The sequence below is a fragment of the Engystomops pustulosus genome, chromosome 5 (genome assembly GCF_040894005.1).
Source record: "Engystomops pustulosus chromosome 5, aEngPut4.maternal, whole genome shotgun sequence".
Taxonomy (NCBI): Eukaryota; Metazoa; Chordata; class Amphibia; order Anura; family Leptodactylidae; genus Engystomops; species Engystomops pustulosus.
In genome coordinates this window covers 205,693,295-206,192,118 of record NC_092415.1, presented here as the reverse complement: position 1 = coordinate 206,192,118, position 498,824 = coordinate 205,693,295, and the positions used below count along the sequence as shown (strand labels likewise).

At 46.9% G+C, this 498,824-nt stretch overlaps 9 protein-coding genes and 1 long non-coding RNA gene across 16 annotated transcripts; 4 read left to right on the top strand and 6 right to left on the bottom strand.

Moving 5' to 3' along the window:
- The first annotated feature begins 69,026 nt into the window (after window positions 1–69,026).
- On the top strand, window positions 69,027–484,981 carry RPS23 (ribosomal protein S23). Of its 2 annotated transcripts, none has more exons than XM_072154432.1 (4): window positions 69,027–69,032; window positions 483,673–483,832; window positions 484,063–484,183; window positions 484,790–484,981. In XM_072154432.1, exons 1-4 carry the CDS (start codon window positions 69,029–69,031, stop codon window positions 484,934–484,936), a joined length of 432 nt encoding a protein of 143 aa, XP_072010533.1. In that variant the 5' UTR covers window positions 69,027–69,028; the 3' UTR covers window positions 484,937–484,981. The 2 variants fall into 2 exon arrangements, with proteins under 2 accessions (XP_072010533.1, XP_072010532.1); XM_072154431.1 differs by lacking the exon at window positions 69,027–69,032 and adding an exon at window positions 481,999–482,152.
- LOC140134303 (uncharacterized) lies at window positions 107,829–140,216 on the bottom strand. The gene is made up of 3 exons (XR_011856179.1): window positions 139,606–140,216; window positions 109,683–109,936; window positions 107,829–108,040 (listed from the first exon to the last, which is right to left on the bottom strand). It is a non-coding gene; the product is annotated as an uncharacterized lncRNA (long non-coding RNA).
- On the bottom strand, window positions 196,368–233,545 carry SEC22C (SEC22 homolog C, vesicle trafficking protein). Of its 2 annotated transcripts, none has more exons than XM_072154893.1 (8): window positions 233,453–233,545; window positions 226,932–227,032; window positions 207,713–207,924; window positions 207,320–207,483; window positions 205,309–205,464; window positions 198,052–198,167; window positions 197,032–197,097; window positions 196,368–196,789 (listed from the first exon to the last, which is right to left on the bottom strand). In XM_072154893.1, exons 3-8 carry the CDS (start codon window positions 207,886–207,888, stop codon window positions 196,589–196,591), a joined length of 879 nt encoding a protein of 292 aa, XP_072010994.1. In that variant the 5' UTR covers window positions 207,889–207,924; window positions 226,932–227,032; window positions 233,453–233,545; the 3' UTR covers window positions 196,368–196,588. The 2 variants fall into 2 exon arrangements, with proteins under 2 accessions (XP_072010994.1, XP_072010993.1); XM_072154892.1 differs by having other exon boundaries at window positions 196,373–196,789; window positions 198,052–198,170.
- Window positions 244,597–268,751, top strand: NKTR (natural killer cell triggering receptor). Of its 5 annotated transcripts, none has more exons than XM_072154425.1 (17): window positions 244,597–244,684; window positions 246,449–246,520; window positions 248,594–248,668; window positions 248,852–248,959; window positions 249,452–249,496; window positions 253,472–253,559; window positions 255,653–255,682; window positions 255,872–256,017; window positions 256,613–256,826; window positions 256,928–257,074; window positions 257,850–257,940; window positions 259,250–259,398; window positions 261,395–263,986; window positions 264,392–264,487; window positions 264,940–265,002; window positions 268,218–268,310; window positions 268,403–268,751. In XM_072154425.1, exons 2-17 carry the CDS (start codon window positions 246,460–246,462, stop codon window positions 268,473–268,475), a joined length of 4,071 nt encoding a protein of 1,356 aa, XP_072010526.1. In that variant the 5' UTR covers window positions 244,597–244,684; window positions 246,449–246,459; the 3' UTR covers window positions 268,476–268,751. The 5 variants fall into 5 exon arrangements, with proteins under 5 accessions (XP_072010526.1, XP_072010527.1, XP_072010525.1 ...); XM_072154426.1 differs by having other exon boundaries at window positions 244,606–244,703; window positions 264,943–265,002; XM_072154424.1 differs by having other exon boundaries at window positions 244,606–244,703.
- ZBTB47 (zinc finger and BTB domain containing 47) lies at window positions 277,790–310,722 on the top strand. The gene is made up of 6 exons (XM_072154423.1): window positions 277,790–278,032; window positions 288,315–289,703; window positions 300,055–300,202; window positions 305,278–305,393; window positions 306,614–306,758; window positions 309,440–310,722. Exons 1-6 carry the CDS (start codon window positions 278,030–278,032, stop codon window positions 309,844–309,846), a joined length of 2,208 nt encoding a protein of 735 aa, XP_072010524.1. The 5' UTR covers window positions 277,790–278,029; the 3' UTR covers window positions 309,847–310,722.
- On the bottom strand, window positions 317,654–336,082 carry KLHL40 (kelch like family member 40). The gene is made up of 6 exons (XM_072154422.1): window positions 334,808–336,082; window positions 322,701–322,861; window positions 322,053–322,160; window positions 321,144–321,329; window positions 320,322–320,468; window positions 317,654–318,164 (listed from the first exon to the last, which is right to left on the bottom strand). The coding sequence occupies exons 1-6, from the start codon at window positions 335,936–335,938 to the stop codon at window positions 318,053–318,055; spliced, it is 1,845 nt and encodes a 614-aa protein (XP_072010523.1). The 5' UTR covers window positions 335,939–336,082; the 3' UTR covers window positions 317,654–318,052.
- HHATL (hedgehog acyltransferase like) lies at window positions 362,942–385,644 on the bottom strand. The gene is made up of 12 exons (XM_072154421.1): window positions 385,488–385,644; window positions 375,738–375,881; window positions 375,578–375,645; window positions 375,363–375,476; window positions 374,936–375,130; window positions 373,495–373,704; window positions 372,486–372,657; window positions 369,235–369,379; window positions 368,605–368,640; window positions 368,324–368,525; window positions 364,992–365,133; window positions 362,942–363,163 (listed from the first exon to the last, which is right to left on the bottom strand). Exons 2-12 carry the CDS (start codon window positions 375,841–375,843, stop codon window positions 363,042–363,044), a joined length of 1,512 nt encoding a protein of 503 aa, XP_072010522.1. The 5' UTR covers window positions 375,844–375,881; window positions 385,488–385,644; the 3' UTR covers window positions 362,942–363,041.
- On the bottom strand, window positions 393,563–410,174 carry CCDC13 (coiled-coil domain containing 13). The gene is made up of 15 exons (XM_072154420.1): window positions 410,066–410,174; window positions 407,741–407,953; window positions 407,050–407,198; window positions 406,107–406,249; window positions 404,941–405,024; window positions 404,016–404,132; window positions 403,834–403,938; window positions 401,153–401,317; window positions 400,849–401,025; window positions 400,089–400,295; window positions 399,656–399,783; window positions 398,992–399,069; window positions 398,249–398,514; window positions 397,891–397,993; window positions 393,563–396,121 (listed from the first exon to the last, which is right to left on the bottom strand). The coding sequence occupies exons 2-15, from the start codon at window positions 407,944–407,946 to the stop codon at window positions 395,956–395,958; spliced, it is 2,094 nt and encodes a 697-aa protein (XP_072010521.1). The 5' UTR covers window positions 407,947–407,953; window positions 410,066–410,174; the 3' UTR covers window positions 393,563–395,955.
- Window positions 427,509–442,465, bottom strand: LOC140134301 (thiosulfate sulfurtransferase-like). The gene is made up of 2 exons (XM_072154890.1): window positions 441,847–442,465; window positions 427,509–427,906 (listed from the first exon to the last, which is right to left on the bottom strand). Exons 1-2 carry the CDS (start codon window positions 442,421–442,423, stop codon window positions 427,614–427,616), a joined length of 870 nt encoding a protein of 289 aa, XP_072010991.1. The 5' UTR covers window positions 442,424–442,465; the 3' UTR covers window positions 427,509–427,613.
- Window positions 484,982–490,848: 5,867 nt separating the features above from the next.
- On the top strand, window positions 490,849–494,528 carry RPS10 (ribosomal protein S10). The gene is made up of 6 exons (XM_072154419.1): window positions 490,849–491,006; window positions 491,861–492,010; window positions 492,121–492,292; window positions 493,662–493,739; window positions 493,820–493,875; window positions 494,443–494,528. The coding sequence occupies exons 2-6, from the start codon at window positions 491,861–491,863 to the stop codon at window positions 494,485–494,487; spliced, it is 501 nt and encodes a 166-aa protein (XP_072010520.1). The 5' UTR covers window positions 490,849–491,006; the 3' UTR covers window positions 494,488–494,528.
- Window positions 494,529–498,824: the final 4,296 nt, after the last annotated feature.

The following is a 498,824-nucleotide window of genomic DNA, read 5'->3' as shown; positions in this document are numbered from 1 at the left end:
TTTTTAAAAAAAACTTCTAGGAAAAAAACTAAGAGACAAAACTGGTAATACATATTGAGGGGGAAAAAAAACCTAAAATGAAAATAAATGCCAATCCTTGTATTTTTGCAAAAACTAGATGTTTAAAAATAGGATTTTTTTTTTTTTTTAATATAAATACAGATAAAAAAATATTTGGCTGATGGAAACATATTCATATTATTTGTTGCGATTTCTGCTGCATTAATTGGAGTGCTTAAAGGGGCAGTACCACCTCTCGTGTGATAAGATTTATTGTGAATTGTTGTTTTCTAGGACATCGTTACTTTGTGATTTTTTTTTTTAAAGTTGCTATAAATCATATTTAATTCTTGCAGTACCACCTTTCACCACTGCTGTAAGGCAAAGCCTTTTCTATAGGTCACAATGCAATAGCGCCCCCCAGCCCGGATATTGACATTCCCTGCAACCATCTTTGACTATGGTGGTGACTAATCAGCTAAAATGCAGGTACCTCCAGTTAAAGGGGTTGGCCAAGATTTTCTATTCTCAGGATAGGGCATTAATATTTGAGCAATTTTGGGGGGTGTGCAAGACCCCCGCGTTGATCATAGCTGTAGCTTCCTGGAAGTAATCCTGCAGCTGCTGTAGTGAGAGTAGACCCTCAATAGTCATTTTGGTCAACCCCTTTAAGATTTAAGAGTGTTTATATTCTTGTAATAATTTTGTTATTGTTACATTTTATCTAAAATAAGAAAACAAAGAAACTTTATAAATATTCAAAAGTCACAGTTGTTTGCAGCTCCTCTACAGACCTATGTACTGTGTCTCCATGGTTACAGACTACAATGTCACATTCTGTAGTCAGACTCATTCCACTCACTGTGGTTAGGAAGTAGCTTGTGACAGTACATCGGGGGGGGGGGGGGGGGGGTTGTTACCCTGGAGACTGGAGACACATGGCTCTGACTCGGAGCGGCGTACACCAAACGGGAGTGGATTTTTCACACACACACACCCCAGCACTGTTAAAGGGATATTCTACCCTTTAACAATTTCCATAGCACATTAGTCCCGTGACACCATGACCTTTCTTAAAGGGATTGACTTAAAAATGTCACCTAAAAAGGGGGAGTTGCATATGCATACGGTGTATATTTAAAGGGGTCCTCTGGCTACAGGTAACTTTTTAGTGTTTACTCCGATCCTTAAAGTGGTTGAGTGATCTCTGACCCTTTTACATGAGAAAAGTGATTTGACCGTAAAACTATCCCCTTAAGGGTTAAACACAAGGGGGGCCCTTCTTATATCGATGCCTTAATTGGTGATATATACAGAGTTTGTCCTGATGGCAGAATCCCTTTAAATTCCATCTCAGTACCTGCTCATTTTTAAAGAAGAGGATTGCCGTTAAAAGTGAGGCATCATGGGACATAATAACTTAAAGGGGTTGGCCACTCTTTTATATAAATTGACCATGTGCCTTTACTGCAGGGGATAATCCTTGAATGTGTACATGTCCGAGCTCTGCTGAATAGGAGGAGCTGCAGCAGGAGAGTATGATTCATCCTGCTGCTTCCCCCTCCCCTCTTCCTGTCTGTTAGTGAGAGAGGCACAGTGGGAGACGCCACGAGGACAGGCTGGAGCAGTGAGAGAGGAAGCTGTGTATATATATAGAGGGCAGCAGGCTAAAGCTCTCAAAGGAGGCAAAGCCATAGGTAAATATATGGCTAACGGAGAGTTATTAAAAAAGTGGCCAATCCCTTTAATGGGGCGTCTGCCTTTCCTGTGCACAGTTCTCAGCCTGGTCACATAAAGTAGGATACTAGGCGAAGAAGAAAAATGTATGAATTTATAATTAGTGGAGTTCCCCTTTAAATCCATCACACCTGATCATCTCATTTTCCCGGGAATTATGCAGAAACCTCTCGATTAGGAAAGACATTTTCTGTCCGCAGACGACTCGGCGGCAGAACTTATTCCCTATTACGGATTTGAGAAGAGATTTAATATTTCATTTCTACAGAGAATGAACAGAATTTTAAATATTTTAACCTAAATAGTCAGTGAGATAGCGGGAGCTCTCCCGGAGCCCGCAGATAAGAGGGTTTTGCATCTTAAAGGAGGCGACCCTCATTGATATGGGGGCGACATCAGGAACATTGCAGATTGATGGAGTCTGTAGACGACTGTGTCTCCATTCCAGTGTGATTAATACAATAAGTGCAGAGCCCAAGGGAGTCTATGAATACTGATGTAGCAGGGCTGAATACTGATGTAGCAGAGCGGAATACTGGTGTAGCAGAGCTGAATACTGATGTAGCAGAGCTGAATACTGATGTAGCAGAGCGGAATACTGATGTAGCAGAGCTGAGTAATGATGTAGCAGAGCGGAATACTGATGTAGCAGAGCTGAGTAATGATGTAGCAGAGCTGAGTAATGATGTAGCAGAGCTGAATACTGATGTAGCAGAGCTGAATACTGATGTAGCAGAGCTGAATACTGATGTAGCAGAGCTGAGTAATGATGTAGCAGAGCTGAATACTGATGTAGCAGAGCTGAATACTGATGTAGCAGAGCGGAATACTGATGTAGCAGAGCTGAACACTGATGTAGCACGGTACCAACCCCTTTAAATAATCCCTTTATGGCTCTCAGAGGATTGTGGCACCTTTTAGCTTATGGGTCCATGCACACCTCTAGTGTAGAAGTAGGCGAGCTCAGATTCATGAAGATATGGTATAGACCTAGTATTATCCTGCGTCATAGGTGGAGAAAGGAGGTGTAACCCTAGAGCATAGATAATCCCTTTTATGATATGTTACGGTACCAACCCCTTTAAATAATCACTTTATGGCTCTCAGAGGATTGTGGGACATTTTAGTTTATCTATAGAGATAATCTATAGATCACATACAGTGACATGGCTGGAAATTAAAAATATATGAACAGACAGTCTCCAGACAATAGGGCACCGCCATGGGTCCATGCACACCTCTAGTGTAGAAGTAGGCGAGCTCAGATTCATGAAGATTGGGGATAGACCCAGTATTATCCTGTGTCATAGGTGGATAAAGGAGAGCATAGACCCTACAGCATTGATAATTCCGATTATTATATGGACCCTTTACGGTACCAACCCCTTTAAATAATCCCTTTATGGCTCTCAGAGGATTGTGGCATATTTGAGTTTATCTATAGAGATAAACCTATAGATCACATACGGTGACATGGCTGGAAATGAAAAATATATGAGCAGACAATATGGCACCGCCATGGGTCCAGCAGCACCCCTTCCATAGAAGTAAGAAAGTTTAGATTCATTTAGTGAACATGAAGATTTAGTATAGACCCAGTATTATCCTGTGACATAAGTACAGAAAGGGGGTGTAACCCTAAATGCATGGGGATACCTTTATAATACAATGAGGACCCTTTATGGTACCAACCCCCACCACCCACACAGATATCCTTTGTCCACTACTTACCCTCACCCCCTTTATTGATTTCTATAGGATTCACATATTTTAAACATTGGATAAAAATTGGCTACAAAATTTCCCCAAACAAGGAGCAATAGCAATCCTCGATTGATGTTGAGACTCCCCCTAGTAGGATATACCCTAATATACCCTAGTGGGACGCACTATTACTCTACTACTGGTAACAATAGTTCTCAACCCTATACAATAATGAGTCTTACTTATTGTAGTGTGAATGTAACTGAGACATATCTGAGGAGCTGGGCTCCATCAACAGCAACAAGGGTCCATCAACAGCACTTATTGTACATCTTTACATAGTAAACCAGTCTATTAGAGACCCTGGCATTAGATAGAGAGCAGTGTAAGGTAACAGCTGTACAGCCCATATAACATTGGGAAGTATATAGGGCGCTGGGCTCTAGTCTTAGGGAACCGCCATGGGTCCATCATCACCCCTATGGAAGTAAATATAGTATCAAATCTACAGAATTTTGTGGTGATTGAATGGAAAGAAGTTTTCATGTAAAGTTTATTGTAGCAGAATTATTTTTTATATACGGCAAAGTGATATTATAGGTAAGAATGTTTCAAATTTTGTGTATATATATATATAGATTATATATATAGAGAGAGAGAGAAGATACTAAGCAGCAGATTCTGCTGTTGTCTATGATGTGAATACATAATCGACAATTTAAAGGGGTTCTCCTAGTGGTACACATTGGTAGTACATAGTGGTAGTTATTTTGTGGGTGGAGCCAGTATTAATAAAAGATGAGACTCATTTGCAGTATCCACAACCCCCCATTGATCTATGACTAGACGGTGCGTGGCCCCTTTAAGCTCCAGCGGACCCCTGCACTAGGCACTTACCTCCTGGACCCCTTCTACCTCTCAGGAAAGAAACTTTTATTAGGACCAACCTCTACACCTCCACATATGGATACATTTTATTCTAAATATTTAGCTCTTCCTGTTTTTCGAGTTGTCACAATATCCAGGGACATTCTCATAGCAGCCGCCCCCCCCCCCCCCGGATCGCTCCGATTTTTATATTTATTCTGCTTTTTCCTAATAAAGTAATTAATGATAGGATTGTAAATGTCTAAATATTGTCCCCCAGGACTGAGAATGTGACCCCGGTGACGCTTCTTTGTCATTCCACTGCTTTGTTTCTGAATAAAGTTGCAGATTCAATTTTTTTTTTCTTTTGCCGAAACTAAAAATGTAACCACTAAAATTCCAAAACAACCACTGAATTTTGTGCTTGCTTTGGATATTTTGAACTGGCCCCTCCCACTTTATAGCGCTGTGAAAGGGTCAGAGGGGGTCATACTCCTAGAGGTGGGACCTCTGATCCCTGTGTGAGAAGAGACCACACATAGAGCCCAGTACCAGAGGTCTCCAACATCCACAGGAGGGTGCGCTCATCCCTCCATAGGGTGTCACTAGAGGGCACTCCCACACTCTTACTCAGAGACCACTGGACATCCCCTTTAAGATCTTGAGCTGTTCATTTAAAGATGTGTCAGAAAGCAGAACTGTCTTGTTGGATTCTGGGAGAAAAAAACATTTGTGCTGCTTTATTGAGTTTTTTTTTTTTTTTATAAATATCATCAATTTTTTGGGCAATTTTAATTTAAAAAGGAACCTGTCAGCAGTTGTGACCATGTGACATGTCCTTACACTGCTGTGTTCTGTGCTCTCTGCAGCCAGTGTTATGTATTGTCCCTGGAGAGATGTGTAATCAGACCTCACACTGCTGTGTTCTGTGCTCTCTGCAGCCAGTGTTATGTATTGTCCCTGGAGAGATGTGTAATCAGACCTCACACTGCTGTGCTCTGTGCTCTCTGCAGCCAGTGTTATGTATTGTCCCTGGAGAGATGTGTAATCAGACCTCACACTGCTGTGCTCTGTGCTCTCTGCAGCCAGTGTTATGTATTGTCCCTGGAGAGATGTGTAATCAGACCTCACACTGCTGTGCTCTGTGCTCTCTGCAGCCAGTGTTATGTATTGTCCCTGGAGAGATGTGTAATCAGACCTCACACTGCTGTGCTCTGTGCTCTCTGCAGCCAGTGTTATGTATTGTCCCTGGAGAGATGTGTAATCAGACCTTTCTGTATGTTGTTAGTAGCAGCAGGACTGTGAAATATGGATTTGTATTCCAGGATTGTAGCTGCTACAAATGCACTGGAGGAGGTGTCCTCACACTGCTGTGTTCTGTGCTCTCTGCAGCCAGTCTTATTTATTGTCCCTGGAGAGATGTGTAATCAGACATTTGTGTATGTAGTTAGTAGCAGCAGGACTGTGGAATGTAAATATATAATTCAGGATTGCAGCTTCTCTGAGTGCACTGAGGGTGTGTCCTTACCTCTTTGCACTTTAAGCTTCTTTACAGCCCCTCCCCCTCTGATATGAGATACTGCTGTAATATGTAAACAGAACCCTGCTATAGCTTTTACTCAGAGCAAAGCATTGGGGCTTTGGAGCTGTTTAACGCAAAGACATAAGAGCACAGGTGGATGAGGACACACACCCAGTGCATTCGAAGAAGCTACAATCCTGGAATATAAATCCATAGAGCACAGTCCTGCTGCTACTAACAACATACAGAAAGGTCTGATTACACATCTCTCCAGGGACAATACATAAAACTGGCTGCAGATAGAACAGAGCACAGCAGTGTGAGGTCTGATTACACATCTCTCCAGGGACAATGCATAACACTGGCTGCAGAGAGCACAGAGCACAGCAGTGTGAGGTCTGATTACACATCTCTCCAGGGACAGTACATAACACTGGCTACAGAGAGCACAGAGCACAGCAGTGTGAGGTCTGATTACACACCTCTCCAGGGACAATACATAACACTGGCCGCAGAGAGCACAGAGCACAGCAGTGTGAGGTCTGATTACACTTCTCTCCAGGGACAATACATAACACTGGCTGCAGAGAGCACATAGCACAGCAGTGTGAGGTCTGATTACACTTCTCTCCAGGGACAATACATAACACTGGCTGCAGAGAGCACAGAACACAGCAGTGTGAGGTCTGATTACACATCTCTCCAGGGACAATACATAACACTGGCTGCAGAGAGCACAGAACACAGCAGTGTGAGGTCTGATTACACATCTCTCCAGGGACAATACATAACACAGGCTGCAGGGGGCACAGAGCACAGCAGTGTGAGGTCTGATTACACATCTCTCCAGGGACAATACATAACACTGGCTGCGGTCTGCAGGGTCACTTGCTGATAGATCCCTTTAATGGGCAGCAAAAACAGGAGCCAATGAATGCAGCCTCCCAATAGAGAGGAAGACAAGGGATGGAATAATGAGGTGGAGAAGCGTCAGGGACCACGAGAAGGAAATCTGTGAATAGATCTGATTCTGATCAATTAGAGAATGTGAATTATTTTCTTGCTGTTTGTGGCCAGAGCGCCCCCTATAGGCTCGGCGTGTACATTATGTTGTATATAAGCTCCTGGTGTAACAGCACATAACATGAATGTACATTTGATACAATGTGAAGTGTAAATACGGTACAGACGATGTATATGGCGCTTTATATCTATATTTTACCTTTAAGATGAATTGTTTATGTTGTGTTTTTTTTATATACATTTCATTAAAGGAGAACCCCGGAACATGTATAAAGAGTGTATTGTGTGTGTTAAATCATATCAAACCAATCACCTTCCTGCTTACAGAGCATCTGTGTCCCCATGACAACACTTCCAGGCACTGGGAAACTGGATCTCCGCTAAACCAATCAGATTTTTATCCATCTGTGGTGGTCCCCCACCACAGTCTCCTCCCCGGGTGGTGGTATTCCACTTTTAAGGTATATGGTGGTATTTTGTAATGTTATGGGAAGTATTTTATAGTGTTATTAGGTGGTATTAGCAATATTTTGTAACATTATGGTATATTCAGGATTTTGCTGTGTGGTAATCAGTGCAGGCGCTATGGGTAGGAAAAGTGGGCAATTGCCCAGGGCTCCCTAAAAGGGGAAAAATCTATTCTTTCAAATGAATCTTGAATTGTGTTTCTAGGTGCCAGGGATCCAAAGATATCAATGCTGTGTATCTCTATACACAGCATTGTGTATGGGGGCCGGAAGGTTGTCGGGTCCGGCCGGAAGCTGAGTCCTGCGCTGCTCCGGCGGCCATGTTTGTTTACATGGCGCCCGGACCGGAGCGACAGCAGCGCTGGATACCGGAGCGCACCGGAAGGTAAGTAGGACTTTATTTTTTTAAGCAGCCCTCTCCCGGCCACCTTTAGTTTTTTTTTTCCAGAACTCGGACAACCCCTTTAACACCGTGACCCAGAACATGTCCATAAGGTTATATGTAACACCAGTCCCCAATGGGGCTCACAATCTAATCATCCTACCAGTATGTTTTGGAGTATGGGAGGAAACCGGAGGAACCGGGGGAAATCCACGCAAACACGGAGAGAATATACAAACTCTTTGCAGATGTTGACCAGCACTGCAAGGCTGTAATGCTGACCACTGAGCCACCGTTCTGCCCATCAATCTCCCTATCATCTATCTATATCCTATAAAATTCTCCCATGTTACAGTCTGTTTTACCATACTAAAGGAGCCTCTTACTGACTGTGACTGCTCATAAAATTGTTTTATTTTGGGCCCCACTTTTAGTTTTGCCCGGGGCCCCACTTTGTCTAGAACCGGCCTTGGAGGTAATGGTATATGGTAGTATTTTGTAGTGTTATGGTGTATGGTGGTATTATGCTGTATGTTTGTAATTTGCTGTGCTGTAATGCTATATGACGGTATTTTGTAGCGTTATGCTATATGGCGGTATTTTGTGTTGTTATGGTATAGGGCGGTATTTTTTAGTGTTATGGTATATGACGGTATTTTGTTGTGTTGTTATGGTATATGGCGGTATTTTGTTGTGTTGTTATGGTATATGGCGGTATTTTGTTGTGTTGTTATGGTATATGACGGTATTTTGTTGTGTTGTTATGGTATATGGCGGTATTTTGTTGTGTTGTTATGGTATATGATAGTATTTTGTTGTGTTATGGTATATGACGGTATTTTGTTGTGTTGTTATGGTATAGGGCGGTATTTTTTAGTGTTATGGTATATGACGGTATTTTGTTGTGTTGTTATGGTATATGGCGGTATTTTGTTGTGTTGTTATGGTATATGATAGTATTTTGTTGTGTTATGGTATATGATGGTATTTTTTAGTGTTATGGTATATGACGGTATTTTGTTGTGTTGTTATGGTATAGGGCGGTATTTTTTAGTGTTATGGTATATGACGGTATTTTGTTGTGTCGTTATGGTATATGGCGGTATTTTGTTGTTATGGTATATGATAGTATTTTTTAGTGTTATGGTATATGATGGTATTTTGTTGTGTTGTTATGGTATAGGGCGGTATTTTGTTGTGTTGTTATGGTATATGGCGGTATTTTGTTGTGTTGTTATGGTATATGGCGGTATTTTGTTGTGTTGTTATTGGATAGGGCGGTATTTTTTAGTGTTATGGTATATGACGGTATTTTGTTGTGTTGTTATGGTATAGGGCGGTATTTTTTAGTGTTATGGTATATGACGGTATTTTGTTGTGTTGTTATGGTATATGGCGGTATTTTGTTGTGTTGTTATGGTATATGGCGGTATTTTGTTGTGTTGTTATGGTATATGACGGTATTTTGTTGTGTTGTTATGGTATATGGCGGTATTTTGTTGTGTTGTTATGGTATATGGCGGTATTTTGTTGTGTTGTTATGGTATATGGCGGTATTTTGTTGTGTTGTTATGGTATATGGCGGTATTTTGTTGTGTTGTTATGGTATATGATAGTATTTTGTTGTGTTATGGTATATGATGGTATTTTTTAGTGTTATGGTATATGACGGTATTTTGTTGTGTTGTTATGGTATAGGGCGGTATTTTTTAGTGTTATGGTATATGACGGTATTTTGTTGTGTTGTTATGGTATATGATAGTATTTTGTTGTGTTATAGTATATGATGGTATTTTTTAGTGTTATGGTATATGACGGTATTTTGTTGTGTTGTTATGGTATAGGGCGGTATTTTGTTGTGTTGTTATGGTATATGGCGGTATTTTGTTGTGTTGTTATTGGATAGGGCGGTATTTTTTAGTGTTATGGTATATGACGGTATTTTGTTGTGTTGTTATGGTATAGGGCGGTATTTTTTAGTGCTATGGTATATGGCGGTATTTTGTTGTGTTGTTATGGTATATGGCGGTATTTTGTTGTGTTGTTATGGTATATGGCGGTATTTTGTTGTGTTGTTATGGTATATGGCGGTATTTTGTTGTGTTGTTATGGTATATGGCGGTATTTTGTTGTGTTGTTATGGTATAGGGCGGTATTTTTTAGTGTTATGGTATATGACGGTATTTTGTTGTGTTGTTATGGTATAGGGCGGTATTTTTTAGTGTTATGGTATATGACGGTATTTTGTTGTGTTGTTATGGTATATGACGGTATTTTGTTGTGTTGTTATGGTATATGGCGGTATTTTGTTGTGTTGTTATGGTATATGGCGGTATATTTTAGTGTTATGGTATATGACGGTATTTTGTTGTGTTGTTATGGTATATGGCGGTATTTTGTTGTGTCGTTATGGTATATGGCGGTATTTTGCTGGTATCACTCTCCATTTCATGTCTCCCTCTATATGACCGGGGCGCACGAGTTACAGGACAGAGGCGGTGGAGGGCTGTCTGTGTGTGTATCCAGCGTCTGGCCCCTCGCTGTCACAATGTAACGGCTCCTCTGCGAGGAGATAAACATCTGGGCTTGGGATATTTATGTAGAGTGACTTTAGCCGCCGATCTCGCTCCATGTTTGTCGTCTGGTGTTTTGCTCTTGTCAGGGGCCGCAGACTATACGACTTCTCCTTCTATAAACAGCGGCCAATCACAGCGCGGCTTATAACAGGCTCATCCATTATAAGGAGAGAAACATCTCACCTCCGACCGGGCACAGCTGATAGAAGACGGATTCCTGGGATCTGGGATAAGATTCCGTAATGTAATCACCTGGATTCACTATAACATGAACAGAGGTGCACAGCAAGATTAGGGAGGAAACCGAAAAGATCCCAAAATATTAGGGGTACAGGAACGAGTAATGGAGAAGGTAAACAGCCAGCATAGACACCCACCTTACACCCAGATAACACAAAACTGAATCCTCCTCTGGGATAGTAGGCGGAGACATGCAAATGATGTGCTCGGCTATTACTGTATATGTATCTTTACAAGAGATGAGTCAATTATTCAAAAATTCGATTTTATTCAGGTCCAAATCTAATCTGTCTGAGCCGGGAGGTCCTGTAAACCCAATGCCACCGACTAGAACCCTTTCCAGCATGGCCCGCTGTTTCATCCTGGTTGCAGTAGCATTTATGCCACTTCCAAAAAGTATCTGCCCCCTGGAGCCCTGACCCGGCCTGGGAGGACCAGGTCCTATCTTTCCAAGGCTACCAGAAAGGCGCCAACTGGTGGAAGCTCCTGGTAGCTGCAGCGCTTGTTCTGCACAACTGGAAGAACCTGGTACCCCCTCCAGCACTAGTCAATTGGACCCAAAACAAATGTACAAGGAATGTAATACTTCTTTGCTAACATAAGGTCAGTACATAGAGGATTATCATAAGATGGACAATACCCGATCCCCGAGAGGAACAACACTCAAGGTCAATTGGAGAACATTATATTTCACATGTATGTAGATGAGACAAACAGGAGGACGTCTGGTGCTAGAGATACAATCAGGAGGACGTCCGGTGCTAGAGATACAATCAGGAGGACGTCTGGTACTAGAGATACAATCAGGAGGACGTCTGGTGCTAGAGATACAATCAGGAGGACGTCCGGTGCTAGAGATACAATCAGGAGGACGTCCGGTGCTAGAGATACAATCAGGAGGACGTCTGGTACTAGAGATACAATCAGGAGGACGTCTGGTACTAGAGATACAATCAGGAGGACGTCTGGTACTAGAGATACAATCAGGAGGACGTCCGGTGCTAGAGATACAATCAGGAGGACGTCCGGTGCTAGAGATACAATCAGGAGGACGTCCGGGGCTAGAGATACAATCAGGAGGACGTCCGGTACTAGAGATACAATCAGGAGGACGTCCGGTGTTAGCGATACATTCAGGAGGACGTCCGGTGCTAGAGATACAATCAGGAGGACGTCCGGTGCTAGAGATACAATCAGGAGGACGTCCGGTGCTAGAGATACAATCAGGAGGACGTCTGGTGCTAGAGATACAATCAGGAGGACGTCTGGTGCTAGAGATACAATCAGGAGGACGTCTGGTGTTAGAGATACAATCAGGAGGACGTCCGGTGCTAGAGATACAATCAGGAGGACGTCCGGTGCTAGAGATACAATCAGGAGGACGTCTCATACTAGAGATACAATCATGAGGACGCCCGGTACTAGAGATACAATCATGAGGACGTCCGGTACTAGAGATACAATCAGGAGGACGTCCGGTGCTAGAGATACAATCAGGAGGACGTCTCATACTAGAGATACAATCAGGAGGATGTCCGGGGCTAGACATACAATCAGGAGGACGTCCGGTGTTAGCGATACATTCAGGAGGACGTCTGGTGCTAGAGATACAATCAGGAGGACGTCTGGTGCTAGAGATACAATCAGGAGGACGTCTCGTGCTAGAGATACAATCAGGAGGACGTCTGGTGCTAGAGATACAATCAGGAGGACGTCTGGTGTTAGAGATACAATCAGGAGGACGTCCGGTGCTAGAGATACAATCAGGAGGACGTCTGGTGTTAGAGATACAATCAGGAGGACGTCTGATGCTAGAGATACAATCAGGAGGACGTCTGGTACTAGAGATACAATCAGGAGGACGTCTCATACTAGAGATACATTCAGGAGGACGTCTGGTGCTAGAGATACAATCAGGAGGACGTCTCATACTAGAGATACAATCATGAGGACGCCCGGTACTAGAGATACAATCATGAGGACGTCCGGTACTAGAGATACAATCAGGAGGACGTCCGGTGCTAGAGATACAATCAGGAGGACGTCTCATACTAGAGATACAATCAGGAGGATGTCCGGGGCTAGACATACAATCAGGAGGACGTCCGGTGTTAGCGATACATTCAGGAGGACGTCTGGTGCTAGAGATACAATCAGGAGGACGTCTGGTGCTAGAGATACAATCAGGAGGACGTCTCGTGCTAGAGATACAATCAGGAGGACGTCCGGTGCTAGAGATACAATCAGGAGGACGTCTCATGCTAGAGATACAATCAGGAGGACGTCTCGTGCTAGAGATACAATCAGGAGGACGTCTGGTGCTAGAGATACAATCAGGAGGACGTCTGGTGTTAGAGATACAATCAGGAGGACGTCCGGTGCTAGAGATACAATCAGGAGGACGTCTCATACTAGAGATACATTCAGGAGGACGTCTGGTGCTAGAGATACAATCAGGAGGACGTCTCATACTAGAGATACAATCATGAGGACGCCCGGTACTAGAGATACAATCATGAGGACGTCCGGTACTAGAGATACAATCAGGAGGACGTCCGGTGCTAGAGATACAATCAGGAGGACGTCTCATACTAGAGATACAATCAGGAGGATGTCCGGGGCTAGACATACAATCAGGAGGACGTCCGGTGTTAGCGATACATTCAGGAGGACGTCTGGTGCTAGAGATACAATCAGGAGGACGTCTGGTGCTAGAGATACAATCAGGAGGACGTCTCGTGCTAGAGATACAATCAGGAGGACGTCCGGTGCTAGAGATACAATCAGGAGGACGTCTCATGCTAGAGATACAATCAGGAGGACGTCTGGTGTTAGAGATACAATCAGGAGGACGTCTGGTGTTAGAGATACAATCAGGAGGACGTCCGGTGCTAGAGATACAATCAGGAGGACGTCCGGTGCTAGAGATACAATCAGGAGGACGTCCGGGGCTAGAGATACAATCAGGAGGACGTCCGGGGCTAGAGATACAATCAGGAGGACGTCCGGTGCTAGAGATACAATCAGGAGGATGTCCGGTACTAGAGATACAATCAGGAGGACGTCCGGTGTTAGCGATACATTCAGGAGGACGTACGGTGCTAGAGATACAATCAGGAGGACGTCCGGTGTTAGAGATACAATCAGGAGGATGTCCGGTGCTAGAGATACAATCAGGAGGACGTCCGGTGCTAGAGATACAATCAGGAGGACGTCCGGTGCTAGAGATACAATCAGGAGGACGTCCGGGGCTAGAGATACAATCAGGAGGACGTCCGGTGCTAGAGATACAATCAGGAGGATGTCTGGTACTAGAGATACAATCAGGAGGACGTCCGGTGTTAGCGATACATTCAGGAGGACGTCTGGTACTAGAGATACAATCAGGAGGACGTCTGGTGCTAGAGATACAATCAGGAGGACGACTCATGCTAGAGATACAATCAGGAGGACGTGTGGTGCTAGAGATACAATCAGGAGGACGTCTCATACTAGAGATACAATCATGAGAACGCCCGCTACTAGAGATACAATCATGAGGACGTCCGGTACTAGAGATACAATCAGGAGGACGTCTGGTGCTAGAGATACAATCAGGAGGACGTCTCATACTAGAGATACAATCAGGAGGACATCTGGTGCTAGAGATACAATCAGGAGGACGTCTGGTGCTAGAGATACAATCAGGAGGACGTCTGGTGCTAGAGATACAATCAGGAGGACGTCTGGGGCTAGAGATACAATCAGGAGGACGTCTGGGGCTAGAGATACAATCAGGAGGACGTCTGGTGCTAGAGATACAATCAGGAGGACGTCTGGTGCTAGAGATACAATCAGGAGGACGTCTGGGGCTAGAGATACAATCAGGAGGACGTCTGGTGTTAGAGATACAATCAGGAGGACGTCTGGTGCTAGAGATACAATCAGGAGGATGTCCAGCTTTTGGGGATACAATCGGGAGGATGTCCGGTGCTAGAGATACAATCAGGAGGACGTCCGGTGTTAGAGATACAATCAGGAGGACGTCCGGTGCTAGAGATACAATCAGGAGGACATCCGGGGCTAGAGATACAATCAGGAGGACGTCCGGTGCTAGAGATACAATCAGGAGGATGTCTGGTACTAGAGATACAATCAGGAGGACGTCTGGTGCTAGAGATACAATCAGGAGGACATCCGGGGCTAGAGATACAATCAGGAGGACGTCCGGTGCTAGAGATACAATCAGGAGGACATCCGGGGCTAGAGATACAATCAGGAGGACGTCCGGTGCTAGAGATACAATCAGGAGGATGTCTGGTACTAGAGATACAATCAGGAGGACGTCCGGTGTTAGCGATACATTCAGGAGGACGTCTGGTACTAGAGATACAATCAGGAGGACGTCTGGTGCTAGAGATACAATCAGGAGGACGTCTCATGCTAGAGATACAATCAGGAGGACGTGTGGTGCTAGAGATACAATCAGGAGGACGTCTCATACTAGAGATACAATCATGAGAACGCCCGCTACTAGAGATACAATCATGAGGATGTCCGGTACTAGAGATACAATCAGGAGGACGTCTGGTGCTAGAGATACAATCAGGAGGACGTCTCATACTAGAGATACAATCAGGAGGACATCTGGTGCTAGAGATACAATCAGGAGGACGTCTGGTGCTAGAGATACAATCAGGAGGACGTCTGGTGCTAGAGATACAATCAGGAGGACGTCTGGGGCTAGAGATACAATCAGGAGGACGTCTGGGGCTAGAGATACAATCAGGAGGACGTCTGGTGCTAGAGATACAATCAGGAGGACGTCTGGTGCTAGAGATACAATCAGGAGGACGTCTGGGGCTAGAGATACAATCAGGAGGACGTCTGGTGTTAGAGATACAATCAGGAGGACGTCTGGTGCTAGAGATACAATCAGGAGGACGCCCGGTGCTAGAGATACAATCATGAGGACGTCCGGTACTAGAGATACAATCAGGAGGATGTCTGGTGCTAGAGATACAATCAGGAGGACGTCTCATACTAGAGATACATTCAGGAGGACGTCTGGTGCTAGAGATACAATCAGGAGGACGTCTGGTGCTAGAGATACAATCAGGAGGACGTCTCATACTAGAGATACAATCATGAGGACGCCCGGTACTAGAGATACAATCATGAGGACGTCAGGTACTAGAGATACAATCAGGAGGACGTCTGGTGCTAGAGATACAATCAGGAGGACGTCTCATACTAGAGATACATTCAGGAGGACGTCTGGTGCTAGAGATACAATCATGAGGACGTCCGGTACTAGAGATACAATCAGGAGGACGTCCGGTACTAGAGATACAATCAGGAGGACGTCCGGTGCTAGAGATACAATCAGGAGGACGTCTGGGGCTAGAGATACAATCAGGAGGACGTCTGGTACTAGAGATACAATCAGGAGGACGTGCGGTGCTAGAGATACAATCAGTAGGACGTCTGGTACTAGAGATACAATCAGGAGGACGTCTGGTACTAGAGATACAATCAGGAGGACGTCTCATACTGGAGATACAATCAGGAGGACGTCTGATGCTAGAGATACAATCAGGAGGACGTCTGGTACTAGAGATACAATCAGGAGGACGTCTGGTACTAGAGATACAATCAGGAGGACGTCTGGGGCTAGAGATACAATCAGGAGGACGTCTGGTGCTTGAGATACAATCAGGAGGACGTCTGGTGTTAGAGATACAATCAGGAGGACGTCTGGTGCTAGAGATACAATCAGGAGGACGTCTGGTGCTAGAGATACAATCAGGAGGACGTCTGGTACTAGAGATACAATCAGGAGGACGTCTGGGGCTAGAGATACAATCAGGAGGACGTCCGGTGCTAGAGATACAATCAGGAGGACGTCTGGTACTAGAGATACAATCAGGAGGACGTCTGGTGTTAGAGATACAATCAGGAGGACGTCTCATACTAGAGATACAATCAGGAGGACGTCTGATGCTAGAGATACAATCAGGAGGACGGCTGGTTCTAGAGATACAATCAGGAGGACGTCTGGTACTAGAGATACAATCAGGAGGACGTCTCATACTAGAGATACAATCAGGAGGACGTCTGATGCTAGAGATACAATCAGGAGGACGTCTGGTGCTAGAGATACAATCAGGAGGACGTCTTATACTAGAGATACAATTAGGAGGACGTCTGGTGTTAGAGATACAATCAGGAGGACGGCTGGTTCTAGAGATACAATCAGGAGGACGTCTGGTACTAGAGATACAATCAGGAGGACGTCTCATACTAGAGATACAATCAGGAGGACGTCTGGTACTAGAGATACAATCAGGAGGATGTCTCATACTAGAGATACAATCAGGAGGACGTCTCATACTAGAGATACAATCAGGAGGACGTCTGGTGCTAGAGATACAATCAGGAGGACGTCTGGTGTTAAAGATACAATCAGGAGGACGTCTTATACTAGAGATACAATCAGGAGGACGTCCGGTGCTAGAGATACAATCAGGAGGACGTCTCATACTAGAGATACAATCATGAGGACGCCCGGTACTAGAGATACAATCATGAGGACGTCCGGTACTAGAGATACAATCAGGAGGACGTCCGGTGCTAGAGATACAATCAGGAGGACGTCTCATACTAGAGATACAATCATGAGGACGCCCGGTACTAGAGATACAATCAGGAGGACGGCTGGTGCTAGAGATACAATCAGGAGGACGTCTGGTACTAGAGATACAATCAGGAGGACGTCTCATGCTAGAGATCCAATCAGGAGGACGTCTGGTACTAGAGATACAATCAGGAGGACGTCTGGTGCTAGAGATACAATCAGGAGGACGTCTGGTGCTAGAGATACAATCAGGAGGACGTCTGGTACTAGAGATACAATCAGGAGGACGTCTGGTACTAGAGATACAATCAGGAGGACGTCTGGTGCTAGAGATACAATCAGGAGGACGTCCGGTGCTAGAGATACAATCAGGAGGACGTCCGGTGCTAGAGATACAATCAGGAGGACGTCTCATGCTAGAGATACAATCAGGAGGACGTCCGGTGCTAGAGATACAATCAGGAGGACGTCCGGTGCTAGAGATACAATCAGGAAGACGTCTGATGCTAGAGATACAATCAGGAGGACGTCTGGTACTAGAGATACAATCAGGAGGACGTCTGGTACTAGAGATACAATCAGGAGGACGTCTGGTACTAGAGATACAATCAGGAGGACGTCTGGTACTAGAGATACAATCAGGAAGACGTCTGATGCTAGAGATACAATCAGGAGGACGTCTGGTACTAGAGATACAATCAGGAGGACGTCCGGTGCTAGAGATACAATCAGGAGGACGTCTGGTACTAGAGATACAATCAGGAGGACGTCCGGTACTAGAGATACAATCAGGAGGACGTCCGGTGCTAGAGATACAATCAGGAGGACGTCTGGTACTAGAGATACAATCAGGAAGACGTGTGATGCTAGAGATACAATCAGGAGGACGTCCGGTGCTAGAGATACAATCAGGAGGACGTCTGGTACTAGAGATACAATCAGGAGGACGTCCGGTGCTAGAGATACAATCAGGAGGACGTCCGGTGCTAGAGATACAATCAGGAGGACGTCCGGTGCTAGAGATACAATCAGGAGGACGTCTGGTACTAGAGATACAATCAGGAGGACGTCCGGTGCTAGAGATACAATCAGGAGGACGTCTGGTGCTATGGGTTCCCTATAAAAAAAAAAGGGCCAGATTTGGCAGATTTGCAATTTTTTAACCATTTCCCTCTAAATAGTGTTATTAAAAAGTCCTCAATAAGTTTTTCTTTAACCCATAATGGTTCTAATAAAAAAACAAGCCCTCCTATGGCTATGAGAAAGGAAACCATTAAAAAACAGCGACTGGAAAGTGAAAACTAACAAAATCTTCTTGGCCCAGGACTGGTAGAAGGGGAGGAAGAAGGGCGCAGAATGATCCAGAGGAGCTCAGGGACCCCAGTCCCCCAATACATCTGTGTGCGCCCCCTGCTGGTGCAGTGTCTGACACCAAACATGACAGAACCCCCTCCTGGGACACCCGTCCTCATGTCCCCGAGTCCCCAGAGAGCAGAGTCCTTTGGTCAGTGGGAAGAAATAATTAATCCGACTGTGGACGACAAATGTCAGGACGTCCGGGGTCATGTGTTATCTCCGCGTCTCCTCTATTCTGAGACATTGGAACAAGCGAGAAACAAAATGTCACCAAAAACATTTGCTGTGAAATGAATGTGTCTCTCCCCGCAGATTAATGTGTCTCCGACTTGGGGAATCGTCAGGGACAACCAATTGGAGGAGCCAAAAATTCTGGAGTCCTGACCCCATACAAAGGGTTAATTACCAGCGGCTTCTCATTATTACACATCATACTGCAAATAGAATCAAATTTGTCTCATATGTCCAATCTTTTATCTATCATCTATCTATCTATCTATCTATCTATCTCCTATCTATCTATCTATCTATCTATCTATCTATCTATCTCCTATCTATCTATCTATCTATCTATCTCCTATCTATCTATCTCCTATCTATCTATCTATCTATCTATCTATCTATCTATCTATCTATCTCATATCTATCTATCATCTATCTATCTCATATCTATCTCCTATCTATCTATCTATCTCATATCTATCTATCTATCTATCTATCTATCTATCTATCTATCTATCTATCTATCTCCTATCTATCTATCTATCTATCTATCTCCTATCTATCTATCTCCTATCTATCTATCTCATATCTATCTATCTATCTATCTATCTATCTATCTATCTATCTATCTATCTCATATCTATCTCCTATCTATCTATCTATCTATCTATCTATCTATCTCCTATCTATCTATCTATCTATCTATCTATCTATCTCCTATCTATCCATCTATCTCATATCTATCTATCTATCTATCTATCTCCAATCTATCTCCTATCTATCTATCTATCTATCTATCTATCTATCTATCTATCTATCTCCTATCTATCTATCTCCTATCTATCTCCTATCTATCTATCTATCTATCTATCTATCTATCTATCTATCTATCTATCTATCTCCTATCTATCTCCTATCTATCTCCTATCTATCTATCTATCTATCTATCTATCTATCTATCTATCTATCTCCTATCTATCTCCTATCTATCTATCTATCTATCTATCTATCTATCTATCTATCTATCTATCTCCTATCTATCTATCTATCTATCTATCTATCTATCTCCTATCTATCTATCTCCTATCTATCTATCTGTCTGTCTATCTGTCTGTCTGTCTATCTATCTCCTATCTATCTCCCGCCTATCTATCTATCTATCTATCTATCTATCTATCTATCTATCTATCTATCTGTCTATCTATCTCCTATCTATCTCCCGCCTATCTATCTGTCTGTCTATCTATCTCCCTCCTATCTATCTATCTATCTATCTATCTATCTATCTATCTATCTCCTATCTATCTCCTATCTATCTCCCGCCTATCTATCTATCTGTCTGTCTATCTATCTCCCTCCTATCTATCTATCTATCTATCTATCTATCTATCTATCTATCTATCTATCTGTCTATCTATCTCCTATCTATCTCCTATCTATCTATGTATCTCCTATCTATCTATCTATCTACCTCATATCTATCTATCTATCTATCTATCTCCTATCTATCTATCTATCTATCTATCTATCTATCTATCTCATATATCTACCCATCCATATCTATCCATAACATATCCATGAATAAAGTTAATTAATGGGTGAAGTTCTATTCCATTGCAGGATGAATCCACTGACTCGGATGTAATTGGATTTTTCCTATAGTCCACATTGTTCCCGGCCAATCTTTCCCTTGAATTTAAGTCTTTCTTGTGTCCGGTGGGCATTGGGCAGGTGCAAGTCTATGATCTATATCAGGAGCTGGTGGTGAAATCCTTCATATTTTCTATTATGATACATAGCAGGACATATGGGGGGTCTCTGATCCTTACATAGCAGGACATATGGGGGGTCTCTGATCCTTACATAGCAGGACATATGGGGGGTCTCTGATCCTTACATAGCAGGACATGTGGGGGGTCTCTTATCCTTGCATAGCAGGACATATGGGGGGGGGGTCTCTGTGCCGATGATCCGTAGGACACCCCTTTAACACTGTGCACACTGCTATCTCCTTGCTTTGCCACTGCTGACCTTCTGTTACAATGAACCTTCGATAACCCAGCTCCAGGGACAAGAAATAGGTCATAGAAACCCCAGCAGCTGATGAGTGGCCCCCAGGGGCCCCAGCAGTAACTCCTGCATAATGCGGCTCGTGGCGGCCCCCTATATTGTGAATATGAAGAGTGCGGGATGATCAGACTAGACGGGCAGCAGCTGCACACAACGCGCCGGGGTCCAGGGCTGTTCTGCTCATGGGGAAATTTGACATTTCCTTCCAATAAACGCAGATCTGAGTTCGGCTGATCCTGGGGGGCTCTGCCATGTGTGGCTGATCCTGGGGGGCTCTGCCATGTGTGGCTGATCCTGGGGGGCTCTGCTATATGCGGCTGATCCAGGGGGCTCTGCTATGTGTAGCTCATCCTGGGGGCTCTGCTATATGCGGCTGATCCAGGGGGCTCTGCTATATGCGGCTGATCCTGGGGGGCTCTGCTATATGCGGCTGATCCAGGGGGCTCTGCTATGTGTAGCTCATCCTGGGGGGCTCTGCTATGTGCGGCTGATCCTGGGGGGCTCTGCCATGGCCAAGTATCAGCCAATCAGAGCATCCAGACTGGAATTTCATGAGAGAGTTGATTATTTCAAAGCCAGAATAATGGGTTTTCTAAGACGTTTTATAGAAGTCTCCGTGTAATGGATTTCACAGTCTTATCCAGGGATTTCAGTGTCTCGATGATACCAGGATATTGGAGATAACTGCAAAAATACTGTAATGTGGGCTATCTATCATATCTAACTATCCATCTATTTGTAATTAGGGAAAGGAAAGGGTTGAAATGGACAGTGAACCCTAAAGCCGGACTCACCCAGCTGTCCCTACCTACTTGCCTGTCCCACCTTAGGTGGTAGGTGACAACTGCTCGACGTTCCCTTCCTGCACCAAAGTCATGGAGACAAAAACGAACGACAAATAATTGTACAGATCTGAGTAAAAGCCAAGAGCCAATCAGTACAGAATCAAGAGACAAAAGGATGGTTAGAAGACAAACAAGGGTCAGAAGATCAAAAATAAGGAAGTTTAGAAAACACTGACAAGCTAAAAGGATGACTTCCAGCAAGCACTGACAAGTTGGCAGATAATCCACTTATGAGATATAAGAGCCCCAGTCCAGAAAGGGATTGAACCAGATCAAGGCAAACCAGATTAGTGGAGGAGGCATGTGTCCATCACAACTAGCTTAACCGTCTGCAGCCCAGAACTAAGTCAACAGGAGACAGATGTGGCGGAAATCAATTAAAAAGCCACGAGTGACATAAGGCAGTGTTCAAAATATAAAAAAAGTCAGTAAACCCCTGTCAATAGGTATTTGGTACCAACAAAATGAGAGTGTCCCTCTAATACAGAGCGATGGATTACATCTAGCACCTGGGGGCAGCAATTCGGGGCTTCTAGGTGCTGGATGTTGAGAGTTAGCAGTAGAAGTGGCAAAATCATGATCAATGGTAGTAATGACGCCACCAGGGGATAAGATTATTTTCAGCACAACCTTGGAGGTAAGGCTGGTATAAACACTAAGAGAGAGGGCATCAGCTCTTACATTGTTAGTGCCAAGACGATAAGTTACTATGAAATTGGAGCGGACAAAGAATGATGCCCAACAAGCTTGTCTGGTGTTTACTAAATACCATGGGGCACATTTACTTACCCGTCCCGTTGAAGCCGCCGATCCGGAATGTCCGCCGAGGATTCGGGTCTGCCGTGATTCACTAAGATCGTGCGTCCAATTTCCTGCATGCGTCGCTTCCCCGCTCAGGTCCACCGGAGTTCACCTTCTTCTTCCCGGTGCATGTGAGTGCTGATCTTGCGGCACAATTTGCTTTTTAAATTTCGCGGTTTGTCAGAATCAGTGGGGTTGTCCAACATCCACACCCCCCGATTTGTGTCGCGTGCAAGCAATAAATGGAAAAAATCGGGAAACCCGGCAAAAATGTGGCATTTGGACCCTTGGTAAATGTGCCCCAATAAGTTCCCATGATCGGTGATCACGGTAATCCGATGTTTGGCGCCCTCAAGGAAGTGTCTCCACTCCTCAAACGCCCATTCGATAGCCAAAAGTTCACCATTGCCAAAGGTCTTTTGCATTCGGGGCAATAGCCACCGACTGCTTGGACTGCTTAGTGAGTCTGATATGTTCAATATCTCTGGCTCCATCTTGTGAAGATATAAGAAACTCATCTGGATAAACCCAGGAGATCATGGAGAATATAATTCAGTAACTGTTGGATGAGATGGGTTACACCACCTGAAAGGTGTCACCAGGTATTCAGAACGTCCCTCTGGGGTGTTACATCCAATCTTCCACTCACCCCTCCTCTGATCCAGATCTGTGGGTCCTGCGGAGATCAAATTTAGAAAACCATCAGGTGCCTGAAACCTGATTAGAACAGTCAGGGATTAAAGGAGGGGGACATTGGTTTTGACTGTGATGTTGTTAAGTTCATGGAAACCACTGAAAATCCAAAATATTGTCCGAGGAAAATAATTTCATGGCACAAAACAACACAAACTCAGTATGAACTGAGTAATGATACCTGAGTAATGGACCAGTAATGATACCTGAGTAATGGACCAGTAATGATACCTGAGTAATGGACCAGTAATGATACCTGAGTAATGGACCAGTAATGATACCTGAGTAATGGACCAGTAATGATACCTGAGTAATGCACCAGTAATGATACCTGAGTAATGATACCTGAGTAATGGACCAGTTATGATACCTGAGTAATGGACCAGTAATGATACCTGAGTAATGGACCAGTAATGATACCAGAGTAATGCACCAGTAATGATACCTGAGTAATGGACCAGTAATGATACCTGAGTAATGATACCTGAGTAATGGACCAGTTATGATACCTGAGTAATGGACCAGTAATGATACCAGAGTAATGGACCAGTAATGATACCTGAGTAATGATACCTGAGTAATGATACCTGAGTAATGGACCAGTAATGATACCTGAGTAATGGACCAGTAATGATACCTGAGTAATGGACCAGTAATGATACCAGAGTAATGGACCAGTAATGATACCAGAGTAATGGACCAGTAATGACACCTGAGATACTAATCTAACCCCCTCAATGGGGAAAATCCCCTGAGGTACCCGGAAATGGAGGATCCAACAAATGCTACATGAACAAAGTGAGTGGCCATCAAGTCTTTCACTCAAGAACGGGTAGCAAAATAGACTCAGAAGACGCCTGATTGGCTGAGTAGCTGCCCCCATGACCCCTCAGACCATGAAGTTTTGAGATCAGACCTGGGTCTGGTGGGACAGTTCTGCAGGACCAGGTTTACCGCAATCCAGACACAGGAAATTCTCTCCGAGACGATGTTCTCCCCATGACGTCCGTTGTCCCCAGTTTCATTGGTTCTTGTAGGCTCTTGTTCAGAGAACTTCAGACAGAGGTTGGCACAGAGCAAAGATCAAGATTTGTTGTCACTTTAGGGCTCATGTACTAAGGACCCACAGTCCGCACTATAACCGACCGGAATAACCGTCGATTTCCGATTTGCGTCGCATTTAGAAGGGGTTTTTGGCGCCCCCCCGATCGGATTGTGCCGCATCGGCGGCGGCTTTCACACGACACAAATCAGTTGGAGACGATCCAACAGATTCAGACAACGCGCGGGATATAACATCTCAAATTGTGTCGCAAGACAATGCACTCACATACACCGGGAAGAAGAAGGTGAACTCCGGTGGACCTCAGAAGGGAAACGATACATGCAGGATCTCGGGCGCACGATCTTGGTGAATCGCGCCGGACTTCATCTTCGTCTGACCGTCCGGATTGCGACAGGACCGGGTAAGTAAATGTGCCCCATTGTGTCTGTCCCAAAGCCTATGGCCAATTTGGCCTTCCAGGGCCATGGAACTGGCATGGGAATGGTTATCCCGGATATCCTTACTTGTTCTGAAAGTCCCCTGCACACCAGCGCACCACCACACAGAGCTTATGGAAGTCCATACTATAGTCATTAGCAGAACCTTTGCCTTGTAGGATGATTTAGGAGTTGGTTTCCCCTAAGGGCTACCTGGTCAGGCTCAGAATAAAGAGCCCACGAGGATTGTAAAAAAAATTGGTCCAGTGATTGGTCCAGTCCTCAGCCCCTTTGAGGTCCAGGTTTAGGGATCTTTCTGCAATAGCGAGATCACTGCTCCCACCATCTGGGCTTGGGAGGCGAGGTTATCCACCACGAAATACAGCAAACGCGACTACCGAAACATTTCAAAGGAGCAGCATCTTCACATTATGTTGCCAGGGAAAAGGAGTCTATCAGATAACAAGAGGCGCTGCAGCAGCTTTGGCCTGAAGTTGGGATGGTGGTAATCCTGAACCCAACAAGGAGGAGAAGTTTACAGCTTGCTGTACTGTAATCCTACTGTCTGGAAACAGAAAACAATATGGAAAAGAAAGGACAGACACAAACAGTCATCCCTAAAGCTAGATCCACCCAGCTTTCCTTACCCAACCTATCCAAGACAATAGGAAACAACTGGTCGATGTTCCCTTCCTGCTCCAAAATGAAAACGCAGAGACAAAAGCAAACACAGAAGAATGGTCATTCAAATATTGGTCAAAACCAAGAGAGAAATTCAGTACAGAAACAAGAGACACCTGAAGAGTAAAAAAAAGTCCAGAAAATGTTAGCAAGCTCCAAGGACGACTTAAAGCAAGCACTGGGCAGACAATCTTCAAGAGATATCAGAGTAACAGTCCAGAGTAACAGTCCAGAGAGTGATTGGAGGAAGCATGTGTCCATCACAGCTAGCTTAACCATCTGCAGCCCAGAGCACGGTCAGCAGGAGACACACAGGTGAGGTGGAAATCTATTTAGAAGCCAGGAGTGGAATAAGGCAGTGTTCAGACTAGTGCAGAACAGAATACAAACTAAATCACAGTCAGACGCACATCCTCTGCATTACTTAATGGGAATATGAAAGGGAACAGGTGTTACCCTATGAATCAGCTATGTATGTCATATATATCTAATATCAATCTTATATTCTTCTATGAGGATAAATCCAATGATTCTCTCTGTATCTTGCATCTCTATCTACCCTTCTATCCATCTGTTCCTGTAATATTTATCCATCTATCTCATATCTATGTAATTATCTTTCCATCTATTTCTACATTAGAAGATATTGGGGATCATTTACTAAGGGTCGCTGACGCACTTTTGTCGGATGGTGCACGTTCTTCATGGTTTACACTGCTGCACAGGAATAAGAAGTGTCTGCGCTGGAATTGTGGCGCACGTGACCCCATTGAGGTGCAGCTGTGCTGCCGCCATGCGACACAAATTAGGGGGCTGTGACTGATTCGGACCGAGCCCCGTATTTAACTTTCAAATTGTACTGCACGCCCCTTGTTAAAGGTGCACCACAGAAAAGTTGGCAAACTCTGTCGGAACTGAGCAGGAAAGCGACACATGCAGGATATCGGGGCACGATCTTAGTGACTCCCCGCACAGCACATTATACACGGACAATGCACTTACATGCACCAGGAAGAAGAAGGTGAACTCCGGGGACCTGAGCAGGGAAGCGACACATGCAGGATATCAGGCGCACGATCTTAGTGACTCCCTGCACAGCACATTATACACGGACAATGCACTTACATGCACCAGGAAGAAGGTGAACTCCAGGGACCTGAGCGGGGAAGCGACACATGCAGGATATCGGGGGCAGGATCTTAGTGACTCCCTGCACAGCGCATTATACACGGACAATGCACTTACATGCACCAGGAAGAAGAAGGTGAACTCCAGGGACCTGAGTGGGGAAGCGACACATGCAGGATATCGGGCGCACGATCTTAGTGACTCCCCGCACAGCACATTATACACGGACAATGCACTTACATGCACCAGGAAGAAGGTGAACTCCAGGGACCTGAGCGGGGAAGCGACACATGCAGGATATCGGGCGCAGGATCTTAGTGACTCCCCGCACAGCGCATTATACACGGACAATGCACTTACATGCACCAGGAAGAAGAAGGTGAACTCTGGGGACCTGAGCGGGGAAGTGACACATGCAGGATATCGGGCGCAGGATCTTAGTGACTCCCCGCACATCACATTATACACGGACAATGCACTTACATGCACCAGGAAGAAGAAGGTGAACTCCGGGGACCTGAGCGGGGAAGCGACACATGCAGGATATCGGGTGCACGATCTTAGTGACTCCCCGCACAGCGCATTATACACGGACAATGCACTTACATGCACCGGGAAGAAGAAGGTGAACTCCGGGGACCAGAGCAGGGAAGCGACACATGCAGGATATCGGGCGCAGGATCTTAGTGACTCCCCGCACATCGCATTAAACACGAACAATGCACTTACATGCACCAGGAAGAAGAAGGTGAACTCCAGGGACCTGAGCGGGGAAGCGACACATGCAGGATATCGGGCGCAGGATCTTAGTGACTCCCCGCACAGCGCATTATACACGGACAATGCACTTACATGCACCAGGAAGAACAAGGTGAACTCCGGGGACCTGAGCGGGGAAGCGACACATGCAGGATATCGGGGGAAGGATCTTAGTGACTCCCCGCACAGCACATTCTACATGGACAATGCACTTACATGCACCAGGAAGAAGAAGGTGAACTCCGGGGACCTGAGCAGGGAAGCGACACATGCAGGATATCGGGCGCAGGATCTTAGTGACTCCGAACACAGCGCATTATACACGGACAATGCACTTACATGCACCAGGAAGAAGAAGGTGAACTCCAGGGACCTGAGCGGGGAAGCGACACATGCAGGATATCGGGCGCAGGATCTTAGTGACTCCCCGCACAGCGCATTATACACGGACAATGCACTTACATGCACCAGGAAGAACAAGGTGAACTCCGGGGACCTGAGCGGGGAAGCGACACATGCAGGATATCGGGGGAAGGATCTTAGTGACTCCCCGCACAGCACATTCTACATGGACATTGCACTTACATGCACCAGGAAGAAGAAGGTGAACTCCGGGGACCTGAGCGGGGAAGCGACACATGCAGGATATCGGGCGCAGGATCTTAGTGACTCCCCGCACAGCGCATTATACACGGACAATGTACTTACATGCACCAGGAAGAAGAAGGTGAACTCCAGGGACCTGAGCGGGGAAGCGACACATGCAGGATATTGGGCGCAGGATCTTAGTGACTCCCCGCACACCGCATTATACACGGACAATGCACTTACATGCACCAGGAAGAAGAAGCTGAACTCCAGGGACCTGTGCGGGGAAGTGACACATGCAGGATATCGGGGGAATGATCTTAGTGACTGCCCGCACAGCGCATTATACATGGACAATGCACTTACATGCACCAGGAAGAAGAAGGTGAACTCCAGGGACCTGAGCGGGGAAGTCACACATGCAGGATATTGGGCGCAGGATCTTAGTGACTCCCCGCACAGCGCATTATACACGGACAATGCACTTACATGCACCAGGAAGAAGAAGGTGAACTCTGGGGACCTGAGCGGGGAAGCGACACATGCAGGATATCGAGCGCAGGATCTTAGTGACTCCCCGCACAGCGCATTATACACGGACAATGCACTTACATGCACCAGGAAGAAGAAGGTGAACTCCGGGGACCTGAGCGGGGAAGCGACACATGCAGGATATCGGGTGCAGGATCTTAGTGACTCCCCGCACAGCGCATTATACACGGACAATGCACTTACATGCACCAGGAAGAAGAAGGTTGACTCCGGGGACCTGAGCGGGGAAGCGACACATGCAGGATATCAGGCGCACGATCTTAGTGACTCCCCGCACAGCACATTATACACGGACAATGCACTTACATGCACCAGAAAGAAGAAGCTGAACTCCGGGGACCTGAGCGGGGAAGCGACACATGCAGGATATCGGGCGCACGATCTTAGTGACTCCCCGCACAGCGCATTATACACTGACAATGCACTTACATGCACCAGGAAGAAGAAGGTGAACTCCGGGGACCTGAGCGGGGAAGCGACACATGCAGAATATCGGGCGCAGGATCTTAGTGACTCCCCGCACAGCGCATTATACACGGACAATGCACTTACATACACCAGGAAGAAGGTGAACTCCAGCGGACCTGAGCGGGGAAGCGACACATGCAGGATATCGGGCACAGGATCTTAGTGACTCCCCGCACAGCGCATTATACACGGACAATGCACTTACATACACCAGGAAGAAGGTGAACTCCAGCGGACCTGAGCGGGGAAGCGACACATGCAGGATATCGGGCACAGGATCTTAGTGACTCCCTGCACAGCACATTATACATGGACAATGCACTTACATGCACCAGGAAGAAGGTGAACTCCGGGGACCTGAGCGGTGAAGCGACACATGCAGGATATCGGGTGCAGGATCTTAGTGACTCCCCGCACAGCGCATTATACATGGACAATGCACTTACATGCACCAGGAAGAAGGTGAACTCCGGGGACCTGAGCGGGGAAGCGACACATGCAGGATATCGGGCGCAGGATCTTAGTGACTCCCCGCACAGCGCATTATACATGGACAATGCACTTACATGCACCAGGAAGAAGAAGGTGAACTCCGGGGACCTGAGCGGGGAAGCGACACATGCAGGATATCGGGCGCAGGATCTTAGTGACTCCTCGCACAGCGCATTATACACGGACAATGCACTTACATGCACCAGGAAGAAGAAGGGGAACTCCGGTGGACCTCAGAAGGGAAACGATACATGCAGGATCTCGGGCGCACGATCTTGGTGAATCGCGCCGGACTTCATCTTCGTCTGACCGTCCGGATTGCGACAGGACCGGGTAAGTAAATGTGCCCCATTGTGTCTGTCCCAAAGCCTATGGCCAATTTGGCCTTCCAGGGCCATGGAACTGGCATGGGAATGGTTATCCCGGATATCCTTACTTGTTCTGAAAGTCCCCTGCACACCAGCGCACCACCACACAGAGCTTATGGAAGTCCATACTATAGTCCTTAGCAGAACCTTTGCCTTGTAGGATGATTTAGGAGTTGGCTTCCCCTAAGGGCTACCTGGTCAGGCTCAGAATGAGCCCACGAGGATTGTAAAAAAAATTGGTCCAGTGATTGGTCCAGTCCTCTGCCCCTTTGAGGTCCAGGTTTAGGGATCTTTCTGCAATAGCGAGATCACTGCTCCCACCATCTGGGCTTGGGAGGCGAGGTTATCCACCACGAAATACAGCAAACGCGACTACCGAAACATTTCAAAGGAGCAGCATCTTCACATTATGTTGCCAGGGAAAAGGAGTCTATCAGATAACAAGAGGCGCTGCAGCAGCTTTGGCCTGAAGTTGGGATGGTGGTAATCCTGAACCCCACAAGGAGGAGAAGTTTACAACTTGCTGTTCTGTAATCCTACTGTCTGGAAACAGAAAACAATATGGAAAAGAAAGGACAGACACAAACAGTCATCCCTAAAGCTAGATCCACCCAGCTTTCCTTACCCAACCTATCCAAGACAATAGGAAACAAGTGGTCGATGTTCCCTTCCTGCTCCAAAATGAAAACGCAGAGACCAAAGCAAACACAGAAGAATGGACCTTCAAATATTGGTCAAAACCAAGAGAGAAATTCAGTACAGAAACAAGAGACACCTGAAGAGTAAAAAAATCAAAAAAATATGGAAGTCCAGAAAATGTTAGCAAGCTCCAAGGACGACTTAAAGCAAGCACTGGGCAGACAATCTTCAAGAGATATCAGAGTAACAGTCCAGAGAGTGATTGGAGGAAGCATGTGTCCATCACAGCTAGCTTAACCGTCTGCAGCCCAGAGGACGGTCAGCAGGAGGCACACAGGTGAGGTGGAAATCTATTTAGAAGCCAGGAGTGGAATAAGGCAGTGATCAGACTAGTGCAGAACAGAATACAAACTAAATCACAGTCAGACGCACATCCTCTGCATTACTTAATGGGAATATGAAAGGGAACAGGTGTTACCCTATGAATCAGCTATGTATGTCATATATATCTAATATCAATCTTATATTCTTCTATGAGGATAAATCCATTGATTCTCTCTGTATCTTGCATCTCTATCTACCCTTCTATCCATCTGTTCCTGTAATATTTATCCATCTATCTCATATCTATGAAATTGTCATTCCATCTATTTCTACATTAGAAGATATTGGGGATCATTTACTAAGGGTCGCTGACGCACTTTTGTCGGATGGTGCACGTTCTTCATGGTTTACACTGCTGCACAGGAATAAGAAGTGTCTGCGCTGGAATTGTGGCGCACGTGACCCCATTGAGGTGCAGCTGTGCTGCCGCCATGCGACACAAATTAGGGGGCTGTGCTGTTGGATGGTCTGACTGATTCGGACCGAGCCCCGTATTTAACTTTCAAATTGTACTGCACGCCCCTTGTTAAAGGTGCACCACAGAAAAGTTGGTGAACTCTGTCGGAACTGAGCAGGAAAGCGACACATGCAGGATATCGGGGCACGATCTTAGTGACTCCCCGCACAGCGCATTATACACGGACAATGCACTTACATGCACCAGGAAGAAGAAGGTGAACTCCGGGGACCTGAGCGGGGTATCGACACATGCAGGATATCGGGGGCACGATCTTAGTGACTCCCCACACAGCGCATTATACACGGACAATGCACTTACATGCACCAGGAAGAAGAAGGTGAACTCCGGGGACCTGAGCGGGGAAGTGACACATGCAGGATATCGGGGGCACAATCTTAGTGACTCCCCGCACAGCGCATTATACACGGACAATGCACTTACATGCACCAGGAAGAAGAAGGTGAACTCCGGGGACCTGAGCGGGGAAGTGACACATGCAGGATATCGGGCTCACGATCTTAGTGACTCCCCGCACAGCGCATTATACACGGACAATGCACTTACATGCACCAGGAAGAAGAAGGTGAACTCCGGGGACCTGAGCGGGGAAGTGACACATGCAGGATATCCGGGCACGATCTTAGTGACTCCCCGCACAGCGCATTATACACGGACAATGCACTTACATGCACCGGGAAGAAGAAGGTGAACTCCGGGGACCTGAGCGGGGAAGCGACACATGCAGGATATCGGACGCACGATCTTAGTGACTCCCCGCACAGTGCATTATACACGGACAATGCACTTACATGCACCAGGAAGAAGAAGGTGAACTCCGGGGACCTGAGCGGGGAAGTGACACATGCAGGATATCGGGCGCATGATCTTAGTGACTCCCCGCACAGCGCATTATACACGGACAGTGCTCTTACATGCACCAGGAAGATGAAGGTGAACTCCAGTGACCTGAGCGGGGAAGTGACACATGCAGGATATCGGGCGCAGGATCTTAGTGACTCCTCGCACAGCGCATTATACACGGACAATGCACTTACATGCACCAGGAAGAAGAAGGTGAACTCCGGGGACCTGAGCGGGGAAGTGACACATGCAGGATATCGGGCGCACGATCTTAGTGACTCCCCGCACAGCGCATTATACACGGACAGTGCTCTTACATGCACCAGGAAGATGAAGGTGAACTCCAGTGACCTGAGCGGGGAAGTGACACATGCAGGATATCGGGCGCAGGATCTTAGTGACTCCCTGCACAGCGCATTATACACGGACAATGCACTTACATGCACCAGGAAGAAGAAGGTGAACTCCGGGGACCTGAGCGGGGAAGTGACACATGCAGGATATCGGGCGCACGATCTTAGTGACTCCCCGCACAGCGCATTATACACGGACAATGCACTTACATGCACCAGGAAGAAGAAGGTGAACTCCGGGGAACTGAGCGGGGAAGTGACACATGCAGGATATCCGGGCACGATCTTAGTGACTCCCCGCACAGCGCATTATACATGGACAATGCACTTACATGCACCGGGAAGAAGAAGGTGAACTCCGGGGACCTGAGCGGGGAAGCGACACATGCAGGATATCGGGCGCACGATCTTAGTGACTCCCCGCACAGCGCATTATACACGGACAATGCACTTACATGCACCAGGAAGAAGAAGGTGAACTCCGGGGACCTGAGCGGGGAAACGACACATGCAGGATATCGGGCGCACGATCTTAGTGACTCCTCGCACAGCGCATTATACACGGACAATGCACTTACATGCACCAGGAAGAAGAAGGTGAACTCCGGGGACCTGAGCGGGGAAGTGACACATGCAGGATATCGGGCGCAGGATCTTAGTGACTCCCCGCACAGCGCATTATACACGGACAATGCACTTACATGCACCAGGAAGAAGAAGGTGAACTCCAGGGACCTGAGCGGGGAAGTGACACATGCAGGATATCGGGTGCAGGATCTTAGTGACTCCCCGCACAGCGCATTATACACGGACAATGCGCTTACATGCACCAGGAAGAAGAAGGTGAACTCCGGGGACCTGAGCGGGGAAGCGACACATGCAGGATATCGGGCGCAGGATCTTAGTGACTCCACGCACAGCGCTCATCCCCTCCTCCTCTCCCGGGCGCCGATGTGTACCGCCATGCTATGGTACGATGGGCACACGTTTGTGTGAATATCGCCTTTGTAAGTAAATGTGCCCCATAATATATAAATCTCTTCCAGTATAAGTAACAATCACATATATTACACATCCTTATCTTTCATAATATGTCATATTTTTCAAGAGATCGGAGAGGCTGCAGTGTTGGGAGTGATACTATTCAGACGCCTCACTCCATAAAACTTTCGGGGGTTCCCTGTTCTATAGAGATCGGGCTCTGTAGATGCCACGAACAACCCAAATGAGAGAAGCCCTTGTTTAAAAGGGTTAAAGCGACACATGACTTTCCCCAGACGTCTGTGCACACACAGCGCCTAGAAAGTCATTGTAGTGTCCTCCGCGCCAGACGCAGCCGCCGCCCCCGACCTCCACCGCCGGCAGCCATATATCCCATTACTGCGCTGGATGTAATGCTGCCGCAATGTGATGATTTGTTGGTAGATGGAAACCTGTGAGGCCGGAGACTTCCATTACTGGTGATGAGAAGGACACGAGAAGTGTCAGAATGAAGCCGCCCCCTTGTATTTCTAGAAGGGCACATGATAACAGATAACCCTCACACCAGATAAATGGCGGCTTATACTCATAGAGACACAAAACCATCAGAGAAAAAATAAAACTCAGATGTTCTGTAAACTGCAAACTCTCACAGCCGCCGGGAAACCGAGATATAATCATATAGCAATGTCCACTGATGTATGAACTGAGATGGCGGCATTTATCATGTAACAAATAGCCTGCACTGTAATCTGCTGAGTAGTGAACCGAAAAACACACGAAGATGCCTGACCTCCTGCCTTCTGTCTACACCCCAGCCTCCGAAAGTGATGAGACATGAAAGATTCAGTGGTTTACTCAAAAAAATAACAATTACTATCATAGAATAAAATATACCTGCTATAATACTGCCCCCTATGTACAGGAATATAACTACTATAATACTGTCCCCCATGTACAAGAATATAAATACTATAATACTGCCCCCTATGTACAAGAATATAACTACTATAATACTGCCCCTATGTACAGGAATATAACTACTATAATACTACCCCTATGTACAGGAATATAACTACTATAATACTGCCCCTATGTACAGGAATATAACTACTATAATACTGCCTCCTATGTACAGGAATATAACTACTATAATACTGCCCCCTATGTACAGGAATATAACTATTATAATACTGCCCCCTATGTACAAGAATATAACTACTATAATACTGCCCCCTATGTACAGGAATATAACTACTATAATACTGCCCCCTATGTACAGGAATATAACTACTATAATACTGCCCCCTATATACAGGAATATAACTACTATAATACTGCCCCCTATGTACAGGAATATAACTACTATAATACTGCTCCCTATGTACAAGAATATAACTACTATAATACTGCCCCCTATGTACAAGGATATAACTACTATAATACTGCCCCCTATGTACAGGAATATAACTACTATAATACTGCCCCCTATGTACAGGAATATAACTACTATAATACTGCCCCCTATGTACAAGAATATAACTACTATAATACTGCCCCCTATGTACAAGAATATAACTACTATAATACTGCCCCCTATGTACAGGAATATAACTACTATAATACTACCCCCTATGTACAGGAATATAACTACTATAATACTGCCCCCTATGTACAGGAATATAACTACTATAATACTGCCCCCTATGTACAAGAATATAACTACTATAATACTGCCCCCTATGTACAAGAATATAACTACTATAATACTGCCCCCTATGTACAGGAATATAACTACTATAATACTGCCCCCTATGTACAAGAATATAACTACTATAATACTGCCCCCTATGTACAGGAATATAACTACTATAATACTACCCCCTATGTACAGGAATATAACTACTATAATACTGCCCCCTATGTACAGGAATATAACTACTATAATACTGCCCTCTATGTACAAGAATATAACTACTATAATACTTCCCCCTATGTACAGGAATATAACTACTATAATACTGCCCCCTATGTACAGGAATATAACTACTATAATACTGCCCCCTATGTACAAGAATATAACTACTATAATACTGCTCCCTATAGGAGAAGTATAATAATTCCTCGATGTCAGGTGTTGAACACTTTTCCAGGAACTCTCTGGCTGAGTGCTGTGGTTCTTGGGGAGTGATAATCTTGCAGATGTCTCTTCCTTAGTCTATATAATAGTCATTTATGTCATTTATTTCCCTTATTACAGAAGAAGATGTGACACTCTATACATGGATCGGATCGGGGACGTCTTGTAAGATCCTTCAGAATAGATTTGTTACATTGTATTAGGTTCTGTCTTTCTTCCAATGTCTTTGGAGAGACTCTTTAGACTCAATGGTCGTACTTAAAGACGACCATTGTAGCGTCTTCAGCATCTGCAGTACACGTCCTCCGTAATTAACGAGTTTATGTAGAATAAACAAATAAAACAATTCACAGTTTTCCATTTCAGGCTCCAAAAGGATATAAGACGCCTTCCCTACTTTTCATCTTTATTTATAACCAAATTTTTGATTGTGGGGCCCAGGGGTGTAATAACGACGACAGACTAAGGGACACTGAAGGAGAAGCCCCTCCAAAGGAGAGAGGCCCTCCCCGTGCCCAGCCTCTCATACTCCAGAGAGCGCACCTTCACCAGGTCACCCAGAATGTTCCTAACCACCTCATCCACCGGGAGGATTTTACGCTGCGTCGATACTAAACACCGTGCGTTCCACGTGTGGTACCTGACCACTAGACTAACTAGGAATAAAGTGCAGCGGTCCCGGCCACCCAGGCCTCTGAATGCTCCATAGGCCCACTCCGCATAGGAGAGACCGGCCAACCCGGGCCAATGGATGGAAGCGCACTGAAGCAGGAAGTGGTCCATGCTCTCCAGCAGGTCACCACACTCCTCCCGGGGACAACCCCTTTCCTCAGAGCTCCTACACTTCAGATTGTCCCTCACACACAGCTTTCCATGGAAGCAGCGCCAAGTCACGTCCCAAAACTTCAAGGGGATCCTGATGGAATTCAATAAACTCAAACCCACCCCAAGATCCCAACTTGGGCAATCCCTGAGGGCCAGAGGCTTCTGGAAATGGGTCAACAGAACCCTCTTGTCAAGGAGTTTCCTCCACATGGTCCTGATCTCCCACATTCCCAGACCCCACCGGCGAATCACCTTCAGAACCGGGGAAGCGTAAGCCGGAAGATGCCCATGCAGTGTACGGAGATCCTTCACTTGCCCTCCTGTCTCCCATTCCTGGAAGAAAGGCCGAAACCATCCCCTGCAGGAGTATACCCACGGAGGAGCCCTCTCTTTCCAGAGGTTTGCTACATTGATCTTAAGAAAGGTATTCACTAGGAACACCACAGGGTTGACCATACACAACCCTCCTTGTCTCCTCGTGCGGTAAGTAACCTCCCTCTTGATAAGGTTCAGCCTATTCCCCCATAACAGCTGGAAGAACAGACTGTAGACCCGAGTCCAGGGGGGTTCTGGCAACATGCACACACTGCCCAGATATATCAGCAACGTGAGCAGGTAAGTTTTAATCAGGTTCACCCTTTCCCTGACGGTCAAAGACCAACCCTTCCACTGGTCCACCTTCTGGGCGGCGATCTTAAGCCTGCCGTCCCAGTTTTGCATGGGGTAATCCCCCTGGCCAAATTCAGTCTTGTGGCTGAAAGATCATAGCTGTGAACTCTCTCATCCAGCCAGAAACTCTCACACTTATCCCGGTTGATCTTGGACCCAGAAGCCTCTGAGTAGCGGTCAACCCCTGACATCACCCATTGTCCCCTGGATAGGAAAACATGACATCATTAGCATATGCCACCAGTCCATTCCGACTCCCACCAACAGCCCACGATCAACCCTCCTAAGGAATGGGTCAACATATACAGCATTGGGCTCAGAGGACAACACCAGAACCAACTTCAAAAGAGCGGCCAATCCAACCATTTACAAGCAGGAAACTCCCTGCATACAAAACCTTCAGCCAATCAACAAACCCACCTGGCAGACCTCTGAAGGACAGATCAAAGGTTGGGATATCAAATACCGATCTAAATCCTACCTGCCCAAGAGATTTTAGTAGGAGGATCTGGACCTTTTCATGGATCCCGTACTGTCAACCAGTCCCTTGACAACTTTACCATTCACTGACATCTTGCAGTTTCTGTAAGGGTCGGGCGAGCGGTATTTCCCGTAATCCCTCTCAAAAACCAAAGATGCGTGTCTATCGTACTGACACCTCTTCAGCAAGGATTTCACTCTGGAGATGTCCTCACGACTACCTCCAGTCGAGACGAGATGCTGGAGTTTCCTCCTCAGGCCCTGATACAGGCGGCACCTGTCCAGGCTCCTGAGGCTCGAGAGCTGGCGGAAGAATCTCGCCACCCTTTTCTTGAGCATCTCCCACCACTCTGACTTACTGCTACAAAGGCCCAGCAATGGTACCTGGCTCTGAAGAAAGTCCTCAAAGGATTGCAGCTACCCCTATAATAGGTGAACCCCGCGTGGCCTGGGGTGTGCCGGATGTGGACATCCACCAGGCAAGCCTCACTAGCTATACTATTAAGAGCGACGCTATCATAAGTCAGCTTGTCTCTGGAACCTCCCCTATCCTGGGACCTCGTGACAGCATTGAAGTCCCCTCCAAAGACCACCTGCCGACTTGTAAAAAGGTAGGGCTTGATCCTCATAAAGAGACACTTCCTGTCCCACTGGGGACCATAGATGTTAATTAGGCGAAGTTCTTGTCCCTTCATGAGGACATCCAGGATCAGGCACCTCCCCATTTCTAACTCAATAACTCGTCGGCATTCTACCGGTGCGGTAAAAAGGACCGCCACTCCGCTATACGGCTCGGCCGCAAGAGACCAATAGGAAGGCCCGTGTCTCCATTCCCTCTTAGCTTTAAACACGGCCGCCAAATCTGGCAGCCGGGTCTCCTGGACCCCCAACTGCCGGGGGGGGGGGGGAGTCTTACCTCCTCTTGCTGCTTTGGCCTGGTCTTCTTCGCCTTCCTCCGGCCACTCTCCCCAGCGGCTTCCTCTGGGAGCTCATCACCAAAAGAAAAGTTCTCCATGTGCACTGGGGACTCGAGCAGCCGGATCTGCGCCATGAGCGCCCCTCCCTGGCTGCCGGTGTCACTGTCCTCCCCCGAGCGAGGTGTTACTGCTGGCTGTCCTGCAGGGGGCCAACTGCACAAGGCCTGCTGATCTTCCTGCAGGCCGCCAGGTGGGAACTGCTGCTCGTCATCATGATCCTCCTACTCCTGCACCACTTGGCTCTCAGACTGCAAGGTGCATACCTGTAAGCTAATGGCGAGATGTACTCATGGGGTTCTATTGGTGGTGAGTACTTGTGGGGTTGTTGGAGGTACATTCCTTCAGAGCTGTCAGAGGTACATACCTGCGGGGCTGTCGGAGGTACATACCTGCAGGGCGGTTGGTTCCCTGTTCCTGTAGTGCTGCTTCCTGGTCTCCACATGATGATGTTTGCTCTTCCCTCCTGTGATATTTGCCGTGTGCGGAGGATTTGCAGCATTTGATGATCCATCCTAAAAAATTGGAAAGCTTGCAGCATATCAGGAAAGTAGAAGTACATGGGGTGCGATGATGTTACCGGCCGCCAGTTATCACATATTTATATGATTTTACTTGGCTGAGAAACAGAAGACCAATAGAGATTCTATAGAAGATGTATGGACCTTGCAGGGGGCAGTGAGGATTTTCTGGGTAACGCTCCTATCATGCCGCGTTGTGTCTCGGGTCATGTGACAGCGGTCAGGAACAGCATCCATCCACTGCCTCCAGCACATAAAAACATATTAAGTCATTACCTACCTTCCAGGCGCTACCTGCAGCTCCTCTTCTCCTTGGTCTTCTTATTTAGTAATTCAGGCAGCTCTGTGCTCTCCCTGCGCACACAATATCATGTCATGAGGCTCTGCCCAAACTACTAAAGAGGTGGAACCAAGGAGAAGAGGAGCCGCAGGGAGCACATATCTACTGTTGGTGTGTGCTGGGGCTACCTATCTATACACTTGGGGCGTGTGCTGGGGCTACCTATCTATAACCTGGTGGCATGTGCGGGGCTATCTATGTATATACTAGTGGCATGTGCTGGGGCTTCCTATCTTTATACGGGGGGCGGGTACTTGGGCTAACTATATACTGGCAGCGTTTGCTCGGGATACATATCTATATACTGGTGGTGTGTGCTGAGGCTACCTATCTATATATTAGGGGCATAGGTGCTGGGGATATCTATATACTAGGGGCATGTGCTGGGGCTATCTTTATACTGGGGGCATGTGCAGGGGCTACCTATATATTGTGGGCATGTGCTGGAGCTACTTATCTATATACTAGGGGCATATGTGCTGGGGCTATCTATATACTAGGGGCATATGTGCTGGGGCTATCTATATACTAGGGGCATATGTGCTGGGGCTATCTATATACTAGGGGCATATGTGCTGGGGCTATCTATATACTAGGGGCATATGTGCTGGGGCTATCTTTATACTGGAGGCATGTGCTGGGGCTACTTATCTATATACTGGGGGCATGTGCTGGGGCTACCTATCTTTATACTAGTGGCATGTGTGCTGGGGCTACCTATCTATATACTAGGGATATATGTGCTGGGGCTATCTATATACTGGGGGCATGTTCTAGGGCTACCTATATATTGGGGGGGGGGGGTGCTGGGTCCATCTATATAAGGGGGGTCAATGTGTATGTTAGAATTAATTTGGGGGAGCAATGTAAAAGCTGATTTAGTGGGATAGTGCGGCATCCACTATAATCCATACATAAATGCATGTTTCTAATATTTTTATTAGAATTTGGGGGGGGTAGCTCTTCATGCTAAACTCGGGGACACATATTTCCGGATTGATTCCGGTACCAAGTGGCGTCCAGCCGGCAGGAGCGGGACGGGTAACACGTACAGTCACATGATATTATATACTGGCAATGGCTTCTCTTTATAGAAGGTTCAATCTCTGATCCAATCCTTTGTAGATTTCGGCTGAAGTCGCTGTTTACGTGAAGCTTTGTGTCCGGACCAGAAGACTAATGCGCCATTTATCAGCGACTTCTAACAGATGAAATGTCCGGTTCTTCATTACGTCTGGCGAATCGCTAACATTCCGCTGTAACCAAACGAGACAAACGCTGCAACACTGTAACAAACCGCATCCGTGCGCAGCGATGCAGCAGGTCCTGTCATAAGTTATTCTTCAGATCTTATCTAACAAGGTTGGACGCGGCAGAGATTTGCATTAATCACAGTAATAATTTAGTTTGTTCTTTGTTCCTGCATTAGAAATGTGCAGTTATGGAAATCTGTCCGGAACGTTCCGCACTTCAAAGCCTCGTTACATCGGATGGGGAATGCGGGCGACACACATTTACCAAAAGTGCAAGGAATTAAGGTCTATACAGTAAGTCGCTTCTTAATAGCTGAGATGATGGATTCGATTGGCTGATTAAGAATCGGGGTGTAGCCATTGGGCAGAATAAGTCCTCCGCCCACTAGGGGGCGCCACATTACAGAACTAATTTAGTAGTCAGTCAATTAAGGGGGGGGGGGGGTCAAAATTTAACCCTGATGATAGCTTCCCCTATAAGGAGCTTATAGACATAGGCACCTTCATACAATTTTGATTCAAAGTGTAAACCGTTATTAAAAAAAATGCATAAAAATGAACTTTGATGGCACAAAACGTGCCTGAAACAAGTATATTTTGTGTCAAACCTCCTAAATGTAATAGATGAACATGTGTAGATTTTTAATAGATACCTTATAGTTACACGTTCACTGCTGGCTAAGAAGATTGAGGGTGCGGCACACTTCAGAAGACTAAAACTTTGGATCCCTGACACCTAGTATCTCATCTTTTTTTTTCCTCTAAAAGAAGAGAATCTGTGATTGTGTCTCTAGGTGCCAGAGATCCGGAGATATTAACTGTTAAAGTGACAGTCAGAAGTTATTTTTATTTTTATATATGTACAATCACACTAAAAACTAGCATTTTAAACTTGAATTTTTCCGGATCCCTGGCACCTAGAAACTAGTGAACTAAAGGTTCAGGACGTTTCTCGGGCACATACTTTTCTGGTTCTCCTAGTCCTATTATTTTCATGGTAATTCCCCTCTAATTATCCCCGGGGGGCTCATTGTTTCCTCCCGCAGCCTCTTCTCTCTTCCAGAGGACAGACGTTGCAGTGAATCCGGCTGCCGGTGGTTGTGATCCCTCTCAGACTTCAGGCCACTTAACATCTGCTCTTTAATTATCCTAATGAGGATGGAAATTTGCATAACCGTGCGCAGATTTAACCTCTGTCAGAATGTGAGATGGGAAAATTGGTCTCCTACTGATGGTGGTCGCGACGCGCGCTCCGGGCTCCCGCTAATGATTGTGCCACAGACTGTGACAGATACAATGTATCCAGCGGAGAAATCACACAAACTTCCCAGGAAACTTCATTATTTGTTTGCTGCTTCCCCAAGGATTCTCAGGACAATACAGTATACAGGGTCACTCTATGTCACCCCGTGTCCTGGGGGGGGGGGGGGCATGGCTCACGGTAATCTAAGGGATCAGTCATTTCACAGTTTGGTCTGGGATCTAAATTCCTTTTGGGATCAGATCCGTCTTCTTAATTCATTTAATAATCTTTCCTTGGGACTCAATTTTTTAGGGATTATGGGAAGGGAGAAGAAGCTTTTGGGGGTCAGATCTGGAGGCATTTTGAGGCCAGATTTGGGGTGATAATTCATTCTGGAGTCTGATCTCTAGTCTGGAGGTGAGATGTTTGCACTGAAATAATTCCCAAATTATTTTTGCTTCTTAGGGTCTCTTCTAGTTTTGAGATCTGATTAATTGGGCCCCTGGTTCCTTGGCATCACCTCTGCCTCACCCCTTGGATACGTCCTTAAGTTGCTCTTCTCATGTTCTGCCCTTGGCTATGCTTCTATCTAGGCTTCTGGCTCCTCATCCTGACCTCTCATGTGTCTTATAGAGGATCCACATTCCTTGCTGTGACCTTGGCTTGTTTCTGACTACTCTTCTGCCTGACCCCTGATTCTTCAGACCTTGCCGGCCATTAGCTACTTTGTGGCAAATTAAAGAGGTAGCGACCTGGTGGTCTCCCTGTAGATCAGATCAGTGTATAAAGGAACGTTGACATCACCTCTAGGAGTAGCCTGCAGTAAAATCAGGGGTTGTGGGTCAGCGATGGCACCACACAAGGTCACACCTCGCAAACATCCGATAATTCAACATCTCCGAACCCGTCATTTGACGTTGTAGACGATAAAAGTTGTTCACACTTTTTCCACTTCTGCCAAATGATGCAAACTTTTCCTTGTGTTGTAATTAGGCTTTAGAGATCCAATCATCTCCAGACTTTAATCAATTGGACACAAGACTCAGGAGAGCGGAGAGATAAAAGAGCGCCTTCCCCTGAACTCTACTGTGCAGGAAATAACATTCATTATGTGATAGTAGGACAAGCGACCTGGGGATTGAGAAGCCTCATGTTACCGTAAACTCCTCCCCCTTGACCCCCTTCCTGACAAACCCTCATCAGTACAGAAACTATAGATGAGAAGATCAATGGCTCAGGTTACTGCCTAGAGGAAGTTCTATTCTTGTACATAGGAGGCAGTATTATAGTAGTTATATTCTTGTACATAGGGGGCAGTATTATAGTAGTTATATTCTTGTACATAGGGGGCAGTATTATAGTAGTTATATTCTTGTACATAGGGGGCAGTATTATAGTAGTTATATTCTTGTACATAGGGGGCAGTATTATAGTAGTTATATTCTTGTACATAGGGGGCAGTATTATAGTAGTTATATTCTTGTACATAGGGAGCAGTATTATAGTAGTTATATTCTTGTACATAGGGGGCAGTATTATAGTAGTTATATTCTTGTACATAGGGGGCAGTATTATAGTAGTTATATTCTTGTACATAGGAGGCAGTATTATAGTAGTTATATTCTTGTACATAGGGGGCAGTATTATAGTAGTTATATTCTTGTACATAGGGAGCAGTATTATAGTAGATATATTCTTGTACATAGGGAGCAGTATTATAGTAGTTATATTCTTGTACATAGGGGGCAGTATTATAGTAGTTATATTCTTGTACATAGGGAGCAGTATTATAGTAGTTATATTCTTGTACATAGGGGGCAGTATTATAGTAGTTATATTCTTGTACATAGGGGGCAGTATTATAGTAGTTATATTCTTGTACATAGGGGGCAGTATTATAGTAGTTATATTCTTGTACATAGGGGGCAGTATTATAGTAGTTATATTCTTGTACAAAGGGGGCAGTATTATAGTAGTTATATTCTTGTACATAGGGGGCAGTATTATAGTAGTTATAGTCCTGTACATAGGGGGCAGTATTATAGTAGTTATATTCTTGTACATAGGGGCAGTATTATAGTAGTTATATTCTTGTACAAAGGGGGCAGTATTATAGTAGTTATATTCTTGTACATAGGGGCAGTATTATAGTAGTTATATTCCTGTACATAGGGGGCAGTATTATAGTAGTTATATTCTTGTACATAGGTGACAGTATTATAGTAGTTATATTCCTGTACATAGGGGGCAGTATTATAGTAGTTATATTCTTGTACATAGGGGGCAGTATTATAGTAGTTATATTCTTGTACATAGGGGGCAGTATTATAGTAGTTATATTCCTGTACATAGGGGGCAGTATTATAGTAGTTATATTCTTGTACATAGGGGGCAGTATTATAGTAGTTATATTCTCGTACATAAGGGGCAGTATTATAGTAGTTATATTCTTGTACACAGGGGGCAGTATTATAGTAGTTATATTCCTGTACATAGGAGGCAGTATTATAGTAGTTATATTCCTGTACATAGGGGGAAGTATTATAGTAGTTATATTCCTGTACATAGGGGGCAGTATTATAGTAGTTATATTCCTGTACATAGGGGACAGTATTATAGTAGTTATATTCTTGTACATAGGGGGCAGTATTATAGTAGTTATATTCTCGTACATAAGGGGCAGTATTATAGTAGTTATATTCTTGTACACAGGGGGCAGTATTATAGTAGTTATATTCTTGTACATAGGGGGCAGTATTATAGTAGTTATATTCCTGTACATAGGGGGCAGTATTATAGTAGTTATATTCCTGTACATAGGGGGCAGTATTATAGTAGTTATATTCTCGTACACAGGGGGCAGTATTATAGTAGTTATATCCTTGTACATAGGGGGCAGTATTATAGTAGTTATATTCCTGTACATAGGGGGCAGTATTATAGTAGTTATATTCTCGTACATAAGGGGCAGTATTATAGTAGTTATATTCTTGTACACAGGGGGCAGTATTATAGTAGTTATATTCTTGTACATAGGGGGCAGTATTATAGTAGTTATATTCCTGTACATAGGGGGCAGTATTATAGTAGTTATAATCCTGTACATAGGGGGCAGTATTATAGTAGTTATATTCCTGTACATAGGGGGAAGTATTATAGTAGTTATATTCCTGTACATAGGGGGCAGTATTATAGCAGTTATATTCTTGTACATAGGGGGCAGTATTATAGTAGTTATATCCTTGTACATAGGGGGCAGTATTATAGTAGTTATATTCCTGTACATAGGGGGCAGTATTATAGTAGTTATATTCTCGTACATAAGGGGCAGTATTATAGTAGTTATATTCCTGTACATAGGGGGCAGTATTATAGTAGTTATATTCTCGTACATAAGGGACAGTATTATAGTAGTTATATTCTTGTACACAGGGGGCAGTATTATAGTAGTTATATTCTTGTACATAGGGGGAAGTATTATAGTAGTTATATTCCTGTACATAGGGGGCAGTATTATAGTAGTTATATTCTTGTACATAGGGGGCAGTATTATAATAGTTATATTCCTGTACATAAGGGGCAGTATTATAGTAGTTATATTCCTGTACATAGGGGGCAGTATTATAGTAGTTATATTCTTGTACATAGGGGGCAGTATTATAGTAGTTATATTCTTGTACATAGGGGGCAGTATTATAGTAGTTATATTCTTGTACATAGGGGGCAGTATTATAGTAGTTATGTCCTTGTACATAGGGGGCAGTATTATAGTAGTTATATTCCTGTACATAGGGGCAGTATTATAGTAGTTATATTCTTGTACATAGGGGACAGTATTATAGTAGTTATATTCTTGTACATAGGGGGCAGTATTATAGTAGTTATGTCCTTGTACATAGGGGGCAGTATTATAGTAGTTATATTCCTGTACATAGGGGCAGTATTATAGTAGTTATATTCTTGTACATAGGGGGCCGTATTATAGTAGTTATATTCTTGTACATAGGGGACAGTATTATAGTAGTTATATTCTTGTACATAGGGGGCAGTATTATAGTAGTTATGTCCTTGTACATAGGGGGCAGTATTATAGTAGTTATATTCCTGTACATAGGGGCAGTATTATAGTAGTTATATTCTTGTACATAGGGGGCAGTATTATAGTAGTTATATTCTTGTACATAGGGGGCAGTATTATAGTAGTTATATCCTTGTACATAGGGGGCAGTATTATAGTAGTTATATTCTCGTACATACGGGGCAGTATTATAGTAGTTATATTCTTGTACACAGGGGGCAGTATTATAGTAGTTATATTCTTGTACATAGGGGGCAGTATTATAGTAGTTATATTCCTGTACATAAGGGGCAGTATTATAGTAGTTATAATCCTGTACATAGAGGGCAGTATTATAGTAGTTATATTCCTGTACATAGGGGGAAGTATTATAGTAGTTATATTCCTGTACATAGGGGGAAGTATTATAGTAGTTATATTCCTGTACATAGGGGGCAGTATTATAGTAGTTATATTCTTGTACATAGGGGGCAGTATTATAGTAGTTATATCCTTGTACATAGGGGGCAGTATTATAGTAGTTATATTCCTTTACATAGGGGGCAGTATTATAGTAGTTATATTCTCGTACATAAGGGGCAGTATTATAGTAGTTATATTCCTGTACATAGGGGGCAGTATTATAGTAGTTATATTCTCGTACATAAGGGGCAGTATTATAGTAGTTATATTCTTGTACACAGGGGGCAGTATTATAGTAGTTATATTCCTGTACATAGGGGGCAGTATTATAGTAGTTATATTCTTGTACATAGGGGGCAGTATTATAATAGTTATATTCCTGTACATAAGGGGCAGTATTATAGTAGTTATATTCTTGTACACAGGGGGCAGTATTATAGTAGTTATATTCCTGTACATAGGGGGCAGTATTATAGTAGTTATATTCTTGTACATAGGGGCAGTATTATAGTAGTTATATTCCTGTACATAGGGGGCAGTATTATAGTAGTTGTATTCCTGTACATAGGGGGCAGTATTATAGTAGTTATATTCTTGTACATAGGGGGCAGTATTATAGTAGTTATATTCTTGTACATAGGGGGCAGTATTATAGTAGTTATATTCCTGTACATAGGGGCAGTATTATAGTAGTTATATTCTTGTACATAGGGGGCAGTATTATAGTAGTTATATTCTTGTACATAGGGGGCAGTATTATCGTAGTTATATTCTCGTACATAAGGGGCAGTATTATAGTAGTTATATTCCTGTACATAGGGGACAGTATTATAGTAGTTATATTCTTGTACATAGGGGGCAGTATTATAATAGTTATATTCCTGTACATAGGGGGCAGTATTATAGTAGTTGTATTCCTGTACATAGGGGGCAGTATTATAGTAGTTATATTCTTGTACATAGGGGGCAGTATTATAGTAGTTATATTCTTGTACATAGGGGGCAGTATTATAGTAGTTATATCCTTGTACATAGGGGGCAGTATTATAGTAGTTATATTCTCGTACATAGGGGGCAGTATTATAGTAGTTATATTCTCGTACATAAGGGGCAGTATTATAGTAGTTATATTCTTGTACACAGGGGGCAGTATTATAGTAGTTATATTCTTGTACATAGGGGGCAGTATTATAATAGTTATATTCCTGTACATAGGGGGCAGTATTATAGTAGTTATAATCCTGTACATAGGGGGCAGTATTATAGTAGTTATATTCCTGTACATAGGGGGAAGTATTATAGTAGTTATATTCCTGTAAAGGGGGCAGTATTATAGTAGTTATATTCTTGTACATAGGGGGCAGTATTATAGTAGTTATATTCCTGTACATAGGGAGCAGTATTATAGTAGTTATATTCCTGTACATAGGAGGCAGTATTATAGTAGTTATATTCTTGTACATAGGGGGCAGTATTATAGTAGTTATATTCTTGTACATAGGGGGCAGTATTATAGTAGTTATATTCTTGTACATAGGGGCAGTATTATAGTAGTTATATTCCTGTACATAGGAGGCAGTATTATAGTAATTATATTCTTGTACATAGGGGGCAGTATTATAGTAGTTATATTCCTGTACATAGGAGGCAGTATTATAGTAATTATATTCTTGTATGTAGGAGGTAGTAAGAATGAGTTAGATTTCGGGAGCTCCTTTCCGTAGATTTCTCCATAGTAATTTTCTTTTCTTTGAATATTTTACCGTATTCTCTCAGTTCTCGGCGGATGAATGACGGATGTTATTAATACATTACTGCAATTCCTTCCACATCAAAGCTCCGCTGCGGCCGCACAATACCTACAGATCAGCCACAATATTCACGCTTTTCTTTCATGCACAAATTTCTAATCATTAAAACCCGCAGGGATCTTCCTCTGTAAATATTAGAAAATTCCGGGAAAGGGTTTTCCGATATTTGTGCCATGGAAATGATGTTTTTGCCTGAGATTAAAGAGGTTTCCCATTTAATGTATATGGAGAAATTCTCTCTGTGCACACAAGTCCTCAGGTGTTTCTACTTGGTCTAATCATCCATTGACTGTTTGTTTTTCTGGGATTCTGCCTGACAACCTTCCTCTCGTAGGGACTTCTATTCCATTGTCTTAGGAAGACAAATATCTTTATGTATGTTTGGACTGATCCCTATTCCAGAGGTTCTCCAATGTCAGTATCTCCACAAGGTTAATGACAACCTACCTGCAGCAGCCACTAGGGGGAGTTCCTGAGCTTTCTGCATACTGTGGGGCAGATTTACTTACCCAGTCCCGAGGTGCGTTGTCCGATGAGGATTTGGAGCTGCCGCGATTCACTAAGGTCGTGCATCCAATTTCCTGCATGTGTCGCTTCCGCGCCAAGGTCCGCCGGAGTTCACCTTCTTCTTCCCGGTGCATGTAAATGTCTTGTGACACAATTCTAAATGTTAAATCTTGAGCTTTGTCCGAATTAGTCGGGTTGTCCGACGGCCACGCCCCCTGCGTGCAAGCCGGTGGCGATGATCCAAAATCCGATCGCGTGAGCCAAAATCCCAGGACAATTTGTCCACAGACCCTTAGTACATGAGCCCCTGTATGTATGAACAGTCTGCAGAATGCTCATGAGCTCCTCCAAGTGGTGGCTGCAGATAACAATTTTATTATTTTAAAGGGGTTTGTTGTTATTACAATTTGTTTGACAATACAAATTATTTTTCACATTTCACATTTATTCAATATTCTCATTTTTAATACAATATATAATTATATGTAACTAATTATCTACAATGTATAACTGATAATTTAGTAGAGTTCCAATGACTGGGACCCATAAATCCTCATGGATAGGACTCCTATTTTTGTATAAATTGGGGGACCTAGTTCTATAATATTAGTTGGTTTCTATAACAGCGCCACCACACACTGGATTTGGTATTGTTACCCGATTAAGTGAGCAGGGTTTTGCTGCAGTACCTCACACTGTCCATTGATGGGGGAGGGCGCCCAAGGCTGCTGCGCCTGTAGTTCTGTTTATGTTGGGGCCCATTCAGTACATGTGTTAGGAGGTTGTGTCACTTTCGGGCAGGGCTTTTGTCCTTGGAGCATTTCCTCGCTCCAGAGGATTACAATCCGCTCATTACACACGGAGGTTTTCCCAGAACTGAGCTGGATCCAGAGTGCGGCTTTATTTATTGCTACTTTTTTTAATGATTTCTCCTTTTATGTCACAATGTATAACTCTCCTCCGTGACAATGACGAGAGGCTCCGCATCGCCAAGACATTTCTAGACATTTTTATTGATATTCTGACATTTAGGGCAACGCTCATCGCATAAATTATTATAAGAGGCAAATTCATTGTGTGCAGAGCTGTTTGTATGTAACTGTATATCCCTGCTCTAGAGGAGATCTGCCCGGAGGAACAGGCCAACCTACCCGCACCGGCATGTACCTACCTCATGGAGACTTTCAGGAAACGTGTGACTTTTGTTATTGACCAAATACTTATTTTCCACCATAGTTTGCAAATAAATTCTTCAGATTTTCATTAACATCAGACAATGGGGCTCATTTACTAAGGTGCTTGCGCCAGTTTTCTGTGCAAAGGTTCTTTCTAGTGCAAACTGATTGTACAGGTATAAACAGAGTCTGCGCCACATTTGTGTCACACGCAACCGTCTTGTGTCGCCGGCTGCGCTATTCTTCATGCGATACAAATCTCTGCACTGAAGGGGGCGTCCGGTTTTCAGTGCGACAGATGGGTGAGAAAGCACCCATCTTAAAGGTGCACCAAAAAAAGTTGGTGCACTGTGTCAGAGCAGATCAGGGGGCGCCAGATTCACGCAGAACGCGCACCAGAAATCCTGAATCTGGCGCCCCCTGCGTTATGCACAGGATACTGCACATGGTACACACCAAGCACACTATAGATCAAAAGTTTACCAAATTCTCCTAAGTATCTGTTTATAGCACTAGAACTGTATCCAAAACTGTTCTGCTTCTTCAGCCCTGGGTGTGACAGAGTTCCAAAAACTTTACGACCAAGAACCTCAGAGTTGTGGCTTGATGGTCTCCTGGAGATGTCTCACTAAACCATCCATTGATTAGGAAATAGCTGGGACCCCTGGCGAGATTACAATTGTAGGGCCCCTATAACTTAGCATCTCTGGCCATTGCTGGGAACCATCTAGGTGGAGTGACCTATAAGAGTTGTCTCCTACTAACCCATCCATAAACTTGGAAAAGTTAGTGTGGCAAGGTTAAAGATTGAGGTCCACTAGGTCCTGGCTGGGAACCTCAGAGAAGTGGGTCGGTGGCCTCCTGATATCATCCTACTAAACCCGCCATAGACTAGGAAAAGCCGCAATCCGGGACCAGGTCAGAGGTTCAGGACCACTATGAATAGGCGCCGCTCACCGTGGCCTGGGAACCTTGGAGATGTGGGTGGATGGTCTCCTGGAGATTTCCTGCTAGACCCTCCATAGATCAGGAAAAGTTGGAATTTCAATTTTTTGGAAAAGTGATAAATGGAGCGGATCTGTTCTGGTTCACTGAACCCTGAATAAAAGTTTGGTTCCAGTTATCCGAATCCGGAACCTGAACCTGAACCCGTACGGTTCCGCCCTTTGGCACTGAACCCATCCATAAACTTGGAAAAGATAGGGGCACTGACCAAGTCAGAGATTCAGGTCCACTAGGTCATGGGTGGGAACCTTAGAGGATTTAAAGGGGTGTTAACCCTGTAATGTTTAAGAATCCACAGCTGAACTATAGAACCGGTTCTCTTTAAATGATCATTTTGATTATTTTATCTTTTCATTAAGTTCTAAATAATTGTAGGATTTCTCTTCTTATTTGTCGCATTTGATGTGTTTTATTATGTTCCATTATACGATCTGTGATTCTATGTCATAGTTTCCCTGTAGCTTGTTATTTGTATTCTTCTTTTCAGTCTTGTTTGTTACTCATCTTTTAGAATTTCTGCTATTATGTGGATGATATATTGTTTCATTGTATGTGCAATTATTACTAGATTGTTGTGATTTCTATTGTTTTATGTTTACATCTTTTAGTATCAGTTTGAATGATTATTGTGTTTACTTTTATGATGCGATTTGTAAATATTACTGGTGATACTTTTTATTATTATTATTTGTATTCTGTTCTTTTGTTGTCATTATCATCATTTGTTAGGATTTGTTATATTGTTATTTAGTAATATTAGTGTCATGTTGTTTGTTTTTGTTGGATATTAAGTTGTTGTTTTTTCATTTTTTTGATATTTTCCGGCAGTGATTAGCGGTGATTATTATTCATTATTGTCCCGGTGCCGGCAGTTGCATAAACAGAAGGTTCAGATCTCAGGGCCTATTGCTCCATATTAGGCTCTTATCTGTCGTCTGGATCCCACATATCACATGGACACGGCTGATGCATCTCTGGATGAACTTAAGACAGCGCTCCGCAGCGCCAGCCAACCTCCTATCAACAAATATTCTCTTCTCTGATTGTTCCCAGCGGGGAGATCTCTTATGACGTTCACACTTAATAATAATAATAATATCAATAGTAAAATTAACCACTTGTGGAATGAAAGTTCTGCAATTTTGCAATATACTTTCTGTATCAGGGGGTTTCTAGATCTCTGCTTGCTGTCAGTCTAAACAAAACTTCATTATTTAGTTCTGGTGGATGAACACTGGTCCCTGGTCATGTGATGTCACACAGGTGCACGGCTCGTTATACCCCGGGTCATGTGATGTCACACAGGTGCACGGCTCGTTATATCCCTGGTCATGTGATGTCACACAGGTGCACGGCTCATTATATCCCGGGTCATGTGATGTCACACAGGCGTTGGCTCGTTATACCCCTGTCCATGTGATGTCACACAGGTGCACGGCTCGTTATACCCCTTGTCATGCGATGTCACACAGGTGCACGGCTCGTTATACCCCTGGTCATGTGATGTCACACAGGTGCACGGCTCGTTATACCCCTGGCCATGCGATGTCACACAGGTACATGGTTAGTTATTTCCCTGGTCATGTGATGTCACACAGGTGCACGGCTCGTTATATCCCTGGTCATGTGATGTCACACAGGTGCACGGCTCAATATATCCCTGGTCATGTGATGTCACACAGGTGCGCGGCTCGTTATGCCCCTGGTCATGTGATGTCACACAGGTGCACGGCTCATTATATCCCTGGTCATGTGATGTCACACAGGTGCACGGCTCATTACATCCCTGGTCATGTGATGTCACACAGGTGCACGGCTCATTATATCCCTGGTCATGTAATGTCACACAGGTGCACGGCTCGTTATATTCCTGATCATGTGATGTCACACAGGTACATGGTTAGTTATATCCCTGGTCATGTAATGTCACACAGATGCACAGCTCGTTATGTTCCTGGTCATGTGATGTCACACAGGTACATGGTTCATTATATCCCTGGTCATGTGATGTCACACAGGTGCACGGCTTGTTATATCTCTAGTGATGTGATGTCACACAGGTGCACGGCTTGTTATATCTCTAGTGATGTGATGTCACACAGGTGCACGGCTCATTATATCCCTGGTCATGTGATGTCACACAGGTGCACGGCTCGTTATATCCCTGGTCATGTAATGTAACACAGGTGCACAGCTCGTTATATTCCTGGTCATGTGATGTCACACAGGTGCACAGGTATATCTCTAGTGATGGGATGTCATAATGTTTCACTCCTTACTTTACAATGTTACTCAGTTTTATTGGTGTTTTAGCTCCAATCACTCAGTGTTGGTCAGTGTCAGATTCCTGAGTGTGAGCGGGGACTCTCTGAGCAGACACTTCATAATCCCTCTGTGCTTTGAGATGCTGTGTGCTGACAATGTGCTTAGATTATCAGGGTCAAGGGTTTATCTACACTTTCATTTACTTTCTGAACATTCTGCTAGTGTCTTATACATAGAAAAAGAGATGAGACAGATCGGAGATGATGAGATCCATGAGATGGATATAACACACAATGACACTCTCCAGCTCTGCTAACCCACCTATAACACATAGTCAGCCCTGCTATGCCTCCCCTCCCCTAGGATAAAGACCTTATCTTGTCTGTAGTTTGTAGTCTGTAGTCTCTGCACTCTGCTGCTTACCGGCAGAAAGTGCCTGTGCCTGAGCTGGTCTTGCAATGCAGGAGGCAGAGAGCACTGCAGTGTGCAGAAAGGAGAAGCTATTCATGAGAAGAATCCGACCATAGTCAGGAGATTAATGGTCATATCCAGGGAAAACCAAAATTGTAAACACCGGGGCTGTTAGAGACAGGTTGGACTTATATCTGTGAAATGCTAATGGTCTAGTCTCATGGAATGCTTAAAGGGATTGGCCACTCTTTAATATAAAATGCCCATGTGCCTTTACTGCCTTTATAATATTCCCTGAATGTTCACCAATTGATTCATCATCCCTGATGCTTCCTTTATTGCTGTGTGCAGACTCTCTGTGCACTCTGTAGGATCTTTTTTTACATATCTTGTCCACCGATAAATAGGAGGGACCTGCAGCAGGAAATGACGACCCATCCTCCTCCCTCCTCCCTTCTCCCTGTGTCTGTCAGAGAGACGGACACACTGGAGGCTGCCATAAGGACGGACTGAGGGAGTGAAAAGCAGGAAGTTGTATAGAGATGCAGAGGGAAGCGCAGGGAGAAGAGGGAAAGACTGAGGCTCTCACAGGAGGCAAAGACACCGGTACATGCAGAGACATGTCCAATGGAAGAGATTTAGTGAAAAGTGGCCAACCCCTTTAATACACACTAGTCTGATGGTCTTGGAAGGGTTAATGTCAGTATATGTAGTGGTCTAGGTTCATGCATTGGATCCAAAAGGGTTAATGTAGATTGTTTAATTCCTGCAAACCCTGTATTTTCAGAAAGTGGGCGGAGTCAGCTGACTCTTTCCTCCAAAGTGCTCTGGGGTCACGGAGGGGGAAATGGCAAGTCCAAAAAATATAGATTTTGCCAGATAATTTGGTGGTCACGGTCGGATAGTAGAGGGGGTTAGTGGTCGCCTCCCTCGTGGTCTAGAACATATGGGGGCTCAGTGCCCAATGAGATTTCTTCACGCTCCAGTCTTTGTCTCTCTGACAATTTTGTACAAATATTTGGTGTCACACTTAATCCGATTATTGCCCATCCTTCAAATTTAGGAATGAAAAAAATGTAAACAGAACTTATCCAAAAATAGAAAGTCTAATCTAATATGGCAGCGAGGACCCTGGGAGATCGCCCCCCTCCCCCCCCCCCCGGGAGTAATTCTACATTTACAACAGAATCTCTAAATGAAACAAATGAGATTGTGGGAAAGTGGAATCCGTTACATTGTGTTTGTTTATCGCAAGGTCTTGGCGCGGCCGTCGCTGTGTATTTAATACGTCCTAATAACCTAACAAATTGCGGCTAATCCTAACAAACTTCCATCCAGCGGCGGAGCCTCGTCCGGACCCCGTTTGGTTCTAATTAATGGATCTTATGTTTGGGACGTCTCAAGTGGGAACAAAGCATTTGGATGTTGTTTACGCCAGCGCTTGTGTCTTACATGGGGATCCGTGTTACAGTGCGATCCTCGTCCCGCCGCAGCATCGGACATCACAACTTGTCATGTGCAGCCACTTTCCCCTCTGTTCTAAACATGAAAATGTGTTTTTTTGGGGGTTTTTGGGATTTTAGACATTTTTTCAGGTCACTTGATCCTTTTCAATGATCTTTTTCAAGTCTTTTCCTCCAGTTCAGGGACTTTATTAGTGATGTTCCATAAAGGGTCGGACATCTAAGGTCCTTTCACCACTAAAGAGAAGTAAAATCATTCAAGTTCTGCACAAAAATAGCAGGAATTATTGAATAAAATAATAACCAGATGGTAGTAACTTGTAGTACAAGGGCTGAGGACCCAGGGTGTCGCTTGTTTTGCTTGGGGTCTATTTTGTAAGGTGTTTTCTTGCATCTTCCCTGGTATTCACCCATTATCCTTGGGGTGCAGGAAACCTGCCAGGTTGCTACCTCATGGACTAATAGCTGACTATGGCAGGTCCAGTGAAGGGGTAGATGGAGATCTGGTTAGGGCAAAGACCAATTTAGGGAAGGCTTGGACTCTAGGCACAGGTCAGGGCAGAGGAAACAAGATGAGGCTTAGGCAATAATGTTATAGACATCTTCACAGGACAAGGTAGTGACTTTATGAATCAGGCACCTTCCCTTTTGTGTAACCTTCTCCACACTTTCAATTTGAGCCACTCACAAGGGTTTTAACCAAGAGACCATGTTTAATTTCATCCTCCAGCCTATATAGGGGCCCCATTCAGGGCTGGGATGGGGCATTTTGGTGCCCTAGACAGACAAGCTAAATTGTGCCCCCCTGCCCCTGGAAAATTTTAGCAAAAACACAGCAGAATCATGGATGATCCAGAGGAGGAGAAAATGAAATTGCTCCCTCCCCCCAATAAAGTTAGTCAAGCACATGGCCCCTGTATATAGGAAGCCCAGCACATGCCCCCTGTATGTAGGTAACCCAGCACCTCCCCTTGTATATAGGCAGCCCAGCACACGCCCCCTGTATGTAGGTAGCCCAGCACACGCCCCCTATATATAGGTACCCAGGCACATTCCCCTTGTATATAGGTAGCCCAGCACATGCATCTTGTATATAGGTAGCCTAGCACATGCCTCCTGTATATAGGTAGCCCAGCACATGCCCCATATTTATAGGTAGCCAGGCACATGCCCCTTGTATATAGGCAGCCCAGCACATGCCCCGTGTATATAGGTAGCCCAGCACATGCCTCCTGTATATAGGTAGCCCAGCACATGCCCCCTGTATATAGGTAGCCCATCACATGCCCTGTGTATATAGGTAGACCAGCACATGCCCCCTGAATACAGGTAGCCCAGCACATGCCCCCTGTATATAGGTAACCCAGCACATGCCCCCTGAATACAGGTAACCCAGCACATGGCCCCTGTATATAGGTAGCCCAGCACATGCCCCGTGTATATAGGTAGACCAGCACATGCCCACTGTATATAGGTAGCCCAGCACATGCCCCCTGTATATAGGTAACCCAGCACATGCCCCCTGTATATAGGTAACCCAGCACATGCCTCCGGTATATAGATAGTCCCAGCACATGCCCCTTTATATACTATATGCAGCACAGCAAAAGTTAAGAAAAATTAAAACTGACCTTCCTGCGCTCCCTGCAGCCTTCCTTGCTCCCGTGTTCTTCTCTTCCATGGTGCCAGCCGATGCAGCATACTCTGTATGACCCAGAAGCCTAAGCAACAATGGCGGCTGTGCTGCCTGGGTCACACAGAGGGCTATGTTACCGCTGCCTTTGTCTAGCAATCAGCTGATTTGCCATTGAGGGCTGGGACTGCACCATGATGGGTAGAAGTTGAGGCTGGTGTCCTAGATGATCGCTGACCGCTCATCTCGGCCCTGCTCCCATTTTTTTTATCCCCATCCTCATAATGGCACATTTCACCAGCTCCCCCCACCCCCCTCCTTTTCAGGAGGACCAAGAAATAAGGTGCCTTATGGCCTTATATGGTGATTGATGTATAAGTACCGAGGGCACATGAAGCAGAAGAAACGTGGAACCAGCAGGAAGAGGGAAGATGTGGCTCCTACAGGTCACCAGCTTTACCAAACCATTGATACTTAACCCCCGGAGATGCTCCTCAATCTCTCTTCTATGTCAGGAACATATCTCATTTCTGGCTCGCACTGTTTAAATCATCATAAATTTTAGGGGGGGGAAGTTAGAGGTGGATTCTGAACCTTATTGAAGGACTTTTGATCTGAATGACTCCTTCTCTGACCTGCAAAGAAAAAAAAAACATTTTAATAGCCCAATCACTTGTGTAGAGGCTTTTTGAAGTTATGAAATGAAGAACAAAGAAACAACTTAACCAAGTCTGACCTTGCCGTGCTCCGAGGCTCCGACATGTGAGACGGGGCTGATACATGTGATAATAGATCCTTCTGCTATTTATTCTGAGGTCAAAACGTTCCACCTGATGTCAACAAAATGCAGGACTCTGTTTTGTTTTGTGTTCCGAAAAGTATTCGGCTAAAATGCATAACAATTATAGGAAGAAGACTGATAAAGGAGCAAACGGTGGACGAGAACCTTGGACCACAAGAGTCATGAAGCCACTAGGTCACTGATGGTTTAGACTTTGGGTAGGTCAGGGAGCAGAGCGGACACAAAGATAGACCAGAATCCAAGTGGTGGTAGACGTCGTAGTGGGGCAAAGGTAGAATGGGGCAGCTGGAGTTTGGTGGTGAAGAAACAAGGCAGGTCATAAAATTAAAAGTGGACCTCATTTCTCCGCCAAGAAGACTTTGAGCAGTGACCTGGAAACTTGTGCTTCAGGTTGGATTGACTGATAATGTGGCCATGGACTCATTCTCCGGTGACCTCACATCAGCAGGGTGGCTCCTTCTCTCATCACATCTTACATTATTAGGGGTGGAAGAGAACCTTGATGACACCTCTGTCATCTTGAAGACATCACTAATGATGAGAATCCATTGTACCACAGTTGATTTGGCATTGGTTAAAGCAACTGAAAGTCTAAAGAATTGCTTATTCGGTAAGTAGTAAGGGTTAATAATAGTACTTGCGGCAACTTGCGGTATGGATCAGAGATAGGTCCTCATGTATCTGATAGTTTTAAAAGGACTTGGTGTTCTTGGCTGATTTTGGATTAATATCTTAAAGACACATGAACATATGAAGACTTCTCCATTTTCCCCATTGCTGTACCCATGTGGGCTTCTTCCTCCCCAGGACACTGCAGTAGCTTCTTCAGCTTTAGTTAGCCTACTTTAGTCAAATATGAGCCTATGTCTAAGCGCTGAATGACCGGCCATCAATGCCTCTGAACCTTGTCGACAAACACGTGGAGCCGAGACGCATCCATGGCATAGTTTTATGTCATAACTTCCCATGTGCCACATCTATTCTCCTCCAATGGGGACGTTCCTTTATCTTTGTGTGGCTCCATCCACTGACTGACAAATTATCTGTCCTCATGCACCTATGAACCTCACACAGAGGAAAGGTCTATTGAGAAGACCAGGTTGACTTTAGTTTCTCCGTATGTTATGATGATCGTCAGAAGAAATGAAAACGTATCTCCACAACTGAGAGATGGGGAGAGAAGTACTAAGACGTCAATGTCATCTTGAAGACACCTGATGGATCACAACTGGTTCTGATTTGAGGTTATAGGCCCGTTCCACACTTGCGAGTGTGATGCGATGAACTCGCATCACACTCGCATGCTGCCGGGAACACACGGCCCGAACGCTGCACCGCGGGAGTGAACTGACATGCTGAGTTCACTCCCGCGGTGCAGCGTTTGGGCCGTGCGTTCCCGGCAGCATGCGTTGCGAGTGTGATGCGAGTTCATCGCATCACACTCGCAAGTGTGGAACGGGCCTAAGGAATTTGCTCATCCAGGAATAAGTTTTAGTGATATTTCTATATGGATTAGCTGGAAGGTCCTTATGTCTCTGGTGGTTATACAGGAACTTAAGTGTTCGTGGGTCTTTTAGGTTTCATAGCTAATATGTACATGATAACTTCTCCAGGTGGACACCATAGATTTCTTCTTTGGTCAATAATGACTTCTTCCACCCCTGGACTCTGCAGTAGCTCCTTCAGGTCTACTTATGCCCGTGTTTGACCCTTGTAGGCTACATCTAAGCACCGATTTACCACCTGTCTATCCTCTGATACCTACGAGTCTCGTTAACATACATATTGGGGCACATTTACTAAGGGTCTGTCAGGCGCATTTCCGTCGGGTTTTGCGATTTTTTCCGTTTTGCCCTGAATTGCCACGGGGTTTTGGTGCTCGCGTTCGGATTGTGGCGCATCGGCGCCGGCTGGCATGCGACACAAATCAGACAACCCGACTGATTCGGACAAACCGCAGAATTTAAAAACCAAATTGTGTTGCAAGATCAGCACTCACATGCACCGGGTAGAAGAAGGTGAACTCCGGCGGAACTCAGTGGGGAAGCAACACATGAAGGAAATTGGACGCACAATCTCAGTGAATCGCGGCAGCTCCGAAGCCTCATCGGACATTCCGGATTGGCGGAGTCAACGGGACGGGTAAGTAAATGTGCCCCATTGAGCTTCGAGGTATCAATGTCGGAGCTTGACTCTAGTTTTTCTTCATAACTTTCCATGTGATGATAATATTACAGAGATCAGATCACATAAGAAGACTGGCATCAAAAATGTATTCTGTCGAGACTTATTTGGAAGTCAAATGAAATGTGCTACAAGCAAATTGGCAGCGCCGTGGCCAATTAACGTCCCTGAATAAAACATAAGAAGGCTCCACTCGGCCAAACGTCTCTCCGTGTAGAGCCCCAACAATCACTTAGGGTAATAGGCACCGGCGCTCGTACACCGCTACTCGCCCATGTCACCGGGTGTCATGTCCAATTTGTCGGCCACTTATCCAATTTCACCTTCCAATTATCAAGTAGGTTACAGAATCTTCTCAGCGGCAAAATCTTTTGCGAGTAAAATCAATCTTGGACTTTAGAAACGGCAGAAACTTGGCAATTCATCTCTCCAGTGTCTCGTCCACTTCCATCACCCATCATCTGGCGCTCACATCATACATATTATTAGATATGATGTCCTGCAGGGAATGACCATAGGAACTGGTCATTACGTCCTGTACAGATGTAGTGTCCCCCACGTCCGATCTTTGTGGGTGTTTGTGCCGGTGACCTGCTGATTTGGGGAGTAGGGACTGAAAATGGTTAAAAGACAAAGGGGCAGATTTACTTACCCGGCCCATTCGCGATCCAGCGGCACGTTCTCTGCGGTGGATTCGGGTACGGCCGGGATTCATTAACGCAGTTCCTCCGCCGTCCACCAGGTGGCGCTGCTGTGCTGAAAAGCATCGGAACGCGCTGGAGTTCACCGGCTCAGGCTGAGTGAAGGTAAGTGCAAGCTCCGCGACACATTTTTTGTTTTAAATGCGGCGGTTTTTCCGAATCCGTCGGGTTTTCGTTCGGCCACGCCCCCCGATTTCCGTCGCGTGCATGCCAGCGCCAATGCGCCACAATCCGATCGCGTGCGCCAAAATCCCGGGCCAATTCAGGGGAAATCGGCGCAAATTGGAAATATTCGGGTAACACGTCGGGAAAACGCAAATCGGGCCCTTAGTAAATGACCCCCAAAGTGTTCATGTTCCATATTTGGAATTTTTTAAACATTGTTGTTGCCCCTAAGACCTTACTACTAGAGGCGACTGACTGTGCCATGGTCTCTCACACCTCTCTTAACCCCAATTTATCAGGTTAAAGGGGCGTAGAGAGCCATTTAGGGGCGGGGTTTAGTGAGCCGGCTCTTTGTGCCGGCTCATTTTACGAACGACCCATCACTACTGAGGGTGACTGACTACCTCTGTATAGGGAGTGTTTCGGGAGGGTCATGGTCACTCAGTGTTGGAGATATGGGCAGGTGAATTCCTAGTTTCAGCTTCAGATAAAGGTCCATTTTTTCCGCCTGGATCTCGGATTTTGTAGCTCACAGAACCAGAGCCTGATGTGAATTCAAATATGAGATTGTTTTTCATCTGATACAACAACCAAGGTTCTAGGTACTAGAGAACCCACGATACCGATGTCTAAAGTGACGCTCCCCCTCCAGCCTCTCAATCTCACTCATCTTTGCTTGAGATGAGTCAGGCTGAGAGGCTAAAGGGATAGCGTAACGTCAGATGCTCAAGTATTGGGCTTTATGGTAGTAAGATTCATGGTTCTGGTACCAGATAAATAAAGAGAATCTCATTTTATAGGGAATTGAATTTTTATCTGCAGATTGCACTTCCAACTATGAATTTACCTGCCCATATCTCTGGTTCTGTAGCTCCCAGAACCACAAAACTGATGCAATTTGAAAGATACAATTTTCATCTTTAATGAGATACAAGACATATGGTTATAGCTGCTATAGAAACCAAGAAATGGGCAACTAAAGACACTCTCCCCCTTGCAGTCTCTGAAGTTGTCTCAAAAGATGACTTTCTTCTTCTCATTGTCACATGACTTTGGGGGAGATTTTTTATATGTGATATTTCACATAGATGCAGGAATTCTGGGGGGGGCTCTTGGTTTAATGGGATAAAATCTGATGACAGGTTCCCTATAGGGACTGATGTAGCTTTAAGAAACGCTTGTGTAATGGATTATCTGTTCCTCGGGGGAGGGACTTCCTGATTAGTCTCCAATAGGAGGAGCTGATTAGAGTTGAGGCAGAATTGAGCAAAGCTTCGGGTCAATATGGGGAGCACTTACAGCAGAACCTTCATCATACAGGTGGATTGTAGTCCAATCCAGAGAAGGATTAGGAACTTCTGAGCTCAGAGTAACATCTCTAGATAGGCAACAGTATCTAAAAGAATTTCTGATGTACTTACCCTTTAAATCTGAGAAAGTTTGGAAGTGGAGGGGGAGGGGGGGGGGGTCAGTGGTTTGGCAGTGAAATCCCTTCTCGGTGCCCTCCATGATGAGTTACTGATAGGAGACGAATCTTTCATCCCCTCCGGGAAGGATATTTGTTTTGTCTGTGAGATGAGTCACTTTTCATAGTTCTACCCAATTCTATCTTTACATATAACATGTGTTTGTAAAGCGCTACGGAATTTGATGGCGCTATATAAATAAAGATTATTATTATCATATTAACCCCTCCGCTCCCGCAGCTCTGTCTGTTACATGTAGATGCGATCACCTGCCGGACGCGGGACCCTCCGTCCTCACCTTCCGCAGACACTTGTTGATCTCTGCTGCAGTGTCATTAACCCCATTAATAACTGATTCATCTACAACAAAATCCGGAAGATGCAGACGACGTATAAACACGAGCGAAATCCCAGGAATGAGTCGGTGCATCCATGGTATATACCTACATCATGGCAGCCATGGGGTAGGTGGGTAGTGCTGGCCATGGGGTGGGTGGGTAGTGGCGGCCATGGTGTGGGTGGGTAGTGGCGGCCATGTGGTAGGATGGTAGTGGCGGCCATGGGGTAGGTGGGTAGTGGCGGCCATGGGGTGGGTGGGTAGTGGCGGCCATGTGGTAGGATGGTAGTGGCGGCCATGGGGTGGGTGGGTAGTGGCGGCCATGGGGTAGGTGGGTACTGCTGGCCATGGGGTGGGTGGGTAGTGGCGGCCATGGTGTGGGTGGGTAGTGGCGGCCATGTGGTAGGATGGTAGTGGCGGCCATGGGGTAGGTGGGTAGTGGCGGCCATGGGGTGGGTGGGTAGTGGCGGCCATGTGGTAGGATGGTAGTGGCGGCCATGGGGTGGGTGGGTAGTGGCGGCCATGGGGTAGGTGGGTACTGCTGGCCATGGGGTGGGTGGGTAGTGGCGGCCATGTGGTAGGATGGTAGTGGCGGCCATGGGGTAGGTGGGTAGTGGCGGCCATGTAGTAGGATGGTAGTGGCGGCCATGAGGTAGGTGGGTAGTGGCGGCCATGTAGTAGGATGGTAGTGGCGGCCATGGGGTAGGTGGGTAGTGGCGGCCATGTAGTAGGATGGTAGTGGCGGCCATGAGGTAGGTGGGTAATGGTGGCCAGGGGTAGGTGGGTATTTGCGGCCATGGGGTAGGTGGGTATTTGCGGCCATGGGGTGGGTCGGTAGTGGCGGCCATGGGGTCGGTGGGTAGTGGCGGCCATGGGGTCAGTGGGTAGTGGCGGCCATGGGGTCGGTCGGTAGTGGCGGCCATGGGGTCGGTCGGTAGTGGCGGCCATGGGGTCGGTTGGTAGTGGCGGCCATGGGGTGGGTAGTGGCGCCCATGGGGTGGGTGGGTAGTGGCGCCCATGGGGTGGGTGGGTAGTGGCGCCCATGGGGTGGGTAGTGGCTGCCATGGGGTGGGTGGGTAGTGGCGCCCATGGGGTGGGTGGGTAGTGGCGCCCATGGGGTGGGTGGGTAGTGGCGGCCATGAGGTGAGTGGGTAGTGGCTGCCATGGGGTGGGTGGGTAGTGGCGCCCATTGGGTGGGTAGGGGCTGCCATGGGGTGGGTGGGTAGTGGCTGCCATGGGGTGGGTGGGTAGTGGCTGCCATGGGGTGGGTGGGTAGTGGCTGCCATGGGGTAGGTTGGTAGTGGCGCCCATGGGGTAGGTTGGTAGTGGCTGCCATGGGGTAGGTTGGTAGTGGCGCCCATGGGGTGGGTAGGTAGGGGCTGGCCATCACACGCTCAGGTTTTCAGATGCAGTTTTTGATGCCCAAACGTGGAATGGAATAATATTAGGAGGAGGAGCTTCCAATTATTTGTCTCACCCCATTATTATCCGCACCTGCTCCAAACACTGAATCTGACAAACTGAATATGTGACTGCACCCTCCAGGTCACATGATTATATCCGTGCAGGTCCTAAACAGTAGAGAGCAGCAAGTATGTGTCATTGTATACAGTCTGGTCCGGGGTCTGTATTAGTTTAGGGGTCTGGTTTGGGGTCTGTATTAGTTTAGGGGTCTGGTGTCCTGTATTAGTTTAGGGGTCTGTTCTGGGGTCTGTATTAGTTTAGGGGTCTGGTCTGAGGTCTGTATTAGTTTAGGGGTCCGGGGTCTGTATTAGTTTAGGGGTCTGGTCTGGGGTCTGTATTAGTTTAGGGGTCCGAGGTCTGTATTAGTTTAGGGGTCTGGTCTGGGGTCTGTATTAGTTTAGGGGTCTGGTCTGAGGTCTGTATTAGTTTAAGGGCCTGGTCTGGGGTCTATATTAGTTTAGGGGTTTGGTCTGGGGTCTGTATTAGTTGAGGCGTCTGGTCTGGGGTCTATATTAGTTTAGGGGTCTGATCTGGGGTCTGTATTAGTTGAGGCGTCTGGTCTGGGGTCTGTATTAGTTTAGGGGTCTGGTCTGGGGTCTGTATTAGTTTAGGGGTCTGGTCTGGGGTCTGTATTAGTTTAGGGGTCTGTTCTGGGGTCTGTATTAGTTTAGGGGTCTGTTCTGGGGTCTGTATTAGTTTAGGGGTTTGGTCTGGGGTCTGTATTAGTTTAGGGGTCTGGTCGGGGGTCTGTATTAGTTTAGGGGTCTGGTCTGGGGTCTGTATTAGTTTAGTGGTCTGGTCTGGGGTCTGTATTAGTTTAGGGGTCTGGTCTGGGGTCTGTATTAGTTTAGGGGTCTGGTCTGGGGTCTGTATTAGTTTGGGGGTCTGGGATCTGTAGTAGTTTAGGTGTCTGGTCTGGGGTCTGTATTAGTTTAGGGGTCTGGTCGGGGGTCTGGATTAGTTTAGGGGTCTGGTCGGGGATCTGTATTAGTTTAGGGGTCTGGGGTCTGTATTAGTTTAGGGGTCTGGTCTGGGCTCTGGATTAGTTTAGGGGTCTGGTCTGGGGTCTGTATTAGTTTAGGGGTCTGGCCTGGGGTCTGTATTAGTTTAGGGGTCTGGGGTCTGGATTAGTTTAGGGGTCTGGTCTGGGCTCTGGATTAGTTTAGGGGTCTGGCCTGGGGTCTGTATTAGTTTAGGGGTCTGGTCTGGGGTCTGTATTAGTTTAGGGGTCTGGGGTCTGGATTAGTTTAGGGGTCTGGTCTGGGCTCTGGATTAGTTTGGGGGTCTGGTCTGGGGTCTGTAGTAGTTTAGGGGTCTGGTCTGGGGTCTGTATTAGTTTAGGGGTCTGGTCGGGGGTCTGTATTAGTTTAGGGGTCTGGTCGGGGGTCTGTATTAGTTTAGGGGTCTGGTCGGGGGTCTGTATTAGTTTAGGGGTCTGGTCGGGGGTCTGTATTAGTTTAGGGGTCTGGGGTCTGTATTAGTTTAGGGGTCTGGTCTGGGCTCTGGATTAGTTTAGGGGTCTGGTCTGGGGTCTGTATTAGTTTAGGGGTCTGGTCTGGGCTCTGGATTAGTTTAGGGGTCTGGTCTGGGATCTGTATTAGTTTAGGGGTCTGGTCTGGGATCTGTATTAGTTTAGGGGTCTGGGGTCTGTATTAGTTTAGGGGTCTGGTCTGGGCTCTGGATTAGTTTAGGGGTCTGGTCTGGGGTCTGTATTAGTTTAGGGGTCTGGCCTGGGGTCTGTATTAGTTTAGGGGTCTGGGGTCTGGATTAGTTTAGGGGTCTGGTCTGGGCTCTGGATTAGTTTAGGGGTCTGGCCTGGGGTCTGTATTAGTTTAGGGGTCTGGTCTGGGGTCTGTATTAGTTTAGGGGTCTGGGGTCTGGATTAGTTTAGGGGTCTGGTCTGGGCTCTGGATTAGTTTGGGGGTCTGGTCTGGGGTCTGTAGTAGTTTAGGGGTCTGGTCTGGGGTCTGTATTAGTTTAGGGGTCTGGTCGGGGGTCTGTATTAGTTTAGGGGTCTGGTCGGGGGTCTGTATTAGTTTAGGGGTCTGGTCGGGGGTCTGTATTAGTTTAGGGGTCTGGTCGGGGGTCTGTATTAGTTTAGGGGTCTGGTCGGGGGTCTGGATTAGTTTAGGGGTCTGGTCGGGGGTCTGGATTAGTTTGGGGGTCTGGTCTGGGGTCTGTATTAGTTTAGGGGTCTGGTCTGGGATCTGTATTAGTTTAGGGGTCTGGGGTCTGTATTAGTTTAGGGGTCTGGTCTGGGCTCTGGATTAGTTTAGGGGTCTGGTCTGGGGTCTGTATTAGTTTAGGGGTCTGGTCTGGGCTCTGCATTAGTTTAGGGGTCTGGTCTGAGATCTGTATTAGTTTAGGGGTCTGGTCTGGGATCTGTATTAGTTTAGGGGTCTGGGGTCTGTATTAGTTTAGGGGTCTGGTCTGGGCTCTGGATTAGTTCAGGGGTCTGGCCTGGGGTCTGTATTAGTTTAGGGGTCTGGTCTGGGGTCTGTATTAGTTTAGGGGTCTGGGTTCTGTATTAGTTTAGGGGTCTGGATTAGTTTGGGGGTCTGGTCTGGGGTCTGTAGTAGTTTAGGGGTCTGGTCTGGGGTCTGTAGTAGTTTACGGGTCTGGTCTGGGGTCTGTATTAGTTTAGGGGTCTGGTCTGGGGTCTGTATTAGTTTCGGGGTCTGGTCTGGGGTCTGTATTAGTCTAGGGGTCTGGTCTGGGGTCTGTATTAGTTTAGGGGTCTGGTCTGGGGTCTGTATTAGTTTAGGGGTCTGGGGTCTGGATTAGTTTAGGGGTCTGAGGTCTGGATTAGTTTAGGGGTCTGGTCTGGGCTCTGGATTAGTTTGGGGGTCTGGTCTGGGGTCTGTAGTAGTTTAGGGGTTTGGTCTGGGGTCTGCATTAGTTTAGGGGTCTGGTCTCTGTATTAGTTTAGGGGTCTGGTCTGGGCTCTGGATTAGTTTAGGGGTCTGGTCTGGGGTCTGTATTAGTTTAGGGGTCTGGTCTGGGCTCTGCATTAGTTTAGGGGTCTGGTCTGAGATCTGTATTAGTTTAGGGGTCTGGTCTGGGATCTGTATTAGTTTAGGGGTCTGGGGTCTGTATTAGTTTAGGGGTCTGGTCTGGGCTCTGGATTAGTTCAGGGGTCTGGCCTGGGGTCTGTATTAGTTTAGGGGTCTGGTCTGGGGTCTGTATTAGTTTAGGGGTCTGGGTTCTGTATTAGTTTAGGGGTCTGGATTAGTTTGGGGGTCTGGTCTGGGGTCTGTAGTAGTTTAGGGGTCTGGTCTGGGGTCTGTAGTAGTTTACGGGTCTGGTCTGGGGTCTGTATTAGTTTAGGGGTCTGGTCTGGGGTCTGTATTAGTTTCGGGGTCTGGTCTGGGGTCTGTATTAGTTTCGGAGTCTGGTCTGGGGTCTGTATTAGTTTCGGGGTCTGGTCTGGGGTCTGTATTAGTCTAGGGGTCTGGTCTGGGGTCTGTATTAGTTTAGGGGTCTGGTCTGGGGTCTGGATTAGTTTAGGGGTCTGGGGTCTGGATTAGTTTAGGGGTCTGAGGTCTGGATTAGTTTAGGGGTCTGGTCTGGGCTCTGGATTAGTTTGGGGGTCTGGTCTGGGGTCTGTAGTAGTTTAGGGGTTTGGTCTGGGGTCTGTATTAGTTTAGGGGTCTGGTCGGGGGTCTGTATTATTTTAGGGGTCTGGTCGGGGGTCTGGATTAGTTTAGGGGACTGGTCGGCGGTCTGGATTAGTTTAGGGGTCTGGTGGGGGTCTGGATTAGTTTAGGGGTCTGGTCTGGGGTCTGGATTAGTTTAGGGGTCTGGTCTGGGATCTGTATTAGTTTAGGGGTCTGGGGTCTGAATTAGTTTAGGGGTCTGGCCTGGGCTCTGGATTAGTTTAGGGGTCTGGTCTGGGGTCTGGATTAGTTTAGGGGTCTGGTCTGGGCTCTGGATTAGTTTAGGGGTCTGGTCTGGGATCTGTATTAGTTTAGGGGTCTGGTCTGGGATCTGTATTAGTTTAGGGGTCTGTTCTGGGATCTGTATTAGTTTAGGGGTCTGGGGTCTGTATTAGTTTAGGGGTCTGGTCTGGGGTCTGTATTAGTTTAGGGGTCTGGTCTGGGCTCTGGATTCGTTTAGGGGTCTGGCCTGGGGTCTGTATTAGTTTAGGGGTCTGGGGTCTGGATTAGTTTAGGGGTCTGGTCTGGGCTCTGGATTAGTTTAGGGGTCTGGTCTGGGCTCTGGATTAGTTTAGGGGTCTGGTTTGGGGTCTGTATTAGTTTAGGGGTCTGGGGTCTGTATTAGTTTAGGGGTCTGGGGTCTGGATTAGTTTAGGGGTCTGGGGTCTGGATTAGTTTAGGGGTCTGGTCTGGGCTCTGGATTAGTTTGGGGGTCTGGTCTGGGGTCTGTAGTAGTTTAGGGGTCTGGTCTGGGGTCTGTATTAGTATCGGGGTCTGGTCTGGGGTCTGTATTAGTTTTGGGGTCTGGTCTGGGGTCTGTATTAGTTTAGGGGTCTGGTCTGGGGTCTGTAGTAGTTTAGGTGTCTGGTCTGGGCTCTGTATTAGTTTAGGGGTCTGGTCTGGGGTCTGTATTAGTTTAGAGGTCTGGTCTTGGGTCTGTAATAGTTTAGGGATCTGGTCTGGGCTCTGTATTAGTTTAGGGGTCTGGTCTGGGGTCTGTATTAGTTTAGGGGTCTGGTCTTGGATCTGTATTAGTTTAGGGGTCTGGTCTGGGGTCTGTATTAGTTTAGGATTCTGGTCTGTGGTATGTATAAGTTTAGGGGTCTGGTCTGGGGTCTGTATTAGTTTAGGGGTCTGGTCTGGGGTCTGTATTAGTTTAGGGGTCTGGTCTGGGGTCTGTATTAGTTTAGGGGTCTGGTCTGGGGTCTGTATTAGTTTAGGGGTCTGGGGTCTGTATTAGTTTAGGGGTCTGGTCTTGGGGTCTGTATTAGTTTAGGGGTCTGGTCTGGGGTCTGTATTAGTTTAGGGGTCTGGTCTGGGATCTGTATTAGTTTAGGGGTCTGGTCTGGGGTCTGTATTAGTTTAGGGGTCTGGTCTGGGGTCTGTATTAGTTTAGGGGTCTGGTCTGTGGTCTGTATTAGTTCTGGGGATACGATCTGGGGTCTCGGTTAGTTTAGGGGTCTGGGGTCTGTATTAGTAAAGGTGATGGATCTGTTTAGGAGGGGGTCTGGTTAGTGTCTGTTCTTGGTTCTGTAGTGTTCCGGGGGGTCCGGGGTCTTTATATATTCTAGTTATATCTGCATATTTGGAGAATATGTTTTGGGGGTTAGGTCTGGGGTCATAGCCGCAGAGCAGCTGCATAGTTCACCTCTCAGCTTTGGACTCCCCCTGGTCACGAGTCTCTGAGGTCTGGTAAATTCTCAACATAAACAGGATATAAACAAGAGGAATAAGTGACAAGATGTGTAAACCTCGCAGTGGTGCCGTCACAATGTGTTAGTTTTTATAGATTCCTCATGTACTGTTGGGGCTGGGCTGTTTATTATTTGTAGGATTATATCATGTAAATGATACAACAAGAAAAGATCATCAGTATAAAATACAAGATAATGGACAAGACGCTGTCAGGAAGATACAAACACAATGACACGTAAATCACTAAACACCAGATATAAGGAACCGACCCGGGATATCCTAATACACAGGTAAAGGATGACACCTTACATTATACACAGCAGCCTTACAGTATGTACATAGGGGGCAGTATTATAGTAGTTATATTCTTGTACATAGGGGCAGTATTATAGTAGTTATATTCTTGTACATAGGGGGCAGTATTATAGTAGTTATATTCTTGTACATAGGGCCAGTATTATAGTAGTTATATTCCTGTACATAGGGAGCAGTATTATAGCAGTTATATTCTTGTACATAGGGGGCAGTATTACAGTAGTTATATTCTTGTACATAGGGGACAGTATTATAGTAGTTATATTCTTGTACATAGGAGGCAGTATTATAGTAGTTATATTCTTGTACATAGAGGGCAGTATTATAGTAGTTATATTCTTGTACATAGGGGGCAGTATTATAGTAGTTATATTCTTGTACATAGGGGGCAGTATTATAGCAGTTATATTCTTGTACATAGGGGGCAGTATTATAGTAGTTATATTCCTGTACATAGGAGGCAGTATTATAGCAGTTATATTCTTGTACATAGGGGGCAGTATTATAGTAGCTATATTCTTGTACATAGGAGGCAGTATTATAGTAGTTATATTCTTGTACATAGAGGGCAGTATTATAGTAGTTATATTCTTGTACATAGGGGGCAGTATTATAGTAGTTATATTCTTGTACATAGGGGGCAGTATTATAGCAGTTATATTCTTGTACATAGGGGGCAGTATTATAGTAGTTATATTCCTGTACATAGGAGGCAGTATTATAGCAGTTATATTCCTGTACATAGGAGGCAGTATTATAGCAGTTATATTCCTGTACATAGGGGGCAGTATTATAGTAGCTATATTCTTGTACATAGGGGGCAGTATTATAGTAGTTATATTCCTGTACATAAGGGGCAGTATTATAGTAGTTATATTCCTGTACATAGGGGGCAGTATTATAGTAGTTATATTCTTGTACATAGGGGGCAGTATTATAGTAGTTATATTCTTGTACATACGGGGTAGTATTATAGTAGTTATATTCTTGTACATAGGGGCGGTATTATAGTAGTTATATTCTTGTACATAGGGGGCAGTATTATAGTAGTTATATTCCTGTACATAGGGGGCAGTATTATAGTAGTTATATTCCTGTACATAGGGGGCAGTATTATAGTAGTTATATTCCTGTACATAGGGGGCAGTATTATAGTAGTTATATTCTTGTACATAGGGGGTAGTATTATAGTAGTTATATTCTTGTACATAGGGGCAGTATTATAGTAGTTATATTCTTGTACATAGGGGGCAGTATTATAGTAGTTATATTCTTGTACATAGGGCCAGTATTATAGTAGTTATATTCCTGTACATAGGGAGCAGTATTATAGCAGTTATATTCTTGTACATAGGGGGCAGTATTATAGTAGTTATATTATTGTACATAGGGGGCAGTATTATAGTAGTTATATTCCTGTACATAGGAGGCAGTATTATAGCAGTTATATTCTTGTACATAGGGGGCAGTATTATAGTAGCTATATTCTTGTACATAGGGGGCAGTATTATAGTAGTTATATTCCTGTACATAGGGGGCAGTATTATAGTAGTTATATTCCTGTACATAGGGGGCAGTATTATAGTAGTCATATTCTTGTACATAGGGGGCAGTATTATAGCAGTTATATTCTTGTACATAGGGCCAGTATTATAGCAGTTATATTCTTGTACATAGGGGGCAGTATTATAGTAGCTATATTCTTGTACATAGGGGGCAGTATTATAGTAGTTATATTCCTGTAAATAGGGGGCAGTATTATAGTAGTTATATTCTTGTACATAGGGGGTAGTATTATAGTAGTTATATTCTTGTACATAGGGGCAGTATTATAGTAGTTATATTCTTGTACATAGGGGGCAGTATTATAGTAGTTATATTCTTGTACATAGGGGGCAGTATTATAGTAGTTATATTCCTGTACATAGGGAGCAGTATTATAGCAGTTATATTCCTGTACATAGGGGGCAGTATTATAGTAGTCATATTCTTGTACATAGGGGGCAGTATTATAGCAGTTATATTCTTGTACATAGGGCCAGTATTATAGCAGTTATATTCTTGTACATAGGGGGCAGTATTATAGTAGCTATATTCTTGTACATAGGGGGCAGTATTATAGTAGTTATATTCCTGTAAATAGGGGGCAGTATTATAGTAGTTATATTCTTGTACATAGGGGGTAGTATTATAGTAGTTATATTCTTGTACATAGGGGCAGTATTATAGTAGTTATATTCTTGTACATAGGGGGCAGTATTATAGTAGTTATATTCTTGTACATAGGGCCAGTATTATAGTAGTTATATTCCTGTACATAGGGAGCAGTATTATAGCAGTTATATTCTTGTACATAGGGGGCAGTATTACAGTAGTTATATTCTTGTACATAGGGGACAGTATTATAGTAGTTATATTCTTGTACATAGGAGGCAGTATTATAGTAGTTATATTCTTGTACATAGAGGGCAGTATTATAGTAGTTATATTCTTGTACATAGGGGGCAGTATTATAGTAGTTATATTCTTGTACATAGGGGGCAGTATTATAGCAGTTATATTCTTGTACATAGGGGGCAGTATTATAGTAGTTATATTCCTGTACATAGGAGGCAGTATTATAGCAGTTATATTCTTGTACATAGGGGGCAGTATTATAGTAGCTATATTCTTGTACATAGGAGGCAGTATTATAGTAGTTATATTCTTGTACATAGAGGGCAGTATTATAGTAGTTATATTCTTGTACATAGGGGGCAGTATTATAGTAGTTATATTCTTGTACATAGGGGGCAGTATTATAGCAGTTATATTCTTGTACATAGGGGGCAGTATTATAGTAGTTATATTCCTGTACATAGGAGGCAGTATTATAGCAGTTATATTCATGTACATAGGAGGCAGTATTATAGCAGTTATATTCCTGTACATAGGGGGCAGTATTATAGTAGCTATATTCTTGTACATAGGGGGCAGTATTATAGTAGTTATATTCCTGTACATAAGGGGCAGTATTATAGTAGTTATATTCCTGTACATAGGGGGCAGTATTATAGTAGTTATATTCTTGTACATAGGGGCAGTATTATAGTAGTTATATTCTTGTACATACGGGGTAGTATTATAGTAGTTATATTCTTGTACATAGGGGCGGTATTATAGTAGTTATATTCTTGTACATAGGGGGCAGTATTATAGTAGTTATATTCCTGTACATAGGGGGCAGTATTATAGTAGTTATATTCCTGTACATAGGGGGCAGTATTATAGTAGTTATATTCTTGTACATAGGGGGTAGTATTATAGTAGTTATATTCTTGTACATAGGGGCAGTATTATAGTAGTTATATTCTTGTACATAGGGGGCAGTATTATAGTAGTTATATTCTTGTACATAGGGCCAGTATTATAGTAGTTATATTCCTGTACATAGGGAGCAGTATTATAGCAGTTATATTCTTGTACATAGGGGGCAGTATTATAGTAGTTATATTATTGTACATAGGGGGCAGTATTATAGTAGTTATATTCCTGTACATAGGAGGCAGTATTATAGCAGTTATATTCTTGTACATAGGGGGCAGTATTATAGTAGCTATATTCTTGTACATAGGGGGCAGTATTATAGTAGTTATATTCCTGTACATAGGGGGCAGTATTATAGTAGTTATATTCCTGTACATAGGGGGCAGTATTATAGTAGTCATATTCTTGTACATAGGGGGCAGTATTATAGCAGTTATATTCTTGTACATAGGGCCAGTATTATAGCAGTTATATTCTTGTACATAGGGGGCAGTATTATAGTAGCTATATTCTTGTACATAGGGGGCAGTATTATAGTAGTTATATTCCTGTAAATAGGGGGCAGTATTATAGTAGTTATATTCTTGTACATAGGGGGTAGTATTATAGTAGTTATATTCTTGTACATAGGGCCAGTATTATAGCAGTTATATTCTTGTACATAGGGGGCAGTATTATAGTAGCTATATTCTTGTACATAGGGGGCAGTATTATAGTAGTTATATTCCTGTAAATAGGGGGCAGTATTATAGTAGTTATATTCTTGTACATAGGGGGCAGTATTATAGTAGTTATATTCTTGTACATAGGGGGCAGTATTATAGTAGCTATATTCTTGTACATAGGGGGTAGTATTATAGTAGTTATATTCCTGTAAATAGGGGGCAGTATTATAGTAGTTATATTCTTGTACATAGGGGGCAGTATTATAGTAGTTATATTCCTGTAAATAGGGGGCAGTATTATAGTAGTTATATTCCTGTAAATAGGGGGCAGTATTATAGCAGTTATATTCTTGTACATAGGGGGCAGTATTATAGTAGCTATATTCTTGTACATAGGCGGCAGTATTATAGTAGTTATATTCTTGTACATAGGGAGCAGTATTATAGTAGTTATATTCCTGTACATAGGGGGCAGTATTATAGTAGTTATATTCTTGTACATAGGGGCAGTATTATAGTAGTTATATTCTTGTACATACGGGGCAGTATTATAGTAGTTATATTCTTGTACATAGGGGGCAGTATTATAGTAGTTATATTCTTGTACATAGGGGGCAGTATTATAGTAGTTATATTCTTGTACATAGGGGGCAGTATTATAGTAGTTATATTCTTGTACATAGGGGGTAGTATTATAGTAGTTATATTCTTGTACATAGGGGCGGTATTATAGTAGTTATATTCTTGTACATAGGGGGCAGTATTATAGTAGTTATATTCCTGTACATAGGGGGCAGTATTATAGTAGTTATATTCCTGTACATAGGGGGCAGTATTATAGTAGTTATATTCCTGTACATAGGGGGCAGTATTATAGTAGTTATATTCTTTTACATAGGGGGTAGTATTATAGTAGTTATATTCTTGTACATAGGGGTAGTATTATAGTAGTTATATTCCTGTACATAGGGGGCAGTATTATAGTAGTTATATTCTTGTACATAGGGGGCAGTATTATAGTAGTTATATTCTTGTACATAGGGGCAGTATTATAGTAGTTATATTCTTGTACATAGGGGGCAGTATTATAGTAGTTATATTCCTGTACATAGGGGGCAGTATTATAGTAGTTATATACTTGTACATAGGGGGCAGTATTATAGTAGTTATATTCCTGTACATAGGGGGCAGTATTATAGTAGTTATATTCCTGTACATAGGAGGCAGTATTATAGTAGTTATATTCTTGTACATAGGGGGCAGTATTATAGTAGTTATATTCTTGTACATAGGGGGCAGTATTATACTAGTTATATTCCTGTACATAGGGGGCAGTATTATAGCAGTTATATTCCTGTACATAGGGGGCAGTATTATAGTAGTTATATTCCTGTACATAGGGGGCAGTATTATAGTAGTTATATTCTTGTACATAGGGGGCAGTATTATAGTAGTTATATTCTTGTACATAGGGGCAGTATTATAGTAGTTATATTCTTGTACATAGGGGGCAGTATTATACTAGTTATATTCCTGTACATAGGGGGCAGTATTATAGTAGTTATATACTTGTACATAGGGGGCAGTATTATAGTAGTTATATTCCTGTACATAGGGGGCAGTATTATAGTAGTTATATTCCTGTACATAGGGGGCAGTATTATAGTAGTCATATTCCTGTACATAGGGGGCAGTATTATAGTAGTTATATTCTTGTACATAGGGGGCAGTATTATAGTAGTTATATTCTTGTACATAGGGGGCAGTATTATAGTAGTTATATTCTTGTACATAGGGGGCAGTATTATAGTAGTTATATTCTTGTACATAGGGGGCAGTATTATAGTAGTTATATTCTTGTACATAGGGGGCAGTATTATAGTAGTTATATTCCTGTACATAGGGGGCAGTATTATAGTAGTTATATTCTTGTACATAGGAGGCAGTATTATAGTAGTTATAGTCTTGTACATAGGGGGCAGTATTATAGTAGTTATATTCCTGTACATAGGGGGCAGTATTATAGTAGTTATATTCTTGTACATAGGGGGCAGTATTATAGTAGTTATATTCTTGTACATAGGGGGCAGTATTATAGTAGTTATATTCTTGTACATAGGGGGCAGTATTATAGTAATTATATTCCTGTACATAGGGGCAGTATTATAGAAGTGTTGTACATGGAACAGAGTAACACATGTGTTTGCCAGCAGTGATGTAACTGTATATCTGGATGTACACAGATAATAAAACCCCTTCATCACATCTATACATTATATGTACATTGGCTTCTATACATTGGACAGTCCCAGTGAGTGTCTCTCTTTATATATTTCCAGGCTTCTCCCATTAATATGATAGTTTATGTTGCACCTTGTTCTTTACATCACAGTTCTATCTCTATAATCCTCAGCTTCTTCCTCTGGAGCCATAAATCCTGCAGTTCATTGCTTTGCATATTTGTACATTGTTAATGTAAGGCTCCACATCTCCCCGTCACTCGCCATCCGCCCCCCGCGTTCATTTATCCGAGCCCATAAGATATACAGTGTTTGTGTGGGAAGCGCGGAGCCGGACTGACTTTACGTTTAATAATATTTAACATTGTGCCGGTTGCTTGGTAACAGTTGTATAACAATGAGATGTCAGAGAAACGCCGGCAATCGCTCGCTGAAATTACCAAATAGTATTTGGAAAATTGTATCAGGTCCCACCTTGTGTAAATAAACACATCAAGTGCCATGGAGGAAAATATTCACTCGTAGCAAAGCATCAATGGCCCAAGAGGTTCTGGTTTTACCCCGAAAAACCTCAACTAACTACAATATGTAAGGAGGGGGCTTCTAGAGCAATGCTTACAGGACATCCAGATTATACACCACCACTAGGGGGAGATCACTACATACAGATTATACACCACCACTAGAGGGAGATCACTACATACAGATTATACACCACCACTAGGGGGAGATCACTACATACAGATTACACACCACCACTAGGGGGAGATCACTACATACACATTATACACCACCGCTAGGGGGAGATCACTACATACAGATTATACACCACCACTAGGAGGAGATCACTACATACAGATTATACATCACCACTAGGGGGAGATCACTACATACAGATTATACACCACCACTAGGGGGAGCTCACTACATACAGATTATACACCACCACTAGGGGGAGATCACTACATACACATTATACACCACCACTAGGGGGAGATCACTACATACACATTATACACCACCACTAGGAGGAGATCACTACATACAGATTATACACCACCACTAGGAGGAGATCACTACATACAGATTATACACCACCACTAGGGGGAGCTCACTACATACAGATTATACACCACCACTAGGGGGAGCTCACTACATACACATTATACACCACCACTAGGAGGAGATCCCTACATACAGATTATACACCACCACTAGGGGGAGCTCACTACATACAGATTATACAGCACCACTAGGGGGAGCTCACTACATACAGATTATACACCACCACTAGGGGGAGATCACTACATACACATTATACACCACCACTAGGGGAGATCACTACATACAGATTATACACCACCACTAGGGGGAGATCACTACATACATATTATACACCACCACTAGGGGGAGATCACTATATACACATTATACATCACCACTAGGGGGAGATCACTACATACAGATTATACACCACCACTAGGGGGAGATCACTACATACAGATTATACACCACCACTAGGGGGAGCCCACTATATACAGATTATACACCACCACTAGGAGGAGATCACTACATACAGATTATACACCACCACTAGGAGGAGCTCACTACATACAGATTATACACCACCACTAGGAGGAGATCACTACATACAGATTATACACCGCCACTAGGGGGAGATCACTACATACAGATTATACACCACCACTAGGGGAAGATCACTACATACAGATTATACACCACCACTAGGAGGAGATCACTACATACAGATTATACACCACCACTAGGAGGAGCTCACTACATACAGATTATACATCACCACTAGGAGGAGATCACTACATACAGAATATACACCACCACTAGGAGGAGCTCACTACATACAGATTATACATCACCACTAGGAGGAGATCACTACATACACATTATACACCACCACTAGGGGAGATCACTACATACAGATTATACACCACCACTAGGGGGAGATCACTACATACAGATTATACACCACCACTAGGGGAGATCACTACATACAGATTATACATCACCACTAGGAGGAGATCACTACATACTTATTATACACCACCACTAGGGGGAGATCACTACATACAGATTATACACCACCACTAGGGGAGATCACTACATACAGATTATACATCACCACTAGGAGGAGATCACTACATACACATTATACACCACCACTAGGAGGAGATCAGTACATACACATTATACACCACCACTAGGGGGAGATCACTACATACAGATTATACACCACCACTAGGGGGAGATCACTACATACAGATTATACACCACCACTAGGGGGAGATCACTACATACACATTATACACCACCACTAGGGGGAGATCACTACATACATATTATACACCACCACTAGGGGAGATCACTACATACAGATTATACACCACCACTAGGGGGAGATCACTACATACAGATTATACACCACCACTAGGGGGAGATCACTACATACAGATTATACACCACCACTAGGAGGAGATCACTACATACAGATTATACACCACCACTAGGGGGAGATCACTACATACAGATTATACACCACCACTAGGGGGAGATCACTACATACACATTATACACCACCACTAGGGGGAGATCACTACATACAGATTATACACCACCACTAGGGGGAGATCACTACATACACATTATACACCACCACTAGGAGGAGATCAGTACATACACATTATACACCACCACTAGGGGGAGCTCACTACATACAGATTATACATCACCACTAGGGGGAGATCACTACATACAGATTATACACCACCACTAGGGGGAGATCACTACATACAGATTATACACCACCACTAGGGGGAGATCACTACATACAGATTATACACCACCACTAGGGGGAGATCACTACATACAGATTATACACCACCACTAGGGGGAGATCACTACATACAGATTATACACCACCACTAGGAGGAGCTCACTACATACAGATTATACACCACCACTAGGGGGATATCACTACATACAGATTATACACCACCACTAGGGGGAGATCACTACATACACATTATACACCACCACTAGGGGGAGATCACTACATACAGATTATACACCACCACTAGGGGGAGATCACTACATACAGATTATACACCACCACTAGGGGGAGATCACTACATACACATTATACACCACCACTAGGAGGATATCACTACATACAGATTATACACCACCACTAGGAGGAGATCACTACATACACATTATACACCACCACTAGGGGAGATCACTACATACAGATTATACACCACCACTAGGAGGAGATCACTACATACACATTATACACCACCACTAGGGGGAGATCACTACATACAGATTATACACCACCACTAGGGGGAGATCACTACATACAGATTATACACCACCACTAGGGGGAGCTCACTACATACACATTATACACCACCACTAGGGGGAGATCACTACATACAGATTATACACCACCACTAGGGGGAGATCACTACATACAGATTATACACCACCACTAGGAGGAGATCTCTACATACAGATAATACACCACCACTAGGGGGAGATCACTACATACAGATTATACACCACCACTAGGGGGAGCTCACTACATACAGATTATACACCACCACTAGGAGGAGATCACTACATACAGATTATACACCACCACTAGGAGGAGATCACTACATACAGATTATACACCACCACTAGGAGGAGATCACTACATACACATTATACACCACCACTAGGAGGAGATCACTACATACAGATTATACACCACCACTAGGAGGAGATCACTACATACAGATTATACACCACCACTAGGGGGAGCTCACTACATACAGATTATACACCACCACTAGGGGGAGATCACTACATACAGATTATACACCACCACTAGGAGGAGATCACTACATACAGATTATACACCACCACTAGGGGCAGCTCACTACATACACATTATACATCACCACTAGGAGGAGATCACTACATACAGATTATACACCACCACTAGGGGGAGATCACTACATACAGATTATACGCCACAACTAGGGGGAGATCTCTACATACAGATTATACACCACCACTAGGAGGAGATCACTACATACAGATTATACACCACCACTAGGGGGAGATCACTACATACACATTATACACCACCACTAGGAGGAGATCACTACATACAGATTATACACCACCACTAGGGGGGGATCACTACATACAGATTATACACCACCACTAGGAGGAGATCACTACATACAGATTATACACCACCACTAGGAGGAGATCACTACATACACATTATACACCACCACTAGGAGGAGATCACTACATACAGATTATACACCACCACTAGGGGGAGATCACTACATACACATTATACACCACCACTAGGGGGAGATCACTACATACACATTATACACCACCACTAGGGGGGGATCACTACATACAGATTATACACCACCACTAGGGGGAGATCACTACATACAGATTATACACCACCACTAGGAGGAGATCACTACATACAGATTATACACCACCACTAGGGGGAGATCACTACATACAGATTATACACCACCACTAGGGGGAGATCACGACATACAGATTATACATCACCACTAGGAGGAGATCACTACATACACATTATACACCACCACTAGGGGGAGATCACTACATACACATTATACACCACCACTAGGGGGAGATCACTACATACAGATTACACACCACCACTAGGAGGAGATCACTACATACAGATTATACACCACCACTAGGGGGAGCTCACTACATACAGATTATACACCACCACTAGGAGGAGCTCACTACATACAGATTATACACCACCACTAGGGGGAGATCACTACATACACATTATACACCACCACTAGGGGGAGATCACTACATACACATTATACACCACCACTAGGAGGAGATCACTACATACACATTATACACCACCACTAGGGGGAGATCACTACATACACATTATACACCACCACTAGGGGGAGATCACTACATACACATTATACACCACCACTAGGGGGAGATCACTACATACATGTTATACACCACCACTAGGAGGAGCTCACTACATACAGATTATACACCACCACTAGGGGGAGATCACTACATACAGATTCTAGCCGTAAATATATAGGACTCGCTTGGTGTAATATTGGTGATTTTATATCTGATTTCCTGATAACCACACACAGGAGTCTTTCTGCAATCGCTCCCTGAGCCGCCATCAATCTACAGAAGTGTCTGGAGTTAATATAAGAGTTGGCGATTATTAACAAAGAGCCGCCCGCAGCCGTAATATATTGGAGTCCAGGGAATAATCAATAACGACCATCATGGCAGTGACGGAGGGTTAATTCATTGCTGGGATCAGCGGCTACAATGTGTTTCTGACTAGGTCCCTGAGATCCGTGGAGCATCTGATACAATGCTCCAAACCCTCTGCTGCAGAGACACATGGAGCCAGCGCTTATGTTACCTTTATCACTAATGAGTAGCCGTGTAGATGTGATAAAACTGACTATTTGCAGGTACCACTAGGTGGCGCTCACTGTATACTTCAATGTATTCCATGTTTTATACAGACAGTATGACATAAGACGCTCTTCTCTTCTTTTGACTTCAGTTGACTTCCTAATTACTGTTTCTAAATTGTCTTCCATAGTGTGTATAACATTTCCCATGATGCACCTGCAGCTCCTTGGCTTCCCCTATAGCCAGTGCCCTTGTGTCCCTCAAACGGAGGACGAGGCTATGTCTGTGCTCCTTGCAATTTTGGTTCATTTTATCCCCAGCTGTGCTCCTCAGGGGTGGAGTCAGCTTTAACAGATTACAAAGGTCATCCGATGCCATCTGGTGCTGGGCCCCCTTAAAGGGATCCCTCTTTTTACTCTTATGATCCACATTTTGGGTGGAGGGCTCCATAAATCAAATATTACAAAAAGACATTAGAGTCGTGGACATTAGTATCATCACTGAGCATGGTGGGGGTCCACCAACTATGCAGCCGCGGCCAACCCGCTGTCACCCTCATCAGTTACTATGGAAACATCTGAATACAAGGGAATACCTGGGATGTAGGCCCCTCACCTCCTGTAATTCTCCAAAAAACCTCTGCAAATTCATGGCAAAACTTTTAGAATATCCAAAGAAATCAAAGTGGGGGCGGGGTCCCCAACACTGACCCTGCCAGGACGTGTCACCATTACTGCTATTTACCATTAACAATGTTTCAGTTTCCATCCACATGAAACAATTAGTAGGTTCTATGTATTTCTGTATATTGTTCTCTAGTCACATCCAAAGAGTGTTATATACACTTTATTACATACCTCCAGTCCCCCAATAATTCAATGTCCCCCAGCATGGCACCCTCTACTTCTATGTCACCCAGCATAGCACCCTCTACTTCTATGTCCCCCAGCATGGCACCCCTCTAATTCTATGTCCCCCAGCATGGCACCCTCTACTTCTATGTCCCCCAGCATGGCACCCTCTACTTCTATGTCACCCAGCATAGCACCCTCTACTTCTATGTCCCCCAGCATGGCACCCCTCTAATTCTATGTCCCCCAGCATGGCACCCTCTACTTCTATGTCCCCCAGCATGGCACCCTCTAATTCTATGTCCCCCAGCATGGCACCCTCTAATTATATGTCCCCCAGCATGGCACCCTCTAATTATATGTCCCCCAGCATGGCACCCTCTAATTCTATGTCCCCCAGCATGGCACCCCTCTAATTCTATGTCCCCCAGCATGGCACCCTCTACTTCTATGTCCCCCAGCATGGCACCCTCTAATTATATGTCCCCCAGCATGGCACCCTCTAATTCTATGTCCCCCAGCATAGCACCCTCTAATTCTATTTCCCCCAGGATGGCACCCCTCTAATTCTATGCCCCCCAGCATGCACCCTCTAATTCTATGCCCCCCCCAGCATGGCACCCTCTAATTCTATGTCCCCCAGCATGGCACCCTCTAATTCTATGTCCCCCAGCATGGCACCCTCTAATTCTATATCCTCCAGCATGGCACCCTCTAATTATATGTCCCCCAGCATGGCACCCTCTAATTCTATTTCCCCCAGCATGGCAGCCTCTAATTATATGTCCCCCAGCATGGCACCCTCTAATTATATATCCTCCAGCATGGCACCCTCTAATTATATGTCCCCCAGCATGGCACCCTCTAATTCTATTTCCCCCAGCATGGCACCCTCTAATTCTATGTCCCCCAGCATGGCACCCTCTAATTATATGTCCCCCAGCATGGCACCCTCTAATTCTATGTCCCCCAGCATGGCACCCTCTAATTCTATGTCCCCCAGCATGGCACCCTCTAATTATATATCCCCCAGCATGGCACCCTCTAATTCTATGTCCCCCAGCATGGCACCCCTCTAATTATATATCCCCCAGCATGGCACCCTCTAATTCTATGTCCCCCAGCATGGCACCCTCTAATTCTATGTCCCCCCAGCATGGCACCCCTCTAATTCTATGTCCCCCAGCATGGCACCCTCTAATTATATATCCCCCAGCATGGCACCCTCTAATTCTATGTCCCCCCAGCATGGCACCCTCTAATTCTATGTCCCCCAGCATGGCACCCTCTAATTCTATGTCCCCCAGCATGGCACCCCTCTTATTCTATGTCCCCCAGCATGGCACCCTCTAATTCTATGTCCCCCAGCATGGCACCCCTCTAATTCTATGCCCCCCAGCATGGCATCCTCTAATTCTATGCCCCCCCCCCAGCATGGCACCCTCTAATTCTATGTCCCCCAGCATGGCACCCCTCTAATTCTATGTTCCCTAGCATGGCACCCTCTAATTATATATCCCCAGCATGGCACCCTCTAATTCTATGCCTCCCCAGCATAGCACCCTCTAATTCTATGCCCCCCCCCCAACATGGCACCCTCTAATTATATGTCCCCCAGCATGGCACCCCTCTAATTCTATGTCCCCCCAGCATGGCACCCTCTAATTCTATGTCCCCCAGCATGGCACCCTCTAATTATATATCCCCCAGCATGGCACCCCTCTAATTATATGTCCCCCCAGCATGGCACCCTCTAATTCTATGTCCCCCAGCATGGCACCCTCTAATTATATATCCCCCAGCATGGCACCCCTCTAATTATATGTCCCCCAGCATGGCACCCTCTAATTCTATGTCCCCCAGCATGGCACCCTCTAATTATATATCCCCCAGCATGGCACCCCTCTAATTATATATCCCCCAGCATGGCACCCCTCTAATTATATGTCCCCCAGCATGGCACCCTCTAATTCTATGTCCCCCCAGCATGGCACCCTCTAATTCTATGTCCCCCAGCATGGCACCCTCTAATTATATATCCCCCAGCATGGCATCCTCTAATTATATATCCCCCAGCATGGCACCCCTCTAATTCTATGTCCCCCCAGCATGGCACCCTCTAATTCTATGTCCCCCAGCATGGCACCCTCTAATTATATATCCCCCAGCATGGCACCCCTCTAATTATATATCCCCCAGCATGGCACCCCTCTAATTATATGTCCCCCAGCATGGCACCCTCTAATTCTATGTCCCCCCAGCATGGCACCCTCTAATTCTATGTCCCCCAGCATGGCACCCTCTAATTATATATCCCCCAGCATGGCATCCTCTAATTATATATCCCCCAGCATGGCACCCCTCTAATTCTATGTCCCCCAGCATGGCACCCTCTAATTATATATCCCCCAGCATGGCATCCTCTAATTCTATGTCCCCCAGCATGGCACCCTCTAATTCTATGTCCCCCCAGCATGGCACCCTCTAATTATATGTCCCCCAGCATGGCACCCTCTAATTCTATGTCCCCCCAGCATGGCACCCTCTAATTCTATGTCCCCCCAGCATGGCACCCCTCTAATTATATGTCCCCCAGCATGGCACCCTCTAATTATATGTCCCCCAGCATGGCACCCTCTAATTTTATGCCCCTCAGCATGGCACCTCTCCTTTTCTATACCCGCCAGCATTGTACCCCTCTAATCCTTTGCTCCCCAGCATGGCACCTTTCTAATTCTATGTCCCCCATCATTGCACCCCTCCTATTTGTTGTCCTTCAGTATGGCACCCCTCTAAGTATCGGTCCCCCAGTATGGTTCCCCTTTAATATCTATTGTCCCGTGTAAAACCCTTCTAATTTTTTGTCCATAATCTGGCAGCCCCGTTATTCTTACACCCCATAATAACACCTCACTCATTACTGCTCCCCAGTATTTCAGCCCTTCATGAAACCGCTAATCCCAGGTTCCCAGCCTGATGCCATGCGGAGTCTTCTTGTACATGTGCGGCCATAGTAACTGTGGGAATGACTTGAGTTTCGGTGTCTCTCTATATCCCTTCTATCTCTATCTATCTATCTCTTCTCTCTCTCTCTCTCTATCTATCTCTTATCTCTCGCTCTCTCTCTTATCTCTCTCTATCTATCTCTCTATATCTATCTTTTTTCTCTCTCTCTCTCTATTTCGTATCTCTCTCTATCTATCTCTTATCTCTCTCTCTTTCTCTCTCTCTCTCTATCTCTTATCTCTCTCTATCTCATGTCTCTCTCTCTCTATCTCTGATCTCTCTCTCTCTATCTCTGATCTCTCTATCTCTTATCTCTCTCTATCTCATGTCTCTCTCTATCTATCTCTTATCTCTCTCTATCTCTGATCTCTCTCTCTCTATCTCTCTATATCTATCTTTTTTCTCTCTCTCTCTCTCTATTTCGTATCTCTCTCTCTCTATCTCTTATCTCTCTCTCTCTTTCTCTCTCTCTCTCTATCTCATGTCTCTCTCTCTCTATCTCTGATCTCTCTCTCTCTATCTCTGATCTCTCTCTCTCTATCTCTGATCTCTCTCTCTCTATCTCTGATCTCTCTCTCTCTATCTCTTCCCGGCCAGAGCCAATATCGGCTCCCCCACTGGCGTCACAGCGGAGGTTATTGTGCAGAGATCTTTGCAGTCATCACTTTGATGCCGTGGTTGTTATTGACCACGGCATCTAAGGGGTTACATGGCTCAGTCTAGAAGTTCTTTCGGTCCTAACCTTTAGGACATTCTAATGGCTGCCTTAAGGTTGTTAAGGGGTTAATGACTTACCTATCAGCTGCATCCAAGGTAGAGTCACTTTTTTTAAGAGGTTGGCGAAACAACTTCTCACACAACTGATTTAGCGACAAAGACATTTTAGGGCCAATGAGTGAAATCTTCCCTCCCGGGGTCTGAAGTTGGGTATTTATAATTTACGAAAATGAAAAAATAATCACCTTTAAGTGTCTTTCTTGTTGCGGTGGTAAAAGGGATGTGAAAAGCCTGGTCCCAGGTCTCGGGGTCCGGGGAGACTCCCTTAATGGCTATTTAGTAGGAATGAGTAAACAAGCGGCGCCCCCTGGAGACGGCGAGGATGAGAACCGCACTCTTAAAGGGATAATTGAGTAACTGGAGCCGCGGCGGGAGATTGATTGGAGGCGCTGTGTAATTTCTTAATCCTCAGCCGTCTGTCACTTCTCATCCAGTTTTATCATCGCGGGGATGATATCATATCGATCCGATTTAACCCCGCGTACGGAGGAGAAAAACCAAAATATTCCCTGCGCTTCTCAAGAAAAAGAACTTGGAGATCCAGAACTTCTTCCAAGTAGATACAAAGTATCGTCCCCGAGGAGCCTGAGTCATGATACGTGGAAATCAGCGGCTTTTAGCGCTCAAGTTCAACCTCCCCCCCCCCCCCCTCCAGCTACGACCTCAACTTTTTGGATGACCCCAATATTTTGTCTGTCCAAATACATTAGGAAAAAACTAAATAATTATAAAACTGACAAGAAGTGTTACATGCCATTAACGAAAAGGACATAGAGAAAGGGAACCTGTCAGGAGTATTGACCATACAGACTGCATCCAGTGTTATGTATTGTCCCTCAGGGGCGGATAAGACTGCCCCGGGCCCTGGACTGTATGAATATTACACCGTATACTCATCAGTAATTCACGTCCTACATCTGGTACTAGAAGCAGCTTCTTGGAAATGAAATATAAGTCCCTTCTGCTTACTCTCAACGTGTGTTTTCAGGACCTTTGGAGGACCTTCAAAGGTCCTGAAATGGCTTGTGTGTACGTGTGTAGTGAAAGCAGGAACAGATTACAAGGATTTCATGGGTGAAAGTTCTTCTAAATATAAAATTTGGTGGGGGGTTTGGGTGGCCATGGGCCCCCTAGGAGGATTTCACCCTGGGCTACCACCCAAATCGCCCATATTATAATCCACCATTGTTTTCCCATTGGGTAGACCTTTGTGTATGTTGTAAGTAGCAACAGGATTGTAGCTTCTCCAAGTGTTGTGGAGTTGTGTCCTCACACTCCAGTGCACTGTGCACTCTACAGGCAGTGTTGCGTACTGTCCTGGAGAGATGTGTAATCAGACCTTAGTGTATATTGTTAGTAGCAGCAGGACTGTGTTATACTGTAAGGATTTATACCCCAGGATTGTATCTTCTGGTGTTGCGAGTTCACACTAATGTGCTCTGTGCTTTGTACAGGCAGTGTTATATATTGCAAGATGTGTAATCAGACCTGTGTATGAGGTTAGTAGCAGCAGGACTGTGAAATATAGATATCTATTGTGGCTTCTTGAAGTGTTCTGGCATTATATTCTCACACTGCTGTGCTCTGTGTTCTTGGGAGTTCTGATGACCCCCCTGGATCTTGTGGTTATTACAAGCATTGCTGACATCTGCTTATAGGGTTGTCGGCAGTGTCCCTGGTGGGCTTGAGTAGGGATTTGCTTGTTTCCCGCATTGTTGGGGGTTTGGTCTGTTAATTGGGATTTTGTTGATATCCCTGGTGGTCTGGATCATTTGGTTATTACAAGGACCCTTATGGGCAATGGGCATTAATGGTGGTCTCACCAGCATCTCTGGGGTCTAATCACAGCCCAATCAGCACATCTGGACTGCCTGACCCGGTATCACAGTCTGTCAGCCCCGACACCACCAGGTCCCTTCTGATTAGTTGGATATCGGGGGCGGCCCCGGAATTGTGGCCCCTTCTAGTAATTGACATTTTGTATGAAGTTCCGTGCGGATCCTCCGGGGTTTTCTCTCCCGTCTTTAGTGCGAATGTTAATCCCCGGATTATCTGCTACATTGGCAATAACTGGAAGCTGCTGGTGTGGGAAGCGCCAGGTTATTCCCTGTAATGGGAGGTGTTTTACGCCATATGCTGGTGATTAGCATAACCGGAAACATATGTCTGTGCCGTGGTCTCCGCAGGACATCTGTCAGCGACGCACAAATTAGCGAGAATCGCGCTGTTTATTTGTCGGCTAATCCCTTCCTCTAGATTAAGACTCCAGTTTTTTAATACTCGATGAAATGTTACAATGTTTATGTTCTCCGATGCTGAGGTCATGTGCAGATCACAATGTGGTGGAGCTGGGCGGCCCATGTAATCAGCCCCCGCGCCCACCGGTGTGTAACCTCAGCTGGGGGGCTCCACCTCCATCACCCCCCACGTTCTCCCCTCCCGACATCTCCCTCTGAGCGCCACGATACGTGATGCATCTGCTCCCTCTACTTCGTCCATCAGGTGCGTGTTGTGACTCTTTATGGGCGGCACGGTGGCTGAGTGGGTAGCACTTCTGCCTTGCAGCGCTGAGGTCCTGGGTTTGATTCCCTCCCAGATCAACATCTGCAAAGAGTTTGTGGGGCAGATTTACTTACCCGGTCCATTCGCAATCCAGCGGCGCGTTCTGTATGGTGGATTCGGGTCCAGCCGGGATTCACTAAGGCAGTTCCTCCGACGTCCACCAGGTGGCGCTGCTGCGCTGATGTTCCCCGGTACGCACTGATCTTCACCAAGTCGGACAGAGTGAAGGTAAGCGCGAGTCCCGCGACACTTTTTTTTTTAAATGCGGCGGTTTTTCCGAATCCGACGGGTTTTCGTTCAGCCACGCCCCCCGATTTCCGTCGCGCGCATGCCAGCGCCGATGCGCCACAATCCAATCGCGAGCGCCAAAAACCCGGGGAAATACAGGGAAAATCGGCGCAAATCGGAAGTATTCGGGTAACACGTCAGGAAAACGCGAATCGGGCCCTTAGTAAATGAATATGTTCTCTCTGTGTTTGCGTGGGTTTCTTCCGGGTCCTCCGGTTTCCTCAAACACTCCAAAACATACTGGAAGGTGATTAGATTGTGAGCCCCATTGGGGACAGGGACCAATTTGTCAGGCTTTGTGCAGCGCTGCGGAATCTGTGTGCGCTAATGTTTCCATTATTCCTGTCGCTTCTTTCTTACCTTCAGCCTTGTCCTGGTGGTCTCCAGTATTGCCCCTGGTTGTCTCTATGTTGCTCTTCCTAGACTAAAGCTTGATCACCAACTCTCACAATCCACCAGCCTTGACCTGAACCTGTACCTGGAAGATCTCTAAGCTGTTTTTCGGATCTGGGCTGAATGTCGCCCACACTGAGCCAAAGCCAGAAGGGAGCAACCTGGTCATTGCCCTGCAACAAACTGGAAATACTAGAATATGGATTAAAGGATAAAATCCACATCTTTAGGACATGGACTGAAGACTAACCAGTCGGGTGACAATCTATAGTAGGTGCCCCATAATTTTCTGACTCCAGCTGTACCATTGGGATAAATAGATACCCACTACTCTGTAACCAACCATCCCTGGCTATCGCATGCCCATAAATTTAGCTCACTACCTTAGTAGGGCTCCTGAGCATTATAGGTTCCTGGCATGCGAGTGCCTACTAGAGTGCTGCATTATGACTGTTTCCAGTATTCTATTCTTGAGCATTTTTTTTTTACTCCATATTTAAAATTCATCCTTGTTCTGAAGTTCTCTCGTATTAACTCTGGCACGTCTCTGACTTCTGACTTCTCTGACCCTGGCATCTCTCTGGCTTCTGGTTTCCTGACCCTGGCAGGTCTCTGACTTCTGGCTTCCTGACCCTGGCATGTCTCTGACTTCTGGCTTCCTGACCCTGGCATGTCTCTGACTTCTGGCTTCTCTGACCCTGGCATCTCTCTGGCTTCTGGTTTCCTGACCCTGGCAGGTCTCTGACTTCTGGCTTCCTGACCCTGGCATGTCTCTGACTTCTGGCTTCCTGACCCTGGCACGTCTCTGACTTCTGCCTTCCTGACCCTTGCATGTCTCTGACTTCTGCCTTCCTGACCCTTGCATGTCTCTGACTTCTGGCTTCCTGACCCTGGCATGTCTCTGACTTCTGGCTTCCTGGCCCTGGCATGTCTCTGACTTCTGGTTTCCTGACCCTGGCATCTCTCTGGCTTCTGGTTTCCTGACCCTGGCATGTCTCTGACTTCTGACTTCCTGACCCTGGCATGTCTCTGACTTCTGGCTTCCTGACCCTGGCATCTCTCTGGCTTCTGGTTTCCTGACCGTGGCATGTCTCTGACTTCTGGCTTCCTGACCCTGGCATGTCTCTGACTTCTGGCTTCCTGACCCTGGCACGTCTCTGACTTCTGCCTTCCTGACCCTGGCACGTCTCTGACTTCTGGCTTCCTGACCCTGGCATGTCTCTGACTTCTGGCTTCCTGACCCTGGCATGTCTCTGGCTTCTGGCTTCCTGACCCTGGCATGTCTCTGACTTCTGGCTTCCTGACCCTGGCATGTCTCTGACTTCTGGCTTCCTGACCCTGGCATGTCTCTGACTTCTGGCTTCTCTGACCCTGGAAGGCCTCTGACTTCTGGCTTCCTGACCCTGGCATGTCTCTGACTTCTGGTTTCCTGGCCCTGGCATGTCTCTGACTTCTGGCTTCCAGACCCTGGCACATCTCTGACTTCTGGCTTCCTGACCCTGGCATGTCTCTGACTTCTGGCTTCCTGATCCTGGCATGTCTCTGACTTCTGGCTTCCTGACCCTGGCACATCTCTGACTTCTGGCTTCCTGACCCTGGCATGTCTCTGACTTCTGGCTTCTCTGACCCTGGCATGTCTCTGACTTCTGGCTTCTCTGACCCTGGCATGTCTCTGACTTCTGGCTTCCTGACCCTGGCACATCTCTGACTTCTGGCTTCCTGACCCTGGCATGTCTCTGACTTCTGGCTTCCTGATCCTGGCACCTCTCTGGCTTCTGGCTTCCTGACCCTGGCATGTCTCTGACTTCTGGCTTCTCTGACCCTGGCATGTCTCTGACTTCTGGCTTCCTGATCCTGGCACGTCTCTGACTTCTGGCTTCTCTGACCCTGGCATGTCTCTGACTTCTGGCTTCTCTGACCCTGGAAGGTCTCTGGCATGTCTCTGACTTCTGGCTTCCTGACCCTGGCATGTCTCTGACTTCTGGCTTCTCTGACCCTGGCATGTCTCTGACTTCTGGCTTCCTGATCCTGGCACGTCTCTGACTTCTGGCTTCCTGACCCTTGCATGTCTCCGACTTCTGGCTTCCTGACCCTTGAAGGTCTCTGGCTTGTGGCTTCCTGACCCTGGCACGTCTCCGACTTCTGGCTTCCTGACCCTGGAACGTCTCCGACTTCTGGCTTCCTGACCCTGGCACGTCTCTGACTTCTGGCTTCCTCACCCTGGCATGTCTCTGACTTCTGGTTTCCCGATCCTGGAAGGTCTCTGACTTCTGGCTTCCTGACCCTGGCATGTCTCCGACTTCTGGCTTCCTGATCCTGGAAGGTCTCTGACTTCTGGCTTCCTGACCCTGACATGTCTCTGACTTCTGGCTTCCTGATCCTGGCATGTCTCTGACTTCTGGTTTCCTGACCCTGGCAGGTCTCTGACTTCTGCCTTCCTGACCCTTGCATGTCTCTGACTTCTGGCTTCCTGACCCTGGCATGTCTCTGACTTCTGGCTTCCTGGCCCTGGCATGTCTCTGACTTCTGGTTTCCTGACCCTGGCATCTCTCTGGCTTCTGGTTTCCTGACTCTGGCATGTCTCTGACTTCTGACTTCCTGACCCTGGCATGTCTCTGACTTCTGGCTTCCTGACCCTGGCATCTCTCTGGCTTCTGGTTTCCTGACCGTGGCATGTCTCTGACTTCTGGCTTCCTGACCCTGGCATGTCTCTGACTTCTGGCTTCCTGACCCTGGCACGTCTCTGACTTCTGCCTTCCTGACCCTGGCACGTCTCTGACTTCTGGCTTCCTGACCCTGGCATGTCTCTGACTTCTGGCTTCCTGACCCTGGCATGTCTCTGGCTTCTGGCTTCCTGACCCTGGCATGTCTCTGACTTCTGGCTTCCTGACCCTGGCATGTCTCTGACTTCTGGCTTCCTGACCCTGGCATGTCTCTGACTTCTGGCTTCTCTGACCCTGGAAGGCATCTGACTTCTGACTTCCTGATCCTGGCATGTCTCTGACTTCTGGCTTCCTGACCCTGGCATGTCTCTGACTTCTGGTTTCCTGGCCCTGGCATGTCTCTGACTTCTGGCTTCCAGACCCTGGCACATCTCTGACTTCTGGCTTCCTGACCCTGGCATGTCTCTGACTTCTGGCTTCCTGATCCTGGCATGTCTCTGACTTCTGGCTTCCTGACCCTGGCACATCTCTGACTTCTGGCTTCCTGACCCTGGCATGTCTCTGACTTCTGGCTTCCTGATCCTGGCACCTCTCTGGCTTCTGGCTTCCTGACCCTGGCATGTCTCTGACTTCTGGCTTCTCTGACCCTGGCATGTCTCTGACTTCTGGCTTCCTGATCCTGGCACGTCTCTGACTTCTGGCTTCTCTGACCCTGGCATGTCTCTGACTTCTGGCTTCTCTGACCCTGGAAGGTCTCTGGCATGTCTCTGACTTCTGGCTTCCTGATCCTGGCATGTCTCTGACTTCTGGCTTCCTGACCCTGGCACATCTCTGACTTCTGGCTTCCTGACCCTGGCATGTCTCTGACTTCTGGCTTCTCTGACCCTGGCATGTCTCTGACTTCTGGCTTCCTGATCCTGGCACGTCTCTGACTTCTGGCTTCCTGACCCTTGCATGTCTCCGACTTCTGGCTTCCTGACCCTTGAAGGTCTCTGGCTTGTGGCTTCCTGACCCTGGCACGTCTCCGACTTCTGGCTTCCTGACCCTGGAACGTCTCCGACTTCTGGCTTCCTGACCCTGGCACGTCTCTGACTTCTGGCTTCCTCACCCTGGCATGTCTCTGACTTCTGGTTTCCCGATCCTGGAAGGTCTCTGACTTCTGGCTTCCTGACCCTGGCATGTCTCCGACTTCTGGCTTCCTGATCCTGGAAGGTCTCTGACTTCTGGCTTCCTGACCCTGACATGTCTCTGACTTCTGGCTTCCTGATCCTGGCATGTCTCTGACTTCTGGCTTCCTGACCCTGGCACCTCTCTGACTTCTGGCTTCCTGATCCTGGCATGTCTCTGACTTCTGACTTCCTGATCCTGGCATGTCTCTGACTTCTGGCTTCCTGATCCTGGCATGTCTCTGACTTCTGGCTTCCTGATCCTGGCATGTCTCTGACTTCTGGCTTCCTGATCCTGGCATGTCTCTGACTTCTGGCTTCTCTGACCCTGGAAGGTCTCTGACTTCTGGATTCCTGACCCTGGCACGTCTCTGACTTCTGACTTCCTGACCCTGGCATGTCTCTGACTTCTGGCTTCCTGATCCTGGCATGTCTTTGACTTCTGGCTTCCTGACCCTAGAAGGTCTCTGACTTCTGGCTTCCTGACCCTGGCACGTCTCTGACTTCTGACTTCCTGACCCTGGCATGTCTCTGACTTCTGGCTTCCTGATCCTGGCATGTCTTTGACTTCTGGCTTCCTGACCCTGGCATGTCTCTGACTTCTGGCTTCCTGACCCTGGCACGTCTCTGACTTCTGGTTTCCTGACCCTGGCATGTCTCTGACTTCTGGCTTCCTGACCCTGGCACGTCTCTGACTTCTGCCTTCCTGACCCTGGCACGTCTCTGACTTCTGGCTTCCTGACCCTAGCATGTCTCTGACTTCTGGCTTCTCTGACCCTGGAAGGTCTCTGACTTCTGGCTTCCTGACCCTGGCACGTCTCTGACTTCTGGCTTCCTGACCCTGGCACGTCTTTGACTTCTGGCTTCCTGACCCTTGCATCTCTCTGGCTTCTGGTTTCCTGACCCTGGCATGTCTCTGACTTCTGGCTTCCTGACCCTGGCATGTCTCTGACTTCTGGCTTCCTGACCCTGGCACGTCTCTGACTTCTGCCTTCCTGACCCTTGCATGTCTCTGACTTCTGGCTTCCTGACCCTGGCATGTCTCTGGCTTCTGGCTTCCTGACCCTGGCATGTCTCTGACTTCTGGCTTCCTGACCCTGGCATGTCTCTGACTTCTGGCTTCCTGACCCTGGCATGTCTCTGACTTCTGGCTTCTCTGACCCTGGAAGGTCTCTGACTTCTGACTTCCTGATCCTGGCATGTCTCTGACTTCTGGCTTCCTGACCCTGGCATGTCTCTGACTTCTGGCTTCTCTGACCCTGGCATCTCTCTGGCTTCTGGTTTCCTGACCCTGGCAGGTCTCTGACTTCTGGCTTCCTGACCCTGGCATGTCTCTGACTTCTGGCTTCCTGACCCTGGCACGTCTCTGACTTCTGCCTTCCTGACCCTTGCATGTCTCTGACTTCTGCCTTCCTGACCCTTGCATGTCTCTGACTTCTGGCTTCCTGACCCTGGCATGTCTCTGACTTCTGGCTTCCTGGCCCTGGCATGTCTCTGACTTCTGGTTTCCTGACCCTGGCATCTCTCTGGCTTCTGGTTTCCTGACCCTGGCATGTCTCTGACTTCTGGCTTCCTGACCCTGGCATGTCTCTGACTTCTGGCTTCCTGACCCTGGCATCTCTCTGGCTTCTGGTTTCCTGACCCTGGCATGTCTCTGACTTCTGGCTTCCTGACCCTGGCATGTCTCTGACTTCTGGCTTCCTGACCCTGGCACGTCTCTGACTTCTGGCTTCCTGACACTGGCACGTCTCTGACTTCTGCCTTCCTGACCCTGACACGTCTCTGACTTCTGGCTTCCTGACCCTGGCATGTCTCTGACTTCTGGCTTCCTGACCCTGGCATGTCTCTGGCTTCTGGCTTCCTGACCCTGGCATGTCTCTGGCTTCTGGCTTCCTGACCCTGGCATGTCTCTGACTTCTGGCTTCCTGACCCTGGCATGTCTCTGACTTCTGGCTTCTCTGACCCTGGAAGGCCTCTGACTTCTGACTTCCTGATCCTGGCATGTCTCTGACTTCTGGCTTCCTGACCCTGGCATGTCTCTGACTTCTGGTTTCCTGGCCCTGGCATGTCTCTGACTTCTGGCTTCCAGACCCTGGCACATCTCTGACTTCTGGCTTCCTGACCCTGGCATGTCTCTGACTTCTGGCTTCCTGATCCTGGCATGTCTCTGACTTCTGGCTTCCTGACCCTGGCACATCTCTGACTTCTGGCTTCCTGACCCTGGCATGTCTCTGACTTCTGGCTTCCTGATCCTGGCACCTCTCTGGCTTCTGGCTTCCTGACCCTGGCATGTCTCTGACTTCTGGCTTCTCTGACCCTGGCATGTCTCTGACTTCTGGCTTCCTGATCCTGGCACGTCTCTGACTTCTGGCTTCTCTGACCCTGGCATGTCTCTGACTTCTGGCTTCTCTGACCCTGGAAGGTCTCTGGCATGTCTCTGACTTCTGGCTTCCTGATCCTGGCATGTCTCTGACTTCTGGCTTCCTGACCCTGGCACATCTCTGACTTCTGGCTTCCTGACCCTGGCATGTCTCTGACTTCTGGCTTCTCTGACCCTGGCATGTCTCTGACTTCTGGCTTCCTGATCCTGGCACGTCTCTGACTTCTGGCTTCCTGACCCTTGCATGTCTCCGACTTCTGGCTTCCTGACCCTTGAAGGTCTCTGGCTTGTGGCTTCCTGACCCTGGCACGTCTCCGACTTCTGGCTTCCTGACCCCTGAACGTCTCCGACTTCTGGCTTCCTGACCCTGGCACGTCTCTGACTTCTGGCTTCCTCACCCTGGCATGTCTCTGACCTCTGATTTCCCGATCCTGGAAGGTCTCTGACTTCTGGCTTCCTGACCCTGGCATGTCTCCGACTTCTGGCTTCCTGATCCTGGAAGGTCTCTGACTTCTGGCTTCCTGACCCTGACATGTCTCTGACTTCTGGCTTCCTGATCCTGGCATGTCTCTGACTTCTGGCTTCCTGACCCTGGCGAGTCTCCGACTTTTGGCTTCCTGATCCTGACATGTCTCTGACTTCTGGCTTCCTGATCCAGACATGTCTCTGACTTCTGGCTTCCTGACCCTGGCACCTCTCTGACTTCTGGCTTCCTGATCCTGGCATGTCTCTGACTTCTGACTTCCTGATCCTGGCATGTCTCTGACTTCTGGCTTCCTGATCCTGGCATGTCTCTGACTTCTGGCTTCTCTGACCCTGGAAGGTCTCTGACTTCTGGATTCCTGACCCTGGCACGTCTCTGACTTCTGACTTCCTGACCCTGGCATGTCTCTGACTTCTGGCTTCCTGATCCTGGCATGTCTTTGACTTCTGGCTTCCTGACCCTAGAAGGTCTCTGACTTCTGGCTTCCTGACCCTGGCACGTCTCTGACTTCTGACTTCCTGACCCTGGCATGTCTCTGACTTCTGGCTTCCTGATCCTGGCATGTCTTTGACTTCTGGCTTCCTGACCCTGGCATGTCTCTGACTTCTGGCTTCCTGACCCTGGCACGTCTCTGACTTCTGGTTTCCTGACCCTGGCATGTCTCTGACTTCTGGCTTCCTGACCCTGGCACGTCTCTGACTTCTGCCTTCCTGACCCTGGCACGTCTCTGACTTCTGGCTTCCTGACCCTAGTATGTCTCTGACTTCTGGCTTCTCTGACCCTGGAAGGTCTCTGACTTCTGGCTTCCTGACCCTGGCACGTCTCTGACTTCTGGCTTCCTGACCCTGGCACGTCTTTGACTACTGGCTTCCTGACCCTGGCATCTCTCTGGCTTCTGGCTTCCTGACCCTGGCATGTCTCTGACTTCTGGCTTCCTGACCCTGGCATGTCTCTGACTTCTGGCTTCCTGACCCTGGCACGTCTCTGACTTCTGCCTTCCTGACCCTTGCATGTCTCTGACTTCTGGCTTCCTGACCCTGGCATGTCTCTGGCTTCTGGCTTCCTGACCCTGGCATGTCTCTGACTTCTGGCTTCCTGACCCTGGCATGTCTCTGACTTCTGGCTTACTGACCCTGGCATGTCTCTGACTTCTGGCTTCTCTGACCCTGGAAGGTCTCTGACTTCTGACTTCCTGATCCTGGCATGTCTCTGACTTCTGGCTTCCTGACCCTGGCATGTCTCTGACTTCTGGCTTCCTGACCCTGGCATGTCTCTGACTTCTGGCTTCTCTGACCCTGGAAGGCCTCTGACTTCTGACTTCCTGATCCTGGCATGTCTCTGACTTCTGGCTTCCTGACCCTGGCATGTCTCTGACTTCTGGTTTCCTGGCCCTGGCATGTCTCTGACTTCTGGCTTCCAGACCCTGGCACATCTCTGACTTCTGGCTTCCTGACCCTGGCATGTCTCTGACTTCTGGCTTCCTGATCCTGGCATGTCTCTGACTTCTGGCTTCCTGACCCTGGCACATCTCTGACTTCTGGCTTCCTGACCCTGGCATGTCTCTGACTTCTGGCTTCCTGATCCTGGCACCTCTCTGGCTTCTGGCTTCCTGACCCTGGCATGTCTCTGACTTCTGGCTTCTCTGACCCTGGCATGTCTCTGACTTCTGGCTTCCTGATCCTGGCACGTCTCTGACTTCTGGCTTCTCTGACCCTGGCATGTCTCTGACTTCTGGCTTCTCTGACCCTGGAAGGTCTCTGGCATGTCTCTGACTTCTGGCTTCCTGATCCTGGCATGTCTCTGACTTCTGGCTTCCTGACCCTGGCACATCTCTGACTTCTGGCTTCCTGACCCTGGCATGTCTCTGACTTCTGGCTTCTCTGACCCTGGCATGTCTCTGACTTCTGGCTTCCTGATCCTGGCACGTCTCTGACTTCTGGCTTCCTGACCCTTGCATGTCTCCGACTTCTGGCTTCCTAACCCTTGAAGGTCTCTGGCTTGTGGCTTCCTGACCCTGGCACGTCTCCGACTTCTGGCTTCCTGACCCCTGAACGTCTCCGACTTCTGGCTTCCTGACCCTGGCACGTCTCTGACTTCTGGCTTCCTCACCCTGGCATGTCTCTGACCTCTGGTTTCCCGATCCTGGAAGGTCTCTGACTTCTGGCTTCCTGACCCTGGCATGTCTCCGACTTCTGGCTTCCTGATCCTGGAAGGTCTCTGACTTCTGGCTTCCTGACCCTGACATGTCTCTGACTTCTGGCTTCCTGATCCTGGCATGTCTCTGACTTCTGGCTTCCTGACCCTGGCGAGTCTCCGACTTTTGGCTTCCTGATCCTGACATGTCTCTGACTTCTGGCTTCCTGATCCAGACATGTCTCTGACTTCTGGCTTCCTGACCCTGGCACCTCTCTGACTTCTGGCTTCCTGATCCTGGCATGTCTCTGACTTCTGACTTCCTGATCCTGGCATGTCTCTGACTTCTGGCTTCCTGATCCTGGCATGTCTCTGACTTCTGGCTTCTCTGACCCTGGAAGGTCTCTGACTTCTGGATTCCTGACCCTGGCACGTCTCTGACTTCTGACTTCCTGACCCTGGCATGTCTCTGACTTCTGGCTTCCTGATCCTGGCATGTCTTTGACTTCTGGCTTCCTGACCCTAGAAGGTCTCTGACTTCTGGCTTCCTGACCCTGGCACGTCTCTGACTTCTGACTTCCTGACCCTGGCATGTCTCTGACTTCTGGCTTCCTGATCCTGGCATGTCTTTGACTTCTGGCTTCCTGACCCTGGCATGTCTCTGACTTCTGGCTTCCTGACCCTGGCACGTCTCTGACTTCTGGTTTCCTGACCCTGGCATGTCTCTGACTTCTGGCTTCCTGACCCTGGCACGTCTCTGACTTCTGCCTTCCTGACCCTGGCACGTCTCTGACTTCTGGCTTCCTGACCCTAGCATGTCTCTGACTTCTGGCTTCTCTGACCCTGGAAGGTCTCTGACTTCTGGCTTCCTGACCCTGGCACGTCTCTGACTTCTGGCTTCCTGACCCTGGCACGTCTTTGACTACTGGCTTCCTGACCCTGGCATCTCTCTGGCTTCTGGCTTCCTGACCCTGGCATGTCTCTGACTTCTGGCTTCCTGACCCTGGCATGTCTCTGACTTCTGGCTTCCTGACCCTGGCACGTCTCTGACTTCTGCCTTCCTGACCCTTGCATGTCTCTGACTTCTGGCTTCCTGACCCTGGCATGTCTCTGGCTTCTGGCTTCCTGACCCTGGCATGTCTCTGACTTCTGGCTTCCTGACCCTGGCATGTCTCTGACTTCTGGCTTACTGACCCTGGCATGTCTCTGACTTCTGGCTTCTCTGACCCTGGAAGGTCTCTGACTTCTGACTTCCTGATCCTGGCATGTCTCTGACTTCTGGCTTCCTGACCCTGGCATGTCTCTGATTTCTGGCTTCCTGGCCCTGGCATGTCTCTGACTTCTGGCTTCCTGACCCTGGCACATCTCTGACTTCTGGCTTCCTGACCCTGGCATGTCTCTGACTTCTGGCTTCCTGATCCTGGCATGTCTCTGACTTCTGGCTTCCTGACCCTGGCACATTTCTGACTTCTGGCTTCCTGACCCTGGCATGTCTCTGACTTCTGGCTTCCTGATCCTGGCACCTCTCTGGCTTCTGGCTTCCTGACCCTGGCATGTCTCTGACTTCTGGCTTCTCTGACCCTGGCATGTCTCTGACTTCTGGCTTCCTGATCCTGGCACGTCTCTGACTTCTGGCTTCTCTGACCCTGGCATGTCTCTGACTTCTGGCTTCCTGACCCTGGCAGGTCTCCGACTTCTGGCTTCCTGACCCTTGCATGTCTCCGACTTCTGGCTTCCTGACCCTTGAAGGTCTCTGGCTTGTGGCTTCCTGACCCTGGCACGTCTCTGACTTCTGGCTTCCTCACCCTGGCATGTCTCTGACTTCTGGTTTCCCGATCCTGGAAGGTCTCTGACTTCTGGCTTCCTGACCCTGGCATGTCTCCGACTTCTGGCTTCCTGATCCTGGAAGGTCTCTGACTTCTGGCTTCCTGACCCTGGCATGTCTCTGACTTCTGGCTTCCTGATCCTGGCATGTCTCTGACTTCTGGCTTCCTGACCCTGGCGAGTCTCCGACTTCTGGCTTCCTGATCTTGACATGTCTCTGACTTCTGGCTTCCTGATCCTGACATGTCTCTGACTTCTGGCTTCCTGACCCTGGCACCTCTCTGGCTTCTGACTTCCTGATCCTGGCATGTCTCTGACTTCTGGCTTCCTGACCCTGGCATCTCTCTGACTTCTGGCTTCCTGACCCTGGCATCTCTCTGACTTCTGACTTCCTGATCCTGGCATGTCTCTGACTTCTGGGTTCCTGATCCTGGCATGTCTCTGACTTCTGGGTTCCTGATCCAGGCATGTCTCTGACTTCTGGCTTCTCTGACCCTGGAAGGTCTCTGACTTCTGGCTTCCTGATCCTGGCATGTCTCTGACTTCTGGCTTCCTGACCCTGGCATCTCTCTGGCTTCTCTGACCCTGGCATGTCTCTGACTTCTGGCTTCCTGACCCTGGCACGTCTCTGACTTCTGGTTTCCTGACCCTGGCATGTCTCTGACTTCTGGCTTCCTGACCCTGGCACGTCTCTGACTTCTGCCTTCCTGACCCTGGCACGTCTCTGACTTCTGGCTTCCTGACCCTAGCATGTCTCTGACTTCTGGCTTCTCTGACCCTGGAAGGTCTCTGACTTCTGGCTTCCTGACCCTGGCACGTCTCTGACTTCTGGCTTCCTGACCCTGGCACGTCTTTGACTTCTGGCTTCCTGATCCTGACATGTCTCTGACTTCTGGCTTCTCTGACCTGGAAGGTCTCTGACTTCTGGCTTCCTGATCCTGGCATGTCTCTGACTTCTGGCTTCCTGACCCTGGCATGTCTCCGACTTCTGGCTTCCTGACCCTGGCATGTCTCTGACTTCTGGCTTCCTGACCCTGGCATGTCTCTGACTTCTGGTTTCCCGATCCTGGCAGTTCTCTGACTTCTGGCTTCCTGGACCCTGGCATGTCTCTGACTTCTGGCTTCCTGACCCTGGCATGTCTCTGACTTCTGGCTTCCTGATCCTGGAAGGTCTCTGACTTCTGGTTTCCCGATCCTGGAAGGTCTCTGACTTCTGGTTCCTGATCCTGGCAGGTCTCTGACTTCTGGCTTCCTGATCCTGGCAGGTCTCCGACTTCTGGCTTCCTGATCCTGGCATGTCTCTGACTTCTGGCTTCCTGACCCTGGCACATCTCTGACTTCTGGCTTCCTGACCCTGGCATGTCTCTGACTTCTGGCTTCCTGATCCTGGCACCTCTCTGGCTTCTGGCTTCCTGACCCTGGCATGTCTCTGACTTCTGGCTTCTCTGACCCTGGCATGTCTCTGACTTCTGGCTTCCTGATCCTGGCACGTCTCTGACTTCTGGCTTCTCTGACCCTGGCATGTCTCTGACTTCTGGCTTCCTGACCCTGGCACGTCTCTGACTTCTGGCTTCCTGATCCTGGCATGTCTCTGACTTCTGGCTTCTCTGACCCTGGAAGGTCTCTGACTTCTGGCTTCCTGACCCTTGCATATCTCCGACTTCTGGCTTCCTGACCCTTGAACGTCTCTGGCTTGTGGCTTCCTGACCCTGGCACGTCTCCGACTTCTGGCTTCCTGACCCTGGAACGTCTCCGACTTCTGGCTTCCTGACCCTGGCACGTCTGTGACTTCTGGCTTCCTCACCCTGGCATGTCTCTGACTTCTGGTTTCCCGATCCTGGAAGGTCTCTGACTTCTGGCTTCCTGACCCTGGCTTGTCTCCGACTTCTGGCTTCCTGATCCTGGAAGGTCTCTTACTTCTGGCTTCCTGATCCTGGAAGGTCTCTGACTTCTGGCTTCCTGACCCTGGCATGTCTCTGACTTCTGGCTTCCTGATCCTGGCAAGTCTCTGACTTCTGGCTTCCTGACCCTGGCGAGTCTCCGACTTCTGGCTTCCTGATCCTGACATGTCTCTGACTTCTGGCTTCCTGATCCTGGCATGTCTCTGACTTCTGGCTTCCTGACCCTGGCACCTCTCTGGCTTCTGGCTTCCTGATCCTGGCATGTCTCTGACTTCTGGCTTCCTGACCCTGGCATGTCTCTGACTTCTGACTTCCTGATCCTGGCATGTCTCTGACTTCTGGCTTCCTGATCCTGGCATGTCTCTGACTTCTGGCTTCTCTGACCCTGGAAGGTCTCTGACTTCTGGTTTCCTGACCCTGGCATGTCTCTGACTTCTGGCTTCCTGACCCTGGCACGTCTCTGACTTCTGGCTTTCTGACCCTGGCACGTCTTTGACTTCTGGCTTCCTCACCCTGGCATGTCTCTGACTTCTGGTTTCCCGATCCTGGAAGGTCTCTGACTTCTGGCTTCCTGACCCTGGCTTGTCTCCGACTTCTGGCTTCCTGATCCTGGAAGGTCTCTTACTTCTGGCTTCCTGATCCTGGAAGGTCTCTGACTTCTGGCTTCCTGACCCTGGCATGTCTCTGACTTCTGGCTTCCTGATCCTGGCAAGTCTCTGACTTCTGGCTTCCTGACCCTGGCGAGTCTCCGACTTCTGGCTTCCTGATCCTGACATGTCTCTGACTTCTGGCTTCCTGATCCTGGCATGTCTCTGACTTCTGGCTTCCTGACCCTGGCACCTCTCTGACTTCTGGCTTCCTGATCCTGGCATGTCTCTGACTTCTGGCTTCCTGACCCTGGCACCTCTCTGGCTTCTGGCTTCCTGATCCTGGCATGTCTCTGACTTCTGGCTTCCTGACCCTGGCATGTCTCTGACTTCTGACTTCCTGATCCTGGCATGTCTCTGACTTCTGGCTTCCTGATCCTGGCATGTCTCTGACTTCTGGCTTCTCTGACCCTGGAAGGTCTCTGACTTCTGGATTCCTGACCCTGGCACGTCTCTGACTTCTGACTTCCTGACCCTGGCATGTCTCTGACTTCTGGCTTCCTGATCCTGGCATCTCTCTGGCTTCTGACTTCCTGATCCTGGCATGTCTCTGACTTCTGGCTTCCTGACCCTGGCACGTCTCCGACTTCTGGCTTCCTGACCCTGGCATGTCTCTGACTTCTGGTTTCCCGATCCTGGAAGGTCTCTGACTTCTGGCTTCCTGACCCTGGCATGTCTCCGACTTCTGGCTTCCTGATCCTGGAAGGTCTCTGACTTCTGGCTTCCTGACCCTGGCATGTCTCTGACTTCTGGCTTCCTGATCCTGGCATGTCTCTGACTTCTGGCTTCCTGACCCTGGCGAGTCTCCGACTTCTGGCTTCCTGATCTTGACATGTCTCTGACTTCTGGCTTCCTGATCCTGACATGTCTCTGACTTCTGGCTTCCTGACCCTGGCACCTCTCTGGCTTCTGACTTCCTGATCCTGGCATGTCTCTGACTTCTGGCTTCCTGACCCTGGCATCTCTCTGACTTCTGGCTTCCTGACCCTGGCATCTCTCTGACTTCTGACTTCCTGATCCTGGCATGTCTCTGACTTCTGGGTTCCTGATCCTGGCATGTCTCTGACTTCTGGGTTCCTGATCCTGGCATGTCTCTGACTTCTGGCTTCTCTGACCCTGGAAGGTCTCTGACTTCTGGCTTCCTGATCCTGGCATGTCTCTGACTTCTGGCTTCCTGACCCTGGCATCTCTCTGGCTTCTCTGACCCTGGCATGTCTCTGACTTCTGGCTTCCTGACCCTGGCACGTCTCTGACTTCTGGTTTCCTGACCCTGGCATGTCTCTGACTTCTGGCTTCCTGACCCTGGCACGTCTCTGACTTCTGCCTTCCTGACCCTGGCACGTCTCTGACTTCTGGCTTCCTGACCCTAGCATGTCTCTGACTTCTGGCTTCTCTGACCCTGGAAGGTCTCTGACTTCTGGCTTCCTGACCCTGGCACGTCTCTGACTTCTGGCTTCCTGACCCTGGCACGTCTTTGACTTCTGGCTTCCTGATCCTGACATGTCTCTGACTTCTGGCTTCTCTGACCTGGAAGGTCTCTGACTTCTGGCTTCCTGATCCTGGCATGTCTCTGACTTCTGGCTTCCTGACCCTGGCATGTCTCCGACTTCTGGCTTCCTGACCCTGGCATGTCTCTGACTTCTGGCTTCCTGACCCTGGCATGTCTCTGACTTCTGGTTTCCCGATCCTGGAAGTTCTCTGACTTCTGGCTTCCTGGACCCTGGCATGTCTCTGACTTCTGGCTTCCTGACCCTGGCATGTCTCTGACTTCTGGCTTCCTGATCCTGGAAGGTCTCTGACTTCTGGTTTCCCGATCCTGGAAGGTCTCTGACTTCTGGCTTCCTGATCCTGGCAGGTCTCTGACTTCTGGCTTCCTGATCCTGGCAGGTCTCCGACTTCTGGCTTCCTGATCCTGGCATGTCTCTGACTTCTGGCTTCCTGACCCTGGCACATCTCTGACTTCTGGCTTCCTGACCCTGGCATGTCTCTGACTTCTGGCTTCCTGATCCTGGCACCTCTCTGGCTTCTGGCTTCCTGACCCTGGCATGTCTCTGACTTCTGGCTTCTCTGACCCTGGCATGTCTCTGACTTCTGGCTTCCTGATCCTGGCACGTCTCTGACTTCTGGCTTCTCTGACCCTGGCATGTCTCTGACTTCTGGCTTCCTGACCCTGGCACGTCTCTGACTTCTGGCTTCCTGATCCTGGCATGTCTCTGACTTCTGGCTTCTCTGACCCTGGAAGGTCTCTGACTTCTGGCTTCCTGACCCTTGCATATCTCCGACTTCTGGCTTCCTGACCCTTGAACGTCTCTGGCTTGTGGCTTCCTGACCCTGGCACGTCTCCGACTTCTGGCTTCCAGACCCTGGAACGTCTCCGACTTCTGGCTTCCTGACCCTGGCACGTCTCTGACTTCTGGCTTCCTCACCCTGGCATGTCTCTGACTTCTGGTTTCCCGATCCTGGAAGGTCTCTGACTTCTGGCTTCCTGACCCTGGCTTGTCTCCGACTTCTGGCTTCCTGATCCTGGAAGGTCTCTTACTTCTGGCTTCCTGATCCTGGAAGGTCTCTGACTTCTGGCTTCCTGACCCTGGCATGTCTCTGACTTCTGGCTTCCTGATCCTGGCATGTCTCTGACTTCTGGCTTCCTGACCCTGGCACCTCTCTGGCTTCTGGCTTCCTGATCCTGGCATGTCTCTGACTTCTGGCTTCCTGACCCTGGCATGTCTCTGACTTCTGACTTCCTGATCCTGGCATGTCTCTGACTTCTGGCTTCCAGATCCTGGCATGTCTCTGACTTCTGGCTTCTCTGACCCTGGAAGGTCTCTGACTTCTGGTTTCCTGACCCTGGCATGTCTCTGACTTCTGGCTTCCTGACCCTGGCACGTCTCTGACTTCTGGCTTTCTGACCCTGGCACGTCTTTGACTTCTGGCTTCCTGATCCTGACATGTCTCTGACTTCTGGCTTCTCTGACCTGGAAGGTCTCTGACTTCTGGCTTCCTGATCCTGGCATCTCTCTGGCTTCTGACTTCCTGATCCTGGCATGTCTCTGACTTCTGGCTTCCTGACCCTGGCACGTCTCCGACTTCTGGCTTCCTGACCCTGGCATGTCTCTGACTTCTGGCTTCCTGACCCTGGCATGTCTCTGACTTCTGGTTTCCCGATCCTGGAAGTTCTCTGACTTCTGGCTTCCTGACCCTGGCATATCTCTGACTTCTGGCTTCCTGACCCTGGCATGTCTCTGACTTCTGGCTTCCTGATCCTGGAAAATCTCTGACTTCTGGTTTCCCGATCCTGGAAGGTCTCTGACTTCTGGCTTCCTGATCCTGGCAGGTCTCTGACTTCTGGCTTCCTGATCCTGGCAGGTCTCCGACTTCTGGCTTCCTGATCCTGGAAGGTCTCTGACTTCTGGCTTCCTGATCCTGGCAGGTCTCTGACTTCTGGCTTCCTGATCCTGGCAGGTCTCCGACTTCTGGCTTCCTGATCCTGGAAGGTCTCTGACTTCTGGCTTCCTGATCCTGGCATGTCTCTGACTTCTGACTTCCTGACCCTGGCATGTCTCTGACTTCTTGTTTCCCGATCCTGGAAGGTCTCTGACTTCTGGCTTCCTGACCCTGGCATGTCTCTGTCTTCTGGCTTCCTGATCCTGGCATGTCTCTGACTTCTGGCTTCCTGACCCTGGCATCTCTCTGGCTTCTCTGACCCTGGCACATCTCTGACTTCTGGCTTCCTGACCCTGGCACGTCTCTGACTTCTGGTTTCCTGACCCTGGCATGTCTCTGACTTCTGGCTTCCTGACCCTGGCACATCTGTGACTTCTGCCTTCCTGATCCTGGCACGTCTCTGACTTCTGGCTTCCTGACCCTAGCATGTCTCTGACTTCTGGCTTCTCTGACCCTGGAAGGTCTCTGACTTCTGGCTTCCTTACCCTGGCATCTCTCTGGCTTCTCTGACCCTGGCATGTCTCTGACTTCTGGCTTCCTGACCCTGGCACGTCTCTGACTTCTGGTTTCCTGACCCTGGCATGTCTCTGACTTCTGGCTTCTCTGACCCTGGAAGGTCTCTGACTTCTGGCTTCTCTGACCCTGAAAGGTCTCTGGCTTGTGGCTTCCTGACCCTGGCACGTCTCTGACTTCTGGCTTCCTGACCCTGGCACGTCTCTGACTTCTGGCTTCCTGACCCTGGCATGTCTCTGACTTCTGGTTTCCCGATCCTGGAAGTTCTCTGACTTCTGGCTTCCTGACCCTGGCATGTCTCTGACTTCTGGCTTCCTGATCCTGGCAGGTCTCTGACTTCTGGCTTCCTGATCCTGGCATGTCTCTGACTTCTGACTTCCTGATCCTGGCATGTCTCTGACTTCTGGCTTCCTTACCCTGGCATCTCTCTGGCTTCTCTGACCCTGGCATGTCTCTGACTTCTGGCTTCTCTGACCCTGGAAGGTCTCTGACTTCTGGCTTCTCTGACCCTGGAAGGTCTCTGGCTTGTGGCTTCCTGACCCTGGCACGTCTCTGACTTCTGGCTTCCTGACCCTGGCACGTCTCTGACTTCTGGCTTCCTGACCCTGGCATGTCTCTGACTTCTGGTTTCCCGATCCTGGAAGTTCTCTGACTTCTGGCTTCCTGACCCTGGCATGTCTCTGAGTTCTGGCTTCCTGACCCTGGCACGTCTCTGACTTCTGGTTTCCTGATCCTGGCACGTCTCTGACTTCTGGCTTCCTGATCCTGGCAGGTCTCCGACTTCTGGCTTCCTGATCCTGGAAGGTCTCTGACTTCTGGCTTCCTGATCCTGGCATGTCTCTGACTTCTGGCTTCCTGATCCTGGCATGTCTCTGACTTCTGGTTTCCCGATCCTGGAAGGTCTCTGACTTCTGGCTTCCTGACCCTGGCATGTCTCTGACTTCTGGCTTCCTGACCCTGGCATGTCTCTGACTTCTGGCTTCCTGATCCTGGAAGGTCTCTGACTTCTGGTTTCCCGATCCTGGAAGGTCTCTGACTTCTGGCTTCCTGACCCTGGCATGTCTCCGACTTCTGGCTTCCTGATCCTGGCAGGTCTCTGACTTCTGGCTTCCTGATCCTGGCAGGTCTCCGACTTCTGGCTTCCTGATCCTGGAAGGTCTCTGACTTCTGGCTTCCTGACCCTGGCATGTCTCTGACTTCTGGCTTCCTGATCCTGTCAGGTCTCCGACTTCTGGCTTCCTGATCCTGGAAGGTCTCTGACTTCAGGTTTGTCTCTGACTTATGAATCTGTGTTGCCGGTCCCAACCATTGGCTTGATCACAGGCCCTCCGTAGAGTCTACCAGTCCTGACCTTGACCCGTATCTTACCACCTCTTTGCCTAGCCCCAGTGTCTCTTGACCTCACAAAATTGTCACCTACACTGGCACCACATCAAGGGGTAGTAGCATGGTGGGCTCCTTGCAACAAGCTCCAGATGCTAGTATAATGGTTAAAGGGGGAAACCCACGACCCTAAGAGTAGTCTGAGGACAAAACAGTTGGGTGACACAGTGGGTATGTAGCTCTGCAGGGCCCCCAGTCCCACATAATATATTTTACTAGTGGGTGCAGGATACCCTAGTGCTTCATTGTATCTGCCATTATGCCCCAGGGAAGGTTCTTCCAAAACTTATTAAATCTATCACAATATTACTAACCTAATTAACTGAACCAAACACAATGATAAATATCACAGTAACATAATTACATCGTCCCTCGTGTCTCATAAACAAGATTTTTCTTTATTATTTTCATAAAATAATTAGTAATCGCACATTCTTCCACCCATTACATAATCCGGACTTTTCTTCTATAAAGAGAAACACAGAGAACATGGAATATTTGCCGCCATTAAGACACTGACATAAATTTTACATCAAACTTTGAGCCGTGTTCTCCGGAGAGGATTTCTCCTAGAAGGAATGTATCCGAAATCTTCTGCTACCAGGGGGATATTGGCTGCCGGGGTATGAATGTTTGATGTTACCGCTTCAATTTAATCACACACTAGAAAAAACTTTAAAGGAGAAGAGTGTCCCCCCAGGCGCCAACTTTTTGCAAACTTTGACTTGAACAGCAGGAGAACTATGAAGACAGATATCAGATTGTAACATTGGGGCTTATTTACTAAGGGTCCCGGGGATCGCACTTTTGTCGGCTTTTCGAAATTTTCGGGATTTGCGCCGCTTGGACAGGTATTAAGAGGGGGTTTGTGTTGCACGTGATCGTATTTTGGCGCAATCGCAGCGACTTTCATGCGACAGAAATCGGGGGCGGGCCGTCGGACAATCCGACGGATTCGGACTGAGTGGGTGCATTATCTTCGGACTAAGCACAGCGGGGATCGCTACAGGAGCGGGCATTCCGGAATGTCTGCCGGAATGCCCATCTGCCGCGAATCATAAAGATCGTGCGCCCAATTTCCTGCATGTGTCGCTTCCCCGCTCAGGTCCCCGGAGTTCACCTTCTTCTTTCCGTTACATGTAAGTTCTTTGCTTTTGACACAAATTGAATTGTTAAATCCCTCGCGTTGTCCAAATCCGTCAGATCATCCGGCAGCTCGCCCCCTGATTTGTGTTGTGCGAAAGCCGGTGCAATTGCGCCAAAATCTGATCACGTGCAACACAATTGGGAAACCTGGCGAAAATGCGGCCGCAGGACCCTAAGTGTATAAGCCCCAATGGGGCTCATTTACTAATGGCTCCGCGGCCGCACTTTTGTCGGGTTTCCCTACTTTTTCCGTTTTGCGCCGAATTCCGCCAGGATTTTGGTGCACGCGATCGGATTACGGTGCAATCGCGTCGGCCTTCACACGACAGAAAATGGGGCGTGGCCATCGGAAAACCCGACATATTTGAAAAAAACGTGGAATTTAAAAAGCGAATTGTGTCGCAAAATCAAGCACTTACATGCATCGGGGAGAAGATGGTGAACTCCGGTGGACTTCAGCGCAGCAGCGACACCTGGTGGACATCGGGCGCACTACCTTAGTGAAGACCCGAATCCTCGTCAGAGAACGCGCCGCTGGATCGCGACAGGACCGGGTAAGTAAATGAGCCCAGTGGGGCACATTTATTAACGGCCCGATTCAGGTTTTTCCGTCGGGTTTTGGTATTTTTTCCTTTTTTTCGCAGTTTTGCGCCAAATTCCGCCGGGATTTTGGCGCACGCGATCGGATTTCGGGTTGCATGCGGCAGAAATCGGGGGGCGTGTCCGTCGGAAAACCTGACGGATTCGTAAAAAACGCCGTATTTAAAAAAAAATTGGTCGCACGCGCCATACTTACATGCACCAGGAATGTAAGTATTCCAGCGACACCTGGTGGACATCGGGCGCAGGACTTTCATGAATCGCAGGAAGACCCGAACGCACGTCGGAGAAGCCGCCGCTGGAACGCGAATGGACCGGGTAAGTAAATGTGCTCCAATGTGTCAGATTATAGAGATGTTTATCAAAACTTTGACCAGTTGGATGTATGTGTTTTTGCGCCCAAAAAGTTGCATGTCTATGATGCCGAGAGACATCAGACTCGTGATTGTTGTGATAAGTTCCCCTGTCTATATAATCAGTGCAGGTTCCTTATATTGGGGAGAACCCTCACCCTGTCACATGAATAGAAGATCTTCTCAGCCGTGGACCATGGAACCCTCCGTGTTCTTCTCATGTTGTAAAAATTCTTCAACTGGAATAAGATGACAAATGTCGTCCTAGTTACTTCCATCCTCTTTTTAACATCTGTGGACTTCTTACCCCAGCGCTCGAGACTTTTTTGCTAAGAATAACCTTCTTCTAATTGAAGAACACGGCTGGGAACAGGTTTCGGTAAGTCAAGAACCAATGACGGATATCACTAGTCTAGAACATAAAAGTAAGAATAGTTACAAAGTAAATCGTCAAGAGCCTCCAGTTTTAGTTCTAATTTTGGATGTCACCATAACGTCACCAATTAAGGTGAGAAATATTGACTAGTCAAGGGCGGAAATAGATTTAAGTGGTTAAGAGCCCATTAAGGCAAAACACTAATGGGAAGAGATTTGAGTAGTCATTTAATAACACGAGTGGCAATAGATTTTACTGGTCATGGACATTGTAATAAGGACACAGGGGGGAAAAAGGTTTGGGGAGTCAAGAGCCACCAGTACGGGATAGTAATGAGAATAGATAGGAGTAGTTGGGGACCCACCAATAAAGCACATAGGTAAGAAGAGCTGACTTAAGAACACACCAGTGGAGGACGGAGGTGGACAAAGTCTGTCAAATGCCCCCCAATGACAGAATGACCTGAGAATGGATTTGTGAGGTCAAAAAAACTATTACTGAAGAACAAATGTAGGAATAGGTATGAGTAGTCGAGAACTGTAAGGAACAGATATGGGTTCAGGGAATGACCCTGCAGATCTGGTAACCCGCTGACCTTTGAGACATCCACGGCTCATCCACCAGTAGTAAAGAACCCACCAATAAAATAGAGAGATTGGAAAATATATCACCAATCAGAAATAGGGGAATGGAATCCATTTAAGAAGTCAATAACCTAAAGAAACAGGAAAAACAGCTAGGAAACTGTTTGAGTAGTCTAGAACCCAACCATAAAAGACAAATGGGATTAGTTAGGAAGACCCCAGTGGAGCTGGGAAATATATGAATAGTCAGAAACTCAGTGGTTGAGCCCCTACGAATAAATAACGGATGTGGTAAAATATATAACTAACCCGGAAACTATTTCAGAACCTTAATCTAGAACCTTAGATTGAAGAACACAGCGAGGAATAAGACGGAGAAGACAAGAACCCATCAATAACAGACCAAGACCAGAAATGAAGAACAGAGGAGAGAAACATTGTGAGGTATCAAAGTACAAATATGAAGGTCAAGCCATCCACAACCCGTCCACCAAGCGTGAGGTCCATTCCTGATGGAAGAGATAAGACCTCAAGTCCAACTTTCCATGTTTGGTGAAGCTATAATTATAGTTTTCACTACTTTGCCTTTAATTGTTGGACTTTTTTTACATTTTATTTCCTATTCTTCCATGTTTGACCTCCCTACAGATGCTACAAAGGACTGATGAAGGGTAATTATTCCTGCTTTCCATTTGTGGACCCGACTCTGATGACTTTTGAGGTTAATGAGCAAAACTTGGGAGCAATGAAGCGAAGGCAACAAGAAACAATGGCCTCAGACGTGGCACCGACAAAAGCAGAGGCCCCCCGGATAATGAGGGGCCAGGAGCTGCTCCCTGTCATGGAGGAGAACATTACACACCGAGCGTCCTTCAGGTCACCTTCCCCGGATCACACAAATACTCTGGGATCCTGATAACATGCGGAGGCTAATAGATGCTGAAGAAGGAAGGAAAAGTAATCTACCGAGAAGCCTCTCAAGGGAAAGCACAACGTGAGATGTCACTTTATATCTGATACGTTCCTGACACATTCCACCCAACAGCAGGTTACAATAATACATCACAGAGGCAACAACTGACTAATAATCAGCATTATGCCCCAAGAAAATAACTACTATAATACTGCCCCCTATGTACAGGAATATAACTACTATAATACTGCCCCCTATGTACAAGAATATAACTACTATAATACTGCCCCCTATGTACAGGAATATAACTACTATAATACTGCCCCCTATGTACAGGAATATAACTACTATAATACTGCCCCCTATGTACAAGAATATAACTACTATAATACTGCCCCCTATGTACAAGAATATAACTACTATAATACTGCCCCCTATGTACAGGAATATAACCACTATAATACTGCCCCCGTATGTACAAGAATATAACTACTATAATACTGCCCCCTATGTACAAGAATATAACTACTATAATACTGCCCCCTATGTACAGGAATATAACTACTATAATACTGCCCCCTATGTACAAGAATATAACTACTATAATACTGCCCCCTATGTACAGGAATATAACTACTATAATACTGCCCCCTATGTACAAGAATATAATTACTATAATACTGCCCCCTATGTACAGGAATATAACTACTATACTACTGCCCCCTATGTACAGGAATATAACTACTATAATACTGCCCCCTATGTACATGAATATAACTACTATAATACTGCCCGTATGTACAGGAATATAACTACTATAATACTGCCCCCTATGTACAAGAATATAACTACTATAATACTGCCCCCTATGTACAAGAATATAACTACTATAATACTGCCCCCTATGTACAGGAATATAACTACTATAATACTGCCCCCTATGTACAGGAATATAACTACTATAATACTGCCCCCTATGTACAGGAATATAACTACTATAATACTGCCCCCTATGTACAGGAATATAACTACTATAATACTGCCCCCTATGTACAGGAATATAACTACTATAATACTGCCCCCTATGTGCAAGAATATAACTACTATAATACTGCCCCCTATGTACAGGAATATAACTACTATAATACTGCCCCCTATGTACAAGAATATAACTACTATAATACTGGCCCCTATGTACAGGAATATAACTACTATAATACTGCCCCCAATGTACAGGAATATAACTACTATAATACTGCCCCCTATGTACAAGAATATAACTACTATAATACTGGCCCCTATGTACAAGAATATAACTACTATAATACTGCCCCCTATGTGCAGGAATATAACTACTATAATACTGGCCCCTATGTACAAGAATATAACTACTATAATACTGCCCCCTATGTACAGGAATATAACTACTATAATACTGCCCCCTATGTGCAGGAATATAACTACTATAATACTGCCCCCTATGTACAAGAATATAACTACTATAATACTGGCCCCTATGTACAAGAATATAACTACTATAATACTGCCCCCTATGTGCAGGAATATAACTACTATAATACTGCCCCCTATGTACAAGAATATAACTACTATAATACTGGCCCCTATGTACAAGAATATAACTACTATAATACTGCCCCCTATGTGCAGGAATATAACTACTATAATACTGCCCCCTATGTACAAGAATATAACTACTATAATACTGCCCCCTATGTACAGGAATATAACTACTATAATACTGCCCCCTATGTACAAGAATATAACTACTATAATACTGCCCCCTATGTACAGGAATATAACTACTATAATACTGCCCCCTATGTACAAGAATATAACTACTATAATACTGCCCCCTATGTACAAGAATATAACTACTATAATACTGCCCCCTATGTACAGGAATATAACTACTGTAATACTGCTCCCTATGTACAAGAATATAACTACTATAATACTGCCCCCTATGTACAGGAATATAACTACTGTAATACTGCTCCCTATGTGCAAGAATATAACTACTATAATACTGCCCCCTATGTACAGGAATATAACTACTATAATACTGCCCCCTATGTACAAGAATATAACTACTATAATACTGCCCCCTATGTACAAGAATATAACTACTATAATACTGCCCCCTATGTACAGGAATATAACTACTATAATACTGCTCCCTATGTACAAGAATATAACTACTATAATACTGCCCCCTATGTACAGGAATATAACTACTATAATACTGCCCCCTATGTACAAGAATATAACTACTATAATACTGCCCCCTATGTACAAGAATATAACTACTATAATACTGCCCCCTATGTACAGGAATATAACTACTGTAATACTGCCCCCTATGTACAAGAATATAACTACTATAATACTGGCCCCTATGTACAAGAATATAACTACTATAATACTGCCTCTATGTACAGGAATATAACTACTATAACACTGCCCCCTATGTACAAGAATATAAGTACTATAATAATGCCCCCTATGTACAAGAATATAACTACTATAATACTGCCCCCTATGTACAGGAATATAACTACTATAATACTGCCCCCTATGTACAGGAATATAACTACTATAATACTGCCCCCTATGTACAGGAATATAACTAATATAATACTGCCCCCTATGTACAGGAATATAACTACTGTAATACTGCCCCCTATGTACAAGAATATAACTACTATAATACTGGCCCCTATGTACAAGAATATAACTACTATAATACTGAAACAACGTGGAACCGGCACAGCAACGAAACACTCCACAGGGGTAATATGCCAAATTCTTCTTCTTTATTGAATAAAATTCAAACAACATGAGGAGACAACAACGGTTGACGCGTTTCGACGGTTACCCGTCTTAATCTTAACCTGTCTGCTGTATGGAAATACGCTCACCTTTATAGTACTCTGTTGGGTGAGTGAGAGAGGGGAAACGCCCTACTTCCTGTGTGGTTGCTCGGAAACCAGGCCGCGTCTTGCGGTCACATGACCCAGCCACATGACCGAAGAGGTGCCGCCTCCACGGTCACATGACCAGGCCACCCGACCGGAAACGTAGCCTAGCAACGGGACAACCAAACTATTGTGTAAAGATCAGACAAACGGGCCGTGCCTCCAATTAATAGCGAACCACTATCAATGGCTTAACTCGCTTTGGCAATTTAGTGATCATCCTCAGTGTACTGGTGCTTGTAATAGTAGATACAATATCTAGATGTTCAGTAAGAATGTATCTTTCTAGTTCCGTAGTACTTTGAATTTTTATGTCTAGCTAACATGTGTATTTCCTGTATTAGACAGTAGCTATTTTTATAGATGTTCCCTTCTTTTAGAATCATTTACTTACCTATGAACCTTGATCCCGGGTAGTGCTCCCGATTGCGCAGACCCATTGATAGTGGTTCGCTATTAATTGGAGGCACGGCCCGTTTGTCTGATCTTTACACAATAGTTTGGTTGTCCCGTTGCTAGGCTACGTTTCCGGTCGGGTGGCCTGGTCATGTGACCGTGGAGGCGGCACCTCTTCGGTCATGTGGCTGGGTCATGTGACCGCAAGACGCGGCCTGGTTTCCGAGCAACCACACAGGAAGTAGGGCGTTTCCCCTCTCTCACTCACCCAACAGAGTACTATAAAGGTGAGCGTATTTCCATACAGCAGACAGGTTAAGATTAAGACGGGTAACCGTCGAAACGCGTCAACCGTTGTTGTCTCCTCATGTTGTTTGAATTTTATTCAATAAAGAAGAAGAATTTGGCATATTACCCCTGTGGAGTGTTTCGTTGCTGTGCCGGTTCCACGTTGTTTCACTTATGCTACATGGCTATGGTTCGCCTTTTCCGAGCACCAGGACATTGCCACAGTGAGAGTACGGCCAAGACGGTCTGAAGGTTGGGTGAGCCGGCTTTATTTTTGTTACCTTTTACTATTTATAGTGGAGGTGAATCCTATTTTTATTTGTGCTTATACATAGCCAGGAGCCGTAGTCTCCCCGTAAATCCTAGACCCTATATCGAAAACCCCTTTTTTACAAGATGTCACAACTAGAGGAGTCAGACATAGAGTCCGGAAGCACTAATATCTCCGAAAATGATAGCAGGAGAAATCGAGCAGCTGCAATTTTTAATATTGGCTCCGCAAACTTTGACTCTATGTCTAATGATTTTGTACTATGGGACAAATTACTGAAACTGTGTGAGAAAGAGGCTCGTATTTGGTGGGATTCTGAAACTTTAAGCTCTTATGTAGAGAAGAACATGATACCCAGAGGGTTGAGAATAAAAAAGATACCCACCACCGAGTACTCAAAAACCTTTCTAGAGAATTGGCATGAAGCCTTAAGTGAATGCTCGATGAAATTGATGCGCTTGATAATAGAACAAGAACAAATGCTGTTAACGGATATTAAAACAGAAATCAATGGCATTAGAGAGTCACTACACAAGGAGGTACCTGAGCCAACGTACACGCAACAAATATCTACTGTAGCTGAGAAAGTTAAAGCAATGGAAGATAACATTACCGCAATTAAAAGAAAGAAATTTGAGCGTGATGTCATCGATTACCAGAACGACGAGGTCTATGTCTGGAAACGACGAGAACAAGGTGCATATGCCAGTACGAGTACACCTAAATCCATTTTGAAAAAACGTAACAAAAGGGGCAACAAAAGATACTACAACTCCAGAGTCAGCTTTTCGGACACAGAGGACTCTAGGGATAGTGTCACGTCGAATCAGCTGTCTCTACAAGTGGAAGAAGAACGCATGGGGGCTAAGCGCAAAAATAAAGACTCTATGCATAAACCAAAACCAGGTGAAAACCAGAGACCACCGAATAAACCGTCAAAAAACGGGTTAGACGGGCAGGACGCAAACACAAAAGATCCAGGAGTGAAAACCCGGGCCAAGAAGATTACCTAATGGAACCTGTCATCAATCTCTCCAGTAGAATATTGTCCGATAATCAAATTAGAATATTAACGAAAGGTCTAAAATTTTCTCCTACAGTGGACTTTAATTTGTTTGATACACTTTTGGATGTTAATAAATTAGCTCGTAATATCACGGTGAAAAAACATTTTCATGGTGTAAACTCAGCAGACAGTCTTGTAGCAGAAGAGGGGGAGAGTTCCATGTCCACTTCCAACAGCCATAATGAATATATAGCAGATCTTATGAGAACAGATGTCATTATAGACAAATTTCAAGAACAAAACAGTTTATTAACATTACGGCTATTGGAGTGTGAACAGGGAGAGAGCAATGATTGTGTCAATAATGAATTTTGTACTAAAAATAAGGATTTTTACCCTATTAACTCACGAGTGCCTGTTTTAGATCACTTCCAGGATATAGTTGAGAAAGAATTGGTGGCTTTACATAAAGAATTACAGGATAATCGTTCACATCATACACGTCAGAATTTATCAAAAGGGGAAAGGGAGGCTCTAAAACAACTAAAGGAAGATCCAGACCTAATTATTAGGTCTGCAGACAAAGGGGGGGCTGTAGTAGTGATGGATGCAGCCCTCTATAAGATCCTTAATGAAAATATGTTAAAAGATAACAACACGTATAGAGCTTTAGATTTCAATCCCACTAATAAAGTTCAAAAACAATTACTAAAAATATTGGAGGAAGGAGTAGCACTGGGTGTCATCACACAGAGGGAAAAGGACTATTTATATGTCACAGACCCCATCACTCCGGTCTTTCATTCACTCCCCAAAGTTCACAAGAACTTGTTTCCGCCACCTTTAAGACCTATAGTGGCGGGAATAGGGGGGGTGGGTGAGAGACTGGGTGAATGGCTGGACCATTTCCTCCAGCCTATTACCAGAGTCACCCCCTCTTTTATACGAGACACAAAACATTTGCTAAGAATCATGAAAAGTTTTGAATGGCAGGAGGATTTTAATTGGGCGTCCTGCGATGTAACTGCCTTATATTCTTCTATCCCGCACGAATTAGGTCTTTCCCTTTTGCGGAGGCACTTGGATAGGTATAGTACATATAGTACAACCTTAAAAGAATACTTAATTCTTACCACCGGATTTTTACTCCAAAACAACTTCTTCTTTTTTGATGGTACTTATTATTTGCAAGTGGAGGGGGCCCCAATGGGAGCGAAATTTTCCCCCTCCCTTGCCAATATTTATATGTCGCAATGGGAGGAGACATACATTTTTTCACCCTCCAACCCACACCGGGAGTCTGTGATCTGGTTTGGTCGATATATAGACGACCTGGTGTGGGTGTGGAGGGGTACAGAATCTGTGTTCGCAGAGTTTGTTAATTATATTAATAATAATTCAATGAACCTCAAATTTACATTTATGTTTGGAGGGAACAGAATCCCGTTCCTGGACGTTACCCTAATTGGAGAACAAAATAGGGTCAGAGTTGTGCCCTATAGAAAAGAAATGTCTAGGAACACTACCCTGCTAGCGTCCTCATGCCATCCTCCCCATGTAACACGTAACATACCCTATGGAGAATTAATACGCCTTAGGAGAAATTGCTCCGACGATGTTGATTATGAGAAGGAGATGGAAAGCATCAAAGGCAGACTTAATCAGAGAGGATATTGCAATGTTACAGTAGAGAAAGCCATAAATAGAATACACAATTTGAAACAGGAGGATTTACTAACGGACAAATTGGAACAGAGAGGACTAAATGACAGTAACGTTGTAAGAGATAAAAGGAAAAAAAAGAGAGAGAGAAAGTCCCCTATCATCTTCTCCACAACATATAGCAAGCAATATAGGGACATAACCAGAATAGTTCAGAAATATGTCCCGATTTTATTTCAGGATCCGACTCTCCATGATCTACTGAATGATGGTATCAAATGTGTGGCCAAGAGAGCTCCCACGATAGGCAGTGTTCTTTCACCAAGTCTATTTAAAAGCCAAAAAATCAATACGACATGGTTAAGCACCAAGGGCTGCCATAAATGTGGACACACACTATGTAAGGCCTGTAGATACATAACAAGTGACACCAGCATAACTTCCTGCAGCACGGGTAAGAGCTACCCTATTCGGTCATACCTTAATTGCAATACCAATAATGCCATCTATTCTATCAAATGTAATATGTGTGAGACACAATACATAGGACACACCACGGGTCCTCTAAAAACTAGGATCCGCAGACATCTGTCAGACATCACTAATGACTCAGTTGGTATCTCAGCAGCGTCGAGACATTTTAGAGAAATACATGGCAAATCTACCCGGCACTTTACATGGACGGGTTTTGAAAAGGTTACACTTCCAATTAGGGGTGGCAATATGAAGAGAAAATTATTAAACAGGGAGAGCTATTGGATTTTTGTTTTGGAGAGCAGGATACCACATGGGATGAATAAGAGACAGGACATTATACTAACATACTAAGAGTCATTTGAATGTATTGTGTGAGTAAGAGACAGGACATCATACTGTCATATTAAGAATCATTATAACCCTGTTTTGTATTTTCTACTGCAATATCTGCATGTTTCGCATATTTGATCTTATATTTCCTCTACCCTGTTACTTCGTTGGCAGTTTGTGTACAATTTGTTTACAATTTGAGATTATACGATTTGTTTACAATTTGTTTACAATTTGTTTACAATTTGAGATTATATATGTTAATACAGCTTAACTCGCTTTGGCAATTTAGTGATCATCCTCAGTGTACTGGTGCTTGTAATAGTAGATACAATATCTAGATGTTCAGTAAGAATGTATCTTTCTAGTTCCGTAGTACTTTGAATTTTTATGTCTAGCTAACATGTGTATTTCCTGTATTAGACAGTAGCTATTTTTATAGATGTTCCCTTCTTTTAGAATCATTTACTTACCTATGAACCTTGATCCCGGGTAGTGCTCCCGATTGCGCAGACCCATTGATAGTGGTTCGCTATTAATTGGAGGCACGGCCCGTTTGTCTGATCTTTACACAATAGTTTGGTTGTCCCGTTGCTAGGCTACGTTTCCGGTCGGGTGGCCTGGTCATGTGACCGTGGAGGCGGCACCTCTTCGGTCATGTGGCTGGGTCATGTGACCGCAAGACGCGGCCTGGTTTCCGAGCAACCACACAGGAAGTAGGGCGTTTCCCCTCTCTCACTCACCCAACAGAGTACTATAAAGGTGAGCGTATTTCCATACAGCAGACAGGTTAAGATTAAGACGGGTAACCGTCGAAACGCGTCAACCGTTGTTGTCTCCTCATGTTGTTTGAATTTTATTCAATAAAGAAGAAGAATTTGGCATATTACCCCTGTGGAGTGTTTCGTTGCTGTGCCGGTTCCACGTTGTTTCACTTATGCTACATGGCTATGGTTCGCCTTTTCCGAGCACCAGGACATTGCCACAGTGAGAGTACGGCCAAGACGGTCTGAAGGTTGGGTGAGCCGGCTTTATTTTTGTTACCTTTTACTATTTATAGTGGAGGTGAATCCTATTTTTATTTGTACTATAATACTGCCCCCTATGTGCAGGAATATAACTACTATAATACTGCCCCCTATGTACAAGAATATAACTACTATAATACTGCCCCTATGTACAAGAATATAACTACTATAATACTGCCCCCTATGTACAGGAATATAACTACTATATTACTGCCCCCTATGTACAGGAATATAACTACTATAATACTGCCCCCTATGTACAGGAATATAACTACTATATTACTGCCCCCTATGTACAAGAATATAACTACTATAATACTGGCCCCTATGTACAAGAATATAACTACTATAATACTGCCCCCTATGTACAAGAATATAACTACTATAATACTGCCCCCTATGTACAGGAATATAACTACTATAATACTGCCCCCTATGTACAAGAATATAACTACTATAATACTGCCCCCTATGTACAAGAATATAACTACTATAATACTGCCCCCTATGTGCAGGAATATAACTACTATAATACTGCCCCCTATGTACAAGAATATAACTACTATAATACTGCCCCTATGTACAAGAATATAACTACTATAATACTGCCCCCTATGTACAAGAATATAACTACTATAATACTGCCCCCTATGTACAGGAATATAACTACTATAATACTGCCCCCTATGTACAGGAATATAACTACTATAATACTGCCCCCTATGTACAGGAATATAACTACTATAATACTGCCCCTATGTACAAGAATATAACTACTATAATACTGCCCCCTATGTACAAGAATATAGCTACTATAATACTGCCCCTATGTACAAGAATATAACTACTATAATGCTGCCTCCTATGTACAGGAATATAACTACTATAATACTGCCCCCTATGTACAAGAATATAACTACTATAATACTGCCCCCTATGTACAGGAATATAACTACTATAATACTGCCCCCTATGTACAGGAATATAACTACTATAATACTGCCCCTATGTACAAGAATATAACTACTATAATACTGCCCCCTATGTACAAGAATATAACTACTATAATACTGCCTCCTATGTACAAGAATATAACTAATATAATACTGCCCCCTATGTACAGGAATATAACTGCTATAATACTGCCCCCTATGTACAGGAATATAACTACTATAATACTGCCCCCTATGTACAAGAATATAACTACTATAATACTGCCTCCTATGTACAAGAATATAACTAATATAATACTGCCCCCTATGTACAGGAATATAACTGCTATAATACTGCCCCCTATGTACAGGAATATAACTGCTATAATACTGCCCCCTATGTACAGGAATATAACTACTATAATACTTCCCCTATGTACAAGAATATAACTACTATAATACTGCCCCCTTGCTGAGAGGTTGTGTGCAGTGTGAGCTCCTGAGTCTCCTGATGTCTGGAGCGAGCCCAGGGCGGGGCCACCCTGGGTGGGGAGATTCCCCAAGCAAGGCCCAGGCTTCCAGGCCTACACCGGGAGAAAACTCCCATACAATTTCTACAAGGGATGGAAATCCCAGAGTCGTTTGTAAGGAAGAAAGTCAGCAGAATATGGATGTTGTAAAAAAGATACAAGAAAACAAAGTGAGTGAAGCAATGAAGGAAGTGAGTCCCAGGCCCGGCCAGCATGGAGCAGCACAGGTGGTGAGTGCAGGACGAGCAGCAGGTGCACAGCCCCCCACTCCTGCACCCAGACAGAGGAGAACGTCCCTGGAGAGGCAAACCCTGCAAGAGAACTTACTGCAGAAGGATGTGGTGTCCAGCATGGCCTGCACAGGCCGCACAAGATCTACAGCTAAGCCGCTGAGTGTCCCTGCACAGTGTGAACAGGCCTCAAGCTCTGCCACTGCAGACAGAAAAACTGGAGCAGCAAAGGAGATGGGTGCTCCTAGACCACCTGGAGCAGCACCCCGACCAGCACAGCAGGGGAAGGAGACCGTGCGAGCGCCTGAGCTGAGGCTAGCAGAGGAGATCCCAGGACTGGTAAGGAGGATGGGGGAGCTTAGCCACCATAAGGAAATGCTGCAGATGCAGATAGACTGTTTGTATAGCCTGAAAACTGCACATCCAGAGAGTAAGAGACTGTATGACACCAAGCTGCACTCACTGAGCATAGAGCTGGCACAGGTGGTGAGGGACATGGACTGTGTTCTGGAGAGGATGGGACCCCTGGCTGAGACATATCGGAATAGGGAGCGCTTCTCACAGCAGAGGCAGAGCTGTGACCCCAGACCCAAGATCCCAGATGCGCCCCGTGTTACAACACCTGTACTGAAACCTGCTAGTTTCTCCTTCCAAAAGGGACAGTCGCAGGATCAGCCGCAGACCTCTGCAGCAGTCACTGAGAAGGAGCATGAGGATGTGGTACAACAAGTCCCAGCAGTGACTGCACAGCAGCAAGACAAAGCATTTTCCTCTGTGTGTCAGACTGATGCACTGTCCCAGGAGATCTGTGCTGCTGTGACCGAGACTGGGGGACATTCTGATGAACCTGAGGGGTTGGGGGATGGAGGGGATCCTCAGTCTGTCTGGGATATGCAACCATCTAATAATAGCATAGAGGTGGATGGGGCGCAGGGGGTTGTACAGGATGATGTATGTGATTTCCCCCCTCTAACATCAAGCCCCCCAAATAAGTCAGATCCCCCTAGATTAGACCATCACCCTAATAGCCAGAGTGAACCCCGTCAAGAGCCTCCTAGAAATGCCTGGAGCCGCGGCGCTCCCTCCTTTACCTCCAGTGCACAATACTCCGGGCAGGCGTTTAAGAGGAGGAACGTGGTGCGCTTTAAGAACAGAGGCGCAAAGGAAGATTTCCCAGATAGGAGGTTTGTGGTGCGGGATCTCCTGTGCCGCCAGATGGGGTTCACGCCTGATGACATCCTGGCAGTCATCAACCTTCCAGACAGACAGGGCTATGATGTCAGCTTTAAGCTCATGTCTAGTCTGGACAGGTTCTGGGACAAACTCCCCCGGTTCGGGGACACTGAGGGCTGGTGTAAGTTCACGTTTGTCCCCATATCCAGGCCAGGTACTGTGGTGGTTAATGTCATCTTCTGGAACGAGTCTGTTCCCCCTCAGGATATTCTGGTGTGGCTCAGGCGCCATTGTGATCTGGTGTCTGACCTCACCAAGAATAGAGACGCCGACGGTATCTGGACTGGGGGGTGGAAGGTTCTGGTGAAGTTACGCCAGTATAATAACATCACCCTGCACCTCCCCAACAGCTTCTTCATAGGCAGAGAGAAAGGCGTCTGCTTCTATCCCGGGCAGCCGAGAAAGTGTTTTAGATGCGGTAAGATCGGTCATGTGGCCAAAGTATGCACAGTAGTAAAGTGCAACCTGTGTGGGGAGGTCGGCCATCTCAGCGCCACCTGTGAGACGGTCAGATGTAACCTCTGCGGAGAGATGGGCCACCCACACAAGGATTGCCCGGAGGCCTGGCATAACATCACCAGGGATTTCTCTGATGACGAGATAGTACAGGAGGCAGACGCCTTAGAGGAGGAGGCCTTGATGTCAGGTCAAATACTAACTAGGCAGGAGGTACAGCAGGGGTCAGGTGATACTGCGCCAGAACCTCAGAGAGCAGTCCGCACTCAGCAGAATATGGAGGTTGTCACTCAGGACCAGCCTCAGGCAGCAGCCTCTATAACATCTACTACCGAATATGAGGAGTCCAAAAAGAACAAAAGAAAGAAAAAAGACAAATCCACCCGTAAGCCTGAGACAGAGTATGGTGCAGGGTCTAAGACCATGAAAAAAGCCGGTGGTGATGCCGGGGTCATGGTCCTTTCCAATAGATATGATGTCGTATCAGAGTCAGATGGAGATTTTGAGCGTGAGTTAGAACGCATCGATAATGAGTGTGACGGGGATACAGAAGACCCTCCGACAAAAAAGAAGCCCCCTTCTTCTGAAGCTGGAGACCCCCTGTCAGACATGGAGACTGGTGGTAGGCAGAGGGAATCTGACTCTGACTCATGATGATGGGGGTCGCTGCTCTGTTTTTCTTTTTCCTTATGATGGCTGGATTCTCTCTAAGAGTTGCTTCTAGCAATGTTAACAGCATTAAAGTAAGAAGGACCAGACACGCCGTATATGACCACCTGAGATATCTGGACGCTGATGTCATCTTCCTGCAGGAGACCCGTCTGACCACCTTAGGGCATCTCCGTGAGGCTGAGCGTGAGTGGCGGTCTGGTCCTTCTTACTGGTCACTGGCTGTGGAGCCGTACGCCGGGGTCGCCATACTGTTTAACACCACAGACGTGACGGTGCACAGGCTGACGGAGGTCGCTATGGGGAGGTGCCTGGTGCTAGAGGTGACCATCCATGGTAGGCGGCTCCGGCTGATCAACATCTATGGCCCACAAACAGTGACAGAGAGAATCCAGCTGTTCAATGAGGTGAAACAATATCTATTTACCTCAATCCCTGTAGTAATGGCAGGTGATTTCAATGTTACCATGACATCAGGTGACAGGTCCTCGGGCAGAGCAGTGGTCAGAGACTCCAAAGTCCTAAAGAGCATCATGTCACAGGCCGATCTATGTGATGTGTTTACCCTGGGTGGCAGGAAACCCAAGTACACCTACTCCTGTGCTGACAGGAGCAGTAGGATAGATATGGCGTTTGTGAGTCCCTCAGAGACTGTTAGTGGGATGAGTGAGAGGGTTGTCCCATATTCTGATCACCTGGCGTTATTTTTTTGTATGGGAGCCTCTAACCGCTCGGACATTGGTCGGGGGTTATGGAGGCTCAATTCTAGCATCCTGGATGATGTCTGTGTCCAGAATTGTATCCACTCCCTTTTTCAGGACCAGCTCCAGAGAGTAGACTTCTATGACAACATATCTGACTGGTGGGAGAACGTCAAGGAGGAGATCAGGTCCCTCTTAAAGAGACTGTCAGTGAAGAAGGCTAAGAGTAAGTACAGCCAGTATCTCAAGCTGCGGAGAGAATTGGAGTCACTGTATTCGGCGGGAGGGGGGGACAAACAAAAGATAGACCGACTGAAGTCTGAAATAAAGCAGTATCAGTACAGCCGCTACACGTCTCTTGTTGTAGAACGGGATTACGGGACTCTGGGGGTTCCAGATCCATATGAAAATTGCCGGGAACGTGTGGCCAAGAAATCGATCACAGGTCTCACTGACTCCCAGGGAGTTTTGCAGGAATCTCGGGAGGGTATCCTGGGGGTGGTGAGATCCTACTATGCTGAGTTGTTTCAGAAGAAGGTTTTGGATAAAGAGAAACTGGCTCAATTCTTGGAGGCAACTCCAGGCCCTGACACTAAAGATTTGGACTTTTCTCCTTTGACAGCAGGAATAACAGAGGAGGAGGTTAAAAAGGCCATTGATAAGTTACATCTGAAGAAGGCACCAGGTCCAGATGGAATAACAGCTGAATTTTATAAGAAGTTCAGAGACCTCTTAGCCCCGATTCTTGTGGATGTATTTACAAATTGTCTAGAAAATCACCTGATGCCTCCATCCATGAGAGTGTCCTCCCTTATTCTGTTGTCCAAAGGTAAGGAGCCTAGTGACATCAAGAACTGGAGGCCGATCGCCCTCTTGAATGTTGACCGGAAGATTTTGGCAAAAATCCTGTTTTCTAGATTAGTCTGTTTGTCCCCGGCACTGTTGGCAGGCTCTCAGTACGGCACAGTAAGAGGGCGGAACATCTCTGGAGCAGTCATCTCGATAAGGGAGATGTTTGAGAGATGTAAAGCTCTGAGGTGTGGGAGATATGTTGTAGGTCTGGACCAGGCTAAAGCCTTTGACAGGGTTGATCACGATTATCTATGGGCAACTTTGTCAAAGTACGGTATTCCGGGACAATTTATAGATTGGCTGAGAACTTTATATAGAGAGGCTGAGAGCTTTCCTCTGATCAATGGTTGGCAGGGGGACACTTTTGAAGTAGAGGCCGGGGTGCGACAGGGCTGCCCCCTGAGTCCACTGTTGTATGTGTTTGCCATAGATTTGTTTCTGCGATCACTGCAGCGGTGTGATTTTCAGGGGGTGCCGGTCCCCCATTGCTTGCCTTTGAAGGTAGTCGCCTACGCGGATGATGTCACTGTGGTGATATCTGAACCTCGTGAGGTGGAGATGTTGTCTGCAGCCATCAGAAGTTACTCAGAGGCCTCCGGGTCTCTGGTCAACCTTGAGAAGAGTCAAGCTTTCTGGACATTGGATACTGCTCCTGGCTTTGATCTGCCACAGTTCGCCAAGGCCTCCACCCATATTAAGATCCTTGGGGTTAAATTTGGGAGGGAAGATAATGCCAAACTAAATTGGGAAGAGAAGTTGGATACCGGAAATGCAAAGGTTCAGCGATGGAAGAACTGGAGGCTGACCTATAGAGAAAGGGTTACTCTGATGAAGACTTACCTGGTCCCTGTCTTCCTCTACGTCTCTGTCGTCTTTCCTTTGCCAGAATCTTTCTCCGCTAGGCTCTTTAGCCTGTTCTTCCAACTTTTATGGGGGAACAGGTTGAACCCAGTAAAAAGAGGGATCACCTACCTGCAGAGGAGAGAGGGTGGGCTGGATATGTTAAATCCAAGGGTATTTTTTGACTCCATGTTTCTGAAAGTTAATTTTGGAAGCTTGGACTCAAATAATGGTCTCCTGTGGGTAAGTAGTGTCAGGGACTGGATATTGCCTTTTGCAGAGTCTTGGGTGCGAGGCGGCAGTCTCAAGAGGGGTCGGTGGACTCCTGGCTTCCTCCCCCAGTATCTGGAGTATGGTCTCAGGTGTGTGAAAAAGTGGAGAATAAATAAGACCTATTTGGAGAGTAAGACCAGGAAGGACCTTTATATGAGTGTCTGTAGGACCTTTTATACTTTACAGCCAGCTCTGAGGGACTGAACAACGGCCACCCTGCAGGAGAGTCTGACGCTCCTCAATAGTCCTAGGCTCCCTGCAAAACTATTCGACATTGCTTGGCTATCACTGCACGGGAAGCTTTTTGTTAGGGGTAATTTAAAGTTTTTAAGTGTCTCAGACCGTATGTGCCCCTTGGGTTGTCAGCAGGAGGAGCACTTCATTACCGACTGCCAGGGAGGGAGACGGATATGGCAGGAGGTGTCCCGCAGGCTTAGGATACCAAGACTGCAGTCTCTGACCTACCCGGACATAATCTATGGGGTGACACCACAGGCAGCCGGCATCGACAGGGGGACCATGTACCTGATCATCACGGTAACTAAATACTACCACTGGCACGCCAGGACCAGAGTGTCCGTCCATAATGAGTCCTTCCAGCCCATGACCGCAGTCACACAGATACTATCAGAGCTGAGGTGGATCCGATCATTAGAGTTCAGGAAAAAGAGTGAGAATGTTCAGTTATGGAGGAACATAAATCTACACTGATGGATTATATGTCATGGAATTCTGTTTATTTCTTTTTTTTTCCTTATTACCAGTGATGGACTTTTTAATTTGAAGTTACTCTAAATTCATTATTTTGCTGATGTGTTTGATCTCTGTTAAATAATTGTTTTATTTTTCATTCTGACAAGAATGTATTGTAAATTTTTGTTTGTTTTTGCTAATAAAAATTGCCCCCTATGTACAAGAATATAACTACTATAATACTGCCCCCTATGTACAAGAATATAACTACTATAATACTGCCCCCTATGTACAGGAATATTACTACTATAATACTGCCCCCTATGTACAGGAATATAACTACTATAATACTACCCCCTATGTACAAGAATATAACTACTATAATACTGCCCCCTATGTACAGGAATATAACTACTATAATACTGCCCCTATGTACAAGAATATAACTACTATAATACTGCCCTCTATGTACAGGAATATAACTACTATAATACTGCCCCCTATGTATAAGAATATAACTACTATAATACTGCCCCCTATGTACAGAAATATAACTACTATAATACTGCCCCCTATGTACAGGAATATAACTACTATAATACTGCCCCCTATGTACAGGAATATAACTACTATAATACTGCCCCTATGTACAAGAATATAACTACTATAATACTGCCCCCTATGTACAAGAATATAACTACTATAATACTGCCCCCTATGTACAGGAATATAACTACTATAATACTGCCCCCTATGTACAGGAATATAACTACTATAATACTGCCCCCTATGTACAGGAATATAACTACTATAATACTGCTCCCTATGTACAAGAATATAACTACTACAATACTGCCCCCTATGTACAGGAATATAACTACTATAACACTGCCCCCTATGTACAGGAATATAACTACTATAATACTGCCCCCTATGTACAGGAATATAACTACTATAATACTGCCCCTATGTACAGGAATATAACTACTATAGTACTGCCCCCTATGTACAGGAATATAACTATTATAATACTGCCCCCTATGTACAAGAATATAACTATTATAATACTGCCCCCTATGTACAAGAATATAACTATTATAATACTGCCCCCTATGTACAAGAATATAACTACTATAATACTGCCCCCTATGTACAGGAATATAACTACTATAATACTGCCCCCTATGTACAAGAATATAACTACTATAATACTGCCCCCTATGTACAAGAATATAACTACTATAATACTGCCCTTATGTACAAGAATATAACTACTATAATACTGCCCCTATGTACAGGAATATAACTACTATAACACTGCCCCCTATGTACAGGAATATAACTATTATAATACTGCCCCCTATGTACAAGAATATAACTACTATAATACTGCCCCCTATGTACAGGAATATAACTACTATAATACTGCCCCCTATGTACAAGAATATAACTACTATAATACTGCCCTTATGTACAAGAATATAACTACTATAATACTGCCCCTATGTACAGGAATATAACTACTATAATACTGCCCCCTATGTACAAGAATATAACTACTATAATACTGCCCCCTATGTACAAGAATCTAACTACTATAATACTGCCCTTATGTACAAGAATATAACTACTATAATACTGCCCCTATGTACAGGAATATAACTACTATAATACTGCCCCCTATGTACAGGAATATAACTACTATAATACTGCCCCCTATGTACAGGAATATAACTACTACAATACTGCCCCCTATGTACAAGAATATAACTACTATAATACTGCCCCCTATGTACAAGAATATAATTACTATAATACTGCCCCCTATGTACAAGAATATAACTACTATAATACTGCCCCCTATGTACAAGAATATAACTACTATAATACTGCCCCCTATGTACAAGAATATAACTACTATAATACTGCCCCCTATGTACAAGAATATAACTACTATAATACTGTCCTCTATGTACAAGAATATAACTACTACAATACTGCCCCCTATGTACAAGAATATAACTACTATAATACTGCCCCCTATGTACAGGAATATAACTACTACAATACTGCCCCCTATGTACAAGAATATAACTACTATAATACTGCCCCCTATGTACAGGAATATAACTACTATAATACTGCCCCCTATGTACAAGAATATAACTACTACAATACTGCCCCCTATGTACAAGAATATAACTACTATAATACTGCCCCCTATGTACAAGAATATAACTACTATAATACTGCCCCTATGTACAAGAATATAACTACTACAATACTGCCCCCTATGTACAAGAATATAACTACTATAATACTGCCCCCTATGTACAAGAATATAACTACTATAATACTGCCCCCTATGTACAAGAATATAACTACTATAATACTGCCCCCTATGTACAAGAATATAACTACTATAATACTGCCCCCTATGTACAAGAATATAACTACTATAATACTGCCCCCTATGTACAAGAATATAACTACTACAATACTGCCCCCTATGTACAAGAATATAACTACTATAATACTGCCCCCTATGTACAGGAATATAACTACTATAATACTGCCCCCTATGTACAAGAATATAACTACTATAATACTGCCCTCTATGTACAGGAATATAACTACTATAATACTGCCCCCCTATGTACAAGAATATAACTACTATAATACTGCCCCCTATGTACAAGAATATAACTACTATAACACTGGCCCCTATGTACAGGAATATAACTACTATAATACTGCCCCCTATGTACAAGAATATAACTACTACAATACTGCCCCCTATGTACAAGTATATAACTACTATAATACTGCCCCCTATGTACAGGAATATAACTACTATAATACTGCCCCCTACGTACAAGAATATAACTACTACAATACTGCCCCCTATGTACAGGAATATAACTACTATAATACTGCCCCCTATGTACAGGAATATAACTACTATAATACTGCCCCCTATGTACAAGAATATAACTACTATAATACTGCCCCCCTATGTACAAGAATATAACTACTATAATACTGCCCCCTATGTACAGGAATATAACTACTATAATACTGCCCCCTATGTACAGGAATATAACTACTATAATACTGCCCCCTATGTACAAGAATATAACTACTATAATACTGCCCCCTATGTACAGGAATATAACTACTATAACACTGCTCCCTATGTACAGGAATATAACTACTATAATACTGCCCCCTATATACAGGAATATAACTATTACGCAGAGGTGATGAGACGTGCTTCAGATATAACATGTGCGGTATATTTCCGTGTTGTTATGATATAATGCCGCTATAGCTGTGGATCTATAATTATTCTTTCTGGTAAATTTCTCTCAGTCATTTTACGGCTGTTGCTCCATAAATATAACCGTCGGCCATTTTCATTCATTTGGCAATTGATATTGTTATTATTCACTGATATTCCTGTCAGGATGAGGCCATTAAGGGAAATGTGCCGCCACAAGGTGATTTTATACTGTAACGCTGTGCAGAAAGTCGACGGCACAAACAGCCGAATCTTAACATTTTCCAGACAATAAAAACACATTAGATAAAATTGGGTGAAGAATAATCGCGCCGCACATTATACGGGGAAAATAAAAGCGAGGAGAACAACAGGCGGCATGAACCTGTGTGACTCAGGGGCGGTTTTACTTATAGATTGTGGAAGCAGGAATCATTTTCGGGAGAATATGCTCTGCAAAATGGGGGACAAAGTTGGAATTTGGACAGTTTGGGAAATACCAGGGTCCTAAAGGCAATTTATGCCGATTCTGCTGGGATGAGCCTCGAGTAGCAGTCACATCTCCAATACCTGCGGATATACCTGGTGCCTAAGACACCCCTTTTTCCCCATTAACTTTCTCTTGTAGCCCCTATATATATATATATATATATATATATATATATATATATATATATATATATCCCCTCACACCATATGTCCTTAGGGCCACCTAGAATACCAGTCACCATTTTCACAATATAATATGTTCCCTTATTGCCCCTGGTCTGGCTCTTAACAGCCCTCTCCTTCCCCTTGAGTACTTCCCCTACTCTGCCTTCATTGTGATCACTACTGACTGTTAAGATGCCAACACTAAATTGTGGAAGAGAGGGAACACTATCCTACTGGTCCACGAGAGAGAGAGAGAGAGAGAACACTATCCTACTAATCTACGAGAGAGAGAGAGAACACTATCCTACTGGTCCACGAGAGAGAGAGAGAACACTATCCTACTAATCTACGAGAGAGAGAGAACACTATCCTACTGGTCTATGAGAGAGAGAGAACGCTATCCTACTGGTCCACGAGAGAGAGAGAGAGAACACTATCCTACTAATCTACGAGAGAGAGAGAACACTATCCTACTGGTCCACGAGAGAGAGAGAGAACACTATCCTACTAATCTACGAGAGAGAGAGAACACTATCCTACTAATCTACGAGAGAGAGAGAACACTATCCTACTGGTCTATGAGAGAGAGAGAACGCTATCCTACTGGTCCACGAGAGAGAGAGAGAACACTATCCTACTAATCTACGAGAGAGAGAGAACACTATCCTACTGGTCCACGAGAGAGAGAGAGAACACTATCCTACTAATCTACGAGAGAGAGAGAACACTATCCTACTAATCTACGAGAGAGAGAGAACACTATCCTACTAATCTACGAGAGAGAGAGAACACTATCCTACTGGTCTACTAGAGAGAGAGAGAGAGAACACTATACTACTAATCTACGAGAGAGAGAGAACACTATCCTACTGGTCTACGAGAGAGAGAACACTATCCTACTGGTCCACGAGAGAGAGAGAGAACACTATCCTACTGGTCTACTAGAGAGAGAGAGAACACTATACTACTAATCTACGAGAGAGAGAGAACACTATCCTACTGGTCTACGAGAGAGAGAGAGAAAACTATCCTACTGGTCTACGAGAGAGAGAGAGAACACTATCCTACCAGTCTACGAGAGAGAGAGAGAACACTATCCTACTGGACTACGAGAGAAAGAGAGAACACTATCCTACTGGTCTACAAGAGAGAGAGAAAACACTATCCTACTGGTCTAAAAAGAGAGAGAGAGAGAACACTATCCTTCTGGTCTAAAAAGAAAGAGAGAACACTATCCTACTGGTCTAAAAAGAGAGAGAGAAAACACTATGCTACTGGTCTAAAAAGAGAGAGAGAGAACACTATCCTACTGGTCTACAAGGGAGAGAGAGAGAAAACACTATCCTACTGGTCTACGAGAGAGAGAGATAGAGAGAGAGAGAACACTATCCTACTGGTCTATGAGAGAGAGAGAACACTATACTACTGGTCTACAAGAGAGAGAGAGAGAGAGAGAACACTATCCTACTGCTCTACAAGAGAGAGAGAGAACACTATCCTACTGGTCTACGAGAGAGAGGGAGCAAGAACACTATTCTACTGGTCTACAAGAGAGAGAGAGAGAACACTATCCTACAGGTCTATGAGAGAGAGAGAGAGAGAGAGAGAGAACACTATCCTACTAGTCTACGAGAGAGTAAGAGAAAACAATATCCTACTGGTCTACAAGAGAGAGAGAGAGAACACTATCCTACTGCTCTACGAGAGAGAGAGAGAGAGAGAACACTACCCTACTGGTCTACGAGAGAGAAAGAGAGAACAATATCCTACTGGTCTACAAGAGAGAGAGAAAACACTATCCTACTGGTCTAAAAAGAGAGAGAGAGAGAACACTATCCTTCTGGTCTAAAAAGAAAGAGAGAACACTATCCTACTGGTCTAAAAAGAGAGAGAGAAAACACTATGCTACTGGTCTAAAAAGAGAGAGAGAGAACACTATCCTACTGGTCTACAAGGGAGAGAGAGAGAAAACACTATCCTACTGGTCTACGAGAGAGAGAGAGAGAGATAGAGAGAGAGAGAACACTATCCTACTGGTCTATGAGAGAGAGAGAACACTATACTACTGGTCTACAAGAGAGAGAGAGAGAGAACACTATCCTACTGCTCTACAAGAGAGAGAGAGAACACTATCCTACTGGTCTACGAGAGAGAGGGAGCAAGAACACTATTCTACTGGTCTACAAGAGAGAGAGAGAGAACACTATCCTACAGGTCTATGAGAGAGAGAGAGAGAGAGAGAGAGAGAGAGAACACTATCCTACTAGTCTACGAGAGAGTAAGAGAAAACAATATCCTACTGGTCTACAAGAGAGAGAGAAAGAACACTATCCTACTGCTCTACGAGAGAGAGAGAGAGAGAACACTACCCTACTGGTCTACGAGAGAGAAAGAGAGAACAATATCCTACTGGTCTACAAAAGAGAGAGAGAGAGAGAGAGAGAACACTATCCTACTGCTCTGCAAGAGAGAGCGAGGGATAACACTATCCTTCTGGTCTACAAGAAAGAGAGAGAACACTATCCTACTGGTCTATGAGAGAGAGAGCGAACACTATACTACTGGTCTACAAGAAAGAGAGAGAGAACAATATCCTACTGGTCTACGAGAGAGAGAGAGAGAGAGAGAGAGAGAACACTATCCTACTGGTCTACGAGAGAGAGAGAGAGAAAACACTATCCTACTGGTATACAAGAGAGAGAGAGAGAGAGAGAACACTATCCTACTGGTCTACCCGAGAGAGAAAGAGAACACTATCCTACTGGTCTACAAGAAAGAGAGAGAGAACAATATCCTACTGGTCTACGAGAGACAGAGAGCAAGAACACTATCCTACTGGTCTACTCTACGGGAGAGAGAACACTATCCTACTGGTCTACGAGAGAGAGAGAGAGAGAGAGAACACTATCCTACTGCTCTACAAGAGAGAGAGAGAGAACACTATCCTACTGGTCTATGAGATATAAAGAGAAAGATATCCTACTGAGAGAGAGAGAGAGAGAGAGAGAGAGAACAATTTACTACTGGTCAACGAGAGAGAGAGAACACTATCCTATTGGTCTACGAGAGAGAGAGAGCGATAACACTATCCTACTGGTCTACGAGAGAGAGAGAGAGAGAGAGAGAGAACATTATCCTACTGGTCTATAAGAGAGACAGCGAGAATACTATCCTACTGGTCTACAAGAGAGAAAGGGAGAGAGAGAGAACACTATCCTACTGCTCTACAAGAGAGAAAGAGAACACTATCCTACTGGTCTACGAGAGAGAGGGAGAGAGAGAGAGAGAACACTATCTTACTGCTCTACAAGAGAGAGAGAGAACACTATCCTTCTGGTCTACAAGAGAGAAAACACTATCCTTCTGGTCTACAAGAGAGAGAGCGAGAACACTATCCTACAGGTCTACGAGAGAGAGAGAGAGAGAACAATATCTTACTGCTCTACAAGAGAGAGAGCGAGAACACTATCCTTCTGGTCTACGAGAGAGAGAGAGAGAGAGAGAGCGATAACACTATCCTACTGGTCTACGAGAGAGAGAACATTATCCTACTGGTCTATAAGAGAGACAGCGAGAATACTATCCTACTGGTCTACAAGAGAGAAAGGGAGAGAGAGAGAACACTATCCTACTGCTCTACAAGAGAGAAAGAGAACACTATCCTACTGGTCTACGAGAGAGAGGGAGAGAGAGAGAGAGAGAGAACACTATCTTACTGCTCTACAAGAGAGAGAGAGAGAACACTATACTTCTGGTCTACAAGAGAGAAAACACTATCCTTCTGGTCTACAAGAGAGAGAGCGAGAACACTATCCTACAGGTCTACGAGAGAGAGAGAGAGAGAACAATATCTTACTGCTCTACAAGAGAGAGAGCGAGAACACTATCCTTCTGGTCTACGAGAGAGAGAGAGAGAGAGAGAGAGCGATAACACTATCCTACTGGTCTACGAGAGAGAGAACATTATCCTACTGGTCTATAAGAGAGACAGCGAGAATACTATCCTACTGGTCTACAAGAGAGAAAGGGAGAGAGAGAGAACACTATCCTACTGCTCTACAAGAGAGAAAGAGAACACTATCCTACTGGTCTACGAGAGAGAGGGAGAGAGAGAGAGAGAGAGAACACTATCTTACTGCTCTACAAGAGAGAGAGAGAGAACACTATCCTTCTGGTCTACAAGAGAGAAAACACTATCCTTCTGGTCTACAAGAGAGAGAGCGAGAACTCTATCCTACAGGTCTACGAGAGAGAGAGAGAGAAAGAGAGAACACTATCTTACTGCTCTACAAGAGAGAGAGCGAGAACACTATCCTTCTGGTCTACGAGAGAGAGAGAGAGAGAGAGAACATTATCTTACTGCTCTACAAGAGAGAGAGAGAACACTATCCTTCTGGTCTACGAGAGAGAGAACATTATCCTACTGGTCTACAAGAGAGAGAGCGAGAACACTATACTGCTGGTCTACGAGAGAGAGAGAGAGTAAGAGAACACTATCTTACTGGTCTACCACAGATAGAAAGAGAACACTATCCTACTGGTCTACGAGAGAGAGAGAGAACACTATCCTACTGGTCTACGAGAGAGAGAGAGAACATTATCCTACTGGTCTACAAGAGAGAAAGGGAGAGAGAGAGAACACTATCCTACTGCTCTACGAGAGAGAGGGAGCGAGAACACTATCCTCCTACTCTACAAGAGAGAAAGAGAATACTATCCTACTGGTCTACGAGAGAGAGGGAGCGAGAACACTATCCTAATACTCTACAAGAGAGAGAGAGAACACTATCCTACAGGTCTATGAGAGAGAGAGAAAGAGAGAGAGAGAACACTATCTTACTGCTCTACAAGAGAGGGAGAGAACACTATCCTTCTGGTCTACGAGAGAGAGAACACTATCCTACTGGTCTACAAGAGAGAGAGCAAGAACACTATACTACTGGTCTACGAGAGAGATAGAGAGAACACTATCCTAACGGTCTACCACAGAGAGAGAGAGAACACAATCCTACTGGTCTACGAGAGAGAGAGAGAACACTATCCTACTGGTCTACAAGAGAGAGAACACTATCCTACTGGTCTACAAGAGAGAGAACACTATCCTACTTGTCTACGAGAGAGAGAGAGAACACTATACTACTGGTCTACGAGAGAGAGAACACTATCCTACTTGTCTACGAGAGAGAGAGAGAGAGAGAGAGAACACTATCCTACTGGTCTACGAGAGAGAGAACACTATCCTACTTGTCTACAACAGAGAGAGAGAACACTATCCTACTGGTCTACAAGAGGGAGAACGAGAGAATACTATCCTACTGGTCTACAAGAGGGAGAACGAGAGAACACTATCCTACTGGTCTACGAGAGAGAGAGAGAACACTATCCTACTGGTCTACGAGAGAGAGAACACTATCCTACTGGTCTACGAGAGAGAGAGAGAACACTATCCTACTTGTCTACGAGAGAGAGAGAGAGAACACTATCCGACTGGTCTACAAGAGAGAGAGAGAACACTATCCTACTGGTCTACAAGAGAGAGAGAGCACACTATCCTACTGGTCTACAAGAGAGAGAGAGAGAGAACACTATCATACTGGTCTACAAGAGAGAGAGAGAGAGAACACTATCCTACTGGTCTACGAGAGAGAGAGAGCGAGAACATTATCCTACTGGTCTGTGAGTGAGAGAGAGAACACTATCCTACTGGTCCACGAGAGAGAGAACACTATCCTACTTGTCTACGAGAGAGAGAACACTATCCTACTTGTCTACGAGAGAGAGAGAGAACACTATCCTACTGGTCTACGAGAGAGTGAACACTATCCTTCTTGTCTACGAGAGAGAGAGAGAGAGAGAGAGAACACTATCCTACTGGTCTACGAGAGAGAACACTATCCTACTTGTCTACAAGAGGGAGGGAGAGAGAGAACACTATCCTACTGGTCTACGAGAGAAAGAGAGCGAGAACACTATCCTACTACTCTACAAGAGAGAGAGAGAGAGAACACTATCCTACTGGTCTATGGGAGAGAGAGAGAACATTATCCTACTGTTCTACAAGAGAGAGAGAGAGAACACTATCCTACTGGTCTACCAGAGAGAGAGAGAGAACACTATCCTACTGGTCTACAAGAAAGAGAGAGAGAGAGAGAACACTGTCCTACTGGTCTACGAGAGAGAGAACACTATCCTACTCGTCTACGAGAGAGAGAGAGAACACTATCCTACTGGTCTACAAGAGAAAGAGAGAGAGAACCTTATCCTACTGGTCTATGAGAGAGAGAGAGAACACTATCCTACTGGTCTACGAGAGAGAGAGAGAGAGAGAGAGAACACTATACTACTGGTCTACGAGAGAGAGAGAGAACACTATCCTACTGGTCTACGAGAGAGAGAGAGAGAACACTATCCTACTGGTCTATGAGAGAGAGAGAGAGAACACTATCCTACTGGTCTACAAGAAAGAGAGAGAGCACTATCCTACTAGTCTACAAGTGAGAGAGAGAGAACACTATCCTACTACTCTACAAGAGAGAGAGAGAGAACACTATCCTACTGGTCTACGAGAGAGAGAACACTATCCTACTGGTCTACGAGAGAGAGAGAGAACACTATCCTACTGGTCTACGAGAGAGAGAGAACACTATCCTACTGGTCTACAAGAGAAAGAGAGAGAGAACATTATCCTACTGGTCTATGAGAGAGAGAGAACATTATCCTACTGGTCTATGAGAGAGAGAGAACACTATCCTACTGGTCTACGAGAGAGAGAGAACACTATCCTACTGGTCTACGAGAGAGAGAGAACACTATCCTACTGGTCTACGAGAGAGAGAGAACACTATCCTACTGGTCTACAAGAGAGAGAACACTACCCTACTGGTCTACAAGAGAGAGAGAACACTATCCTACTGGTCTACAAGAGAAAGAGAGAGAGAACATTATCCTACTGGTTTATGAGAGAGAGAGAGAGAGAGAGAACACTATCCTACTGCTCTACGAGAGAGAGAGAACACTATCCTACTGGTCTATGAGAGAGAGAGAACACTATCCTACAGGTCTACGAGATAGAGAGAGAGAGAGAGAGAGAACACTATCCTACTGGTCTACGAGAGAGAGAGAGAGAACACTATCCTACTGGTCTATGATAGAGAGAGAACACTATCCTACAGGTCTACGAGATAGAGAGAGAGAGAGAGAGAGAACACTATCCTACTGGTCTACGAGAGAGAGAGAGAGAACACTATCCTACTGGTCTATGAGAGAGAGAGAGAACATTATCCTACTGGTCTACAAGAAAGAGAGAGAGCACTATCCTACTAGTCTACAAGTGAGAGAGAGAGAACACTATCCTACTACTCTACAAGAGAGAGAGAGAGAACACTATCCTACTGGTCTACGAGAGAGAGAACACTATCCTACTGGTCTACGAGAGAGAGAGAGAACACTATCCTACTGGTCTACGAGAGAGAGAGAGAACACTATCCTACTGGTCTACAAGAGAAAGAGAGAGAGAACATTATCCTACTGGTCTATGAGAGAGAGAGAACACTATCCTACTGGTCTATGAGAGAGAGAGAACACTATCCTACTGGTCTACGAGAGAGAGAGAACACTATCCTACTGGTCTACGAGAGAGAGAGAACACTATCCTACTGGTCTACAAGAGAGAGAACACTACCCTACTGGTCTACAAGAGAGAGAGAACACTATCCTACTGGTCTACAAGAGAAAGAGAGAGAGAACATTATCCTACTGGTTTATGAGAGAGAGAGAGAGAGAGAGAGAACACTATCCTACTGCTCTACGAGAGAGAGAGAACACTTTCCTACTGGTCTACGAGAGAGAGAGAACACTATCCTACTGGTCTATGAGAGAGAGAGAACACTATCCTACAGGTCTACGAGATAGAGAGAGAGAGAGAGAGAACACTATCCTACTGGTCTACGAGAGAGAGAGAGAACACTATCCTACTGGTCTACGAGAGAGAGAGAGAACACTATCCTACTGGTCTATAGGAGAAAGAGAGAGAGAACATTATCCTACTGGTCTATGAGAGAGAGAGAGAGAGAGAACACTATCCTACTGGTCTACGAGAGAGAGAGAGAGAGAACACTATCCTACTGGTCTACAAGAGAAAGAGAGAGAACACTATCATACTGGTCTATGAGAGAGAGAGAGAGAGAGAACACTATCATACTGGTCTATGAGAGAGAAAGAGAGAGAGAACACTATCATACTGGTCTATGAGAGAGAAAGAGAGAGAGAACACTATCATACTGGTCTACGAGAGAGAGAGAGAGAGAGAACACTATCCTACTGGTCTACAAGAGAAAAGTTCAACACTATCCGCTGAGATGGAACGTTTTCCTCACGTAGCTGTGGGCTCTGTCCTACAGGATTATTCTTACCTCTCACATGACGCAAAGAACGTCCCCTGATCCAATCTCATAGAACATCTTCCAAACCTCTTGTGGACCTCGTCCTCCATTCCAGGAATGACACAAGTTGGTTAATTAGTAACAATGATGTTTGTTTTCCATTTATGGAGGACTCTAGATTGCAGTGTGAGGGCGGAGTATTGACTGATAGATCAATGCGGTGGGAGCAATGGCGCACGAGGCAAGAGACCGTCCACCACTTATCAACTCCAAGATGAAAGTTCCTTCTGTTAATCCTCCTCATCGCTGGCGACCGGATAATAGACTGACATTAAGCTTCCGCCCCCATACACACAGAACCGACATATCAGTGCCCAGCGCACATTATACCGGAGAAGAGGTAATAATTGTACCATCTGCCTACAGCATCTACTACAAGGACAGAGACGCCATAATACCGTCACTCCAACACAAGACCAGGAGGACAAAGACATCACCTTCTATTTCATCTGCTGCATTATATAGATCCATCAGCCAATATATAACAGATTCTAAATTATAATGGATACAAAAACATCTCCACAAATATATAATACATTATTATAGCAACTGAACATAGAGGCCGTATTATAGCATTTATATTCTTGTACATAGGGGGCAGTATTATAGTAGTTATATTCTTGTACATAGGGGGCAGTATTATAGTAGTTATATTCTTGTACATAGGGGGCGGTATTATAGTAGTTATATTCCTGTACATAGGGGGCAGTATTATAGTAGTTATATTCCTGTACATAGGGGGCAGTATTATAGTAGTTATATTCTTGTACATAGGGGGCAGTATTATAGTAGTTATATTCTTGTACATAGGAGGCAGTATTATAGTAGTTATATTCTTGTACATAGGGGGCAGTATTATAGTAGTTATATTCTTGTACAGAGGGGCAGTATTATAGTAGTTATATTCTTATACATAGGGGGCAGTATTATAGTAGTTATATTCCTGTACATAGGGGGCAGTATTATAGTAGTTATATTCCTGTACATAGGGGGCAGTATTATAGTAGTTATATTCCTGTACATAGGGGGCAGTATTATAGTAGTTATATTCCTGTACATAGGGGGCAGTATTATAGTAGTTATATTCCTGTACATAGGGGGCAGTATTATAGTAGTTACATTCCTGTACATAGGGGGCAGTATTATAGTAGTTATATTCTTGTACATAGGGGGCAGTATTATAGTAGTTATATTCTTGTACATAGGGGGCAGTATTATAGTAGTTATATTCCTGTACATAGGGGGCAGTATTATAGTAGTTATATTCTTGTACATAGGGGGCAGTATTATAGTAGTTATATTCTTGTACATAGGAGGCAGTATTATAGTAGTTATATTCTTGTACATAGGGGGCAGTATTATAGTAGTTATATTCTTGTACAGAGGGGCAGTATTATAGTAGTTATATTCTTATACATAGGGGGCAGTATTATAGTAGTTATATTCCTGTACATAGGGGGCAGTATTATAGTAGTTATATTCCTGTACATAGGGGGCAGTATTATAGTAGTTATATTCCTGTACATAGGGGGCAGTATTATAGTAGTTATATTCCTGTACATAGGGGGCAGTATTATAGTAGTTATATTCCTGTACATAGGGGGCAGTATTATAGTAGTTACATTCCTGTACATAGGGGGCAGTATTATAGTAGTTATATTCTTGTACATAGGGGGCAGTATTATAGTAGTTATATTCTTGTACATAGGGGGCAGTATTATAGTAGTTATATTCCTGTACATAGGAGGCAGTATTATAGTAGTTATATTCTTATACATAGGGGGCAGTATTATAGTAGTTATATTCCTGTACATAGGGGGCAGTATTATAGTAGGTATATTCCTGTACATAGGGGGCAGTATTATAGTAGTTATATTCTTGTACATAGGAGGCAGTATTATAGTAGTTATATTCTTGTACATAGGGGGCAGTATTATAGTAGTTATATTCTTGTACATAGGGGGCAGTATAATAGTAGTTATATTCCTGTACATAGGGGGCAGTATTATAGTAGTTATATTCTTGTACATAGGGGGCAGTATTATAGTAGTTATATTCTTGTACATAGGAGGCAGTATTATAGTAGTTATATTCTTGTACATAGGGGGCAGTATTATAGTAGTTATATTCTTGTACAGAGGGGCAGTATTATAGTAGTGATATTCTTGTACATAAGGGCAGTATTATAGTAGTGATATTCTTGTACATAAGGGCAGTATTATAGTAGTTATATTCTTATACATAGGGGGCAGTATTATAGTAGTTATATTCCTGTACATAGGGGGCAGTATTATAGTAGTTATATTCCTGTACATAGGGGGCAGTATTATAGTAGTTATATTCCTGTACATAGGGGGCAGTATTATAGTAGTTATATTCCTGTACATAGGGGGCAGTATTATAGTAGTTATATTCCTGTACATAGGGGGCAGTAATATAGTAGTTATATTCCTGTACATAGGGGGCAGTATTATAGTAGTTATATTCTTGTACATGGGGGGCAGTATTATAGTAGTTATATTCTTGTACATGGGGGGCACTATTATAGTAGTTATATTCCTGTACATAGGGGGCACTATTATAGTAGTTATATTCTTGTACATGGGGGGCACTATTATAGTAGTTATATTCTTGTACATAGGGGGCAGTATTATAGTAGTTATATTCTTGTACATAGGGGGCAGTATTATAGTAGTTATATTCTTGTACATAGGGGCAGTATTATAGTAGTTCTATTCTTGTACATAGGGGGCAGTATTATAGTAGTTATATTCTTGTACGTAGGGGGCAGTATTATAGTAGTTATATTCTTGTACATAGGGGCAGTATTATAGTAGTTCTATTCCTGTACATAGGGGGCAGTATTATAGTAGATATATTCTTGTACATAGGGGGCAGTATTATAGTAGATATATTCTTGTACATAGGGGGCAGTATTATAGTAGTTATATTCTTGTACATAGGGGTAGTATTATAGTAGTTATATTCTTGTACATAGGGGTAGTATTATAGAAGTTATATTCTTGTACATAGGGGTAGTATTATAGTAGTTATATTCTTGTACATAGGGGTAGTATTATAGTAGTTATATTCTTGTACATAGGGGTAGTATTATAGTAGTTATATTCTTGTACATAGGGGGCAGTATTATAGTAGTTATATTCCTGTACATAGGGGGCAGTATTATAGTAGTTATATTCTTGTACATAGGGGGCAGTATTATAGTAGTTATATTCCTGTACATAGGGGGCAGTATTATAGTAGTTATATTCTTGTACATAGGGGTAGTATTATAGAAGTTATATTCTTGTACATAGGGGGCAGTATTATAGTAGTTATATTCCTGTACATAGGGGGCAGTATTATAGTAGTTATATTCCTGTACATAGGGAGCAGTATTATAGTAGTTATATTCTTGTACATAGGGGGCAGTATTATAGTAGTTATATTCCTGTACATAGGGGGCAGTATTATAGTAGTTATATTCTTGTACATAGGGGCAGTATTATAGTAGTTATATTCCTGTACATAGGGGGCAGTATTATAGTAGTTATATTCTTGTACATAGGGGTAGTATTATAGTAGTTATATTCTTGTACATAGGGGGCAGTATTATAGTAGTTATATTCCTGGACATAGGGGGTAGTATTATAGTAGTTATGAAGAACTGAAGAGAACGTAGGTTGTGGGCTCCAGCAACAGGAAAGTATTTGACTCCGTTTTTCATATATAAAAAATCCAAAATAGGTTTATTTCAACATCATTAAAAACTTGCGGAGTGCAAGGGAGACAGGCATGGATACACTAAAGGTTTATCCTACGTCCGTGGAAGGGGCGTTGGCGGTGACATCACCGGAAACCTGTTCCAGGTTCACCACGAGGTGTTATTTAAACCTGCAACAGATTACCTGAGCTAGGTATGAGTAAGGACTAGTTGGCTACAGTCCGAAACGCGTTACCGCAAGCTCTGTCTATGTGTCACGTCTTTGGTGTATCCATGCCTGTCTCCCTTGCACTCCGCAAGTTTTTAATGATGTTGAAATAAACCTATTTTGGATTTTTTATATATGAAAAACGGAGTCAAATACTTTCCTGTTGCTGGAGCCCACAACCTACGTTCTCTTCAGTTCTTCATTTGCCCGAGTGGCGGTCCATAGTCCGGATTGGACCTAGGCTCCTGTGCAACCTGTCGTTCTTAGGCCGAATGAGGACCATCATAGGGGTGAGCTGATCTTCAAACATTTTTTCTTGTGCTATATATTGAATTATAGTAGTTATATTCCTGTACATAGGGGGCAGTATTATAGTAGTTATATTCTTGTACATAGGGGCAGTATTATAGTAGTTATATTCCTGTACATAGGGGGCAGTATTACAGTAGATATATTCTTGTACATAGGGGGCAGTATTATAGTAGTTATATTCCTGTACATAGGGGGCAGTATTATAGTAGTTATATTCCTGTACATAGTGGGCAGTATTATAGTAGTTATATTCTTGTACATAGGGGGCAGTATTATAGTAGTTATATTCTTGTACATAGGGGGCAGTATTATAGTAGTTATATTCTTGTACATAGGGGGCAGTATTATAGTAGTTATATTCTTGTACATAGGGGGCAGTATTATAGTAGTTATATTCTTGTACATAGGGGGCAGTATTATAGTAGTTATATTCTTGTACATAGGGGGCAGTATTATAGTAGTTATATTCTTGTACATGGGGGGCACTATTATAGTAGTTATATTCCTGTACATAGGGGGCAGTATTATAATAGTTATATTCTTGTACATAGGGGCAGTATTATAGTAGTTATATTCTTGTACATAGGGGGCAGTATTATAGTAGATATATTCTTGTACATAGGGGGCAGTATTATAGTAGATATATTCTTGTACATAGGGGGCAGTATTATAGTAGTTATATTCTTGTACATAGGGGGCAGTATTATAGTAGTTATATTCTTGTACATAGGGGACAGTATTATAGTAGTTATATTCCTGTACATAGGGGGCAGTATTATAGTAGTTATATTCTTGTACATAGGGGGCAGTATTATAGTAGATATATTCTTGTACATAGGGGGCAGTATTATAGTAGATATATTCTTGTACATAGGGGGCAGTATTATAGTAGTTATATTCTTGTACATAGGGGGCAGTATTATAGTAGTTATATTCCTGTACATAGGGGGTAGTATTATAGTAGTTATATTCTTGTACATAGGGGGTAGTATTATAGTAGTTATATTCCTGTACATAGGGGGTAGTATTATAGTAGTTATATTCTTGTACATAGGGGGCAGTATTATAGTAGTTATATTCCTGTACATAGGGGGTAGTATTATAGTAGTTATATTCCTGTACATAGGGGGCAGTATTATAGTAGTTATATTCCTGTACATAGGGGGCAGTATTATAGTAGATATATTCCTGTACATAGGGGGCAGTATTATAGTAGTTATATTCTTGTACATAGGGGGCAGTATTATAGTAGTTATATTCCTGTACATAGGGGGCAGTATTATAGTAGTTATATTCTTGTTAATAGGGGGAAGTAGTATGGTTCACCTATTATAGGGGTAGCTGCAGGTCTAGAATAGACAGGTTTTATTTAAAGGAGGAAGCCATCTCTTCAGCAGTGTCCGTTGTTGAGGTGGAGTTCTCCGACCACTGTCTAATTTTGTTTTCTCTGAATGTTACAGAGACCCCCCGGATGGGAAGAGGCTACTGGAAGCTCAATTCGTCTCTCCTGGAGGAAGCGGAGATCAGACAATCCTTTGAGGACTTTCTTCAGAGCCAGGTACCATTGCTGGGCCTTTGTAGCAGTAAGTCAGAGTGGTGGGAGATGCTCAAGAAAAGGGTGGCGAGATTCTTCCGCCAGCTCTCGAGCCTCAGGAGCCTGGACAGGTACCGCCTGTATCAGGGCCTGAGGAGGAAACTCGAGCATCTCGTCTCGACTGGAGGTAGTCGTGAGGACATCTCCAGAGTGAAATCCTTGCTGAAGAGGTGTCAGTACGATAGACACGCATCTTTGGTTTTTGAGAGGGATTACGGGAAATACCGCTCGCCCGACCCTTACAGAAACTGCAAGATGTCAGTGAATGGTAAAGTTGTCACAGGACTGGTTGACAGTACGGGATCCCTGAAAAGGTCCAGATCAGGGATTCTGGAGGTCGTCAGATCCTTCTACTCGCACCTCTTGGGCAGGAAGGATCTAGATCGGGATGTGATGTCGGCTTTCCTGGCTGAAACTGTCCCTGAGCCAGGAGTACACCCTTCTCTTGATGTTTTGACAGAGATGATCAGGGAAGAGGAAGTCAGCCGGGCGATTGAAGGGCTCGCCCTCAAGAAATCGCCAGGTCCGGATGGCTTAACATCTGAGTTTTATAAGACCTTTAAGGACGCCTTGGTTCCCCTCTTGACTGAGGTATTCAATGAGTGTCTTTCCTCGGGCGCTCTGCCGAAGTCAATGAGGAGGTCTGCCCTGATCATCCTGTCAAAGGGTAAGGACCGATCTCGTATTGAGAACTGGCGTCCCATAGCGCTTCTCAATACGGACAGAAAGGTTGCTGTTTAATCGGCTGGTGCAGTTTGCACCCCGGCTCCTTTCGGGGACCCAGCACTGCTCTGTTCCAGGCCGCAGTACATTTAGTGCTGTGCTTTGTGTCCGGGAGGCAGTGGAGCAGGGCAGGGCTGGTATCTGGAAGGGGTACTTTCTGTCCTTGGATCAGGCAAAAGCGTTTGATCGGGTTAACCACGAGTACCTCTGGTCTGTCCTTCTGAGGTATGGCCTGCCGGGGGAGTTTGTCAATTGGCTAAAGGTTTTGTACGCAGGGGCAGAGAGTTTCCTGCTTGTGAACGGTTGGATTGGCCGCTCTTTTGAGGTCGGGTCTGGTGTTCGCCAGGGTTGTCCTCTGAACCCGCAACTGTACGTGTTCTCGATCGACCCATTCCTTAGGAGGCGCAATGGGTGATGTCAGAGGTTGACCGCTACTCAGAGGCTTCTGGGTCCACAATCAACTGGGATAAGTGTGAGAGTCTCTGGCTGGGAGAGGGAGGTCCAGGCTTTGATCTCCCGGACACTCTTCCAGGGCCCCAGGACTCTGCCAAAGTTCTCGGCATCGAATTCGGCCAGGGGGATTACCCCATGCAAAACTGGGACGGCAGGCTTAAGATCGCCGCTCAGAGGGTGGACCAGTGGAAGGGTTGGTCTTTGACCCTCAAAGAAAGGGTTAATCTGATCAAAACCTACCTGCTCCCATTGCTGATATATCTGGGCAGTGTGTGCATGTTGCCAGAACCCCTCTGGACTCGGGTCTACAGTCTGTTCTTCCAGCTGTTATGGGGGAATAGGCTGAACCTAATCAAGCGGGAGGTTACTTACCGCACGAGGAGACAAGGAGGGTTGTGTATGGTCAACCCTGTGGTGTTCCTAGTGAATACCTTTCTTAGGATCAATGTAGCAAACCTCTGGAAAGAGAGGGCTCCTCCGTGGGTATACTCCTGCAGGGGATGGTTTCGGCCTTTCTTCCAGGAATGGGAGACAGGAGGGCAAGTGAAGGATCTTCGCACACCACATGGCTTCCGGCTTACGCTACCCCGGTTCTGAAGGTGATTCGCCGGTGGGGTCTGGGAATGTGGGAGATCAGGACCATGTCGAGGAAAATCCTTGACAAGAGGGTTCTGTTGACCCATTTCCAGAAGCCTCTGGCCCTCAGGGATTGCCCAAGTCGGGATCTGGGGGTGGGTTTGAGTTTGTTGAATTCCATCAGGATCCCCTTGAAGTTTTGGGACTTGGCTTGGCGCCATGGAAAGCTGTGTGTGAGGGACAATCTGAAGTGTAGGAGCTCTGAGGAAAGGGGTTGTCCCCGGGAGGAGTGCGGTGGCCTGCTGGAGAGCATGGACCACTTCCTGCTTCAGTGCCCCTATAACACAGAGGTGTACAACCGGGTGGGCGCTTCCATCCATTGGCCCGGGTTGGCCGGTCTCTCCTACGCGGAGTGGGCCTATGGAGCATTCAGAGGCCTGGGTGGCCGGGACCGCTGCACGTTATTCCTAGTCAGTCTAGTGGTCAGGTACCACACGTGGAACGCACGGTGTTTAGTATCGATGCAGCGTAAAATCCTCCCGGTGGATGAGGTGGTTAGGAACATTCTGGGTGACCTGGTGAAGGTGCGCTCTCTGGAGTATGAGAGGCAGGGCACGGGGAGGGCCTCTCTCCTTAGTGTCCCTTAGTCTGTCCTCTCCCCTCCTGGTGAAGGTGCGCTCTCTGGAGTATGAGAGGCTGGGCACAGGGAGGGCCTCTCTCCTTAGTGTCCCTTAGTCTGTCCTCTCCCCTCCTGGTGAAGGTGCGCTCTCTGGAGTATGAGGGGCTGGGCACGGGGAGGGCCTCTCTCCTTAGTGTTCCTTAGTCTGTCCTCTCCCTCCTGGTGAAGGTGCGCTCTCTGGAGTATAAGAGGCTGGGCACGGGGAGGGCCTCTCTCCTTAGTGTCCCTTAGTCTGTCCTCTCCCCTCCTGGTGAAGGTGCGCTCTCTGGAGTATGAGAGGCTGGGCACGGGGAGGGCCTCTCTCCTTAGTGCCCCTTAGTCTGTCCTCTCCCCCCTGGTGAAGGTGCACTCTGTGGAGTATGAGATGCTGGGCACGGGGAGGGCCTCTCTCCTTAGTGTCCCTTAGTCTGTCCTCTCCCTCCTGGTGAAGGTGTGCTCTCTGGAGTATGAGAGGCTGGGCACGGGGAGGGCCTCTCTCCTTAGTGTCCCTTAGTCTGTCTTCTCCGCTCCTGGTGAAGGTGCACTCTGTGGAGTATGAGAGGCTGGGCACGGGGAGGGCCTCTCTCCTTAGTGTCCCTTAGTCTGTCTTCTCCGCTCCTGGTGAAGGTGCGCTCTCTGGAGTATGAGGGGCTGGGCACGGGGAGGGCCTCTCTCCTTAGTGTCCCTTAGTCTGTCCTCTCCCTCCTGGTGAAGGTGCGCTCTCTGGAGTATGAGAGGCTGGGCACGGGGAGGGCCTCTCTCCTTAGTGTCCCTTAGTCTGTCTTCTCCGCTCCTGGTGAAGGTGCACTCTGTGGAGTATGAGAGGCTGGGCGCGGGGAGGGCCTCTCTCCTTAGTGTCCCTTAGTCTGTCCTCTCCCTCCTGGTGAAGGTGCGCTCTCTGGAGTATGAGAGGCTGGGCACGGGGAGGACCTCTCTCCTTAGTGTCCCTTAGTCTGTCCTCTCCCCCCTGGTGAAGGTGCGCTCTCTGGAGTATGAGGGGCTGGGCACGGGGAGGACCTCTCTCCTTAGTGTCCCTTAGTCTGTCCTCTCCCCTCCTGGTGAAGGTGCGCTCTCTGGAGTATGAGAGGCTGGGCACGGGGAGGGCCTCTCTCCTTTGGAGGGGGTTCTCCTTTAGTGTCCCTTAGTCTGTCATCTCCTCTCCTGGTGTGGGGCTGATGCTGCACTGTAGATTTTTGTTTTGTGTTCTGAGCATGTAGTGATGTTGGGCTTGCAGGCACCGAACCTGGGCTTTATGTGGTTTGTATTTATGTTGTTTAGATTTTATTTGTATTCAGTTTTCTTTGTTATGTTGTAAATACTGTATATATTGTATATATTGTATATATTGTATATAGTGGGGTTTGGGACATAGTGTTAGGTTGGGAGGGGGGTGATGGTGGTGGGATTTACGAACAAGTGACCTTGGACTCTATGACCCTAGGCACTGGTCTGGACTACTTAACGCAAACTTTGGATGTTAGACCAGTGTCTAGGGGGAAGGGGAGGGTGCGGGCGAGGGATCTAGTGCAGTGTAGTGTTATGTGTATTTAAAAAATAAATGGGTGTGGGATGTGATCTGTGTGGGGTGGTTTGTTATTAGAGGGTGTGGGGTGGGTTTATGTATATTTATAGTCATTTATGTTTTATTTGTGGGTGTGGCTTGTAATATTGTTTATTGGTTTGGTTTAGGTTGTGATAATCGGTTGGGTGGGGGTTGTGGTATTTGGTGTTTATTCATTTCGGTGTATTTTAAGTTATTGTTTTTGCTAGGAGTGAATGTGGCTGGACCAGCAGGTAAGATATTGTATATATTTTGTATATATTGTATATTATGTTTGGTTTGTATTGTTATGTTTTTTTGCCTACACATAAAATAAAAGATCTACAGGATGTAACTCAGGATCAGTACAGGATGTAAATTAGGACGAGGATATTGTACTCTGGAGGTTCTGGTTTTGGGGCCATGAGTTGTCCTGTAATCCCGCACAGTGAAGTTTGTGCTGCTTCGGTCCATCCTGGTAATAACATTGGGGCACATTTACTTACCCGGTCCATTCGCGTTCCAGCGGCGGCTTCTCTGACGAGCGTTGGGGTCTTCGGGCGATTCATGAAGGTCCTACGCCCGATGTCCACCAGGTGGCGCTGCTGCGGCGAAGTCCGCCGAGGTGCCCCGGAGTTCATCGTCTTCATCGTGGTGCATGTGAGTATGGCCCGTGCAACCAATTTTTTTTTTTAAATGCGGCGGTTTTTCCGAATCCGTCGGGTTTTCAGTCGGCCACGCCCCCCGATTTCCGTCGCGTGCATGCCAGCGCCGATGCGCCACAAACTGATCGCGTGCCCCAAAATCCCGGGCAATACAGGGAAAATCGGCGCAAATCGGAAATATTCGGGTAACACGTCGGGAATCGGGCCCTTAGTAAATGACCCCCATTGTGTAACAGATGAGTTTGTTCTTTGTATTTTGTGAATGATCCCCCAGTCCCGCTTGTTATAGTGAAGGGTAATAAGTAATTATTATGCACATATAACACGTAGAATCCATCGGAACGTTCTCCTGATTTTATTGTTTATGTAATGAGGCATCTGGCGCGGCTCCCGGCGGCAGCGGACGAGTATCCTGGCCCCCGCTCTGGTATTTACAGCCATGAGGAGCGAAATAATGAAAATATTCTGCTGTCGACCTTTATTATGAGCCGAATCAGATATCGGTATAACCCAAAGTGTCTGACAGCGGAGGAAACGCAGCGCGCGCAGCTACCAGGCTGCAATATTATCCGATAGAGAGGTATGAGATAGACAGACAGATACAGACAGACAGTGAGATACAGACAGACAGGTACTGTAGATACAGACAGAGACAGAGACAGACAGACAGACAGATGCAGACAGACAGATACAGACAGACAGATACAGACAGACAGATACAGACAGACAGATACAGACAGACAGATACAGACAGATAGAGACAGACAGACAGATAGATACAGACAGACAGATACAGACAGACAGACAGATAGATACAGACAGACAGACAGATAGATACAGACAGACAGACAGATAGATACAGACAGACAGACAGATAGATACAGACAGACAGACAGATACAGACAGACAGACAGACAGATAGATACAGACAGACAGACAGACAGATAGATAGATACAGACAGACAGACAGATACAGACAGACAGACAGATACAGACAGACAGACAGACAGACAGACAGACAGATAGATACAGACAGACAGACAGATACAGACAGACAGACACAGACAGGTAGATACAGACAGATAGATAGATAGATATGAGATAGATAGATAGATACAGACAGATAGATACAGACAGCTATAGACAGATAAAGACAGACAGGTACTGTAGATACAGACAGATAGATAGATAGATAGATAGATAGGAGATAGATAGATAGATAGATAGATACAGACAGAGAGATACAGTCGGACAGATACAGACAGAAAGGTAGATACAGACAGGCAGATACAGATAGATACAGACAGACAGGTACTGTAGATACAGACAGACTGACAGACAGACAGATACAGACAGATGCAGACAGACAGGTAGATACAGACAGAGACAGACAGACAGTCAGATACAGTCAGATACAGTCAGATACAGACAGACACAGACAGACAGGTAGATACAGACAGACAGATACAGACAGACAGGTAGATACAGACAGAGACAGTCAGATACAGTCAGATACAGTCAGATACAGTCAGATACAGACAGATACAGACAGATACAGACAGATACAGACAGACAGGTAGATACAGACAGACAGAAAGATACAGACAGACAGGTACAAACAGACACACAGGTACAGACACACAGGTACAGACACACAGGTACAGACAGTCAGATACAGACAGATACAGACAGATACAGACAGATACAGACAGACAGGTAGATACAGACAGACAGACAGAAAGATACAGACAGACAGGTACAAACAGACACACAGGTACAGACACACAGGTACAGACAGTCAGATACAGACAGATACAGACAGATACAGACAGATACAGACAGACAGGTAGATACAGACAGACAGACAGAAAGATACAGACAGACAGGTACAAACAGACACACAGGTACAGACACACAGGTACAGACACACAGGTACAGACAGACAGATACAGACAGACAGATACAGAGAGATAGATATGAGAACATCTATCCTTGTTGGGGAAGAAGAGACCGCTGACGCTGCTTTAGATGTGATTAGAGTGAAGTCATGTATTTTATTCTCAGTTCCTGGAGGTTTGGTGTAGATACATTTCTGGGATCTGCCTGTAGGGGGGGCTCCGGGGGTCTTGTAGGAGGGGGGGGAGAGACTAATGAGACGTCTTATTTTTGCAGCATATTTGGTGTAAACTCTTCGTGTAGCAGATAATGCACATTGTGAGGCATCAGCATCGCCACCAGCGCCCGCTGACTCGCCTTCTCCTTTATCATCTCCGAGGGGTTTTTGGGGGATTTTCTGCCATTTTCAGCCTCCAAAGTGAGAGAAAAATCAAAGCAATGGAAATGTTACCAGTAACAGCGCCCCCGTGGCCCTTTCCCCTCGTTCCTGCCTGATATTTAGTTTTCACTTCTGTGTTATTTCTATTTGTAAATTCTTTTCACTTTTTGATAACTTTATTGCATTTCATGGTTCGTCCTCTAGTCACATCCAAAGCTGTAGCTGAACGGTTTATCTTGTTTTGTGTATCTTTGCTGCCCCCTTCAGTCCATTTCTATCTTTACTGTAGTGTTAGCTGCAGCTTTCTGCACTTCTCACTCCTATTTCTAGGTTTTATGCTCCAGTCACATCCAAAGCTGCATTTATACCTTCGCATTACTCCTCCTGCAGCTTTGTACAGCGAGCTGCTCTGCTTTGTGGTATCATGTGGGATTTACTATTTGCCTCCATCACTGTACAACAACCAGATGAGTTAACAAAATCTGTTCACTTACTTTCAGCTCATACTCCAATCACAGTCAAAGCTGTCATCAATACTTTGTTTGCTCCCTCATCTCACATATTTCTGCTGCCCCCTGCTGCTTCAAAATGTATGAAGTGCATAACTTGCAGCTTTGTATTGCAGAAGATGTAGGGTAATTTTCTTGTTCCGTACTCTAGTCACCTCCAAAGCTGCATTGAAAGTTTCCTATTCTTTTGTACCACCCAGTAGTATCCCCTGCATGCTATGCTGCGTGTGAGACATTGGGGCAGATTTACTTACCCAGTTCATTCGTGATCCAGCGGCGCGTTCTCTGCGGTGGATTCTGGTCCGGCCGGGATTCACTAAGGTAGTTCCTCCGCCGTCCACCAGATGACGCTGCTGCGCTGAAGTTCCCCGAGGCTCGCTGGAATGCACGATCCTATTCCTGGTGAAGGTAAGCGCGAGTCCCGCGACACTTTTTTTTTTTTAATGCGGCGGTTTTTCCGAATCCGTCGGGTTTTCGTTCGGCCACGCCCCCCCGATTTCCGTCGCGTGCGGCAAAATCCCGGAGCAATACAGGGAAAATCGGCGCAAATCGGAAATATTCGGTTAACACGTCAGGAAAACACGAATCGGGCCCTTAGTAAATGACCCCCATAGTATTTGCACTACTCACTATTCAGGCAGGACCCATCATTATTTCTTCTCCAGTCGCAACCAAAGCTGCATCCAAAACTTGGCTCTTTTCCACTCAGGTGCTGATTCGTGAACTTTTTTTGCTACATCTACGCAGGGCGTGTTCCGCAGTAGATATAGTGGGTCATTTACTAAGGGCCCGATTCGCGTTTTCCCGACGTGTTACCCGAATATTTCCGATTTGCGCCGATTTTCCCTGTATTGCCCCGGGATTTTGGTGCACGCGATCGGATTGTGGCGCATCGGCGCTGGCATGCACGCAACGGAAATCGTGGGGTGTGGCCGAACGAAAACCCGACGGATTCGGAAAAACCGCCGCATTTAAAAAACAAAAAGTGTCGCAGACTTTGCACTTACCTTCACTAGGAATAGGCCGGTGAACTTCAGGGCATTCCAGTGGGCCTCGGGGAACTTCAGCGCAGCAGCGCCACCTGGTGGACGTCGGAGGAACTGCCTTAATGAATCCTGGCCGGACCCGAATCCACCACAGAGAACACGCCGCTGGATTGCGAATGGACCGGGTAAGTAAATCTGCCCCATAGAGTTTGCACCAGATGATACGTGGGGGGCCTCATATTTATTTCTCCAATCACATCCAAAGCTGCATTTAGAACTTTTGCCACCAGCATCTCACATGTATCTGCTGCCCCCTGCTGGTTCACAATGTAACTAATGACACTGATGTGCATTATGGAAGATGTAGTGATTAGACGTATTTATAGTCTGAGGAATGGCGTCTCCCACGATGCACTGCGGCAAATTGTTATGCACTGTAGGAAAATAAAACTGCGAATAAAAATTTGCATCTTTACATATTTTTTTACTTAATTATTATCCAGAGTTTGTTTCTTTCTCCCCCCCACGACAGATGTCTGCGGCGTTCCTGCGTACGCCATTCGGCACCGTTATGTCTGTTTTCGTGTTTCACGTTTACAACAAGTTAATATTTTGGAGGGCGAATAATTGTTGCGTTTTGAGGCGTAATGACACGGTGACAGCGGGAGGACGGCGGCCAAAGATGTAATGGGATTTAGGATAATGCAGCGTGAATGTCGCGGGGGGAGAGGAGAAAGTCGTCCTGGTTCTATGCTGGACGCGCTCCTGGTACCGGGATCCCTGAGCGGCTTCTGTATTATCTGTGGTGATGGGTCTGATGGAAGACGCGGCGCCCAGTGGTCCGTACTGCGCAGAAGTTATAAGATAGAAGGAAACACAATCACATCATACAATGTAACATTGTCATAGAACGCAGAAAATATTCCCAACATCCACTGGGGTGACGGAAGGCTAGAGCGCCCCCATAACAGTTACTGCTTCTATACCAGTGTCCTGGAAGAGGCAAGGCACTTATATCAGGACAGGCACAGGACCCCCGGGAGAGGGAGAGGCACAGGAGCCCCGGGAGAGGGACAGCCACAGGACCCCCAGGAGAGGGACAGGCACAGGACCCCCGGGAGAGGGACAGTCACAGGACCCCCGGGAGAGGAATAGTCACAGGACCCCCAGAAGAGGGACAGTCACAGGACCCCCAGAAGAGGGACAGTCACAGGACCCCCAGGAGAGGGACAGTCACAGGACCCCCGGGAGAGGAACAGGCACAGGACCCCCGGGAGAGGGACAGGCACAGGACCCCCGGGAGAGGGACAGGCACAGGACCCCCGGGAGAGGGACAGTCACAGGACCCCCGGGAGAGGGACAGTCACAGGACCCCCGGGAGAGGGACAGGCACAGGACCCCCGGGAGAGGGACAGGCACAGGACCCCCAGAAGAGGGACAGTCACAGGACCCCCGGAAGAGGGACAGACACAGGACCCCCAGGAGAGGGATAGGCACAGGACCCCCGGGAGAGGGACAGGCACAGGACCCCCGGGAGAGGGACAGTCACAGGACCCCCGAAAGAGGGACAGTCACAGCGCCCCCGGGAGAGGGACAGGCACAGGACCCCCGGGAGAGAGACAGGCACAGGACTCCCGGGAGAGTGACAGGCACAGGACCCCCAGGAGAGAGACAGGCACAGGACCCCCAGGAGAGGGACAGGCACAGGACCCCCGGGAGAGTGACAGGCACAGGACCCCCGGGAGAGGGACAGCCACAGGACCCCCAGGAGAGGGACAGGCACAGGACCCCCAGGAGAGGGACAGGCACAGGACCCCCAGGAGAGGGACAGGCACAGGACCCCCAGGAGAGCAGGAGAGGGACAGGCACAGGACCCCCGGGAGAGTGACAGGCAGAGGACCCCCGGGAGAGTGACAGGCACAGGACCCCCGGGAGAGGGACAGGCACAGGACCCCCGGGAGAGGGACAGGCACAGGACCCCCGGGAGAGGGACAGGCACAGGACCCCCGGGAGAGGGACAGGCACAGGACCCCCGGGAGAGGGACAGGCACAGGACCCCCGGGAAAGGGACAGGCAGAGGACCCCCTGGGAGAGGGACAGGCACAGGACCCCCGGAAGAGTGACAGGCACAGGACCCCCGGGAGAGGGACAGCCACAGGACCCCCAGGAGAGGGACAGGCACAGGACCCCCAGGAGAGGGACAGGCACAGGACCCCCAGGAGAGGGACAGACACAGGACCCCCGGGAGAGTGACAGGCAGAGGACCCCCGGGAGAGTGACAGGCAGAGGACCCCCGGGAGAGGGACAGGCACAGGACCCCCGGGAGAGAGACAGGCACAAGACCCCCGGGAGAGGGACAGGCACAGGACCCCCGGGAGAGGGACAGGCACAGGACCCCCGGGAGAGGGACAGGCACAGGACCCCCAGGAGAGGGACAGGCACAGGACATTAAACACTACCCCATAGGAATACCAGCATGATCCCCACATAACAATGGCAGAGCCCTCATACCAGTTCCTGTGCCCCCATAAGACCGGCAGGGATAGCGCCGTGTTGGTTACATCCACATGGAAGTGTGGACAGGAGATAGAAGTGCAGTGCAGGTCCCGGTCCACAGCGTCGCCCGATGCCCACTCCGCTGCCCTAGAGACAGATGATAACATTTTGGATACCTGCAACCACCACTAGGGGGAGCTGAGCGGCTGTGAGCTCCCTCTAGTGGTAGCAGTAGGACTGATGGTAACTGCCTCGGCATCTTGGAGCAGGTGTGGAGTGTTACAAGCGGAAAATCGTAGGATAATAAAGCCGAGTAAATATTCGCGCTCTGCTCCTCGGCTCAATGATCCGGAGGTAATTTGTCATCTTGTAATTAGGTAATATGTATTCCTGATAAGACATGTGGAGGAGCAGATAACAGCGAGGTAATCGCTGTCTGAGTGATGCGGATGGTAAATGAGGTGAAGTCACTTCTCGCTCTTCCCTCGCCTTCATGAAAAGAAAGTTCTGACATTTCTTGCACAATCTATTTAGGTTTTTAATTTTAAAGGAGACCGGGACACCGAGGCCGTTACAATACCCCAGCACCAAGCCCCGCCTACTTGTATCAAACAAGATCATGTCACAGCTAAGCTCCACCCAGTCATGTGGGCGGGATCTGAACAATGTGGCTACAATGTAACATAATATAACAATACACACACAGACAATAGCGTACTGGTACTCATATTTTAGATATAACAAGTTCAGGGCAGGAAGGGTTTGTACACACTGGGGCTCATTTACTAAGGGTCCGAACGCCGCACTTTTGTCGGGTTTCGCGAATATTTCCGTTTTGCGACGAATTGCCCCGGGATTTTGGCGCAGATGATCGGATTGTGTCGCATCGGCGCCGGCTTGCACATGACAGAAATCGGATTCGGACCAACCACGGAATTTAACATTTAAAATTGGGTCACAAGACAATGCACTTACAGGTACCGGGAAGAAGAAGGTGAACTCCGGCGGACCTCGGGGCAGAAGCGACACATGCAGGAACTCGGACGCACGATGTTAGTGAATCACGCCGGACCCGAATCATCGTCGGACAACGCACCGGATAAGTAAATGTGCCCCAATGGTCCTATCTACAGTGTCCTATCTGCAGGCAGCATGTTATAGAGCAGGAGGAGCTGAGTAGATTGTACACATGGTTTTGGGGATTTGCGGAGCTATGACAGGTATTTAACAGGGGATTGCGCTGGGATTGTGTCACAGCTGCGCTGCTTCCATGAAATCGGGGCGCGGTGCTGTCGGATGATCCCACTGATTCCTGCTAAGCGCGGGATTTCACATTCAAATTGTGTCGCAAGACAACGCACTTACATGCACCAGGAAGAACTACGGGGACCTGAGCGGGGAAGCGACACATGCAGGATATCGGGCGCAGGATCTTAGTGACTCCCCGCACAGCGCATTATACACGGACAATGCACTTACATGCACCAGGAAGAAGAAGGTGAACTCCAGGGACCTGAGCGGGGAAGCGACACATGCAGGATATCGGGCGCAGGATCTTAGTGACTCCCCGCACAGCGCATTATACACGGACAATGCACTTACATGCACCAGGAAGAAGAAGGTGAACTCCGGGGACCTGAGCGGGGAAGCGACACATGCAGGATATCAGGCGCAGGATCTTAGTGACTCCCCGCACAGCACATTATACACGGACAATGCACTTACATGCACCAGGAAGAAGAAGGTGAACTCCGGGGACCTGAGCGGGGAAGCGACACATGCAGGATATCAGGCGCAGGATCTTAGTGACTCCCCGCACAGCACATTATACACGGACAATGCACTTACATGCACCAGGAAGAAGAAGGTGAACTCCGGGGACCTGAGCGGGGAAGCGACACATGCAGGATATCAGGCGCAGGATCTTAGTGACTCCCCGCACAGCACATTATACACGGACAATGCACTTACATGCACCAGGTAGAAGAAGGTGAACTCCAGGGACCTGAGCGGGGAAGCGACACATGCAGGATATCAGGCACAGGATCTTAGTGACTCCCCGCACAGCGCATTATACACGGACAATGCACTTACATGCACCAGGAAGAAGAAGGTGAACTCCGGGGACCTGAGCGGGGAAGAGACACATGCAGGATATCAGGTGCACGATCTTAGTGACCCCCCGCACAGCGCATTATACACGGACAATGCACTTACATGCACCAGGAAGAAGGTGAACTCTGGGGACCTGAGCGGGGAAGTGACATGCAGGATATCGGGCGCACGATCTTAGTGACTCCCCGCACAGCGCATTATACATGGACAATGCACTTACATGCACCAGGAAGAAGAAGGTGAACTCCGGGGACCTGAGCGGGGAAGAGACACATGCAGGATATCGGGCGCAGGATCTTAGTGACTCCCCGCACAGCGCATTATACACGGACAATTCACTTACATGCACCAGGAAGAAGAAGGTGAACTCCGGGGACCTGAGCGGGGAGCGACACATGCAGGATATCGGGCACAGGATCTTAATGACTCCCCGCACAGCGCATTATACACGGACAATGCACTTACATGCACCAGGAAGAAGAAGGTGAACTCCGGGGACCTGAGCGGGGAAGTGACACACGATCTTAGTGACTCCCCGCACAGCGCATTATACATGGACAATGCACTTACATGCACCAGGAAGAAGAAGGTGAACTCCGGGGACCTATGCGGGGAGCGACACATGCAGGATATCGGGCACAGGATCTTAGTGACTCCCCGCACAGCACATTATACACGGACAATGCACTTACATGCACCAGGAAGAAGAAGGTGAACTCCGGGGACCTGAGCGGGGAAGTGACACATGCAGGATATCGGGCGCAGGATCTTAGTGACTCCCCGCACAGCGCATTATACACGGACAATGCACTTACATGCACCAGGAAGAAGAAGGTGAACTCCAGGGACCTGAGCGGGGAAGCGGCACATGCAGGATATCGGGCGCAGGATCTTAGTGACTCCCCGCACAGCGCATTATACACGGACAATGCACTTACATGCACAAGGAAGAAGAAGGTGAACTCCAGGGACCTGAGCGGGGAAGAGACACATGCAGGATATCGGGGGCACAATCTTAGTGAATAGCAGCACAGGGCATTATACACGGACAATGCACTTACATGCACCAGGAAGAAGAAGGTGAACTCCGGGGACCTGAGCGGGGAAGTTACACATGCAGGATATCGGGCGCAGGATCTTAGTGACTCCCCGCACAGCGCATTATACACGGACAATGCGCTTACATGCACCAGGAAGAAGAAGATGAACTCCTGGGACCTGAGCGGGGAAGCCACACATGCAGGATATCGGGCGCAGGATCTTAGTGACTCCCCGCACAGCGCATTATACATGGACAATGCACTTACATGCACCAGGAAGAAGAAGGTGAACTCCGGGGACCTGAGCGGGGAAGTGACACATGCAGGATATCGGGTGCAGGATCTTAGTGACTCCCCGCACAGCGCATTATACACGGACAATGCACTTACATGCACCAGGAAGAAGAAGGTGAACTCCGGGACCTGAGCAGGGAAGAGACACATGCAGGATATCGGGCGCACAATACAGCTACATGGCAGAGTGAATACAAGTATCAGAACATTTTTCTACAACACGTGGTTCCTTCCTTGCATTAATTCACTCAATCAGCAGCAACTTTGATGCAGGACAATGCCTCCTGTCACACAGTAACACAGTCCCTTTACACAGAAAACATTGAAACAATGAAATGGCCACAGCCCAGAGTCCTGATCTAAACCTAATATGAAACCTCTAGAAAATCCTAGATGATAAAGTTCTGGACAAGAAACTCACAACAGTCACAGAACTGTGGAAGAGAATGGAAGAAGAGTGAAGCAGATCCCAGCAGAGCCGTGTGAGAATGTCCTGGGGGTAACTAGACCATATGGGCTACTGTTAGGACATTGTCACTGTATTGGCCACAGTGGGGACACTGCTACTGTATAAGCCACAGTGGGGACACTGTTACTGTACTGGCCCAGTGGGGACACTGATACTGTATTGGCCACAGTGGGGACACTGTTACTGTACTGGCTACTGCGGGGACACTGTTACTGTAATGGCTACAGTGGGGACACTGTAACTGTATTGGCCACAGTGGGGGCACTGTTACTGTATTGGCTACTGTGGGGGCACTGTTACTGTATTGACTACTGCGGGGACACTGTTACTGTATTGGCTACTGTGGGGACACTGTTACTGTATTGGCTACTGCGGAGACACTGTTACTGTATTGGCCACAGTGGGGACACTGTTACTGTATTGGCTACTGTGGGGACATTGTCACTGTATTGGCCACAGTGGGGACCCTGTTACTGTATTGGCTACTGTGGGGACACTATTACTGTATTAGCTACTGCGGGGACACTGTTACTGTATTGGCTATAGTGGGGACACTGTTACTGTATTGGCTATAGTGGGGACACTGTTACTGTAGTGGCTACTGTGGGGACACTGTTACTGTATTGGCTACTGTGGGGACACTGTTACTGTATTGGCTACTGTGGGGGCACGGGTACTGTATTGGGTACAGTGGGGACACTGTTACTGTATTGGCTACTGTGGGGACACTGTTACTGTATTGGCTACTGTGGGGGCACGGGTACTGTATTGGGTACAGTGGGGACACTGTTACTGTATTGGCTACTGCGGGGACACTGTTACTGTATTGGCTACTGTGGGGGCACGGTTACTGTATTGGCTACTGTGGGGACTCTGTTACTGTATTGGCTACTGTGGGGACACTGTTAATGTATTGGCTACTGTGGGGACACTGATACTGTATCGGCCACAGTGGGGACACTGATACTGTACTGGATACTGTGGGGACACTGTTTCTCTATTGGCTACAGTGGGGACACTGTTACTGTATTGGCCACAGTGGGGACACTGTTACTGTACTGGCTACTGCGGGGACACTGTTACTGTAATGGCTACAGTGGGGACACTGTAACTGTATTGGCCACAGTGGGGGCACTGTTACTGTATTGGCCACAGTGGGGACACTGTTACTGTATTGGCTACTGCGGGGACACTGTTACTGTACTGGCTACTGCGGGGACACTGTTACTGTAATGGCTACAGTGGGGACACTGTAACTGTATTGGCCACAGTGGGGGCACTGTTACTGTATTGGCCACAAAGGGGGCACTGTTACTGTATTGGCCACAGTGGGGACACTGTTACTGTATTGGCTACTGTGGGGGCGCTGTTACTGTATTGATTACTGCGGGGACACTGTTACTGTGTTGGCTACTGAGGGGACACTGTTACTGTATTGGCTACTGCGGAGACACTGTTACTGTATTGGCCACAGTGGGGACACTGTTACTGTATTGGCTACTGTGGGGACATTGTCCCTGTATTGGCTACTGTGGAGACACTATTACTGTATTAGCTACTGCGGGGACACTGTTACTGTATTGGCCACAGTGGGGACACTGTTACTGTATTGGCTACTGTGGGGACACTGTTACTGTATTGGCCACAGTGGGGACACTGTTACTATATTGGCTACTGTGGGGACACTGTTACTGTATTAGCAACTGGGGGACACTGTTACTGTATTCGCCACAGTGGGGACACTGTTACTGTATTGGCTACTGTGGGGACGCTGTTACTGTATTGGCCACAGTGCGTACACTGTTACTGTATTGGCTATAGTGGGGACACTGTTACTGTAGTGGATACTGTGAGGACACTGTTACTCTATCGGCTACAGTGGGGACACTGTTACTGTATTGGCTACTGTGGAGACACTGTTACTGTATTGGCTACTGTTGGGACACTGTTACTGTATTGGCTACTGTTGGGACACTGTTACTGTATTGGCCACAGTGGGGACACTGTTACTGTATTGGCTACTGTGGGGACACTTTTACTGTATTGGCTACTGCGGGGACACTGTTACTGTATTGGCTACTGTGGGGACACTGTTCCCGTATTGGCCACAGTGGGGACACTGTTACTGTATTGGCTACTGTGGGGACACTGTTACTGTATTGGCCACAGTGGGTACACTGTTACTGTATTGGCTACTGTGGGGGCACAGTTACTGTTTTGGCTACTGTGGGGACACTGATACTGTATCGGCCACAGTGGGGACACTGATACTGTATTGGATACTGTGGGGACACTGTTTCTGTATTGGCTACTGTGGGGACACTGTAACTGTACTGGCTACTGTGGGAGCACTGTTACTGGATTGACTACTGCGGGGACACTGTTACTGTATTGACTACTGTGGGGGCACTGTTACTGTATTGGCTACTGCGGAGACACTGTTACTGTATTGGCCACAGTGGGGACACTGTTACTGTATTGGCTACTGTGGGGACATTGTCACTGTATTGGCCACAGTGGGGACCCTGTTACTGTTTTGGCTACTGTGGGGACACTGATACTGTATCGGCCATAGTGGGGACACTGATACTGTATTGGATACTGTGGGGACACTGTTTCTGTATTGGCTACAGTGGGGACACTGTTACTGTATTGGCCACAGTGGGGACACTGTTACTGTACTGGCTACTGCGGGGACACTGTTACTGTAATGGCTACAGTGGGGACACTGTAACTGTATTGGCCACAGTGGGGGCACTGTTACTGTATTGGCCACAGTGGGGACACTGTTACTGTATTGGCTACTGTGGGGGCACTGTTACTGTATTGACTACTGCGGGGACACTGTTACTGTACTGGCTACTGCGGGGACACTGTTACTGTAATGGCTACAGTGGGGACACTGTAACTGTATTGGCCACAGTGGGGGCACTGTTACTGTATTGGCCACAGTGGGGACACTGTTACTGTATTGGCTACTGTGGGGGCACTGTTACTGTATTGACTACTGCGGGGACACTGTTACTGTGTTGGCTACTGAGGGGACACTGTTACTGTATTGGCTACTGCGGAGACACTCTTACTGTATTGGCCACAGTGGGGACACTGTTACTGTATTGGCTACTGTGGGGACATTGTCACTGTATTGGCCACAGTGGGGACCCTGTTACTATATTGGCCACAGTGGGGACACTGATACTATATTGGCTACTGTGGGGACACTGTTACTGTATTAGCAACTGGGGGACACTGTTACTGTATTCCCCACAGTGGGGACACTGTTACTGTATTGGCTACTGTGGGGACGCTGTTACTGTATTGGGCACAGTGCGGACACTGTTACTGTATTGGCTATAGTGGGGACACTGTTACTGTAGTGGATACTGTGAGGACACTGTTACTCTATCGGCTACAGTGGGGACACTGTTACTGTATTGGCTACTGTGGGGACACTGTTACTGTATTGGCCACAGTGGGGACACTGTTACTGTATTGGCTACTGTTGGGACACTGTTATTGTAATGGCCACAGTGGGGACACTATTACTGTATTGGCTACTGTGGGGACACTTTTACTGTATTGGCTACTGCGGGGACACTGTTACTGTATTGGCTACTGTGGGGACACTGTTACCGTATTGGCCACAGTGGGGACACTGTTACTGTATTGGCTACTGTGGGGACACTGTTACTGTATTGGCCACAGTGAGTACACTGTTACTGTATTGGCTACTGTGGGGGCACAGTTACTGTTTTGGCTACTGCGGAGACACTGTTACTATGTTGGCCACAGTGGGGACCCTGTTACTGTTTTGGCTACTGTGGGGACACTGATACTGTATCGGCCACAGTGGGGACACTGATACTGTATTGGATACTGTGGGGACACTGTTTCTGTATTGGCTACAGTGGGGACACTGTTACTGTATTGGCCACAGTGGGGACACTGTTACTGTACTGGCTACTGCGGGGACACTGTTACTGTAATGGCTACTGTGGGGACACTGTAACTGTATTGGCTACTGTGGGGGCACTGTTACTGGATTGACTACTGCGGGGACACTGTTACTGTACTGGCTACTGTGGGGGCACTGTTACTGTATTGGCTACTGCGGAGACACTGTTACTGTATTGGCCACAGTGGGGACACTGTTACTGTATTGGCTACTGTGGGGACATTGTCACTGTATTGGCCACAGTGGGGACCCTGTTACTGTTTTGGCTACTGTGGGTACACTGATACTGTATCGGCCACAGTGGGGACACTGATACTGTATTGGATACTGTGGGGACACTGTTTCTGTATTGGCTACAGTGGGGACACTGTTACTGTACTGGCTACTGCGGGGACACTGTTACTCTAATGGCTACAGTGGGGACACTGTAACTGTATTGGCCACAGTGGGGGCACTGTTACTGTATTGGCCACAGTGGGGACACTGTTACTGTATTGGCTACTGTGGGGGCACTGTTACTGTATTGACTACTGCGGGGACACTGTTACTGTACTGGCTACTGCGGGGACACTGTTACTGTAATGGCTACAGTGGGGACACTATAACTGTATTGGCCACAGTGGGGGCACTGTTACTGTATTGGCCACAGTGGGGACACTGTTACTGTATTGGCTACTGTGGGGACACTGTTACTGTATTGGCTACTGTGGGGACATTGTCACTGTATTGGCCACAGTGGGGACCCTGTTACTGTATTGGCTACTGTGGGGACACTATTACTGTATTAGCTACTGCGGGGACACTGTTACTGTATTGGCCACACTGGGGACACTGTTACTGTATTGGCAACAGTGGGGACACTGTTACTGTATTGGCTACTGTGGGGACACTGTTACTGTATTAGCTACTGTGGGACATTCTTACTGTATTGGCCACAGTGGGGACACTGTTACTGTATTGGCTACAGTGGGGACACTGTTTCTGTATTGGCTACTGTGGGGACAGTGTTACTGTATTGGCTACTGTGGGGACAGTGTTACTGTATTGGCTACTGTGGGGGCACGGGTACTGTATTGGCCACAGTGGGGACACTGTTACTGTATTGGCTATAGTGGGGACACTGTTACTGTATTGGCTACAGTGGGGACACTGTTACTGTATTGGCTACAGTGGGGACACTGTTACAGTTTTGGCCACAATGGGGACACTGTTACTGTATTGGCTACATTGGGGGCACGGTTACTGTTTTGGTCACAGTGGGGACATCACGGTATTGGCTACTGTGGGGACACTGTATAAACTGCATAATTCTTTTTCTTTTTAGCTATGAGGGGGAGGTCCTCGTCATCTCTTGCTCTTAGATTCTTCTGTCTGTTCAGGAGTCTTTGGATATTTTATTCTCACTCGCCTGTTATCTCATGGGTGAGGTATGTGTCTGGAAATGCAGCTGGCACCTTCTCGGCTCTGCTGTGCCAGGCTCCACTACTCCCTGAGCTGTAAACCTCAAAGGCCAGGATCACTGCGGACCCTACCTGAAAATATCATCCCAGCAACAGGAGGTCCTATCAGAATCTAGGAAAGCTGGGTGACCAACAATTTAGCTGCCATTACTACTCCAACTCTTCTTTACCAGTTTCCTGAATGTGGGACATTTAATGAATGTAGACAAGTAGAGTGGCAACTATTATGGGATACTTCATTTTTAAGAGTGTAATCTGTTTTGGAAAAGTTGGGTGATTGTTAATCAGTAAAATTGTTCATATACTTTCACATATTAATAAAGAGAAGTTTGGTTATCACTCAGCTTTCCCAAGATTGGCTAAAACAATGATAAGAGTACATAAAATATAGACATGGATAGAGCATAGGGATTGTTACCCAACTTTTCCAGGCACCTGAACAGCAAACCTATGGATAGTAATAGTGTTAGCATTGGCTGTCATTCAGCTTTCCAAGGTCCCTGATGGGCAAGATATTTTAAAGTCTCCATTTATGTATTAATAACTTGGTAGGTTTTCTATGAGAAATCTGAGTGGAATTGTGGGCACAGTATTAATGATTGTACCCAGCTTTCCAAGACTCCTGAATGGCTTTCTTATTCGGGATAAGGATGATAATCCTGTGTGAGCTTTCAGGGGAACCTGTCACCAGGCTTTACCCGATTATACTACTACTCCCCCCAGGTCAGGGATGAAATGCCCTTTCTAGAACTCCCTCTTTTATGAAAAATCTCATGCATTTACCTAGAAAAAATCTCCCCCGAAGTCAGACAAATCTGACTCTTCTCATCCTATTTTCAAATGACATAAGTGACGTTTAGTGGTTGCAGGGGGAGGGTCATTTCAGAAGCCCCTATATTCTGCTCCATAGCACCTAGACATATGGTGCTGGTGTCATATTAAGATAAGAATCCCATATATTAGATCCCGTGAGAGCTATGGAACTGCACACACAGGCAGTTAAAAAATATGTGGGAACTGGATCTTCAAACTGCATAAAGACGAGAATCTTATCTTTAATATGACACCAGCAGGATGTTTCTAGGTGCTATAGAACAGAAGATATTGGCTTCTGAAGTTACTCTCCCCAAACAACCACTAAACTTGGTGGTCACTCAGCTTTCCCAGAAACACATAAACTTAAATTTAAAGGGTCCCAGTGATATCACTCTAAGACGCCCCCTGGAGGTAAGGAGAGGTCACTGCCATCTCCTCCTGTGCTCAGGTTCAGCAGGTTCCACATGATGGATAATTGATGACCTCCATGTTTTTGCTGTGTCAGAGGAGACGTCACATCGCAGAGTGATCACACATCAAGGAGAGACAAGGATCCCCCGGATCCAGGGCTCATCACCGGGAAGTGGAGAAATCATCCTGACAGGCGGAGGAGACCAGGTGAGACATCGTATCCCACATCAGATACATTACACATACTGCACTGATATTCAGCTACTTCCTGGGTTATACTCCAGTCACATCCAAAGCTGCATACACACCTCTGCTGCTATTCTGTATAATGTCAGACTGGGGCAGAACCTCTACTGCTCGTATGTTACCAGGGGCAAGTACAGACCCCCACAACATGCATCACCTGTAACATCCCCTTTAAGTGTTCGCTCCCCTTTCTCGTGGGTGCAGAGGATGAAGGTGCGGGGCTAAGGCGACACTGATTCTGGAGGCCAACAGAGGACAAGTCCTATATACTATCCTATATATAATCTACATCCTATATACTGGGATATACACATCCTATACACTATCCTATATATAATCTACATCCTATATACTGGGATATACATATCCTATATACTATCCTATATGTAATCTACATCCTATATACTGGGATATACATGTCCTATATACTATCCTATATGTAATCCCCATCCTATATACAGGGATATACACATCCTATATACTATCCTATATGTAATCCCCATCCTATATACAGGGATATACACATCCTATATACTATCCTATATGTAATCCCCATCCTATATACAGGGATATACATGTCCTATATACTATCCTATATGTAATCCCCATACTATATACAGGGATATACACATCCTATATACTATCCTACATATAATCTACATCCTATACAATGGGATATACACATCCTATATACTATCCTATATGTAATCTACATCCTATATACAGGGATATACACATCCTATATACTATCCTATATGTAATCCCCATCCTATATACAGGGATATACACATCCTATATACTATCCTATATGTAATCCCCATCCTATATACAGGGATATACATGTCCTATATACTATCCTATATATAATCCCCATCCTATATACTGGGATCTATATGTCCTATTTACTATCCTATATGTGATCTACACCCTATATACAGGGATATACATGTCCTATATACTATCCTATATGTAATCTACATCCTATATACAGGGATATACACATCCTATATACTATCCTATATGTAATATACATCCTATATACAGGGATATACATGTCCTATATACTATCCTATATGTAATCCCCATCATATATACAGGGATATACATGTTCTATATACTATCCTATATATAATCTACATCCTATATCCAGGGATGTACATGCCCTATATACTATCCTATATGTAATCTGCATCCTATATACAGGGATATATACATCCTATATCAGTGATGGCTAACCTATGGCACTGGTGCCAGAGGTGGCACTCAGAGCCCTTTCTGTGGGCACTCAGGCCATCACCAGAGATGACTCCAGGTATCTTCCTGCAGTCCCAGACAGCCCAGGACTTGCTGTGCACAGAGCTATTTTAAAGTGACAGCGCTACCTGGGGCTATTTTCTGCTTTATTGGTGTCCTCAGGGGCTGGTATCAATGAAAACTGTGACAGAGAAGGGAGGATAAATCACAAATTAAATTTCTATGTTGGCACTTTGCGATAAATAAGCGGGTCTATGTTGTAGTTTGGGCACTCGGTCTCTAAAAGGTTTGCCATCACTGCCCTATATGTAATCTACATCCTATATACAGGGAGATGTCCTATATACTATCCTATGTGTCTACATACCACACTTAATCATAGATCTTTCTATCCTTCCTTCTAAAATTGTGCAATGATGTGTTAAAGGACAAAGGATCGGCTTAAAGTCTGCAAACTTTGAGCACTGGGACTATTCCAAGTGTACTGAGAGCAGGTCCTCACACTGCTGTGCTCTGTGCTATCTGCATTGCTGCACAGCCACGCACATGGGCTGGGGGGGGGGGGCAGGAGCTGGTGCATAATTTGTACAGTATTGGATCTAATGGGGGTCATTTACTAAGGGCCCGATTCGCGTTTTCCCGACGTGTTACCCGAATATTTCTGATTTGCGCCGATTTTCCCTGAATTGCCCCGGGATTTTGGCGCACACGATCGTATTGTGGCGCATCGGCGCTGCCATGCACGCGACGGAAATCGGGGGGCGTGGCCGAACGGTAACCCGACGGGTTCGGAAAAACCGCCGCATTTAAAAAAAAAAAATGGTCGCACGGCCCATACTCACATGCACCACGATGAAGACGATGAACTCCCGGGCATCTCAGCGGACTTCGGCGCAGCAGCGCCACCTGGTGGACATCGGGCACAGGACCTTCATGAATCGCCGGAAGACCCGAACGCTCGTCAGAGAAGCCGCCGCTGGAACGCGAATGGACCGGGTAAGTAAATGTGCCCCAATGTCTTTAAAGCAGCGCTGTAGTTATTGTAGCTTATCCCCAGCTGAATGCAGAGAGCACAGAGCACAGCAGGGTCACCATTACCCATGAAACGTCTCCTCCATGCAGCAGTCTCTTGTATGTACATGATGTGCTCTGTGTCAGATGTATCTGCTGGTATTACGGCTATAACACATGTTCAGGTCCGGGAGTGACTCAGGAAATTTCTCATTACGTCTGTTCTGTGCCAGTAATTAGCTCAGAACACAGGTGTTACCGGGGCAGCAGGTTCTAGGTCCAAGGTCCCATCAGAACCTTCCATCATCATATCCGTATAACATTACACCAGGAATATTCCAGAAAAACTGCTCTTGTGAGGGGCTGGTGACAACGAGTGTTTTACTTTACCAAAGTTTCCGGTAATGTCCTCGTTATGTAAATCAGTGATGATAAAGGTGATGACGTGTGAAATGTTTGCCCCCTCCTGGGGACCATCGCTCCTGCAGGACACTGCCTCGCCGGGTTATTATCCGGGTTTGGCCGGGTTAAGAAAAAAAAGGATAATTTATGTAAATATATTCATGGAATATTAGGATCCCGGATTAATCGTCTTCGTAGTCTTGGCAGATCACGGCTGAATTATTCATCTCTCAGTCAGGCGCTAACACAAGATAGTAACCCGACTGCTGCAGGGGAGGCCGGGGGGGGGGGGGGGCGCAGCAATGAGGGCGGCCATGAGCGAGCCCTGGGGCCTCCACCATTCACTACATCGTGGAGACCAAGAACATCTCCAAAGATCAACGTTTCACCACTGCCAGACAAAAGCAATAAGGAGCTGACAACAAAGAAGTGTCCTCCAGTACGATGCACAAAGAGCCGGTGACACCACGACCTTGAGCCGAGCTTATGCGGCATAGGAAGCTGTAGGATAATGTATTTATCTCATCCTTGTGCTGATTGGTGCTGCACAGTGGATGTGGCGCTGCTGGGGTGCTATTTTGTGCTGTGGTATAAGGAGCTACACGGAGGGTGTTCTGCTCTGGGGAATGTGGTGCGACTCAGGTTGTGCTTGTGCTGCTCTGTACAATGTAGCCATTTTTACTCCTATTTTATGGTGCACTGCGGAATTTGGTGAAGCTGGGAAAATATTTGGTGGTTTCTAGTAGAATTTGCAACTGCTGAGGTGGTATTTGTGCTGTGCAATTTGATGGTACTGTTTTGTGTAATGTGGAACGGCTAAGGAAGTGAGTTGTGCTGCAGTTTATGTGCTTTGGTTGTGCAATTTAGCACTACTGGGGTTGTATTTTGTGGTGCACGGCAGAATTTGTCACTGCTGGGGTTGTATTTTGTGGTGCACGGCAGAATTTGGCACTGCAGGGGTTGTATTTTGTGGTGCACGGCAGAATTTGGCACTGCAGGGGTTGTATTTTGTGGTGCACGGCAGAATTTGGCACTGCAGGGGTTGTATTTTGTGGTGCACGGCAGAATTTGGCACTGCTGGGGTTGTATTTTGTGGTGCACGGCAGAATTTGGCACTGCTAGGGTTGTATTTTGTGGTGCACGGCAGAATCTGGCACTGCAGGGGTTGTATTTTGTGGTGCACGGCAGAATTTGGCACTGCAGGGGTTGTATTTTGTGGTGCACGGCAGAATTTGGCACTGCTGGGGTTGTATTTTGTGGTGCACGGCAGAATCTGGCACTGCAGGGGTTGTATTTTGTGGTGCACGGCAGAATTTGGCACTGCAGGGGTTGTATTTTGTGGTGCACGGCAGAATTTGTCACTGCTGGGGTTGTATTTTGTCCTGTGGATTGTTGCACATCCCAGGTGGTACTTTGTTCTGCACTCTGGAATTTGGAATTGCTAACGTGGTAATTTGTGCTGTGGCATTTTGTGCTACAGGGTGCCATTTTACCTCTGGTATTTGGCACTGCTGGGTTGTATTTTGTCGTCTCCTGTGGACTGTTGCACAGCCCAGGTGGTATTTTGTGCTGTGGCATTTGGCACTGCTGGGGTTATATTTTGTCCTGTCCTGGGGACTGTTGCACAGCCCAGGTGGTATTTTGTGCTGTGGCATTTGGCACTGCTGGGGTTATATTTTGTCGTCTCCTGTGGACTGTTGCACAGCCCAGGTGGTATTTTGTGCTGTGGCATGTTATCTGACCAGTGGAATTTGGCACGGCTAGGTTGGCATTTTGTGTTCCACAGTAGAATCAGTTACTGGGATGCTATTCCGTCCTGTAGGACGTTACATAGCTCAGGTGGTAATTTGTGTTGCACAGTGGAATGGAGTTCTTCTGGGGTTGTATTTTTTGCTGCATTTCATAATTTGGTAAGTAATTTGGTGCTGGGGGGATATTTTGTGCTATCCTTTGTAATGTGGAAAAGTCATGGTTTTGCTGCACTGCGGACTTTGGTAATACTGGGGTGCTATTTTGTACTGTCGGGTGGAATGTGGCACAGCTCAGGTAATACTTTGGGGGTCATTTACTAAAGGCCCGATTCGCGGTTTCCCGGCGTGTTACCCGAATATTTCCAATTTGCGCCGATTTTCCATGAATTGCCCCTACTCAATTGGATTGTGGCGCATCGGCGCTGGCATGCATGCGACAGAAATCGGGGGGCGTGGCCGAACGAAAACCCAACAGATTCGGAAAAACCGCCGCATTTAAAACAAAAAATTGGTCGCACGGGCCATACTCACATGCACCAGGAAGAGATCAGTGAACTCCGATGCAACTCTGCAGACCTCGGCGCAGCAGCGACACCTGGTGGACATCGGGCGCAGGACCTTCATGGATCGCCGGAAGACCCGAACGCTCGTCCGAGAAGCCGCCGCTGGAACGCGAATGGACCAGGTAAGTAAATGTGCCCCTTTGTGTTCTGTTGTGGCATTTAGTGCTTCTGGAGAGACATGTTGGGGGTCATTTACTAAGGGCCCGATTCGCGTTTTCCCGACGTGTTACCCGAATATTTCCGATTTGTGCCGATTTCCCCTGAATTGCCCCGCGATTGTGGCGCATCGGCACCGGCATGCACGCGACGGAAATCAGGGGGCGTGGCCGAACGAAAACCCGACGGATTCGGAAAAACCGCCGCATTTAAAAAAGGAAATTGTGTCGCGGAGCTTGCACTCACCTTCATCCAGGATAGGATCGTGAACTTCAGTGCATTTCAGGGAACTTCAGCGCAGCAGCGCCACCTGGTGGACGTCGGAGGAACTACCTTGATGAATCCCGGCCGGACCCGAATCCAGCGCAGAGAACGGACCGGGTAAGTAAATCTGCCCCGTTATGTTGTAATGTGGAATCTGGTTACCCTGAGGAGGTACTTTGGGCTGCACTGTGGAATCAGTGGCTTCTGAAGTGGAATGGTATCCTATGCTGTGCTGTGGAATTTGGCAACGCTGGGCAGGTACTTTGTGCTACAGCTGGGGAGGCATATTGGGGCAGATTTACTTACCCGGTCCATTCGCGATCCAGCGGCACATTCTCTGCACTGGATTCGGGTTCGGCCGGGATTCATCAAGGTAGTTCCTCTGACGTCCACCAGGTGGCGCTGCTGCGCTGAAGTTCCCTGAAATGCACTGAAGTTCACTATCCTATCCTGGATGAAGGTAAGTGCAAGCTCCGCGACACAATTTCCTTTTTTAAATGTGGCGGTTTTTCCGAATCCGTTGGGTTTTCGTTCGGCCACGCCCCCCGATTTCCGTAGCGCGCATGCCGGCGCCGATGCGCCAAAATCCGATCGGAAATCTTCGGGTAACACGTCGGGAAAACGTGAATCGGGCCCTTAGTAAATGACCCCCATTGTCTTTCGGGATGTGGAATGGCTCAGGTGATAATTTGTGTTGTACAGTGGAATTTAGTGCTTTTGGAGCGGTATTTTATGTTGCTAGGTGGGCACTTTGTTGGGAATTTGGTGCTGCCGGAGAGGGATTTTGTGCTGTCGAGTGTGATGTATTTTGTGGTGCATGTCAGAATTTTTTACTGCTGGGTTGTTATTTTACTCTGCGTTGCAGACGTGTTAAGACATGTTTTGCTGCACTTTATATATATATGTTGCTTATGGAGAGGTAATATGTGCTGCATTGTGGTATGTACTTGTCACTGTGACCATGTGACCAGGGCTTAGGGGTCCATATGCTGGATCAGTGCAGCATCCAATAACCTGTTACTTTAAAATTGCAGATAACAATTTGTCTGCAGAATCAGGAAAGTAAAGAGACCCTTAAAGAAGTTGACGTTTCCTATATATTCCGGTCTTGGAACACGCGGACACGTCTCAGCTTTAATACATTATTTTTGGCAGGAGACGAACGTCACTGACTATTGAATAACATCTGACAAATCCAATAACAGCCACAAGTGCCACCACCACGTCAGTCACAGTCTGAGGACCTGCAGCTGCGGAGGAGTCACACAGGACCCCTAATAGCCAGGATTTCCATCAACAGGTAGAGAGGAACATTGCAATTTAACAGTCTATCCGACAAGGATTTCCCGAGCGTCCTGCCAGATCCACAATAATAATACCGCAGACACTGCCCCAGACGCGACACCACGGTTATTAGTGCTCACAGGATTAAAAACAGGAGAGATCGTTATAAAAGTGAAAAACCGACATCAACAGAACCAGGATAATAGACAAACTGACACATAGCGCACATCCACAAGCACGCAGAACATCTCTGTGTAGTCATAGATGAGGTTTCTTGTTTATCAATGACTTATATCAATTTAGTTTTTGCTTGGACAAGTATAATACTGCCCCCTATGTACAAGAATATAACTACTATAATACTGCCCCCTATGTACAGGAATATAACTACTATAATACTGTCCCCTATGTACAAGAATATAACTACTATAATACTGCCCCCTATGTACAAGAATATAACTACTATAATACTGCCCCCTATGTACAGGAATATAACTACTATAATACTGCCCCCTATGTACAGGAATATAACTACTATAATACTGCCCCCTATGTACAGGAATATAACTACTATAATACTGCCCCCTATGTACAAGAATATAACTACTATAATACTGCCCCCTATGTACAAGAATATAACTACTATAATACTGCCCCTATGTACAAGAATATAACTACTATAATACTGCCCCCTATGTACAGGAATATAACTACTATAATACTGCCCCCTATGTACAGGAATATAACTACTATAATACTGCCCCCTATGTACAGGAATATAACTACTATAATACTGCCCCCTATATACAAGAATATAACTACTATAATACTGCCCCCTATGTGCAGGAATATAACTACTATAATACTGCCCCCTATATACAAGAATATAACTACTATAATACTGCCCCCTATGTACAGGAATATAACTACTATAACACTGCCCCCTATGTACAAGAATATAACTACTATAATACTGCCCCCTATGTACAGGAATATAACTACTATAATACTGCCCCCTATGTACAAGAATATCACTACTATAATACTGCCCCTATGTACAAGAATATAACTACTATAATACTGCCCCCTATGTACAAGAATATAACTACTATAATACTGCCCCTATGTACAGGAATATAACTACTATAATACTGCCCCCTATGTACAGGAATATAACTACTATAATTCTGTCCCCTATGTACAAGAATATAACTACTATAACACTGCCCCCTATGTACAAGAATATAACTACTATAATTCTGTCCCCTATGTACAAGAATATAACTACTATAATACTGCCCCCTATGTACAAGAATATAACTACTATAATACTGCCCCCTATGTACAAGAATATAACTACTATAATTCTGTCCCCTATGTACAAGAATATAACTACTATAACACTGCCCCCTATGTACAAGAATATAACTACTATAATTCTGTCCCCTATGTACAAGAATATAACTACTATAATACTGCCCCCTATGTACAAGAATATAACTACTATAATACTGCCCCTATGTACAGGAATATAACTACTATAATACTGCCCCCTATGTACAAGAATATAACTACTATAATACTGCCCTCTATGTACAAGAATATAACTACTATAATACTGCCCCCTATGTACAAGAATATAACTACTATAATACTGCCCCCTATGTACAAGAATATAACTACTATAATACTGCCTCCTATGTACAAGAATATAACTACTATAATACTGCCCCCTATGTACAAGAATATAACTGCTATAATACTGCCCCCTATGTACAGGAATATAACTACTATAATACTGCCCCCTATGTACAGGAATATAACTACTATAATACTGCCCCTATGTACAAGAATATAACTACTATAATACTGCCCCCTATGTACAGGAATATAACTACTATAATACTGCCCCCTATGTACAGGAATATAACTACTATAATACTGCCCCCTATGTACAAGAATATAACTACTATAATACTGCCCCCTATGTACAGGAATATAACTACTATAATACTGCCCCCTATGTACAAGAATATAACTACTATAATACTGCCCCCTATGTACAAGAATATAACTACTATAATACTGCCCCCTATGTACAAGAATATAACTACTATAATACTGCCCCCTATGTACAAGAATATAACTACTATAATACTGCCCCCTATGTACAAGAATATAACTACTATAATACTGCCCCCTATGTACAAGAATATAACTACTATAATACTGCCCCCTATGTACAAGAATATAACTACTATAATACTGCCCCCTATGTACAAGAATATAACTACTATAATACTGCCCCCTATGTACAGGAATATAACTACTATAATACTGCCTCCTATGTACAGGAATATAACTACTATAATACTGCCCCCTATGTACAAGAATATAACTACTATAATACTGCCTCCTATGTACAAAAATATAACTACTATAATACTGCCCCCTATGTACAAGAATATAACTACTATAATACTACCCCCTATGTACAAGAATATAACTACTATAATACTGCCCCCTATGTACAAGAATATAACTTCTATAATACTGCCCTCTATGTACAAGAATATAACTACTATAATACTGCCCCCTATGTACAAGAATATAACTACTATAATACTGCCCCCTATGTACAGGAATATAACTACTATAATACTGCCACCTATGTACAAGAATACAACTACTATAATACTGCCTCCTATGTACAAGAATATAACTACTATAATACTGCCCCCTATGTACAAGAATACAACTACTATAATACTGCCTCCTATGTACAAGAATATAACTACTATAATACTGCCCCCTATGTACAAGAATATAACTACTATAATACTGCCCCCTATGTACAAGAATATAACTACTATAATACTGTCCCCTATGTACAAGAATATAACTACTATAATACTGCCCCCTATGTACAAGAATATAACTACTATAATACTGCCCCCTATGTACAAGAATATAACTACTATAATACTGCCCCCTATGTACAAGAATATAACTACTATAATACTGCCCCCTATGTACAGGAATATAACTACTATAATACTGCCCCCTATGTACAAGAATATAACTACTATAATACTGCCCCCTATGTACAGGAATATAACTACTATAATACTACCCCCTATGTACAGGAATATAACTACTATAATACTGCCCCCTATGTACAGGAATATAACTACTATAATACTGCCCCCTATGTACAAGAATACAACTACTATAATACTGCCTCCTATGTACAAGAATACAACTACTATAATACTGCCCCCTATGTACAAGAATATAACTACTATAATACTGCCCCCTATGTACAAGAATACAACTACTATAATACTGCCTCCTATGTACAAGAATACAACTACTATAATACTGCCCCCTATGTACAAGAATATAACTACTATAATACTGCCCCCTATGTACAAGAATATAACTACTATAATACTGTCCCCTATGTACAAGAATATAACTACTATAATACTGCCCCCTATGTACAAGAATATAACTACTATAATACTGCCCCCTATGTACAAGAATATAACTACTATAATACTGCCCCCTATGTACAAGAATATAACTACTATAATACTGCCCCCTATGTACAGGAATATAACTACTATAATACTGCCCCCTATGTACAAGAATATAACTACTATAATACTGCCCCCTATGTACAGGAATATAACTACTATAATACTACCCCCTATGTACAGGAATATAACTACTATAATACTGCCCCCTATGTACAGGAATATAACTACTATAATACTGCCCCCTATGTACAAGAATATAACTACTATAATACTGCCCCCTATGTACAGGAATATAACTACTATAATACTGCCTCCTATGTACAGGAATATAACTACTATAATACTGCCCCATATGTACAAGAATATAACTACTATAATACTGCCCCCTATGTACAAGAATATAACTACTATAATACTGCCCCTATGTACAAGAATATAACTACTATAATACTGTCCCCTATGTACAAGAATATAACTACTATAATACTGCCCCCTATGTACAAGAATATAACTACTATAATACTGCCCCCTATGTACAAGAATATAACTACTATAATACTGCCCCCTATGTACAAGAATATAACTACTATAATACTGCCCCCTATGTACAGGAATATAACTACTATAATACTGCCCCCTATGTACAAGAATATAACTACTATAATACTGCCCCCTATGTACAGGAATATAACTACTATAATACTACCCCCTATGTACAGGAATATAACTACTATAATACTGCCCCCTATGTACAGGAATATAACTACTATAATACTGCCCCCTATGTACAAGAATATAACTACTATAATACTGCCCCCTATGTACAGGAATATAACTACTATAATACTGCCCCCTATGTACAAGAATATAACTACTATAATACTGCCCCCTATGTACAGGAATATAACTACTATAATACTGCCCCCTATGTACAGGAATATAACTACTATAATACTGCCCCCTATGTACAGGAATATAACTACTATAATACTGCCTCCTATGTACAGGAATATAACTACTATAATACTGCCCCATATGTACAAGAATATAACTACTATAATACTGCCCCCTATGTACAAGACTATAACTACTATAATACTGCCCTCTATGTACAAGAATATATAAGACCATAATATTAAACATGAGATTCCATTACAGATTAGATTTGGTTACATTGATGTCTGTTCTGTTATATGTTACAAGTTATTGTAAATATTTGGTATAAATTATATGTGACATTTATGTCTGGGACAGGACACAGATGCAGGGATTGTCTCATCATACACTGCTACGGTATTTGTACATTACATGATATGCATTATTGATATATGGATGTGGAGATTTCAGTGATATTACTTTTCCCATAAATTATAGCCACATAACTCCTGCCTTATAAAATTTGACATCACCTTTGACCCTAATGTAACGTGACCTTGAACCCCCTGGGACCTACTACACCCTGCAGGGCACATGGATGCATTACAACTTCCCCCTCCAGAGGCGCATACTGCAGTCACCTGAGTTAGTGGCGCCCCCCGGTGGTGTAACATCTCACCCCCCTCGTGTGCCCAGTACAAGGTCATTCAGCTGATTGTGCGGAAGGGAAGATACATTGCAGGGAACAGACGGCACAGCTCAGACATTAGCAACAAACATAGAAAATTTACCAACAGCTCAAACACAGTCCTGATTCGGGTCGTGAGATTGGTCCATATTCAGTGTGACCGACGCCCGGGATAAAGTACGAGAGGATCCCGCGCCGATCCGGGTAAATATTCCAAAGGAGAATCCAGCACTTACATTAGTACATTGGTGCCTCATTAAAAAGGGGAAAAAATACAAGCTATGCAGATCACGCAAGCTGACACGTAAAAACGGAAAAAGACCGACGCGTTTCGGACATTAAACATGTTTTTGCTTAGTCCTGCTCCGGGTTAAGCCCCCTGGATGTTTACGTCAGCAGCTGAAAGGACCCAAAGATACAGACAAATGTTACAGAATGTGGATACATTGGGGGTCATTTACTAAGGGCCCGATTCGCATTTTCCCGACGTGTTACCCGAATATTTCGGGGCACCAAGAGTTCTGCTTCGTGTCAGTGAATGGGGATGTATATTACAACCTATGAGATTTCTATTGCTGTCACTGATCGGAATCGATCATTCTTTGCGGCTGGTGCCCCTGGTATCTGTCCCCAGCTTGCAGTACCGCTCTCCACCACTGTGCAACACCCTGTGCACAAATAACAATGCAACAGCGCCACCACCTGTTACCTGCACAAAACTACATGTGGTACCATATAAAGAAGCAGCAGCTCAGGGTCTTCTATCACCTGCGGAGTTTTGCCCTATAGGATTCAGACTTTACCCTTAGAGGAACGTTGGTGTAAAATCCCTATTCACCAGGCGCCATTTATAGTGTCAGTGTGACCACGTCTTCTGCCCCCTAGAGGTCAGCGCTGTTATGACGTCTTCTGCCCCCTAGAGGTCAGCGCTGTTATGACGTCTTCTGCCCCCTAGAGGTCAGCGCTGTTATGACGTCTTCTGCCCCCTAGAGGTCAGCGCTGTTATGACGTCTTCTGCCCCCTAGAGGTCAGCGCTGTTATGACGTCTTCTGCCCCCTAGAGGTCAGCGCTTTTATGACGTCTTCTGCCCCCTAGAGGTCAGCGCTGTGATGTAGTCTTCTGCCCCCTAGAGGTCAGCGCTGTTATGACGTCTTCTGCCCCCTAGAGGTCAGCGCTGTTATGACGTCTTCTGCCCCCTAGAGGTTAGCGCTGTTATGACGTCTTCTGCCCCCTAGAGGTCAGCGCTGTTATGACGTCTTCTGCCCCTAGAGGTTAGCGCTGTTATGACGTCTTCTGCCCCCTAGAGGTTAGCGCTGTTATGACGTCTTCTGCCCCCTAGAGGTCAGCGCTGTTATGACGTCTTCTGCCCCCTAGAGGTTAGCGCTGTTATGACGTCTTCTGCCCCCTAGAGGTTAGCGCTGTTATGACGTCTTCTGCCCCCTAGAGGTTAGCGCTGTTATGACGTCTTCTGCCCCCTAGAGGTTGGCGATGTTATGACGTCTTCTGCCCCCTAGAGGTCGACGCTGTTATGACGTCTTCTGCCCCCTAGAGGTCGGCGCTGTTATGACGTCTTCTGCCCCCTAGAGGTCGGCGCTGTTATGACGTCTTCTGCCCCCTAGAGGTCAGCACTGTTATGACGTCTTCTGCCCCCTAGAGGTCGGCGCTGTTATGACGTCTTCTGCCCCCTAGAGGTTAGCGCTGTTATGACATCTTCTGCCCCCTAGAGGTTAGCGCTGTTATGACGTTTTCTGCCCCCTAGAGGTCGGCGCTGTTATGACGTCTTCTGCCCCCTAGAGGTCAGCGCTGTTATGACGTCTTCTGCCCCCTAGAGGTCAGCGCTGTTATGACGTCTTCTGCCCCCTAGAGGTCAGTGCTGTTATGACGTCTTCTTTGTAGCCCTCCAATGTAGTAATAACCCCATTGGTCGGCGCCATATGACGAGACACCCGGGGTCCGTGATGTTGTTATTACAGATGTTACGGCGCGGCATATGGTGCGTCTTGTTTTCCAATGTTTTCCTGCTCCCGGATCCCTCGGGAAGCGCACAATGTGCTGAGGTTTCGGATCACATATTACATATACATGAAACTGTTACATTGTCATCTCAGAACCATCTGTTGTACAATACAGGAGGGGGGCACAAACTTATCTGTTCAATTTATTACAAATTACATTGATGTACAACCTGCAACGCAAATCAGCGGAAGGGAAGAGATTTCATTCCCAAAAGCCGGAGCCTCATTACTGCGAGATTGGGGATAATTTATCGGAAGGAGAAAGCGAATGACGGAGCCGCAAAGTAACGCAAATATCTGGTAGAGCAGGTGATGAGCCTGTATAAGATTAGGGGGGGGGGTGAACTGGGCTCTGGTCTGGGGTCTGTATTAGTTTAGGAGTCTGGTCTGAGGTCTGTATTAGTTTAGGGGTCTGGTCTGGGGTCTGTATTAGTTTAGGGGTCTGATCTGGGGTCTGTATTAGTTTAGTGATCTGGTCTGGGGTCTGTATTAGTTTAGGGGTCTGATCTGGGGTCTGTATTAGTTTAGGGGTCTGGTCTGGGGTCTGTATTAGTTTAGGAGTCTGGTCTGGGGTCTGTATTAGTTTAGTGATCTGGTCTGGGGTCTGTATTAGTTTAGGGGTCTGATCTGGGGTCTGTATTAGTTTAGGGGTCTGGTCTGGGGTCTGTATTAGTTTAGGGGTCTGGTCTGGGGTCTGTATTAGTTTAGGGGTCTGATCTGGGGTCTGTATTAGTTTAGGGATCTGGTCTTGGGTCTGCATTAGTTTAGGGGTCTGGTCTGGGGTCTGTATTAGTTTAGGGGTCTGGTCTGGGGTCTGTATTACGTTAGGGGTCTGGTCTGGGGTCTGTATTAGTTTAGGAGTCTGGTCTGAGGTCTGTATTAGTTTAGCGGTCTGGTCTGGGGTCTGTATTGGTTTAGGGGTCTGGTCTGGGGCCCTGTATTAGTTTAGGGGTCTGGGGTCTGTATTAGTTTAGGGGTCTGGTCTGGGGTCTGTATTAGTTTAGGGGTCTGGTCTGGGGTCTGTATTAGTTTAGGGGTCTGATCTGGGGTCTGTATTAGTTTAGGGGTCTGGTCTGGGGTCTGTATTAGTTTAGGGGTCTGGTCTGGGGTCTGTATTAGTTTAGGGGTCTGATCTGGGGTCTGTATTAGTTTAGGGATCTGGTCTTGGGTCTGCATTAGTTTAGGGGTCTGGTCTGGGGTCTGTATTAGTTTAGGGGTCTGGTCTGGGGTCTGTATTACGTTAGGGGTCTGGTCTGGGGTCTGTATTAGTTTAGGGGTGTGGTCTGGGATCTATATTAGATTAGGGGTCTGGTCTTGGGTCTGTATTAGTTTAGGGGTCTGGTCTGGGGTCTGTATTAGTTTAGGGGTCTGGTCTGGGGTCTGTATTAGTTTAGGGGTCTGGTCTTGGGTCTGCATTAGTTTAGGGGTCTGGGGTCTGTATTAGTTTAGGGGTCTGGTCTTGGGTCTGCATTAGTTTAGGGGTCTGGGGTCTGTATTAGTTTAGGGGTCTGGTCTGGGGTCTGCATTAGTTTAGGGGTCTGGTCTGGGGTCTGTATTAGTTTAGGGGTCTGGTCTTGGGTCTGCATTAGTTTAGGGGTCTGGTCTGGGGTCTGTATTAGTTTAGGGGTCTGGGGTCTGTATTAGTTTAGGGGTCTGGTCTGGGGTCTGTATTAGTTTAGGGGTCTGGGGTCTGTATTAGTTTAGGGGTCTGGTCTGAGGTCTGTATAAGTTTAGGGGTCTGGTCTGGGCTCTGTATTAGTTTAGGGGTCTGGTCTGGGGTCTGTATAAGTTTAGGGGTCTGGTCTGGGGTCTGTATTAGTTTAGGGGTCTGGTCTGGGGTCTGTATAAGTTTAGGGGTCTGGTCTTGGGTCTGCATTAGTTTAGGGGTCTGGTCTGGGGTCTGTATTAGTTTAGGGGTCTGGGGTCTGTATTAGTTTAGGGGTCTGGTCTTGGGTCTGCATTAGTTTAGGGGTCTGGTCTGGGGTCTGTATTAGTTTAGGGGTCTGGGGTCTGTATTAGTTTAGGGGTCTGGTCTGGGGTCTGTATAAGTTTAGGGGTCTGGTCTGGGCTCTGTATTAGTTTAGGGGTCTGGTCTGGGGTCTGTATAAGTTTAGGGGTCTGGTCTGGGGTCTGTATAAGTTTAGGGGTCTGGTCTGGGGTCTGTATTAGTTTAGGGGTCTGGTCTGGGGTCTGTATTAGTTTAGGGGTCTGGTCTGGGGTCTGTATTAGTTTAGGGGTCTGGGGTCTGTATTAGTTTAGGGGTCTGGTCTGGGGTCTGCATTAGTTTAGGGGTCTGGTCTGGGGTCTGTATTAGTTTAGGGGTCTGGGGTCTGTATTAGTTTAGGGGTCTGGTCGGGGGTCTGTATAAGTTTAGGGGTCTGGTCTGGGCTCTGTATTAGTTTAGGGGTCTGGGGTCTGTATAAGTTTAGGGGTCTGGTCTGGGGTCTGTATAAGTTTAGGGGTCTGGTCTGGGGTCTGTATTAGTTTAGGGGTCTGGTCTGGGCTCTGTATTAGTTTAGGGGTCTGGTCGGGGGTCTGTATTAGTTTAGGGGTCTGGTCTGGGGTCTGTATTAGTTTAGGGGTCTGGTCTGGGCTCTGTATTAGTTTAGGGGTCTGGTCTGGGGCCTGTATTAGTTTAGGGGTCTGGGGTCTGTATTAGTTTAGGGGTCTGGTCTGGGGTCTGTATTAGTTTAGGGGTCTGGTCTGGGGTCTGTATTAGTTTAGTGGTCTGGTCTGGGGTCTGTATTAGTTTAGGGGTCTGGTCTGGGGTCTGTATAAGTTTAGGGGTCTGGTCTGGGGTCTGTATAAGTTTAGGGGTCTGGTCTGGGGTCTGTATAAGTTTAGGGGTCTGGTCTGGGGTCTGTATTAGTTTAGGGGTCTGGTCTGAGGTCTGTATTAGTTTAGGGGTCTGTATTAGTTTAGGTAACTAAGTTGGGATCTGTAATATTTTGTAAATCTACATAAAGGATTTATTAGTATTTATTGGGGGATCTACTCTGATCTTAATCATTGTTTGGGATTTCCAAAAATGCAGAGGATGACTCCTCAGCTTGGGATGGGGCCCGGCAGAGTCTCGTATTGAAGTCTCCATGATAGCAGCTGGGATGACATCAGGCTCCAGAAATTCATCTTCCACCTTATCTCCTGCAGAAGCGTCTGGATCCGGACCAGATCTCTGTCCTCATAGTTGTTGCAGATCTTCTTGCAGGAATAATGGGCACAACCTTCCCTCCATCCTGGATGATCCGGACCCAGCAGCATCACAGCCCCCCCACGGCCGGAGATCCATCATCCATCTCCTATACATCATCATCTACCTGTCCATCCTCCATGGCTCCGCCATCCCCTACATGCACCTCCTCATGGCTTTAGGATGGAAAGTCTTCTGTGACTTATTAATGAAGCATTTAAGTAAAGAACCCGGAGAAGTCTCATTCCATGAATTATTCATCAGACGGAAGATGAATCCCAGTATTTATATTTCTAAAAGCCGCGCAGCTCCTGCCAATACATAATCATTACTGACAGCATGTCATAGAGACTGCGGAGAGGAATCACATCCAATTACACCAGAGCATCACCACACATACACCCCAGAGCTGCACTCACTATTCTGCTGCTGGAGCAGTCACTGTGTACATACATGACATTACTTATCCTGTACTGATCCTGAGTTACATCCTGTATTATACCCAGAGCTGCACTCACTATTCTGCTGGTGGTGCAGTCACTGTGTACATACATGACATTACTTATCCTGTACTGATCCTGAGTTACATCCTGTATTATACTCCAGAGCTGCACTCACTATTCTGCTGCTGGTGCAGTCACTGTGTACATACATGACATTACTTATCCTGTACTGATCCTGAGTTACATCCTGTATTATACCCCAGAGCTGCACTCACTATTCTGCTGCTGGTGCAGTCACTGTGTACATACATGACATTACTTATCCTGTACTGATCCTGAGTTACATCCTGTGTTATACTCCAGAGCTGCACTCACTATTCTGCTGCTGGTGCAGTCACTGTGTACATACATGACATTACTTATCCTGTACTGATCCTGAGTTACATCCTGTATTATACCCCAGAGCTGCACTCACTATTCTGCTGCTGGTGCAGTCACTGTGTACATACATGACATTACTTATCCTGTACTGATCCTGAGTTACATCCTGTATTATACCCAGAGCTGCACTCACTATTCTGCTGCTGGTGCAGTCACTGTGTACATACATGACATTACTTATCCTGTACTGATCCTGAGTTACATCCTGTATTATACCCCAGAGCTGCACTCACTATTCTGCTGCTGGTGCAGTCACTGTGTACATACATGACATTACTTATCCTGTACTGATCCTGAGTTACCTCCTGTATTATACTCCAGAGCTGCACTCACTATTCTGCTGCTGGTGCAGTCACTGTGTACATACATGACATTACTTATCCTGTACTGATCCTGAGTTACATCCTGTATTATACCCCAGAGCTGCACTCACTATTCTGCTGCTGGTGCAGTCACTGTGTACATACATGACATTACTTATCCTGTACTGATCCTGAGTTACATCCTGTATTATACCCCAGAGCTGCACTCACTATTCTGCTGGTGCAGTCACTGTGTACATACATGACATTACTTATCCTGTACTGATCCTGAGTTACATCCTGTATTATACTCCAGAGCTGCACTCACTATTCTGCTGCTGGTACAGTCATTGTGTACATACATGACATTACTTATCCTGTACTGATCCTGAGTTACATCCTGTATTATACTCCAGAGCTGCACTCACTATTCTGCTGCTGGTGCAGTCACTTTGTACATACATGACATTACTTATCCTGTACTGATCCTGAGTTACATCCTGTATTATACCCCAGAGCTGCACTCACTATTCTGCTGCTGGTGCAGTCACTGTGTACATACATGACATTACTTATCCTGTACTGATCCTGAGTTACATCCTGTATTATACTCCAGAGCTGCACTCACTATTCTGCTGCTGGTGCAGTCACTGTGTACATACATGACATTACTTATCCTGTACTGATCCTGAGTTACATCCTGTATTATACTCCAGAGCTGCACTCACTATTCTGCTGCTGGTGCAGTCACTGTGTACATACATGACATTACTTATCCTGTACTGATCCTGAGTTACATCCTGTATTATACTCCAGAGCTGCACTCACTATTCTGCTGCTGGTACAGTCACTGTGTACATACATGACATTACTTATCCTGAACTGATCCTGAGTTACATCCTGTATTATACTCCAGAGCTGCACTCACTATTCTGCTGCTGGTGCAGTCACTGTGTACATACATGACATTACTTATCCTGTACTGATCCTGAGTTATATCCTGTATTATACTCCAGAGCTGCACTCACTATTCTGCTGCTGGTGCAGTCACTGTGTACATACATGACATTACTTATCCTGTACTGATCCTGAGTTACATCCTGTATTATACCCCAGAGCTGCACTCACTATTCTGCTGCTGGTGCAGTCACTGTGTACATACATGACATTACTTATCCTGTACTGATCCTGAGTTACATCCTGTATTATACCCCAGAGCTGCACTCACTATTCTGCTGCTGGTGCAGTCACTGTGTACATACAGGACATTACTTATCCTGTACTGATCCTGAGTTACATCTTGTATTATACTCCAGAGCTGCACTCACTATGCTGCTGCTGGTGCAGTCACTGTGTACATACAGGACATTACTTATCCTGAACTGATCCTGAGTTACATGTAGAAATTTTTCTTACCATCACTTAAATAATCAGAAATACTTGGTGCAGTATAAACTATAGTATTTTTTATGGTCATAAAAATAATTTATTTCATGTAGAAAATTCTGTTCCTCTCAATGAAAAAACATTATTATATAAGCCGGGACATTATAAACAGACACAAAAAGGGCCAAAAAATAGAAACATAAATAGAGAATCCACAATGTACAATGGAATCCGGCACAGGGCCGGTGTAAATATCCTCATGAAGCACCTTATATACAGAGGACGGATATACAGACAGGGTGCATACAGCGTCACAGCCGCGCTACAGGAATGTTCAGAGTTTTTAAATGATCTTTCAAGGAGTGAAATTACAAATTTATAAGCTTTTGGGGAGAACTACAAAAATATAAATGATGAATAGTTGCAGTTTTCTAGTTGGCCACTAGATGTCAGCAGTGTAGCTGTAGTGCATTCTGGTACTAGTAGTGCATCCAGAGGTCTGTAGTTACAGGGGGACGTCATTAGCAGAGTGGGACAGGTCTAGGGGGGAAACCTCAGGGGAAGTAACAATTCTTATAAATAGGTTTTTCTAATATCTCGTGCAGTTTTTTAGCCTCTGAGATATTGGCGCTGTGGGGGGTGGGTAACATAGTGGGGTAATTAAGATTCAAGAGGCCCCTAACTAGGGCATGACTTGTATATGAAATACTGTGCAGCAACACTGCCCCCTAATGGCTGATATATAAAAAAAAACAGAGGAACAACCTTTAGTAAAAACATAAAACAGAGCCCCCTAGTGGCCATGAGACATATCCCCCATTATATCCAGAAGACAGAGCCCCCTAGTGGCCATGAGACATATCCCCCATTATATCCACAAGACAGAGCCCCCTAGTGGCCATGAGACATATCCCCCATTATATCCAGAAGACAGAGCCCCCTAGTGGCCATGAGACATATCCCCCATTATATCCACAAGACAGAGCCCCCTAGTGGCCATGAGACATATCCCCCATTATATCCACAAGACAGAGCCCCCTAGTGGCCATGAGACATATCCCCCATTATATCCACAAGACAGAGCCCCCTAGTGGCCATGAGACATATCCCCCATTCTATCCACAAGACAGAGCCCCCTAGTGGCCATGAGACATATCCCCCATTATATCCACAAGACAGAGCCCCCTAGTGGCCATGAGACATATCCCCCATTATATCCACAAGACAGAGCCCCCTAGTGGCCATGAGACATATCCCCCATTATATCCACAAGACAGAGCCCCCTAGTGGCCATGAGACATATCCCCCATTATATCCACAAGACAGAGCCCCCTAGTGGCCATGAGATATATCCCCCATTATATCCACAAGACAGAGCCCCCTAGTGGCCACAAGACATATCCCCCATTATATCCCAATGACAAAGCCCCCTAGTGGCCATGAGACATATCCCCCATTATATCCCAATGACAGAGCCCCCTAGTGGCCATGAGACATATCCCCCATTATATCCACAAGACAGAGCCCCCTAGTGGCCATGAGACATATCCCCCATTATATCCACAAGACAGAGCCCCCTAGTGGCCATGAGACATATCCCCCATTATATCTACAAGACAGAGCCCCCTAGTGGCCATGAGATATATCCCCCATTATATCCACAAGACAGAGCCCCCTAGTGGCCACGAGACATATCCCCCATTCTATCCACAAGACAGAGCCCCCTAGTGGCCACAAGACATATCCCCCATTATAACCACAAGACAGAGCCCCCTAGTGGCCATGAGACATATCCCCCATTATATCCACAAGACAGAGCCCCCTAGTGGCCATGAGACATATCCCCCATTATATCTACAAGACAGAGCCCCCTAGTGGCCATGAGACATATCCCCCATTATATCCACATGACAGAGCCCCCTAGTGGCCATGAGACATATCCCCCATTCTATCCACAAGACAGAGCCCCCTAGTGGCCATGAGACATATCCCCCATTATATCTCCAAGACAGAGCCCCCTAGTGGCCACAAGACATATCCCCCATTATATCTCCAAGACAGAGCCCCCTAGTGGCCATGAGACATATCCCCCATTCTATCCACAAGACAGAGCCCCCTAGTGGCCATGAGACATATCCCCCATTATATCCACAAGACAGAGCCCCCTAGTGGCCATGAGACATATCCCCCATTATATCCACAAGACAGAGCCCCCTAGTGGCCATGAGATATATCCCCCATTATATCCACAAGACAGAGCCCCCTAGTGGCCATGAGACATATCCCCCATTATATCCACAAGACAGAGCCCCCTAGTGGCCATAAGACATATCCCCCATTATATCCACAAGACAGAGCCCCCTAGTGGCCATGAGACATATCCCCCATTATATCCTAAAGACAGAGCCCCCTAGTGGCCATAAGACATATCCCCCATTATATCCACAAGACAGAGCCCCCTAGTGGCCATAAGACATATCCCCCATTATATCTACAAGACAGAGCCCCCTAGTGGCCATGAGACATATCCCACATTATATCCACAAGACAGAGCCCCCTAGTGGCCATGAGACATATCCCCCATTCTATCCACAAGACAGAGCCCCCTAGTGGCCATGAGACATATCCCCCATTATATCCACAAGACAGAGCCCCCTAGTGGCCATGAGACATATCCCCCATTATATCCACAAGACAGAGCCCCCTAGTGGCCATGAGACATATCCCCCATTATATCTCCAAGACAGAGCCCCCTAGTGGCCATGAGACATATCCCCCATTATATCCACAAGACAGAGCCCCCTAGTGGCCATGAGACATATCCCCCATTATATCTCCAAGACAGAGCCCCCTAGTGGCCATGAGACATATCCCCCATTATATCTACAAGACAGAGCCCCCTAGTGGCCATGAGACATATCCCCCATTATATCCACAAGACAGAGCCCCCTAGTGGCCATGAGACATATCCCCCATTCTATCCACAAGACAGAGCCCCCTAGTGGCCATGAGACATATCCCCCATTCTATCCACAAGACAGAGCCCCCTAGTGGCCATGAGACATATCCCCCATTCTATCCACAAGACAGAGCCCCCTAGTGGCCATGAGACATATCCCCCATTATATCCACAAGACAGAGCCCCCTAGTGGCCATGAGACATATCCCCCATTATATCCACAAGACAGAGCCCCCTAGTGGCCATGAGATATATCCCCCATTATATTCACAAGACAGAGCCCCCTAGTGGCCATGAGACATATCCCCCATTCTATCCACAAGACAGAGCCCCCTAGTGGCCATGAGACATATCCCCCATTATATCCACAAGACAGAGCCCCCTAGTGGCCATGAGACATATCCCCCATTATATCCACAAGACAGAGCCCCCTAGTGGCCATGAGATATATCCCCCATTATATCCACAAGACAGAGCCCCCTAGTGGCCATGAGACATATCCCCCATTATATCCACAAGACAGAGCCCCCTAGTGGCCATAAGACATATCCCCCATTATATCCACAAGACAGAGCCCCCTAGTGGCCATGAGACATATCCCCCATTATATCCACAAGACAGAGCCCCCTAGTGGCCATGTGACATATCCCCCATTATATCCTAAAGACAGAGCCCCCTAGTGGCCATAAGACATATCCCCCATTATATCCACAAGACAGAGCCCCCTAGTGGCCATAAGACATATCCCCCATTATATCTACAAGACAGAGCCCCCTAGTGGCCATGAGACATATCCCACATTATATCCAAAAGACAGAGCCCCCTAGTGTCCATGAGACATATCCCCCATTCTATCCACAAGACAGAGCCCCCTAGTGGCCATGAGACATATCCCCCATTATATCCACAGGACAGAGCCCCCTAGTGGCCATGAGACATATCCCCCATTATATCCACAGGACAGAGCCCCCTAGTGGCCATGAGACATATCCCCCATTATATCCACAGGACAGAGCCCCCTAGTGGCCATGAGACATATCCCCCATTATATCCTAAAGACAGAGCCCCCTAGTGGCCATAAGACATATCCCCCATTATATCCACAAGACAGAGCCCCCTAGTGGCCATGAGACATATCCCCCATTATATCCTAAAGACAGAGCCCCCTAGTGGCCATGAGACATATCCCCCATTATATCTACAAGACAGAGCCCCCTAGTGGCCATGAGACATATCCCCCATTATATCCTAAAGACAGAGCCCCCTAGTGGCCATAAGACATATCCCCCATTATATCCACAAGACAGAGCCCCCTAGTGGCCATAAGACATATCCCACATTATATCCACAAGACAGAGCCCCCAGTGGCCATGAGACATATCCCCCATTCTATCCACAAGACAGAGCCCCCTAGTGGCCATGAGACATATCCCCCATTATATCCACAGGACAGAGCCCCCTAGTGGCCATGAGACATATCCCCCATTATATCCACAGGACAGAGCCCCCTAGTGGCCATGAGACATATCCCCCATTATATCCACAAGACAGAGCCCCCTAGTGGCCATAAGACATATCCCCCATTCTATCCACAAGACAGAGCCCCCTAGTGGCCATGAGACATATCCCCCATTCTATCCACAAGACAGAGCCCCCTAGTGGCCATAAGACATATCCCCCATTATATCCACAAGACAGAGCCCCCTAGTGGCCATAAGACATATCCCCCATTATATCCACAAGACAGAGCCCCCTAGTGACCATGAGACATATCCCCCATTATAACCACAAGACAGAGCCCCCTAGTGGCCATGAGACATATCCCCCATTATATCCACAAGACAGAGCCCCCTAGTGGCCATGAGACATATCCCCCATTATATCTACAAGACAGAGCCCCCTAGTGGCCATGAGACATATCCCCCATTATATCTACAAGACAGAGCCCCCTAGTGGCCATGAGACATATCCCCCATTATATCCACAAGACAGAGCCCCCTAGTGGCCATGAGACATATCCCCCATTCTATCCACAAGACAGAGCCCCCTAGTGGTCATGAGACATATCCCCCATTATATCCACAAGACAGAGCCCCCTAGTGGCCATGAGACATATCCCCCATTATATCCACAGGACAGAGCCCCCTAGTGGCCATGAGACATATCCCCCATTATAACCACAAGACAGAGCCCCCTAGTGGCCATGAGACATATCCCCCATTCTATCCACAAGACAGAGCCCCCTAGTGGCCACGAAACATATCCCCCATTCTATCCACAAGACAGAGCCCCCTAGTGGCCATGAGACATATCCCCCATTAAATCCCAAAGACAGAGCCCCCTAGTGACCATGAGACATATCCCCCATTCTATCCACAAGACAGAGCCCCCTAGTGGCCATGAGACATATCCCCCATTATATCCACAAGACAGAGCCCCCTAGTGGCCATGAGACATATCCCCCATTCTATCCACAAGACAGAGCCCCCTAGTGGCCATGAGACATATCCCCCATTCTATCCACAGGACAGAGCCCCCTAGTGGCCATGAGACATATCCCCCATTATATCCTAAAGACAGAGCCCCCTAGTGGCCATGAGACATATCCCCCATTATATCCACAAGGCAGAGCCCCCTAGTGGCCATGAGACATATCCCCCATTATATCCCAAAGACACAGCCCCCTAGTGGCCATGAGACATATCCCCCATTATATCCACAAGACAGAGCCCCCTAGTGGCCATGAGACATATCCCCCATTCTATCCACAAGACAGAGCCCCCTAGTGTCCACAAGACATATCCCCCATTATATCCCAAAGACAGAGCCCCCTAGTGGCCATGAGACATATCCCCCATTATATCTACAAGACAGAGCCCCCTAGTGGCCATGAGACATATCCCCCATTATATCCACAAGACAGAGCCCCCTAGTGGCCATGAGACATATCCCCCATTCTATCCACAAGACAGAGCCCCCTAGTGGCCATGAGACATATCCCCCATTCTATCCACAAGACAGAGCCCCCTAGTGGCCATGAGACATATCCCCCATTATATCTACAAGACAGAGCCCCCTAGTGGCCACGAGACATATCCCCCATTATATCCACAAGACAGAGCCCCCTAGTGGCCACGAGACATATCCCCCATTATATCCACAAGACAGAGCCCCCTAGTGGCCATGAGACATATCCCCTATTATATCCACAAGACAGAGCCCCCTAGTGGCCATAAGACATATCCCCCATTATATCCACAAGACAGAGCCCCCTAGTGGCCATGAGACATATCCCCCATTATATCCACAAGACAGAGCCCCCTAGTGGCCATGAGACATATCCCCCATTATATCCACAAGACAGAGCCCCCTAGTGGCCATGAGACATATCCCCCATTATATCCACAAGACAGAGCCCCCTAGTGGCCATAAGACATATCCCCCATTATATCTCCAAGACAGAGCCCCCTAGTGGCCACAAGATATATCCCCCATTATATCCACAAGACAGAGCCCCCTAGTGGTCATGAGACATATCCCCCATTATATCCACAAGACAGAGCCCCCTAGTGGCCATGAGACATATCCCCCATTATATCCACAAGACGGAGCCCCCTAGTGGCCATGAGACATATCCCCCATTCTATCCACAAGACAGAGCCCCCTAGTGGCCACGAGACATATCCCCCATTATATCCACAAGACAGAGCCCCCTAGTGGCCATAAGACATATCCCCCATTATATCCACAAGACAGAGCCCCCTAGTGGCCACGAGACATATCCCCCATTATATCCACAAGACAGAGCCCCCTAGTGGCCATGAGACATATCCCCCATTATATCCACAAGACAGAGCCCCCTAGTGGCCATGAGACATATCCCCCATTATATCGACAAGACAGTGCCCCCTAGTGGCCATGAGACATATCACCCATTATATCGACATAACAGTGCCCCCTAGTGGCCATGAGACATATCCCCCATTATATCCACAAGACAGAGCCCCCTAGTGGCCATGAGACATATCCCCCATTATATCGACAAGACAGTGCCCCCTAGTGGCCATGAGACATATCCCCCATTCTATCCACAAGACAGAGCCCCCTAGTGGCCATGAGACATATCCCCCATTATATCCACAAGACAGAGCCCCCTAGTGGCCATGAGACATATCCCCCATTATATCGACAAGACAGTGCCCCCTAGTGGCCATGAGACATATCCCCCATTCTATCCACAAGACAGAGCTCCCTAGTGGCCATGAGACATATCCCCATTATATCTACAAGACAGAGCCCCCTAGTGGCCATGAGACATATCCCCCATTATATCCACAAGACAGAGCCCCCTAGTGGCCATAAGACATATCCCCCATTATATCCACAAGACAGAGCCCCCTAGTGGCCATGAGACATATCCCCCATTATATCCACAAGACAGAGCCCCCTAGTGGCCATGAGACATATCCCCCATTATATCCACAAGACAGAGCCCCCTAGTGGCCATAAGACATATCCCCCATTATATCTCCAAGACAGAGCCCCCTAGTGGCCACAAGATATATCCCCCATTATATCCACAAGACAGAACCCCCTAGTGGTCATGAGACATATCCCCCATTATATCCACAAGACAGAGCCCCCTAGTGGCCATGAGACATATCCCCCATTATATCCACAAGACAGAGCCCCCTAGTGGCCATGAGACATATCCCCCATTCTATCCACAAGACAGAGCCCCCTAGTGGCCACGAGACATATCCCCCATTATATCCACAAGACAGAGCCCCCTAGTGGCCATAAGACATATCCCCCATTATATCCACAAGACAGAGCCCCCTAGTGGCCCCGAGACATATCCCCCATTATATCCACAAGACAGAGCCCCCTAGTGGCCATGAGACATATCCCCCATTATATCCACAAGACAGAGCCCCCTAGTGGCCATGAGACATATCCCCCATTATATCCACAAGACAGTGCCCCCTAGTGGCCATGAGACATATCCCCCATTATATCGACATAACAGTGCCCCCTAGTGGCCATGAGACATATCCCCCATTATATCCACAAGACAGAGCCCCCTAGTGGCCATGAGACATATCCCCCATTATATCGACAAGACAGTGCCCCCTAGTGGCCATGAGACATATCCCCCATTCTATCCACAAGACAGAGCCCCCTAGTGGCCATGAGACATATCCCCATTATATCTACAAGACAGAGCCCCCTAGTGGCCATGAGACATATCCCCCATTATATCCACAAGACAGAGCCCCCTAGTGGCCATAAGACATATCCCCCATTATATCCACAAGACAGAGCCCCCTAGTGGCCATGAGACATATCCCCCATTATATCCACAAGACAGAGCCCCCTAGTGGCCATGAGACATATCCCCCATTATATCCACAGGACAGAGCCCCCTAGTGGCCATGAGACATATCCCCCATTATATCCACAAGACAGAGCCCCCTAGTGGCCATGAGACATATCCCCCATTATATCCACAAGACAGAGCCCCCTAGTGGCCATGAGATATATCCCCCATTATATCCACAAGACAGAGCCCCCTAGTGGCCACGAGACATATCCCCCATTCTATCCACAAGACAGAGCCCCCTAGTGGCCATGAGATATATCCCCCATTATATCTACAAGACAGAGCCCCCTAGTGGCCATGAGACATATCCCCCATTATATCCACAAGACAGAGCCCCCTAGTGGCCATGAGACATATCCCCCATTATATCCACAAGACAGAGCCCCCTAGTGGCCATGAGACATATCCCCCATTATATCCACAAGACAGAGCCCCCTAGTGGCCATGAGACATATCCCCCATTATATCGACAAGACAGTGCCCCCTAGTGGCCATGAGACATATCCCCCATTCTATCCACAAGACAGAGCCCCCTAGTGGCCATGAGACATATCCCCCATTATATCCACAAGACAGAGCCCCCTAGTGGCCATGAGACATATCCCCCATTATATCCCAAAGACAGAGCCCCCTAGTGGCCATGAGACATATCCCCCATTATATCCACAAGACAGAGCCCCTAGTGGCCATGAGACATATCCCCCATTATATCCACAAGACAGAGCCCCTAGTGGCCATGAGACATATCCCCCATTATATCCACAAGACAGTGCCCCCTAGTGGCCACGAGACATATCCCCCATTCTATCCACAAGACAGAGCCCCCTAGTGGCCATGAGACATATCCCCCATTATATCCACAAGACAGAGCCCCTAGTGGCCATGAGACATATCCCCCATTATATCGACAAGACAGTGCCCCCTAGTGGCCACGAGACATATCCCCCATTCTATCCACAAGACAGAGCCCCCTAGTGGCCACAAGACATATCCCCCATTATATCCACAAGACAGAGCCCCCTAGTGGCCATGAAAAATATCCCTTATTATATCTACAAGACAGAGCCCCCTAGTGGCCATGAGACATATCCCCCATTATATCCACAAGACAGAGCCCCCTAGTGGCCATGAGACATATCCCCCATTATATCCACAAGACGGAGCCCCCTAGTGGCCATGAGACATATCCCCCATTATATCCTAAAGACAGAGCCCCCTAGTGGCCATGAGACATATCCCCCATTATAACCACAAGACAGAGCCCCCTAGTGGCCATGAGACATATCCCCCATTATATCCACAAGACAGAGCCCCCTAGTGGCCATGAGACATATGACCTTGGTATCCACAGGACAGAGCCACCCGCTACCCAAACCATAGAATCCTATGGAGCCCCATGTACAGTGCACAGAGCAGCGCCCCCTTCTGGCCCCACATGTGATAAGTGCAGAGTCATTCCCGACTTTCATTTCTATAAAAACACTTAAATAATGTGCATATAAATAATACTGCCCCTGGTTACACCCCGCAGTCCCGGTGTCTGTCCAGAGGTCTCCGCGCCATGATCTGCAGCGCCGACAGGAACCCCACAAAGACATGGAAGCCGATCTGCCAGAGGTTCCGCAGTCCGTACAGGTGGAGGTTACACAGGGCGAGCACCAGCAGCAGCACCCAGGCCTTCAGGGTGCGAGCGCGGCAGGAGAACAGGTACAGGTAACACTGCAAGACAAAAACAGCCCAGTAATATCATAATCAAACTGCTCACAGCTGAGGGTTTGTTACAATGAATCCACGTTATAAGCCCTAACAGTCCAGGGTGGAAGATTGTTACAAAGTAGTGAGTGAGTAGAATGTATCAGGGTTGTCTAGACTATAACAAACCTCCAGCAGTGAGAAGCTGCATGTTCCTATTCACAGACAGCAAGCAGAGGTCTTATGCACATTCCCTATTGTCTCCTCACCTGGAATATACTGGCAGAAAAAGCCATGAGAAAAGCCAGAACCTTCCCTGCATTCTCGTATCCGTCCTGCGGAGAGAAGAAGAAAGAGGAGGGCGTCCCGTTATGTGTACACAGCTCTGCCGCCTGTCAGGGAATGCTAGACCCTCATATCACATCAGGCAAATGGGGGGAGACTACAGGAAGATCTCGCTCATTGAAGTCGAATGACACGCAATGATGACATCACAGCCTGATGATGTCACTAGTAAGGTATAACAAACAGTCTAATACAATGAAGGAGTCTCTAGTGTTCACTGCACTGCTGTGCTCTGTGCTCTCTGCAGCCAGTGTTATGTATTGTCCCTGGAGAGATGTGTGATCAGACCTCACACTGCTGTGCTCTGTGCTCACTGCAGCCAGAGTTGTGTATTATCCCTGGAGAGATGTGTAATCAGACCTCACACTGCTGTGCTCTGTGCTCTCTGCAGCCAGTGTTATGTGTTGTCCCTGGAGAGATGTGTAATCAGACCTCACACTGCTGTGCTCTGTACTCTCTGCAGCCAGTGTTATGTATTGTCCCTGGAGAGATGTGTAATCAGACCTCACACTGCTGTGCTCTGTACTCTCTGCAGCCAGTGTTATGTATTGTCCCTGGAGAGGTGTGTAATCAGACCTCACACTGCTGTGCTCTGTGCTCTCTGCAGCCAGTGTTATGTATTGTCCCTGGAGAGATGTGTAATCAGACCTCACACTGCTGTGCTCTGTGCTCTCTGCAGCCAGTGTTGTGTATTGTCCCTGGAGAGATGTGTAATTAGATCTATGTGTATGTTGCTAGTAACAGCAGGACTGTCATATACAAATTTATATTCCAGGATTGTAGATTCTCCAAGTGCACTGGGGTTTTGTCCTCACACTGCTGTGCTCTGTGCTCTCTATATTAAGATTCTAAACAGTAAACCTCTGCTTTGGCTTAAAGCTTTTACAGTCAGTAGTCGCTCACAGAAGAGGAGTCATTGTTTCCGAGCATAAAACCACATTTACCTGAAATGAGTTCTCGGCCAGGTGCATCCCGCGGATGAGGCTCAGCGCACAACACATGATGTTCAGCGTCATAGACAAGATACCAAGACCACTCACCGGGCTCATCCTGTGATTGGCTGCTGGGGATAAGCAAAATCCCAGGTCAGTGATCAACCAATAACAAGAAGAGCTCATAACATACAGAATATACACCACCACTAGGGGGAGATGACTACATACAGATTATACACCACCACTAGGGGGAGCTCACTACATACAGATTATACACCACCACTAGGGGGAGATGACTACATACAGATTATACAGCACCACTAGGGGGAGATCACTACATACAGATTATACACCACCACTAGGGGGAGATCACTACATACACATTATACACCACCACTAGGGGGAGATCACTACATACAGATTATACACCACCACTAGGGAGAGATCACTACATACAGATTATACACCACCACTAGGGGGAGATCACTACATACACATTATACACCACCACTAGGAGGAGATCACTACATACAGATTATACACCACCACTAGGGGGAGATCACTACATACACATTATACACCACCACTAGGAGGAGATCACTACATACAGATTATACACCACCACTAGGGGGAGATGACTACATACAGATTATACACCACCACTAGGGGGAGCTCACTACATACAGATTATACACCACCACTAGGGGGAGATGACTACATACAGATTATACAGCACCACTAGGGGGAGATCACTACATACAGATTATACACCACCACTAGGGGGAGATCACTACATACACATTATACACCACCACTAGGGGGAGATCACTACATACACATTATACACCACCACTAGGAGGAGATCACTACATACAGATTATACACCACCACTAGGGGGAGATCACTACATACACATTATACACCACCACTAGGAGGAGATCACTACATACAGATTATACACCACCACTAGGAGGAGATCACTACATACACATTATACACCACCACTAGGAGGAGCTCACTACATACAGATTATACACCACCACTAGGGGGAGATCACTACATACAGATTATACACCACCACTAGGAGGAGATCACTACATACAGATTATACACCACCACTAGGGGGAGCTCACTACATACAGATTATACACCACCACTAGGAGGAGATCACTACATACACATTAAACACCACCACTAGGAGGAGATCACTACATACAGATTATACACCACCACTAGGAGGAGATCACTACATACACATTATACACCACCACTAGGAGGATATCACTACATACAGATTATACACCACCACTAGGGGGAGATCACTACATACAGACTATACACCACCACTAGGGGGAGATCACTACATACACATTATACACCACCACTAGGGGGAGATCACTATATACAGATTATACACCACCACTAGGAGGAGATCACTACATACACATTATACACCACCACTAGGGGGAGATCACTACATATAGATTATACACCACCACTAGGAGGAGATCACTACATACAGATTATACACCACCACTAGGAGGAGATCACTACATACACATTATACACCACCACTAGGAGGAGATCACTACATACAGATTATACACCACCACTAGGGGGAGATCACTACATACACATTATACACCACCACTGGGGGAAGATCACTACATACAGATTATACACCACCACTAGGGGGAGATCACTACATACAGATTATACACCACCACTAGGGGGAGATCACTACATACAGATTATACACCACCACTAGGAGGAGATCACTACATACAGATTATACACCACCACTAGGAGGAGATCACTACATACAGATTATACACCACCACTAGGAGGAGATCACTACATACAGATTATACACCACCACTAGGAGGAGATCACTACATACAGATTATACACCACCACTAGGGGGAGCTCACTACATACAGATTATACACCAGCACTAGGAGGAGATCACTACATAATGATTATACACCACCACTAGGAGGAGATCACTACATACACATTATACACCACCACTAGGAGGAGATCACTACATACAGATTATACACCACCACTAGGGGGAGCTCACTACATACAGATTATACACCAGCACTAGGAGGAGATCACTACATACAGATTATACATCACCACTAGGAGGAGATCACTACATACAGATTATACACCACCACTAGGAGGAGATCACTACATACAGATTATACACCACCACTAGGAGGAGATCACTACATACAGATTATACACCACCACTAGGGGGAGATCACTACATACAGATTATACACCACCACTAGGAGGAGATCACTACATACAGATTATACACCACCACTAGGGGGAGATCACTACATACAGATTATACACCACGACTAGGGGGAGATCACTACATACAGATTATACACCACCACTAGGAGGAGCTCACTACATACAGATTATACACCATCACTAGGAGGAGATCACTACATACAGATTATACACCACCACTAGGAGGAGATCACTACATACAGATTATACACCACCACTAGGAGGAGATCACTACATACAGATTATACACCACCACTAGGAGGAGATCACTACATACAGATTATACACCACCACTAGGGGGAGATCACTCCATACAGATTATACACCACCACTAGGAGGAGATCACTACATACAGATTATACACCACCACTAGGAGGAGATCACTACATACAGATTATACATCACCACTAGGAGGAGATCACTACATACAGATTATACACCACCACTAGGAGGAGATCACTACATACAGATTATTCACCACCACTAGGAGGAGATCACTACATACAGATTATACACCACCACTAGGAGGAGATCACTACATACAGATTATACATCACCACTAGGAGGAGATCACTACATACAGATTATACACCACCACTAGGGGGAGATCACTACATACAGATTATACACCACCACTAGGAGGAGCTCACTACATACAGATTATACACCACCACTAGGAGGAGATCACTACATACAGATTATACACCACCACTAGGGGGAGATCACTACATACAGATTATACACCACCACTAGGGGGAGATCACTACATACAGATTATACACCACCACTAGGAGGAGATCACTACATACAGATTATACACCACCACTAGGGGGAGATCACTACATACAGATTATACGCCACCACTAGGAGGAGATCACTACATACACATTATACATCACCACTAGGGGGAGATCACTACATACAGATTATACATCACCACTAGGGGGACCTCACTACATACAGATTATACACCACCACTAGGAGGAGATCACTACATACAGATTATACACCACCACTAGGGGGAGATCACTACATACAGATTATACACCACCACTAGGAGGAGATCACTACATACACATTATACACCACCACTAGGAGGAGATCACTACATACAGATTATACACCACCACTAGGGGGAGATCACTACATACAGATTATACACCACCACTAGGAGGAGATCACTACATACACATTATACACCACCACTAGGAGGAGATCACTACATACAGATTATACACCACCACTAGGGGGAGATCACTACATACAGATTATACATCACCACTAGGAGGAGATCACTACATACACATTATACACCACCACTAGGGGGAGATCACTACATACACATTATACACCACCACTAGGGGGAGCTCACTACATACATATTATACACCACCACTAGGAGGAGATCACTACATACACATTATACACCACCACTAGGGGGAGATCACTACACACACATTATACACCACCACTAGGGGGAGATCACTACATACACATTATACACCACCACTAGGGGGGGATCACTACACACACATTATACACCACCACTAGGGGGAGATCACTGCATACAGATTATACACCACCACTAGGGGGAGATCACTGCATACAGATTATACACCACCACTAGGGGGAGATCACTGCATACAGATTATACAGCACCACTAGAAGGAGGTCACTACATACAGATTATACACCACCACTAGGAGGAGATCACTACATACAGATTATACACCACCACTAGGGGGAGATCACTGCATACAGATTATACAGCACCACTAGAAGGAGGTCACTACATACAGATTATACACCACCACTAGGGGGAGATCACTACATACAGATTATACACCACCACTAGGGGGAGCTCACTACATACAGATTATACACCACCACTAGGGGGAGATCACTACATACAGATTATACACCACCACTAGGGGGAGATCACTACATATAGATTATACACCACCACTAGGAGGAGATCACTACATACAGATTATACATCACCACTAGGGGGAGATCACTACATACAGATTATACACCACCACTAGGGGGAGATCACTGCATACAGATTATACATCACCACTAGGGGGAGATCACTGCATACAGATTATACAGCACCACTAGAAGGAGGTCACTACATACAGATTATACACCACCACTAGGAGCAGATCACTACATACAGATTATACACCACCACTAGGGGGAGATCACTGCATACAGATTATACAGCACCACTAGGGGGAGATCACTACATACAGATTATACACCACCACTAGGAGGAGATCACTACATACAGATTATACGCCACCACTAGGAGGAGATCACTACATACACATTATACATCACCACTAGGGGGAGATCACTACATACAGATTATACACCACCACTAGGGGGAGATCACTACACACAGATTATACGCCACCACTAGGAGGAGATCACTACATACAGATTATACACCACCACTAGGGGGAGATCACTACATACAGATTATACATCACCACTAGGGGGAGATCACTACATACAGATTATACACCACCACTAGGGGGAGATCACTACATACAGATTATACATCACCACTAGGAGGAGATCACTACATACAGATTATACATCACCACTAGGGGGAGCTCACTACATACAGATTATACACCACCACTAGGGGGAGATCACTACATACAGATTATACACCACCACTAGGAGGAGATCACTACATACAGATTATACACCACCACTAGGGGGAGATCACTACATACAGATTATACACCACCACTATGAGGAGATCACTACATTAAGATTATACACCACCACTAGGAGGAGATCACTACACACAGATTATACACCACCAATAGGAGGAGATCACTACATACAGATTATACACCACCACTAGGGGGAGATCACTACATACAGATTATACACCACCACTAGGAGGAGATCACTACATACAGATTATACGCCACCACTAGGAGGAGATCACTACATACACATTATACATCACCACTAGGGGGAGATCACTACATACAGATTATACACCACCACTAGGGGGAGATCACTACATACAGATTATACATCACCACTAGGAGGAGATCACTACATACAGATTATACATCACCACTAGGGGGAGCTCACTACATACAGATTATACACCACCACTAGGGGGAGATCACTACATACAGATTATACACCACCACTAGGAGGAGATCACTACATACAGATTATACACCACCACTAGGGGGATATCACTACATACAGATTATACACCACCACTAGGGGGATATCACTACATACAGATTATACACCACAACTAGGGGGAGATCACTACATACAGATTATACACCACCACTAGGGGGAGATCACTACATACACATTATACACCACCACTAGGGGAGATCACTACATGCAGATTATACACCACCACTAGGGGGAGATCACTACATACAGATTATACACCACAACTAGGGGGAGATCACTACATACAGATTATACACCACCACTAGGGGGAGATCACTACATACAGATTATACACCACCACTAGGGGAGATCACTACATGCAGATTATACACCACCACTAGGGGGAGATCACTACATACAGATTATACACCACCACTAGGAGGAGATCACTACATACAGATTATACACCACCACTAGGAGAGATCACTACATACAGATTAAACACCACCACTAGGAGGAGATCACTACATACAGATAATACACCACCACTAGGAGGAGATCACTACATACAGATTATACACCACCACTAGGGGGAGCTCACTACATACAGATTATACACCACCACTAGGGGGAGATCACTACATACACATTATACACCACCACTAGGGGGAGGTCACTACATACATATTATACACCACCACTAGGAGGAGATCACTACATACACATTATACATCACCACTAGGGGGAGATCACTACATACAGATTATACACCACCACTAGGGGGAGATCACTACATACAGATTATACATCACCACTAGGAGGAGATCACTACATACAGATTATACATCACCACTAGGGGGAGCTCACTACATACAGATTATACACCACCACTAGGGGGAGATCACTACATACAGATTATACACCACCACTAGGAGGAGATCACTACATACAGATTATACACCACCACTAGGGGGATATCACTACATACAGATTATACACCACCACTAGGGGGATATCACTACATACAGATTATACACCACAACTAGGGGGAGATCACTACATACAGATTATACACCACCACTAGGGGGAGATCACTACATACACATTATACACCACCACTAGGGGAGATCACTACATGCAGATTATACACCACCACTAGGGGGAGATCACTACATACAGATTATACACCACAACTAGGGGGAGATCACTACATACAGATTATACACCACCACTAGGGGGAGATCACTACATACAGATTATACACCACCACTAGGGGAGATCACTACATGCAGATTATACACCACCACTAGGGGGAGATCACTACATACAGATTATACACCACCACTAGGAGGAGATCACTACATACAGATTATACACCACCACTAGGAGAGATCACTACATACAGATTAAACACCACCACTAGGAGGAGATCACTACATACAGATAATACACCACCACTAGGAGGAGATCACTACATACAGATTATACACCACCACTAGGGGGAGCTCACTACATACAGATTATACACCACCACTAGGGGGAGATCACTACATACAGATTATACATCACCACTAGGGGGAGATCACTACATACAGATTATACATCACCCCTAGGAGGAGATCACTACATACACATTATACACCACCACTAGGGGGAGATCACTACATACACATTATACACCACCACTAGGGGGAGCTCACTACATACATATTATACACCACCACTAGGGGGAGCTCACTACATACAGATTATACACTACTAGTATAATGTTGTAGGTGCCCTTTAAGTCTGTCCTACCTGGTGTCAGGTGTCTGGTTAGGTGCCCATTAGCTGTGCCATTGGCCTCTCCTAGCTCCTCCAGCTTGACAGATACGGGTGCGGTGCTGGGGTCCAGGCGGATGGGTGGGCTGGTGCCATAGTTAAAATTGTGCTTTACCCGTTGTATGACGCTGTCTGCAATTGTGATACACAAAATTTTAAAACATGAGATAATCTATTTCCTGATGTAGTGTTGTCCTGATATCCTTACGTCCTTGTATCAGCAACACAAAGGAGCGAGGAGGAGCACAAGCTGCAGGGAGAGGCAAAGAGAGGAGTCTGGGGTCTGGATTCTTTTAAAGGGAACCTGTATGATAAACTACACCACATTAACTGCTATTATACAGTAATACAACTATCCCTATATTGTTCCTCCACATGCAGGTAAAGTTCCACAGACAATCCATAAAGTTGACTCACCATTACCAAATGACCCCATGTGAGTCCGGCATATTCCTATCCTTCCTGCTCAGCCGCGCCTCCTACTCATTCCCTCCTCCCTCATGAATGAGAAAGACCCTGGCTGTGTGACTCGCTGAAGAGAATTCCTGAGGGAAGGGTGAATGAGGTGCGGATTTCTCTTTAGCTGAGCCCATTGTCTATCAGGAAGCTGGAGGCACGGCTGAGCTAGAAGAACATGGATGGACATAGATGGTGAGACAACATTACACACGGACTGTGGAACTTTACCGGCATGTGGAGGAACAATAAAGGAATGGTTGTGTGGAGGAACAATATAGGGATAGTTTTGTGGAGGAACAATATAGGGCTAGTTGTGTGGAGGAACAATATAGGGATAGTTGTGTGGAGGAACAATATAGGGATAGTTGTGTGGAGGAACAATATAGGGATAGTTGTGTGGAGGAACAATATAGGGATAGTTGTGTGGAGGAACAATATAGGGATAGTTGTGTGGAGGAACAATATAGGGATAGTTGTGTGGAGGAACAATATAGGGATAGTTGTGTGGAGGAAAAATATAGGGATAGTTGTGTGGAGGAACAATATAGGGATAGTTGTGTGGAGGAACATTATAGGGATAGTTGTGTGGAGGAACAATATAGGGATAGTTGTGTGGAGGAACAATATAGGGATAGTTGTGTGGAGGAACAATATAGGGATAGTTGTGTGGAGGAACAATATAGGGATAGTTGTGTGGAGGAACATTATAAGGATAGTTGTGTGGAGGAACAATATATGGATAGTTATGTGGAGGAACAATATATGGATAGTTGTGTGGAGGAACAATATAGGGATAGTTGTGTGGAGGAACAATATAGGGATAGTTGTGTGGAGGAACAATATAGGGATAGTTGTGTGGAGGAACAATATAGGGATAGTTGTGTGGAGGAAAAATATAGGGATAGTTGTGTGGAGGAACAATATAGGGATAGTTGTGTGGAGGAACAATATAGGGATAGTTCTGTGGAGGAACAATATAGGGATAGTTGTACTGCTGTATAATAGCAGTTTTCAAAGATATGTGTTAGTTATTATGGGTTATCTGATAAGTTGCCTTTAAGAGGGTCTGGGGTCAGTATTAGTAAAGCAGGGTCCACAAGTTTGTGGTCTACATTTAATTTGTGGGTCTAGTCAAAGGGCTACATGTATATTGAGTAATTAGGGGGCCTGGTCTGGGGTCTTTATTAGGTTAGGAGGGGCTGCTATTTTCTTATGGGGTCTGTATATAAAGGTTGTATAGTTAATCTTGTGTGTAAAAAGTCCAAATGTGTATTTAGGGGCGTTTTATAATTATTATGGGGTCTGTGTGCATATGGAATAGTGCATGCTGGGTATTCGTGGGTTTCCTATATTGGGTTAGTGGTAGAATGTGCTGCTCTATATGTGACCGGTTCTCCTATTATCTATAGGTTCCTATGTATAATACAGTCACAGTGGCCTCTGGTGGAGACGTGCTGTGTTACAGTCCACATCCAATTGCTCCTGTTGCTCATGTATTTCCCCCATGTCCCCTGCGGCTGTAACTCACCAAACTCCAGGAAGGCGTAAGGTCTGGACGCCAGGGCGATGGAGCTGCTATTGTACGAGGACGAGAACTCCCAGATGAGCTCCTCCAGGAAGGAGAAGGCTGCGGCCGCCTGGTAACTGCTGGAGCAGATGGTGAGGGATGAGATGTCACCTGCGGAGCAGAAACTGGGGGGACGGGAGACATGTGAGCGCAGGTCTCTATATACATAGTAACACCCCCCCCCCTTATATTCCCTGTTCTGCAGATCTCAAGGAGTCAGACATATCCGATACGCTCCATAGATTGCATTATGGAGAGGTCACCACTAGGGGGCAGGAGCCCATCAGCATTCTGACCCCCCGACATCTCCAGAATATGGGGGTCAGGATACAGAGCCGGGGGCTCAGGACTCACTGTATACTGAGGTCGCCCACCAGGGCGCTGCCCCTGGCCGGCCGCTGGTGCAGGTCCACACACAACCTCCGGAGCCATCTCCTGCACTCCAACACCCGCTGGTTCTGGTGGAAATCTGTGGAAGCCGAGAGCGGAAGACCGTCCTGCAGCCTCACAACACGGGCGTACAGGATCATGGGGGGTCACTGCCGGGAGACGCATCAAGCCAGCATCTGCCACAAGAGGGAAGAAAGACTCAGTATATACCGTATATATACACTGTAATACCAGGTATTATACCCCTGAGCTGCACTCACTATCCTGCTGCTGGTGCAGTCACTGTGTACATACATGACATTACTTACCCTGTACTGATCCTGAGTTACATCCTGTATTATACTCCAGAGCTGCACTCACTATTCTACTGCTGGTGCAGTCACTGTGTACATACATGACATTACTTATCCTGTACTGATCCTGAGTTACATCCTGTATTATACCCCAGAGCTGCACTCACTATTCTGCTGCTGGTGCAGTCACTGTGTACATACATGACATTACTTATCCTGTACTGATCCTGAGTTACATCCAGTATTATACTCCAGAGCTGCACTCACTATTCTGCTGCTGGTGCAGTCACTGTGTACATACATGACATTACTTATCCTGTACTGATCCTGAGTTACATCCTGTATTATACTACAGAGCTGCACTCACTATTCTGCTGCTGGTGCAGTCACTGTGTACATACATGACATTACTTATCCTGTACTGATCCTGAGTTACATCCTGTATTATACTCCAGAGCTGCACTCACTATTCTGCTGCTGGTGCAGTCACTGTGTACATACATGACATAACTTATCCTGTACTGATCCTGAGTTACATCCTGTATTATACCCCAGAGCTGCACTCACTATTCTGCTGCTGGTGCAGTCACTGTACATACATGACATTACTTATCCTGTACTGATCCTGAGTTACATCCTGTATTATACCCCAGAGCTGCACTCACTATCCTGCTGCTGGTGCAGTCACTGTGTACATACATGACATTACTTATCCTGTACTGATCCTGAGTTACATCCTGTATTATACTCCAGAGCTGCACTCACTATTCTGCTGCTGGTGCAGTCACTGTGTACATACATGACATTACTTATCCTGTACTGATCCTGAGTTACATCCTGTATTATACCCCAGAGCTGCACTCACTATTCTGCTGCTGGTGCAGTCACTGTACATACATGACATTACTTATCCTGTACTGATCCTGAGTTACATCCTGTATTATACCCCAGAGCTGCACTCACTATTCTGCTGCTGGTGCAGTCACTGTGTACATACATGACATTACTTATCCTGTACTGATCCTGAGTTATATCCTGTATTATACTCCAGAGCTGCACTCACTATTCTGCTGCTGGTGCAGTCACTGTGTACATACATGACATTACTTATCCTGTACTGATCCTGAGTTACGTCCTGTAAATCTTTTATTTTATATATAAAAATGAAAAACATTACAACAATAAACATAAATCAAGCCATAACTTCTGGCAAAACAAAACAATAATAATAATAACAAAACAATAATACAAACTAAAAGAGACTTACGAAAATCTCCTGGCCCAGCCACACACACACCACACAATCAGCATTATAAAACAAAACCTTCACCCAATCCCACCACCTAATTTTTTTTTTTTTTTTTATATAATTTTTTATAATTTTTTTTTTTTTTTTTTTTTCCATAAATAACTAAAGAATACACAGCAAAAAAAAGACAAACAGGAAATAAAAACATTAAATATAAACTAACTAAATCCCACGCCCATCACCCTCCCACCCAGACACTGGTCTAACGTCCAAAGTCCGCGCTATATAGTCCAGACCAGTGCCCAGGATCGACAGTCCAAGTCCCGTCCACCCCCCTCCCAACCTAACACCCTAACACCAACACCCCAAAACCAACCAAGCTATATACACATTAACTATAACTACATAAATACACAAAATACAAACACATTAAACATATCAACATAACAAACCAACCACATAAAGCCCAGGTTCGGCGCCTGCAAGCCGCTACATCACTATAACCTCAGGACACAAAACAAAAATCTACAGTGCAGCATCAGCCCAACACCAGGAGAGGAGATGACAGACTAAGGGACACTAAAGGAGAACCCCCTCCAAAGGAGAGAGGCCCTCCCCGTGCCCAGCCTCTCATACTCCAGAGAGCGCACCTTCACCAGGTCACCCAGAATGTTCCTAACCACCTCATCCACCGGGAGGATTTTACGCTGCGTCGATACTAAACACCGTGCGTTCCACGTGTGGTACCTGACTACTAGGCTAACTAGGAATAACGTGCAGCGGTCCCGGCCACCCAGGCCTCTGAATGCTCCATAGGCCCACTCCGCATAGGAGAGACCGGCCAACCCGGGCCAATGGAGGGAAGCGCCCACCCAGTTGTACACCTCTGTGTTAAAGGGGCACTGAAGCAGGAAGTGGTCCATGTTCTCCAGCAGGCCACCGCACTCCTCCCGGGGACAACCCCTTTCCTCAGAGCTCCTACACTTCAGATTGTCCCTCACACACAGCTTTCCATGGAAGCAGCGCCAAGTCAAGTCCCAAAACTTCAAGGGGATCCTGATGGAATTCAAAAGACCTAAACCCACCCCCAGATCCCGACTTGGGCAATCCCTGAGGGCCAGAGGCTTCTGGAAATGGGTCAACAGAACCCTTTTGTCAAGGAGTTTCCTCGACATGGTCCTGATCTCCCACATTCCCAGACCCCACCGGCGAATCACCTTCAGAACCGGGGTAGCGTAAGCCGGAAGATGCCCATGTGGTGTACGGAGATCCTTCACTCGCCCTCCTGTCTCCCATTCCTGGAAGAAAGGCCGAAACCATCCCCTGCAGGAGTATACCCACGGAGGAGCCCTCTCTTTCCAGAGGTTTGCTACATTGATCTTAAGAAAGGTATTCACTAGGAACACCACAGGGTTGACCATACACAACCCTCCTTGTCTCCTCGTGCGGTAAGTAACCTCCCTCTTGATTAGGTTCAGCCTATTCCCCCATAACAGCTGGAAGAACAGACTGTAGACCCGAGTCCAGAGGGGTTCTGGCAACATGCACACACTGCCCAGATATATCAGCAATGGGAGCAGGTAAGTTTTAATCAAGTTCACCCTTTCCCTGAGGGTCAAAGACCAACCCTTCCACTGGTCCACCTTCTGAGCGGCGATCTTAAGCCTGCCATCCCAGTTTTGCATGGGGTAATCCCCCTGGCCAAATTCGATGCCGAGAACTTTGGCAGAGTCTTGGGGCCCTGGAAGAGTGTCCGGGAGATCAAAGCCTGGACCTCCCTCTCCCAGCCAGAGACTCTCACACTTATCCCGGTTGATCTTGGACCCAGAAGCCTCTGAGTAGCGGTCAACCTCTGACATCACCCATTGCGCCTCCCCTCTCGAGGACACAAAAACGGTGACATCATCGGCATACGCTACCACCCTTAGAGTGGCTTCCGGTGCCGCCTGGTCCATCCCGACTCCCACCAACGGCCCACGATCAACCCTCCTAAGGAATGGGTCAATCGCGAACACGTATAAAAGTGGGCTCAGAGGACAACCCTGGCGAACACCAGACCCGACCTCAAAAGAGCGGCCAATCCAACCGTTCACAAGCGGGAAACTCTCTGCCCCTGCGTACAAAACCTTTAGCCAATTGACAAACTCCCCCGGCAGGCCATACCTCAGAAGGACAGACCAGAGGTACTCGTGGTCAACCCGATCAAACGCTTTTGCCTGATCCAAGGACAGCAAGTACCCCTTCCAGTTACCAGCTCTGCCCTGCTCCACTGCCTCCCGGACACAAAGCACAGCACTAAATGTACTGCGGCCTGGAACAGAGCAGTGCTGGGTCCCCGAAAGGAGCCGGGGTGCAAACTGCACCAGCCGATTAAACAGCACCTTTGCCAAAACCTTTCTGTCCGTATTGAGAAGCGCTATGGGACGCCAGTTCTCAATACGAGATCGGTCCTTACCCTTTGACAGAATGATCAGGGCAGACCTCCTCATTGACTTCGGCAGAGCGCCCGAGGAAAGACACTCATTGAATACCTCAGTCAAGAGGGGAACCAAGGCATCCTTAAAGGTCTTATAAAACTCAGATGTTAAGCCATCCGGACCTGGCGATTTCTTGAGGGCGAGCCCTTCAATTGCCCGGCTGACTTCCTCTTCCCTGATCATCTCTGTCAAAACATCAAGAGAGGGGTCTACTCCTGGCTCAGGGACAGTTTCAGCCAGGAAAGCCGACATCACATCCCGATCTAGATCCTTCCTGCCCAAGAGGTGCGAGTAGAAGGATCTGACGACCTCCAGAATCCCTGATCTGGACCTTTTCAGGGATTCCGTACTGTCAACCAGTCCTGTGACAACTTTACCATTTACTGACATCTTGCAGTTTCTGTAAGGGTCGGGCGAGCGGTATTTCCCGTAATCCCTCTCAAAAACCAAAGATGCGTGTCTATCGTACTGACACCTCTTCAGCAAGGATTTCACTCTGGAGATGTCCTCACGACTACCTCCAGTCGAGACGAGATGCTCGAGTTTCCTCCTCAGGCCCTGATACAGGCGGTACCTGTCCAGGCTCCTGAGGCTCGAGAGCTGGCGGAAGAATCTCGCCACCCTTTTCTTGAGCATCTCCCACCACTCTGACTTACTGCTACAAAGGCCCAGCAATGGTACCTGGCTCTGAAGAAAGTCCTCAAAGGATTGTCTTATCTCCGCTTCCTCCAGGAGAGACGAATTGAGCTTCCAGTAGCCTCTTCCCATCCGGGGGGTCTCTGTAACATTCAGAGAAAACAAAATTAGACAGTGGTCGGAGAACTCCACCTCAACAACGGACACTGCTGAAGAGATGGCTTCCTCCTTTAAATAAAACCTGTCTATTCTAGAACTGCAGCTACCCCTATAATAGGTGAACCCAGCGTGGCCTGGGGTGTGCCGGATGTGGACATCCACCAGGCGAGCCTCACTGGCTATGCTATTAAGAGCGACGCTATCATAAGTCAGCTTGTCTCTGGAACCTCCCCTATCCTGGGACCTCGTGACAGCATTGAAGTCCCCTCCAAAGACCACCTGCCGACTTGTAAAAAGGTAGGGCTTGATCCTCATAAAGAGACACTTCCTGTCCCACTTGGACTGGGGACCATAGATGTTAATAAGACGAAGTTCTTGTCCCTTCATGAGGACATCCAGGATCAGGCACCTCCCCATTTCTAACTCAATAACTCGTCGGCATTCTACCGGTGCGGTAAAAAGTACCGCCACTCCGCTATACGGCTCGGCCGCAAGAGACCAATAGGAAGGCCCGTGTCTCCATTCCCTCTTAGCTTTAAACACGGCCGCCAAATCTGGCAGCCTGGTCTCCTGCAAAAATAAAATGTCGGCTTCAACGCGGCCGAGAAAATCAAAGGCCGCAAATCTAGCCGCATCAGACTTAATGCTGGCGACATTAATGGACGCCAGCGTCAACGGAGTGGGTGCCGCCATCATGAGTGATTGAGTTAGACGGCTTTTTTCTTACTACCTCCCTTCCCTCTACTGTCCTCTGAGGATGATCCCCTTTCTTTTTTACCATCAGAATTGGGGCAACTTCTCTTTAATGAAATTGAGGTGTCCATGTTATTACTGGCCCCCAAGGACCCACCCGGACCACCCTCTCCTTCGTCCTTGTCTCCTGACTCTGAGTCAGTCTCCCACTCTGAGGACCCAGCTTCCCCAGAGGATAGAGACTCGGCGCCCCCTGCAGGCTGCTCCGCCGCCACCTCCAGAACCCCACCCTCAGCCTCTCCTTCCGAGGAGGCGATCTCATCGAGGGTGAGGAACCGGTTGGAAAGCTCAACCAGAGGGGAGGAAGTTTTCCCTTCCTTAGGTACCTTAGATACGCCGCGTTTTTTCTTTTTCTGCTTGCGCTTATTTTCTAGCCAAATCCTGTTATCCTCATCCATACTCTCATAATGGGAGGACGTGGAGGACATGGCACCTTTCTCGCGCTCCATCCTCCTGACCTCCTCATCCAACTCATCATCCCTCAGGGCCTCAGTAGCAAGACCAGCCTCTGAGGAAGGACCCAGGGTCACCCCAGCAACCTGAGGCTTCCCCAGTTCTCTCCCTTTTTGTCTGGCTTCAAGCCGCCTCAACTGAGAAGGTGACTTATTCTTGCTTTTCTTCACAGGCCCCTCAGCTCCTCCACCTCTGCTGGTACCTTCCCCAGCAGAAGCAACCTCATGGCTCTCCTCCACTGGGGTCACAACCGCATTGGCAAAGGAGCGAGGACAACGGCTGAAAGGGTGACCGAGCTCACCACACAGGTTACACCTAATGTCCTTACAGGATGCAGCGAGATGACCTAGCCCACCACACAAAGCGCACTTCTGCACTTGGCAGCTGGCGCTAAAGTGGGTGGGGTCACCGCACCTGTGACAGACCTTCGGCTGCCCCTGGTAGAAAATCAGGATTCTGTCTCGCCCAAGAAAGGCTGAAGAAGGAATGTGCGCGACTGTGCCGCCTGAACACTTCAACTTCATCATGAAGGTCCAGGCCCCAGACCAAATGCCAAATTCATCGCGGTTTTTCTGCGGTACCTGTACAACCTCACCATAACGACTGAGCCAAGTCATGATGTCCATGCAAGAAAGTGACTCGTTACGGGTCAAAACGGTCACCTTCTTGACTGCGTTTTGGCGAGACACTGCTTGCACAGCAAAGTCTCGCCATGCGGGCTCGTTCCTTGCCAGCTCATAATTCGACCAGAAGAGCTCTAAGCCCTCCGGCCGAACAAAGCTGACATCGAACTCCGGAGTACCATAAGGATGTATCAGGGCAAAGATGTCACTAGCCCTGAAGTTCATCTTCAGGAGGAGCTCCACCACCCTTGACCTGGGTGGGCATGCGTCACTGCCCCTCCAGCGAAGACGAACCACATTCCTACGGGCAGCTCCGGGCCCGGTTGTGGGTAAAGACCATACAGTCTCTCCCCCCCTTTTCTCTTGGAAGGCTGCAAGGCCATGCCTGTCTGTCCAGAAGGACAGATCAACCTCTCTCCCCTCTACAGTGATTGACTTTTCCCCTCTCCTGAGAGCCTCCAGAAGACGCCTTTGCAAAACGCTATTCCCAGAGCCAGGAGACAAGGAGTTAACCCCACTTGCCCCAGCGGTGACACTCGCATAGCTCCTTATGGGAGCGGCCACCACTGGGGGTGCAGATGGTCCAGCACTCACACCAGGATCCCCCTCAGCACCATTCACCACCCCAACATTCACCACACTATGTACAATACTGCCTCGCTTCCTTGCATCACTCACACCAGCTGGGCCAGGAGGACCTGGGGTTGCCTCGGCGTCACTGGGCACTGGGGGTAGAGCCACCTCCATAGCTGATACAGCCTGAGAAGAGGCAGCTCCAACCCCGATCTTAAAGGTGCCCTCTGCCTCATTGGCATTAACCCCTTGTTGTCCTGCAGTTTTTATAATGTTTGAGCATCGCTGCTCGATTGGTGGTAGAGGCCTCTTGTCCTTACAGACTCCAGACAGTCTTTTTGCCCCTTTCATATCTTCAGAGTTTGATGCACCAATACAGAATAACACTTTTTCTGCGCCTTTCTTTGCAGGCTGCACGGGATGTTTGGGAGGCGCCGCACTACAAGCCCCAGCAGCCCCATCACACTGCCGCTGCTCACCGGAGCAAGCAACAGCGCTAAGGGCCACAGGAGCCACCGCCACTGCCCCTGGCACTGGGCCACCCCCCCCTCCCACTAGGGGGCAGCGCACAGTACCAGGACCTGCTGGATCGCCCTCACTGTCCGGCCTTTCGGCCGATGCCTTCCCTGCACCATCCTTGCTACTACAAACAAGGCTGGTGCTCTGCGCCATGATGGAACGTGGCTTTGCACTCTCCCCGCACCCTGGCACCGAGTCCACTGCAGGATTCGTGCTGGGCTGGGTAACGGGGCCTACACGACAGGCTGGCACTGCTGCCCGCCCGGAGGGAACAGGGAGGGGACGAAACACCAGATTCACCTCCTGAGACGCCTTGGTCTTCTTGGGTCTCGTCTTCTTTCTCTTTAGGTCGTCATCTGGCATATCATCGCCGAAGGAAAAGTTCTGGAGGTGAACTGGGGACTCAAGCTGACGGATCTGAGCCATTAGCGCCCCCCCCTGGCCGCTGTCATCACTTTCCTCCTCCAGGTTGGCAGGGCCGCAGCCTGATGGTAATGGCGCTTGCTCCGCAGGCAGCCTGTCGTGCGAGGCCTGCTGGTGTTGGTGCAGGCCACCAGACGGACACGGCAGGTCTTCCTCATCCTCCTCATCATCGCCATCATCCGCCTGGATCTCAAGCCCCTTCAGCTTTCTCAGCTGCTCCTGGCGCATGTCATCAAACCTCGCATCATTCTCCAATTTTTCACGAAACGGACCGCTGTGCTCACGGATAAGATGACGCTTCTCCTGCAGAGCGGTGACCTCGGCTTTTAGTCTGTCTATGGTGTTAAGAAGATCAGACTTTTTCTTTCTCTGCGTAGCCACCCCCGCTAGGGCCAAGGTCTCCCTTATCTCCTCCTGGAGCCTCCTCAGCGCTTTTCCAGCTTCCTCGTACTCACGGAGGTGCTCAGCAATCCGGGAGCCATAGATGGAAGCAGACTCCCGGGCCTTAAGATCACCCCATGCTTTTTGCACACCCCCGTGAGCACCCAGCTTTTCAGCTGAACCACCCAGCTTTCCCGCACATACATCCAGCTTTCCAGGAGGAGCACTTAGGCTGATGTCACTTGCCTTGATCTTCTGTGTTCCGGAGACCTTGCGGCTTCCCTGGGTCTTGGGGGTGGCAGCCGAGGTCACATCGCTGCGTCCTTGGCTCCGGGCAGATCTTCTCACGCCATCAGTTTTGGCCGGTAACTTGTTTTTCCTGCCTCCCGCCGGCCTGGTCCGGGAGACAGGAGCCTGGGACTTTCCAGCTTGATTCATCCCAGAGAACCCACTCCCTCCCTGGGGAGGAGAGAGCAGGCCTGGGTGGATTGGGTTTGCTCCAGGTGGTGCAGGAGCTCAGCAGCACACAACCACACCCGTCAGCAGCTCACAGCAGAATGAGAATGCACGCACTATTCTGCTGCTGGTGCAGTCACTGTGTACATACATGACATAACTTATCCTGTACTGATCCTGAGTTACATCCTGTATTATACCCCAGAGCTGCACTCACTATTCTGCTGCTGGTGCAGTCACTGTACATACATGACATTACTTATCCTGTACTGATCCTGAGTTACATCCTGTATTATACCCCAGAGCTGCACTCACTATCCTGCTGCTGGTGCAGTCACTGTGTACATACATGACATTACTTATCCTGTACTGATCCTGAGTTACATCCTGTATTATACTCCAGAGCTGCACTCACTATTCTGCTGCTGGTGCAGTCACTGTGTACATACATGACATTACTTATCCTGTACTGATCCTGAGTTACATCCTGTATTATACCCCAGAGCTGCACTCACTATTCTGCTGCTGGTGCAGTCACTGTACATACATGACATTACTTATCCTGTACTGATCCTGAGTTACATCCTGTATTATACCCCAGAGCTGCACTCACTATTCTGCTGCTGGTGCAGTCACTGTGTACATACATGACATTACTTATCCTGTACTGATCCTGAGTTATATCCTGTATTATACTCCAGAGCTGCACTCACTATTCTGCTGCTGGTGCAGTCACTGTGTACATACATGACATTACTTATCCTGTACTGATCCTGAGTTACGTCCTGTAAATCTTTTATTTTATATATAAAAATGAAAAACATTACAACAATAAACATAAATCAAGCCATAACTTCTGGCAAAACAAAACAATAATAATAATAACAAAACAATAATACAAACTAAAAGAGACTTACGAAAATCTCCTGGCCCAGCCACACACACACCACACAATCAGCATTATAAAACAAAACCTTCACCCAATCCCACCACCTAATTTTTTTTTTTTTTTTTTATATAATTTTTTATAATTTTTTTTTTTTTTTTTTTTTTCCATAAATAACTAAAGAATACACAGCAAAAAAAAGACAAACAGGAAATAAAAACATTAAATATAAACTAACTAAATCCCACGCCCATCACCCTCCCACCCAGACACTGGTCTAACGTCCAAAGTCCGCGCTATATAGTCCAGACCAGTGCCCAGGATCATATTGTCCAAATCCCGTCCACCCCCCTCCCAACCTAACACCCTAACACCAACACCCCAAAAACCAACCAAGCTATATACACATTAACTATAACGACATAAATGCACAATGTACACAAAATACAAACACATTAAACATATCAACATAACAAACCAACCACATAAAGCCCAGGTTCGGCGCCTGCAAGCCCAACATCTCTATAACCTCAGGACACAAAACAAAAATCTACTGTGTCAGCTTCAGCCCAACACCAGGAGAGGAGATGACAGACTAAGGGACACTAAAGGAGAACCCCCTCCAAAGGAGAGAGGCCCTCCCCGTGCCCAGCCTCTCATACTCCAGAGAGCGCACCTTCACCAGGTCACCCACAATGTTCCTAACCACCTCATCCACCGGGAGGATTTTACGCTGCGTCGATACTAAACACCGTGCGTTCCACGTGTGGTACCTGACCACTAGGCTAACTAGGAATAACGTGCAGCGGTCCCGGCCACCCAGGCCTCTGAATGCTCCATAGGCCCACTCCGCATAGGAGAGACCGGCAAACCCGGGCCAATGTAGGGAAGCGCCCACCCGGTTGTACACCTCTGTGTTAAAGGGGCACTGAAGCAGGAAGTGGTCCATGCTCTCCAGCAGGCCACCGCACTCCTCCCGGGGACAACCCCTTTCCTCAGAGCTCCTACACTTCAGATTGTCCCTCACACACAGCTTTCCATGGAAACAGCGCCAAGTCAAGTCCCAAAACTTCAAGGGGATCCTGATGGAATTCAAAAGACCTAAACCCACCCCCAGATCCCGACTTGGGCAATCCCTGAGGGCCAGAGGCTTCTGGAAATGGGTCAACAGAACCCTTTTGTCAAGGAGTTTCCTCGACATGGTCCTGATCTCCCACATTCCCAGACCCCACCGGCGAATTACCTTCAGAACCGGGGTAGCGTAAGCCGGAAGATGCCCATGCGGTGTGCGAAGATCCTTCACTTGCCCTCCTGTCTCCCATTCCTGGAAGAAAGGCCGAAACCATCCCCTGCAGGAGTATACCCACGGAGGAGCCCTCTCTTTCCAGAGGTTTGCGATATTGATCTTAAGAAAGGTATTCACTAGGAACACCACAGGGTTGACCATACACAACCCTCCTTGTCTCCTCGTGCGGTAAGTAACCTCCCTCTTGATTAGGTTCAGCCTATTCCCCCATAACAGCTGGAAGAACAGACTGTACACCCGAGTCCAGAGGGGTTCTGGCAACATGCACACACTGCCCAGATATATCAGCAATGGGAGCAGGTAAGTTTTAATCAAGTTCACCCTTTCCCTGAGGGTAAAAGACCAACCCTTCCACTGGTCCACCTTCTGGGCGGCGATCTTAAGCCTGCCGTCCCAGTTTTGCATGGGGTAATCCCCCTGGCCAAATTCGATGCCGAGAACTTTGGCAGAGTCTTGGGGCCCTGGAAGAGTGTCCGGGAGATCAAAGCCTGGATCCCCCTCTCCCAGCCAGAGACTCTCACACTTATCCCGGTTGATCTTGGACCCAGAAGCCTCTGAGTAGCGGTCAACCTCTGACATCACCCATTGCGCCTCCCCTCTCGAGGACACAAAAACGGTGACATCATCGGCATACGCTACCACCCTTAGAGTGGCTTCCGGTGCCGCCTGGTCCATCCCGACTCCCACCAACGGCCCACGATCAACCCTCCTAAGGAATGGGTCAATCGCGAACACGTATAAAAGTGGGCTCAGAGGACAACCCTGGCGAACACCAGACCCGACCTCAAAAGGGCGGCCAATCCAACCGTTCACAAGCGGGAAACTCTCTGCCCCTGTGTACAAAACCTTTAGCCAATTGACAAACTCCCCCGGCAGGCCATACCTCAGAAGGACAGACCAGAGGTACTCGTGGTTAACCCGATCAAACGCTTTTGCCTGATCCAAGGACAGCAAGTACCCCTTCCAGTTACCAGCCCTGCCCTGCTCCACTGCCTCCCGGACACAAAGCACAGCACTAAATGTACTGCGGCCTGGAACAGAGCAGTGCTGGGTCCCCGAAAGGAGCCGGGGCGCAAACTGCACCAGCCGATTAAACAGCACCTTTGCCAAAACCTTTCTGTCCGTATTGAGAAGCGCTATGGGACGCCAGTTCTCAATACGAGATCGGTCCTTACCCTTTGACAGGATGATCAGGGCAGACCTCCTCATTGACTTCGGCAGAGCGCCCGAGGAAAGACACTCATTGAATACCTCAGTCAAGAGGGGAACCAAGGCGTCCTTAAAGGTCTTATAAAACTCAGATGTTAAGCCATCCGGACCTGGCGATTTCTTGAGGGCGAGCCCTTCAATCGCCCGGCTGACTTCCTCTTCCCTGATCAGCTCTGTCAAAACATCAAGAGAGGGGTCTACTCCTGGCTCAGGGACAGTTTCAGCCAGGAAAGCCGACATCACATCCCGATCTAGATCCTTCCTGCCCAAGAGGTGCGAGTAGAAGGATCTGACGACCTCCAGGATCCCTGATCTGGACCTTTTCAGGGATCCCGTACTGTCAACCAGTCCCGTGACAACTTTACCATTCACTGACATCTTGCAGTTTCTGTAAGGGTCGGGCGAGCGGTATTTCCCGTAATCCCTCTCAAAAACCAAAGATGCGTGTCTATCGTACTGACACCTCTTCAGCAAGGATTTCACTCTGGAGATGTCCTCACGACTACCCCCAGTCGAGACGAGATGCTCGAGTTTCCTCCTCAGGCCCTGATACAGGCGGTACCTGTCCAGGCTCCTGAGGCTCGAGAGCTGGCGGAAGAATCTCGCCACCCTTTTCTTGAGCATCTCCCACCACTCTGACTTACTGCTACAAAGGCCCAGCAATGGTACCTGGCTCTGAAGAAAGTCCTCAAAGGATTGTCTGATCTCCGCTTCTTCCAGGAGAGGCGAATTGAGCTTCCAGTAGCCTCTTCCCATCCGGGGGGTCTCTGTAACATTCAGAGAAAACAAAATTAGACAGTGATCGGAGAACTCCACCTCAACAACGGACACTGCTGAAGAAATGGCTTCCTCCTTTAAATAAAACCTGTCTATTCTAGACCTGCAGCTACCCCTATAATAGGTGAACCCCGCGTGGCCTGGGGTGTGCCGGATGTGGACATCCACCAGGCGAGCCTCACTGGCTATACTATTAAGAGCGACGCTATCATATGTCAGCTTGTCTCTGGAACCTCCCCTATCCTGGGACCTCGTGACAGCATTGAAGTCCCCTCCAAAGACCACCTGCCGACTTGTAAAAAGGTAGGGCTTGATCCTCATAAAGAGACACTTCCTGTCCCACTTGGACTGGGGACCATAGATGTTAATTAGGCGAAGTTCTTGTCCCTTCATGAGGACATCCAGGATCAGGCACCTCCCCATTTCTAACTCAATAACTCGTCGGCATTCTACCGGAGCGGTAAAAAGTACCGCCACTCCGCTATACGGCTCGGCCGCAAGAGACCAATAGGAAGGCCCGTGTCTCCATTCCCTCTTAGCTTTAAACACGGCGGCCAAATCTGGCAGCCTGGTCTCCTGCAAAAATAAAATGTCGGCTTCAACGCGGCCGAGAAAATCAAAGGCCGCAAATCTAGCCGCATCAGACTTAATGCTGGCGACATTAATGGACGCCAGCGTCAACGGAGTGGGTGCCGCCATCATGAGTGATTGAGTTAGACGGCTTTTTTCTTACTACCTCCCTTCCCTCTACTGTCCTCTGAGGATGATCCCTTTTCCCTTTTCCCTTCAGAATTGGGGCAACTTCTTTTTAACGAAATTGAGGTGTCCATGTTATTACTGACCCCCAAGGACCCACCCGGACCACCCTCTCCTTCGTCCTTGTCTCCTGACTCTGAGTCAGTCTCCCACTCTGAGGACCCAGCATCCCCAGAGGATAGAGACTCAGCGCCCCCTGCAGGCTGCTCCGCCGCCACCTCCAGAACCCCACCCTCAGCCTCTCCTTCCGAGGAGGCGATCTCATCGAGGGTGAGGAACTGGTTGGAAAGCTCAACCAGAGGGGAGGAAGTTTTCCCTTCCTTAGGTACCTTAGATGTGCCACGTTTTTTCTTTTTCTGCTTGCGCTTATTTTCTAGCCAAATCCTGTTATCCTCATCCATACTCTCATATTGGGAGGACGTGGAGGACATGGCACCTTTTTCGCGCTCCATCCTCCTGACCTCCTCATCCAACTCATCATCCCTCAGGGCCTCAGTAGCAAGACCAGCCTCTGAGGAAGGACCAAGGGTCACCCCAGCAACCTGAGGTTTCCCCAGTTCTCTCCCTTTTTGTCTGGCTTCAAGCCGCCTCAACTGAGAAGGTGACTTCTTCTTACTTTTCTTCACAGGCCCCTCAGCTCCTCCACCTCTGCTGGTACCTTCCCCAGCAGAAGCAACCTCATGGCTCTCCTCCACTGGGGTCACAACCGCATTGGCAAAGGAGCGAGGACAACGGCTGAAAGGGTGACCGAGCTCACCACACAGGTTACACCTAATGTCCTTACAGGATGCAGCGAGATGACCTAGCCCACCACACAAAGCGCACTTCTGCACTTGGCAGCTGGCGCTAAAGTGTGTGGGGTCACCGCACCTGTGACAGACCTTCGGCTGCCCCTGGTAGAAAATCAGGATTCTGTCCCGCCCAAGAAAGGCTGAAGAAGGAATGTGGGCGACTGTGCCGCCTGAACACTTCAACTTCATCATGAAGGTCCAGGCCCCAGACCAAATGCCAAATTCATCGCGGTTTTTCTGCGGTACCTGTACAACCTCACCATAACGACTGAGCCAAGTCATGATGTCCATGCAAGAAAGTGACTCGTTATGGGTCAAAACGGTCACCTTCTTGACTGCGTTTTGGCGAGACACTGCTTGCACAGCAAAGTCTCGCCATGCGGGCTCGTTCTTTGCCAGCTCATAATTCGACCAGAAGAGCTCTAAGCCCTCCGGCCGAACAAAGCTGACATCGAACTCCGGAGTACCATAAGGATGTATCAGGGCAAAGATGTCACTAGCCCTGAAGTTCATCTTCAGGAGGAGCTCCACCACCCTTGACCTGGGTGGGCATGCGTCACTGCCCCTCCAGCGAAGACGAACCACATTCCTACGGGCAGCTCCGGGCCCGGTTGTGGGTAAAGACCATACAGTCTCTCCCCCCCTTTTCTCTTGGAAGGCTGCCAGGCCATGCCTGTCTGTCCAGAAGGACAGATCAACATCTCTCCCCTCTACATTGATTGACTTTTCCCCTCTCCTGAGAGCCTCCAGAAGACGCCTTTGCAAAACGCTGTTCCCAGAGCCAGGAGACAAGGAGTTAACCCCACTTGCCCCAGCGGTGACACTCGCATAGCTCCTTATGGGAGCGGCCACCACTGGGGGTGCAGATGGTCCAGCACGCACACCAGGATCACCCCCCTCAGCACCATTCACCACCCCAACATTCACCACACTATGTACAATACTGCCTCGCTTCCTTGCATCACTCACACCAGCTGGGCCAGGAAGACCTGGGGTTGCCTCGGCGTCACTGGACACTGGGGGTAGAGCCACCTCCATAGCTGATTCAGCCTGAGAAGAGGCAGCTCCAACCCCGATCTTACTTGTGCCCTCTGCCTCATTGGCATTAACCCCTTGTTGTCCAGCAGTTTTTATGATGTTTGAGCACCGCTGCTCAATGGATGGTAGAGGCCGCTTGTCCTTACAGACTCCAGACAGTCTCTTTGGCCCTTTCATATCTCCACAGTTTGATGCACCAATACAGAACAATACTTTTCCTGCACCTTTCCCTGCAGGCTGCACGGGATGTCTGGGAGGCGCCGCACTACAAGCCCCAGCAGCCCCATCACACTGCCGCTGCTCACCGGAGCAAGCAACAGCCACAGTGCTAGGAGCCACAGGAGCCACTGCCCCTGGCACCGGGCCACCCCCCCCTCCCACTGGGGGGCAGCGCACAGTACCAGGACCTGCTGGATCGCCCTCACTGTCCGGCCTTTCGGCCGATGCCTTCCCTGCACCATCCTTGCTACTGCAAACAAGGCTGGTGCTCTGCGCCATGATGGAACGTGGCTTTGCACTCTCCCCGCACCCTGGCACCGAGTCCACTGCAGGATTCGTGCTGGGCTGGGTAACGGGGCCTACACCCGGAGGGAACAGGGAGGGGACGAAACACCAGATTCACCTCCTGAGACGCCTTGGTCTTCTTGGGTCTCTTCTTTCTCTTTTGGTCCTCATCCGGGATCTCATCGCCGAACGAAAAGTTCTGGAGGTGAACTGGGGACTCGAGCTGACGGATCTGAGCCATTAGCGCCCCCCCCGGCCGCTGTCATCACTTTCCTCCTCCAGGTTGGCAGAGCCGCAGCCTGATGGTAATGGCGCTTGCTCCGCAGGCAGCCTGTCGTGCGAGGCCTGCTGGTGTTGGTGCAGGCCACCAGACGGACACGGCAGGTCTTCCTCATCCTCCTCATCATCGCCATCATCCGCCTGGATCTGAAGCCCCTTCAGTTTTCTTAACTGCTCCTGGCGCATTTCCTCAAACCGGGCATCGTTTTCCAACTTTTCGCGGAACGGACCACTGTGCTCGCGGATAAGATGACGCTTCTCCTGCAGAGCGGTGACCTCGGCTTTAAGTCTGTCTATGGTGTTAAGAAGATCAGACTTTTTCTTTCTCTGCGTAGCCACCCCCGCTAGGGCCAAGGTCTCCCGTATCTCCTCCTGGAGCCTCCTCAGCGCTTTTCCAGCTTCCTCGTACTCACGGAGGTGCTCAGCAATCCGGGAGCCATAGATGGAAGCAGACTCCCGGGCCTTCAGATCACCCCATGCCTTTTGCACACCTCCGTGAGCACCCAGCTTTTCAGCTGAACCACCCAGCTTTCCCGCACAGTCACTCAGCTTTCCAGGAGGAGCACTCAGGCTGATGTTACTTGCCTTGATCTTCTGTGAACCGGAGACCTTGCGGCTTCCCTGGGTCTTGGGGGTGGCAGCCGAGGTCACATCGCTGCGTCCTTGGCTCCGGGCAGATCTTCTTACCCCCTCCGCTTTGGCCGGTAACTGGCTTCTCCTGCCCCCCGCCGGCCTGGTCCGGGAGGCAGAAGCCTGGGATTTTCCTGGCTCACTCATCCCAGAAACCCACTCCCTCCCTGGGGAGGAGAGAGCAGGCCTGGGTGGATTGATCTTCCTCCAGGTGGTGCAGGAGCTCAGCAGCAACAACCACACCCTTCAGTAGCACACAGCAGAATGATCCAGCACGAGCTATTCTGCTGCTGGTGCAGTCACTGTGTACATACATGACATTACTTATCCTGTACTGATCCTGAGTTACATCCTGTATTATACCCCAGAGCTGCACTCACTATTCTGCTGCTGGTGCAGTCACTGTGTACATACATGACATTACTTATCCTGTACTGATCCTGAGTTACATCCTGTATTATACCCCAGAGCTGCACTCACTATTCTGCTGCTGGTGCAGTCACTGTGTACATACATGACATTACATATCCTGTACTGATCCTGAGTTACATCCTGTATTATACTCCAGAGCTGCACTCACTATTCTGCTGCTGGTGCAGTCACTGTGTACATACATGACATTACATATCCTGTACTGATCCTGAGTTACATCCTGTATTATACCCCAGAGCTGCACTCACTATTCTGCTGCTGGTGCAGTCACTGTGTACATACATGACATTACTTATCCTGTACTGATCCTGAGTTACATCCTGTATTATACCCCAGAGCTGCACTCACTAGTCTGCTGCTGGTGCAGTCACTGTACATACATGACATTACTTATCCTGTACTGATCCTGAGTTACATCCTGTATTATACTCCAGAGCTGCACTCACTATTCTGCTGCTGGTGCAGTCACTGTGTACATACATGACATTACTTATCCTGTTCTGATCCTGAGTTACATCCTGTATTATACTCCAGAGCTGCACTCACTATTCTGCTGCCGGTGCAGTCACTGTGTACATACATGACATTACTTATCCTGTACTGATCCTGAGTTACATCCTGTATTATACTCCAGAGCTGCACTCACTATTCTGCTGCTGGTGCAGTCACTGTACATACATGACATTACTTATCCTGTACTGATCCTGAGTTACATCCTGTATTATACCCCAGAGCTGCACTCACTATTCTGCTGCTGATGCAGTCACTGTGTACATACATGACATTACTTATCCTGTACTGATCCTGAGTTACATCCTGTATTATACTCCAGAGCTGCACTCACTATTCTACTGCTGGTGCAGTCACTGTGTACATACATGACATTACTTATCCTGTACTGATCCTGAGTTACATCCTGTATTATACCCCAGAGCTGCACTCACTATTCTGCTGCTGGTGCAGTCACTGTGTACATACATGACATTACTTATCCTGTACTGATCCTGAGTTACATCCTGTATTATACCCCAGAGCTGCACTCACTATTCTGCTGCTGGTGCAGTCACTGTGTACATACATGACATTACTTATCCTGTACTGATCCTGAGTTACATCCTGTATTATACTCCAGAGCTGCACTCACTATTCTGCTGCTGGTGCAGTCACTGTGTACATACATGACATTACTTGTCCTGTACTGATCCTGAGTTACATCCTTTATTATACTTCAGAGCTGCACTCACTATTCTGCTGGAAAGATTCAGAATTTCTCTGTATTGTTAGCTTGGTCAGAGTCTCCACTGAACTAATTTAGGTTATTTATATTCTGGGATGTCTTTACACTATGCATTACAGGTCCATATTTAGATGTTAAGGGTTGGGTGTGTCAACAGACTTTCCTGCTCTTTGAATTAATGATCAGATGAAGTGTGATTACAGCTCTGTAGGATAATACAGAGTACACAAGACTATCAGGCAGTGATCTCACAGGAACATAACATAATCACTCCATGGGTAATGCTCTACTCACAGCCAGAGCTGCAGCGTCAATACTGAGCCCCAGTATTATTGGTCAGTACCTGAAGCGCCCGGGGCACAGGTCCGCTCCAGACTCGGGTTCTTCCGGTGGGTGTCTAGAGCCCGACCCAGGAGAGCAGAAGCGACTCTTCTGTACAGAGATCTAGGATTAGGGGAAATCTTCATGTCATAAGGAAGAACATCACCCACCCAGGTAAGAAAACGGGGCAGCTCTGCCCCCTACAAGTGCCCTGTGCCCATCTCTGCTTCATGTACTAAGTCCTGGTGCCCTGTGCCCATCTCTGCTTCATGTACTAAGTCCTGGTGTCCTGTGCCCATCTCTGCTTCATGTACTAAGTCCTGGTGTCCTGTGCCCATCTCTGCTTCATGTACTAAGTCCTGGTGCCTTGTGCCCATCTCTGCTTCATGTACCAAGTCCTGGTGCCTTGTGCCCATCTCTGCTTCATGTACCAAGTCCTGGTGCCCTGTGCCCATCACTGCTTCATGTACTAAGTCCTGGTGCCCTGTGCCCATCACTGCTTCATGTACTAAGTCCTGGTGCCCTGTGCCCATCACTGCTTCATGTACTAAGTCCTGGTGCCCTGTGCCCATCTCTGCTTCATGTACTAAGTCCTGGTGCCCTGTGCCCATCTCTGCTTCATGTACCAAGTCCTGGTGCCCTGTGCCCATCACTGCTTCATGTACTAAGTCCTGGTGCCCTGTGCCCATCACTGCTTCATGTACTAAGTCCTGGTGCCCTGTGCCCATCTCTGCTTCATGTACTAAGTCATGGTGCCCTGTGCCCATCTCTGCTTCATGTACTAAGTCCTGGTGCCCTGTGCCCATCACTGCTTCATGTACTAAGTCCTGGTGCCCTGTGCCCATCACTGCTTCATGTACTAAGTCCTGGTGCCCTGTGCCCATCACTGCTTCATGTACTAAGTCCTGGTGCCCTGTGCCCATCACTGCTTCATGTACTAAGTCCTGGTGCCCTGTGCCCATCTCTGCTTCATGTACTAAGTCCTGGTGTCCTGTGCCCATCACTGCTTCATGTACTAAGTCCTGGTGCCCTGTGCCCATCTCTGCTTCATGTACTAAGTCCTGGTGCCCTGTGCCCATCTCTGCTTCATGTACTAAGTCCTGGTGCCCTGTGCCCATCTCTGCTTCATGTACTAAGTCCTGGTGCCCTGTGCCCATCTCTGCTTCATGTACTAAGTCCTGGTGCCCTGTGCCCATCTCTGCTTCATGTACTAAGTCCTGGTGCCCTGTGCCCATCTCTGCTTCATGTACTAAGTCCTGGTGCCCTGTGCCCATCTCTGCTTCATGTACTAAGTCCTGGTGCCCTGTGCCCATCTCTGCTTCATGTACCAAGTCCTGGTGCCCTGTGCCCATCTCTGCTTCATGTACTAAGTCCTGGTGCCCTGTGCACATCTCTGCTTCATGTACTAAGTCCTGGTGCCCTGTGCACATCTCTGCTTCATGTACTAAGTCCTGGTGCCCTGTGCCCATCTCTGCTTCATGTACTAAGTCCTGGTGCCCTGTGCTCATCTCTGCTTCATGTACTAAGTCCTGGTGCCCTGTGCCCATCCCTGCTTCATGTACTAAGTCCTGGTGCCCTGTGCCCATCTCTGCTTCATGTACTAAGTCCTGGTGCCCTGTGCCCATCACTGCTTCATGTACTAAGTCCTGGTGCCCTGTGCCCATCTCTGCTTCATGTACTAAGTCCTGGTGCCCTGTGCCCATCTCTGCTTCATGTACTAAGTCCTGGTGCCCTGTGCCCATCACTGCTTCATGTACTAAGTCCTGGTGCCCTGTGCCCATCACTGCTTCATGTACTAAGTCCTGGTGCCCTGTGCCCATCACTGCTTCATGTACTAAGTCCTGGTGCCCTGTGCCCATCTCTGCTTCATGTACTAAGTCCTGGTGCCCTGTGCCCATCACTGCTTCATGTACTAAGTCCTGGTGTCCTGTGCCCATCTCTGCTTCATGTACTAAGTCCTGGTGTCCTGTGCCCATCCCTGCTTCATGTACTAAGTCCTGGTGCCCTGTGCCCATCTCTGCTTCATGTACTAAGTCCTGGTGTCCTGTGCCCATCTCTGCTTCATGTACTAAGTCCTGGTGCCCTGTGCCCATCTCTGCTTCATGTACGAAGTCCTGGTGTCCTGTGCCCATCTCTGCTTCATGTACTAAGTCCTGGTGCCCTGTGCCCATCACTGCTTCATGTACTAAGTCCTGGTGCCCTGTGCCCATCACTGCTTCATGTACTAAGTCCTGGTGCCCTGTGCCCATCTCTGCTTCATGTACTAAGTCCTGGTGCCCTGTGCCCATCTCTGCTTCATGTACTAAGTCCTGGTGCCCTGTGCCCATCTCTGCTTCATGTACTAAGTCCTGGTGCCCTGTGCCCATCTCTGCTTCATGTACCAAGTCCTGGTGCCCTGTGCCCATCTCTGCTTCATGTACTAAGTCCTGGTGCCCTGTGCCCATCTCTGCTTCATGTACCAAGTCCTGGTGTCCTGTGCCCATCTATGCTTCATGTACTAAGTCCTGGTGTCCTGTGCCCATCTATGCTTCATGTACTAAGTCCTGGTGTCCTGTGCCCATCTCTGCTTCATGTACTAAGTCCTGGTGCCCTGTGCCCATCACTGCTTCATGTACTAGGTCCTGGTGTCCTGTGCCCATCACTGCTTCATGTACTAAGTCCTGGTGCCCTGTGCCCATCTCTGCTTCATGTACTAAGTCCTGGTGCCCTGTGCCCATCTCTGCTTCATGTACTAAGTCCTGGTGTCCTGTGCCCATCTCTGCTTCATGTACCAAGTCCTGGTGCCCTGTGCCCATCTCTGCTTCATGTACTAAGTCCTGGTGCCCTGTGCCCATCTCTGCTTCATGTACTAAGTCCTGGTGTCCTGTGCCCATCTCTGCTTCATGTACTAAGTCCTGGTGCCCTGTGCCCATCTCTGCTTCATGTACTAAGTCCTGGTGCCCTGTGCCCATCACTGCTTCATGTACTAAGTCCTGGTGCCCTGTGCCCATCTCTGCTTCATGTACTAAGTCCTGGTGCCCTGTGCCCATCTCTGCTTCATGTACTAAGTCCTGGTGCCCTGTGCCCATCACTGCTTCATGTACTAAGTCATGGTGTCCTGTGCCCATCACTGCTTCATGTACTAAGTCCTGGTGCCCTGTGCCCATCACTGCTTCATGTACTAAGTCCTGGTGCCCTGTGCCCATCTCTGCTTCATGTACTAAGTCCTGGTGCCCTGTGCCCATCACTGCTTCATGTACTAAGTCCTGGTGTCCTGTGCCCATCACTGCTTCATGTACTAAGTCCTGGTGCCCTGTGCCCATCTCTGCTTCATGTACTAAGTCCTGGTGCCCTGTGCCCATCACTGCTTCATGTACTAAGTCCTGGTGCCCTGTGCCCATCTCTGCTTCATGTACTAAGTCCTGGTGCCCTGTGCCCATCACTGCTTCATGTACTAAGTCCTGGTGCCCTGTGCCCATCACTGCTTCATGTACCAAGTCCTGGTGCCCTGTGCCCATCACTGCTTCATGTACTAAGTCCTGGTGCCCTGTGCCCATCTCTGCTTCATGTACTAAGTCCTGGTGCCCTGTGCCCATCTCTGCTTCATGTACTAAGTCCTGGTGCCCTGTGCCCATCACTGCTTCATGTACTAAGTCCTGGTGCCCTGTGCCCATCACTGCTTCATGTACTAAGTCCTGGTGCCCTGTGCCCATCTCTGCTTCATGTACTAAGTCCTGGTGCCCTGTGCCCATCACTGCTTCATGTACTAAGTCCTGGTGTCCTGTGCCCATCTCTGCTTCATGTACTAAGTCCTGGTGTCCTGTGCCCATCCCTGCTTCATGTACTAAGTCCTGGTGCCCTGTGCCCATCTCTGCTTCATGTACTAAGTCCTGGTGTCCTGTGCCCATCTCTGCTTCATGTACTAAGTCCTGGTGCCCTGTGCCCATCTCTGCTTCATGTACGAAGTCCTGGTGTCCTGTGCCCATCTCTGCTTCATGTACTAAGTCCTGGTGCCCTGTGCCCATCTCTGCTTCATGTACCAAGTCCTGGTGCCCTGTGCCCATCTCTGCTTCATGTACTAAGTCCTGGTGCCCTGTGCCCATCTCTGCTTCATGTACCAAGTCCTGGTGTCCTGTGCCCATCTATGCTTCATGTACTAAGTCCTGGTGTCCTGTGCCCATCTATGCTTCATGTACTAAGTCCTGGTGTCCTGTGCCCATCTCTGCTTCATGTACTAAGTCCTGGTGCCCTGTGCCCATCACTGCTTCATGTACTAGGTCCTGGTGTCCTGTGCCCATCACTGCTTCATGTACTAAGTCCTGGTGCCCTGTGCCCATCTCTGCTTCATGTACTAAGTCCTGGTGCCCTGTGCCCATCTCTGCTTCATGTACTAAGTCCTGGTGTCCTGTGCCCATCTCTGCTTCATGTACCAAGTCCTGGTGCCCTGTGCCCATCTCTGCTTCATGTACTAAGTCCTGGTGCCCTGTGCCCATCTCTGCTTCATGTACTAAGTCCTGGTGTCCTGTGCCCATCTCTGCTTCATGTACTAAGTCCTGGTGCCCTGTGCCCATCTCTGCTTCATGTACTAAGTCCTGGTGCCCTGTGCCCATCACTGCTTCATGTACTAAGTCCTGGTGCCCTGTGCCCATCTCTGCTTCATGTACTAAGTCCTGGTGCCCTGTGCCCATCTCTGCTTCATGTACTAAGTCCTGGTGCCCTGTGCCCATCACTGCTTCATGTACTAAGTCATGGTGTCCTGTGCCCATCACTGCTTCATGTACTAAGTCCTGGTGCCCTGTGCCCATCACTGCTTCATGTACTAAGTCCTGGTGCCCTGTGCCCATCTCTGCTTCATGTACTAAGTCCTGGTGCCCTGTGCCCATCACTGCTTCATGTACTAAGTCCTGGTGTCCTGTGCCCATCACTGCTTCATGTACTAAGTCCTGGTGCCCTGTGCCCATCTCTGCTTCATGTACTAAGTCCTGGTGCCCTGTGCCCATCACTGCTTCATGTACTAAGTCCTGGTGCCCTGTGCCCATCTCTGCTTCATGTACTAAGTCCTGGTGCCCTGTGCCCATCACTGCTTCATGTACTAAGTCCTGGTGCCCTGTGCCCATCACTGCTTCATGTACCAAGTCCTGGTGCCCTGTGCCCATCACTGCTTCATGTACTAAGTCCTGGTGCCCTGTGCCCATCTCTGCTTCATGTACTAAGTCCTGGTGCCCTGTGCCCATCACTGCTTCATGTACTAAGTCCTGGTGTCCTGTGCCCATCTCTGCTTCATGTACTAAGTCCTGGTGCCCTGTGCCCATCACTGCTTCATGTACTAAGTCCTGGTGCCCTGTGCCCATCACTGCTTCATGTACTAAGTCCTGGTGCCCTGTGCCCATCACTGCTTCATGTACTAAGTCCTGGTGTCCTGTGCCCATCTCTGCTTCATGTACTAAGTCCTGGTGCCCTGTGCCCATCTCTGCTTCATGTACTAAGTCCTGGTGCCCTGTGCCCATCTCTGCTTCATGTACTAAGTCCTGGTGCCCTGTGCCCATCTCTGCTTCATGTACTAAGTCCTGGTGCCCTGTGCCCATCTCTGCTTCATGTACTAAGTCCTGGTGCCCTGTGCCCATCACTGCTTCATGTACTAAGTCCTGGTGCCCTGTGCCCATCACTGCTTCATGTACTAAGTCCTGGTGTCCTGTGCCCATCTCTGCTTCATGTACTAAGTCCTGGTGCCCTGTGCCCATCTCTGCTTCATGTACTAAGTCCTGGTGCCCTGTGCACATCTCTGCTTCATGTACTAAGTCCTGGTGCCCCGTGCCCATCACTGCTTCATGTACTAAGTCCTGGTGCCCTGTGCACATCTCTGCTTCATGTACTAAGTCCTGGTGTCCTGTGCCCATCTCTGCTTCATGTACTAAGTCCTGGTGCCCTGTGCCCATCACTGCTTCATGTACTAAGTCCTGGTGCCCTGTGCCCATCACTGCTTCATGTACTAAGTCTTGGTGCCCTGTGCCCATCTCTGCTTCATGTACTAAGTCCTGGTGCCCTGTGCCCATCACTGCTTCATGTACTAAGTCCTGGTGTCCTGTGCCCATCACTGCTTCATGTACTAAGTCCTGGTGCCCTGTGCCCATCTCTGCTTCATGTACTAAGTCTTGGTGCCCTGTGCCCATCTCTGCTTCATGTACTAAGTCCTGGTGTCCTGTGCCCATCTCTGCTTCATGTACGAAGTCCTGGTGTCCTGTGCCCATCTCTGCTTCATGTACTAAGTCCTGGTGCCCTGTGCCCATCTCTGCTTCATGTACTAAGTCCTGGTGTCCTGTGCCCATCTCTGCTACATGTACTAAGTCCTGGTGCCCTGTGCCCATCTCTGCTTCATGTACTAAGTCCTGGTGTCCTGTGCCCTCCCCCTGTACAGGCTGTGGGATTGGTAGCAGAGAGGATTATGAAGAGAAACACTGTATCACTGCTCCTCCTCCGCAGACATTGTATACACATCATACAGACATATACACGCGGTATATACAGTATACAGAGCAGGAGGTGACGTCATGGGGCTCCCCCTACCTGTCAGTGCAGGGGTTACAGGACGCTCCAGGTGTCACAGCTGTGCAATCACCAGAACCCCGGGCCCGTGTCTCCTCTCACTGCGCATGTGCAAACAGGGGTCCGCTCTTAAAGGAGCAATGCAAATCTAATTCTTAAAAGGGCAACACAATAGGGTAAGGATCTGAACTGCCAAGAAGAGATCAGCCTCCATCACCTGTCACTGTACGCTGACTGATGCCAGAGAGTAATAGATTGTACCCCCCTCCTGTACAGTATCATATCCCTATGATGAAATGGCTGATAACAGAGAGTAATAGATTGTATCCCCCCTGTACAGTCTCCTCTCCCCGGGATGTAATGGCTGATAACAGAGAGTAATAGATTGTATCCCCTCCTGTACAGTATCATATCCCTATGATGAAATGGCTGATAACAGAGAGTAATAGATTGTACCCCCCCCCCCTGTTCAGTCTCATCTCCCCAGGATGTAATGGCTGATAACAGAGAGTAATAGATTTTATCCCCCTGTACAGTGTCCTCTCCCCGGGATGTAATGGCTGATAACAGAAAGTAATAGATTGTATCCCCCCTGTACAGTCTCCTCTCCCCGGGATGTAATGGCTGATAACAGAGAGTAATAGATTGTATCCCCCTGTACAGTCTCCTCTCCCCGGGATGTAATGGCTGATAACAGAGAGTAATAGATTGTATCCCTTCCTGTACAGTATCATATCCCTATGATGAAATGGCTGATAACAGAGAGGAATAGATTGTACCCCCCCTGTTCAGTCTCCTCTCCCTGGGATGTAATGGCTGATAACAGAGAGTAATAGATTGTATCCCCCTGTACAGTCTCCTCTCCCTGGGATGTAATGGCTGATAACAGAGAGTAATAGATTGTATCCCCTCTGTACAGTCTCCTCTCCCCAGGATGAAATGGCTGATAACAGAGAGTAATAGATTGTATCCCCCTGTTCAGTCTCCTCTCCCTGGGATGTAATGGCTGATAACAGAGAGTAATAGATTGTATCCCCCTGTACAGTCTCCTCTCCCTGGGATGTAATGGCTGATAACAGAGAGTAATAGATTGTATCCCCCCCTGTACAGTCTCCTCTCCCCGGGATGTAATGGCTGATAACAGAGAGTAATAGATTGTATCCCCCCCTGTACAGTCTCCTCTCCCCGGGATGTAATGGCTGATAACAGAGAGTAATAGATTGTATCCCCCTGTACAGTCTCCTCTCCCCGGGATGTAATGGCTGATAACAGAGAGTAATAGATTGTATCTCCCCTGTACAGTCTCCTCTCCCCGGGATGTAATGGCTGATAACAGAGAGTAATAGATTGTGCAGGGGGATACAGTCTCCTCTCCCCGGGGTGTAATAGCTGATAACAGAGAGTAATAGATTGTATCCCCTCCTGTACAGTATCATATCCCTATGATGAAATGGCTGATAACAGAGAGTAATAGATTGTATCCCCCTGTACAGTCTCCTCTCCCCGGGATGAAATGGCTGATAACAGAGAGTAATAGATTGTATCCCCCCTGTACAGTCTCCTCTCCCCAGGATGTAATGGCTGATAACAGAGATTAATAGATTGTGTCCCCCCTGTACAGTCTCCTCTCCCCGGGATGTAATGGCTGATAACAGAGAGTAATAGATTGTATCCCCCTGTACAGTCTCCTCTCCCCGGGATGTAATGGCTGATAACAGAGAGTAATAGATTGTATCCCTTCCTGTACAGTATCATATCCCTATGATGAAATGGCTGATAACAGAGAGTAATAGATTGTACCCCCCCTGTTCAGTCTCCTCTCCCTGGGATGTAATGGCTGATAACAGAGAGTAATAGATTGTATCCCCCTGTACAGTCTCCTCTCCCTGGGATGTAATGGCTGATAACAGAGAGTAATAGATTGTATCCCCTCTGTACAGTCTCCTCTCCCCAGGATGAAATGGCTGATAACAGAGAGTAATAGATTGTATCCCCCTGTACAGTCTCCTCTCCCTGGGATGTAATGGCTGATAACAGAGAGTAATAGATTGTATCTCCCCTGTACAGTCTCCTCTCCCCGGGATGTAATGGCTGATAACAGAGAGTAATAGATTGTATCTCCCCTGTACAGTCTCCTCTCCCCGGGATGTAATGGCTGATAACAGAGAGTAATAGATTGTGCAGGGGGATACAGTCTCCTCTCCCCGGGGTGTAATAGCTGATAACAGAGAGTAATAGATTGTATCCCCTCCTGTACAGTATCATATCCCTATGATGAAATGGCTGATAACAGAGAGTAATAGATTGTATCCCCCTGTACAGTCTCCTCTCCCCGGGATGAAATGGCTGATAACAGAGAGTAATAGATTGTATCCCCCCTGTACAGTCTCCTCTCCCCAGGATGTAATGGCTGATAACAGAGAGTAATAGATTGTATCCCCCCCTGTACAGTCTCCTCTCCCCGGGATGTAATGGCTGATAACAGAGAGTAATAGATTGTATCCCCCTGTACAGTCTCCTCTCCCCGGGATGAAATGGCTGATAACAGAGAGTAATAGATTGTATCCCCCCCTGTACAGTCTCCTCTCCCCGGGATGTAATGGCTGATAACAGAGAGTAATAGATTGTATCCCCCCTGTACAGTCTCCTCTCCCCGGGATGTAATGGCTGATAACAGAGAGTAATAGATTGTATCCCCCTGTACAGTCTCCTCTCCCTGGGATGTAATGGCTGATAACAGAGAGTAATAGATTGTATCCCCCCTGTACAGTCTCCTCTCCCCGGGGTGTAATGGCTGATAACAGAGAGTAATAGATTGTATCCCCCCTGTACAGTCTCCTCTCCCCGGGTGTAGTGGCTGATAAAAGAGAGTAATAGATTGTATCCTCCCTGTACAGTCTCCTCTCCCCGGGTGTAGTGGCTGATAACAGAGAGTAATAGATTGTATCCCCCCCCCCTGTACAGTCTCCTCTCCCCGGGATGTAATGGCTGATAACAGAGAGTAATAGATTGTATCCCCCCTGTACAGTCTCCTCTCCCCGGGGTGTAATGGCTGATAACAGAGAGTAATAGATTGTATCCCCCCTGTACAGTCTCCTCACCCCAGGATGAAATGGCTGATAACAGAGAGTAATAGATTGCATCCCCCTGTACAGTCTCCTCTCCCCGGGATGTAATGGCTGATAACAGAGAGTAATAGATTGTATCCCCCTGTACAGTCTCCTCTCCCCAGGATGAAATGGCTGATAACAGAGAGTAATAGATTGTATCCCCCCTGTACAGTCTCCTCTCCCCGGGATGTAATGGCTGATAACAGAGAGTAATAGATTGTATCCCCCCCCCCCTGTACAGTCTCCTCTCCCCGGGATGTAATGGCTGATAACAGAGAGTAATAGATTGTATTCCCCCCCTGTACAGTCTCCTCTCCCCGGGGTGTAATGCCTGATAACAGAGAGTAATAGATTGTATCCCCCCTGTACAGTCTCCTCTCCCCGGGGTGTAATGGCTGATAACAGAGAGTAATAGATTGTATCCCCCCCTGTACAGTCTCCTCTCCCCGGGGTGTAATGGCTGATAACAGAGAGTAATAGATTGTATCCCCCTGTACAGTCTCCTCTCCCCGGGATGTAATGGCTGATAACAGAGAGTAATAGATTGTATCCCCCTGTACAGTCTCCTCTCCCCGGGATGTAATGGCTGATAACAGAGAGTAATAGATTGTATCCCCCCCCCTGTACAGTCTCCTCTCCCCGGGATGTAATGGCTGATAACAGAGAGTAATAGATTGTATCCCCCTGTACAGTCTCCTCTCCCGGGGTGTAATGGCTGATAACAGAGAGTAATAGATTGTATCCCCCTGTACAGTCTCCTCTCCCCGGGATGTAATGGCTGATAACAGAGAGTAATAGATTGTATCCCCCCCCCCTGTACAGTCTCCTCTCCCCGGGGTGTAATGGCTGATAACAGAGAGTAATAGATTGTATCCCCCTGTACAGTCTCCTCTCCCCGGGATGTAATGGCTGATAACAGAGAGTAATAGATTGTATCCCCCCCCCTGTACAGTCTCCTCTCCCCGGGGTGTAATGGCTGATAACAGAGAGTAATAGATTGTATCCCCCCCTGTACAGTCTCCTCTCCCCGGGATGTAATGGCTGATAACAGAGAGTAATAGATTGTATCCCCCCCTGTACAGTCTCCTCTCCCTGGGGTGTAATGGCTGATAACAGAGAGTAATAGATTGTATCCCCCTGTACAGTCTCCTCTCCCCGGGATGTAATGGCTGATAACAGAGAGTAATAGATTGTATCCTCCTGTACAGTCTCCTCTCCCCGGGATGTAATGGCTGATAACAGAGAGTAATAGATTGTATCCCCCCCTGTACAGTCTCCTCTCCCCGGGGTGTAATGGCTGATAACAGAGAGTAATAGATTGTATCCCCCCCTGTACAGTCTCCTCTCCCCGGGATGTAATGGCTGATAACAGAGAGTAATAGATTGTATCCCCCCTGTACAGTCTCCTCTCCCCGGGGTGTAGTGGCTGATAACAGAGAGTAATAGATTGTATCCCCCCTGTACAGTCTCCTCTCCCCGGGATGTAATGGCTGATAACAGAGAGTAATAGATTGTATCCCCCCCCCTGTACAGTCTCCTCTCCCCGGGATGTAATGGCTGATAACAGAGAGTAATAGATTGTATCCCCCCTGTACAGTCTCCTCTCCCCGGGGTGTAGTGGCTGATAACAGAGAGTAATAGATTGTATTCTGTCCTACAACCACACACTCACCTCTGCAGAGGGGACAATAACTCTGCAGAGGGGACAATAGCGCAAAGGGAGGACCACCCAACAATACAGACTGGGGGGCAACATCACAGCTTTGTGTGTGCTGGTAGCAACAGGACTGCGAGATATGGATTTATATAACCGGATTGTCCAAGGGCACTAGGGGTGTGTCCTCACACTGCTGTGCTCTCTGCAGGCAGCCCTGGAGAGATGTGTAATCAGACCTTTGTGTGGTGTTATTAGTAGCAGCAGGACTGTGAGATATTGATTTATAATCCTATATTGTAGCTTCACCAAGCGCACTGCGGGGGTGTCCTCACACTGCTGTGCTCTTAGCACCGAGCTGCTCCACAGCCACCCTTAATAAATAGTGTAAACAGAAGTAAACTGCACCAGCAGAACCTGAGACAGCGCCTGCGAGATGTGAGGGGATGGGGTCACTGATGCAGGTAGTGGGGCGAGAGGAGCCATTCACTGACAGACAGGAGGCGCCTAGAGTGGTACAGCGGGGTCCTGAGCTCGTCATGATGATATATCAGCAGTGTCACAGAAACTATAATACCGCCATACAGTGCTAAGTGTAACACACAAGGACTGGGGCACATCCTCCGCCAACACCACACACCTAGCTAAGAGAATGACACAGATAATTAGATACATATATATGAGATAGATAGATAGATAGATAGATAGATAGATAGATAGATAGATAGATAGATAGATAGGAGATAGATAGGAGATAGATAGATAGATAGATAGATAGGAGATAGATAGATAGATAGATAGATAGATAGATAGATAGATAGATAGATAGATAGATAGGAGATAGATAGATAGATAGATAGGAGATAGATAGATAGATAGATAGATAGATAGATAGATAGATATGAGATAGATAGATAGATAGATATGAGATAGATAGATAGATAGATAGATAGGAGATAGATAGATATGAAGAAAGCGGGCAGCACTCCGTTGTAGGTAAAAATTACAAAAGTGTCTTTATTCCATGGTGAGTGACAATGACAGCGACGTTTCGGCTCTGCAAGAGCCTTTTTCAAGGCTTGAAAAAGGCTCTTGCAGAGCCGAAACGTCGCTGTCATTGTCACTCACCATGGAATAAAGACACTTTTGTAATTTTTACCTACAACGGAGTGCTGCCCGCTTTCTTCATATTGTAACTGGAGGACTTGTGGCCAAGTCCTGGGATGCCTGCACCCATTCCCCTCCTCTAAGGTTTGTGCTGCTTGGACTTTCTTTTGAGTAGATAGATAGATAGATAGATAGATAGATAGATAGATAGATAGATAGACAGACAGATGATAGATAGATAGATAGATAGATAGATAGATAGATAGATAGATAGATAGATAGGAGATAGATAGATATGAGATAGATATGAGATAGATAGATAGATAGATAGATAGATAGATAGATAGATAGATAGGAGATAGATAGATATATAGATAGATATGAGATAGATAGATAGTATACAGTAGGTGTGTAGATAGGTCTATCTATCTGTGTATCTACCTATGCCCTGTATGATCCTGGGCCCTTGTTATACATGTTTCCTTAGTATCTAAGCTGCAAGTTCCCACATTAGAGCGAATAGACCTGGAATTTAGAAGAGATGTGTGATAACAAACATGTCTGCTCTGCAGAATCCATAGAAGATTCACCAAACTTTTCTAGACGGTTAAGAGGTCACCGATATCTCCTATAGGCGTCCTCCTTCCTTCTCACAGTCCTGCATGGAAAGCCCTCTGCGCACCATTATAGACTGTGCATATGGTACCAATAGGGTCCAGCTCTCACACTGGGTGCACTGACGTCTTATATACTATATGGAGGGTGATGGGTGCATTATGGTACCAGCAGGGTCCAGCTCACACACTGCTGTGCACAGCCGTCCATATGCTATATATAGGCAGGGCAATGGGAGCAGGAGGGACTAGCAGGGTCCATTTCTTACAGTGTTGTACACAGAGATCCCATACTATGGACAGAGTGCTCACACATGGCGATGGGTGCAGGTGGCACTAGCAGGGTCCAGCCCTCACACTGCTGTGCACTGAGGTCTTATATACTATATGAAGGGTGATGGGTGCAGGTGGCACTAGCAGGGTCCAGCCCTCACACTGCTGTGCACTGAGCTCTTATATACTATATGGAGGGTGATGGGTGCAGGTGGCACTAGCAGGGTCCAGCCCTCACACTGCTGTGCACTGAGCTCTTATATACTATATGGAGGGTGATGGGTGCATTGTGGTACTAGCAGGGTCCAGCCCTCACACTGCTGTGCACTGAGCTCTTATATACTATATGCAGGGTGATGGGTGCAGGTGGCACTAGCAGGGTCCAGCCCTCACACTGCTGTGCACTGAGGTCTTATATACTATATGCAGGGTGATGGGTGCAGGTGGCACTAGCAGGGTCCAGCCCTCACACTGCTGTGCACTGAGGTCTTATATACTATATGCAGGGTGATGGGTGCAGGTGGCTCTAGCAGGGCCCAGCCCTCACACTGCTGTGCACTGAGGTTTTATATACTATATGCAGGGTGATGGGTGCAGGTGGCACTAGCAGGGTCCAGCTCTCACACTGCTGTGCACTGAGGTCTTATATACTATATGCAGGGTGATGGGTGCAGGAGGCACTAGCAAGGTCCAGCTCTCACACTGCTGTGCACTGAGCTCTTATATACTATATGCAGGGTGATGGGTGCAGGTAGCACTAGCAGGGTCCAGCCCTCACACTGCTGTGCACTGAGCTCTTATATACTATATGCAGGGTGATGGGTGCAGGTGGCACTAGCAGGGTCCGGCCCTCACACTGCTGTGCACTGAGGTCTTATATACTATATGCAGGGTGATGGGTGCAGATGGCACTAGCGGGGCCCAGCTCTCACACTGCTGTGCACTGAGGTCTTATATACTATATGCAGGGTGATGGGTTCAGGAGGCACTAGCAGGGTCCAGCCCTCACACTGCTGTGCACTGAGGTCTTATATACTATATGCAGGGTGATGGGTGCAGGAGGCACTAGCGGGGCCCAGCTCTCACACTGCTGTGCACTGAGCTCTTATATACTATATGCAGGGTGATGGGTGCAGGTGGCACTAGCAGGGTCCAGCCCTCACACTGCTGTGCACTGAGGTCTTATATACTATATGCAGGGTGATGGGTGCAGGTAGCACTAGCAGGGTCCAGCTCTCACACTGCTGTGCACTGAGGTCTTATATACTATATGCAGGGTGATGGGTGCAGGTGGCACTAGCAGGGTCCGGCCCTCACACTGCTGTGCACTGAGGTCTTATATACTATATGCAGGGTGATGGGTGCAGGTGGCACTAGCGGGGTCCAGCCCTCACACTGCTGTGCACTGAGCTCTTATATACTATATGCAGGGTGATGGGTGCAGGTGGCACTAGCAGGGTCCAGCTCTCACACTGCTGTGCACTGAGGTCTTATATACTATATGCAGGGTGATGGGTGCAGGTGGCACTAGCGGGGTCCAGCCCTCACACTGCTGTGCACTGAGCTCTTATATACTATATGCAGGGTGATGGGTGCAGGTGGCACTAGCAGGGTCCAGCTCTCACACTGCTGTGCACTGAGGTCTTATATACTATATGCAGGGTGATGGGTGCAGGTGGCACTAGCAGGGTCCAGCTCTCACACTGCTGTGCACTGAGCTCTTATATACTATATGCAGGGTGATGGGTGCAGGTGGCTCTAGCAGGGTCCAGCTCTCACACTGCTGTGCACTGAGGTCTTATATACTATATGCAGGGTGATGGGTGCAGGTGGCACTAGCAGGGTCCAGCTCTCACACTGCTGTGCACTGAGGTCTTATATACTATATGCAGGGTGATGGGTGCAGGTGGCACTAGCAGGGTCCAGCTCTCACACTGCTGTGCACTGAGGTCTTATATACTATATGCAGGGTGATGGGTGCAGGTGGCACTAGCGGGGTCCAGCTCTCACACTGCTGTGCACTGAGGTCTTATATAGTATATGCAGGGTGATGGATGCAGGTGGCACTAGCAGGGTCCAGCTCTCACACTGCTGTGCACTGAGGTCTTATATACTATATGCAGGGTCATGGGTGCAGGTGGCACTAGCGGGGTCCAGCTCTCACACTGCTGTGCACTGAGGTCTTATATACTATATGCAGGGCAGTGGGTGCAGGAGGCACTAGCAAGGTCCAGCTCTCGCACTGCTGTGCACTGAGCTCTTATATACTATATGCAGGGTGATGGGTGCAGGTAGCACTAGCAGGGTCCAGCCCTCACACTGCTGTGCACTGAGGTCTTATATAATATATGCAGGGTGATGGGTGCAGGAGGCACTAGCAGGGTCCAGCTCTCACACTGCTGTGCACTGAGGTCTTATATACTATATGCAGGGTGATGGGTGCAGGTAGCACTAGCAGGGTCCAGCCCTCACACTGCTGTGCTCTGAGCTCTTATATACTATATGAAGGTTGATGGGTGCAGGTGGCACTAGCAGGGTCCAGCTCTCACACTGCTGTGCACTGAGGTCTTATATACTATATGCAGGGCAGTGGGTGCAGGAGGCACTAGCAGGGTCCAGCCCTCACACTGCTGTGCACTGAGCTCTTATATACTATATGTGATAGGTGCAGGTGGCACTAGCAGGGTCCAGCTCTCACACTGCTGTGCACTGAGGTCTTATATACTATATGCAGGGTGATGGGTGCAGGTGGCACTATCAGGGTCCAGCCCTCACACTGCTGTGCACTGAGGTCTTATATACTATATGCAGGGTGATGGGTTCAGGTGGCACTAGCAGGGTGCAGCACTCACACTGCTGTGCACTGAGGTGTTATATACTATATGCAGGGTGATGGGTGCAGGTGGCACTAGCAGGGTCCAGCTCTTACACTGCTGTGCACTGAGGTGCTATTTACTATATGCAGGGTGATGGGTGCAGGTGGCACTAGCAGGGTCCAGCTCTCACACTGCTGTGCACTGAGGTCTTATATACTATATGCAGGGTGATGGGTTCAGGTGGCACTAGCAGGGTCCAGCTCTCACACTGCTGTGCACTGAGGTCTTATATACTATATGCAGGGTGATGGGTTCAGGTGGCACTAGCAGGGTCCAGCTCTCACACTGCTGTGCACTGAGGTCTTATATACTATATGCAGGGTGATGGGTGCAGGTGGCACTAGCAGGGTCCGGCCCTCACACTGCTGTGCACTGAGGTCTTATATACTATATGCAGGGTGATGGGTGCAGATGGCACTAGCAGGGTCCAGCCCTCACACTGCTGTGCACTGAGGTCTTATATATAATATGCAGGGTGATGGGTTCAGGTGGCACTAGCAGGGTGCAGCACTCACACTGCTGTGCACTGAGGTCTTATATACTATATGCAGGGTGATGGGTGCAGGTGGCACTAGCAGGGTCCAGCTCTCACAATGCTGTGCACTAAGGTCTTATATACTATATGCAGGGTGATGGGTGCAGGTGGCGGTGCCCTGCCAGGGGTGATCAGTCCCGGGTGGCTGAGCGGTATAATTTTGTGTACATTCCTGACAGGATCCCGGATCCAGGCGTCTGCATAATAATTCGTATCCGTGTCTGGCGACTTATTACTTGTTAGAAGTTCTTCCAGGTGCGCTGCGAGCATCAACTAGGACACGACATGTAATTAAAGGGGCATAAGGAGGGGGGCAGCAGTGTCGCAGCAACATGAAGAGACACTACTGAGCGAAAATCAAGAAAAATACAACACAAATCAGCCAGAATCCCGAGAGACAAGAAACAGATGTAAGGAGCGCCATGCATCGTATAGTGGCTGAGCCTGGTACTGCAGAAACCAGGTCATGTGACTAAGGGGTGCACATACATGGCCTGGCACTTGTGTTCTGCATGTGGTGCTGGGTGTGGGGTCCCCATCCGATCTTTGGTGATCAATAAATAAATAGTGGAGTCCGCCCTTTGACCTGTGACCTCCTAAATCATCACTGACTGCGGCTACACCAAGACATCACTTCTAATGACCCTCAATGCTGAAAATGATACAAAAAATTACACCAAAACCTGCGCTGCCTGCTCCAACCCTAGACGTCATACATCAGGCTTCACACAGCCAGGGACATGCTGGGAGTTGTAGTCCTCCCCATCATTATACATGAGACATCACACAGCAGGGACATGCTGGGAGTTGTAGTCCTCCCCATCATTATACATGAGACATCACACAGCAGGGACATGCTGGGAGTTGTAGTCCACCCCATGACACAGATTCCCCCCCCGGTGAGTCAGGCCCCTCCTGTGCCCCCTCTAGCAGAGTACACACAGCACGGCGCTGTACACTCTGCAGTCAGGCGATTACCAGGGCAGCCCGGGGCCTGCACTCCCAGGAGTCACCGCGGCTCAGGCCCCCTGACGCCCCGCCCCCTCTGCAGAGATAGGACGTCACCGAGGAGGAAGATCGTGAGGTGAATGAGACGCTGAGGGGTAAATATACCGCGGCCTGATACGTCACACACCACAAGTATATACACCACATACCCTCCACGTATATACTGCTATAATCCCTCGTATCCTCCATGATAATAATGTATACACCACAGTCCTATAATCCCTCGTATCCACCATCTATATATACACCACACAGTCCTATAATCCCTCGTATCCTCCATCTATATATACACCACAGTCCTATAATCCCTCGTATCCACCATCTATATATACACCACACAGTCCTATAATCCCTCGTATCCTCCATCTATATATACACCACACAGTCCTATAATCCCTCGTATCCACCATCTATATATACACCACACAGTCCTATAATCCCTCGTATCCTCCATCTATATATACACCACACAGTCCTATAATCCCTCGTATCCACCATCTATATATACACCACACAGTCCTATAATCCCTCGTATCCTCCATGATAATAATGTATACACCACAGTCCTAAAAACCCCTGTATCCTGCATATATCCTCCCCTGTATATACACCACAGCCCTATAATCCCTCGTATCCACCATCTATATTATATATACCACACAAACCCCTGTATATACACAGTCCTATAATCCCTCGTATCCTCCACATATACTCCCCTGTTTATACACAGTCCTATATACCCTGTATCCTCCCCTGTATATACACAGTCCTATAATCCCTGTATCCTCCATATATCCTCCACTGTATATACACAGTCCTATAATGCCTCAAACCTTTCATATAATGACTATACAGAGCTGTAATCCCTCGTATCTTCCATATATACACTGTACAGCGCTATAATCTCTCGTATCCTCCATATATACACTGTACAGCGCTATAATCTCTCGTATCCTCCATATATACACTGTACAGCGCTATAATCTCTCGTATCATCCATATATACACTGTACAGCGCTATAATCTCTCGTATCCTCCATATATACACTGTACAGCGCTATAATCTCTCGTATCCTCCATATATACACTGTACAGCGCTATAATCTCTCGTATCCTCCATATATACACTGTACAGCGCTATAATCTCTCGTATCCTCCATATACACACCGTACAGCCCTATAATCCCTCGTATCTTCCATATATTTACAATGTACAGCGCTATAATCTCTCGTATCCCCCATATACACACTATGCAATCCTATAATCTCATATATATCAGTTTAGTAATCTCACTTTGTATAATCTCTGAAGGATGTGGGGTCCCGGCTGCCATCTGCCTCCCCCTGGTAGCTGGACCACATGGGCACCACTTCCTGCACTGCCCAGAGGAGACCCTGAAGTTCTTGTCGCTTTAATGTACACAACGTCTTCAAGAACTCTGCTTGCTGTCAGTGACTGTAAACATTCTTGTGTAAATCCAGAGGCAGATCACCAATCCCTGCCCTGAGGGTCTGCTCCATTGTTTCAGTGCAGGTGAAATGTATCAGTATAAATAAATGTGAATGTTCCATTCACCGTCAGCAGGCAGAGATCTTGGAAACAGTCAGGAATTGATGCATTAGTGCTGATTGTTGTGGGGTCAGTTGTCAGACGTCCATGTAACATGATGAGGGGGGGGGGGATAAAATCCTTCAAGATTTATGTAGCATTGGAAAGTCCCTCTGTGTTAGGGATGACTCCTCCTCCTGGTCCTTGTGGGAGGAGCCTGACACCTCATATTTAGGACCTTGCTGTGAGGTTACAGAGCGGCTCCTGATCATCTTCTCTTCCTCCCTGAAGGTCGTGTCTGGATGATGGCGGAGAAGACGCGTCCTCAGTGCTTCTTCGAGGTGGAAATCAATAGAGAACCCAGTAAGTAGAAGCCACAGGTCTCCGCTGCTGCGCAAATACTACTACTCCCAGCAGTCAGATGTGACTGGGGGTTGTAGTGTTGCCGCAGCTGGAGGTTAGTGGCCGTGTTACACCCCTGGTCACTGTTACATTGTTACAAATTCTGTGATTGTTTCCTTTCAGGGGAAAGTTTCTGACTTTTCTTTGCCATATGTTACATTGTGTCCCTGGAGGAGGGGAATGTGTGGACTTATAGGGGCTGTGCCACCAAAGACCCTTCTCCTCTGTCCACAGCATAGGTGTCAGACCTCCGGGGGTCCCATAGAAGCAGATGGTGGGTCCTCCTGAGGTCATACCCCTCTGCACCCTGACTCTTGCCCCATGTTCCGGGAATAAGTTGTGTTGCTGGGACAACCCCTTTACCTGTTAGATATCATCTATTGATGGGTTTTATTGTTCTCTGTTATCAGGCAAGCATCACGATAATCAGCAGAGGAGGCGACAGTCCTTTGTTTTAAGCAGGATCTGTTTTCCCCTCTCTACTTGCTATATAGGGAGTCTTCATCAGGTGCCCCCCCCCCTGTGTGAGAAGTAAATGCTTTATTAGGACTTGTCTACACCGGGCGACTCGCTGGGTGGTAGATTCGGGACACGTGGGTGTAGCGGAGGGGGGCATCTCTTGCAATTGTGTCGGGTGATATAATGGAACCTGGAGACCAGGGGCATGGGAGGTAGAGCTGCTAGGACAGGACAGGATAGGGATCACTAGAATTTTGGCTAGCAGTTTGTCATTTAGAATCATAGTATGTGAGGTTGGAAAAAGTCCATCAAGTTTTTTTTTTTTTTTCACAACCCCCTTAGACAACTGGGACCCCCAAAGATCAAAAGAGCGGGGAACACAATCTCCCCTCTATCCACCCTGTGCACGATCCACCCCTGTGGTGGTGCTGCTGGTGTCTAGGGGTCCCAATGGTCAGACCTCAGCAGTCTAGCACATCTACCTTAGCCACAGGGGTAGCAATATGTGTCTGTATACGACAACCCCTTTAAAGCCATAAGCTTGATGTGATCTGACAGATGAGAATCTTACCTTTAAAATGACACCAGCATCACCACCGTGTGTCTTGATGCTAAAGAACAGAAGATAGGGTCTTCTGAAGTGACACTCACTCTGCGACCACTAATGACTCGTCTCATGTGAAAATGAGGTGAGAAGAGTCATATTTGACTGACTCTGGAGGTTTTTTTACAGGTAAATGAGTGAGATCTCGCATACAAAGGACTTCTCATACCCGACCTGAGAGGCTTGGAGTGGGAAAAATCCTGGTGACAGGTTCTCTTTGAATACCTTGTTCACATCCATTTGGGGCCAGTCATGGGTCACAGACACTACATTGGGCGCCACATACCAAATATTCTCTTTGTGTATTTGGCTTAGAAGGAAACATTTCACATTTGTCTGTTCCTGGGAAAGCTGAGTGATCCTATAGCTCGCACCTCCGTCCCGCTCACATATGGCGCACACGCGGCAGGGGCTGCTGATTCGGTTCCTGTTCTTCCTCCTGTGATTTCCCTATTTCTGGCCGCTCTCTGCCTATGAATGAGGACACTGTGCGGCGGCTCGGGGCTGAACAAGTGGCTTCTTGTTACACAGCGAGATAGTGAGTGACACGTAGCTCCAGGAGACAATGCACGGATTATAGATAATGGGAGGGAACGCTTAGTGACTTAAAGCGACACTGCGCTCTACTACTCTCTGTTATCAACCAGGTCTGTCTTATGTGTGGCTAGTATCAGCAACCAGATTTCTGCAATTTTAGGTCAGTGGCTTTTTTTAAAAAGATACAGAATTTTGTAGCCCTTTTTATTATTATTTATCTTTATTATTATTTTAATTAGAATTGTAGAGCCAAGCTGAAGTGTAAAGCATGGAAATGAGGAGAACCTAGCAGTAACCGGAGCTTTCCTGAATTTTTCCCTCACATTTCAGCTGATCTGATCTCATGAGTCTTTGCATTGTAGAGCAAAGCTGCAGTGTAAAGCATTAGGAACCCAAGGATAATCCTCTAACACCTGTGTCTGCTCTCCCCACAGTCGGCCGGATTGTATTCCAACTCTTCTCGGATGTTTGTCCGGAGACTTGCCGCAACTTCCTGTGTCTATGTACAGGTAGGTAGTCGTGGCCGCTCAGCGCTGTGGTCTGGTCATGTGGCGCCTTCTGTTTTTCTCCCCTCAGATCTTAGAATTAGAGGCCACGATCCGTATGTATGTAACCTACCTTCCATACTGTGCACCATCCCGGACGCCCCCCTCCGGCCCTCGCTCACGGATTATCCATCTCTTTGCTCCTAGGTGAAAAGGGAATTGGAAAAGTGACAGGGAAAAAGTTATGGTACAAGGGTTCCACCTTCCATCGAGTGGTGAAAAGCTTCATGATCCAGGGAGGAGACTTCAGCGAAGGTAAGTTTCCAGGGGACGCAGGTTGCCACATAACGGGTATCACAGGCAATAACCAAGCGATGCCTATTTGGAAACAGTCAGCACTGTTGATTATCCGTAGCAGACATTCTGTATCAAACCCAACCATTCCAAGATACATCTGGTTACTGTTGTGGCTTTAACCCCCATCTCCAGAAATCTCCAGAAAATTGCAGCTGAAATTTTAACTTTCCTCTGCAGGTTAAACATTGTGTCCCCTGCATAACACACTATTTCTTCTTTCTGTGGCCACCGCTAGGGGGAGCTCTGCAGTTTACTGTTTATACATTGATCTCCGTAATGGCACAGTATTCAGTTGTCCCCTGAGCTCCCCCCAGTGGTGGCTCCTGGAAGGTCGGATTCCATAGCAGAAAAGTATATAAAGATATTTTATATATTCAGCAAATAATTTTGGATTAGTTGTCAAGTCTGTGTAATAACAAAACTAAAGTTGATCATTGTTTTACACCTCAGGCAACGGGAAAGGCGGGGAGTCCATATTTGGCGGTTACTTTAGAGGTAAGCACAGAGTCGTGTTTCATGTTTTTTGATGTATTTTGTTTTATTTTTACACTTTCATTATTACTTACTATTGTTCGGGCTCAGCGATACCTCCTTAGATGGAGCGTTAGACTTTGTTGCATGACTCTGATGTTTGCATGCGCCCCTCCATGTGCATGACCCTGGACCTATGTTCAGATGGATATTTCTTTTCTAGCTTCTTATGTGTAGCCAGGGCCTCTCTGACTGTGTAGATGGTTATATTCAGTGTCATTCTCAGCATGGAGGTTAGGCAACTTTTTTCAATGACCGCTCCTGTCTTCCTGCCTAAAACTGTCAACATATTCTTTTATTTATAGAGAATGTGATCTATTGCAAAATCCTAAGGTAAGAAACACGCAAGCTCAGTACCTCGATAAACTCACTCTCCCCCCCGCACCCTCCTCCCCCGCAGTCAATGGACTCGTCATCATTTAAAAACATTCTGATTTGGGAGGAAAGTAGATCTCAGAACTTGTATTACTGTCACTTTGTTATGGCTTGGGGGAGGCCGCAGACCCCCCCCCATTGGCCTCTGTTTAGTGATATGGATAGGTAATCGCCTCCGGGGTCTCGTCGCTGTCAGCTCTGTCTAGATAGAAGCCTAGAAAAAATGAGGGATTACCGTAGATAGTGCTGCTAAATGAGCACATCCAAAGGGGTTGTATCAAGTTTTATACTTCCACAAGGTGAATGATGTGAGGGGGGTCTGACCTTAGGGACCCCCCATTGGTTCCTGTTTATAATAACTGGACTCACATCTGCCTTCCCGAGTGGTGATGCAGCATGGGCCGGCCTCTGTGTCTGTCTATGGGCCGGCCTCTGTGTCTGTCTAATTTCATAGAGATGTACATGCTAGATTGCTGCCCCATTTGTCGGGCTCTGAATTAGGACCGCTTTTTTTGTTGATTTAAGGGGGTTCCAGTAGTTCCATCACCTACCTATCCATAGGTCATAAGTTGGAAACTTGGTACAACCCCTTTAAAGTAACCTGGTAAGGGCCAGTCAACAAAACCTGCCCTCATGGGGCAATTTGAGCAGGTAGGAGAAACCCTTAACAGTTGTCCTCCAGTCTTGGGTCAATAAAGCTTGGTCATTGTATCATTAAAACTTCTTCAACTTTCTAATATATCTTGACTTTTCATTCCTTTTCAGGACCTCTGCTTGCTGCCAGTGACCAGGAACAGACAATCAATGTGTTACATTTACCTGCACTGATACATTGTATCAGCCCGGAGTCCAGACCTTTCACCGGACAAGGGATTAGATACAATTGTTGCAAATCCTCTGCTCTGGGATTCCAGATGCTGAATATAAACTACAATGTTTTGGTTCACTGACAGCAAGCAGCCGTTTTGAAAGTGAGGAAGTAAGACACAAGGTTACAGATTTCTGTACTGGGCAAGTATTGCAGGAAATTTCTGAGTGTATAAAAATCTTGCCCTGAGTCAATATCACATGAGTGGGGGTTCAGACTTCTGGCATGTGGATGGTTCCCACTACCAGGCTGTGCTATCCAATAGAATGGCACTAGACTGCAATACCCAGTACAAACACTATACACTGTGCGGAGCTGGTGAGCAGGGGCTGTTGCAGTTGGAGATCTAATCTCTCCTAATGTGGTATTAGGGGCTTATCCTAAAGACGCCCCCTAATGGAGGTGTAGTGTGCTGTATGCTGTAGCCATGTGGCCAGGTCTGTATCCACTCAAGGCTTTCTTTTTGTTTTCTTTAAACAGTGTTCTGACATAGGTAAGTGTGCACCGCGCTCCTCACTCCTCCTTCCATCTTAGCTTACAAATAATGTGATTTCTCTAACATTCATGTCTATTATCTGAAAATAAATATATATGCAGCTTAGGTTCACATCATAATTGATACTCCAGTCACTTCCAGAGCTGCATTTACATTTTATTATGTGGCTTTGCAGAGCCTATACAGTATTGTATAGGGGGTTCAATGTCTTTCCATATGCACCAGCAGGAGGTCCAGTCTTTCATCTAAGAGTCACTACTAAGAGTGGCCCCTGTGCTACCCTCACCCAAACCATTCATCGCCCTATGTCCAGAAGCTCAGCCCTAGTCTGTAACTGTATACTGATCCTGAGTTACATCCTGTATTATATAACTCAGGATCAGTACAGGATAAGTAATGTCATGTATGTACACAGTGACTGCACCAGCAGCAGAATAGTGAGTGCAGCTCTGGGGTATAATACAGGATGTAACTCAGGATCAGTACAGGATAAGTAATGTCATGTATGTACACAGTGACTGCACCAGCAGCAGAATAGTGAGTGCAGCTCTGGAGTATAATACAGGATGTAACTCAGGATCAGTACAGGATAAGTAATGTCATGTATGTACACAGTGACTACACCAGCAGCAGAATAGTGAGTGCAGCTCTGGAGTATAATACAGGATGTAACTCAGGATCAGTACAGGATAAGTAATGTCATGTATGTACACAGTGACTGCACCAGCAGCAGAATAGTGAGTGCAGCTCTGGGGTATAATACAGGATGTAACTCAGGATCAGTACAGGATAAGTAATGTCATGTTTGTACACAGTGACTGCACCTGCAGCAGAATAGTGAGTGCAGCTCTGGGGTATAATACAGGATGTAACTCAGGATCCGTACAGGATAAGTAATGTCATGTATGTACACAGTGACTGCACCAGCAGCAGAATAGTGAGTGCAGCTCTGGGGTATAATACAGGATGTAACTCAGGATCAGTACAGGATAAGTCATGTCATGTATGTACACAGTGACTGCACCAGCAGCAGAATAGTGAGTGCAGCTCTTGGGTATAATACAGGATGTAACTCAGGATCAGTACAGGATAAGTAATGTCATGTATGTACACAGTGACTGCACCAGCAGCAGAATAGTGAGTGCAGCTCTGGAGTATAATACAGGAGGTAACTCAGGATCAGTACAGGATTAGTAATGTCATGTATGTACACAGTGACTGCACCAGCAGCAGAATAGTGAGTGCAGCTCTGGAATATAATACAGGATGTAACTCAGGATCAGTACAGGATAAGTAATGTCATGTATGTACACAGTGACTGCACCAGCAGCAGAATAGTGAGTGCAGCTCTGGGGTATAATACAGGATGTAACTCAGGATCAGTACAGGATAAGTAATGTCATGTATGTACACAGTGACTGCACCAGCAGCAGAATAGTGAGTGCAGCTCTGGGGTATAATACAGGATGTAACTCAGGATCAGTACAGGATAAGTAATGTCATGTATGTACACAGTGACTGCACCAGCAGCAGAATAGTGAGTGCAGCTCTGGGGTATAATACAGGATGTAACTCAGGATCAGTACAGGATAAGTAATGTCATGTATGTACACAGTGACTGCACCAGCAGCAGAATAGTGAGTGCAGCTCTGGGGTATAATACAGGATGTAACTCAGGATCAGTACAGGATAAGTAATGTCATGTATGTACACAGTGACTGCACCAGCAGCAGAATAGTGAGTGCAGCTCTGGAGTATAATGGAGATAATCGGTGGATATTAGTAAAATGTTCTGCCCTCAGGTGATGGATGATATGATGTTGGGTCATTACTCAGGATATGCATTAGTCCAGCGCTCGGCAGTGTGACTTCTAGTCCCTGGTGGTCTGGAGGATAGATGTGTCTCCCATGTCTGTCTGATATCTTGTGATAGGGAGGAGTTGTGATGCTTCTGTAGTTTGGGGGTCCGTGTCCTGCCCTGTTACTGGGGGCTATTAGTGATGTATTATTGCTGGGTGCATTGCGCCCCCTACGTCTCTGTACACATTGCGCGTCTCTCGGCTTCTTCGCACACATTTCCGGACACTCTCAGACCTTGTCGCTCGTCCTGCAGGTTTCTTTTTGTTTGTATCACAGTTTTCTAACTAATCATTTCTTTTTCTTTCTTTTCTTCCTCTTTCTTCTTTTTCTTGTGTTACAGATGAAAACTTTACCCTCAAGCATGACCGTGCGTTCCTGTTATCCATGGCAAACCGGGGGAAGCACACCAACGGGTCCCAGTTCTTCATGTAAGTCACATATATGGACCGGCACCGAGCAGGAAGTCCTGATGTCATGGATCTGCTGTGAGGTCAGGGATATTAAAGGGGCGAAACCAAACATTACACTGATCCCTTATCCCCAGTATATAGGACGACGCTCTCATCCCTTATCCCCAGTATATAGGACGGCGCTCTCATCCCTTATCACCAGTATATAGGACGGCGCTCTCATCCCTTATCCCCAGTATATAGGACGACGCTCTCATCCCTTATCCCCAGTATATAGGACGGCGCTCTCATCCCTTATCCCCAGTATATAGGACGGCGCTCTCATCCCTTATCCCCAGTATATAGGACGGCGCTCTCATCCCTTATCCCCAGTATATAGGACGACGCTCTCATCCCTTATCCCCAGTATATAGGACGACGCTCTCATCCCTTATCCCCAGTATATAGGACGACGCTCTCATCCCTTATCCCCAGTATATAGGACGACGCTCTCATCCCTTATCCCCAGTATATAGGACGACGCTCTCATCCCTTATCCCCAGTATATAGGACGGCGCTCTCATCCCTTATCCCCAGTATATAGGACGGCGCTCTCATCCCTTATCCCCAGTATATAGGACGACGCTCTCATCCCTTATCCCCAGTATATAGGGCGACGCTCTCATCCCTTATCCCCAGTATATAGGACGGCGCTCTCATCCCTTATCCCCAGTATATAGGACGGCGCTCTCATCCCTTATCCCCAGTATATAGGACGGCGCTCTCATCCCTTATCCCCAGTATATAGGACGACGCTCTCATCCCTTATCCCCAGTATATAGGGCGACGCTCTTATCCCTTATCCCCAGTATATAGGACGACGCTCTCATCCCTTATCCCCAGTATATAGGACGACGCTCTCATCCCTTATCCCCAGTATATAGGACGACGCTCTCATCCCTTATCCCCAGTATATAGGACGACGCTCTCATCCCTTATCCCCAGTATATAGGACGACGCTCTCATCCCTTATCCCCAGTATATAGGGCGATGCTCTCATCCCTTATCCCCAGTATATAGGACGACGCTCTCATCCCTTATCCCCAGTATATAGGACGACGCTCTCATCCCTTATCCCCAGTATATAGGACGGCGCTCTCATCCCTTATCCCCAGTATATAGGACGGCGCTCTCATCCCTTATCCCCAGTATATAGGGCGACGCTCTCATCCCTTATCCCCAGTATATAGGGCGACGCTCTCATCCCTTATCCCCAGTATATAGGACGGCGCTCTCATCCCTTATCACCAGTATATAGGACGGCGCTCTCATCCCTTATCACCAGTATATAGGACGACGCTCTCATCCCTTATCACCAGTATATAGGACGACGCTCTCATCCCTTATCACCAGTATATAGGACGACGCTCTCATCCCTTATCTCCAGTATATAGGACGACGCTCTCATCCCTTATCCCCAGTATATAGGACGACGCTCTCATCCCTTATCCCCAGTATATAGGACGACGCTCTCATCCCTTATCCCCAGTATATAGGACGACGCTCTCATCCCTTATCCCCAGTATATAGGGCGACGCTCTCATCCCTTATCCCCAGTATATAGGACGACGCTCTCATCCCTTATCCCCAGTATATAGGACGGCGCTCTCATCCCTTATCCCCAGTATATAGGACGGCGCTCTCATCCCTTATCCCCAGTATATAGGACGACGCTCTCATCCCTTATCGCCAGTATATAGGGCGACGCTCTCATCCCTTATCGCCAGTATATAGGGCGACGCTCTCATCCCTTATCGCCAGTATATAGGGCGACGCTCTCATCCCTTATCCCCAGTATATAGGGCGACGCTCTCATCCCTTATCCCCAGTATATAGGACGACGCTCTCATCCCTTATCCGCAGTATATAGGAGCTAAGCTGCAGTGACTCATTTCAGCCACTACACTGAGACCGGCGCTACATTATGGAGATTTTTATTCTAAAAAACCCCTTGCATCCTTTCCCCTCGTTAGTGTCCTGGGCATCGCTGCTGTATACAGATGTTTGAGGGGGTTTATATTTTTGCAATTAATGCTCTTTTTTTTTTTTTTTTCTTCCTTTCTTTGATGCAGAACAACGAAACCAGCGCCACACCTTGATGGGTAAGAGAACTGCAGCATTGTGTGTTACATCATCATTGTCTGATTTCTCCAGGTGTTGTGCAATGTTATATTATTTCAGTGTCCTCACACTGCTGTGCTCTGTGCTCTGACAGAGGCTCCTTTTATAGAGTAATTCTTCTTGCTGTCCTGATCGGACCTCATGGTGTACGCTCCTCTCCCCCCCCTCAGCGTGCACGTGGTGTTCGGACTTGTGATTTCTGGCTTTGAAGTGATTGAACAGATCGAGAATCTGAAGACGGACGCCGCCAGCCGCCCCTATGCTGACGTCCGGGTCATAGACTGCGGCATCCTGGGAGCAAAAGCCAACAAAGATGGTGAGAGGAGCCGACAGATGTTCCTCCTTTTACTTTTTTTTTTGTATTAATATTTAATATTTCGCTAGGACACATTGCACATTTCATGATATGAGAAGGGAATTGGGAAGTGACAAATTGGGAGCTCCCAGCAGCGCAGAGTATTTCAGGAGAGATTTATGCTCATCTTGTGAAAGGTTATGGCAGGAAAGGAGCAGGCGATCTCCTTGTGAGAGGTCACGGACTGAAGGTTACAGGATGCAAGGAGTCTTGCCCCCCCCAGCAGCACAGAGTGTTTCAGAAGAGGAGAGCCCTGACCTTGTGGCTGCTTTCAGGTTTAGAGTAACATAGTGAAAGGAGCAGGATTTCCCTGCAGCACAGAGTATTTCAGAAGAGACTGTTCTGATATGTTGTATCACAGACCTACAGTTACAGTGGAAGGAGCAGATCTTTGGCTTGTAGCAGCGCAGAGTATTTCAGAGAAGGAAAGTGCTGATCTGTGCAGGACAATGGTTCTACACATCTTATATATCAGTTACCAAATCAATCAATAAACATTTCCAAAAAGTAGATCAAAATGAATTGATTTATTCTAAACCTTTTGTAAATGTTACAGAGAGGGTTAAGGCGGCGCCCCCCGTGTCCCAGGAATCCAGCACCAAGTCCTCGTCTTCTTCGTCCTCCTCGGAGTCTTCATCCTCTGAGAGCGAGGAGGAGGCACAAAGAAACAAGAAGAGGAAAAGGAAAACCAAAGCGAAGCCTCCGAAGAGAAGACGCAAGGACGCCCGACGGGAGGTGGCGGAGGAGGAGAAGACGCAGACTCAGCACAGGTGACTTGTTGGTATCTGGGTGGTAGTGTTGGCATCCGGGAGGTCTCCTTGTCACATGTCTTGGGCTGATGAAGGACTCACCGGATCTTCTCTCCTGGCAGCGTCCAATCTGATAGAACCAGCGCAGCAGAAGACACGGGCACCAAGAGGGATAAACCTGTGGTACGGCCGGAGGAGATCCCTCCAATCCCTGAGAACAGGTTCCTGCTGAGGAAGGACGCGCCTGGAAACATCCCGGAGCCTGAGCCGTAAGACCCTCCTGTTATATCGTGCATAGCGGACCCCCACATCATGCTCCTGACTAATGTACTCGCATACACCTACAACTTTCAAAGGGTTGAAGTGGTAAAGTGGCAGCATGTCACTCAGATATGCCAGCCCACAATGGTTGGGGTCTGAATCTAATTGTATGGGGGATGGGCACAGATGTGTATGTAGTTAGTAGCAGCAGGACTGTGAGATATGGATTTATATTCCTGGATTGTAGCTTCTCCAATGGGGGTTGTCCTCAGACTGCTGTGCTCTTTGAATTCAGTGTGAGGTATGGTCACTGGAAATCAGAAAATAACCTAAGTACTCCAAAAACACTTGCATAAATCCGAAAATATCTTAATACAGCTTTATACATATATTTGTGATGTTTAGGAGTAGACACATATTGTCCCTGGAGAGATGTGTCATCATACTTTGTGTAAGTTCCACCAAGACTGTGATATGTGGATTTATATTCTAAGATTGTGCATTGGAGATGTGTCCTCACACTGCTGTGCTCTGTGCTCTCTGCATTTTACTACTCCACAGACCCTCCCCTTCTGAGTGACTGCTGTAGAATTCTACAGCTTTTACTCAGAGCACACGAGTAGCAGTTTGTGGTGGCCTAATGTACAGGGAAGCGTAGCCTGCTGAAGATGTACAGAAGTCGTATGTGTCCCAGTTAATTACAGCAAGCAGAGGTCTTTGCTGAAAATGCAGTAATTTCGCTGTAATGGAATTAATAAAGGTATTTAAATATCTTTTCTCTAGGAAACCTTGTCCTGCAATCGTAGAAACCAGCGACCAAACGAAAGGCTCCATCACAAAATCCGGAAGGAAAATCCGTGGCCGCGGCACAATAGTAAGTGCGAGCTCTTATATAGGATGGACCTCACATGGGACAGTAAATCGACTGGTGGTCTTATTAATCTTTAACATAAAAATATCCCTTTAACACCTTGCCAACCGAGGACGAACTATATCGTCCTCTCGCGGCAAGGGGTGTATGGAGAGCGCTCACGAGCTGAGCTCTCTCCATACACAGTGGGTAACGGCTGTATAATACAGCCAACACCCGCCTGTCACTGCCGCGGTCGGTGCTGGCACCGATCGCGGCAATTAACCTGTTAAGTGCCGCGGTTGAACCCGACCACGGCACCTAAGTTACAGTTAAATGGCAGCCGCCATCTTGGATTCCTGATCGCCGCCCCCTGGAACGTCAGCGGAGGGCGGCGATCGGTTGCTATGGCAGCCTAGAGTCTCATTGAGACTCGTAGGCTTGTCAGGTGCAATGATTTCTAATAGCCACCAGAGGGCAGGCTATTAAAAATCATTGCAAAATAGCTATATACTGCAATACAGTAGTATTGCAGTATATAGTATTAGCAATCAGACCCTGCAGGGTTAAATTACCCTGGAGGATCTAAAATAATGGTAAAAAAAATTATAAAAATTGTGAAAAAAAATATGAAAAAATAGTAAAAAAAAGTAAAAGTTTAAATCACCCCCCTTTCCCTAGAACTGATATAAATATAAATAAACAGTATAAATCATAAACACTTTAGGTATCATTGCGTCCCAAAATGTCCAATCTATCAAAATATATTAGCGATTTTTCCCAGCGTTTAACCCCGTAACGGAAATTGGCGCCCAAAGTCGAAAATGCCACTTTTTGAAAAAGTTATTAGTGCCAGAACATGGCAAAATGAAGAATTTTTTTTTTGTACAAAAGGTTTTAATTTTTTTAAATGTATGAAAACATTATAAAACCTGTACAAATTTGGTATCCTCGTGATCGTACCGACCCAAAGAATAAAATAGACATGTGACTTGGGGCGCTCAGTGAAAGCTGTAAAATCCAAGCCTACAAGAAAACTGCGCAAATGCGTTTTTTCAGCATTTTTGCTGCATTCTGAATTTTTTTCCCGCTTCCCAGTATACGGCATGGAATAATAAATACCATCACTATGAAGTTCAATTTGTTATGCAGTAAGTAAGCCCAAACAGAGCTCTTTACATGGAAAAATAAAAAAGTTACAGATTTTTGAAGGTGGGGAGTGAAAAATGAAAATGCAAAAACGAAAAAGAGCCATGTCCCTAAGGGGTTAAAATTGTAAGTAAATATGCAATCAATTAGTTCCTTATCCTTCTGTTTCTTTATAAAATTCCAGCGATATCACACACCTCCACGGTCAAGATCTCGATCCAAGTCCAATGGAGACCGAGAGAGCAGTGAGACCCCTCCGCACTGGAAGGAAGAGATGCAAAGACTAAAGTCATATAAACCTCCAACTGGAGAAAAGTGGAGTAAAGGAGACAAGTAAATAATCATATCATTATATCGTGTGTGCATATGAAGCAGGATAGTGAGAGCAGCTCTGGAGTATAATACAGGATGTAACTCAGGATGAGTACAGGATAAGTAATGTCATGTATGTACACAGTGACTGCACCAGCAGCAGAATAGTGAGTGCAGCTCTGGGGTATAATACAGGATGTAACTCAGGATCAGTACAGGATAAGTAATGTCATGTATGTACACCGTGACTGCACCAGCAGCAGAATAGTGAGTGCAGCTCTGGGGTATAATACAGGATGTAACTCAGGATCAGTACAGGATAAGTAATGTCATGTATGTACACAGTGACTGCACCAGCAGCAGAATAGTGAGTGCAGCTCTGGGGTATAATACAGGATGTAACTCAGGATCAGTACAGGATAAGTAATGTCATGTATGTACACAGTGACTGCACCAGCAGCAGAATAGTGAGTGCAGCTCTGGAGTATAATACAGGATGTAACTCAGGATCAGTACAGGATAAGTAATGTCATGTATGTACACAGTGACTGCACCAGCAGCAGAATAGTGAGTGCAGCTCTGCGGTATAATACAGGATGTAACTCAGGATCAGTACAGGATAAGTAATGCCATGTATGTACACAGTGACTGCACCAGCAGCAGAATAGTGAGTGCAGCTCTGGAGTATAATACAGGATGTAACTCAGGATCAGTACAGTATAAGTAATGTCATGTATGTACACAGTGACTGCACCAGCAGCAGAATAGTGAGTGCAGCTCTGGGGTATATTACAGGATGTAACTCAGGATCAGTACAGGATAAGTAATATCATGTATGTACACAGTGACTGCACCAGCAGCAGAATAGTGGGTGCAGCTCTGGAGTATAATACAGGATGTAACTCAGGATCAGTACAGGATAAGTAATGTCATGTATGTACACAGTGACTGCTCCAGCAGCAGAATAGTGAGTGCAGCTCTGGGGTATAATACAGGATGTAACTCAGGATCAGTACAGGATAAGTAATGTCATGTATGTACACAGTGACTGCACCAGCAGCAGAATAGTGAGTGCAGCTCTGGGGTATAATACAGGATGTAACTCAGGATCAGTACAGGATAAGTAATGTCATGTATGTACACAGTGACTGCACCAGTAGCAGAATAGTGAGTGCAGCTCTGGAGTATAATACAGGATGTAACTCAGGATCAGTACAGGATAAGTAATGTCATGTATGTACACAGTGACTGCACCAGCAGCAGAATAGTGAGTGCAGCTCTGGGGTATAATACAGGATGTAACTCAGGATCAGTACAGGATAAGTAATGTCATGTATGTACACAGTGACTGCACCAGCAGCAGAATAGTGAGTGCAGCTCTGGGGTATAATACAGGATGTAACTCAGGATCAGTACAGGATAAGTAATGTCATGTATGTACACAGTGACTGCACCAGCAGCAGAATAGTGAGTGCAGCTCTGGGGTATAATACAGGATGTAACTCAGGATCAGTACAGGATAAGTAATGTCATGTATGTACACAGTGACTGCACCAGCAGCAGAATAGTGAGTGCAGCTCTGGGGTATAATACAGGATGTAACTCAGGATCAGTACAGGATAAGTAATGTCATGTATGTACACAGTGACTGCACCAGCAGCAGAATAGTGAGTGCAGCTCTGGGGTATAATACAGGATGTAACTCAGGATCAGTACAGGATAAGTAATGTCATGTATGTACACAGTGACTGCACCAGCAGCAGAATAGTGAGTGCAGCTCTGGGGTATAATACAAGATGTAACAATACAACTAGCACACATCTGTAAACCTCATGGTGTGCATGAGCCCAGTGAGTTCAGCTTTGCATTAAGGGAGGTGGTGTAGGTGTTGAGGCCCTACATCAATAGCTGTGACAAAGGAAGTGTTGAATGTTGTGCGTATCTGAAGCTAAAAGAACACAAATATAAAAGTGCTGCAGCGTTACATAATAAACAAATCCCAACATCTTGTCTCTAGACTTAATGAACGTCTGCCCACTCGTTGGGATGAAGGAAGTTTGTCTCCAAGATCAAGATCCAATTCCTGGTCACATGACGGTTATCGTTCAGACACAAGCAGGGAGCGCGTTTCCCGCTCAAAAACGAGGAAGAAGGATAAAAAGGCAAAGCACAAGAAGAAATCCAAAAAGGCAAAACATTCAAAAAAGCACAGGAAGAAGGAAGAACTTTCCGGTTCTTACAAAGAAGAATCTTCCAGTAGAAGGAGAAGATATTCTCAGGAACGAGTACAGAGATCGTCATCCAGGTCTTCAAGAGATTCGTCCAAAAAGGGCTGGTCCCGATCTGACAAAGGGCAGAAATCCTCCCGACATTCCAGCCATTCCCGCTCTAGATCGAGATCTTATTCTAGAGGGAGTGGAAGATCAAGAACCTCCTTCAAATCCACTTCTAGAAGCCACACAAGAAGTAGATCCCGTACGGCATCGAGGAACAGGAATGGGTCACACTCCAACTCTCACTCCTCTAAACATAAAAAAGCTTCTTCAGCGTCTCCACAGAAGAAGGATTTGACGGGTGCAGGGGGTCAGCCTGGCAAAACTGCTGCCAAATCGAAAAGTAATCCAACGGAGGAGCCCCTGCCGGCCTTCGTCACAAGCGAGGGCGTCCGTGTCATCTCTCTCAGTGACAGTCCTCCTCCATCCCGATGGAAGCCCGGACAGAAGCCCTGGAAGCCGTCTTATGAACGCATTCAAGAAATCAAAGCCAACGCCTCTAACATCCCTTCCACGCAAAGCCGCTACACCTCAAGCAAGGCCAGAGGCGACTCCTACCGGAAGAGGAACTCAAGCTCAGAAAGCGAGCGCAGCGATTACTCCGGCAGAAGTTCAAACTATCGCCGAAAATCTAAAAATCGCTCCTCTTCTAGATCTTACAGTAGATCTTATACCCGATCCCGAAGTCGGAGCAGCTCTTCTTCTCATGCGGAGAAAGTTGCATCGTCGTCCTATGACACTTCCTCATCCAGTGCGTCTGATGATGAGATTCTGGTCCAAAATCTGAAATCCAAAGTAAAAAATAAAAATGTTCTAGCAAAAAGAAAAACTGAGAAATCGGTTTCTCCAAAAAGCACTGGAAGCCGCTTAAATTCGGGGTCCTCCTCCGAAACCGAAGGGGAGGAGTTCACCAAAAGATTGCTGAAGACTACGAAGGCGTTACTGGAAAACCATAACTCCAACAGCGACAAAGAGGAGGACAGCGACAAAGAGGTGGAAACAAAGTCCGTAGAGGAGAGTAACACAAAGGAAGAGAAAGCTGGGACTCGGGAGGTCGTATCCAACATAGACAAGGTACTGGAAAGTGACCTGTTAAAGGAAAGTGTCGGGAAAATCGTGGACGAGGACTCCATTTCCATCTCTCAGAATACGAATGTAACAGAAGAAGCGGCATCTTCAGGGAAGGAGGAAGGCGAGGCCAGCTCAGAGTCTGACGAAGAGGTAAAATGTCCAAATACCCCACCATCCGAGTCACCGCAGCAGGCCCCGGAGGTGGTTTCCAAATCTCCACCCTCTGAAAGCTCAAACCCTGAGCGTAAGAGCAAATCCAAGAAACACAAGCGACGCTCCGGCAAGAAAAGCATGAAGAAGAGCCGCTCAAAAAGCAAAGGCAAAGACAAGGCCAAAAAGAGCAAAGAGAAGAAGCAGAAGTCTCAGAAGAAGAAGCAGCAGGCCTTCCACTGGCAGCCGCCCATTGAGTTTGGAGAAGAGGAGGACGAGGACACGGCTGGTGTAGAGCCCAGTGTGCCGAGTAAAGTAAATGCTCAGAAAGACTTGCTGCTAGATAAGCCGCCGTCTGTAGAGAGCAGGAGCTCCACCGAGGGGTCGCTGCTCACCGATAAAATTACCCCCGAGGCAAAGATCGTGTCTCTAGCGCCTGCTGTGAAGACGGAGGACGTCGAGCCAGTGTCAAAAGTAACAAAAAGTCCTCTCAAACCTGCAAAAACGGAGCCGACGACTGACAATATCAGAGCGTTTACATCTCACCGATCCATGCCGCAGATCAAACTGGCGACCGCCGGTGCCACCACCGAGAACTCCGACAAAATATCTTCCCCGTCTGCCAACGCCAAGCCAGGAGAAAGCCTCCAAGTCAAGGAAGACAAAACCCAAGACCCTCAACCTGCATCGGATAACGTGACGCCAGTAACAAAAGTGGAGCCCGGCACCTCCGAAACCGCGATTGTGGATAATAAATGGAAGCCGGTCCAAGGTCCCACCGTCCTGCAGATCCCAAAGCCAACCGCGCTGCCGCTGCTCACACCAACAGAACCGGAGAAAAAGACCCAAGGCCTGAGGATTGAGATTAAAAGTAAGAACAAAGTCAGACCAGGATCGCTTTTCGATGAAGTCCGGAAAACGGCTCGACTGAACCAACGCCCCAGGAACCAGGACAGCTCCAGCGATGAACAGTCATCAAGCCATGAGGAGAAAAGCCAGTCAAGCAGTAAGGCGAGGAGTAGGAGCAAATCTCAAACACCTTCAAGTCACCGATCGAGATCCCAATCTTCCAGCAGGTCCAGAAGTCGCACACCTCGGTATAGCTCTTCATCCAGGTAAGAAATTCCATGTCCGATAGATTACAATTTCCTTCCTACAGTGAGGATCGACCATTCCCCTCTGCTGGATCTGCATTAGAAATGTACAGCAGCAGAATTTTTCGAGCCTCCCTGATAGTCCAATATGGAAAATCCCTTTAAATCTCAAACTGATTCCGGATAGGTCCAGCTATCTAGTATACACCTCCTATGTCATGTCTCCTGTTTGCTCAATGGTTAAAAACTTGAGTGGTTTGCACATTAGCCAGCTGTAAAGCTTCCTCGCAACTGGATTTCCCTGCCAGTGATTTGTCTACCGGCATGTGTACTGATCCTGCCTGATCTGGACTTGTGGAATCCCAGAGTTGATTGGTTTAACATCCCCTAAATGTAGGTCCAAATCTGTGTCTTTTTTTCTTTAAGGTCAAGAAGTTACACCAGAAGTCGTAGCAGGAGGCGCTATAGCGACTATCGGTCACGGACTCGGAGCAGGTCTTATGACAGATACAGAAGCTATAGGTGAGACACGTTGTGGTACCAGATCTTTGCTGCTGGAGTCTATGTTAACCCTATGTGGTCATTGAATCTTCCCATGGTAAGGATTAGGTGATATAAGGGTAGTAATGTCCATCTTACCCTACAATGGGGGCGAGTTGTGGGTATTACCGATGACAAGCTACATAACATTGCTGTGCTGTAATCCTGCATCTCTACAATCATCTCTATAACTATAAGATCACTGACATGTGATCAGCCCATCGTTATCATCAAGCCCAGGCATCGAATCGTGGTCCATGTAGTAATAGCCGCACTATTCCCTCCGAACACGCACATTGCAGCATCAGCAGACTCCATGTATATGTCTATTCCTTGTCATTATTTTTGTATCTTTTTAGATCAACATAACTATGCTGTTATCGTCTCATTGTACAATCATTCTTAATAGTGTAACAAATGTATATTCCTTATAGCAGAACATATAGCAGGAGCCGCTCCAGAAGTGCCTCATATAGTCGTCATCGGAGAAGGTCCAGGTATGTCACTGCCCCCTATGTACAAGTATATAACTACTGTAATACTGTCCCCTATGTACAGGAATATAACTACTATAATACTGCCCCCTATGTACAGGAATATAACTACTATAATACTGCCCCCTATATACAGGAATATAACTACTATAATACTGCCCCCTATGTACAAGAATATAACTACTATAATACTGCCCCCTATGTACAGGAATATAACTACTATAATACTGCCCCCTATGTACAAGAATATAACTACTATAATACTGCCCCCTATGTACAGGAATATAACTACTATAATACTGCCCCCTATGTACAGGAATATAACTACTATATTACTGCTCCCTATGTACAAGAATATAACTCCTATAATACTGCTCCCTATGTACAAGTATATATCTACTATAATACTGCCCCCTATGTACAGGAATATAACTACTATAATACTGCCCCCTATGTACAAGAATATAACTACTATAATACTGCCCCCTATGTACAAGAATATAACTACTATAATACTGCCCCCTATGTACAGGAATATAACTACTATAATACTGCCCCTATGTACAAGAATATAACTACTATAATACTGCCCCCTATGTACAAGAATATAACTACTATAATACTGCCCCTATGTACAAGAATATAACTACTATAATACTGCCCCCTATGTACAAGAATATAACTACTATAATACTGCCCCCTATGTACAGGAATATAACTACTATAATACTGCCCCCTATATACAGGAATATAACTACTATAATACTGCCCCCTATGTACAAGAATATAACTACTATAATACTGCCCCCTATGTACAAGAATATAACTACTATAATACTGCCCCCTATGTACAAGAATATAACTACTATAATACTGCCCCCTATGTACAAGAATATAACTACTATAATACTGCCCCCTATGTACAAGAATATAACTACTATAATACTGCCCCTATGTACAAGAATATAACTACTATAATACTGCCCCTATGTACAAGAATATAACTACTATAATACTGCCCCCTATGTACAGGAATATAACTACTATAATACTGCCCCCGATGTACAGGAATATAACTACTATAATACTGCCCCCTATGTACAAGAATATAACTACTATAATACTGCCCCCGATGTACAGGAATATAACTACTGTAATACTGCCCCCTATGTACAGGAATATAACTACTATAATACTGCCTCCTATGTACAGGAATATAACTACTATAATACTGCCCCCTATGTACAGGAATATAACTACTATAATACTGCCCCTATGTACAAGAATATAACTACTATATTACTGCCCCCTATGTACAGGAATATAACTACTATAATACTGCCCCCTATGTACAGGAATATAACTACTATAATACTGCCCCCTATGTACAGGAATATAACTACTATAATACTGCCCCCTATGTACAGGAATATAACTACTATAATACTGCCCCCTATGTACAGGAATATAACTACTATAATACTGCCCCCTATGTACAGGAATATAACTACTATAATACTGCCCCCTATATACAGGAATATAACTACTATAATACTGCCCCCTATGTACAAGAATATAACTACTATAATACTGCCCCCTATGTACAAGAATATAACTACTATAATACTGCCCCCTATGTACAAGAATATAACTACTATAATACTGCCCCTATGTACAAGAATATAACTACTATAATACTGCCCCTATGTACAAGAATATAACTACTATAATACTGCCCCTATGTACAAGAATATAACTACTATAAAACTGCCCCCTATGTACAAGAATATAACTACTATAATACTGCCCCCTATGTACAAGAATATAACTACTATAATACTGCCCCCTATGTACAGGAATATAACTACTATAATACTGCCCCCGATGTACAGGAATATAACTACTATAATACTGCCCCCTATGTACAGGAATATAACTACTATAATACTGCCTCCTATGTACAGGAATATAACTACTATAATACTGCCCCCTATGTACAGGAATATAACTACTATAATACTGCCCCTATGTACAAGAATATAACTACTATAATACTGCCCCCTATGTACAGGAATATAACTACTATAATACTGCCCCCTATGTACAGGAATATAACTACTATAATACTGCCCCCTATGTACAGGAATATAACTACTATAATACTGCCCCCTATGTACAGGAATATAACTACTATAATACTGCCCCCTATGTACAGGAATATAACTACTATAATACTGCCCCCTATGTACAGGAATATAACTACTATAATACTGCCCCCTATGTACAGGAATATAACTACTATAATACTGCCCCCTATGTACAGGAATATAACTACTATAATACTGCCCCCTATGTACAGGAATATAACTACTATAATACTGCCCCCTATGTACAGGAATATAACTACTATAATACTGCCCCCTATGTACAGGAATATAACTACTATAATACTGCCCCCTATGTACAGGAATATAACTACTATAATACTGCCCCCTATGTACAGGAATATAACTACTATAATACTGCCCCCTATGTACAAGAATATAACTACTATAATACTGCCCCCTATGTACAAGAATATAACTACTATAATACTGCCCCCTATGTACAAGAATATAACTACTATAATACTGCCCCCTATGTACAGGAATATAACTACTATAATACTGCCCCCTATGTACAAGAATATAACTACTATAATACTGCTCCCTATGTACAAGAATATAACTACTATAATACTGCTCCCTATGTACAAGAATATAACTACTATAATACTGCCCCTATGTACAAGAATATAACTACTATAATACTGCCCCCTATATACAGGAATATAACTACTATAATACTGCCCCCTATGTACAAGAATATAACTACTATAATACTGCCCCCTATGTACAGGAATATAACTACTATAATACTGCCCCCTATGTACAGGAATATAACTACTATAATACTGCCCCCTATGTACAAGAATATAACTACTATAATACTGCCCCCTATGTACAAGAATATAACTACTATAATACTGCCCCTATGTACAAGAATATAACTACTATAATACTATCCCCTATGTACAGGAATATAACTACTATAATACTGCCCCCTATGTACAGGAATATAACTAGTATAATACTGCCCCCTATGTACAGGAATATAACTACTATAATACTGCCCCCTATGTACAGGAATATAACTACTATAATACTTCCTCTCCCCAGGAGTCGGTCGGGCACATATGACAGCTATGACAGTCGGAGTCGCAGCAGAAGCCCCTCCTACTACAGGTCGCGCAGTTACAGTCGCAGGTCCAGGTTTGTGATTCAGTATTAATAATAGATCGCAGTTATTTATTCTCTGGGGTTTTTTTCTGATTCCTGGTTTCTCTCTCTCTCTTTTATCTTAGAAGTCGGGGGTCTTCCTACAGCGGCAGTGATCACAGTTACCGCCATCGCCGGCGTCATAGTGGGAGGAGCTAAGAGACTTTTTTGTTCCAGTTTTTTTATTCCCCCGTTTCCCGTTTGGCATCTGAATCCTCGCCCGTCATCAACTTTATGTTCGGTGATAACGGCAGCGGCGTGACCTCTGTTAGCGGCGACCTTCATTTCCGAGGACCAGAGAGCGGTCACATGATCTCTCCAGCACGTCTGATTGGTGGAGGGGGCTGAATCTAGTTAATTCCAGCTTTTACCAAGTAGTAGTGAGACGCTTAACCTCTTCCTGGGGAGATGGGTGTGGACATTTTTTTATTTTTATTTTTTTTTGGGGCTTACTTTTTTTTTTTTTTTTAAATTTAATTTAAAAAGACATCTGTGAATTTTTTTTATTTTTTTCTGGATAAACTTGCCAAAAAAAAGTTATATATATTTTTTAGAAATGTGTTTTTTTGGGGGGTTTTTTGTTTTTATAAAGTTGCTCTCAAAGTTGAAAATTAAATTAAATGAGGGGTCTTATGTTTAACTTCCGGGGGATTGGTTGCCCCTTCCTCTTGATCACTGGGGGTCCCAATGGTCGGACCTCAATGGAACAGCCATAAGTTTATCTAGTGAGACAATGTTTATTTTGTTGGCTTTTTTAAGGGGTTTCCTTTTCTGTAATACTGTATACAGATGACCATGATCAGTATTATATGGGTGTGTCCTGCTGCTTGTCCTGCTGCTTGTCCTGCTGCTTGTCCTGCTGCCCAAGTAGATTTAAAGGGATATTCCATGATTTAATATAATCCAAACCTGGAAAACCCCTTTAAGGTCATATGCACCAAGACAACCAGCAGATGAAAACCTCCACATGAAAGGGTTTGTTTAGATTCGGGATATTGGTGCCTTCTCTCTAGGCCAACACTGCCCCTTTAATGTACCTTTAATGCCCCTTTTATTCCTCGCACGTATGAGGAGGTTTTTTTATATACACGCATGTTGCGTTATGCCAAATCTAGCATTTCCGCTGGTTTAAAAGAAATTAGTCGCCAGAAAACTTCAATGTGTATTGTTTATTAATTTCCTGATTTTTTTTTTTTTGATTTTTTTTTTTTTATTGCTTGACCCATTTCAGGCAATATTAAATATTAAAAGTGCGGAAAAAAATTTTATTTTTATTTTTCAATGTCGGCCACTAGAGGGAGCTGCAGCGTCGTACTCTGTCTTGGGCATAGAGGATGCCGCAAGGTCTGGCTCCCTTCACTATTCTACCATGCTGAAACAATGAACAAGACCTGTGATGACATCATGATGGGGGTGGGGTCAGAGTCCTGCTCTGGATGATGTAGTGATCCATATACAGCTCTGTCTGCATTGATATGTTGTAACCAGGTCAGCACAGCACCATGTACAGCCTCCTGGGTCTCATAAAACTTGTTTTCCTGCTTCCAGGGGAGCAAGAGCAGGACACTAGCCCCTCCCCCATCATGACATCATCACAGGTCCTTGGCCATTCCATCTGTGTATGGTTACAGTAAAGAGATGAAGCTTCCTCTAGTGATGACCAGTGATATATTGAATGAAATTTTTCTTATTTTTTATTTTTTTTGTATATTTAAAGAAATGTAAAAATTTTCATTTGTCCCAAATTTCTTGAAATATAATTGACATAAATAAAAAAAAAAAAAAATTGGGGGAAATTTTGTTATTTCAGTCTCGCAACAAAATGCATCTTCCTAGCAGTGACGAGATCATCCGGTTCTGATCCGTTTCATCCGTCCGTAGTGTTGAGGTGGTCAGTAGTGGCCATGGGTTCTGTACATGGGGTTAAAAAAAAAAAAAAAAAAAAGGGGCAAAAAAATGTAAAGTGTATTTTTTCTGTAAATGTTTTCAGCTTTATATTCATTTTATGGTTTAAAAATAAATCCTTGTAATTAAAATTATATATGAAATAACGACCGTGCTCACCGGTGTCTGCTTAAAGGATTTGTCCTACTCTGAAATCATGTGTGTATCCACCTGCTCAGTGACTTCCCAGCAAGAGCTCTGGCAGCCAATAGAAATCGCTCCTTGCCCTGCTTGTCAGGACAGTATCATGGCCTCTGGAGTACATGACAGTGTAGCTGATAAGATGACTCCTTCTGGGGAAGAATGTGCGGTCATTTTGTCAGCTCTCAGAGGGGAAGGAGACTGATTCTGTCCAGTGCTTGTCCCACATTAGCTGTGATGAAGGGAAAGAGCCTGATTCTGTCCAGTGCTTGTCCCACATTAGCTGTGATGAAGGGAAGGAGCCTGATTCTGTCCAGTGCTTGTCCCACATTAGCTGTGATGAAGGGAAGGAGCCTGATTCTGTCCAGTACTTGTCCCACATTAGCTGTTATGAAGGGAAGGAGCCTGATTCTGTCCATTGCTTGTCCCACATTAGCTGTGATGAAGGGAAGGAGCCTGATTCTGTCCAGTACTTGTCCCACATTAGCTGTTATGAAGGGAAGGAGCCTGATTCTGTCCAGTGCTTGTCCCACATTAGCTGTGATGAAGGGAAGGAGACTGATTCTGTCCAGTGCTTGTCCCACATTAGCTGTGATGAAGGGAAGGAGCCTGATTCTGTTCAGTGCTTGTCCCACATTAGCTGTGATGAAGGGAAGGAGCCTGATTCTGTTCAGTACTTGTCCCACATTAGCTGTGATGAAGGGAAGGAGCCTGATTCTGTTCAGTACTTGTCCCACATTAGCTGTTATGAAGGGAAGGAGCCTGGTTCTGTCCAGTACTTGCCAACATTAGCTCTTATGAAGGGAAGGAGCCTGATTCTGTCCAGTGCTTGTCCCACATTAGCTGTGATGAAGGGAAGGAGACTGATTCTGTCCAGTGCTTGTCCCACATTAGCTGTGATGAAGGGAAGGAGCCTGATTCTGTTCAGTACTTGTCCCACATTAGCTGTGATGAAGGGAAGGAGACTGATTCTGTCTGGGAGACTCCTCCAGTAGTTGTTTGAATGAGAAGGAGACTTGTGCTGCCCATAGGTAGCCTTCAGAAAGAGAAGACTGATCCAGGACAGAATCTGCCAGAGGGGGAAGGAGATTGATTCGGTCCAAATCCTTTTCCTAGCAACTGTTGGAGTTTGCTGAGGCCTGCTCCCAGCAGCTGTCAGAGGGGGAAGAGAATTAATTTGTCCCGGGCCCTCTTCTACAGCTGTCAGAAGGCAGTGGAGACCGATTAATGGACTTCCCCTTAAAGAGGTCCTGGATCACCACCTGCATTCTACTTCACCCCAGATATGTGTGATGGGGGTGAGGTTCCGGCTTATGTTTTGCCATTTGAGGTGCTCTACACCAGACTACCTTCTGCAAGTTCAGGGTAATATCAGGCTGGAAAAGAAAAGTGTTTTCCATAACCGTGATCCTGCATCGGAATTAAGGGGCCAAACCAGGAAAATCGGCCCCATACCATGACCCTGCCTCCACCAGGATATAGTGACTGCTTTACACCACTCCCTGCAGACACCTGGCATTGAGAATGATGATCATAGTCCTGGATGAGGACACTCAACCCGGAGAAGGTGCCTGAGCAATTAGATACAGGCGATCCCCTACTTAAGAACACCCGACTTACAGACGACCCCTAGTTACAAACGGACCTCTGGATTTTGGTAATTTATTGTACTTTAGCTCTAGGCTTCAATAAACAGCTGTGACCGTTATCACAGGTTCCTGCAACCCAACATTTTTTAAATCCAATTGTCACAGAGACCGAAAAAAAAATCTCTGGTGCTACAATTATAAAATATACAGTTCTGACTTGCATACAAATTCAACTTAAGAACAAACCTACGGAACCTATCTTGGACATAACCCAGGGACTGTACCTTGTCCCCAGTGTCCTGCAAAGGAGTTATAGTGCCTATTATCTGTGTGTGACCTCTCCTTGCCCTGACCTCGGCCTGATTATTGTTACATAGAATTCTGCTTGCCCTGACCTCGGCTTGTCCACTGACCACTTCTCTGCCTTTCTCTACAGTCTGGATAAACACAGCAGAGAATAACAGGAGGTAGACCCCTGGTGCAGCAAAGACCACATCACCGAGTAGGGGGTTAAAGGACAAGACTACAGGCGGTCCCCTACTTAAGGACACCCGACTTACAGACAACCCATAGTTACAGACAGACCCCTCTGACCTCTGGTGACCTCTCTGGATGTTACTATAGTTCCAGGCTGCAGTGATCAGCTGTAAGGTGTCTGTAATGAAGCTTTATTGATAATCCTTGGTCCCATTACAGCAAAAATGTTTAAACTCCAAATGTCACTGGGGCCAAAAATTTTTTTGTCTGGATCTACAATTATAAAATATATAGTTTCGACTTACATACAAATTCAACTTAAGAACAAACCTCCGGACCCTATCTTGTACGTAACCCGGGGACTGCCTATAGTCTGAGGCTGCACAGCAATTTTGACAATGGCGCATCAAAAAACGAATAAATAAATCGGCGTCAACTTGGAATAAATAGGGTTAAACGTTCCAGTTTTTGAGAATGAGAAGCTATGGTTATGCCAATTTTGCGATCACAGTGCAAACCCAAATCCATGTACTAAATCTACGGAGATGATGGGATTTCTGCGGAAGGTGAGTTAATAATCACCCAGAATAGTTGAAAGTGAAGCAGCATAGAGGACTATGTCATGTGACCGCCAACAGCGGTGCAGAGGATTTCAGAGACCATTCAGGAAGCTCAGCAGGAAATAATGTTAAACATTGATGAACATGTGACCTGAAAGGGTTAATGATTGACACATCTATAATTATCCGGACGTAGCAGGGGAAGGGTTAAAGCTTGAGTTGTGATTCTCTTATTCCATGTTCTTCTTGTATCTCTATTTGGTAACATCAGCCAATGGAAAAGAACTGCTGCAGGGTAAAGCATGGAGGTAAGAGCGCAGCAATGTGAGCCAGGATGAGGATTCTATGTTATTACTGGATCTAATTGACAAACACAGATGAGCTGTGATCACTGATGCTAGCTATGGCCTCACAGGCTTTCTCTATGAGCGGGAGATGGAAGCAGGACTCACAGGCTTTCATTATCAGTGGGTGGAGGAAGCAGGACTCACAGGCTTTCTCTATGAGTGGGTGGAGGAAGCAGGACTCACAGGCTTTCTCTATGAGTGGGATGAGGAAGCAGAACTCACAGCGTTCTCTATGAGTAGGTGTAGGAAGCAGGACTCACTGGCTTTCTCTATGAGTGGGTGGAGGAAGAGGGACTCACAGGCTTTCCCTATGAGTGGGTGGAGGAGGCACGACTCCCAGGCTTTCTCTATGAGTGGGAGAAGGAGGAAGCAAGACTCACAGGCTTTCTCTATGAGTGGGAGAAGGAGGAAGCAAGACTCACAGGCTTTCTCTATGAGTGGGATGAGGAAGCAGGACTCACAGGCTTTCTCTATGAGTGGGATGAGGAAGCAGGACTCCCAGGCTTTCTCTGAGTGGGATGAGGAAGCAGGACTCACAGGCTTTCTCTATGAGTGGGTGGAGGAAGCAGGACTCACAGGCTTTCTCTATGAGTCGGAGGAGGAAGCAGGACTCACAGGCTTTCATTATCAGTGGGTGGAGGAAGCAGGACTCACAGGCTTTCTCTATGAGCGGTAGAAGGAAGCAGGACTCACAGGCTTTCTCTATGAGTGGGAGGAGGAAGCAGGACTCAGGCTTTCTCTATGAGTGGGAGGAGGAAGCAGGACTCAGGCTTTCTCTATGAGTGGGTGAGGGGAGCAGGACTCGCAGGCTTTCATTATCAGTGGGTGGAGGAAGCAGGATTCACAGGCTTTCTCTATGAGTAGGTAGAGGAAGCACGACTCACAGGCTTTCTCTATGAGTGGGTGGAAGAAGCGGGACTCACAGGCTTTCTCTATGAGTGGATGGAGGAAGAAGGACTCACAGGCTTTCTCTGAGTGGGAGGAAGAAGCAGGACTCACAGGCTTTCTGTATGAGTGGGAGGAGGAGCGGGACTCACAGGCTTTCTCTGTGAAAGGGAGGAGGAAGCAGCACTCACAGGCTTTCTCTATGAGTAGGTGGAGGAAGCAGGACTCACAGGCTTTCTCTATGAGTGGGAGGAGGAAGCAGGACTTACAGGCTTTCTCTATGAGTGGGAGGAGGAAGCAGGACTCACAGGCTTTCTCTATGAGTGGGAGGAGGAAGCAGGACTCACAGGCTTTTTCTATGAGTGGGTGGAGGAAGCAGGACTCACAGGCTTTCTCTATGTGTGGGAGGAGGAAGCCGGACTCACAGGCTTTTCCTATGAGTGGGAGGAGGAGGAGGCAGGACTCACAGGCTTTCTCTATTAGTGGGTGGAGGAAGCGGGACTCACAGGCTTTTATTATCAGTGGGTGGAGGAAGCAGGACTCACAGGCTTTCTCTATGAGTGGGTGAAGGAAGCAGGACTCACAGGCTTTCTCTATGAGTGGGTGGAGGAAGCAGGACTCACAGGCTTTCTCTATGAGTGGGTGGAGGAAGCAGGACTCACAGGCTTTCTTTATGAGTGGGTGGAGGAAGCAGGACTCACAGGCTTTCTCTATGAGTGGGTGAAGGAAGCAGGACTCACAGGCTTTCTCTATGAGTGGGTGGAGGAAGCAGGACTCACAGGCTTTCTCTGTGAGTGGGAGGTGGTAGTAGGACTCACAGCCTTTCTCTATGAGTGGGTGGAGGAGGCAGGACTCACAGGCTTTCTCTATGAGTGGGAGAAGGAGGAAGCAGGACTTACAGTATGTCCCACTCTTGCCCCCCGTGACTCCGCCTCCTGCTGTCACTCTTGTCCCCGTGTCCCCGGCTCCTCCTTTCACTCCTGCCCCCCTGTGTCCCCGCCTCCTCCTGTCACTCCTGCCCTCGTGTCCCCGCCTCCTCCTGCCACTCCTGCCCCCCTTTGTCCCCACCTCCTCCTGTTACTCTTGTCCCCGTGTCCCCGCCTCCTCCTGTCACTCTTGCCCCCGTGCCCCCACCTCATCCTGTCACTCCTGCCCCCTGTGTTCCCGCCTCCTCCTGTCACTCTTGCCCCCGTATTCCCGCCTCCTCCTGTCACTCTTGCCCACGTGTCCCCGCCTCCTCCTGTCACTCCTGCCCCCCGTGTCTCCGCCTGCTGTCACTCTTGCCCCTGTGTCCCTGCCTCCTCCTGTCACTCTTGCCCCATGTCCCCGCCTCCTTCTTTCATTCCTGCCTCGGTGGCCCCGCCTCTCCCTGTCACTCTTGCCCCCTGTGTCCCCGCCTCCCCCTGTAACTCTTGCCCCCCGTGTCCCATGCTCCTCCTGTCACTCTTGCCCCCATGTCCCCGCCTCCTCCTGTCACTCTTGCCCCCGTGTCCCCGCCTCCTAATGTTACTCTTGCCCCGTGTCCCCGCCTCCTCCTTTCACTCTTGCCCCCGTGTCCCCAGCTCCTCCTGTCACTCTTGCCCTCTGTGTCTCATGCTCCTCCTGTCACTCTTGCCCCCGTGTCCCCTGCTCCTCCTGTCACTCCTGCCCCCGTGTGTCCGCCTCCTGTCACTCTTGCCCCCCTGTCCCCGCCTCCTCCTGTCAATCTTGCCCCCCGTGTCCCCGCCTCCTCCTTTCATTCCTGCCCATGTGTCTCCGCCTCCTGTCACTCTTGCCCCCCGTGTCCCCGCCTCCTCCTGTCACTCTTGCCCCCTGTCCCTGCCTCCTCCTTTCACTCTTGCCCTATGTGTCCTCGCCTCCCCCTGTCACTCTTGCCCCCCGTGTCCCCTCCTCCTCCTGTCACTCTTGCCCCCGTGTCCCCGCCTCCTCCTGTCACTCTTGCCCCCCGTGTCCCCGCCTCCTCCTGTCACTCTTGCCCCCGTGTCCCCGCCTCCTCCTGTCACTCTTGCCCCCGCTGTCCCCGCTTTCTCCTGTCACTCTTGCCCCCGTGTCCCTGTCTCGTCCTGTTACTCTTGCCCCCCCTCCTGTTACTCTTGCCCCCGTGTCCCCGCCTCCTGTCACTCTTGCCCCCCCCTGTCCCCGCCTCTTCCTGTCACTCTTGCCCCCCTGTCCCGCCTCCTCCTGTCACTCTTGTCCCCCTGTCCCCGCCTCCTCCTGTCACTCTTGCCCCCCCTCCTGTCACTCTTGCCCCCCTGTCCCCACCTCCTCCTGTCACTCTTGCCCCCCGCGTCCCCGCCTCCTCCTGTCACTCTTGCCCGCCCCTCCTGTCACTCTTGCCCCCCTGTCCCCGCCTCCTCCTGTCACTCTTGCCCCGTGTCCCCGCATCCTCCTGTCACTCTTGCCCCCCGCGTCCCCGCCTCCTCCTGTCACTCTTGCCCCGTGTCCCCGCCTCCTCCTGTCACTCTTGCCCCCCTGTCCCCGCCTCCTCCTGTCACTCTTGCCCCGTGTCCCCGCCTCCTCCTGTCACTCTTGCCCCCCCTTGTCCCCGCCTCCTCCTGTCACTCTTGCCCCCGTGTCCCCTCCTCCTCCTGTCACTCTTGCCCCCCCTTGTCCCCGCCTCCTCCTGTCACTCTTGCCACCGTGTCCCCTCCTACTCCTGTCACTCTTGCCCCCCGTGTCCCCGCCTCCTCCTGTCACTCTTGCGCCGTGTCCCCGCCTCCTCCTGTCACTCTTGCCCCCCGCGTCCCCGCCTCCTCCTGTCACTCTTGCCCCCCTGTCCCCGCCTCCTCCTGTCACTCTTGCCCCCCTGTCCCCGCCTCCTCCTGTCACTCTTGCCCCCCTGTCCCCGCCTCCTCCTGTCACTTTTGCACCCCTGTCCCCGCCTCCTCCTGTCACTCTTGCCCCCCTTGTCCCCGCCTCCTCCTGTCACTCTTGCCCCCGTGTCCCCTCCTCCTCCTGTCACTCTTGCCCCCCCTTGTCCCCGCCTCCTCCTGTCACTCTTGCCCCCGTGTCCCCTCCTACTCCTGTCACTCTTGCCCCCCGTGTCCCCGCCTCCTCCTGTCACTCTTGCGCCGTGTCCCCGCCTCCTCCTGTCACTCTTGCCCCCCGCGTCCCCGCCTCCTCCTGTCACTCTTGCCCCCCTGTCCCCGCCTCCTCCTGTCACTCTTGCCCCCCTGTCCCCGCCTCCTCCTGTCACTCTTGCCCCCCTGTCCCCGCCTCCTCCTGTCACTTTTGCACCCCTGTCCCCGCCTCCTCCTGTCACTCTTGCCCCCCTTGTCCCCGCCTCCTCCTGTCACTCTTGCCCCCGTGTCCCCTCCTCCTCCTGTCACTCTTGCCCCCCCTTGTCCCCGCCTCCTCCTGTCACTCTTGCCCCCGTGTCCCCTCCTCCTCCTGTCACTCTTGCCCCCCGTGTCCCCGCCTCCTCCTGTCACTCTTGCCCTCGTGTCCCCTCCTCCTCCTGTCACTCTTGCCCCCCGTGTCCCCGCCTCCCGTCCTGCCCCTCCCCCTTACATTGTCTCTTTAAAGCACAGGGGAGGGGCGGGGGTGTCCGGGGCTCCTGGTCACGTGATCGCGTGCGGCCAATGGCGCGCGGGCCCCGGGCAGCTCCCCCACAGCAGAGCCGGGAATGTAACATGGCGGAGGATGCAGAGCGGCGGCGGCGGAGCATGTAGGACAATAAGAGGCCGGAGCAGCAGAGCGGGGGGGCGGCACACGGAGCCCCCCGAGCAGCGGACACCTTCCTCCCCGGTGCGCGGCCTCCACACTGCAAAATGGTAGGTGAAGCCTCGGGAGAGCGCGGCCTGCACCGGGGACCGAGCCCCTGCCGCTCCGGTGTCAGCTGCTGCATGTCATCCCCGGGAGGACGCGCGTCATGTGTGCATATGGGGTGCAGGATTCAGGGGTGCACAGGAGGGTGTGCAGGATACAGGGGGGCACAGGAGGGGGTGCAGGATACAGGGGTGCACAGGAGGGGGTGCAGGATACAGGGGGCACAGGAGGGGGTGCAGGATACAGGGGGCACAGGAGGGGGTGCAGGATGTAGGGGGGCACAGGAGGGGGTGCAGGATGTAGGGGTGCACAGGAGGGTGTGCAGGATACAGGGGGCACAGGAGGGGGTGCAGGATACAGGGGGCACAGGAGGGGGTGCAGGATGCAGGGGGGCACAGGAGGGGGTGCAGGATGCAGGGGGGCACAGGAGGGGGTGCAGGATGCAGGGGGGCACAGGAGGGGGTGCAGGATGCAGGGGGGCACAGGAGGGGGTGCAGGATGCAGGGGGGCACAGGAGGGGGTGCAGGATGCAGGGGGGCACAGGAGGGGGTGCAGGATGCAGGGGGGCACAGGAGGGGGTGCAGGATGCAGGGGGGCACAGGAGGGGGTGCAGGATGCAGGGGGGCACAGGAGGGGGTGCAGGATGCAGGGGGGCACAGGAGGGGGTGCAGGATGCAGGGGGGCACAGGAGGGGGTGCAGGATGCAGGGGGGCACAGGAGGGGGTGCAGGATGCAGGGGGGCACAGGAGGGGGTGCAGGATGCAGGGGGGCACAGGAGGGGGTGCAGGATGCAGGGGGGCACAGGAGGGGGTGCAGGATGCAGGGGGGCACAGGAGGGGGTGCAGGATGCAGGGGGGCACAGGAGGGGGTGCAGGATGCAGGGGGGCACAGGAGGGGGTGCAGGATGCAGGGGGGCACAGGAGGGGGTGCAGGATGCAGGGGGGCACAGGAGGGGGTGCAGGATGCAGGGGGGCACAGGAGGGGGTGCAGGATGCAGGGGGGCACAGGAGGGGGTGCAGGATGCAGGGGGGCGCAGGATACTGGGGGTGCAGGATGCAGGGGGGCGCAGGATACTGGGGGTGCAGGATACTGGGGGGCGCAGGATACTGGGGGTGCAGGATACTGGGGGGCGCAGGAGGGGGTGCAGGATACTGGGGGGCACAGGAGGGGGTGCAGGATACTGGGGGGCACAGGAGGGGGTGCAGGATACTGGGGGGCACAGGAGGGGGTGCAGGATACTGGGGGGCACAGGAGGGGGTGCAGGATACTGGGGGGCACAGGAGGGGGTGCAGGATACTGGGGGGCACAGGAGGGGGTGCAGGATACTGGGGGGCACAGGAGGGGGTGCAGGATACTGGGGGGCACAGGAGGGGGTGCAGGATACTGGGGGGCGCAGGAGGGGGTGCAGGATACTGGGGGGGGTGCAGGATACTGGGGGGGGTGCAGGATACTGGGGGGGGTGCAGGATACAGGAGGGGGTGCAGGATACAGGAGGGGGTGCAGGATACAGTGCGGGATACAGGGGGACACAGGAGGGGGTACGGGATACAGGGGGACACAGGAGGGGGTGCGGGATACAGGGGGGTGCAGGATACAGGGGGGCTCAGGAGGGGGGGCGGGATACAGGGGGGCACAGGAGGGGGGGCGGGATACAGGGGGGCACAGGAGGGGGTGCAGGATACAGGAGGAGGGGGTGCAGGATACAGGAGGAGGGGGGAACAGGAGGGGGTGCAGGATGGAGGGGGGCACAGGAGGAGATGCAGGGGGGCACAGGAGGAGGTGCAGAATACAGGAGGGAACAGGGGGGTGCAGGGAGGGTCCAGGAGGGGGTGCAGAATACTGTAGGGTGCAGGGAGGGCCCAGGAGGGGGTGCAGAATACTTGGGGGTGCAGGATGGAGGGGGGCACAGGAGAGGCAGCAGGATGGAGGGGGGCACAGGAGAGGCAGCAGGATGGAGGGGGGCACAGGAGAGGCAGCGGGATGGAGGAGGGCACAGGAGCGGGGTGCAGGATGCAGGGAGGGCACAGGAGCGGGGTGCAGGATGCAGGGAGGGCACAGGAGGGGGGTTCAGGATGGAGGGGGGTGCAGAATACTGGGGGATGCAGGGATGGCACAGGATGGGGATTTGGAATACAGGATGGGCTCAGGAGGGGGTGCAGGATGCAGGGAGGGCACAGCAGGGGGTGCAAAATACAGGGGGTAGAATGGAGAGGGTGCAGGATACTGGGGCACAGGAGGGGTGGCAAAATACAGGTTGGAAGAGGAAGGGTACTACATACAGTGGGCGCACAGGAGGGGGAATGTAATACAGGGGGCACAGTAGGGCCTGTGACAGTCCTGTGTAGAATACTGCATACACAATGGGTTTGATGCTGGAGGGCAGTTACTGCTGGTATCTTTATTTGGGGGGAGGGGGGGGGTTGTCATTATGTTTGGTCACTTGTCCATTGAGATAAGTTGGGGCCCTCACTATCTGCACAGCTGTCACCTGCTGTGTATGTTCTGCACCTAGTTTTGGGGTGCTATGTGTGATGGCACCCGGTCACTAGGTGACACCTCTAGCTCCGGTCTTCTTCGGTCCATTCTGGGTTTAGCTTCTGGTTTGTGTGGAGGGCTGACGCTTGGTCCAGCAGGGCTCTGCGCCTGTGTCAGGTCCTGAACACTTTCCTCCATTGTTCCTTGTCCTCTGAATTATCTCTGATATTTTTGTACTTTTTTAAAAATTTTACATATGAAATGATCTTGTACTTTACTGTATCATCCGCTGCCGCTCCACGTTTCATGTTATTGACCTGTGTCCTAACAATATCGCACGTTCATCCTCGCTCTAGACTTGGGCGCTGTTCACATCGGTGTCAAGGTATTGCTACAAGTCATACAAAGCATCCATGTCTGCGGTCATAGCTCTGCCAGCCCACACAGGCATAAAGGGGTTAAGGTGACTCTAAGGATCTGGGAAACTTAAAGGGGATGTTCACCAGGGTGAGGGTCAGAGATAAAGGTTTCTAGTCAGTGATGGCAAGCAGAGCTCCTGAAGACTGAAGCAGTTGTGTAGCCAGTGCTTGGGATTCCTCCCGTTGATCTCTTTTCGGCTTGCAAAATATTTTTCATTATGGCCGCCAGCAAGTCCCAGCAACCTGATCTCAGAAACTTTGTGATCTGTTCCAAATTTCACATCCTTTTTCTCCCGCAGCTTCTCTGTGGACCTCCTGTGTCTCCATGGTAACAGACGACCAACAACCCTTCTGTAGTCTGGTCGCGCCTCCTTCGCTCTCCATGTTAACAATCGACTTAGGGGACGAAGTTGATGCAAATATATCGGCATGTACAAGGTTTGTTTGTTGTTACCATGGTCACCGCGGGAGCTACTGTAGTAAAACGAGAAGATAATTTTAATTAAAGCTTATTAGAAAGTATTTAATGCTGGAGGCAATGAGGCAATTGCTGTGTAGGTGGCACGGCCTGCTAAGTTGGCAGATGCAGTAATGTATGGATTCTATCAGCTGATGCCATTAGAGGTGAACTTACCTGTTATCTCCTTCCTGGCACTGCCACAACATGGTGCTGGTGATACTGGTCACAACTGGTGGGTCGCCTCAGACAGCGGTCAATGCGTTATTGGATCCCATAATCAGGGCCTCTACTCCAGTCACTTCCAGAGCTGCATACAACATCCATTACTTCTTATGTTTGTTATCCTTCCTTCTAAAGTCAACATAATGATAATGAGCCTAAAGTGCTATGTGGTGGCATTACCAGAACCCCTCTATGCTGTAGCTTCACATGCTGTTACACTTAGCAGCCATTTCACCCCATCAGTCTATATGAATTTATTAATGGGCATTTAAAACTGTTTCCTTTGCCACCATTTTAATTAGGATTCAATCAAGGATTTTTTTTTAGCTTTTCTTTTGCGTTGTATATGCCCGCAGCGGAAAAAAAAACCTTAATGTATCACAGATTGTTCATTGTGTTTTTAAAGAATATGTTCAATAAAGTTGATTTTTAAAAAAAATGCTGAATAGCAACCAATCAGATTTTGTGTATTATTATCCCAGTGCAGGTTACGTAATGTTAGCTGAACTCTGATTGGTTGCCATGGACGACACTGTTCCACGAGGCCTAGCATATGTCTAGATCCATAGAAGATGTATGTGATGGCAGCAATTTATCTTCAACCTTTCCCCTCGGCTTTTTATTGCTGTTTTTGACCCCAGGTCTTACGCCATTGAGGCATTGATGTCATTTTAAATGCCCAGTGACCCCATAGATTAGTATGTAGGAAATGATGTTCGGGTAGTCGGTGTTTAATGGATATTTCACAGTCCTGCTGATACTAACGCCATACACAGAGGTCTGATTACATATCTCTCCAGGGACAATACATAACACTGCCTGCAGAGAGCACAGAGCACAGCAGTGTGAGGTCTGATTACATATCTCTCCAGGGACAATACATAACACTGGCTGCAGAGAGCACAGAGCACAGCAGTGTGAGGTCTGATTACACATCTCTCCAGGGACAATACATAACACTGGCTGCAGAGAGCACAGAGCACAGCAGTGTGAGGTCTGATTACACATCTCTCCAGGGACAATACATAACACTGACTGTAGAGAGCACAGCAGTGTGAGGTCTGATTACACATCTCTCCAGGGACAATACATGACACTGGCTGCAGAGAGCACAGCAGTGTGAGGTCTGATTACACATCTCTCCAGGGACAATACATAACACTGGCTGCAGAGAGCACAGAGCACAGCAGTGTGAGGTAGGATTACACATCTCTCCAGGGACAATACATAACACTGGCTGCAGAGAGCACAGAGCACAGCAGTGTGAGGTCTGATTACACATCTCTCCAGGGACAATACATAACGCCGATTGCTGTCTGTACATTCACACCTGCTGACAGGTTCCCCTTAAACCTCTGCCCAGATGAAGTAAAGCTGCCGTGTGCTCCTGCTCCTTGTTGTTATACAGTAGGTCTGGTAGTGACTTTATGAAATTTGTGTTAGTGATTTTCTTCTGGTGTTATTAGGAATCTTCTCCGGTCTTGTCCTCACCCCTCGGTGCCCCCATCTATGATGGGTCCTGCATGTTATATAAACCAGGAGCAGTAATGCGGAATGACCCCTCGGTCAAGGACTTTGGCGAGGAATGTTTCTGATTGATTAAACTGCGCTGCAAATAAATGGGGATCTGGCTGCACCTCACTGCCCCCCTACCCTGTGCTCACGTCCTGCTGCCGCTTCTGCAGCGCCGGATCGTGTCCGGATCAAGGGCCTGATGGAGGTGGCATCCCTACGGACAAGGTGTCCCTGCCTCTGTCCTGACCTAAGAATTATTGTGTAACCATACCATATCTCAAGTGCCCAGGGGGTATGTCCACTCCTCACACTGCTGTGCTCTGTGCTCTTTGCTGCCAGTGTTATGTATTGTCCCTGGAGAGATGTGTAATCCGACCTCACACTGCTGTGCTCTGTGCTCTCTGCAGCCAGTGTTATGTATTGTCCCTGGGGAGATGTGTAATCAGACCTCACACTGCTGAGCTCTGTGCTCTCTGCAGCCAGTGTTATGTATTGTCCCTGGAGAGATGTGTAATCAGACCTCACACTGCTGTGCTCTGTGCTCTCTGCAGCCAGTGTTATGTATTGTCCCTGGAGAGATGTGTAATCAGACCTCACACTGCTGTGCTCTGTGCTCTCTGCAGTCAGTGTTATGTACTGTCCCTGGAGAGATGTGTAATCAGACCTCACACTGCTGTGCTCTGTGCTCTCTGCAGCCAGTGTTATGTATTGTCCCTGGAGAGATGTGTAGTCTGACATCACACTGCTGTGCTCTGTGCTCTCTGCAGCCAGTGTTATGTACTGTCCCTGGAGAGATGTGTAATCAGACCTCACACTGCTGTGCTCTGTGCTCTCTGCAGCCAGTGTTATGTATTGTCCCTGGAGAGATGTGTAGTCTGACATCACACTGCTGTGCTCTGTGCTCTCTGCAGCCAGTGTTATGTATTGTCCCTGGAGAGATGTGTAGTCTGACATCACACTGCTGAGCTCTGTGCTCTCTGCAGCCAGTGTTATGTACTGTCCCTGGAGAGATGTGTAATCAGACCTTTGTGTATGTTGTTAGTAGCAGCAGAACTGTGATATATGAATTTATATTCCAGCATTGAAGCTTTTGAGTAAGTTTCCTCAACTGTGCTCCATGTTCTCGGAGTTACTGCACAGCTCAACCCTTCCGATTTATATGAATATTGTACTCTTCACCTGGAACCCCTTCAACCAAAACTCCCATGCTGATTTTAATCAGAGGTGAGGTGAGAGGCTGTGCAGCACAGCAGTGTGAGGAAACTCCCTTAGTGCACTTGGAAAAGCTACAATCCTGGAATCTAATATTCCACAGTCCTGCTGCTACTAATAACATACACAAAGGACTGATGACACATCTCACCAGGGACATCGCCTAACGCTGGCTGCAGTGTCCCTTAACAAGATTATGACTTTGCTTTCTTGTCCTGCTCACACAGCTGGGGGTTTGTTACACTTGGCTTGGTGCAGATTATCCTCAGCAGTGAAGTATATCTATTCTGGCTGAACCAAAAGGTTATCGTCTTACTACTACACTGAGGATCAGAGTTTATCGGGCCCTCAGCTGTGAACACGACTTGTTTAGCAGAAGTTTATAAAATCCAACATGTAGGAATCGGTGTTCTTCAGGTACAGCAAGCAGAGATCCTAATGATTTTAAACAGTGACTGCACCAGCAGAATAGTGAGTGCAGCTCTGGAGTATAATACAGGATGTACCTCAGGATCAGTACAGGATAAGTAATGTCATGTATGTACACAGTGACTGCACCAGCAGCAGAATAGTGAGTGCAGCTCTGGGGTATAATACAGGATGTACCTCAGGATCAGTACAGGATAAGTAATGTCATGTATGTACACAGTGACTGCACCAGCAGCAGAATAGTGAGTGCAGCTCTGGGGTATAATACAGGATGTACCTCGGGATCAGTACAGGATAAGTAATGTCATGTATGTACACAGTGACTGCACCAACAGCAGAATAGTGAGTGCAGCTCTGGAGTATAATACAGGATGTAACTCAGGATCAGTACAGGATAAGTAATGTCATGTATGTACACAGTGACTGCACCAGCAGCAGAATAGTGAGTGCAGCTCTGGGGTATAATACAGAATGTAACTCAGGATCAGTACAGGATAAGTAATGTCATGTATGTACACAGTGTCTGCACCAGCAGCAGAATAGTGAGTGCAGCTCTGGGGTATAATACAGGATGTAACTCAGGATCAGTACAGGATAAGTAATGTCATGTATGTACACAGTGACTGCACCAGCAGCAGAATAGTGAGTGCAGCTCTGGGGTATAATACAGGATGTAACTCAGGATCAGTACAGGATAAGTAATGTCATGTATGTACACAGTGACTGCACCAGCAGCAGAATAGTGAGTGCAGCTCTGGGGTATAATACAGGATGTAACTCAGGATCAGTACAGGATAAGTAATGTCATGTATGTACACAGTGACTGCACCAGCAGCAGAATAGTGAGTGCAGCTCTGGGGTATTTCTGAAGCCTCTTTTAGGGTCTCTCCCAGTACTTCCTGTCCTTTAGTTCACCAGACTTCTGTATCGGGTGTTTTCTTTGCTGACTTTTACTTTGTTGTATTTTTTGGGATCTGCTTCAAGTGCAGAATTATATTGTGCAGTGTTCCCGGAGCAGTCGCTCCCTCCCTGGTCTTCTCTATGAACTGCTGTCCTCTAGTGTAACTTTTGATGAATGCTCTCCTCTTACACTGGTGACCCGATGACCGAGGCGTCTAATTAGAGCGGTGCTGGGAGATGGAGTGCTGGAGGACGGAGGGGGAGCTTTGTTCTCTGCGGTAATAAAAGCAAATGGCTTGTTTAATAGCAAAATGAAATCTGTGAACTGTGTGTGATGAGCGCGCTCTAAATCAGACGACTAATAAAGCAGACGCCTACAGAGGGATATGTAAGGAAGCCACGAGGGGAGGGACACGGAAAGTTTTATTTTATTAGGGATATTTATAGGGTTAAATAGTAAAATGGTTCTGATTCATATTTGTTTTAATTCATTCCTCTGTACTCCCCACATGGTACACATGTCCTAGCATTGTAGTATAATAAAACAGAATTATACATACACATCCTGTATTATACTCCAGAGCTGCACTCACTATGCTGCTGCTGGTGCAGTCACTGTGTACATACATGACATTACTTATCCTGTACTGATCCTGAGTTACATCCTGTATTATACTCCAGAGCTGCACTCACTATGCTGCTGCTGGTGCAGTCACTGTGTACATACATGACATTACTTATCCTGTACTGATCCTGAGTTACATCCTGTATTATACTCCAGAGCTGCACTCACTATGCTGCTGCTGGTGCAGTCACTGTGTACATACATGACATTACTTATCCTGTACTGATCCTGAGTTACCTCCTGTATTATACCCCAGAGCTGCACTCACTATTCTGCTGCTGGTGCAGTCACTGTGTACATACATGACATTACTTATCCTGTACTGATCCTGAGTTACATCCTGTATTATACCCCAGAGCTGCACTCACTATTCTGCTGCTGGTGCAGTCGCTGTGTACATACATGACATTACTTATCCTGTACTGATCCTGAGTTACCTCCTGTATTATACCCCAGAGCTGCACTCACTATTCTGCTGCTGGTGCAGTCACTGTGTACATACATGACATTACTTATCCTGTACTGATCCTGAGTTACATCCTGTATTATACCCCAGAGCTGCACTCACTATTCTGCTGCTGGTGCAGTCACTGTGTACATACATGACATTACTTATCCTGTACTGATCCTGAGTTACATCCTGTATCATACTCCAGAGCTGCACTCACTATTCTGCTGCTGGTGCAGTCACTGTGTACATACATGACATTACTTATCCTGTACTGATCCTGAGTTACATCCTGTATTATACTCCAGAGCTGCACTCACTATTCTGCTGCTGGTGCAGTCACTGTACATACATGACATTACTTATCCTGTACTGATCCTGAGTTACATCCTGTATTATATCCCAGAGCTGCACTCACTATTCTGCTGCTGGTGCAGTCACTGTACATACATGACATTACTTATCCTGTACTGATCCTGAGTTACATCCTGTATCATACTCCAGAGCTGCACTCACTATTCTGCTGCTGGTGCAGTCACTGTGTACATACATGACATTACTTATCCTGTACTGATCCTGAGTTACATCCTGTATTATACTCCAGAGCTGCACTCACTATTCTGCTGCTGGTGCAGTCACTGTGTACATACATGACATTACTTATCCTGTACTGATCCTGAGTTACATCCTGTATTATACACCAGAGCTGCACTCACTATTCTGCTGCTGGTGCAGTCACTGTGTACATACATGACATGACATTACTTATCCTGTACTGATCCGGAGTTGCTCACTATTCTGCTGGTGGAGTTATCTTGTGTCTATGACCTGGTGCTCAGTGCCGTGCAGGACCTCTTCCTTGCTTCTCCTCTGCTCTTGGGCTGGAGATGGGATGAGCTGATAATTCCCGGGCTACATGGAGGTCATCCTCTGGTTAGGATAACAAGGCTCTGTGGGTGTCAGGCCTGACTCCCTGCATTAAGTGTCTGTATCCCGGGACTGAACATCTGCCTGACTTTGTTGTGAGAAGCCAAGTCGCTGTTCTGTGAGATCCTGGTGATCACACATGTATCTGCAGATGAAGGCCTCATCCCTGGGATACACAACCTGAGCCGCACAAGTTGTAACCATGTGCCGGGTGACTTGTGATGAAGCTTATTGCATGTTCGTCCTCCCGGGTGCTTTGTCTTGTGATTTACAGATGAGATTTTTTTTTATCAATGAATTACAAAGACGGCGAAGCTGAGAATTGCAGAATCTAGTGTCTGCTCTAAAGAGATCCCGTCCCTAAGTCACGGTGGGACAATGACGCATGTACATTTCTCTACAGGTGTGGTGCTGTTTTTGGATGAAAGCGGCCATGTTTTTCCACCTACATACAACCCCTTTAAGGGTGTTTTAAAGTGCTGGGTATTTTCCCTGCTTCATGATTGTGGTCTCTCTACCCTACCACTGGACCAGTTGTGAACATCCCCTTTAAGTTTCTACTTTTTAGTAGCGACGTTTAGAACCTATTTTAACTACCTGGTGTGGTTTTTTGTCACCTCTATTGATTTGTCCTTTCTCTCTCTTCTTTCCGCAGTTGATAGTTGAGAAGACGACGGACTACCCCTCCACGGAGTACTCTCTAGTGGAAGATGTGGCCCTGCACTTCACCTGCTTAATGGACAGACTCAACGAGCAGCGCCTATTCCAACCGGACCTCTGCGATGTGGATATTGTGCTGGTCCAGCAGAAGAGCACCTTCCCCGCTCACAAGGGCGTCCTCGCCGCCTACAGCCAATTCTTCCATTCGCTCTTCACCCAAAACAAGCAGCTCCAACGGGTGGAACTTTCCCTGGAAGCCTTGACCTCCCGAGGTTTCCAGCAGATCCTCAACTTCATCTACACCTCCAAGCTATTAGTCAACGGCTGCAACGTCCAGGATGTGCTGAACGCAGCGGCCGTCTTACAGATGAATGAAATCGTAACGTCGTGTCAGGAGCTGATTCACAGCCGCTCGCTGAACCTGTCCATGGCCAATGATATCCTGGACACGGAGGACAATAGGAATGAGAGCAGCGGCGTCATGCAGCCTCAGTTCTATAGGGAGATAAAACAAGAGGTGGACGCACCTCCCACCAAAATCTATGCCCGGGAAGGAAACGATCCCTACTCCGTCCGAGTAGAGGACAATGTGACTAAAGGACACATGCCCAACGACACGTCGCCCAAGCAGTATTTCAAAGACGAGGAGAGGAGCACGGCCCGCATCTGTAAAATCGAAGGGGCCGACTCGGAAGAGGACATGGAGAACCAAGAGTCCTATAACCGGGAGCAGATCATCGTAGAGGTCAACCTAAATAACCAGACACTAAATGTTTCTAAAGGGACTGAGGGGAAAGGGGGCGCGACCGAGTCGGTGACTCTTCTAGACCGATCCGACGGGGATGATCGGGGGTCGGAAGAAGATGGAGACGACGAGAACGAGGAAGAAGAAGGCGGCCTGGAAGAAGAGGAGGACTTCCTTGACATGTTGGAGGATGAAGATGATGACATCTTGCCAAGTGAAGAGGAGGATATGGGAGAACCCCAGGAGGAGGAAGAGGAAGAAGAAGAGGAGGAGGAGGAGGAAGAAAAGGACAATGATGATTTAGCAGAGACGGCCAAAGATGAAAACTCCCCGGAAGATGGGAGCAAATCGCCAAGCGGTAACGAATCCGCCAACCTGAGGAAAGAGGCGAAAGGGGCAGGTGGTGCCAGGCGCAAGAAAAAAGGACAAGACGCTTTGGGGCAAAAGGCCAAATTTGACGAGAAGCAGCACTTCCCGTGTAAGAAATGCCCTCGAGTATTTAATAATAGGTGGTACCTGGAGAAGCACATGAACGTCACCCACAGCCGCATGAGGATCTGTGATAAATGTGGCAAGAGGTTCCTCTTGGAGAGCGAGCTGATGCTTCACCACCAGACAGACTGTGAAAAGAATATACAAGTAAGTCCCGCGCTCCGCTCTGGGCCAAACATCATGCTTTAGGTCAGGTATGAAATCACACAGGTGCAAGGTAAGGTGGTAGCATTATACCTGTTGTGCCGACATTGTACAAGATCTGTCCAACCTGAGCATCCATGATGTAAAAGCACTCAGCCAGCATTGGGCATTGTCCCTGGAGAGATGTGTAGTCAGACCTTTGTGTATGTAGTTAGTAGCAGCAGGACTGTGATATAGATTTCTATTCCAGGATTGTAGCTTCTGTAAGTGCACTGGGGACGTGTCCTCACACTGCTGTGCTCTGTGCTTTCTGCAGCCAGTGTTCTGTATTATCCCTGGAGAGAAGAGTAATGAGACATTTGTGTATTTTGTTAGTAGCAGCAGCACTGTGATAAATATTCCAGCTTTTGGAGTCATGTCCACACACTGCTTTGCTCTTGGCTCTGTGCATGAAGCTCCTCCCCCTTTGCTTTGAATAAAAGTTGTAGCTTGGTTGTGGTTGATTATTAGAGCAGTCACTCGTAGGGAAGAAGCTGTGGAGCAGCAATATTTGTCACAGTTCTGCTGTTACTAACAATATACACAAAGGTCTGATTACTCATCTCTCCAGGGACAATACCTAATACTCTGTCTGTACGGAGCACAGCAGTGGACACCCCTCCTTCCCTGCCCCCTATTGCTCTTGAAGAAGTTTAGATCCAGAAATATGTATCCATTTTTTTTGTATTCCGTGAGAACTTGATTTTATGAAAGTAAGCAGTGCCGAAGCCTCTATAGACCCGGGGGTCACATGATCACCCAGTGTGATCCAGTGCAATGTAGTAACTACAGGCAGCAGTGCCGAAGCCTCTATAGACCCGGGGGTCACATGATCACCCAGTGTGATCCAGTGCAATGTAGTAACTACAGGCAGCAGTGCTGAAGCCTCTATAGACCCCGGGGTCACATGATCACCCAGTGTGATCCAGTGCAATGTAGTAACTACAGGCAGCAGTGCTGAAGCCTCTATAGACCCGGGGTCACATGATCACCCAGTGTGATCCAGTGCAATGTAGTAACTACAGGCAGCAGTGCCGAAGCCTCTATAGACCCGGGGGTCACATGATCACCCAGTGTGATCCAGTGCAATGTAACTACAGGCAGCAGTGCCGAAGCCTCTATAGACCCGGGGGTCACATGATCACCCAGTGTGATCCAGTGCAATGTAGTAACTACAGGCAGCAGTGCTGAAGCCTCTATAGACCCCGGGGTCACATGATCACCCAGTGTGATCCAGTGCAATGTAGTAACTACAGGCAGCAGTGCTGAAGCCTCTATAGACCCCGGGGGTCACATGATCACCCAGTGTGATCCAGTGCAATGTAGTAACTACAGGCAGCAGTGCCGAAGCCTCTATAGACCCCGGGGGTCACATGATCACCCAGTGTGATCCAGTGCAATGTAGTAACTACAGGCAGCAGTGCCGAAGCCTCTATAGACCCCGGGGGTCACATGATCACCCAGTGTGATCCAGTGCAATGTAGTAACTACAGGCAGCAGTGCCGAAGCCTCTATAGACCCGGGGGGTCACATGATCACCCAGTGTGATCCAGTGCAATGTAGTAACTACAGGCAGCAGTGCCGAAGCCTCTATAGACCCGGGGGTCACATGATCACCCAGTGTGATCCAGTGCAATGTAGTAACTACAGGCAGCAGTGCTGAAGCCTCTATAGACCCGGGGATCACATGATCACCCAGTGTGATCCAGTGCAATGTAGTAACTACAGGCAGCAGTGCTGAAGCCTCTATAGACCCGGGGTCACATGATCACCCAGTGTGATCCAGTGCAATGTAGTAACTACAGGCAGCAGTGCTGAAGCCTCTATAGACCCGGGGATCACATGATCACCCAGTGTGATCCAGTGCAATGTAGTAACTACAGGCAGCAGTGCTGAAGCCTCTATAGACCCCGGGGGTCACATGATCACCCAGTGTGATCCAGTGGTAGTAACTAGAAGCAGCAGTGCTGAAGCCTCTATAGCCCCCGGGGGTCACATGATCACCCAGTGTGATCCAGTGCAATGTAGTAACTACAGGCAGCAGTGCCGAAGCCTCTATAGACCCGGGGTCACATGATCACCCAGTGTGATCCAGTGCAATGTAGTAACTACAGGCAGCAGTGCCGAAGCCTCTATAGACCCGGGGGGTCACATGATCACCCAGTGTGATCCAGTGCAATGTAGTAACTACAGGCAGCAGTGCCGAAGCCTCTATAGACCCCGGGGGTCACATGATCACCCAGTGTGATCCAGTGCAATGTAGTAACTACAGGCAGCAGTGCTGAAGCCTCTATAGACCCCGGGGGTCACATGATCACCCAGTGTGATCCAGTGGTAGTAACTAGAAGCAGCAGTGCTGAAGCCTCTATAGCCCCCGGGGGTCACATGATCACCCAGTGTGATCCAGTGCAATGTAGTAACTACAGGCAGCAGTGCTGAAGCCTCTATAGACCCGGGGATCACATGATCACCCAGTGTGATCCAGTGCAATGTAGTAACTACAGGCAGCAGTGCCGAAGCCTCTATAGACCCCGGGGGTCACATGATCACCCAGTGTGATCCAGTGCAATGTAGTAACTACAGGCAGCAGTGCCGAAGCCTCTATAGACCCGGGGGGTCACATGATCACCCAGTGTGATCCAGTGCAATGTAGTAACTACAGGCAGCAGTGCCGAAGCCTCTATAGACCCCGGGGGTCACATGATCACCCAGTGTGATCCAGTGCAATGTAGTAACTACAGGCAGCAGTGCCGAAGCCTCTATAGACCCGGGGGTCACATGATCACCCAGTGTGATCCAGTGCAATGTAGTAACTACAGGCAGCAGTGCTGAAGCCTCTATAGACCCGGGGGTCACATGATCACCCAGTGTGATCCAGTGCAATGTAGTAACTACAGGCAGCAGTGCCGAAGCCTCTATAGACCCGGGGGTCACATGATCACCCAGTGTGATCCAGTGCAATGTAGTAACTACAGGCAGCAGTGCTGAAGCCTCTATAGACCCGGGGATCACATGATCACCCAGTGTGATCCAGTGCAATGTAGTAACTACAGGCAGCAGTGCTGAAGCCTCTATAGACCCGGGGTCACATGATCACCCAGTGTGATCCAGTGCAATGTAGTAACTACAGGCAGCAGTGCCGAAGCCTCTATAGACCCGGGGGTCACATGATCACCCAGTGTGATCCAGTGCAATGTAGTAACTACAGGCAGCAGTGCTGAAGCCTCTATAGACCCGGGGATCACATGATCACCCAGTGTGATCCAGTGCAATGTAGTAACTACAGGCAGCAGTGCTGAAGCCTCTATAGACCCGGGGTCACATGATCACCCAGTGTGATCCAGTGCAATGTAGTAACTACAGGCAGCAGTGCTGAAGCCTCTATAGACCCGGGGATCACATGATCACCCAGTGTGATCCAGTGCAATGTAGTAACTACAGGCAGCAGTGCTGAAGCCTCTATAGACCCCGGGGGTCACATGATCACCCAGTGTGATCCAGTGGTAGTAACTAGAAGCAGCAGTGCCGAAGCCTCTATAGACCCGGGGTCACATGATCACCCAGTGTGATCCAGCGCAATGTAGTAACTACAGGCAGCAGTGCTGAAGCCTCTATAGACCCGGGGGTCACATGATCACCCAGTGTGATCCAGTGCAATGTAGTAACTACAGGCAGCAGTGCCGAAGCCTCTATAGACCCGGGGGGTCACATGATCACCCAGTGTGATCCAGTGCAATGTAGTAACTACAGGCAGCAGTGCTGAAGCCTCTATAGACCCCGGGGGTCACATGGTCACCCAGTGTGATCCAGTGCAATGTAGTAACTACAGGCAGCAGTGCCGAAGCCTCTATAGACCCCGGGGGTCACATGATCACCCAGTGTGATCCAGTGCAATGTAGTAACTACAGGCAGCAGTGCCGAAGCCTCTATAGACCCGGGGGGTCACATGATCACCCAGTGTGATCCAGTGCAATGTAGTAACTACAGGCAGCAGTGCTGAAGCCTCTATAGACCCCGGGGGTCACATGATCACCCAGTGTGATCCAGTGGTAGTAACTAGAAGCAGCAGTGCTGAAGCCTCTATTGCCCCCGGGGGTCACATGATCACCCAGTGTGATCCAGTGCAATGTAGTAACTACAGGCAGCAGTGCCGAAGCCTCTATAGCCCCCGGGGGTCACATGATCACCCAGTGTGATCCAGTGCAATGTAGTAACTACAGGCAGCAGTGCCGAAGCCTCTATAGACCCCGGGGGTCACATGATCACCCAGTGTGATCCAGTGCAATGTAGTAACTACAGGCAGCAGTGCCGAAGCCTCTATAGACCCCGGGGGTCACATGATCACCCAGTGTGATCCAGTGCAATGTAGTAACTACAGGCAGCAGTGCCGAAGCCTCTATAGACCCCGGGGGTCACATGATCACCCAGTGTGATCCAGTGCAATGTAGTAACTACAGGCAGCAGTGCCGAAGCCTCTATAGACCCCGGGGGTCACATGATCACCCAGTGTGATCCAGTGCAATGTAGTAACTACAGGCAGCAGTGCTGAAGCCTCTATAGACCCGGGGGTCACATGATCACCCAGTGTGATCCAGTGCAATGTAGTAACTACAGGCAGCAGTGCCGAAGCCTCTATAGACCCGGGGGGTCACATGATCACCCAGTGTGATCCAGTGCAATGTAGTAACTACAGGCAGCAGTGCTGAAGCCTCTATAGACCCGGGGATCACATGATCACCCAGTGTGATCCAGTGCAATGTAGTAACTACAGGCAGCAGTGCCGAAGCCTCTATAGACCCCGGGGGTCACATGATCACCCAGTGTGATCCAGTGCAATGTAGTAACTACAGGCAGCAGTGCCGAAGCCTCTATAGACCCGGGGGGTCACATGATCACCCAGTGTGATCCAGTGCAATGTAGTAACTACAGGCAGCAGTGCCGAAGCCTCTATAGACCCCGGGGGTCACATGATCACCCAGTGTGATCCAGTGCAATGTAGTAACTACAGGCAGCAGTGCCGAAGCCTCTATAGACCCGGGGATCACATGATCACCCAGTGTGATCCAGTGCAATGTAGTAACTACAGGCAGCAGTGCCGAAGCCTCTATAGACCCCGGGGGTCACATGATCACCCAGTGTGATCCAGTGCAATGTAGTAAATACAGGCAGCAGTGCTGAAGCCTCTATAGACCCCGGGGTCACATGATCACCCAGTGTGATCCAGTGCAATGTAGTAACTACAGGCAGCAGTGCCGAAGCCTCTATAGACCCGGGGGGTCACATGATCACCCAGTGTGATCCAGTGCAATGTAGTAACTACAGGCAGCAGTGCCGAAGCCTCTATAGACCCCGGGGGTCACATGATCACCCAGTGTGATCCAGTGCAATGTAGTAACTACAGGCAGCAGTGCCGAAGCCTCTATAGACCCGGGGGTCACATGATCACCCAGTGTGATCCAGTGCAATGTAGTAACTACAGGCAGCAGTGCCGAAGCCTCTATAGACCCCGGGGGTCACATGATCACCCAGTGTGATCCAGTGCAATGTAGTAACTACAGGCAGCAGTGCCGAAGCCTCTATAGACCCCGGGGGTCACATGATCACCCAGTGTGATCCAGTGCAATGTAGTAACTACAGGCAGCAGTGCCGAAGCCTCTATAGACCCCGGGGGTCACATGATCACCCAGTGTGATCCAGTGGTAGTAACTAGAAGCAGCAGTGCCGAACAAGTTAACCAGAGCTGCTGGGTCTCCTCAGAACCAGTACCAATCTGATCAAGATATTTCCTTGCTTATTTGGGTCTGTTGTCGATGCACCAGTTACACTGGACAACCTGTATAAATAAATAAAAACCTATGAAAATGTTCTCCGGGAGACTCTTATTGCCTCACTGGGGAGTAAAAAAATTCTTTTTAATTTCTGCAGAGAGAACAGAGCACATCAGTGTGCGGACACGCTCCCAATGATCTTAGAAAAGCTACAATCCTGGAATATGAACCAATATATTACAGTCCTGCTGCTACTAACAACAGACAAAAAAAAGGTCTGATTACACATCTCTGCAGGGACACTACCTAACACTGCCTGCAGAGAGAGCACAGCAGTGTTAGGACTTGCTCTCAGTCCATGTCTGACTGTATGGGGGTCATTTACTAAGGGCCCGATTCGCGTTTTCCCGACGTGTTACCCGAATATTTCCGATTTGCGCCGATTTCCCCTAAATTGCCCCGGGATTTTGGCGCATCGGCGCTGGCATGCACGTGACGGAAATCGGGGTTGTGGCCGAACGAAAACCCAATGGATTCGGAAAAACCGGCGCATTTGAAAAAAAAAAATCTGTTGCGGAGCTTGCACTTACCTTCACTCAGCCCGGCTCGGTGAACTCCAGGGCGTTCCGGGGAACTTCAGCCCAGCAGCGCAACCTGGTGGACGTCGGAGGAACTGCCTTAATGATTCGCGGCCGGACCCGAATCCACCGCAGAGAACGCGCCGCTGGATCGCGAATGGACCGGGTAAGTAAATCTGCCCCTATATGTTCAGCTCGTTGTCTGGGCATTCCGTCCTCTGGCAAGTCGCGTTCTCCAGGCTGCGATTCCTTCAAGGACATGTAGGGGGCGCCGCGTACAGATGACTTTCTGCTGCGGGTCACAATCTGCTGTCCGGCTCGCTGCCTCATTGAGCAGCATCATCCTGCGTGTAGGAAGCGCTAATGTCCCATGAAACGTCCTCGTACACCCATCTGCTTCCATATGGCTCCCGGTGATCAGGCCTGGAGCACGGAACACAAAATCTGGGGCCCAGACACATCTATTATTTTAATTTTTACATTTTTTATAAATATATATTTTTGTCTTTTATACCAAATATAACAAATACACAGACCAAAATAAATGATACAATGCTAATTGTAGATTTGTTTTATTCCGTTGTTAGTTTGTTGTCCTGTTCTTATTAGATTTGGGGTCTGCGGTCTGCTCATCGGGCATAAATTTATCACCCCACACAAATTTGAGACCTCGTAACAACTTGCCATTTTTTTTTGGACTAGAAGATGTACTGATCATAAAAAAAAAAAAAAAAAGGAAAAATGACACCCACTAAAAATTCCTTGTTGGTCACACACATACACAGCTCTGCTTCATCTGTTTACTCGCACACAGCTCTGCTGCCTGCATACTCTCACACACCACAGCTCTGCTGCCTGCATACTCTCACACACCACAGCTCTGCTGCCTGCATACTCTCACACGCACACCACAGCTCTGCTGCCTGCATACTCTCACACGCACACCACAGCTCTGCTGCCTGCATACTCTCACACGCACACCACAGCTCTGCTGCCTGCATACTCTCACACGCACACCACAGCTCTGCTGCCTGCATACTCTCACACGCACACCACAGCTCTGCTGCCTGCATACTCTCACACGCACACCACAGCTCTGCTGCCTGCATACTCTCACACGCACACCACAGCTCTGCTGCCTGCATACTCTCACACGCACACCACAGCTCTGCTGCCTGCATACTCTCACACGCACACCACAGCTCTGCTGCGTGCATACTCTCACACGCACACCACAGCTCTGTTGCCTGCATACTCTCACAGCAGCAGGGAAGGTTTTAAGGACCTCTTAATGATACAGGAAGCACATAATCAGTCGCCTGCTTCTGACCGCGCTCTAGGTCCTTGTCCCTCTCTTACTCTGCTCAGAGATCTGGTGATCCCCTAATCTCCAGGACTGGGTCAGGGGGGACTGGCACTGCTGGATCCTCCGGACCTTCTGACTATAAGGCAATATTTAGGAAGATTCTTGCGTATTATAGTTCAAAAGATATGGATTGCCCTTTCACCTACTGTATGTTCCCATGATGCCAAATTTCACCTGCACCCCTTCTCCTCTCATCCATGACAACTCCTTTTACATTGTGACATGTGACCCTGTGTCTCCTCCATACAGAGCGAGTGTCTGCTGTCCTGTATAACACTGCCCCCTCCTGGAGAAGACCAAGTGTTTTCTAGCAATATACTGTGTATTGTATGAGCAATCAGGTCCCCTTGGGCGCCTAACCAAAAAAAAATAATTAAATGGCCCCTCCCTTCCCTAGAATGTACGTAATAATAAACTTGTTCGCTATCTGAGGGTCGAACCACTGAGACTCCCAAGAGTCAGATAAAATAATCTGGTGACATTGGACTACTACCCCCCTCGGGTTGGGGACGAAATGTCCTTTCTAGAATTTTCTCATTCATGCTAAATCTCAGGCATTTACCTATAAAAGAAAATCTCCAAAGACCCGTGAAAATGGGCAGAGAAGAGTCATATTTTACCTGAGATGATGAGATGAGTCATGTTTGGAGGCTGCAGGGAAACTGTCAATTCAGACTCCTCTATTTGGTTCTGTAGCACCTAAAAACATGCTCCTGGTGTCGTATTAAAGATGAGAATCTCTTGTGATTTCTGGGAGTTACAGGACTGGAGATGGAGAAAGTAAATTGGGTCTTTATCTGCACTGGGGCTTCCCAACAAGTCTGTAATGTATCTCCTGTATCATACTAATAACATTCAGATACTAAGTTTGGAAGGTGACCCCTGAACGTTTTTTCAGAACTACCACCCCCATCATCCCTGACAGCAAGATAATTATGAATGTTCTGCCATGAGTGCTCTGTGCTCTCTGCAGCCAGTGTTATGTATTGTCCCTGGAGAGATGTGTAATCAGACCTCACACTGCTGTGCTCTGTGCTCTCTGCAGCCAGTGTTATGTACTGAGGTATGATTACACATCTCTCCAGGGACAATACATAACACTGGCTGCAGAGAGCACAGAGCACAGCAGTGTGAGGTCTGATTACACATCTCTCCAGGGACAATACATAACACTGGCTGCAGATAGAACAGAGCACAGCAGTGTGAGGTCTGATTACACAACTCTCCAGGGACAATACATAACACTGGCTGCAGGGAGCACAGCAGTGTGAGGTCTGATTACACATCTCTCCAGGGACAATACATAACACTGGCTGCAGAGAGCACAGAGCACAGCAGTGTGAGGTCTGATTACACATCTCTCCAGGGACAATACATAACACTGGCTGCAGAGAGCACAGAGCACAGCAGTGTGAGGTCTGATTACACATCTCTCCAGGGACAATACATAACACTGGCTGCAGAGAGCACAGAGCACAGCAGTGTGAGGTCTGATTACACATCTCTCTTGGGACAATACATAACACTGGCTGCAGATAGAACAGAGCACAGCAGTGTGAGGTCTGATTACACAACTCTCCAGGGACAATACATAACACTGGCTGCAGGGAGCACAGAGCACAGCAGTGTGAGGTCTGACTACACATCTCTCCAGGGACAATACATAACACTGACTGCAGGGAGCACAGAGCACAGCAGTGTGAGGTCTGACTACACATCTCTCCAGGGACAATACATAACACTGGCTGCAGGGAGCACAGAGCACAGCAGTGTGAGGTCTGACTACACATCTCTCCAGGGACAATACATAATACTGGCTGCAGAGTGCACAGAGCACAGCAGTGTGAGGTCTGATTACACATCTCTCCAGGGACAATACATAACACTGGCTGCAGAGAGCACAGAGCACAGCAGTGTGAGGTCTGATTACACATCTCTCCAGGGACAATACATAACACTGGCTGCACAGAGCACAGAGCAAAGCAGTGTGAGGTCTGATTACACATCTCTCCAGGGTCTATACATAACACTGGCTGCAGAGAGCACAGAGCACAGCAGTGTGAGGTCTGATTACACATCTCTCCAGGGACAATACATAACACTGGCTGCAGAGAGCACAGAGCACAGGAGTGTGAGGTCTGATTACACATCTCTCCAGGGACAATACATAACACTGGCTGCAGAGAGCACAGAGCACAGCAGTGTGAGGTCTGATTACACATCTCTCCAGGGACAATACATAACACTGACTGCAGAGAGCACAGAACACAGCAGTGTGAGGTCTGATTGCACATCTCTCCAGGGACGATACATTATACTGGCTGCAGAGAGCACAGAGCACAGCAGTGTGAGGTCTGATTACACATCTCTCCAGGGACAGTACATAACACTGGCTGCAGAGAGCACAGAGCACAGCAGTGTGAGGTCTGATTACACATCTCTCCAGGGACAATACATAACACTGGCTGCAGAGAGCACAGAGCACAGCAGTGTGAGGTCTGATTACACATCTCTCCAGGGACAATACATAACACTTTTTTTTCCTTTTGGATCTGTTTGCTTTCTTATACTTGTGCATGTGACCTTCTCCCGGTGTCTTTCAGTGTTTAACCTGCGGGAAGACCTTTAAGAAGCTCTGGTCTCTCCACGAGCACAACAAGATCGTCCACGGCTACGCCGAGAAGAAGTTCTCCTGCGACATCTGCGAGAAGAAATTCTACACCATGGCGCACGTGCGGAAGCACCTGGTCGGTGAGTGGGGTCCCCTCTGCCCGCACCCTTGCATGACCCCCTGCGTGACATTTGTCCTGTGACCCCGGGGTCAGCATTTTGTCTCATGGCTCAGAGGCTGGAACAGAAAAATTTAGGAAACCGCTCAAATTTGGGTGCAACAATTCCTTAAACTTCATATTAAACTAACGAACAACAGTATGGAATATCGGGTATCAGATCTAGTCATGTGACCCTTAAAAATAGACTCCTTATACATCACCTTTAAAAAAAAAAAAAATTCTTAAAACCCCGCCCCCAATTTCGGCAATCACTGTCCTGTCTTGTGATGTGTCATTCAAGGGCAGGCCAGTATTTCAGCCAATCACCGGACTCATCGGTGATCTGTTTATATCCATTTAAAGCTGACTCCTATGATTGGCCGCAGTGTTGGCACCGCCCCCTTAAATGCCATGTCACATGACAATAGAGCGGAAACTGCAGCAGATACAGAAGGTTCTGGAATGTCCGTTCTATTTGTCATGTTATGAATAATATTGGGGGCAGGATTACGCGGCACGGTTATTATATTTGCAGAAGTGTGACGGTACAGTTTCGAGGGAAGTTGAAAAAAAATTCCAAATGCGGGTTAAATTGATAAAAAAACAGCATTTGCACCATTTTCTGGTGGTCTTTGTTTTTATGGCTTTCAATGTGGCCTCCTAATGACACCTCCACCTTGTTCTTCGGGTCAGTATAATCACGAGGATTCCACTTTTTTTTTTTTTTTAGGTTTTATTATGTTTTTAATAGATTTTTTTTTAAAATTGTCTGAAAAAAATTTTTGCTTCAAAATTTTAAAACCTTTTTGTGCAAAAAAAAAAAAGAAAAAAAAAGTAGTCTTTGCCAATAACTCACGGTTCTCAAAATGAAATGGGGGACGAGCGAACCTTTCCGTTCCTGTTGTGAAATGGCGCGGAAAAAAGGGCAGATTAGGACATTTGGACGCTAGTTCGCCACCCGGGAATAACTAATGCCTAACATGTTTTTTTTTATTTGTGATTTCAACGAACTTTTTTTTTTTTTAGCAGTTTTTTTTAAGCCCCTTATGGTACATGAACCCTAGGGGGTCTGATTACTTATACAGGTGGATAATGTATGGATGAGGCTGAGGCTGTGAGCCCACCTCATACAACCTTGACCACACAGATGCGCCACCTGTTGTCAAGGTATTAAAGAAGAAAATCTCCCTTTAAAGGAAATCTACCACCTGGATGAAGGATTGTAAACCAAGCACTGACCGCTCTTCTTTTATTTTCTTATGCCCGTAATTTCCCCCCCAAAAAAGTTATGTGAATGAGCCTGAGTGGCTGGAGACTGGAGCCCCTTAGGCACATTTGCATAATTTTGAAAGCATTTTCTTTAAAACCAAGGAAGAAAGAAGGGGTACACACTAGTATGTCAGTGCTTGGTTTACAATCCTTCATCCTGGTGCTAGATGTCTTTTAATTTCACATCAGGATTGTGTTTTTAGGTGACGCAGAAGCGGAGATATTCACTGTTAAAGGGGTTTTCCCACGAACTAAATTTTAGTCCCCGCATGACCGTCCTGCTCCATTAATCTCTATGGAGCTGATGGAAATTGCCGCTCTCCGATAATGCGTGGCCGTCTGCTCCATTAGTCTGAGGAGCGATGAGGGGTCGCTCGGACCCTTGTTTTTGCATTCTGTGGGGGGTCTCAGGACCATGACCCCCATTGATCAGCAAGTTAAGCCCAATCCCATGGATTGGGCCTAATTTTAGATATTGGGGGAAAAACCCCTTTAAAGTTAGTCACGCATACAATATTTCGGTTCTGTTGCACCTAGAAAATGTAAATGTCCTCTTTAAAATGACACCAGAACTGTTTCTAGGTGCCACGGCGCAGATGATCTAGCTTATATGAAGTGTGGCCGTGTCCCGTTCAGCTGAAGGTAGGATGGACATGGAGTAGTAGAAGTACATGCACCCTCTGCATATGTAGCTGGATCTGGCGAGGGCAGACGGATTGATGACATATTTTTAACAAATGTTTGTTTATTCAATATTACTGATTACTAAAAAAATAAACATTGAAGTCAATGGGACGGGAAGTAAAGAGTTACTGGGGCAGATTTACTCACCCGGTCCATTCGTGATCCAGCGGCGCGTTCTGTGCGGTGGATTCGGGGCTTCCGGCGATTCACTAAGGTAGTTCCTCCGCCGTCCACCAGGTGGCGCTGCTGCGCTGAAGTTCCCCAAATCGGTCGGGTTTTCGTTCGGCCACGCCCCCCCGATTTCCGTCACGTGCATGCCAGCGCCGATGCACCACAATCCGATCGCGTGCGCCAAAATCCTGGGGCAAATTGTGTGAATTTTTTCCCCTTTCCTGTATACACAGATGTGACGGCTTATTTTCCGTGTAACATATTTTACTTCTCAGTGACGTTATTTATTATTCTCTGCCTCGTACTGGGAAGCGGGAAAAAAAATTCCAAATGTGGTAAAATTAGTGAAAAAAACCCTTTTTCGTCACTTTGTTGTGGGCTCAGTTTTTACGGCCGTCGCTGTGCGCTTCGAGTGATGCGTCTACTTTATTCTTTGGTTCGGTACTATTCTAGGTTTTATTGTGTTTTAATACATTTTCACATATTAAAAACAATGTGCATGGAAAAAAATGGGGCAGATTTACTTACCCGGTCCATTCGCGATCCAGCGGCGCGTTCTCTGCGGTGGATTCACTAAGGTAGTTCCTCCGACGTCCACCAGGTGGCGCTGCTGCGCTGAAGTTCCACGAGGACCGCCGCAATGCCCTGAAGTTCACCGGCCTATACCTAGTGAAGGTAAACGCGAGTACCGCAACCCCTTTTTTTTTTTTTTTATGCCGCAGTTTTTCCGAATACGTCGGGTTTTCGTTCGGCCACGCAACCCCCCCCCCCCCCCCCCCCCGATTTCCATCGCTGCATACTGTTTATTACGTTTTATATCAGTTCTAGGGGAAGGGGGGGTGACTTTTTTTTGTAAAAAATTTTTTTTTTTTTAAATTTTTTACTTACCCAATATATCTTTTTACTATTTTTTTTTTTTTTTTTTTTTTTTTTTTTTTTTAAGACCCACTAGGGTACATTAACCCTCGAAGGTCTGATCCTTCCTACTATATACTGGTATAGCACTGTATTGCAGCGTTTTTTACGTTGGATTCATTACATAGATACAAAGGCACATTGGGGGTCATTTACTAAGGCCCCGATTCGCGTTTTCCCGACGTGTTACCCGAATATTTCCGATTTGCGCCGATTTCCCCTGAATTGCCCCGGTATTTTGGCGCACGCGATCGGATTGTGGCGCATCGGCGCCGGCATGCACGCCACGGAAATCGGGGGGCGTGGCCGAACGAAAACCCGACGGATTCGGAAAAACCGCTGCATTTAAAAAAAAAAAAAAGTGTCGCAGGACTCGCGCTTACCTGCACCAGGTATAGGCCGGGGAACTTCAGTGCACTCCGGCGGGCCTGGGCGAACTTCAGCGCAGCAGCGCCACCTGGTGGACGTCGGAGGAACTACCTTGATGAATCCCGGCCGGACCCGAATCCACCGCAGAGAACGCGCCTCTGGATCGCGAATGGATCGAGTAAGTAAATCTGCCCCATTGTAACGAATCTGCAGATGCCATACAGTCTTTGTAAGACCCAAAGCTGCCATGGCAACCGATCGCCGCTCCCTGATGACTTCTTGGGGAGCCATGATTTCAACAAAGATGGCAACGTCCACGCACCGCCGTCTTTTAAATGCTGCTGGCAGCAATCATGGGGTTAACACCATGCACCAATCGCGGGTATTAGCAGTGGGTGTTTGCTGCAATATGCAGCAAACCCAACCTTTGTATCACGGGGGCTCAACCCCATGTGACCTGTTCATACATTCACTCTGAACCGGTGCTGAGCGTAAGAGGTTATCTTGATTGGATAATTTTATTAATTACATGTTGTTTTTCTTTATAAACTTACCCGATAAATGACCATGAAGGTGAAAAAAAGAGTTTTTGTCATTTGTTCCGATTTAATTTTTTTTTTTTTTTTTTTAAATAAGCAGTAAGACTGAATAAACTTTTACCAAAATGTGTTCTATATATGTACAGCCTCATCCCATCCCCCTTGGTGCAGGGGGTGCATGTACTTCTACAATCCTGCAAACTCTTCTACATTCTGCTTTCAGCATTTCAAACGCCTGTATCTCCTGAGCCCTGGCACCTAGAAACACAATCTCCTGAGCCCTGGCACCTAGAAACACAATCTCCTGAGCCCTGGCACCTAGAAACACAATCTCCTGAGCCCTGGCACCTAGAAACACAATCTCCTGAGCCCTGGCACCTAGAAACACAATCTCCTGAGCCCTGGCACCTAGAAACACAATCTCCTGAGCCCTGGCACCTAGAAACACAATCTCCTGAGCCCTGGCACCTAGAAACACAATCTCCTGAGCCCTGGCACCTAGAAACACAATCTCCTGAGCCCTGGCACCTAGAAACACAATCTCCTGAGCCCTGGCACCTAGAAACACAATCTCCTGAGCCCTGGCACCTAGAAACACAATCTCCTGAGCCCTGGCACCTAGAAACACAATCTCCTGAGCCCTGGCACCTAGAAACACAATCTCCTGAGCCCTGGCACCTAGAAACACAATCTCCTGAGCCCTGGCACCTAGAAACACAATCTCCTGAGCCCTGGCACCTAGAAACACAGTTCTGGTGTCACGTTATGTATGAACGCTTCACAGAACCGGAGATTTCCACTCTAAAAGTTACAATCGAACATCGAAAACTGTAAATAAAAATCTAAATTACTTACTGCAACCCTAAGCGGCTATGGCTGGTCCTGTGAAGCCTTCATACACTGTCATGACGTGCATTAACGTCCTATGTGCACGGGGCATGTGCAGGTGGGACGCATGTAGTCGTGAAAGGGTTAATAAAGTTATCAGAACTGAAATGCAAAAAACTGACCGGGACGTTCCGGTAGCAGTGACCCTCGGTCATGATGGGGTTAAGATGTGGGTTTGTGTGTGACACATGTATATAAATGGTGTCCTGTCCCTCCGCAGCGCACACTAAGGACATGCCCTTCACCTGTGAGACCTGCGGGAAATCGTTCAAGCGCAGCATGTCCCTGAAGGTCCACTCACTGCAGCACTCCGGGGAGAAACCCTTTAAATGTGAGGTGAGACGCCTGAAGAGCTGACACTTAGCAGCCAGAACTTATTATGAAGTTTGGGTTTTATTGGATCCCCCAGTTACTGGTGGGAACACTCAGTCCCTGGAGAGGTTAGTCAATGGCAGGACCAGGTCCAGTAATGGGAAGGACACAGTTATACTTCACCCTGTAGTCAGGCGGCCATTGATGGAGCTGCAAAGGGAACCTGTCAGCAGGCGTGAACTTACACAGTAGTATGTGTTTTCCCTGGAGATATGTGTAATCAGACCTTTACGTATGTTGTTTAGTAGCAGCAGGACTGTGATATATGGATTTATATTCCAGGGTTGTAGCCCTCTCAAGCATCCTGGGGTTATGTCCTCACACTGCTGTGCTCTGTGCAGCCAGTGTTTATGTTTTGTCCCTGAAGAGAAGTGTAATCAGACCTTTGTATATAACGTTAGAGGCAACAGAACTGAGAAATATGGCTTTATATTCCAGGATTGGACTAGCGGCATGTCCTCACACTGCTGTGCCCTGTCCTTTCTGTAGATATTGTTAGGCATTGTCCCTGGAGAGATGTGTAATCGTATCTTTGTGCATGTTATTAGTAGCAGCAGGACTGTGATATATGGATTCATATTCCATGATTGTAGCTTCTCCAAATGCACTCGGGGATGAGTCCTCACACTGCTGTGCTTTTAGCTTTGTGTGTTGATCATGGACCGCTGGAACCCTGCAAAGGTGTGTAGTCCTTCATCCAAGTGCACAATCCTGCTGCTACTAACAGTTTACACAGCGGTCTGATTACACATCTCTTTGGGGACAGTACCTAACGCAGGCTGCACAGAGCACAGCAGTGTGAGGACACCCTCCCCAGTGCACTTGGAGATGCTACAATCTCAGTCAATATATATATCACAGTCCTGCTGCTACTAACAACACTGAGGAGTGGGGTAAACCACAGCGAGACCCCTATGACTTGCCTGATGATTGTCCTGACAGTATCGTGTAGCATCAGTCTTACTGTAAAGCACCTTCCGGTGAGTACTCCAGGGTATTAATGACCTTACTGCAGATTATTATACTACACTGTTACACTGTATCCCAGCAATCCTGTTTACCCAAAAGTATTTATTGGAGAGTTATGCCTATTTCGTGTCAGTCTTTTTGTCTCCATGGTGACAGACTACAAGCAAATCCTGTGTAGTCAGGCCAATGACTCATTTATTTATTTTTTCTTCCAGAACTGTCATGAGCGATTCCAGTACAAGTACCAGCTGCGGTCGCACATGAGCATACACATCGGGCACAAGCAGTTCATGTGCCAGTGGTGCGGCAAAGACTTCAACATGAAACAGTATTTTGATGAACATATGAAGACCCACACGGGTAAGAGAGGGGGGGTGGCCCCGGACCATCAGGGGTCTTGACAGTCAGCCATTTATTTCCTTAAAACTTAATAGATTAGACCTTGATCAGTCCCTGTCCATAATGGGGCTCACAATCTAATCAACCTACTAGTATGTTTTGGAGTGTGGGAGGAAACCGGAGGACCCGGAGGAAACCCACACAAATACAGAGAGAACATACAAACTCTTTGCACATTTTGACCGTGGGACTTGAACTCAGGACCCCAGCATTGCAGTAGTATATCCCGGAGCAGCCTCTTACAAGCTTCAGTGTCCCTATGATAAAGCTTCCTGTCCTGCTTATGCTGCACCTTGCAGTGATGTATGTTGTATATGATGTACCGCTTGTGCTCCCCTCAGTCTCGCAGGAGGTTTCGCTCTTCTGTGACACTTCTGTAGAGAGCGAGCGTCTGTCTAATGAGGACAAGGAGCTGCCCCAGGGTGGGATTAGCCTGACCTTTATATAGAAGCCCCATTCATCTCCTGTGTTACATGGCGGCTCCGTCCTGTAATGTGGAGGAGGTGTCTAGGATAGAGGTGGCAGAATCTGAGCTGCACATCGCCTATAGAGGGGGACATGCTGGTGCGGGGCTCGCCTATAGAGGGGGACATGCTGGTGCGGGGGGCTCGCCTATAGAGGGGGACATGCTGGTGCGGGGCTCGCCTATAGAGGGGGACATGCTGGTGCGGGGCTCGCCTATAGAGGGGGACATGCTGGTGCGGGGCTCGCCTATAGAGGGGGACATGCTGGTGCGGGGCTCGCCTATAGAGGGGGACATGCTGGTGCGGGGCTCGCCTATAGAGGGGGACATGCTGGTGCGGGGCTCGCCTATAGAGGGGGACATGCTGGTGCGGGGCTCGCCTATAGAGGGGGACATGCTGGTGCGGGGCTCGCCTATAGAGGGGGACATGCTGGTGCGGGGGGCTCGCCTATAGAGGGGGACATGCTGGTGCGGGGCTCGCCTATAGAGAGGGACATGCTGGTGCGGGGCTCGCCTATAGAGGGGGATATGCTGGTGCGGGGCTGGCCTATAGAGGGGGACATGCTGGTGCGGGGGGCTCGCCTATAGAGGGGGACATGCTGGTGCGGGGGGCTCGCCTATAGAGAGGGACATGCTGGTGCGGGGGGCTCGCCTATAGAGAGGGACATGCTGGTGCGGGGCTCGCCTATAGAGGGGGACATGCTGGTGCGGGGCTCGCCTATAGAGGGGGACATGCTGGTGCGGGGCTCGCCTATAGAGGGGGACATGCTGGTGCGGGGCTCGCCTATAGAGGGGGACATGCTGGTGCGGGGGGCTCGCCTATAGAGGGGGACATGCTGGTGCGGGGGGCTCGCCTATAGAGAGGGACATGCTGGTGCGGGGGGCTCGCCTATAGAGGGGGACATGCTGGTGCGGGGGGCTCGCCTATAGAGGGGGACATGCTGGTGCGGGGGGCTCGCCTATAGAGGGGGACATGCTGGTGCCGGGCTGGCCTATAGAAGGGGACATGCTGGTGCCGGGCTGGCCTATAGAGGGGGACATGCTGGTGCCGGGCTGGCCTATAGAGGGGGACATGCTGGTGCCGGGCTGGCCTATAGAGGGGGACATGCTGGTGCCGGGCTGGCCTATAGAGGGGGACATGCTGGTGCCGGGCTGGCCTATAGAGGGGGACATGCTGGTGCCGGGCTGGCCTATAGAGGGGGACATGCTGGTGCCGGGCTGGCCTATAGAGGGGGGACATGCTGGTGCGGGGGGCTCGCCTATAGAGGGGGACATGCTGGTGCCGGGCTGGCCTATAGAGGGGGACATGCTGGTGCCGGGCTGGCCTATAGAGGGGGGACATGCTGCACAACCTCCTCTTCTCATCTCTTGGATGTCTTAGTGCAAAAAATTAACAAGGTTAAAGTGAGTCCTGCAAATCTGCTGATAGTTCTGGGAAGGAGCCAGGGGGAGGTGGTGAACGGACATACCCTGTACTGTTATGTCATCCCATTATTAGGGCTTGTGGAGGGGTCATTACTCAGGGCACTGCGGGATGAGAGACCACCTTCTGTGCACTTACTAGACCAGTATCCGCTAGAATGAAAGGTCTTTCTTGTAAATGCTGCTGCTAATATCTGCCTTACCACCGCTCTGTGATCCTCCTCCACCCGCGGGCAGCAGGTCTATTTGGTCAAAACTGCTGATGGATTTTGTATAAAGTGATTGTCAGGGATCCATCTTATCCATACAGAGCTGCTACCCCCTGTATGGACTGGTGAGACCTAATATTCTTGCTTACTCTAGCCACCACTAGGGGGAGCCTAAAAGTTCACAGTATACAAGGTTATTAGTTTTAAGGTCAAAGATGCCTCCTAAGAAGTGCCACAAGGAGGGGGCGTCGTTAGGAGAGGAAAAAAAATATCTTTGTGGTCTTAAATTGATACGTTTATGGATAGATAATTGAATTCGAGACGAGCCTATATACAGTAAGCGTTGTGTTTTTTTTTTAATTGAAGTTTTCGGCCTATAGCAGTCCTGTCCACATTGCACAATGAGGTTATCAACATGCAAAATAACCTCATTGTGCAAAATAACCTCATTGTGCAAAATAACCTGACAATCTAGCAGAACAGTGATTGCAGCTCTGAAGTCGTCATGTGACTGATTCTTTGCGCTCTTCTTGTTTGTCCAATTTCAGGAGAGAAACCTTTCATCTGCGAGATCTGCGGGAAAAGCTTCACCAGTCGGCCTAACATGAAGCGGCACCGCCGGACGCACACCGGAGAGAAGCCGTACCCCTGCAGCGTGTGCGGCCAGCGCTTCAGATTTTCCAACATGCTCAAAGCGCACAGGGAAAAATGCTTCCAAGGCGGCAACCCCCCCACTCCCGGGAGTCCCGGAACGGTGGCAAGTCTCTCAGCATCGTCACAAAGCGGCAACTCACCGAGTCAGTCCAGCCCCGGCCTGTCCCCGACCTTGCCTCAACATCCGCTCTCCTTGCCCCTCCTCCACTCGCTCCCGCACAGCATGCCCCCGCCGTCCCACCTCCTGCCTCCTCCGCCCCCGCTCTTCCCCGCCGGCCGCATAAACTCTAACACCAACTAGTCCGAGCTAAGACTGGCCTGACCTCCGCTGCGGCTTCATGGCCGACTCCTTTCCCTCCATCCTTATCTTCTTAGGTTTGTCCATGTCTGATCAGATGTGACGTCGGGGGAGGAGGTGGGGGGTCCCGGCTCATGCTCCGCCATCGTTGCGCTCTTCTTGCACATGCTTGCAGCATTCTGATACGTTGGCGAGGACCCCGTGCTACAAGCCGACATCTCACTGCTGCGCTCTCTGTGTTTTTAGTCCATAATATTGTTAATATGGTAAATTCCTCCATTTTTTTTTTTGTTTTTTTTTATTTTTTGTATCATGTCTAGTTTTATATGTGATACTACGCCAATTGCACCGTAGATCAGAGGTTTTGTATACGCACAGCCGGCCCCCGGCCGCACCCTAGTGGATATACGTCCGCCATAGCTCAGACGACCTGTAGAGGGCAATCATGAGTCCTAGGCAACCCTGCCTAATATGGCGCCATGGGGGGGGGGGGGGGTATATATCCAGTGGTTATATAGAACTTGTGTTACCTCCCTGTCCATTCTGTTGGTTTAATAAACCAATGCACCCAGAAAAAGGAGAGAAAAAAATCCCAAAAACATCTATGGCCACCATGTTCTCTGTCCACGACATTTCATTGTAACTGAAGTTTGTCTCATCCTGTTTTCCGTACGACGCGTGGTTGAGTGTATCCTGTTATATCAACAGCGTAAGAGGTTTTATTTTTTTTTTTTATATACAGTTTGGTTTCTGTAGTTTTGACCCAGAAATTATCCCAAAAAAATTCTCTTGATGAGAAAGTTCCATAAAATTCTGGGTAATACGGGGGTAGGATTGGTCCCGGTTTATGTGGTTGTTGTGGGGTGGAGATGGCAGGAGGGGTCTTTAAGTTTCAGGTTTGGTCTCCACGTGTCTGAACAGGGCTTTGTTATAGGGGGAGGGGGGGGTTGGAATAATTCAACATCATGACCGACACATGTTCCTGCATGGGAAAACGGATTAAGGACGTATTCTCGTTACATTTATGTAGTGCGTTGTGTCCGTGCAATGTGTGCACAGTGTATGGTCCTCCGACCTGAGCTGTATGGTAATGTATACAGACCTGTACGATACCACCAAGGTTCTTCTTGAAGGTATCGCCCATGCAGCCATCTTTGGATGGACCTCGTCACGGGGCACAGTTTACCTTAATTGTAGGACGCACAGATTTCAACTTTTACTATGAAGATCCTTAAGGTGGGGAATAATTTTACAGCGCACCAGTTACTTCCTGTTAAACTTTTCCCCCTCAACTGCATATATCAAGTGTTTCTTCTTCTCATCCCCCTTCTTCAGCCTTCCGGGTTTTTTTGGCGTTCAGCAGCAAACGACTGAAGCTCCTGGAAGGTCGGGGAATTTTCCGAAAAGTGAAAGGGCTTTTCCAGTAATTTGGAGTGATCCCCAGAGGACTAGCTGATCATTGTGGGGGCTGACCACAGGGACCATCAGAAAGCAGACCCCTTATACACACCAGCTCAGTGTTAGCTCAGTGTCCCCGCCCCCGAGGATGTGTTCCTGCACTTTATACCGAGCCCCTCAGCCTATCACAACGTGACCAGCAGCGATAATTGCACGTCCCTGGCATAAAACCGTTCTCTGGGTAAATGTATCGATCTTGCATTCCGTAATGCAACACTGTTGCAGACTTGGTGATGTCTCCATGGTGACAGACTACAACCAAGCCCTGTGTAGTCTGGATGCTGGATGATTTTTAATACTCTTCTCCCTAGAAAGTGCGGTTATAAAGATTTATCACATGGCTACATGCTCAAAGTACACGTGGGGCTGTGAGCCGCAATCGAAAGCATTATTATTTTTTTAGAGTTTTTTTTTATTATTTTTTTTTATAATTTGTGCCATTAAGGCCTGAAAGGGGATTTCTAGGACTAGAAAGGGCCTGAAGTATAAAGCTAAGCACTTTTTACCCTGCTAGTGTTAATAGGTGGTCTGTCTGAGCTCTCACACACTAATATGTACTGCGGGGCCCGCTTTCATAGGTCCTGGTTCTGTACTATGGATCCGTAGGACGTTCCATACAGTCAGGTGCATGAGGCCTTACAGTGCGTAAAAAAATAACTTTTAGGCACTTTATAGAACCCGCCCCACTCTACATCCCCAGGGTTCCTCCCCCTAACCGCCCGGCTCTGGTGATTGGCCGCATGACTCCGCCCTTACATCCCGGGTTCTCCTCAAGTTGTGCAATGCCAATTATCTTTCCCTCCAATCTGGAACGAAGCGTCTCCCCGTTCTAAGCACCTTTTATACGGATAACAAAAAGAACATACCAAAGCCTCCATCGCCACTTTATTTATGTGTTTCAGGGGGTTTATTTGCAATAATGAGGGAGTCTGGGGGGGTCCGGCCTATGGTGGAGGATATTTGAGCAGTGTCATACAGTTTTTGAGTGTGACCCATCTTGGTGTCTGTAGGAGACCACACGGGCGGTCAGGACCCTTCCATTGTGTATAGAAATACATTAATTTAGCATTTCAGCCAACAAGGTACCTGGACCCCTTTAAAGTAGGGGTTCCCCTATGGGTCTTCCCCCACTCAGATAAAAATCATAGCTGATATTCCCTGTGCAAATATTATCTGTTCCATTAACTTTTAACTGCAACCACCACTAGGGAGAGCTGTGGAGCTGTGTACGACATGTGAATTGTTTGCAGTAAGCTCCTCAGGGGCGGGGTCTACTTTCACCTATGAAGAAAAAAAATCCACATTTCATTGTAGTTGTAGCAATAATGAGAACCTTTTTAGATGCATAAATCATGTAATGTAGTCTGGACCCTTAGAGACTTTACACTAGGGGTCGGTAATATCTGTCCATCCCCAAAATGAAGCCAAATCCGTGAACACCCGCCTTTTATTTATTTTTTTATTTTACATTGCGTTTTAGATGTCCTTCATAAAATTAAAGGGATAGTTCAGAGTAATAAACTCACATCAGTTCCCAGGTTGTGTGGGGCATTACCACTCAACTCAAGCTGCTTTAGAAAGGACAGACATGGTCCTACCAAAATAAAGCAAAAATTCTCATGGGTGACAGTTAAAGGGATTACTCTCAACACATTTTCACATATACAGGTAGTGACAGGTTCCCATAGAGCTCTATTAGCTAACTGACACCCTTCTTTTACTTAATTGTTTCCATCACATCCCCATAAATCAACTTTATCTTATATTATCTGACAGCAGAGGGGGCGTGTCCTCCTCGACCAGCCCCTTTCATCTACATCTCCAAAATGTCCCATGCCTCTTCTCAGAACTTCATTTGAGCAGGGTGATGTCATCTTACGTCCTTTACCCAGTTACATTTGAAACGTCGACCCCATGTATGTATCTGATCACATGAAACAACAGCCGTCTCCATGGACATCTACTCCTTCCCATTCTCCCTGGAGTCTGCTGTGATTTCATGTGATCGGATACATACATGGAGTAGATGTTGCAAATATAACAAGACACATGACATGAAGTGGCCAATGATGTAACAGAGCTCTCTCCAATGTTTTACACAGCAGCATGTCCTAGCAGCGAGACCTGTCAATCAGGGCTAGGAAGGCGGGGCAATGCAGTGATCGCTGAATTTGCAGGGCCTCATTGGACTTACACTGTCTGATTGGACTCGCATCATGTGATTTGCATATAAGTTTACAAACTGATTTTTTTTTTTTTTTTTTAACATTGCAGCCATGGAAAGGAACCATTTAGGGACAAGGGAGACACTTTTTAATCTTAGTTTTTAATTAGCTCTTTATTTTGGGTGTTTAATTTGCACGGCAGGTTCTCTTTAATGCCAAGGAGTAATAGTCAAATGTCCGGGAACCTTCTTCGTAACATGAAGGGCAGCCAGAAGTTCCAGTAAAGTAAATTTTACCTTTTTTTTTTTTTTTTTTTTCCCCCTTTAACCATTCGTTAGCATTACAGGTGCGGCCATGTTTCATTTTTTTTTGGATGGGTAGATGATGTTTCCAGCCAGTCCTGTGTTATAAACTTCTCGTACATTTTCAAGTTGGTGATTTGGGTGCAGTCAGTACATTTCATTATGATGTTGTTTTTCATTTAAAAAAAAAAAAAATTTTCTACATTTTTTTTATTAATGTGTTCAGAAGTCGTCAAGCTTTTTTTTTGTTTTACTAGGGTAGAGACCCTTCCCTGTAGGAATTGCCGCAGTGCTTTCTTGTCACTCGTCACTTTAAGAAGGCCGGTACCATGCATCAGTAATGCCCCACAACCCCTCCACCTCCGCCATAGATTGCAGCTTATACACTGTGCGTTATAGCTCAGCACTCATCCATATCATGAAGCTTTGCTTTAATTCATTTATTGGGGTTTGTTCATCTTAAACGCAGTTTTGTCAAATTTGTAATCAAATTTTGGTCCAAAATGCTCCCTGTAGATTAAGCACACTACACCGCCTACAGGTATCTAGTGGTACTGCACTTTTCTTTTTTTTTTATTTTGGTATAGTCTACTGAGGCTATGACAGGCAGATGTTGTTATAAATAAGCTATCCACCTCCTCCTTCCTCCTCCTTTCTCCTCCTCTTCCTCTAGCTCCTCCTCCTCTTCCTCTAGCTCCTCCTCTTCCTCCTCCTCCTCCATAAACTTTGTAAGAATTTGTCGTCTTTAGGTGTGTTACCGAAATTTCTGAAACTGTTAAGTTAATCTAGATGGAGCTTCCAGAAGTGACCCTATTCCGATGCCTCAAATCTATTCGTAGCGAAATTTTTCTTTACTGTACACTGCCAAATCTTCATGTATAATGGGGTATTCCTAATTAGGGGACCTCGGGGACACTAAGGCTTTTGTTCCTGGCCAATAGTGTGCCACATAAAGTGCTGCTTCTCCCTAGTTCTGATAAAACTCTGCACAGGAAAATGATGCAGGATCTCTAGGTGTCTGACTACGACTACATATGCTATGTGTGTAGTGAAACAACCTCCACAAGGCATCGTTGTCATCGGTTTTGCCACTCAAAAAAATATTTTTTTCAATATGTTGTTGACCAAGGTTCGAGAACTACCCCGAGCTCCTAAATTGTTTAAAAAAATATACATGTCGCTTGTTATAATTTTGTAAATTTTGTAAAAAAAATTTAAGTTCTAATATTTGACTCCCTGTATATCCAGGATTTGGGGGGGGGGGGTAATTTTGGAGAGCACTAATCTCTATTGCACTATTGTGTTTGGCGGACCCCTTTTTGGGGGGAGGGGGTTGGTGAATCATTGTAATTTTTTTATTTTTATTTTTTTTTTTTACCTCTTATGTAAATATTATATGTTTGGTTTCCCTGTATCACAGCAGTGCTGGAAAGCAAGGTCTTTGCTCCTCCCCCCCTATGTCATGTATTATGTTCTTCTGGCTTCAAGCTGCCAGGATGAAGGTCATTTATTATTAATTTTTTATGTTTTTTTTTTTTTTTTAAGTTTTTTTTTTCACTCACCAAAGCGTTGTATGGTCGGACATTGGAATTTATAAGCAATTGGAAAATCCACCACTGATTTCTTCTGCTCGGGAAGGACGTTCATGGGGCGGCCGGCCTAGTGTTCTGTGACCGTTGTGATAGCGTGGACGCCCCCCCCGGTGGTTCTACCCTATCCAGCTTAACCGTGCCTTGCCCAATCTGGGTGGGGCGAAATGTTTTACGGAAATCCCGGGCCTCGACACTCCGCACCTTCAGAGCTTTAGAAGCTGGTCCTAGGACACTCTGCATAACCGAATGCAAAGCATTCTGGGAGGAAACTCGGAAGGGACGCACTACGGCGCCAGGTTCTTACGCCTTCGACTTCCTCTCTTGTACATAAACTTTGGGCAACAATAGAGATGGTTGAAAAAGAGACATTTTGTCAATATTTCCCTTCTGTACGGAACTTTATTTTCACTATATCGTTTGCTTCTATCCACAGCTTTTTGCTGTCTGGCTGTATTATCGGACATTTTACGGTTTTCATGTCTTCTTCGTGCGAATCCGGTGGAAAGACATATTTTAGAAGAGGTAGGAGATCCGCGACTGTAGCTGTAGAAAGTGTTAGTGATATCAACTCTCTTATGTCCAGAGCACAAGTTGTATGTGGGAAGAGGGGGGGGGGGGGACGCTGGACTCTCAACCACTTAACCTATTGCCAACCTGAAGAGGAAAAAAAAAAAACATCAAAAAGAAAAAAAAAAAATTCTCTCCTTTTTAAGTAGCTATAAAAAGTTCTTTGACAAAATAAAAGAGAAAAAAAAAAAACTTTGAAAAAATGTGAAATTGGCTGGAAGTGACTTCTGTGGAGGTTTGTGGGAAAACATAAATTGGGGCTTTTTTGGGGGGGTTTTCGAAAATGTTAATGGAGTATAATCCCAAACTTTTGGGAAATTTTTGCTTAATGGTATAAAAATCTTGAAAAATATAATAGAATATTTCCTAGAATATTGTGTAGTATCGCAGGCACCAGATTGGGTGACCTCCAGAAGGACGAGGCTGTTGTCCGACCATAAAGGAGCCTTGAAACTTGACGGGTTATGACCAAGGAAGTGTCTCCTCCATGATGAATGGACTCCCATCTGTGGACGGCTGCTTTGGGCTTCTTGCTCGTCCTCGGGCTTCTAAGGATCTAGAGTTGCCTCCACAGCCCTGAGAAGGTGGCATTGGGCTGGTTTCCCATGGAAAATTTTTCGGACTGAAATCGTTCATGGTAAACCGTTCCGATGCCACCAACTCGTGAGAGTCAAATCAACTCTAGATCGAACCTCGTATCACCGGACTAGACACAGCCGGTCAGACCAGTGCTTTGGGGTTCGTTCCCACCAGAACATTTAGAGGTTTCCTTAGACTAAACTTTCGGGCGACCGGCCTCCTAATAGACTGTTGGTCAATTATAAAAACCTTGGAATGGGACTAAAAATTTTAACCAAACCACAATCTCATCCCAGAAAGAAGACGAGGCTCCCACCTACTAATGTCTGTTTTGATCTTCTTGCCCTTCGTCAGGCTTATATGGCGCAGGAGGGGTATAAAAAAAAAACAACTAAGTTTGAATACCTACCCTACCCAACGCTACTCTGAACCAATGGAGATCAGAACCCCAAAAACACCTGCCCATAGATAGATGGCTCCTCCTTTTGCAGTAGATGTTGGTTTGGCTCAGATCCCTGATCGTCAAGGCTCTTCTAATGGCTGGACATTGACCTTCAAACAGTGTTACTAGATAGACTAGAATCTTCCCATGGAGTGCTACCTGTAGGAATTTCTACTAGCTGTGTCTCATCAATAAAGGACTAGTATTAAAAGGAGGTCTTAAAGGAGAAATACCAGCTCATTGGGAGAGGTAGAAGTTCTGATTTGGTTGGGCTCTGAGTCCAAAGATCTCCCTCGATATTTGGCTTAACAGAAGGTGCGAATCAGGCACTGACAAATTCCCTTTTTCTAAGACTTGCCCTTTAGTGGGCACTTTATACATTGGATATGCCCCTTTGTGGGCATTGTATACACTAGACACACCCATTTTTTCAATAGTTGTCACAAAAAGTGTCCCAAAACACTCAACATAGATCCCAAAGCCAGGCAGGTGTCTTCCTCCATACCCGGGAGGTCTGCCCAATTTTACAGGCCTGCTAGCAGCCCCCCCTTTATGTTCAGAAGCTGTGAGGGCAAGTATGACCATTGACTATTATGCTGTCCCTTCTAGTAACAAATGTGAGAAAAAGGCGAAATAACATGTATATAATACTGACCCTAGTGGACAAAGACAAAAAAAAAGAAACATTTTTATATATTTTAATTGTTTTTTTTTAGCATAAAATTTTCTATCAAAATTCTACCTCCACCCCCTGCACCTGCATGAATCACCGGTTATTAGAAAACTGCACAAACGGTTAAGTAGAAATGTTATGTATTTTAAACACAAAGAAAGAAAGGTCACGTTCCGTCCGGATGATCTAGAACATTCCGGACTCGTTATTAATGTATTGTCTGATTCAGGATTGATCCCAACACTGATGGAGACACAACTGTAGTCCTTCTGTATATTATATAGAACATTCCGGAAAACTGCAAACAAGTATCAAAAAACTTTAATCCTATCCCTTTAAGTGTCCCAATTATGTTCACTTCCATTACCAAAACTTCCGTCATTTTATAGGTTCGCGCCACTTTATATCCCAGCTTCTTGTCTCCTGCACATTTACATCTTTGTTAGTCGGAGAATATTAAGGCGAGCCGATAGGAATGTCGCTCCAGAGGCGTAACGGATCTCTCTGAGGATTCCTTCCCACTTCTTCTCATCCACGTTGTACCTAGAAATCAGAAGATCCCCAGGTTATACCAGCTGTACATATATCATTATATACAGGAGATCCCCAGGTTATACCGGCTGTACATATATCATTATATACAGGAGATCCCCAGGTTATACCAGCTGTACATATATCATCATATACAGGAGATCCCCAGGTTATACCGGCTGTACATATATCATCATATACAGGAGATCCCCAGGTTATACCGGCTGTACATATATCATTATATACAGGAGATCCCCAGGTTATACCGGCTGTACATATATCATTATATACAGGAGATCCCCAGGTTATACCGGCTGTACATATATCATTATATACAGGAGATCCCCAGGTTATACCGGCTGTACATATATCATTATATACAGGAGATCCCCAGGTTATACCGGCTGTACATATATCATTATATACAGGAGATCCCCAGGTTATACCGGCTGTACATATATCACTATATACAGGAGATCTCCAGGTTATACCGGCTGTACATATATCACTATATACAGGAGATCCCCAGGTTATACCGGCTGTACATATATCACTATATACAGGAGATCCCCAGGTTATACCGGCTGTACATATATCATTATATACAGGAGATCCCCAGGTTATACCGGCTGTACATATATCATTATATACAGGAGATCCCCAGGATATACCGGCTGTACATATATCATTATATACAGGAGATCCCCAGGTTATACCGGCTGTACATATATCCTTATATACAGGAGATCCCCAGGTTATACCGGCTGTACATATATCATTATATACAGGAGATCCCCAGGTTATACCGGCTGTACATATATCATTATATACAGGAGATCCCCAGGTTATACCGGCTGTACATATATCATTATATACAGGAGATCCCCAGGTTATACCGGCTGTACATATATCATTATATACAGGAGATCCCCAGGTTATACCGGCTGTACATATATCATTATATACAGGAGATCCCCAGGTTATACCGGCTGTACATATATCATTATATACAGGAGATCCCCAGGTTATACCGGCTGTACATATATCATTATATACAGGGGATCCCCAGGTTATACCGGCTGTACATATATCATTATATACAGGAGATCCCCAGGTTATACCGGCTGTACATATATGATTATATACAGGAGATCCCCAGGTTATACCGGCTGTACATATATCATTATATACAGGAGATCCCCAGGTTATACCGGCTGTACATATATCATTATATACAGGGGATCCCCAGGTTATACCGGCTGTACATATATCATTATATACAGGAGATCCCCAGGTTATACCGGCTGTACATATATCATTATATACAGGAGATTCCTATGTTATACCGGCTGTACATATATCATTATATACAGGAGATCCCCATGTTATACCGGCTGTACATATATCATTATATACAGGAGATCCCCAGGTTATACCGGCTGTACATATATCATTATATACAGGAGATCCCCAGGTTATACCGGCTGTACATATATCATTATATACAGGAGATCCCCAGGTTATACCGGCTGTACATATATCATTATATACAGGAGATCCCCAGGTTATACCGGCTGTACATATATCATTATATACAGGAGATCCCCAGGTTATACCGGCTGTACATATATCATTATATACAGGAGATCCCCAGGTTATACCGGCTGTACATATATCATTATATACAGGGGATCCCCAGGTTATACCGGCTGTACATATATCATTATATACAGGAGATCCCCAGGTTATACCGGCTGTACATATATCATTATATACAGGAGATCCCCAGGTTATACCGGCTGTACATATATCATTATATACAGGAGATTCCTATGTTATACCGGCTGTACATATATCATTATATACAGGAGATCCCCAGGTTATACCGGCTGTACATATATCATTATATACAGGAGATCCCCAGGTTATACCGGCTGTACATATATCATTATATACAGGAGATCCCCAGGTTATACCGGCTGTACATATATCATTATATACAGGAGATCCCCAGGTTATACCGGCTGTACATATATCATTATATACAGGAGATCCCCAGGTTATACCGGCTGTACATATATCATTATATACAGGAGATCCCCAGGTTATACCGGCTGTACATATATCATTATATACAGGAGATTCCTATGTTATAACGGGGGTTCTTACCTCCAGATATCGTTCAGTTCTGTTGGCACCAGTTCTCCGCTCTCATTCTCCACTGTAGCGAAGCCTCCTATGGCGTACAGCGTGGAGTCCATACTGATCAGGCTGAGCGAGCTGCGCTCCTGCGGGAACTCGCTGAAATCTTCCCATCTGTGACATAAGAAATCATTTACATATTGTCTGTAGCTGTAACACTGACACCGTGGCCCAAGAAATCTGCCCACACAGATACACGTGGAAACACTTCCTGTGGTTATCCTCATATCTGTTATCCACGGCCTCTGTCCTTATAAAATCAACTTTGATAATTATGCTAATGAGTCAAAAGGGCTCTGGAGGAGTTACCAGAGCCCTTCTTTCACTGTAGCTTCATAGGCTTGTGCGCTGTCTCACCCTCCCTCCTGAGCACTTGTTTAGTGAGCATTTCCTGCAGGGGGAAACAACCTCTGAAGCTGCAGCATGGAGGGGCTCTGGTAACACCCCAGAGCCCTTCTGGCTCCTTATCATAATTATAAAAGTTGATTCTAGAAGGAAAGAGGCCTTAGATACCACAGTCCCGGTGCCCGGATCTAGGAGTAAGTGTCCCTGGATTATCCGGGTGGATTCCGATGGGAGATTTCCTTTTATTTTCCCAAACCTCAAGGATACAGACATTAACCCCTCACTTCCTAGACCATCAGGGATGCTGACCCCTTACTGTACCCTAGGTCACTGGAGTTGCTTACACCGGCCCCAAACTGTTTGGCATGATAGCTTTAACCCTTTGTGTACCCGAATGCCGGCACCCATAGCCCCCAGTGAGTCTGTGAATAGGGTGCTACTCACTTGTTGGCTTTGATGTCATAGACTTCCATGGTGTTGGTCAGTCCGCTGTCTGTGACGCCCGCCGCGATGTAGATTTTGCCATCGTGAAGCGTCGCCCCAAAGAGCGAGCGCGCCGTCCTCATGGGGGCCAGGTCCTTCCACTCAAACTTCTTGGGGTTATAAACGCACAGACGGTTCAGGCATTTTCTGCAGGAAGAGACGATGATCACAAAATCAGTTCCCCTCATGTGTCCCTATGACAACACTTCCTGACCCTCTGCTGGATCAGTGTTGTCTTAGGGTCACTGAGACCCCCAAATTTTTTTCATGCCCTGTGGAAATATAACCTCGTGTCAGGTTATTGTCCCTATGATATCTATGGACTGCGTGAAGATATTACCGGAAGTGTTGTCATAGGGAAGAGGATCTTATAGGTGGGAATCCTCCGTCTGCTTAGATTATTTTAAGGGTTCTGTCCGACGTTGCACTTGGACTCTGGGTGCTGGATAACGAAACACACATGCGATTGGGTCACGGCACGTCCCCATGTACTCTGATTCTGTTTCTAAATGGAGTCCAAGTGCTACGTGTGACGGCCCCCTCAGGGTTTATTGCTTGTAGAGGAGCAGGATTTGTGTGTTACCGCCCCCTGCTGGTTATATATTGCTGTACATGTTACCAGCTGTGTGTACAGGATGTGCTCATTGCTCTGGAATCATCCTATCTCTTGCTGTGCAGCTCTCTCTCCCCTCCCACAGCATAGAGTCTCAGCATATAATAAGTTTCTATCACACAGTGACCCCTGTAACATTTCCAGCCATAGTAAACCGCATAACAGTCACAGCAATGCCCCCCTGACCACCCCCCTAGTGATCCTATAAGTAACCCCATAACTGCTGGCCACATTTCCACATACATGGTCACACTCACTTGTCACTTCCTTTGCCTCCGATAACATAGACCAGGTTTTCGTGTGACACCACAGCATGGCCGTACACCTCGTAGGGGAGGGGGTCAGACTCCCCCCATTTAAATGACCTGAAAAAGATAAACGGTAAATAGTCAGGAGCGGAGAAGAGAGGTCACATGACACAAATCTTTTGGCATCCATGTCTTTACATTGGAACATTTCTTGGAATAATATATGGAGTGCAGTTCCTGATTTAGACCTCTAGGGGGTGTCATGTGTAACGGCAAGTGATTGGTGACACCTGTGGAGAAGGCGGGGCCTGTGTACAGCTGTCACTCATCCAGCATCGCTCTAATCTCCCTGCAACATTGTAACTAATGAAAAGTAATGAAATCACAATGTACCTATCACTAGTCACATGTCCAGTCCAGCCAATCACAGCCCTGCCCACTGGGGACATGCCACAGTGCCCGAGGGGCTTCAAGCTGCTTCATTGGTGGCTCAGCAGTCAGTTTTATTCTGAATGTGATCCCGAAGCACAAACACCGGATGTTTGGCTTCAGGGGTCTTGGGTGCCGAATGCGCCATAACGGATATGGACCCAAACCTTGCAGTTCAGGTCCTTGTATCAGTAGACATAGTAGAGGTAGATTCTTTCTGCAACTCACGGTCGGTCATAACACAAGACTGTGTCCAGTGTCTGTTCTCCTTCCTTCAGCTCTTTCCCACCAATCAGGTAGATAGAATTTTCAGCTTCTCCAAGGCCAAAGAGGCAACGTGCAGATGGCACAGGAGGCATCCCCAGCCAATCAGAATCCAGGTGATCAAACTAAAAGAACACAGGTAAGATATCAATAATTATTATATCTGGAAGATAACAGCTATAATACCGCCCCCTATGTACAGGAATATAACTACTATAATACTGCCCCCTATGTACAGGAATATAACTACTATAATACTGCCCCCTATGTACAAGAATATAACTACTATAATACTGCCCCCTATGTACAGGAATATAACTACTATAATACTGCCCCCTATGTACAAGAATATAACTACTATAATACTGCCCCCTATGTACAGGAATATAACTACTATAATACTGCCCCCTATGTACAAGAATATAACTACTATAATACTGCCCCCTATGTACAGGAATATAACTACTATAATACTGCCCCCTATGTACAAGAATATATCTACTATAATACTGCCCCCCATGTACAAGAATATAACTACTATAATACTGCCCCCTATGTACAGGAATATAACTACTATAATACTGCCCCCTATATACAAGAATATAACTACTATAATACTGCCCCCTATGTACAAGAATATAACTACTATAATACTGCCCCCTATGTACAAGAATATAAGTACTATAATACTTCCCCTATGTACAAGAATATAACTACTATAATACTGCCCCCTATGTACAAGAATATAACTACTATAATACTGCCCCCTATGTACAGGAGTATAACTACTATAATACTGCCCCCTATGTACAAGAGTATAACTACTATAATACTGCCCCCTATGTACAGGAGTATAACTACTATAATACTGCCCCCTATGTACAAGAATATAACTACTATAATACTGCCCCCTATGTACAAGAATATAACTACTATAATACTGCTCCCTATGTACAAGAATATAACTACTATAATACTGCCCCCTATTTACAGGAATATAACTACTATAATACTGCCCCCTATGTACAAGAGTATAACTACTATAATACTGCCCCCTATGTACAAGAATATAACTACTATAATACTGCCCCCTATGTACAAGAATATAACTACTATAATACTGCCCCCTATGTACAAGAATATAACTACTATAATACTGCCCCCTATGTACAGGAATATAACTACTATAATACTGCTCCCTATGTACAAGAATATAACTACTATAATACTGCCCCCTATGTACAAGTATATAACTACTATAATACTGTCCCCTATGTACAGGAATATAACTACTATAATACTGCCCCCTATGTACAGGAATATAACTACTATAATACTGCCCCCTATGTACAAGAATATAACTACTATAATACTGCCCCCTATGTACAGGAATATAACTACTATAATACTGCCCCCTATGTACAGGAATATAACTACTATAATACTGCCCCCTATGTACAGGAATATAACTACTATAATACTGTCCCCTATGTACAGGAATATAACTACTATAATACTGCCCCCTATGTACAGGAATATAACTACTATAATACTGCCCCCTATGTACAGGAATATAACTACTATAATACTGCCCCCTATGTACAGGAATATAACTACTATAATACTGCCCCCTATGTACAGGAATATAACTACTATAATACTGCCCCCTATGTACAAGAATATAACTACTATAATACTGCCCCCTATGTACAAGAATATAACTACTATAATACTGCTCCCTATGTACAGGAATATAACTACTATAATACTGCCCCCTATGTACAGGAATATAACTACTATAATACTGCCCCCTATGTACAAGAATATAACTACTATAATACTGCCCCCTATGTACAAGAATATAACTACTATAATACTGCCCCCTATGTACAGGAATATAACTACTATAATACTGCCCCCTATGTACAAGAATATAACTACTATAATACTGCCCCCTATGTACAAGAATATAACTACTATAATACTGCCCCCTATGTACAAGAATATAACTACTATAATACTGCCCCCTATGTACAGGAATATAACTACTATAATACTGCCCCCTATGTACAAGAATATAACTACTATAATACTGCCCCCTATGTACAAGAATAAAACTACTATAATACTGCCCCCTATGTACAAGAATATAACTACTATAATACTGCCCCCTATGTACAGGAATATAACTACTATAATACTGCCCCCTATGTACAAGAATATAACTACTATAATACTGCCCCCTATGTACAAGAATATAACTACTATAATACTGCCCCTATGTACAAGAATATAACTACTATAATACTGCCCCCTATGTACAGGAATATAACTACTATAATACTTCCCCTATGTACAAGAATATAACTACTATAATACTGCCCCCTATGTACAGGAATATAACTACTATAATACTGCCCCTATGTACAAGAATATAACTACTATAATACTGCCCCCTATGTACAAGAATATAACTACTATAATACTGCCCCCTATGTACAGGAATATAACTACTATAATACTGCCCCCTATGTACAAGAATATAACTACTATAAAACTGCCCCCTATGTACAAGAATATAACTACTATAATACTGCCCACTATGTACAAGAATATAACTACTATAATACTGCCCCCTATGTACAAGAATATAACTACTATAATACTGCCCCCTATGTACAGGAATATAACTACTATAATACTGCCCCCTATGTACAAGAATATAACTACTATAATACTGCCCCCTATGTACAAGAATATAACTACTATAATACTGCCCACTATGTACAAGAATATAACTACTATAATACTGCCCCCTATGTACAAGAATATAACTACTATAATACTGCCCCCTATGTACAGGAATATAACTACTATAATACTGCCCCCTATGTACAAGAATATAACTACTATAATACTGCCTCCTATGTACAAGAATATAACTACTATAATACTGCCCCCTATGTACAGGAATATAACTACTATAATACTGCCTCCTATGTACAAGAATATAACTACTATAATACTGCTCCCTATGTACAGGAATATAACTACTATAATACTGCCCCCTATGTACAAGAATATAACTACTATAATACTGCCCCATGTGTACAGGAATATAACTACTATAATACTTCCCCTATGTACAGGAATATAACTACTATAATACTGCCCCCTATGTACAAGAATATAACTACTATAATACTGCCCCCTATGTACAGGAATATAACTACTATAATACTGCCCCCTATGTACAGGAATATAACTACTATAATACTGCCCCCTATGTACAGGAATATAACTACTATAATACTGCCCCCTATGTACAAGAATATAACTACTATAATACTGCCTCCTATGTACAAGTATATAACTACTATAATACTGCCCCCTATGTACAAGAATATAACTACTATAATACTGCCCCCTATGTACAGGAATATAACTACTATAATACTGCCCCCTATGTACAAGAATATAACTACTATAATACTGCCCCCTATGTACAGGAATATAACTACTATAATACTGCCCCCTATGTACAAGAATATAACTACTATAATACTGCCCCCTATGTACAGGAATATAACTACTATAATACTGCCCCCTATGTACAAGAATATAACTACTTTAATACTGCCCCCTATGTACAAGAATATATCTACTATAATACTGCCCCCCATGTACAAGAATATAACTACTATAATACTGCCCCCTATGTACAGGAATATAACTACTATAATACTGCCCCCTATATACAAGAATATAACTACTATAATACTGCCCCCTATGTACAAGAATATAAGTACTATAATACTTCCCCTATGTACAAGAATATAACTACTATAATACTGCCCCCTATGTACAAGAATATAACTACTATAATACTGCCCCCTATGTACAAGAGTATAACTACTATAATACTGCCCCCTATGTACAGGAGTATAACTACTATAATACTGCCCCCTATGTACAAGAATATAACTACTATAATACTGCCCCCTATGTACAAGAATATAACTACTATAATACTGCTCCCTATGTACAAGAATATAACTACTATAATACTGCCCCCTATTTACAGGAATATAACTACTATAATACTGCCCCCTATGTACAGGAGTATAACTACTATAATACTGCCCCCTATGTACAAGAATATAACTACTATAATACTGCCCCCTATGTACAAGAATATAACTACTATAATACTGCCCCCTATGTACAAGAATATAACTACTATAATACTGCCCCCTATGTACAGGAATATAACTACTATAATACTGCTCCCTATGTACAAGAATATAACTACTATAATACTGCCCCCTATGTACAAGTATATAACTACTATAATACTGTCCCCTATGTACAGGAATATAACTACTATAATACTGCCTCCTATGTACAGGAATATAACTACTATAATACTGCCCCCTATGTACAAGAATATAACTACTATAATACTGCCCCCTATGTACAGGAATATAACTACTATAATACTGCCCCCTATGTACAAGAATATAACTACTATAATACTGCCTCCTATGTACAAGTATATAACTACTATAATACTGCCCCCTATGTACAAGAATATAACTACTATAATACTGCCCCCTATGTACAGGAATATAACTACTATAATACTGCCCCCTATGTACAGGAATATAACTACTATAATACTGCCCCCTATGTACAAGAATATAACTACTATAATACTGCCCCCTATGTACAGGAATATAACTACTATAATACTGCCCCCTATGTACAAGAATATAACTACTATAATACTGCCCCCTATGTACAAGAATATAACTACTATAATACTGCCCCGTACGTACAAGAATATAACTACTATAATACTGCCCCCTATGTACAAGAATATAACTACTATAATACTGCCCCGTACGTACAAGAATATAACTACTATAATACTGCCCCCTATGTACAAGAATATAACTACTATAATACTGCCCCGTACGTACAAGAATATAACTACTATAATACTGCCCCCTATGTACAAGAATATAACTACTATAATACTGCCCCCTACGTACAAGAATATAACTACTATAATACTGCCCCCTATGTACAAGAATATAACTACTATAATACTGCCCCCTATGTACAAGAATATAAGTACTATAATACTTCCCCTATGTACAAGAATATAACTACTATAATACTGCCCCCTATGTACAGGAATATAACTACTATAATACTGCCCCCTAAGTACAAGAATATAACTACTATAATACTGTCCCCTATGTGCAAGAATATAACTACTATAATACTGCCCCCTATGTACAATAATATAACTACTATAATACTGTCCCCTATGTACAGGGATATAACTACTATAATACTGCCCCCTATGTACAGGAATATAACTACTATAATACTGCCCCCTAAGTACAAGAATATAACTACTATAATACTGTCCCCTATGTACAGGGATATAACTACTATAATACTGTCCCCTATGTGCAAGAATATAACTACTATAATACTGCCCCCTATGTGCAAGAATATAACTACTATAATACTGTCCCCTATGTACAGGGATATAACTACTATAATACTGTCCCCTATGTGCAAGAATATAACTACTATAATACTGTCCCCTAAGTACAAGAATATAACTACTATAATACTGTCCCCTATGTACAGGGATATAACTACTATAATACTGCCCCCTAAGTACAAGAATATAACTACTATAATACTGTCCCCTAAGTACAAGAATATAACTACTATAATACTGCCCCCTAAGTACAAGAATATAACTACTATAATACTGTCCCTTATGTACAGGAATATAACTACTATAATACTGTCCCCTATGTGCAAGAATATAACTACTATAATACTGTCCCCTATGTGCAAGAATATAACTACTATAATACTGTCCCCTATGTACAGGGATATAACTACTATAATACTGCCCCCTATGTGCAAGAATATAACTACTATAATACTGTCCCCTATGTACAGGAATATAACTACTATAATACTGCCCCCTATTTACAGGAATATAACTACTATAATACTGCCCCCTATGTACAGGAATATAACTACTATAATACTGCCCCCTATGTACAAGAATATAACTACTATAATACTGCCCCCTATGTACAAGAATATAACTACTATAATACTGCCCCCTATGTACAGGAATATAACTACTATAATACTGCCCCTATGTACAAGAATATAACTACTATAATACTCCCCCCTATGTACAAGAATATAACTACTATAATACTGCCCCTATGTACAAGAATATAACTACTATAATACTGCCCCCTATGTACAGGAATATAACTACTATAATACTGCCCCCTATGTACAAGAATATAACTACTATAATACTGCCCCCTATGTACAGGAATATAACTACTATAATACTGCTCCCTATGTACAAGAATATAACTACTATAATACTGCTCCCTATGTACAGGAATATAACTACTATAATACTGCCCCCTATGTACAAGAATATAACTACTATAATACTGCCCCCTATGTACAAGAATATAACTACTATAATACTGCCCCCTATGTACAACAGGGTGTGACATTGTGTATGACAGAGGGGTCATATAGAGCAGTGTGTACACTGTGCAGTGCTGCGGTGCTGTTACATTGTGCTATGACCTGGGTTTTCTCTGCATACCTCTGGTTACAGATCAGATACTGAGCGGTTTCCTTGGTGACTCTGCTCTTCTTCCTCCTTCCAGTATTTTGCTGATTATCCTGATTATTTGGTAGGTTCCTGCCTGGTATTTAACCCTTTCCTATCACACTATAAATAGCGGTAGAGATCAGACACAGCAGCTGCCCCTGTCCTGTCCCATCACTGACCCTTAGTCCAGGCTGTCGCACTTTGTCTTATGAACCTCCCTGCAGAAAAGCTGAATGGCTTCTTTAAAAGTGATGAGAGAAGGAAGGGCAGGGAGCCAGGTACCGCTGTGTGACTCCCGGCTCCACCGCCTGTATATGCTGAGTAAGCACTTACTAATAGCTACCAATTACTGTACCCAGCACCCAAAAGCAAAATACAGACCCATCCACACACCCCAACCCTAGTCCACAGAGGAAGAGACTATATCATTATATACAGGAGATCCCCGGGTTATACCGGCTGTACATATATCATTATATACAGAAGATCCCCAGGTTATACCGTCTGTACATATATCATTATATACAGGAGATCCCCAGGTTATACCGGCTGTACATATATCATTATATACAGGGAGATCCCCAGGTTATACCGGCTGTACATATATCACTATATACAGGAGATCCCCAGGTTATACCGGCTGTACATATATCATTATATACAGGAGATCCCCAGGTTATACCGGCTGTACATATATCATTATATACAGGGCATCCCCAGGTTATACCGGCTGTACATATATCATTATATACAGGAGATCCCCAGGTTATACCGGCTGTACATATATCATTATATACAGGAGATCCCCAGGTTATACCGGCTGTACATATATCATTATATACAGGGGATCCCCAGGTTATACCGGCTGTACATATATCATTATATACAGGAGATCCCCAGGTTATAGCGGCTGTACATATATCATTATATACAGGAGATCCCCAGGTTATACCAGCTGTACATATATCATTATATACAGGAGATCCCCAGGTTATACCGGCTGTACATATATCATTATATACAGGAGATCCCCAGGTTATACCAGCTGTACATATATCATTATATACAGGAGATCCCCAGGTTATACCGGCTGTACATATATCATTATATACAGGAGATCCCCGGGTTATACCGGCTGTACATATATCATTATATACAGGAGATCCCCAGGTTATACCAGCTGTACATATATCATTATATACAGGAGATCCCCAGGTTATGCCGGCTGTACATATATCATTATATACAGGAGATCCCCAGGTTATACCGGCTGTACATATATCATTATATACAGGAGATCCCCAGGTTATACCGGCTGTACATATATCATTATATACAGGAGATCCCCAGGTTATACCGGCTGTACATATATCATTATATACAGGAGATCCCCGGGTTATACCGGCTGTACATATATCATTATATACAGGAGATCCCCAGGTTATACCGGCTGTACATATATCATTATATACAGGAGATCCCCAGGTTATACCGGCTGTACATATATCATTATATACAGGGGATCCCCAGGTAATACCGGCTGTACATATATCATTATATACAGGAGATCCCCAGGTTATACCAGCTGTACATATATCATTATATACAGGAGATCCCCAGGTTATACCAGCTGTACATATATCATTATATACAGGAGATCCCCAGGTCATACCGGCTGTACATATATCATTATATACAGGAGATCCCCAGGTTATACCAGCTGTACATATATCATTATATACAGGAGATCCCCAGGTTATACCGGCTGTACATATATCATTATATACAGGAGATCCCCAGGTTATACCAGCTGTACATATATCACTATATACAGGAGATCCCCAGGTTATACCGGATGTACATATATCATTATATACAGGAGATCCCCAGGTTATACCGGCTGTACATATATCATTATATACAGGAGATCACCAGGTTATACCGGCTGTACATATATCATTATATACAGGAGATACCCAGGTTATAGCGGCTGTACATATATCATTATATCCAGGAGATCCCCAGGTTATACCGGCTGTACATATATCATTATATACAGGAGATCCCCAGGTTATACCGGCTGTACATATATCATTATATACAGGAGATCCTCAGGTTATACTGGCTGTACATATATCATTATATACAGGAGATCCCCAGGTTATACCGGCTGTACATATATCATTATATACAGGAGATCCCCAGGTTATACCGTCTGTACATATATCATTATATACAGGAGATCCCCAGGTTATACCGGCTGTACATATATCATTATATACAGGAGATCCCCAGGTTATACTGGCTGTACATATACCATTATATACAGGAGATCCCCAGTTTATAGCGGCTGTACATATATCATTATATACAGGAGATCCCCAGGTTATACCGGCTGTACATATATCATTATATACAGGAGATCCCCAGGTTATACCGGCTGTACATATATCATTATATACCGGAGATCCCCAGGTTATACCGGCTGTACATATATCATTATATACAGGAGATCCCCAGGTTATACCGGCTGTACGTATATAATTATATACTGGAGATCCCCAGGTTATACCGTCTGTACATATATCACTATATACAGGAGATCCCCAGGTTATACCGGCTGTACATATATCATTATATACAGGGGATCCCCAGGTTATACCGGCTGTACATATATCATTATATACAGGAGATCCCCAGGTTATACCGGCTGTACATATATCATTATGTACAGGAGATCCCCAGGTTATACCAGCTGTACATATATCATTATATACAGGAGATCCCCAGGTTATACCGGCTGTACATATATCATTATATACAGGAGATCCCCAGGTTATACCGGCTGTACATATATCATTATATACAGGAGATCCCCAGGTTATACCGGCTGTACATATATCATTATATACAGGAGACCCCCAGGTTATACCGGCTGTACATATATCATTATATACAGGAGATCCCCAGGTTATACCGGCTGTACATATATCATTATATACAGGAGATCCCCAGGTTATACCAGCTGTACATATATCATTATATACAGGAGATCCGCAGGTTATACCGGCTGTACATATATCATTATATACAGGAGATCCCCAGGTTATACCGGCTGTACATATATCATTATATACAGGAGATCCCCAGGTTATACCAGCTGTACATATATCATTATATACAGGAGATCCCCGGGTTATACCGGCTGTACATATATCATTATATACAGGAGATCCCCAGGTTATACCAGCTGTACATATATCATTATATACAGGAGATCCCCAGGTTATACCGGCTGTACATATATCATTATATACAGGAGATCCCCAGGTTATACCGGCTGTACATATATCATTATATACAGGAGATCCCCAGGTTATACCAGCTGTACATATATCATTATATACAGGAGATCCCCGGGTTATACCGGCTGTACATATATCATTATATACAGGAGATCCCCAGGTTATACCAGCTGTACATATATCATTATATACAGGAGATCCCCAAGTTATACCGGCTGTACATATATCATTATATACAGGAGATCTGCAGGTTATACCGGCTGTACATGTATCATTATATACAGGAGATCCCCAGGTTATACCGGCTGTACAAATATCATTATATACAGGAGATCCCCAGGTTATACCAGGTGTACATATATCATTATATACAGGAGATCCCCAGGTTATACCGGCTGTACATATATCATTATATACTGGAGATCCCCAGGTTATACCAGCTGTACATATATCACTATGTACAGGAGATCCCCAGGTTATACCAGCTGTACATATATCATTATATACAGGAGATCCCCAGGTTATACCAGCTGTACATATATCATTATATACAGGAGATCCCCAGGTTATACCAGCTGTACATATATCATTGTATACAGGAGATCCACAGGTTATACCGGCTGTACATATATCATTATATACAGGAGATCCCCAGGTTATACCGGCTGTACATATATCATTATATACAGGAGATCCCCAGGTTATACCGGCTGTACATATATCGTTATATACAGGAGATCCCCAGGTTATACCGGCTGTACATATATCATTATATACAGGAGATCTCCAGGTTATACCAGCTATATATATATCACTATATACAGGAGATCCCCAGGTTATACCGGCTGTACATATATAATTATATACAGGAGATCCCCAGGTTATACCGGCTGTACATATACCATTACATACAGGAGATCCACAGGTTATACCGGCTGTACATATATCATTATATACAGGAGATCCCCAGGTTATACCAGCTGTACATATATCATTATATACAGGAGATCCCCGGGTTATACCGGCTGTACATATATCATTATATACAGGAGATCCCCAGGTTATACCGGCTGTACATATATCATTATATACAGGAGATCCCCAGGTTATACCAGCTGTACATATATCATTATATACAGGAGACCCCCAGGTTATACCGGCTGTACATATATCACTATATACAGGAGATCCCCAGGTTATACCGGCTGTACATATATCATTATATACAGGAGATCCCCAGGTTATACCGGCTGTACATATATCATTATATACAGGAGATCCCCAGGTTATACCAGCTGTACATATATCATTATATACAGAAGATCCCCAGGTTATACCAGCTTTACATATATCATTATATACAGGAGATCCCCAGGTTATACCGGCTGTACATATATCATTATACACAGGAGATCCCCAGGTTATACCGGCTGTACATATATCATTATATACAGGAGATCCCCAGGTTATACCGGCTGTACATATATCATTATATACAGGAGATCCCCAGGTTATACCGGCTGTACATATATCATTATATACAGGAGATCCCCAGGTTATACCGGCTGTACATATATCATTATATACAGGAGATCCCCAGGTTATACCGGCTGTACATATATCATTATATACAGGAGATCCCCAGGTTATACCGGCTGTACATATATCATTATATACAGGAGATCCCCAGGTTATACCGGCTGTACATATATCATTATACACAGGAGATCCCCAGGTTATACCGGCTGTACATATATCATTATATACAGGAGATCCCCAGGTTATACCGGCTGTACATATATCATTATATACAGGAGATCCCCAGGTTATACCGGCTGTACATATATCATTATATACAGGAGATCCCCAGGTTATACCGGCTGTACATATATCATTATATACAGGAGATCCCCAGGTTATACCGGCTGTACATATATCATTATATACAGGAGATCCCCAGGTTATACCGGCTGTACATATATCATATACAGGAGATCCCCAGGTTATACCAGGATGTTCCTTACATCCCAATAGGAATCTTCTTTCTACAGATAGGAGGGATGGAGCGGTATTTGTGGACTTACCTGTAAGAAGTATGAGCTCAGTGGATCCTCCTTGTTCTCCTCATTGTAGTAAAGTCCTCCGGCCACAAAGATCTGGTTTTCCTTGGTCACGAGGCTCACGTGATTCTTGGGGATCTGGGCCGAAAGTGAAGCAAAGAAGCATTCATTCGCCTCTGGATCATAAGCCACTGCCCCGGTGTCACTGATCATGAAGATCAAGTCCTTCAGAAACATTCCAAACCTCAACGTATCATTCAGAATTCCGGGAAGTGCTTCCTCGTCCTCTTCCTCCTCTTCAACATTTCCATTGACTACCTTCTCTCCATCTTTGTCCTGCCCTGATTCCCCAGATGTCTTCTTCTTCTTGACCACTGGTAGTTTGCCACCTTGAGCCTCTTTGACCATCTGAAGCTTCTTCAAGGCTTCTGGGCAAGATTTCACCAGCTCGTGCTTCTCCACTTGGTTCTTGATGTAGTCCTGGGTCATGAGACGGAAGCGAATACTTTCGAAGATGACGGGCAGAGCCTTGACGCGGCTATCTTTCTCCTTGGCAGCCCACTTCATGACCACCTCGAAGACCTCCTCTTCTTTCTCAATGTTCAGGTTATCGCTGGATAGGATGGCGATGAGTTCATCGGGGGACAGTTGGAAGAACTCTTCATCTCGGGTGATCAGGTTGAAGCGGTCACATAAGAAGTCCCTAGCGGAGACGGCCAAGCGAGGACAGTCCAACATGAGACCCAGCCGGAAGATTGCCAAGCAGTTACTTAGACACAACTTCTTCTGGAGATAGGAGACGCACACGGTGAAGATGGAAGGGATCTGGAACAAATTGGCTACGGAGAAGATATCCTGTACGTTCTTTTCCGTTATTTCGATTTCCGAGGTGTAGACGTAATGTAGGATCTTCCCCATCACATCAGGGTCTACATCTTCAAGATCAATTTCCTTGTTCTCATCGGTGAGGAACATGGCTCGGAAGTAGGGACTGCACGCGGCCAGGACCAACCGGTGGCATGGAAAATCCTTCCCCTTGATCTTCAAGACGCAGTCAATGAACTTGTTGTTGTCCAGCATATCCTTGAGACCATCTTGGAGTAACGTTTGCTGGTAGAGTCTCTGCTCTTCGCTCTGTTGTGCGGACAGCGCCATGTTGGGGGTCTTCTAGGACCACTGAAGCCGGATGAAAGTTTCTTCTCTTGTGAGGAGGTCTCGGAAGAAAGACGTCTGCCCTCACGTCTGAGATCCCACCACCGGCAGCACCCAGTATGTGGACGCCTGGCTATTACAGCTGACTCTGCTCAGCTGCTCCCTATATATAGTAACAACATTACAAAGCGGTGGGATCCTGGATGTAACGTGATCAGCACCTTGACAGCACAGGGACAGCTGTCTGTGGGGGCACCAGGCACGGACCCTCCAAGCGTGACTCATCTCTCCAGGCTCCTGTCCCTTTCTTCCAAGAAAATTGGGACAACTTATCAGGGTGAAGTGGATCTCTGGATTCCAGCCACAATTATGAATCAACATCCAAACAGATTCTTTGCCCTCAACTTCTTAATGTTTCATCTGATGGATCCGTGTGTGAACAGGTACCTGTAGTGGTGGCTGCTCTTCCCCCATGTCCCTGGCACTGCCACATGATAAATAATACAGAAGACTTGATAAAGAGCGCCCCCACTGTCCTGAATTACAGCTTAGCCGCACTCATGTGTTTTATTCCCCAAATCTCTATTCCAGTGGCTACGGTTAAAGGGGTTGTCCATTAAAATTAACTTACATCCTATCTACCGTATACAGGATAAATGATAGATCAGTGGCGCCAACTCCCGGGACCCCGAGTGACTTAAAGTCCCCCTGTAAATTAATGTGGGACCAGAGGCTGCAGATGGTGATCTCTTATAACTACTATAATACTGCCCCCTATGTACAGGAATATAACTACTATAATACTGCCCCCTATGTACAGGTATATAACTACTATAATATTGCCCCCTATGTACAGGAATATAACTACTATAATACTGCCCCCTATGTACAGGAATATAACTACTATAATACTGCCCCCTATGTACAGGAATATAACTACTATAATACTGCCCCCTATGTACAGGTATATAACTACTATAATACTGCCCCCTATGTACAGGAATATAACTACTATAATACTGCCCCCTATGTACAGGTATATAACTACTATAATACTGCCCCTATGTACAGGAATATAACTACTATAATACTTCCCCCTATGTACAAGAATATAACTACTATAATACTGCCCCTATGTACAGGAATATAACTACTATAATACTGCTCCCTATGTACAAGGAATATAACTACTATAATACTGCCCCCTATGTACAAGAATATAACTACTATAATACTGCCCCCTATGTACAAGAATATAACTACTATAATACTTCCCCCTATGTACAAGAATATAACTACTATAATACTGCCCCCTATGTACAAGAATATAACTACTATAATACTGCCCCCTATGTGCAAGAATATAACTACTATAATACTGCCCCCAATGTACAGGAATATAACTACTATAATACTGCCCCCTATGTACAGGAATATAACTACTATAATACTGCCCCCATGTACAGGAATATAACTACTATAATACTGCCCTCTATGTACAGGAATATAACTACTATAATACTGCCCCCTATGTACAGGAATATAACTACTATAATACTGCCCCCTATGTACAAGAATATAACTACTATAATACTACCCCCTATGTACAGGAATATAAATACTATAATACTACCCCCTATGTACAAGAATATAACTACTATAATACTGCCCCCTATGTACAGGAATATAACTACTATAATACTGCCCCCTATGTACAGGAATATCACTACTATAATACTGCCCCCTATGTACAGGAAAATAAATACTATAATACTACCCCCTATGTACAAGAATATAACTACTAGAATACTGCCCCCTATGTACAAGAATATAACTGCTATAATACTGCCCCTATGTACAAGAATATAACTACTATAATATTGCCCCCTATGTACAAGAATATAACTGCTATAATACTGCCCCCTATGTACAAGAATATAACTACTATAATACTGCCCCCTATGTACAGGAATATAACTACTATAATACTGCCCCCTATGTACAGGAATATAACTGCTATAACACTGCCCCCTATGTACAGGAATATAACTACTATAATACTGCCCCTATGTACAAGAAAATAACTACTATAATAGTGCCCCTATGTACAAGAATATAACTACTATAATATTGCCCCCTATGTACAAGAATATAACTGCTATAATACTGCCCCCTATGTACAAGAATATAACTAGTATAATACTGCCCCCTATGTACAGGAATATAACTACTATAATACTGCCCCCTATGTACAAGAATATAACTACTATAATACTGCCCCCTGTGTACACGAATATAACTACTATAATACTGCTGCCTATGTACAAGAATATAATTACAATAATACTGCCCCCTGTGTACAGGGATATAACTGCTATAATACTGCCCCCTATGTACAAGAATATAACTACTATAATGCTGCCCCCTATGTACAAGAATATAACTACTATAATACTGCTCCCTATGTACAAGAATATAACTACTTTAATACTGCCCCCTATGCACAAGAATATAACTACTATAATACTACCCCCTATGTACAAGTATATAACTACTATAATACTGCCCTCTATGTACAAGAATATAACTACTATAATACTGCCCCCTATGTACAAGTATATAACTACTATAATACTGCCCCTATGTACAGGAATATAACTACTATAATACTGCCCCTTATGTACAAGAATATAACTACTATAATACTGCTGCCTATGTACAAGAATATAACTACAATAATACTGCCCCCTATGTACAGGGATATAACTGCTATAATACTGCCCCCTATGTACAAGAATATAACTACTATAATGCTGCCCCCTATGTACAAGAATATAACTACTATAATACTGCCCCCTATGTACAAGAATATAACTACTATAATACTGCCCCTTATGCACAAGAATATAACTACTATAATACTACCCCCTATGTACAAGAATATAACTACTATAATGCTGCCCCCTATGTACAAGTATATAACTACTATAATGCTGCCCCCTATGTACAAGAATATAACTACTATAATGCTGCCCCCTATGTACAAGAATATAACTACTATAATACTGCCCCCTATGTACAAGAATATAACTACTATAATACTGCCCCTTATGCACAAGAATATAACTACTATAATACTGCCCCCTATGTACAAGTATATAACTACTATAATACTGCCCTCTATGTACAAGAATATAACTACTATAATACTGCCCCCTATGTACAAGTATATAACTACTATAATACTGCCCCCTATGTACAAGAATATAACTACTATAATACTGCCCCCTATGTACAAGAATATAACTACTATAATACTGCCCCCTATGTACAAGAATATAACTACTATAATACTGCCCCTATGTACAGGAATATAACTACTATAATACTGCCCCCTATGTACAATAATATAACTACTATAATAGTGCCCCTATGTACAAGAATATAACTACTATAATACTGCCCCCTATGTACAGGAATATAACTACTATAATACTGCCCCTATGTACAAGAATATAACTACTATAATACTGCCCCCTATGTACAGGAATATAACTACTATAATACTGCCCCCTATGTACAGGAATATAACTACTATAATACTGCCCCTATGTACAAGAATATAACTACTATAATACTGCCCCCTATGTACAGGAATATAACTACTATAATACTGCCCCTATGTACAAGAATATAACTACTATAATACTGCCCCCTATGTACAGGAATATAACTACTATAATACTGCCCCCTATGTACAGGAATATAACTACTATAATACTGCCCACTATGTACAAGAATATAACTACTATAATACTACCCCCTATGTACAAGTATATAACTACTATAATACTGCCCTCTATGTACAAGAATATAACTACTATAATACTGCCCCCTATGTACAAGTATATAACTACTATAATACTGCCCCCTATGTACAAGAATATAACTACTATAATACTGCCCCCTATGTACAAGAATATAACTACTATAATACTGCCCCCTATGTACAAGAATATAACTACTATAATACTGCCCCTATGTACAGGAATATAACTACTATAATACTTCCCCCTATGTACAATAATATAACTACTATAATAGTGCCCCTATGTACAAGAATATAACTTCTATAATACTGCCCCCTATGTACAGGAATATAACTACTATAATACTGCCCCTATGTACAAGAATATAACTACTATAATACTGCCCCCTATGTACAAGAATATAACTACTATAATACTGCCCCCTATGTACAAGAATATAACTACTATAATACTGCCCCCTATGTACAAGAATATAACTACCATAATACTGCCCCCTATGTACAGGGATATAACTACTATAATACTGCCCCCTATGTACAGGAATATAACTACTATAATACTGCCCCCTATGTACAAGAATACAACTACTATAATACTGCCCCCTATGTACAGGAATATAACTACTATAATACTGCCTCCTATGTACAAGAGTATAACTACTATAATACTGCCCCCTATGTACAAGAATATAACTACTATAATACTGCTCCCTATGTACAAGAATATAACTACTATAATACTGCTCCCTATGTACAAGAATATAACTACTATAATACTGCCTCCTATGTACAGGAATATAACTACTATAATACTGCTCCCTATGTACAAGAATATAACTACTATAATACTGCCCCCTATGTACAGGAATATAACTACTATAATACTGCCCCCTATGTACAGGAATATAACTACTATAATACTGCCCCCTATGTACAGGAATATAACTACTATAATACTGCCCCCTATGTACAAGAATATAACTGCTATAATACTGCCCCCTATGTACAAGAATATAACTACTATAATACTGTCCTCTATGTACAAGAATATAACTACTATAATACTGCCCCCTATGTACAAGAATATAACTACTATAATACTGCCCCCTATGTATTAGTACAGATTGTATGCAGTATAGTGCATGGTGTTGCTGTGTTGTGGATACAGGTGGTTACATTGTGTTCTCCTTTATTCTCTGGGCGGGGGTCTCCTGTGTGACTGTCCTGGGACCCTCTATGTATATCCCCTCGCTCAGGCTTCTGCTATGCTCAGCTGCCGTCTATTCTTGGGTTATGGATCTGCTCTGGGTACAGATGGCGTTTGGGTTACATGTGCCAGGATCCAGCCTCACCCTCCTGCAGTGTTATGCAGTGTGTGGCACCATTTCTGCATGTAGTGACTCATCATAAAGGGTCTATGGGGTCACAGACTGAAGTCACCTTCTGACTATAGGAGATGCCCCTCATCGCGGCAGTGACATGGGGACATTTTATTCCTCTGTTGCTCACAATTGGTGTATGTGCTGTGTGTACACTATATCCTATACTCCAATGTAGTGTAGTTTGTTTATTGAGATCTAAGATGATTTATTTCCATATCAGACCCCGGACTAATAACCTATTTAATCAATTTATATCAGACCACCAGATCTAATAAATTAATATAGACACCTCACCGGCCACCAAAACAACTACAGAACCCAGAGCAGAACCTCGGACCCCTAAACTAATACAGACCCCAAACTGGACCCTTAAACTTATAAATATCCTGGTCTAAGTCCCTAAACTATTAAAGACCTCGGACCAGATCCCTAAACTGATACCCATCCAAGACCTGACCCCTTAATTAAAACAGACCCAAGACCAGACCTCCTAATTTACTACTGACCTAAGACCAGAGCCCTAAACTAATACAGATCCAAGACAAGACCCCCTAAACTAATACAGATCCCAGATTAGACCCCTAAAACAGTACATACCCCAGACCAGACCCCTAAATTAATACACACCCCAGACCAAACCCCTAAACTAGTACAGACCCCAGACCAAACCTCTAAACTAGTACAGACCCCAGATCAGACCCCTAAACTAGTACAGACCCCAGATCAGACCCCTAAACTAATACAGACCCCAGACCAGACCCCTAAACTAATACAGACCCCAGACCAGACTCCTAACTAATACAGACCCCAGACCAGACCCCTAAACTAATACAGACCCCGGACCCCTAAACTAATACAGACCCCAGACCAGTCCACTAAACTAATACAGACCCCAGACAAGACCCCTAAACTAATACAGAATCCAGACCAGACCCCTAAACTAATACAGACCCCAGACCAGACCCCTAAACTAATACAGACCCCAGACCAGACCCCTAAACTAATACAGACCCAAGACCAGTCCACTAAACTAATACAGACCCCAGACAAGACCCCTAAACTAATACAGAATCCAGACCAGACCCCTAAACTAATACAGACCCCAGACCAGACCCCTAAACTAATATAGACCCCAGACCAGACCCCTAAACTAATACAGACCCCAGACCAGAGCCAAGGAGGAAATGTATGGATGGAAATATTGCCTTCAAACCACTGAAGGCTGTGTCCTCAGATGGAACAGTTGACTTCATCCATATTGGAAAAGATACATTAAAACTGGAAGATCGGCTGTACTCTGAATACACTATGCTGGATGTCGTCAGAGTGATGATGGCTGGAGGACTGCTGGACCCCTTAATCTAATACAGACCCTACACCAGACCCTCTAAACTAATACAGACGCCAGACCTGACCCCTAAACTAATACAGACCCCAGACCAGACCCCTAAACTAATACAGACCCCAGACCAGTCCTCTAAACTAGGACAGACTCCAGATCAAACCCCTAAATTAATACAGACCCCAGACCAGACGCCTAAACCAATACAGACATCAGACCCGACCCCCAAACTAATACAGACCCCAGACCAGACCCCTAAACTAATACACACCCCAGACCAGATCACTAAACTAATACAGACCCCAGACCGGACCCCTAAACTAATACAGACCCCAGACCGGACCCCTAAACTAATACAGACCCCAGACCGGACCCCTAAACTAATACAGACCCCAGACCAGACCCCTAAACTAATATAGACCCCAAGACCAGACCCCTAAACTAATACAGGACCCCAGACCAGACTCCTAAACTAATACAGACCCCAGACCAGACCCCTAAACTAATACAGACCCCAGACTAGACCCCTAAACTAATACAGGCCCCAGACCAGACCCCTAAACTAATACAGACCCCAGACCAGTCCCCTAAACTAATACAGACCCCAGACCAGACTCCTAAACTAATGCAGACCCCAGACCAGTCCCCTAAACTAATACAGACCCCAGACCAGACCCCTAAACTAATACAGACCCCAGACCAGACTCCTAAACTAATACAGACCCCAGACCAGACCCATATACTAATACAGACCCCAGACCAGACCACTAAACTAATACAGACCCCAGACCGGACCCCTAAACTAATACAGGACCCCAGACCCCTAAACTAATACAGACCCCAGACCAGACACCTAAACTAATGCAGACCCCAGAAAAGACCCCTAAACTAATACAGACCCAGACACCTAAACTAATACAGACCCCAGACCAGACCCCTAAACTAATACAGACCCCAGACCCCTAAACTAATACAGACCCCAGAAAAGACCCCTAAACTAATACAGACCCAGACGCCTAAACTAATACAGATCCCAGACCAGATCCCTAAACTAATACAGACCCCAGACCAGACCCCTAAACTAATACAGACCCCAGACCAGACCCCTAAACTAATACAGACCCTAGACCAGATCCCTAAACTAATACAGACCCCAGACCAGACCCCTAAACTAATACAGACCCCAGACTAGACATCTAAACTAATACAGACCCCAGACCAGACACCTAAACTAATACAGACCCCAGACCAGACCCCTAAACTAATACAGACCTCAGACCAGACCCCTAAACTAATACAGACCCCAGACCAGACCCCTAAACTAATACAGACCCCAGACCAGACCCCTAAACTAATACAGAGCCCAGACCAGACCTCTAAACTAATACAGGACCCCAGACCAGACCCTTAAACTAATACAGACCCCAGACCAGACCCCTAAACTAATATAGACCCCAAGACCAGACCCCTAAACTAATACAGGACCCCAGACCAGACCCCTAAACTAATACAGACCCCAGACCAGACTCCTAAACTAATACAGACCCCAGACCAGACTCCTAAACTAATACAGACCCCAGACCAGACCCCTAAACTAATACAGACCCCAGACCAGACCACTAAACTAATACAGACCCCAGACCAGACCCCTAAACTAATACAGACCTCAGACCAGACCCCTAAACTAATATAGACCCCAAGACCAGACCCCTAAACTAATACAGGACCCCAGACCAGACTCCTAAACTAATACAGACCCCAGACCAGTCCCCTAAACTAATACAGACCCCAGACCAGACTCCTAAACTAATACAGACCCCAGACCAGACCCATATACTAATACAGACCCCAGACCGGACCCCTAAACTAATACAGGACCCCAGACCAGACCCATATACTAATACAGACCCCAGACCAGACCACTAAACTAATACAGACCCCAGACCAGATCCCTAAACTAATACAGACCCCAGACCAGACCCCTAAACTAATACAGGACCCCAGACCCCTAAACTAATACAGACCCCAGACCAGACCCCTAAACTAATACAGACCCCAGACCAGACTCCTAAACTTATACAGACCCCAGACCTGACTCCTAAACTTATACAGACCCCAGACCAAGCAAGAAAGGGCAAGAATGGGTTAACTACTAAGAATGGCGCCAAAAACGGAGATGATTACTAAAAAGATGGCACTAAGATTGGGGGCAAAATTAGAGAATTAGCTATAAAAGGGGGCACTGATGAGGAACGGGGGCAATACACATGGACTAAGATGGAAGCGACAAGGAAGGAGACTTTGGGGCTCATTTACTAAGGCTTCGGCGGACGCATTTTCGTTGGGTTTCCCGACGGTTTCTGTTTTGCGACGAATTGCCCCGGGATTTTGCCGCACACGATCGGATCTTGCTGCCTTGCACGCGACAGGAATCGGGGGCTTGGCCGTCGGATAGCCCGACGGATTCGGACAACGCGCAGGATTTTACATTTCAAATTGTGTCACAAGATCAGCAACTCCGGCGGACCGGCGCGGGGAAGGGACGGATGCCGGAACTCGGGCGCATGATCTTAGTGAAATGCGGCAGACCCGAATCCTCGTCGGACAACGCACCGCGGGATCGCGACAGGACCAGGTAAGTAAATCTGCCCCAGTATCTCTTTAAGAGGCGGATAAACCAAAAACTTAGCCCAAACCTTAGTCAGGGTTAAGGAAGTGGGATGGCAAGTGAGTAGGTGCTACATTTAAAAGGTTCGGGGCAGAGGGTGCACTCAACTTCTGAGGACAAAGCTAAACTAATGAGACAAGACTGAACTAAAGTTTGGTAGGTGGGAAGCTACAATCCTGGAATATAACTCCATATATCACAGTCCTGCTGCTACTAACAACATACACAAAGGTCTGATTACATATCCCTCCAGGGACAATACGTAGAACTGCCTGCAGCGAGCACAGAGCACAGCAGTGTGAGGTCTGATTACACATCTCTCCGGGGACAATACGTAGAACTGCCTGCAGCGAGCACAGAGCACAGCAGTGTGAGGAGACGCTCCAGTGCTCTTGGAGAAGATACAATTCAGGAATATAAATCCATATTCAACAGTCCTGCTGCTACTAACATACATACAGTTATGATTACACATCTTTCCAGGGACAATACCTAGCACTGGCTGCACAAAGCACAGCAGTGTGAGGACACAACACACACATTGCACTTGAAGAAGCTACAATACAGGAATGTAAATACATATATCACAGTCCTGCTGCTACCAACAACATACACAAAGGTCTGATTACACATCTTTCCAGGGACAATACATAACACTGGCTGCAGTCTGTATGGTCACAGCTGCTGACAGGTTCTGTATCAGAATACATTTCTAGTCCACATTAAAGGGGTTGTCCGAGTTTTTGAAAAAAAGATAAAAGTGGCCGGGACAGGGCTGCTTAAAAAAAATAAAGCTGTACTTACCTCCCGGTGCCCTCCCGTATCCAGCGCTGCTGTCACTCTGGTCCGGGCGCCATGTAAACAAACCTGGCCGCCGGAGCAGCGCTGGACTCAGCTTCCCTACCCGTCCCTATACACAGCATTGTGTATGGGGGCTGGAAGGTTGTCGGGTCCGGCCGGAACCGAGTCCAGCGCTGCTCCGGCGGCCAGGTTTGTTTACATGGCGCCCGGACCAGAGTGACAGCAGCGCTGGATACGGGAGGGCACCGGGAGGTAAGTACAGCTTTATTTTTTTTAAGCAGCCCTGTCCCGGCCACTTTTATCTTTTTTTCAAAAACTCGGACAACCCCTTTAATTACTAAAGAACTTGATCACAAAATTTGGATAAAAGTTGGACATAAGGGAGGGGCCGGGTGTCACAATACAACAACAACAGAATATCACCATCTGATGACTATTAGATGCCTGGATCTTTCCCCAGATATTAGTCAGGACCTTGTATGGATCTGACCAAACACTTCCAGCAGCTGTGACTTATGACCTTTCATCCACAGATCCCCCTGGATCTCCGGCTCCGATCTATATATACCCCATTCTCTCACTCTCCCTGATACATTGTGCTGGATACTTTGTCTCTATAGAGAGGAGATGACTCCTCCAATCACAGCCAAACATCCGCAATGGACCCCCTGACCATGACTCTAGTCACTACCAGAGATGCACCCGCAGAAGAAGAATGCAGGTGTAGCCACAGAGAGGTCAGAGCACCCGTGCTGACCCCTGACCAGGGCCAGATTAAGTATGGTGGGGCCCCTGGGAGCAAAATCTAATGGGGCCCCCACTGAATGTATACAGCTCCCCCAGCAATCACTATATACAGCTCGCAACATATCTATACCTATATAATCCCCCTATAACAACTATATACAACCCCCTATAATACATATATATAGTCCCGCTATTATAACAATATACACCACTTCACATAATAACTATAAACAATCCACATATAAAGCCCCCAGTAATCACTAAATACAGCCCCCCCAGTAATCACTATATACAGCTCCCCAGTAATAACTATATACAGCCCCAGCAATCACTATATACAGCTCCCAGCAATCACTATATACAGCCCCAGCAATCACTATATACAGCTCCCAGTAATCACTATATACAGCCCCCAGCAATCACTATATACAGCTCCCAGTAATCACTATATACAGCCCCCAGCAATCACTATATACAGCTCCCAGCATTTACTATATACAGCCCCCAGCATTTACTATATACAGCCCCCCAGTATTCACTGTATACAGACCCCAAGTAATCACTATATACAGCCCCCAGTAATCACTGAATACAGCTTCCCCAGCAATCACTATATACAGCCCCCCAGCAATCACTATATACAGCCCCCCAGTATTCACTAAATACAGCCTCCAGCAATCACTATATACAGCTCCCAGCATTTACTATATAAAACCCCCAAGTAATCACTTTATAAAGCCCCCAGAAATCACTATATATAGCTCCACCAGTAATCACTGCATACACCCCCATGTAATCACTATATACAGCGCCCCAGTAACAACTATATAAAGCCCCCCAGCAATCACTGTATGCAGCGCCCCAGTAATCACTGTATGCAGTACAGCTTCCCAGCAATCAGTATAAACAGACCCCCCAAAATCACTATATACAAACCCCCAGCAATAACTATATAGAGCCCCCAAGCAATCACTATATACAGCCCCCAGGATTCACTATATACAGTTCCCCTAGCAATCACTATATACAGACCTCAGTAATCACTAAATACAGCTCCCAGCAATCAATATATACAGCCCCTCTGCAATAACTATATACAGCCCCTCAGTAGTCACTATATACAGCCCTCAGCAATCACTATATACAGCTACCCCAGTTAACACTATATACAGCCCTCCCAGCAATCACTATATACACCCCCAATAAATCACTATATACAGCTCCCAGCAATAACTATATACATCCCCCAGTAATCACTATATACAGCCCCCCAGCAATCACTTTATACAGCTCCCCCAGTAATCACTGTATATAGCCCCCAGTAATCACTGTATACAGCTCACCCAGAAATCACTATATACAGCCCCAAGTAATCACTATATACAGCTCCCAGCAATCTCTATATACAGCTCCTCCAGTAATAACTGTATACAGCCCCAGTGATCACGACATACAGCTCCCAGTAGTCACTATATACAGCTCCGAGTAATCACTATATACAGCCTGCAGCAATCACTATATACAGCCCCCTGACAATAACTATATACAGCCCTCCAGCAATCACTATATACAGCTCCCCAACATTCCCTATATAGTCCTTCTATAACAACTATATAAAAACCCCTATATTAACTATATATACCTCCTCCCATAATAACTATATATAATTCCCATATAAATAACTGTATATAGCCCCCCAGTAATCACTACATACAGCCCCCAGCAATCACTTTATGCAGCCCAAGTAATCACTATATACAGCCCCCTGTAATCACTATATACAGCCCCCAGTAATTACTATATAAAGCTCCCAGCAATCACAATATACAGCCCCCCAAAAATCACTATATACAACCCCCAAGCAATAACTATATAGAGCCCCCAGCAATAACTATATACAGTTCCCAGTAATCACTATATACAGCGCACATCACTATATACAGTTCCTCCAGCAATAACTATATACAGCCCCCAATTACCACTATATACAGCCCCCAGCTATAACTATATACAGTTCCCAGTAATCACTATATACAGCGCACATCACTATATACAGTTCCTTCAGCAATAACTATATACAGCCCCCCAGTAATCACTATAAACAACCCCGCCAGAAATCCCTATATACAGCCCCCAGTAATCACTGAATACAGCTCCCCCAGTAATCACTGTATACAGCTCCCCCAGCAATCTCTATATACAGCCCCCCAGTATTCACTAAATACAGCCTCCAGCAATCGCTATATACAGCTCCCAGCTATTAATATATAAAGCCCCCAAGTAATCACTATATACAGCCCCCCCAGTAATCACTGCATACACCCCCAAGTAATCACTATATACAGCGCCCCAGTAATCACTATATAAAGCCCCCAGTAATCACTATCTAAAGCCCGCAGAAATCACGATATAGAGCTCTACCAGTAAACACTGTATACACCCCCAAGTAATCACTATATACAGTGCCCCAGTAATCACTATATACAGCCCCCCAGCAATCACTATAAACAGCTCCCCCAGCAATCACTATATACAGCCCCCCAGTAATCACTATATACAGCCCCCCAGTAATCACGATATAGAGCTCTACCAGTAATCACTGCATACACCCCCAAGTAATCACTGTACACAGCTCCCAGTAGTCACTATATAAAGCCCCCAGTAATCACTATCTAAAGCCCGCAGAAATCACGATATAGAGCTCTACCAGTAATCACTGTATACACCCCCAAGTAATCACTATATACAGCGCCCCAGTAATCACTATATACAGCCCCCCAGCAATCACTATAAACAGCCCTCCAAAATCACTATATATAACCCCCCAGAAACAACTATATAAAGCCCCCCAGCAATCACTGTATGCAGCGCCCCAGTAATCACTGTATACAGTACAGCTTCCCAGAAAACAGTATAAACAGACCCCCCAAAATCACTACATACAACCTCCCAGCAATAACTATATAGAGCCCCCAAGCAATCACTATATACAGCCCCCAGGATTCACTATATACAGTTCCCCTAGCAAACACTATATACAGCCCTCAGTAATCACTAAATACAGCTCCCAGCAATCAATATATACAGCCCCTCTGCAATCACTATATACAGCCCCTCAATAGTCACTATATACAGCCCTCAGCAATCAGTATATACAGCTCCACAGCAATTACTATATACAGATCCCCCAGTTATCACTATATACAGCCCTCCCAGCAATCACTATATACACCCCCGATAAATCACTATATACAGCTCCCAGCAATTACTATATACAGCCCCCAGTTATCACTATATACAGACCCCTAACAATAACTATTTACAGCTCCCCAGTATTTACTGTATACAGCCCCCCAGCAATCACTATATACAGCTCCCCCAGTAATAACTGTATATAGCTTCCCCAGCAATCACTATATTACAGCTTCCCCAGAAATCACTTTATACAGCCCCAAGTAATCACTATATACAGTCCCCAGCAATCACTATATAGAGCCCCCCAGTAATCACTGTACATAGCCCCCAGTAATCACTGTATACAGCTCACCCAGCAATCACTATATACAACCCCAAGTAATCACTATATACAGCTCCCAGCAATCTCTACATACAGCTCCCCCAGTAATAACTGTATACAGCCCCAGTGATCACGACATACAGTGCCCAGTAGTCACTATATACAGCTCCGAGTAATCACTATATACAGCCCCCTGTAATCACTATATACAGCCTGTAGCAATCACTATATACAGCCCCCAGTAATCACTGTATACAGCCCCCCAGTAATCACTGTATACAGTACAGCTCCCCAGCAATAAGTATATATAGCCCCCAAAATCACTATATACAACCACCCAGCAATAACTATATACAGTTCCCAGTAATCACTATATACAGACCCCAGCAATCACTCTATACAGTTCCCCAGCAATCACTATATACAGCCCCCAGCAATCAATATATACAGCCCCCCAGCAATAACTATATACAGCCCCCAGTAACCATCATTTACAGCCCCACCAGCTATAATTATATACAGCTCCCAGTAATAACTATATACAGCTCCCAGGAATCATTATATACATCTCCCCCAGTAATCACTGTATACAGCCTTCAGCAACCACTATATACAGCCTCCCAAGTTATCACTATATACAGCCCCCTAGTAATCACTATATACAGCACCCAGCAATTACTATATACAGCTCACAGTAATCATTGTGTACAGCTCCCCCACCAATTACTATATACATTTCCCCGGCAATCACTATATACAGCCCCCAGTTATCACTATATACAGCCCCCTAACAATAACTATTTACAGCTCCCCAGTATTTACTGTATACAGCCCCCCAGCAATCACTACATACAGCTCACAACATTACCTATATATATCCCCCTATAACAACTATATACAACCCCCTATAATACATATATATAGTCCCGCTATTATAACAATATACACCTCTTCACATAATAACTATAAACAATCCACATATAAAGCCCACCCAGTAATCACTATATACAGCCCCAGCAATCACTATATACAGCTCCCAGCATTTACTATATACAGCCCCCAGTAATCAATATATACAGCTCCCCCAGCAATAACTGTATGCAGCCCCCAGTAATCACTATATACAGCCCCCAACAATCACTATATACCGTTCCCAGCAATCACTATATCCAGCACCCAGTAATCTCTATATCCAGCACCCAGTAATCTCTCTATACAGCCCCTCTATAATCACTATATACAGCCCCTAGTAATCACTTTATACAGCCCCCAGTGATCACTATATACATCCCCTCAGCAATCACTGTATACAGCCCCCCAGTAATCACTGTATACAGTACAGCTCCCCACCAATCAGTATATACAGCTCCCAGTAATTACTATATACAGCCCCCCCAGCAATTACTGTATACAACCCATCAGCAAAAATTATATAGCGCCGCCCACCAATAACTATACACAGCCCCCAGTAATCACTATATACAGTTCCCCCAGCAATAACTATATACAGCCCCCAGTAATCACTATATACAGTTCCCCCAGCAATAACTATATACAGCCCCCAGTAATCACTATATACAGTTCCCCCAGCAATAACTATATACAGCCCCCAGTAATCACTATATAGAGCCCTCCCAGCAATCAATATATACACCCCTCAGCAATCATTATATAAAGATCCCCTTGCAATCACTATATACAGCTCACAGTAATAATTGTATACATCTCCCGCAGCAATCACTATAAACATCCCCCTCCAGTATTCACTGCATACAGATCCCCAGCAATCACTATATACAACTCTCCAGTAATCACTATATACAGCCCCCTGACAATAACTATATACAGCCCCCCAGCAATCACTATATACAGCTCCCCAACATTCCCTTTATAGTCCTTCTATAACAACTATATACAACCCCCTATAATAACTATATATACCTCCTCCCATAATAACTATATATATAATTCCCATATAAAGCCCCCCAGTAATAACTTTATAGAGCCCCCCGGTAATCACTACATACAGCCCCCAGCAATCACTTTATGCAGCCCCAGTAATCACTATATACAGTGCCCAGTAATCACTATAAACAGCTCTGAGTAATCATTATATACAGCCCCAAGTAATTACTATATACAGCCCCCAGTAATTACTATATACAGCTCCAAGCAATCACTATATACAGCACCCAGCAATCACAATATACAGCCCCCCCAAAATCACTATATACAACCCACCAGCAATAACTATATAGAGCCCCCAGCAATAACTATATACAGTTCCCAGTAATCACTATATACAGCCCACATCACTATATACAGTTCCCCCAGCAATAACAATATGCAGCCCCACAGCAATAACTATATACAGCCCCCAATTACCACTATATACAGCCCCCAGCTATAACTATATACAGCTCCCAGTAATCACTATATACAGCACCCAAGTAATCAGTATATACAGCTCCCCCAGTAATCACTATATACAGCTCCCCCAGTAATCACTGTATATAGCTTCCCCAGCAATCACTATATTACAGCTTCCCCAGAAATCACTATATACAGCCCCCAGCAATCACTATATACAGCCCCCCAGTACTCACTATACATAGCCCCCAGTAATCACTGTATACAGCTCCCCCTCATCAATCACTATATACAGCCCATAGTAATCACTATATACAGCTCCCAGCAATCTCTATATACAGCTCCCCCCGTAATAACTGTATACAGCCCCAGTAATCATGACATACAGTGCCCAGTAGTCACTGTATACAGCTCTGAATAATCAATATATACAGCCCCCCCTGTAATCACTATATACAGCCCCCCTGTAATCACTATATACAGCCCCCAGTAAGCACTTTATACAGCCCCCCAGTAATCACTGTATACAGTACAGCTCCCCAGCAATAAGTATATATAGCCCCCCCAAATCACTACATACAACCTCCCAGCAATAACTATATACAGTTCCCATTAATCACTATATACACCCCCCAGCAAATCAATATACACAGCCCCACAGCAATAACTATATACAGCCCCCAATTACCACTATATACAGCCCCCAGCTATAACTATATACAGCTCCCAGTAATCACTATATACAGCATCCCAGTAATCAGTATATACAGCTCCCCCAGTAATCACTATATAAAGCTTCCCCAGCAATCACTATATACAGCTCCCCCAGCAATCACTATATACAGCTCCCCCAGCAATCACTATATACAGCTCCCCCAGCAATCACTATATACAGCTCCCCAGCAATCACTATATACAGCCCCCAGCAATCACTATATACAGCTCCCCCAGCAATCACTATATACAGCCCCCAGCAATCACTATATTACAGCTTCCCCAGCAATCACTATATACAGCTCCCCCAGTAATAACTATACACAGCTCCCAGCAATCTCTATAAACAGCTCCCCCAGTAATAACTGTATACAGCCCCAGTAATCATGACATACAGTGCCCAGTAGTCACTATATACAGCTCCGAATAATCACTATATACAGCCCCCCTGTAATCACTATATATATACAGCCTGCAGCAATCACTATATACAGCCCCCAGTAATCACTATATACAGCCTGCAGCAATCACTATATACAGCCCCCAGTAATCACTGTATACAGCCCCCCAGTAATCACTATATACAGCCCCCCTGTAATCACTATATACAGCCTGCAGCAATCACTATATCCAGCCCCCAGTAATCACTTTATACAGACCCCCAGTAATCACTGTATATAGCTTCCCCAGCAATCACTATATTACAGCTTCCCCAGAAATCACTATATACAGCCCCCAGCAATCACTATATACAGCCCCCCAGTAATCACTATACATAGCCCCCAGTAATCACTGTATACAGCTCCCCCTCATCAATCACTATATCCAGCCCCCAGTAAGCACTTTATACAGCCCCCCAGTAATCACTGTATACAGTACAGCTCCCCAGCAATAAGTATATATAGCCCCCCCCCCAAATCACTACATACAACCGCCCAGCAATAACTATATACAGTTCCCATTAACCACTATATACACCCCCCCAGCAAATCAATATACACAGCTCCCCAGCAATCACTATATACAGACTCTCCAGTTCACTATATACAGCCCCCAGCAATCACTATATACAGCTCATAGTAATCACTGTATACAGCTCCCCCAGCAATCACTATATACAGCCCCTCAATAATCACTGTATACAGCTCCCCCAGCAATCACTATACATATTTCCAGAGCAATCGCTATATACAGCACCCAGTTATCTCTATATACAGCCCCTCAGTATTCACTGTATACAGCCCACAGCAATCAGTATATACAGCTCCCCAGTAATCACTATATACAGCTCCCCCAGCAATCGCTAGATACAGACCCCCAGCAATCACTATATACAGCCCCCCAACATTGCCTATATAGTACCCTTACAACAACTATATACAGACCCCCTATTATAACTATATACACCTCCTCCCATAATAACTAAATACAATCCACATATACTGCCCCCCAGTAATCAATATAAAGAGCCCCTCAGTAATTACTATATACAGCCCTCAGCAATTACTATATACTGCCCACAGTAATCACTATAAACAGCGCCCAGCAATCACTATATACAGCTCCCCCAGACATCAGTATATACAGCTCCCCCAGCAATCACTATATACAACTCCCATTAATTACTATATGCAGCTCCCCCAGCAATCATTATATACAGCCCCCCAGCAATCACTATATACAGCTCCTCCAGCAATCACTATATACAGCTCCTCCAGCAATCACTATATACAGCTCCCCCAGCAATCACTGTATACAGCTCCCCCAGCAATCACTGTATACAGCTCCCCCAGCAATCACTATATACAGCCCCCCAGCAATCACTATATACAGCTCCTCCAGCAATCACTATATACAGCTCCTCCAGCAATCACTATATACAGCTCCCCCAGCAATCACTGTATACAGCTCCCCCAGCAATCACTATATACAGCTCCCCCAGCAATCACTATATACAGCTCCTCCAGCAATTACTATATACAGCTCCCCCAGCAATCACTATATACAGCTCCCCCAGCAATCACTATATACAGCTCCCCCAGCAATCACTATATACAGCTCCCCCAGCAATCACTATATACAGCTCCCAGCAATCACTGTATACAGCTCCCCCAGCAATCACTATATACAACTCCCATTAATTACTATATGCAGCTCCTCCAGCAATCACTATATACAGCTCCCCCAGCAATCACTATATACAGCCCCCCAGCAATCACTATATACAGCTCCTCCAGCAATCACTATATACAGCTCCTCCAGCAATCACTATATACAGCTCCCCCAGCAATCACTGTATACAGCTCCCCCAGCAATCACTATATACAGCTCCCCCAGCAATCACTATATACAACTCCCATTAATTACTATATGCAGCTCCCCCAGCAATCACTATATACAGCCCCCCAGCAATCACTATATACAGCTCCTCCAGCAATCACTATATACAGCTCCTCCAGCAATCACTATATACAGCTCCCCCAGCAATCACTGTATACAGCTCCCCCAGCAATCACTATATACAGCTCCCCCAGCAACCACTATATACAGCTCCCCCAGCAATCACTATATACAGCCCCCAGTAATCACTATATACAGCTCCCCCAGCAATCACTATATACAGCTCCCCCAGCAATCACTATATACAGCTCCCCCAGCAATCACTATATACAACTCCCATTAATTACTATATGCAGCTCCCCCAGCAATCACTATATACAGTTCCCCCAGCAATCACTATATACAGCCCCCCCAACATTACCTATATAGTCCCCCTATAACAACTATATACTACCCCCTATTATAACTATATACACCTCCCCCCATAATAACTATATAATATCCCCATATAAAACCTATATACAGTCCAAGGTAAAATAATAAAATTGAACATCACCCCAGATGCGCGCAGACCTCATCTTCTTCCCTCGCGGTTACCCTAGGAGGTGTACCAAGATGGTCATTTTGGTTAGCTCCAATTTCTAATGGCAGAGCAGGGAACTTATAGTTTCCTGGTTCTACCATCAGGCACGGCCCGTCAGCCTGGACCCAAATAGACAGTGGGAGACCACCTGAAATGCCCACATTTGATGGGTGCCCTTTAAGGACAAAGTGGTGGGGACCCGGGGCGTCCCCCTATAATCCGGCCCTGTTGATAGAAAGGTGCCAGGACATACCGGACATGGCAGCTCGCTGTGTATGGGGGGTGTAGCCACAGAGGGGTCAGAGCGTCCATGCTGACCCCTGACCACTGCTGGCTATGATAGAAAGGTGTCAGGACACACAGGACATGGCAGCTCGCTGTGTATGGGGGTGTAGTCACAGAGGGGTCAGAGCGCCCATGCTGACCCCTGACCACTGCTGGCTATGATAGAAAGGTGTCAGGACACACAGGACATGGCAGCTCGCTGTGTATGGGGGGTGTAGTCACAGAGGGGTCAGAGCGCCCATGCTGACCCCTGACCACTGCTGGCTATGATAGAAAGGTGTCAGGACACACAGGACATGGAAGATCGCTGTGTATGGGGGTGTAGTCACAGAGGGGTCAGAGCGCCCATGCTGACCCCTGACCACTGCTGGCTATGATAGAAAGGTGTCAGGACACACAGGACATGGCAGCTCGCTGTGTATGGGGGGTGTAGTCACAGAGAGGTCAGAGCGCCCATGCTGACCCCTGACCACTGCTGGCTATGATAGAAAGGTGTCAGGACACACAGGACATGGCAGATCGCTGTGTATGGGGGAGTTGGAGTCACAGAGGGGTCAGAGCGCCCATTGTGACCCCTGATCACTACTGGCTATGATAGAAAGGTGTCAGGACACAGGACATGGCAGCTCGCTGTGTATGAGGGGTGTAGTCACAGAGGGGTCAGAGCGCCCATGCTGACCCCTGACCACTGCTGGCTATGATAGAAAGGTGTCAGGACACACAGGACATGGCAGCTCGCTGTGTATGGGGGGTGTAGTCACAGAGAGGTCAGAGCGCCCATGCTGACCCCTGACCACTGCTGGCTATGATAGAAAGGTGTCAGGACACACAGGACATGGCAGCTCGCTGTGTATGGGGGATGTAGTCACAGAGGGGTCAGAGCCCCCATGCTGACCCCTGACCACTGCTGGCTATGATAGAAAGGTGTCAGGACACACAGGACATGGCAGCTCGCTGTGTATAGGGGGGTGTAGTCACAGAGAGGTCAGAGCGCCCATGCTGACCCCTGACCACTGCTGGCTATGATAGAAAGGTGTCAGGACACACAGGACATGGCAGCTCGCTGTGTATGGGGGGTGTAGTCACAGAGGGGTCAGAGCGCCCATGCTGACCCCTGACCACTGCTGGCTATGATAGAAAGGTATCAGGACACACAGGACATGGCAGCTCACTGTGTATGGGGGGTGTAGTCACAGAGAGGTCAGAGCGCCCATGCTGACCCCTGACCACTGCTGGCTATGATAGAAAGGTGTCAGGACACAGGACATGGCAGCTCGCTGTGTATGGGGGGTGTAGTCACAGAGGGGTCAGAGCGCCCATGCTGACCCCTGACCACTGCTGGCTATGATAGAAAGGTGTCAGGACACAGGACATGGCAGCTCGCTGTGTATGGGGGGTGTAGTCACAGAGGGGTCAGAGCACCCATGCTGACCCCTGACCACTGCTGGCTATGATAGAAAGGTGTCAGGACACACAGGACATGGCAGCTCGCTGTGTATGGGGGTGTAGTCACAGAGGGGTCAGAGCGCCCATGCTGACCCCTGACCCCTGCTGGCTATGATAGAAAGGTGTCAGGACACACAGGACATGGCAGCTCGCTGTGTATGGGGGGTGTAGTCACAGAGGGGTCAGAGCGCCCATGCTGACCCCTGACCACTGCTGGCTATGATAGAAAGGTGTCAGGACACACAGGACATGGAAGATCGCTGTGTATGGGGGTGTAGTCACAGAGGGGTCAGAGCGCCCATGCTGACCCCTGACCACTGCTGGCTATGATAGAAAGGTGTCAGGACACACAGGACATGGCAGCTCGCTGTGTATGGGGGGTGTAGTCACAGAGAGGTCAGAGCGCCCATGCTGACCCCTGACCACTGCTGGCTATGATAGAAAGGTGTCAGGACACACAGGACATGGCAGATCGCTGTGTATGGGGGAGTTGGAGTCACAGAGGGGTCAGAGCGCCCATTGTGACCCCTGATCACTACTGGCTATGATAGAAAGGTGTCAGGACACAGGACATGGCAGCTCGCTGTGTATGAGGGGTGTAGTCACAGAGGGGTCAGAGCGCCCATGCTGACCCCTGACCCCTGCTGGCTATGATAGAAAGGTGTCAGGACACACAGGACATGGCAGCTCGCTGTGTATGGGGGGTGTAGTCACAGAGGGGTCAGAGCGCCCATGCTGACCCCTGACCACTGCTGGCTATGATAGAAAGGTGTCAGGACACACAGGACATGGAAGATCGCTGTGTATGGGGGTGTAGTCACAGAGGGGTCAGAGCGCCCATGCTGACCCCTGACCACTGCTGGCTATGATAGAAAGGTGTCAGGACACACAGGACATGGCAGCTCGCTGTGTATGGGGGGTGTAGTCACAGAGAGGTCAGAGCGCCCATGCTGACCCCTGACCACTGCTGGCTATGATAGAAAGGTGTCAGGACACACAGGACATGGCAGATCGCTGTGTATGGGGGAGTTGGAGTCACAGAGGGGTCAGAGCGCCCATTGTGACCCCTGATCACTACTGGCTATGATAGAAAGGTGTCAGGACACAGGACATGGCAGCTCGCTGTGTATGAGGGGTGTAGTCACAGAGGGGTCAGAGCGCCCATGCTGACCCCTGACCACTGCTGGCTATGATAGAAAGGTGTCAGGACACACAGGACATGGCAGCTCGCTGTGTATGGGGGGTGTAGTCACAGAGAGGTCAGAGCGCCCATGCTGACCCCTGACCACTGCTGGCTATGATAGAAAGGTGTCAGGACACACAGGACATGGCAGCTCGCTGTGTATGGGGGATGTAGTCACAGAGGGGTCAGAGCCCCCATGCTGACCCCTGACCACTGCTGGCTATGATAGAAAGGTGTCAGGACACACAGGACATGGCAGCTCGCTGTGTATAGGGGGGTGTAGTCACAGAGAGGTCAGAGCGCCCATGCTGACCCCTGACCACTGCTGGCTATGATAGAAAGGTGTCAGGACACACAGGACATGGCAGCTCGCTGTGTATGGGGGGTGTAGTCACAGAGGGGTCAGAGCGCCCATGCTGACCCCTGACCACTGCTGGCTATGATAGAAAGGTATCAGGACACACAGGACATGGCAGCTCACTGTGTATGGGGGGTGTAGTCACAGAGAGGTCAGAGCGCCCATGCTGACCCCTGACCACTGCTGGCTATGATAGAAAGGTGTCAGGACACAGGACATGGCAGCTCGCTGTGTATGGGGGGTGTAGTCACAGAGGGGTCAGAGCGCCCATGCTGACCCCTGACCACTGCTGGCTATGATAGAAAGGTGTCAGGACACACAGGACATGGCAGCTCGCTGTGTATGGGGGTGTAGTCACAGAGGGGTCAGAGCGCCCATGCTGACCCCTGACCCCTGCTGGCTATGATAGAAAGGTGTCAGGACACAGGACATGGCAGCTCGCTGTGTATGGGGGGTGTAGTCACAGAGGGGTCAGAGCACCCATGCTGACCCCTGACCACTGCTGGCTATGATAGAAAGGTGTCAGGACACACAGGACATGGCAGCTCGCTGTGTATGGGGGTGTAGTCACAGAGGGGTCAGAGCGCCCATGCTGACCCCTGACCCCTGCTGGCTATGATAGAAAGGTGTCAGGACACACAGGACATGGAAGATCGCTGTGTATGGGGGTGTAGTCACAGAGAGGTCAGAGCGCCCATGCTGACCCCTGACCACTGCTGGCTATGATAGAAAGGTGTCAGGACACACAGGACATGGCAGCTCGCTGTGTATGGGGGGTGTAGTCACAGAGAGGTCAGAGCGCCCATGCTGACCCCTGACCACTGCTGGCTATGATAGAAAGGTGTCAGGACACACAGGACATGGCAGATCGCTGTGTATGGGGGAGTTGGAGTCACAGAGGGGTCAGAGCGCCCATTGTGACCCCTGATCACTACTGGCTATGATAGAAAGGTGTCAGGACACAGGACATGGCAGCTCGCTGTGTATGAGGGGTGTAGTCACAGAGGGGTCAGAGCGCCCATGCTGACCCCTGACCACTGCTGGCTATGATAGAAAGGTGTCAGGACACACAGGACATGGCAGCTCGCTGTGTATGGGGGGTGTAGTCACAGAGAGGTCAGAGCGCCCATGCTGACCCCTGACCACTGCTGGCTATGATAGAAAGGTGTCAGGACACACAGGACATGGCAGCTCGCTGTGTATGGGGGATGTAGTCACAGAGGGGTCAGAGCCCCCATGCTGACCCCTGACCACTGCTGGCTATGATAGAAAGGTGTCAGGACACACAGGACATGGCAGCTCGCTGTGTATAGGGGGGTGTAGTCACAGAGAGGTCAGAGCGCCCATGCTGACCCCTGACCACTGCTGGCTATGATAGAAAGGTGTCAGGACACACAGGACATGGCAGCTCGCTGTGTATGGGGGGTGTAGTCACAGAGGGGTCAGAGCGCCCATGCTGACCCCTGACCACTGCTGGCTATGATAGAAAGGTATCAGGACACACAGGACATGGCAGCTCACTGTGTATGGGGGGTGTAGTCACAGAGAGGTCAGAGCGCCCATGCTGACCCCTGACCACTGCTGGCTATGATAGAAAGGTGTCAGGACACAGGACATGGCAGCTCGCTGTGTATGGGGGGTGTAGTCACAGAGGGGTCAGAGCGCCCATGCTGACCCCTGACCACTGCTGGCTATGATAGAAAGGTGTCAGGACACACAGGACATGGCAGCTCGCTGTGTATGGGGGTGTAGTCACAGAGGGGTCAGAGCGCCCATGCTGACCCCTGACCCCTGCTGGCTATGATAGAAAGGTGTCAGGACACAGGACATGGCAGCTCGCTGTGTATAGGGGGGTGTAGTCACAGAGAGGTCAGAGCGCCCATGCTGACCCCTGACCACTGCTGGCTATGATAGAAAGGTGTCAGGACACACAGGACATGGCAGCTCGCTGTGTATGGGGGTGTAGTCACAGAGGGGTCAGAGCGCCCATGCTGACCCCTGACCCCTGCTGGCTATGATAGAAAGGTGTCAGGACACAGGACATGGCAGCTCGCTGTGTATGGGGGGTGTAGTCACAGAGGGGTCAGAGCACCCATGCTGACCCCTGACCACTGCTGGCTATGATAGAAAGGTGTCAGGACACACAGGACATGGCAGCTCGCTGTGTATGGGGGTGTAGTCACAGAGGGGTCAGAGCGCCCATGCTGACCCCTGACCACTGCTGGCTATGATAGAAAGGTGTCAGGACACACAGGACATGGCAGCTCGCTGTGTATGGGGGGTGTAGTCACAGAGAGGTCAGAGCGCCCATGCTGACCCCTGACCACTGCTGGCTATGATAGAAAGGTACTAATAATTTGACCAAAAAGTGATGTAACACTTACAAAGAATAAATGTAAAAAATTACCATCTTTATTAGTAGCATACAAATAATCAAGACACACAATGGGTGAACTACAATGGGTTAAAAGCCATGTGTGGTACAATAAATAATTATATCCATGTATATGGGTAGGTAATAAATTTGTCATATAGCATAGCCCCAAGTAAACATGCATAAGACAATGGGGTTAAAATAGATGCACAGATAATCCTGCAGGAAAGAATGACAAAAGGAAAGTGGAAAACAAATACCATACCAAATCAGATCACACATGGGAAGATGCCCCGACACGTGTTTCGCTATGAGTCTTTATCAAGGGGGACACTCTCCTTGATAAAGCGCTCATAGCGAAACACGTGTCGGGGCATCTTCCCATGTGTGATCTGATTTGGTATGGTATTTGTTTTCCACTTTCCTTTTGTCATTCTTTCCTGCAGGATTATCTGTGCATCTATTTTAACCCCATTGTCTTATGCATGTTTACTTGGGGCTATGCTATATGACAAATTTATTACCTACCCATATACATGGATATAATTATTTATTGTACCACACATGGCTTTTAACCCATTGTAGTTCACCCATTGTGTGTCTTGATTATTTGTATGCTACTAATAAAGATGGTAATTTTTTACATTTATTCTTTGTAAGTGTTACATCACTTTTTGGTCAAATTATTAGTGTTTTATATTCGGACCCGAGTGTGGCCGACAGTATTGTCCACATATATCGGGTCTATCAAATTCTGTTGGTATGATAGAAAGGTGTCAGGACACAGGACATGGCAGCTGGTGAAGAGAATTCACATTAAGCAGCACAAATTTTTGTATTGTCCTGGTGGTTTGTTACAGTGTATTAGTTCAGGTTAAATGACGTGTCTAGAATGGAAACAATTGTAGCAGGGCCTCAGTTCTGCTGTTTAGCTTCTGGATGTATAAATAGACTATTACCATTCACTGACAACAAGAAGAGATCTTGAAAATCACAAGAGGGAATTGACACAAAATCTATTAAAAGTTCAGCACTTTCCCGTCAAGTGTTTTCACAAGTCACAAGCGTCTCCTAATATAAAATATTTATTGGCTCAGTGCTGTGGATCGTGGCTCGGGGAGCGGCCTGTAGCGCTCATCTATGGGGTCGGGGTCCTTGGTGCTGGGGTCAGGTGGTCTTCAGCTTCTCGCTCCTCTCCTCCTCTATGGCCAAGACTCGCTCCCTCTCCTTGATGAGCTGAACTCCACAATATGTCACAAACCAGATAGACAGAGTGCTGACCGGGAAGCCTGGAAAGAGAGAAGATATAAGGTGTCACTGGAGGCGTGTCCTCACACCGCTGTGCTCTGTTCTCTCTGCATCCATTGTCTCTGGAGAGATGTGTTATCAGACCTTTATGTATGTTGTTAGTAGCAGCAGGACTGTTATATATGGATTTGTATTCCTGGATTGTAGCTTCTCCAAGTGCACTGGGGGCGAGACCTTACACGGCTGTGCACTCTGCAGCCAGTGTGAGCCAGTTATTCTGCCGCAGCTTTCTCTTCCTTGATGCTCTGTGCTGCAGCTTGTCCTTCCCTGATGTTTCACACTGCAGCTTGTCCTTCCCTGATGCTTCACACTGCAGCGTTCCCTTCCCTGATGCTCTGCACTGCAGCTTTCCCTTCCCTGATGCTTCACACTGCAGCTTTCCCTTCACTGATGCTTCACACTGCAGCTTTCCCTTCACTGATGCTTAACACTGCACTTTTTCCTTCCCTGATGCTTCAAACTGCAGCCTTCCCTTCCCTGATGCTCAGCACTGCAGCTTTCCCTTCCCTGATACCCTGTGCTGCAGCTTTCCCTTCCCTGATGCTCAGCACTGCAGCTTTCCCTTCCCTGATACCCTGTGCTGCAGCTTTCCCTTCCCTGATGCTTCACACTGCAGCTTTTCCTTCCCTGATGCTTCACACTGCAGCTTTCCCTTCCTTGATGCTTCACCTGAAGCTTTTCCTTCCCTGATGCTTCACACTGCAGCTTTCCCTTCCCTGATGCTCCACACTGCAGCTTTCCCTTCCCTGATGCTCTGCACTGCAGCTTTCCCTTCCCTGATGCTTCACACTGCAGCTTTCCCTTCCCTGATGCTTCACACTGCAGCTTTCCCTTCCCTGATGCTTCACACTGCAATTTTCCCTTCCCTGATGCTTCACACTGCAGCCTTCCCTTCCCTGATACTCTGCACTGCAGCTTTCCCTTCGCTGATGCTCTGCACTGCAGCTTTCCCTTCCCTGATGCTTCACACTGCGCTTTCCCTTCCCTGATGCTCTGCACCGCAGCTTTCCTTCCCTGATGCTTCACACTGCAGCTTTCCCTTCCCTGATGCTCTGCACTGCAGCTCTTCCTTCCCTGATGCTTCACCGTGCAGCTTTCCCTTCCCTGATGCTTCAAGCTGCAGCTTTCCCTTCCCTGATGCTTCAAGCTGCAGCTTTCCTTCCCTGATGCTTCACACTGCAGCTTGTCCTTCCCTGATGCTTCACACTGCAGCTTTCCCTTCCTTGATGCTTCACACTGCAGCTTGTCCTTCCCTGATGCTTCACACTGCAGCTTGTCCTTCCCTGATGCTTCACACTGCAGTTCTGCTTCTTCTGTTTTCCCTCCGTGTTTGAAGCTCTTTATTGGTTACAGGCCAGAGCTCCTGTATGTAACCCCTGGTGCAGCCACTGAGCTCTCTGCACTGCTATCTGAGTCAAGTGCTCCCCCTGGTGGTGGCAGCAGGTAGACATTATCCTGTACTTCTAGGTGTTTGATGCAAAGCTCCAGCTGTAATGAAGATTTGCTAATAATTGTGTTAAACTAATACAAAGAAAATAGCACAAATCATGTGTGAACGTTCCCTTCCAGGATGTCTCCATATAAGAGAGAATCCAATGTATTATAATCAGCGAGGAGGAAAAGACCTGATCCATAGACCGGGAGAGCAATGTATCTAATATCAGGAACATCGCTGCCATCTAGTGGACAAATAGTCAACTGCCCAAAATTAGTGTCACATCCCGTATTATACCTCAGAGCTGCGCTCACTATTCTCCATCTATAGACACAGGGCAGCGCTCCAGTCCTCAGACATTTCCTGGGAGTTACCTGTGATCAAGATCCTCTTTGCCACCATCAGAGCAAAGTCCAGACTGTTAAGGGCCAATATATTGTATAAAATAATAGCCCAGAAGTTGGCTGCCCCAAAGACACCTCTAATCCTTCTGGACATGGACTCTGGTAACTTCGCCTGAAAGGAAATGGGAAAGAAGAAGAGAAATTGTTATAAAGTGAAACTCCATGAACTCAGCAAGAAGTGAACAGTAGAGGGCAGTATTATAGTAGTTATATTCTTGTACATAGGGGGCAGTATTATAGTAGTTATATTCTTGTACATAGGGGGCAGTATTATAGTAGTTATATTCTTGTACATAGGGGGCAGTATTATAGTAGTTATATTCCTGTACATAGGGGGCAGTATTATAGTAGTAATATTCCTGTACATAGGGGACAGTATTATAGTAGTTATATTCTTGTACATAGGGGGCAGTATTATAGTAGTTATATTCCTGTACATAGGGGGCAGTATTATAGTAGTTATAGTCCTGTACATAGGAGGCAGTATTATAGTAGTTATATTCTTGTACATAGGGGGCAGTATTATAGTAGTTATATTCTGGTACATAGGGGGCAGTATTATAGTAGTTATATTCTGGTACATAGGGGGCAGTATTATAGTAGTTATATTCTTGTACATAGGGGGCAGTATTATAGTAGTTATATTCTTGTACATAGGGGGCAGTATTATAGTAGTTATATTCTTGTACATAGGGGGCAGTATTATAGTAGTTATATTCTTGTACATAGGGGGCAGTATTATAGTAGTTATATTCTTGTACATAGGGGCAGTATTATAGTAGTTATATTCTTGTACATAGGGGCAGTATTATAGTAGTTATATTCTTGTACATAGGGGGCAGTATTATAGTAGTTATATTCTTGTACATAGGGGGCAGTATTATAGTAGTTATATTCTTGTACATAGGGGCAGTATTATAGTACTTATATTCTTGTACATAGGGGGCAGTATTATAGTAGTTATATTCTTGTATATAGGGAGCAGTATTATAGTAGTTATATTCTTGTACATAGGAGCAGTATTATAGTAGTTATATTCTTGTACATAGGGGCAGTATTATAGTAGTTATATTCTTGTATATAGGGAGCAGTATTATAGTAGTTATATTCTTGTACATAGGGGCAGTATTATAGTAGTTATATTCTTGTACATAGGAGCAGTATTATAGTAGTTATATTCTTGTACATAGGGGCAGTATTATAGTAGTTATATTCTTGTACATAGGGGCAGTATTATAGTAGTTATATTCTTGTACATAGGGGGCAGTATTATAGTAGTTATATTCTTGTACATAAGGGGCAGTATTATAGTAGTTATATTCCTGTACATAGGGGGCAGTATTATAGTAGTTATAGTCCTGTACATAGGAGGCAGTATTATAGTAGTTATATTCTTGTACATAGGGGGCAGTATTATAGTAGTTATATTCCTGTACATAGGGGGCAGTATTATAGTAGTTATATTCTTGTACATAGGGGGCAGTATTATAGTAGTTATATTCCTGTATATAGGGGGCAGTATTATAGTAGTTATATTCTTGTACATAGGGGCAGTATTATAGTAGTTATATTCCTGTACATAGGGGCAGTATTATAGTAGTTATATTCCTGTACATAGGGGGCAGTATTATAGTAGTTATATTCTTGTACATAGGGGGCAGTATTATAGTAGTTATATTCCTGTACATAGGGGGCAGTATTATAGTAGTTATATTCTTGTACATAGGGGGCAGTATTATAGTAGTTATATTCTTGTACATAGGGGGCAGTATTATAGTAGTTATATTCTTGTACATAGGGGGCAGTATTATAGTAGTTATATTCTTGTACATAGGGGGCAGTATTATAGTAGTTATATTCTTGTACATAGGGGCAGTATTATAGTACTTATATTCTTGTACATAGGGGGCAGTATTATAGTAGTTATATTCTTGTATATAGGGAGCAGTATTATAGTAGTTATATTCTTGTACATAGGGGCAGTATTATAGTAGTTATATTCCTGTACATAGGAGCAGTATTATAGTAGTTATATTCTTGTACATAGGGGCAGTATTATAGTAGTTATATTCTTGTACATAGGGGCAGTATTATAGTAGTTATATTCTTGTACATAGGGGGCAGTATTATAGTAGTTATATTCTTGTACATAGGGGGCAGTATTATAGTAGTTATATTCTTGTACATAGGGGGCAGTATTATAGTAGTTATATTCCTGTACATAGGGGGCAGTATTATAGTAGTTATATTCTTGTATATAGGGAGCAGTATTATAGTAGTTATATTCTTGTACATAGGAGCAGTATTATAGTAGTTATATTCTTGTACATAGGGGCAGTATTATAGTAGTTATATTCTTGTACATAGGGGCAGTATTATAGTAGTTATATTCTTGTACATAGGGGCAGTATTATAGTAGTTATATTCTTGTACATAGGGGGCAGTATTATAGTAGTTATATTCTTGTACATAGGGGGCAGTATTATAGTAGTTATATTCTTGTACATAGGGGGCAGTATTATAGTAGTTATATTCTTGTACATAGGGGGCAGTATTATAGTAGTTATAGTCCTGTACATAGGGGGCAGTATTATAGTAGTTATATTCCTGTACATAGGGAGCAGTATTATAGTAGTTATATTCCTGTACATAGGGAGCAGTATTATAGTAGTTATATTCCTGTACATAGGGAGCAGTATTATAGTAGTTATATTCCTGTACATAGGGGGCAGTATTATAGTAGTTATATTCTTGTACATAGGGGGCAGTATTATAGTAGTTATATTCCTGTACATAGGGGGCAGTATTATAGTAGTTATATTCTTGTACATAGGGGGCAGTATTATAGTAGTTATATTCTTGTACATAGGGGGCAGTATTATAGTAGTTATATTCTTGTACATAGGGGGCAGTATTATAGTAGTTATATTCTTGTACATAGGGGGCAGTATTATAGTAGTTATATTCTTGTACATAGGGGGCAGTATTATAGTAGTTATATTCTTGTACATAGGGGGCAGTATTATAGTAGTTATAGTCCTGTACATAGGGGGCAGTATTATAGTAGTTATATTCCTGTACATAGGGAGCAGTATTATAGTAGTTATATTCCTGTACATAGGGGGCAGTATTATAGTAGTTATATTCCTGTACATAGGGGGTAGTATTATAGTAGTTATATTCTTGTACACAGGGGGAAGTATTATAGTAGTTATATTCTTGTACATAGGGGGCAGTATTATAGTAGTTATATTCTGTTATGTAATTATTTGGTTGTAGCTGCAGACACTCCTATGAGTTACCTCTATTCTGGCAAATGGTTCCAGTTCAAAAAACTTCTGTACCCACAACTCAAAGTTCAGACCAAAGCAGTTGCAGACAGACCAGATGTACACTATTTCACATGGCCCAAGCCACAGAGTGGTCACCAGGAATGTGGCAATCGTGGCTACGAGCTCCTTTTTGATGTTGGTATGACTTTCACCGATGTAGTCATAGACATATCTGAATGGGAGGAGACAAGGTAATGCATGATATTATGGATACAGATTATACACCACCACTAGGGGGAGCTGATACTCACTTGCAGAGCCAGTCATTAATTCCTCTGTCAAAGTGCCTGAAACATCAATGAAAATCCGGAGTGAACCTCTGATACTGATCTTGTGTCTCATAATTAGGTTATAATTTACAGTTTTTGTGTTTTTTGGTCACTTATCACTATTTTTCTCTCCCCTCCTCCCAATTACTGCTTAAATTCAGCTGCATTCAGCTTTGATACAGACGTATGTGTCGCTTTGGTTACAGACCATTCAGAAGGCCCAACACGGTGACACTGTGAGCTCATTGCTTCGGGGGCCATAGACGTCTTTGGGGGACGTGATCTGATCAGAAATTATAGTCACCAGATCTCCGCCGCCATAACACACGTGTGAATGAGACCTTAAAACAAGATTTGTTTCTGTAACTTTCTTCCATCTGTAGGTTACTATAAGGCGTCAGTGTCGCCCCCTCCATCTGACTACACTAGGTTTGCTTGTAGTCTGTTGCCATGGAGACACATAGTTCTGCCCTTCAGCTGTGTACACAAAACAGTAAAATATTTGATCTATAACTTTGTGACGAGTTCATTATTGTATCAATAAATATTGTTGCAAAATTCTTTACAACCAGCACATCCCACAGGTGCAGCGTCACCATAGCAGGGACTTACGTTTCTGCAAAGACGTAGAGCATGGTAATACACTTTGGGGGCTGCGGGGGGTCCAGGTGGTCCAGTCTGGAGATGGTGTTTATAACCCCAAACATCACCGCCGCTTTCACCCAATCATAGACTAAGTTGGAATAGGCCAATCCAGCTGCCAGGAACATGAGAGCATGGAAGAATGAAAACAGAGAAACATTTTAGTAACTAAAAGTCACCACTAGGGGGAGATCACTACATACAGATTATACACCACCACTAGGGGGAGATCACTACATACAGATTATACACCACCACTAGGAGGAGATCACTACATACACATTATACACCACCACTAGGGGGAGATCACTACATACACATTATACACCACCACTAGGGGGAGATCACTACATACAGATTATACACCACCACTAGGGGGAGATCACTACATACACATTATACACCACCACTAGGGGGAGATCACTACATACAGATTATACACCACCACTAGGAGGAGATCACTACATACACATTATACACCACCACTAGGAGGAGATCACTACATACAGATTATACACCACCACTAGGGGGAGATCACTACATACAGATTATACACCACCACTAGGAGGAGTTCACTACATACACATTATACATCACCACTAGGGGGAGCTCACTACATACAGATTATACACCACCACTAGGAGGAGCTCACTACATACAGATTATATAACACCACTAGGGGGAGCTCACTACATACAGATTATACACCACCACTAGGAGGAGATCACTACATACAGATTATACACCACCACTAGGGGGAGATCACTACATACAGATTATACACCACCACTAGGAGGAGATCACTACATACACATTATACACCACCACTAGGGGGAGATCACTACATACAGATTATACACCACCACTAGGAGGAGATCACTACATACAGATTATACACCACCACTAGGGGGAGCTCACTACATACAGATTATACACCACCACTAGGGGGAGCTCACTACATACAGATTATACACCACCACTAGGAGGAGATCACTACATACAGATTATACACCACCACTAGGAGGAGATCACTACATACACATTATACACCACCACTAGGAGGAGATCACTACATACAGATCATACACCACCACTAGGGGGGATCACTACATACAGATTATACACCACCACTAGGGGGAGATCACTACATACAGATTATACACCACCACTAGGAGGAGTTCACTACATACACATTATACATCACCACTAGGGGGAGCTCACTACATACAGATTATACACCACCACTAGGAGGAGCTCACTACATACAGATTATACACCACCACTAGGAGAAGATCACTACATACAGATTATACACCACCACTAGGGGGAGATCACTACATAGAGATTATACACCACCACTAGGAGGAGATCACTACATACAGATTATACACCACCACTAGGAGGAGATCACTACATACAGATTATACACCACCACTAGGGGGAGATCACTACATACAGATTATACACCACCACTAGGAGGAGATCACTACATACAGATTATACACCACCACTAGGAGGAGATCACTACATACAGATTATACACCACCACTAGGGGGAGCTCACTACATACATATTATACACCACCACTAGGGGGAGATCACTACATACAGATAATACACCACCACTAGGAGGAGATCACTACATACAGATTATACACCACCACTAGGGGGAGATCACTACATACACATTATACACCACCACTAGGGGAAGATCACTACATACAGATTATACACCACCACTAGGGGGAGCTCACTACATACAGATTATACACCACCACTAGGAGGAGATCACTACATACATATTATACACCACCACTAGGAGGAGATCACTACATACATATTATACACCACCACTAGGAGGAGATCACTACATACATATTATACACCACCACTAGGAGGAGATCACTACATACAGATTATACACCACCACTAGGGGGAGATCACTACATACAGATTATACACCACCACTAGGGGGAGATCACTACATACAGATTATACACCACCACTAGGAGGAGATCACTACATACAGATTATACACCACCACTAGGGGGAGATCACTACATACATATTATACACCACCACTAGGAGGAGCTCACTACATACAGATTATACACCACCACTAGGGGGAGATCACTACATACAGATTATACACCACCACTAGGGGGAGATCACTACTTACAGATTATACACCACCACTAGGAGGAGATCACTACATACAGATTATACACCACCACTAGGGGGAGATCACTACATACAGATTATACATCACCACTAGGGGGAGCTCACTACATACAGATTATACACCACCACTAGGGGGAGATCACTACATACAGATTATACACCACCACTAGGGGGAGATCACTACATACAGATTATACACCACCACTAGGGGGAGATCACTACATACAGATTATACACCACCACTAGGGGGAGCTCACTACATACAGATTATACACCACCACTAGGGGGAGATGACTACATACAGATTATACACCACCACTAGGGGGAGATGACTACATACAGATTATACATCACCACTAGGGGGAGCTCACTACATACAGATTATACACCACCACTAGGGGGAGATCACTACATACAGATTATACACCACCACTAGGAGGAGATCACTACATACAGATTATACACCACCACTAGGGGGAGATCACTACATACAGATTATACATCACCACTAGGGGGAGCTCACTACATACAGATTATACACCACCACTAGGGGGAGATCACTACATACAGATTATACACCACCACTAGGGGGAGATCACTACATACAGATTATACACCACCACTAGGGGGAGATCACTACATACAGATTATACACCACCACTAGGGGGAGCTCACTACATACAGATTATACACCACCACTAGGGGGAGATCACTACATGCACATTATACACCACCACTAGGGGGAGATCACTACATACAGATTATACACCACCACTAGGGGGAGCTCACTACATACAGATTATACACCACCACTAGGGGGAGATCACTACATACAGATTATACACCACCACTAGGGGGAGCCTATAACAATGTCTCTGTTCTTTTCTAATAAGAATTTTTAAAATTCTGAAGTTTTATGAAATTATTCAGAATTTAAGTTAATTTCTTATAATTCTCACTCTGATACATTTATATGTAAAATTCCACCCATTCATATAATTAAGTTTTACATAATTATTCCCAAAATCTAACAGAATTTACCCAGCGACCAGTCGGAAAGTTTTTTTAGCAGCTTCAGGTCTGAGGGGATGGAGAGAATGAAGAGGAAGTGGAAGAAGACGTCCACCAGGAGGATGACCAGGACATGGACCACGGCCTGCACCCGGATGCTCCTCATCTCATCCTCCTTCCGGGTCACCGCCTTACTGCTCACCTGACAAACCAAAACAATCCTAAAGTTTTTTTTCCTCGATTCACTTATCGATCATTTCTTATAATAAGCAAAACAAAAACCTACATTTTTCTAATATATTATTTTATTATGTTAACTATTAATAGTATCCAGGTTGTAAAGATCAGGGAGTTTCCATAACAGTACTATGTATTATTTTATTTTCCCTAAACCATACAGACTGCAGCCAGTGTTATGTATAGTCCCTGGAGAGATGTGTAATCAGACCTCACACTGCTGTGCTCTGTGCTCTCTGCAGCCAGTGTTATGTATTGTCCCTGGAGAGATGTGTAATCAGACCTCACACTGCTGTGCCCTGTGCTCTCTGTAGCCAGTGTTATGTATTGTGCATGGAGAGATGTGTAATCAGACCTCACACTGCTGTGCTCTGTGCTCTCTGCAGCCAGTGTCATGTATTGCCCATGGAGAGATGTGTAATCAGACTTCTGTGTCCGTTGTTGGTAGCAGCAGGACTGTGATGTATGGATTTATATGTCAGGATTGTAGCTTCTCCAAGTGCACTGGGGATGTGTCCTCACACTGCTGTGCTCTGTGCATTGAGCTGTTCTGTAGTTGTTTCCCTTTTGTTCTCTACACAAAATATCTGCAGCAGGCTTTTGCTTCATTATTACAGTAGTCACTCAGAGCTATGGTACAGCTCAATGCAGAGTGCTCAGAACACAGCAGGGTGAGGACACGCCCCCAGTGCACCTGAAGAGAACCACAACCCCCTTGAAACCCCTTATCTGCACTTATACATGGGGGTAATATGTATTTCCATAAAAATGAATTCGTTTTTCTTTCACCCCGTTTTATCACCTGTTCATGGAAACGGTCAAAGGTCATAATGGGTCCGAAGAAGAAGAAGGGGAGGTAGAAGTTGTACTTGAGGAGCTGCAGGGGCGAGTAGAAACCCTCCTTGAGGTCGCAGGTCTCCAGGGCGAAGCTCATGCAGCGCAGAATGGTGAAGCCGCTGCCCCCATAGAAGAGGATGTCCTGCAGGGTGAAGGTCCCCGTCACAAACCCGCTCTGTAGGGGGCGCAAAGCTCCAGCATTAGTCACTGCTAACACCTGCTGTCACCACTAGGGGCAGAGTCACACTCAGATAATTCTCATATAGCTTTTATGCCAGACACCTAATTGATTGAAGGAAGCACATATCACTTTAAGACACATCACCTTTAAGACAGTTAAGCCTTTGGGATGCTGGGACTTCTAGTACTTCCCAATCTGACTTCTGAGGCATGCTGGGATTTCTAGTACTATGCTCCTTGGCTGCTGAGGCATGCTGGGATTTCTAGTACTATGCTCCTTGGCTGCTGAGGCATGCTGGGATTTCTAGTACTATGCTCCTTGGCTGCTGAGGCATGCTGGGATTTCTAGTACTATGCTCCTTTGCTGCTGAGGCATGCTGGGATTTCTAGTACTATGCTCCTTGGCTGCTGAGGCATGATGGGATTTCTAGTACTATGCTCCTTGGCTGCTGAGGCATGCTGGGATTTCTAGTACTATGCTCCTTGGCTGCTGAGGCATGCTGGGATTTCTAGTACTATGCTCCTTGGCTGCTGAGGCATGCTGGGATTTCTAGTACTATGCTCCTTCGCTGCTGAGGCATGCTGAGATTTCTAGTAGTATGATCCTTGGCTACTGAGGCATGCTGGGATTTCTAGTACTTCCCCTTCTGATTTCTAAGGCATGCTGGGATTTCTTGTAATATGCTCCATGGCTGCTGAGGCATGATGGGATTTCTAGTACTATACTCCTTCGCTGCTGAGGCATGCTGGGATTTCTAGTACTATGCTACTTGGCTGCTGAGGCATGCTTGGATTTATAGTACTATGCTCCTTGGCTGCTGAGGCATGCTGGGATTTCTAGTACTATGCTACTTGGCTGCTGAGGCATGCTGGGATTTCTAGTACTATACTCCTTGGCTGCTGAGGCATGCTGGGATTTCTAGTACTATTCTACTTGGCTGCTGAGGCATGCTGGGATTTATAGTACTATGCTCCTTGGCTGCTGTGGCATGATGGGATTTATAGTACTATACTCCTTGGCTGCTGAGGCATGCTGGGATTTCTAGTACTATACTCCTTGGCTGCTGAGGCATGCTGGGATTTCTAGTACTATACTCCTTGGCTGCTGAGGCATGCTGGGATTTCTAGTACTTCCCAATCTGACTTCTGAGGCATGCTGGGATTTCTAGTACTATGCTCCTTGGCTGCTGAGGCATGCTGGGATTTCAGGAGCTCAGAGAACATACTTGCCAAGAGCTGAGTGGCTCCACCTTGAAGGTGGCCAGGCTGCAGAGTCCGGCCGCGAAGCAGAGCCACTTCTGTTTCACCAGCGACACAGTGTAGAGGAGGAGGCAGTGCGACAGGATCAGCATCAGGTAGTTACTCCCCATGATGGTCAGGACCGTCAGCATCCCATAGATCATGTACACCCAGGACCGGTGCTGTGAGGAGGCAGCAACAACAAACCGGGTCAGAACCCATAACAGCAGCACAGAGTATTTCAGGAGGGAACTATCCAATGCATCTGCTGCTCTCTGCCACTAGGGGGAGCTTGTTGTATACGTCTCTATATTACAACCATTACTAAGAGCTCCCCCTAGTGGTGGCCACAGGAAGGGAAGGTGTGAGCCGCTCAATGGAGCTGAGTATTAGAAAGATACAGAATAAAGATACCTGAGGGATGATGAGGGAGAAGACTTTGGCAAAGATGACGTGTCCGCTAAGCGCGAAGATGATATAATTCCGAAACGTCGTGAACCACATGACCCACTCGAAGTCCGCAACATCCTGCAACGATCACATGATCTCATGTATACAGGGAATAGAAGAGAGAACAAATAATCTAAGTGTCCACAAGGTGGCGCTATTACTATTGCTGCCGGCCTCACCATTTTCCTCCCAAAGTAATACCAACCCGACCGGACATTCTCCTTGAATGATTTCCGATTCACGTTATCTGTAAGAGAAGAAGCCATGAGAAATATCCAGGATCAGAAATAGAGGAGATCCCCCCCCCCCCCCCCCAATATATAACATAAGAGACAATACCTCGAGACGCCTCAAATATCCCATTCAAGGAGTAAACAAGAGCACAAGACAAGACCAGAGCATAGAAACCCAGCTCATAGTGCGGTAACGACGTCTTAATCCCCATAGTGACGACACCTCAGCTCTGCCGAGATATAAAGAGACCTGCAAGATACATCAGTATTATAGTAGTTATATTCCTGTACATAGGGAGCAGTATTATAGTAGTTATATTCCTGTACATAGGGGGCAGTATTATAGTAGTTATATTCCTGTACATAGGGAGCAGTATTATAGTAGTTATATTCCTGTACATAGGGGGCAGTATTATAGTAGTTATATTCTTGTACATAGGGGGCAGTATTATAGTAGTTATATTCTTGTACATAGGGGGCAGTATTATAGTAGTTATATTCTTGTACATAGGGGGCAGTATTATAGTAGTTATATTCTTGTACATAGCGGGCACTATTATAGTAGTTATATTCCTGTACATAGGAGGCAGTGTTATAGTAGTTATATTCTTGCACATAGGGGGCAGTATTATAGTAGTTATATTCCTGTACATAGGGGGCAGTATTATAGTAGTTATATTCTTGTACATAGGGGGCAGTATTATAGTAGTTATATTCTTGTACATAGAGGGCAGTATTATAGTAATTATATTCCTGTACATAGGGGGCAGTATTATAGTAGTTATATTCTTGTACATAGGGGGCAGTATTATAGTAGTTATATTCTTGTACATAGGAGGCAGTGTTATAGTAGTTATATTCTTGCACATAGGGGGCAGTATTATAGTAGTTATATTCCTGTACATAGGGGGCAGTATTATAGTAGTTATATTCTTGTACATAGGGGGCAGTATTATAGTAGTTATATTCTTGTACATAGAGGGCAGTATTATAGTAATTATATTCCTGTACATAGGGGGCAGTATTATAGTAGTTATATTCTTGTACATAGGGGGCAGTATTATAGTAGTTATATTCTTGTACATAGGAGGCAGTATTATAGTAGTTATATACTTGTACATAGGGAGCAGTATTATAGTAGTTATACTCTTGTACATAGGGGGCAGTATTATAGTAGTTATATTCTTGTACATAGGGGGCAGTATTATAGTAGTTATATTCTTGTACATAGGGGGGCAGTATTATAGTAGTTATGTTCTTGTACATAGGGGGCAGTATTATAGTAGTTATATTCTTGTACATAGGGGGCAGTATTATAGTAGTTATATTCTTGTACATAGGGGGCAGTATTATAGTAGTTATATTACTGTACATAGGCGGCAGTATTATAGTAGTTATATTCCTGTACATAGGGGGCAGTATTATAGTAGTTATATTCCTGTACATAGGCGGCAGTATTATAGTAGTTATATTCCTGTACATAGGGGGCAGTATTAGAGTAGTTATATTCTTGTACATAGGGGGCAGTATTATAGTAGTTATATTCCTGTACATAGGGGGCAGTGTTATAGTAGTTATATTCCTGTACATAGGGGGCAGTATTATAGTAGTTATATTCCTGTACATAGGGGGCAGTGTTATAGTAGTTATATTCCTGTACATAGGGGGCAGTATTATAGTAGTTATATTCCTGTACATAGGGGGCAGTATTAGAGTAGTTATGATCTTGTACATAGGGGGCAGTATTATAGTAGTTATATTCTTGTACATAGGGGGCAGTATTATAGTAGTTATATTCTTGTACATAGGGGGCAGTATTATAGTAGTTATATTCTTGTACATAGGGGGCAGTATTATAGTAGTAATATTCTTGTACATAGGGGGCAGTATTATAGTAGTTATATTCTTGTACATAGGGGGCAGTATTATAGTAGTTATATTCTTGAACATAGGGGCAGTATTATAGTAGTTATATTCTTGTACATAGGGGGCAGTATTATAGTAGTTATATTCTTGTACATAGGGGGCAGTATTATAGTAGTTATATTCTTCTACATAGGGAGCAGTATTATAGTAGTTATATTCCTGTACATAGGGGGCAGTATTATAGTAGTTATGATCTTGTACATAGGGGGCAGTATTATAGTAGTTATATTCTTGTACATAGGGGGCAGTATTATAGTAGTTATATTCTTGTACATAAGGGGCAGTATTATAGTAGTTATATTCTTGTACATAGGGGGCAGTATTATAGTAGTTATATCCCTGTACATAGGGGCAGTATTATAGTAGTTATATTCCTGTACATAGGGAGCAGTATTATAGTAGTTATATTCCTGTACATAGGGGGCAGTATTATAGTAGTTATATTCCTGTACATAGGGGGCAGTATTATAGTAGTTATATTCTTGTACATAGGGGGCAGTATTATAGTAGTTATATTCTTGTACATAGGGGGCAGTATTATAGTAGTTATATTCTTGTACATAGGGGGCAGTATTATAGTAGTTATATTCTTGTACATAGGGGGCAGTATTATAGTAGTTATATCCCTGTACATAGAGGGCAGTATTATAGTAGTTATATTCCTGTACATAGGAGGCAGTATTATAGTAGTTATATTCTTGTACATAGGGGGCAGTATTATAGTAGTTATATTACTGTACATAGGCGGCAGTATTATAGTAGTTATATTCCTGTACATAGGGGGCAGTATTATAGTAGATATATTGCTGTACATAGGCGGCAGTATTATAGTAGTTATATTCCTGTACATAGGGGGCAGTATTAGAGTAGTTATATTCTTGTACATAGGGGGCAGTATTATAGTAGTTATATTCCTGTACATAGGGGGCAGTGTTATAGTAGTTATATTCCTGTACATAGGGGGCAGTATTATAGTAGTTATATCCCTGTACATAGGGGCAGTATTATAGTAGTTATATTCCTGTACATAGGGAGCAGTATTATAGTAGTTATATTCCTGTACATAGGGGGCAGTATTATAGTAGTTATATTCCTGTACATAGGGGGCAGTATTATTGCAATTCAGACTATGCGATTTATGTCATTGAATGCACAGCATGCTGCATAAAATATGTGGGCAGCACAAAAAGAAAAATAAAGGACAGAATAAGTGAACATATAGGGGATGTGTCAAAGAAAAGTAAGGGAATATCAGGGGCGACAAAGCACTTTGTAGAAAAACACAATAGAACAACAAATTTTTTGAAATTCTTTGGTGTAGAGAGGGTTAACCGACCAGAAAGAGGTGGTGACTGGCTAAAAGCATTAAGAAAAAGAGAGGCTTATTGGATTATGAATTTAAACACTAGGATCCCCTCAGGTATGAATTTCAGGGAAGACCTTATGATGATTTTTTAAAGAAATATATAAAATGTTTTGTAATGACAATTGTATCCACTGTGTATTTGTAATTGTATCTGCTGTGTAAAGAGGAAGTGATGTCCAGACTTGGGTGTACCCGCCCATGTCAGTCCTCTTTTCTTTTAAATATGGTTGTGCATTGAGCAAAATGTTACCATGATTAAGGGAGATTATTCTCCTGAAACGCGTTGGTCTTTGCTATGGACTTTTTAATTTAAATGAAATAAAGAAGAATGGATTTTTACTACTGATGCTGAGCTATTCCTTGAATTTGAATTTTCATTATATTAGTTATATTACTGTACATAGGCGGCAGTATTATAGTAGTTATATTCCTGTACATAGGGGGCAGTATTATAGTAGTTATATTCCTGTACATAGGCGGCAGTATTATAGTAGTTATATTCCTGTACATAGGGGGCAGTATTAGAGTAGTTATATTCTTGTACATAGGGGGCAGTATTATAGTAGTTATATTCCTGTACATAGGGGGCAGTGTTATAGTAGTTATATTCCTGTACATAGGGGGCAGTATTATAGTAGTTATATTCCTGTACATAGGGGGCAGTGTTATAGTAGTTATATTCCTGTACATAGGGGGCAGTATTATAGTAGTTATATTCCTGTACATAGGGGGCAGTATTAGAGTAGTTATGATCTTGTACATAGGGGGCAGTATTATAGTAGTTATATTCTTGTACATAGGGGGCAGTATTATAGTAGTTATATTCTTGTACATAGGGGGCAGTATTATAGTAGTTATATTCTTGTACATAGGGGGCAGTATTATAGTAGTAATATTCTTGTACATAGGGGGCAGTATTATAGTAGTTATATTCTTGTACATAGGGGGCAGTATTATAGTAGTTATATTCTTGAACATAGGGGGCAGTATTATAGTAGTTATATTCTTGTACATAGGGGGCAGTATTATAGTAGTTATATTCTTGTACATAGGGGGCAGTATTATAGTAGTTATATTCTTCTACATAGGGAGCAGTATTATAGTAGTTATATTCCTGTACATAGGGGGCAGTATTATAGTAGTTATGATCTTGTACATAGGGGGCAGTATTATAGTAGTTATATTCTTGTACATAGGGGGCAGTATTATAGTAGTTATATTCTTGTACATAAGGGGCAGTATTATAGTAGTTATATTCTTGTACATAGGGGGCAGTATTATAGTAGTTATATTCTTGTACATAGGGGGCAGTATTATAGTAGTTATATTCTTGTACATAGGCGGCAGTATTATAGTAGTTATATTTCTGTACATAGGGGGCAGTATTATAGTAGTTATATTCCTGTACATAGGGAGCAGTATTATAGTAGTTATATTCTTGTACATAGGGGGCAGTATTATAGTAGTTATATTCTTGTACATAGGGGGCAGTATTATAGTAGTTATATTCTTGTACATAGGGGGCAGTATTATAGTAGTTATATTCCTGTACACAGGGGGCAGTATTATAGTAGTTATATTCCTGTACATAGGGGGCAGTATTAGAGTAGTTATGATCTTGTACATAGGGGGCAGTATTATAGTAGTTATATTCTTGTACATAGGGGGCAGTATTATAGTAGTTATATTCTTGTACATAGGGGGCAGTATTATAGTAGTTATATTCTTGTACATAGGGGGCAGTATTATAGTAGTTATATTCTTGTACATAGGGGGCAGTATTATAGTAGTTATATTCTTGTACATAGGGGGCAGTATTATAGTAGTTATATTCTTGTACATAGGGGGCAGTATTATAGTAGTTATATTCTTGTACATAGGGGGCAGTATTATAGTAGTTATATTCTTGTACATAGGGGGCAGTATTATAGTAGTTATATTCTTGAACATAGGGGGCAGTATTATAGTAGTTATATTCTTGTACATAGGGGGCAGTATTATAGTAGTTATATTCTTGTACATAGGGGGCAGTATTATAGTAGTTATATTCTTGAACATAGGGAGCAGTATTATAGAAGTTATATTCCTGTACATAGGGGGCAGTATTATAGTAGTTATATTCTTGTACATAGGGGGCAGTATTATAGTAGTTATATTCTTGTACATAGGGGGCAGTATTATAGTAGTTATATTCTTGTACATAGGAGGCAGTATTATAGTAGTTATATTCTTGTACATAGGGGGCAGTATTATAGCAGTTATATTCATGTACATAGGGGGCAATATTATAGTAGTTATATTCCTGTATATAGGGGGCAGTATTATAGTAGTTATATTCTTGTACATTGGGGGCAGTATTATAGTAGTTATATTTTTGTACATAGGGGGCTGTATTATAGTAGTTATTTTCCTGTACATAGGGGGCAGTATTATAGTAGTTATATTCCTGTACATAGGGGGCAGTATTATAGTAGTTATATTCTTATACATAGGGGCAGTATTATAGTAGTTATATTCTTGTACATAGGGGGAAGTATTATAGTAGTTATATTCCTGTACATAGGGGGCAATATTAGAGTAATTATATTCTTGTACATAGGGGGCAGTATTATAGTAGTTATATTTCTGTACATAGGCGGCAGTATTATAGTAGTGATATTCCTGTACATAGGGAGCAGTATTATAGTAGTGATATTCCTGTACATAGGGGGCAGTATTATAGTAGTTATATTCTTGTACATAGGGGGCAGTATTATAGTAGTTATATTCCTGTACATAGGGGGCAGTATTATAGTAGTTATATTCCTGTACATAGGGGGCAGTATTAGAGTAGTTATGATCTTGTACATAGGGGGCAGTATTATAGTAATTATATTCTTGTACATAGGGGGCAGTATTATAGTAGTTATATTCTTGTACATAGGGGGCAGTATTATAGTAGTTATATTCTTGTACATAGGGGCAGTATTATAGTAGTTATATTCTTGAACATAGGGGGCAGTATTATAGTTATATTCTTGTACATAGGGGGCAGTATTATAGTAGTTATATTCTTGTACATAGGGGGCAGTATTATAGTAGTTATATTCTTGAACATAGGGGGCAGTATTATAGTTATATTCTTGTACATAGGGGGCAGTATTATAGTAGTTATATTCTTGTACATAGGGGGCAGTATTATAGTAGTTATATTCCTGTACATAGGGGCAGTATTATAGTAGTTATATTCCTGTACATAGGGGGCAGTATTATAGTAGTTATATTCTTGTACATAGGGGGCAGTATTATAGTAGTTATATTCTTGTACATAGGGGGCAGTATTATAGTAGTTATATTCCTGTACATAGGGGGCAGTATTATAGTAGTTATATTCTTGTACATAGGGGGCAGTATTATAGCAGTTATATTCATGTACATAGGGGGCAATATTATAGTAGTTATATTCTTGTACATAGGGGGCGGTATTATAGTAGTTATATTCCTGTCCATAGGGGACAGTATTATAGTAGTTATATTCCTGTATATAGGGGGCAGTATTATAGTAGTTATATTCTTGTACATTGGGGGCAGTATTATAGTAGTTATATTTTTGTACATAGGGGGCAGTATTATAGTAGTTATATTCCTGTACATAGGGGGCAGTATTATAGTAGTTATATTCCTGTACATAGGGGGCAGTATTATAGTAGTTATATTCTTATACATAGGGGCAGTATTATAGTAGTTATATTCTTGTACATAGGGGGAAGTATTATAGTAGTTATATTCCTGTACATAGGGGGCAGTATTAGAGTAGTTATATTCTTGTACATAGGGGGCAGTATTATAGTAGTTATATTTCTGTACATAGGCGGCAGTATTATAGTAGTGATATTCCTGTACATAGGGAGCAGTATTATAGTAGTGATATTCCTGTACATAGGGGGCAGTATTATAGTAGTTATATTCTTGTACATAGGGGGCAGTATTATAGTAGTTATATTCCTGTACATAGGGGGCAGTATTATAGTAGTTATATTCCTGTACATAGGGGGCAGTATTAGAGTAGTTATGATCTTGTACATAGGGGGCAGTATTATAGTAATTATATTCTTGTACATAGGGGGCAGTATTATAGTAGTTATATTCTTGTACATAGGGGGCAGTATTATAGTAGTTATATTCTTGTACATAGGGGCAGTATTATAGTAGTTATATTCTTGAACATAGGGGGCAGTATTATAGTTATATTCTTGTACATAGGGGGCAGTATTATAGTAGTTATATTCTTGTACATAGGGGGCAGTATTATAGTAGTTATATTCTTGAACATAGGGGGCAGTATTATAGTTATATTCTTGTACATAGGGGGCAGTATTATAGTAGTTATATTCTTGTACATAGGGGGCAGTATTATAGTAGTTATATTCCTGTACATAGGGGCAGTATTATAGTAGTTATATTCCTGTACATAGGGGGCAGTATTATAGTAGTTATATTCTTGTACATAGGGGGCAGTATTATAGTAGTTATATTCTTGTACATAGGGGGCAGTATTATAGTAGTTACATTCCTGTACATAGGGGGCAGTATTATAGTAGTTATATTCTTGTACATAGGGGGCAGTATTATAGTAGTTATATTCTTGAACATAGGGGGCAGTATTATAGTAGTTATATTCTTGTACATAGGGGGCAGTATTATAGTAGTAATATTCTTGTACATAGGGTGCAGTATTATAGTAGTCATGTTCTTGTACATAGGGGGCAGTATTATAGTAGTTATATTCTTGTACATAGGGGGCAGTATTATAGTAGTTATATTCTTGTACATAGGGGGCAGTATTATAGTAGTTATATTCCTGTACATAGGGGTAGTATTACAGTAGTTATATTCTTGTACATAGGGGGCAGTATTATAGTAGTTATATTCTTGTACATAGGGGGCAGTATTATAGTAGTTATATTCTTGTACTTAGGGGGCAGTATTATAGTAGTTATATTCTTGTACATAGGGGGCAGTATTATAGTAGTTATATTCCTGTACATAGGGGGCAGTATTATAGTAGTTATATTCTTGTACTTAGGGGGCAGTATTATAGTAGTTATATTCCTGTACATAGGGGGCAGTATTATAGTAGTTATATTCTTGTACATAGGGGGCAGTATTATAGTATTTATATTCTTGTACATAGGAGCAGTATTATAGTAGTTATATTCTTGTACATAGGGGGCAGTATTATAGTAGTTATATTCCTGTACATAGGGGGCAGTATTATAGTATTTATATTCTTGCACATAGGGGGCAGTATTATAGTAGTGGGTAATAAGAGATATATGGCGGTATAGTTACCCGGTGTCAGGGTTGCGGTACATTTGTCCTATTTCTAGATGTTACTCATGTGAGTAGTTGGGGTATCAGTATCTCTCCTCCTTGCTCCTGTTCCTCGCTGATAACACTGAGGCTCTGGGCTGGAGGTGACGCTATTATTGGCTCCGGGCCTGGGGGGGGGGTGATATACTGTGACGATTTTATTATATACACATTTCTCTCTTCTTCTTGTCTATCAGGTTCTGATCATTGGCTCCAGACAAACATTTGTAGTGTAATATTGTGGCTGCGGCTGAAGTTGTTTCTTCACTTTTTACTGTCCGGTGTTTTGGGTTTTTCCGGTTGATGAAAGATATTTTGTTATTGGCGACTTTGGAGTTAAACTTCCATCTTATTAGTTCTAGAAATTAATGTATTTATGACGACGTTTATCCGAGTGTCTTCTGCCTACAGAACACGTTACAGGCCGGGTCCATGTCCGGGGGTGTAGCCGGTTCTGGGATCCTATAAGGCGTCTCTTCTGAGTGTTATGGCGATTGGTTCAGATTTTGATTAGGGGTTCAGCAGTTTTACGTTTCGCCAATCAGTATCCATTGATTTCATTGGTTGCAGGGAATTTCCATCACATAAGCCCCCTCCCTATATAACACACACTTACCCTCAAATATAAGCCATTAACCTGTAGTAGTATATGACATCATAGGGACCTAGATCCCCCTGGTGGTTGGTAGGTGCTCCCACTTGCCCCCAGGGATCTGCTATAGGGGGGGTGTTACTCCGGTTACTGGAGGGGGTATGTAATGCCAGCAATGCGGGCGGCAGCTGAATCTGCGTTCTGCATCTCTTTCCATTAATAGCGCAGCTGCTGAGCCTGACGCTGCAGTGCTGGGTGCATGGACTCTGCAGTATAATCCACACACATACACGGTATATTCCGCTATAATGTGACTATAATATCCAGCAGGACACACACTGACCTCTATAACCTACAGGTCTCCTGATTGATCGATTTCCAATCACTGATTGATACAGTCGTATCAATGATAATGTATCAGCCTGGCATTAAACCTGCAACATTGTATCCGGCGCTGGAATATTCCATCCATACATTATCCAGGATCTGCAGGGAACACATCAGTATTCTACTCCAGTGTCCTATAGAGAGGGACACGGACCCCCGCAGCCCCCATGTGACAATGCAAATCAGCCACAACACAAGGCTCCATTATTAAGGTCCCCCCCTCTATCACTGACCTTGAGGTGCAGAAATGTGGGCGCCCAGGATTGGTGCAGGCAGAGGATCAGTGTCCAGCAAGGAGAGGCATCAGTGCAGGGTGTGAAGTGTCTCAGGGTCTCACAAGTAAGTTTAGAAGGATCTGCTGGCAGCCTGGGAGGCTGGGATGTGCCGAAACCGCCTGTCACAATGACTGGGTCCTGGGGGGCTGGAGGAGGGGGGCACAGGTAGATACAGGAGCCCCCTGTCACAATGACTGGGTCCTGGGGGGCTGGAGGAGGGGGGCACAGGTAGATACAGGAGCCCCCTGTCACAATGACTGGATCCTGGGGGGCTGGAGGAGGGGGGGGCACAGGTAGATACAGGAGCCCCCTGTCACAATGACTGGATCCTGGGGGGCTGGAGGAGGGGGGCACAGGTAGATACAGGAGCCCCCTGTCACAATGACTGGGTCCTGGGGGGCTGGAGGAGGGGGTGCACAGGTAGATACAGGAGCCCCCTGTCACAATGACTGGATCCTGGGGGGCTGGAGGAGGGGGGGGGCACAGGTAGATACAGGAACCTACTGTCACAATGACTGTGCCCTGGAGGACAGGAGGAGTGAGGGGGGGGGGCACAGTTAGATACAGGAGCCCCCTGTCACAATGACTGTGTCCTGGGGGGCTGGAGGAGTGAGGGGGGCACAGGAAAATACAGGAGGCTCCTGTCACAATGACTGGATTCTGGGGGTCTGGAGGAGGGGGCACAGGTAGATACAGGAACCTACTGTCACAATGACTGGGTCCTGGGGGGCTGGAGGAGGGGGCACGCACAGGAAGATACAGGAGCCTCCGGACACAATGACTGGGTCCTGGGGGGCTGGAGGAGTGAGGGGGGGCACAGGTAGATACGGGAGCACCCTGTCACAAAGACTGGGTCCTGGGGGGCTGGAGTAGTGTTGGGGGGGGGCACAGGTAGATACAGGAGCCTCCTGTCACAATGATTGGGTCCTGGGGGCTGCAGTAGTGATGGGGGGGGGGGGGGGGCAGAAGTAGATACAGGAGCCGCCTGTCACATGACTAGGTCCTGGGGGGCTGGAGGAGTGAGGGGGGGCACAGGTAGATACGGGAGCACCCTGTCACAATGACTGGGTCCTGGGGGCTGCAGTAGTGATGGGGGGGGGGGGGGGGGCAGAAGTAGATACAGGAGCCGCCTGTCACATGACTGGGTCCTGGGGGGCTGGAGGAGTGAGGGGGGGCACAGGTAGATACGGGAGCACCCTGTCACAATGATTGGGTCCTGGGGGCTGCAGTAGTGATGGGGGGGGGGCAGAAGTAGATACAGGAGCCGCCTGTCACATGACTGGGTCCTGGGGGGCTGGAGGAGTGAGGGGGGGGGGGGCACAGGTAGATACGGGAGCACCCTGTCACAATGATTGGGTCCTGGGGGCTGCAGTAGTGATGGGGGGGGGGGGGGCAGAAGTAGATACAGGAGCCGCCTGTCACATGACTGGGTCCTGGGGGGCTGGAGGAGTGAAAGAACCTTAGCAGCTTCTCTTTAGCATCCTATACACATCATAATAAAATATATTTTCTCTGCTTGCAGTCAGTGAATAGGAGAGCTGGGGGTCATTGTGTTATCCCCTAATCCGGAGAGCTGGGGGTCATTGTGTTATCCCCTAATCCGCACAGTTATGACAACCCCTTCAGGGTATCCTCTTATAGACACACGCTGACATATGCTGGTGGTTGGGGTCTGACCTCTGAGACCCCCGTACATAACAGGAATGTGTGCAGCAGCTGCTCCCTTCATCTCCTATAGGCAGTGCTAGTCCCATAGATGGTGGATGGATGCATTATTTTAGGGGAATGGGACCCCCATCTTATGATGAGAGGGGGTCTCAGTGGTCAGCCCCACACTGATCAGTATCCTTAGCCATAGGATAACATTACATCTTGGAACAAGCCTTTAAAGTGGCTCTGAGTGCACTGGGGGCGGGTCCTCACACTGCTGTGCTCTGTTCTCTCTCATACTGTTTGCTGATTACCCATGAGATGTATTTCTGGGTGGGGGTCTTGTATTGGGGGCGTCCTGTTATCTCCACTCTGTATATTCTGTGATGTGATTCTCTCTGGATGAGCCTCGTCCTGTGTTCCCCATCCTGTGCCCCCCTGGCCCCGCACCTACGGGCACCTGGCAGTCATGGCGGCAGGTAGACAGCGGGGGGATTTGTGCGCTCCGTGTAATGGGGGCGGATTGTATTTCCTACAGAACAATTATTGTAATGTGGGTCCGGATCTCACACAAAGACAGAGAACCAGCAACAAGCTGAGCATTGTACCCAGGAAGATGCCCCCTCACCAGGGTCACACTACCAGGGTACAGCCTCCTACTGCACTGATATCCATCTTCTACTCTAGTCACATCCAGAGCTGTAAGTTGGCTGCAGATACATACATAGATTTGGAAACTGCTCCGGATGTGACTTGTGTCACTGCACATTCACTGGATCCTCCGAATCTATTCAGGTGATTTCCATATAAGAGCAACGTACACAGAGAGCCCCAGGACATCCCCTCATATTATACCAGAGAATAATACAGAAAGGAAAGTATTGTACCCCCCCCCCCCACATCACTGCAAAGCATCCTGGGACTGACAGTCATTTCATCACGTGTAATATTCTATATCATCTCTTCCTATGTAATGTACATTATACTGCCCCCTATGTACAAGAATATAACTACTATAATACTGCCCCCTATGTACAAGAATATAACTACTATAATACTGCCCCCTATGTACAAGAATATAACTACTATAATACTGCCCCCTATGTACAAGAATATAACTACTATAATACTGCTCCCTATGTACAAGAATATAACTACTATAATACTGCCCCCTATGTACAAGAATATAACTACTATAATACTGCCCCCTATGTACAAGAATATAACTACTATAATACTGCCCCCTATGTACAAGAATATAACTACTATAATACTGCCCCTATGTACAAGAATATAACTACTATAATACTGCCCCCTATGTACAAGAATATAACTACTATAATACTGCCCCCTATGTACAAGAATATAACTACTATAATACTGCACCCTATGTACAGGAATATAACTACTATAATACTGTCCCCTATGTACAAGAATATAACTACTATAATACTGTCCCCTATGTACAGGAATATAACTACTATAATACTGCCCCCTATGTACAGGAATATAACTATTACAATACTGCCCCCTATGTACAAGAATATAACTACTATAATACTGCCCCCTATGTACAAGAATATAACTACTATAATACTGCCCCCTATGTACAAGAATATAACTACTATAATACTGCCCCCTATGTACAAGAATATAACTACTATAATACTGCCCCCTATGTACAAGAATATAACTACTATAATACTGCCCCCTATGTACAGGAATATAACTACTATAATACTGCCCCCTATGTACAGGAATATAACTACTATAATACTGTCCCCTATGTACAAGAATATAACTACTATAATACTGCCCCCTATGTACAAGAATATAACTACTATAATACTGCCCCCTATGTACAAGAATATAACTACTATAATACTGCCCCCTATGTACAAGAATATAACTACTATAATACTGCCCCCTATGTACAGAAATATAACTACTATAATACTGCCCCTATGTACAAGAATATAACTACTATAATACTGCCCCCTATGTACAAGAATATAACTACTATAATACTGCCCCCTATGTACAGGAATATAACTACTATAATACTGCCCCTATGTACAAGAATATAACTACTATAATACTGCCCCCTATGTACAGGAATATAACTACTATAATACTGCCCCCTATGTACAAGAATATAACTACTATAATACTGCCCCTATGTACAAGTATATAACTACTATAATACTGCCCCCTATGTACAAGAATATAACTACTATAATACTGCCCCCTATGTACAAGAATATAACTACTATAATACTGCCCCCTATGTACAGGAATATAACTACTATAATACTGCCCCTATGTACAAGAATATAACTACTATAATACTGCCCCCTATGTACAGGAATATAACTACTATAATACTGCCCCCTATGTACAAGAATATAACTACTATAATACTGCCCCCTATGTACAGGAATATAACTACTATAATACTGCCCCCTATGTACAGGAATATAACTACTATAATACTGCCCCTATGTACAAGAATAAAACTACTATAATACTGCCCCCTATGTACAGGAATATAACTACTATAATACTGCCCCTATGTACAAGAATATAACTACTATAATACTGCCCCCTATGTACAGGAATATAACTACTATAATACTGCCCCCTATGTACAAGAATATAACTACTATAATACTGCCCCCTATGTACAGGAATATAACTACTATAATACTGCCCTATATGTACAAGAATATAACTACTATAATACTGCCCCCTATGTACAAGAATATAACTACTATAATACTGCCCCCTATGTACAAGAATATAACTACTATAATACCGCCCCCTATGTACAAGAATATAACTACTATAATACCGCCCCCCATGTACAAGAATATAACTACTATAATACCGCCCCCTATGTACAAGAATATAACTACTATAATACCGCCCCCTATGTACAAGAATATAACTACTATAATATTTCCCCCTATGTACAAGAATATAACTACTATAATACTGCCCCCTATGTACAGGAATATAACTACTATAATACTGCCCCCTATGTACAAGAATATAACTACTATAATACTGCCCCCTATGTACAGGAATATAACTACTATAATTCTGCCCCCTATGTACAGGAATATAACTACTATAATACTGCCCCCTATGTACAAGAATATAACTACTATAATACTGCCCCCTATGTACAAGAATATAACTACTATAATACTGCCCCCTATGTACAAGAATATAACTACTATAATACTGCCCCCTATGTACAAGAATATAACTACTATAATACTGCCCCCTATGTACAAGAATATAACTACTATAATACTACCCCCTATGTACAAGAATATAACTACTATAATACTGCCTCCTATGTACAAGAATATAACTACTATAATACTGCCCCCTATGTACAAGAATATAACTACTATAATACTGCCCCCTATGTACAAGAAAATAACTACTATAATACTGCCCCCTATGTACAAGAATATAACTACTATAATACTGCCCCTATGCACAGGAATATAACTACTATAATACTGCCCCCTATGTACAGGGATATAACTACTATAATACTGCCCCCTATGTACAGGAGTATAACTACTATAATACTGCCCCCTATGTACAGGGATATAACTACTATAATACTGCCCCCTATGTACAGGAGTATAACTACTATAATACTGCCCCCTATGTACAGGAATATAACTACTATAATACTGCCCCTATGTACAGGAGTATAACTACTATAATACTGCCCCCTATGTACAAGAATATAACTACTATAATACTGCCCCCTATGTACAAGAATATAACTACTATAATACTGCCCCCTATGTACAGGAATATAACTACTATAATACTGCCCCCTATGTACAAGAATATAACTACTATAATACTGCCCCCTATGTACAAGAATATAACTACTATAATACTGCCCCCTATGCACAGGAATATAACTACTATAATACTGCCCCCTATGTACAGGGATATAACTACTATAATACTGCCCCCTATGTACAGGAGTATAACTACTATAATACTGCCCCCTATGTACAGGGATATAACTACTATAATACTGCCCCCTATGTACAGGAGTATAACTACTATAATACTGCCCCCTATGTACAGGAATATAACTACTATAATACTGCCCCCTATGTACAAGAATATAACTACTATAATACTGCCCCCTATGTACAGGAATATAACTACTATAATACTGCCCTCTATGTACAAGAATATAACTACTATAATACTGCCCCTATGTACAGGAGTATAACTACTATAATACTGCCCCCTATGTACAAGAATATAACTACTATAATACTGCCCCCTATGTACAGGAATATAACTACTATAATACTGCCCCCTATGTACAAGAATATAACTACTATAATACTGCCCCCTATGTACAAGAATATAACTACTATAATACTGCCCCCTATGTACAAGAATATAACTACTATAATACTGCCCCCTATGTACAGGAATATAACTACTATAATACTGCTCCCTATGTACAGGAATATAACTACTATAATACTGCCCCCTATGTACAGGAATATAACTACTATAATACTGCTCACTATGTACAAGAATATAACTACTATAATACTGCCCCCTGTGTACAAGAATATAACTACTATAATACTGCCCCCTATATATCATTCAGCCTGTTATAAAGCACGGTGTAGCAGTATTATGCAGGGGTTGTGTATACGGTATATATCCTCTGTGCTGTTGGCCGGCTCTAGTGTATACGGTGACTTTCCCCTGGGAGGAATGAGAATCCCCTTTAATTCTCTAGACAGCAGGTGCGGGTGCTGTGTAGCGTCTCTTAATATAGCGCAGGGATCTCTTTCCAGTCTATATCAGTGGGTGAGTGGGGGTCGTGTTCCCGGGGGCAGGGATTCAGCTTCTCATCTACACTCAGAGAATATGAGGGGTCGGGGTGGAGAGACCCCCTGATACTCGGTTACTATAGTGCAGGGTGACCCCGAGGTATCACACATGTGACTGCATCCTATGGCCATAGTCAATGGGTGGGGGACACGTTTGTCCGGTTCCTTTCTATTCTGGAGATCCCCTTTAATTATGACCTTAGATGTGACAATTGGTTGTAATAGTTTTATTAATAAAGTTATTTGAAGCAGTTTTTTTTCTGTTTTGTTTTTTATTTAAAAAATAATCTTGTAATTGTAAATATTGCCAGAGATTTCCCTGGATACAGAAGTGTTGGCAGTGCGGGAGACCCCTGTCATCCCCCATAATCCTCCAGGCACCAGATCACATGATGCACTTACTGCCCCCTAGGCCTTACTATGGGAACTACATGATATAACTAGACGTGCCTGTGGTTTATAGAGTAGGAAGGTCCCTAAAAATCCATTCCAATCCCCTACTAGGGGCCCTTAAAATCTGGACAGGACCACGCTGGGCCGGGGCCACTCTGCAATCACATGGGGGATGATGTAGCAAAGACACTTTATTGAGTCTCGTCCTGCTGGTAGGAGGTATCACCAAAACTCAGTTACCATATGATGTGCCCCTTTATAGGGAACCTATGAGCTGGTGTCACCATACAGAGTGCAGCCAGGGTCCCTGGAGATCTGTGTAATCAGACCTCACACTGCTGTGCTCTGTGCTCTCTGCAGCCAGTGTTATGTATTGTCCCTGGAGAGATGTGTAATCAGACCTCACACTGCTGTGCTCTGTGCTCTCTGCAGCCAGTGTTATGTACTGTCCCTGGAGAGATGTGTAATCAGACCTCACACTGCTGTGTTCTGTGCTCTCTGCAGCCAGTGTTATGTATTGTCCCTGGAGAGATGTGTAATCAGACCTCACACTGCTGTGCTCTGTGATCTCTGCAGCCAGTGTTATGTATTGTCCCTGGAGAGATGTGTAATTAGACCTCACACTGCTGTGTCCTGTGCTCTCTGCAGCCAGTTTTATGTATTGTCCCTGGTGAGATGTGTAATCAGACCTCACACTGCTGTGCTCTGTGCTCTCTGCAGCCAGTGTTATGTATTGTCCTGTAGAGATGTGTAATCATGCCTCACACTGCTGTGCTCTGTACTCTCTGCAGCCAGTGTTATGTATTGTCCCTGGAGAGATGTGTAATTAGACCTCACACTGCTGTGCTCTGTGCTCTCTGCAGCCAGTGTTATGTGCTGTCCCTGGAGAGAGGTGTAATCAGACCTCACACTGCTGTGCTCTGTGCTCTCTGCAGCCAGTGTTTTGTATTATCCCTGGATAGATGTGTAATCAGACCTCACACTGCTGTGCTCTGTGCAGTCAGTGTTATGTATTGTCCCTGGAGAGATGTGTAATCAGACCTCACACTGCTGTGCTCTGTGCTCTCTGCAGCCAGTGTTATGTATTGTCCCTGGAGAGATGTGTAATCAGACCTCACACTGCTGTGCTCTCTGCAGCCATGTTGTTAGTAACAGCCGGACTGTGATATAAGGATTTATCTGCCATGATTGTAGCACCTCCAAGTCTCATACTCATCACACTGCTGTGCTCTCTAGACTTAACTGCTGTAGTTTGCAACCAGAATCCTAAAGCCTCGGAGCAGAATGACATTTGTGTAGAGCTGCTAAATGCAGAGCTCACAGAGCACAGCAGTGTGAGGGCACATCCTCAGTGCACCTGGAGAAGCTACAATCCTGGAATATAAATTGAAATTTCGCATTCCTGCTGCAATTACCAACATACACAAAAGTCTGATTACACATCTCCCCAGGGAAAATACATGAAAATGGCTGCATAGAGCACAGCAGTGTGAGGACACGCCTCCAGTGCACTTGAAGAAGCTACAATCCTGGAATATAAATCCGTATCACAGTCCTGCTGCTACAAACAACATACACAAAGGTCGGATTACACATCTCGCCAGGGACCATACATAACAGTGGCTGCACAGAGCACAGCAGTGTGAGGTCTGATTACACATCTCTCCAGGGACAATACATAACACTGGCTGCAGAGAGCACAGAGCACAGCAGTGTGAGGAATGATTACACATCTCTCCAGAGACAATACATAACACTGGCTGCAGAGAGCACAGCAGTGTGAGGTCTGATTACACATATCTCCAGGGACAATACATAACACTGGCTGCAGAGAGCACAGAGCACAGCAGTGTGAGGAATGATTACACATCTTTCCTGGGACAATATATTACACTGGCTGCAGAGAACACAGAGCACAGCAGTGTGAGGTCTGATTACACATCTCTCCTGGGACAGTACATAACACTGGCTGCAGAGAGCACAGAGCACAGCAGTGTGAGGTCTGATTACACATCTCTCCTGGGACTGTACATAACACTGGCTGCAGAGAGCACAGAGCACAGCAGTGTGAGGTCTAATTACACATCTCTCCAGGGACAATACATAACACTGGCTGCAGAGAGCACAGAGCACAGCGGTGTGAGGTCTGATTACACATCTCTCCTGGGACAATACATAACACTGGCTGCAGAGAGCACAGACCACAGCAGTGTGAGGTCTGATTACACATCTCTCCTGCGACTGTACATAATACTGGCTGCAGAGAGCACAGAGCACAGCAGTGTGAGGTCTGATTACACATCTCTCCAGGGACAATACATAACACTGGCTGCAGAGAGCACAGAGCACAGCGGTGTGAGGTCTGATTACACATCTCTCCTGGGACAATACATAACACTGGCTGCAGAGAGCACAGAGCACAGCAGTGTGAGGTCTGATTACACATCTCTCCAGGGACAATACATAACACTGGCTGCAGAGAGCACAGAGCACAGCAGTGTGAGGAATGATTACACATCTCTCCAGAGACAATACATAACACTGGCTGCAGAGAGCACAGCAGTGTGAGGTCTGATTACACATATCTCCAGGGACAATACATAACACTGGCTGCAGAGAGCACAGAGCACAGCAGTGTGAGGTCTGATTACACATCTCTCCAGGGACAATACCTAACACTGGCTGCAGAGAGCACAGAGCACAGCAGTGTGAGGAATGATTACACATCTTTCCTGGGACAATATATTACACTGGCTGCAGAGAACACAGAGCACAGCAGTGTGAGGTCTGATTACACATCTCTCCTGGGACAGTACATAACACTGGCTGCAGAGAGCACAGAGCACAGCAGTGTGAGGTCTGATTACACATCTCTCCTGGGACTGTACATAACACTGGCTGCAGAGAGCACAGAGCACAGCAGTGTGAGGTCTAATTACACATCTCTCCAGGGACAATACATAACACTGGCTGCAGAGAGCACAGAGCACAGCGGTGTGAGGTCTGATTACACATCTCTCCTGGGACAATACATAACACTGGCTGCAGAGAGCACAGACCACAGCAGTGTGAGGTCTGATTACACATCTCTCCTGCGACTGTACATAATACTGGCTGCAGAGAGCACAGAGCACAGCAGTGTGAGGTCTGATTACACATCTCTCCAGGGACAATACATAACACTGGCTGCAGAGAGCACAGAGCACAGCAGTGTGAGGTCTTATTACACGTCTCACCTGGGACAATACATAACACTGGCTGTAATCTGTAGGATACACCTGCTGACAGGTTCCCTTAGGTGCACTCATACAGATGAGCTTGTGAGGCCTCTGAAATGTTTGTCTCTTCTTACCCCCGGAGGTCTGAGCCTGCGCTGTGCATATACAGCGGTGGTTACAGATGCACATACAGTACGGTGGCTTGTCAGGGTCAGTATGAGAGCCCCTTGTATACCCTGCAGCGTAGGGTGCTGTCACCTGGGGTCACTAGGGGGCGCCGCGCTCCTGCTTGTGCTGCCGCAGGGCCTGGAGGAAGATCTGCTTGACCTGGGTGATCATGTCGTGGTAGAGGCGCAGGTCGTCCTCCTTGGTCTTCAGCGCACTCTTCAGCGCCGCTCTCAGAGCCTCATTCTCATCGACCTGGATGGCGAGTCTGGAGGACAGAGGGCAGGTCAGGGATATTATATACCGATCTGGATCTGGGAAAGCTGGGTGATAAGGAATGTAGCCACCGTTATAGCTGCCTGGGGGTTGGCTATCAGATTAGCTATAAACAAGGGGCGTCGTATGACCCAGAGTGGAGTGTGAGCTGCTGGAGCCAGGTTGTGATTAACCCTTTAATGCTGTGGCCATATTAGGTCCTCGCAGGCTCATGTGCAGTGGATAAGAATGCGGGGAACGTGACAATGTATGGCTTAATATACCTGATCCAGCAGATTGGGGAGCACTCCCCCATATCCTACCAACATCTGTGTGCCTCTGGATCCCTCTGACACCCACACAGGTGGTCCCTGTACTGCCAGAGGGGGATATACCAGATTTTAGCAAGTGACCCCCCTCCCCTTTCCCCAGTAAATGATCAGTGTATACCCCCACCATTCAGGAGTCTAACAGAGTTTGGTGACCATAACTGTGACCATATTGGTTATCGCTGAGCTTTTCCAGACACAGATGAACATTCTATTGTTGTAGCATGTGCTGCTTGTGCTTCATGGGGCCCTTTTCTTATGTTAGTTAGCAAGTATGGAAATGAAATAGGGCCCCCGCCATGAGATCTTCCCCACTGCGGGGCCTTACTGTGTGCGGAGGTGGGCCTTACTGTGTGCGGAGGTGGGCCTTACTGTGTGCGGAGGTGGGCCTTACTGTGTGCAGAGGTGGGCCTTACTGTGTGCGGAGGTGGGCCTTACTGTGTGCGGAGGTGGGCCTTACTGTGTGCGGAGGTGGGCCTTACTGTGTACGGAGGTGGGCCTTACTGTGTGCGGAGGTGGGCCTTACTGTGCGCGGAGGTGGGCCTTACTGTGTGCGGAGGTGGGCCTTACTGTGTGCAGGGGGGGGTCCTACTGTGTGCAGGGGGGGGTCTTACTGTGTGTAGGGGGGGGTCTTACTGTGTGCAGGGGGAGGGGTCTTACTGTGTGCAGGGGGAGGGGTCTTACTGTGTGCAGAGGAGGTCTTACTGTGTGCAGGGGAGGTCTTACTGTGTGCAGGGGGGGGTCTTACTGTGTGCAGAGGGGGGGTCTTACTGTGTGCAGGGGGGGGTCTTACTGTGTGCGGGGGGGGGGGGGCTTACTGTGTGCGGGGGGGGGGTCTTACTGTGTGCAGAGGTGGGCCTTACTGTGTGCAGAGGTGGGCCTTACTGTGTGCAGAGGTGGGCCTTACTGTGTGCAGAGGTGGGCCTTACTGTGTGCAGAGGTGGGCCTTACTGTGTGCAGAGGTGGGCCTTACTGTGTGCAGAGGTGGGCCTTACTGTGTGCAGAGGTGGGCCTTACTGTGTGCGGAGGTGGGCCTTACTATGTGCAGAGGTGGGCCTTACTGTGTGCAGAGGTGGGCCTTACTGTGTGCAGAGGTGGGCCTTACTGTGTGCAGAGGTGGGCCTTACTGTGTGCAGAGGTGGGCCTTATTGTGTGCAGAGGTGGGCCTTACTGTGTGCAGGGGGGGGTCTTAATGTGTGCGGAGGCGGGGTCTTACTGTGTGCAGAGAGGGGGGGTCTTACTGCAAGCACAGGGGGTTCTTACTGCAAGCACAGGGGGTTCTTACTGCAAGCACAGGGGGTTCTTACTGCAAGCACAGGGGGTTCTTACTGCGAGCACAGGGGGTTCTTACTGCAAGCACAGGGGTCTTACTGCTGGCGGATGGGGTCTTACTGCGAGTCTAGGGGTCTTACTGTGAGCAGGAGGGGATTCACTGTTATCAGAGTTGTCTTACTGTGTGCGGAGTTCCTCTATCTGGGTCTCCAGGGGGACACTAGATGACAGCTCGCTCAGGTCATTGACATTCAGGAAGAGTCTGGAGCTGCTGAGAGACTGAGCTGCAGAGAGAAAACATTGCGTTACAGGGGGAGACCGGCTCCAGCTACACACAGTACAGATATTACCAGAAAACATGGCCGCCCTTATCCCTTCATCCAAGAATAGTGCCACCACTGTCTGTAGGTTGTGTGCGGTACTGCAGCACAGCATTAGTCACTTCCCTTGAGCTGTAATACTGCACACATATCCCAAAGACAAAGGAGGCGCCATGTGTGAAAGATGGAGCTAGTGAGAGGCGCCATGTGTGAACGCACCGGCCTTCCCGCGGGCAGACAGCTTTGGTGCGGCTCCGTTCTTGTTTGCCTCCATCCTCAGCTTCTCCAGTTGCTGCTCCAGCAGGACGCAGCGTTTCCTCTCCTCCTGCAGCTTCTTCTCCCCCTCGAGGGCCTTGGCTTTGCTTTCCTCCACCCTCTTCTGCAGGACGGACACAAACTCCATCAGGCGGTCTCTCTCCACCTCTGCGGCCTGGCACAGCGCTCTGTACTCCACAGACTGGCGCTGCCAGACCCCCAGCTCCAAGCTGTCACACAGGACAACAAGTCAATTACAGACTGTATCATCTTAAGTGCACTAGTAATGTCTGGCGTGACATCATAGGTGAACTAGTAATGCCTGCTGCGACATCATAGGTGGACTAGTAATGCCTGCTGTGACATCATAGGTGGACTAGTAATGCCTGGTGTATCATCATAGGTGGACTAGTAATGTCTTTTATATAATCATACGCGGACTAGTAATGTCTGTCTGGTGTGACATCAAAGGTGGACTAGTAATGCCTGGTATATAATAATAGGAGATGTACTAGTAATGTCTGGGGTGACATCATAGATGGACTGTTAATGTCTTATCATCATGTGTAATAGTAATGTCTGGGATGACATCATAGGTGGACTAGTAATTTTTGGTGTGACATAATAGGTGTACTGGTAATGTCTGGTATATAATCATAGGTGGACTAGTTATGTCATTATGTATTTCTAGTAAGGTAGGTCTTTACCTGTGCGGTGAGGGCCCCGTGCTGGTTACTATGGAGGGTGCTGTCTCTATCAGCTCATGTCCCAGTTTTGATACTGTCCTGGTTTTGAGGATACAAGAGACAAGACATTTATTAAACTCCGTAATGATTAAACGTTGAAGTCTTCTAAACTGCAGAGTAACAACAGTGACCTCTGCAGGAATAAAGCGAGAACTACAGGCCTGTCCAATACTGCCAAAAGTGGTCACATACACAATTATCTATCTATCTCCTACTTATCTCGTATCTATCTATCTATCTCCTATCTATCTTCTATCTATCTCCTATCTATCTGTCTATCTATCTCCTATCTATCTATCTATCTTCTATCTATCTCCTATCTATCTGTCTATCTATCTATCTATCTATCTATCTCTCATATCTATCCATCTATCTATCTATATATCTATCTCATATCTATCTATCTATATCCTATCTATCTATCTCATATCTATCTATCTATCTATCTATCTATCTATCTATCTCCTATCTATCTCATATCTATCTATCTATCTATCTATCTCATATCTATCTCATCATAAATTAGGGATACACTGCACCATTGTAGGGAGTATGTAGACATGGAAAATGATGCTCCTGATACACACCCACCACTGTCCACTATTTCGGGGTCGGTTTAGGGTACCTGGAGGAGTTGAGGGAGTCCCCGCTGTCTGACAGTGACCGCGCTGGGGCCAGTTTCTCGGGTCTCGTGGCCTCTGTTGCACTTTTGGTGTCGGAGCTTTTGCTTCTCGCTTGCTTCTCAGGGGGGCTCTGTGGATGGATCCAATGTATTGTACATTACAGCAGATGCTGATCTCTCATCCCTGGTTCCCCATTATCGTATTTCAGAAATCTGCAGCTTGATTTGTACTGTAATCAATATTCATGTACAATGAAGCACACTGGGGTCTCAGTGACAAGGGGGACTCCCTGTACGCATTTGGTGTCACCAGGTGCATCCCAAATCATAGGACACTGCAGTACTTGGAACTTCCAATAGACTGATAGGGGCGCTGTTCTGGAATAACACCAAACCCTTTCAGCCATGTATACACAGGGTGGTGCAGGGGTCTCACCTTCAGGCTCAGCTGCTGCACCTCCTCTTCCAGCTCCCGCACCTTCGCCTCTCTCTCGGCCACCATCTGCTTCAGCTGGGAGACCAGGGAGCTCTGCTTCTGGCTCTCGTTGTTGAGCTGCAGGTTCAGGGTCTGCTGGGACTCTTGGTGCTTCTGCTCCTGCTGACTGAGGCGGCCCAAGATCTCCTGCAGGTTCTTCTGCTGGCTCTGGAAGGACACGCTTATTACAACACATATGTAGTGTGATATCGCATGTACGAGGCGTGATATGTCTGCATTCAGTATGTAGTGTGATATCGCATGTACGAGGCGTGATATGTCTGCATTCAGTGTAATTGCTACTAAGCACCATGCACCATGAGCATAGGCATCAGGGAGTCCAGGGACCATGTCATATAGTGGTTTCCCCTTTAAGAACATGACTGGGATAACACTACAAGAACCATCTACACTTCCCTTGGAGTTTTGGAGTGGGATACACTTTTGTTACAAAGGGGCTCATTTACAAAGGGTCCGAATCGCGCACTTTCGTCGGGTTTCCTGACGATTTCCGATTCTCGCCGAATTGCCCTGGCGCAGCAGTGACACCTGCAAGATATCGGGTGTACGACTTTAGTGAATCCCGGCAGACCCGAATCAGCGTCGGACAACGCGCCGCGGGATCACGACTGGACCGGCTAAGTAAATGTGCCCCAATGTATCAGAAGAGTCAGACGGCACTGAGTGATAATAGTGATGCGGAGGAGAGGACAGGGGTTACCAGTAAGGCGTCGATCAGCTCGTCATCGTGCTTCCCCTTGTCCAGCAGCGTCACCATCTGCATCTTCAGGGTCTTCAGGTCATTGGACAGGGACTTGTTTCGGGCTTTAGAGCCATCAAATTTCTTTTTTAGATCCTCATGTTCTTTCTTCAGAGCCTCGTGTTCTCCTGTCAGCCTCTAGGGGGACACAGAACATAAGCTTGTCGTCACAATGTGTCAGGAGAACAGGTCACGTGTACTGTGTAATATGGTCATTGGTTAATTATCATTTAGGCTTTTTTTTATATCATACATGATGATTTACCTCTAAGGTTTCCTTCTTCTCTTTCTCCAGGTTTCGGATCCTAAATAAGTTCTTATCTTGTGCTGCAAGTCTTCTAGGTACAGAAATACCCAACATCTCCTCCTCCAGGCTAAGCTCCGAGACCGGACTCCTCATGTGTCCTAACTGTGTCTCCAGCTCCCGCACCTGGTAGAGACACACACGATCAGCATAAGTAACATACAGTGACTGCACCAGCAGCAGAATAGTGAGTGCAGCTCTGGAGTATAATACAGGATGTAACTCAGGATCAGTACAGGATAAGTAATGTCATGTATGTACACAGTGACTGCACCAGCAGCAGAATAGTGAGTGCAGCTCTGGGGTATAATACAGGATGTAACTCAGGATCAGTACAGGATAAGTAATGTCATGTATGTACGCAGTGACTGCACCAGTAGCAGAATAGTGAGTGCAGCTCTGGGGTATAATACAGGATGTAACTCAGGATCAGTACAGGATAAGTAATGTCATGTATGTACACAGTGACTGCACCAGCAGCAGAATAGTGAGTGCAGCTCTGGAGTATAGTACAGGATGTAACTCAGGATCAGTACAGGATAAGTAATGTCATGTATGTACACAGTGACTGCACCAGCAGCAGAATAGTGAGTGCAGCTCTGGAGTATAATACAGGATGTAACTCAGGATCAGTACAGGATAAGTAATGTCATGTATGTACGCAGTGACTGCACCAGCAGCAGAATAGTGAGTGCAGCTCTGGAGTATAGTACAGGATGTAACTCAGGATCAGTACAGGATAAGTAATGTCATGTATGTACACAGTGACTGCACCAGCAGCAGAATAGTGAGTGCAGCTCTGGGGTATAATACAGGATGTAACTCAGGATCAGTACAGGATAAGTAATGTCATGTATGTACACAGTGACTGCACCAGCAGCAGAATAGTGAGTGCAGCTCTGGAGTATAATACAGGATGTAACTCAGGATCAGTACAGGATAAGTAATGTCATGTATGTACGCAGTGACTGCACCAGTAGCAGAATAGTGAGTGCAGCTCTGGGGTATAATACAGGATGTAACTCAGGATCAGTACAGGATAAGTAATGTCATGTATGTACACAGTGACTGCACCAGCAGCAGAATAGTGAGTGCAGCTCTGGAGTATAGTACAGGATGTAACTCAGGATCAGTACAGGATAAGTAATGTCATGTATGTACACAGTGACTGCACCAGCAGCAGAATAGTGAGTGCAGCTCTGGAGTATAATACAGGATGTAACTCAGGATCAGTACAGGATAAGTAATGTCATGTATGTACGCAGTGACTGCACCAGCAGCAGAATAGTGAGTGCAGCTCTGGAGTATAGTACAGGATGTAACTCAGGATCAGTACAGGATAAGTAATGTCATGTATGTACACAGTGACTGCACCAGCAGCAGAATAGTGAGTGCAGCTCTGGGGTATAATACAGGATGTAACTCAGGATCAGTACAGGATAAGTAATGTCATGTATGTACACAGTGACTGCACCAGCAGCAGAATAGTGAGTGCAGCTCTGGGGTATAATACAGGATGTAACTCAGGATCAGTACAGGATAAGTAATGTCATGTATGTACACAGTGACTGCACCAGCAGCAGAATAGTGAGTGCAGCTCTGGAGTATAATACAGGATGTAACTCAGGATCAGTACAGCATAAGTAATGTCATGTATGTACACAGTGACTGCACCAGCAGCAGAATAGTGAGTGCAGCTCTGGGGTATAATACAGGATGTAGCTCAGGATCAGTACAGGATAAGTAATGTCATGTATGTACACAGTGACTGCACCAGCAGCAGAATAGTGAGTGCAGCTCTGGAGTATAATACAGGATGTAACTCAGGATCAGTACAGGATAAGTAATGTCATGTATGTACGCAGTGACTGCACCAGCAGCAGAATAGTGAGTGCAGCTCTGGGGTATAATACAGGATGTAACTCAGTATCAGTACAGGATAAGTAATGTCATGTATGTACACAGTGACTGCACCAGCAGCAGAATAGTGAGTGCAGCTCTGGAGTATAATACAGGATGTAACTCAGGATCAGTACAGGATAAGTAATGTCATGTATGTACGCAGTGACTGCACCAGTAGCAGAATAGTGAGTGCAGCTCTGGGGTATAATACAGGATGTAACTCAGGATCAGTACAGGATAAGTAATGTCATGTATGTACACAGTGACTGCACCAGCAGCAGAATAGTGAGTGCAGCTCTGGAGTATAGTACAGGATGTAACTCAGGATCAGTACAGGATAAGTAATGTCATGTATGTACACAGTGACTGCACCAGCAGCAGAATAGTGAGTGCAGCTCTGGAGTATAGTACAGGATGTAACTCAGGATCAGTACAGGATAAGTAATGTCATGTATGTACACAGTGACTGCACCAGCAGCAGAATAGTGAGTGCAGCTCTGGAGTATAATACAGGATGTAACTCAGGATCAGTACAGGATAAGTAATGTCATGTATGTACACAGTGACTGCACCAGCAGCAGAATAGTGAGTGCAGCTCCGGAGTATAATACAGGATGTAACTCAGGATCAGTACAGGATAAGTAATGTCATGTATGTCTACAGTTTGCTGCAGTACACATCACAGTCAGTAGGGGGAGTTACTCATACAGCATTACATACACATCTCGGGTTGTACTCACCCTGCCCTGTAACGCTAGTATCTGCTGCGCTCGCCCTCTCCAGCCGCCTGTTGATGACAGCAGCTGAGAAATGTTGACATCTTCTCCCACCTCACTTGCCAATACCTGTAGGTCCATGTGATACTATAAATCTTCCATTCTGATGAAGCACATAGCACATGACATGAGGTGAGGGGTCCTACCTTATGCGCCATCTTCAGCTCCTGCTTTGTGGCCTGGATTTGGTTCCGATATTCGGTCAGTTTGAGGTTAGTAGCTGCCAGCTTATCCTGTAAAGCTTTCATCTCTGGGCAGTCCACCTGTAATAATGTGATTATAGGTTTTTACCAGCCACCACAAGGGGGAGCTCAGGAGATTACTATATACTGGCCCATATTTAGTAAAGTGTTTGCTCCAGTTTTCTGTCTGACTTTGCACTAGTAAGAACGTGCAAACTGCTTGTACATGTATTTTTAAAGTGTCTGCGCAAGTTTTGTGTCGCGGCTGCAAGACGGGAAAAATGTGCACCTGAAAGGGGCTGTTACTGCTTTGTCAGACCGTGCGCCACATTTATTAGTAACATGCGGCACAATTTTTCAGCATGAACGTGCACCAAAAAAAAAATGGTGCCCACTTCCTGAACCGTGCAGGGGGCGCCAGATTAAGAAGAACGTGCGCCAGTTTTGATTAATCTGCTGCCCCCTGCACACTACTCAGGGAACTGCACATGGTACACACTGCATTGATAAATGGGGGTCACTGCGCACCTATTTTTGTTGGTGCACTTTCAATCTACACCGTGCAACACAATTTTGTCGGATTCTAGACATAAAAGGGCCTTAAAGCACGAATACGCAACACCACACCCCTTTAGGTGCGCAGTTTTGTATCGGACACAATAGCGGCGCAAACACTTCATAAATACGGAAGTGCAGAGCAGGACACTTTTTTCATGCAAAAGATAAAAACTGGTGCAGACACAGTGATATATCTGGGCCTGTATATGTACAGGTAGGTGGTCAGGTCCCGTTTTTTATTTGTTACCTCCTCCACCTACTAAGAGGATCACAGGTCAGATTAAAAAACCCTTTAGCATATAAGAAGATCCTTTAGATGTTGTGAACTCACCGGAGGGACTTCCCCGGAGCGGGCGACTTTCAGCTCAGATCCGGAGTCTTTCCTGGAGGGGTCTGAGGGATTGGAGTTCTGAAGCTGAAAAACAAATTCACAAAACTTCTCACTTGTGGGTCCAACATACAGAAGCAGCACCCACAAAATAACCCGAGATAAAGCACTGCTGGGTGCGCAGGCACATTGTGGTCTCCCCAATAACTGTGCCCCCCGAGCTCTCCCCTGTAACTGTGCCCCCACACTCTCCGCTATAACTGTGCCCCCCGCGCTCTCCCTTGTAACTGTGCCCCTATGGTCACCCCTTTAACTTAGCCCCCCATGGTGCCCCTATAGTTGATACCCCCATGGTCTCCTCTATAACTGTGCCCCCTATGGTCTCCCCTGTAACTGTGTTCCATGTCTCCCCTGTTACTGAACCCCACCAATAGTATCCCCTATAACTGTGCCCCCCATGGTCTCTCCTATAACTGTGCCCCCCATGGTCTCTCCTATAACTGTGCCCCCCATGGTCTCTCCTATAACTGTGCCCCCCATGGTCTCTCCTATAACTGTGCTCCCCATGGTCTCTCCTATAACTGTGCTCCCCATGGTCTCTCCTATAACTGTGCCCCCCATGGTCTCTCCTATAACTGTGCCCCCCATGGTCTCTCCTATAACTGTGCCCCCCATGGTCTCTCCTATAACTGTGCCCCCCATGGTCTCTCCTATAACTGTGCTCCCCATGGTCTCTCCTATAACTGTGCTCCCCATGGTCTCTCCTATAACTGTGCTCCCCATGGTCTCTCCTATAACTGTGTCCCCTATGGTCTCCCCTATAACCGCGCCCCCTATGCTCTCCTCTATAATGGTGCCCCCCCATAGTCTCCCCTATAACTATGCCCTTTATGGTCTCCCCTATTACTGTGCCCCCATTGTTCTATCTTATAACTGTGCTCCCCATGGTCTCTCCTATAACTGTGTCCCCAATGGTCTCCCCTATAACCGCGCCCCCTATGCTCTCCTCTATAATGGTGCCCCCCCCATAGTCTCCCCTATAACTATGCCCTTTATGGTCTCCCCTATTACTGTGCCCCCATTGTTCTATCTTATAACTGGCCCCCAATGGTCTCTCCTATAACTGCGCGCCCCATAACCTCACGATGTGTAGGGGACCCGGCAGTCACCTCTCTCTCCAGCTCCTTCACTTTGCTCTTCAGTTGTCTCACTTTGGTTTTCTCGCTCTCCATCTCGGCCGTCAGCTCACGGTTCTTTTTGGACAACTCTATGATTTTTGTGGCCGCGACGTCTCCTGCCAAGCCCGCCGTCCCTGCGGGTACAAAGGTGTTTTACCCCGGGCCTCCTGAGGGCACTGTGCCCATGTACCACAACCCTATTTTATCTGGGGAGCTCAGGGGTTAATGACACTGTTCTGGAAATATCCCTGGTGGTCTAGAGAGGTGAATGGGTTAATACTTAATATTATGGGTGTTAAAGGGGCTCAGGGTGATATCTGCTCACAAAAAATAATTATATTAGAAGATACTTTTATGTTATTCATAGGAACCTTTATAATCCCTTTATGGTGAGAGGATCACCGGATCCCTGGATGTCTTTAGCTTCATTCCCATAATTCTGATGGCCAGAATGGGGAAGGGGTTAATGACATATCTGAGGGGTCTAGGGTTAGGTGCAAGGGGGGTGTGATAGCAGCGCTGCCTCTCCTGACCTCTGGCTGTGACCTCTTACTGTCAGTGAAGGGGCAACACTATAGAATCAATGGATGAATCCCCTCTGATCACAGGGGCAGCAGATCCCTCATAGTGTTAGGAGATGGAGTTACAACTTAAAGGGGTTCCCTGGTCTGTCCATTGTATAGTGGTCATGACAGGTATTGCTGCTTACATGAATAAGCTGCAATACCTAGCATGGCCACTACACCATAGAAGGAGTCATCTGCGTCCCCTGTATAGATGTAGTTCCCACAGTCAGCTAGGACTGCTAATTGGTCAGAGTCCTTGTGCCGGACCCTGACTGATCACATAGGTCATCAGTATGGAAACCCCCTTAAAGCTAAGCATGAGTCTAGTAGTCCAGTCCATTCTCCTCATCCTGATATAACGTGGTTACCTGCCAGCGCCATCTTGTTATCTTCTACTTTCTTTCTCAGATGTTTAATCTCAAACTCTTTCTCTTTGAGGAGTTTGTGGAGGCGGCCGCTCTCATCCTGCAGCTCCCGGATCTGGTCCTGCAGCTGCTCGTTCTCATCCTCTAGGAGCCTGCGACACGGATCAGACATTGGGATAATTGTAGTGTTAATCAGGTTCACACTGGTGAGAAGATAGGTGGCGCTATAACTACGCTAAGCTTCCCCCAGTGATGGCTGGAGACAGCACAGCGCCAGACACACTATACTGGCTGTGATTGGTATTGCACCTTCATCCCATTCATCCTAATGAGCCTTAGCTGCAACATTGCCACGTATTATGCGCCACATCCTCTCCATATGTCAGTTCTGATACTGATGAGCCCTCCTAAGGAAAGGCCAGGAAGCCCCTTCACTGGAGCCAATAATCCTTCTATAGAAATGGTGCACTGCTGCATGGGGTCCCCCCTCAGCAGAGTCCATGACATCAGCGTATTATCCCATTTCTTGTGCGAAGGGGAAAACTTGATGTAGCTGGACAACCCCCTTCTGATTAGTAAAAGTTTGGATTCTCAGTAGGACTTTTAGGCCTTAGCTTACAAATCCCCAGCACCAAACACATAGCAGAGATATCGTCTGATTCTGGGGGATCTGCTGGGGGTACAATGTGCCCACCTTTTCCCGAGCTCACTGGAGGACTCGGCGTCTGTCAGCAGCAGGTTGAGCCGATCCTCTACACCAAAGGCGTCGCTCTTCTTGTCGTCTTCGTTGTGTTTTTCTTTCTTACGTTCCATCAGTCTCTGCAGACGCTTCTGTTGCTGCTCCTGTAACGTCCTGAACTGCAGCCGCAGGTTCTCATTCACCGCAGCGTCTGACTCCATGACGAATCTGGACGGACAGAAGACGTTCATTGTTTATACTTGGTCTGTGCCGGTCACCGGGGGCCTGGAGTCTGTGCCGGTCACTGCACCGGGGGCCTGGAGTCTGTGCCGGTCACTGCACCGGGGGCCTGGAGTCTGTGCCGGTCACTGCACGGGGGGCCTGGAGTCTGTGCCGGTCACTGCACCGGGGGCCTGGAGTCTGTGCCGGTCACTGCGCCGGGGGCCTGGAGTCTGTGCCGGTCACTGCGCCGGGGGCCTGGAGTCTGTGCCGGTCACTGCGCCGGGGGCCTGGAGTCTGTGCCGGTCACTGCGCCGGGGGCCTGGAGTCTGTGCCGGTCACTGCACCGGGGGCCTGGAGTCTGTGCCGGTCACTGCACCGGGGGCCTGGAGTCTGTGCCGGTCACTGCACTGTATATGTATATACGGTGTATACAGCCCCTCCTGGCTCAGTATGGGGGTAGTACATGTATATACGGTGTATACAGCCCCTCCTGGCTCAGTATTGGGGGTAGTACATGTATATACAGTGTATACAGCCCCTCCTGGCTCAGTATGGGGGGTAGTACATGTATATACAGTGTATACAGCCCCTCCTGGCTCAGTATGGGGATAGTACATGTATATACAGCGTATACAGCCCCTCCTGGCTCAGTATGGGGGTAGTACATGTATATAAAGTGTATACAGCCCCTCCTGGCTCAGTATGGTGGTAGTACATGTATATACAACTATACAGCCCCTCCTGGCTCAGTATGGGGGTAGTACATGTATATACAGTGTATACAGCCCCTCCTGGCTCAGTATGGGGGTAGTACATGTATATACAGTGTATACAGCCCCTCCTGGCTCAGTATGGGGGTAGTACATGTATATACAGTGTATACAGCCCCTCCTGGCTCAGTATGGGGGTAGTACATGTATATACAGCGTATACAGCCCCTCCTGGCTCAGTATGGGGGTAGTACATGTATATACAGTGTATACAGCCCCTCCTGGCTCAGTATGGGGGGTAGTACATGTATATACAGCGTATACAGCCCCTCCTGGCTCAGTATGGGGGTAGTACATGTATATACAGTGTATACAGCCCCTCCTGGCTCAGTATGGGGGGTAGTACATGTATATACAGTGTATACAGCCCCTCCTGGCTCAGTATGGGGGGTAGTACATGTATATACGGTGTAAACAGCCCCTCCTGGCTCAGTATGGGGGTAGTACATGTATATACAGTGTATACAGCCCCTCCTGGATCAGTATGGGGGTAGTACATGTATATACAGTGTATACAGCCCCTCCTGGCTCAGTATGGGGGTAGTACATGTATATACAGTGTATACCATGTATATACAGTGTATACAGCCCCTCCTGGCTCAGTATGGGGGTAGTACATGTATATACAGTGTATACAGCCCCTCCTGGCTCAGTATGGGGGGTAGTACATGTATATACAGTGTATACAGCCCCTCCTGGCTCAGTATGGGGGGTAGTACATGTACATACAGTGTATACAGCCCCTCCTGGCTCAGTATGGGGGTAGTACATGTATATACAGTGTATACAGCCCCTCCTGGCTCAGTATGGGGGTAGTACATGTATATACAGTGTATACAGCCCCTCCTGGCTCAGTATGGGGGTAGTATATGTATATACAGCCCCCCCTGGCTCAGTATGGGGGGTAGTACATGTATATACAGTGTATACAGCCCCTCCTGGCTCAGTATGGGGGTAGTACATGTATATACAGTGTATACAGCCCCTCCTGGCTCAGTATGGGGGTAGTACATGTATATACAGTGTATACAGCCCCTCCTGGCTCAGTATGGGGGTAGTATATGTATATACAGCCCCCCCTGGCTCAGTATGGGGGGTAGTACATGTATATACAGTGTATACAGCCCCTCCTGGCTCAGTATGGGGGTAGTACATGTATATACAGTGTATACAGCCCCTCCTGGCTCAGTATGGGGGTAGTACATGTATATACAGCGTATACAGCCCCTCCTGGCTCAGTATGGGGGTAGTACATGTATATACAGTGTATACAGCCCCTCCTGGCTCAGTATGGGGGTAGTACATGTATATACAGTGTATATAGCCCGTGATCTCCGCCATTACTCACCCGTCTCTCGGTCTCACCGTCTGGAGGAGGAGGACGCGTCACCAGGGTAACCGGCTCCATGGAAACCGGCGCGGCTGACGTCATCACCGTGCGCCGCCAGACACGCGCGCCACCTGGTGGCTGCGCGCCCCCGAGGAGGAGGTGGAGGAAGATTAACCATCTGGTACCTGAGGAGAATCTCCGGCACTGACGTCTCCCTGTGTGTATAACTCTCCCTAACGCTACAGCTCCCGGGGCCGGAGAATTATTTATCTCAGAGGGTGATAATAGATCAGGAGGACTCCCCTAAACTAATATACACCGCAGATTAGACCTCACACCAAACTCCATGAGCTGATACAGACCCCAGACCCCTAACCTAATAGAGACCCCCAGACCACACCCCTAAACTAATAGAGACCCCAGACCACACCCCTAAACTAATAGAAACCCCCAGACCAGACCCCTAAACTAATAGAGACCCCAGACCACACCCCTAAACTAATACAGACCCCAGACCACACCCCTAAACTAATACAGACCCCAGACCAGACCCCTAAACTAATAGAGACCCCAGACCACACCCCTAAACTAATAGAGACCCCAGACCACACCCCTAAACTAATAGAGACCCCCAGACCAGACCCCTAAACTAATAGAGACCCCAGACCACACCCCTAAACTAATAGAGACCCCAGACCACACCCCTAAACTAATACAGACCCCAGACCAGACCCCTAAACTAATAGAGACCCCCAGACCAGACCCCTAAACTAATAGAGACCCCCCAGACCACACCCCTAAACTAATAGAGACCCCCCAGACCACACCCCTAAACTAATAGAGACCCCAGACCACACCCCTAAACTAATAGAGACCCCCAGACCAGACCCCTAAACTAATAGAGACCCCAGACCACACCCCTAAACTAATAGAGACCCCCCCAGACCACACCCCTAAACTAATAGAGACCCCCAGACCACACCCCTAAACTAATAGAGACCCCCCAGACCATACCCCTAAATTAATACAGACCCCCCACACCCCTAAACTAATAGAGGCCCCAGACCAGACACCTAAACTAATACAGACCCCAGACCAGACCCCTAAACTAATACAGACCCCAGACTAGACCCCTAAACTAATACAGACCCCAGACCAGACCCCTAAACTAATACAGACCCCAGACCACACCCATAAACTAATACAGACCCCAGACCAGACCCCTAAACTAATACAGACCCCAGACCAGACCCCTAGACTAATACAGACCCCAGACCAGACCTCTAAACTAATACAGACCCCAGACCAGACCCCTAAACTAATACAGACCCCAGACCCCTAACTAATACAGACCCCAGAGCCCTAAACTAATACAGACCCCAGACCAGACCCCTAAACTAATACAGACCCCAGACCAGACCCCTAAACTAATATAGACCCCAGACCAGACCCCTAAACTAAAACAGACCCCAGACCAGACACCTAAACTAATATAGACCCCAGACCAGACCCCTAAACTAATACAGACCCCAGACCAGACCCCTAAACTAATACAGACCCCAGACCATCTACACTAATACAGACCCCAGACCAGACCCCTAAACTAATACAGACCCCAGACCAGACCCCTAAACTAATACAGACCCCAAACCAGACCCCGAAACTAATACAGACCCCAGACCAAACCCCTAAACTAATACAGATCCCAGACCAGACCCCTAAACTAATACAGACCTCAGACCAGACCCCTAAACTAATACGGACCCCAGACCAGACCCCTAAACTAATACAGACCCTAGACCAGACCCCGAAACTAATACAGACCTCAGACCAGACACCTCAACTAATACAGACCCCAGACCAGACCCCTAAACTAATACAGACCCCAGACCAGACCCCTAAACTAATACGGACCCCAGACCAGACCCCTAAACTAATACAGACCCCAGACCAGACCCCTAAACTAATACAGACCCCAGACCAGACCCCTAAACTAATACGGACCCCAGACCAGACCCCTAAACTAATACAAGACCCCAGACCAGACCCCTAAACTAATACAGACCTCAGACCAGACCCCTAAACTAATACAGACCTCAGACCAGACCCCTAAACTAATACAGATCCCAAACCAGACTCCTAAACTAATACAGACCCCAGACCAGACCCCTAAACTAATACAAGACCCCAGACCAGACCCCTAAACTAATACAGACCCCAGACCAGACCCCTAAACTAATACAAGACCCCAGACCAGACCCCTAAACTAATACAAGACCCCAGACCAGACCCCTAAACTAATACAAGACCCCAGACCAGACCCCTAAACTAATACAGACCCCAGACCAGACACCTCAACTAATACAGACCCCAGACCAGACCCCTAAACTAATACAAGACCCCAGACCAGACCCCTAAACTAATACAGACCCCAGACCAGACACCTCAACTAATACAGACCCCAGACCAGACACCTCAACTAATACAGACCCCAGACCAGACCCCTAAACTAATACAAGACCCCAGACCAGACCCCTAAACTAATACAAGACCCCAGACCAGACCCCTAAACTAATACAAGACCCCAGACCAGACCCCTAAACTAATACAGACCCCAGACCAGACACCTCAACTAATACAGACCCCAGACCAGACCCCTAAACTAATACAGACCCCAGACCAGACCCCGAAACTAATACAGACCCCAGACCAAACCCCTAAACTAATACAGATCCCAGACCAGACCCCTAAACTAATACAGACCTCAGACCAGACCCCTAAACTAATACGGACCCCAGACCAGACCGCTAAACTAATACAGACCCTAGACCAGACCCCGAAACTAATACAGACCTCTGACCAGACACCTCAACTAATACAGACCCCAGACCAGACCCCTAAACTAATACAGACCCCAGACCAGACCCCTAAACTAATACGGACCCCAGACCAGACCCCTAAACTAATACAGACCCCAGACCAGACCCCTAAACTAATACGGACCCCAGACCAGACCCCTAAACTAATACAAGACCCCAGACCAGACCCCTAAACTAATACAGACCTCAGACCAGACCCCTAAACTAATACAGATCCCAAACCAGACTCCTAAACTAATACAGACCCCAGACCAGACCCCTAAACTAATACAAGACCCCAGACCAGACCCCTAAACTAATACAGACCCCAGACCAGACCCCTAAACTAATACAAGACCCCAGACCAGACCCCTAAACTAATACAAGACCCCAGACCAGACCCCTAAACTAATACAAGACCCCAGACCAGACCCCTAAACTAATACAGACCCCAGACCAGACACCTCAACTAATACAGACCCCAGACCAGACCCCTAAACTAATACAAGACCCCAGACCAGACCCCTAAACTAATACAGACCCCAGACCAGACACCTCAACTAATACAGACCCCAGACCAGACACCTCAACTAATACAGACCCCAGACCAGACCCCTAAACTAATACAAGACCCCAGACCAGACCCCTAAACTAATACAAGACCCCAGACCAGACCCCTAAACTAATACAAGACCCCAGACCAGACCCCTAAACTAATACAGACCCCAGACCAGACACCTCAACTAATACAGACCCCAGACCAGACCCCTAAACTAATACGGACCCCAGACCAGACCCCTAAACTAATACGGACCCCAGACCAGACCCCTAAACTAATACAGACCCCAGACCAGACCCCTAAACTAATACAGACCTCAGACCAGACACCTAAACTAATACAGATCCCAGACCAGACTCCTAAACTAATACAGACCCCAGACCAGACCCCTAAACTAATACAAGACCCCAGACCAGACCCCTAAACTAATACAGACCCCAGACCAGACCCCTAAACTAATACAAGACCCCAGACCAGACCCCTAAACTAATACAGACCCCGGACCAGACCCCTAAACTAATACAGACCCCAGACCAGACCCCTAAACTAATACAAGACCCCAGACCAGACCCCTAAACTAATACAAGACCCCAGACCAGACCCCTAAACTAATACAGACCCCAGACCAGACCCCTAAACTAATACAGATCCCAGACCAGACCCCTAAACTAATACAGACCCCAGACCAGACCCCTAAACTAATACGGACCCCAGACCAGACCCCTAAACTAATACAAGACCCCAGACCAGACCCCTAAACTAAAACAAGACCCCAGACCAGACCCCTAAACTAATACAGACCCCAGACCAGACCCCTCAACTAATACAGACCCCAGACCAGACCCCTAAACTAATACAGACCCCAGACCAGACCCCTAAACTAATACGGACCCCAGACCAGACCCCTAAACTAATACGGACCCCAGACCAGACCCCTAAACTAATACGGACCCCAGACCAGACCCCTAAACTAATACAGACCTCAGACCAGACTCCTAAACTAATACAGACCCCAGACCAGACCCCTAAACTAATACAAGACCCCAGACCAGACCCCTAAACTAATACAAGACCCCAGACCAGACCCCTAAACTAATACAGACCCCAGACCAGACCCCTAAACTAATACAAGACCCCAGACCAGACCCCTAAACTAATACAGACCCCGGACCAGACCCCTAAACTAATACAGACCCCAGACCAGACCCCTAAACTAATACAAGACCCCAGACCAGACCCCTAAACTAATACAAGACCCCAGACCAGACCCCTAAACTAATACAAGACCCCAGACCAGACCCCTAAACTAATACAGACCCCAGACCAGACCCCTAAACTAATACGGACCCCAGACCAGACCCCTAAACTAATGCAGACCCCAGACCAGACCCCTAAACTAATACAGACCTCAGACCAGACACCTAAACTAATACAGATCCCAGACCAGACTCCTAAACTAATACAGACCCCAGACCAGACCCCTAAACTAATACAAGACCCCAGACCAGACCCCTAAACTAATACAGACCCCAGACCAGACCCCTAAACTAATACAAGACCCCAGACCAGACCCCTAAACTAATACAGACCCCGGACCAGACCCCTAAACTAATACAAGACCCCAGACCAGACCCCTAAACTAATACAGACCCCAGACCAGACCCCTAAACTAATACAAGACCCCAGACCAGACCCCTAAACTAATACAAGACCCCAGACCAGACCCCTAAACTAATACAGACCCCAGACCAGACACCTCAACTAATACAGACCCCAGACCAGACCCCTAAACTAATACAAGACCCCAGACCAGACCCCTAAACTAATACAGACCCCAGACCAGACCCCTAAACTAATACAAGACCCCAGACCAGACCCCTAAACTAATACAAGACCCCAGACCAGACCCCTAAACTAATACAGACCCCAGACCAGACACCTCAACTAATACAGACCCCGGACCAGACCCCTAAACTAATACAGATCCCAGACCAGACACCTAAACTAATACAGATCCCAGACTAGACCCCTAAACTAATACAGATCCCAGACCAGACCCCTAAACTAATACAGACCCCAGACCAGACCCCTAAACTAATACAGACCCCGGACCAGACCCCTAAACTAATACAGACCCCGGACCAGACCCCTAAACTAATACAAGACCCCAGACCAGACCCCTAAACTAATACAGACCCCAGACCAGACACCTCAACTAATACAGACCCCAGACCAGACCCCTAAACTAATACAAGACCCCAGACCAGACCCCTAAACTAATACAGACCCCAGACCAGACACCTCAACTAATACAGACCCCGGACCAGACCCCTAAACTAATACAGATCCCAGACCAGACACCTAAACTAATACAGACCCCAGACTAGACCCCTAAACTAATACAGATCCCAGACCAGACCCCTAAACTAATACAGACCCCAGACCAGACCCCTAAACTACTACAGACCCCAGACCAGACCCCTAAACTACTACAGACCCCAGACCAGACCCCTAAACTAATACAGACCCCAAACCAGACTCCTAAACTAATACAGACCCCAGACCAGACCCCTAAACTAATACAGACCCCAGACCAGACCCCTAAACTAATACAGACCCCAGACTAGACCCCTAAACTAATACAGACCCCATACCAGACCCCTAAACTAATACAGACCCCAGACAAGACCCCTAAACTAATACAGACCCCAGACCAGACCCCTAAACTAATACAGACCTCAGACCAGACCCCTAAACTAATACAGACCCCAGACCAGACCCCTAAACTAATACAGACCCCAGACCAGACCCCTAAACTAATACAGACCCCAGACCAGACGCCTCAACTAATACAGACCCCAGACCAGACCCCTAAACTAATACAGACCCCAGACCAGACCCCTAAACTAATACAGACCCCAGACCAGACCCCTAAACTAATACAGACCCCAGACCAGACCCCTAAACTAATACAGACCCCAGACCAGACCCCTAAACTAATACAGACCTCAGACCAGACCCCTAAACTAATACAGACCCCAGACCAGACCCCTAAACTAATACAGACCCCAGACCAGACCCCTAAACTAATACAGACCCCAGACCAGACGCCTCAACTAATACAGACCCCAGACCAGACCCCTAAACTAATACAGACCCCAGACCAGACCCCTAAACTAATACAGACCTCAGACCAGACCCCTAAACTAATACAGACCCCAGACCAGACCCCTAAACTAATACAGACCCCAGACCAGACCCCTAAACTAATACAGACCCCAAACAACTTTCAAAAGAGAAAAAGTGAGCATGCGTTAATAAAACAATATATATAAAGTTTATTGATATGCATTAAAAATAGAACATGGCATAATTCTGGGTAGTTACAAGGCAGAGGCCAACAGGGTGCGGGGCAGCATCAATATTCAATGGACATTAGGCATAATATTATATAACATCATAAAGTGCACAGTGCAGAGCCCAAAATACAATCCATCTTAAGAGAGCAATAAGAGTAAAAGGCGAGTGGTTAAAGCGCTTGACAAAGTCCTGTGTGGACGAAACACGTGTCGGGAAGGTGCTGGGGTGCTCTCCCTCCATGCGCCTCCAGGTATTATCTGTGATGTGTCTCCTTGTGCTTTAACCACTCGCCTTTTACCATGTCACTTAAGATGGATTGTATTTTGGGCTCTGCACGATGCACTTTATGATGTTATATAATATTATGCCTAATGTCCATTGGATATTGATGCTGCCCCGCACCCTGTTGGCCTCTGCCTTGTAACTACCCAGAATTATGCGATGTTCTATTTTTAATGCATATCAATAAACTTTATATATATTTTTTTAGTAACGCATGCTCACTTTTTCTCTTTTGTTGGTTGTTTGCTTTCTGAGCGTAGCATTCTTCGTACTGTTGGTGCCCCTTTTTCACTGTGGCAACATTTCCGGTATTTATACTACATATTTGGTTCATATTTTGCTCTAATAGGACTTTCTTAATACAGACCCCAGACCAGACCCCGATATCCTGCATGTGTCGCTTCCCCGCTCAGGTCCCCGGAGTTCACCTTCTTCTTCCTGGTGCATGTAAGTGCATTGTCCGTGTATAATGCGCTGTGCGGGGAGTCACTAAGATCGTGCGCCCGATATCCTGCATGTGTCACTTCCCCGCTCAGGTCCCCGGAGTTCACCTTCTTCTTCCTGGTGCATGTAAGTGCATTGTCCGTGTATAATGTGCTGTGCGGGGAGTCACTAAGATCGTGCCCCGATATCCTGCATGTGTCACTTCCCTGCTCAGGTCCCCGGAGTTCACCTTCTTCTTCCCGGTGCATGTAAGTGCATTGTCCGTGTATAATGTGCTGTGCGGGGAGTCACTAAGATCCTGCGCCCGATATCCTGCATGTGTCGCTTCCCCGCTCAGGTCCCCGGAGTTCACCTTCTTCTTCCTGGTGCATGTAAGTGCATTGTCCGCGTATAATGCGCTGTGCGGGGAGTCACTAAGATCGTGCACCCGATATCCTGCATGTGTCGCTTCCCTGCTCAGGTCCCCGGAGTTCACCTTCTTCTTCCTGGTGCATGTAAGTGCATTGTCCGTGTATAATGCGCTGTGCGGGGAGTCACTAAGATCCTGCGCCCGATATCCTGCATGTGTCGCTTCCCCGCTCAGGTCCGAGGAGTTCACCTTCTTCTTCCTGGTGCATGTAAGTGCATTGTCCGTGTATAATGCGCTGTGCGGGGAGTCACTAAGATCCTAAGCCCGATATCCTGCATGTGTCGCTTCCCCGCTCAGGTCCCTGGAGTTCACCTTCATCTTCCTGGTGCATGTAAGTGCATTGTCCGTGTATAATGCGCTGTGCGGGGAGTCACTAAGATCCTGCACCCGATATCCTGCATGTGTCGCTTCCCCGCTCAGGTCCCTGGAGTTCATCTTCTTCTCCCTGGTGCATGTAAGTGCATTGTCCGCGTATAATGCGCTGTGCGGGGAGTCACTAAGATCCTGCACCCGATATCCTGCATGTGTCACTTCCCCGCTCAGGTCCCTGGAGTTCACCTTCTTCTTCCTGGTGCATGTAAGTGCATTGTCCGTGTATAATGCGCTGTGCGGGGAGTCACTAAGATCGTGCGCCCGATATCCTGCATGTGTCACTTCCCCGCTCAGGTCCCCGGAGTTCACCTTCTTCTTCCTGGTGCATGTAAGTGCATTGTCCGTGTATAATGCGCTGTGCGGGGAGTCACTAAGATCCTGCACCCGATATCCTGCATGTGTCGCTTCCCCGCTCAGGTCCCCGGAGTTCACCTTCTTCTTCCTGGTGCATGTAAGTGCATTGTCCGTGTATAATGCGCTGTGCGGGGAGTCACTAAGATCCTGCACCCGATATCCTGCATGTGTCACTTCCCCGCTCAGGTCCCTGGAGTTCACCTTCTTCTTCCTGGTGCATGTAAGTGCATTGTCCGTGTATAATGCGCTGTGCGGGGAGTCACTAAGATCGTGCGCCCAATATCCTGCATGTGTCACTTCCCCGCTCAGGTCCCCGGAGTTCACCTTCTTCTTCCTGGTGCATGTAAGTGCATTGTCCGTGTATAATGCGCAGTGCGAGGAGTCACTAAGATCGTGCACCCGATATCCTGCATGTGTCGCTTCCCCGCTCAGGTCCCCGGAGTTCACCTTCTTCTTCCTGGTGCATGTAAGTGCATTGTCCGTGTATAATGCGCTGTGCGGGGAGTCACTAAGATCGTGCGCCCGATATCCTGCATGTGTCACTTCCCCGCTCAGGTCCCCGGAGTTCACCTTCTTCTTCCTGGTGCATGTAAGTGCATTGTCCGCGTATAATGCGCTGTGCGGGGAGTCACTAAGATCGTGCACCCGATATCCTGCATGTGTCGCTTCCCTGCTCAGGTCCCCGGAGTTCACCTTCTTCTTCCTGGTGCATGTAAGTGCATTGTCCGTGTATAATGCGCTGTGCGGGGAGTCACTAAGATCCTGCGCCCGATATCCTGCATGTGTCGCTTCCCCGCTCAGGTCCGAGGAGTTCACCTTCTTCTTCCTGGTGCATGTAAGTGCATTGTCCGTGTATAATGCGCTGTGCGGGGAGTCACTAAGATCCTAAGCCCGATATCCTGCATGTGTCGCTTCCCCGCTCAGGTCCCTGGAGTTCACCTTCATCTTCCTGGTGCATGTAAGTGCATTGTCCGTGTATAATGCGCTGTGCGGGGAGTCACTAAGATCCTGCACCCGATATCCTGCATGTGTCGCTTCCCCGCTCAGGTCCCTGGAGTTCATCTTCTTCTCCCTGGTGCATGTAAGTGCATTGTCCGCGTATAATGCGCTGTGCGGGGAGTCACTAAGATCCTGCACCCGATATCCTGCATGTGTCACTTCCCCGCTCAGGTCCCTGGAGTTCACCTTCTTCTTCCTGGTGCATGTAAGTGCATTGTCCGTGTATAATGCGCTGTGCGGGGAGTCACTAAGATCGTGCGCCCGATATCCTGCATGTGTCACTTCCCCGCTCAGGTCCCCGGAGTTCACCTTCTTCTTCCTGGTGCATGTAAGTGCATTGTCCGTGTATAATGCGCTGTGCGGGGAGTCACTAAGATCCTGCACCCGATATCCTGCATGTGTCGCTTCCCCGCTCAGGTCCCCGGAGTTCACCTTCTTCTTCCTGGTGCATGTAAGTGCATTGTCCGTGTATAATGCGCTGTGCGGGGAGTCACTAAGATCCTGCACCCGATATCCTGCATGTGTCACTTCCCCGCTCAGGTCCCTGGAGTTCACCTTCTTCTTCCTGGTGCATGTAAGTGCATTGTCCGTGTATAATGCGCTGTGCGGGGAGTCACTAAGATCGTGCGCCCGATATCCTGCATGTGTCACTTCCCCGCTCAGGTCCCCGGAGTTCACCTTCTTCTTCCTGGTGCATGTAAGTGCATTGTCCGTGTATAATGCGCAGTGCGAGGAGTCACTAAGATCGTGCTACCGATATCCTGCATGTGTCGCTTCCCCGCTCAGGTCCCCGGAGTTCACCTTCTTCTTCCTGGTGCATGTAAGTGCATTGTCCGTGTATAATGCGCTGTGCGGGGAGTCACTAAGATCGTGCGCCCGATATCATGCATGTGTCACTTCCCCGCTCAGGTCCCTGGAGTTCACCTTCTTCTTCCTGGTGCATGTAAGTGCATTGTCCGTGTATAATGCGCTGTGCGGGGAGTCACTAAGATCGTGCGCCCGATATCCTGCATGTGTCACTTCCCCGCTCAGGTCCCCGGAGTTCACCTTCTTCTTCCTGGTGCATGTAAGTGCATTGTCCGTGTATAATGCGCAGTGCGAGGAGTCACTAAGATCGTGCACCCGATATCCTGCATGTGTCGCTTCCCCGCTCAGGTCCCCGGAGTTCACCTTCTTCTTCCTGGTGCATGTAAGTGCATTGTCCGTGTATAATGCGCTGTGCGGGGAGTCACTAAGATCCTGCGCCCGATATCCTGCATGTGTCGCTTCCCCGCTCAGGTCCCCGGAGTTCACCTTCTTCTTCCTGGTGCATGTAAGTGCATTGTCCGTGTATAATGCGCTGTGCGGGGAGTCACTAAGATCCTGCACCCGATATCCTGCATGTGTCACTTCCCCGCTCAGGTCCCCGGAGTTCACCTTCTTCTTCCTGGTGCATGTGAGTGCATTGTCCGTGTATAATGCGCTGTGCGGGGAGTCACTAAGATCCTGCGCCCGATATCCTGCATGTGTCGCTTCCCCGCTCAGGTCCCCAGAGTGCACCAACTTTTTTGTGCAAGGTTGCCTGCAAGGGGCCTGCAACACAATTTGTAAGTTAAATCCCACGCTCAGTCGGAATCAGTCGGATCCAATGGCCACCCCTCGCTTTCTGTCGCATAAAAGCAGCGCTGCGCTACAATTTGATTGCGTGCGACACATTCCTCTGTTACATACCTGTCACAGACGTGCCAAACCCGAAAACGTCGGGAAATCCGTCGAAAGTGCGATCAGCAGACCCTTAGTAAGTAAGGGTCACTCGGATGTGTTTGTCGTCTAGCGCCCTCCTATGGTCACTTTGTAAGTTACACTGGTTTGACATGTAACCCCAGTTTCTAGTAAATGGTGAGATCATGGGGACAACTTCCCAAATAGCATCAGCATTAAAGGGGTTTGTCTGTGAATCAAGGGGATACATTGTATATGTTGGGGTTACACCCCTGTACCAGCCCTACCTATCATGGGAATGGACCCAATCTGGATGACGCAGCAGGCGTGCAGGGCTGCTGCCACTTACCACTATGAGACCGACATATAGCCGAGCGCTGGACCTCCAAAAATAATTCCTTCCACTAGGAAGTAAGTACAAGGACTGCCCCCTATGGAATACCCAGATATCTGCAGCTCGTCTTATATCAGTTACTGTAGTTTGTGGAGAGACACTTTTAGAGTAGTGAAGACCCCTGAGCAGATCTGCCTGTCCTCTCACTGCTGTGCCGCTTCCCTCCTAGTCACTGCTTTAGTATTCAACCAGAAGTCTGCTGCTCTTATATAGGAGGGGCTGTGGAGAAGGTTAATGCACAGAAGAAAGAGCACAGCAGTGTGAGGACACGCCCCCAGTGCACCTACAATTCTGAAAGATAAATTTACAATTCACAAAGGTCAGAATACACATGTCCAGGGACAATACCTTACACTGGCTGCAGAGAGCACAGAGCACAGCAGTGTGAGGTCTGATTACACATCTCTCCAGGGACAATACATAACACTGGCTGCAGAGAGCACAGAGCACAGCAGTGTGAGGTCTGATTACACATCTCCCCAGGGACAGTACATAACACTGGCTGCAGAGAGCACAGAGCACAGCAGTGTGAGGTCTGATTACACATCTCTCCAGGGACAATACATAACACTGGCTGCAGAGAGCACAGCAGTGTGAGGTCTGATTACACAGATCTCCAGGGACAATACATAACACTGGCTCCAGAGAGCACAGAGCACATCAGTGTGAGATCTGATTACACATCTCTCCAGGGACAATACATAACACTGGCTGCAGAGAGCACAGAGCACAGCAGTGTGAGGTCTGATTACACATCTCTCCAGGGACAATACATAACACTGGCTGCACAGAGCACAGCAGTGTGAGGTCTGATTACACATCTCTCCAGGGACAATACATAACACTGGCTGCAGAGAGCACAGAGCACAGCAGTGTGAGGTCTGATTACACATCTCTCCAGGGACAATACATAACACTGGCTGCACAGAGCACAGCAGTGTGAGGTCTGATTACACATCTCTCCAGGGACAATACATAACACTGGCTGCACAGAGCACAGCAGTGTGAGGTCTGATTACACATCTCTCCAGGGACAATACATAACACTGGCTGCAGAGAGCACAGAGCACAGCAGTGTGAGGTCTGATTACACATCTCTCCAGGGACAATATCTAACACTGGCTGCAGAGAGCACAGAGCACAGCAGTGTGAGGTCTGATTACACATCTCTCCAGGGACAATACATAACACAGGCTGCAGAGAGCACAGAGCACAGCAGTGTAAGGTCTTATAACACATCTCTCCAGGGACAATACATAACACTGGCTGCAGAGAGCACAGAGCACAGCAGTGTGAGGTCTGATTACACATCTCTCCAGGGACAATACATAACACATGCTGCAGAGAGCACAGAGCACAGCAGTGTAAGGTCTTATAACACATCTCTCCAGGGACAATACATAACACTGGCTGCAGAGAGCACAGAGCACAGCAGTGTGAGGTCTGATTACACATCTCTCCAGGGACAATACATAACACTGGCTGCAGAGAGCACAGAGCACAGCAGTGTGAGGTCTGATTACACTACTCTCCAGGGACAATACATAACACTGGCTGCAGAGAGCACAGAGCACAGCAGTGTGAGGTCTGATTACACATCTCTCCAGGGACAATACATAACACTGGTGGCAGAGAGCACAGAGCACAGCAGTGTGAGGTCTGATTACACATCTCTCCAGGGACAGTACATTACACTGGTGGCAGAGAGCACAGAGCACAGCAGTGTGAGGTCTGATTACACAGATCTCCAGGGACAATACATGACACTGGCTGCAGAGAGCACAGAGCACAGCAGTGTGAGGTCTGATTACACATCTCTCCAGGGACAATACATAACACTGGCTGCAGAGAGCACAGCAGTGTGAGGTCTGATTACACATCTCTCCAGGGACAATACATAACACTGGCTGCAGAGAGCACAGAGTACAGCAGTGTGAGGTCTGATTACACATCTCTCCAGGGACAATACATAACACTGGCTGCAGAGAGCACAGAGCACAGCAGTGTGAGGTCTGATTACACATCTCTCCAGGGACAATACATAACACTGGCTGCAGAGAGCACAGAGCACAGCAGTGTGAGGTCTGATTACACATCTCTCCAGGGACAATACATAACACTGGCTGCAGAGAGCACAGAGCACAGCAGTGTGAGGTCTGATTACACATCTCTCCAGGGACAATACATAACACTGGCTGCAGAGAGCACAGAGCACAGCAGTGTGAGGTCTGATTACACATCTCTCCAGGGACAATACATAACACTGGCTGCAGAGAGCACAGAGCACAGCAGTGTGAGGTCTGATTACACATCTCTCCAGGGACAATACATAACACTGGCTGCAGAGAGCACAGAGCACAGCAGTGTGAGGTCTGATTACACATCTCTCCAGGGACAATACATAACACTGGCTGCAGAGAGCACAGAGCACAGCAGTGTGAGGTCTGATTACACATCTCTCCAGGGACAATACATAACACTGGCTGCAGAGAGCAGACAGCACAGCCGTGTAAGGTCTGATTACACTTCTCTCCAGGGACAATACATAACACTGGCTGCAGAGAGCACAGAGCACAGCAGTGTGAGGTCTGATTACACATCTCTCCAGGGACAGTACATTACACTGGTGGCAGAGAGCACAGAGCACAGCAGTGTGAGGTCTGATTACACAGATCTCCAGGGACAATACATGACACTGGCTGCAGAGAGCACAGAGCACAGCAGTGTGAGGTCTGATTACACATCTCTACATGGACAATACATAACACTGGCTGCAGAGAGCACAGAGCACAGCAGTGTGAGGTCTGATTACACATCTCTCCAGGGACAATACATAACACTGGATGCACAGAGCACAGCAGTGTGAGGTCTGATCACACATCTCTCTAGGCACAATATATAACACTGGCTGCACAGAGCACAGCAGTGTGAGGTGTGATCTCACATCTCTACAGGCACAATACATAACACTGGCTGCAGGGAGCACAGAGCACAGCAGTGTGAGGTCTGATTACACATCTCTCCAGGGACAATACATAACACTGGCTGCAGAGAGCACAGAGCACAGCAGTGTGAGGTCTAATTACACATCTCTCCAGGGACAATACATAACACTGGCTGCAGAGAGCACAGAGCACAGCAGTGTGAGGTCTGATTGCACATCTCTCCAGGGATAATACATAACACTGGCTGCAGAGAGCACAGAGCACAGCAGTGTGAGGTCTGATCACACATCTCTCCAGGGACAATACATAACACTGGCTGCAGAGAGCACAGCAGTGTGAGGTCTGATTACACATCTCTCCAGGGACAATACAGGACACTGGCTACAGAGAGCACAGAGCACAGCAGTGTGAGGTCTGATTACACAGATCTCCAGGGACAATACATAACACTGGCTGCAGAGAGCACAGAGCACAGCAGTGTGAGGTCTGATTACACATCTCTCCAGGGACAGTACATAACACTGGCTGCAGAGAGCACAGCAGTGTGAGGTCTGATTACACATCTCTCCAGGGACAATACATAACACTGGCTGCAGAGAGCACAGAGCACAGCAGTGTGAGGTCTGATTACACATCTCTCCAGGGACAATACATGACACTGGCTGCAGGGAGCACAGAGCACAGCAGTGTGAGGTCTGATTACACATCTCTCCAGGGACAGTACATAACAGTGGCTGCACAGAGCACAGCAGTGTGAGGTCTGATTACACGTCTCTCCAGGGACAATATATAACACTGGCTGCAGAGAGCACAGAGCACAGCAGTATGAGGTCTGATTACACATCCTCCAGGGACAATACGTAACACTGGCTGCAGAGAGCACAGAGCACAGCAGTGTGAGGTCTGATTACACAGATCTCCAGGGACAATACATAACACTGGCTGCAGAGAGCACAGAGCACAGCAGTGTGAGGTCTGATTACACAGATCTCCAGGGACAATACATGACACTGGCTGCAGAGCGCACAGAGCACAGCAGTGTGAGGTCTGATTGCACAGATCTCCAGGGACAATACATGACACAGGCTGCAGAGAGCACAGAGCACAGCAGTGTGAGGTCTGATTACACATCTCCCTAGGGACTGTACATAACAGTGGCTGCAGAGAGCACAGAGCACAGCAGTATGAGGTCTGATTACACATCTCTCCAGGGACAATACATAACACTGGCTGCAGAGAGCACAGAGCTCAGCAGTGTGAGGTCTTGATTACACATCTCTCCAGGGACAATACATAACACTGGCTGCAGAGAGCACAGAGCACAGCAGTGTGAGGTCTGATTACACAGATCTCCAGGGACAATACATGACACTGGTGGCACAGAGCACAGCAGTGTGAGGACAGATCTCCAGGGACAATACATGACACTGGCTGCAGAGAGCACAGAGCACAGCAGTGTGAGGTCTGATTACACAGATCTCCAGGGACAATACATGACACAGGCTGCAGAGAGCACAGAGCACAGCAGTGTGAGGTCTGATTACACATCTCTCCAGGGACAATACATAACACTGGCTGCAGAGAGCACAGAGCACAGCAGTGTGAGGTCTGATTACACAGATCTCCAGGGACAATACATGACACAGGCTGCAGGGAGCGCAGCAGTGTGAGGTCTGATTACACATCTCTCCAGGGACAGTACATAACAGTGGCTGCACAGAGCACAGCAGTATGAGGTCTGATTACACATCTCTCCAGGGACAATACATAACACTGGCTGCAGAGAGCACAGAGCACAGCAGTGTGAGGTCTGATTACACATCTCTCCAGGGACAATACATAACACTGGCTGCAGAGAGCACAGAGCACAGCAGTGTGAGGTCTGATTACACATCTCTCCAGGGACGATACATAACATTGGCTGCAGAGAGCACAGAGCACAGCAGTGTGAGGTCTGATTACACAGATCTCCAGGGACAATACATAACACTGGCTGCAGAGAGCACAGAGCACAGCAGTGTGAGGTCTGATTACACAGATCTCCAGGGACAATACATGACACTGGCTGCAGAGAGCACAGAGCACAGCAGTGTGAGGTCTGATTACACAGATCTCCAGGGACAATACATGACACAGGCTGCAGAGAGCGCAGCAGTGTGAGGTCTGATTACACATCTCTCCAGGGACAATACATAACACTGGCTGCAGAGAGCACAGAGCACAGCAGTGTTAGGTCTGATTACACATTTCTCCAGGGACAATACATAACACTGGCTGCAGAGAGCACAGGGCACAGCAGTGTGAGGTCTGATTACACATCTCTCCAGGGACAATACATAACACAGGCTGCAGAGAGCACAGAGCACAGCAGTGTGAGGTCTGATTACACATCTCTCCAGGGACAATACATAACAGTGGCTGCTGAGAGCACAGAGCACAGCAGTGTGATGTCTGATTACACATCTCTCCAGGGACAATACATAACACTGGCTGCAGAGAGCACAGAGCACAGCAGTATGAGGTCTGATTACACATCTCTCCAGGGACAATACATAACACTGGCTGCAGAGAGCACAGAGCACAGCAGTGTGAGGTCTGATTACACATCTCTCCAGGGACAATACATAACAGTGGCTGCTGAGAGCACAGAGCACAGCAGTGTGAGGTCTGATTACACATCTCTCCAGGGACAATACATAACACTGGCTGCAGAGAGCACAGAGCACAGCAGTGTGAGGTCTGATTACACAGATCTCCAGGGACAATACATGACATAGGCTGCAGTTTGTGGTCACACTTGAGCTCTAGAATTCATAGTGATATTTATTTAATAACATAACATTCCTTCCCCATAGGAGCGGCCGCCATATTGTCCCATCAAATCCTTGTTTACGCCCTGTTCCTCTTCTCGTGGACCTTGTGCTCGGGCTTGGCCCGGTAGAACCATTCTGCCCAGGATCCATCGTAGACGGCGGTGTCTTCCTTCCCCAGCAGGAATGTGGCCAGCGCCAGGTGACAGGCGGTGACCCCCCGGCGGCAGGTGGCGGTCAGGGGTCTGGTCAGGTCGATCCCGCGGCTCTCCACCAGGTGGCGGATCTCATGCGCTGGTTTTTCGTAGCCGTCCTTCAAGAAGTTAGAGAAAGGAAGATTCAGGGATCCGGGGATGTGTCCGGGCTCAATGTCTGCAAAGAACAAGAGATTGTAAGAACAACCACTACTGCCCCACAATAACGGAACCGATCCACCAGAGACGTGGTACTGTGCTCTCATCTGTAGAAGAGTACTGAGCATGCGCAACCAAGGAAGTGGTACTGTGCTCTCATCTGTAGAAGAGTACTGAGCATGCGCAACCAAGGAAGTGGTACTGTGCTCTCATCTGTAGAAGAGCACTGAGCATGCGCAACCAAGGAAGTGGTACTGTGCTCTCTTCTGTAGAAGAGTACTGAGCCTGCGCAACCAAGGAAGTGGTACTGTGCTCTCATCTGTAGAAGAGTACTGAGCATGCGCAACCAAGGAAGTGGTACTGTCCTCTCATCTGTAGAAGAGTACTGAGCATGCGCAACCAAGGAAGTGGTACTGTGTTCTCATCTGTATAAGAGTCCTGAGCATGCGCAACCAAGGAAGTGGTACTGTGCTCTCATCTGTAGAAGGGTACTGAGCATGCGCAACCAAGTAAATGGTACTGTGCTCTCATCTGTAGAAGAGTACTGAGCCTGCGCAACCAAGGAAGTGGTACTGTGCTCTCATCTGTAGAAGAGTACTGAGCATGCGCAACCAAGGAAGTGGTACTGTCCTCTCATCTGTAGAAGAGTACTGAGCATGCGCAACCAAGGAAGTGGTACTGTGCTCTCATCTGTAGAAGAGTACTGAGCATGCGCAACCAAGGAAGTGGTACTGTGCTCTCTTCTGTAGAAGAGCACTGAGCATGCGCAACCAAGGAAGTGGTACTGTGCTCTCATCTGTAGAAGGGTACTGAGCATGCGCAACCAAGTAAATGGTACTGTGCTCTCATCTGTAGAAGAGTACTGAGCCTGCGCAACCAAGGAAGTGGTACTGTGCTCTCATCTGTAGAAGAGTACTGAGCATGCGCAACCAAGGAAGTGGTACTGTCCTCTCATCTGTAGAAGAGTACTGAGCATGCGCAACAAAGGAAGTGGTACTGTGCTCTCATCTGTAGAAGAGTACTGAGCATGCGCAACCAAGGAAGTGGTACTGTGCTCTCATCTGTAGAAGAGTACTGAGCATGTGCAACCAAGGAGGTGGTACTGTGCTCTCATCTGTAGAAGAGTACTGAGCATGCGCTACCAAGGAAGTGGTACTGTGCTCTCATCTGTATAAGAGCACTGAGCATGCGCAACCAAGGAAGTGGTACTGTGCTCTCATCTGTATAAAAGCACTGAGCATGCGCAACCAAGGAGGTGGTACTGTGCTCTCATCTGTAAAAGAGTACTGAGCATGCGCAACCAAGGAAATGGTACTGTGCTCTCATCTGTATAAGAGTACTGAGCATGCGCAACCAAGGAAGTGGTACTGTGCTCTCATCTGTAGAAGAGCACTGAGCATGCGCAACCAAGGAAGTGGTACTGTCCTCTCATCTGTAGAAGAGCACTGAGCATGCGCAACCAAGGAGGTGGTACTGTGCTCTCATCTGTAGAAGAGTACTGAGCATGCGCAACCAAGGAAGTGGTACTGTGCTCTCATCTGTATAAGAGCACTGAGCATACGCAACAAAGGAAGTGGTACTGTGCTCTCGTCTGTAGAAGAGCACTGAGCATACGCAACAAAGGAAGTGGTACTGTGCACTCATCTGTAGAAGAGTACTGAGCATGCGCAACCAAGGAAGTGGTACTGTGCTCTCATCTGTAGAAGAGCACTGAGCATGCGCAACCAAGGAAGTGGTACTGTGCTCTCATCTGTAGAAGAGTACTGAGCATGCGCAACCAAGGAAGTGGTACTGTGCTCTCATCTGTATAAGAGCACTGAGCATGCGCAACCAAGGAGGTGGTACTGTGCTCTCATCTGTAGAAGAGTACTGAGCATGCGCAACCAAGGAAGTGGTACTGTGCTCTCATCTGTAGAAGAGTACTGAGCATGCGCAACCAAGGAAGTGGTACTGTGCTCTCATCTGTAGAAGAGTACTGAGCATGCGCAACCACGGCAGTGATACTGTGCTCTCATCTGTGGAAGAGTACTGAGCATGCGCAACAAAGGAAGTGGTACTGTGCTCTCATCTGTAGAAGAGTACTGAGCATGCGCAACCAAGGAAGTGGTACTGTGCTCTCATCTGTATAAGAGCACTGAGCATGCGCAACCAAGGAAGTGGTACTGTGCTCTCATCTGTATAAAAGCACTGAGCATGCGCAACCAAGGAGGTGGTACTGTGCTCTCATCTGTAGAAGAGTACTGAGCATGCGCAACCAAGGAAGTGGTACTGTGCTCTCATCTGTAGAAGAGTACTGAGCATGCGCAACAAAGGAAGTGGTACTGTGCTCTCATCTGTATAAGAGCACTGAGCATGCGGAACCAAGGAAGTGGTACTGTGCTCTCATCTGTATAAGATTACTGAGCATGCGCAACCAAGGAAGTGGTACTGTGCTCTCACCTGTAGAAGAGTACTGAGCATGCGCACCCAAGGAAGTGGTACTGTGCTCTCATCTGTAGAAGAGTACTGAGCATGCGCAACAAAGGAAGTGGTACTGTGCTCTCATCTGTAGAAGAGTACTGAGCATGCGCAACCAGGGAAGTGGTACTGTGCTCTCATCTGTAGAAGAGTACTGAGCATGAGCAACCAAGGAAGTGGTACTGTGCTCTCATCTGTATAAGAGCACTGAGCATGCGCACCTAAGGAAGTGGTACTGTGCTCTCATCTGTAGAAGAGTACTGAGCATGCGCAACCAAGGAAGTGGTACTGTGCTCTCATCTGTAGAAGAGTACTGAGCATGCGCAACAAAGGAAGTGGTACTGTGCTCTCATCTGTATAAGAGTACTGAGCATGCGCAACCACGGAAGTGATACTGTGCTCTCATCTGTGGAAGAGTACTGAGCATGCGCAACAAAGGAAGTGGTACTGTGCTCTCATCTGTAGAAGAGTACTGAGCATGCGCAACAAAGGAAGTGGTACTGTGCTCTCATCTGTAGAAGAGTACTGAGCATGCACAACAAAGGAAGTGGTACTGTGCTCTCATCTGTAGAAGAGCACTGAGCATGCGCAACCAAGGAAGTGGTACTGTGCTCTCATCTGTAGAAGAGCACTGAGCATGCGCAACCAAGGAAGTGGTTCTGTGCTCTCATCTGTAGAAGAGTACTGAGCATGCGCAACCAAGGAAGTGGTACAGTGCTCTCATCTGTAGAAGAGTACTGAGCATGCGCAACAAAGGAAGTGGTACTGTGCTCTCATCTGTATAAGAGCACTGAGCATGCGCAACACAGGAAGTGGTACTGTGCTCTCATCTGTATAAGAGCACTGAGCATGCGCAACCAAGGAAGTGGTACTGTGCACTCATCTGTAGAAGAGTACTGAGCATGCGCAACCAGGGAAGTGGTACTGTGCTCTCATCTGTAGAAGAGTACTGAGCATGCGCAACCAAGGAGGTGGTACTGTGCTCTCATCTGTATAAGAGCACTGAGCATGCGCAACCAAGGAGGTGGTACTGTGCTCTCATCTGTAGAAGAGTACTGAGCATGCGCAACAAAGGAAGTGGTACTGTGCTCTCATCTGTATAAGAGCACTAAGCATGCGCAACCAAGGAAGTGGTACTGTGCTCTCACCTGTAGTAGAGTACTGAGCATGCGCAACAAAGGAAGTGGTACTGTGCTCTCATCTGTAGAAGAGTACTGAGCATGCGCAACCAAGGAAGTGGTACTGTGCTCTCATCTGTAGAAGAGTACTGAGCATGTGCAACCAAGGAGGTGGTACTGTGCTCTCATCTGTAGAAGAGTACTGAGCATGCGCAACCAAGGAAGTGGTACTGTGCTCTCATCTGTAGAAGAGTACTGAGCATGCGCAACCAAGGAAGTGGTACTGTGCTTTCATCTGTAGAAGAGTACTGAGCATACGCAAGAAAGGAAGTGGCACTGTGCTCTCATCTGTAGAAGAGTACTGAGCATGCGCTACCAAGGAAGTGGTACTGTGCTCTCATCTGTATAAGAGCACTGAGCATGCGCAACCAAGGAAGTGGTACTGTGCTCTCATCTGTATAAAAGCACTGAGCATGCGCAACCAAGGAGGTGGTACTGTGCTCTCATCTGTAGAAGAGTACTGAGCATGCGCAACCAAGGAAATGGTACTGTGCTCTCATCTGTATAAGAGTACTGAGCATGCGCAACCAAGGAAGTGGTACTGTGCTCTCATCTGTAGAAGAGCACTGAGCATGCGCAACCAAGGAAGTGGTACTGTCCTCTCATCTGTAGAAGAGCACTGAGCATGCGCAACCAAGGAGGTGGTACTGTGCTCTCATCTGTAGAAGAGTACTGAGCATGCGCAACCAAGGAAGTGGTACTGTGCTCTCATCTGTATAAGAGCACTGAGCATACGCAACAAAGGAAGTGGTACTGTGCTCTCGTCTGTAGAAGAGCACTGAGCATACGCAACAAAGGAAGTGGTACTGTGCACTCATCTGTAGAAGAGTACTGAGCATGCGCAACCAAGGAAGTGGTACTGTGCTCTCATCTGTAGAAGAGCACTGAGCATGCGCAACCAAGGAAGTGGTACTGTGCTCTCATCTGTAGAAGAGTACTGAGCATGCGCAACCAAGGAAGTGGTACTGTGCTCTCATCTGTATAAGAGCACTGAGCATGCGCAACCAAGGAGGTGGTACTGTGCTCTCATCTGTAGAAGAGTACTGAGCATGCGCAACCAAGGAAGTGGTACTGTGCTCTCATCTGTAGAAGAGTACTGAGCATGCGCAACCAAGGAAGTGGTACTGTGCTCTCATCTGTAGAAGAGTACTGAGCATGCGCAACCACGGAAGTGATACTGTGCTCTCATCTGTGGAAGAGTACTGAGCATGTGCAACAAAGGAAGTGGTACTGTGCTCTCATCTGTAGAAGAGTACTGAGCATGCGCAACCAAGGAAGTGGTACTGTGCTCTCATCTGTATAAGAGCACTGAGCATGCGCAACCAAGGAAGTGGTACTGTGCTCTCATCTGTATAAAAGCACTGAGCATGCGCAACCAAGGAGGTGGTACTGTGCTCTCATCTGTAGAAGAGTACTGAGCATGCGCAACCAAGGAAGTGGTACTGTGCTCTCATCTGTAGAAGAGCACTGAGCATGCGCAACCAAGGAAGTGGTACTGTGCTCTCATCTGTAGGACAGTACTGAGCATGCGCAACAAAGGAAGTGGTACTGTGCATTTATGTGTACAGCAGAGAAGTAGAGTTAGAGAAGTTGTACTGTGCTCTTATCTGTTGGTGTAGAAGACTAATATACTGAGCAAACACAACCAAGGAAGTGGTACTGTGCATTGTTCATGTCTACAGAAGGAGTGAGAGAAGTTGTACTGTGCATTGTTCATGTGTACAGTAGGGAGTGATAGAAGTTGTACTGTGCATTGTCCATGTGTACAGAAGGGAGTGAGAGAAGTTGTACTGTGCATTGTTCATGTGTACAGAAGGGAGTGAGAGAAGTTGTACTGTGCATTATCCATGTGTACAGTAGGGAGTGAGAGAAGTTGTACTGTGCAGTGTCCATGTGTACAGTAGGGAGAGAGAGAAGTTGTACTGTGCAGTGTTCATGTGTACAGTAGGGAGTGAGAGAAGTTGTACTGTGCATTGTCCATGTGTACAGTAGGGAGTGAGAGAAGTTGTACTGTGCATTATCCATGTGTACAGTAGGGAGTGAGAGAAGTGGTACTGTGCATTGTTCATGTGTACAGTAGAAAGTGAGAGAAGTTGTACTGTGCATTGTTCATGTGTACAGTAGGGAGTGAGAGAAGTTGTACTGTGCAGTGTTCATGTGTACAGAAGGGAGTGAGAGAAGTTGTACTGTGCAGTGTTCATGTGTACAGTAAGGAGTGAGAGAAGTTGTACTGTGCAGTGTTCATGTGTTACAGTAGGGAGTGAGAGTAGTTGTACTGTGCATTGTTCATGTGTACAGTAGAGAGTGAGAGAAGTTGTACTGTGCATTGTCCATGTGTTCAGTAGGGAGTGAGAGAAGTTGTACTGTGCAGTGTTCATGTGTACAGAAGGGAGTGAGAGAAGTTGTACTGTGCATTGTTCATGTGTACAGTAGGGAGTGAGAGAAGTTGTACTGTGCATTGTTCATGTGTACAGTAGGGAGTGAGAGAAGTTGTACTGTGCAGTGTTCATGTGTACAGTAGGGAGTGAGAGAAGTTGTACTGTGCAGTGTTCATGTGTACAGTAGGGAGTGAGAGAAGTTGTACTGTGCATTGTTCATGTGTACAGAAGGGAGTGAGAGAAGTTGTACTGTGCATTGTCCATGTGTACAGTAGGGAGTGAGAGAAGTTGTACTGTGCATTATCCATGTGTATAGTAGGGAGTGAGAGAAGTTGTACTGTGCATTGTTCATGTGTACAGAAGGGAGTGAGAGAAGTTGTACTGTGCATTATCCATGTGTACAGTAGGGAGTGAGAGAAGTGGTACTGTGCATTGTTCATGTGTACAGTAGGGAGTGAGAGAAGTTGTACTGTGCAGTGTTCATGTGTACAGTAGGGAGTGAGAGAAGTTGTACTGTGCATTGTTCATGTGTACAGAAGGGAGTGAGAGAAGTTGTACTGTGCATTGTCCATGTGTACAGTAGGGAGTGGGAGAAGTTGTACTGTGCATTATCCATGTGTATAGTAGGGAGTGAGAGAAGTTGTACTGTGCATTGTTCATGTGTACAGAAGGGAGTGAGAGAAGTTGTACTGTGCATTGTCCATGTGTACAGTAGGGAGTGAGAGAAGTGGTACTGTGCATTGTTCATGTGTACAGAAGGGAGTGAGAGAAGTTGTACTGTGCATTGTCCATGTGTACAGTAGGGAGTGAGAGAAGTTGTACTGTGCATTGTTCATGTGTACAGTAGGGAGTGAGGGAAGTTGTACTGTGCAGTGTTCATGTGTACATTAGGGAGTGAGGGAAGTTGTACTGTGCATTGTCCATGTTTACAGAAGGGAGTGAGAGAAGTTGTACTGTGCAGTGTTCATGTGTACAGTAGGGAGTGAGAGAAGTTGTACTGTGCATTGTTCATGTGTACAGAAGGGAGTGAGAGAAGTTGTACTGTGCATTGTCCATGTGTACAGTAGGGAGTGAGAGAAGTTGTACTGTGCATTGTTCATGTGTACAGAAGGGAGTGAGAGAAGTTGTACTGTGCATTGTCCATGTGTACAGTAGGGAGTGAGAGAAGTTGTACTGTGCATTGTTCATGTGTACAGTAGGGAGTGAGGGAAGTTGTACTGTGCAGTGTTCATGTGTACATTAGGGAGTGAGGGAAGTTGTACTGTGCATTGTCCATGTTTACAGAAGGGAGTGAGAGAAGTTGTACTGTGCATTGTCCATGTTTACAGAAGGGAGTGAGAGAAGTTGTACTGTGCAGTGTTCATGTGTACAGTAGGGAGTGAGAGAAGTTGTACTGTGCAGTGTTCATGTGTACAGTAGGGAGTGAGAGAAGTTGCACTGTGCATTGTCCATGTGTACAGTAGGGAGTGAGAGAAGTTGTACTGTGCATTATCCATGTGTATAGTAGGGAGTGAGAGAAGTTGTACTGTGCATTGTTCATGTGTACAGAAGGGAGTGAGAGAAGTTGTACTGTGCATTGTCCATGTGTACAGTAGGGAGTGAGAGAAGTTGTACTGTGCAGTGTTCATGTGTACAGTAGGGAGTGAGAGAAGTTGTACTGTGCAGTGTTCATGTGTACAGTAGGGAGTGAGAGAAGTTGTACTGTGCATTGTTCATGTGTACAGAAGGGAGTGAGAGAAGTTGTACTGTGCATTGTCCATGTGTACAGTAGGGAGTGAGAGAAGTTGTACTGTGCATTGTTCATGTGTACAGAAGGGAGTGATAGAAGTTGTACTGTGCATTGTCCATGTGTACAGTAGGGAGTGAGAGAAGTTGTACTGTGCATTGTTCATGTGTACAGTAGGGAGTGAGGGAAGTTGTACTGTGCAGTGTTCATGTGTACATTAGGGAGTGAGGGAAGTTGTACTGTGCATTGTCCATGTTTACAGAAGGGAGTGAGAGAAGTTGTACTGTGCAGTGTTCATGTGTACAGTAGGGAGTGAGAGAAGTTGTACTGTGCATTGTTCATGTGTACAGAAGGGAGTGAGAGAAGTTGTACTGTGCAGTGTTCATGTGTACATTAGGGAGTGAGGGAAGTTGTACTGTGCATTGTCCATGTTTACAGTAGGGAGTTAGGGAAGTTGTACTGTGCAGTGTTCATGTGTACATTAGGGAGTGAGGGAAGTTGTACTGTGCATTGTCCATGTTTACAGAAGGGAGTGAGAGAAGTTGTACTGTGCAGTGTTCATGTGTACAGTAGGGAGTGAGAGAAGTTGTACTGTGCATTGTTCATGTGTACAGAAGGGAGTGAGAGAAGTTGTACTGTGCAGTGTTCATGTGTACATTAGGGAGTGAGGGAAGTTGTACTGTGCAGTGTTCATGTGTACATTAGGGAGTGAGGGAAGTTGTACTGTGCATTGTCCATGTTTACAGTAGGGAGTGAGGGAAGTTGTACTGTGCAGTGTTCATGTGTACAGTAGGGAGTGAGAGAAGTTGTACTGTGCAGTGTTCATGTTTACAGAAGGGAGTGAGAGAAGTTGTACTGTGCATTGTTCATGTGTACATTAGGGAGTGAGAGAAGTTGTACTGTGCAGTGTTCATGTGTACAGAAGGGAGTGAGAGAAGTTGTACTGTGCATTGTCCATGTGTACAGTAGGGAGTGAGGGAAGTTGTACTGTGCATTGTTCATGTTTACAGAAGGGAGTGAGAGAAGTTGTACTGTGCAGTGTTCATGTGTACAGTAGGGAGTGAGAGAAGTTGCACTGTGCATTGTCCATGTGTACAGTAGGGAGTGAGAGAAGTTGTACTGTGCATTGTCCATGTGTACAGTAGGGAGTGAGAGAAGTTGTACTGTGCAGTGTTCATGTGTACAGTAGGGAGTGAGAGAAGTTGCACTGTGCATTGTCCATGTGTACAGTTGGGAGTGAGAGAAGTTGTACTGTGCAGTGTAGATAATACCCGGTGGGGTGAGCGGTCCCAGGGCGTGTGCCCCCTGCCCAGGAGCTATTATTGGGTTTATTGCCCTCATGCGTGTGGGGTTTTAACTCTTTGCTGCCCATAGCTGTCCCCTGAGAGGTATCAGCGCTCGGTGCAGGTGCATAGGATCAGATGTCGCAGAGTTTGTAGGATGCAGCAGGATAATCTGCATGTATCGCATTATATAAGGTGTAGCAGAGTTCATTTTCTGCAATGAGCTGAGCTTGTCATATGTAGCAGAGCCGGACTTGTTATCTGCCTACACACATTACAGGTGATAACATTTATAGCAGAGCTGAGCCTGTCATATGTAGGTGAGCTGAGCTTGTCATATGTAGGTGAGCTGAGTCTGTCATATGTAGGTGAGCTGAGCCTGTAATATGTAGGTGAGCTGAGTCTGTCATATGTAGGTGAGCTGAGTCTGTCATATGTAGGTGAGCTGAGTCTGTCATATGTAGGTGAGCTGAGCCTGTAATATGTAGGTGAGCTGAGTCTGTCATATGTAGGTGAGCTGAGCCTGTAATATGTAGGTGAGCTGAGCCTGTCATATGTAGGTGAGCTGAGCCTGTCATATGTAGGTGAGCTGAGCCTGTCATATGTAGGTTAGCTGAGCCTGTCATATGTAGGTGAGCTGAGCCTGTCACATGTAGGTGAGCTGAGCCTGTCATATGTAGGTTAGCTGAGCCTGTCATATGTAGGTGAGCTGTGTCTGTCATATGTAGGTGAGCTGAGCCTGTCATATGTAGGTTAGCTGAGCCTGTCATATGTAGGTGAGCTGAGCCTGTCATATGTAGGTGAGCTGAGCCTGTCATATGTAGGTGAGCTGAGCCTGTCATATGTAGGTTAGCTGAGCCTGTCATATGTAGGTGAGCTGAGCCTGTCATATGTAGGTGAGCTGAGCCTGTCATATGTAGGTGAGCTGAGCCTGTCATATGTAGGTTAGCTGAGCCTGTCATATGTAGGTGAGCTGAGCCTGTCATATGTAGGTGAGCTGAGCCTGTCATATGTAGGTGAGCTGAGCTTGTCATATTTAGGTGAGCTGAGCTTGTCATATGTAGGTGAGCTGAGCCTGTCATATGTAGGTGAGCTGAGCCTGTCATATGTAGGTTAGCTGAGCTTGTCATATGTAGGTGAGCTGAGCCTGTCATATGTAGGTTAGCTGAGCCTGTCATATGTAGGTGAGCTGAGCCTGTCGTATGTAGGTGAGCTGAGCTTGTCATATTTAGGTGAGCTGTGTCTGTCATATGTAGGTGAGCTGAGCTTATCATATGTAGGTGAGCTGAGCTTGTCATATGTAGGTTAGCTGAGCCTGTCATATGTAGGTGAGCTGAGCTTGTCATATGTAGGTGTGCTGAGCCTGTCATATGTAGGTGAGCTGAGCCTGTCATATGTAGGTGTGCTGAGCCTGTCATATGTAGGTGAGCCGAGCCTGTCATATGTAGGTGAGCCGAGCCTGTCATATGTAGGTGAGCCGAGCCTGTCATATGTAGGTGAGCCGAGCCTGTCATATGTAGGTGAGCCGAGCCTGTCATATGTAGGTGAGCCGAGCCTGTCATATGTAGGTGAGCCGAGCCTGTCATATGTAGGTGAGCCGAGCCTGTCATATGTAGGTGAGCCGAGCCTGTCATATGTAGGTGAGCCGAGCCTGTCATATGTAGGTGAGCCGAGCCTGTCATATGTAGGTGAGCCGAGCCTGTCATATGTAGGTGAGCTGAGCTTGTCACATGTAGGTGAGCTGAGCTTGTCACATGTAGGTGAGCTGAGCTTGTCACATGTAGGTGAGCTGAGCTTGTCACATGTAGGTGAGCTGAGCCTGTCACATGTAGGTGAGCTGAGCCTGTCATATGTAGGTGAGCTGAGCTTGTCACATGTAGGTGAGCTGAGCCTGTCACATGTAGGTGAGCTGAGCCTGTCATATGTAGGTGAGCTGAGCTTGTCACATGTAGGTGAGCTGAGCTTGTCACATGTAGGTGAGCTGAGCCTGTCATATGTAGGTGAGCTGAGCCTGTCATATGTAGGTGAGCCGAGCCTGTCATATGTAGGTGAGCCGAGCCTGTCATATGTAGGTGAGCTGAGCTTGTCACATGTAGGTGAGCTGAGCTTGTCACATGTAGGTGAGCTGAGCTTGTCACATGTAGGTGAGCTGAGCTTGTCATATGTAGGTGAGCCGAGCTTGTCATATGTAGGTGAGCCGAGCCTGTCATATGTAGGTGAGCTGAGCTTGTCATATGTAGGTGAGCTGAGCCTGTCATATGTAGGTGAGCTGAGCCTGTCATATGTAGGTGAGCTGAGCTTGTCACATGTAGGTGAGCTGTGTCTGTCATATGTAGGTGAGCTGTGTCTGTCATATGTAGGTGAGCTGAGCCTGTCATATGTAGGTGAGCCGAGCCTGTCATATGTAGGTGAGCCGAGCCTGTCATATGTAGGTGAGCCGAGCCTGTCATATGTAGGTGAGCTGAGTCTGTCATATGTAGGTGAGCTGAGCTTATCATATGTAGGTGAGCTGAGCCTGTCATATGTAGGTGAGCTGTGTCTGTCATATGTAGGTGAGCTGAGCCTGTCATATGTAGGTTAGCTGAGCCTGTCATATGTAGGTGAGCTGTGTCTGTCATATGTAGGTGAGCTGTGTCTGTCATATGTAGGTGAGCTGAGCCTGTCATATGTAGGTGAGCTGAGTCTGTCATATGTAGGTGAGCTGAGCTTATCATATGTAGGTGAGCTGAGCCTGTCATATGTAGGTGAGCTGAGCCTGTCATATGTAGGTGAGCTGTGTCTGTCATATGTAGGTGAGCTGAGCCTGTCATATGTAGGTGAGCTGAGCCTGTCATATGTAGGTGAGCTGAGTCTGTCATATGTAGGTGAGCTGAGTCTGTCATATGTAGGTGAGCTGAGCCTGTCATATGTAGGTGAGCTGAGCCTGTCATATGTAGGTGAGCTGAGCCTGTCATATGTAGGTGAGCTGAGCTTGTCATATGTAGGTGAGCTGAGCTTGTCATATGTAGGTGAGCTGAGCTTGTCACATGTAGGTGAGCTGAGCTTGTCACATGTAGGTGAGCTGAGCTTGTCACATGTAGGTGAGCTGAGCTTGTCACATGTAGGTGAGCTGTGTCTGTCATATGTAGGTGAGCTGTGTCTGTCATATGTAGGTGAGCTGTGTCTGTCATATGTAGGTGAGCTGAGCCTGTCATATGTAGGTGAGCTGAGTCTGTCATATGTAGGTGAGCCGAGTCTGTCATATGTAGGTGAGCCGAGCCTGTCATATGTAGGTGAGCCGAGCCTGTCATATGTAGGTGAGATGAGCCTGTCATATGTAGGTGAGCTGAGCCTGTCATATGTAGGTGAGCTGAGTCTGTCATATGTAGGTGAGCTGAGCTTATCATATGTAGGTGAGCTGAGCCTGTCATATGTAGGTGAGCTGAGCCTGTCATATGTAGGTGAGCTGTGTCTGTCATATGTAGGTGAGCTGAGCCTGTCATATGTAGGTGAGCTGAGCCTGTCATATGTAGGTGAGCTGAGTCTGTCATATGTAGGTGAGCTGAGTCTGTCATATGTAGGTGAGCTGAGCCTGTCATATGTAGGTGAGCTGAGCCTGTCATATGTAGGTGAGCTGAGCCTGTCATATGTAGGTGAGCTGAGCTTGTCATATGTAGGTGAGCTGAGCTTGTCATATGTAGGTGAGCTGAGCTTGTCACATGTAGGTGAGCTGAGCTTGTCACATGTAGGTGAGCTGAGCTTGTCACATGTAGGTGAGCTGAGCTTGTCACATGTAGGTGAGCTGTGTCTGTCATATGTAGGTGAGCTGTGTCTGTCATATGTAGGTGAGCTGTGTCTGTCATATGTAGGTGAGCTGAGCCTGTCATATGTAGGTGAGCTGAGTCTGTCATATGTAGGTGAGCCGAGTCTGTCATATGTAGGTGAGCCGAGCCTGTCATATGTAGGTGAGCCGAGCCTGTCATATGTAGGTGAGATGAGCCTGTCATATGTAGGTGAGCTGAGCCTGTCATATGTAGGTGAGCTGAGCCTGTCATATGTAGGTGAGCTGTGCTTGTCATATGTAGGTGAGCTGAGCCTGTCATATGTAGGTTAGCTGAGCCTGTCATATGTAGGTGAGCTGAGCCTGTCACATGTAGGTGAGCTGAGCCTGTCATATGTAGGTGAGCCGAGCCTGTCATATGTAGGTGAGATGAGCCTGTCATATGTAGGTGAGCTGAGCCTGTCATATGTAGGTGAGCTGAGCCTGTCATATGTAGGTGAGCTGTGCTTGTCATATGTAGGTGAGCTGAGCCTGTCATATGTAGGTTAGCTGAGCCTGTCATATGTAGGTGAGCTGAGCCTGTCATATGTAGGTGAGCTGAGCCTGTCACATGTAGGTGAGCCGAGCCTGTCATATGTAGGTGAGCCGAGCCTGTCATATGTAGGTGAGATGAGCCTGTCATATGTAGGTGAGCTGAGCCTGTCATATGTAGGTGAGCTGAGCCTGTCATATGTAGGTGAGCTGTGCTTGTCATATGTAGGTGAGCTGAGCCTGTCATATGTAGGTTAGCTGAGCCTGTCATATGTAGGTGAGCTGAGCCTGTCATATGTAGGTGAGATGAGCCTGTCATATGTAGGTGAGCTGAGCCTGTCATATGTAGGTGAGCTGAGCCTGTCATATGTAGGTGAGCTGTGCTTGTCATATGTAGGTGAGCTGAGCCTGTCATATGTATGTGAGCTGAGCTTGTAATATGTAGGTGAGCCGAGCTTATCATAAGTAGCAGAGTTTGTTCGGTGAAGCAGAGCTGAATTTGCAGGTGTACCAGGTTTGTGTTGGTGAAACGTAGCAGAGCTGAGTTTGTCGTACACAGCAGCTTAGTAGTTGCCATCTGATTTTACATATGAATCAGGCTATGATTTTAGACGATGTGATTCTTATCCCGTCCCCCAGTACTCACCTTCCCCAGGCTTCGGCTCCGGACCCTTGAATCTCCCCTCTGACCGGGTGTCCACCAGCTGGAACCTCTTGCTGGAGATGTTCTCCTGAACGTCCTCGAATCTCTTGAGCAGGGAGCGGTTCAGAGTCACCCGGAAGGTCTCCGGTTTCACCCGTGTCTCCTCAGAAGTCACCGGCAGCCCCCGCTTTATCCAGTTCACGAGACCCCCGTCCAGCAGCGACACTTTATCATGGCCAAAGACGCGAAACATCCACCATAGCCTTGGGGCGTAGAGCATGCCGTTGCTGTCGGAGTCGTAGACCACCACGTGGCTCTCATTGCTGATGCCCAGTTCGCCAGCGTATTGGGCAAACTGGGACTCGCTGGGCAGCATCATCTCATAGGGCGACTGCTGGTCTTTGCAGTGCTCCAGGTCGAAGAAGGAGGCTCCGGGGATGTGCCGCTCCGCAAACTCCTTCCTGGCATCTTTACGCCCCGGTGAGTACCAGGTGCTGTCCAGCACCCGCAGGGCAGGGGCTCTCTTGGCTTTCAGGGCTCCGGAGAGCCACCCAGCGGAGACCAGTGCCCGGCTCGCCATGATACCTACAATGGGTGAAAGCACCTGCCCTCAGGTTTTATCCCAAAGAGGCGGAGAGGAGGCTCCTGGCCAACATCTTGGGGTTTATCCAGATCCTGCTGTTAATCATTTCCTCGCAGCATCTTGGCAGCCGCACAGGAGCGCCGATACTTTACACCTTTAAGTCGCCGCCAGTTATCAGGCAGATATTATTAATCATGAGTCATGAGTACAGGCCATGTAGTGCATGAGACATATGGACTGACCCAGGCTGAGATGTCCCAGGAGACACACAGGTAGATACAAGGAGGAAGAGTGATGCTCCTTTGTGAAAAATCACAAGTTATGGATGATACATGGTACAGGGTCAGGAGGGGCCGGGATGTCTGCAGTGTAATAATATCACATGCTATGAATGATACATGGTACAGGGTCAGGAGGGGCCGGGATGTCTGCAGTGTAAAAATATCACATGTTATGGATGATACATGGTACAGGGTCAGGAGGGGCCGGATATCTGCAGTGTAATAATATCACATGTTATGGATGATACATGGTGCAGGGTCAGGAGGGGCTGGGATGTCTGTAGTGTAATAATATCACATGTTATGGATGATACATGCTACAGGGTCAGGAGGGGTTGGGATGTCTGCAGTGTAATAATATCACATGTTATGGATGATACATGGTACAGGGTCAGGAGGGGCGGGGATGTCTGCAGTGTAATAATATCACATGTTATGGATGATACATGGTACACGGTCAGGAGGGGCTGGGATGTCTGCAGTGTAATAATATCACGTTATGGATGATACATGGTACAGGGTCAGGAGGGGCCGGGATGTCTGCAGTGTAATTATATCACATATTATGGCTGATACATGGTACAGGGTCAGGAGGGGCCGGGATGTCTGCAGTGTAATAATATCACATGTTATGGATGATACATGGTACAGGGTCAGGAGGGGCCGGGATGTTTGCAGTGTAATAATATCACATGTTATGGATGATACATGGTACAGGGTCAAGAGGGGCCGGGATGTCTGCAGTGTAATAATATCACATGTTATGGATGATACATGGTACAGGGTCAGGAGGAGTCGGGATGTCTGCAGTGTAATAATATCACATGTTATAGATGATACATGGTGCAGGGTCAGGAGGGGCCGGGATGTTTGCAGTGTAATAATATCACATGTTATGGATGATACATGGTACAGGGTCAGGAGGGGCCGGGATGTCTGCAGTGTAATAATATCACATGTTATGGATGATACATGGTACAGGGTCAGGAGGGGCTGGGATGTCTGCAGTGTAATAATATCACATGTTATGGATGATACACGGTGCAGGGTCAGGAGGGGCCGGGATGTCTGCAGTGTAATAATATCACATGTTATGGATGATGCACGGTGCAGGGTCAAGAGGGGCCGGGATGTCTGCAGTGTAATAATATCACATGTTATGGATGATGCACGGTGCAGGGTCAGGAGGGGCCTGGATGTCTGCAGTGTAATAATATCACATGTTATGGATGATACATGGTGCAGGGTCAGGAGGGGCCGGGATGTCTGCAGTGTAATAATATCACATGTTATGGATGATACATGGTACAGGGTCAGGAGGGGCCGGGATGTCTGCAGTGTAATAATATCACATGTTATGGATGATACATGGTACAGGGTCAGGAGGGGCCGGGATGTCTGCAGTGTAATAATATCACATGTTATGGATGATTCATGGTGCAGGGTCAGGAGGGGTCGGGATGTCTGCAGTGTAATAATATCACGTGTTATGGATGATACATGGTACAGGGTCAGGAGGGACTGAGATGTCTGCAGTGTAATAATATCACATGTTATGGATGATACATGGTACAGGGTCAGGAGGGGCTGGGATGTCTACAGTGTAATAATATCACATGTTATGGATGATACATGGTACAGGGTCAAGAGGGGCCGGGATGTCTGCAGTGTAATAATATCACATGTTATGGATGATACATGGTACAGGGTCAGGAGTGGCAGGGATGTCTGCAGTGTAATAATATCACATGTTATGGATAATACATGGTACAGGGTCAGGAGGGGCCGGGATGTCTGCAGTGTAATAATATCACATGTTATGGATAATACATGGTACAGGGTCAGGAGGGGCCGGGATGTCTGCAGTGTAATAATATCACATGTTATGGATGATACATGGTACAGGGTCAGGAGGGGTCAGGATGTCTGCAGTGTAATAATATCACATGTTATGGATGATACATGGTACAGGGTCAGGAGGGGAGGGATGTCTGCAGTGTAATAATATTACATGTTATGGATGATACATGGTACAGGGTCAGGAGGGGCGGGGTGTCTGCAGTGTAATAATATCACACGTTATGGATGATACATGGTACAGGGTCAGGTGGGGCCGGGATGTCTGCAGTGTAATAATATCACATGTTATGGATGATACATGGTACAGGGTCAGGAGGGGCCGGGATGTCTGCAGTGTAATAATATCACATGTTATGGATGATACATGGTACAGGGTCAGGAGGGGCGGGATGTCTGCAGTGTAATAATATCACATGTTATGGATGATACATGGTACAGGGTCAGGAGGGGTGGGGGTGTCTGCAGTGTAATAATATCACATGTTATGGATGATACATGGTGCAGGGTCAGGAGGGGCCGGGATGTCTGCAGTGTAATAATATCACATGTTATGGATGATACATGGTACAGGGTCAGGAGGGGCACGGGATGTCTGCAGTGTAATAATATCACATGTTATGGATGATACATGGTACAGGGTCAGGAGGGGCCGGGATGTCTGTAATAATATCACATGTTATGGATGATACATGGTACAGGGTCAGGAGGGGACGGGATGTCTGCAGTGTAATAATATCACATGTTATGGATGATACATGGTACATGGTCAGGAGGGGCCGGGATGTCTGCAGTGTAATAATATCACATGTTATGGATGATACATGGTACAGGGTCAGGAGGGGCCGGGATGTCTGCAGTGTAATAATATCACATGTTATGGATGATACATGGTACAGGGTCAGGAGGGGCCGGGATGTCTGCAGTGTAATAATATCACATGTTATGGATGATACATGGTACAGGTTCAGGAGGGGCAGGGATGTCTGCAGTGTAATAATATCACATGTTATGGATGATACATGGTACAGGGTCAGGAGGGGCCGGGATGTCTGCAGTGTAATAATATCACATTATGGATGATGCATGGTACAGGGTCAGGAGGGGCCGGGATGTCTGCAGTGTAATAATATCACATGTTATGGATGATACATGGTACAGGGTCAGGAGGGGCCAGGATCTCTGCAGTGTAATAATATCACATGTTATGGATGATACATGGTACAGGGTCAGGAGGGGTCGGGATGTCTGCAGTGTAATAATATCACATGCTATGGATGATACATGGTACAGGGTCAGGAGGGGCTGGGATGTCTGCAGTGTAATAATATCACATGTTATGGAGGATACATGGTACAGGGTCAGGAGGGGAGGGATGTCTGCAGTGTAATAATATCACATGTTATGGATGATAAATGGTACAGGGTCAGGAGGGGCGGGGATGTCTGCAGTGTAATAATATCATATGTTATGGATGATACATGGTACAGGGTCAGGAGGGGCCGGGATGTCTGCAGTGTAATAATATCACGTTATGGATGATACATGGTACAGGGTCAGGAGGATCTGTAGAAGTTGATGAGTGATGTGTAGCAATCCCTGGCAGCAGTGACAGGCCTGTAGCCTTCATGTAACAATGCCATGTGTGTCTGGGTCAGCGCCAGGTACCATCCTGCTCTCTGGGAGAGGTTACTGTCAGACATCTTGGATCTCTTCCTACGACAATCTCAGGTACAATCGGACATTATTGCAAAATATTCTTTTTATAACGCAGCAGTTTATAAATCATTGAGTGCTGAATGTACTTCTGCCCCTAGCGCTGGCCCAGATTATTATATAGATATATAGAGAGATAGAGAGCAGCAGTGATTCCCTGGTGCTGTCCAATCTGTAACGGGTTCACATACATTACATAAAGACAAGAACAAATACAATGTCAGACACCAGGGTTACTGGACCCCCCGTACCACCACAGACGAGTCTAAGTGGTACCAGGTTTTTACCAAAGCCCGCCACAAAGCGGGTTGGACTTGCTGCGGCGTGGTACCACCAGGTCGCTCCACAGACACGATTTTGCCCAAGGTGTGGTGCAGAATTGTCAGGCAAAACCGTGGTCAGGGACAGACAGGAGGTCGAGACAGGCAGCACAGGATCAGAGTCGGGGACATAGCGGAAGCTCAGGACAGGCAGCACTGGATCAGAGTCGGGGACGTAGCGTAAGGGCAGGAAAGGCAGTACAGCATCAGAGTCCGCGACGTAGCGGAAGGTTTAGACAGGCAGCACTGGATCAGAGTCGGGGACGTAGCGGAAGGTCAGGAAAGGCAGTACAGCATCAGAGTCCGCGACGTAGCGGAAGGTTTAGACAGGCAGCACTGGATCAGAGTCGGGGACGTAGCGTAAGGGCAGGAAAGGCAGTACAGCATCAGAGTCCGTGACGTAGCGGAAGGTTTAGACAGGCAGCACAGGATCAGAGTCGGGGACGTAGCGTAAGGTCAGGACAGGCAGCACAGGATCAGAGTCTGGGACGTAGCGGAAGTTCAGACAAGCTTTCTCTATGGCTGTGAGGCACAAAGATTCGGCAAGGGACAATGGAAGAGGCTGGAATTTAAACAGAACTGAGCCAGCGCTGTATCAAAGCGAGAAGAGTGAGCGGGGGGGGGGGGGCCTGGGGAACAGAGAGGGGCATGGGTCGCAGGGCACCCGGGACATGGTAGAAGTACAAATCTACAGAGATCAGGAGACAAGTGGAAGGAGGACCCTGCCCTGAGGGCTCACAATAGATATGGGAGGGAAGATGGAGACTAATAACATATACAGTGCTGGCACCCCTGCAATTCTGTCAGATAATACCCAGTTTTTTCCTAAATTAATTGCAATCAGAAATTCTTTGGTCTTATTATCTTCATTTAATTTGTCAAAAAGCCAAATTCCACACCAAACATAAATACGGGGGTGGACACAAGTATTGGCGCTGTTTGAATAATCATGTGATGCTTGTGTAATTTGTGTAATTAACATCCCCTGTAACTTACCTGTGGCACCTACCAGGTGGGGGCAATAACTAAATCACACTTGGTGGCAGTTGAAATGGATTAAAGTTGACTCGCCCTCCGTCCTGTGTCCTTGTGTCCCACATTGAGCACGGAGAAAAGAAAGACCAAAGAACTGCCTGAGGACTTGAGAATCAAAATTGTGAGGAAGCCTGAGCAGCTCCAGGAAAGGAGAGGACCAGGAGATGTGGAGGGGGAGCAGATACCAGGAGACAGGCCAGTACACCAGGAGACGGGGGGGAGATACCAGGAGACAGGCCAGTATACCAGGAGACAGGCCAGTACACCAGGAGACAGGCCAGTACACCAGGAGACGGGGAGGAGATACCAGGAGACAGACCAGTACACCAGGAGATGTGGAGGGGGAGCAGATACCAGGAGACAGGCCAGTACACCAGGAGACGGGGAGGAGATACCAGGAGACAGGCCTGTACACCAGGAGACGGGGAGGAGATACCAGGAGACAGACCAGTACACCAGGAGATGTGGAGGAGGAGCAGATACCAGGAAACAGGCCAGTACACCAGGAGACATGGAGGAGATACCAGGAGACAGACCAGTACACCAGGAGATGTGGAGGAGGAGCAGATACCAGGAGACAGGCCAGTACACCAGGAGATGTGGAGGAGGAGCAGATACCAGGAGACAGGCCAGTACACCAGGAGACATGGAGGAGATACCAGGAGACAGACCAGTACACCAGGAGATGTGGAGGAGGAGCAGATACCAGGAGACATGGAGGAGATACCAGGAGACAGACCAGTACACCAGGAGATGTGGAGGAGATACCAGGAGACAGGCCAGTACACCAGGAGACGGGGAGGAGATACCAGGAGACAGGCCAGTACACCAGGAGACGGGGAGGAGATACCAGGAGACAGGCCAGTACATCAGGAGACGGGGAGCAGATACCAGGAGACAGGCCTGTACACCAGGAGACGGGGAGGAGATACCAGGAGACAGACCAGTACACCAGGAGATGTGGAGGAGGAGCAGATACCAGGAGACAGGCCAGTACACCAGGAGACATGGAGGAGATACCAGGAGACAGACCAGTACACCAGGAGATGTGGAGGGGCCTTAGGCTACATTCACACGGACGTATAAAAACGGCCGTATACGTACCGTTTTTTTACGGGTTACATACGGCCACATTCATTTCAATGGACAATACGTCCAACCATTTATATTGCCGTTTTTGACACTGGAGTGTACGGACCGTATACTGGCCGTATAAAAATATAGAGCATGTCCTATTATCTCCCGTATTTCAGTTCTGTATGCCCTAAAAGTCTATGGGCATGTATAAAATACGGGTTAAATACGTGCTGCATACGGATGAAAAACGTCACGTATATACGGGCTCATACGGCCCGTAAATACAGGAATGGAGAAATCATACGGTCGTGTGAATGTAGCCTTAGGAGGACAACAACCCAGCAGTAGGACTAATACCTCTGCCTTTGTGCAAGGAGGAAAGGATGAGCAGTGGCCGAGCCCTGCAACATGGCCTCCAGCAGCCACGAATGTGCCTTTTTGTATTAACACATGGAAAACGGATTTCAAAAAATGTCCATAATGGATGCAAAATGTGTTGAAAATGCAACATAAACATTATAGATGAAACCTCGGATAAACCTCCATTCTTGACTTTATTCCCGGTGGCCATGGATGGTGATAAGTCACCAGCTCTGTTGTTAGTGTGAGTGTAGTGTTACTTGTAATCACTCTTCTCGGAGCACGGAATCCTCGCTGGGTTCATGGATTTATTGTACATTTTGTATTTTGAATGCAAACAATATCTGGTGATCTAACGAGCAAATAGTAACGGAATGAAACATAAGGTTGTAGAGACGATTCACTATTTCATCCTCTGACATCTTCCAAATGTGTTGGCCTCTTGTGTCTCTCGTGCAAAAATGTTCCACACACATCAGAACAAAACTGTTTTATTCAACCAAATACGATATGAGAAAAGTGGATCTACAACACATACATGCACATACCTAACACATTATAAACATCATAACCATTTTCTGTGCAACATTTGTTAGTTATTTGTTTCAAGTGCTTCATTCCGACTTAAAAGGCGCAAGCACGTGGCAATCTTGGCGCTATGAAAAAACTAAATAACAATCACGTGACACAAACAACTTTACACATTAAGCGCACAATGAACAACGCAAGAGAACTAGAAGGAGCACAGGAGACGCTCTGTCCCTAACAGTTCAGGTCGGTGACACATTTCAGTGTGAGACACGTTACTATATAAGGGTGCCTTCAGACACAGTATGCCCGCCGTGTGCTGGAGAGGAGGGGGCCCCTCCTCCCTCCATAGAAAACAGCGCCGCACGGCCGCACACTCACAGAAAAATACAGCAAGCTCTTTCTCTTTGCGGTGTGCGGCCTGGATCGGTGCCCAATATGTGTGGCACCGTATCGCCGCCGTGCCGCTATTGCCATCTATGGGTACGTACATGCGGCCGCAAACAGCCATGTGAAAGAACCCTAAAATACACATTTTAGCACGACGGGGAGAGGAACATAGGAACATATGGCGCACGGCACCGTACTACGGAGAGAGATAGGACATGTCCTATCTTTTTCTGGGGTACGGTGCCGCACATGTGCAGCACCGTACCGGTCCCGATGGCCGCTGTGCGCCCATTGGCGTCTATGGGGGACATATATCAGCTGTATATTGTCACCCAGTAGTCTGAACAGATTGCTTCTCTAGGAGAACCACTAGGCCAAGTTGCCGCTGCGCTGTAACAGCTGCTTTCCTCTAAGCACCAGCATCAGGCTCCTGCGACTTCTCCACTCACCCCGGCCTGTCCACCTGACAAGTATGATGGCCGATCCCAAGCTGTGCAGGGTCTTTATTACCCAGTGCTCCCTGCACATAAAACTGATGCCATCCCAGTTTGTCACCGACTGCTCCAAGGTGGCATTCATTGTAAGTCTGCTCTCCGGGAAGGCCTTGGCCTGGGCTACTCCTCTATGGGACAGAGGCGATCCAGTCACAGCCACCCATACTGCATTCCTGGCTAAATTGCAGTCCGTGTTAGAGGAATCTGCACGAGCCTCCTCAGCTGAAACAGCGCTGTTCAACCTGCACCAAGGAGACTCATCAGTGGGCGATTATGCTGTCAAGTTCCACACCCTGGCAAAGACGCTTTGGCCGCCCGTGACCTGCTGGCTACTCTGAGTGGTCTCATCACCCTGGCCACTCGGATAGACGTGCGGTTCATGGTTCGCCTTAAGCAACCTCTTGCCTCCTCCTCAGTAAGTGGACAGCTTCTCTCTGGTCCGGTACCGCACTGAACCCATCTGTCTTCAACTTGGACCAACCCGCACTTACCTCTCCACGATCCGGCTCTGGTCCCGGCTAGGTCGCGCAAGCATCCCCGGTCCCTAGGGCACGTGCGCGCGCCCGTCCTGTTCCTGTGTTTCAGTTCCTGCTCCTGCTTTGTGTTCCTTCCTACACTGTTCTCCCGCTGTCATGCCGGACTTGGACTGTGTTCCGCTTTGCGGCGGGCTCTGGTGAACACCAGGGGCCACTTAGACTCCGGTCCCAGGTGTCGGCTAATACCATCTCCCACGGTGGTCCTGAGGGTCCACAGACCCAGAACCCTGACACCTCAATGCTCTTGGCGCTGTAGGCTTGTCCCCTATAATAGAGTTTGGCCACAACTGCCAGGGACACCAAGGTAACAGAGTTTGTTGCCCCAAAGATGTTGAAGGGATACCCCATATGGCACTCACAGGGGGTTTGTGGACTGGAGGCCATACCCCCACAGATCACCCTGGTGCTATAATATCAAGCCATTAGTGTGTCCTTTATTCCGCACAGTTCAGTAACAGAAGCAAGAACCACCTCCTGTGTTGTTTGCTCATCCAGAACACATTTCTTTATGTGTTAATTTTGAAACACGATCATGAACTTTTGAGGTCAGATTAATGTGAATCCTGGCCAGAGACAGGGTCGTAGTGTCACAGGGTCGTAGTATCAGTCTGCTGCTGGCTACACGTGTCCTGTCTGCATCGCTCGGTGTCTGGTGGCTACAACATCTGTGACTAACTAATGATAGTTACCATGGGCTTCTATAGGATGTACTGTGGCAACATCTTGAATAGTTGCAGGATAGGGTGATAAGGGTAACTATCAGACACATCCAATCTATGGGGCATATATAGTATAAGGCGGCTATTCAGTATGTATGGCTGGTAACACTTGATTTCCTTATTTAGTGGTGTTGGTTTAGTCCATATGGTGAATAGGCCACAACCCAACAGCAACAAACTTTGAGGACATTATATCGGCCCTCAGGACAAAATGAAATGAGACAGATAAATCATATTGCAGTAAAAGGGATCATGTTTAAAGAGAAGCGTACAACTTTACAGTAATGTCAGGTCACATTCTCACAGATCTAAACCAGATTCTATTTCATGACAACATTGATGTCACATACAATTGGGCTTATTTACTAAGGGTCAGCACAGCGCATTTTCGTCGGGTTTCCCGACTTTTTCCGTTTTAAGCTGTATTTAACTGGGGTTTTTGGTGCACCTGACCGTATTTTGGCACAATCGTGCCGACTTTCATGTGACACAAATCGGGGGCGTGGCCGACGGACAACCCGACTGATTCGGACTTACATGCACCAGGAAGAAGAAGGTGAACTCTGGGGACCTGAGCGGGGAAGCGACACATGCAGGATATCGGGCGCAGGATCTTAGTGACTCCCCGCACAGCGCATTATACACGGACAATGCACTTACATGCACCGGGAAGAAGAAGGTGAACTCCAGGGACCTGAGCGGGGAAGTGACACATGCAGGATATCGGGCGCACGATCTTAGTGACTCCCCGCACAGCGCATTATACACGGACAATGCACTTACATGCACCAGGAAGAAGAAGGTGAACTCCGGGGACCTGAGCGGGGAAGCGACACATGCAGGATATCGGGCACACGATCTTAGTGACTCCCCGCACAGCGCATTATACACGGACAATGCACTTACATGCACCAGGAAGAAGAAGGTGAACTCCGGGGACCTGAGCGGGGAAGTGACACATGCAGGATATTGGGCGCACAATCTTAGTGACTCCCCGCACAGCGCATTATACACGGACAATGCACTTACATGCACCAGGAAGAAGAAGGTGAACTCCGGGGACCTGAGCGGGGAAGTGACACATGCAGGATATCGGTCGCACGATCTTAGTGACTCCCCGCACAGCACATTATACACGGACAATGCACTTACATGCACCAGGAAGAAGGAGGCGAACTCCGGGGACCTGAGCGGGGAAGCGACACATGCAGGATATCGGGCGCAGGATCTTAGTGACTCCCCGCACAGCGCATTATACACGGACAATGCACTTACATGCACCAGGAAGAAGAAGGTGAACTCCGGGGACCTGAGTGGGGAAGTGACACATGCAGGATATCGGACGCACGATCTTAGTGACTCCCCGCACAGCGCGTTATACACGGACAATGCACTTACATGCACCAGGAAGGAGAAGGTGAACTCCAGGGACCTGAGCAGGGGAGCGACACATGCAGGATATCGGGCACATGATCTTGGTGAATCGCGGCAGACTTCATCCTCATCGGACAACGCACCTCGGGGATCGCGACAGGATCAGGTAAGTAAATGTGGCCCAATGTGTCAGGAATCAGGGGTAGTGGACCCCCTGGATCGCCACGGACGATGACATAAACAGATACCTAGGACCGTAATCTTATTGGCACCTGGTCTTCGCCAGAGCCCGCCGCAAAGCGGGTTGGACTTGATGCGGTGTGGCACCACCATGTCGTTCCATCGGTGCGACTTGTCCGCGGTGGCTGCCAAGGTCGAAATACAGGGTCGGCAGGCAATCTCGTGGTCGGGGTCAGGTTTGGGGTCAGAGGCAGAGCTGGCAGCGGAGGAGCGTAAACGGGAACAGATCAGGAAATCCAATCACAAGCACTAGGCACAGGACAAAGGTTTCTCGATGGCATAGAGCAGTGGTGGCGAACCTATGGCACGGGTGCCAGAGGTGGCACTCGGAGCCCTTTCTGTGGGCACCCAGGCCTTAACCCCAACAAAGAGTTTGCCAGACAGTACTCAGGGCTTCCTCATGCAATCCAATACAGCCCACAACGTGCAATGCTCAGCGCCATTTTAAAGGAACATCCTAGGCTGCCAGGGCTACAGGAGGAACAAGAAAGTGTGGACAGACATTATTGTTGGAGCGCCTGCTCTGCGAACCCTGGTTGTTCCTCTGAATCCAAGTTCTCCATCATCTTTCTATTGTATTGTTGAACTCAGGACGCCGATACGGTTAAAGCCTGTGATACAGCAGGGATCAATAAGTAACTGCTTACATTGTCATGTTGGCAGTATGCAAAATATAAGTGGTTTTTGGTTGTACTTTGGGCACTCGGTCTCCAAAAGGTTCGCCATCACTGGCATAGAGCATGAAGATCCGGCAGGGAATGCTGGGAGAGGCCGGCTTTTATCAGAATCCGGGGGCAGCCAGCACCAATCAGTGGAGTGCTGGCCCTTTAAACTTACGAGCGCCGGCACACATGCACCCTAGAAGACGGGGACGCACGCACTGGGAAGCCGAGACTGGAGCAGGAGTGTGGAGAGGTGAGTTAGGAGCACCCGCGACACAATGTTTCATTACGAATATTAAAATAAATCTGTGATCACCGTAAAAATATCTAAATGCTAAAATGTTGCTTTACAGAATCGAGCAAAAACAATAAAAAAAAGCGCAAAGCCATCGCATCCAAAAATCATAAAGAACATGGTGGGAATGATGGATCAACCAACGTATGAAGACGGAAAGAAAGGAGGGAAGCGCAGAAAATATATATATATTGGAAAAAGTATCTGAACATTTGGATATTACGTTTGGCATCAATCTAATTGCAGAAAAGGTGAAGCGACCTTAAAGTCAGTGAACCTGAAACCCTGGCGTCCATCAGGAGGAGGATCAGCCAAAGGGAAAGTTCATCCAACATCAATAACACTTTTGTGTTCACATTTTTGTAAACATTTTTTAACATAGGTTTGGGCGACGAAACCCGACAAAAAAGAGCGATTCGGACCCTTAGTAAATCTGCCCCATTTACTCCAGAATGATACTGGTGCAAAGTACACCGTCAGAAATCATCGGGAAACCCGACGAAAATGCGTCCTACGGACCCTTAGTGGATGAGCCCCAGTGACACTTGAATGAAGTGATCACATAATAAGCCATTCGATTTGTTTTGTGTGAAATCAAAGTCGATTTTCTGGACGATGATACAAGGCCACATACAGCAGCCGTATATTCGAGTATAAGCCCAGTTTTTCAGCACCAAATTGTTGGAAAACCCTAACTCGGCTTATACTTGTTTCTAAACACTGTACTCACCTTTCTGACGCCCCCCCCCCCCCCCTCCCCTGTAGGTCCTCTTCTGCTTCCGATGATCCGGTGCCTCCTCGGGTCCTTTGTCTCCTCTTGGGACCCCCTCGAGATGCCAGCGGCTCACAAACTAATGATGTCGTCACGCGGCTGACGTCATTGCCGAGCGCAAAGACCCGAAGAGAAGCAGAAAAAGGACCCGAGGAGGCACCAGAGAATCGGAAGCAGAAGAGGACCTACAAGGGACGAGGAAAAGGTGAGAACACCGTACATTTTTTGTTTACTACAGAGGGAAGCCTGGCTATATACTATGGGGCTGCCAGGCTATATACTACATGGCGGGCTGGCTGCCTATATACTACATGGCAGGCTAGCTGGCTATATACTATAGGGTGCTGACAGGCTATAAACTACAGTGGGCTGGCAGGCTATATACTACAGGGTCTGTCAGGCTATGTACTACAGGGGGCTGGCAGGCTATATACTACAGGGGGCTGGCAGGCTATATACTACAGGGGGCTGGCAGGCTATGTACTACAGGGGGCTGGCAGGCTATGTACTACAGGGGGCTGGCAGGCTATGTACTACAGGGGGCTGGCAGGCTGTATACTGCAGGGGGCTGGTAGGCTATATACTACAGGGGGATGGCAGGCTGTATACTGCAGGGGTTGGCTGGCTATAAACTATGGGACTGCCAGGCTATATACTACAAGGGGCTGACAGACTTTATACTACAGGGGGCTGACAGACTATATACTAAAGAGGGCTGACAGGCTGTGTACTACAGGGGGCTGGCTAAACACTATTGGGGGCTGGCTGGCCATATACTGTGAGGCTGCCAGGATATACTACAGGGGCTGGCTAGCTATATACGACAGGGGGGTGGCTGGCTATATATGACAGGGGGTGGCTGGCTATATATGACAGGGGGCTTGCAGGCTATATACTACAGGGGTCTGGAAGGCTATATAATAAAGGGGGCTGGCAGGCTATATACTACAGCGGCTGGCAGGCTATATACTACAGGGGGCTGGCAGGCTATATACTACAGGGGGCTGGCAGGCTATATAATAAAGGGGGCTGGCAGGCTATATACTACAGGGGCTGGCTGGCTATATACTACAGGGGGGCTGGATGGCTATATACTACAGGAGGCAGCTTGGCTATTTACTGCAGGGGCTAGCAGGCTATATACTACAGGGGCTGGCAAGCTATATACTACAGGGGGCTGGCTGGCTATATACTGCAGGGAGCTGGCAGGCTATATACTACAGGGGCTGGCAGGCTATATACTACAGGGGGGCTGGCAGGCTATATACTACAGGGGCTGGCAGGCTATATACTACAGGGGCTGGAAGGCTATATACTTACAGGGGGCTGTCAGGCTATATACTTACAGGAGGCTGGCAGGCTATATACTACAGGGGCTGGAAGGCTATATACTACAGGGCTCTGGCAGGCTATATAATAAAGAGAGCTGGCAGGCTATATAATAAAGGGGGCTGGCAGGCTATATACTACAGGGGGCTGGCAGGCTATATAAAACAGGGGCTGGCGGGCTATATACTACAGGGGGCTGGCAGGCTATATAAAACAGGGGCTGGCGGGCTATATACTACAGGGGGCTAGCTGGCTATATACTACAGGAGGCAGCTTGGCTATTTACTGCAGGGGCTAGCAGGCTATATACTACAGGGGGCTTGCAGGCCATATACTACAGGGGGCTGGCTGGCTATATACTACAGGGGGCTGGCTGGCTATATACTACAGGGGGCTGGCAGGCTATATATTACAGGGGCGGGCAGGCTATATACTACAGGGGCGGGTTGGCTATATACTACAGGGGGCTGGCAGGCTATATACTACAGGGGCTGGCTGGCTATAAACTACAGGGGCTGGCAGGCTATATACTACAGGGGGGCTGGCAGGCTATATACTACAGGGGCTGGCAGGCTATATACTACAGGGGCTGGAAGGCTATATACTACAGGGCTTTGGCAGGCTATATAATAAAGAGAACTGGCAGGCTTTATAATAAAGGGGGCTGGCAGGCTATATACTACAGGGGGCTGGCAGGCTATATAAAACAGGGGCTGGCGGGCTATATACTACAGGGGGCTGGCAGGCTATATAAAAAAGGGGCTGGCGGGCTATATACTACAGGGGGCTGGCTGGCTATATACTGCAGGGAGCTGGCAGGCTATATACTATAGGGGCTGGCAGGCTATATACTACAGGGGGGCTGGCAGGCTATGTACTACAGGGGGGCTGGCAGGCTATATACTACAGGGGCTGGCAGGCTATATACTACAGGGGCTGGAAGGCTATATACTACAGGGCTCTGGCAGGCTATATAATAAAGAGAGCTGGCAGGCTATATAATAAAGGGGGCTGGCAGGCTATATAAAACAGGGGCTGGCGGGCTATATACTACAGGGGGCTGGCAGGCTATATAAAACAGGGGCTGGTGGGCTATATACTACAGGGGGCTAGCTGGCTATATACTACAGGAGGCAGCTTGGCTATTTACTGCAGGGGCTAGCAGGCTATATACTACAGGGGGCTGGCAGGCCATATACTACAGGGGGCTGGCTGGCTATATACTACAGGGGGCTGGCTGGCTATATTCTGCAGGGGGCTGGCAGGAGATATATTACAGGGGGCTGGCAGGCTATATACTACAGGGGCGGGTTGGCTATATACTACAGGGGCTGACAGGCTGTATATTACAGGGGCTGGGCAGGCTGTATACTACAGGGGGCTGGCAGGCTATATATTACAGGGGCTGGCAGGCTATATACTACAGGGGCTGGCAGGCTATATACTACAGGGGGCTGACAGACTTTATACTACAGGGGGCTGACAGACTATATACTAAAGAGGGCTGACAGGCTATGTACTACAGGGGGCTGGCTATACACTATTGGGGGCTGGCTGGCTATATACTATAAGGCTGCCAGGCTATATACTACAGGGGCCGGCTAGCTATATACTACAGGGGGCTTGATGGATATATTCGACAGGGGGTGGCTGGCTATATACGACAGGGGGATGGCAGGCTATATACTACATGGGGCTTGCAGGCTATATACTACAGGGGGGCTGGCAGGATATATACTACAGGGGCTGGCAGGCTATATACTACAGGGGGGCTGGCAGGATATATACTACAGGGGCTGGCAGGCTAAATACTACAAGGGCTGTCAGGCTATATACTACAGGGGGGCTGGCAGGATATATACTACAGGGGCTGGCAGGCTATATACTACAGAGGCTGGAAGGCTATATACTACAGGGGGCAGACAGGCTCTATACTACAGGGGGCTGGCAGGCTATATACTACAGGGGGCTGGCAGGCTATATACTACAGGGGTCTGGAAGGCTATATAATAAAGGGGGCTGGCAGGCTATATACTACAGCGGCTGGCAGGCTATATACTACAGGGGGCTGGCAGGCTATATAATAAAGGGGGCTGGCAGGCTATATACTACAGGGGCTGGCTGGCTATATACTACAGGGGGGCTGGCTGGCTATATACTACAGGAGGCAGCTTGGCTATTTACTGCAGGGGCTAGCAGGCTATATACTACAGGGGCTGGCAAGATATATACTACAGGGGGCTGGCTGGCTATATACTACAGGGAGCTGGCAGGCTATATACTACAGGGGGCTGGCTGGCTATATACTACAGGGGGCTGGCTGGCTATATACTACAGGGGGCTGGCAGGCTATATACTACAGGGGCTGGTTGGCTATAAACTACAGGGGGCTGGCTGGCTGTATACTACAGGGGGCTGGCAGGCTATACACTACAGGGTCTGGGAGGCTATATACTACAGGGGCTGGTTGGCTATAAACTACAGGGGACTGGCAGGCTGTATACTACAGGGGGCTGGCAGGCTATACACTACAGGGTCTGGGAGGCTATATACTACAGGGGCTGGTTGGCTATAAACTACAGGGGACTGGCAGGCTGTATACTACAGGGGGCTGGCAGGCTATACACTACAGGGTCTGGGAGGCTATATACTACAGGGGGCTGGCAGGCTATACACTACAGGGTCTGGGAGGCTATATACTACGGAGGCTGGCAGGCTATATACTACAAGAGGCTGGCTGTACACTACAGGGATATATATATATATATATAAGATAACTATAGGATGTGTATGATATATGTAGGATATGAAGAACACTGGATGATTTATAACAGACTATGTTTGCACCTCCGGCCTCTGATAAGACACAATAATTTATTAATCCATAATCTGATTCTCATTAATAAGAATGAACTTTGCTCAAAGATGAGGAAATCAATAAATCCATAAGATTCCTCAAGAAACAAATGTTAACTCTTTCATTCCATAATAATAGAGGAGGAGGTGACCAGTCTGATCTAGTAATACAGCAAATCCTGTATATAATGATATATGTACAGCCGGTATAACCTGGGGATCTCCTGTGTATAATGATATATGTACAGCCGGTATAACCCGGGGATCTCCTGTATATAATGATATATGTACAGCCGGTATAACCTGGGGATCTCCTGTATATAATGATATATGTACAGCCGGTATAACCTGGGGATCTCCTGTATATAATGATATATGTACAGCCGGTATAACCTGGGGATCTCCTGTATATAATGATATCTGTACAGCCGGTATAACCTGGGGATCTCCTGTATATAATGATATATGTACAGCCGGTATAACCTGGGGATCTCCTGTATATAATGATATATGTACAGCCGGTATAACCTGGGGATCCCCTGTATATAATGATATATGTACAGCCGGTATAACCTGGGGATCTCCTGTATATAATGATATATGTACAGCCGGTATAACCTGGTGATCTCCTGTATATAATGATATATGTACAGCCGGTATAACCTGGGGATCCCCTGTATATAATGATATATGTACAGCCGGTATAACCTGGGGATCTCCTGTATATAATGATATATGTACAGCCGGTATAACCTGGGGATCTCCTGTATATAATGATATATGTACAGCCGGTATAACCTGGGGATCTCCTGTATATAATGATATATGTACAGCCGGTATAACCTGGGGATCTCCTGTATATAATGATATAAGTACAGCTGGTATAACCTGGGGATCTCCTGTATATAATGATATATGTACAGCCGGTATAACCTGGGGATCTCCTGTATATAATGATATATGTACAGATGGTATAACCTGGGGATCTCCTGTATATAATGATATATGTACAGCCGGTATAACCTGGAGATCTCCTGTATATAGTGATATATGTACAGCCGGTATAACCTGGGGGTCTCCTGTATATTATGATATATGTACAGCCGGTATAACCTGGGGATCTCCTGTATATAATGATATATGTACAGCCGGTATAACCTGGGGATCTCCTGTATATAATGATATATGTACAGCCGGTATAACCTGGGGATCTCCTGTATATAATGATATATGTACAGCCGCTATAACCTGGGGATCTCCTGTATATAATGATATATGTACAGCCGGTATAACCTGGGGATCTCCTGTATATAATGATATATGTACAGTCGGTATAACCTGGGGATCTCCTGTATATACTGATATATGTACAGCCGGTATAACCTGGGGATCTCCTGTATATAGTGATATATGTACAGCCGGTATAACCTGGGGATCTCCTGTATATAGTGATATATGTACAGCCGGTATAACCTGGGGATCTCCTGTATATAATGATATATGTACAGCCGGTATAACCTGGGGATCTCCTGTATATAATGATATATGTACAGTCGGTATAACCTGGGGATCTCCTGTATATAATGATATATGTACAGCTGGTATAACCTGGGGATGTCCTGTATATAGTGATATATGTACAGCCGGTATAACCTGGGGATCTCCTGTATATAATGATATATGTACAGCCGGTATAACCTGGGGATCTCCTGTATATAATGATACATGTACAGCCGGTTTAACCTGGGGATCTCCTGTATATAATGATATATGTACAGCCGGTATAACCTGGGGATCTCCTGTATATAATGATATATGTACAGCCGGTATAACCTGGGGATCTCCTGTATATAATGATATAAGTACAGCCGGTATAACCTGGGGATCTCCTGTATATAATGATATATGTACAGCCGGTATAACCTGGGGATCTCCTGTATATAATGATATATGTACAGATGGTATAACCTGGGGATCTCCTGTATATAATGATATATGTACAGCCGGTATAACCTGGAGATCTCCTGTATATAGTGATATATGTACAGCCGGTATAACCTGGAGGTCTCCTGTATATTATGATATATGTACAGCTAGTATTACCTGGGGATCTCCTGTATATAATGATATATGTACAGCCGGTATAACCTGGGGATCTCCTGTATATAATGATATATGTACAGTCGGTATAACCTGGGGATCTCCTGTATATACTGATATATGTACAGCTGGTATAACCTGGGGATCTCCTGTATATACTGATATATGTACAGCCGGTATAACCTGGGGATCTCCTGTATATAATGATATATGTACAGCTGGTATAACCTGGGGATCTCCTGTATATAATGATATATGTACAGCCGGTATAACCTGGGGATCTCCTGTATATAATGATATATGTACAGCTGGTATAACCTGGGGATCTCCTGTATATAGTGATATATGTACAGCCGGTATAACCTGGGGATCTCCTGTATATAGTGATATATGTACAGCCGGTATAACCTGGGGATCTCCTGTATATAATGATATATGTACAGCCGGTATAACCTGGGGATCTCCTGTATATAATGATATATGTACAGCCGGTATAACCTGGGGATCTCCTGTATATAATGATATATGTACAGCCGGTATAACCTGGGGATCTCCTGTATATAGTGATATATGTACAGCTGGTATAACCTGGGGATCTCCTGTATATAGTGATATATGTACGGCCGGTATAACCTGGGGATCTCCTGTATATAGTGATATATGTACGGCCGGTATAACCTGGGGATCTCCTGTATATAATGATATATGTACGGCCGGTATAACCTGGGGATCTCCTGTATATAATGATATATGTACAGCCGCTATAACCTGGGGATCTCCTGTATATAATGATATATGTACAGCCGGTATAACCTGGGGATCTCCTGTATATAATGATATATGTACAGCCGGTATAACCTGGGGATCTCCTGTATATAATGATATATGTACAGCTGGTATAACCCGGGGATCTCCTGTATATAATGATATATGTACAGCTGGTATAACCTGGGGATCTCCTGTATATAATGATATATGTACAGCTGGTATAACCTGGGGATCTCCTGTATATAATGATATATGTACAGCCGGTATAACCTGGGGATCTCCTGTATATAATGATATATGTACAGCCGGTATAACCTGGGGATCTCCTGTATATAATGATATATGTATAGCTGGTATAACCTGGGGATCTCCTGTATATAATGATATATGTACAGCCGGTATAACCTGGGGATCTCCTGTATATAATGATATATGTACAGCCGGTATAACCTGGGGATCTCCTGTATATAGTGATATATGTACAGCCGGTATAACCTGGGGATCTCCTGTATATAATGGTATATGTACAGCCGGTATAACCTGGGGATCTCCTGTATATAATGATATATGTACAGCCGGTATAACCTGGGGATCTCCTGTATATAATGATATATGTACAGCCGGTATAACCTGGGGATCTCCTGTATATAATGATATATGTACAGCCGGTATAACCTGGGGATCTCCTGTATATAATGATATATGTACAGCTGGTATAACCTGGGGATCTCCTGTATATAATGATATATGTACAGCCGGTATAACCTGGGGATCTCCTGTATATAATGAAATATGTACAGCCGGTATAACATAGGAATCTCCTGTATATAATGATATATGTACAGCCGGTATAACCTGGGGATCTCCTGTATATACTGATATATGTACAGCTGGTATAACCTGGGGATCTCCTGTATATAATGATATATGTACAGTCGGTATAACCTGGGGATCTCCTGTATATAATGATATATGTACAGCCGGTATAACCTGGGGATCTCCTGTATATAATGATATATGTACAGCCGGTATAACCTGTGGATCTCCTGTATATAATGATATATGTACAGCCGGTATAACCTGGGGATCTCCTGTATATACTGATATATGTACAGCTGGTATAACCTGGGGATCTGCTGTATATAATGATATATGTACAGCCGGTATAACCTGGGGATCTCCTGTATATAATGATATATGTACAGCCGGTATAACCTGGGGATCTCCTGTATATAATGATATATGTACAGCCGGTATAACCTGGGGATCTCCTGTATATAATGATATATGTACGGCCGGTATAACCTGGGGATCTCCTGTATATAATGATATATGTACGGCCGGTATAACCTGGGGATCTCCTGTATATAATGATATATGTACAGCCGGTATAACCTGGGGATCTCCTGTATATAATGATATATGTACAGCTGGTATAACCTGGGGATCTCCTGTATATAATGATATATGTACAGCCGCTATAACCTGGGGATCTCCTGTATATAATGATATATGTACAGCCGCTATAACCTGGGGATCTCCTGTATATAATGATATATGTACAGCCGGTATAACCTGGGGATCTCCTGTATATAATGATATATGTACAGCCGCTATAACCTGGGGATCTCCTGTATATAATGATATATGTACAGTCGGTATAACCTGGGGATCTCCTGTATATAATGATATATGTACAGCCGGTATAACCTGGGGATCTCCTGTATATAATGATATATGTACAGCCGGTATAACCTGGGGATCTCCTGTATATAATGATATATGTACAGCCGGTATAACCTGGGGATCTCCTGTATATAATGATATAACCTGGGGATCTCCTGTATATAATGATATATGTACAGCCGGTATAACCCGGGGATCTCCTGTATATAATGATATATGTACAGCCGGTATAACCCGGGGATCTCCTGTATATAATGATATATGTACAGCCGTTATAACCTGGGGATCTCCTGTATATAATGATATATGTACAGCCGGTATAACCTGGGGATCCCCTGTATATAATGATATATGTACGGCCGGTATAACCTGGGGATCTCCTGTATATAATGATATATGTACAGCCGGTATAACCTGGGGATCTCCTGTATATAATGATATATGTACAGCCGGTATAACCTGGGGATCTCCTGTATATAATGATATATGTACAGCCGGTATAACCCGGGGATCTCCTGTATATAATGATATATGTGCAGCCGGTATAACCTGGGGATCTCCTGTATATAATGATATATGTACAGCCGGTATAACCTGGGGATCTCCTGTATATAATGATATATATACAGCTGGTATAACCTGGGGATCTCCTGTATATAATGATATATGTACAGCCGGTATAACCTGGGGATCTCCTGTATATAATGATATATGTACAGCCGGTATAACCTGGGGATCTCCTGTATATAATGATATATGTACAGCCGCTATAACCTGGGGATCTCCTGTATATAATGATATATGTACAGCCGGTATAACCTGGGGATCTCCTGTATATAATAATATGTGTACGGCCGGTATAACCTGGGGATCTCCTGTATATAATGATATATGTACAGCTGGTATAACCTGGGGATCTCCTGTATATAATGATATATGTACAGCCGGTATAACCTGGGGATCTCCTGTATATAATGATATATGTACAGCCGGTATAACCCGGGGATCTCCTGTATATAATGATATATGTACAGCCGGTATAACCCGGGGATCTCCTGTATATAATGATATATGTACAGCCGGTATAACCTGGGGATCTCCTGTATATAATGATATATGTACAGCCGGTATAACCTGGGGATCTCCTGTATATAATGATATATGTACAGCTGGTATAACCTGGGAATCTCCTGTATATAATGATATATGTACAGCCGGTATAACCTGGGGATCTCCTGTATATAATGATATAACCTGGGGATCTCCTGTATATAATGATATATGTACAGCCGGTATAACCTGGGGATCTCCTGTATATAATGATATATGCACAGCCGGTATAACCCGGGGATCTCCTGTGTATAATGATATATGTACAGCCGGTATAACCCGGGGATCTCCTGTATATAATGATATATGTACAGCCGGTATAACCTGGGGATCTCCTGTGTATAATGATATATGTACAGCCGGTATAACCCGGGGATCTCCTGTATATAATGATATATGTACAGCCGGTATAACCCGGGGATCTCCTGTATATAATGATATATGTACAGCCGGTATAACCCGGGGATCTCCTGTATATAATGATATATGTACAGCCGGTATAACCCGGGGATCTCCTGTATATAATGATATATGTACAGCCGGTATAACCCGGGGATCTCCTGTATGTAATGATATATGTACAGCCGGTATAACCCGGGGATCTCCTGTATGTAATGATATATGTACAGCCGGTATAACCCGGGGATCTCCTGAATGTAATGATATATGTACAGCCGGTATAACCCGGGGATCTCCTGTATGTAATGATATATGTACAGCCGGTATAACCCGGGGATCTCCTGTATGTAATGATATATGTACAGCCGGTATAACCTGGGGATCTCCTGTATATAATGATATATGTACAGCCGGTATAACCTGGAGATCTCCTGTATATAATGATATATGTTCAGCCGGTATAACCTGGGGATCTCCTGTATATAATGATATATGTACAGCCACTATAACCTGGGGATCTCCTGTATATAATGATATATGTTCAGCCGGTATAACCTGGGGATCTCCTGTATATAGTGATATATGTACAGCCGGTATAACCTGGGGATCTCCTGTATATAGTGATATATGTACAGCCGGTATAACCTGGGGATCTCCTGTATATAGTGATATATGTACAGCCGGTATAACCTGGGGATCTCCTGTATATAGTGATATATGTACAGCCGGTATAACCTGGGGATCTCCTGTATATAATGATATATGTACAGCCGGTATAACCTGGGGATCTCCTGTATATAATGCTATATGTACAGCCGGTATAACCTGGGGATCTCCTGTATATAATGATATATGTACAGCCGGTATAACCTGGGTATCTCCTGTATATAATGATATATGTACAGCCGGTATAACCTGGGGATCTCCTGTATATAATGATATATGTACAGCCGGTATAACCTGGGGATCTCCTGTATATAGTGATATATGTACAGCCGGTATAACCTGGGGATCTCCTGTATATAATGATATATGTACAGCCGGTATAACCTGGGGATCTCCTGTATATATCCTATACATATATATACACTCAGCGGCCACTTTATTATTTACACCTGTCCAACTGCTCGTTAACACTTAATTTCTAATCAGCCAATCACATGGCGGCAGTGCATTTAGGCATGTAGATATGGTCAAGAGAATTTCCTGCAGTTCTCCCGAGCATCAGTATGGGGAAGAAAGGTGATTTGTGGCCTGTGAACGTGGCATGGTTGTTGGTGCCAGAAGGGCTGGTCTGAGTATTTCAGAAACTGCTGATCTACTGGGATTTTCACGCACAACCATCTCTAGGGTTTACAGAGAATGGTCCGAAAAAGAAAAAACATCCAGTGAGCGGCAGTTCTGTGGGCGGAAATGCCTTGTTGATGCCAGAGGTCAGAGGAGAATGGACAGACTGGTTCGAGCTGATAGAAAGGCAACAGTGACTCAAATCGCCCCCCGTTACAACCAAGGTAGGCAGAAGAGCATCTCTGAACGCACAGTACGTCCAACTCTGAGGCAGATGGGCTACAGCAGCAGAAGACCACACCGGGTGCCACTCCTTTCAGCTAAGAACAGGAAACTGAGGCTACAATTTGCACAAGCTCATCGAAATTGGACAGTAGAAGATTGGAAAAACGTTGCCTGGTCTGATGAGTCTCGATTTCTGCTGCGACATTCGGATGGTAGGGTCAGAATTTGGTACAACAACATGAAAGCATGGATCCATCCTGCCTTGTATCAGCGGGTCAGGCTGGTGGTGGTGGTGTCATGGATCCATCCTGCCTTGTATCAGCGGCTCAGGCTGGTGGTGGTGGTGCCATGGATCCATCCTGCCTTGTATCAGCGGCTCAGGCTGGTGGTGGTGGTGTCATGGATCCATCCTGCCTTGTATCAGCGGCTCAGGCTGGTGGTGGTGGTGTCATGGATCCATCCTGCCTTGTATCAGCGGGTCAGGCTGGTGGTGGTGGTGTCATGGATCCATCCTGCCTTGTATCAGCGGGTCAGGCTGGTGGTGGTGGTGTCATGGATCCATCCTGCCTTGTATCAGCGGCTCAGGCTGGTGGTGGTGGTGTCATGGATCCATCCTGCCTTGTATCAGCGGCTCAGGCTGGTGGTGGTGGTGTCATGGATCCATCCTGCCTTGTATCAGCGGCTCAGGCTGGTGGTGGTGGTGTCATGGATCCATCCTGCCTTGTATCAGCGGCTCAGGCTGGTGGTGGTGGTGTCATGGATCCATCCTGCCTTGTATCAGCGGCTCAGGCTGGTGGTGGTGGTGTCATGGATCCATCCTGCCTTGTATCAGCGGCTCAGGCTGGTGGTGGTGGTGTCATGGATCCATCCTGCCTTGTATCAGCGGCTCAGGCTGGTGGTGGTGGTGTCATGGATCCATCCTGCCTTGTATCAGCGGGTCAGGCTGGTGGTGGTGGTGTCATGGATCCATCCTGCCTTGTATCAGCGGGTCAGGCTGGTGGTGGTGGTGTCATGGATCCATCCTGCCTTGTATCAGCGGTTCAGGCTGGTGGTGGTGGTGCCATGGATCCATCCTGCCTTGTATCAGCGGCTCAGGCTGGTGGTGGTGGTGTCATGGATCCATCCTGCCTTGTATCAGCGGGTCAGGCCGGTGGTGGTGGTGTCATGGATCCATCCTGCCTTGTATCAGCGGCTCAGGCTGGTGGTGCTGGTGTCATGGATCCATCCTGCCTTGTATCAGCGGCTCAGGCTGGTGGTGGTGGTGTCATGGTGTCTTTGGGCCCCTTGGTACAACGCCACAGCCTACCTGAGCATTGTTGCTGACCATGTCCATCCCTTTATGAGCACAATGTACCCGGTAACATCTGATGGCTACTTTCAGCAGGATAATGCGCCATGTCATAAAGCTGGAATCATCTCAGACTGGTTTCTTGAACATGACAATGAGGTCACTGGACACAAATGGCCTCCACAGTCACCAGATCTCAATCCAATAGAGCATCTTTGGGATGTGGTGGAACGGGAGATTCGCATCATGGATGTGCAGCCGACAAATCTGCGGCAACTGTGTGATGCTATCATGTCAATATGGACCAAAATCTCTGAGGAGCTTCCAGCACCTTGTTGTATCTATGCCACGAAGAATTGAGGCAGTTCTGAAGGCAAAAGGGGGTCCAACCCGTTACTAGCATGGTGGACCTAATAAAGTGGTCGGTGAGTGTATATATGTATATATATATATATGTAGTGTATGTATAGTGATTCTGTATATGTACAATTGATGACGTTATAAAGTCAAAGTTAGTTTGCAGATTATATGTTTGTATATTTATGTTAAATGCTTAAATATCGGGTTATAAAGATAACCAGGGATCTATATGTGGAAAATTAAGATATGGTATCAATGACTGACGTCTCTCTTCCGACTAATGACAAAGCTATAACAATAGATTGCAGAATTTTATAACTTTGATCCCTGTTATATAAATCACCTGTTTCAAGGTCAGGGGGCTTTGACCTGTAGGTTACAATGAAATTGTTGCTGATGCAGCATTTTGCACTGATGGGGAAAGTGTTGGACAGATGGAGGATTCGGGGGCAATTATTTGTCAACTCCCCGGAAAGATCCTGGGGCCCTGAAGCTCTGGAACCTCTGACAAATCTCCCAAAGTCTAGAGTGTAAGATGGGGAGAAGTCTGTGAGAGAGGAAGGACATGGGGAGGAGTCTGTGAGAGAGGAAGGACATGGGGAGAAGTCTGTGAGAGAGGAAGGACATGGGGAGGAGTCTGTGAGAGAGGAAGGACATAGGGAGAAGTCTGTGAGACAGAAAGGACATAGGGAGAAGTCTGTGAGACAGGAAGGACATGGGGAGAAGTCTGTGAGAGAGGAGGGACATGGGGAGAGGTCTGTGAGAGAGGAGGGACATGGGGAGAAGTCTGTGAGAGAGGAGGGACATGGGGAGGAGTCTGTGAGACAGGAAGGACATGGGGAGAAGTCTGTGAGAGAAGAAGGACATTGGGAGATGTCTGTGAGAGAAGAAGGACATGGGGAGAAGTCTGTGAGAGAGGAAGGACATGGGGAGAAGTCTGTGAGAGAGGAAGGACATGGGGAGAAGTCTGTGAGAGAGGAGGGACATGGGGAGAGGTCTGTGAGAGAGGAAGGACATGGGGAGAAGTCTGTGAGAGAGGAGGGACATGAGGAGAAGTCTGTGAGATAGGAAGGACATGGGGAGAAGTCTGTGAGAGAGGAGGGACATGGGGAGGAGTCTGTGAGAGAGGAGGGACATGGGGAGGAGTCTGTGAGAAAGGAAGGACATGGAGAGTAGTCTGTGAGAGAGGAGGGACATGGGGAGAAGTCTGTGAGATAGGAAGGACATGGGGAGGAGTCTGTGAGAGAGGAAGGACATGGGGAGAAGTCTGTGAGAGAGGAAGGACATGGGGCGAAGTCTGTGAGAGAGGAGGGACATGGGGAGAAGTCTGTGAGAGAGGAGGGACATGGGGAGGAGTCTGTGAGACAGGAAGGACATGGGGAGGAGTCTGTGAGAGAGGAGGGACATGGGGAGAAGTCTGTGAGAGAGGAAGGACAGGGGGAGAAGTCTGTGAGAGAGGAGGGACATGGGGAGAAGTCTGTGAGAGAGGAGGGACATGAGGAGAAGTCTGTGAGATAGGAAGGACATGGGGAGAAGTCTGTGAGAGAGGAGGGACATGGGGAGGAGTCTGTGAGAGAGGAGGGACATGGGGAGAAGTCTGTGAGAAAGGAAGGACATGGAGAGTAGTCTGTGAGAGAGGAGGGACATGGGGAGAAGTCTGTGAGATAGGAAGGACATGGGGAGGAGTCTGTGAGAGAGGAAGGACATGGGGAGAAGTCTGTGAGAGAGGAAGGACATGGGGCGAAGTCTGTGAGAGAGGAGGGACATGGGGAGAAGTCTGTGAGAGAGGAGGGACATGGGGAGGAGTCTGTGAGACAGGAAGGACATGGGGAGGAGTCTGTGAGAGAGGAGGGACATGGGGAGAAGTCTGTGAGAGAGGAAGGACAGGGGGAGAAGTCTGTGAGAGAGGAAGGACATGGGGAGAAGTCTGTGAGAGAAGAGGGACATGGGGAGAAGTCTGTGAGAGAGGAAGGACATGGGGAGAAGTCTGTGAGAGAGGAGGGACATGGGGAGAAGTCTGTGAGAGAGGAGGGACATGGGGAGAAGTCTGTGAGAGAGGAGGGACATGGGGAGGAGTCTGTGAGGGAGGAGGGACATGGGGAGAAGTCTGTGAGAGAGGAGGGAGATGGGGAGAAGTCTGTGAGAGAGGAAGGACATGGGGAGGAGTCTGTGAGTGAGGAAGGACATGGGGAGGAGTCTGTGAAAGAGGAAGGACATGGGGAGAAGTCTGTGAGAGAGGAAGGACATGGGGAGAAGTCTGTGAGAGAGGAAGGACATGGGGAGAAGTCTGTGAGAGAGGAAGGACATGGGGAGAAGTCTGTGAGAGAGGAGGGACATGGGGAGGAGTCTGTGAGAGAGGAGGGGCATGGGGAGGAGTCTGTGAGATAGGAAGGACATGGGGAGAAGTCTGTGAGAGAGGAGGGACATGGGGAGAGGTCTGTGAGAGAGGAGGGACATGGGGAGAGGTCTGTGAGAGAGGACGGACATGGGGAGGAGTCTGTGAGAAAGGAAGGACATGGAGAGTAGTCTGTGAGAGAGGAGGGACATGGGGAGAAGTGTGTGAGAGAGGAAGGACATGGGGAGAAGTCTGTGAGAGAGGAAGGACATGGGGAGAAGTCTGTGAGAGAGGAGGGACATGGGGAGAGGTCTGTGAGAGAGGAGGGACATGGGGAGAAGTCTGTGAGATAGGAAGGACATGGGGAGAAGTCTGTGAGAGAGGAAGGACATGGGGAGAAGTCTGTGAGAGAGGAGGGACATGGGGAGAGGTCTGTGAGAGAGGAAGGACATGGGGAGAAGTCTGTGAGAGAGGAAGGACATGGGGAGAAGTCTGTGAGAGAGGAGGGAGATGGGGAGAAGTCTGTGAGAGAGGAAGGACATGGGGAGGAGTCTGTGAGAGAGGAGGGACATGGGGAGAAGTCTGTGAGATAGGAAGGACATGGGGAGAAATCTGTGAGAGAGGAAGGACATGGGGAGAAGTATGTGAGAGAGGAGGGACATGGGGAGAGGTCTGTGAGAGAGGAAGGACAGGGGGAGAAGTCTGTGAGAGAGGAAGGACATGGGGAGAAGTCTGTGAGAGAAGAGGGACATGGGGAGAAGTCTGTGAGAGAGGAAGGACATGGGGAGAAGTCTGTGAGAGAGGAGGGACATGGGGAGAAGTCTGTGAGAGAGGAGGGACATGGGGAGAAGTCTGTGAGAGAGGAGGGACATGGGGAGGAGTCTGTGAGGGAGGAGGGACATGGGGAGAAGTCTGTGAGAGAGGAGGGAGATGGGGAGAAGTCTGTGAGAGAGGAAGGACATGGGGAGGAGTCTGTGAGTGAGGAAGGACATGGGGAGGAGTCTGTGAAAGAGGAAGGACATGGGGAGAAGTCTGTGAGAGAGGAAGGACATGGGGAGAAGTCTGTGAGAGAGGAAGGACATGGGGAGAAGTCTGTGAGAGAGGAAGGACATGGGGAGAAGTCTGTGAGAGAGGAGGGACATGGGGAGGAGTCTGTGAGAGAGGAGGGGCATGGGGAGGAGTCTGTGAGATAGGAAGGACATGGGGAGAAGTCTGTGAGAGAGGAGGGACATGGGGAGAGGTCTGTGAGAGAGGAGGGACATGGGGAGAGGTCTGTGAGAGAGGACGGACATGGGGAGGAGTCTGTGAGAAAGGAAGGACATGGAGAGTAGTCTGTGAGAGAGGAGGGACATGGGGAGAAGTGTGTGAGAGAGGAAGGACATGGGGAGAAGTCTGTGAGAGAGGAGGGACATGGGGAGAGGTCTGTGAGAGAGGAGGGACATGGGGAGAAGTCTGTGAGATAGGAAGGACATGGGGAGAAGTCTGTGAGAGAGGAAGGACATGGGGAGAAGTCTGTGAGAGAGGAGGGACATGGGGAGAGGTCTGTGAGAGAGGAAGGACATGGGGAGAAGTCTGTGAGAGAGGAAGGACATGGGGAGAAGTCTGTGAGAGAGGAGGGAGATGGGGAGAAGTCTGTGAGAGAGGAAGGACATGGGGAGGAGTCTGTGAGAGAGGAGGGACATGGGGAGAAGTCTGTGAGATAGGAAGGACATGGGGAGAAATCTGTGAGAGAGGAAGGACATGGGGAGAAGTATGTGAGAGAGGAGGGACATGGGGAGAGGTCTGTGAGAGAGGAAGGACATGGGGAGAGGTCTGTGAGAGAGGAAGGACATGGGGAGAAGTCTGTGAGAGAGGAAGGACATGGGGATAAGTCTGTGAGAGAGGAGGGACATGGGGAGAAGTCTGTGAGATAGGAAGGACATGGGGAGAAGTCTGTGAGAGAGGAGGGACATGGGGAGAAGTCTGTGAGAGAGGAGGGACATGGGGAGGAGTCTGTGAGAGAGGAGGGACATGGGGAGGAGTCTGTGAGAGAGGAGGGACATGGGAAGGAGTCTGTGAGAGAGGAAGGACATGGGGAGAAGTCTTTGAGAGAGGAAGGACATGGGGAGGAGTCTGTGAGAGAGGAAGGACATGGGGAGGAGTCTGTGAGAGAGGAAGGACATGGGGAGAAGTCTGTGAGAGAGGAGGGACATGAGGAGGAGTCTGTGAGAGAGGAGGGACATGGGGAGGAGTCTGTGAGATAGGAAGGACATGGGGAGAAGTCTGTGAGAGAGGAGGGACATGGGGAGAAGTCTGTGAGAGAGGAGGGACATGGGGAGGAGTCTGTGAGAGAGGAAGGACATGAGGAGAAGTCTGTGAGAGAGGAAGGACATGGGGAGAAGTCTGTGAGAGAGGAGGGACATGGGGAGAAGTCTGTGAGAGAGGAAGGAAATGGGGAGAAGTCTGTGAGAGAGGAAGGACATGGGGAGAAGTCTGTGAGAGAGGAGGGACATGGGGAGAGGTCTGTGAGATAGGAAGGACATGGGGAGAGGTCTGTGAGAGAGGAAGGACATGGGGAGGAGTCTGTGAGAGAGGAAGGACATGGGGAGAAGTCTGTGAGAGAGGAGGGACATGTGGGAGAAGTCTGTGAGAGAGGAAGGACATGGGGAGGAGTCTATGAGATAGGAGGGACATGGGGAGGAGTCTGTGAGGGAGGAGGGACATGGGTAGAAGTCTGTGAGAGAGGAAGGACATGGGGAGGAGTCTGTGAGAGAGGAAGCAAATGGGGAGAAGTGTGTGAGAGAGGAAGGAAATGGGGAGAAGTGTGTGAGAGAGGAAGGAAATGGTGAGAAGTCTGTGAGGGAGGAGGGACATTGGGAGGAGTCTGTGAGAGAGGAGGGACATGTGGGAGAAGTCTGTGAGAGTGGAAGGACATGGGGAGAAGTCTGTGAGAGTGGAAGGACATGGGGAGAAGTCTGTGAGAGAGGAGGGACATGGGGAGAGGTCTGTGAGAGAGGAAGGACATGTGGAGAAGTCTGTGAGAGAGGAAGGACATGGGGAGAAGTCTGTGAGAGAGGAGGGACATGGGGAGAAGTCTGTGAGAGAGGAAGGACATGGGGAGAAGTCTGTGAGAGAGGAGGGACATGGGGAGGAGTCTGTGAGAGAGGAGGGACATGGGGTGGAGTCTGTGAGAGAGGAAGGACATGGGGAGAAGTCTGTGAGAGAGGAAGGACATGGGGAGGAGTCTGTGAGAGAGGAAGGACATGGGGAGGAGTCTGTGAGAGAGGAAGGACATGGGGAGAAGTCTGTGAGAGAGGAAGGACATGGGGAGAAGTCTGTGAGAGAGGAGGGACATGGGGAGGAGTCTATGAGATAGGAGGGACATGGGGAGGAGTCTGTGAGGGAGGAGGGACATGGGGAGAAGTCTGTGAGAGAGGAAGGACATGGGGAGGAGTTTGTGAGAGAGGAAGCAAATGGGGAGAAGTGTGTGAGAGAGGAAGGAAATGGGGAGAAGTGTGTGAGAGAGGAAGGAAATGGTGAGAAGTCTGTGAGGGAGGAGGGACATTGGGAGGAGTCTGTGAGAGAGGAGGGACATGTGGGAGAAGTCTGTGAGAGTGGAAGGACATGGGGAGAAGTCTGTGAGAGTGGAAGGACATGGGGAGAAGTCTGTGAGGGAGGTGGGACATGGGGAGAAGTCTGTGAGAGAGGAAGGACATGGGGAGAAGTCTGTGAGGGAGGAGGGACATGGGGAGAAGTCTGTGAGAGAGGAAGGACATGGGGAGAAGTCTGTGAGAGAGGAAGGACATGGGGAGAAGTCTGTGAGAGAGGAAGGACATGGGGAGAAGTCTGTGAGAGAGGAGGGACATGGGGAGAAGTCTGTGAGAGAGGAAGGACATGGGGAGAAGTCTGTGAGAGAGGAAGGACATGGGGAGAAGTCTGTGAGAGAGGAGGGACATGGGGCGAAGTCTGTGAGAGAGGAAGGACATGGGGAGAAGTCTGTGAGAGAGGAGGGACATGGGGAGAAGTCTGTGAGAGAGGAAGGACATGGGGAGAAGTCTGTGAGAGAGGAAGGACATGGGGAGGAGTCTGTGAGAGAGGAGGGACATGGGGAGAGGTCTGTGAGAGAGGAGGGACATGGGGAGAAGTCTGTTAGAGAGGAAGGACATGGGGAGAAGTCTGTGAGAGAGGAGGGACATGGGGAGGAGTCTGTGAGAGAGGAAGGACATGGGGAGAAGTCTGTGAGAGAGGAAGGACATGGGGAGGAGTCTGTGAGAGAGGAGGGACATGGGGAGAAGTCTGTGAGAGAGGAGGGACATGGGGAGAAGTCTGTGAGAGAGGAAGGACATGGGGAGAAGTCTGTGAGAGAGGAAGGACATGGGGAGAAGTCTGAGAGAGGAGGGACATGGGGAGGAGTCTGTGAGGGAGGAGGGACATGGGGAGGAGTCTATGAGAGAGGAGGGACATGGGGAGAAGTCTGTGAGAGAGGAGGGACATGGGGAGAAGTCTGTGAGAGAGGAAGGACATGGGGAGAAGTCTGAGAGAGGAGGGACATGGGGAGGAGTCTATGAGAGAGGAGGGACATGGGGAGGAGTCTATGAGAGAGGAGGGAGCCTTGTGTGGGAGTGAAGGAGGGAGTTTGTAAATTTGGAGAGAAAGTTCTGTGCAGGAGGAGATGTCTTGTGATGTTCTGGAGACATGGACTGCCCCACAAGTAACACCTGTGATATCAGACGTCTTCTCTGCAATCCATTTAGTTTTTAATTAAATTTGCCTAATTATCACATTGGGCGCTGGTGCTGCCCTAGCACTATGCTAATTAGTTAGTCATATGGGCGGTGCTGGGGTGGAGCATTAAGTGTAGACCGGACCCGGGAGCTGGGGCAGAGGTCACACCTGGTTCTTATCTTCTTTATGTTGGGAATGATCCGGACCTCTGCAGAACCTACTGATTCTCCAGAACTCCAGAAGGACGACCATAAAAAATTTTTCCTCATCGGATACAATATAAAGCATTAAAGTGTTCTGACGGGAGGAGCCTTCCCTGTGATGTGATGGGACGTCACATCCACCATCGAGTGATCAGTGAAGAGATCAAGGTCATTAAAGAGTGAAATGAGCCCCAATGGGTCTGATCCTGCAGGAATAGTTCAGGGATAAGAGCAGGAAGGAGCCGGGGACAATCCTTCCTTCTTGTACTGGGTTACAGTGTGGCGCCCCCTTCTGGGCCAGTGGAAGGTCTCCTGCACTGTCCCTTGTATTTCTATGGCTCATGTTCATTGCCTCGTGTATGACTCGTCTGCCGGAGCCACAGATCATAGCGCAGGTCCTAATCCTGCCCGAGATCCTTCATATTGTACGTAACCCGGGGACTCCCTGTATATTTATTTGGAATCAGATTTTTCTTGTAGTTATTGGGGTCTTCTATGGGGTTCCCTGTGGTCCCAAGTTTTGCAAATATCTTTATGACCTCCTCCCTACCCACGGAAACAGTTACTACGTTCCCCTCTGGTAGAGGTACTTGGATGATGCGTGGGGGGAACTGAACCGGTCCTTTTGGATTGGGTTTCATTCTTGAGTAGTTGCCATCAACTGCCACAACCGAATTCCACAGAGATCATATACATTACTTAAAGGGGTTGTCCACAGGATAGGACCTAAGTTACTCATTCATCACTGGGGGTCTTAGTGATGGGACCCCAGTGAGGGGTCCAATGTACCCTGAGATGACGAGAGCAGCTGGTCGTGCATGCGCAGGCCGCCTCATTCATGCCTATGGAGTCCTACATTCGGCATTAGACACAATCCTGACTTGATCTATCTCCTAGATAGGGAAAGTTATAGATATATATAGAGATATAGATATAGTTCACATATTTCTAACGGTATCCTAGAAGCTGACTAACACGTGTAAGACAGATGCAGAGTATTATAAAAGGTGAAGAAGAAACTGTAAAAAAGAGGTAGAACAAATGGGTGAAGAGATAAGTGAATGTGTGAGAGTCATGAAAAGAAATCTCAGAACAATCATGTGCAACATCCCCCACCGGGGGGCAGCCGGGGGCCCAGAATACCGGAGTGGCTGGTGGTTGTGGCCTAGGGCGCGTTCACACATTGCGTTTTGGTCACGTTTTCATTGTGTTTGAAACGCATATACAACAGCTGATGAGAGGCGATTTGCCTAATTACATTACCGGTTACGTTTGTAAACGCAATGTTAACACCTGCGTAAACGGAAATGTTAACAGTGATGTAATTAGGCAAATCACCTCTCCTCAGCTGTTGTATATGCGTTTCAAACGCAATGAAAACGCAGGTCAAAACGCAACGTGTGAATGCGCCCCTAGTGCGCGCTGATGTCACGGTGCTTGGTATGGGGACCGGAGGACTGTCCTACAGCCTGGCAGCTCTCCAGCAGGTGGTGTGTGCAAGAAATATGGAGGGAGAGGCTGATGTGCTGGTTCTCCCTGGGGCAACCCCTAAGTGTCTGTAAGATAAGTCCCTGGGTAATGGATGGGGAGCCCGTGGTGGTAACAGCCGTATCCAGGGATCAGACAGAGGCAACGTTGTGCAAACCAATTCACGGTTCTTTTTTGAACAACAGGTGGCAGACAACGGGCCTAAATGGTCTCACAGCAGATTCTGGTACTGGATTGGTCATGGAGAGTGGTCCGCAGGATAAAGCACCAGCCTGGCAGTGGATGCTGGGAGAGTGGAGATGGAGCTGTGTCCAATCTGTGGAAGCTGCAGCTCTGGGTTAGAGTCTCCTGACTCTTGTCCTGGGATTAGGATAAAAGTCAGTACTGATGGTGTACTGACACTGTCTCTCTCTTAACCCCTTCCCGACGTCCCGGAGCATGGAGAGGGCTCACGGGCTGAGCCCTCTCCATAGCCGGTAAGTCTTTGCTGCATATTGCAGCAAAGGCTTACCGGTAACAACCCCCATCGGTGCTTTCACGGCGATCGCCGCCGGCAATGCTGCCGGAGGCTTCAAAAAGATGGCGCCGCATGGTCGTCACGTGGAGCGGTGATCCGTTGCCATGACAGCTTCGGGTCTCACGAAGGCCCGAAGCTGTCTCGTTTTAACCCATTCATTACAATGTGCTGATAGCACATTGTAATGAATGAGGAGTAATATCCCCATATACAGGCGGTCCCCTACTTAAGAACACCTGACTTACATACGACCCCTAGTTATAAACGGACCTCAATTGTCACAGAGGCCAAAAAAAATTTGGCTGGGGGTTACAATGATAACGTATACAGTTCCGACTTACATACAAATTCAACTTAAGAACAAATCTACAGACCCTATCTTGTATGTAAACCCGGGGACTGCCTGTACTGCCATATTGCAGTATGGCAGTATATGGTAGGATCAATCAGACAACCTAGGGTTAAAGTACCCTAGGGAGTCTGAAAAATAGTAAAAGCAAAAAAAAGTTTAAAAAATAAAAATTATAATAAAAAAACCTAAAAATTCAAATCACCCCCCTTTCCCTAGAACTGATATTAATATTAATAAACAGTAAAAATCATAAACACATTAGGTATTGCCGCGTCCAAAAATGTCCGATCTATCAAAATATAATAACAGTTTTTCCACTGCGTTTAACCCTGTATGGAAAATAGCGCCCAAAGTCAAAAATGACATTTTTTTGCCATTTTGGAAAATATAAAAAAATTTATAAAAAGTGATCAAAAGGTCGCACAATCCTAACAATGATAGCAATGAAAACGCCATCAAAAGTCGCAAAAAATGACACCACTCACAGCTCCGTACACCAAAGTATGAAAAAGTTATTGCCGCCAGAAGATGGCAAAATAAAAAAAAAAAAAATTGTACAGGAGGTTTTAATTTTTTTAAATGTATGAAAACATTATAAAACCTGTACAAATTTGGTATCTACGTAATCGTACCAACCCAAAGAATAAAGTAGACTTGTCATTTGGGGCGCACAGTGAAAGCTGTAAAATCCAAGCCCACAAGAAAACGTTGCAAATGTGTTTTTTCACCATTTTCACTGCATTTGGAATTTTCCCAGTACACGCCATGGAATATTAAACACCGTCACTACAAAGTGCAATTTGTTACGCAGAAAATAAGCCATAACAGAGCTCTTTATGTGGAAAAATAAAAAAAAGTTATACATTTTTGAAGGTGGTGAGTGAAAAATGGAAGTGAAAAAACTAAAAAAGGCCAAGTCGTTAAGGGGTTAAGGCTATATTCACACTGCCGTGAGCCCGCCGCACCGTAGCACGGCGGGCACACGGCAGCGCGGGGAGAGGAGGAGGAGGTGAGCGACGCTCTCTCCCGACCCTCCCCATACGAAGTTATGGCGCACAGCGCCGTAATAGGGAAAAGATAGGACATGTCCTATCTTTTCCCGGGCTACGGAGCGGTAGGGTGCCTCCCGTACAGGGCCGTGAGCCCATAGGAGTGTATGGGGGACGTATATCGGCCGTATATACGTCCCCCATACGTGTGTGTGAATGTAGCCTAACACTTACTGACTGGACTGACTTGATGCCCCTCCCTGTCCAGGGGTTTTATTCTTCTGGTCAGGTGGTAGCACCTCTCCAATCACACTCCAGTGCACATTGTAGAAACACAATTGGTCGATAGCTCACATCCAATGAACCATTGCCTGTTCAGGTAGGATCTACAGCTGCTGATTACAGTATCTCAGTGCAAGAACCTTCTAGAGGGTTCATGATTCCCCCTAACAGCTCCTGACCTGGAGAGGGTGCTGTTCGCAACTACTCGCTTGCCAATACATTGGCAGGGGCGTTGCATAAGGAAAAAACTTTGTTTCAACTTATGATTCACATTCAATTCTGATTACAAAGATTATTAAGAAACATTGGATGATTCTTCCATAGTAACAGTAGTACGGTCCAGTTTTTGGAGAACCTCCATGATAGAAGGGCAGATCCCTCGCTAATTATAATAATAATCTTTATATAGATGTCGCCATCACATTCCGTAGCTTTTCAGATTCTGGGGAACATATAGAAATACAATAAGATATTACAGAGAAACAACAGTCATATGGAACAATAGGAGCGAGAAGAACTTGCCAGAATTGTAATTGTAGAGGAGAAAAGAATCACGCATCCAGCGCAGGCCGCAGAAATCACGGGGACGGCGTCTATGTGATCAGGAATGTCAGATATACTGTATGTTACACGGACCTTCTGCCAAAGTCTATGGGGCTCATTTACTTACCCGGTCCAGTCACGATCCCGCGGCGCGTTGTCCACCGCTGATTCGGGTCTGCCGGGATTCACTAAGGTCGTGCACCCAATTTCCTGCAGGTGTCGCTGCTGCGCCGAGGTCCGCCGGAGTTCAACTTCTTCGTCCCGGTGCATGTAAGTGCTGATCTTGCGACACAATTCTTTTTTTAAATTCCACGTTTTTTCCGAATCCGTCGGGTTGTCCGGCGGCCACGGCCCCCGATTTCTGTCACGTGAAAGCCAGCGCCGATGCGCCACAATCCGATCTCGTGCGCCAAAATCCCGGGGCAATTCAGGGCAAATTGGAAATATTCGGGAAACCCGACGAAAGTGCGGCGTTCAGACCCTTAAGAAATGAGCCCCAATGTCGGGCAGACGACAAGATACATCAAAATGTGTTGGAATGAACATAAATCGAATATAAGAAAATATGGTAAAAAATGACTATAAGAAAATGCAGGTGTGAATATGGAAGAAAGAGGAGATGGAGACGGAGAAAAAAAGAGAGGAAATTCAGGGAAACTAATGCAGCGCAACAAGTTTCTGAATGTATCCAGCAATAGTCTTACAATGTACAGTGAAAGGATAAACTACTAAACAGTTAAGAGAAAGATTAAGATAAGGACGTGTTCACACCTGGTGATAACTCAATGGTGACAGCAATGTTATTAGGCAAATCTCCTCTTCTCAGCTCATGTGATGCGCACAGAGAGGAGCCAGGCCTCCGGGAGGATAGTTCATCAATATTGAAATTCAGCAAAGACCATTTAAAGGAAATTTACCACCCGGAAGAAGGATTGTAACCCGAGCACTGACCTACAGGTGTGCGCCCCCTCTGGCAGGAGCTGTTTTTACAAAATAAGGCTTCTAAAACCATGCAAATGGGTCTGAAGGGCTCTGGGCTCCATAGATGTCAATGGAGCTAGGAGCCCCTCAGGTTAATTTGCATAATTTTTAAAGCCTTTTTTTTTTTTTTAAACAAGGCCCTAAGCAGTGCAGCTCCTGCCTGAAGTGTCGCACACCAGTATGTCAGTGCTTGGATGTATTCCCTGGAGCTTCTCTGCTATATGTTAGACAAGTTGTCCAGGTATGTAATAGGTTTTATACATGACTGGGAGGGGGAGGGGGGCTTTAAAAATAATAAACAGCATACACTTTAATACTTACCTCTCTCTGTGCCCCTTCTCAGTGGCGGCATCGGTTGTCCTAACCACAGACCCATCATAACGAGCGGCTGTGGTCTGTAAGCCAAGAGACTGGCACCGAGGCAAGTATAGGAGAGGGAAGTATAAGCAGCCCCTCCCTCCCAGCCATGTACAAAACTTGTTATATTCCTGGACAACCCCTTTAAATATAGGTCTGAAATGTGACCTGCAGCCGCCACGCGGGTCTGGATACTCTGAAGGAGAAAGCAGAAAAATGCTCTGTATTTTTTACCGCCACATCTGCCATTTTTAAAAACTTTCTTGGTTTCTCCTTAAAAAAATTTTCCGAGTTATTTTTCAGCAGATCTGGGTAAAGCAGCCTCGGATTAGCAGAAATATGACAAATATTTCTATTTCTAAATATATAGTACATATAGTATAGCTATACATGTAAATTGCCCATAAAATAACCGCTGACAGCTCACCGCTGTCATTCCTCTAGAGCAGGCCTGTGATTGGCTGCTGTCGGTTACACATTGTATCAGTGTTATTATAATGTTGCTATTCGGCTCCTTATAGAATCACATTCTAATCTCCATCAAATGTTCTCTCCGCTACTCTATGGCTATTCTGGGGGCAGGATCAGCTATAGGCCCCCTAAGCCGCCAGGCATTATGGGATTTGTAGTTTTACAACCGCTTAGGCCACCTATTGCCTTCGGCGTTCAAATAAAGTCATAACATTGTAACAAGTAAACCGTCCTGCAGCGTCCTGGGAATATTATTAACATCATCCTGACAGGAGAGCCGCGTCCCGGGCGCAGCGGACATGATCTCCCGGGTGTCCATGTGCAGCGCGGGATCAGGCGGCGCACGGGGCAGCCCCGGCGGGGTCCTGGCACAGCCTGGGTGTCTCGGTGGCTGCTGGGAGTCGCTCTTTCCGCAGTCGGCCCTGGGACAGACAAGATGGGTGAGTGCGGCTCCGCGGCGTGGTGCGGCCGGAGAGCGGCCCGGGGGCGGCGGTGACCACCGGGAGCGAGGCCTGGCCTCCCCGCTAGTGCTCCGCAGCCTGGCCGCGGTGTGGGGAGGTGGCAGCGGGGACTGATCCCGCCATGAGGCCGCGGCGTGGGGAGCGGCGCCATCATAGGCCGCGGCATCGGTGAAGCCGCATGTCATCCCTGTGCACACCGTGCGGCTTTGGGTGACGGCAGTGTAATAGTGAAGCCGCATGTTATCCCTGTGCACACTGTGCGGCTCTGGGAGCAGCCTCTTCCTGGGTGACCGCAGTGTAATGATGACATGTGCAGCCTCTACCTGCCTATTATTTAGTGTAAGGCTTTTTTTTCCTTACCTAAATAGTAAAATAATTTTGTAGTGTCTGTTTTGTTTATATTTACCTTTTTATTTTTGTTGTGTTTGGAAGATAAAGGAATACCATAATGACCTCTCACTTATAGAATATTTCCTGCACTAACTCTGCAGTTGTTAGGATCTCTGCTTGCTGTCACTTTGCATCTTAAAGCTAGTGATGGGAGGGACACATGGAAGGTGCTGCTGATCACTGTCACGCGAATGGGGAATGGCTTTCATTCCTCAGAAGTAAGCAGAGATCCTGAAAAAATTGGAAATTTAATAAGGTTTCTTGGAACCCTAACTGTTCTGTATTGTGCAGTAGCATATAATTAGTGGTACTGGGAAACTTCATAACTTAAAGGGGTTTTCCCATTTCTGCAGATAATTGCTGTTGTTTATAAAATCATAAAATTTTCCCAATATACTTTCTGTATCCATTCCACTTTTCTAGATCTCTGCTTGCTGTCATTCTATAGAAAACTTGTGTTTACTTCCAGTGGACAGAAACCTGACCACTGTCCCACAGGTGCACGTAAACATGGAAGTTTTTCTATAGAATGACAGCAAGCAGAGATCTAGAAAACCTTAAGTCCCCCTCGAACAGCTGGTACCTGACTGGTGAAGATGCTGAGGGTCCTGTGCGCCCGCTGTCAGGATGGTGCTGGGTATTAGCTGCCATCAGTCCTGTCAAGAACATGTGACCCCCTCCCCCCAGGGGTACCCAGGGCTCCCTCCTTGTGATTGCTAGGGGTCCCTGCAATACCACCTCTTATTCTGGGAAAAGGGTACATATTAATATGCCGCTTTAATCCTTAAAGGGACTTTCCAGTTTAGTCTAGAAGATTTGTAAGTGGCTATGAGACAATACTGCTCCTGCTGCTCCCCAGGAAACACTAGGGGGGGCTGCAGAGCTGGATGCTATCAGGATGTGTGGTGTGAGATGATTGGACGCTCAGTCTTGCATGCTCCCCAGGAAACACTAGGGGGGGCTGCAGAGCTGGATGCTATCAGGATGTGGTGTGAGATGATTGGACGCTCAGTCTTGCATGCTCCATCCTTTGTTCTCAGGGCGCTCAGGTGTCTATGGTGACCTGTTACCTTTCCTAATTTTTACCTAATATTTTTCTTCCCCCTCAGGCAAGTGCCGTGGTCTTCGTACAGCCAGAAAGCTCCGCAACCACCGCCGCGAGCAGAAGTGGCACGACAAGCAGTACAAGAAGGCTCACCTGGGGACAGCCCTGAAGGCCAACCCCTTCGGAGGCGCTTCCCACGCCAAAGGAATCGTCCTGGAAAAAGTGTAAGTGATGCATATTGGGCGACGTGTCAGTGGTGTCCGGGTGGGGCGGGGGGGTCTGCAGTCTCTGGTGCAGGACCTGGCACTGCAGATACTGTACACTGTGTGAGGAGTGTCCTGATGGGGAGGTAGGTGTCCCTGCAGATAGTGCTGTATGTGTGGGGTCCTGATGCTGTTGTTTGCCGTAACTTGTGAGCTGATTAAAGACTAATTCACTTCTCCTTGTATTTCAGAGGTGTTGAGGCTAAACAGCCCAACTCTGCCATCAGGAAATGTGTCAGAGTGCAGCTCATCAAGAACGGCAAGAAGATCACCGCCTTCGTACCCAATGACGGCTGCTTGAACTTTATTGAGGTAAGAATCTCGCAGACTACGGCATCATGTCCTGTCCTGCTATAGGAGGTAATCATTGCAGCGGTGTAACTATTGCCATTGGAGCTTGTGACCTGCACATAGGATAGGGCAGCGGTTAACTGTTTAGTGGCAAAGTGCTGAAAATTGGCACCAAAGCCTGTGTAACCTGCTTCTATAAAGGGAAACTTATTGTTCCCTACTCCAACGGCTTCCAACAGTATTTCTGTTCTCCGAATTTCCCTTCAATCTTTCAATGATATTGTATTTTATTGACTTTCTCGAAACATCCTGAGTGCCTGAAGTGAGAGCTCTGGGTGCCTTAGGTTTGTTAGCACTGGGATGGGGGATTGTCAGTGAAAACACCCAATACCCAACCAATCACCGCAAGTGATGCTGAATGGCAGCTGCACATCTCTATAGCTAGACCCTCATTTAACACTTGCACTGAGGAAATGTTTGCACATACAGTAAACTTATTTGGGGGTACAATATGGCTGAAGCCTCACAGCACACGAGTAGCCGAGTGATTTTATTGATTCCTGTATCGTCAGACTTGTACCGACTGCTCGAACTATAACACTGACCGTTCTTCTTCCTGTGTCTTAGGAAAACGATGAAGTTCTGGTTGCTGGATTCGGTCGGGCCGGTCACGCCGTTGGTGACATTCCTGGTGTCAGGTTCAAGGTTGTCAAAGTAGCCAACGTGTCTCTGTTGGCCTTGTACAAAGGCAAGAAGGAGAGACCCAGATCCTAGACGTGTTCTGCCATCCGCTTGTTCAATAAATAACTTTCACAACAAGTTCTGTGTCTGTCACTTTCCTTTACCTCGGTCCTCGCTGCTTGGACCAGGAGGCAATGAATCTGCTCTCTGGTTTATACTAGTATTGTACTGCAGTGGTGTCTGTTTTGTAGATGTATACAGTCTGTGGAAGCGGTGACCTGTAGTATTGCACCTGTGGGGTATTTGATGCAGTGAACAACTTAATATTAAGTAGTTATGTTATCATGTACTCTGCGTATTGGGCTAATATCAGGTTATCCCTGATATACAGGACCAGGGACAATTGGCTGATAAGTAGCATAACTGACGTCCCCTGCACCCTACAGTCATGGCCATAAGTCCTGAGAATAACACAAATGTTTTCACATGTGTCCCTCTGGTTTGTCAGATGTTTATCACATACAGAGATACAAGTGCAATCATATTATGGAGAGCAGAAGCTTTTGTCAGGCAGGAGGAGTTACTGCAGTGAGTCAGTATCTGCAGGACCTCTCCTTCTTCTTAAGGACCTCTGCAATTCTCCCTGGCAGCTCTCACTCACCTCCTGCACCAGATCCTGACTGATCGCCGTCCATTCCTGCACAATCACTGCTGCATTCTGTCACAATGTGTTGGTTTTGTTTGTCCCCCGTCTACTGATGATTGACCACAAGTTCTCAATGGGATAAGATCCGGGGAGTTTCCGGGCCATGGACCCAGAATCTCTGTGTTCTGTTCCCGGGGCCATGGACCCAGGATCTCTGTGTTCTGTTCCCGGGGCCATGGACCCAGGATCTCTGTGTTCTGTTCCCGGGGCCATGGACCCAGGATCTCTGTGTTCTGTTCCCGGGGCCATGGACCCAGGATCTCTGTGTTCTGTTCCCGGGGCCATGGACCCAGGATCTCTGTGTTCTGTTCCCGGGGCCATGGACCCAGGATCTCTGTGTTCTGTTCCCGGGGCCATGGACCCAGGATCTCTGTGTTCTGTTCCCGGGGCCATGGACCCAGGATCTCTGTGTTCTGTTCCCGGGGCCATGGACCCAGGATCTCTGTGTTCTGTTCCCGGGGCCATGGACCCAGGATCTCTGTGTTCTGTTGCCGGGGCCATGGACCCAGGATCTCTGTGTTCTGTTGCCGGGGCCATGGACCCAGGATCTCTGTGTTCTGTTGCCGGGGCCATGGACCCAGGATCTCTGTGTTCTGTTGCCGGGGCCATGGACCCAGGAACTCTGTGTTCTGTTGCCGGGGCCATGGACCCAGGAACTCTGTGTTCTGTTGCCGGGGCCATGGACCCAGGATCTGTGTTCTGTTCCCGGGGCCATGGACCCAGGATCTCTGTGTTCTGTTCCCGGGGCCATGGACCCAGGATCTCTGTGTTCTGTTCCCGGGGCCATGGACCCAGGATCTCTGTGTTCTGTTCCCGGGGCCATGGACCCAGGATCTCTGTGTTCTGTTCCCGGGGCCATGGACCCAGGATCTCTGTGTTCTGTTCCCGGGGCCATGGATCCAGGATCTCCCCTTTATGGCCGGTGCTCCATCATGCTGGAGGAGGCTCTGCTCATCACCATCTGCTCCTGGAGGGTCGGGAGAAGCGGCTCCTGGAGGACTTTCTGCTCCATTCTTTATTCATGGAGGTGTTTTTAGGCGATTCCCTTGGCTGAGAAGCCGCCCCCCCCCCCCCACATGAATGGCTGCAGGAGACAGGACTGGGGGCATCGCTCATTTTGTCTTCTCCCAACAATCAGGGGATTCATCAGAGACAATGCCTTTCCCCCAGTCCTCAGCGTCCACTCCCTGCACCTCCTGCAGGATATCCGTCTGTCCCCCAGTCCTCAGCGTCCACTCCCTGCACCTCCTGCAGAATATCCGTCTGTCCCCCAGTCCTCAGCGTCCACTCCCTGTACCTCCTGCAGAATATCCGTCTGTCCCTGATGGTTCCTGGAGAGAAGCGGCTTCTGTGCTGCCCTCCTGGACACCAGGCCTTGCTCCAGGAGTCTCCGCAGTGTCACAGTGCCTGCCGATGCCTCACACCTGCTGCTGCCATTCCTGAGCTCTGCAATGCTGGGAGCCCCATCCCCAAGCTGAGACACTTGTAAGAGACGGTCCTGGCGCTTGCTGGTCCTTATTGGGCCCCGGAGCCTTTTTGGTAACAATGGAGCCTCTCTCCTTGGATTCCTTGATGATGTGATAGATTGGTGACTGAGGTGACATCTTTCTCGCTGCGATACTCTTCCCTGTTAGGTCTGTTCTGTGCAGTGCAATGATGACTGCACGTGTTTCTTTAGAGATAACCATGGTTAACAGAAGAGAAACAATGATGCCCAGCCTCCTTGTAAAGTGTCCAGGGGTGTGATTGTTACTTAATCCTGACAGATTGTCCCCCAGCCCTGTCCCCATCAGTCCCCGCACCTGTGTTACTGGAGACATCACTGACACCATGTTACCTGCTCCTATTATACTGCCCAGTGGTGATTGTTACTTACACATGACACATTGTCCCCCAGCCCTGTCCCCATCAGTCCCCGCACCTGTGTTACTGGAGACATCACTGACACCATGGCCGCTGCTCCGCCTAAGGCGTCTGCAAGGAAGGGGAAATGTGTTTTGGGGGAAAAAGTTCATTTTCTAGGCAAATATTGATTGTGCAATGAATTGCTGTTAAAGAGAACCCGTCATGAAAAATAACCCCCCTAAACTAAATCTATTTTCATAAACTGCCATTAGAGAGCATTGCCTCTATCCCTTCATTGTCCCTCTACATGCCTGTAAACCTAAGCAATGAGGTCCTAAAGCTGTATGCAAATGACCTGTGAAATGTCCAATGAAGCATTAGCATATTCAAGCTGTCCACTCTATTCATGAGTGGGAGGCACAGCCACACCCCCACTGCATGACTGACAGCCTGTGTAATGATGTGAGGCTGTATAATAATGTGCTTCCTGGTGCTGGCGCCCCCTGCAGCCTGTGTGTGCATGTGTGTGTGTATAGGAGAGATACAGCAGCTCCAGGCAGCCATGTTACAGCAGAACATGTCAGACTCATGTGTAGCTGATGTCTGTGTCTCTCACCTGTGTATTAGGAGGATGCAGCATGTCAGCAGATGCAGCACACACACTAGCAATGCTTTACTATACATTACACACAGACATGAGCAGGGGGAGGAGAGGGGAGGGGTAACAGGGGTGACATCACTGCCTCTGACCATGTGACCAGCCTCATTTACATAATAAAGAATAGATGATTTTACAATGAATAATGTATGAAATAACTAGATAAAGGCTGGGATGGGATCCTTGTGAGCTGCTCCAACAGGTAGAGGTGACAGGACAAGTGACACAGACCTGATGACAGGTGTCCTTTAAGCTGATCGCTCTTTATAACATTCTGGAGTTTATGCAAATTACCATTAACACCTGATGCCGGAGACTTTGTAACAATTACCATTTGTATCATTCTCAGAACTTATGGCCATGACTGTAAAATACTTGTGTGCATAACCCCCTAGTAACCTGTAAATGATCTGGTGATGTGCATGCTATCCTGGTAAACATGTGATACTATAATGGCCCCAGTAGGAGGATCTATCGGTTCTGGGTCAGTTTATGGTGTATCAGCAGTGTAATTAACACTCCACGCCATGTGAAGGGCTGTCACCTGCGGAGTATGTGGGTGTTCCTGCCCCACACATTTGCAGTTTTTCATAAGTTTTTACACAAAGCTCCTCTAGGTTGGACCTGGTGTAGTTATGAGCAGCGGCGCGCGATAAAGTCCATCCACAATTCTGCATAATCTCTACTTGCTTTTAGCTGAAGCTGTAGCTCTGTCACTTGACCTCCTACCCCCACGCAGAGATGAGCCTAGGTTACCTTTCAGATGTCTGACCCCTTCTCCTTGTTTAAGCAGGAGACAATTGTAAATTGTATAATTTTCCAGTAATGGTCTGCGCTGAAAAAGGGAGCAAGTATTACTTTGATGCAGAGGAGCCACCCCTTTAAGACTGCAGTCATTACTTTGGTAAAATGGTCAGCAGTTTGTCGATTGAATCCGCCTGTGATAAAGGACCTCGGAGGAGCCTCCACTACAGGAACACCCGGCCGGGTAACTCCCGTCATAACAATCGCTGCTCTGCACTGGTGGGGAGAGGAAAGCCAACTATTCTGTAATATCTCCGGATGTACAGAGATGGAGGTGGTGAAAGGTTTAAGTCGGGGAAATCGATGCAACTGGGAATCCATGTGGGGAAAGATTGTCTCCGATCTGTGGGAGAGCCCTACAGAATGACCCCCAGGGGGTTATAGACCCAAGAGCGCGGCAGGTAGTGTCTATAGGTCTCAATTCCAAGCACCCAGCAGTGTGGATGCCATGGACCAGGACTCGACTCGCCATGTCTTAGTCACAGGAGACGGCAGGATCCTGCAGTGTGTGATGGATGTGACTGTGACACAAGATACAAGAATCAAATATCCTTTATTTACAGATAAAGAAAATATTAAATACTGGATGTAATCAGACAAACCACTGAAAACACAATCTATAATTATACGTAACCTGCACATGCGCCGGTGATAACGGCTAAATAAGACTTCTAAATAGTTCAATATGAAGAACAAGCTGGTGACATCTGGGCCAGAAGTGATTAATAATGAGATAATGAGTGTCACTCGCTCCTCGTCTGATGCTCGCATAGTCCACAGGCTTCCGGAGACAAAACACATCAGAAGAAGGATCTGGCCCTCGCACTGATGGAGCAAAACCTCAACTGCTTTAGGCCGCGGTCACACGTACCGCTAGGCGTCCGTTCATAACGCGACACTAGCGCACAGGGGGAGGTCCTCGGCCCAAACGCATGCAATTGATAAGTCGATCGCATGCGTTTCAATGGAGACGCATGTGCGTTTGGGCCGAGGACCTCCCCCTGTGCGCTAGTGTCGCGTTATGAATGGACGCCTAGCGGTACGTGTGACCGCGGCCTCATTGGTAAAACGTTAGAACAATCACTTCCCGGTGGTAGACGTAGTGATCCGTTTTGTTTGTATCTGTTCCATTTTATTACGTTTGCTGGACCTGGCGCCGAGCTGTGTTATCACTAACCTGGGACCCACAGTGTTTAACCCCTTAGATACTGCAGTCAAATATGGACCGTGCTGTCTAGGGGTGCCATCAAACCCTGCGCTAGTGCATTGGGGTCTTTTGGCATACAGGCGGTCCCCTACTTAAGAACACCCGATTTAGGGTGATGTCACACATGGCGTTTTTAGGGCGTTTTTAGTTAGTGAGTTTTCAGATCATAAAAACGCATGTTTTAAAAAACTTTAACTTTTTCATCAAAGTCCCAACATTTATGCCTCTTTCAAGGATGCAGGAGACAATCGCTTTCATCTGATGAGGATTATAAAAAGCGTTTTGGTCTTTTGCTGCGTCAGAAAAACCTGCATGCATCTTGTGAACGCGGCCTTAGCAGTGGCTAGAAAACACAACACCTGCTTCCCGAGCCTCATCAGTGGGAAAAAACGACCTGCCATCATTTTTTGTGCATGAAGAAAAATAGGAGAGGTTCCATAATTCTCCCATAAATTATGCTAATGAGCCAGGAGGGCTCTGGAGGTGTTACCAGATCCCCTCCGTGCTGTAGCTTCACAAGCTGTTACACTGTGCAGGAACACTTCCACCCACTGTATGAGGTCAGGCAAGGGGGGTGCAGTATAACAGCTTGTAAAACTGTGCTGCTCCTGGGTGACTCCACTTATGTATGGTAGTGAGTCCACTGAGTACCTAAGCTTCCCTCTGTATATGGCGCCTCTACCAGAGTATGTAATAGGGACACGGGGGTCATTTCTGCCGATCCTGGTCCACAACAATCCTCCACCACGCGTCACCAGGGTAACGACGCCGACAGCGTAACCACACGACGCACGCGCGCCCAGGCCCCCGGCGTCACGTGATAGGCAATCCGCGCAGGCATTTCCTGGGACACCTCAGCCGGGGTCCTGTTTGTAGAGGGAAGTTCCGCCGCTCTGCGCATGCTCCTTCCTTTCCTGTTCAGGCCTCCGATAGAGCTGCAGAGGTGAGCCTGTACCGGCGGCCGGTAATCCGTCCTGGATGGCCGCCATCCGCCGCTGCCCGGTGCCTGTGTGTGGTCTGTGGTGTCCCGGGGAGGTGGAGGCAGCGGCCCGGGCGGGTATGGCTGAGCCGGGGCTTGTTATGGGGGGATAATAGTCCTAGTGACGGCTGCGGCCTCCGAGCTGCGGGGGTTAACCCCTTCCGGGCAGGGTCACGTGGTGTGCACCCCCTTATACACAGAGGCAGTAAACCCTATGAGCCGACTGAGACCCCCCAATACACGTCCTGTCTGCTCTGTACTAACATCTTATACACAGGGTGAGGAGGGGTCCAGCTCCTGGACTGATATTTGGGACCCCCAGCTGAGGTCTGGGGGGAACGGGTGGTCTCTTCATAGAGGGGGGGGGCCCCCATTGTCCAGAGCAGTGATGACCCCAGTGGGCCAGAGCCCTGTGCACACTGCAGGACCTGCCATAGCATCAGTATCTGTTACTTGCAGGATAGTTATGGGGTGATGTGGGGGACTCCCCTTATTAATCAGGAATTGGGGGACCCATAGGGTTGTGGGGTATGTTGTGATCTGTCCAGTGATGATTGTGATGTATCATAAGATGGAGCCAGTGTGGCCTGTGCCAGGCACTGGATGTCGGGGGGGCACCCGGCAGCCCTGTTGTTGTTGTCATTGTCGTCGTCGTCATGGATCTCGTGTTATTTCCACCTTACAAGCTGTGATGTCCATCTGTCTGCAGCCTAAGCCAGTGGCACAGAGATGCAATACCAAACGCAGCCACTTTACAACATAAGCAGCACTTGTGAGTCTGTGCCCCAAACCTTCAATCACTTATTGTTCTCCCTCAGATGTTGATGCCCAAGAAAGATCGCATTGCCATCTATGAGCTCCTCTTTAAGGAGGGCGTCATGGTGGCCAAGAAAGACGTCCACATGCCCAAGCACCCGGAGCTGGCAGACAAGAATGTGCCCAACCTACACGTCATGAAGGCCATGCAGGTAGGTCCCTGTGGGGGAGGGGCAGAGGGTCCCTGTGGGGGTAGACTCTTGCTGTGTGTCCAGGGCTGTAGAGGAGTTCAGTCTCTTGATCGTTGTTTCTCTCCTTGCAGTCTCTGAAGTCTCGCGGTTACGTGAAGGAGCAGTTTGCCTGGCGCCACTTCTACTGGTACCTGACCAATGAGGGCATCCAGTATCTGCGCGACTTCCTGCACCTGCCCCCAGAGATCGTCCCCGCCACCCTGAGGAGGAGTCGTCCTGAGACAGGCAGACCACGGCCCAAAGGTGAGCACCTTCCCCTCCGCACACCTGTCCACGGGGCTGCTGATGCTGTGTGTACCTGCAGGAGGGTGCTGGTACCCCCAGAGTCTCAGGCCCATCACTGGGGATAACACGGCATCAGCGCTGCTTTGTTTTACAGGGGAAATGGTCCTGCAAAGGTCATTGAGGTTCCTCATTTGTCCCTGATGACCTAATAGGAAGAAGTGTATGGGCTCTTAACCCCTGCATGACCAGTGTCTGTCACCTTTTTGTTGGTTTTGGGAATATGGAACTGCTCCTTTACTTGGAATAGAGAAGATGGGTTGTTACACTTTTTTGAAGGGGGGGGGGGGGATTCTTTATTTTATTTTATTTTTTCAACTGATTGCTATGTTTTGACCCAAACTTTGCAGGGGGGGGGGGTTTAACTAGTCTTTTCCCAATCAGTTACTCTGACCAGAAGTCATTCAGCACATTTGTCCCTGTTGTGTGTCTGTAGCTATCGGCGAAGTCTTGGTCATTGTGCTGCCATTAAAGCAGGTTTCATGGATAATCATGATTTAATCTGATCTTTTGAGATGCTTGTAGTCAGACCCCCTTAATGGATATTGAAGACTTTGTCCTGTGGCTTGATCATTAGTATCGAATCAAAGATGAGGCGTCCCATTGTGATGGGTGGGCTGATGCAGGAGTGCAGCCCCTCTATTTACCTTGATTTCCCAGCGTCCTAGATCTCCAGTGCAGTTCAGGTCTTGTATTGTGTCGTATGACAGGGGGTCTAATGTGGACCCCTAGACGGTCGAAGAGCAGCTTTGAATTTGGTTGTGATTGTTGGTACAAGAGCTTTCAATATTTTCTCCATCCAGTCCCAGGATAGGATTCACATCCAAGGGAAACCCTGGAGTTTATTTTGTAGTAACTGTGACCTGATATCATCCATGGGCTGCAGGGTTTTTCACCCCACACAGAAACTGACCTGCAGTACAAGTTTGTATAATCTGTTCTGTCTTCTTTTGGATTGTGAAGAGTGAGGGATTGTTGGAGGTTTTTCTTGTTTTAGTCCCAAATGCTCAAAACCTGATGGATCTGGGATGTTCTCTTCCATGTAATTGATGTGCGTATAGATCTGATGCTATAAGGAAAAAAGCTAAATGCTTGTCTCAGAAGATATCGCATAGAGGGACCAGTGTGTGGATGGAGTGACGCTGCACATGCTCGCTGCTGATCAGACACATGGTTATGGTATATAAGCAGAACATCTCATCCTTGTCTCTGGTAGAGGTCCCAGTAATCACACTCCTGCATCCCTGTGTCTTGTATATGTGACATTGCTTGTACACTGCAGGGATTGCGGCTTTTCCATCCTGACATGATCTGTTCCTCTTTCCTTTAGGTCTGGAGGGTGAGCGCCCGGCCCGCTTGTCCCGTGGTGAGACAGACAGAGACACATACAGACGCAGTGCTGCTCCACGTAAGTGTCTAATAATGGGCAGTAAAGATTAAATTATTTCTATTACAAGGGTTCACTTTTTTCTTTTCCTTTCTCTGTAGCTGGTGCAGATAAGAAGGCAGAGGCCGGCGCTGGAGCTTCTACAGAATTCCAGTTTGTAAGTTTACATAAAACTAGATTTTCCCACTTAAGGCCAACACTTTGAAATCTTCTGAATAACCTGTGGTGACTTGGTCCCTGCATGGTGTTTGGGCTTTAATCATGTCCCATCGAGGTGCTGCATAACCCTACAGTATGACCTGGCTGGCGCTGTACCTGCAGCACAGGAGCGCAGAAGCGATCTGCAGATTTGTCGTGGTCCTGACTTGTGTTGTGCCGATTATGGCGACAGCCGCTCCTGCTTTCTATGCAGATTGGGAGGGTGATGACTGCCTCCACCTGGCCTTGGCTTGTGTCCTGGGTGGGCACAAGGTGCCATAAAATCAGGGTCACACCTGCGTTGGCTTTAGGTTAGTCTATTTTAGGACACAAACTAAAAATGGAAGTCCTTCTGTTCCTATTTGAACATAGGTGTTAATGGAGCCTTGAGCCCCTCATTTGCATACAATCCTTCATCCTGCCGGTAGATGTCCTATAAGTTGACCTTCAGTTAGATTTGAGCCTTGTTTTTGATGCCTGTCCTGAACGTCTTCACCCACTGACTGTGATCTTTCTTGTTTTGCAGAGAGGAGGCTTTGGTCGCGGTCGTGGGCAGCAGCCTCCACAGTAATCGCCTCTTTCCATTGTCAATAAACATTTTTGCCACATAAATAGCGACTTGTGGTCTTTTCTCTGCCTTTATTTACTGTGCTGGATCCTACACACGTCGCTTGTGTGGATGTGGTGCTGGTGCTTTTCCTCTACTCGTCAGCAGGGTTAGGAAGTAAAAATCAAAAATGAATCCTAAAGACAAGTAAAGATCTTTTCTCTAGGATCCTGACTTTGGCTTAGATACACTAATTAGAAGCTGCAGGTAAGGATCCAGCGAGCGGCAACAATGACTGCTCTGAATGTGGAGTATTCTGTACAGCTACAGGTGTCAGGACACAAGACATCAGCATGGGCGCTCTGACCTCTGACTACACCCCCATACACAGCGAGCTGCCATGTCCTGTGTCCTGACACCTTTCTATCATAGCCAGCAGTGGTCAGGGGTCAGCATGGGCGCTCTGTGACTACACCCCCCATACACAGCGATCTGCCATGTCCTGTGTGTCCTGACACCTTTCTATCATAGCCAGCAGTGGTCAGGGGTCAGCATGGGCGCTCTGACCCCTCTGTGACTACACCCCCATACACAGCGAGCTGCCATGTCCTGTGTCCTGACACCTTTCTATCATAGCCAGCAGTGGTCAGGGGTCAGCATGGGCGCTCTGTGACTACACCCCCCATACACAGCGAGCTGCCATGTCCTGTGTGTCCTGACACCTTTCTATCATAGCCAGCAGTGGTCAGGGGTCAGCATGGGCGCTCTGACCCCTCTGTGACTACACCTCCCATACACAGCGAGCTGCCATGTCCTGTGTGCTGACACCTTTCTATCATAGCCGTCAGGGGTCAGCATGGGGGCTCTGACCTCTCTGTGACTACACCCCCCATACACAGCGAGCTGCCATGTCCTGTGTGTCCTGACACCTTTCTATCATAGCCAGCAGTGGTCAGGGGTCAGCATGGGCGCTCTGACCCCTCTGTGACTACACCCCCATACACAGCGAGCTGCCGTGTCCTGACACCTTTCTATCATAGCCAGCAGGGGTCAGCATGGGCGCTCTGACCCCTCTGTGACTACACCCCCCCATACACAGCGAGCTGCCATCTCCAGTGTGTCCTGACACCTTTCTATCATAGCCAGCAGTGGTCAGGGGTCAGCATGGGCGCTCTGACCCCTCTGTGACTACACCCCCCATACACAGCGAGCTGCTATGTCCTGTGTGTCCTGACACCTTTCTATCATAGCCAGCAGTGGTCAGGGGTCAGCATGGGCGCACTGACCCCTCTGTGACTACACCCCCCATACACAGCGAGCTGCCATGTCCTGTGTGTCCTGACACCTTTCTATCATAGCCAGCAGTGGTCAGGGGTCAGCATGGGCGCTCTGACCTCTGTGACTACACCCCCCATACACAGCGAGCTGCCATGTCCTGTGTCCTGACACCTTTCTATCATAGCCAGCAGTGGTCAGGGGTCAGCATGGGCGCTCTGACCCCTCTGTGACTAAACCCCCCATACACAGCGAGCTGCCATGTCCTGTGTGTCCTGACACCTTTCTATCATAGCCAGCAGTGGTCAGGGATCAGCATGGACACCCTGACCCCTCTGTGACTACACCCCCCATACACAGCGAGCTGCCATGTCCTGTGTGTCCTGACACCTTTCTATCATAGCCAGCAGTGGTCAGGGGTCAGCATGGGTGCTATGACCCTTCTGTGACTACACACCCCATACACAGCGTGCTGCCATGTCCTGTGTGTCCTGACACCTTTCTATCATAGCCAGCAGTGGTCAGGGATCAGCATGGGTGCTCTGACCCCTCTGTGACTACATCCCCCATACACAGCGAGCTGCCATGTCCTGTGTGTCCTGACACCTTTCTATCATAGCCAGCAGTGGTCAGGGGTCAGCATGGGCGCTCTGACCCCTCTGTGACTACACCCCCCATACACAGCGAGCTGCCATGTCCTGTGTGTCCTGATACCTTTCTATCATAGCCAGCAGTGGTCAGGGGTCAGCATGGGCGCACTGACCCCTCTGTGACTACACCCCCATACACAGCGAGCTGCCATGTCCTGTGTCCTGACACCTTTCTATCATAGCCAGCAGTGGTCAGGGGTCAGCATGGGCGCTCTGACCCCTCTGTGACTACACCCCCCATACACAGCGAGCTGCCATGTCCTGTGTGTCCTGACACCTTTCTATCATAGCCAGCAGTGGTCAGGGGTCAGCATGGGCGCTCTGACCCCTCTGTGACTACACCCCCCATACACAGCGAGCTGCCATGTCCTGTGTGTCCTGACACCTTTCTATCATAGCCAGCAGTGGTCAGGGGTCAGCATGGGCGCTCTGACCCCTCTGTGACTACACCCCCCATACACAGCGAGCTGCCATGTCCTGTGTGTCCTGACACCTTTCTATCATAGCCAGCAGTGGTCAGGGGTCAGCATGGGCGCTCTGACCTCTCTGTGACTACACCCCCCATACACAGCGAGCTGCCATGTCCTGTGTGTCCTGACACTTTTATATCATAGCCAGCAGTGGTCAGGGGTCAGCATGGGCGCACTGACCCCTCTGTGACTACACCCCCCATACACAGCGAGCTGCCATGTCCTGTGTGTCCTGACACCTTTCTATCATAGCCAGCAGTGGTCAGGGATCAGCATGGACACCCTGACCCCTCTGTGACTACACCCCCCATACACAGCGAGCTGCCATGTCCTGTGTGTCCTGACACCTTTCTATCACAGCCAGCAGTGGTCAGGGGTCAGCATGGGCGCTCTGACCCCTCTGTGACTACACCCCCCATACACAGGGAGCTGCCATGTCCTGTGTGTCCTGACACCTTTCTATCATAGCCAGCAGTGGTCAGGGGTCAGCATGGGTGCTATGACCCTTCTGTGACTACACCCCCCATACACAGCGAGCTGCCATGTCCTGTGTGTCCTGACACCTTTCTATCATAGCCAGCAGTGGTCAGGGGTCAGCATGGGCGCTCTGACCTCTCTGTGACTACACCCCCCATACACAGCGAGCTGCCATGTCCTGTGTGTCCTGATACCTTTCTATCATAGCCAGCAGTGGTCAGGGATCAGCATGGGTGCTCTGACCCCTCTGTGACTACATCCCCCATACACAGCGAGCTGCCATGTCCTGTGTGTCCTGACACCTTTCTATCATAGCCAGCAGGGGTCAGCATGGGCGCTCTGACCCCTCTGTGACTACACCCCCCATACACAGCGAGCTGCCATGTCCTGTGTGTCCTGACACCTTTCTATCATAGCCAGCAGTGGTCAGGGGTCAGCATGGGCGCTCTGACCCCTCTGTGACTACACCCCCATACACAGCGAGCTGCCATGTCCTGTGTGTCCTGACACCTTTCTATCATAGCCAGCAGTGGTCAGGGGTCAGCATGGGGGCTCTGACCCCTCTGTGACTACACCCCCCATACACAGCGAGCTGCCATGTCCTGTGTGTCCTGACACCTTTCTATCATAGCCAGCAGTGGTCAGGGGTCAGCATGGGCGCTCTGACCCCTCTGTGACTACACCCCCCATACACAGTGAGCTGCCATGTCCTGTGTCCTGACACCTTTCTATCATAGCCACCAGTGGTCAGGGGTCAGCATGGGCGCTCTGACCCCTCTGTGACTACACCCCCCATACACAGTGAGCTGCCATGTCCTGTGTGTCCTGACACCTTTCTATCATAGCCAGCAGTGGTCAGGGATCAGCATGGACACCCTGACCCCTCTGTGACTACACCCCCCATACACAGCGAGCTGCCATGTCCTGTGTGTCCTGATACCTTTCTATCATAGCCAGCAGTGGTCAGGGATCAGCATGGGTGCTCTGACCCCTCTGTGACTACATCCCCCATACACAGCGAGCTGCCATGTCCTGTGTGTCCTGACACCTTTCTATCATAGCCAGCAGTGGTCAGGGGTCAGCATGGGCGCTCTGACCCCTCTGTGACTACACCCCCCATACACAGCGAGCTGCCATGTCCTGTGTGTCCTGACACCTTTCTATCATAGCCAGCAGTGGTCAGGGGTCAGCATGGGCGCTCTGACCCCTCTGTGACTACACCCCCCATACACAGCGAGCTGCCATGTCCTGTGTGTCCTGACACCTTTCTATCATAGCCAGCAGTGGTCAGGGATCAGCATGGGTGCTCTGACACCTCTGTGACTACACCCCCCATACACAGCGAGCTGCCATGTCCTGTGTGTCCTGACACCTTTCTATCATAGCCAGCAGTGGTCAGGGATCAGCATGGGTGCTCTGACCCCTCTGTGACTACACCCCCCATATCCAGCCATACACATACTGTGTATGTGCAGGTCCAGTATTTGGG

Excerpts from the sequence above, each read along its gene's own strand:
- RPS23 (XM_072154432.1), top strand. Across the intron at positions 483,833-484,062 it reads GGAATCGTCCTGGAAAAAGT|AGGTGTTGAGGCTAAACAGC; the intron begins GTAAGTGATGCA and ends CTTGTATTTCAG. Across the intron at positions 484,184-484,789 it reads GCTGCTTGAACTTTATTGAG|GAAAACGATGAAGTTCTGGT; the intron begins GTAAGAATCTCG and ends CCTGTGTCTTAG.
- SEC22C (XM_072154892.1), bottom strand. The coding sequence starts at position 207,888 with ATGATCCTGTACGCCCGTGTTGTGAGGCTGCAGGACGGTCTTCCGCTC. Across the intron at positions 198,171-205,308 it reads AACCAGACACCTGACACCAG|CAGCCAATCACAGGATGAGC; the intron begins GTAGGACAGACT and ends GCTTATCCCCAG. Across the intron at positions 196,790-197,031 it reads TTTCTGCCAGTATATTCCAG|TGTTACCTGTACCTGTTCTC; the intron begins GTGAGGAGACAA and ends TTTGTCTTGCAG.
- NKTR (XM_072154425.1), top strand. The coding sequence starts at position 246,460 with ATGATGGCGGAGAAGACGCGTCCTCAGTGCTTCTTCGAGGTGGAAATC. Across the intron at positions 257,075-257,849 it reads AACATCCCGGAGCCTGAGCC|GAAACCTTGTCCTGCAATCG; the intron begins GTAAGACCCTCC and ends TCTTTTCTCTAG. Across the intron at positions 263,987-264,391 it reads CGGTATAGCTCTTCATCCAG|GTCAAGAAGTTACACCAGAA; the intron begins GTAAGAAATTCC and ends TTTTTCTTTAAG.
- ZBTB47 (XM_072154423.1), top strand. Across the intron at positions 289,704-300,054 it reads ACTGTGAAAAGAATATACAA|TGTTTAACCTGCGGGAAGAC; the intron begins GTAAGTCCCGCG and ends GGTGTCTTTCAG. Across the intron at positions 306,759-309,439 it reads ACATATGAAGACCCACACGG|GAGAGAAACCTTTCATCTGC; the intron begins GTAAGAGAGGGG and ends GTCCAATTTCAG.
- KLHL40 (XM_072154422.1), bottom strand. The coding sequence starts at position 335,938 with ATGGCGCTGTCCGCACAACAGAGCGAAGAGCAGAGACTCTACCAGCAA. Across the intron at positions 322,161-322,700 it reads GTCTTGTGTTATGACCGACC|GTCATTTAAATGGGGGGAGT; the intron begins GTGAGTTGCAGA and ends TATCTTTTTCAG. Across the intron at positions 318,165-320,321 it reads GAACTGAACGATATCTGGAG|GTACAACGTGGATGAGAAGA; the intron begins GTAAGAACCCCC and ends TCTGATTTCTAG.
- HHATL (XM_072154421.1), bottom strand. The coding sequence starts at position 375,843 with ATGGGGATTAAGACGTCGTTACCGCACTATGAGCTGGGTTTCTATGCT. Across the intron at positions 372,658-373,494 it reads TTGACCGTTTCCATGAACAG|GTGAGCAGTAAGGCGGTGAC; the intron begins GTGATAAAACGG and ends TTGGTTTGTCAG. Across the intron at positions 369,380-372,485 it reads ACTTTCCGACTGGTCGCTGG|CTGGATTGGCCTATTCCAAC; the intron begins GTAAATTCTGTT and ends TGTTCCTGGCAG.
- CCDC13 (XM_072154420.1), bottom strand. The coding sequence starts at position 407,946 with ATGGAGTCAGACGCTGCGGTGAATGAGAACCTGCGGCTGCAGTTCAGG. Across the intron at positions 401,026-401,152 it reads AGAAGAAGGAAACCTTAGAG|AGGCTGACAGGAGAACACGA; the intron begins GTAAATCATCAT and ends GTGTCCCCCTAG. Across the intron at positions 396,122-397,890 it reads ATAGAGGAACTCCGCACACA|ACTCGCCATCCAGGTCGATG; the intron begins GTAAGACAACTC and ends TCTGTCCTCCAG.
- LOC140134301 (XM_072154890.1), bottom strand. The coding sequence starts at position 442,423 with ATGGCGAGCCGGGCACTGGTCTCCGCTGGGTGGCTCTCCGGAGCCCTG. Across the intron at positions 427,907-441,846 it reads GGAGCCGAAGCCTGGGGAAG|ACATTGAGCCCGGACACATC; the intron begins GTGAGTACTGGG and ends TGTTCTTTGCAG.
- RPS10 (XM_072154419.1), top strand. The coding sequence starts at position 491,861 with ATGTTGATGCCCAAGAAAGATCGCATTGCCATCTATGAGCTCCTCTTT. Across the intron at positions 492,293-493,661 it reads AGGCAGACCACGGCCCAAAG|GTCTGGAGGGTGAGCGCCCG; the intron begins GTGAGCACCTTC and ends TCTTTCCTTTAG. Across the intron at positions 493,876-494,442 it reads CTTCTACAGAATTCCAGTTT|AGAGGAGGCTTTGGTCGCGG; the intron begins GTAAGTTTACAT and ends CTTGTTTTGCAG.